The sequence below is a fragment of the Falco peregrinus genome, chromosome 4, assembly GCF_023634155.1.
Source record: "Falco peregrinus isolate bFalPer1 chromosome 4, bFalPer1.pri, whole genome shotgun sequence".
NCBI classification, from domain to species: domain Eukaryota; kingdom Metazoa; phylum Chordata; class Aves; order Falconiformes; family Falconidae; genus Falco; species Falco peregrinus.
The window spans coordinates 46,695,223-47,271,938 of NC_073724.1; the positions used below are offsets into that span (position 1 = coordinate 46,695,223).

At 41.6% G+C, this 576,716-nt stretch overlaps 14 protein-coding genes and 1 long non-coding RNA gene across 51 annotated transcripts; 7 read left to right on the forward strand and 8 right to left on the reverse strand.

The window, feature by feature from the left end:
* Positions 1 to 2,033: 2,033 nt before the first annotated feature.
* Positions 2,034 to 7,741, forward strand: LOC114011300 (uncharacterized). The gene is made up of 2 exons (XR_008747075.1): positions 2,034 to 4,274; positions 5,007 to 7,741. It is a non-coding gene; the product is annotated as an uncharacterized LOC114011300 (long non-coding RNA).
* Positions 7,742 to 62,098: 54,357 nt separating this feature from the next.
* ATP5PO (ATP synthase peripheral stalk subunit OSCP) lies at positions 62,099 to 65,527 on the forward strand. Its single transcript, XM_055802645.1, has 7 exons — positions 62,099 to 62,227; positions 62,362 to 62,412; positions 62,560 to 62,670; positions 63,009 to 63,138; positions 63,255 to 63,367; positions 64,977 to 65,063; positions 65,349 to 65,527. The coding sequence occupies exons 1-7, from the start codon at positions 62,198 to 62,200 to the stop codon at positions 65,460 to 65,462; spliced, it is 636 nt and encodes a 211-aa protein (XP_055658620.1). The 5' UTR covers positions 62,099 to 62,197; the 3' UTR covers positions 65,463 to 65,527.
* Positions 65,528 to 73,780: 8,253 nt separating this feature from the next.
* ITSN1 (intersectin 1) lies at positions 73,781 to 210,383 on the reverse strand. 8 transcript variants are annotated; one of them, XM_055802630.1, is made up of 40 exons: positions 210,279 to 210,383; positions 178,592 to 178,651; positions 173,822 to 173,914; positions 171,909 to 171,972; positions 164,169 to 164,329; positions 161,937 to 162,116; positions 161,206 to 161,299; positions 158,363 to 158,463; positions 157,674 to 157,737; positions 155,590 to 155,727; positions 154,520 to 154,635; positions 150,800 to 151,062; positions 149,626 to 149,775; positions 149,310 to 149,450; positions 143,390 to 143,477; positions 143,076 to 143,215; positions 133,414 to 133,538; positions 129,127 to 129,356; positions 127,630 to 127,751; positions 125,420 to 125,434; positions 120,448 to 120,692; positions 118,656 to 118,815; positions 117,606 to 117,811; positions 116,823 to 116,905; positions 114,503 to 114,669; positions 107,719 to 107,764; positions 102,828 to 102,949; positions 100,595 to 100,712; positions 96,399 to 96,590; positions 86,553 to 86,674; positions 85,654 to 85,760; positions 84,105 to 84,288; positions 83,554 to 83,652; positions 82,544 to 82,711; positions 80,683 to 80,895; positions 80,025 to 80,146; positions 77,805 to 77,887; positions 77,622 to 77,705; positions 77,007 to 77,180; positions 73,781 to 76,041 (listed from the first exon to the last, which is right to left on the reverse strand). In XM_055802630.1, exons 2-40 carry the CDS (start codon positions 178,617 to 178,619, stop codon positions 75,893 to 75,895), a joined length of 5,157 nt encoding a protein of 1,718 aa, XP_055658605.1. In that variant the 5' UTR covers positions 178,620 to 178,651; positions 210,279 to 210,383; the 3' UTR covers positions 73,781 to 75,892. The 8 variants fall into 8 exon arrangements, with proteins under 8 accessions (XP_055658605.1, XP_055658603.1, XP_055658604.1 ...); XM_055802628.1 differs by lacking the exon at positions 210,279 to 210,383 and adding an exon at positions 209,890 to 210,065; XM_055802629.1 differs by lacking the exon at positions 210,279 to 210,383 and adding an exon at positions 209,924 to 210,047.
* Positions 210,274 to 232,545, forward strand: CRYZL1 (crystallin zeta like 1). 9 transcript variants are annotated; one of them, XM_055802639.1, is made up of 15 exons: positions 210,274 to 210,418; positions 211,391 to 211,468; positions 211,818 to 211,889; positions 214,772 to 214,849; positions 215,360 to 215,442; positions 216,078 to 216,115; positions 220,116 to 220,184; positions 222,192 to 222,325; positions 223,141 to 223,252; positions 226,993 to 227,016; positions 228,140 to 228,238; positions 229,001 to 229,122; positions 229,584 to 229,689; positions 231,384 to 231,429; positions 232,115 to 232,545. In XM_055802639.1, exons 3-15 carry the CDS (start codon positions 211,824 to 211,826, stop codon positions 232,212 to 232,214), a joined length of 1,077 nt encoding a protein of 358 aa, XP_055658614.1. In that variant the 5' UTR covers positions 210,274 to 210,418; positions 211,391 to 211,468; positions 211,818 to 211,823; the 3' UTR covers positions 232,215 to 232,545. The 9 variants fall into 9 exon arrangements, with proteins under 9 accessions (XP_055658614.1, XP_055658619.1, XP_055658612.1 ...); XM_055802644.1 differs by lacking the exon at positions 210,274 to 210,418 and adding an exon at positions 210,658 to 210,731 and having other exon boundaries at positions 231,380 to 231,429; XM_055802637.1 differs by lacking the exon at positions 210,274 to 210,418 and adding an exon at positions 210,658 to 210,731.
* A 2,176-nt stretch (positions 232,546 to 234,721) lies between these two features.
* On the forward strand, positions 234,722 to 240,981 carry DONSON (DNA replication fork stabilization factor DONSON). Its single transcript, XM_055802636.1, has 10 exons — positions 234,722 to 235,147; positions 235,395 to 235,475; positions 236,637 to 236,840; positions 237,182 to 237,360; positions 237,880 to 238,058; positions 238,165 to 238,288; positions 238,409 to 238,513; positions 239,248 to 239,446; positions 240,123 to 240,338; positions 240,621 to 240,981. The coding sequence occupies exons 1-10, from the start codon at positions 234,872 to 234,874 to the stop codon at positions 240,756 to 240,758; spliced, it is 1,701 nt and encodes a 566-aa protein (XP_055658611.1). The 5' UTR covers positions 234,722 to 234,871; the 3' UTR covers positions 240,759 to 240,981.
* Positions 240,982 to 243,543: 2,562 nt separating this feature from the next.
* Positions 243,544 to 285,033, reverse strand: SON (SON DNA and RNA binding protein). Of its 9 annotated transcripts, none has more exons than XM_055801518.1 (12): positions 284,706 to 285,020; positions 282,918 to 283,084; positions 269,640 to 280,460; positions 267,984 to 268,144; positions 265,594 to 265,734; positions 263,560 to 263,748; positions 259,184 to 259,294; positions 258,659 to 258,775; positions 251,218 to 251,365; positions 246,934 to 247,002; positions 246,729 to 246,844; positions 243,544 to 246,209 (listed from the first exon to the last, which is right to left on the reverse strand). In XM_055801518.1, the coding sequence occupies exons 1-12, from the start codon at positions 284,816 to 284,818 to the stop codon at positions 246,051 to 246,053; spliced, it is 12,312 nt and encodes a 4,103-aa protein (XP_055657493.1). In that variant the 5' UTR covers positions 284,819 to 285,020; the 3' UTR covers positions 243,544 to 246,050. The 9 variants fall into 9 exon arrangements, 6 of the variants coding, with proteins under 6 accessions (XP_055657493.1, XP_055657494.1, XP_055657495.1 ...); XM_055801519.1 differs by lacking the exon at positions 284,706 to 285,020 and adding an exon at positions 283,822 to 284,040; XR_008746780.1 differs by lacking the exon at positions 243,544 to 246,209 and having other exon boundaries at positions 246,763 to 246,844; positions 246,934 to 248,411; positions 284,706 to 285,026.
* A 2,351-nt stretch (positions 285,034 to 287,384) lies between these two features.
* Positions 287,385 to 326,716, forward strand: GART (phosphoribosylglycinamide formyltransferase, phosphoribosylglycinamide synthetase, phosphoribosylaminoimidazole synthetase). 2 transcript variants are annotated; one of them, XM_005234375.4, is made up of 22 exons: positions 287,385 to 287,442; positions 296,234 to 296,382; positions 300,486 to 300,581; positions 301,305 to 301,479; positions 302,159 to 302,270; positions 303,528 to 303,596; positions 305,624 to 305,749; positions 306,594 to 306,681; positions 307,099 to 307,184; positions 307,813 to 307,981; positions 308,575 to 308,806; positions 311,622 to 311,716; positions 312,889 to 312,998; positions 313,572 to 313,770; positions 315,934 to 316,182; positions 316,542 to 316,694; positions 317,841 to 318,044; positions 318,364 to 318,495; positions 319,106 to 319,236; positions 320,787 to 320,928; positions 323,991 to 324,106; positions 325,319 to 326,716. In XM_005234375.4, the coding sequence occupies exons 2-22, from the start codon at positions 296,238 to 296,240 to the stop codon at positions 325,499 to 325,501; spliced, it is 3,012 nt and encodes a 1,003-aa protein (XP_005234432.1). In that variant the 5' UTR covers positions 287,385 to 287,442; positions 296,234 to 296,237; the 3' UTR covers positions 325,502 to 326,716. The 2 variants fall into 2 exon arrangements, with proteins under 2 accessions (XP_005234432.1, XP_027638166.1); XM_027782365.2 differs by lacking the exon at positions 287,385 to 287,442 and adding an exon at positions 293,155 to 293,301.
* LOC101920107 (trifunctional purine biosynthetic protein adenosine-3-like) lies at positions 326,543 to 350,648 on the reverse strand. Its single transcript, XM_005234389.4, has 21 exons — positions 350,486 to 350,648; positions 349,611 to 349,706; positions 348,792 to 348,966; positions 347,078 to 347,189; positions 346,555 to 346,614; positions 345,590 to 345,715; positions 344,816 to 344,903; positions 343,545 to 343,630; positions 342,869 to 343,037; positions 340,509 to 340,740; positions 340,279 to 340,373; positions 339,488 to 339,597; positions 337,305 to 337,503; positions 336,471 to 336,722; positions 336,045 to 336,197; positions 334,522 to 334,728; positions 333,379 to 333,522; positions 332,927 to 333,057; positions 331,345 to 331,486; positions 330,099 to 330,214; positions 326,543 to 329,611 (listed from the first exon to the last, which is right to left on the reverse strand). The coding sequence occupies exons 1-21, from the start codon at positions 350,628 to 350,630 to the stop codon at positions 329,339 to 329,341; spliced, it is 3,111 nt and encodes a 1,036-aa protein (XP_005234446.3). The 5' UTR covers positions 350,631 to 350,648; the 3' UTR covers positions 326,543 to 329,338.
* A 4,165-nt stretch (positions 350,649 to 354,813) lies between these two features.
* DNAJC28 (DnaJ heat shock protein family (Hsp40) member C28) lies at positions 354,814 to 358,531 on the forward strand. Of its 5 annotated transcripts, none has more exons than XM_055801568.1 (3): positions 354,814 to 354,930; positions 356,089 to 356,192; positions 356,679 to 358,531. In XM_055801568.1, the coding sequence occupies exon 3, from the start codon at positions 356,732 to 356,734 to the stop codon at positions 357,848 to 357,850; it is 1,119 nt and encodes a 372-aa protein (XP_055657543.1). In that variant the 5' UTR covers positions 354,814 to 354,930; positions 356,089 to 356,192; positions 356,679 to 356,731; the 3' UTR covers positions 357,851 to 358,531. The 5 variants fall into 5 exon arrangements, with proteins under 5 accessions (XP_055657543.1, XP_055657544.1, XP_027638183.1 ...); XM_005234374.4 differs by lacking the exon at positions 354,814 to 354,930 and adding an exon at positions 354,963 to 355,442; XM_055801569.1 differs by lacking the exon at positions 356,089 to 356,192 and having other exon boundaries at positions 354,829 to 354,930.
* Positions 358,532 to 359,487: 956 nt separating this feature from the next.
* TMEM50B (transmembrane protein 50B) lies at positions 359,488 to 378,403 on the forward strand. 4 transcript variants are annotated; one of them, XM_005234373.4, is made up of 8 exons: positions 359,488 to 360,376; positions 361,521 to 361,632; positions 370,941 to 371,116; positions 371,671 to 371,783; positions 372,856 to 372,923; positions 373,979 to 374,071; positions 374,278 to 374,335; positions 376,723 to 378,403. In XM_005234373.4, exons 3-8 carry the CDS (start codon positions 371,018 to 371,020, stop codon positions 376,766 to 376,768), a joined length of 477 nt encoding a protein of 158 aa, XP_005234430.1. In that variant the 5' UTR covers positions 359,488 to 360,376; positions 361,521 to 361,632; positions 370,941 to 371,017; the 3' UTR covers positions 376,769 to 378,403. The 4 variants fall into 4 exon arrangements, 3 of the variants coding, with proteins under 3 accessions (XP_005234430.1, XP_055657548.1, XP_027638165.1); XR_008746798.1 differs by lacking the exons at positions 359,488 to 360,376; positions 361,521 to 361,632 and adding exons at positions 363,339 to 363,493; positions 376,470 to 376,561; XM_055801573.1 differs by lacking the exons at positions 359,488 to 360,376; positions 361,521 to 361,632 and adding an exon at positions 363,339 to 363,493.
* A 1,316-nt stretch (positions 378,404 to 379,719) lies between these two features.
* On the reverse strand, positions 379,720 to 393,105 carry IFNGR2 (interferon gamma receptor 2). Its single transcript, XM_055801572.1, has 7 exons — positions 392,857 to 393,105; positions 388,622 to 388,748; positions 387,969 to 388,144; positions 385,857 to 386,002; positions 384,459 to 384,612; positions 383,174 to 383,328; positions 379,720 to 380,809 (listed from the first exon to the last, which is right to left on the reverse strand). The coding sequence occupies exons 1-7, from the start codon at positions 392,930 to 392,932 to the stop codon at positions 380,633 to 380,635; spliced, it is 1,011 nt and encodes a 336-aa protein (XP_055657547.1). The 5' UTR covers positions 392,933 to 393,105; the 3' UTR covers positions 379,720 to 380,632.
* Positions 393,106 to 409,969: 16,864 nt separating this feature from the next.
* IFNAR1 (interferon alpha and beta receptor subunit 1) lies at positions 409,970 to 432,319 on the reverse strand. Its single transcript, XM_055801560.1, has 11 exons — positions 432,019 to 432,319; positions 424,274 to 424,394; positions 422,685 to 422,878; positions 421,889 to 422,046; positions 420,589 to 420,736; positions 419,552 to 419,666; positions 418,514 to 418,716; positions 417,153 to 417,307; positions 416,145 to 416,298; positions 412,983 to 413,137; positions 409,970 to 411,601 (listed from the first exon to the last, which is right to left on the reverse strand). The coding sequence occupies exons 1-11, from the start codon at positions 432,236 to 432,238 to the stop codon at positions 411,374 to 411,376; spliced, it is 1,851 nt and encodes a 616-aa protein (XP_055657535.1). The 5' UTR covers positions 432,239 to 432,319; the 3' UTR covers positions 409,970 to 411,373.
* A 10,705-nt stretch (positions 432,320 to 443,024) lies between these two features.
* IL10RB (interleukin 10 receptor subunit beta) lies at positions 443,025 to 455,844 on the reverse strand. Of its 2 annotated transcripts, XM_055801571.1 has the most exons (7): positions 455,617 to 455,844; positions 453,380 to 453,503; positions 451,900 to 452,069; positions 449,455 to 449,639; positions 447,691 to 447,841; positions 445,994 to 446,151; positions 443,025 to 443,788 (listed from the first exon to the last, which is right to left on the reverse strand). In XM_055801571.1, the coding sequence occupies exons 1-7, from the start codon at positions 455,663 to 455,665 to the stop codon at positions 443,576 to 443,578; spliced, it is 1,050 nt and encodes a 349-aa protein (XP_055657546.1). In that variant the 5' UTR covers positions 455,666 to 455,844; the 3' UTR covers positions 443,025 to 443,575. The 2 variants fall into 2 exon arrangements, with proteins under 2 accessions (XP_055657546.1, XP_013152260.1); XM_013296806.3 differs by lacking the exon at positions 455,617 to 455,844 and having other exon boundaries at positions 453,380 to 454,549.
* A 1,268-nt stretch (positions 455,845 to 457,112) lies between these two features.
* Positions 457,113 to 473,399, reverse strand: IFNAR2 (interferon alpha and beta receptor subunit 2). Of its 5 annotated transcripts, none has more exons than XM_055801564.1 (10): positions 473,106 to 473,320; positions 471,972 to 472,160; positions 470,004 to 470,100; positions 466,711 to 466,752; positions 466,252 to 466,381; positions 465,065 to 465,228; positions 462,579 to 462,751; positions 461,667 to 461,829; positions 461,107 to 461,231; positions 457,113 to 458,117 (listed from the first exon to the last, which is right to left on the reverse strand). In XM_055801564.1, the coding sequence occupies exons 3-10, from the start codon at positions 470,092 to 470,094 to the stop codon at positions 457,431 to 457,433; spliced, it is 1,575 nt and encodes a 524-aa protein (XP_055657539.1). In that variant the 5' UTR covers positions 470,095 to 470,100; positions 471,972 to 472,160; positions 473,106 to 473,320; the 3' UTR covers positions 457,113 to 457,430. The 5 variants fall into 5 exon arrangements, with proteins under 5 accessions (XP_055657539.1, XP_055657536.1, XP_055657537.1 ...); XM_055801561.1 differs by having other exon boundaries at positions 471,972 to 472,206; XM_055801562.1 differs by having other exon boundaries at positions 471,972 to 472,211.
* An 83,983-nt stretch (positions 473,400 to 557,382) lies between these two features.
* Positions 557,383 to 558,821, reverse strand: OLIG2 (oligodendrocyte transcription factor 2). The gene is given in 3 exon segments (XM_055802529.1): positions 557,383 to 557,849; positions 557,851 to 558,418; positions 558,753 to 558,821. Coding segments are annotated over 2 exon segments (882 nt in total). The 5' UTR covers positions 558,382 to 558,418; positions 558,753 to 558,821; the 3' UTR covers positions 557,383 to 557,498.
* Positions 558,822 to 576,716: the final 17,895 nt, after the last annotated feature.

Below are 576,716 nucleotides of genomic sequence, written 5' to 3' on the forward strand. Positions count from 1 at the left end.
ATGAGAGAAGAGAGCCACTGTGTCGTGGCTCAAGGAGAAGCAGGGAAGAAGGCAGATACTGTGATTAAAAAAAAACACGTTAAATATCTATGCAATACCAGCCCCAGCACATCAAGAGAGGCCTCAGCATCTCACCTGGGAACCCCAGCCATGCCCTTGCACACCAACAAGCAGGGTCGCTTGCTTTTACCATATGTAGCTGGTGGAACGAATCCCAGGTACTGCTAACTGAAAGCTTTTCCCCACACCTTCCATCGTGACTTGCAGCACAGCCAGCACTAGTAGTGCTTGGCCCTTCCTCATCTTAAGCAGGTGTGAGTTCTGGGTAGTTCCCTACAGGCACAACAAAGCCTATGTGGGTGCTAGGAGCTGGTTTGTGTACTGCTACAAGTTATCAGCTGCTCAGGATGAGTTGCCTATGCAGAAGTGTTTACGCATATTCCCAAACTCCCACCCCCCCAGTGCTTAGGCAGTAATTGCCAGTCAGCTGACGGGTATAATTTACTGCCTGTTGGTGCTTACCGCTTACAAGCCCTCCCTGGATTACTCTGCTTGGGTGGTTTTTTGATATGGTGTTGCCTGGCCTGAGCTTCTTCCTTGTTCTGAACAGGCGCCCAGTCAGTTCCAGAGGAAATCCAAATAGTAAGTGATGGTCCCCAGTGGAGACAGGAATACCTCCCTGCCGCACACACACGATCAGACAGCCATTCCCACCCTGCTAGTGCGCCCTGCCAGTGGTGGCACAGTCACGCCTGAGCCATTCTGTTATCTTCCCACAACATGAAACCCCTACGCCCTGCCGCTCTACCAATGCTTTACCTGCTTAAAATGCTCCTCTGCCAGAAAAAAGGAAATGTATTCATCCAGCCCCTGTTCCTGAAGTCTTTCTCTCTCGCATGCAGAACTTTATGCAAATCCCCAAGTCTATATGCTGAAATATCTAGTGCTGCTTTCAAATGCCAATATTTGATTCTCAGTTGGGATATATTTATATTCACCATTCATACTCGTTTCTAACTACAGTCCACATGCAAGCCCCACAAATACACATCTGCATGTGGCCAACAAACTCTCCTTCCCTTTTCTGTGAATCCCACCCACACCTGTACTTAAATGCTGGGTCTCAGGGCCCCACAAACATAAGACTAACCTGAGTCCACTCACATCTGTGCCTGGGATTTGCTCACACATGCAGAAATACTTGAGCATGAGATCTGTATGCCTGAGGGTCTCTCATGTGTATTAGCAACACAGGTATAGTGACTGTCTATCTATATATCTATCCATGTCTGTAATGCTATGCACGTATGGACATCTGGTCTTGTGCATCATGCCTACACATAGTTTTGCACACTCACTCATGGGCTGACCACTGCATACACCTGCTATGTCCCGTATCTTTGTGGGACAGGAGTTCCTAATGCTTTCTGACTTTGACTACTGATGTAGTGTGTCCACCAGGTATGAGCTACCTCAAGCCTCAGAAGTTTGTTTTTCCCTCAAAGTGCTAACCACAAGTATCCAAACACCATAGGAAACTCTCATTTAATATTTTAAAGCACACGATTATAGAGGAAGGTCTGAAAAACATGCAGTGCCCATGCCCTAAACACTCTGCGAGGAAATACAAGCTCTCCTAATAGACATTATTTTATTTTATTTTTAAGTAACAAGTGTAAACTTTTGACTTTTGAGAGACTCGGGTCATGACTTTTTCATGCTGGAGGCTAGGCATGCTACAAAGGCAAACTGTCCTCTGCATCTTGGTGTCTTTCACATCCATCCCTATGCCAGAGAGCAGCACAGGGAGCACTAATGAATAATATCACTTTCTAATAAAGCACAAGATAAAAATATGTCCTCATGCATTCTATCTGTATATGTAAATACAGAACCTATTCTGTGAAAAAGCTGTTGCAAATATTTTAGGGAATTAAAAAATGTCATTCAATATCTCATAGACTTCTGACAAAGAAGTTAGCCCAGCATGGCAGGATTAAGTGGGGAAATGACAGAAAAAATACTGCACTTTTAAAACCTCAAAATTGCCATTAATAGCCTCTCTAAGCACAACTATGTTGTGCTTTGGTGATCTCTTTCTTCTAATGGAATATACCTAGTTTTGAAACAAGTACTCTGTACCACAGAAAAGCCAATTCTCTCCTTTTAATAAAAGCTTTAATTTCTAGCTGTGATACATTGCACAATATCAAACTAAAATCAGAAGTTAACACAGGTTTAGGACTAGGATCTTGGCTGTCTTGAACTTCAGATCAGGACAGATACTCAGAGGTGTTAGCAGAAAACAGGAATTGCCTGTGGAAAGAGCAGTTACGCTGCCAAGTGTGGTTTTGTTTGCTTGTACTGCTCTTTGTCTATAAACTACAGACAGGGATAAAGATGCAGATACAGATACGTGCCTGTTTGCCCTAGTATTTACTCACCTTCTCAGTAAGGTTTGTAGCTGAGCACTATACATTTGAGATAACAGCAGATGAACTAGGGAATACAAAGCCTGCATGGGAATACCTTCATGGCTCTGCAGTCATGGCAGTGATTGTGCTCCAGGCATACTCCAAAGAGTTGACTGGTGGAGCTGCATCATAACAGTGAAATACCAGAAGTCATCTGGTCTCAAGGAAGCAGATGAGTGAGCGAAGCTGAAGTGAAGGACATAGTATTGATAGGTGGGGCTGTTGTAAGCTTGTACATAGGCCCCTCAAGTATCTGGCTGTTGGACACACGGGCAGGGTTGCCCTGGAGGAAGGGTTGAAAGGAAACAAGAGCTGAGAAATGAAGGAAAAGTGGTACGTACTGTCAGGGTAGAGCATGGGCCACAGACCAGAGCAGGGACAAGTGGAATGTGGAGCAGACTGTGATGTGGTGCTCTCAAACTGGGACTAGAGTTTTTACATCATCTTTACGAGAAGATGTAAAAGAGAGGGTAAGAGGAAAGGAAGAAGTAAGGCTGGATGGAAAGAGACTAGGATGGAGAAAAGGCAGTTTTGAAGAAGACTAGGAGAAGGAAAAATAGTAGGAAGCTGAATGGGCTGTGCTGGAAGTAAACAGGAAGAATCATGTACTTCAGACCTAATAAAAGTGCATCTCTCTGGATTCCCCACACCCACTCACCCTCTGCCACCAGTCCTCCTCTGTCAGCAAATACCTGTGAATCCCACAACAAAGTAAATTTGTCTGATATTCCTCCTGTCCGCACATGGATGACAACCCACCGCTCTTACCAGTTTTCCTGTTAGCTCAGAGTGTCAGAGCTCTGCGGTAAAGCTAAAGGCTTCAGCCCTAATGACATTTACAACAACATGATGCTGCACAATGGAAGGGGTTTTGATATTATTATTTTTTTTACTGTTTGCTTTTTTAAAAGCTAGATAATTGCACATATAAAATCTGCTTTAAATGAGGATTAGGTTGCAAAATCAATACTACATAATGAGGAGTGTTATTTTCTCCTTCCTCTCCTTTGGATATGCATATGCAAAGTATATAATTGCATACTTTTCTTTCCGTGGGATCTCAGCCACATTTATTTTTCAGGGTGGAGCTGCTCTGGAGCTGTGTCAGGACTACATAGTGGAGGAGACTGCTGTCTACAGGACTTTTTCCACATTTGTTTCAGCAAATGGAAGATGTGCAGTAAATGACAGAACAGGATCATGTGAAAAAGGATAAGCTCTTGGTTAAAACAGCTGAACTCTGCCTTAGGAATGGATTCAGTCCCTCCTTTGCCACATAGTTCTTGTATGATGCTGGATAAATCAGTTAAACCACGCTTCTTGCAGGTGGCCACAGATTTCATTCTCCTAGTTTCTGGGTATCTGAATTGACATTTTGTGGTCTAATTTGCAGAAGTGCTGAATGATCACAGATGAAACTGAACTCAGTTGGTGCTAGACATATAAAGTGCTCTGAATGAAGAGCCTATCAACTTCTTGAAATGTTCACTTGAAATATTAACTGTGTCAAACCAAGTAAACAGAATCTACAAAACCTTAAACTACAGATAATTCTAACCCAAGCCCATCCCAAAGCAATCACACCCAAGAGGTAACAAAATGTATTTATGGCTGGTGATTCTTTTCTATGGAAAGGAGAGGAAGAGGCATCTTTCTGCTGTTCAGTCTGATACCCAAGGAGGTGTCCTGCCCACCAAAACCCTAAATTCAAGATGATACGCTAAGGTTGCTGTACCTCACCTGGCCCTCTCACAGAGAAGCTCTACTGCTTCTTTGAATGTGTGTTAATGGTTCTGCCAGGTAAGACCATGGGCAAGTCAAATACAGCTGCGTGGTGCTGGGAGTGACAGTGGAGGGGGCAGGGGCTCTGACAGGCTCCAGTTCTTCCAGGCAAAGGCCCTGGCTCTGGCACACTGGAAATTAACGTGTGGTTGGGAAGGTGGAGTCACCAGGAGGGCTCAGGTGAGTTTTCAAGAACTGCTGAGTGCCAATGGAGTCTAGGGAAAAAAGTGGGAAGAGAAGGTTCAATTGTCTAAGGCTTTAAACTAGGAGGTTGGCAGATCAGTAATATGAGTCCAGAAGTAATTGTAACAAATGGTAGTTTATGGGGAATACAAGATGACGAGGAAACATCTATAAATGCATGAGCAGGTAGAGAAGGACCCTGGAAAGAAAGCTGCAGAGCCACAGCAGGCACACCATTGGTTTCTGTGCCCCAGCTTACAGGTAGCAACTTGTTTAAATCTAAGTGGCTCATTAGCCCTCCAATGTGACCACACGCTACAGCAAACTAAGGACAAGAATAAAAGCATAAAAGGAGCCTGTAAGAATAAAATCAGAAATCACAAGGCAAAAAATTCAATATAATTAGCAAAGGAAAGAGAGGGTAACAAGAAAGCATTTCTATGTGTTAGAAGATGGAGCAAGACAATGGCCAAAAAATGATCTACCCTTCAACAGGGATGGAAAGCTAGTAAGAGGTGACACAGAAAACGTCAAAGTGATTAATGTCTTTTTCCTCTCACTCCTCAGCAGAAATAATAAACTATTATCAGTTGACTTAATGTCTAAGGCCAAATAACAGAAAGAACATAACAGACTACTTCAGTAAGTCAGTTATTTTCAAATCAGCCAGACCTGACAGAAACCAACTGAGACCACATGGGAAACTGGCTGAAGCAATCCTAGAGCCATGAGGGACCCTTACCCACAGCACCTGGGGAACAGAAGACCAGTGACAGGTGATTGCAGTATGCATTTTTAAAAAAGAAGAAAAGCAGCTTGAGGAATATAGGCAGAGAAAACAGCCTAACTTGAATTGCTGGAAATATATTGAAACAAATAATTAAACAAAGTTTTCTTTTGTGTATGGGAAATAATGAAATGATAAGTAGAGGCCAAGAAAGATTTGCCAGGAACAAATCATGCTGAACCAAGCTAATTTCCTCCTCTGACAAGTAGCAGGTCTTGTGGACAATAGATATTACATATCTCGACTTGAACAAGCCTTTCAACACCGTCTCTTGTGATTTCTTGTAAGCGAGCTAAAACGGAACTATTGTAAGGTGAACTCATAGCTGCTTGAAAAAAAAAATACTAGAAGAGGAATTATTGTCCGTTCACTGTTGAAGTGGAAGAATTACAGAAAGCAGTTCCACAGATGCCCTTCCTGGGACTCATACCATTCACTGTTTTCATTGTGTTTTGGAAGATGGCATATCAAGCATGGCTACCAAATTTGTAGAGAAAGATCTATAAGCACCTTGGCAGGATTAGTATCTTGCTCAGTTGAAGAAATGGTCTGAAAACAATAGGATTTGGTGCTTTAAGAAACTATTTTATTAGTTAAGTGTAAACTATTACACTTAAGTAAGAATAAACCCCCAAATGGAAAGCAGCCAGCAAGGCAAAAGACCTGCACAAAAATGCCTTGGGGATTTTGGAAGAGTTCAAGCTAAGAATTAACAATGCCATACTTGCTTTGGAAAACCAAGTATTGTGCTGAAATCGGCTAGGTGAAAGATGTGAAATAATTTTTCCACTCCTACTCAGCACTGGTGAGGTCTCAAACTGGAAAATGGACTGATTCACTTTGGTCACTAAACTCAAGGGGCAAATGGACAATTAGGGAAAGTCCTGAGAGCAACAAAAAGTACAAAAATTCTTTAAAAACTGACCTTGGAGGGAATCTGAAAGAACTATTTGTTTAATCTAGAGAAAAGAGGACTGAGAAGAAACATGATAACAGTCTTCAAATATGTAAAAGGTAGTTGCTCGGTGAAAGGCAGTAGGTAACTCTCAATGCTTAGAGGGGAGCAGGGAGCTTAAATAGTATCTAGAGTTACAGTTTCTGCTACATATGTAAGGAAAAGCTTCCTAGGTAGGTGGCTAAGAAAGCCTTGATGCCAGTGGAGGTCACTGAGTCTTCAGCACTGATGGTTTTAAACACAGCTGAAAAAGGCATCATTTATGTATTGTTGGGCATGTTTGAGAAGGGGGGTGCTAGACCCAAGGACAACAGCTTGTGAGGCAAGTGTACATGATAATTTGCAGACATGTGTTTGAAAGGCATATGTAGCATGGCATGTAGTCATAGCGTCGTGAGAGTGTCGTCATTAGATAAAGCATCTCTCGGCTCCCAGTAAGTTCTTTCCAGCCCATGGAACCTCAAAGCAGAGAAAAATATATCAGATCTAATATGCAAACTTTCAAATATTTCTGACCCCTAGATAATTTCTTGAGGTCTCTTCCTACCTTCTACAATTGTAAATAGAAATAGGCTTTGCCAGAATGGCTGAATTACAGCTGCAGTGGTTTCCTGTTACAGATGAAAAACAGATATTAAGCCTTCATTGGTAACTTATGCAAAAAAAAAAACCAAAAAACCACCAAAACAAAACCAAAAACTAATCTACTACATCATGTGCATTTCTGGCAAAAGGAGCTTGAAATCCCATCACCTGGGAGACAACCACATACTAGCATTTCTCCTTTATGAGAGGACTGAAAGGTTTTGTCATGAACCTGAAAGACTGTTTTTGTTGCATTGCTTTGCAAACATTTGGGAGGCAACAGTCCTTGTCTTTGTCCTGGGGGCCTGCTGTTCTGAATAGTCAAGCCAAGAAAATGGTGTGAGAAACAGCAAAGGTACAAAGAGGGGGAAATGACACGCATCAAGCTGCACAAAACGTGTATAACATGAATGGGAGTAAAACCTAGGTCTTTCTGGTGTTGACACCAGTACCACCCATCTTCTTGCACTGCTGTCCTACTGTAACAGTACTGATTTCAACAGTAAGACTTCCTTTTGACAAAACTTGTATGGAGGTTGCATTTTATGTTGGCAATGACCATAGACTGTGCATATTGCTAAGGCATCCTTCTAGTGCTATGAAAGTGATAATGTAATTCTGTGCAATTAAAATGATGCCTCCTACATGCATAATGCCACTCCCTAGCTTTACAGCTGTTTGCCATGTTCTCTGTGAGGGCATTTGCTGATAATAAATTGTGTTGTGGAAATATAATAACATGAGCAAGGAAATCTAAACTGATCCAATTGTTTAATTTAGTTTAAGCCTACATTTTCTCAGAGGAATCCCTAACCCAGATTAAAGAAGTCATGAGGTTTGATCCCATCACCCTTATAAATCACACATGCAAAGCCCATGCTATTGTATTGCTATTAATAGCACTGACATGTATATGTATGCTCATAATCTTGTAAATATATAAGAAAAGCAAAAAATAAACAAACAAATACAATACTCCTTTGTTTCAGTGGAGCCCACCTGTCTCCTGATTCCCAGGGGAAGCCCTGCATCATTGCTTCAGATTTTTCTCTTCCCAAACTCTAGTTAATTAAAGCAAAGAATGTTTAGCCAGCTTCTAAACAGGATGTTTCTGTCTCTGCCTCTCTTACGGAGAAAATAACTTCTGCACCAGGTTACCATATACCCAGGTTTCCCTGGACGTTTATTCTTTTTCCATTCAAAAATTCTGCCTGGGCAGAAAACACAGATTTCGTATGTTTCTTCAGAATTTTCAGGTATCAGACAGTCTGACTGGAATTTGACTTTGGGCATGGCTGATAGAGGTCTCATTATCATGGGCTCACCTATTGCACACTGGCAGATCACCTCTATGCTTCATGTACAGTGAGGCTGATTCTTCCAAGAAGCTTGAGAGCTATTATGCATATATTGTAAAGCTGATTATCATCTGTGCAGGATTTCTGATGCAACAGGGATGTTTTGGATTTACTGTGCATTTGTAGACCAACTACACGACCTTGCAGAGCAAGTCTAATTTTGGTGCACATGTATTATCCAGAACATGCACAAGTATTTTTGTCTGAGAAATCCCCATGAAAAAAATAGCTTCTGTGGGTCTCTGTGGAGATACTAGAAATACTCAATAAACAAGAAATAGTTAAGACTTAAACATAACTTGTACTATGTTTTTTCAAAGGTGCAGGGGAAAGAGCAGGTGAGAATCTGTTGAGAAGAGAGAGGAATATTTGTGAGAAATGGTCAGTTTATGCCAAGTATGTTTAGCAGGCAAGGAGGCAAATCTACCCCTCCCCAGGCTGCCTGCCTGGCGAGTAAGCTAGCTGTGACATGCTTTACTCCCACTTTGAGAAGTGCTATATATCCCACATCATTCATTCCACAAGATTAAGGAATTCTCTCTTGGCATGACACAAAGAGTATTCGTCAGGCACCTTCTCTGTTTCCCTCTCATGCTGCTAGCCAGAGAAAGATTGCTGTGAGGAAAAAAGGCCTTGCTATTAGTCTTGGTTTCTTTATTATGGAGCAACAATTTAGAATTGTCCATAACAAACAGGATCCCATATTTTTCCCAGTATTAACATCAGTGAACAGAGCTCACTGGCTTCATACTACAAAGGAATTTAGTCCTAGCAATATTATACTATGAAAGCTATTCAGTGCAACGTGAATAATTTCAGTTACAGAATTTTAAATCTTTTGGATAATAGTTATTCATGCATGTGCAACCTGCAGTCGATGACTATTACAACCAGAAGCTTCAAGTTCAGTTTTTACAGATGACTAATGCAGTTGTTACTCAATTTCTACAATTAATATTTGTTCAAATATACTATCCTTTACAAAGGTCAGGCTGCTTACAAGTGTTCATCATTACCCATATCATCTACCTGGAAATGAGATCACCTGGGATTTTATGTAGGTTTTAAGAATTTAATAGTAACAGCCTTTCTAAAACTATTATGAAATATCTGGTAATTTGTATTTCTGTCTGGATGGGAATTCAGTAGCAAAATGTCTTTTTGATAATGCTTCAAAACATGCACACAATAATGAGACTTCCGAACTGAAAGTAAAAGCCAGAACATTTGTCTGAAATCCCCCAGGATCTGGAAGATTTTGGGTTTTGGAATAAAACTGTACATCCATGTCTGAATCTTCCTTTATTTTTCATATAAAGGATCATATGATTTTTCTCACAAGAGAAAAATCCAAGTTCTGAAGAAGTTGTGAGGCAGCCTAATACACACTGCACTGGAATGATTTTGAGAGTCACTTGGCTCTTCTTGCATCAACAAACACAGTCAACTGTGTCACAGAAAAATGATAGGTAGCTTACGGAAGGTTGGCAGCTGGCTAAGGAAGCATTGAACAGCTCAGTCTGAAATCAGGCAGGACCAACAGGTGGGACGTGAAAAACTTTGTAAGAGGCTAGCAAGTCTACCAGCTTCTGCCAGTGTTTAAAGCTCTGCCCCTTCATTTAGCAAGGTAGTATGGAAGAATCACTCCAGATTCTGCAAGTTGCAAGAAATGCTTTCTCCAGGCTTCAGTTTAGAAACCATTCCACTTCCTCCCAATGAACACAGAAACAATCTGACCCACCCACTTACCTCTGCATCATTAGAGTAATCTCACACAGCACAATCAAGAGCAGAGAGTGGGGCTTCGTCCTTGTCTAACTTTGATCTTTCTGCACTTGTCAAGTCACACAAGGAAAAGCATAACCGTGGCAAACACACTTAGCTGAAGATCATCTCTAACATAAAGGTTTTTCTGGGTACAAAACTGGTGTTTGGTCCTAAGGTCTTGCGGTTGTAGGTGCCTAATAAAATGTACAGACCACAGGGATGCTATCTGGTGATAGACCAGGATTATCCCTGACCTTTAATAACTAAGACTCCTGACAGATTTCTAAACCACTTGCTCTTCCCTTCTCCTCCTCCTGGCAGATTCAGCTCTGCCAAGATAACTCACCCAGATCTTACAAAACCAAAATTGTTCAGGTTTTTGTTTGTTTTCATCTGTCACATTAATCAAGAAGAGAAGACAGTCAATGAGCTAGGAAAAAGTGTTCAGGTGGGAAAAAATGATCACCAGAAAGTAAAGTTTTACAAATGCTAAATCATCTTGGTGGATATGGCACAGAACCACACTGGGAGAAAACTACAGTATAGGAAATCTTCACAATACAGAAATACTAATACAAAAAAGGAGAGTAAGCCAATGTTCTTTCTGCTGCTAGGGTAGATTGATTTGGAATGAACTGTCGTGATCACCCAGATTAATTTCTTTCTTCCAAAAAAATTAATTGTTTACTAAAATATCCCATTGAAACTCTTTATGTAAGCAAGAGTATACAACACAGTTTTGGTATCACTTTGTTTTTACCTGTCCGATTCCACTAAAAGTATAATTTAAGTTCTCTTAAGACAAGGAACTGGTAGAAGTTTACTGATTTTTTTCACAGAATACAATATAGTGAACACAAATACTAAACAAGTAATCTGCTGTCTTGCTTTTTAGTATATTTTTTAAATTTAAGTAAAATGTGGGATTCTGTGAAATTATTTATAGCAAGCAATACAACTTATCTGCGTGGTAAATATATTCAGCTATATATACAATTTCCAGCAAACAAAATCAGTGCATGGATCTACTGCATTTAAATCATGGGTATATTCAAACAAATCTACATTAAGAACTTGGTGGCTTTCAAAAATATAATGAACCTTGTAGTAAGTCTTCAGCGCAATATGCTGCAAGTTCCTCAGTGAATGAAGTGGCAGAACAGTACAAGTCTGTCTTAGTGACAATTACAGGCCAGTTCTGCATTCGTGAACATGAAACTTTCAATTAATCTGAATTTTTAATTAGGATTCTACCATGAAAAAAGGCCTGAAGTAGGAATCGGGGCTTCCATATTTTTGTCTCAATGACTTTTGCAGGAAAGTTGCTCCACCAAGAAATGAAAGCATACTCTGACCTCCAGACCTGAAAAAAGCATGGGTTCTGAGGATCAGCCCCAGGGTATTTTAATAGCACATGCACCATTTTGAGTCACAATGTTTGTTGGCCCTCTTATGCCCTTAATGGCACCTTAGCAATCCCATTGCCATCAGTGAATTTGAAGAGCGTTAACTCACTGTAGTACAGTAAACGACTCTGTCTCATCTATAAGAGGGAAAAAGCTCTAGCTTGTTGGGTCTGGTTTTTTATTCATGGTGAAGTAACAAAGCAAAAACCTTGGAAGAAAACACTGCAAGCAAGAATATCTGAACATGTAAAAATGGAGGATCAGCTATTTCTTACATACTTTGAATAAAACCACAGAAACCTCTCTCAGGACCACAACCTCAAAAAAAGAGACAAAAATGATACAGCTAACATATGAAAACATTTTGCAGCATCATTTCTTATAGATATCCGAGTCCAAAATCTCTAACTTATTACCTTTCAAGAAAATTAGTAGGACTTACCTATTAGTAGGACTGTCTATCCTTTCATTTGGCAAGGATAGCAACAGGTCTATCTATATCTATAGGTAAAAATAAAAATACAGATATCACACAGCAAATGAGTTTCAAGTTTTGAACTGAACCTGTTGAAGTTCTGATAGGTTCAATCCCAGTTTTTTCTGTAATGTGACCAACAATTACTGCTTGTTATCCATAGTAGGGTGTTCCAGTTTAAAGAGATTCTCTTTGGTTTCTCAAATTCAGCGGGCAATACACAATGTCTGTACTCTGAAAGAATCCAAGTAACAGCTAGACTGTTTCATGTTGTGTCACATCCAAAACTCACTCCTTAGACAGATGATCGCTGAACAACGCACCTTTCCAGAAAATTGTATGCTTTCTAATACTAGGTCTTTGTCAACAGACCAGCTCAGCTGTTTGCTATCTGGACTGCACATGAAAGAATGATCCATTTGTTTCTTGCTCTTCAGCTGCTCTTACAGAAGACAAGCAGGTTTCTGTACAGGACCCAGGAACAGAAGAAGGACTAATATATAATATGTAACTTGGCATTGCATGCTGTGAGAGTGGTGTTTGGGAACAAGGAGAAAGTGAAAAACAATATGTTCAGTGGAATTTTCCTTCATGTATATATTTTATCTGCAGCTGCAATGTACAGAGGCCAAGTTATTAGAGGTGAACTGGAAGAGAAGTCATAAAACTTTATGCCATTAACTTTAGCACTAGAAGTTAGAGATGGAAATGACCCATAAGACCTCTGCCAAAGAAAGATTGCTCCTTCCAGGACCATGCTAAGTACACCAAATAGGGAAGCATAGGAAGCACAATGCACCATACTTTAACCCTGCCTTTCCACCTTCTTGTCCACCCCCTGGGCTTCGCCTCTCTCCCTCTCCCAGGTGGCATGCCGTTCCAGCAGGTGCTGCTCTGATCCCATCATTGCCCACCCACAAGCTGTGCCAGCACAGGAAGCCAGCAGCATAGGGGGAAAAGGGGGGTGGAGGGGGAAAGTGGACCTTCAGAAACAGGCTGCTGAGTTTTCATGGGTGCTTTTCAACAAATAAACAAACAAATCGTATAATACGAGAAAATGAGAGGCTTTTCCTCACCGAATATGGATGAGAGATTTAATACAAAGAAAGCCTACTATCAGTATATAGTCGCAATATTTTCGTAAGGATTTGTCCTTCAGAGATAGATTATACAACTTTTCTTATTACAGGAATGTGAAGATTAAAGATCCCAAATGCTCTATATTTTTGAGTTGTTGTAATAAATGTGCCAGGAATCTGGGGAGATTTCAAAATGCACTTTAATCCATAGTAGGCTGAAAGCTGTGCACTGTAAGCAATTTTCATTGTTAGATAGAAGTAAATATAAATTACTGAAGAGTCAGAAAATCCTATTCCAACTAGCCACTCGCACAGTATTTCAATCATATGCATAAAGTCTTTTGGAAGGAAGGAAGGCAGGCAAAAAATGTGTGATAAACTACCACTTAATAACACATTTCAAAATTTAAATGTTGGTTTGCATATATAAAAGCTTCTCCTGCACGTCCTAAACTGCACAAATAGCTTTTCTATATGCAAACTAGCATCTGCAGCATGTACGTACCTATATCCAGGATGGTGCACACACAGAAATACATGTGAAAATTGAGACTTACAATTGTAGAGGCTGAGCTGAGGTCCCTTTTGAAGTTAGTTTTCAGATATTAATTTAAATATATAAAAGAGAAAAAATTGGAAGCTAATCTTTCTCCTTCCTCACTCTACTTATTTCAGAATTCCCCAACTGTTAGATACGAAAGGGTCTGAGAAGAAAGTATTATCGTAGTTAATGCAGTGCCCAGGGTATGAGTTATATACCAGAGTGGCCGCTCCTGCATGTGGACAGAGGGACTTGTAACACAAAAGGCTTGAAGGAGGAGAGCAGCACTTCAGCAGCCCCCAGCTACTGGGAGGCTGGAGGTGGAGCTGGCTGGTGATAACTGGATGAATTGTTTCCATCACATGGTTAATGACTCAGCATCATTATACCAAAGTATTTATTTTTTTCATCTTTACCAGCTTATCCAGCACACTTGTGTGGAAAAGAATGGGGAGACTGGGAGAGGGGAGGTAGGCATTAGTTTTGTAGCCTTTGCTGAGTGAACATCATGCATATTTTTCACTGCTGCTTTGCCATCTCTAGGATTGTACCACTACAACTGTAACACCGTCAGAGAGATTCCCACTGACTTCAATGAGCCTTGGATTATGGCTCAGGGGCCCCTCAGTCAATAAATACACCCTCCTCTTCCACAGCAGCAAGGAATTCTAACCTAGTTGCCTCTATGCGCATGTATTGCTTCCACACGCACACACACCGCTGGAAACCCATCACCTAGGTTGACACAGTGATGGTGCAAAGCAAACATTGACTACCTGGTTCCTGCATTCTCCAAAATATCAGGAGTTATGCCTCTCCACAACACTGGCAACTGCTGAGTAGAAATGGCCATGACAAGAGTGGGAGTAATCAGTCTATGTGCAGCATATACTGATATGTAGTCGCTGCAGTCGTCGTTCCATTTAGATGGTTCCCAGAATACGAAAGTGATAGTATGTGTAGGTTTATTTTAAGTAGGGCTAGAACACACATATAGCTGGCTTGTACACAGTCCCCTGCAAATACTGCTTACTCAATGGGATATATTATGTCACCATGGCCCTAAATACCTCTGCTTAGCAGACCGCATTCAACACATAACTTTTGAAAAACAGTCGCTTCCAATATCTTTTCTGGTGTCACTGGAGTGGAGAAGTGTTAATGTGGATTTTGATGTGTATCTGTATTTACTGCTAGCCCGCTGGCTCTCTGTCACTACTGTTCATAAAGACACCCACAACAATGAACAGTGGAGCCTTGCTAATGCCTCCCACCAGCCACATGGCATGCAGAGCTTAAGGTTGGAAGGTCACGTATTCCTTCCCTTTTGTCCCTGTTTGGTGAAGATCTACCATGCACAGGCACTCAGTTGCCAGCTTTGGACACTGTTTGGACTGGAAGGCCTTTCTCCAGCAGAAGGTACGCTTGCTCCCTAGTTTTCAAAATGAAATCCAACCAGCAAAAGGAGGATGGGCCCAATTCTGCACAGAAGTTTTTAAAACAATTGTTGTCATTGAAGTGTTAGGGACCATCCTGTCCCTGTGTCCTGCCCCAGTCAGCAAAGAATAGAGACACTGGGGACCCCAGTTCCTAAAGAGCACAATCACTGGTACCAGGCAGCCTGGTGCCACGGGATGCTCCTTGCTCCTCTTTCCAGCACCAACTGATAGCATACTGTATCAGCAGCTGCTTTTGCTGCTGAGGATAACACATGCATATGCTAACACAAGAAATAGCCCATTAGCTATTTTCTAGCTACTAAGAGCTACCTCAGTGTTCAGTCTCCTACATTAGCAGTATCTTCTAGGGCAAAGAGCAGAATTGTTGGCTGGGCAGTCATACTGCATGTAAGGTCACTACTTTGCACTAAGCTTTTCTACCATCTGTGCTTCTCAGCTCTCTTACTTAGTGGGGCAGCCAAAGGCAGAATTCAGCTCTTAATTTAGACCCCAAATGTTACATAAAAGTTATCCATCCCAGATGGACTCGGTCCCAAAAGTCACTGTTATAAAATATACTTGTTAAAGAGTTGATTTTACAAATGAAGATGAATCAATGCCTCCCCACGTTTATATGCTTGTTTCCTATTCCCTACTTCTAGGCATATCCTCACTTAATAACTCAGGCACATGCCCAAAGAGTCAGAAGAGAACCTTTGAACTTAACAAATAGGCTATATTAACCAAGTAAGAAAATGCAGTTTGTGCTTAATTTAAATTTGATGAGGTTTGACACTTTCCATCACCTTGCATATCAGAAACAGCTCAAAGAAACTAGATCGGCCCTGATGAGGGATATTAATACTTGCAGTAATTTGCAGGAAGAAAAGCAATATGGAAGCCAGCATTTTCAAAAGCACCACCCATTCTACATGCCTTCAAGCTGGGTTCACTTGAGCCTGAATTTCTGCTGGGAAGCCACCAATTGCTGGTGACTGAGGACTCCTTTGGTCCAAAAAATAAAACCCTATGTACCTCAACTTGATAGCTCAGAAATGAGGCATCCTAAACCATGGTACTCTTGAAAAGATGGTCCAAAGTCAGTGTGTACTTGGGAAGTCTGAGAAACACTAGGAACACTAACTTCACCTCTGAGTCCTGTCCTGAAGGACAAGGCTCGCATGCAGACCTGTTGGCACAACACACACTTGTGCTGCCTGTTCATGAGCAAGGTTACCAGAAGTTGTAGAAAAGGTGTGCATAATGGCCATATCCTCTCTTTTACAAGTAAAACCTTGGGAAGTGAAAAGAGGAACATATCAATTACATGAGCAAGTTCAGTATTTGTCCTCCCTTTAACCTAATGTTCTGAAGTGTGTGAAAGATTAGCATTAAGGATTGCCACAGACCATTTGCTGTAAACCTAGCTAGACAACTTCCTGAAATAAAAGAACAAATTTCAATTCCTAGGTAGAAACTTTCAGGCACATGAGAATATAACCAAAGAATAATTTACCACAAATGTGGGCTACGTCTAGAAATAAGACAGATCAGTGGTTTACTTGACTCAAGAAGAAGAGGTTCTGAAGGCAGAGAGTCTGCTAAAGTGCCTGCATTTGGCAACCGTAACCTCACTGAGGTATCTAAGATCTCATGATTATTTCCTTCTCTAAGTATAAAAATACACTGACATTTTACTGATACCATTACATGATGGCTGTGGCTAAAAGATGATTTTTAAATGCTGAACACCTTACCTGACGGTACCCTCTCTTCTCTTTTCAGGGAATTATCCCTGGCCACAGTAAAATAAAGAATAAATTCACATGTTAAAAATGCTTGGAAAAGTAATCACAGGGCTGAAGCATGCATTAACAAACCCAACGTACCACAGTCAAGTGGGAAGCCTTCTAATAGCCTTACAATATCAGACACAACAGGTTGCTAATTTAACAAGCTTCACTAAACCAGCATTTCATGGCTGTTTCTCCCTTAAGTAGGCATTTTTGCTAGTTTTGGTTCCTCACTAATTTTGATTCCTCACACTCATTTTTCTGATTTACTGATTTTCTAGGTATTTATTTATTTGAGTGTAACAAATCCATCTTCACAGTATACATGATTCTTAATACACCCAGAATGGATTATAGGAGGTTAGCTCCCTGAATGCACAGTAACTAGGGGACTCTAGAGCAATACCTGGGAAGTTGCTGGCTGCTAGTTAAACTCACTAGGTGCCCCCTTGGTGCCAGGTGTGCCTTCTGTAGAGCCAAGACTTCATCCCACATGTTTTCAGAGAATCCTAAAAAGGTGACTTGTAAGAATCGTCATTGCCCTGCAAGCCCATTCATATTATGGTGTGAAAATGTGAGCAGAAAATAAGCCAACCTCTCCACAATAAAAGGTAAAACTTCTCATGAACTCAGTGAGACTTTTGCTTCCTCTGCATATTGAATCTGCAATTCCATGGTAAGCTTTCTGTAAACTATCAGTGAAATAGCGCTGCCTTGTCCCAGCCAGTTAGCCAGCAGCAGGTTCTGCTCACACCACCTGCATCTGGCACAAGTTAGTGGGACCCTCAGCCTGGAGAGGCAGGAGCATGGCTGCCTAGGGCAGAAAGGCTGTCAGGGTGTGAGACTGGGACCCCACTGCAGGACAGGGGAAGCAGTCTTTGCAAAAGCATGAGTTGGGAGGCTCCTTTTTGTTCCTCTGCTGGGTAAAGGGTTGGTTGAAACAGAAAAGAGGTAAGGGTGGGGGTGTCAGGCAATAGCAGTGGGAGGCAGAAGTGAACACAGTGGGAACATATGTTAATTAACTCTTAACAATTAGTAAAAAAATTAATTAATAACTCCTAACAATTAGGAGATTGTTAATTCATTCACCAGGTGATGGCAGGTTAGCGTGTGTTCACTGCAGTTAAGTGCATGTAGACTTGCACACCACATACAACAGCACATGTATTTTTCACTTGCATGGGTAGGCTTAGCCCATGGACAAGAAGTAGTGGGACTTCTTTTTTTCTGAGTTCTGGGTCTTCCCTGCTCTGGAAAGGATCAGTGCCTATATTGGCTGTCTAAGCTGAGAGAGTGTCAGGTGACCACAACCCAGGTGTTCTGCAACAGGTAGACACCTAATGGACAACCAAAGTGTCATCCAGAAAGAGGTACCTGGAAAAGCTTTTGCCACCCAGGACTCTCTGAGTATCACACATAGCAGCAGACCCTCTCTCAACTGACCAGGACAATTCTGCAAAGAATGGCAAGTGTCTCTCCTGATGGAAGAGAATTTGGCAACAGGAGGTCTGCCATCTACCCCTATAAGAAGAATGAGGCCAAACTGATCTGCCTCTGCTTCAACAGTGTCTTTAATGTTGTTGCTACATCTTCCCCCTACCTCTGAGCTCCCCCATAATCTTGCTTCTCTTGTTTGCTGGCTCCCAGTTCTTGCAGACAAGATGTGATGAAGCATACGGAAAGAATGCGCCCTACCAACTGAATGCAGGATTTGTTTAAATAAGATTGACACTGAAAAGGTACAGGGACCTGCTCAGACACACCCAAGCGCACCCACGGTCTACAGAGATATCTAAGTGTTGGCAGAAAGGCAGTGAGGAGGGCTCCCATCATCCTCCAGAGCTTCCCAAGAACTGGAAAGATCCCAGGGAGACCTCCCTACGAAGAAGGCCATGTGTCCATTGACAAACCTAACTACTGCCACCCACAGTTATGGTGGCTGCATTGGTAGGTGTAGCAGTGGAGCAAAGGCAGAGAGAGCATATAAGGACCTTTCCTTTTTTTTTTTTAAACCTGTGTCACAATGATAAAACCCTTTGATCTCCAGTCGCTCCACCATTCCCAGCCCTGCCAGTAACAGCTATAGAATGGCAGGCAGAGTCCTTTGCTCCAGCTCTTCTCTCCTGAGGGAAGAGCTTTTCTACTTTTTCTACTACAGAAAGTAAACTTTGGGTTTGAACAAACTGGATAATAATGTACCAAGGGTGCCCCTCCCAGAGAAGAGCAGAGGGGAGCACAGGTTTTGGGGCTAGGCCTAAGAGGACATAGCTGTTTTATAGGGATATAGTCCTTTCCTGGGTTACTTTCTATTGAAATGGTTTATGCCTACAGTTTTGTTTATATCAGACATAATCTGAGACAATTCTGGTTTAGAGTCAAAAAACCCACAAAGATGCAAAAGCTAGGAAGGAGGGTTTTGTGAAAAGCTTCCTTTGGGATTTGCAGCTGTCCGGTGATACTGACCCTGGGTCTTCTCAATGGCCAGCAAGCATGTTTTGGGTTTAGTCAATACTTAGTATTCACATCCAGGACAAGTGGAGTTCAAATTCTTCCCAACAGACTAATTAGACAAAATATTTAGAAATGCTGTAATTCCATTCATGCTTTTGCCATAACATTTAGAGAAACAACAATTCTTTTCATATACCAAGAGCCTCTGACAGTGTCTATGCTGGAAAAACAGATAGTCCCCGCAATGTACACACACTTATACCCAAGCCTTCATAGCATTTGCCACAGAAATACCTGCTGCACCAGTGCACATGCATCCAAAATTTGCTCATATGGGCACACCTGAGAAGCCTTTAATTGGATTCAGAAGGGCTTGCATCTGTTCAATACAAAGGCAATATCATTTACAGCAGTAGCAGAAAGATAATCAGACAGGTTTATTCTCTGCCAAAATGGGCAATGTATATTTACAAAGCTTTTCTAGTTCCTTTGTTGTGCATTCTTTCCATACACCATTACAGAAAGATCATGTTAACAGCAGTGGCTGCTGCATGGTATCATATTGCCTTTTTATTTTTCCAAATAATTAACAACAAAAAAAAAGAAAGAAAAGAAAGGATATCCTGGAAATGTTAAACAAACTATTCTATTTTCATTAGGCTGTAGCAAAATCATTAAAAACCTACTTATCTTTTTGGGGTTTTTTTGGGGGGTGGTGGTGATACAAATATTCTCTTGCTTTTTTTTTTTGGATTAGAGTGTGTCATGATGAAACCATCACTGCGTCATGATCAGCGTGCTTAAGAGTGCAGCCAGCCAGTTCCAAAAGGGTATAAAAGCTAATGCCCAAGAGTTTATACAGTGACAGAGCCAATTCTAGTACTGATTTATTGAAACTCAAATTGGAGCACTTAGATTTCATTTCTGCCAAATGATGTCGTTGGAATGCCTAGTTATTTTCTCATGCGAATAACTGAAAAAAAAAAAAAAAAAAAAGGAAAAAAAGGAAAAAAACCCAAAACCTGGAACTCTTAAAATTAAAGGCCTTCTCTCCTTTTGTCAGGCTGCAACAAAACCAGCATATTTCCTGGTGCTTCTCTTTTGCCAATGCTTTTTAAACCATTAAGGTGCTGTTTGTTTGCTTTTTTAACATAAAACTTGAATGGATCTTCTGGGTCCAGGTACCTTATGCAGCAATCCAGGAGGCATGGGCTCCTCCCTTGCCCTACTCCACTCCTCTTCTCTGGTATATGCCTAATCCTGTAAACACCTTAAACGAGAGCTGGTTTTGGGTTCTACTATTTGTGCTATCAAGTGGGAAGGCATTTCATTTTTCTGAAATGAAAGAGCCAATTTATGCCCTTTTATGGACCATTTGAGAACGCGCTGCAGTGGAAACTTTTCTGCAATAAAGGTTCCCTTGTTTATGAGCCCTTTGTATTGCAAGTTGCAGTACCACTTGTTACACTTAGGGAGCATCCTGCAGGCTCTGGTAAGGAAATCAGACCTTCTCATTCCTTCTCCCCAGGATTCAGTATGGGTTTTCCAACACTGTCATTAGCCTGCCATCAACTTATTGCAAAGCTAGTGAAAAATACTCTATCTAAAGATAGTTTGTTCCACCCATGATATGAAACAGTATTCCTCAATATGAATAAGTGCATATTTATGAAGTAAACAATACCATGGGCTCCAATACAGTAAAACACCTTTTATTTACAATATGAAACTTCCTGTCACGCAAAGCTTGACCGTGTTCAGCTGGGAACCACTTACCCCAGCCCCATCCTGTTTATATGGTCCCCCATTTGTTCCCCAAAGCTCTGACATAAGCCAAAAAAGCAATTATTAACAGGAGCTATTCTGCTCTCCGTTAAAACCAGTTCCATCAGTACTGACGCTGCAGTAAAAAAATAGTCTTTATGCATAAATTGGTCCTGCCAGAGGTATTCCGGTTGCCTTTTCAGCTTTGAAACAGTGCTTTTGTTTCCAATTTACAAAAAGCTTCCTTCACCACTGAGTGAAAGACCAATCTGACAAGCAGGCAAAGAAGAAATTTAGCTGACTGACTCTATCAGGTTTATAATAAAACTACAGAACATGTTTGTATCTCCATTTAAAAAATGAATGAGAGGGAAAAAAGAGACAAAATATCTATCTGCCTATCTATCTAATTTTAAAACCTCAAATATTACTTAATACAGCAGCATGTGGTAGGTGTTATTTTTTAAATGGGAACATAAAAATTCAGTCAGTGATAATCTTTTGACAGTATTATTTAACCACAAATGACAGATAATAATCAACTGGAGGAGCTGAGGGTCTCTTAATACCATTAAACTATGAAGTTGTAGAAATGACAGCAAAATAATTACTGTTCTGCTTGTTGAGTCGTAGGAGCTTAGCTCCATGTTTCCATGGATATAGAGTTTACGGTTTACGGTTTGGTCTTTTCCTATTTAAAGATCAATACTGTGCTAAGGAGAAAGCATGACCGAATTCAACATTTCTTTTGGTGTTTAAACATCAATGCTCCAAAGTGCCAGACATCCTGAGCATGCACATACAACCTGGGCTCAATCCAGGTACCCCATGCACGTGATGCAAAGTGACTGAAAAACCATCTTAGCCACCTGGCAGAAGAACCCTGTCGTGTTCACAAACCTCTTGTCCCCGATACTAAACCTCCAGGGCAACTTTACTCCACCTCCAAAACCGTGACATGGCAAGAGGTAGAGGTGGCTGGGCCAGGGCCCCTTGGCTTTTGTGATTTCGAAGAAGACGTGTGGACTCACACGCCATCAGCTGTATATCAAAGTGGTTCTGTGATCACCCTTGAGTCGATCTTTTCCTTCTGGTGCACATTCCTGCCTCCTCTTCTTTCCCCACATGAATAATCATGGTCACTAGGGCAACCACGAGGATATCAAGGTGGAGAGGAACGTCAACAAGGAACATGCATGGAGGAAGGTGGTTGCATGGACTGAGATCAGCATAAAACTGTCCATAGGGCAGTATCCTGAGTGTTTTGATTTACCAAACCAGCCCTAAAGATGGAGTTAAAGAAGAGCCCAATGTTTACTTCTCCATGCCTATGCCACACTGGGCTTGCAAAATGGAGAAGCTCATACCAGACAAGTGAATACCACCCTATTGCTGGTTTATCCGTTCTAGGCTTACAAAATCAGCTGGCATTTGGTCAATGAAGTTACTATTTATGAGCATGTTTCACATTCAGACCAATGTTCTGCTATTCAGTGTAGAGGTGCCACCCCGACTAAGTCAACAGGGTGTGGGAGAACAATGTCTGTGCAAAACGAATCACACCTCAGAAATACACGTGCCCCAGACTGAGGAGCTTCCAGGGCTGTAACCATGACACCAGCAAAGGCAAACAAGTCAGGCAAGAGATAATGAGAAATCATTGTGGAAGATGGAAATGGTGAGAATTTATGGAGCAGGTAGGCAAAACACACTTTCAGACCAGGCACTCAGTTGGCAGAAAATGGTAACAAAAACTGTTTAACATTTACTGGTGCAATTAACTTGGGGGGGAGGGGGGGGGGGGGGGGGGCGCGTGGCAGAGGGTAGCTCTAGCTAGCACATTTTTAACTGACCTGACCCCAGAGTCTCGACAGTGCCATTGGTGGGGTATGGCAAGCCTGTCGGATGCCAGCATCTGTGAGCATGAAGAAGGATCGGGGTGTTTCCCAACACTTCCTGGCGCCTGCCTCCTGGCAGCCCAGGCTGTCTGTGTCCCTTCCTGGTTGGTGCCCTCCGTGCAGTGCTGCCTTCCTTTCCCCACTATGCTCTTGGACAGGGGGAGTCAGAAAAAACAGAAGCTTTGAAGACAGTAAGTCAGCCAGCTGGACTGGAAGACCTCACTAAGAGTAGCATTTTAGATGAAGGGGATCTGGCAGAGGAGGATTAACATTATCAGTAGCCATCACTTAAGGACGTGAGAGAGAGGGAGAGAGAAATGGTTTTAGCAGTGTGGAAGGGGCTGAACTTCAGCTGTTTAATAGAGAAAGCTTGGAAATACCATGCTCGGAAACTCTGCAGGTGGGGTGACTAGACAGAGGTACTGCCAGCCTAATTTGCCTCCCACTCTTGATCAGAATACGCAAGTCTCTGGGGTAGCAATGGTTTCACTTCCAGCTGCAACACTGTTTTTTTGAATCCCATTATCACCCATTCCTACATTTCTGAGCAATTCTCTGCTCAGACTGAAGTTTCCTCGCTTTGTCTCCTCGTCAGAGAAGATTTCGCTGAATCCTTTCAGCCACGGCTGAATTTTGCAAGAATAAAAAATACATCTGCAAGACTTGCAGGACCCGACAGCCTTTCCCATCTCCTCATCACAATGAGGAGCAAAGCCCTTCGCAGCGGTCTTCAGCAAGGCTGAGTGCTTGCATCTTCCCCCTCCCCTCATCTCAGTAGGATGTGCGTGGTACTCAGCCACTTTGGAAAAAATCAGGCTATTTCCACAGAAATTAAGTCATCTCTTGGCTAAATCCTATCATGTGCTGTTCAGCAGATGTAGGGGGCCTCTTTTTCTGGCCTATGTAGCTGATCAGGTTCTCCACGCTCAAGAAAGCACTAGCACAGAGGACCAGCTCACCATGTGGGCAAGCTCACGCAAGAGTTTACCACGGCGTGTGGTTTTGGGTTGGGGGGGGTGGCCAGTTTATTAGGCTTGCTAGCACGACAGCTGCCTTTGGAGGAAGGCCCGGGTGTGTTTTTGTTTCAGAATGTACTGCCTCAACCATCCCAAAGAATCTTGGTTTGGCCAGGAGGAGCCCTGCAACTCAGGGCCTTTCAGCAGTGTTTCCTCCTCCCTAATTCAGGCAGGATTTAGCTCTGCAAGAGCAGCACAGCTCAACCTTAAGACCATTCTTTTAAAAAATTTTTTCTTCTTTTTTGTTTTTATTTTTAAGTAAGGTATAATTACACACAGCACACAGACTCATGAATCAACCTGATTCTGTTGTGACAAGTTTAGCTCTGGGTGTGTGATCCGTCCTAGGAGATCACACAATTTTTCCTTCTTATCCCTTTTAATAGTAAAGTACTCTTGCCTGCCCTCTCTTTCTTCTTATTTAATCATCAGCTGTTAAAATGACATGGAGAATAACACCTCCATTTGCCCAAACTGTTCAGCTTGTCATTTGACATCTTTCTCTCATGATCACAAAACAGTTTCCCTGTTTACTCTCCACTCTGGCATGGACCTTCTGGTTCCTTCTTTGTTCCTTCCTTTCTGTGTGTGTCTAATACCAACTTGTCTACTGCTGTCCTGCTCTGGTGGAAAAATATGAAGGAAAAAAAGACAGCTAAAGGCCGTATCAAAAGAGATTTCTTTGAAAAGACAGGTGGCTGAACAACTGCTTATATCCACAAATCATCTGACAAGGGGCAGGTAGAAAGTACACCAACATTTGTGATCATGCGGTTGATCAGTGTCCTTTCACATCCTTTGCCTGCCTCCTTTCTTACTGCTTTTTCCCATCTGCTTTTTTGTCATATGAGTAGATGCCCACGATAAGGTCTTTGCAAAGAGGACTCTCTTTGTTATTTGTGGCTGTGGTGACCAGAGAAACAGGATTCTTAAAATGCAAGCAATAAATCGAATTTATATCACCCTATAAGATGTTACTTGTAGGCCAATTACCATTATACTCCAGATCTAAGATTCACCTTCACTCATAGGATTTGACCTCTCTCCAGTACTGATGTGGACCACACAATTCAGCACGCTGTAATGGTCTTACGACCTTGTAATTCTCTTTTTTAAAGATCAATACAGTTCTTTTAAAAGATTTTATGAGAGCAGAAATAAACACTGCAAGCTACCAGCTGTCTTAATCAGGCCGAATGAAAACCAGTCCCATCATCACAAATACTGAAAGATCAGATGGCAAAGGACAGAGTACTGTTGAAGAGAGAGTAATGGCATCTGAACAGTCCCATCAGTTAGTTACCTTTACAGCTCCTTGCAGCAAAAACACCAGCCTAGATGATATGTAAAATGCTGCCAAGAGGTACCTTGAAGAAAAAAGGCCACATTCCTCAACTGAAGCAAAAGCAAGTGGGCCTCTTAACCACTTTGCAAGGTGGAGCTGAAGTATGCCCTGCTGTCCCTGCTGGGCTGCAGCCTGTGCTAGTCTGCTGCCTAGAAGCTGCAGAGGGTGGAAAATCACCAGGTCCAGAAGCTGTCCCGCCATTGATTTATTCTGAGGCATTCATTATTGAGTTAATCTCTGCTCTGCAAAGAGATTGTCAATAATGCCCTTGTAAACAGACCTCTGCCTGCAGAGCAGGCACAACCCTGCCCCTTCCCTAGGTGGCTGGGAAGCAGGCTTGGGACTGTCACCTCCGGTCACTGCAGATGGTCCCCTATTCACTGCCACCAAGAGGAGCAAGGGTCTTGCTCCCTCTTCTCCATTACTTCCTTCTGTTCTCCAAACTCTGCCTTAGCATTCACCTGAGCCCTTGACAAACCAGTGTGGCTCACTACACCATCAGAAAAACCTTTGCTGGGTTTGTGACTCACTACCACCTCTTGGTGAGGACAGGTGAGCAGCCCTGACCTGCAGACTGGGCAGTGGGAGCAGGGCAGAGGGAAGGGGCAGGCACAAGTGCCGTACCAGCCTGCTGGGAGTCAGCCAGCTCAGCCCACCTTGATGAACATCACCTTCAGACCTTCAATCAGGCCTGCCATGACAACCCCTTCATACAAATGCACCTCTCACATCTCCCCATCCTCTTGCCCCACCTTGCACCCCGCCTTGCAATAGCAAGTCCTGACAGTCCCACTGGCAGCTTCCACCTTGGCCTCATAGACAGTTAGAAACCCTCCCTATTATGCCAGGATACAACCAGGCCTATAAAACCTAGGTGGCTGTGCACTCGTGGGAGAGGGCGTGAAACGGATTTGGTGTGCCATGGGTCAACACTTGGAGCTGGGGCCCTCCTCATATGCAAGGCTTGCAGCTGGCTCCCACTGCCTGGTCTGTGGCTTGTCTTTGTGCCTTGACATACTTTGTTCTGGCCACCAATATAAATGACAAATAGCTGCAGTAAATTTTCGTCATTGCCCTCCTATTGCCTGTAGGTTGTTAATTGTACATGACTGAAGTTATAAATTGCTGCAATAAATTGTCATCATCAAGTTATCACCTTTGAATTGTTCATCAGTTAACAGCATCCAAAGGATAGCCAGAGTGACAGGGAGCAGGTTTTATGAATCCTCTGTTTATGGCTACAGAGCAGGCAGCATCTCCTCCATGCACACACAGGCATATCTGCACACCAGGCCACCCAAGCTACTCCGAAAAGGACAGCCAGTGGGAAGAGCAGCAGCAGTGCTGCGCAGGACAGCAAAAAAGCATGGCTGGACTGCACCTTTCCTTGTACCCCATTGACTCAGTACAACCTACAGATTTCATTAAATCCTCTCTTGTTTCACAAGACCTGCTCTCGTTTTATGATCGCACAGCTGCTGGACTAATGAGGATGGCCAGGCTTCGCCTCTCCATTCACCCCTGCCATAGCCAGTGGTCTTCTGCTCTCCATACGAAGGAAGCGTCTCCTGCCCAGGGAAGCATGCACCACTGGGTTTCCCCATTGCATGGAACAGAAGAGCTGCCCTCTGGCCAGGGCTGAGCTTTAAAAATAATAGCTACACTACCGCAAACTGTCATGAGGCAAATAAACAAGTCATCCAGACATCAGAAATTGTCAAGGAGCTAGTCTCCCGCTGCTTCTCCAGCACTGAAATAAAGTCCTGCTACCCTGGATTTATACCAGTTATATTTGAGGCGAGTTTTAGCCTCAGGTTTCCAAATCCTTTTATTGAATTAAGGGCAGAATTCCTGTTTCCAAAGTTTCACATCAACATGACAACACTGGAGCAAACAGGAATAGTCTATTTAAAAGCAGGCAAACATTTCACAGATGAAAGACAAACACTGTAGGTATTTATTAAGGCCCTAATCCAACCAAATCTCTAATCCATTTAGCAAAAGAAAAAAGCTTCAAACAACCATTTTCAAGATTCTCGAGAACTCCAAGGCATCTGAAATGCTTTACTTCATCTCCTTGCTCAAAGGTATCCCCTCAATGAGAACTTATTGGGTTATCTGGATACTGCGGTGGTGAAGGACCAGAGGACCTTTTCATGTTTTCACAGCATCACAGACTAAGAGACCCTCTTTGCAGCCCTTTCACTGCACTGCTTTTTAATTTCCCTCTCAAATCCACACTAGTCTTGAAAAACTCCATCAGTAGTTGGATTCAACACCTTATTTTGGAGTACTCTTGCCTCAATTTTTTCCCTCCATGGCTTTTTCATACAAAAGACCTAGAAGTTGGTGGCTGAGAATGCCTAGATAACTTCTGTCCTAACGGAGCAGTGCTTTTGAAGGCTCCAGACATCAGCACCGCAAAATATTTTCATGTGCAGGATGCTCCCTGCATACACATAACATATCTGAAGATTCCTCTGCCTTTCCCTTTCTTCCTTGGGCTTTTTTTGATATTGCTGTTATGGAGCTGCCACTCCTTTTCTGGGAAAAAATGGCATCTAATGTGGCTTAAGTATGTGTTCCCATCTGACACTTGGTCTAGCTTTCTTCAGGTGTCTTCAGTTCTGTCTTCTTCAGACCAGGTCACAGTGACTGTCATGAAATCCAGGTTCTCTTCCTGTGACAAAACAAAAAAAGTATATTCCTCTGGTGCCTATTCTGAGAGCCTAGACAACAGTTCTCCTCAGCATAGCTGGTATGGTAAAGAAGCTTATATACAATTCAAATTTTTTTCATTCCAATGGCTTTCCTCCTAAAAAATAAGGAAATATAAGTTTTAGGAGAAAAGCTGTATGAAGAGCTGTCTAAAATATGAAGTTGCCCAGAATTGCCTTGTTTCCAAGAAGAAAAAGAACATTTGCCTGTTTTTAGATTAGCAGAGGAATAAATACAGATGATTAAATATATCATGAGTCTGAATTTATTTTTATTTTTCTGATGATCAAATGCTGTGCCACTGGCTTTGTTGTGCAAGGTTTTTCCCATTAGTTATTTTTAGGGGTTTTAGATTGTATTTTTCCCTAACTGGTGACATAATGTCTTGTTAAGACAATTGACCCAGATAAGACTATGCCAACTTCATCAGAATTGGTCTTATGCATCTGGATTTTTGATATTTTGGTGGGTCACAGACCAATAGTCTCTGTGGCATGGAAAATATTTAATTTTTTTTTAGACTGCCAGCTTCAGCAAGACTCCTCCAAGCTGACACTAGTTAACAGTGACCTAATTCAAGCTTGATTGGACAAAGATGCCTGGCCCTAAGGAAAATAGTGCAAGGCAACCCACAAAATTCAAGGGTGAGGCAGAAAAGTCTTGTCTTATGGGTCAGCAAGCAACCTGAGGGAATATTGCTGTTTCAGAATATCAACAGCTACCATTTGGGGAAAAGCAAGTAATTGCATTAACATTTTAAAAGCTCCTTCAGTAGCTGACTAATCAATCATCTTCCTTCTCCAGACTAAAAAAACCCTTCCTAGTGGAAAGCAGTGTGCCAGCAAAACAGTGCCATATCTGCTCTGCACTTCTAGCCCCTACTACACAAGTGTGCAGGAGACTCTGAGAAGTGAAGAGCTTGCACTGCCCTTGTATTTTTAGTATCTTCTTTTACTTTTCTGTTCCTTAGTCTGGTTTCCCAAGGGCACAAACCTACAGCAATTCCATTGTTCGCCCAACTATTCGTTCCCACAATAATATTGCAAGCCAGTGGTCTATTTCTGCTAAAACTGCCTGAGAAGGGGAGGATTCAAAGAGGTGAGAGGTGAGGGTTTTATGTCTTCCTTTTAATCTGGCAAGGGAGAGGTGTGGGACCAGTGCCCCCATGGGAGCAAGCAGGCAGAAGCCAGCACCTTGTGTACACCACGCAGTGCTGGCTGGCTGGCCAACATGTGGGAAGCAGATGGGGCAGTCAGCCCACCTACAGCCAGCTGCTTGCTCAGCAGAAGAGGAAGAGAATTTAGGAAACTGATGATTGAGAGAGAAAGAGAGAGAGAGAGGGCACAAACCCACAGGAAGCAAAGCTTCTTCCTTGTGGAACAACTCTCATCTGTTGTTTTAACCGGTTGTGTGGGCAACCTAATCTCTTTCTTAATTTGTAAGGTGCAAAAGTACAAATGTAGCACTGTGGTTGTCCTGTGTACAACTGTAACACAGATTTTAAAAATACAATCTTCATCAAAGGGGCACCCAAAATAACCCTTTGAACAAACTATGAAACAACCAACAGATCCGGATCATCAATTTAAGTGTTCAATACAATAATGTACATGAGATTTATAGCAAAACTTTATATTCTACCTTCTGGAGTTGAGCTTAGGATTGCTTAGAGCTGGTATTCTTTTGGTGACTTAATTCTTACTCAGTATTAAGATTGATTTGCTTTTTATTTAATAAAGTATTTTAATCCTGTATCGGTGTAATTTTACTAATAATTGCTTCATACTGATCATGTGTCTCTTGGTTTTATTTTGCTTTTAAAAAGCATTTTAATTGCATTTCTAAAATAAAAGCTGGCACTGAGTCACTTTTATTTCAGTATGTAACATAGGTCCGGAATATAACAAGGCCTGCTACAGAGACCACATTTCCATCTGACTAGGTCTGTCTAGAGAACTAGGGGGTTTTATACTGTTTTTGTATTTTTCTCCTGCATTTAGAGCTGGCAATAAATTTCTGGGGGCCCTGGTCCCCTCCTTCCTGCCATTGACTCACTGGATGACTTGCATTGCTATCCAACCTCTCCCTCCTCCTCCTCCTCCCAGCCTTACTGCTCACCCCCAATCCTCATTTTATTAACGAGATTACATGATCATTCTTCAAGCAATGACTACAGTTAGAGGGAATGCAAAGCCACTTTGATCCTGACAAGCAACTACTCTATTAACTTGATCCTTGCAATTTAGTCCCAAAGTAATAGAAACTGTTGAATTCTTTGGCTTCAAATTTAGCTACAGAGCAAATCAGAAGAATCGTTATGTATTGAGCCTCCAGAATGCTGGCAAAGACCTTTCCAAACTTTCCAAATTCATCCCCAGACAAGTCTGCTTAGAACTTGACTGGTGCAAGGATACAACACACTGTGCCCTTTTATGGATTAATGAAAATGAACTATTTGAAATCTGAACTATTTTTGGATCTTGCCAATGCAGAATATGACTGTAGCTACTGAAAGAAATCTGGGCAAGGCCAGAGTGTTGATATAGGTAAGTTGCACGTGTCTAATTACTCTAGCAACCCTAACATTTACTCTAACAGAAGCGCTGTCTCCAGGTATAAAATCCAACCTACTTCTTTTCTGCAGTCAGGAAGAGCAATGAATGTAAACTAACTCCTTGGATATCGATGGTCCTAAGAGAGAACACTATTCCTGACTGACCACTACAGCTAAGGTCATGATACAGAGTACAACCCAAAACCCCCTGAGCAGGGGACGAAACATTCAAAATGAGAAAAGGTAAACTGCCTAAGCAACCTATATTCAAGACCTTCAACCAGAGCAAGTCAGCACTGCTCCACTAATATCTATAGCTCATTTCCAGCATGTGCACGTTTTGCAACAAGCACCTCTATTTATGCAACTGTGGTGATGAGCCTCCAGCTGCCCATGCAAATATCACTGTCACTGCACCTTCCTGGATTAAGGATCATTGTGCCACACTGGGCATCTGCAAAGCTAGTATGGCACGTGCTTAGAAGCCTTAAAGCACCCTTGTCACAGTATGCCAGCCAAAATGCTGCTGCAGAGGTTGACATGTCCTTTGCCTTAAGCTCTTTTCCTGCTCATGTGTGCATTATTGCTGCTTTAAAGCCCTCTGCCCTGAACAGATACTTTGGCTTTAAATCATATAGGTTCAATTTCAGTAGTTGCCAATCTTGTTTCCAAGTGTTTTTTACGATGGCTTATGTCAACCACTGGAGCCCAAAATCACAGATTAAAAGCTAGGCCGCTAAGGAAAAGCTGTTTCTGAGGATTTGGAACTATTTTTGCTCAAGGGGAAGCAACAGCCAGAAGACCTTACAGACATCTTACTCAACAATATAATTCTATCTTGAGCTGGTAGACTGGTATCACAGGAAAGAGGAAAACAATGTGTTTGTTTCAAATTCAACTCATTGCACCATCGAAGAAAATAATATGAAAAGTTTTCTAAATGCCTTGTTCATGTGTCATGAAAATAACTGAAACTAAGTGCTCAGGAATGAATCTAGATGAAATACATGGACTATTTAGAAAATTGGTGTCTTTTTGAAAAAGAAAAAAGCTCTAGAGCATCAGAAAGTTCCTTCAAACTCAAAGGCAAGAAAAAACATTCTGAAGGCTCAGCAGAACCTTTCCAACATTGTTTTTCAAGTTGTTTTCTATATTACAGCTCTGTAGTGCATTATCATTCCAATACTGTTAACCTTCATGCTAATACATCTTTTACAAAACTGTGTGGAGATCTGTTTAGAGAAACATAGAATCATAGAATTGTTTAGGTTGGAAAAGACTTTTAAGATCATCAAGTCCAAACTTAACTCAGGGCTGCCGAGTCCACCACTGAACCATGTCCCTAAGCACCACATCTACATGTCTTTTAAATACCTCCAGGAATGGTGACTCAACCACTTCCCTGGGCAGTCTGGTCCAACGCTTGACCACACTTGCAGTGAAGAAAGTTTTCCTAATATCCAATCTAAACCTTCCCTGGCACAACTTGAGGCTGTTTCCTCTTGTTCCATCACTTGTTGGGAGAAGCTACCAACACCCACCTTGCTACAGCCTCCTGCCAGGCAGTTGTAGGGAGCGGTAAGGTCCCCCCTGAGCCTCCTTGTCTCCAGGCTAAACAACCCCAGTTCCCTCAGCCGCTCCTCATAAGCCTTGTGCTCCAGACCCTCCACCAGCCCCGTTGCCCATCTCTGGACACGCTCCAGCACCTCAATGCCTTTCCTGCAGTGAGGGGCCCAGCACTGAACACGCCATGCCAGGTGCGGCCTCACCAGTGCTGGGTACGGGGGGCTGAGGCAAGGAAGGCATGAAGTACCTCAGTCTTTTACTCATCCTTTGTCACTATGTTTCCCCCCCCCCCCCATCCAATAAAGAATGGAGATTCTCATTAGCCCTCCTTTTGCTGCTAATGCATTTATTGATACATTTTTAATTGTCTTTTATGGCAGTAGCAGATTAATGGCCCTTCTAATTTTGTCCCTGCATAACCTCACAACATCCTTGTAGTTCTCCTGAGTTGCCTGCCCCTTCTTCTAAAGTTCATAACACCTTCTTTTCTCCCTGACTTCCAGCCAAAGCTCTCTGTTCAGCCAGGCTGGTTACCTTCTATGCTGGCTTGTCTTTTGGCACATGGGGACAGCCTGATCCTGTGCCTTTAAGATTTCTTTCTTGAAGAATGTCCAGTCCTTCTGTACCCTGTGGCCCTTCCGGACTGCCTCCCAATGGACTCTGTCAACCAGACAACAGGCCAAAGTCTGCCCTCTGGAAGTCCAAGGTACCCGTTCTGCTGACCCCCTCCTTACTTCTCCAAGAATCAAAAACTTGATCATTTAATGATCGCTATACCCAAGACAGCCTCCAGCCATCACATCACCCACAAATCCTTCTCTGTTCGCAAACAACAGGTCTAGTTGGGCACCTTCCCTAGTTGGCTCACTGACCGGCTGTTCAGGGAGTCACCTGCCACACACTCCAGGAACCTCCTAGACTGTTTCCTTTCTGCTGTGTTGCATTTCCAGAAGACATCTGGTAAGTTGAAGTCCCCTGCAAGAACAAGGGCTAGGGATTGTGAGATTTCTCCCAGCTGCTTATAGAATATTTCGTCTGCTTCTTCGTTCGGGTTGGGTGGTCTATAACAAGACTCCTACCATATCTGCCTTGTTGACCCTCCCCCCACCCCTTACCTCCCCCTGATTCTTACCTATAAACACTCAACCCTACTGTCACCATCATTAAGCTCTAGACAACCAAAACACACCCTAACATACAGGAATACCCCACCACCTCTCCTTCCTTGACTATCCCTTCTGAAGAGTTTATTCATTGCAGCGCTCCAGTTGCGTGAGTCATCCCACCATGTTTCCATGATGGCAACTAGATCATAGTTCTCCTGCTGCACAATGGCTTCCAGCTCTTCCTGTGTGTTGCCCGTGCTGTGTGCATTGGTGTAGATGCACTTCAATTGGACTATTGATCCTGCCACCTTTTTGTTGGGAGAAGCCCTAATTCCTACATGACCATTCTCAGGTGCTTCTGCTGTTTCTAACACACCAATAATCCTTGTGTCTTTGCTGCCACATAGATCTCCATCCCCTACCCCCACTGGGACGGCAGACCAATGCACCTCGCTAGCACTCCATGCTAACGGTAGCTGGTAATGCAGCTATTCCCACACACTAAGTGGGATACTTTCACCACAACAAGTGATTTTTGGCCTGGCATAACTGCACTCCTACTAATGACTATACCTTTATTACAACAATACCAAACCATAAAACCCACACACTTCTGAGACAGTTACATTGGCAAAAAAAAGGAAATGTAGGCCAGTCCTTAGCAAAGATAATGTTGAAACACTGGCAACTTTATGAACAGATGAATGCTCTGTTGAAAAAACTGTGACTAAGAAGACTGAAGATTGAGAGTATGGCTCAGTGGGATCTGGCTAGCACCCCATAAAACAACATCACACTTCCCTTATAAAAACCCTGCCACTGAAATACCACCCAAACATTAGAGTGCTTTGGAATGAGCAATGAAAGAATCAAACTGCTTCCCTCCTGCTGAATATAATCCTTCATCACTCACTCCCACTTGATTATCTCAGTCACTCATGGCCATGCCTGAACTGCTCTATCTTAGACCACAGTTAAGTCTTCCAATACCCTTCAGTTCTTGGGAGATTATGTATTTGCTGTTCAACCCTGCTGCTCCTCCACTTCCCATCACATCCAGGGCCTTCTCATCAAGTCCCCACTGCTCTCTCATCTGTGCTCTTGCTGCCTGCATGCTCTTCACAAATATCACCAATGCATGTTCTCCCAGCAAACTCCTTTCATTTTCACCCTCCATCAAGGAACAATGCCTCAGCCCATACTGCCTGTGGTTCAGTAGCCCACAGATGCTTCATCTCCTTCAGGTTGCCCAAAGGTGGCTCTCCCTGAGTCTCCACATTCCTCACACCATGTCATATTCCCACCAGGGCATTCAAGACCATGCAAGGCCATGGGCTTACTCTCAACTATTATTCCTGTCTTCCGTAAAGGCTTTGCTTTAGAAGATATGACACATTTCCCGAAACGTTAATGAAATGCTTAGAAACATAAAAGTACATGCCAAACATTGATTAAAAATTTAACATAGCTGCTTATGAAAAACATAAATGTTTGTTTGAGGCAATGCTATACACTGTTGAGAAATGTCACCATTTCATTGACTGAGTTAGCTTACCAAGTCTTTTTTAAGCAATAAGCTGTGGTAAGTCACTACCTCTTGCTTTAAATTAGGAAAACCTATTTTCTCTTTCATTCTAAAGCTTATTTATTATGTTTTTATATCCTGATGATAGGGAGAATCTAATTAACCCTTAATATAAGCTCCACTAGACCCGTTCCTGCATACCTGCTAATCTTGGTGTGAGCAAATAAACTCCAAAGATGACACAGGAGTGTTCACATGGCTCAGGTTACTAACTCCAGAAAGCCACTGCTGTTTCCAGCACTGAAACCACAGTGTGAAGATTATTGCATAGTAAACCCGTTTGAATATATGTGTACTAGCCTTTTAGATAATATTTAGAAATTACTAGCAACCTAAGCTACACTTAGGATAAAAACTGACAGTATAAGATCAGGATAATCTACAGTTTATGTAGACTTTGCAGCCCCAAGTCGGTCTGTGCTCAGCCCAAGACAAAGCTAAGGACCCAGGATTTACACATATACATACACAGAGTTCCTCCAGATCTGTTGAATTTAATCCAGTCTTTCCAAAGCTGTCGACTGCTACTTTATACACTCCCCACTATGTTAAACAAAATCCTCTTCTCAGTATCATACCACATAGGCCATTAGTGTTTGCAATTCCTTGTAAGGAGTATGCAATTAAAACAATGAAGAGCTGATCAAAATTATCACTGTCTAAAATGTTTCTCTCTTCCCCATGTGTTCTTGGTCAGTCACTGCTTCCATCTCAATTCCCTGAGATCCTCCACTCCTGGACACAGCAGAGGGGCTACAAGGGGAGGAACAAAGGTGGCTTCAAGCCACTTTCGTGTCTCATAACCCGTGCCAGGCCTGCTTACGCTGCGCTGGCTTGCAGGCAGCCCCCCGGGGGCCCTGATGTCAGCAAGAGTAACCAGTTGCAACACATTCGGGTCCCTCCCCGCCAGCTCCCCTTGGCTCTGCTCCTGTGCCAGGGGCTGCAGCAGGGGGTGGCAGCGAATCACTTCACCAGCCCAGGAGCCGTCCCTGCTGGTGCCCACACCCTGAAGGCTGACAGCAGCTACATTCCCTGCTTCTCAACTCACTGGCATGAGGCAGAGGGGCAAGCTCCTATCAAAGGCTGTGAGCTCTGCATAGCTGGGAAGTGGAAGGGACAGAACAAGGTGGTAAGCCTTGTTTTCCAGGGAAATTTTCCTCCAAATACTCATCCGAGGCAGATGAAAGTCCTGTTTCCATCATATAAAACATCACCATCCCTTAACAGCACTTATAAACAGGACACACAGTACAGCAAAATTATTTCCAGGGCTAATATAGCGCAGGAATCGCCAGGGTGAGATAAGAGAAGTGCTGTTGGTCTCACTGCTCCCCATACATAAGCCACTCAGTTGCTCCAGCATCGCCTCCAAGTATAGCTTGGATTAAGCTAGAAGCCTTGCTCTCTCAAAGAACTTGAAGCATTAAAAAATGTTGAAATACATACTTTCTTCTCCCTGCCCTTTTCCTACCTCTATTTGTTTGCTTGGTAATGATTACTTCAGCCATTTCTGTTGCAAAGTCACCAGTTTGGCCTTTAAAAAATAAATAAATTGGGTTTTTGTTTGAAATCATGGGATCTACACTCCCTGCTCTAGCTTGGTGCTTGGAAATGCATGTTCAATTCCCTGTTCTGCCACAGACGGCCCACATTGCCTTGCCCACTTCGTTTTCACTGTGTGTGGCAATAGAAGGGAGCTGGTTGCATTTCCTCTGGGGAAAGAGAATATAAACCAAGAAAAGTAAATCCAATAAAGAAAGGACAATATTCCAATACCTTAGACAGACAGAAATACATGTAAATGTAATGTGATCATTAATTTTCTAGTCACTGGATTAGGACTCTGAATAGGCAGTGATAACATTTGCTACAGCACCCAGTTACCTGTATAATCAGTACTGGCACAGGAGGATTACAAAGCCTGTGACCATGATTACAAAGACTTCTGATTTCTGGAAGCTTTAAATGTCACTGATATCACAAATCTTTGTTAAACCTTTCTGGTTTATGTGGTGATGGTGTCACCAAGGAGAGGACAAGGGAGATGAGAAGCCAGGGCAGGGGAAGCTGGGAGGAAGGGGGTGGGTGGTGGCGAAGTGTGTGTAAGTCTTATTTCTGTGTTGGTACACAGCCCGATCAGAGTTCATTGGGATAAGTGGAAGGACTCCCACTGATTTCAGTGGACTTTGAACACAGACCCAGAAGCTTCAAAATGTAAACAGATACAGGTATGTGCCTGCCAGTGTAATTTCCCCTAAATAAAACCACTCCAACATAAGAAGAGTTGCTCAAATGCATGATTTTAGGAGGCAAGCTTGGGGAAAAAGAGCATGCCAGCCTGCCACATCTCAGTAACAGAAGATTACCAGAGAGCCTGGGTCCCTCAGCTCTGAACAGGGACATTGGCACTCAAGGATGCCATGGCCTGTGCTCCCCTATGCTGCTGGAGCTGTCATGCCCTCCCCAAGAGGGGTCTGGCTCTCCAGGAGGTATGTACCACCTGGATGCAGGCAGCAGCCTTAGCTCCTGCGTAACCTTCCTCCTGGCTGTTGCCACTGAGCAATTCTTTCACTGAACATCAGCACAGCCTTGAGCTAAGCAGAGGGGAAGCTCAGCAGATGGGCTGGCTTGGCTCCAAGTTATCATAAGGTAACCAAAAAGGAGGGGAACTTATGAGTTGTTCCATCAGAGGAGGCCAGTTCAGATGCGCCAGACAGGGAGAGAGTGAATGTAAAGGGAATACCAGGATCAGGCTGTAGTTTACAATTCCCTCCAAGCTGGAAGAGCAGCCAATAGTACAGCCCCAAAGTGCAGGCTGCTGCTAGAGGATGTTGTAGTATGTCCTGCTGTTTCCTCTGATCCAAGTCTAGCTTTCACAGAGGCCAAGCAAGAGGCAAATCAGGGAACTGAAATGCCTGAAAATTAGCCCTGCCAAGCAGCTGAGACAACCCCTTGTCACACAAATACTGGTGCCTCCATGGGGAAGGGCAGCGCAAACTGGCCAGGGTCAGGTAGTGGCATTGTCCTCTCAGATGCAAGGAGAGCAGAAGTCAGGAGGCTGAGGGTGGGAAAAGGTTTCTACAACTGGGCTCAAAGCGTGTCCTCCAGATAGGGTACAGAGACAGAGGGAAATTAGGAGTTTGATCCTGCTTCCAGTGAGACCAGTGGTTGTGGCACTGACTGCAAGAGCAGCGGGATGGGCTTCAGAGGAAGTTGTCCAAGAACACGCACAGCACCTAGGAGCCCCAGGCAGAAAAGCCAGATGCCTGGGCTCCTAGTCAGTGTAGCAACCAAACACTTACTGAAGGGCATGTCACTGCAGTCACGAGGATTACCATTCACCCAGAGTCCATGTTGTCCTTCACAGAGCAAGTATAACTCTGTGAATTTAATCCCATGCCTCGACTACAAAGGATATTGTGAAATCAGTGTCAACACACCTCATGTTACATTTGTTATTCCTCCAGCCATTTTGCACCCATGCCTCGTGAAAAGCAAGTAGCAATGGAGACTACCCAAACATTTTGAGGGTCTGAGACTTTCTATGCAATTCTAGCTTCAATTGCACAATTTCTTTAGGCATTTTACACTTGTCTCAGTCAGTCTATTAACTCTAAATATTATAATAATGAGCAGAATATTCGCAGCAGGAAAATAGTTTTGACCTGGCATTAAAGATGTAATGATTAATGTCCATATTTAGCTATTCATAGTAAACATTTTTCTCCTACTTTCAGAACAGGAAAGTATTTCAACACATACCAGGATTCATTGTAACATCATTAATCATGATGAATTACCCTAGTATTCATGTGGATGCAAAATATAATTCCTTGGGAATTTCACTGTAGCTTAGCATTAATTTGTTTTTATTCTATTACAAACTCCCATTCCCTTTCAATCCTTTTTTTTTGCAGTTCCCCCAGGTTCTCTTGCGTAGTCACATACTGTAACATCTCATTTATTTAATATTGCTTCCTTTAAGTTTATATTATTTGTTTGTTGTTCTTTGCTGCTTTCACCCACTCAGCTATTCATTCATTCCTGTTAGAAATTAACAGGCTATGGCAAAAGCAACTTGTCCTTAGTGAGAGTCATAAATTCACCACCACACTTCACTAAGGATACATGACAACAATACAACACCATAGTCTCTTCTCTCTTTCCCAGCTACCCTACTTGGATTTTTGATCCTTGGTCCTGCAAGTCCATGCTGCACTTAAACACCAAAATCTCTCTGTCTCCAGCTGGTTCTCATGGTATCCTGCACTTCTTAAACTCAAGTACTACAAGTTACCCATATTATCAAATTACAGATCTTAAAGTGAGGGAATTCCACAGCTTGGGATCAAACAACATCTCATCTTCACTGGGAACGGTCACAATGACAAAGTAATCCTCTCCTTCAGTTTTAATGGAGAAACCAGCATAAAAGCCCTTGGAATTAAGAAAAAGCATGAGCTCTACATAAGTTTATGCTTAAACAAGCTGTCCTGAGGGCAACTACTGAAGTAATCTGTCTGGAAAGACCAAAAAGCAGATTTGTCTGAATTAGTACACAGAAAAAAGACAGAAATTTTCCACTGCCCCAGAAAAAGAGGACTGCAAATACATCCCAATGATTTGTCCTCCGATGATAGCTATTATGTTTAACATGAAAAAAATCTTTATTCATAGCAGGCTTAGATAATATACTTCAAAATATTTCCTTGGCGCGTAGATGTGCATTTTGAACATCTGATTAAGACATTCTTACCCACGGGCACTGTGTATTTTTCTTCATACGTCATCCTTTTTACGCAATTATGTTGCATGTCATACATATTTGATGCATGGAATATTTATGTGAGAAGATGCTAACAGAAACATAGGCTCTGCCATAACAGATGAGGCAGTTTGTCCATCAAGCTCCAACACCCAGCCTGCCAGGAAAACATTCCCTATTGGTACAGTAGGAAAATATTACGTCCAAGAGAGGTCAGAACCAGAATTCTGGATCTGAAAACACTCAGATTTTGAGACAAATAGGACACATCTCCAAAGCAGTCATTTGGAGCCCTTCTCAAAAGACTCCAGATTCTAGTTACAAGTCCCTCTACTGTACTCCCTTATATATCAGAAAAGATTGAATACAGATTCAGGAAACTACGTTAAGTTCGTCTTCTTAGAGACCTTAATTAAATCACTTTATTAGAAAAATTAAACACAGAGAAGGAAAACATCACAGGGGACAACTCCATGTGTTATTGTGCAACCAGTGGTATGAATAAAGCCAGGTTTTCTGTTACTTGTTGCCCTTTATCCCCTACCCAAACCAATTCCCTGCACCTTTCTCTATGAGATTCCTATAAAGCAAGAAACAGCACACAATGCAGCTAGTCCAGGGCTACGTACAGGCTGATCATCCTGCAAAATGCTCGCTATCAAACAGAGTGAGTAATGCCTGAATTCTTCCTGCCTGCCCCTCCATGGTGATGTTGAGTTGGCCTTCTCTCTCTCCAGATTCTGATTTTCATGAAACTGGTAAGAATATAGTATCTGTGAAAACCCAGACCCTCTATCTCGTAGCTGCAATCAGCCAAAAGGGTCCAAAGTGGTAGGGAGGGAAGAGGAGACTGGCCGTGATTACACAAACCTCAATTCCTTAAGGAAGCAAGTTACAGCTAATGAGGATCAGTGTCACTTCTGACTCATACAGGCATTGGCTTAACCAGAGTGGGGCAAAGGGTCTTTACCCTCACCTTTCTCTTCCTAGCACAGTCCTTTATCTCCTTGGCGTGTGACATTGCCATGTATCTGCACTGGCTGCCTTGTTAGGTAAGAGCTTATCTTCCCCAGCATATTCAAACTGTATCATCCAATGGCATTAGGTTGCTCTCTGCTATCAAACAGTAAATCTTCAGGTATCCATAAATCTTTGGTTATCACTTTCATTACACAAAACAGTGAGCAATTACTCAAAATGTTATGACTCATTACAGATTAGTTCATTGAGTAACCCCTCCTCATTCATTATGAGGTATAAATTCACTCACATACAGCATTTCATTGTATCTATACCCCTCTTCTACCACACACATGTATTAATATTATAGAAATGAGATAACCTGTGACATTTATCTATATGCAATTTGTGAAATACCAAGCTGTTGTGAGATACCATTCTGTGGCTCTAGAATTCACCATTTGCTGACAAGGACTATATCACTTATTGCAAGACACAGGAGCAAGACCAGTAAATAAATCCTAATGGTTTGTCACAGTATTACAGAAGGATTGAAGTTTGAAGACTTCTTGGCAGGGCATGTGGTCCAACCCCCCTGCTCAAGCAGGGCCACTTATGGCAGGTAGCCCAGGACTGTGTCCAGACGACTTTTCAATATCTCCGATTACAGCAACTCCACAACCTCCCTGGGCAGCCTGTGCCAGTGCTCGGTCACCCCCACAGTAAAAAAGTGTTTCCTGATGTTCAGAGGGAACCTCCCTGTGTTTCACTTTGTGCCCATTGGCTCTGGTCCTGCCACTGGGCACCACTGAAAAGAACCTGGCTGCGTCCTCTTTGCACCTTCCATTGATAAGATCTCGCCTGAGCCTTCTCTTTTCCAGGTCGAACAGTCCCAGCTCTCTTCAGCCTTTCCTCACAGGAGAGATGCTCCAGTCCCTTCATCATCTTTGTGTCCCTTCACTGGGCTCTCTCCAGTATGTCCATGTCTTTCTTGTACTGCAAAGCCCAGAACTGGACACGGTGCTCCAGGTGTGGCCTCTCCAGCACTGAGTAGAGGGGAAGGATTGCCTTCCTCAACCTGCTGGCCACACTCCTCTTAATGCAGCCCAGGCTACCATTCACCCTCTTTGCTACGAGGGCACATCACTGGCTCACACTCAACTTGGTGCCCACTAGGACCCCCAGGTCCTTTTCTGCCAAGCTGCTTTCCAGCCAGTCATTCCCCAGCCCATGCTGGTACATGAGGATATTCCTTTCCAGGTGCAAGACTTTGCACTTCCCCTTTTGAACTGCAAGAGGTTCTTGTCAGACTCTTTCTCCAGCCTGCTACCATCCAGAGGCCCCTCTGGATGGTAGCAGGCTTCTCTGGCATATCAGTCACTCCTGCTAGTTTTGTGTCATCTGCTATCTGGCCCATCATCCGTATCATTAATGAAGATGTTGAACAAGACTGGACCTGGTATTGACCCCGGGTGTACACCACTAGTCATTGGCCTCCAAGTGGACTTTGTACCACTGATCACCATCCTCTGGGCCCAGCCTTCAGCCAGTTTGCAAGCCTCAGTCTTTGTCTACTCAGACAAAGGCTATGTGAAGCAAATTTTCTCCAGTTTTAGACTGGCAAATTCTCTAAGGCATGGCAAAGGAAGCAAGATACTGAGTAGCCTTCAGATATCCACAGGAATGTAAACGGGGAGACTCCCAAGTCCACTGAAAGAAGACAGAAACAGTCAGTCGATGCTCTCACAGTTGGGTGGGGTCCAGGCTACTTCAGACTGTCCAAAGTCAGAAAAAGCTGACCAAGATGAGCTGACAGGACTGAGGAGAAGCAAAAAGCTGCAGCAGAAGAATCATAGGCACCCACAAATAAAAAGCTCCCTCAGAAAACTGAGGCAGGGAAAATATACAGCATTTTATGCTTTATTTGGCAGGTGAGAGGGTTAGTAGGTCAGTGTATTTGTGCTATCAAAGTAAAAATTAGGCCCTATAAGAGTCTGACTAAAGTCTGGTACCTCTAATATGTGCTGCATCTAACACATGACCCTGAAAAACTACACTGTAACCGTAACACAAGTATATTGCTGCTCTGGAGGGACATGTTTGTGTGGTACCAGGTGCGGGAGGCTTGAACACTATACAGGAGTGAAAAAGAAGGAGCCTCTGTGCTGAAAATGAGATAGAAGACTTAAGCCAAGGTGTTAATGATACCATAGGACATGGAGTGGAAACAAGTGGAAAGTATTTTACTCCCTTGACAATTTGTTCTTGACTCTGTCAATTGAGTAAGGATGATTTGTGAGATTTGGTCCAACCTTCAAAGTTCACCAAGGACCTAGCAAGAAACATAGCGCAGATTGTAGACTTCCTCTCTGGTCAAAACCAACAGGGCCAAGGCCCATCTCTGCTGGCATCAGACAGCTGAAAGCCAAGATAAAGGCACATGCCATGCCACTCTGCTAAACTTTGAGCTTCCACATCTCCAAATGAAGGGCATCACGAGGCCCTGATCTGAGATCACAGTATCCACAAGAGGTGAATGTTCTCACAACAACAGCTGCCAAATAGCAAAGTCTTCCTACTTAAAGATAACGTCACCCAAAGCAGACCGACTGTTTTTTTTAAATAGACTAAGAAGCCACTGTATCCGGGTGGATCACACAGCTATTGTACGAGTCAGACCTTGAGATTTATTCCTTTATTACTCCATTAAGACAAACTGTCAATGAAGTCAGCGGGAGTTTAATCTGAAAAGTGAAGCGGGGAGCAGAACAAGGGAAACATTTACCCCCTGGCCATGTAGATCTTATTTCAGTCTTATTATATGACTGAAAAGCACTTCAGGTGGTCTATAAGGCTGAAATATCCTCTTCTTAAGAGCAGTCCACTTCTGTGAGCACAGAAGATTCTGCCAAATTCTGCACATGTTTTTCTACATGTTTAATTTCACTCAGGAGTATCCCAAAACAACCAGGATCAAGTTTAAGAGACGTAGGATGATCTGGCCAAATGACAGCATTTTATATTTGGATCTATTTTGGCATTGTTTGTTGGGATCTAAAATATAGTTTAAATTCACATCACCTTTAGCCTTTAATTTTTTAAGTAATCTTCTCTTGCAGTTGTAAAACAATTAGATCTTTTAAAAGGGCCCGTTCTGCTTGCACAACAGTGACAGGCTTTACTTTGCTGAGAAGAAGAACTAACCTCAATGCTCCACTTTATCAAAAGTGATGGTGTTTTAAAGGTCAGATGAACTAAGGAGCTTCAAATAATTGCATAGGCAGCTGGCATAATAAATAGTTAACTTGCTGTATGTTTTCTTCTGTGCACTGTTAAACTGATCAAACTGGCAGGATGCTTATAAGCTACACCTCTTCAATAACAGCATCCAAAACAAGCAAACCCTGCACCGTTTGGTTTGTACTATTCTTGTTTAATCTGGAACAATCTTGTTTAAAAAAGAATTGATCAGTGCCCAGCAAGATTTTGTGATTAAAACCAAACCAAAACATGTTGGGTCAACTTTCCCCCTGATGTCATTTTACTCATTTCAATAAAACAACACCAGGAATGCCTGTGATCTGTGCTACATACTTGCCAACATACTCTGATCAATGTACTACTAAGATAATAAACAAAACAAAAAAGCAGAGAGTGAAACTGGCCTCTTTCCTGCTCCCAGTGAAGGCAGAGTAAAGACCTGCCATTTGCTTGGAACAGCCAGCATGACTAATAACAATATGAATGCTAATTAAACCAACAAATTCTTTCCTATTTCATTTTTGTAGTTCAATGATACAAACGGCCACTTTTATCTTTGGTGCTTCTCAACAAAACATTTCCTTATTTTCACCGGAAAAGCAGTGTGGGCTGGATTGTGCTGCCTCTCACCAATTTTACAGTGGTTGCAGTGAAATTGTCCTGTACTTACACCAGCAGAAATGTCAGAGAGCAGTAAATCCCTACCTGTAAAGATACACGCTGATATTCATTCAATAGTGGATGTGTAAATGCTACTCACAACTCTCCTGGAGCATACACCAGTGTCAGAAGCTACACTGTCAGCCTCCTCAGAAACCTTTTTCTGCTTCTTTGCCATCCTACCTACTGTAAGGCAGAGTGGAGCAATGACTGGGACATTGCAGTCTGCTCCTGAGATCAAGTTCCCAGCTGTACTGTGGACTTCGGTCAAGATCTTTATCTTAGTCCTCACCTTCTGTAAAACCTCCCCTAACAAGTGCTTTGAGAGCTACAAAAGAAAGCCTTGATATAAGAACTGTCTCAGGCAAGTAGCAATCTGAATAATTTAAACAGCTACGTTCTCACCCAATCGTAGCTGCTTTCAGAGAGGACAAGAACCAGATACACTTGAGTCAGCTATGATTTGCTAACCTTGGAAGAAGAACTAAAAGTGATTATCCTGTTTCTCTTGGCATTTATGAAAGACATGTTACCATATATAAGAGAGGGAGGGAATGAAAGAAAGTGAAGCACTCATGTCATGATGAAAGGTTGACTAGGCTAAAATTGGATAGCTGATTTCGGTGTGATTCAAAGTGGCTCATCCATTTTGAAACACCAAAGGTCTGTTGCAGCATCTTCCAGGAAACAAGGGAACAGTTGAGGTGCAAGGCATTTGGGGGTTTAGGGACCAGATGGGAAGAGCAGATGACATGAAAAACAGTGGAAATCCATCAACCCTTGTTAACCGTTACTTAGAGAAAATTCGCTACACAGAGGCTGCTATTGCTATTTCAGTCTGAAAGTGAGAAGAATAAACGAATAAACAAACGAAAAAGATAGGGTATGGCTTTTGAGGTGATGCCACTTCAGCTGGTGCTTACGGAGCCATCTCTTGACAAGCAGTGACCAGTAACCATATGAATCCCTTGAACCAGTTCTCACTGTTCTTTCCATGTCTCATAAAAATTACATGGGCAGGAAAGTATCAGAGGTGCATATTGAGATATGTGTGTGTGTATATATATAGATATAAATATATAAATAAATAATATAGATATAAGTATAGCTATGTATATATATGTGTAAATGTACATATATGTGTGTGCATATACATACTTCAAAGTATATCTATCTATATATGTACGTATAATAAGTATCAGTGACATACATTCATATATCATAGAATCATGAAATCATTAGGTTAGAAAAGACTTTTAAGATCAAGTCCAAACTTAACTCAGGGCTGCCGAGTCCACCACTGAGCCATGTCCCTAAGCACCGCATCTACATGTCTTTTAAATACCTCCAGGAATGGTGACTCAACCACTTCCCTGGGCAGCCTGGTCCAACGCTTGACCACACTTGCAGTGAAGAAAGTTTTCCTAATATCCAATCTAAACCTTCCCTGGCACAACTTGAGGCTGTTTCCTCTTGTTCCATCACTTGTTGGGAGAAGCTACCAACACCCACCTTGCTACAGCCTCCTGCCAGGCAGTTGTAGGGAGCGGTAAGGTCCCCCCTGAGCCTCCTTGTCTCCAGGCTAAACAACCCCAGTTCCCTCAGCCGCTCCTCATAAGCCTTGTGCTCCAGACCCTCCACCAGCCCCGTTGCCCATCTCTGGACACGCTCCAGCACCTCAATGCCTTTCCTGCAGTGAGGGGCCCAACACTGAACACGCCATGCCAGGTGCGGCCTCACCAGTGCTGAGTGCAGGGGCACGATCCCTTCCCTAGTCCTGCTGGCCACGCTGTTTCTGATACAAGCCAGGATGCTGTTGGCCTTCTGGGCCACCTGGGCACGCTGCTGGCTCGTGTTCAGCTGGCTGTCAACCAGCACTACCAGGTCCTTTTCCCCCAGGCAGCTTCCCGGCCACTCTGCCCCAAGCCTGTAGCAGCATTGCATGGAGTTGTGACTCAGCTGAAGGACCTGGCACTTCTCCTTCTTGAACCTCATACAATTGGCCTTGGCCCATAGTCCAGCCTGTCTGGATCCCTCTGTAAAGCCTTCCTAACCTTAAGCAGATCAACACTCCCACCCAACTTGGTGTCGTCTACAAACTTACCGAGGGTGCACTTGATCCCTTTGTCCAGATTGCTGATAAAGACATTAAACAGGAATGGCCCCCGTGCTGAGCCCTGGGGAACACCACTTGCAACCAGCTGCCAACTGGATTGAACTCCATTCACCAGCACCCTTTGCGCTAAGCCACCCAGCCAGTGTTTTACCTAGCATGGAGTACACCCGTCCAACCCATGAGCCACCACTTTCTCCAGGAGAATGCTGTGGGAGACAGTGTCAAAGGCTTTACTCAGGTCCAGGCAGACATCATCCACAGCCTTTCCCTCACCTACTAGGCATGTCACCTTATCATAGAAGGAAATCAGATTAGTCAAGCAGGACCTGCCTTTCATAAATCCATTGATAGTCGGGCCTGATCACCTGCCTGTTCTGCACATGCTGTGTGATGGCACTCAAGATGATCTGTTCCATAACCTTCCCCAGCATCGAGGTCCATAGTTTCCCAGATCCTCCTTCCTGTCCTTCTTGTAGATGGATGTCACATAGGCTAACCTCCAGTCTTCTGGGTTGTCCTCAGTTAGCCAAAAGTCCTGATAAATGATGAAGAGTGGTGTGATGAGCTCTTCCACCATCTCCCCCAGCACCCTTGGGTGGATATCGTTCAGCCACATAAACTTGTGTACATCTAAGTGGAGCAGCAGGTCACTAACCGTTTCTTCCTGGACTATGGGGACTTTATTCTGCTCCTCATCCCTGTCCTCTAGCTCAGGGTGTTGGGTACCCTGAGGATAACTGATCTGGCTATTAAAGACTGAGGCAAAGAAGGCATTAAGTACTGCAGCCAAGAGGTAGGTACTTAAGAGCATCATGTAACTCTCTTCAGAAAACTGCATCAAACAACATCAAATTGTGCCAAAGTCCAAATTCTACAAACAGGCACTGCAAAGTCTACCGTCTTGGTTTGCCCCAGCATTTTACACTTAAACCCAATTCTACCTAACTTACATTTTCAAGGTTTTCCAGTTTGCAACCCTAGAAAATTTCCAGTGGAGGGGCAGATGCCTCTGTAGTGATTCAGTTCCCACTTCAGTGGGCTCACTTTCTGTAAACACCTTTCAGTTACTGCAATGGAACAGTCACAGACCAAGAAGCTCACAAACTGCAGGTTGACAGTTGCTGTGTGCATATATGGCTATTCAGTGGTGATTTTTTCACCTGTATGTCACTCAGGCTTGTGAGAAGACCCAGACAACCTTTATTCTACTTGCACATCTACCTCAGGCTCCCATCCTTTCACCTGGGAAATCTCACCACAAAGAGATCATGCAGTGCTGGAACAGCTCTGGACTTAGTGTGGGCACACAGATCAACACTGTAGACTAAAAGCAGAGTGCTCAGCACAGCCCTGACATTCTGGACTCGTCACACATTCTTTGCACAGTTATTCTACACAGGCACAGTGGCCATCTCTATGGGACTTGGAACATCTGCCCCGCAGCTGGAAGTTCAAGGCAGATGCTTACCTTCTTCCTTTTGTGACAGCACAAGGTTTCTGGGTGGAAGAAGGTATATCTGGATGTGTGACGGTCCTGCTCTTGGATGAGCTGTTGCGCATGCAGAAATCAGTGGCAGATTTTAACTGTTATGTTTCTGTTGAAAATAAACAGATTGTCTTAAAATCCTGTTTAATTTTTTAAAAATCCAACCTATATTTCATTGTTTTGACCGTTATGTTAGCAGCCATTGTTCAGTCCTTTATATCACTTTACATATAATGAGCACTTGAACCATTCCAGTTGTTAACCATCTTCACTGTTTCGATATTTTCTACAATTCTGCAGCTGTAGAATTTGTCCATACAAAGCCTTTGAACAATGAAAGAAAAAGAAGGAAAATCAGGGAATATTTTCTCCCTCTTAATAGTTAATTATAACTACAAATCTGAAATTTGCAAGCTTTCTTCTGTCCAGTCCATCAAACACCAGCACCACAAAGTATTTAACAAGATTTGGATCCTGAAAATATTTATTTCTAGACTTAACTTTCAGCAAATAATTACTTGCGTTCTTAAATCCAGGGTTAGTTTTGTGTGGAAAGAGGTGTCAGAATGCCAATACATATGGCCAGGGACATTTTAGCTGATTGAGAAATACATGCTTTTTTTTTTTTTTTTTTTTTTTTTTTTTCCTGGAAACAGATAGGTCCATTCTAGAACTTTCTGTCCCCAAATGAACCTTGTTTAAATGCAAATACTGGAAAAATTTCTCCCAGAAATGGAGTCTTTATCTTCCCTCTTTGCATTACAAGTTATTCCAAACCTCTGGTCAGCAATCATGTTCTGTATTGATTTTCCTTCGCTGGCACCTTCCAACAAGGCAGCAAAGGCCACAGAAGGCTAGCTGAGCTCAAGGGTAGTCACAGCATTTATTGCACTAGACACCCCTATTCAACAGGAACCCACATGGGAATGTTTCATCTGCCAGTCAGAACAGGCCAGTGAAACATCAGATGGAAAAAGCACTTGCTAATATCCTGTGGAGAAGCCGCTAAGCACTGACAGGGGCTGGTGAGCAAATAGATTTTCCCTACCCTGTTTCCTGTGACTGGCTCTTCAGAACTGTTTAGTGGATTACAATATGCAACTCATAAATATTAATTTTTATCTTTTGTTTATACCACCGCAGTGGTTTGAAAGACATTTTAAAGATAAATTAAATGAGATTCCTGTGAAGAGGTCACTGTTGATCAAATACAAACTGAAACTACAGAAGATGAAAACATCTGGGAGGAAGGACTGAGTGGCTATGTGACAGTTAGATGCAATAAACAGCTCTTGAAACTTGAAAATGAACAGGAGCCCCTCCAACCTGTAGGCAGAATTTAACCTGACTTTTACTGGAGTATCAAGGCTGGAAACAGGACCACAAAGGTCATCAAGGGGAAGTCAGTGTGACAAGAAGCCAGAAACAATTTTTAAGCTGCCTATACAACAGGGAGCCTGGGTAAAGAGGAGGACTTCTGTCCTCCTGTCTGTCTTCCTTCTGTCCTCCTAACACCAACAAAGTGAACAGAGTTGCAAGGGAATGCTATGTAAATTAAACTATGGGTTAATTTATCAAGCCCTTCTCCACTTTTAGAGCAATGCAGCTCCCATGGTTCTAACTAAATTACCTGTGATCTTCATGGGGCATCTTAGCTCCATGAGTTCCATGTGCCCCTTGAGATCAGACTCAAACTCTCTAAACTAAAAAGCAAAAAACGCATTGACTACATAACATACATTACAAGGGCGTACAATTTGCTGGAGTAAAGGAGCACAATGACATGCTGATTAAAGCATAGGTTGGCATCACTTTCATTGACATGCTGTCAACAACGGGTTCACTTTACACCGGAGCACAAACGTTACTATGCAGAACAACAGTGTAATATCAAAAGCTAGATCACATTACTCACCCAGACTGAAACAACAGATTTATTGACAGACAGTAAGCTGGCTATGGTAGTGCTGCTATTACCCCTAATCAGTACAGATACGTTCATGAATCAGAAAGATTGCTGTAACTGTTGTTCAATAACTGAATTTTTCAGTGAATTCTTAGTTCATAGCAACAGCATGGTTTTATACTGTGAGATGGCAACAACATTAACACAAATTCTAGGAACAAACAAAATGGTCCCAGCATTTATAAACCAGCAATCAGCAGCCTCCCGTGTATTGTATACAAAAATATCCAGGAGGGTGTTACTCTCACTGATCCAGGACCAGGGCAAAAAAATGCATGCTTAGATATTTTTGTAATGCGTGTTCAACTTCCAAACCAGCTTTTAGGATGCTGGTGTTAAAAATGACTGAATAAAGAAAGGAGTTATACTATTTTTAATTGAATTCTCCCCTCATTTAAAAAAGGAAAAATGTCTTGAAATATCTACATCTACAAAAATCCCGATTTCTTTTTCTTCTTTGCTTAGGAATGTTCCTTCAAACAAACAAACAAAAAAACCCCACAAAACAAAGAACCCATAATTTGTTAATTATTTTTCAATGTGTTGCAATTTGAAATAAAAACATAAATAAATGTTTAAGGAAAATTAAAAGTAAATCTAAATGAAAGTAAATATAAAACCCCAAAACATCATAAATGTGTGACTGCTTCTAGCAACATTTAAAATAAACTTTGCATACAAAGCCTTTGTGCGTATGTAAGCAAACCTGGGCTGGCTACTCTGCAACATCAAATCAAAAGTGCAAGGCAAAATGCAAGCAACACATTTTAAATAAGCATCAAAAGAATACCATCACAGCAAAGTCACATATATTACCACTCAAAGAGTCGCCAGAGGGTGGAGGGAGGAACTGCAGTTTGGGGATCAATGGCCTGCATTTTGCAAGAAGCCCGAGATGAACATGATGGTCCAAAAAGGTTTAATTAGCCTTTTACTGCATTTGGATTATTATACACTGCTATTACAAGACCAGATACTTTTTTCATTTAAGAACAACTACCACATTCAGTGCTTAGGACCAACAGCACTGAGCTAAAGAAGTTGACTTTTTTCTTTTCATCTTCACTAGTTAGCTTGTGACTTCTGCGTCATACTCTCCACGTATGCTTCCAGCCCTTCACTGGGAGGTTTTTTAAAGGCATTTCTATCTTGCTTTCACCCTGACAGACACGGGTCTGGAAACAACATTCAGTGGTCGCCACCTGCTTCGAGTGGATGAGGTGAGTATTCTATGAACAAATAGCAGGTGACAATTTAATTAAAAGCTCGTCCTAAAACACAGGTGCAGAGAGGTCAAATGATCAGGCTAGTCTCTTTCTTTCATTTATCTGTTCTCAGGGGTTTGTCTCATAACTTTAATACTGTTTTTTAAAGTATCAGAGAGAGTCAAGGAGACCAATACCACCACAAACACATACCCATCCTATCAGATTGCACTTAATTTTTATTAATTGCTGGGTTTCACTTTTTTCCCCAATTATGTTCATTTCAAGAGTTCTTCCAGGTAGAGACATGTAACCTCTTTGACATAACATATATTTGATCACATCTTTATAGAAGAGTTCTTCTGCTTCTGAACATAACAGTGTGTTCTCCCTTATCCACACATACTAGATAGGTATAAAGGAAAGGGAAACATGCAAATAGTTTTTGGGGGAGACTAGCACTGGATTCAGTTCTTGTGAGTTTATCTGTGAAAAGTTTGTTCTGTTAGAGTTGTTTTTCAGATTATGTTGACCCTGAGCCATTTCGAGAGAAAGAAGACTCTGACATCTTATAGCATGAAATAAACAAACCTTAGTTCTTGCAAATAAATGGAAGGGGGGCAAATGAAGCTATGATGATAAGTTTAAGGAAGTAGAAGAGAAATATTGCCTTTTCTTCAAAAAAGAAATAATCGCAGTTTTCCAGTTAACCATAGGATAGTTTGTAGCAGCCTCCTCCCTTACTTTCTCACAGCAAATGCCTACAATTAATGGATCCTCTCTTCAAGCCAGGTGGTAATGAAATGATGACACAATATTTCCAGCTCTTAGCACAACGTCCAACTTGTAAAATGCTGAGGTGTGCCCATAAAACACAGACAAAAGTAGGTGGGGCTACTGCTTAATAGTAGTCATAATAATAAGATATTAATGATACTGAAAACTGAGTGGTATTTACCATGAAACTCCCAGAGAGAAAAAGTCCTTCGGCTATTTTTCTTTTCCAATTTCATTAGAGATTATCTTGTTTCTTTTTTTTACTCCTGCCCAACATAACACTACTCTGCTTTCTATACAGACTTAGACGCTTGCATGTGCTGCATTTGGCATTATTTTGTGGTAAGGTGTGATTTATCTTTTAAATTTTGCTGATGACACTCAGCCCTCAGGAAGGGCTGAGACAGATCATCATTTGTATTAAGACTCTACCAAGGTCTTGCAGCAGGTACAAATGATAGCAAAGTACCTTTCTGCTGCTGAAGCCCTCACGTTGGCAGGAACCAGGCATGGTGCCCTGGCTGTGCTAGACATGCGCTGGGTCTGGCTTTTCTTTACCGCTCACAGGTGTCCTGAAGCAATTCACACCTCTGCTTGAGTAACAAGGGGAAGCCATTCCTTGAGACAACAGTGAACGCACACAGTTACTCCCTTGGTCTTCATTCACCAAAAGTACAGCAGCTCTGTCCATTGTCAAGTGATCAGTGCTGAGAGGCTTTGTGAAGTGACAGAAAGATTTATTAATGTATGGTGAAATTCTGCAAATTTTTCGTACACCTTAATTTTTACTGTCACTGCTGTCAATATTTGTTGAAGCAAAAGAAATACCTTGCTAAAAATGTAGCGATAAAACAGGGCAATCATTCCAATTACAGTCCTTCAGGTTAAAAAAAAGACTGATTATGAATATTCTTTTTTATCTCACCTGACCAAAATGGCTGCAAACTAAGACAGGCTTGTAGATGACATGTGCCTGAAAGTACAAGAGGGATGATATTTCTCTTGGCTGTAGCAGTAGTTTTCACTCCAAAGTGTTAGATACATATACTCTCTCAGTGCAAATTCTGAATGTCTTCTCCTAGGATTAAATTGGCCTTATGTACAAACAAAGACTGAGGACCCTGATGGAGGAGCTGAGCCTCAGGCACTGAATTCACTTCACTATGCCGCAATTTAGTGGAAAACGCGAAATGGAAGTTCTGTCGCTGTCTTTGTTCTGCTGTTGGACAAATGCCATTGAGCTCCACGAGAACGGTTTCTGTATCAAACTGCAGTCACTGTGCTTCTCTGGGTTCTGTAGTGCAAAGACATATCACTCTATTGTAGAAAAGTCTTGATTTATCTGGTTCTACCATACACCCCAAGATGCAGTGAGGTGTGCCTACAATAGGACGGGTTAAGCTACAACTAAATTCCTGCTTTCTTCAAAAATAATTCTCGGACAAACCACAATTTTGCTGACTCCATCAGTGCTGCCATATCTGCAGTAAATGAAGGGTAATGCAGCTGTTCATCTCACAAACCGTTGTGTATTTTGACAGTGTGGTTTTCCCCTCTTGCTTCCCTCTTTGCTTGGCTCAAACAATGAGTCTGTCCGCTGATGTGCAGAAGAAAAACACGGTGTTCAGATGCCAGAAACTATCTGCTGCCTTTTTTCAGTTCTTTTGCATTCCTCCCTTCTTGACACCTGCAGTAAATGTTCAGAAAATTAACATTTTAGGTGCAGAGATTTCAGAACTATTCAGACCCTGTCCTGTGTAGAGCCTTTGCAGAGGCCTCTTTTGCCCTCGGACAAGACAGCTTCTAGTTCTGGGTCCGCATACCTGAAGCTAGCTGCAGATGCCATCTTCTCTGTAGCTCTGGAGACCAGGCTGTCTGTTGTTTGCCTTCTGTAATAACACCTCGGCTTCTTATGGAATGGGATTGGTTTTCTCTCTTGTGTGTGTGTGCATGCAACAGCTGGTTATGCAATCATTTTGGGGAGGGGGCTTGGCAGGCAGACTCCACTGAAATCACACTCAGTCTAAAAAAATGCCACTGGTGTTTGTGATATGAGCTCTCATCCAACAATGCTCTGGTGTGGAGGAGCCTCAAAAATATCCCAGAATGTCGAGTAAATGTCCCTCTCTTTGTGTACACAAACATACAGTCCTCACAACAGGATTTGCTTATGCCAAAGAAAACCAGTGTAGGGGGTTATATCTTACATGTGTTATTCTGTCTGTCACATCACTTTCACTGCCTTGTTATTTACTTATTTATGTTAAAGCCAACCTGTATTCCATCTCAGGCATGGCAAGTGTTTATATCTCAGGAATCACGCCCACATTTTACATACCCAGAGCTCAGCTCAGCCTGGGGCTGCTTGTGATTCCCATTATAGTCAACGGGAGCTGCGCACGTCCACCTGGGAGGCAGTGTACCTCAACCTCCTGGTGCCACCTCTGCTGGTGAGCAGAAAATTAATATTTTATAGCAGAGAAAAATAACTGGAAGCAGCCCTGCTACACCGTAGTAGCCAGTGCTGTGCGTGATGTATAGCATGCTGCCTAGTGATGTTGCTAAGCAACGCAGCACCATCCAAGAAAATCCTGCATTAGCTTGTAGTGGCTGGTGGGGTGGGTTAGACATGACACTTTGCACACAGAGCGGAGAGAGGTGTGCTTTGCTCAAGACTATTACAGCCATCTCTGATTGCTAACATGTCTCCCCTATTATTCTCCCCACACTAACAAACTACATCACGATGCACCATGCTGCAATAATTTTCCACTGAAAAAATACCTCCCCCCACCCCACCCCCCACGCTTCCTGTTTCTTAATGCTCTTCAAACCTGATTTAGGGAGTAGCGAGTAGTGGAATTTTACAGCTACATCCCATGATGCTCTCACTCGTTCTTGCTCTCAATCCCATGGCCTGGCTCATGCCTCAAACTAATCGTAAAGTCAGATCACAATGATGTGACTCACTATTATAACTAAAGATAGATCTTGTCAAAAGCAGTCATGAGCCCTGGATGCTAGAGGTTGGTTATTCAGCTCAGTGTTTTGGGGGGGTGGGGGTGGGGGGTTCCTCTCCTCCCTAACTTTTGACATTCAGAGATCTATCCCATGTTAGTGCATATTTGGGTGAGCAGGCAGGTATGGCACAGACTTTTGGCAATCTGGAGGAAACCATAGATGGGCTGCACAGAAGTCTAGCTGCTGGTGTGTGTTCAGCCTCACACAGGTCCTAGATCAGAGCTTCAGAGCGGCATGGGCTGGGGACTCCCAAACACTGCGTGGGTGTGGGGCAGGACAGACACAGAAAGGAGGGAGAAACACTTTTAAGAGGAGTTTCTTCTAAACCAAGCAATCTTTGGGGGTTTGGTGGTTGGGATTTTTTATGTTTACATACCAGCTGTTTTCAAGTGTGAGCATTCATCTGGAGCATTTAATAGTCACACAGAACAAAGCAGTGCTGGTGCAGGAGACAAAGAAGCAACGTAGACATCAAGGGAGACAAGAGGAGCTCTCACCCCAAAATCAGCAGCTCCTGCTAAGGCCACAGAATGGCTCAGCATTCGATAGGAGCAGATAAGTGGCAGGACAGACAAGTCCTGCTCTGTTGTTAGCCACCCTGGCCACCCCCTGTGGCAGTGACCAGGCAACGGAGACACAGGGAATACAGGCTCTGGTGAAGCTCTATGGGCATAACAGCTCTATGAGGCAAACATACCGTCCTGAAGGAAACATCTCCTGCTGGTGCAAAGCAATCTGAACTCTATCCAGCCTCAGCCATCGAAACATGGGGAGAGGAGGACTGACTTTTGATTACGCCATAAACATAGATACGGAAACTGGCAGGTGAGGGAGCTGGAGATAGTTCTTTGTTTGGACATATTGGATCCCTTTCAGCCCTGTGTAATTCCACTAGTGTCAAAGGCATTACATCAGGGACAAAACCAATCCATTATTTTTAACCTGGCCATTTCCTTTTATGCCCTTCATTCAGGAAATCCCTATGCAAGTGCATGATTTCAGTCATGTGAATATCCTCACCGGAGGCAGTGTGACTGCTCATGTACTTAGAGTTGAACACATGCATATATACACATGGGACTGGGGCCTAAAACAGCATTGGAGGGAAAGAACAAAGAAAAGTAGTATTGGAATACCTGAACAACAACATACCGTGAGGGTCTGTACAAGGTGTCTGCCCCCTTGGGCAACAGTAATATTTCCTGCTATGTTTCCCCTTTTAAGCTTAACAATTTCTCTGAGACCAGCAGTATCTTTAGGAGAGCATTTTACAGTACGAATGCTGTAAAGGCGGAGGGGGTGGGGGGGTCAGTGGTGAGGAGGTAGTGAGGAGACCAAAATACCCAAAATGCTCCTAAAGTATTAAAAAAAAAAAATTAACAAAGAAGCTAGTTATGCAAATGTCCTTTGGGGACTGCAATCTACGTCTGTGACTTTCACAACCTTGCCCTGATTCCCTTCCCTGCACTTGCAGGGAACACCCTAGGGGTCTTCATAGGAAGCCTCAACATACGTGTTTTTCTGCATTGCTTCTGGTTTCCCACTTCTGCTTGCTGTTCCTTCAAAATCATTACTTCCTAACACCAAGAATTATGATGTCTCACCAGTGTCATATGTCAGCAATTGTCTACAGAAATCTTCTGAACAGCAACTTTCATCTCATATATTTATATCTTGGAGCAATCTAGAAGACAAATCAGGAAAACATCAACCAAATTTCTTTGGTTGATGAATCCCCATTCAGTTTCTGCATTACACCCAGACTAGTTTAAAAATTGCCATTTTGCTTTCACCACTTTACAAAGATCTTTTTCAAAATTCTGCACGCATATTATAATGTCTGGCTGCAAAATGAAATGTAATGAGAAACCTTGACCTATCAGGTTTAAGCCTTCAACATGTGATGTCAACAAGGGTGACTTTTGCAGATACCGTACCACAAGATAAGTGATTCAATGAAGTTGTCATAATCAGCAGAATTACTCTGGTTTGCAGCAGAGTAAATGAGATCAGGTTTGCTGTAATGAATCCGTAAAGAAGGTGCTCACATACATTGCAAAACATGCTAACAAGAGCCAGAAGCCTTGCCAAATTAATTTGTCATTACTATGGGGTAAGAGCTACTAGAAATAGTTAAGTCCATAACTCCTAGAATACTCTTTAATTTCTTATCTTCACCCAAATGAGGGAAAACACCATCTTTATTTTTTTCAAGTGCCATGCCCACCAAAATTCCCCTTACTTGCATGTGGACTGTTTAAATTTGCAAAGAAAGCAACCAGCTTAGTTTCGTCCTGACTTTCTGTTTCAGGTATTTGCCATTCAAATAAGACAGGCAAATCCATGAAATTCATTTCACAGGACATTGAGCAAATGGAATGTGGAATAATGTTCTTTAGTTTCTGACATATGATCAAATGCAAGTTTGCTACAAGGAAAGAGAAAGAGACAGGCAACAGCCTTGAAATGGATAAAAACCTTGCCACAATAACCACAGTTATTATACAAATAAAGGTATATTAGTATTGGCTTCCCTCTTGTGGTAATGAGTAAGCTGTAGCCCTAATATGTAACTAAAATCTGCTGAGGTATCTGTCTAGCACAAAATGCTGCAATATGCTCATCGGGCAAAATACTTGCATCTATGCACAAGACAGTTCAAGGCAAAGATCTACATGTGGCGAGTGGATGGCAGGCTGGGGTCTCAGCTCTGCAGAAATACCTAGAACTTCAGTATTTTTGAGATCTATCCCATGATGACTCAGGCCAGTATCTGGCCCAAGCTTAAACTGAAGAGTGGTCTTCCACTTGAGGGTAGAGGATGGTTCACGTTTTAGATCTGTTCAGTCAATGAACTCTGCTGATTCTGCCACTTTAGTGAGCAATTCTGTGACAGACCTCAACAATATGGACCAAGACCTCTAACTCACTGTATATGTCACCATTCTGATTCCAGAGGTGAGTTTATATTAACATCTCATTTTCCATGGCAGTGATGCTGCTGGCATGATGGTCTTCCTTTTCTTTATTTTCTCTGTAGCCACTTACACATTACCAGAATTTGACTGACATTTGTGAATTTACAATTATTTTTTTTTAACAGCAGCATGTGTAAGAAGGTATCATTGCTCTTAATAAAGTGTGTTTCAACAACAGAGTTTAAAGCTGTTTATAAAGGATGTTGGTCTTATTCTTGCTTTTTTACAGATGGGGGAACTGAGGTGCAGAATAATTAGAAGCCAATCAGAAGACCCAATGCAGAGCTGAAATTAGATCCCAAATCACCCGAGTCTCAGTGCAATGTTCTAACTGCTCCTCTGCCAATGTGTGAAATGATAAAGCTCCTCAATTAGTACTACCTACACCAAAGCATGTCTATTATTCACATATTTTCCCAAACCAGTTCTTTTTTCCACTGATATTTCACAGGCAACCTCTAAAACAGGCAAATGTCCAAGTGAGCCCACATCACCTTTTCTAGTACAAAGCCTTGCAGATCAGCCTTATTTCACCAACCTATAATAATCATATCACAAGTCACCCTTAAATTAATTTTTCATGCTTTCTAGGGTATCTTAAAAGAGTGTAGGTTTTTTTAAAGTCTACAATTAAGAAGTGTAAATATTTTGCCAAGGAAGCTACAAGCACCTTGTTACGGTTCTCTTCCTTTTTTTACAACAGATTACTATGGTAGCATGGAAAATAGAACTCTAACACCATGAGCATCCCAGAAGCATCATGTGCACAATAAAATCCTAATGATTAATCATTTTATCATATAACAATGCTAGATGGAAACCTCCCTTGGAGGGCAGGAAAATGTAAGCATAGGTGCTTGGTTTTGCAAATACCCCTATGAAGAGCTTTCAGTAGACTGTTCTGATGCTAAGGTCAGTGAATTCAGTCGCCTGATTCAATTATCATTGTTCTTGCTCCTAATCTGAATTCCCCTAACCATTTTTGTGGTTTTGCAACCATTTTTTCCAGTTTGGAGAGAAAAAAAAATGTTTTCTGTCCCCTGCCACTGAGTGAAAAAAACCTTTTCTGAACGGAAAAATGAATCAGGTCTTCCCCAGGCAGCAAGATTTTAGTGGGTGGGTCGCTCTGCCTGTAAAGGCTTAGTCCCTAAGGAGTCAGCATGACAGAGCACTTGAACTTACCTGCCCGAGCGGAACCGCTTATGGAGCATGGGTATGGAAAACAACCAGGTGAATTAGATTCAGCGAGAGTACCAACTGTTCCTGCAGAAGATAAAGGGCAGCCCCTGGGAGAGAGAAAAAAAGAAAACAACAAACAAAACCCTTCCTTCAGCAGCTGGAGGAACAAAAACATAGTAGCAACAGGGAAGTGAGTTGGGTCATAGCTTTTCTGCACAGCATTCTCTGAGCTTAACTTGAGCACCATGAGAGAAAAACTCCATTTCTTGTAAATAACATAAACATTTTACAGAGAAACTTGTCAGGAACTTGTTTGCAGCTATACTCTGGCTCCTCTGGGACTCCCCCATGCTGAATCCCAGGCTCAGCCAAAGGGAAACAGGCGGGTGCAATTACTGACCAGCAGGTGCAGAACAGCATTCAAAACAGGCCAAAAAGCTCACATTTCAGGCGAGTTGCAAGGTGAGGGAGACAAGTATTCAGTGTTTTCAGCATTGCTTAACAGATTTGAGTCACTGCTATAATTACTAGAGTTCTTTATGAGTGGTGCTTATGGAAGAGCTGGCCATAGTCTGGTGGAGGGTAAGTTTGGGACATTTTGTGGCACTGACCTGATAGGCTCTCAGCACTGTGAGGACCCAGATGCATTATTACAAACCTCATCTCCTTTTTACCTCTGCATGTTGCAAGTTCTTTGTGGAATGCTCTGAGCCTTGCTACAAGTTTTATGACACCTTATGCAGCTGGGCCCTGATTTTACTGCATGCCCACCACTACCACAGTTCAAGCATCACCACGTTCTTTCTGAAGACATGTGAGTGCTGATTACAGTAAACTCCGTGGCTGTTACACCTGTGTGAAATCCATGTGCCTTCAATAAAAGTGCAAGGGTGTGTCTAAATTTAACTAAACTCAGACCAACTTTTTTCAAGATTTCTCAATAAAAGGAAAAAACACATATTTTGAATTATTTCAGTTCTAGTCTGTCTCAAGAGGAGAAAAATGTGATGTTTATAATATCACTGCATTTAGTAAGAATGAGTACTTTAATGTTACAATCCTACAAGCACCAAAGTGGCAGACCCACAACTGAATGTTCTTCCAGGTGTTTCTCACAGAAGAGCTTGTAAATGTTCCAATGCTCCCTAAGTGATCAAATTGAAACCAAGGACAGAGGTAAATGTCAAATGATGAGTGACTGGCTGTATGGGGAGTTTAATTGCTTTGTAGGAGAAAAAAAATCCTAAAACCTCCCATATAGTGATCATTGAGGAATCAATTATGGTAATGGATATCCAAATACAAGAGCAGCTTCGTGAGGATTTACATTTTCCTTCCAGTATAAGGTATAAAGGAACAAACTGTTTATCACCTGTGAGGTTTTACTTGTCTAAAATTGACCTGTGACAGGTGTTCCAATTTTAATTCTTGAAAGAACTATCAGGATTTGGTCCAGTCCCTAGTTCATTTAAGTACCCTCAGCTCTCAGTGATTTGACTGGCCTCAATAAGCCAGATTTTCTGTCTATTAAAATGCTACAAGATCATGGAGTGTTTCAGAGTTATACTAACAAAACTTGGGATACAGAGCTTCATTCCAGATAGATCAATTTTTTGCACCATTCCAAAACTTCCCTGCATGACTGTTATCATAAGAAAGGTAAATTTTATTTTTGCTAAAAATAAAACCGAATTTTTTTTGACATTTTAGATATGCTTTTCTAAGTACTGTAGTTATTAAAATTCTCGAGAAACATAGTGTTATGTCAGGCTTAAATCTGTCGTGGACTATACTTTTGAATGCCACAACAGCAAACACAGCCAGGGATAGAGGACGAAACTGAATTACGACATCCGGAATTAGACCTGTTGGGGACACTGCCTTGTTCCTGGTGGGACGCTAAACAGTATTCCCCAAAAAGCGTTATTCTGATGCTCTGGTTTTGACGTTATGAAGCTCTCACTTGTAGCAACAGCAGCATCTAGTGTTTGAAGTCTGCCCTGCAGACCTCATGCAGCACGCTTTTTACTGACACCGTGCTTTGTGTTTTAATAGCAACGCTCACCTGAGCTGCTCAGACTTGGTAACAGCTCTGCAAAGCAGGCAGGCACTTTGCCTTCTCTTACAGAACAGACGGAAGGATTAGGGAGAGAAAGAGTTTAACCATTCAAGATAGTTCAGTAGTAGGCAGGACCTGAGTGAATTGCTCAAGGTCAAGCAAAGACTGACAAAGTCGAAGCTGCCTACCCTACGCTTTACCTGGAAGATGGTGTCTTTGCCCCAGGAGACATTTGGATCTAGTTTACCTAAGAGGAGGAAATAGCTCATTGTGTTTCAGAAGTAGTTTCACTGTGTTAAGAGGGCAGCAGAAATGTCTCAGAGGAAAGCACAGCTGACGTTTTCTCTGTTGAGCTCATGTGTCACTTGCTTTTCTGGTGCATCTGAACAGGGGGATGTGCGGGGGTGTGCGAGTTACAGGCCCTTAAAGAACGTGAGAAGGGGTGGAGGGTCGCTGCACCCTGCTACAGGAGCTGCATGGCTGCCAAGCGGCCTGTCACCCAGAGCTCGCTTCCGTGCCCCGAGCCCTCCACCTTCAGAGACACAGACACGGGCGCGGCGAGCTGAGGCGCCGGGTGTAACGCTGCGTGTGTGCAGGGCGGCCGGGGCCGCCATGAACCCAAGGGAGCCATGGCCCCGGGCACTCTGCGCCTCTCCGGAGCGCCTGGCGGAGCCACCTGCAACACCATGATGTGCGAAGGGGCAAGGAGGGGGGGCCCGGCAACTGGAACTTCGGCCCCTGCGGGGCAGGGGCGGCACAGGGGCCCCTCCCTTTCCCTCCACCGAGAGCTGCCCGCCCGCCCGCGCCCACGGGAGCAGCACGGGCGGCACAACCGCCCGCCGACGGGGCCCGGCCTCCTCTCTCGGTCTGGCCGGGCGGCTGGGGCGCCTCGGCGCTCCGGTTATCGCCCCAACTAGCGGCAGCGCCCGGCGAGGCTGCTCGGGCAGGGGGAGGCGGGGGCCGCCCGGGCCGCGCTCCAGAACTACAGCCCCCGGCAGGCGGCGGGGCTGGCGGAGGCCGGCCCTTCCCAGCGTGCCCCGCGGCGGGGCGGCCCGGCGGGCAGGGGGCGGGCGCGCCTGCGCACTGCCGCGCCTCGGCAGCGGGCTCGGCGGTGACCTCGAGCGGCGGCCGGGGAAGATGGCGGCGGCGGCGGGGCTCTCCCTGAAGGTGAAGTTGCGGGGGGGCGGCGGCTTCGGGGCCCGCGCGGGGCACGGGGGCGTCGGTGTCTCGAACCTCCCCCCGCCGGCGCGCGCCCCTGTCCCCGAGGCGCGCGCCGACGGCGGCCGTTATGCGCCCCGCAGGTGCGGCAGCTCAGCACGTCGGCGGCGAGGCCGCTCTCCAAACTGGTCAAGGTGAGGGGGGGGCGGGGGGCGCCGGCGGGGCCGCCGGCAGCGGGGGGGGTTGGCGGGGGGCAGCCGCCGGCAGCGGGGGGGGGGGGCTGCCGCCGGCTGCCCAGCTGGGGGCCGCGCTCAGTTCCCCCCCCGCTTTCTCGCCCCCAGCCCCCGATCCAGGTGTACGGGCTGGAGGGGCGCTACGCCACCGCGCTGTACTCGGCCGCCAGCAAGCAGAAGAAGCTGGAGCAGGTGGAGAAGGAGCTGAGCCGAGTGTGGGTAAGGCGGTGTGCGGCCTGCGGCCCTCCCGGCTCGCCCGGCGGTGGGAGCAGCGGGGTTCCCTGCTGCCGCTTGTCGGGAGGGGGTGGGCTCGGCTCCCGGGGGCCGTGACTCCCACTTACAGCCTTAAGCTGCTTGGGAACTGTTGGGGAGGAGTGCGAGCTCTAAAGGAAATACACTGTGAATGAGCGACACCTGGAGCTGCCGTTTCACTTCCCATCAGCTTCAGGCCTCGTTCTTACTCAAGGGACGACCGTGTCACTGCTTTGGGTAGTCCCGTTAGACCTTGTAATGCCTGGAAAACTCCTGGCCTTTGTCGCGTTTGTGTATCCTCTTAGACCCTCTTGAAGGACCCCAAGCTATCCAGTGTTGTTATGAACCCTCACACCAAGAGCACAGTTAAACAAAAAGCTGTGAACGATGCCATAGCGAAAGAGAAGATGTCCCCTATTATTGTCAACCTGATGAGTGAGTAACCATTTGACTTCAGAAAAACACCTAAAGCTACTCTTTACTACTGTTAGCTAACCAAATCTGCTTGGGGTGGGAGCTTTAAACCCTTTCAATGTATCTGCATCTTCCAGATTTGCTTGCTGAAAACGGTCGCTTGCGTTACACACCAGAGATTGTTTCTGCGTTTGGAAAGATCATGAGCGCATACCGTGGAGAAGTGCTGTGCACAGTCACCACTGCACAGGTGAGTTAGGAACCTCTCGATTGAGCTTAATGGGTAGCAGTATAAAAGGCAAACTTCTTTAGCTTAATTTTGCTCTCTCTAGTTTAAATATTTGCTGTATGAGTAGTGAGGAAATATCTCCTCTCTACCGAGATTTACATTTTCCTGCAGATAGCTTTTTGATATCCAGCAATTACTGGTCAAAAATTAAACCTGTTCCTCCAATTTAAGTCTTAACAGCTTACATCTTTCCTTCCTATGTGTGAACCCAGTGGCTGATAAAAGTCAGCTTCGTCTGCAGATTGAGCTGCCCGCATTCTTATTTCTGTCATCAGGATCATACAGATTAGGTCAGAATTAACAGATCAGCTATTATTTCAAGCAAGGCAGATATCTGATAGGACTGAGAATGCCTGTGGTGCTTGGTGCTGTGCTTCACAGGGAGCAGCTACCTGATTCACCACCTGCAGTGATCAGGACAAGCAGCTAACTCTGAAACTGTAGGAATACTTTTTCAAAAGTAGCAGGCAAGGCAAGTCTGGCTGGTGCTGCTCAGGAGAGCGAGAGGGAAGATGGTATCTCTTAGTTGTAAATAACAGGCTGGAGGCACAGTGGTTCTGACACTTCAGTAACATCTTCGTTAACGGATCCATGCCCAGGTCTGCTAGGGTGGGAAGCTGGGCAGCTAGGTGTGTGATGTAAATCTATAGCCCTTGGGTAGGGATACAGTGAGCTACCTACCTGGATGAAATAGAGAGACTGATCCACTTCAGATTAACGGGCTCCCTTCAGGCCATAAGCACAGGTTGTCAGTCTAAGCGGTAGCCTTCAGGGACATGTGGACTCACAGGCCAGTGCAAACCTTTCCACAAGCTATGCTAAATATTTCATATGTAAAGTTACTTTCCTGCTGCTTTTTTGTTGTTGTTAGTTTCTTTTGGCGCTCAAACTGTTAGCTATTAAATAGAAACTATGTAAATTGCCAGTAACACAAAGCCAGTACTTTTCAGTGAAGTCCTGTTTGTTTCTGTCTCAGTGGTATCTGAGCGACTTGTAGGGGTGGCAAGGACAGATTCACAGTGTCTCTCCCACAGGGATGCAGAGTTCTTCCATGGTGATGGAGACATGTACTTAGCCAGGAGCATTCTGCAAGCCTGCAGCAGGGCTGGGAGCTCACTGCCAGCATCCTCAGTCACCGCCCAGGGCTTTACATGAAACCATGCTTCTTCTCAAGCTGATTATCTCAATTGTTAGGAGCAGCAAAATTAAACTTTCCTTGTATAGCCTGAACACTGCTGTAAGGCAGATCTCAAGGTTTTCCATCAAGTGCTTGCTTACTTTGGCAAGTATGGATTCCTGACGCTTGCCATCTGAAGATGTCAGCATCAAGCTTTTGCTGGGAATATGTGCACAAATAACACAGTGTTTCATGAAATTAGGAGGGCACAAAGCGAGTGCTGTTTCTGTGCTGTCCTTTGATTATTCCTGTTCAAGAAGGCAGCTTAAACTGCCTTGCTGGTGGAAGTGTCTGTCTTTAGAAGAATCTGAGTAAAAAATCTGGGTTTTCATTATATCATTTGATTATTTTCAAGTCCTTTAATTTTCCTTGTCTTCTGTTCATATTTTTCAGCCCTTGGATGACGCCAGCCTTACTGAGCTAAAAAGTGCTCTGAATGGATTCTTGGCTAAGGGCGAGGTCTTGAAGCTGGAAGCCAAGGTCTGGATTTTTGATTCGTAAACAAATTTTATCAAGTTCCTGTTAAGCTGCGCTTTTTAACTTATTTTACTGAATCCAGTTGCTATATTACATAGTTCTGTGCTTTCTTGTAGACCTGGTGCTGCTTTAATTAATAAAATCTTAACTTTGGAATACAGGGACTGCAAAGTTACCATAAAAAAGGCTCTTTTGAAAGCTTTTTTTCTTTTTTCACTAGTGTAAAAATTGTATACTAGGCTACCAAATTTTTGCTAATAGAATTTCTGTTCAATGTTTCTTCTTTAGATTGATCCGTCGATCCTTGGTGGCATGATTGTCAATATTGGGGAGAAGTACGTGGACATGTCAACAAGGTCAAAGATCCAGAAACTCACCAAAATCATGAAAGAGACTATCTAGCAAGCTGTCTTAGTCACTCACAGTGAAACCTGTCAGATGGAAACAATAAAATACTTCTTCTTGAATAGATGGTGTAAAGTATTTTGATTTGGGAAGCACAGCACTGAGGGAGGAAGGTGATGAAGCTGCGGCGAGTTCCACTTAGTTCTCACCGAACACTTCATGACAGCTTGAAAACTCTTAACTCATCCTGAAGGCAGGTGAACGTTGCTCTGAAGGAAATGGAGAAAAATGCTCTAGAAGCTGATAAATGGGGTCACTGCTGCTGAGGTTCTGTAAGTCTCCAGAGAAATCTTAACACTGTACTGTCAGGATAGTGGAGCAACAGTCCTGCTGCTGCCTGTGCTGTTTCTGTGTGTGGAAAGTGTTGACACTGGAACTGTAGCTGGTAGATGCTTTTAGAAGTACAACGGCTGTTAAGACAGTTGTGTCATCAGTGTGTCTCAGCAGCAAACGCCATGTCAGGCCCAGCTGACTTCCACATCAGTATTGCTGGAGAGAGAAACTAAAATTACCCTGGAAAAGCTTGTTAGTGAGAGGCTAAGGTGTTGTTAACTTCCAACTGCATACAAAAACGTTTGTAACAGGACAGGAGTTCACACCTAGGCATGGCCAGCTGGATATGCTTCCTGGTTAACATTTGAACATGGATTTTTTTTTTCTTAAAGTTCTGTGCCTCTGTCTTCTGTTTAGATAATCCTCACCAGGCTTGTGAAGGGGTGTGAACTGCCTGTTTCTCCCTGTTGGTCCTTGGCCAAGAACTGAGTTTGACTTAATTTTGGATGGATACTGTTCTTGCAGGGGTGGGGTGTGGAATTGGTAGCGCTAGCTCATTGCAGTTGCGTTACTGAAACCTGTTAACCAGCCACCTAGTTTTTTTGAACGTTTTTAATAACAAGCAGCAGCGCCAGCAGGGGAGACTGTTTAGTCCTGTGCTTTCTCTGGTGCTTCAGGCTGGAAGTACTTTCCCCACCAGGGCCAGCCCAGGGCTGTGGGCCACGCGTCCTGCCTGGGGGGGCGGAGGTGCAAAGTAAAGGCTGTGCAGGGCTGGGGAAGGGCTGGGGGTGGAAGTGCCCTGCGGCAGGATGAAGTGCTTGTCCTGGGGGCAGTGGGAGCAGCAGGGTGGGTGTGTGCTGGGACAGGGGAGGGAGCGCTGAAGCTTGAGGGGGCAGTGATGAGGGTGGGTGGCACTTGAGACCCCCAGGAGGCCCAGAGGCGGAGCAGAGGGGCTGCTAGAGGCCTGCGGACAGTGGGGCAGCTGTGGGCCCGAAGGGGCCTCTTGCACCCTGCTTTCTGCTCCTGGTGTCACACCGTAGCAGCGGTGAGGTGCTTCGAGCTGTTCCAGAGGCAAGGCAGCTTTCCAGAGGTCGGTGCTGTGCAGCAGAGATGCCGGCCCCTGCCCACTGGATAAATGTGGCCTCGACAAAGCAGTCCCACGCAGCTGGTGAGCTTCCTGACAGTCCCGTCTCACCTACTTCTACAGCAGCTGTGATCTACAAGCCAGCACTTCGGCTAGTCCCACTGTGCCAACCCAGTGCCAAAACAGCTGTGAAGAAGTGAAAAAAATGCATCCTCTGAGCTGGACAAAGGGACCCACTTGCTTAACAGGATACGGAGGGTATTGCCCTCAGGGCAGCTGGCCAAGTTCAGTAATTATTCACAAAAATTAGGGGAGAGATCAGCGTGAGACTTGCTATATTCTCACGCAGCAATGGCACAGGCGGTCGCTGACAAGCTGCATGAACTGCTGCTGACGTAAAGTCATAATACGCACAAAGTAATGGCACCTGGCCTATTAAGCAAGTGCCTTTGGTTGGGGTTTCTTTGGAGGATGGGGTCTTACTATTTTTGAAAATTTGTTCTTTCTGTCTTACTACAGATTTGTTCAACTCAATTTTCCACTCTTGAAAAAAATGCAAATAATGCGTTACAGGGATTAAAGGTGGCATCTGTCAGACATTAAATGCTGGTAAGTGATTTCCCTCCCTATCACTTCGCTTATACCTATGTAGTCTTTTATCAAAAATACTCATCTGGCAGTTTACTTAATGGGTCTGACACCATATCACTCTTTTTCAGTCCTTCTCAAGAATGTAACAGTACACAGTTAAACTTTAAAAAAATCTAGATTTATTCTTGCATAATTTCACTTGCACAACTACAGTCTCATCTGTGTCAAACACACTGCACAGCCCAAAACCGTATTGGCAGTTTCCACTTCAGTGACTGCAGCCTGGGAAGTGGCACAATTCCTCAAACAGGTGAACACATTTTAAGGACTTCTGCTTAATTGGACCATGTCTGTAAATAGAATTATTTAACCAAGTATAGCTGAGGAAACCAGACATTCACAGCAACCAAAGTACAGTCGAAATTTTCTTATGAGAAACAGTGGTGTCCAATTCATAATTATTCATTATACCTATTACAAATGATTTAAAAAACCAAAAGAAACCAACTTCACTTTATGAATGTTCCACTTGTAGAATAGTTAGATGTGATGTAAATGAACAATACAAATTTATACCATTTTCTCTGGAAAAAAAACCCCAAACAACTTTTTCTCCTATTTGGTCAGGTCTTGTTTTATAATGCCTTTGTAATTTTTAGGATCATATGAATACTAGAGACAGTACAATACCTCCTTTTTTAAGGGGGGGGGGGAAGAAAAAGAAAGGAACTAATTGATACCATTTGTTTGGCAGCAAAAAGTGCACTAAAAAGTAACATCACCACCAGCGGCGAGGGGGATTCCCCAATTCTAAGTATTAACATTGAAAAAAATACTATGGCTATCTTTTTCTTTTTTTTTTCAACAATTTACCAACACAAAGTAGAAACTACCCATTACACAGCCACAAAGGCTGCCAGAATCTAAATTCCTTTTCAGCAACTTGAGGACTGGAATAGAGTAATTCTGCACAAGCCGAAGCCTCCCAGGAAAACCTGCCTCATGGGGCTGGGGGCAGCTTTGCCTTTTCCCTGTGGGTTCGGGATTGTCTCACCATGGGGGGAGCCCGTACCTGCGCTGGCAGCTTGCTGTGGGCCTCGCCGAGGTGGGATGGATGCCTGCGGTGCAGGAGGGTCGGTGCAGATCCCTCTGCACTGGTGTGACCTTTCAGGCAGTGCTGCCCAGTCACCCCAAAAAGCAGCCCATCCTGGGGTGAGCGTGGTGGTGGCAAACCTGGGAGAGCCTAAAAGACATGGTGAGACGGGGCGAGAGGAAGCGAGAACAGGGGCAGCGAGCTGGCCAAGCACCCAGTCCAGCACTAGAGTCCTGCACCCAACCTTCCCTCTTCCTCTTGGCAAGAACAGGTTACACCATGAGGCCCTTCCCACAGTGCAGCCACCACAGCTGGGGGAGATTTCCCTTCCAATCCATCACCTGATGGATGCCCACCCACGATTCTGGGGGGAGCAGAGATCCTGCTGCTCACCAAGCTCTTACTTTTTAGCTCTGTCCCTATTTTTTCACTTTTTCTCCTACTCCCCTGCATGCCATCCCTCCCCTTTCACCTGTGCTCACCATGGCAAGCAGGAGCTGCTGCCAGGGGTCTCAGAGGAAGCACCAACTCCCTTTGTTTGCATGATGCTTTAAGATCCCAGAACCAACCACTAAATCCAGGGTTAGTGACACTTTTGCAGCTTTACAAGCAACACAAGGAATTCACCTATGGTCGCAGCAGAGCCTTTGACAACTATATCAAGTAACTAGGCTAGTTTAATATATTCTTACTGCAGTTCTTTATTCTTTTAAATTAGGTCCTAAATATATCCTTCTATGTACAGAAAAATAATTTCCCAAGGACAGTCTTATTTTAAAATATTTAAATGAACAAACAAAAGGGTGCCTATAAATGCTTTTCTGTTAGATTTACTCAGTATTTGACAATGACAACAGCTGTGTTTTTATATATACAAATAATCACACAAATATATATATATATAAGCATGTATTTAACTATAGATACATTGATATGCATGTAGGACAAGAGTATTGGGGCTAAACAAATGCCAGGATACATGTGGAACGTACGTACAGAGCAAACCCCTCAAAGTTAAGGTGATGTAACCTGATTCCCAGCTTTTCTGTGTTTCAAAGGTTTTGACTGCTGGATTTGAATAAACTGAAATATCCCAGTGGCAAGCAGAGCAATATGAAACTAGACACCACTGTTGCAGTAGAAGACTGAACTTGGCACATCTTAGTTTTGAAAATGTATTTGATAATATTACAAAAACTGCATTATCCACGTTTCCCCCCCAACCCTACTCATATGTAACAAAAAGTGGTTTATTTCTTCTTAAAGGGTAAAAAAATTGTAAAATGAACATTTAAAAAGTTCCCTCATAAAAACTCATGCTGAGAAAATATATAATAATTAATTGCATCTAGAAAAAAGTTCTGTAATTGATCAGTTATTTGGCTTAGTGTCAGCTCAGCGACATGCTCCGTCTTTCAAGGTGCCCAAGTCAACGCACCAGCTGTGTGCAGCCTCTTAGGGCTTTACAGGCTGGCTTTCTACCAGCACTGTACTTGGCAAGGTACTTGGTATTTCCGAGGCCAAGGTCAGCCTAGTGGGTTTTTTATTTTACAGTCCTTCCAAATGTGTTGCAAATCTGTAAGTATAAGAATTATGATTTGCCTGGTAAATACAATTCTGGTGAGTTCAGTAGCCAAAACCACTTTTGGGAAGATAAGGAAGAAAACAGATCCAGCTGAAAAGACTATTGACTACTTCTGTATTTCATCTTAGTCTTGACTTCTTGTTTGATGCTCTATTGCAATCTTCCAAATCCTTACAGAGCTTGAACCGACTTCATAATGTAGGCTCTACATTATCGAAGCCGCCTGAATTCCTCCATGCATCCCAGCAAAGCACACAGGCACCCCGCTGGCTTTACATATGCCTTTGCACTGAATTTGGGCACGAATTAAAGTTAAGCATCTGCTGAAGTGCTTTGTTGAGCCAGGAGCTGTGGCAGAGGTGGCAGCTGCCAGATGAGCTGTCAGGGAGAAGCCTGGCAAGGAGTCCCTAAAACAGCGCTGTTCCACGTAACCGAGCTTTGGGAGTTGGGGTTAAAGGGCAGGAAAGAGTGATATTTTCCAAAGGACTTAATTAGTTACAGAACCAGAAGCGCCCGTTTACTCACAAGATGTGCACAAGGAAAACCTAGTGCGACCGCAACAGAGCAAGGCAGTGAGATGAGGCGAGATGTGTTTTCCAGTCACCCACTGCATCGATTTGTGCAATGCAGCCAGTGTTTGGCTTGGAGGGAGCCAACAGGCTCAGCAGGTGGGGAAAATCATGGCTGGGAGAGGACCTGGGTGATCTCCAACATAAGCCTCAACCCTAACGGCAACAAGCTGGAGGCTTATGGGCTCGCAACGTGGGCAGCAGGAGCTCACAGCCTGGCGCTGCTGGGAGGACAGCACAGATACATGCCCAGGTGGCAGGCTGGACCCCTGAAAGGGGGAGAGCTGAACGTGCCCCAGGCGTGGCTTCCACCTACACCTGGCTAAGCGCAGAGGACAATGAGCTCGGGTGGTTTCCCTCAGAGGCATCTTGGAAGGGCTGACTCCTGTCCACAGGGAGAAAACACTCTCCAGGCAGAGCAACAAGACCAGGCTGATTCTTACTGCAATCAGAGCAATGATGGGGGGATCCTAAAGGGGGAGGGATGCAGGTGAAAGCACAGACATCCACCCTGCCGACATTTAACGGCATTGCTGGCAAATACCTCATGGGACTGTAGGCTGGGGGAACAAGTCCTTTGAGAGACAGAAAACTGGCACATTGATGCTGGTGCAGCCGGTTCCCTGTACGGAAAGGGCACGTAACCGTGTACCTCACGGATGGTCAGTCACGAGAGCTACCTGGATGGCACCAGGAAAGCAAAGAGCCTGACAGCAATGTTTACAAGCCTATAAAGTCCCTGTGAAAGCATCTTGAAACAACACAGTGCCTAAGCACCTCAGAGGTATATCTCAGAAGGTAATTCCTGGAAAGAGGAGTATGAGGGCTGTCACAAACACCAAAAAGCTCCACTTCTATAAAAAAGTGCATGCAAACTCCCGCATAAATACAGAGCTGCACTAAATCCAGCGTGGCTCTCCCAGGCTGAGGAGAAACACGTGGTTTATTAATCACTGCTGTTATATTATGGATGCTTGGGGTCCTGGAAAATTGAAGTTCTGCTGTGAGACTGCAGATCTGATTTTAAACTAAACACCATCACCGTCCCCCCCCCAAAAAAAGAAAATTAAAAAAGATTCCTTTCCTTTCTCCTCAGTATCCTGTCCTGTCTGCAGCCACAACAATATTGATGTTCTGCCCGTTCCCAGCTACCAGCATCTTTCAAAAGTCATTTTAGTAATTTCTAAAAGTGGTGTTCCCTTTCAGGTTCTGACCCATTAGCTCAGTTCTACTACAAGACTTAAAACCAAGGAAACACTAGGGAGAAACAATATTCTCATTCTCCTTGTTAAAATTAACGTGCCTAAGGGGAAAATGCAATTCCCAGAATTACAGGTTGAAAACTAAACTAGCAGTTCAACTTTTTCCATTGCATGTTTTCTCACAGCTGCAGGTTTTGCTCGCTCTTCTCCCAGGGCTTTTTTCTCCCGATTTATCTACAGCAAGACCACTGTTTCCATGAAGGCAGTGAATGCATTAAAAAGTCACAGTATTATTTTTAGAAAGGCTTGATTGCCAGCCAAGAAGTTTGATGCTGAAGAATTACTTCAAAGCAAAACATCTTCTCCAAAGAAGTGGAGCCTCCTAAAAGTAGAAACCCCATCTTAGAGCCAGTCCCAGTGGCCCATATACCAATTCAGTCTCGCCAGTGCCTCATTTTAAGGACGAGTAATGGAGAGACCTTGTACTCGGCCCCTCTACAGGGATAAATTTTACCAAAGCAAATGCAGCCAGCCAGTCCCGGAATATGTATGGGTTTACAACCTCTGTGTTTTAGTGGGGATGCTTATCTGCATAAATTTGCGCTCAAATCCAAAATGGGACCAAGTATTATCTGCCCTTCAATTTTGTTCTTGTGGTTGTTTTGCATAACATTAGGAAATGTTTACACACATCTAGATGGGGCTGGAAAGGGAGCTGTGAGCCTAGGCGTGCTACTTTACAAAGATATTCAGAGATCAATAACCAGGATCTGAAAGACAGGGTCTACATCAATACAGGTATTTCGTAGTGGTAGCACAGACTAGCAGCGTTTGGCCTGACAGCCAGCACGCGGCGCTCCTAAGAAGATGGCTCAACCTTCATACGTAGCGGGAAAGTCAGCTGGCTTTGTAAACACACACGGAGATGCCGAACTGCCTAGGTATCGCTGCGTGCCTCTCCCTTCCCAGCCCCTTCAGAACACAGGCAGTATTTAAACAAGCCTCTGAGAGCTCACAGTTTTCTCTATGAAAGCATTAGTAGGAAGGCAGATAATGAGTCTCTTTTCAGTCAAAGGCCTGCGCTTTTACAGCACGAAGTCCTGGATGAGAAGGAGGCCTGTGCAGCTACGGTGGCTAAGAAAAGCAGAAACCTGTAGCCTGTGCAGCTGTGGAGTTAATGGAAAGCGATGTGCAAGACTGCAGCATTCCTGAACAGGGAAAACCAGGCAGGAGGCAGCATGTTTCTAAGAACCTTTGGTTAACCCTGGTGAAAAGCGGCTCAGTCTGGGAAGCCAACAGTGCCGATATGCTACAGAGCACTGAGGGCAAGCGGGCGAGCAAACAGCGACACCCCTATGCACAATTGGCTGGCTCTAAGGGTATACATACATTCTGTCCTTGATGCACAGGGGTTAGGACGAGCTTCCTCTTTAGGATTAGACTGATTACAAGGGATTCATTAGATATCCATGAGCCAAACCCCAGCCTTTCATCCTCTTCATGTTCGCGTAACTCCTATTGACATTAACAGGAGCTTAACGCGGCTGTGCATTGAGGGTAAGTGGGAAATCAGAAGCGATGGTGGTTGGGAAGGTGCTTGGGAAGGTGCTCAGTTCTGCTACAATCGTACATGCCCACGACAAGGGTCACAATCTGAGAGGAGCCCCTGCAGCTATGGGTCCCCCGCTTCCAACACCGGTTGAGTCTCAGAGGAAGATGCAGCTCCTTGAGGCTCCGTTTGAAAACCTGGCCAGGATCTCTGTCTTACACCCACGGCCTTTTTTGTCCTGTTTGTCTATTTAGTCGTTACCATAATTCATGCTGGTGAAATGATACCATTAAAAAGTGATGGTACTTTTTAAACACTGAAATGAATGTTCGTTGTATTTACAGCTACTGAGTAAAATTAGGACAGCGATAAAAGGTTAGACAATGACATTTAATGTTACTCCATTAATAGATTTTATCACTTTTTTTTATCCTACCACAACAATGTGTATTTTCATATACATTATATTTAATAAAATGTATTGATATGGAATTAGGAAAGCATGGGTTTAGTACTATTTACATATTTTAATTGAAACAATTTTCTTAACAACATTGAAAAATAGAAACTTAAAGTTCTCTTAATCGTGTTTTCAGCCAGTTAGTGGTAAACAAATGCATGCCTAGGAAGTTACACTCCCTCTAAAATGTGGTCAGTTGAAAGTTTCTAACTAAAGTGTGTATCTCTGTTTTGTTTCAAAAAATACATAAGTATGTCTGTCATTTCTGATACAAAATTCTACACTATCTTCAATAAATAAATAATAAAGCGATTCTGAAAAGTATGAAATGTAAACTTTGTTGTCCCTCCAACATACATTTTTTTTTTCCCATTGCTTGAAACATTACAGTGGTCTTTTAGGAAATTATAATACACAGACACTTCCCAGCACAGTTTACACTTATTACCATACTGTATCTACCTATCTGTTATGAATATATCCTAATTTCCTAATGGAAATCAATAAGACTTGGAGTGCTAGAGAACACCGCCTATACAGGAAAGGTGAAAACCAGTACTGAAAGGACATGCAAGGAACACCAAAACCTAACAACAGGCTCCACAAGAACGTCCACATGCTAATGAAACAGGCTGACACCTCCCATTCGGAAATAAAATCCTTACAAAAATACCAGTGTATGCATGATAAGTCATGAACAAAATGAATCCAAGCAGAACAAAGAGGAATTTTACTCTTAGGGGTCTATTCTCTCTCGAGTCCAGATTCAGCAAAGCACTTACGCATGTGCTTAGGGGGAAACGAGACGTAAGTGCACGCTTAAAGCTGGGTGCTTTCCAAACGGGGAGTTTGCTGGATGTGGGCCTATACGTGTGTATTCGTAGAGTCAAATGGATATATAAACCCTGCCGTTCCCCCAGATGACAAGGCTTTTGCTTTGGGGTTACCCACTCAGCACCATCACAAGCACTCTGTTTCTGGCCGCGTCCAGTATCGCTGCCACCAGACCTGCGATCACCCTGGCTCGCCACAGACACCTTTGCGAGTACAGGACGCCGCTGCCCTGAACTCAGTAACATGATGTCGAAGAACACAGTTAGGCACGGTACAAGTTAATAACCGGTCACCAACGATTGCTTTGCAAACTAGATTCTGCAGGGTAGGAATTAGCTTCCTCAGCTACAGCCATGGGGTTTTCTCTTCCCTGCTGCAGGGGACCGATCATCCATCTGCAGTCACACAATCAAGCAGCAGAAGTAAAGAAGTATTGAAGTGGTATAGCACAACATACAGCAGGGCTCTATGTTTAATCCTTCACTTACTGTGCGAACATTTACTGTGCTATAGAAAACAGCAACTTCCAAAGGTACTGAGTGGGTGGACTCTTCTGAAGTGCAACGCATCTCTGTGCAGAAGGCCTGTACACAATTTGTTTTCAGGGGCAACATGAGCCATGAAGTGGTATGTTAATAGAATCTTCTCTGTTTATAGATATAGACTATTTATTTTCTAAGTCTTTTCAGTACCATCATGAAGATCTTCAAAGATCTTCTTACTGTGTAACTGCTCCTTCCATTCGCATAACATTTACAAACCACTTTGCTGAGCAATAGGCACAAAATTCCTTAAGGGGGAAAACTCTGCCGAAAGCCTCCAAAACATACCAACGTTGCCTTCTTCATGTAAATTAAACAGTAGGGTAACTGGAGCAAGCACAGCAACCTATGTGGTTTGCCAGCCTTTCAGACCGGAGCACAATAAACAACGAGGTTATTTCATAAACCCAGGAAACTAACATCAAGTTCCACATAGAGAAATCGAGGGAGATCTCACTAAATTGGGATTCATTTTTCAGTGAGAATTATCAAGGCACAAAGATGCTCCTGTTTGCTTTGATAACCCTCTTACATGTGAAGGGCAAGCAGTAGTTTCATACCACACCAGTAAGGATTTTGTGACAGCTTCTGCAGGCGCCTATTGCAGTGAACTCAGACTGAAATAAAACATTTGTCCCTTTCCTTCTAAGGCTCATCGAACAATTGCAGGTCTAGTCGGACGACTATCTCTCCTGTTGGGACTTCATGCAGAAGGAGACACTTTGTAACTGGTCCCTTTGAACCCTGATCCTTCTTAATGTCTGCCACACGGATCTCTGTTCTGCCCAAAAAGTCTGAAATGCAAAAAGACAGCATGCTCAGAAATGACACAACTGTTTTACGTTGCAATAAAATGCTCATTTGCAGAAGGAACTAAGCTTCCATCTACGCACAACCAAAGGAGACAACAAGTCTTCAGTCCAACTACATTTCTGCAGCTGAAGGCAGCCAAAGGCTGCCAGTCTGCATAGAAGAGGATTTTAGCTAGACCATATGAGACAGCAGCAGCATTACAATGGTCCCATAAGCAGAAAAATCCACTATGTAATTCACAGCTGCCTTGCTTCAGTAGCTTATTTCTTTTCTGAAACGTTAGAGAAGGGGCCAAAGGCTGCTGCACAGTTCAAACCGAGTGCGAAGCCCTCTGGAGATGACAGAGCCAAGCAGTGCATCACATGAGTGACGAGGTTAACGGGCCAACTGGCGCTGGCCACATGAATGACAGTCCTATCCAAATACTTCCTGAGAGATTATAACTCCAAAATACACTCTTCAGTGCTCCATATATTTATCCCAGGTTAAGACTGGGTTAGGAATCCTGGGTTCATTTCTGCCAATGTTATTGCATGTTCTAGGAACTTGACATTTCTCTCCCTCCTGCATGAACCTATCCATTTCCAAACAGCATCCAGAGTTTTTTAAAGACTTGGCAGAACTGTGAACTACACTTTAGTTGTTGTCAAGTTGCACAAGAAGGAACCCCCACCCAACCAAAAAAAAAAAAAAAAAAAAAAAAAAAAAGAAAAGAAAAAGAGCTTGATTCTTTTTGCAGATACTAGCATTACTCCACTAGGGAGCAAGGATGAGTAGGCTCCCGATATCCAAAGGGGTTCAATATTGGGGGTGGAACTAGATGATCTTTAAAGGTCCCTTCCAACCCAAACCATTCTCTGCTTCTATGATCGACCTCAGCAGGCGTGCATCTCTTCAAGACAGGAGATTGAAAACACCCTTGGAAGGGTGGCAGCCCCCTACGTACCATCTGGGGAGAACTGGTCCCTCTCGAACACTGTAATGCAGAGCACATCCTGCTCGAGGTCTTTGATAAAGAACTGGCAGTTGGAGTTCCACTTCGGGTTGAGGGTGTCCTGTATTGTCTTGGTAATGTGGCACTGAGAGCCCATTGTCACCTCACAGTACGGGTTACTCTTTCCTGGGAAGATGGAAACAAAGGGAAGAGAGTAATCACATTTTTAGGGGTGTGATCTTCCTCCTAAATATCCTTTTAGTCCTATAGCAAATATAATGGGGAAAAGACTGTGGCCTCACTGCCGTTATAATGAACAGGGACACAGTTCTGCAAGGTGTTGAGCACCTTCCACTCTTCATTTTGGGACTTGGTGACTTGTGATCTCTTATGCTGTGGCTTATGTGGCGGAAACTAAGTTTGCCTGAAATAAATGGGTTAATGCAGGACAACTGCATGACGGCTACTGAACTGCATGAAATCACTTCTGCATATTTTAAGTTCACTAAAACTGCTTCATTAAACAAAACCATGTTTTGGACAGAACCTCCTTCAAAGTCAGTCAGACAAATAGGAATGTCTTCTTCATAGAGCATATTATGAAAAATCCAAGGCAAAGGCACTTACCATGGGACCTGCAAGGTTTTAGTTCAATGCCTTCGACAATATTCACCATCAATCTCCCAATGCCTGTTGCTCTTTGTGAGCGAACTGTGGCGAAACAGAAGAGGAGAGAGAAAAGTCATTAACGTATTTGCCTGCCCTTGGGCTTTTCCACAGAAGATAAGACGCCCACATCCCATGCTGTACCTAAGTAGGCCTTTTCCCTCTTCTTCTTTTCAGTCTCTATGTATAGTTCTGAAGCAGCTTTGATCTTCTGAACCCAGGCAGTCCTTCAGAAGGAATGGGAAAAAAAAGTTGCAAAATACCATTTCCATTTTCCTTCCCCGGAGCACAGCAGACAAAAGTAAAGCTGTCCCTCCTTCCCAACCAAGGCTCTGGCCCCATCACAGGCTCTGCTACCCTGAAGCTGTCTGCCTGGAAGAGATCTTACTGGAATGTGTAGCACCTGCAGAAATGTAACCATCCTAAGCCAGGAGATCCCACCACACAAAGAAAGCTCAAGAGAATCACAAGCAAGGGGGACTGGATGAGAAACCAAAAGGTACAGACAACAGGCTTGCTTTCACCAATCCTTCTGCTTTATTGTAATAAACAAACTTCTTGTAGCTAGTAGATACAAGACAGCTATGTTGCAGAGCTGTCCCCTTTTCTTTACCCCTGAGGTTTCATACCAAAAATCTTTCTGAGCCTCGGGACACATGAACCACAACTCAAGGACTATATGGATGACAAAAGATCATGGTTCCCTATGAGGTCTCCTGGGAAACCATTTCATACTTCAGAGACTGAGTGGAAAGATTGACAAAGAAGTACAGAAGAAGGGGTATCAAGGGACTTCAGGGGTTTAGAAGAGTTGATGTGACATACAAGGGAGCCTGAAACCTGAGTCAAGGAAAAATGAGAGAACCTAGGAGTTGTGGATCCATTTCTGATCCAAAAATGAAGAGCTGCTGCTCTGATACTGGCTGGGATTTGGGTCTGAACACTCACATTCTGCTGCACAGAAAGCTGTTCAAGAAACTAAACACTTCAGGACAATTCTGCCTTCCAGCTCAGCCCTAAATGGCAACTTCAGAAGTATACCAAGCCTTTGATCATAAAGGTTCTTTTAAGATTAAATGGGTAAATGAATCACCCATTGATGCTAATGTTTTATTTGCTCTTATGTTGAAAACCTGAAAGTATCTCACTTAAAATGCTGCATTTATTTAGTAAGCAATTCTGGCATAAAAGAAAGTCAAAGGCATTTGACTAGAGCGGCCAAATTCAGATAACAGTTTTCACGGGTTCTCTCTGCAGTGAATGAAGAGAGACAGGCACCTCCAGAGGCCATTCAGGATGTGAAGATCTGGCTCCTTCCACTGATGGTCCAGCGTAGTGTGCCTAAGCATCTCACTGATGTTCCTCGAGCTAGGTAGGATGAAGGCAGTGCAGAGTTTAAATCTTTCTGACTGCTGCTCTGAGTGCTCTGACACAGAACGGATGATTATTGCTAGAGTCTGATTCCCACAACAGATCTTAAGGTGAAAAGGCTGTGCCAGTTTTCATCACCAAGGGTCGAACCATGATGCTCGTTCATTCTGTGGCACAGATGGACAGACAGCATCCCAAAGGACAAATGGGACCCACAAAAGTACAATCTTTTGCAAGGAAAAACTGTGTGTATAAATAATAATGAATAACACTGTCAGGCAGGCAGGGAGCAAAGATGTTTTATATATTTTTATGTATCAGAATTTTTAGGAGCCATACATTTGAAGCCGACATAATACAATGTCTATACTAAGGGAGGGGGGAGGTTTGCTGCACTTCCAACTTTCATTTTTTAACAAAAGTTACCTTTCAGGACCTTACATTTGCATACAGAAATGTTTTCAGTATAAGTCAGTGTAGTCCTCTCTCTGTAAGCTTGCCAGAGATAAAAATCACGAGCCAACATTTTGAGGTTGCTGTTCCTTTGACTGTTTCAGTCTGGACTGAACCAGATTAAAACTAACTGGGTTTAGTTTGATAGGTTTTTGCTTCAAGTTCTAATTCTGTCCTTTTCCTCAATCTAGTTCAACTTACAGCCATAAGAATGCCTGCACTGGCACAAACAGATGGTAACCGAAGAAGATAGCATTGCATCTTTTGGCTTCCTTATGCTAACATAAATGTTAGGAAATACGGCCTGTATTTCAGCCCTACTAGCTATTTCACTGTTGGTCTTACCAGAATTCAGGAAACGTCATTATTTCTCCCTCCTCTTCAAATGCTGAGTACCACCGTATTCTCAAGCAAAAGTTTATCTTACAATTCTCCAGTCTTGTAAGATAAACTGCCTGGAGACTGCTATGCATGTGTATGTACATCATATACATTTGCACCAGACTTTTCAGTACTAACACGGCCTATACAGGTACTTACCTTTCATTAATGCTTTCAGCCCGGAGCGTATAGACTCTATCAATGTGGGAGATATGGAAGATGGGCTCATCTCCAGAAGGGTCTGTGGGTAATTTTACTAGTACCTCATTTAGAAAAATGGGCTGTAAAACATTAGGCAAAGCTAGAGTTCTACTGCACAGTATCTGAACAGATGCATTCAACACAGAGCAATTTATAACAGATTTATCTTGTGCTTGCAGTATCTTTCCCCTTCTGCCTGCCTCCCACCTTTCTTCAGATATGTCATTTTCAAAAACTTTCTTCTTATCAAAGATACAGCTGCCTCCAGAGTCTGGGAACACTTCCCCTGAAGTAAACAAGCAGCCTCACGAAGCATAGCAGTCTCCCCTTTCCCACAAAGAGTAGCAAACGCTACTCTCCCCGTTACTCCCTGACACACGTGGCCTCTTGTTGAAGAGGTTGTTTTAGCAAAACTCCAAAAGCATCTTTCTTACCTCACTAAGGCAAACAACCAGCTTTCTCACAATCAGTTGCTGGAATCTCCAGCGTACGCCAAAGCTTTCAAACCTTTTCTATATCAAGGCTATTGCCCACACCCCCGGTATGGGAGCTGCTGCCCACTATATGCACTGTTAGCGCATAACCATCTCAGCCCCCACTTAAGAGGGGTACTTACAGTTTTGTACATTTTGTATTGCAGATTAGACTTGGGGCTGAAGACCTTGTCTGTGCCAGAAGAGCCAAGAGGTTTTATGATCTGAGTCAGGAGAAGGAAATCATTGAACAGAAAGCCATACAGCTCCTTGTTACTCTTGGCTTTATAGAGTTTCCCACTGTGCAGAAACTTGCGTGGTCCCAAGCAGTTTGTAACAGAATTAAATACGAGTTGCTGCGAAAAGTAGAAGAAGAACAACAACGCACTGTATAAAGTAAAACAATCGAGGTTCCCCTGAAAGAGATCAAATACAGTTTTGAGTCCTGACATTGGTTTCAATTGGTGTCACAGGGATGATGAGCAATGTCTCTGCCTTGCGCATGATAAGCAGTGCAAGTCATAGAAAGGCCACGTGAAAATTAACTTCAAGGCAGCCTATCAGTTGCATGTGGCATTGCCTGGACAGTCAGAGAGAAGCCAAAAATTCCTTTTGAGTTTCTCTGCCATGCGCATGCATCTCTGCAAGTGGAACTGAGCTGATGCTGACTTGTCCTGGATTAGCAGTAGCTATGCGAATGGCCTCTCCAAATGCTAAGCTTTCTTAACAAGGCCTGGGTTTCTGAACTGTCTTTGAGTTTCACCCAATAAAACATACCAAAGGAATTCCAGATAGCCTGTCTTTGTGTACACAAGATACCTGGGGTTAGAGGACAGCTGCTGACCGCTGGCTGGAACTGGCAGAATTTAAGACATCTGGAGGTTATTACCAGGTGGTTAGAGGCTTGCCCTTTCCTAAAGTGTCATTGTCAGGTTTATTTTTGCTAGGTGATGGTACAGTTCTCACCACCCTAGTTGGCTGGGCAGCTAGATCTGGGGTGGCTCCCTTCACAGATTAGAAACATCTCAAACAGAAAACCAGGGGAAAACTGGATTGCCCCTTGCCCAGGACTCAAGGCTGCTGCTACTGGCATTACTGAAGCAGCCAGTTGGTCTTCCAGGTAATATTTTTGGTGTTCTAGGGCCAGACATCATGTACAAAAGATAAAAGAGGCCATCTTCCTTCAGGCAGTAGTTGTAAGACAGCTGAATGTGTCTTTGACCCTTCTGACATTGTCATACATGTCTTTATTCTGAAACAGATTTCGTAAGATGAAATGCAATTTTTTCCAGTTTATAAACCAACCAGTAATTATTATTTTTTATCTTCTAGAACTGAAAATTCAGTGCATACTTTGAAAATTAAGCTGTGATCTGTCTGCCTCTATTATCTTCACCAGTAATAGGGAGGCCATCAAAATACCCTCCATTCTTTTGCAAGATACTCTGACACAATATTTTCATTATAGCTTCTGTAGAGAAACTCAGCACGTTACTTTAAAAAGCAGTATGTAATGGGAGGCAGTAGTTCTCTCTGTAAAGTCTTGAGAGAGACTTGATCAGTATTCTTGAATTTTCAAAATGTCTACAAAGTTTTATCACAAAAAATATTTTCTGTTACGAGTTTTAAAGCACTCCAGTCCAGAATGGTCAGGTATAGCTTCAGGATGGCATACAGCAGTCCAATAACCACTGTATTATAAAGAGCTGTGAAACTGGAAAATTGTGGTTGAAAATTGCAGCATTGAACCTGGTACTAGCCCAGAGCCAGGCAACAAAAGCAGCATTTACCATATTGAAGGCCGTAACACGATCAGCAAAAAGGATCACGTGCAGGAGTGAAAGGGAGCCAAACAAAGATGAAAACAAAGGATTGGAGATTGTATGACTTGATTAATTACACTGTTTGTCCCCTGATGCAGTGCTGCAAGTGAGCCATGGTATCTTCCCAACTGGTGGAGAAGTGTGCCTGTATTTACATTACTCTAGACAGCACTTTGTTTACCTCTGACAGGCCTTCACACTGAACGTGAGCCTGGATCCACTCCAGCCTATCTGAGTTTTCCTTCTCCCGCACACCTTCGTTTACTTGAGAACATAATTCTTCTGCTTTCTCAAGAGCGTGCTTCAAGTGACTGTGGTCAGGGTGGTTTTCAGGAGTGTTTTCTATAATCTATAGATAAATAAAATACATTAGCCTTTTCCGTTATCTGCAGTTAAAATGTATTCATATTGTCAGCTCTATAATTTTTATCTTTTCATTTTCATCAGAGCCAGAATGTTCCACATTCCTTTTCCTCTTTGACAAACATGAAAAATAGGAGACAATCTCACAGTCTGTTTGCGAACAGCTGAAATGAACGCCTGCCTGCAGAGCCTTTGCATCAGTACACTGCTCACTCTTCTGACATAAGTACACAAATTCCAGCCATACACAGAAATATAGCAATGACTGTTCTAAGGAATCTCTTAAATGTCAACATCCAATTTATAATTATTTCCTGCAAAAGTCTTGGGCCAAGTTCAATAGCATTATTCAGGATGGTAAGTGTTAGGCAACAAATGAAAGTTAGGAAAGGGTTGTAAGTTATCCAGTGATGTAAGCTGCACAGTAAGGTAACTTGCAACAATCTGGCATTCAGGCTTGCACACTGAATGTCATTTACCAGACTACAGGGAGGGAATGATACTGTGGAAAAAGGCAAAGATGAGCTTAAGATTGACCTGTTACTCCTGTTACCTGAATTTCAAAGTTTTCATTCAGAATTTACTGCCTTCTGGTTCTCTGTGCACAAGTTTCACCTCTGTTTCTAATGGAAATATTGAGTCATTTTGCTGAAGCCAAATGAGTTACTGCATCTTCTCTAGTGTGGTCAAACATAAAAGGCTTTCCCATGTTCCCTGGCACATCAGATATCTAACAGTGACAAAGCTTGGCACAAATAGGAAAACTACCCTCTAATCAAGCTATAAGCAAAGCAGCATCAAAAACATCATCTTTGCAAAAGAACATACATTTTTAATTATTAGTGGGTATCTTGTTACCCGTTGCATAGGCTTTAGTAGAAAACTTGATAGTGGCATTCCTTTACAGCGAGGATCCATTGCTAACCTCTGAAACATTAGAGAGGTAAAATGTTGTTAGTCAGTTTGTTTAAAACCCTGGAAAATGAGCCCCTCCAAGAAAGGAAAAGGTAAGGCAATAAATGAACACCATGCCTCAGCTAAATCTGTTCTTAGATCACAGTCAGTGCAGTAGAATTTCTAGTATTTTTTTACAACGTATTCTTCACCTGCCTTGCCTGTACCAGAGAAGGGCCTCTTCTTACTGTCCCAGCACTTTACAGCAAAACCATGATTAAACAAACTATTTTAGAGCTCCAGAGCTCTTTGAAAACATGTACTCCTTCAATGAAAAAAACGTACTCCTTGAGTGAGTGCTTAAGTCTGAAGACTCTTCATTCTAGCCTAACATTGAGCACTATTTGAGACTGTGTTCTGCAAATTAGCAAAATGATGAGCTAAATTTAGCGTACAAAATTAACAGTGATTGCTTCTTCTCTTACTTTAACAAACTCCTTGAACTCAGGGACTTCATCTGTCTTCTGCTGGATGAGCGCTGCCCCATTGAGCTGGCAGCTACAGAACCGAATGTAAGGCTGCATGTGTGGCAGCTGAGCTGTCAGTATGTCACCAATCATTTTCACTGGCATCTTCTCTCCAGACATCTTCTTACGCACACGCAAAGCCCTAAACACGAAAAGGTCATGTGTGTTGTATAAGTAGACCACTAAAGAATGATTCCTCATTTCTGAAATAAATGGCAAGATCCTTATCTATTATTGAAACAAATAGACCCCTGAATAACAAGTAGATCAGCCACAAGATTTATTGCATATTGTAAGAATTCAATAATCAAGATTGCAACCTCAGCCAACATTTTTTCCTTCTTGTGGTAACCAAACTTTTATCTGACATCACTTAATGCAGTGCCAGATCAGATACAATATAAAAAAGAATATAATTTCCTTTCCTATTAGTTTAGAAAAAGACTAACTAATGTGCTAGTGAATGAGAGATAAAAACCTTCTCACTACTTTAAGCTCAAAGCAACTTCTACTTTTAGCCTGGTTTCCTAAGGAAAGGGGGTTTATTGACATTGAGCTGCCTTGGATATCTGTCCCATCACTGCCACTGTTTTCAACTTGTGGGCGGGCCCTTTTCAAATACATGTTACAAAAAAGAAGATACCTCAAAGTTGTAAAATTCCTGTAAGTTCAACAAAAGTCAGCAGTAGGGAAGAAAGGAACTTTGTTAGTCCTCTTGGTTATGATGATGCAGGTTTAACTCAATCCTGGCTCTGGCAATGACCAGATGAGCAACCTGTGTGCATGTGCCTCCTCTGAATCAGCCACAGCGTTTACTATGTCTTGCCAAAGCAATAGGGACGGGTGAGAAGGATGCAAGTAGGAACTGGATCCATCAGAGGCCACAGAAAATTAAGGGAGAAATAAGGGTACTTGCACTGCATGGAGTTTCATGGTAGACAGTTGGGGTTGCAGTAGCTGGAGACTTTGAAAGGAAGGGTGCACGGTACACTAGGCACAAATCCATAGGAAACCAGGCTTTGTGGGCGTCACTTCTCACAAAACAGCTCATTCAGGTGCTATAAGCTTACAATAATTAAAGGAATGCATTAGCTAACTCAGGATAAGGGAGGCAGAGGTTATTGTCCCTTGTTCTGCATTCAGGGGTAACAGGACTGGAACTAGGTATGAGCTGTGACAGAGGAAGTAAAAGCCTACAACAGGACTGTGGGTAGCCTTGGCAGGCACTATGCTGCAGGAGAAGTTGATCTTGCCTTCTCAAGCACATGTATGCTCAGAGCAAAGTAAATGCAAATAGTTACTCAGCAAAAAACTGCTGGATTTTTCTCAACAACAACAAGTCATAGGAAACGTTGTTAATACTTTGCTTTTTCCAACAAGGAAAAATGCATGGTCCTTTTGGTTACTATTTGCATAAGTGGCAAATATTTTCATGCAGCTAAAAGTAGAAGCAGGGGGAGAGGCCCATGATTTTGCTATTGCTAAGTATGGGGAAAAAACCACTTACTTCAGTAGTTTTATATTGCACATAATCAGCTCCTTCCAATTAACAAAAATCATAGCAACTTCTTTTTCTGTTAGCAGCTCAGATTCCATTAGTGGTTTCTGGAAGATCTAGAGATTCAGAAAATTAAGCAAATTAGAAAGTATATAGTAGTATAATCAAAGTGACTAAGACTGATGATGCTCATTTCCTTAGCCTGAAGGTGAGAAAATTTTACATCAGTGTAGCACCTGACACTCAGTGGAAGAGACTTCAGACATGCACTGTGCCCTAGGGATCCATGGTGTTCCCTAACAATATGTGAGCAGTGCATGGCTTTAAGAGAACAATTTCAATTTGTGTTGGTTTTGACCTGGATAATCTGTTTGAAACTTCGGAATTTTAGTCTGGTCTGAGGTCTCCTGCAAAATATCCCACGGTTGCTGTGATAATACTACTGAAAATACATTTTACTTTGGACTCTTATGGAAGTTCTCATTTATCTCACAGTGTCTCAGGTTTGCATATCTTGACCTCTTTTTTTTTTTTTTTTTAAAAAAAAAGCTTTCCTTCTCTGTCAAAAGAATTGTCTAAGTCAGTTGCCTGTGCTAATTCCCTTTCTTCCACATAAGAGATGCACCTTTTAACATTTAAAGAAAATCACAGTGATAACCGAGTGCCACCATGAATGTGGAAAATGTGCATCAAGCTTCAAGAACTTCTACATGAGAAATAAACGTTCAAAATCAGGAGTAAAAAGGGTTTAGTAGAATGATACTTTAGACAGTGCTTTGGTGCCAGTAACACAAGGGCTTAACATTAATTTCATGCACACCCATACACACATGCATATGTGTCTACATACATATATGTATAAAGATGAGTGATTAAAACCTGCTACTTAAGCTGCTGTGCTGTCTTACCTCTGTGACCAACTGCAGATCATTTACATAGTTTTCTTCTGTGACAATTAGCTCGTGGATGTATCCCTGCCTTTTTCTTTCAGTAGGCGTCAACATATCCAGAAGATGCAAGTCTGCGCACCCTGGAAAACACAAAAGGATCCTAGATTTTAGTTACGGTCATTCGCAAATTGATTCAGATCTGTAGCAGTTCAAGTAACACTTAATGACCTGTAACTACTGCCTGTTCAGCTCACTTAATCATTATCCACATGTAATGGCACAACACTAACAACACTTCATCCCTCAGTGACTCAAAACATTTTATTTAACAGCTTGCCTTTTTTTTTTTTTTTTTTTTTTTTTTTAATTGGTAACTCAAGCCCATCTTGAAATGCTATCTTCTCTCTGGCAGCAAAGCTTAAAAATCCCTCTCACCACCACTTGCCCATTTCCAACCTCACTCTGAGGTTCACTGTCCCCTTCAGTTGTGTCATTCAACTGGAGCCATGCTGTAAAACAAAACCTCAAATGGATGGCTACTAATAAAAAAAAAGGCAAAGACTTCATCTGGTATTACTGCCAATGAAAATGTAGAGATACCCTAAAATGGAACAGAATTAGGGCAAGAGCACTATAGTGACCTTAATGGTCTGATGGGCACTTTAGAATTCTATATAAGCCCTCAACTTATTGATACTCTAAATTCAAGGTTCACCTTTATCCTTCTAGTCAAAGTAGGCATCCTGACCAAGAAGGTACTGCAGAGCTTATTTACTTCTTCACACTTCAATTAAACATTGCTTCTAAGTGTTTGAAGGACTTGAGCCAGAACACATGAAGGTCAGTGGAGATCACTCCACATATTTCAGTAATTTACAGGCCAAACCAAAGGGCTGATTGTTGTTATCATTTATGTTTAAAAGCATGGGGTAAGTGTGTAACTAAGAACTCATCTTCCATCAGTTTCATCCTTTAATTTTTGCAAACCACCTCCCTTGTGTTCATCCTGTGTAGACGCTAGAATTTTTGTATAAATTCTAGAATCTCAAATTTTATTTCCTATTCTGAATTAGACATTACATATAATTAGAATTTTTTCTGTAAGCCAGTATTTTTCAGTTGAGCTTAATTAAATGCTCAAAGTAAACCACTAGTGGTCCTAATCCCATCACAACCTGGACAACTCTTCCAGTTCTGTGCATATAAAGTTAATACTTGTATAGTATTTACTGCATTTTTAGCTTCCTGAACATAACCGAGGAGCTGATTCTGTACTATGCTGCTAGCAAGGTCCCCATGTATCACAAGTAAGTTTATCGTGGACTACCTTCAACTGTTGTTTTAACTGATCTGTGCTCCTGAAAAGGTAGTGATAGATTTGACTTAAAAATAATAATAATAAAAAAAAAAACCAACCAAAACCAAGAAGAAAAGTAGATACAGTCAAGCTAGTTTCCTCTATGATTAAGAAGCCAATAACAGAACAGATTGGAAGCAGAAGCATGTTGTTCCACTGAGATACAGTACACTGCAGGCCTTTAGAAGATGCAACTGAAACTTTGCTTGAAATATAGGTTTTGAAAATTATCAATTTTATGACAAAATAATCAAAGCATTAGGCACATTTCAAAAGCCAAAACTTTCATTTGTTTAATAAATGGCTGCTTTCAGAGCATTTTCTTAGTTATCATGTAAATCAGAGGTCAAATAAACAGAACAAGTTCTCCCCACGCACTGTCAGCTTCATCAAAGGCAAACGAAGTGCTTAATTATTTTTCTCTAGAGGCTGGGGAAGTTTACTGTTCAAAGATGCTGATGACCTTGGTTTGAAGTGTGGTTTCCAACCACCAACCTTTCAGAGGAAGCATTTAACATTTTTAATCATAATATATTTTAGAGGTTAGCTTGACATCCAGCCAACTGGGCTGTAAATGGGTTACTCTGAATTTCAACAAATGGTCTACTTTTGAACATGAAATATTTGGGAAAATAGCCTGCTTCAATCTGAGCAGAACATGCAGGAGACACTTTTCTGAGAAAGGATTTTCTTCATGAGGTGCACAAGCACAAAGATTTTTCTCATCTTTGTATTAAAAACACCAAAGAAGAACTGAGTCCCCTTCCAAGTGGAAATGTCAGGCCACAGGGCTCTGGCTAGTTTTTCATGGATGCCAAAGTACTTTGATGAACATCTAAATTCCACTTGCAGCTGTAATAATATCATTCATTAATTCAATTTACTAAGAGGCTCCTGCTAGGGGCTAGAAAACACCCTTGATACAAGACATTTCCACTGACAGATGGGAAAGCTCTGCTGTGGTTAAGTACGGGGCTCTGACCTCAGCGTGGAATTGGTTAACGTTCCTAACCTAAAGCACAGATAGCTCCTCATGCATACAGCCACCCAGGTACTTAAAATGAGACACTGGCATTTGTCTTTTCAGCTATTGAGTGCCCTATTCTTTCCGATTTTCTCTCCTGCTCTGAAAAGCAGTGCTGGATCCCATCTGGAAGGTGCCGAATTTGAATCCTTAGCTATGATCTAGTAAACTCAGAAAAGAATGGGGAAATTACAATGGCTAACGTGAAATATTCACAGCACTGTGAATAAATGGATTTCTGCCTTTTAACTGGATAACCAGTACGACCCCAAGCAAAGGCATTTGCCCACAACTCACCAGACTCGTTACTCTGTCTGGACTTACAGAACCAACATACAAATGCTGTAACTATAAATCCGTGCTTTGGCCTCCTATCACCATAGGACTGTCCTGGTTTCTGCAGAACTAAGGGATTCTAAAAATGTAAAAAAATTATTTCAAATTTCATTCTAAGTAGTAAACATGTTTCTTTTCCTTTCAATGTCAGCCCTGAAACTAAGCTTGAAAGCAATGCACAAGAGATGCTGCTTTTTCAGAAGGATGGTTCTGCTGTGGAACTCACTGATCTACATATATGGGCACAATTTCTGATTTCTTCTAATTCAGGGAGATTTTCTAAACAACTCCAGATTTCTCTGTAAACCTCACACTGGTCTAGTCCGTAATGACAAGATCACAGTAGAGAGGAATCTGTTCTATTGTAGGGAACCAGAAGCAGTAAAAAACTGTCACAGTTTCCCTCCAAATCCTTAAGCAGAAGGGAAGAGCACACCATGATTGCATTCCTTTACTCAGACAAACTAACATTTCACCATTCAGCCTTCTTATCAACTAGCTTCAGATGCAACCAATTTCCCATAAATATCTTGTGGGACGGGCCCTCCACTGAGAGACTCTCAAGCTTTAGCTGAGTACAGCAGAGTCTGGTACCAAACAGATCTCTCCATCTCAAGCTTCTGTGATGCAAAATCCCATTTCACACCTATTTTCAATGACTTCAGCATGTTTAGAATTTCTCAGATGGACTAGTATGTCCGTTTATTGTTAGAGCAAAGTATTTCCCTCTGAGATGGATGGAAATAGGATCTAGAAACAAGTCTGGAAAGTCCCACTTACAAAATATTATGATTACTTTGTTTTTGCCAAGACCAGTCACCACTAACACATGTGCCACCTTCTCCTGTTCACATTACTCAGCTATCATCAGGTGGTTGCCACTGCTAATCCACGCAGGAGGCCAAGCATCTTTCATAACAATTTCGATTTTCCCTTTTTTTTTTTTTTAATTCTAGAACATGCCTGAGTGTAGCCCTCAACACATAGACTTGTGATACATTACCACGATCTTGATTTTGCAGTAGCAAAATTTTCTGCAGTATTTTAGATTAACACCTTATTTTCTACGGAAAAAAGAAAAGTTTTAGTATTCAATCAAAGGAAGGAGGGGAAGGCAACAGGCGAGACAGTTGGGAAGGAAACCTACTAAATCCGGAAAAAACAGAACATGTCTACCACTTCCTTTTCAGAATCTGTCTAGAGAGAATAAAATCCTACACATGTGAGGGCATGGATGCATCTAAAAATATAAATCGGCAGAGTTAACCAACTCCTGGACTGGTTTATACCACATCACGTAACTTTAAATCTCACCTCTGATTTATGAACCAGGACCTATCTTGAGCCCCTGACCACTTACTGTACAGTAACAGCAAACCAGTCAAGAGCATCAGCCACAGATCCAAGCAGAAAGAACCACACAGTCCAATTTTACATTGTCTTCCCCAAAAATAAAGATGCTGAACAGGTACTTCACTTGGAATCAGGAATGTGGTGACCAAAAGTCCAAACTTTTTAACAAACAACATTTTATTACTTTTTCACTTTATCGGGCAGACCTCCCAATGTCGTCTTTCCTGGCTTCAGGTTACACACACACACAAAAAAAAAAAAGAAAGAAAGAAAAAAAGAAAAAGAAAAAAGAAAGCAAAGGAATCAAACGAGATTGATTGTAGCACTCATCCGGATCCAGATTTACCCCAACATACAAAACAATTCAGCAGAGAAAACTGCTCTTAGCAGAGATGAGTACAATAGAAAAAATACGAATCCCATTTCAGCCACCTTGACCAGGGCACAGAAAACCTTTATCTGCGACACCAATTTGAGCCCAGTTCAGGCTAGCGTCTGCCAGCACTGGCACCAGTTCACACCTGTCCACTGGTGGGTGTTCAGCTGAGGCAGCAGTGTCAGAGCAGCACTCTGTGGGTGAAAGCTGGTACCGGCACAGATCAAACATAGAAGTCGGGAACCAAACGGCGTGTAGGCACAGAGCTTCCTTCTTGCTGCTAGGGCCAGCTGCTGCCGAGGGGTCAGGCTCAAAAAGGTAGGGAGGGGACGAAGAAACAAATTAGAAACTTGTGCTAGAAAATGGAGCCAAGGACCTCCACAAGGCCACAGGGAATCCTACACCTTCTAAAAGCCCTACACCCACTTGCTGTAGGACAGCTACCTTGGGTATAAACATCTTTCTACCTTTAGACACCAACAGCTACCTTCTCTATGAGATGCTTAATTAAAACTATTCCACAAGATTAAATTTGTTCTAAAAAATCTGACTTACTCTGTGTTGCTCCACAAGACTAGTAAGTTACAGAAGAAGAGTTACAGGTTTGATCTGGCTCTATGCAGACATTGTAATCTGAATTTTTGTGCTGAGGAGGAGCACTACACCAGGCTACTTCTTGCGTTTTAGAGCTTTTTTAATGATGTTTCCAAATTAAGGTTTATGGAAAGGGGAGGGGAACAAAACAGCTATGAAACTTGCTGTAACAAGTTTCTGTTGCGTGTATCGGAAGTAGGTTTACGCACACTGTTAGCATTACTAGGTTACACCAGATAGTTCAGATAACTCTCACAATTTCTCCTCACATGAACAGTTACTCAAAATGAATCCTTATTCATGGTAAAGTACCCCTTTGCAAGCTATCAAACAAGTATAAAAGCCCATAAAGTCTACATGTGGGAAATGAAGTCTTTGTGAAAATAATTTACATTTTTAACTGCATCCAGGTCAACCTTCTGAAAACATTCTCTAAGGGTTTGGAAGCATAAGGTCACCTCAGCGCTCTCTGTTTGGCTAAACAGCAGCCAATTACCCAGTTGTCTGTGTACATGTACTTATCTTGCAATTCAACTGATTAAGTAGTACTTGAGATATATTGTCCCTGGATTTATTGAAGTTGTCTAAAAAAAAGTTTTAAATAAACCAAATATTGTAATCAGAAGAGGACCGCATAGAAGGAGCTATTTAACAAGAAATTAAATAGCTGGAGTCAATAATCATGAAGAACTAAAAAGAACTGCTTTAAAACCAGAGAACAAACCCAGAACATGCAGTTACTTTGCTGTCTTGAGGGAAGGTTATGGTAATAGGCCATTTTAAAATGTGTTCAGTGAGCTCACAGGGACTGAAGATCCGAAAGAGTTGAGATTTAAATAAAACTGACTCTGAATATAAAGCAAAGTGTTCTTGATAAACCTGCATTTCAGACTCTTAAGTTGTCTTGGACAGATTTAAAGTATTTGAATTGATATTAACAAATTCCCTGAAAGAACATTCATGGAAATTCTTCCTTGGCAGCTGAATACACAGGGAATTCTTCTCAAGGTAAACAGAAAAACTGTGAACAAAAGGTCCCACTACCACTTGGAGCGGCAGTCTCTAAATCCCGTCTCCTCTACATCCCTTAAGTGAGACCTCCTGTGCAAAGGAAAAAGGTACTTGGCACACGAAAGTTAACGTCAACAGAACGCATTCAGTTGACTAGGCAGCAGTGAGACTATTTTTTCCTTAATATTAACTTAAGAGACAAATAAAATCAAAAGTCATCTAATGGTTTCTTATTTTTGTCTACGCAAGTCTTGTTTCAGCCTTGACTGGCATTACTGTTGGCTTTGCAGCCACAAATTCAAGGCCCAAAGAAACAAGCGTGCGGGCACATTTCCATCGCAGGAGGCAGGCGTACTCTCGGGAACAGGTTTGCTTGCTGCAGTCTGGATCTGTGGCTGTGGGAGGGGGACCCTGTGCTTTAGGAGGTTAAAGATCTTTTCAGATGAACCAGGCAGAAGGAGAGAGGGTCAAAACTGGATTGAGACACAACCCTGAAAAACTATTCTTTTTGATGGAAATCATCAATTTTCTTTAATAAAGAACTGCTTTCATGCTCACTTTCTCATAAACATATATATAAAAATATAACAAAAGTGCAGACAGGTAAAAAAGAGTAAGTGCAATTATCTTGTTCCCTGCTGCTCAAGAAATCACTGATTATGAGGAAGATTAAACACTACCATGCCAAGCTATAGCAGTACACTTAAAAACTTTAATAATTGAGTAAATAAACATTATAGGTATTTCAACAATGTCCGTCGATATAAGCCACAACGGTTTGAATATCTTTGTCTAGGACATCTTAAATGTGTTTTTCGTGAGTTAACTATTCTCAATAATTGATTGATAAAGCCGTTGCTCTGTTGAGCAGTACACAGTACTCCTCTGCCTGAGGAGTCCTGGCACAACACACACCACTGCGTGCGTGCGTGCATCTACAGGAGGGACAACTTCAGGCTGTCGTTTTCACTTCGGTGGAAAATTGATCCCAGGAACTTTTAGGGCACTGTGACTCTGAAAATCCTTGATGAGACATCACTCTCAGCATTTTTAAAGAAGCATGTTCAAAAACATGTAGCCTGCAGATTATTATAATTAACAGCTTTATTTTTCTTCTCACTTGAAGTAAGGGGGGGGGGGGGAAGCAGCATCTGAATCCCTATACCCAAAGTATTGCCAATATTTCAATATATAGAGAAAGTATGTTTCTGGCCTTAAGTCGCAAAAAACAATGCCCCTCAGGACAAAGGCTTTTAGTCAAATTATAAATCTTTCAACACAACAGCTCATTAAGGGAAAATAGAGATATCCTTTCATTAAAATAACATTTTAATGCACAAAATATTGGAATAGTGGAGTAAAATCTGGCTACATCACCCTCAGTAAGCAAAACAATGGGCACTGAAAATTACAAGTATTACGTTCTGTTCATTTCCTGTCATACTAGGCAGCATATTTTTCAGCAAGTGGCGATGATGGAGAAGAATTTTTTTTTAATGACAGAGCAGTAAAGGAAAAAATTGTGGATGTTAAATACTATCCTAAAAAGAAAGAAAATCTGTGCAATTGTGCATGTTTTAAGACTAGAGCTTCTGGCATAAAACACAGAGCCTCTGTCAATGTAAACCCATGGTAAAACAACAATGAATACTTAATTCATCTACCAGTATAGTGTCAAAAAATATCAACTGCTTTGTAACACGTAGAAACCACTGAATAAAGCAAGAAAGGTGCAAAAAGTTTCAGATAGTCATGATCAATCTGAGTTATTATATTGAAATAATATTCAAAGAAACAAGACAAGTGTCATTCTGTAATTAAACAGGCGGGCTTCAGGCTATTCTGGTGGCATATTCATTACATGCACTATTGCCACTTGCTGAATTCTGTGTGTACACAGCAACAAGACAACAAACACATTTTAGTCTATCTTTTATATGAAGAATTTAATTATCTATACATGTAACTAATTTTAAAGGCTGTATTACAGTTGTTAAAGCTGCAGTTTTTTATATATTTATATAATTTACATTCATATTGATGAAATACTGAAGTGCAATTGAATAAGGAGCTTCACTTGTTCTTTGCACTGCACGACGGGTCAGAAGGTGGGAGATGGGGTAGGGTTAAAACGCTACAACACTGCCAGCATGAAATTTAGAAATAAATGAAATACATAAACCAGAACATAACTAAATGGTAAAGTAATTAGTAGAATGGCTATATTGTGCTTGAGGCATTGGGAAGGGAGGGTTTCTGCACTGACAGCACCAGGCATTTCATCAAAGGCTCGTAACTAATGCTGGAAAGACAAACATGGCTTAGCTACAGCACATCTACTACATAAATTTGACTGTAAGCTCCATTTAATATTAATCTGTATAAATTCCACAGTCTAGTTTAAAAAAATGTAAACATTGGAAATTAATTGCAGGGAGATATTTCTATACATTCTTTCTTGTCAGGAAAATTACTTGTTCAAAATGTGTTGTTCCATAGTCATAAGAAAGTAAAAATGAGAAATCAAACTTCATATAACCAAGATGAAAATAAAGAAGTTAATTCTCAAATCCCACATGAACGTAGCATTCTATTGAGTTCTGATAAGAAAATGCAAAAAAATATAATATCTGAGACAAACACAAACCAGGGTGTTTTCTAACTGTATGCAGCTACAAGTAATGTGCAAAATAAAATTAACATAACTCGGATAACAACATTATGCAAGGTTAATATCTCTTGCATTGGAAGGAAGTTACTTTCTTCTCTCCACAATGTATTACACACTCAACAAGGAACACCTGATACATACAGTACAATAACTACAACAAAATACCTTATCTGTAATTGGGCACATTTAAAGTTCCTTAAATTGATTTAACTCCTTCTGCTCTTTTGTAATTTAAAAAAAAGAAAAAAATAAAAAAAGAAGACATATTGACAACACTGGACAAGTGAACAATAAAAAAGAAAGATACATAAAGTCTCAAATTTATGGACATTTGGAACAATTTTAATAGCACATGCAGCATTCCTTGATAGTGGGTCTTTTTGCACAAACAAAATTGCAATGAAGAAATTTCATTTATACTTTTCCTTTAAAAGGCTAAAATATATATTTAAAAATAATTTCAAAACTACTGAAAGCACCTGTGCAAAGGTGGAAAAATTAGTTTGGTAACTCTGAAAGCCACAAAAGGACCCACTATCCTCTGATTTTTTTGTGTGTTTTTTTGTTGTTTGTTTGTTTCATTTTAATTTTGTGTCTATATCTGTAGGTAATTAACTCAAACATTGCGATTACATGCAACTAATGTAAAATGAGGTAAACTGCTCTGCAGTGTGTTCTTCTACTCAGAAGGCAGTAGATGATCATGCTGGAAGCCACATGATCAAGGCTGCATCTCCCATCATCCCTCTGGGCAGTGATATGGGATAGTGGGTCTCTTTGAGGACTTTCAAGCCTGAGTGGGGGATGGACAACATATGATTCCTAGAAAAAGGAGGAAAACAACACATAAGCAAAACAAAACAATGAGCAAATTCAAGCTAGGAAAATGAGTCAGGCATGTAAACGGCATGGTGCAAAAATGATAAAGGGTAACATGCTACAAAAAGGGGATGGGAACTAAAAATAAAACAAATGTAAAATAAGGTTTGCATTACAGAAGGTCTTCAAAGAGACTTTGACAAGTGCAGCAGTGGTGAAGCTTTGAGTTCTGCAAACCACAGCAGAATCACAGCAATGCTGCATGTTTCATCTTAAAGTACAACACAAATAATCACAGCATGGCAGCAGAGAGGGTCACTTACATTGCTGGCTTGGGTCCATGTCTGTTGTCAGCTTCACATAGTTGGATGGAAAGAGACCCACTTGTCCATTCACCTCCCCTTTCCACCAGTCTGGGTCTTCCTTGTTAAGGACGTTTATAATCTGGCCTTTATTGAATGCTAGCTCATCGTCATTCTGTGCAGTGTAGTCATACATACCAATTACTTGGCACACTGTAAGATAAAGGAAGAGGTCTATCGCACTGGTAACATTTCAGCAAAACATAAGCTATGCGTAAACCCACTACAAACGCTACAGATGTCACAGTATGTTTCCAAGACACTACGCTGACCTGCTGTAGTCCTGCCGCTCTCTCCTGTGCCCCTGTACTGGTGCTTAGCCAAGCCTTCGACAAATTTGCTCAAGGTAGTTTAAAAACCACCAAAGAGTTTCCCAGCTTACTGAAGGGTCAGGATCACACTAGAGAGGGCAGAGCACAGCAGTACAAACTGACAACGGTGTAACCTGCCTGGAACTGTCCCCAAGCTACTTTTGCTTGGAAGTGCTTAACAGTAGGAGAAGATTGGAAAAATTTAGAATTCTAGTAAAGAGTCAAACTCTTCAAGAATGTTAGCTTTCTATTGGCACTGCTCTTTTGCTTTTTATATATTTTGCCCACAAAAGCACCAAATTTGTTGTACATCTATAAAAATTGCATATTGCATCCTCACCATCCTGTTCTGAAAAATATCCTTTCCACCAGAACAGGTCAATGGACTTTTCTGTCTGGGAAACATTTTAAGTTCCACTACCTGAAGCCTGAAAAAGGCATTCTTTTCTAATTTAGCAGCAGACACACTCAACACACCTCCATAATTCAAGAGAAAGCCAATGGTGATATACTTAAAATAACACTGAGGTGTTAGGAACACAAAGATCTTGGAAAGGATGGGATAAATAAAAAGCATCCTAGGCCATTTAGGCTGCCTTTCTGGCACCACAGAAAATAGGCTGCTGGAATCTGTCCTATTTCCTTACTGTGAAGCTCATCAAATCTGACTGGTTCTCAGAAAAAAGCCCTTTCTGTTCAATTATAATAGAGCAGTTTAATACTCTAAAGCAGCACAACTGTTTATTTAAATACATACCTTCCTTTACTTCTCAGTTTTCTCTATGCCAAGTCACAGGGCTTCTGGTATTTTGCTTTGAGACGTAAGACTATCTAATCAGCCATTATATTAATCCTAAAATTTTCTTCTATTTTCATTCTTGTACTCAACCAGCAACTTACTTAAATTCGTCAAATAGTTCCTCTCTTTTTTTTACAATTTATATTTCAGAAATTATTCAACCACTTTTAGCTAAAACTTTATGTCTGTTCACAAAGTTCATAAATAAACTCCACATTTAACAGGAATCTGCATATGTCTCAATATTTAGCTTTGTTACTTGCAAAAGGGGGAAAAAAAGAAAAAAATTAAAAGGGGCACTCACTGTCATTTGTAACACCTAACGCATCAACTAACCAAAGTGTACGTTTCTCTGGCATTCTGGAGATAAACCAGCATTTCTAAAGGAATGTATATTATGGTGTGCTCCTGTCTTAGGTAGTTTTATGCCAACATAAGTTCCAATGTGTGAACACCACTGATGTTCACATTTCCCTTTGAAGACATGTGAATCTGTTTTACGGCGTTCCTGTTAGAGGTTTACAGGTTATTACTAACATCAAGAATGGTAACAAATTTTAAGCTAGACCACACCTGAATACAATACATACACCAACAGATCTGTAACCAATTCTAGAGTTAATTTCTTTCAAGAATTTTTCATTGAGCTCATTCTCTTCTACTTCAAAGAATTTTATGAAATTTGGTGCTGTCCAGTAGTATCATCAAAATATCTAAATAGTCCAATGGGATCCTGAAAATCACTTTAAGCTCGGGGAAATAATCTTAAGAGCATTCTTGAAGAGATAGGACTCCTGAATTGAACCTGAAGCAGTGACCCCATCTTGATCTTACACTTAGTCACAAAGCTTAGAATACACCTTAGTCCTATGTACAAAGCTCTTATAGTAGTCCCAGCAAGGAAGTTCTTCACTTATTTTAAACTCCAAAAGCCACTGCTAGCTAGAGAAGCAACCTATAGCTTATCTTCTCTGAGCTCCAGTGCTTCTCATCCATTTGTTTCCTTTTTAGAAGGACTGTCTGTTGATTAATACTAGTCCTACTGCAACAGCAGAGGGAATCCAGGTCCCCATACAACACTCACAATCAGTACCATCAATAATGTTGTCTCTCTTTAAACAAGCAGAACAGTTGAAACACATTTCCCACTATTCCTATATTGTAAACTTCCTTCTGCCTGACTAGCTTCAAGTCGCAGTAACAGTTCTTATCAGTCCTCAACACCAGGAAGGACATGTTCATGATGAAAGTTTAGAAGGGGACACACGCAAAGCAGTCAAAGTTTAAGAAAACCTCAAAGTATAAAGCAAAAGTGTCCATGCAACACAATTTAAAAGGGGCAAAAAAAAGAAGTTGTTAAGTCATGCAGTTTGCATTACATTATGGCAGATGGAGAGCATATACATCAAAACAAAATGACAAAAGAAGCAGAGGTTTTGATGATACTAGTTTCTGATAGATACCCTTCCTCCAAAACCCAGACAGTCATGGCACTCTCAGAGCCTTCACAATGCACCACCTTGGGCATTACTCAACCCTTGCAGATGGTTTTTCTTCAGGCTTCCCATGTCTTTTGCTATAGTAAGCCTCCCCACAAACATGCTTCCACTATGAAGATGCTTCTCAAGCATTAACCTCTTAACCTTTCACATCAACCACACAGCTAGTGAGGCCATCTAGCCTAATGGAAAGACAAGATTCTTTTTCTCATCCTTCAAAATGAAAGGTCTATAACAAAGCTGAACTTGATAAAAATGAAAGTCATTAAGATTTTGTTGGTTTGTATGCAACAAAAAAGTGCTAATAATTTCATTTTGTAAAGTTTTATTAGCATGTGTGAAAAGTCCCAGACTGTCAAATTTGAAATCATTTAAAAACATGAATAAAATTTTTAAAATCCCATCATATTGATTTGTAAAAGTATGTGTCTCAATGCTGAGTTACCACTTTAACTGCAGGACACAAACTTGTGAGTCTTTGTAGAAGTCTGATTTTCTGCATCGTTATGACTACCATCAAAGGAGCCAAATAGCACCATTTGTAACATTTCCCTTCTTAATATAATATAAAATTGCCTTCTAAGATAATATCTTTTATTTACACCAATAGCACATGAAACTAATACCTCAGTATTTTACTCTAGTTCCCTAAACAGCTTGATAATCCTTCATACATATTTAAAGGAGAAAACTATGCTCACTACCATTTTTCATCTAGAAACACTCACTTCATTTTAATGATAGGTAGTAAAAAATTGGCCTGGGGAAGCGGTAGGGTTTTATCCCTTGCCACTCACAACCAAATCCAAACTGATGATAGACAACCACATCAAGTCTTCTGGGTGGCTTATAGGAGAAGATACATCCATTCTGCATTATTTTGATTAACAAGAATCCTCTTTACTTAGTACTAAACCAGCTCACAAGCCCAAAATGGTTCGAGATTGAGTCACAAGGAATGAACTTCTTGTTCTCCGTCTTCTGTCTGCCTTCATACCTCACAGCAGACTGACAGGATTGTTTGATATTGCCTGCGGTGGAGCTGTAACAAATACCTTTAAAAATATAAAGGTCTACTACTCTTGCATCCGTTCATAAACCTTAAAGTAAGTACCTATACAGGACAAAAAGCTACATCTTCATTTGAGTTGTTTTCTCACATCTCACCTTTGAAAAATCAAAGGTTCTGAATGAGAGGTGCCTCAACTGCTAAGCCCACAGATCATCCTGAACCTTTAAAAACTCCTTTACTACAATTAGTGCAAAGAAATAGGACTGGTAATTTGAATGCTTATACTATAAGATGTAATGTCACAGATGGCTTTTTAGCATTCAACAGTTCATACTTGAGGAACCACTACTGTAAATACACAGACCAACTGTTAGGTTTTCTCATTTAGAAGAAAAAAAATAGTATTAGAGTTTAACAAAGCAGTTAGGATAACAGATGCTAAATATTCTACTGAATGTCCATAATTATTTTTCAAGTCCTATTGAAAATGACACACATTACAAAAGTAACTTAGTTAATGCAACTGCATTGCTTACCTGAAGGTAATGCTGTTGATTTAGGTAGCTCAGTTGGTGTAGTTTTACTGGTACCAGGGCTCAGAAGTTTTACATAATTAGCAGGGAACCATCCTATCTGCCGTTTTTTACCTCGTGCCTAGTAAAAAAAAAAAACCACAATTCTTTTAAGACAATTATCAATAGATCCTCATATTTAACTACTTGTAGTCACACTGACTATTTTAGAATAGAAAAATGCATTTTATAACAAAAAAGTCAGCTATTACTGTGGCAATAGTTTAATATAATGATATTTCTATTAAGTGAAGTAAACTTTCATAATATATAGAGTAAATAACTACTGTTCCAATATTATAAACTACTAATTTGAGTGATTTTTCACTTAACAGTGCTGCTACTTTGTGTGCTTTATAATCAATACTACAATCCTGATTCTTCTGAAAGATTTCTCCTGATTCTGTTTAAACCGTAACTCTAGAATATTAAGCTAGCTATTCCGTTAATAAGTGGCAGCATTTAAATGCTTTTTCATTATGCAAAGAACTGCATTTAAACAGAAACCTAGATTGTGATAGTTTAAGTAGGGATTAAGAATCCAAATTACCTCTTCTCTTTTAAAGAAACAGTATCTAAACTTTTTAATAGTCTCTCCTGCCCAAAAAACAGAGTATAAACATATGTCACATTAACTAAGTGCTAGAAGAACAGCAAAACCTTATGGTGAGAAAAAATGGGCAAAGTTTGGATTCAGATACAAAATCCCAAAGCCAGATTCCCATCAAACAAAAACTAAGCTTTGACAACTACAAATACATACGGTCAGACACTGTCCAAATGATCCTAATCAACAGATGTTAAGGTTTTGCAAAGTACACTACATGTTCTCATGCTTATCTAATCAGAGGATATCAGTACAAAAACACGGTGCACACATGTATTAGTTCGCGTGTGGTCCACAAGTGTGTGCGCTGCGAGCAGCAGGTTACTGCACGTGGCCTACAGCAGCGCTCTCGGTTTGTAATGCAGCTGCAGTGAGTCACTGTCAGAGACAGGATACTGGGACAGACAAACTGCAGGTCCAATCCAGCATGCCAAAGCTTGTTTCTTTTGTGTTTCTCCACAAAGGATGAAAAAAAAAAAAAAATCACCAGGAGAGGCAAAAAGGGCAGGTAGTAATGTGGGAAAAAAAATATCTGAGTTAGTGTGAGCACCTACACTGCAAAAATAAACAAATTCTATTCTTTCATTTAACATTCCCTGTTAAAAAAACAAAACCAAACAAAACCACATTCGGTGGTAGTGGAGAAGGGAAGAGGTGGGAGGGAAGCAGATTTGCCACAAAGTCATTGAGAATCAAAGCTTCCAAACTGTCAACTTCTACTCTTAAAAAAAAAAAAAAACAACCCAAAAAAACCCAACCGGTTAAAATATTTTATTATCTATTATCTTCTAACACAACACCAAAGCTCTCTCCTACCCAATGCTCACAACAGACACCATTCTTTTCACGCTTCTACATTAAATCAAGCTGTTGCTGAGATGGGGCCTGGTATTCTACCCCGTCACATTCATTAAGCAACCTGAAAAAGTGGCGGCCATTTTACAAAAACACTACTGCTGTAAAATACTTCTCAATCTTTCAACAAAAGGGATAACCAAACTTTTGGCTGAAGCCATTTAGAAAGCTTCTTAGGAAGACATTCAGGACTGTGCACCCGCTTTCACATTGCGGACAGGTATCAGCTGATCCAAATGCACGTGATCTGCATGGTCACTCTTGGAACAGGGCACACAAGTAGACCTGGCCACTTAACCCAACAGTCCTTTACACTCCAGTTGCATTGCTGGCTTTCCCCACCACCTGACATGACAACTGCCTTTATGCTCACATGAAGAAGACTACTGGACACAAGACTTGGAGGATTCAAAAGCAGCCAAAATGATACACCCTAAAATCTACTCATTTTTCATATCTGAAGTGCCTCCAGGAAAATGTACAAAGGAGTGGAATGCACACTGGGTCTGATTCAAAAGATGGGTATCCTTGACTTACAGTGAGGTACAATGGCTTCCTCCTGCTGTCCTCCAAAGTTATTTCCAAGTTCAAGGAACTGGAATGTACGTGTATTTTTGTAAAGACATTTCATTTGTAAATGCTTACTTGCAGAACATCTTCATTTATCACTGATGCATTAAAAATTACAAAATCTTTTTACATGGAATTTTATTTTAAAAAAACCCAGTAACTAACTTGGAGCTCTCCTTCCCACCAGCCACCTGGATTCTTCTTTCTGATAAGAATCAACTGACCAGGAGCAAGAGTAAGCTGTTCTGGACCCGTTGCTGTGTAAGAGGCAATAACTTGGGCAATTTCTGTTGAAGCAGGGGAAAAAAAAAAAAAAGTTAAATTGGAAAAACCTGAACACATTCTATACAACATTAACTCTGCTGTTATGACTGGCACATTTTGAATTTTTTTCCATAAAATTGTTATGTATTTATGTAGCTCCATGAAAACATACGGTAATTATAGAACAGATCAGAAGTTCATAGCACTCCAGCAATAAAACAGAGGTGCAGCAGCTCTATGGGTAGGATATATAAAAAAAAATAATATTTGAAACAGAGAAGAGTTATGACCATCATTAAAGCTATATGGCTCCTAAAATTAAGTATCATAATACTGTTTTGCAATAAATAAATTTCTGCAGCATCAGTTTAGACTGAACTCCCTAAACAGAGGAGACAATATCATGAAGAAGCTGCAGTAACAGAGTTGCAAACTAATAAAGGCCTGCAGACAAGTTTTCGCCACCAGACTAGAAAAAAAGAAAGGATGTTTTCAAAATGTAGCAAACAACATTTATTTTGAAATCTTTATTCCATGAACATGAATAGAAAACTGGTGCCTTATATCACCTACCTGCATGAATCTGATGCAGAGTAACCTACCGTGAGCTCACAATTATCTTTCCATTAAATTAGCCTAAGCAAACAATGCAGTTTACTCCATTTTACAGCAGTTGTGGAAAGAGATAACTTAGTCACCACAAAGTCTGGCAGGGTTAACCCATTTTTTGGAACAAATTTGAACTGACAGGAGCTTATAAGCCACTGTAGGTATTTTGATGTCCTACTGATAGCTTTTAAGTCAGGTTTAGCATGTCATCAAACCATGTTTAGCATTGTGAAGAACATGTTTAATACTATGATAACTGGGAACATTTTGTAAACAGAAGATGGCAGATAGCTTTTGGTAAGCTAAACCTTTCAGGCTGCTACATTTACACAGTCCCTTTTTACTCACGAGTTAAGGGGAATCTATGGGGAATTTTTTTTAGCCTTCAATTAACTGTAAAGGGTCTCAGACACCCACAGCAGCACAACAGTAGTATTGTTACTGCTGAAAACTCCACTTTAGGACTTTAGGATCCCAGCACACAGTCATTCATCACTTAAGTATCCTCCTTAACAGAATAATCCAAGGTTTTGTTTTTGATTTAGTTTGGGGGTTGGTTTGGGTTTTTTTTGTTGGTTTTTTTGTTTTTGGTTTGGTTTTTTTCGGGGGGGGGGGGGGGGGGGCGCGGGGGATTTGTTTTTTTGTTTTTATGAAAAAACTCTTCCTGGAATAGTACATTCTGACCCTGTGTTTAAGAGAAAGGAGGATTTTATTCGGCAACGCATCGAATAAAACTGGGGACCATCAAACAGCCAATACAGGCACTGAGTTTGATTGGTTATGCTTGTGGTCTAAGACTATCCTAGAACAAGCCCACAGCAGAGCTAGTATGAGACTGCATAAATGTGTCTCAACTGCTTCAGTGCAAAGACAGATAGCTTAATTTAAAACCTCTGCAATTATCTGACCACAGATCAGTACACTGCTTGAGACTTTAGATTTTATTTGAAAATCTTGATTAAAAAAACTGCATCACTTATTTTCATTTATGATTACTGACTGTATATATATTTTCAACCTAGTCTATCCTAAAAAACTGCCACTGGAAATCTAAGCAGAAGAAGGTCACACCTGCTGTCAGTTTGTCCCTTTACACAGCAGCAGAAAGCAACATGATAGTGAGTGTGAGGTGAACTAGCAGTCAACACAGCAACAACAGCAAAAGGGACTAAGGCTGAAGGGAGCAAGTGTGCAGAAGTGGCCTCTAGCTTTCTCACGGACAGCTGTACTAAAAAAGTAACAGTGCTGGGTACCATCCTGCTTTGCCCTCTGTCAACAAGCGCCAAACTTCCCATGGCCAAGAGAAACAGCAAAGGCGCTCAGTAACAAAACACCACCCACAGACTGAGAAAGGAGAGGAGGAGTCTGCTGGTAAAGCAGAGAAAGGGAGCAATCACTGAAAAGGCAGTTGTAGGCGGAGGAAACCACAAAGCCAACTCCCTTGGAATAGAGGGGAAGTTTTGTTGCAGGAAGAAACAACAAAGTGATTTGAAGACTGCCAGGAAAATGATCAGATGGTTTACTTAAAATTTAGAAGAAAAGTGCAACTACTAAAATTAAAAATGGTCAGAGAAGCATACAAGTTTTAAATGAACAGCATAAGGAGGATGAAGAAGCATAGAGATGACAAGCAACCTGAGGTCACTGCAAACAACACACGCAGAATTAACTACAGCAGAATCTCTCTCATGGTAAATCAAAGAGGGGAGAGGCAGGCACACAGAGGTGGAACCAAACAGGTGATGAAAAGGCCAGTAGCTGAAAGTTAAAAGGATGCTTTAAACATGGATCTGGAACTTGGCACACAAGGTGCAAAAGCAGAAGACAGACGAAAGAATTCCCAAGTAAAATATAGTAGGAGAGCAGAAAGGTTTACACAGAGAAAAGCCAGCAGCAGCAGTCTGTCTGTATGAAGGCAAAGCAACCAAGCTATTTGGCAGGAAACATGTCTATACTGCTAGAAAATCTGTAAGCTCTCTGCATTTGCAGGTTTTTCCACATTGATTCCGCCACCCTAGAGCCACTCGGGAGGCAAAACGAACACAAGCAAACAAATTAACTGTAGGAGTTTGTCAAAATCAATTACTTTTTTTTTTTTTTTTTTTTTTTTTTTTTTTTTTAAGTCAGGCAAAACCTCTCTCACTACCTCGGCAATTATAATATTCAGGATATCATACTAAAAGAGCAAAAATCCTGTACCTTGCATCTCTCTCAGAACAAGAAATTTCTCACTTTTATCTACAAAAGTGGGATTTACAAAGTTCCAGGTATCTGACATCCTCTTTCACTAACCAGCAGCATAAAGAATTTTTACTGCGGACTGCATGTTAAATAAGTTACAGGTTAACATTCAGCTCTTGCATGTCTGAGAAGCAGAAAGTTAGAGAAAACAACTCAGCAAAAAAGTTAAAAAAACAGAAATAGCTTTCCTTCCAGGAAGAACCTTTTAATTTTTATTTATTTAAATACTAAAACACTGAGAAGAGATCCAATTCAATTACAGTCTAGGCCAAAATATGTGGCCTCTACTAACACAGGTACATTTGAGGGGGGGAAAGTCTTCTCACAGATATAATTGTCCTCATATTGCTGCTTAAATGATTTGTAGAGAGGAGTTTCTTTTCCCTTGCCCTTCAACACACACTGTTACCAACTCCCACCCACTCATCCTGCTGCTTGTAGAACAAACAGGAATATTTCCTTTTCATTCCATTTCCATTCACTCATTACCATTTCACTTACATTGGCTGAGTACTATCAGCTCATTTATAGCACAAATATCCATGAATCTCTTGCTGAAAAATAGGCAGGACTGTTCCCAAGCTGTTCTTAAACACCAAAAGATTGTTAACACAGCTTTTGTCAACATCGCCCCAGTCTCCACTGAAAGCTCAAATCCAGGAGACCAGCAATTACAAGGCTGGTACTCTAGGCTGAAGTCTTGCCATCCACCATTCTCCCACTCATGGAAGAAGCAGCCAGTCCTGTCGGTATCTTCTCACTATTTCTACCAGGTATCGCTTCTAGAGGTTTTCCATATTTCTATTCTTGTCTGCCTCTTGAGCTTTGTATCTGTTAACATAACTATTTTTAATCATGCAAATGAAACTTAGAAAGGGCAGGCATAGTTTACTGCCAAGATCTTCTTTCCGCAGATGGATCAGTAAAATTTGACAAGAGCAACATTGCTCACATGTCAAGGTAAAATAAGCCAAATGAAGTTGGGGCTGCTGCAATCTACTGTCCTCCCATCTCACACAGTGAGCCAGTTCAGGGAGACAAAGCAAAACCTCCTCCCCACCCACCCCCCACCCCCCACAAAAAAACCACAAACCACCACAAAAACAACCCTGCACATGCATATGCACGTGAGTGTGGAAATAAGGCAACATTTGGCAGATCACATCCTTGAACCAACTCGCTATGCAACTGAGCACGGCTCAGAGAAAGGGACAGTACAGAAGCACGGAGCACCCCGTATTTAGTTTGGTTCAGCTCAATGCAAAGACATCTCTTTACAAAAGCAAATAAATACTGAGAGAAAAAAAACTGAGCAAAAACTGAGAGAAAAAAAGAGGTGTCTCCTGGACAGTTTACAAATGTCTCCCAGTGGCAGAGAAGGTGCTTTTCTACTAATGATCTTTGGAAATACAATGGCTGTTTGGAAGGACAGCCCCCACTACCCCAAGAGCCAGGGGACCTCTTTCTAGCCAAAAAGTAACCTGCAACATGATTTTCTGCACTGTGACCAGGCAGTAAACTACATAGCATGGATATAAGGTATGTGCTCTTGAGGCACAAGAGCTCACAGAATCTATATATACCATGTTGTGTAGCATTCTGGGCAAAATTCTGTAAAACCAGTGTAAGAATGTGTACTTCATTTTCAGAGGCACTGGCAAACTTGGGCTTTTTGTAGGCTTCCACTGTTCTGTTTAGCAATCTATCATGAAGTTTACATTTACTTTTGAAGCACCACCTACATGCTATTTAGTGATTGATACTTACTAGGTAGAATGATGGACAGATTATGCATTATTTTATTACAGACAAGAGTTTTCACCAGTGCAAATTATAAAGTGACCAAGAGTAAACATAATTTATTTTCACAGAAAATATTTTGTTGCCATTCAACTTAAGTACTTAAAGAACAGATCTAAGGTGGTGTCACAATATGACTCACCAGGTTTCTTCCCTAAGCTTCCCGTTTTTCCAGCTGCTCCAGGGGCCTTGAAATAGAAAGATGTAAGTTTAGCACTCTTATTTATTTCTCCAGTATATGAAAACGATATGCTATGCTTTACTTTCACAAACTAAACAAGCATGTTAAGTTAAAAAAACTCCCACAAGAAGATTCTGTTCTTACAGAAACCCTTCATATTTTAGATGGCAATTAATAGGTAGGAATAAATACCAAGCAGTGTATGGAAGTGGATGAATAACTATCTAAATGCATAGACTTCTTTCTTGAACTTTTCTTCCTTTCATGGACTACTAAAACCAATGTAACTCTGAATTACACAGCATTTGAATTGTAAATCTGCTTATCTACAGAATGTGAATTCTGTCAAGTTGAGTTAAAACAATAGTAGTTTTCAACTCTGCAAATAGTTGGATTGCAAATATGCCTAAAAAACTAACTGGATGTAATTATTTCAACACTGTCCATACTATGGTTCTAAAATTTCTCATATGGCATACTAGCATAGTCGGTGGAGTGACTGCATCTTTAAGATGAGTCATCTAAACTAGGTGGTGTGTATTGCAGTAGAGTAAAAACCCCACCACCACTTTTGTGCCCGAGTGAGAGAAGCATCGGACACTGAATAGCAAGGTGTTATCATCATCTGTAGCTATTTCCTCTGAACCTAGATGGGGTGAGATGAGGGACATCATCATCATCCAGCCCAAGAGATTTTCAAGAAAAACCTTTGAATAGACACAAGAAAACCAGTAAGCAGTGAAATTAGTTCAGTTCAGTTATGTATGGGAAAAGAGCAATACTGAAAGACAAAATTTAACATGAAAATCTTTCATAATTTACAAACTCAAAGTTCTCTTCCTAACAAAAAAAAAAAAACCAAAAAAACCCCAAAACACTTTTCCCTTGATGCCACTGGTTATTTGAAAAGAACTATCTTTATCTCTTTATTTTAATGTACTCACAGGTCTACTGACACACATGCAATTACAGTATTCAAAACAGTGTGTGGTCTCAGCTCTGCCCCTTGCACACCTCCCTTTCTCAGTCATCTTCCAACCCTTTTACCCACCACCGCTGTACAAGACTGCTTCCCCCTGCCCTCTAAATAATTACTTCAGTTTCTTCCCGATACATTGCCAGTCTTATCTTCTGTAATAAAAAGGTCTAATATGGATAACAGCAACATAACAACTCTAAACTGTATTTTGGTCAGAAATGTTAAGCCACCATAAATATCCTCTTGTGTTCAAGCAAGGGTCACAACACTTCCACCTCCCCATAACTTCTTTAGGATCCTCCACACAAACTTGGAGCCTACATCAAACGACCTGAAGGTTTCCATAGAATCCTAATTCCTCTATGGAAAAGAACAATTTCATCCTCTGTATTCTCCACATTAACTTAACGCTTTGAAAACTTGGGGATTCTGGCAGAAACTAATATAAGGATTAACTAAAAAACTAGTTAAATAACTGAGAGAACAGAGCCATTTTAAACACATGTATTAGTTTTGGATGCCTCTATACCAATAGATTAGATAGATCTTAAGTCTGTCTTGAAGACTATACAGCTGCTTTAAGACATCCATGTTTTTAGTAGCTTTCCTGAAAGATATTCAAGAAGCCTGATCTTTCAGACTGAACTATAGCACCTCACAATACTGTATTAGCCAAGCCAGCCCCACCCAGTAACAGCAGAAAACCCAGCAGCTGGCATTGCCTACCTCACAAGCTGTAACTGGTATTGAAGAGTGGGGATGGGAAGAATTTATTTATTTATTTTTTAATTTGGGACCAAAGCACCTTATACACACCTAGTAAACCATACTTCTCCTTGATATTTTCCAACTTAAATTTTGGGAAGGACTGTGGTAAGTGGATACTTAAATGATACTTGGATATTGCTGCCTCAGCGCTACTTTCTTATCATTGTAAAAGACTGATTATAATTACTTTCTACAAGACCAGCAAATCTTCCTTTCATCCCTATGTTCCTTTCGCTTCAGTTCTCCACCTTTCCCAACAATGATAGTGACCTATATTAACAAAAAAGTGAAATTGGAAAGCATCATGCAGAGGTCAGATACACAAAGTTTAGGTCTGGGGAGAAGCAGAAGATGATCCAGACAAAGCGACTGTATCCATCAGCAGTCCCAAGTATGGAAGATTAAAAGGTGTGGAACCAAAGGTGACAACTGGCACTCGTATGGCAATATCAGGAATTAATTCTGCTTTGGAAAGTGTTTCTGGCAAAGAAACATCCTTCAGAGAAAACGCTCCTTCAAGACATCTTAGTCAATAACTGTGTTGCCAGATTAGGACCATAGGGACAGATAAAACAGGTTGTAACACTGTATCTTTACAGTTAACCAGTAAACATATAGAGATTATTTTGAAAGAAGATTCAAAATCACCTTGACCAGACTGAGTCTGAATTCTGTTTGAGAATTCTCTGAATCCTTGGTAAAAAAGCAGAAGAAATACATAGAGAAGTCCTGCAGTACTTCAATAAATAACTAAATTAATAAACAATGCGTTTAAGATGGAACCAACTTCTGGACCACTCAGTAGATGGAGAAGTATTTTCTATTCTCTGTGTTGAAAGAAACACAGTGGAGAGGACATAGCCCATTCTATTTCCCTTTTGCACACCTGAGACACCAACTGCATTTGAGGGTATTTTGTGACAAGTGATAAAGTCTCTTGAAACAGTAGAGCAGAACTTGCTTTGTTAATTCAGTAAGACACAGCAGACTTGCCAATTGTCTTGTACAGTAAGATCCTTAGAATCCAGATTAAATACGTCCAGACTATTATTATTTTTAGAACATTTATGCAAAGTTTCATAAGAGACATCATTAGAGATGTCTAAATTTTTGTGTTTCCAAGTCCACCATATGAGCTCCATACCTTATGCAGAGGTAATTATTACCAGTCTTGAAAGATGCAGAGTAGAATAAAAACCTATTACAGACCTGTATTCATCTACCTCAACCTAATGAAAACTCTTGAGAATGGACCACGAACCAGTGTCATCGTTTGAAGAACAGACTTTCATTCTATTAATAAGTTGAAACTTTAGTTTAATTTAGCAACTTGAGGTGAATGGGTAGCCTTGGACTAGGAACAGAAGAACAGATCCAAAAAATCTTCTGATGTATAAACCATTGATGCTTTGAGGCTTATAACCATTCCTACAAACTCTACGCTTGCTGTTGAAAGTTCAGCACTGCCTGACTTCTACAGGTCTAAGCCAATAGTGCAGAACACATTAAATTGATTTACTCTTTCATTAACATTTTCCACAATCAGCCCAGCTGTCCAAGCACAGCAGCACATCTGAAAGCTAACAGACAGCCGCTGTTGTGAAAACCTTTGTAAAAACTGGCTCTGTGAACAAGCTGAATAGCAAAACGCTGTACATGTAATGGCAATTATCCACTTGGAACAAGAAATATGTCCTACAGGGCATATGAATCACTATGAAAATAATCATCCTGAATATCAAGATCTCCATGAGCTCTGTGCTTTTTCCTCCCTCTCTTCAAGGTTTTATCTGAAGGTGTGATTTTCACCAGCAAAAAGGGCAGTTGGAGCACTTTTTGATGAATTGCCCTTAGCCGTTTCAGCCCCAAACTGAGATCAGAGGAAACAACAAACTGACCTCTCTAATAAAAACAGTTTTCAGTATTACATATCTACTTCAGAGTGCTCTACCAAGAAGATTTGCCAATATGTATACCTGTCTTCTTACCAGACAGGGCATGCATCCAGTCCTTAAAGGCACACAAAACGTAGCTCTGCACATGTGAACATAAATTTCCAGGTTTTAAGACTAAACTCTGTTGAGAAGATATTAAGGGGAAACAAAAACAGTTCCTTCACAAAAGTTCAAAGGAAACTTAACATTAACTAACAAGAATGTAGCTGAGGTTAAGTAACTAATTACCAGCTATTACTACCTACCTATGAAACAGGCCTCACAGGATTTTAGGAGGCTGACAGTGCAAGCTCCAACTCATCAACTACAATACAAACTTACAGGTAACATAAAGAGACTCAGGGCACAGTTTCATGATCACAAAATATTCCACTGGGCCAGGCAATTATCAGTACATTTGCTCCTATACCACCGTGGGGCAAATCACCATCTTTTGTGTGTGAAGAATTACTGGCAGGGCTGAACTATAATCCACTTCCTGGAGTGCAAAAAGGAGTGTTTTTCTTAACCAGGTAAATTCTCTGATACAGACCCACAAACATCTCCGCTGCTACAGCTGGCACCACTCAGAGGAGAATCAAGCTGCTAGATTTGGGGACTCAGAGCTCAGAATTTGTCTGGACTCTCACTGAGCTCAGCTGTCAGGGTAAACCTATACCCTGCCTAACACTACAACTTACTATTCTAATTGTCAAAAAGACAAGCTAGCCTGCTGTGATGGACTCCACAGTGCTACAGCTACAGTGCTTCCACTAACTGAACCATTAACTACTCCTTTTCCAGTCTGGGACCTGATCTAACTTTATCTGCTGCTCCATAGTCACTAGATTTGACACAACTGAAAGGTAGGAATGAGCACAGGAATATCCAAAACCTCATACTAAAGGTAAGGTATGATGTTTTGCTTCTAAAATAAAGTATTTAACACAAAAGCCAGCTAAGAATGCAGTTCAAAAATCAGCTCAAGCTAATCTAAGCTGATGCTGAGGCAATCCTGCCTCCTTCACTACTCTCGACCCATACCAATTCTGGTGCTGACGTTTTTGTAACCGTTGCTGACCTGATTCAGAGTACCATCTTAGAAGCACATGTTACTTCTGCTAGACCAGCTTTTTGCTCTGCTTGGTGTCCTGACCTTGCTTACTAACAGGTCAGATGAAAGACAGTGGCAGGAAAAATGTGGCAGGTAGGACCAGACCTGTGCTCACTTACAAAGGACTACATGTGATCATTCTGTATCGGAAATGCTGTGGCCATCAGGACTAAGGAAGGGATCGTGCCCCTGCACTCAGCACTGGTGAGGCCGCACCTGGCATGGCGTGTTCAGTGTTGGGCCCCTCACTGCAGGAAAGGCATTGAGGTGCTGGAGCGTGTCCAGAGATGGGCAACGGGGCTGGTGGAGGGTCTGGAGCACAAGGCTTATGAGGAGCGGCTGAGGGAACTGGGGTTGTTTAGCCTGGAGACAAGGAGGCTCAGGGGGGACCTTACCGCTCCCTACAACTGCCTGGCAGGAGGCTGTAGCAAGGTGGGTGTTGGTAGCTTCTCCCAACAAGTGATGGAACAAGAGGAAACAGCCTCAAGTTGTGCCAGGGAAGGTTTAGATTGGGTATTAGGAAAACTTTCTTCACTGCAAGTGTGGTCAAGCGTTGGACCAGGCTGCCCAGGGAAGTGGTTGAGTCACCATTCCTGGAGGTATTTAAAAGACATGTAGATGCGGTGCTTAGGGACATGGTTCAGTGGTGGACTCGGCAGCCCTGAGTTAACGGTTGGACTCTATCTCAAAGGTCTTTTCCAACCTAAATAATTCTATGATTCCATGATTCTAGTCTATGAAACTACACTCTTAATGTGCACGGAGAAGAGTACTTCACAACACAAAGGAACAACTAATCAAGACTGGGACAGGACTTCTCCAGTATAAGACTGATTAGTTCTTGAACTAGTAGTGGGAGGGATTGAAGAAAATTGTTACATGATGCGCAATATAGATGAGAAAAGTTTCTAAAATATTTCTGAAAGCAGGATCACAACACTATTTCTCCCAAGGATTGCACTACTAAATATCTCTTTTTTTTATATAATCCTGTCTCAAAGAATATTATTATTATTCCTCTACTATCTAGAAATTTATTGTATAGAGGCTTTTTACAGCTATTTCACTGCAAGTTTTATTCTTTGGCTTTCCCACCAACAGAAATAATTTCAAAGAGTGATTTTGCTCAAGCTCTACGTTGCAGATAGTCTCTCATTGAGTTGTGTCACATATGTATGTACACATAAGAATTCGAGACTTGTTGAAAAAGTGTTACCACACAGATTTCCGAAAATCCAGTAATTTTTACTTAATTTACTTTTAAAAATCCTATTACATTTAGAGACATAAACAAGAAAACCTTCTCATCAAGAGATTAGTATTGAATTCAAACATGAGTCTAAGCTAACTCCTACTAGGAGATGAATTATCCTCTCAAACAGGTAAGGAATATAAATGAGAAAACATCTTTCTTTAGAATGCTTAAAAGAAAAAAAAAATGTAATACAGACATGTTCTATCAGATTACTCCAGGATAAAAATCAGATGAAACAGAACTTTTATTATTCAGTCAAGAACTTTCAAATAAATATGGTAGTTAGCAAAATTTGTTCCCCTTGATTGCAAGAAAACAACAAGGGGGGCAGGGGGCAGATAACAGACTGAAATATTACTGTTTATTTTTTATAAAAGAAAATAATAGCAGTAAGACACAATTTGGTCATTACTTTACCTGGGGAGCAAAGTAGTCATAGCTATTCTGATCTGTCTCTATAGAACTGCCAAGTTAACATATGTAAGATTCATTTTAATATACAATCCAGAGAGTTATTTACAACATTATGTTGTAAAATGCAACTATTATTGTCTTCCCTTTGCAATCTCACATTCAGTAAAACTGCAAAATACTTTTTCTTCCCTTATGATCCACTGACTTGCAGCTATTGCTACACCACCAAATAAAATATACCTCCCCCAGCTCAGTGTTATAACATTTTTATATGTCTCTACCTCAGAATCTTTGAGTCTCACATAATTAGATGGGAAAACTCCTGATTTATCACCCAGTGTTCCTGTCCACCAGTCGCCATCTTTCTTTGTCACAAGAATCATATCACCTTGTTGAAAAGTTAGGTCTCCTTGTTCAGAACTCTCATAAGTATACATAGCAATATATTCTGTAAGAGGGAAATAAATACAGAACATGGGAAAACACTTGATAAACTGCTCAATTATCATTTGCAAAACATAACATAATGTAGTCTATCCATGGGCTACCTAGATGAGAATTGCTATTCCTAGAAACCTCAATATTTACTGCATTAAATTATGTCTATCAGAACTAAATACAATCTAAAGGCTACTTCAAGGGGACTTTTTAAAAAATAATTTTATAGTATAATTAAAATATACATAAACTATTTATTTATGTTAGAAAACACTCTTGAAACATGTTTCTCAATGGTTTCTGTTCTGTGCAGATGACTAGAATTTTCAGTCTTGGGGATGGGAAGTCTCAGTATCCAAATATCTGTACATACAGCCTTCATTTTACATATACTGTTTGGCTCCTGTATACAATGAATTCTTTCATTAATTGAAGCTTTGCATGAAGGGTGGACATCTCATTGCATCTTATGCAACAGATGGCTGGGAACTATTAAGACAAAGCCTGAATTTGTTCTGTTTTGTTACAACACGGTCAACTACTTAGTATTCAAGTGCAAAAACACTGAAGTAGTCTGATGTTGAGAAATGCAATGCATAATTCAATCACAGGACTACATGAAAAAATGTTTACATAAATGATTACAAAGAAGAATTTCAGACAATCCAGTAACATTTTCTATATGACCTGATACATTCTTATTTAACTGAGCATTATCACACTTAATACAGGCAAAAACAGGTTTCTGAAGATTATATCATACTCTGCTTCTAAGACCAGCTCTGGACCTACAAGCAATATTTCAAGAAGACTTCCATGCTTATGGAAATTGTTCAAGTATTCCACTGCAGCTGGCAATTGTTCTATTTGCTTGAACACTAAGTCTGATCTAAAATCTTAGCTCAGGAAAGTTCACCAAGAACTCAAACCACAATGACTATCCTTAATGAAAGCTAAGGCATAGTTTGTCTAACAACTGCAGCTGAAAAATACACACGTCTGTTTGTATGCATGTACACACACACACTAAATATCATATATATGCTATACACGTGCAATATTTCTTAAATCCTTTAAATGTAATAAAGTGCTAAATCCATGCTTTATTATTTCTTAAAAATACAGCTTTTTTGAAATGTTTTAATAAAAGTTGTGTTCCTTTTTAATACAAACATATGACCTGAGATATCCCATACTTCACAAAAAAGATTTAGCATTTCTACAATTGCTGTCCCTCAAATATGTAGTAAGCAAGGCTAGCTGTATTTTGAAATAACTGTGATTATCTCACTTTCCTTGTTACATGGTTCTTTACTATTCCCTTCTTCTAATTTCTGTACTGCTCATGCCAGTGGCAAATTAAATACATCACTAACCAGAGACTTTCACTTAAAATTCTATGTAGGATTGTAGTTAAAAAACTTAAGAGGTGCTGCAGAGATTATATACAAATGCTCATCTGTAACCTATATTTAGATCCACTGATTTACCCTGACTGTGATTTAAATTAACCTAGCTGACCCTGCACTGAAGTGGATTAAGAGTGCCCACACAGTCTGTTAACACAGCTCATGTGGAGGCATTAACCTCCAGCTGTAGGGTGGTAACAACCAGGAACGCACATCTTTTAAAACCCTTCAGAGGTTGGACAATTATCTGTCTGTGCCCCATGCTCCATCTTTAAAAGTAAGTGAGGGGTAGCCTTGACATTAACGATCACAACATTCCATAAATATAATTGTAATTTCTTTAATTAAGAGCTTTAATGAAACATTGGAAATGAGCTTTGGGTGAAACAGACATTTATTAATAAATTCCTGATGTCATGAAGTACACGTTCATATGTGCTTATTTGGCCTCCTGCAAAAGCCCAATCCAGACAGGGAATCGTTACTAAAATATTTATACAAGAAACAGTACAAACTACAGGAGATACTGTAATGGCATGTGAAATTATTTCTTCTATATACACAACATATATAAATTTTTACTACAATAAATTTACATCATTCTAGAGGCAAACTTATTTGTACTTCCATGTTAACAGGCCTGACCTTAAAACACTAAGATCTGATTCTAAGCTTGTTTCTGGTAATAAGCAGAATTATTCTATTTAATTACATAGTAATATACTATTAGTGCCATTCAGTTTGAAATGCTTACCTTCACCTGACATAGTTGCTTTTGTTGCTGGTGATGCTACTCTTTTCAGACTAGCAGGACTTTCTGAGGAACCAGAATCCATGCTTTAGAAGAAAATAACCATTATTTAAGAAATTAAATCTCTTCAGAAATCTTTTTATCATATTTAAAAACTAAACCAATGCATATGCATCCACAAGCAATTAGCTGTATTTTAAAAGAAGAGATAGTATATGTGCAAATTAAAGCTTTTAAGTACAATGGCCAGTCATGGTTATACTTCGGTAACTGCCTTAAATACATAAGTTTTTGCACCTCCTCTTCTCCCTTCGAAAAAAAATATCTAAAATCATTCTCATTTGTATTACTAATGTTAATGTTGCTTTCATATTACACAGAACCAGTTTTTGATTGTTTCATTATCCAAGAGTAATGATAAGTCATTAAGTTTTGAGGCATACCTTTTTATTTTGGGGAAAGATAAGCTATGATTTACATTGCTGTAATTCATAAAATCTAATACACTAATTTTTGAGTTGCAAGTCACGTAAAATTAAGACTGTTCATTAAGCTTTAGATCTTCTGTAGGTGATGTATGACTCAGAGAACAGAGGTCAGTTTTCTTATTTTTCATACAAATTTCCAGGGTTGGAAGTCAAAACTCCCCAGAAGAAAGCCATACAAAGAAATTTTTTTTTTTTTTTTTTTTTACAGACTAGATTCTAAACTTTAAAATTAGCGGGCAACTCTTCATATTTATCTAACTATTTCAGTATAGAAGTATAGTAAAAGCAAATAAAATACCTCGTTGACTTCCTAATGGGGCCTGAAATAAGCTTCACATACGATTTTGGAAACCACCCCTTTTGTCCTTGAACCTCTCCAAACCACCACATATCTTGCTGTTCCAAAACTGTGATGATATCATTTTTGTTGAAATTAAGGTGGTTGTCTTTTTTCGCTCTCCAAGGATACAAGGCCTGTGCTTGAAGCCCCTCCACTTTTTCGCCCTAATACAATTGTAAAAAAATGAGAGAGGTCAGTCATGCACCACCTTTCATAAAGCAAGCTGCTTAAGGAATTATATTCTTATGCTACTTATATAACAACAAAATACACAGATTCTCCCTCAATTGTTTAAAGCAAAGTCAATTAAACAAAGAAATACCAGAAATGCTTACGGTCCTACATTTCTATCTGTTAACACATAATCAATATAATGCAAGATTAGCAGAGATTTTGCTTAACAAGTTAAATAAAATTTGACAAGATGCACATGTAATAAACCTTCATGAGGCTATTTTGGCAGGATTTAAAGAAAACTTTATGGAAAATGATGCTTTGCTGCAAGTTATTCACTGTACATTCCAACTTCTTTTTTTCTTTAAGATACTAAGATATTTAGCATTTTTTGAACACTTTAGCTTACAAGAACAGTTATGTTGTTCAGTTAAGAAGGAGGAAATGCCTTAACTGATGGACAGAATTCATCTGATGTGAAGCTTTGTCCACTGCTATTCCACTTAACTACATAATCCACTTTGGAGTGAAGGTTATTTTCATGTGATTCAGGAAAGCCCCACAGAAATGACCCAAAACAGGCATCCTGCCAAAACGTTAAGACTGGACCACCAAAGCCTACAAAAAGCCAGCACAGAATACCAGAACAGAAACTGATTCATGTTAAATTCTGTCATGAATGTTGCAAGTAGATGTACACTACCTGTTCATCACTCCGAACTGAAAGAGCTTACCTGTCTCAGGGGACTGTTTTAATGCATGGTCAATGTTCATACTTTGCTTTCCAAACATTTATGCTGGGTCAGAACAGTTTTAACAAATATAAGTGCTCACCTGACCCAAGACAGGAGAGGGAGATGATCCTGTAACAGTGGCAGGAGTGAAGGCTGATCGCTGCCGCAGTTGCCCTGCACTCGGAACAGTCAAAGATGGCTGAGCTGCCCAGGCATCCCAGTTATCAGTCTCCTGTTTATCACTAGTGTTTGTTGGCCATCTGGAAAAAAAATAAGAATGACATTAATTCCTACCATTTTCAACTGAATAAACACACTCACGCAGTAAGATTGTGCAGAAAAAAATTTCTACATTCTAGGTTAACTTCTTTTAATTGCATATTCCATGAGCATCATAACTCTCAGGTGTAAGTAGTGCAATCAAACATAGGCTAACAATAATATTAAAAAGGCAATCTCTAAACACAGTTACTTGTCCTTGCTACTTAAGGCCAGCTGTTCTTATAATTTAATTTCATTTCTTAGCTATGTCCCAATACAACAGAAGTCTATATAATACACAGTGGAAAGAAGTAACTCAAAAGGAAAGAAAAAATCATTATTGTCTTCAAAACTAGTTTGAAGTTTTCACACCTGAATGTCACTGACCTCTCACATTCATTTCCCTTATATATCATTTCACTGTTTCTCATTCAAATCCTTATCTTTTTTCTTTTACTTAAAACTGTTTCCTACTGACTTCATTTAGTTTTATGCAACCTCTTATCTTTCCATGTTATCTCTTGTCCTTTAAAATGCCTACTAAATCTCATAATCCACACTTCTGCCTCCAAATACTCACTTATATGAACATAATCCCCTGAACTCTAGGAGTGTAAACAAAGCATCTATCTTAAACATAAGTTTCCTTTGCCTGTTGCTTGTGCTATTAGTTGGAGTAATCAGTTGTTGTCCACCAGACTGTAATATTGTCCAAAGGCCACAACCATCCCTAACCCCTCTATCACATCAAGGACAGTATTATTACTATAAATGCTCTTGGACTTACTTTGTATTGAAACTGAACATTAATTTTATGAAAAGCATAAAAGCATATATTAATGCACCTAGGGTAGAAACAGCTTTGCCAAAAGTATAGTTTATTCAAAACAATAAAATCCAGTACATGCCAGACATCTCCAGAAAGCTCAAGACTTAGTCTTACCCTCCCACCCCCTTCAGAAAAATGACTGTAGTAAAACAGAAAAAGTTTAAATAACTGGAAATGCTCCTGTGACCTATTTGATGAAAATTTTTAAATAGAACATATCATGTACTATAATATTGTGCTAAGATAATTTAGATTCCAATTTATAAATATGTATTATATGATCCAAAGATAAGACAATTACATACCCAACCCCATTTACATAGGGTTGATAATACTGCACAGAGCATTACACTGAGTTAACAAGACATATAGAGAAGGGCACATGTTCTACTTGCATCAGTCTTATTAATGCTGTGATAAGGAATTAATAAATCATCTTTTCATGTTAACTATTATTATCATATTTTACATAATCCAAGTTGGAAACCTTCAATGAGGACTGGTGTTAATTAATTTAAAAGGAGGAAGGTGACCACTTTGGGATTTCCACCATGTCACCATCCTCTTAGGAATGTCTCCTATTTGTGATATGTCCTTCTGCATTGCTCAGGCAGATATGATGGAAACATGGTTAAAGTTTCACAAGGCTGCGATTTTAGCTATTTGTTATGGAAAAAATGCTTCACTTCAAACAAGCTGGTTTCATTTTGCAATCCTGATACTCTGTTTTAACTGCCACCACAGTCAAATCGATTAAAAAGGACTCCACCATATTTAAGGTAATGACCACTACCAAACATACGTTGAACTGAAGTCTGCCCAGTTATTGGCAGTTGTAGTACACTCTGTAGGAGCAGGAGTTCCTAGCGATGTAGTGGTTTCATGCACAGAAACTTTAGGTGCAGCAGCCGCCTCAACTGCTGGCTTTACAGAAGCTGGAACTTCATTTTCAGGTATTTTCTCTGCATAGTTTGCAGGGAACCATCCAGTTTTCCCCTTCAATTCTCCACCAAGCCACCCTGGTTCTCCAGTCTGGCTTTCATCCACCTGTAGACACATTAAGGTAGAAAGTTAAGAAACATAACATACAAATGGAATTTTTACTTAAAACAATCCACCTCATTCACAGTAATTAACTTTCTCTAGTTACAGAGACGTGACACCTTCATTACAAATACAAGTTCCACCTAGGCAGAATTTTGTAATTTACCTTTGAAAGTTGACAGCTATTCCTTCTATGGCATATTAATAGATAAAGGAATATTTTGCAACGTACTACTGCTTTGCAATTCTTTTTTTTCTTTTCCTTCTTTCCCCTCAAGCCAAAATTAAAAGGATTTATTGGTGGTGAGGTAGAGAGGTTTTGTTTCAGTTCTAATGCATAAACCAGGCAAGGCTTTTTAAACAGCTGCTTGAAAGTCTGTCATAGTACAGCAGATTTGGGAGAAGTGAGTTCTACAGAAATCCCTTAAATATTGATATTTCTGTTTTAACTAACAGAAAACACAGTTTAAAACAATATTCCTAGATTCTCTCTTACAGAAAATACAACAAAACCCCACAGCATATTACAAAAAACACCCATCCAACAAGGCATAGCCACAGATTTGCTGATGTATTTATACAGAACAATTCTGTGGCAAGATTTCATACATAAATTTGCAGGCCTCTGTTCTTTCACCTCACTCCAACATCTTTGCCAAGCCATAAAGGACAGGTTGAAACAGGGCCATTTTTGCAACTGCATTTCAATTCCTACTTATTGATTATTATAATCTTATTAAGCTATGGTTTTGCAAATTTCACACTTTCCTGTGAACTCTTCTTAAACATTTCACACATCTGTTCTCCAAGCTCTACTGACAGACTACTGTCTTAGTGTGTTATTTCAACAAAAATGATTAGTTTAATTTCTGTGAGCTGCAGCTTACTACATTCAGCAAGAATTGCAGAGAAGACAAATAATTCACTATGCTACCCCTGGTGAACTGATACGGTGGCTAAATACCTCCAAGGCCATGTCAGTTGCAGAAATTTTTTAGAAGAAAAAAAGGCAGTAATTGTGTTCAGTAATAATTTTGGCAAATTTGGTGTTCTAGCTATCTGATCTCTTTGGTAGGTCAAAAGAATCTCAGTTTTCAAGCAAATCCTTACATATGAATAGGGTTTGCACCTTTGATATGTAAATAACACCTACTTTGTACAACAACCTGCTGTGGTAGCTGCAGATTCCCCAGCAATGGTCAAGTCAGAAGTAAAATCAGGCCAGTAATGAAAAGTCAGATGACCAACCTTATGCTGTGGCTGGTCTTTGGCAAGAACTTCTCTCATCTGTTTAGCCCAGTAGCAATCAGTATTTCAAAATATGCAAGGGTTTCAAACAACAGTGTAATTCAAGAGTTGTCTGTAGCAGATAACAGTAGGGCAGGCAAGGATCCTTAAATCTGTACTTGTAAATCACCTGACACCATTCCCTAAAAATCCATTATCAATGTAAGGGATTTGTTGATAATGCTTTATGAGCTAAGGAATAAGAAATAGTATCCTTTTCTCAAAGGGGTTTTCAGTATATGACACCAGGAAAACCAGCATATAGTAGGGGGTCTTGAGCTAGATGCTTCTGTGGTTTGAAACACACCTATGAATTCACTCTATCAATTTTAACAAAATAGAACACCATCAGATGCCTGTTTGGAGAAAGAAAGGAAATTAGTGGCAAGAAAAATTATTTGTGGTAATGGTGCAAACTAGTCGCTCTAGACTAAAAGTGGGACCATTCTTTTGCCTAGAAGTGACTGAAATGGAAGCAGCAAAGCTTCTGCCTCTGATTACTTGTTTGATACCTACGAAGCTGATGGACCACTCACTTGAGTTGCTGATAGACTAATGCGCCTTAGGCCAGTTGTTGACTCTTTGACTGCCTCCTGTTGTAATTTGTATCCCACAACCCTCTTTTGAGGCAAAACAATACATTACTTCTGCTTTTTGTTGGGTCCATCTTCTGTCTCAGTCCCTATTAACTCAAAGCAAAGCCAGAGATATGGACTACATGCTTGACCGGTTCAATGTGGTTTTACTGCAGTGCAGAGCAAAATTTCCACTGCAGTTAAAGCAGCAGTATGAGTGATGGAAGGTCACAGCACAGGGTGACTCTTGGAAGGGGGAGGGAGAAATGGATTGTCAGCACCTGATGTCAAGTTGAATATCCTAAAAACCTAAGAATAGTCACATAGTTTCTACCCTCATTCAATTAGTCAAGTAGTAACTAGAAACACTGACATACAAAGAATAGGGACTGAAAAGCTAAAAAATCTGTTAGGTGATATTCTAAAGAGGGCATCTTTGAAATGAATCAGTCATACAAAAACCACTGTGATTTTTTCAGAAAGAAATGCTTTGTACAAGCAGAGAAAAAAACCAACCACTTCCCAAAGGGTGTCAAAACCAAGCAATTTAATGTCTCTTTAGAAGACAGTTTTAAGTTATAATAATTCATAAACCAGCCTATTAGGATAGTCAAATTTATGTTTGTTCAATTATGTTTTCTAGGTATACTTCTGAAAAGGCACTTTGAAGGATAATTTTAACTCTGTAACTCAAAAAATCTGGCTTCTTAGTTATTCGTATAAAATATAATTTGCATCTGGTTTTGTAGTGCAGTAGTGGAACTTTAAATAAATTCCTTTGAATTTTTTTTAAATGAATTTGTTCTAATTTCCTTATATTTTTACACCTACCATCCCCAAGCCCCTACAACAAACTATCCCAATTTTTTTCCAAAATACAACTACATGTTAAATGTACACCTGTACAGAGAATTATAGCATGTGTTGTTTTATGTTTTATTTATTCAAATATGCTTTAGAGCCACAGCTTACAACTACTTAGTTCCAGCAACTGAACACAAGTGACAGGAGTAACAGCAACCCAAACCTTAGCAGCGAAAGCAACACATCCAGTTAGCAGCTCTGTCAACAGAAGGACTGGCTTTGCAGTGGTCTACTCCACTTTGACTTGGCTTGTGTATGCAGTGCATGCACACAGTAAGAGAAGCCCTCTTTTATGAAGCAACATCCTAATATTCTAACAAAAAGTATTTAATCAAAGCTAAACAGAGTACCATTATCTGTTTTGTTCAACTATCTATCCATTCAATGACAATTTCAATTCTAATCTACTTGTAGGCTTTTGATATAGATATTTTGAGACTACTGGAATTCCTGTTACAATGCTGAATATCAACCGTGGGCCAGAGGCCATATGCTGATTACGCCTACACAGGATCTAACACAACGAGGCTGTCTATGTGTCTAATACAAAGAACATTCATTCTAATTCTCACCATCAAACTCATAAGAAACTATCATTAATTTTAGACTTTCCATGGAAGCTTCTTCATGAATCTCCTGTTTAGCTTATGTCCTCTTGCTATCAGAGCCACTACAGTTCAGTAATTCAGTAACCCACCTGTATTTCACCAAATTACGCTTAAGTTTATTTAAATAAGCTTTATTACACAAAATATTATCAGCAACAACAGAATCCATTCATTTACTTCAAGCTGGACCCTAAGAGCAGCAAATGCCAGCAGGACTTGCTTTGTAGAAGAGCTATCCAAAGGAAAAGAATTCCATACATTGTGTACATATATTCATACACATCATAGAAACTTAAGCTCTTGAACAGACAGAGCCCTGAAAGAAGCACGGCCTTCTGGGCTCGGAATATTTGTTCCCAGACAAAAGCTTGGTTAAATTATAGTTAGGATTATAAATCAATCTATCTTACAGCGAAATAAATTTCAAGTACATAGTAAGGTAAGAAGCTGAGAAAGCAGAAATCCACATTAAGAGAAAATATAAAAATCCTGTAATTAAAAAGTAGAAGAATTAAAAAAATACAGCCCACACCCCATGCACTTGCTAAACCATTACACAAGACACACCAGTGCTACAGATAACTAATGTGTACTGGAAAGTCAGAGAGAAGAAAGCCCTCCTCAAATTTGCAAATACTTATTTCAGAATAAACCCTCATCCTTCTCCCTCATTTCCACCAAGACAGGTTTTAAGATTCATGCACAGTGTAAAAGTGCATTACACTGTCATAAAAACTATTTACAAGCTATACATCTATTAAAGCCACAAGTCATTCTGACATAATGAATTCTGCAGTCCTATTTACATCCAGGATTCAGGCCTGGTTTCCATGTGCGCAGTCAATGGATTTGAGCTTCAGCTGAATTCTTTGCTCACGGCAGTTACAGTTTGGGTGGTACCTTCTATACAGCTATACGATTATAGGACATGATTGCACAAGCACACACAAAGCCATTTATAAGTGTTAAAATGGTGAAGTGTTAGATTTGCCTAAGTTAGAACACAGTTATTCTAAGCAATACTTATTCTGTTGCACACAAACTCCTAACTGTATAGGTCAGCTTAACTACAGAGTTGCATTTATGTCATAAATTAGACACACTTTAACATGTAAGCTTGTAAATTATTAATTTCCAAAAAACATCAACTCAAACCTTTTAGACCCACAGGACACAACAAACACTTAAAGACAGAGAAGAGTCTAGGAGTCCAAATGCCCATTATCAAAAGTAAGTTCTGGTCCATTGCAGTTAAATTACTTTTGACAATGTGAGCTTGCTTGTTAATTTTACCCAAGGTGAATTTAAAAACAAGTAAACTAAATGTTAACAAAATCTGTATTTATGAAAATGAATAAATTGCATAGACTTCCTAACAGTCATATAGCACACTTACCCATTCCCTTTTAACCTCCATCAGGAAAGCAATGATTTAAAGCAAGGTAAAATTATAACATATTTCACAGAAGTGTCTTACTTATATTAACTTTTCTAAGAGTAGCCCATTTAAGCAATTACTAAGAGCAGGAGATAAATCCCACAAGAATTAGTCATCAGGTTTAATTAGAGTCAGAAGTTAGTTAATGAAAATTGAGAGTAGTTACCCTACTTTTGTAGGGTAAGTTAAAATAGAAGTACAAAATTAACATATAGAAAGATTCAGATAACCTCAAAGTCTCTATTTGAAATGTGTGAAGTGCTCTTTAAAAATATACTTTTTCTGGCAAAAAATGTTATTTCCCTGCAAGTCTACCTAATAGTGATCGCTTTTTCTCAAGGATGAAAACAGTTTCCATGCCTAGGCTACAATCTATTTCCCAAGAAAGCCAGACAACACAGCATTTTTCAATAGCCTAAGGAGACCCATGCACCTGTATCCTCTCTCATTTAACTGCTGACTGACCAATACTATTTTCCTGACACATAATAACACTACGTTGCACTGTTATACAGAATGGCATCGGGCCTCCGAGTCATTCAGTAGTGCTACTAATCCAGGATTTGCCTTTTGTTTCCAAAAGCGCTTCTAATGCCTCACAAACACATCAGTGAAACACAGCTGAATCGATGAAAAAAACAAAACCAAAACGAAACCAAAAAAAAGGCTGAGACAGGAAGGCTCATCTCGCCAGAAAACAAGCTTTTTTAAAAATAGTTATCATTACAACTTATGAGAGTCTACAAAGAGTATTTTTTCAAAAAACAATTCTTACTAAATTGTGCCAAAATGCAATAGCTCTTAAAGTCTGTTTTGCTGGGTAGAACACTATAATGAATACACCTTCCCACAGTGAACAAGGTTTCATTTAATAGTAACACTAGGAATTTTCATTATGAATAGACATATACTTGTTAAGATCACACTAGTAATTTATTAATATTAACATATACATTTAATAACTGCAGTCATTAACAATAGAACTATAATTTTAGAAATAGCTAAAGACAAAAGCAGAATATTGCTTTAGAGTTTAACCTGACAGTTATAGGCTGACCACATCCCTGTATCTCATCATCTACTTAAAAAAAAACAAACAAAAAAACCCACAAACCAAAAAACAAAACACACAAAAGAAAGGAAATAATTCTGTACGAACACACCTGCAACCAAATGTTTAACCTTTGAAGTTTCCACTTTTAGAAATGACGTTTTACCTACTGTGTATCCTCTTTAAATGTAAAAGTATCTCAAAAAAAGACTTAAGTAGATTAAAAACAAAAACAGTAAGTCATACAAAAAATTTCAAGTTACAATTACACTAGATCAGGGGTCCTCAAACTACGGCCCACGGGCTGGGTACGGCCCCCCAGGGTCCTCAATCTGGCCCCCACTATTTACAGAACCCGTCCCGTCCCGTCCGTCCCCCCCACCACCGGGGGCTGGGGGGGGAAGCCAAGCAGCCGCAGATGACTGCCTGCCACTTTATCTGCACGCCGGCCCCCTGGTTAAAAAGTTTGAGGACCCCTGCTCTAGATCATAATGTCAAGAACTGCCACCAGAAGAGCTGTATAAAAATTTCCAATATTACTGAAGAAGTGTCAGCACCATACAAAGACTATATGTGATCATGATGGAAGTATAGTCATCTTGTAGTTTATTGTAATAGTTTCACATAGTATTACACTGGACATCACATTCTCTTAATAAAGGCAATTTTCCAAATTAAAAACTTTACACCGCTCTTTTACTATTCTTATAAAAAGGTAAATTTCTTAATAAAAACATATTTCATCAAAGCTAGTTTTTGGTTCCACACATAATAGCCACTGTCTCAATAACAGGAACTTTACTCCCTAGGTACCCTGGAGGACAGACACCTCTCACTGAGATAACTTCTGTACAGGAACCTTTTTAAACACATTGACAGACACACCTGCCTCAGTATACTAAAAGTGATAACTATTTACTCAGATTATATTTAAACTTTACACTCAGAATGAACTGTTAGAAATTATCCATTATTATAATAGGGTTACTATGTCATATCACATAATTTTGGTATTCACCGAAATATTTTTCTCATGTCTATAAAAAAATCTTGCCATATATAATTTCAATCACACAAACACTTCTGTAATTTTTTCAAGTAATATCACAATTCTTACCATGACTATGTCGCCTGGCTGAATAGTGATTTCGTCGTGGCTTCTTGATTCAAAAGGATACAGTGCTCTATAGTACACTATTTTTACATCCTCCTGAGCAGAAATGGTTAGAGGAGCTTTTTCTGAGCAAAGGAAAAAAACCCCACACAGATATAAAGGTTAAGGAAAAAATAAAATATCACAACACATTATTTTTTAGATATTTGAAAAACAAGGTGAAAGTGGCAACAAAAATTAACAAACCATACATTGTCTGTAGGAAGTATATTGTCCTCTCTTTACACAAGGGAAAATATCAAAATGAATTATTTAAAATACAATTTTCTTACTATTTTATAAATACCAGGTAAAATATTACTATATTTTAACTTTTATGATATATACAACTATTTTTGTAGTAAGATTCATGTACTTATGATGCAACATATATGACTCTTCAAATGCTTCAATGATTTTTTAGGTTAAATCTTATCAGCCACAGGTTCAAACAGTGATGTTCTGGCATATATCAATGGTATCCCGAATACTTTTGGAGCCTGCTTGTGTGGCAGCTTCATTTGCAGCCTGACTATACTTCCAGGAAAGATGTTTCAAAATGTTCTAGTACATATAGATTGGCTGAAAAGAGGTCACTTACAGATGATGTATTAAAAAAATTACATGCTAAAGATGTATTATTAGAAAAAGAATACAGAAAAGCCCCAAAGGTATAAGCTAAATTGCTTTTGTATAATGCACTTCCTATTTTGTCTATTCAGTCATAAAAGTTCCCTCTGCTACTCTGCACAAACAAAACCTAGCAAGAGGACATATTAGATCAAGTCAATTCTAGATTTGGGCTAAAAGACAGAAGGTAATTTCCCTTTTATGCAATCCTTTGATCAAATTTTCAAACAAGTATCACATTCCCAATCAGTTCTCTTGTGTATGTATCAAAGCCACTTAAGGGGGAACCATGATTCCCAATAGGGGCAAAAATCAGGTTATAATGCAGAGAAAAAGCTCTCAGCTGAAAGTGATCATGTGCATAGCAGAAAAAAGGGGATTGAATCTTAGACTTCAGATCATTTGTTTGGTAAACAACATGCACGGGGAAGGGCGAAGAGAAAGAAGGATAACTAAATTAGATACTGCTACTATAAAAAATCCCAAGGCATATATTCCACATCAAAATAAAAAATGTAAAGAAAAACAAAGAAATAATTTTTGACATCTTGCATCACGATCTCACAACTTACAGTTAAGATTCTTCAGCTGGCACTGTGAGTCTCATTAACTGTGCTTTACACTCTGCTAAACACCATACTTTTAGGAAAAATAGTGAAGCCTAAAAGAAAAACTTTTTTTGGATTCTAGAGCTCCATCCATGCATGATTTACTTTATCTAGACTAACAAACCAACCTTGAAACATAATATTCTTCTGTATTAAATGGAAGACAGAATTGTTCAAGAAGAACATGCAACAGCTGTTCTTGATTATTTTTTTTTTACCCTACCTGCATTTGACCAAGGAGCCTGGACAGCTGGCTTGACGGGCTCTTGATGTGGTTGGAAAAGTTTACTCAGTTTCTCTTGCATTTCCTGTTTCCCCTTATCCTCACTTTCCTTCTTCTTAGATATTTCTTCCCTTTTTTGCTTTTCATCTTCCTGAACTTTTTTTTGCCACTGAAGTTCTTCTTCTGGTTGTACTCGATCAAGCCGCTGTTTATCCCGTTCCTGGATTCGCCTGTTGGACAGTTAAGGTGGGTGTTTTTAAGGCAGTCAAACAAAAGATCATAAACATTAGTTGTCTTTGTGTGTGATCTATAGTATAAAGTGCACTCTATGACTTTTGCATGACTCCATATGTATTCATAAAGAAAGAGCTGTGACTCTCAGACAATCAAGAGAATACTAGTTAATGTAACCTAATACTAAGCGCAGGCCTCCATTGCGTTGAGCTGCTTTTTTCTTTGCATTTAAATAAATATCTTTTTTAAAATTTTATTTTAACTCACATATCAATTCTGTACCTTTACAATACAATTCCACAGAACTCTAGAAGAGGTATTGAGCAACCTGAGCATACAGAAGTTATAAACTACTTACCTTTTGGAGCTAAATGTAAGATGGAAAAAAATATTATTCAACACTATTTTTTCTTGTCTGAGTTCTTCAGAGATTTGTAAATGCTTTACTTACTTTATTGAGGCTGTAATATCTTCTCTACAATAACATGAGAATAAATATATACCTGTGTTTTTCTATTTATTGTATGAAACCTCACACAGGTATCTTGGAACAGTGTCTTACTTTGGTCTTACTCTTACTCTGCAAATCATAAGCTTGATAACATTCAGTATCTTACACTTTCAGTCCCACCTCTTCAACTCAACAACGTCTGAGTCTCAGCTTGGGGATTCAATACTTTTATGTATTGCCTTTTCACTGTTTTCCATGGCATTCATAAATCCTATGCAGTTGGTTTTAGTGATGAACCATATGGAGAAAGGAGTAAGAAAAAGAGGAAGAAAAAAATTCTCCCTTGTGTGAAGAAACAAAACTTCTTGGCATCCAAGAATCCAGACATAAGCCCTTCAGTTCCACATAAGGCTGCTTTCGAAAATCTCTTCCCACGTGGTCCAATGTAAGCAATCTGTGTATTCCATTATATCAGCATTGCAAGTTACCTTTTTCATTTGCTCCACAATTCGTTTTATTTAATCTAGGCCTGTAGATATCAACTACAGCTATTGCCAGACATTTTCAATAATGAATTCTTACCATTGTTTTCCCTGAAACCCAATAAGCAGCAAATTACACACTTCAATTTTTATCTGTTCAGCATGGACTTCAGCTCAAAAAATACAGGAAGAAGTCAAGAACACCAAACAAAATGGTTCTGCTTATTTTCTCAAAGCCACAAACGTCCCTAGGTAAGATTCAAACCAGCCAAATCAGGGGAAAAAAAAAAAAAAAAAAAAAAAAAAAGAAGAAGAAGAAAAAAGTAGTAATCAGAAAATATGGTAGTCCTGATCCTCCTGTTGAGCTGCAAGGAGTAAAATCATCTGCAAGCTTCATACAGCACTCCTGTAGAACTATTCAGAAAATTTCACATTCCCAACTGTGAAAACTAACAAGTCCTTCCCCTCTGACAGAGGACAAGACAAGAGTAAGTCATCTCTGCTAGAAACAATTTGCACCATTAAATATAACTCTAAAGGGCTATAACAGATGCACAGTGTGCTTTATTTTGTTCCACAACCCATTCCACTTTCATACTTTCTTCATACTTACAAAATTAGTGACAAATGCATCACAGCAAGCTGTTTAAGATGGCAGCTACTAACTTACAAGCTCAAAAAAATCTTTGGTTGTCAATTAAACCGCTGATATTGTTTCAATATTTTAGATCAGTACACCACGAGTAGAAGTTAAGATACCAGAGTGAAGAATATCACTTCCTCCTTTACGAAATACTGTTACACTTTTCTGCCTTAAATGCAAGTCATCTAACAAGTTAATAAATTCGCTGTTCTGACAACTTCTTATTTTAATTGCTGCATTTGTCCTTTGTATATTCACCTGCAAAGCATTCAGAGCCAATTACTCAGCAGTTTTGTTGTAACACTGAAGCTGTACCACACAGGCATACAGAGCTCAGTTTTCTTTTGACTTGAATGTTGTCTTACCTGGTGAGTTTAGTCAGATGGGCTTTAAATGGGAAACTGAGTTTTTAATTATGTTTCTAATAGAAGTGATTAAATCTTCCTATACTTAAAAACCACGTTTGCTCTAACTGCTGGAGCAAGCAGGCAACAATCTAGTGGGGGGGGGGGGGGGGGGAGGCGTATGTTTGATTTCCTTTTTCCTTCCATAGAACCTGCAGAATTTTCTTGTTTGATTGTTATGAAAGCTAATTATCACAAGTTGAAGACAAAAAAGGTAGTAAGAAGAGACTGAGAAGCCCAGGCCCAAGTACCAGAGCTTAAGGTTACGAACAGAAAACTTGACATTCTGCTCTTTTCCTTACTTCAAGACTCTCGATGTTTTAATTATTGTGGATATGGCCTCTAAGCTAGGATTTACCTGCACTTGCTTTTTACTCTTTCAATTTTTTTTTCTCTCACCAACTGCATTATACCACTCGTGCAGTTCTTGTCCCAAACACCAAGAGTAAGCTCTATTCATTTTACTCAAATGTAGGGGTTTTTTCCCTCTGACCTGTATATTACTCCCACAATCATACAAATCTGCATGGAATTAGCGTTAAGTTAATAAAGACTAATTAGCCATAAAAGGTCTTAAAGACCTCTACCATCCCCAAATATGTATGTCTGTATATCTGTTTGCTCAATGAAGTATGTGCACAATTCAGTGCATAATTACCAATAAAAAATTGCTAAGATTGTTCTCAGTATAAAGCGACTGTGGATATCCATTAAGCCAAAGATTTAAGTGCACAGAATTATGATCTTAGATTATTCGTTCTTTCTTTGCTTTCACTAGAGCTACTACTACATGGCAGCATACGTCTGTAACCATTATGGTGTAGTATCCAGGTTATGAGTATTAATCATTTACCTTATTCATTTTGGTGTCTGTTGGAAATCAGTAAGACTTGGTAGACTGCTTGTTACGAGTTATACCAATTACAATTATTTAGAAGCTTGAATAGCTGCACAGCACAAAGTTTTGCATTACCAATGAAGTCTGAATGCTCAACTAGCATGAAAAGTCAGACATGAAGTTTTCCATGGCAGAAGTTTTTCCTTTTTTAAATTTGTTTTTTAAATTTCCACTTTTCTGTAAGGAAGTGGAGTATTTTATTATTTACTATTTCTATACTTCCAGTACCTCAGCAGCCTTCTTGTTTTCAAGGAAAAGTCCCAACATAATTACCATATTTAGTGTCATTATTTCTTTGCAGCAGGAAGCTGTTTTCTTAGAAAGCTTGCTATTTAAGAAGTCGATCTTTAAGATTTTTAAAGGCATAGGTTTTACGTCAATTATTTAAGACTTATCTAAATGTAATTGCTTTCTATGTATAAGATTTCTGTTTGAAGACACAGTTTTCACTGAGACCTTGTTTTGGTTTTGCCTGAAATGTAAAAATTAACTTAACTCACCAAACAGTAACACAGGCTATCTATTTACTTCAGGTCACAGTCCATGTAATGTTATAACCAATAATTTAAAACCTCTTGTTCTCAGGCCTTTGTTTTCATCTCTTGACCCACATCTGTCTACATTAAGAGTTTAAAACCCCCACAGTTACTAAAAATAAAATCAAACAGCTACTGATTTTCACATGTCAGAACAGAACTGGTCGCTAGCCTATATGCCACTCATTTTACATAAATATATTATAAATATACATAGAAAACAAATTTCCAAGTGTGTAGCAGGAAAACATTAGCTCTGTATTTTATGTTAATATAAAAGAGATAGTTAATTGCAGAGTTCAAGACCCTCTCGAGCTGCAGCATCACACTACACATTTACGTAACTGCTGAAATCTGTATGTATCACTGACAAGTAACAGTGACGGATGGATACAGAAGCTCATTTCCAGAGCACACTTCTCATTCAAGGATAAGTCAAGAGATTCCCTGAGCTTTAAAAGAGATCACCTGCACTGAAATGAAACTTGGTCTAGGTCTTGGGTATTCTTCCCATTTAGTGATATACTGTTTGAGATGAGATTATGCTCCTAGGAATGCAAAGTTTATTTTACCTGTTTGCAAAATGCTCTGCACTCTAACACATCTACAGAAAGGGCTTAAATTAAAGCAGTTTGTTACCTTTGAGCTTCTTTTTGCTTTTCCAGTTCTACTGTCTTCCTTTCTTGTTCCTTCTGTTTCAGCCTCTCAGCTTCCAAGTTCTTTTGCTTCTGTAGCTGCTGTTTGTTATGTATTTCTCTCAACTCCTACAGAAAAGAGTAAAATATGTGTAAACATTTATATGTGAATCATAACTAATGGTCCCAGATGTTTCATTGTGAAGTAACAAAACTTGCAAATGGTTAGGCATCTCTGTTCAAACTTACAGTATTGCCAAATGCACTGGCAGACCTTTAAGGTAGATTTCAAAGGGCTACAAAGCACTTAATGTTTTCCTATTTTTATTCATATAACCTGACATGTTAAAGGGTTAAGAAACAAGAAAGCCTTTTTTAAATGGGACTCTAAAAAATTGACAAGAGTTTGAGAAAGCTTAATCTGGAAAGTCCCTTATATTTAAGTTGTTTGCTGGTTTGTAAAATTCATTTATTGAATTCCATACAAAAATCTGCTTTCTGAGCTGCTTGTAATAGCAACTGTTTCAGTTAATGGGTTTTATTTCGCAATTAATGGAGATCTACGAAAGAATCTTCAGCATTGTTTTATATACCCAAGAGACTGAATTACTTATGCAATGTCTTTGGGATGAATCGTGGCACAGAGAGTATTCATCCATATACAAATAATTTTCCTCTAACTGGAAGGGCATTGCCTGAAACATTTAGAATACAATAAAACCATGATCTTTTACTCAAGATTTGTTTTCTGCTTAGCATCTATTAAAAAAATACAAATTTTATCCAGAATCTATTTGCATGACCTAGAGTTGTGTGTCTGAACTCCTCAGATTTACAAGGGGGAAAAAAGTACAGCTTCACCTATGCCAACTGAAATTTTTCATTGAAAATAGTTCACTTCAAAAAAAAATCAATACATTTTAATGCAAATATAGTACAAAAACATGTAGAAAAAGCTTGCAGCAGGAAACTCTTTCTAAATCCATATCTTAATAATGTCTACTTTTACTGAACTATGTTGTGACATATCATGCACATTTGTTTATCTTGGTATCCTTAAAAACTTTATCTTAATTTGTTCAGGGATTGAAACAATTAATCCTGAAAGTATTTGAATAGTTTTTCAGAAATTCACATCTATAAATTAGCCAGATGACGATTTCATGTAACTATCTTCATACACTGACAGAAACATACAAAATTGCACAAAAGAAAAAGAAAAAACCTAAATATCAAGTGATTCAAATGGCCAAAATGAGAAAAGTTTCAGTAAATTAATTTCACAACATTATTAGCAACTTCTTAGCTATAGTTTCGTAAAAGTTGAAAGTTAATACTTGTTTATTTACAGACTGTACTTGCACTGTGTCTAAAAATTTTAGTTAGTGGAAGAAATACATGCATTAGTGCTGAACAACTGCACACTGTGCAATATCAAATTTCAAGACATCAAAATAACTACATTATGAAGAGGAGTAGCACGTGGCCTTGCAAGGTATTAAAAACATTTCTGATATATGGATGAAAGTTGGGAAAAAACTTAAATTGTGTCCTAGCTCTCATTCTCATTTAATAAATGATCATCAATTTTAAATTCAATGAAAACCAAATTCAACATAATTAAAAGAGATAATCAGTTCTTATACAAGTTTTAATTAAAACTCTGCTAAGGCCATGAAAGTCACTGAAATACAGAGATAATTTGGGCAAGACCATATTTCCATAGTCACATTAAAGCTTAGCAGATAGTTAGGATCTAGAATGGATATTAGAGAATGTAAAATAAACTACTCTTGCATAATTACCAGAATTATTCAGGCAGGATATTGCCTTTGGGAAAATTTTTAAACCCTGATGCCCATGGTTGTAAACATTCATACATAGCCTTATTTTGGTGTAATGAAAAGGGCTACTATAAAGGAAATATATTAGCAATATCAAACATAATGGGGTTTTAGCAGCTGGCCCATAAAGAACAACGAAAATAAAGGTATCAGAAGATTGCAGTGAACACACAGTTGGTTAACTGCACCTGGAGCTAGAGGTGACCTCTGACATGACTATAAATTTCTGAAGTGCTAACTAGAGTGAACAGTCATTTCCAATAAATGTATGTTGTTAATTCAGCTTCTTTAATGTTGTTACATTTGTAATATATTAAGGTACAAAGGATTTGACCCTCGTTCCAAATTGACTTCTATGGGGGAACCACAGTCCCCATCTTTTCTACACGATCACCTGATCCCTTATTTATATCAAAAAATACATAGAAGTGCAAAGGACAAATATACAACCATAAGAACATTAGCAGTGGAGTGATTAACAAGCACTCATCTGAAAGGACATAGGTTATAGAATGGCACAGTTGAAAGCAGTTTTCCCCCTGGCCAACAGTATTACAAATCTTTTTAGATTGCAGAAATCCATAAAACTAAGTATCTACAAAGTTTTGGAAGCTCAAAATACTGCTTCTGTGAAATATCAAGTATCTTGACTAGCATTAATGATTTTTAACAAGCAGTTTCTCTTTTCTGGCTAAAAGGACTGCTATCCAAAACACAGGTTTCTGACTCCTATGTTTAGTTCAGCTTTAGCACAGGCTTCCATCTAGAAATCCTTAGTTGTTCTACTTGCTTTAGCTGTCATTCACATTTATGTCCCCTCCTGTCACTTTACTTTGTATGCCAAGAAGCTCAGATTCTGAGTCCTGGCCAATAAAAACTCTTGCTATTGAACAGAGACACCTGGGATAGTCAAGCATTTTTAATAAGGCAACACTGAAGATAACCTGTTATTACTTGCAAAATCTTAAGCTATTTAGACAACAGTGCTTTTCAGGTTTGTTTCTTCTTCCCCTTTGCATATTTATCCCAAACCCTGTTGTTCGAGCAGTTAAACAGAAAAAATCAATAGGCAAAGAAAGAGGAACCAAAACCTTTTAAGAGTACGAAGCTTATCATAGTTAAACAACCACCCCCCTCCCCAATAAATCTCAAAGCTTTAAAGTGAGACAACCCAGACGCAAGTATCTGAGCTCAGTTTACTTTTTAACAAGAAATTTGTAAACTAGAAAGAGTGATTCCGTTCATCTATATACGCAGAATCAGGAGGAATCTACACCTAATTCACAATATTGCTACGCCGCCCCCTTCAGCAAAACTTCCTGAATTTGCAAATACAGAAAAACAAATTACAACTTGCAAGACATCTGTGCAGCAAACATTTACTTCCACTAGAAGTCCAGCTACAAGGCTAGCTCCAACTTTGTATTTTAATTGTAGTTTAGCCATTTAAGTTTATCTCACTGCTAAATGTACGATACATGCCGCTTTTATGGCCAATAGGTAACTGGGGAAGGTGCAGCTATGAGCCGTGCCTCCATGTCTGTCTGAAGCAAGTAGTTTCTTATTCTGAGTACATATAGCAGGACCATCAACTGCTGCATCACAGCAGTTAAGTGCTGCTGCCAACTTTAGTCCAAATAATAAAATTTTGTTTGCTTATTTTGCCATTTATATAGTTGCTCAGCTACACTAGTATCTCAAGGAACATTTTAATAATTATTTAAGTTTTCCATAGACATTTTAACACATTATCCCCTCCCAGCTAAGCCAATGTGCTAGTTCAGTATTTTGTGAAAAGATTTTTTTCTGTGACATACATTCTGTAACAGTTAAGAAAATCCAACCTAGTTTATAATCCCAGCATTAGGTGGAATATTTTTGGAGATTAAAAAATGCAATATATATCCTTCTTTGCATTAGCTAGGAGGAAATAAAGATTTGATCTGTGTCTCATGCAAAAGGGAGATGCTCTGTTGCTTTGCCAAGTACCAGTGGGTGGATGGGGGAGAAAGAATCAGCATGTCCCACAGCACTACAGGACACCAGTTGTACAAAATTATAGTAACACTTCAACAGTCAACAGAAAGAAACGTTCGCCAGCTAAATATTCAGCACAGTCCTACACTCATCCTTTACAGACACAAGCAACTTAAGAGCTGTACAAATCATATATTATAACTCCAAAGACATAACAATGCTTTTCTTGTTTCTGGTGTGCAGGACAAAGCATGACTTCTTACCTTAACACTAGAGAGAAATTGTTACCTTTCCACTTAAGTCACAAACAGACTAACAAGTATAATTTTGAGATGTTACAATAGCCACATTTAGGTACCCACATAATATTGAATACGAATTAAAATAGGAGTTTCATACAGCAGAGTAATATTCACTATATACAGACAAGTCATATCGCTATGAAAACCTTAACATTAGAAATGTAGTTGTTTCAGCCCAAATTTTGCCTTTTGACAGAAAGACAATAGAACTTAGGATACTTGAGGGATTACAATACAAGGTTTCCATTAAATCTTCTTCCCTTGAGACAAACTAGAGCACTTGATCCCAGAGGGAAGAACCCTACAGTTCTGTGCTCACTGAGGCTTTCCCACAGCAATACTCTCCTATGTCATTCCCCAACTCCCAAAGCACCTGCTTTGTCCTTGACAGTTTCTCCTTTCACCCCGTATTATAGCTATGGGGGCTTTGATAAAGGGAATATATTGTCATCTCTCTCATACCTGGAATCACAAATTACAGTGCTGTGTAGGAACACTTAACGTGAAAGTGTTTTCTTTTTAAAAATTCAGAACACCATGACCAAAATAAGCAATTAACTTAAAATCTTGAGGTTTCAGATAAGCAAAAGACAAAAATAACTAACTAGTACCTTGTCCAAGTTGCAATTCAAGGCACACTCCTCATCTAGGCAGTAAGGATTAGATAAAGAATCAAATTATAAGCTCTTCCCTTTAATTCTGTTTTAGTGCTAGCACCTCTTATTAATTACTAGCTTAGTTAAACACTGCACACTCATCTGTTTATGGTAAAGTGAAGCACATAACTGGAGGAGGTTCATCACTCAGATTGAGACAGTTGTGTACTGCCTGAGTATGGCATGGAGACCTTTAGAAAGGAGTCTAAGTAGTTGACGCAGCCCAGGAGAACTGCCAGGCACTGCAGCATTGCATCTTCCATTGCCACTGACTGGAAGAAAGAAACGCTCAAATGTAAACAGGCATTCATATGCAAGACTTGTCCAGTGCACACTGACTAGACAGGGACTGACAACAACTGGAACATGACACAAAATGTAAAACATTTTTAAGAACTTGATTCTCCTTGTTCATCACTTTTTCCAAGCACTGAGAATAGCGTCTCAGCAAGACTAATGGATTTCAGAAACAGTATTATTCATTCTCTTTTCCTGTGCAATAACACAGATAAGCTCTAAATATTTAATTTTTCTATGATATATGAAATTATTATTTGCTTTTTGGAGAAAAAAACTGTATTAAAAATTACTATTGTTTTATTTGACAGTGTGTGATGATTGACCTTTGTAACATTTAAATATAAATTCACACTGAATATAAAAAGAATTTGTAAAGGTAAATTATAGTAGGACTATAGGTATACAAACAGGAAACCTAATATAAAGCCTTCTATTCTACAGAATTATTCTATGAAATAGAGAAAAAGAAAAAAGTGCCCAGTTACATTTTACAAATATCTGTATCAATTTTAACTATTAGATTTCTAGGCTAGAATTTTTAAAGAGTAATGGAAGTTAAGACTCTTTCAACCTAATTCAGGACACAAAAATGTGGCTTACCTTTCAACCTTGTTACAAACTCAGTCACTTACTGTACAGCCAAATACAGCACAACCCACAAGACTATTATCTTCTCTGATAAAATGCCTCAATTCTGATTTAAAAGGATATCTGACCAGCTGCAGGCTAAGGTGCCTGTTTCTCTGACTAACAAGTATTAAAAAGTTTCCTGAAACTACCCGTTTTGAAAAATTAATAACATTTTGTACTCCAAAAAGTTTTCGAAAGGAATCCAATTCTAAGAACATTTCCAACTCTTGAAATGTTAACTTCAAACTAAAGTAACTGAAGTACTTGAGCTCCAATGGACTAATCAGAAGAATTTTAAATCAGTTGTTTTGGAGGGATAACAAAAGATTCAGGGGGGAAAAAAAATTCATTTATCTCTCTAATCACTCATATATGCTATTAAGACACAAAGCAAAGATGAGGAAATTTAACACTTATTTTAAGTACTCACTGCAGAACATAAAAATATAATATGTAGGCAAATGCAGTGCAATCCACTGGATACTACTACACTGTTAACAAGCTGACCTGTAACCTAAACCATATTGGAATATTAGGTAAACCTTATGGTCTCATCAAAGAAAAGGCACACTAGATAATAGTGAAATTGTTCATTTTATCTTGTACTATCACAGCATATTTCTGTATTCAGTATCAGTAGATCAAGTGTAGCCTATTTCAAGAGAATGAATCAGAAATATAGTTTTGCAACAGAGTTTTGCAAAATTTAAGGATATACTCACATAAGAAATAATCTAATCAACATTCATAGCCAATAAGGAATAAATCTCAGCAATGATAACAAAAGGTTATAATTTAATGTTGCCGTTAACTTCACGGTCTCTTAAACATTTCATCAGAACTACTTTGGCATATACCTTATACTCGAGAGAGCAGTATCTTACATATTTAAAGTTTTGGTTATTTTTTCTGTTAAATTAAGCATTTTGACTAAGTAAAGACATGTATTAGTCCCTCCCTCCACAGGAAATAAATGCAAAATGTTGTAAGATCATATATATCTAAAGAGTATTTAGATATGCTTTTTTTCCCCCCCTTGGGAGTTCACAAACAGTAACACATCATTCTGCTTCTTGTTCAGAAGCTAGTTGTACTGCAGAAGATGAGGCAAGCACCAGTGCTGCTCCATCACTCGTCAGAGAACAAAAGCTGCACAAGACAGTGTCAATTATGGTGCTGCCATCCTAGCAGCCACCTCACCAAATGTCCATCTCTCAGTAGACTGAAGCACCAAGTAACAGCAGACCACCATAAAAATACTACCTATCAGTTTTAAACTGATAAGCAGTTAAAAAAAAAAAGCAGTTAAAATGAAAGGATAATTTTGAAACAGCCCCGATTAAAAATGGAGGTTTTAATGTATCTATTTAATAAAAATACATTTTAAATATAAATATTTCTGTATTTCCCATCTTTACATATTTTCTCTTACTTTACAAGATAAGAAGCCTTTAACATATTTAGAGCACAGATGTGGTGGAATTTTTGATGCATTATTTGAAAAGTATCACACTTAAATGTGAGCATTATACAGTTGACTGATAATTACACAAATTGCAAGGTACTGTAGCACCAAATGAGCCTGCTGTATTTATGCACCCAGTTACTAATAAGTAAACAAAAAGTTCTTCTGTTAATTGGGGAAGCTATTAATTTAGCAAGTATTTATAAGCCATTTTCTACCTATCGCAAACATGACAGTCATCTTTCCAGTGGCAGTTCCTCAAAGTTGTCTCAGATTTTTTATTTTTTAGGTAAAAGTACCTTAGAGTTATGCAAGTTCCTAGATGATTTTGTTTTGAGCATTATTACCTAAGAGATAGGTGTGTTCTGCCTTGGTTTAAGAACAGAACTTCCACTTCACACAAACCCTAAGAAAACCATGAGTCTCAGGAAAGCTTTCACTAGCTTTGTGCATAGTCTCATATGCAAAATATTCTAAGAGCTTTCTCCAAAAGAATAAGTCATTAAATCACTGCTGCACACACAGCACCTTCTAAGAAGTTTCTCTGGCACTTGGGAGTACTACAATCATTTCATGCTGAGTCCACAAAAAGCTATATAGGCTTTCATAGATATTTAAATCTAGTATTAAAACCATCCAGGCCCCTCAAAATACATCTTTCACATCTAGTGAAACTACAAAAGGGAGAAAATATAACTCTCTTTGAATTAAGCTCCCACCTCTCAATTTCAGTAGCACAACTGCACTGCCCCTCTTAAACTCATCTCTTGCAAGAAAACTGCAGCAAGGCAAAAACACCAACATACACCAACAAAAAGTGGTCTTCCTATTAAGCACCACTCGTACACATCATGAAATGAAGTGCACAATATCCAAAAGCCAAACGAAGCTTGCTGAAGTCTTCCCAAAGAACTGTCTACATAACTACTTGTCAGCATTTAAAGTGGTAAGTCTAAACACTTAAGATTTGAAAACAGAAATCAATTTTCCCATTAAACTGCAAAACAGTTTATAATTAGCCAAGGTATTCTTGGACAGATAGCAGACATTTGATAAATTGATGTCTTTGTTTAATATGGATCTTCAATTTTTAATTATCATTAGCTTATTTGTTAAGTCAAGTCCTTCAATATTTAAAATACTGGATTTTTTTTGGTTTGGGGTTGCTTTTTTTGTGACTGTGACAGTACTAAGATTATTCATCCCTCTGCCCACTTATAAACTGTTTAGGTCATTTATGATCAAACTGAATGCTGACAATTTTAGAATTAAATAACCTTTATTCATATTTATCTGCAAAACACTTCAAAAAGACTCAATTTTAAAAACAAAAAAAAGACAAATACAAAAAAAAGCACCCAAAAAGCACGATTTGTTAATGTGTCCAAAAAGTGTGTGTATATATATATATTAAAAAAAAAAGGTAAACCATTCTGTTTTCTTTTACATTAAATTGTGCACATTTTGTTTGTCTTGTGTCTCTTATAACTCTGCAGAGGTTCTCCCCTTCCTACTTCCCTGCCTAAGATACTGAGAGTCATCTTTGAATTGGCACTGAAACAGGTAGTATGGTCTACAACTTTTCAGTCTTCCTATAATTATTATTAACTTTGATATTAAAACAAGCTATTCATTAGTTAACTTCAAACACACCTTCTATTCTAAAGCAGAAAATAGTTTATCTAATTTCAAAACAACTACAGAAATATTAACGTATCTATCATAGTTCTTTTCCTTCTAAATACTTGTAGTTCATTTTATTATACGTTGTGGGAAATGGAGTATTTTTCTCGTCAGCTTTCAGGAGAAACCATCAGTTGAATCATCAGATGAAGTACCTTAACATTAGAATATTTTATGAAAAAATGAACGCTATTAGAAGTTTGTTAACTGAAGACTGATTTATAACTTCTCTCTAAAGAACACTTCCTCTACTCACTTGTGCAATTTCTGTCATTTTCTTGTCCAGAAATAAACAACAAATCACATTGTTTTAACAAAAGACTGATCAATAAAGCATGAAACCACAAACAACAGACAACTACATTCAGGAACAAGTATAAGCTTACAAAAAGCAGATAAAAATTCTGTGTGTCAGCAGAAAATCAAGTCTCTCTAACAAAGATTTCAATCTGAAGTACTGATTCCAGCAGATTTGTTGACCTGCTATAGGCTTGCACTTCCTTGATGCAAAAGGGCAGAAACTGGCAATTTCATATCACGGATCCGGAATCAGAGCTCAAATCTATTCTTGCATAGATTCTGCAGATGAAGTTGATTCAAACTCTGAGTTCGGATGCCAAGTAGTACCTTCTTAAAAAAAATATTAAAAAAACCCAACAAAAAACCCCAAACCACCTCCCAAGAAAGAGATTTGAGAACATTCCCAAAACTGACATTCTAAATCAATCATTCTGGTTTTTTCCTCATAATCAAATTAAAAAATAATTAACTGAACATTTAGAAGAAATGGTTAAAAAGTCTAGGATTACCTTCAGTTGATTATTGAAAATATCAATTTCCTGAAGTTTAGCTCTGGTTTCTTTTTCTACTTCATCTAGCTGGTCTCGAAGTTGTTGACGTGCTAGTTCCTTGGCTTCTAAGGCTCTTTTGATGGTAAGAAGAGAGTCTCCTGTTTTAAAACATATTGTCAAATAAGTATTGCTATACACAGAGAATTTCAGGTCACAGAAAGCAACATTTTTCAACGTGCATCTTGCAAAACAAAAAAAGAAATTACACGGTACACTGTGCAATGCAGTATCATGTCCTATACAAACTCAGACATATACAAAAACAGACTTACTGTGCAAACTGTTCTGTTGAACTTGCTTTAGCTGATCATTAAGCAATTGCTTTTCTGGAATCAACCTCCCAAGCATCTGCTGAGATTCCTGAACAGAGGACATGGAGGAGAGAGAAAACAAGAAACAGACAGAAAGGTGAGGAATGACTTTAGCTATAAGACCTCTCATTGTCATTTCTTCTGAAATGAGTCTTTACTTTTTCTCCCACTGAATTATGTATTATTGCTATTATTCAAGCATTATCTGTGTGATACTACCACTCAGACATCGTTCTCTGCCAGTACAAAAAAAACAGCATATAAAATTTAAGCATATTACTTAAGAATTGATCCTCATTGAATACGTAACTTGGCTTGGAATTACTTGAAATTCAGGGCAAAAAGACAAGGATAGATTTCAGGAAACATTAAAAAAGCACTTATTATCTGTTTAAATCTTATTTTAATAAATGAATATTATCTTTGATCAGGAATAGAAAGACAAATATTTGAAGTTTATATAAATAAAAGAAAATAAAGGCTTTCACTGTGAAGGAATATATTATGGACAAATGCTATGCAACACAAGCTCTGCTAGATGAAAATACATGATCTCTTGATTTAGCACTCTTGAAAGAGGATTATGATCTCTCTCAGTCTCAACACAGTCATAAGATTGTATACTGATATATTGCAGGAGACCCTGCAGATGACAAATTCCTCCTTGGGTGGATTTTATCTATCTATCTATCTATCTATCTAACATAATCCTTGCTCATTCTGGAGGAGTGCTACTTCATACACCTTTTCAGAAGCCTTGACCTCCAGCTTGAAGTTGTCAAAACATAATATAGAGGCATGAGGAGAAACAGCTTATTTTATAAAAGCCACCTAAGTGTCAACATCCTGTCTTTCAGACAAACTAAGTAATTTATTTCGGCAGTTGTCTTGAATTGCAGGCTTTTGAGGAACCAACCACCTGACAATTTCCACTTGTCATGAAGGACTGCAAATGACATAATATAAGCCTAAGAATAAATATCACCTAATCACTTAATTTCAGAGTAAGTGCCATGAAAATTTTTAAATTTTTGTTACAAGAACACATGGTTGACCATACTGATGTGACTTCATAGCTGTCCCACTTTACTCATGGCAGCTTTTGATTGGGCCTCTGCGGTGGACAGCTCAGATCTTATGCAGTCATCTTATCAATCACCGGAAACTACTGTAATCTCATTATGGTCCGGAAAACATACTTAGATAGCAAAGCAGAGTCAATGACTTTATGATTTCACAAAGTATAAGATAAACTACGTAACTCCTAATACTCAAACGCACGTGTCCCTCACTGTTCAGATGCATTGCCTATAGCATCAGCAGATCTCTTCCAGCCCTTCAAGCATATCGTGAAGGCCAGATACTCCTACCATGGGACTATATTCCCCACTAGAACCAAATGAGAAACAGCGATATATAATGCACCATTTTCCAAATCATCTGCTTGAGGGGGCTTGCCTCCTTAACAACAACCACCATTACCATGTGCTTCAGCTAAGTGCAAAACACTTTCGCTTCCACCACATGCTTCCACCCAAATACCTGCATGCCCCGCATGCCATAGTTTGCGATGAAAAATATAAACAGTATTATTAAATTAGTATAGCACATGGGCATTGTGGAAATAAAGTTTTCAAGTAGTACAACCCAAGAAAGGTGGCATCTAGTAGACTAAATGTATTGATAGATAAACTTCTAGAGAAAGAGGAAAGGAAATCACCTTTCAAGACACAAGGATATCAAAATTGTGTAACATAGGACATTTCAGCATGGAATGTAATCCTAACCTTAGTTGTTTATTTTTGAAGGTCAGAATACTTCTAAGCTCCAGATAACGCAATCTTAATAGACAGAATAGTTTGGAGAGTATTTAAGGACAGAGAATGACAAGGGATCGTGATGGTCAAGTTCTGTTTCCTGAAAGCACAGGCAGCCAAGTAATAAGCATCTATTCCAGAGCATCCACAACATGCTTTTCCACATCCTTTAGTTGTACTGAAGAAACAGATGGAAGAAATTAATGGCATCACTAACACTGCATGCAACAAGAAATTTCCAAGAACTGAATAATGTCCCATATAGCAGTAGAAGGCAAACAAAGCAATCAAAAAGCAGTTCCTGTCAATCTAACAAGGGAAAGTTATCTTCTGATCCTATGCTGTGAGCAAGAGGGCATATGAGAAACTGAGATACCACTATATGTCTTAAGCCTCTGCCACATACCCTGCTTTCAGTGCTTCAGAGGAAAGCCAAATTACTAGGGAGCCAAAGTGTTCATCAAGGAGGCAAATAATGTGCTGGTAACTAGCAGAAGCCCTGTAGACATTATAATACAGTTCAGGTGTTTGGAAGGCAGGATGTTTCCAAACATCCCTGGAAATACCACTCTACTAGATATCACGGATTCATATAGCTAGCACAAATTTTCTTCACTCAGGATTAATTGTTATATAAATTTCTTCCACAATTTTAATCAAACTCCATCCTGAAACCAATTAACAGGTTGAAGAATAATTACTCCTTTGAATTAACTCATCTTTTCATAGCAAGTGTCAGATGTATTAAAGTAAGATATTTCTAAGTGAAGATATATCGTCCTACAAAGATAATGGACAATACTGATGTCCTCGTTTCAGCTGGGACAGAGTTGATTTTCTTCTCAGTAGCTGGTGCAGTGCTGTGTTTGGGATTTGGTGTGAGAACAATGTTGATAGCACACGGATGTTTTGGTTGTTACTGGGTGATGTCTATATTAAATCAAGGACTTTTCATTTCTCAGGCCCTGCCAGCGAGAGGGCTGGAGGGGCACAAGAAACTGGGAGGGGAAACAGGACAGGTGACCCAAACCAGCCAAAGGGATATTCCATACGACATCATGCTGAGTATATAAGCTGGGGGAAGAAGGAGGAAGGGGGGAACATCTGGCCTTATGGCGTTTGTCTTCCCAAGTAACCGTTATGCGTCATGGAGCCCAGCTTTCCTGGGGATGGCCAAACACCTGCCTGCCCTTGGGAAATAGTAAATGAATTCCTTATTTTGCTTTGCTTGCATGCGCAGTTTTTGCTTCACCTATTAAACTGTCTTTATCTCAACCCATAAGTTTTCTTACTTTCACTCTTCCGATCCTCTCCTCCATCCCACAGTGGGGGAGAGTGAGTGGGCAGCTGCGTGGTGCTCAGTTGCTGGCCAGGATTAGACCACAACTGACTTTCTAATCTACTGGAGAGTTCAGAGGATCAAAATCTTCCTTTAAAAAGTCACTTACTGCTTGAGTCTTTCCTCTACAAATTAGACAGTAAAATTTACAGGATATTTGAGAAACATCTTTTTTTCAGGAAAAAGCTATCCACTCATTTAGGTTCTTCCCAGATAATGTTTGGCCTTTTCTACTAAGTAGCGACACTTCTTTTTAGGATCACAATTGTGATAAAACCCTCAAGAGACATTAACTGAAATATTAGTGGTTGGGATTAAAAACCACCTGAGAGAAGATAATACCACAAAGTCACAGCCAATGCTTTCAACCTAAAAAACCACCTCAAAACCAAAAATCCAACAAAATAACCACGAAGAAACACAAGCATGGTTTTCGTTACAGAAGTGCTCTGACAGTTATTGTGAACAAAGCAATTTAGAAAGTGCACAGACATTAACGGAGCTGCTGGACACATAACACTTACTACCAATTACAATGACCAGACATGGTTAAAAATCACTACAAATACAGTGGTGATTCCAAAACAAGAGTAAAATGTAGATAACTACAAAATCTGTGTACTTTGCCAGATGTTTCAATTAAATTTCAGAGAGTGGTGTTAAAAAACCATCTGCTTTTTGACCATTGTGGTTGGGTAGTAAGTAGCACAAACCAAATGTTAGGAAGGTGAAGAATCCCCCTGCCCTCCTTGAAATTTCTCTTTCATGGTGATGTAGTTGCATCACCATGCAATAAATAAATCACAATGCATAAAAGCTGTAGGTAGGGAAAAAGCACATCTACAAAGACATGACTAAATTCAAAAAATTGTTTAATGCATCTACAGAGAACACTGCTCCTTGTTTATTTAGCACTTTCTAATAAGCTACTTAACACCTAGTTGTAGACGGATTACCTTTCTCATTACTTGTTTCCCATTGGTGTTGGTTTCACTTTTTTTTCTTCCCTCTGCACCTTCCATTTACTTAACCAGATGTGGAAGCTAATTCAAGCTTTTGATCATAGTAATTTCTCATGGTTTTTTAGGATGTCTGTTATAAGGGACTCTATCCCAACAGTAGCACATTGGTATTTACTATAATATAAATGGTTTACAGCTTTTTACTGTAACATATAATTTTTTCCTTCTTCATTTTTTTATATTATGGCAAAAGCAAAGACATACTTTATCTTTTCTGACTACAGAGGCTAACTGACAAAAAGTTACCAAGTTAACAGAAATTACATACGAAAGTAGGAAATTAATTCCATTCAATTTGTTGAAATAGCATTTATCTATCAATGCTATGTAGCTGCTTATCTTCTTCTGAAGTGAGTTACAGTACCTTAGACCATTTCAATGAAAAGCTTTTGGAATAGAAGGGTTACAGAGAAATTGAGGTAGTCGTTGCTTTTACATGGAGATCAGCTGTGCACACAAGATCAGCAGTCTTTAACTTACTCAGGTAAATGGGGGGGGTTTCATGCATTTTATCAAGCAGTCAGTTTTTTGTCTCTTTGAGCCAGTACTGCTATGTGTAACTTAATTTCCTACACTTGATTCAACTCTGTTTGACTTCATATTCAGTTGTCAATACAGAAGCATTTCATGAAAGAGAGAAGAGTGGTTTCAAGCCTAGCTATGGCAGTTGTTTATGTCACAAGTGTTGCCTAGTAGCATTTCTTGTTTGCTATTGTATGCATCAAGTGGACAGAAACACTGTGCAAGAATATGACCCCTAAATTATACCTTTTATAATAAGCTGCTGCCAAAAGAAAGAAGTCTTGTAAACTGTGTAATGCCGTTATACAAAACTTCAATAGAAATGTAAGATGTTTTAAGAAATAAGAAAAAAACAGTCAAAAACCCTCATACGTAAAACAAAAAATCTGAACTTTCAAGTTCTGGTTTTGTTCAAATGAATGTACTATATGCCTAGAAAGTTGAAATGGAACAGTAGGATTAGGTTCTAAGAAAGGTTTTACACCTAAGCCCTCATAATGTAAGTGGTAGAAAAGCACTGAGAGCCCCACTACTGACCAAGGATTAATTTCAAGCAATATAAAATATTTAATAAAAAAAAAAATCCCTAAATCAAATACTCATCTAGAAACTTTTACTAATTGCGAAGAACATTCTTTCACTAAAAGCAGACATCTACTCAATTCCATCTTTAATTTGACAGAGAATTTTAGAGAAGTAGGAAAGGCTAATGCCAGAGTCAGACTAAGAACTAACTGGTTTAACTGGTAACTTCAATTTTGAGAGTTCATTATTTCATAAATTAAAAAAAAAAAAAAAATACGCATCATCAACAAGCTACTTCACTGAAGTCAATTCTTTCTTTCAGCACACAAACAGCAATCACTGCCAACAAAAATAAATGCCATAAAATTTCTTCCCCCTCATCCCCCCCAAACCCTTTAACATCTTCAGCCAAACAATTTACTTACTGCTCCCCACAACAGGATTTCATGAAGATGAAGTGATAATCACAGACACACCTGCAAGTGTAGGAAGCAATTCCTAGACACGTCTGAAGAAGATTCATTTAAAAGAATGACAAATTATCTACAACAATTCCTTATGTACAAGGAACAACACATCATATATTGTAGCAAGTTTGCTTAGGATATTGATCCAGCTGAGAAAGTCAAAATGTAAGGCTAAGAACATTTTCTCACCTGTAGCTGCTGTTGCAAATGGGTGATTTCAGCAATTCTCAGTTCTCTAGATTTATTTGTACTTTCAATTTCTTGTCTTTGGGTAGACAGCCGACATCTGATATCCTGAAGCTTTCCCTCCAATTGATTTTTTTTATCATTCTTCAGAAAAAAAGAAAAATATCTCTCTTTTTTTAGCAGAATGGTTTGTCATGCAAGTAAGGATCTAAAAAGCACTTATATTCCATATTTAAAAATTGAAATTATAGAAAATAAACATGGCCATATAACAGTCACTACTGTGCTTGTGTATTTTATCTGCAACACGATCACTTACTAGAGCTTCCAGCTCAAATTCTAAGGTCTTCTTCTTTGCCTTCAGAACAACTATGTCCTCTTGTTCTTTGTTTCTTTGATTTAGCAGTTCTTGCCGACGATTACGCTCCCACTCGAGTTGCCGTTGCCTCTCAAGTTCCCGTTTTGCAGCCTGCAGCATATGAAATAAATATTTTTATTTAATTTTTTTATTTTAAAAAATATGAAAGATCTATTTTGAGAAACTATTCTAATTGCTAATAGTCATTCTAATGTGCAATTAAAACAATATAAAAACTTCACTAAACTGTGGACTAAGTATGTGCCTCTAAGCATAGAAATTGCTCAATTGAAACCCTCACATGAGAACACTGGTGAAACGGGGCTTCACCATACAGCAGACAGAATCACAGAATCATTTAGGTTGAGAAAGACCTTTAAGACCATTGACTCCAACAATTAACCCACAACTGCCCAAGTCCATCATTAAACCAAGTCCCTAAGTGCCACATTTACACTTCTTTTTTTACATACCTCCAGGGATGGCGACTCAACCACTTCCCTGGGCAGCCTGTTCCAACGCTTTAGGTGACTAAACAGTTTATCACTCCATTTTAACCAGTTTCCCAAGATCCAGTTTTCTGATTTAACAAGTTATTCCATGTTAAGACTTCAAGAACTCACCAAGATGGCATCAAAAATCTTTCAAACCTTCAATATTAGACATTCTGCAGCTTTGCAAAGAATAGTCAAATGCTACTGCACTGAATGCATCATTATTTGGCAATGTGAGAAAATAAAAAGCAATTATTTAAAAAAGCTGTTAATTTGTTAAAGAAAACGCGTGCTGGTTAAGTTATCACAGGACATGAATGTCAGCAATACCCATGAGTTTATCATCATTCATTCAAGTATATCTTTGTATCAAAGAAAAAAATAATTATTATTTTTAAACAAGTCAGTGGTTAGGAGCACGTTGTCCTAGATCTAAATGTCTCATCCATCCATTTCACATGAAAAATAAAGAGATAGCCGACCCTTTCCTTACTTTCAAGAACCCAAAAATTTAAGTTCCTTCTTTAAATGTTTACTTACTAAAAAATGACAACAAAATATTTAGTGTACACATTACATTTTGTTCTAATCAAACACAGCTGCCGGTGACATAACCACCTTCCTTTTATCCAGTTGGTTACCTCTCTCCTTTCTATTTCTTTCCTCCTTTCCTCTTCCCTCTGCCGTTCCAATTCCCGTTGTTTTTCCAGCTGTTTCTCTAGCTCCAGTTGTCTTTTACGTTCTTGCTCCTGCCGCTCACGTTCTTTCCTTTCTTGCTCTGCCCGTTCCAGCTGTGCTAGACGCTCTTGTTCTTTGCGTTGCTGCTCCAGGAGAGCCTGCCTCCGTTTTTCAAGTTCTAGGTTGCCACGTTCAAAGTTCTCCCGTTTTTTATCTTCAAACGTAACTTTAATGTGTGATAACATGGAGCAAAGGAGAATTAAACTTTGCTACTGACTTAAAAAAAACCCTTAAAATCCATATATGCTGAATCTAAGTGAAACAACCTTTCAACAATAGTAGATGTAGGTCTCAACTACTGATCATATAGCTCTACAGGTAATTCTAGGTTTTATCATGATCATATTGTAGATCCCCTTAAACCCACATCCTTAGGAAACCAAGGTGTGAATTTCAGTTCCTATTCCTCAGGCTTTTAGGTTTCTCCACAAAGCCCAACAGGTGGGTATAACTTCGACAAACCACTTGCCAGCTAATCCTCTGTGAGGACACAGGATCTGCAGTTCCTCTATACATTTGACAGTAGTAGCAGTAAAAGAACCAACACTTCAATTACTATAAGGCAACAAATTCAGCTGATTATATTATTAAAAAGCCATTATGCAAATGACGAAAATTACTCAGTTACTGTCAGGAAAAGAAATGGCTTGTTTAAGTTCTTGAGCAGCTGAACTGAGCAGTAGGAAGACTAGATTTCTGCAGATTTGCATCCTTATCACTTACTGTCCTAAAAAATTGACCTCAGTTCCAGCACAGGTTCCCTGACATCCTTCTACAATATCAGAGACTGTCCTTCCCTTGCTTCACATTCCTAGGGCCCTCTCTCACAGATCTCAAAATTATTTTTTCCATTTCACCTTATAATTCTTTTCATACCCTGTATGTCCCATTGCCATATCCCACATTCGATATTGCTCTCCCTGCATGTCCAACATGTACATTTTTGGCATGCAAGTCAAGTTAAGAGATAGCGCATATTTACTTCAAAGTGTGCAGACACTGTTTAACACGTTGGCTTGATGTCTGCTGAACCAATCGAATTCTTGTCTTTTTCTAAGTCTGCCCCACCCTTTCCTATTGCCTATCACCAATTTTCATAAAAATAAAACTTGAAAAAATGTAACCACTCTGTTGTCTGTCAAGTTTGTTTAAAATTAGCCACTGGGTTCAAAGAATATTAAGATCCAGAGCTGATCTGTATCAGAGACACTGATGGACAATGTGACTAAAATCCCTACTGACTTAGAAAACCAAGCAAAAAGAGGAAAAAAAAAAAAAAGAAAAAAATATTTGTCAAGAAAGTCAATTACAAGGAATAGGTAGAAAGGCAAAACAGTCGCAAGTAGTATGGACATTAAGATAACACATTTAAGGCTCAGAAAACATGTACCACTAAGAAGAAAAAACAGGTTCTTAGATGGCTGCCCAACAAGCTAGTATGGTCACTGAGCAAAATCATGGTAGCTACCAGAGATAACAAAACAAAGCATATCCAAAGTACAAAAATAGAAGAGAATGACTTCTAGCAAATTAAATAACTAGCTATTGGCTTGTGTTACTACGATTAAGGGAAAGCTTCTAAAAGCTTATAAAAGCCAACAATAAAAACTCTTTCAAATGTCTCAAAAGGAAAAAAAACATACCGAGCCAGATTAGCAAAGCCAATGAAGAATCAAGATGACATTCACTATAAGTGATCTTTATAATGGAAAATTTATACACCAAATACAGTAAAAGTCTTATACACTCTAGTTCCTCTTTAACTGAAAGCAGAAATGGCTTTAAAACAAAAATAAAACCAAAAAATTAAGATTAACAGTTTGCCAAACCCAGACAATGCTAATCCATGGTTCTAATACAACATTAATCAATTACGAGCTGTGCTGTACAATCTATCCTTTAATCAACGTAGTGCTGTAAGACTACAAGATGACAAGTGCAGCACCAGTCTTTAAGAAAAGATGACACAATGATCTTAAAAGCTACAAAGTCAGTCTACTCTCACACTGGGCAAAGTAGCAGAGGCTGTGCCAGACAGAGTTAGTTAGTAGACGTGACTAAACATGATACCATGGAAGAATTGGTGCAGGAGAGCTACCTCTCAAGTCTAATAGACCCAACTGTATCAATGAAAAAGCAAAAAAGAAGATCAGTCAAAATCCAATAAAGAAACTAAGCCAATGCAGTGGTTGACCTTCCTGACACTACAAACTGCATACCAAAATCCTCTGATTGCAGAGACACAAGACTTGGGCCTCAAAACAGCCAGTGCAGGAGAGTCATATCTCACCTGTGGCCAAATGTTCAATTGTGACCCTTCAGCAGACCCTGCTATCTCCCTTCAACCTATCATTATTACCCAGCAGACTGTCAGCAGCAGTTAGTTATAAAATAAAAACCAAAGACAAGAGTTGTATCTGAATAGCTCACATGCAGATCCCTGGAACTAACCTGTTATAGAAAGAGACAGAAGCTCCTTGGGAACTAACAGTTAACAGATTAGAACTGAAGGGTGAAATAAATTACCAACTTTCACAATGACAGAAACATTCTCAGTAGCCTCCTTCAAAGATCTCTACTAGCAATTGTGCTACTCAGTGTGCAACAATGATCTGGAAGAGACTACAAAGTAACAAGACAGCTTCTGGAGATTATGCCAGGTAGTCACAATATTAAAATAAAAACCTGACTGTGAAAAGCTTTAGAAACTGAGTTTCACAAAACTGAGTGATCTGGCAATGAAGAAGCACAGAAAATTCAAATATTGACTAATACGGAGCAGTGACATGGGGAATAAAAATAATCCTAACTAAACACACAGAGTCATGAGCTCTGAAATGGTTAATAGATTTGGGGAAGGATGCTGGCATTACTGCAGAAAGACTTCTAAAATATCAACTCAGATCTAAGCTGTGATCGAAGAGGCCACACAGTGTTAGGAATCAATTTTAAAAATTGAAAAATAATTTAGAATAAAACAGAAAAGCATTATTATGGCACTGTATAAATCTGTCATATTGCTACATCTTCAACTGTGTGACATTCTGGTCATCTCAGAATAAAACAGAGCAAAATAAAGAAAGTAGAAAGAACAAGGGGATGATCAGATGTGTTAAGATGTTTCCTAACATTTAGCATCTAGGAGGCTTTCTACTCTCCCCCCTCCCACTCCTCCCCTTTTTTCCTTTTCCCAAAAGCAGGGCTTCTAAAGCTTGTATAAAAGAAACATTGTTATACAGACTGCAATGAAAGGTCTCTGTATGTATACTGTGATCTTTTATAGAGTACATACGCCAAACTACACTCCATCCAAGTCAAAAGATGGAAGTAGTAAAAAGGTTCACTGCAGCCCCATTATAGGACTGCAAAATGCTGCCTCTGTTGAGAGTGCTTAAGATAGGCAGCCTGAATGTTGTTCATACCTCTGTTATCACTAACACAAAGGATCACACAACAGTCAGCAATTAGCTGGACCAAGCAATGTCTTGGTTATGTCTCTGACATGTCACAAACTGATCTGGAAACAAAACATTTCTTAGTAAGCCCTTATAACTCCACAGCATATGACCTGATTATAACATCTGGTAACAGCACACAATACAAATCTATTTTTGCTTGCTCACCTGGTAATTTCTTTTCCAGTTGCTGCTGTTCCTCTTCTAATGCTGGCTCTTCTGGTAACCTTTGGTCTACAGACACTGAACTTAGAGCAGATATGCCACTACCAGAGCGCACTCTTCTGTCAATAAAATGACAATTCTAAGTTGCTTTAAAAAGCCTATGCCTGCCAAATTTGTTTATGATTTAACAATGAAATCATGAATTAAATGCAACAGTTTAATGTTTAATGATATTTAATGTTCCCTCAGTGATGCCCAGAGGATTTTACTCAGCCATTGTCATTAAGACAACAGTATCCTCCAGAGTCCCAACAGCACACACTGGTGACCTGAGAAATCTAATTCTAAGTTCACAGTCCCATGCAATTTACCAATGTGTTCAACCCTGTTTCCAGGGTCTTTCACTTGTGACCACTCTGAAGTTGGGGAAATGCCAACTTAAACTATAGCAAAAGTTGCAAAGACAAAGGAAGAGCTCACAGTCAAGCTAAAAGCAGGACCTCACAGAAAACAAAAAAAAAACATGTAATCTTCAGGACGATACTTAAAGAACATGAAGCTATGATTGTATGCAAACATTTCTTTCCATTGCTGTTACAGTCTTCCCACCCATTTCTCCACAAAAAAATAAAACAGAGAAACAGAAGTAATGACTCACCACTACTATTCACAGATAAAAATGTATCAAAAGACATCCTAATTCGGTAGAGTGCAAATTCACAGCATGTTTTGAGTTTCAATACATCCAATTTGCTCTACAAAAGTATAAACTTGAACTGTAACACTTCATACTTCTATGGCCAGATTAAGGTTTTTGGAAAGTATGTTGGCATAAAACATTGAACAAAACTATATTCTTACAAGGAATTCTTGCTACTTCCAGCATCCAGTATTTGTAATAAAACCAAAAAGATAGTCAAGCATTTCCCAACGAGAAAGCACTCTGTGCCATAGATGCAGTACAAAAAAAGAGAGCAGTTACTTTTCAATTTCTTGTACTTTACGCTCACAGAACAGCTTTCCCAAATGAAATAAAAATTTAGGAGCAAGATTCCAGAACTATAACCAGTTACCTAAATGAAGGTGGAATATACTCTGGAGGCAGTACAGGTGGCAGCGGCTGACCAGACATAGCTACATCAATTAAGTGCATAGCCAGAATAAACTCTTCAGCTGTAAGCTTTCCATCTTGATCAATATCGGAAAGATTCCTTTTTAAAGGGAAGGTACAAAGTAAGTAAATCCTTAAATATTAAAAGTCACTGTTAAAAAGCATAGTTTTAATGTATTCAGTTCCAAATTAATTCAACTTTTCACTATTTTTTCACACTACTTTACTTCTTTGAAACAGAAAGCAAAAACCAAAAATCAAATGCTTCACTATTTCCCACATTTCTGATGCATATCTGCCTTGGAACTATCCTTATAGCCATGGCTTCTACTTCACTTGCTTTTTGAGTGCTGCCTGTACCATATGCGATAGTAGTAATATTAACCAATGCAGTTTTCTTGAACACCTTGTGAACATCCACTTCACAGTATTATTTAGAAAAAAATCAGCTTAAGATGCTTGGTAGAACTTTATGGTTTGGTCTCCTTCTTCCATGAAGGCTCCTATCTCACATTCCAGAGCACATATTTGCATTAAAAATCAAAGCCATTCTAGTCCTGATAAGCACAAAAACATTTTAGCATTATGCACATACTGAAAATTATGGAGTAACATCCCTGGATGTCCTAAAATCAGTATTCCAACAGATGCAAAAAATGCTTTTACTCATGTTAAGGTGGTATTGGACAAAATTTAACAGCCTGAACATCAGCTTTGTTTCTCTAGTGTGCTGCACTCCAATCACGCAGAAAAATCTCCCATGATACTGTGAAAATCAAAGGTAAGCAACTGAAACAAGGTACAGGACTTTGTTTATGCGATTTAAATTTGGAGGAAAAATATTAATTTCATTTGATCCATGCTTATGTTATTGAACTACTCAGGCTGGGGCACAAGAACAAGCCCTAAAATAAAAATCTAGCATGCAAGGATATAATTGATCAGCTAACCTAATACTCTGGATCCACATCTTTGTTACAGAAATATCGAAACAGCTGCTACAGAATAGCCGATAGGCTGCATATCAGTACTTCACTTTGTATGCCTATAAATCAGTGAATCCAGTCCCAATACAGACTGACAAATCTTGCCCCAGAGAACAGCAACAGCAGTTCCACTGCCAGACAGTAAGTATCAGGAAAGGGAGCAATACTTAGGACAATAAAAGATGTAAAATCGATTCCTTATCTCATTAGACTTGGCAGTTTTTAATGTCAAAAATTAAAAGTTATGTTTAGAACTCCTAGTGTACGCTGACAACACTTCCATGCCCACTCAACACTGGCAACAGGCAGAGTGTATTTTGTTTAGTCATTTGCTAGCTGATTGGGTTGATTATTTTTTTTCCTTACAGTAGCTTTGTTAGGAAACAGAGGAGAGAGTGCTATTAAAGCAACAACACAACAGACATCCCCACACAGAAGTCAGACGGGTTAGTGAGTTGAAAATGGTTTTCAAGTAAAGACTTATAAAGTATAGAAGTTAATTAGAAGTAACTTTCCATGTGACAATAAGAACATAATAAACTTAATCAAACAGAAGTTGAAAGGAAAAAGAGAAGCTGAGACAAATCCTTTTAAAATCCATTATTTTAAACATATGTAACTCCAGCCTCTTGGAAATAAGCCCTTGGAAACTCACATAGAAGGCAGACAAGTCCCGAAGAAAGTATGGTTCTGAATCAAGCTTCCTTTTGTACTACCTGTGCAAATGTGTAAGTTTCACTGGTGCTGATATCACATATGGCTAGGGATGTAGAAGACTGAACAGCTGGTCTGCCTAAAAATCCTATAATTGAAACCCAGCTTACAAAACATCTATATGCTTAGCATAAAAGATGCTTTTTTTTTTTACTTTTATGAAGTAATATTAATATAACTGTAGCAGTGCAGGGTTTTTTTTTTTTATAAAGTTATACATTAAAAAAAGCAACGTATAATAATTTATCAGTGGAGGGGGACTGAAAAGGAAGTAAAAGCCCAGTATAAAGTATAGAGGTTTAAGTACATTTTCCAGTTTGATGGAAATTCATAGATTTATTTTTACCATATTGTAGCCAGCTGAGCCTGGGGTAAACTTGACTGCATAAGAATAGTTCTTGCTTGCGGACCTAACAAAGTGAAATAAGGATTAACAAACAAATAAGCAACTTTCTCCTTTTCTTGCATTACCAAGTAGCTAATACACAAGCCAAGCTTAGTTCTGAATAGGTAACACTGAAGAGATGTTACCAGCATGAACCTAGGCTCCCTCCCCAAAAGAAAAAGCTAAAAAAATACATAACCCTTCCCTTCTCTACAGCAATATTAATTAAAAAAAAAAAAAAAAGCTATGAAAAGCAAAGAGATCCTCCCAGAACTAGTAAAACCAAGCCAGTGTACTCTTCTAGTTTCTTTTTGAAACTGGGTAGGCACCCTCATCAGTGAGTGAACTGTAAAAATCAAACTTAAGCAATGAACAGTGAGTAAATGTCTGCACAAGTTTTTACATAACCCACTGTACCCTTCCCCAGCGCCAACTTATTTCACAGAAAATAAAGGAATAAAGGTGATAAAATGATCCAAGCTATGATGAATTCTTGCTTCAAAACAAGATCATAAAGCAGTTGGAAGATTCAAACAAAAACATATTGAGGAGAGAGATGAGTCTCTTACTATCTGAACAGCATTCTAAATGCTATTCTAATTGGCCTTTTACGGTTCAAAAAAAGGAGACAACAAAAACTGCTTCAGTACCTGTTAAGTGTCCACTCATCGTTTTATCATGACTATTGAACAGCTGCCTGTACTTCAGTCTTGATGACTGAGGTACAGCCCATTCTGCCACAGGAGGAACACTAGAATTAGAAAGAGGGTAAGGGGAAAGGGAAATATAATATTAAATTTAATCACATGAAGCTAACAGGTACAACAGTGTGAGGTGCTGCACAGAGATCAAATTTTATGACTGAAATGGTACTTTTCACAAATATTTCCTTCTATCCCTGAAACCACAACAGCTTTGACTTCCTGTTTGAAAACATTCACCATAATGCAGTGTCTTAGAAGATGGTTTTTTGGTAAAGTTTAATGTGATAGGTCTAAGAGTTTTGCTTTTTTCTTTACTAACAGAGAATTAAGTTACCTGAACAGTGTAAAGGAGCTGAAAGCTTTTACCTAAACATATAATAGGAAATGCCTTACCACAGTCAGCAGAAGTAATGTCTCATTTTACCCTGTCTTTAACTTTTTGTCTTAACCAAACAATTCATAAGCTGATTCAGGAAAACAAATGTAAAATACAATGAAAACACAGAAAAAGTGTGAAAGAGCTACACGTGAAAGCAATCAGTTTCTCATAATGGAACTCAACTGACAAATGTAATATTCCCAGTTCTAATACATTAACATACTAAGTGTGTGCTGTTACTTGTACCTATAATTTCCCATGCTTGAAGGCTGACAAGCCTTCATGCTGAAAATGAGCAGTTTCTCAGTCTTTAGGCACATTCAAACTTTGTCTTTTTTGTTACGGTTCAAAAAAGATGAGGGGAAAAAAAAAAGCAGCCAGATTAAATAAGTATTTGTAACAGCATACCAAACTAGAGTTAAAAAAATGAACCAAAACTACCAAATCCCTTTTCCTGGGTCCACTGAGCAGAGTAAGATCTTTCAAAGTTGAACTGCAAAGAAATACTCTGCTATTTGACCTCATATCCTATTCTCACATGACAAGACCCAAAACAGCAAATACCTCTATTTCTATTACCAAAACACTGTGCTTTAATAATACTCTTTTACAGGAGCAAAGCTAAAAACAAGATGTATCTTACATAAGGAAAAGAGAATTGAAACTAAAAGAAAAAAAAAGAAGAAGAAAGGAAAAAGCTGACTATTTAAGTTTTATCTGTTGCTTATCTAAATAACAGGGCACAAGAAAAACCTGCAGAAGAAAATTTAAAATAGATAATTAAATAATGTCCCAAACCATTTTCTTTTTGCAAAAAAGATGTGAATTCCTTCCTCATCAGTTTTGCTAGATTTGGAGCTTCCACAAATTAGGTCTACCTTTGTCTTACATACATATGTAACTTGATATGTGAAGTAAGGTACATTAAGTAACGAAATTCTCCATCACTGATACTCAAATGGTAGTTTTGGAAGAAAAAATGCTGGAGGACAAAACAGTTGACTTGTATGCCAAACGCCACGACTGCCCAAAGTTCACTACTCATGGCTCAGCAGAGTGATAAAAGCACTCCAAATGGCATACTGATTTTCACCCTTCTCAAAATTTAAAATAATTCTAAGCTATAAAAAAGAACCCAAAACCAAAAAACAACTTCAACTTCATATTTTGGTTTAATGGACTTAGCTCTTGTTGCTTCCTTTCCATAAACTCTGCAAATCAATTACTTTGCTATCTATTTTCTCCAAAGTAAAACCTGAAGACACACGCTAGTTCATCACTCAGCATTAGCAGCAGTCTGTAGAAGGAATACCCCCTTCACTGGTGGCAGACATTTCAGAGTTACTGAAGTAACATCAATTGAGCTAAGGAAGCTCCAACCCTGGCCCAAACAGATTTAGAGAACCATGCATTTTCACCTTAGAAAAGTCGTCATTTCACCTGAGGTTCAGGCATCTGTTGGCAATAAAAGTGACCAGCAAGACTGAGATATCATTAACCCCAAAGCTATGACAGCCCTCTCATGGAATATCTAGAAGCCATTTCAGCTAAGTTTCTTGAACTTCATTAATTATTAATACAAAGTATTGTTACAGACAAAGCAGATAATGTCTTGTACCTCTGGAATTTGTATCAGAGCATCACTATGTTCCTGACAGTATTAGATTTCAAAGAGAAAAAGATTTGTTTTGAAAGATTTTTAATCCTATTTGTCAAGAATCAGTAGCGTTGCTTATCTAATAACAGGGCACAAGAAAAACCTGCAGAAGAAAATTTAAAATAGATAATTAAATAATGTCCCAAACCATTTTCTTTTTGCAAAAAAAGCTGCAGTGTAGACCTGTGAAAAAAAAGACTTTGGGAAATTACTATCTTACCTCCTCAAAGTTTTATTTTGTTAGATACATTACTTAAGACCATAGTAAAATACATTTTGCCTAACCATATGTTTTTCTAGGCCTTGAAATAATTTTAGTTGATTTTTCATGCAGGGCTTGAAGAATATGTAAGAAATTGTAAGAAACAATTCTGTGAAGTGCATTTAAAATAAAAGAACTATTAAATATTTCACTTTTCAAAATAATCCTGGAGTTGCTAATTTTAAAGAACATCGCTTTTTAAGTTTTCACACTAAAAGTGCCTGTGCAGTTCTTACACAATGCAGATTGTATTTACAGAAGAAAATGCTTTTCTGAAAATCAAGATATCTCAATGATACACTACTCATGGACCACTCCTTGTAAAACCACAGCAACCTATGAAATCCTGAAGTAATATCTCAGCAGGAACTAATTTCTGCAAGTAAATATTATTTCAGAAAACAACTTTGAAAAAGAGAAGTAGTTTTGCTAACTCAGGGGAACCAGATACACAGATACACTAATTCCACACCAATTCCACACCAACTTACCTAGCCACATCAAATGATTGTGCCTTTTGCAGTTTTGTGTTTAGCTGTGATCCTGGACCAGATCTACTAAAGGAAGAACTCTTTGGCAATGTGGCTGTAAATAAAAGAATACACGTGTTTACTAGTATCAGCATTTTAAACCACAGAATTTCATTACATTCATTTAGTTCCTAACATCAAACAGAAGTAGTATGGTTCTTCTGATGGTATCCCTTTTAAAAATATTAAGGTAAGGTAACAGCGTCTAACAAAATAGGTGAAAACACACAGGCACCTCTCTCATGCCTTTTTTTACTTTTGCAGTTTTATGGAAACCCTGATTATACCAAATTATATTGTGATTAATATTAGAAATCATATGTAGTCCAGTATTTTAAAGTAATCCCAAACAAACAGCAGTACTTCAATGGTTATAAATAGGAGAGGACCAATTTCTAGGCAACAGTTTACTGGCAAGCTGGATTTATCACGCTGCTGTATAACAGGGTTAATACTTTGCTCAACATGACTGACTGTTACAATACAGTATATCCATGTTTCCTCTTTTAACTTTTATAAAAGTTTGCTAACCAATTGCATTGGGCTAAACTGAAGTACAGTCCTTGTCCAAAGTCATTCTTTAAAGCAAGTTAGAATGGCTGATTTCCTGTCTACTATTCTGTAGATCCAAAAAAAGTGGCAAAATAATTTGTTAATAGCAAAAGAGTAAACAGTCTCAGTATGTAGCATACCAGGATGAGCAAAAGCAGGCAGAGGCTGTATAACAGCAGGAGCTCCATTAGCCAGGGGAGGTACTGCTGCTGCAGGAACAGAAGATACTAATGGTGGAGACATTCCTACTACTGGAATAGATGCCATTGGCACTGGGGCAACAGTTGTAAGAGATGGCATGCTGGCAATGCCCCCAATACCTATGGGTAAGAAAATGAGATTATTTTTTTCTAAATTAGAGACTTCTAATATGATACAACCATTTAACTGCAGCCTGCAACCCAGCAGTAAATGCAGAATTGAAGAGCAAATTGAAATGGAAACTTCTACAGACCCCTTGAAAGAACTCTTACAGTCTGCTGCACCATTAGCATATTGGGGAACATAAAACAATGCAGAGAACACAACATAACACTTTATAATGTATGCATATAAGAGCACACTGGATGCAACACTGACCAAAAAAGTCTATTAGCATTTGCTGAAGAAAAGAATTGTTTGCCTTGAACTAAATGAAGAGCAGCACTGTCAACTTCCAGTGAGTAATGAACCCAAAGTCTACATTTAGCCACAGCTGAAAAGAACAAGTTTCAGGATAAATGCTTGCAGCCTATTGTCAAGATGAAACAGTGCAAAGCTAATAGGGTAAAGCACAGTAATGAGGTATTTTAGGTGTAAGCACAGTTGCATGGATAACAGGGAGGTTAAGGAGGTCCAGTCATGCCAATGGGAAGAATAAGGGTGTGTGCAAATAACTGAGATGAAGTCTATAGTGAATGAGAAAAAAAGAAAATCACATATTGTTCTCGTTTTCTTGTAGGTTTGACTTTATTATGCTGTTTCTCAATTAAACCAGTATTTCGTCTGTTCAAGTCACTGATTTCTTACAGTCAGAAATAACATTGTAGAACTTGTGGAAGTGACAACTGATCAAACAACATGGTTGCACGCAGTTTATCAAATGCACTATTCTCTTTTCTTAAGGACAGGCACCTATCAACTTGAGTCACAGCAACAACTAAAACAGAACAGTAAAGAACCTCTCACTACAGAATACAGCAGGACATTGAGGTGTCAGACGAATGTCCTGGTTTTGGCTGGGATAGAGTTAATTTTCTTCTTGGTGGCTAGTGCAGTGCTGTGTTTTGGATTTGGTGTGAGAACAGTGTTGATAGCACACTGATGGTTTTGGTTATTGCTGGATAGTGTTTGTACGGGGTTGGGGACTTTTTAGTTTCTCAGGCCTTGCCGGCAGCAGAGCTAAAAAGGCACAGATAAATAAGAGGGGACACAGCCAGGACAGCTGACCTGAACTAGCCAAAAAGGTATTCCATGCCATGGGACGTCATGCTCAGTATATAAACTGAGGGCGATGGCCAGGGCCTGAAGATCATTGCTGTGGGGCTGGCTGGACATTGGTCAGTGGGTGGTGAACAGCTGTATTGTGCATCACTAGTTTTCTTTTCTTCCTTCCCTTTGGATTTCATTGCTTTCCCCTTCTACCTCCTTTTCATTATAAATGTTGTTATTCTTGTTCTTTTTCTTTTCTTTTATCTCAATTATTAAACTGTTCTCATTTCTACCCTGGAGTTTTATATTCCTTTCTGATTCTCCTCCCCACCCCTCTGAATGAGGGGGGAGTGAGCGACCAGCTGGCTGGGGTTAAACCACAACAATGAGGTTCAGCTTTATTTAGTTATTTTCCTCTCACCAACCCATTTTCCCTATTTTTTCCTTGAAATGATGGCGACCTTGGCAGTACTTAATCATGAAACTGAATCAGTCCCTGTTCTAGCTAATGCCAGTGTGGCACCGTTCATAAAAAAGCGGAGGGATGCATTACTACCATGACTTGTAAAAAGTCAAGAAAAACATAGCTAATCTTGTCAAAGCTGGAGATCCTTTGATGACAAAAGTTTAAATAAAAACTCCATCACTTTAGAATGCACTAGCCCTGCTACCTGATCCATCTTTTTTTTCCTGCAAACACTTTTGTTTCAAATGTACAGGGAGCAGTATAAGACCTGAAGCAAACAGAACCTCAACTTACATTATTCAGTATGGTTGGATACTAAAAACTCATTGAGATTATTTTTTTTGTTTTTAATATGTGCATGCATATGGGGGTTGAGTCTATGTACTTTTAGAAGTACTTTTTCCTAAAAGTTTCTTTTAGAAAATTAAAAACCACAATCAAATTCAGCTCAGGTTGCTACAATACAAGCTAAAAAGGAGGAAAACAAAGAACTTACCAAATCCTGGTGCAGCAGGCAGAGCAATAGGTGGCTGCTTCATGACAGGAGGCAGTGCAGATGGGAGCTGATAACCTTGTAGTTTTAATTTGATAAGTTTCATAGCTATTGAAAACTCCAACTGATCCATCCTCCCATCATTGTTCATGTCAGCTAGAGCCCTACAAAATACACCATTTTCAGTTAGATTGTGAAAGCATGAACTTCAAAAACTGACCTAGGAGTACACACACAAGTATGTATATTCAAGACTAATTAATTTCCACTCAAAATAATTATGCCAGGCTAAAAATGGTCATGAAACAAGACACTGTTTAAACTGAGAGCTTCTTGATCTTTCTCTTGCAGTGATTAATAAATATTTTTAAAGTAGCTTTTCAACTCTTAGAGGAATTCCAGTGAAGCATCTAGAGAACAAGGATTAATGTAGTTCTACAAAAACTTTGCAAAATCACACAACTGAAACTACATGGTACTACAAAGAGCACCACAAAGAATCAAATGACTTAGTCTGCAAACCTGTACTTTAGCTCCATTTAAAATGTTCTTTAAATCTGTGCTCTTTACTAAACACCATACACCATTACATCTGCAAGTATACAAATTTGTTTTCAGTTAAACAATAGTACTCGAGATAAAACACTGAGCCTAGACCTTGAATAGGCTTTCATGTAAATCAGTCTGACTTAAACAGTCTTCTTTTTGTTTCTTCATTTGACGGTTAAGAAAACCATACTCAGCAGGGAATAGGGTTGGGAGGTTGGGAGGAGAGAAGCAGGAAGGAGAACGTTAGCTCCTGCAATTTCAAACCAAAAAAAACAAATGCACATTAATAATGTAATTATTGTAAATTTAGTTGAAAACATTATGCTTATTTCTTAGCATTCATTTGAAGAATTAAGTACACATTTCAGAAATGGAATATTTTTTTAAGTTCATGTGTACATTTACATGTCATGAATGTGACAACACAAAGGACCCAGGCAGTCTAGATAAACTAGGGCTTTATTTCTGACCAAATCCCTATCAAGGAAAGCTTTCATGCCAGTATGTGAAAAGTTATAAAAAAAACACTGCAATAAATTGACAGTTATTTATAATTGATACTTAAATAAGTAGACAGCCAGGCAAATGCAGTGGCAAAGAATTCACAAAATACCCTCTCACCACAACCAAAAAAACACTAGAAAAACTCAACGAAGAGGCAGATCCCAGCAGAGGCTGTCACAGGTCAACCACACATCTTGTTTCCCCTGGTTTAGATCATCAGTAGCACTTCCCCCAAAATGGTGATAATACAACCCTTCCCAGTATTTGTAAGACAGCAGAAGATAGCTACACCACTGAAAAATCCACCAACTTTGACGTCACAAGGCTAAATACTATTACTGAAAATCTGGCAGCAGTATTTAAAGAAGAAAGTCTGGTGAGAAAACTGTAGACTCTGATGCTTACAGTTAAAAAGAAAAGTACACATTACACCACTCCCTGAAAGATGCTGAATTACTACAAATATTTCATTGAAGAACAAGTTTTAGCTGTGTGAATTTCTAGATGTTGTTTCCGGAAGCACAGTATCACAGGGAAGTTTGATTTACACATAAAATCTGTCTGTTTTTCACTAACTTTAAACCTTCCTCAAATCCCACTACCAGCAAGTCTTTGGAAGCCTAAATTTAGTCAAAGCTAATTCTGGGTCCCATATAGCAAAATGTGATTTGGATTCAAGTTTCAATCATGATTGCTCAGTATGTGGTTCACTTGACAAATAATCACTTTAAAAGATTGTACTGTAGCAGTTGGATTTGATATATGGTAGTCCAACTAGCAGAAGGAAGAGGGAAGGCCAGCATGGCAAACCTGGACCAAGAGAACTACGAATTTGGAATGGGTATCTCCTCTTCCTTGCAGAACACTACTGCTCTAGAGGTTCAGCTTCTGATCACTCTTCCACAAAGAGCAAGCAACACACTGGTACCTCTTGATGTACTGGCAGGCCAAGCCAAAGTGGAAGATGTAATGTTTTTGTCTTCACGCAATTTGTGGAGACAAGTGGGAGAACCCTCATGAAGGTAGAGGAGCCTCTCTCCTATGAATGTTAAGCAATAGCAAGGACAGACTGCAATAGCTGTTGACATGTATTACAAAATAAAAGGTATGCTTACTTCTAGCAAGAAGTTAAAAATACAAAGTAGGCTTCCCACATACTGTTACTGAGGTTATGTTAACTCTGAAGTACAAACGCTTTCTCAGACATGAAAGTACTGAGGTTATTAGCTTCCATCATATCTTTCTGTCCAGTGGGGTATGCATACCACAAGCCACTATGTGCTAACCTGCAAACAGACTGCATGTATGCAGTACATAGTGCTTTTCCTCTTACACAATGAAACAGGTATAAACCTCAAAAACTTGTTTGCATCTCTCTAAAATTTTCTCTACGTCAGAAATGTTTATATCAACTTAAAATTCCTGTTAAAAGCCCAGATTAATTTTCAACTAATTCATAAACTATGACAATCAAGAATATCCACTCTGTCTAGTTTTCAACAATAGCATGGAAGTGTTCCACAACACGCTGTAGGATTTTTGCTGCCCAAAATCATCACTTAGGCTTACAAGGGACAGCATTACTCAGTAGATTTTAATTTTCTTTTTTATACAGCTTTTACTTTTCACAACCAAAACACTTCCTATAATATCCATTAGTCAAACCTATAAACAGTGATGCTAGATTTCTAAAAGTCTCACTTGGGAGAAATACATGCAAGTCTTACAAACCCAAAACATTCAAGAGGCAAAAGGTGTCTGGAATATTAGAATGTCAGAAACTTAATGGCTAAACGTATTTTCTGAAGTGCTCCCTTTTGTGGGTTTTGCACTAGAAAGTAAATCAACATACAGTGAATGAATACCAAGAAAGCCTCATCAGAAAATTAGAATATTAAGAAAACAGAAACCAGGAGCAGATAATAAGCTTCACTTAACTGATGCTTACAAGCAAATACCACATCTTTTTGAGGGCAACTAAAGAAAATTCAAAAATTTTCAACAAGGAAAATGTGTGGGCTTTTTAACCAAAGTTTAGTTCAACACTTGCTTAGCCATCCTTCTGTCAGATGCCCAGTGGAAAGGGCAGTAAAACACAGGCTTATATAGCCAGCAAGCTGAGGACCTCTATAGGAACAAAGCTAGAGAAACTGATCTAGATAAACCTATTCTAGGAGATTTTTGACTGCACTCCAAGCAGTCAACAGTCCTCCCAAAGACAACTCGTTCCTCAACATAAGGAGAAGCCACTCAGCTCCGTAGTGACCAGCTGGCACCAACAGCTCAAATAAATAGTCACAATGTTCCTTACATCTTTGCATTTAAGCAATCAAACATATTGTGTTTAATAGTCTCATTTGTTCAATCTAAGTGGCTCCTACACCTGCAAATACTTAGATTTATAAAATTTAAGCCTTTGCATTACTAAAGCACAGGCAGAGTCCCTCAACCTGTTATATGCATGGCCATGAAAATACAGTAAGAGTAAATATAACACTGCAGATGACCTTGATTCTCCAGGCGTATTTACAGAGTGTACAGCCAGATCACAGTAGATCTTTGCATTCTACATGAGAAAATATTACTTGTCCAGTAATAAGAAACTTTGATATGGACCCGTCTCATTGCTTTAATTGAAATCCTATTCACATAATCATCAGTAGCTTTAAATTTAATGTCTGACCTTCTGTTCAGCTCATTTACTCTATGTCAATGGCTTTGTTATTTAAATTAACAGCAAACATTTCAGTGAGAAAAATCAGGTACACACTACAGAATCTACATACATTTTTACAGCATGCTAACACAAATCAGCTTTTGTCTGACAAAAGCTTTAGTGCAAAAATAGGACAAATTTTCATTTCTAATTACTGAATCTAGTGCCATGCTGCTAGATTACAGGGCTACTTTTGAATAAACAACACCTTAAATGCAGTGAATGGCTGACAGTAAACACTACCTAATTTCACTGTTTGGCTTCCAATGAAATTTGGAAGAATGTAGTGTCCTTAAACTTGTTTCATTTAAGGTCTGGCTCAAACCAGTGCAGAGCAGTAAATGGACTAAACATTGACTAAATATTTATCATATTTTATAGAACAGGCCTGTGTTTATAACAGGGGTTTTCTAATGAAAATAGCTGCAGTGAGCTTCATCACAATGCTAGGTTTCAGGTACTGACAAAATTTTTCCCCTACAGATCTTTTCCTCCTCCTTTCTCTCCTCTTTCCTGCAGAATACAAAGACAACTGGATTATTTTTGCATTTATGAGGCACAGAAACTGAGCATGCACATTTTTTTCTGTCAAATATGCTTATGATTACCCTACAAAACATCTATCTCCATGAGAATAACACAGAGTGTTAAAACAAGGAAATTCCTTGCAGTTCAAAAAATCTCATATTATACAATTCCATACTGCATTACAAAACTCAGCCATAATCAGAGAGGAGAAATTAGGTCTTTAGCATCAGTCACTTTATCAATGCATGCATAGTAAGAGTTACAACTCAGAATTGCCACCTATAATCTTTCACTCCCACACTAGGACAGAGATTTAAGAAGGGTGTGAGGGAAACATATGTCAGAAATACGTAAATCAACTAATGGCTTTAGTCTGTCCTGAAAAATAAGTAACTCTAAATGCACGAAAAACAGATGGCATTGATTATTTTAGTTCTCATTTAATTCCAGAGAGACAGGCTACACAGAAGATGCTTTTTGAGGCCACCATTCATAAGGGCTATAGAAGAAAGCCAGATTATTGCCTACTTAAAAACAGTTATCTTCCAAGCCACTGCAGTCTCAATTCAAAGCCTACTTAGAGGCTTCTTAATAGATTACCAGCTTGGCAAACTCCAAAGCTTGCAAAGGGTAGAATAGCAAAGAAGTTGTCATGACAGACCATAATAATTCCACTAATTTGCTCCACTTATGTCCCAGAAATTTCTTTTTTCTTAAATGAATGATGAGTAGAAGGGACACAGGAATTGTCAATGCTAAAAACTATGGAGCTACTATTTTTAAGAAATATTAATTATTTGATTAATAACAAACTTTGATTAATAGCAGAAATTACAATTAATCCTTAAGTCTCATCTTAAAAAACTGCAGAATTACACCAACTGCAGAATATTCTCAAACCAGCTCTTGAGGCAGAAGACATTTAACTGGTACTTCAGCTAGGTAGCTAGCACTTCTTGAAGTTCTAGAGAAAATTATTTTTTCATGATACAAAACCAGCAGTTGAACTTTAATTAAACTGTAAGTCAGTGAAAATCCTTATACTGCTCACTTATGCAAACAAAATTCTCTCACTCATGAGAACACATTTGGAAACTCATAGAGTGCTTGCTTTCACTGTAAAGAGCTCTGAAAGCAGTATGGCCAATCACTCATTAGGCCGATCCCCCCTGCAGTTCCTTTCCCAGTTGTGTTTTTCTAAACAAGAACCTCCACAACAAAACAGATGAAACTTTGTATTAGCATAAGCTTGTCTACATACAGCTGTAGGTAATCCTTTATGAAACAAATGCTAGGCTCCTATCTTGCAGAGAGATTTATACAATCAACTGTGTTCAAAGCAGACTCATTAAGAATAGGAAAACACTTCTAAAATACAATGCACATACACTTCCATATTACTAGGATCAGAAAGTGAATTTGAAAAGTTTTAAAAGTTGCTCTCAGAAAAACAACTTTCTTTCCTTAAAGAATGTTGTACCTCCCCTTCTCTCTCTAATAATCAAATGCTATCTAAAAAAAACAACAATAATTCAATCTATTCAAGAAATAAAGAATACTGACAGAAAAGAAGTTTTATGCAGCTCCCATCTCTCTCAGATATTCTAGGTTTATTACTCCCAAACTCCCCCCTCTATTAAAGTACTCCCAGATCTGTATCAATGTTAATAGAGATTTAGATAGACAACATTAGAATATTGCTATTAATCCACAAAGCAAGTCGGCCATGAGATCTTAACCCTGGGAGCTAAGACAAACAATGATTCACATTTTTCAATGAAGTCTTGAGTGTATTGTGACGTCCTTTGCATGCTGCAAAGGACTTCTTGCCACTAAACAGTCTAACTTCTATTGTTTCTGTGGGACAGCAGTAATCTGTGGTAGGTTACAAACATTCACTGATAGACCAAAAGAGTTAAATCATTTGAGTTGTGGGAAAAGAACGGTGTTTTCCTTCCCCGCCCCCCCCCTCCCCCCCACCCACGGCCTTTTAAGGGGTCTTACTAATACAATGCAACTATTTTCCTACTTGGTTATTCTAATTCCAATATATACAAGTGATCTAGATTTTTACTTAAATATTTACTTCTCTTAATTCAGACAATCAAAAAAAAGAAGACAGTAAGAAAGGGATGTCTGCATGCTTTTTTTATGATTTATAAAGGCAGCATGAATAAGTTTTAGCTCAGCTTTATTTAAAAAAATGTGCAAGTTCAGGTCTTGTCTCTATGACAACTACAGAACTAGTGGAATGATTCTCTCCCTCTCAAGAGGCTTGAAAAACTGAGTAATTCAGAGAGGAAGAGATTTTTAGTCAGACTATTTACAACTGTTTAGTTTTGTTAACACCTATTTAAAGCTAATGCCTACGGAACATTTTTGGAGAAAGGATGTCTTGTTTAAGACACAATGTCTTTCCCTGTTTAATTAAGAGGCAAGAGAAGTTCCAAAGGGCCATCTGAACTTTTGCTGAGTCTTCAGCAAATAAGATAACCAGAACAAATTTGATATTTGTAAGATGAAGATAGTCTGAAAAGAAAATAAACTATTTATTTAAAAGCCATGTAAATCCAACCCCTCTTTTAGGCATCCATATTTCCAGAGCAACTGTTTTTCTTGTGGAAAATAACTCTATTCTTTCTCCAGTCAGACCAAGATTCTGGTTTTAGAAGTCCTTACTACGACAAAAATTTTTTATAACTGCAATAAGCTCTTTCAAACAGTTACAGATCTGTCACAAGTTATCCATTCTTCTGCTGCTTTTTTGCAATCTAGAATGAAAAACAGTATTATTCACTCTGTCCAGCATCAAAAAAAGTTTTAGTAGTAATATAATGTAAATTATTAATAATCTATGCAAGTTAGCATGTCCAAGTCTGGCAGGGTCATATAATTTGGAGCAGAAACAACTGCAATCCTGCATGAAGAAACTGCAGATTGTAGAAATGTTTGTGATGTGTAATATATAGCAGTGGAGACACTGATCTGTCTAAACTTAAAAAGGAATGGTAAAAATTTCAAGCTTTCAAACTGTATTGCTGACAACGGAAACAGTTATGCCAGCCTTAATTTTTATAACAATTTTTCCAAGTCTTACATAGGCTTTCCCATTAGAAGATTTTTAATACTAATTACTGTGCTTAGCAATTGCATTAGTACATTTTTAATAAAGTTGAAAGCATTTAGTAATTTAAAATGAGGGTTGTAAATCACAAACTTCAAAAGTACCATTTGTAGAAAGTTACCTATTTCTAATAACTGTACAAGTATCGTAACTCAGCTAAAACACACTACAAAGAGTATTTGCCTTGTAGACTTCTGGAAAGCACACTAAATCAGTGATTTTAAACCCCAGACTCTGAAATATAATTAGTGTCCAAATCTGTGCCAATAAACTTCACTTTGTGACGTAACTGCAACTCTCCCATCCCCTCCCACTTACTCACCATATCTGTGCTAGTACTGGTTGAGGTAACCCAGATTGAAAAAAAAAGTTTCTAGCTTGATCACCTATAAAATAAATAGGACAATTTCAGAAAATGATAAGAATACCTGTAAGAGGAAAGAGGAAATCAGGAGTCAAAAATATCTAAACCAGAAGCAATAGTAAAATCATAAATACTTAATTCTATGCATACATAACAGAGTATGAGATTTAAACCAATTTTGTCACTTGTAAACTTACCAGGTATTTCCAACAAGCACATACTCTTTAACTCTGCAACAGTCGGCACCACATGAAGTCAAGTGGACATTAACTTTTAGTGCAATTGGGAATTCATGGTTCACAGTCCCTAATCTGTGTTAACAGCTCTCTTTTCAGGATTCTATGCCTTGCGAGAACAAGAAATTGTTTTCTTCTAGTAAAGTATGTACCAATATAAACTCTGTTTTAGTTTTTTTCCCGAAGTGCAATGCCAGTCAGCTACCACAAATTAAATAAAATGGTCTTTACCCTGATGTGAACCTGATAATCAACCACTAAAGCAAGCAATGGTATATTTCAGTGTCATTTTTCAACTATCAGTTAAAAGTAAGCATAGCAAAACCATTACAAAACCATTAAGTACTTCAAAGATTGTGGCCTGTAAAGGAAAGTTGCAAATGGACTACAAAGAGCACTAAACATCAAATGAGGTCAAAAAAACAGTATTTTGTACCAAATCTGTCATGTAACAGGAGCACAAACAATCAAATTGTATACTTGGAGCCATGTATGGCTGTGATGAATTCTGTGCTAAGAATCTGATTCTGATTTCACACTCTGGAAATCCTCTTGATGGATCAGACAGTAAGAAAGGTAAAACACTTCTCTACCTTTCATTTCAATTCACCATCACAGTTTAGATAGCACTTTAGAAAATTAAATGCAACAAAAAATAACAAAAAACTAGGCATCCTACTGCCTCTAAAATCAAAGCAAATCAGTGGTGTTCAATGAAAATTTAGTAGAATCACTGCAATTCCTTTACTTGCAGCTTTGCTTTCCACAGCTTTAATCAATTTTGCCATTCAGATTTTTTAAAGAGGTCATCCATGCTGATTTCACCAGTTTAAACAGTTTCTGAAACAGATTTCAGTTAAATTGATATATTTCATTTAAACAGACTTTTAAATCTATTAGTATTTTAGCATGGTGGGTTGACCCCAGGCAGAGACAAAGCACCCAGTCACTCACTAAGCAATAGCTTGGAAGACAACAGCCACCCCATTTTTTATTTTTTTTTTTGAGCATGGTGGTATTGGATAACCCTTCAGCCAGCTTGGGTCAGCTCAGCTGTCCCTGCTGTGCCCCCTTCCCAACTTTCTGCCCATCTCCAGCCCACTCACTAGGAGGTGTGGGTGTGGGTCTGTACAGAGTAAGAAACAGTAAAAGCCTTTAGGCTTTGCAAGCACTGATCAGCCATGGCAAAAACATCCAAAACAGCACCATACAGGCTGCTATGAAGAAAGTTAACTCCATCTCAGCCAGCCTCAGTACAGTGAGTTAATTCACTAAGCACATTAAAGCATGATAAACATGATAAGGCATCAAGGTGACTCCGTGTCCTGAATTCTAACCCTTCAGTTTTTACAATAGAACTGCTTTGTAGAGCCACAATTATAAATAATTTTATTTCTGCTTACAGAACAATCAAGTGGCATAAACCAGCTCTACAGCTGGTAAATAACAGAAAATATCAGAAAAGATGGGGTTGATGTGGCAAGGCATATGAAAAATGGGATTTAAAATGAGTAAGATCTGCTCAATTTTTTAAATTCTCTACACTCAAATATTTCCCAGGCAACTCTGTACATATTTAGGCTTGTTAGTCAAGATTTAATTAGATGAAGTCAGAAGTGAAAATTATTTCATTACCTGTGATAAATCCAGATGTTGGTTTCAGACTATGGAACTGTTGATCATGTTTAGCTCTCTCCTCCACAGTAATAGCCCAGATATCCAGGTTGCCTAGCCCAAAAGAAATGGAGAAATAAAATTCAGAAACATTATTTAAAAAGTACATTATTTTTGTTTCTGAGTGTAATTATATCATATCATACCGGACCTCTGAAAACAACATACACAGAGAAGCCATTCATCTGAAGTCTATAGTTGGTATCTCCATGAATCCTTAAACAGCCAGTTAGGACTTAATGAACTTACCAGAACTAAGTGTTACTGAATTAAGATGACTACTGAGCACTGATCCACTTATCTGGCTCATACAGAAATTGAAGTTACAACCAGGCTGCTCAAAGTGCAATCAAATAAAAGACAACATCAGCATACCAGAGGATATAATGCAGAAGGTTCGTAAGACTAGATATTTAGGAGGCGGGAGGCCATTTGCCTCCCACAATACATACAGCTGAAATGCAAGTTCTTTTAATTGAAAAGGTACCTTGAACAATCAGTTGTGTACTCTGTGTTCTTGTACTATTATAAGAGAAGAACTCTCCTTACTTGTCTAGGAAAAGTGTGATTCAACCAGATAGTAAACATTTTTCATGGGCAACAATACCACAGGAAAGCATGCTCCTCATTCTTCTGAGAATGAGAAATCTGAATAAGAATGTTACACAGACCAGATCCGTCACACCACATTCATAAATTGGAGATAAATATTTAGTTTACACTGAGTTTTATTACCCTTCCACAGTGCCATGCTTCTACAACACGTTTTCCAGTTCTAGCTCCATTTTTGTGCCAGTTCCTCTCCTCTCTCTCCTCTTGCAGACATTTCACTTTCATCCTTCAGATTATCTGTACTCAGAGTAAACATATCTCAACTTCCACCTGAGACCTCCAATAAGCTCTCTAACACTGCATTTCAGGTTTGTTTCAACAATTTCTAACCAGTAAAATCATTATTTCAACATCTGTAGAAGTACACTGCACTGGTGCACCTTCCTATGGGAACATAACAATATGAAGGCACCTAAGTTAATGGAAACACTGTTTCATTGAAGCAGTATTAAAAGATAAAATGTAGACTTGCAGAAAAAATAAAGAGATCTAGCATTCACTCTGTCTCAGTACTACATTCTCAGATTAAATTTCAGGTAACAAGGTCTACAAATATTTTCAACAAATATTTCAAACTGCTTGCACACTGAGGCAGAATCAGACTCAGCAGTTATGAAGAACATGAGAATTTCCTGCCTCCTGAATTTCTGCTATTTAAAATCTACTTTCATGTGGCAAAATGTACTTTGGAGAGAAAAGAAAATGGACAAAGGGAAGAAAAACATTCCTTTAAATAGCAGATTTCACTAATGAAAGAAAAGCCACATTCTTAGTAAAAAAATATCATCTCAATTTCAGGTAAACCATGGATTTCTAGAAGCAGACTAATAATATCTAATTCAAGGAAAGGACATTTTAAGATTAGTCCAGAAATCCCAGAATTTTAGTGATAAGCTCACAGAAGCACTGTAAACAGATTTCATAGCTGTGCTCCCTGTGGGGATGGAACAGGACTCTTCCTTGGATATGAACATCCCAAAACACAATAGTTCAAGTAACCAGTTATCTCTTAATCGTCTCGTGAACCCCTGATAGGAGGAAAGGAATAGTGTTAAGACTTTATGACCAATATGCAAACTAGGCTGACTAGTCTAGGCCAACTAGGAGTAGAGGAACATCTCCCTGTATTGGAAACACGACTACTGCAGCCTGAGATCCTAAGGCTGGATGGGATAGCTTACACAAAGGGGGAGAATTTCTTGAACGTAATGGGGGAAGAAAAAAACCACCAACAAACCAACATGAAATTTGCAATGATTCACTGGCTTGCTCTCTCTCAATTTGAGGTATGCATGACTCAGTACCAAAAAAAAAATAAAATAATAAATAAATAAATAACAAACCCCAAAAAACACAACAACAAAACCTAGCTCTCCCTATCCTCTGCAAAAAAAGCAGCAAAACCCAGAACTAAAAACTCTCATGGCATGAGGTAGCTAAAAATGTATTATAGTAACTACTTCAAAACAAAATTTGTTGATTTATTCTCTGGAGTCCCTGTAACTAGAACAAATTATTGTCAATATTTAATCTTCCAGATGGAGATTTGGTTGGTATTGGAACAGTAGGTCTCCTTGATTATTAACATCAAAAGAGCCAATGTTAAACCAAGCAACCCCAGTAGCCTCTTCAGTCAGAAAAGTATGAACGGCATCTGTGGCATTGACTTATTTCCTTCTTTTGTTGTTTGAGGAAACAATAAGACCTATGCAAGAGCATGAAACAGGACCTTACTCAACACTATGACATCATTCATGGCTTCAGATCCTGGATGGCAATATAGAGGTTGTGGAGCTTTTCAATGTATTTTGATACAAAGGAGGCAGTCAACAAACCACAAAATCGACTCATAAGCAAGCTATTCCTGAGTGCAACAGCAAGCCCTCTAACCATCTTTTCTTTTGCAGGGCTTAGCAGTAACCTCATCTGTAAAAGTGAAGCAGTGAGCCCTCATATATGGAACAGGCATTTTCTTCTCCGGACAAAATGACACAACATCAAGCATAACACATTCTTCCAACAATTATCAATATCCTACCATGCCTAATTTTTTTTTAGTCATCCTTAAAATAAGCAGTGTTCTGGAATATCAGTGAGTTACCCCAAATATAATATTGGATGCTGTGCTCTTTCCATACCCACTGTCCAAGCTGGCTTGAAAGATCCTTTAAAAAGAAAGAAAGTGAAATAAAAACAAAACTATCATTATTGGCATTCACAAGCACAGTGATACCAGATACTGCACATTTGGAGTGAGGACTTTCCGAAGATGGAGACTGCATAAATCTTCTTATTGGTAACTACAGGCAGCAGAAAATGTTGCATTCTCAAAAGGATGCTAAATGTCCCCATAAAAATTAGAATTTTCTTTACACCATTTGTTTCCTCTTACAACAATCTTAGCCTTTTGCTGTCATCTTCTAAGAGGAGGGACTGGCAGACTTGGTTCAGGTATGAATACCCTAAGAAACTTCCCTCACACTGCATTACAAATTAAAGATACTCCAGAAACTACATTAGCCACATACTTATTCCAACTTCCTCTTTGTAGAGCAGTCGGATGAAAAAAGTTGTTTGAGAAGAAATAATCAATTCCCTCCTTCTTAAAGCCATGTACTGGAGTTAACAGGATCCTGGACAACAGATGCAAGATCGAATGGTAATATATAAAACTGAAAAAAGAAAGCTGCTATCCATCTGTAAGGCAATGAGAACTCTCTGAAGACAGCAGAGGAGAATGCTTTGAAGACAATATTTCCATTAAGAATGTATGTACATGTTTAAATATTGGCACATGCAAAGCACAGCCCTGACTCTAAACAAAAGGAAATACTTGTCTGAATGAGATTTCTTTCACATCATGACTTCCTTACATTGTGAAAATCAGTGAAGCTATTCACAACTTTTTATGTGACCTGAAAGAGTATTCTACACAAAATTGTCCAGTGAGTTTATTTGATCAAAGCACCTAGTAGCCAGTTTCACTCCCAAACTGACGAAGTCTGACACCAAACAAGGTTTAATTCTTAGAGGGCTGGACTTAAAGATAACTGAGACAATGCATGGCAGCCTCCAATTACACGTTTGTGCTAGCTACCGTGTGTAAAGGGATGTTTCTTCTGTTGCGCTGCATGGACTTTTTCAGACTGGCAGAGTCTGCATCCAGTCAATTGTGTTTAGCAAGAACTGGGTATCTCTAACAACATACTCTGAATAGCACACGTGTTTCCTGAAGTCTCCCATGGAAACAATAACACTAGACATAAATTTAGTTCCTAGCTATATCCAATCCAAAAAACTAGACTTCCGTATATATTTATATACAGACACACACTTTTTTTCTGTCTATATGTGTATGCATATGTAAGTATATATATATATATATGTATATACACACACAAACACACATATACACACAAGAATTATATCTGCATCTCCAGAGATAAGCCCTCAACAGATACAACATTTAAGTGGAACTAAACTAGTTACTAGGTCTCAGCACTGAAATTTTTCTTTAGGTTTGTTGCAAAGCTGGCCTAAAAAATCTATTTTACATGAATAGCAAAGAGTAATGTCTCTATTGCACCACCAGGGCCCTTCCTGGATCTTTCAAAAAGACTGAAGTTCAAGATGCTATACCTTCCTCTGTTATAAATGGAGAGCTAAAAAATGCAGCACCTTTGTTCTAATCAAAATACGGGCTATGGGACAAGAAATTTGAAGTGATAGCATCCAAAGGCATCTGCTGTACTTTTTAACAATAAAAACGTCCAAGAACCCTCAAAGAAAAAGCATATCCACTTCTTAGCCACAATTAGTGCAAAATGAGGCTATGCTTTACTGCCAGTGGTTGAGTGGCCTGGATCTGCCTAACAGTTACATACTATATGACTGTAATGGATCAATGTACAAAAAAGGGATACAGCACAGCTTTTCTGTTTGACTCTTCTGAGATGTTGGGTCTATGTTCTATGGGTCTTCAAAAACATTGCAAATCAGATAAACCATCATCTCAGAAACCCACACTATCCATAAACACTTCCATACAACTTGGAAAGCAATGTTTATGCAGAGTGTTTGCATGTAAGAATAGTTCAGAATACACTATAAACAACTTACCCGCAAAAGGTGTTGGAAACTGAGCCATGGTTCTGTCACTTTTAGCTTCTTAATAGATGCCTGAAAAAGGAGAAAAAACCTCAACAATCAAACATTTACAGGATCTTCTATTTTCAATATATATTCTGTCCTCCCTAAAATTAATTAGTCAAGCAAAAATAAAGACAATGAAGAAGTAGGATCATACTGCAAGAACTGGTACTTAAAAGAGAATTGTCTCATTTTTTGTACTACCCTATGCATCCAGGAGTGTGTTTTCATACTAGCACACAGCCACATTATAGTTCTGCTTCAATTATGTCCTCAAAAACAATCTTTATTTATAAATAATCAGTGATGTAGTAAAGAACAGAGTTGAACCAGCCACAACACACAAGATCTCAGCGACACTGCCCAAGGCTGCATTACTTTACTGGGTGTTAGAGCTCTGCCCCTACTTAACAGCAGTCGGCCCTATTTCCAGCTGCTGAAAACATACAACACTGGCAGCGATCTGCTTTTTGTTCCTGACAGAAAAATTCATTAAACGCACTGTCTTGCTTAGAGTTCCTTTGTTTTAAACAAAGTACTTTAAAAAAGGAAACTAAATTTCAAGACTGCTTTACCCCCAAACCACCCCACAAATTTAATAAGTACATCCGAATTGACAAAGCGCTAAAGGTGACATCGCAAGGAAAAATATGTTAGCTGGTAGGAGATACTCTGAAGTCAGCACTGCTTGCTTTTCAAATACAAGCAATCTACACAGTCTAGAAATTTAATCTTTAAAGAAAAAAGGAAAAACATTTTTCTTACTCCACACAAAGACTGACATGAACTGCCTCAGCCAAGAGGACAATAGCTAGCAACAGAGCCACAAAACAATGAAAAAGCTGCCTCTTCTCCTACTAGATTCCACTCATGTTTTCCAGGCAACAGAAGAAAAGCAAAAGGAAACAGAATCAGGAGAAGAATAATTTAGAGTGCTTGAACAGCAGCAGAAATTTATCAATATCACTAAGAAAAGGCATTAACTTGCATCAACAATTTCTTTTTGTCTGAATTTCTTGTTTGCTCCCCTGCCCATCCCCCTTTCACACTTCCCACATACTCTTCTGGCTTCCAACTTGGGAACCTACTATGTATACACTCCACATATGTCACTGCAGAGAAACCCACAGCACTTTTGTAAACCAGTCTTCCCATCAGTTTTGATTTAGAGAACCATGAAAAAAACACTTTTTTTTTTTTTTTTTCTCTCATAATTTGGCACAGCAACCAAGCATGGTACATGACTCAGAAAACTTCTTCCAAATGCCAGGTAATACAGCCCATACTAATTTCATGCACAGCATGCATTATCTCAAAAGTTTAAAATCACATGCATACTGACACAACATTTTCAGAATAAGCTATCTTAGTAGCATGGCTCTTCCAAAAGCATTTAAGTGCTAGAATCTTTGCTTATGTTTTGTTATCATGTCTGTTGCATGCAATACCTCTATTATGCTTCTGATTTTTAAAACTGCAAGTAAACCCAGGGAGGGGCAGGGGGAAGAGTTCTCTGAACTTCCATGCGCATACTGTTGAATCTTACAGCACAGGCAGTTTTTACACACAAGTGTTAAAGAGGTAACATGAGAGAGACCAGCAGAGCACAGATTCTCTTACTATTACAGTTTCCCAGAGTATACAGGACAGGAAAAGCACTCGGGGCAGCAACGGGAGGACGAGGCTTGAGGAGAACTAGAGGGTGAGTTAGGTAAGGGCAGTGGTATTTGTTTTGTTTTGGGGGGGGGGGTTGCAAGCTAAGAAAACTTTAATATTGTAAATACTGGGACAGAAGAGTGCGTAAGAGGATTGAAAGTGTTTAGCCACTTAAGAGAATATACTCCTCTGCAAAGGAATTGGTAGTTTATTCCTCCTCTACCTTAACACATCAGAAAGAGGGGAGGGAGTGGGAAGTCTCAAGACTAGCCCTGCACTGGATGCCAAAGAAAGCATAAAACCAGCTAAAGAGTTTCTGGAGAGAGGGGAGAGGGGGGAGGACCTGGCAGTAAACAGATTAAATAGTGATGGGTAAAACAGAGAAAAGGAACACAAAGCTATGTTTAAACTTGAGAGACTGAAAAACAACATAAAATAGACTGCAGACAGACATACAATAAGAAGCAAATATAGGGAGAGAAAGATCAACATACTCCAGTAAGAGAGTAATTTAAATTTGCTGTTTATTGCCAATGTGACATCCAACTTCTATAACCAGAGGTTTCATTTTACATGCCTGTGGTGACACCAGGGGCTCTAACTCTGCAGGATGTGGACAGTTGATTCCAACAGCTCAGAGTTTGTTATATATGAAAATGAAGGTTAGAAAAGAGCAGGAACTTCACAGCATTCCAATACTGACTTCACATTTTTTTATTTACATATCAAAGAGCTGGAGAACCTGCCCTGTAAGGAAAGACTGAAGGAGTTAGGTCTTTTTTCCCTGGAGAAGAGAAGGCTCAGCAGGGACCTCATGACTGTAGTCCAGTACTTAAAGGGCAGCTACAAAGAGAACAGAGGCTTTCTTGTCGTAAGGAGACATGGAGAATCTAAGAAGCAATGGGTACAAGTTACACTGGGAGAACTTTCCTCTCAATATAAAAAAAACATTTCTTACAGTGAGAACAATCAATCATTGCAACAACCTCCCCAAGTATTTGGTAGGGTCCCCATCACTGGAGGTTTTCAATGTGCACTTGAACAGGGTGCTAGCTAACCTCATCTAGGCTCCTTCCTCTCCCATGAAAAGCTGGACCAGACAATTTTTTGAAGGTCTGTTCTCACCCAGGCTGTTCTGTGATTTTTCTTTTTGGGTTGAAGATCTCTGGGATGCAGACCTGGTATTATTTATCCAAAAGGCATCTGGCATTGTCATTATATTACAAATGCATCATACATTTGTAAATTATTGTAATGGAAATACAAGCATTGACATTTCCATTTGCAATGTTATTTTGAAATAGTAACAAGTTGTTCTAGATCTGCGTTCCTTGTACCCTAATCTCTACGGGTTCCACCACAGCGTTAACTCCTTTGCCTTCCTTGATCCTCCCGACAACCTCCAACAAGAAAGAATGCATAGTGGGAAAACAAAAATTTTGTAGGAGCCAACTGACCAGAAAGCTGAGAGAAAAACAGAATGAGTAAACCGAGCTCTGTGCCATTCCCTTTAGGAAAGCAGTAATTTCTAACTACTGATATTTGTATTTGTAGGAACTTAAGATACCTCAGCAATTTTTCGAACTCTTAACAAATTTGATTGACATTGACCAATGAGTTCAGAAATTATTCAAGCAGGAAGAGGAAGAGACAATAAGAGGAACCACAGCTGCACTGTCAGTCAATTGTATGCACTCTTTCCTTAGAAAGCCAGCCCAAAACTCTTACCATAAGCAAAATTATACTAGTAATTAACAGTCCATCAAATATCTTTTCTGCAAGAACCAGAAGATATAATGGATATTTTATACTGCTTTGAGAAAGAGCAGTAAAAAACATTAAGCTACTTGACTTTACCTGTCCACAAAAAAGCTTAAGCCAAGGCCACACTGAGATTTGCAAACATCCAACATTAAACATTTCCTTTCAACATACATCACTTAATCTATAAGTAACAGAGAGATACATGTCTAATCCACACACAATATAAACTACTCAACACTATGATCATTCACAAGTTCCGTACTTCCCAACTCTCCAGAAAAGGCATAACCACCAACTTTCAAATTCAGTGGGGTACCCACATCAATCATACTGAGCCCTCTCTCCCCACAAAGATCTGTGCAGCACCAGAGTGTTTGTGTTCCTAGGTCAGTGAAAGTAGCATAACGAACAAATGATGTTCCAGTAGATCAATAAATTGCAAATGCACACAAGACCCATTATACACATCTGCTCTGTGTAATTTTTTTCTGCTCAGAATTATTATGCTCTGTTGTTATGAGCAGGTAGAAAGGATGCTGGTTGTAAACACTGTTCCAGTTTCACTCAACATCTACTGTGTTCAGGGGTTTTACCTCTCTGTCACTTGGGAGGTGGAAAGCCCACAAAGTCTGGGAGTGAACATTTCAGGCAAGGAAAGTGAGGAAAGAGGAGAGCGTTCTCCCTCAAAAATTATGGGGCTGATAAGACCCCACGAGCCTACATTTTTCAGCCTAAGGAATAATGCTATTTCGCAAAGGGAAGGAGACAGACAACACTTGGAGGTAGGTTCTCAGCCCTGATTGTCTTCCAATGTGGCAGTCCTACTGGAATAAATACAGTCCTCCCATCCATGATCTCACATGGACTTCAGAGCATGAGGCTTCCCCCATGGCTGAGCATGGGGGATACTGGCACATGGACATGAAGTGTAGAACAAACATCAGGACCAAGACATTGTGACAGACAAAACTTTTACATTCTGTTCAGTTAGAACTTTCATAATCTACACAATTATTTTTATATACACAGACTGTGTTAAAACACACATTTAAAATACATAAGTTAGTTTATGAGAAAAATTTGCTTAGACCCAGCTCTGAGCAAGGGAAACAAGAAAACACCTGTCTCAGCTGTTAGCACTCTCTATTCCATCTTATGCTATTGTAGATAAGTCCAGAAATATTTCATTTCCCATTCCTCACTGCAAATAATTTCTTCTCATAAACCAAAATTCTATCTACAAGTAGTACTCTCTTTTATAGATACACAAGTACTCTTACCATTCTGCTCCTTAAAGGAGGGCTTTCTAGACAAGAAGTTATTCATATAAAGGTAAAACTGAAACATATACGTTAACTAACCCCATACATATAAAAGCCCAGATCAAATCTAAATCTAAGTACTGATGTCTTATCTAAGTTTTTACCTTGAAAAAATGATCAGGTTGAAAACAACTACACTAACAACACTTATGCATAAAAGTCAGGTGTATGAAAACTCCTTCCACTATTATATATGGACTTAAACAATGTGGCTCAAAAATTTATTACAGTTTCTAAAGTTTTCTGTGCTCTTCTAAGGACCTGTTTACAAAGAAAACTGCAATAAAGCCACAGGAAGTATTAATTAAGAGCAATTTAGCTATTTTGGTGCTATGTGTCTTTATATGGACAAGTTTGACATGAAAAAGATCATTTTTTATTTGCCTCAATATGCAGCACAGCATTTCTATTCTTAAACAATCATTCACAAGATAATTTGGGCATACAATTCAAGAAGTAATTCCTGAGGCAACTTATCAGTCACCTTCCTCCTCCTACAATAAAAAAAGAAACAAAATCAACCAGATAAAACCCCACATCCTTCTCAAGAATTCCAAATTATGACAAAACACCCCCAAGCAGGATGTCATGTGAGAGTACTGTAGACTAACAGCAGGTTTTGTTGTTTTCCCATATTACATGAGAACTAGTATTAAAAAAAGGACTCTGATAGTTTCAGCAAAGCCTGGTAATTTTAAATAGATGCTGGAAAACAAAAACAGTTTGAGCCATTCATGTAATTTTGATTCTTGCTTTTTAGAGATCAGATCATTAATACTGTTACCAATTCCAGTCAAACTTTTCAGAGTTTCTGCTCTTTACAGGAATGACTTTGAACTGTAAAAACCTTCACAGATGTTAAGTTCTACTGTTTCTTGTGGTTTTTGCTAAGCACCCAAATGAGGCTGACAAAGCTCACCACTGCAAATGCTTTTCAATACCCGTAGCAATGATTAAACTTCTAAGATCACTCCTGTATTCACAATTCCCCTCTCTTCTATGAGGAAAGGATATAACCTATCTCAAAGGAAGAAAAATCACTATAAACCCACCAAGCAGACAATAGGTGTAGTAACATGGCACTCTTTTCTCCGCTCTAACTCAGAAGACATCTCAAGAGTCTAACAAAGAAAGAATTCCTTACTTTCTAAAAACGGGAAAAATTGAGAGATTTATCAACCTGATGTTAACATTTATCAAGAACTGTGGTGGAAGCCCCAGACTAACAATAAAAATGGTGCTTCTGCATACAACAAATCTGAAAGCAGTTAAGTACTGTTTATTTTCTTGCCATGGCACTGTCACTCTCTTGTTCTGTCCCTTAAGCTTTAAGTGTTTCTGCAGGAAAGCCCTCCGCAACTGCTTCCACAATAACTACCAGGTTGTTGTCTGTTCTTGCTGAAATACTACAGAAGAGATGCACTGTCCAAAATACATTTTACTACTTCAAGACCTTAGGATCAAAGTTCAAGAGGATGGTTATGAGGAACAGTTTTGGTGCAATCAGACCTATACCGCTCAAAAATTCCCAGACAAGTTTAAGATCTAGGCAACAGCCTTATTTGCCATTCAGATTAACAGCTGGCTTGCTGTTTTCCACAGCTGGTCTTTCATCAAAACAGTACTGAGTTTTCCAGACTATATTAACTCATACACTTCTGGGTGAAGGTATTTCTAATTTTTTTAACTGACATCTAAATATTAATAATTGTTAATTTAACATGAACAAGGTGCTTAGAATTTGTCTTTAACAGACATACAAGATTATTTCTTCAGAGAGAGTTCAGAGATTAACTCCTTGAAAATTTAGTCCTTTTCTTCTCCCAATAAATGAGAATGCTTATTGGCATCAGGATTACCCCTCTGAAGCAAATGAGAATGACAATTCCCATTTCAAAGCTAGGAAAACTGACAGGGAAGTATTCTAATTCATTGTAAAAGTTAACTTGATCCAACTGTAACCTGGAACAGAAATCTAATTCAGTCTGATCATCAACCACAAGAACATATTTTGCACATAGGTATCACAAGCAGCAGAGAAACTAAGTGATAAGGTTGGAAATGAGAAATTAAAGAACTGGAGATCTTCCAGTATCATTACATTCATCCACATAAGAAAAGTTGCCGATGACTACATATTACCAGCAATACTCAAACAGTTCTCAAGCACTATAGTTAAAATATTTTAGGACAGTGCAGGCTATATAATGAAAGCAAAAGTCCTTAAGGAGTTCCCAGTTTAATTGAGTGGAATTAACATCACGAAGAAAGCAAGCAAAGGCTGCAATGATAAGATCATTTTGTTGTATAGTCTAGCTAGCACAATTTGAATGGCTGTTTCTAATCTTGTATACACATGGGCTGTTTATAATCTTGACAGCATTTCACCCAGTAATTCTAATATTTCAGTCACAGTTCACGCAGTACTTTTTTTAAAGAGATGACTGGCTTTCATTTAAAAAGATTTAACATGATGGAAAATCCACTGCATCACTGAAGTGTTTCTAAAACCCTTACGAAGAAATAAAATAAATATATTGTTTTATTTTCAGTTGAATATTTGTTGATTTCATTCTGAACCACCAGATTGTGTAAAGTATGAATTCTTTTCTTATATTTCAAAACAAAACTTTTAGTACTTTCTTAGCACTCACAACTTTCATTTTTTTTCTTTTTAGTTGTCTTTACTTACAGAGATGAAGTAGTAAGCTGCTTTCTTTTTTTTGTTTGGTTTTGTTTTGTTAAAAAGCTACATTAACACAAGTTGGCAACTTCTGACGCCTCCCCCTTCAATACAAGTTCTAAAACTAAAAATCTGAAACACAAGCATTACAGAGTTAGGAATGTGCACCACACCTACAAGATAGCCTTAACAGTAACCCACCACTAACTTCAGGGATGGTTCAGTAAGGAGAACAAGTAAATGCATTGTATTGTTGCTAGATATAAAAGCATCAAGTTCCCTTAGACCCCCAAAGTCTATTTTGTTTCGCAAACATGAACTTGAGCACTGATCTCAACTGCCAGTAAGTAATGGTTTATAGTTCTACAGAATGCTAATAGAATCAGATAAAGTAGATTGGTTCTGCTATTTACATTACATAAAACGAAGACAGTCATGCTTTATTTTGGAACTGTTAATCTGGCTGTCTCCATGGATCGCTATGCAATGGCGCTTAGAAGATACACTGCAGAACAAAAGAGAAAAGTGGCCACAGTGTGGAGTCCAGCCTTAGACAAAGGAAAGCAAAGTCTGAGTGCTCTGCAATACCTAAGTGCTAGTTTTATGTTCTTTGTGTATTATTCTTTTATTCTAAGAAGAGGTTGATAGTCACATCACACCTTTAACTTAGCCACCCTTAACTTTTCAACTCTAGCTTGTCAGAGTGTAGACTACAGTTGATCTGAAAGCCCTATGCAGTACTGGATCATTTCTATTTCTCTCCACGTTTTCCCCTCATCAAATTTCTAATCTCTCCAGTTCACATAATACGTAACCTTGTTTCTTCCTTTACAGCCTCGGCAAGAAATAGCCCAACTACAGAATAATATGATTAGGCGCTTTTTTCTTTCCCTTTTTTTTTTCTCCCATATTAACCCTTTCCTTATTCCTACATCAACTATCACAGCACAACTGCTTCCATGCACCCTCGGACCACCTCTTACAGTAAGGTGAACACTGCTATATTGCTTGTAAGTCAAGAAGATAATGTAAATATACTAGAGGGTAGTTGATAAATTTCTTACCTCACTTTCCTACAGATTCTCACTACACAACTCTGCATGAACTCTCCCATGTCTTACCATACTGGTCCAGCACTACTCCAGTGTTCCTGCCTTCTCAATGCATTATTTGAATCTATCCTTGCTACTTACCTCCACTGCAGCTGAAGCCACCCTAACCACAAGGATCCCTTTTCCATACCCCTGCATAAGCTCAGAAGTGATATGGGGCTGGAGACGATGGACTTGTGAGCTGTGTTTTCAGTCACAGGACTGAAAAACCAAAGAAATTGTGGACACAGTTTAGATCTGTGCTCCCCCTTTCTGCACAGGCCAATATAACAGTCTCTAACATCAGACAAATCAGACTCAAAAGACTCATAACCCAGCTGTCTGATGTTCTTAGAGGAATGAGGACAGCCAAAGGAATAGGTCAGAGGCATCAAGTCTTTCTTGGACAGCGGTGACAATCTTCTACTCCAAGATTTCATTACTTGTAGGCCTAACCTAATCCCATGTAGCAATGCTGTGCAAATCCAAATCCACATTCTTGTCTGAACTTGATGGATGACCATTTGAAATGGGAACAAAGAAAAGAGGAAAAGAAAATTATCAGATGTCCTGAGTTCTTTCACTTCACATTCTCCATCTCTACCCCAAAGTAACAGTTATGCTGAATAGAGGATAAGAAGGAAGAAAAAGCCCAGAGTCAGCACAAGTGTAAGTCAAGACAGTTCAGGATCTGTGTGTCCATGCCCTTTCCCCTCCTCCTAGGCAAAGCCATAAGATAAAAACGTCTAGTGGGACAGAGACAGGAGAAAGTTGGCGATATAAGAGAAGGTACAGATGGCTCTGTCCCTTGAACGAATCCAGCATAGGTCAGTTTGTCAGTCATAAGCATCTACTCTTCTGAACTCCTAGACGAAAGGGGATCATCAGTTACACAAATGCAGAGGTAAGGCAAAAGTAGTTTCCTACAGCAGATTCATCAAGCAGATTTTCAAAACAGTGCTTTAATAGGAGGAAGTACTCAGAATCTACCAAGCCTTATCAGCATCTCAGTACTTATGTCAGACAACATCACTATTGACTGAAGTAGCCAACATCTGCTACCCATGTACCTTCTGCTCTGAATTTCTTCAAACCTCTGTCTTCCTAACTCCTCTGCATCACACTAGGAGCACTTTCAGATCCAAGAACAGACATATATTATGACACTTAGACAAGTATTCTTGCCATTCACCTTCCTTCTCGTCAAACTTAACACTGTTGTTCAAACACAGGTTGATAGTTGTCATTCTCTGTGGCTTACTCCTCTATTTTCATCTTGTAATTAGTCATATTGATTTCCTCGAGAACATCAATTCAAGAACTTTGATCTCAGGGCAAAACTCTCTGAAGACGACCTCATAAAAATATGTAAGTGTTCCTTGAACCTGCTGTGAACATAAGTGACATCCCTAATGAATGACTAACTGCCCAGCACTTCACTGAAAGAAAAAAAGACCCCAAAACAATGAAGATTAATGGCAAAGACTCATTTATTTGTTTTGTTTTCAAAAAGAAAAAAAAAATAATTTCAGAAAGAAATCACTTATCAGTGAATTGCCCAACATCACTGATCAGCATGTTGTGACAGAAGCTTGTTCTTTGAGGCAAGAACAAAACAGGCATTAAAACAAATCCAGAAAATGAGGATGCTTTCCAAACTTTTTTTGGAAGTTACTTTCTTCTTCAACAACAGAGCTTCTGAGGGAAAGTGGTCACATAAATGCTCCACAAAAAAGTTATTCCAGTTGTTGGGGTTAAACTAAGCAAACACTTAACAAAATTGTCAAGATTTAATCATGAGGCTTCTCATATTGAGCTAAAAACATCTTACTGACCTATGAAGTCACCAATGCAGCACACAGCAGGAAATTTTCCGTTCTGTGGGACTAAGACACAGGTACAGTCCTGACCCCAGCGCTGTAAGGTGACTAAATATATTTGTGTAGAATGTAGTGATCTAAGCACTCTATTCACCCGTTACCTGACCCTTTTGATTTCATCACAAGCAAGATATGTAGTAAAAAGTATATAGCTATAAAAATAAGATATATGTAGCACAAGCTTCATATGTATGGGTATCTACCTAGTGCCACATAACTTGGCATCAAACAGTAAGGTTAAACCCTGTTTGTTACAAGGATGAGTTCAAACAGTTATTCAGAGTGCAGGTGCCAGCAGTGGGGGAATGCAGAGGCAGGCCCTCCAGTACTCCAAAGACCCACCACAGGGCACAGCTGAGCCCCTCAGTCAAGATGGTGGCACCTCAGGGAAAGCATGGGTAAGAAAAGGCAAAACGCTGCCTGGCAGTGAGGGCAAAAGCTTGAGGAACAGCCCTGCCAGCACCCACATGAGAGGAGGACGTACTCCAGGTGCCCCAGCAGGGATCCCCTGCAGCCCATGGAGAGACCATGTTGAAGCAGGTATTGCCCTGCAGCTCATGGAAAGCGCAATGGAGCAGATACCCACACTGCAGCCCATGGAGGCCCCCAGGCCAGAGAAGGTTTACCCTGAAGGACTGCAGCCTGTGGAGAGGACCCATGCTGGAGAAGGCAAAAGCATACAGAGGAAGCAGCAGCAGAGAGGCGCTGTTACAGACTGACTACAGCCCCTACTTCCCATCCACCTGTGCTGCTTGGGGCTTGAGGGAGGCAGAAGAGTCAGAAATGAAGAAGTGAAGTTGAGTCTGGGATAAAGGTGATGTTCCAGTTTGTCTTTGTTTCTCACTATCCAAACCTGCTTTAACTGGTGATAAATTGATTTTCCCCAAGTCAAGTCTGTTTTGTCCATGACAGTAACTGTTATGTGATTTCCCTGTCTTTATCACAAGCCATGAGCTTTTTCATCTCATCTTCTCCCCTATCCCATTGAGGAGGGGAGTGAGTGAGCAGCTGAGTGGGCAACTGGTAGCCAGACAAGGTCAATTCATGATAAAATACTAAGTTATTTGAAGAAAACAGTATTCCATCTATAGATGATCCCAACCCCTCAGGAAATATTGGGGATGGCATAGGAAATGTCACAGAATTAGAAAAAGCATGAACAGACAAAACTGTTCTGACTCACAAAATTATTTTTATATAATATAAATATATATAAATAATAAAAGTACATGCAGACTGACTCATACAAAGATTACCAGGTTTTGGCTTCTACCAATTTGGCACACAACAGGCTTTAAGATGACTCCAACAAAGTTCTCTAAAAACAGTAACACAGTGAATGAATTACCAATGCTACATTTTAGTCAAGGAAATTGTGATAAATTGGGTTTAAAAAGAGATTAAAGAAGAGGACACAGTTTCTTTTCTACTTCAAAGAAGAAACATATACAATAAGCAGTACCTGCTCTACAGGACACAATTTAATAATCTTCTTTAGGAGAGCACCTGAAGGCAGGCACTTTTAGCAGAATATTTACAGAACTTCAGTAATAAAGCAATATAAATAATAGTTCCCAGGTGAATATAGAGAACATTTTAGAGTCTAAAGCAGCTGACATATTGCAAGGAGTTAGTTACTAAAGTTTCATTTCTTTTATGAAGCAGACAGATTCATTTATTTAAAGCTTTACTTGTGCCAAGATCTGAAACTCTTTTCCATGAGTAGGATCACCAGTTCTCAGCTTTACAGAAAACTGAAATATTTCTTTTAAAACCAACCCAATTAAAGCAATGGTACGTAGCTTGATAAAGGAAAAGATACCTTTGAAAAAAAAAAATATTCCAAAGATTCACCTAATGTTACCTAAGAATAGTAGTATACCATTTAACACAAATATGCTTCCAGCAGACCATGAAAAGACAAAACAGCACTTTTAAATAGCAGCTTTATTGGAAAGAAATGCAAATGTTGGACCAACAGAAAGTGAAGCTTCCTGTGCTATTTTCCACATAGTGATAAGGACAGACCCTTGGGCATTTGTAAAATTAAGGTACTTCCTTACACTAGAAAGGTTGCTTATCAGATAACAGTGCATATGGAGGATAAAGGATTCTCTTACATTGTCAAGAATGCAAAAGTTGGGTGAAGCTTAAACAAGGAATTAAATGTTAAAGTTCAATTGCTAGAGGTAATGTCTCCTATTTATATGCTTAAGAATATACTACTGAAGTAACAATGGCTTAACTGCATAAGGCAGGGTATATCCCGAAGTAAGGTTCCCTTTTCTGATTCCCCTCCAAAATGCCCAGAAGCAATTTTCACGAAAGAGCAAAACCATTTCAGGTGTGTCCACCAGGCTAGGCAACTGATATATGCAATGGGATAAGGGAAAGAAAAGTGTTTTGCAAGACGAAATAGCAAAAGGTAAATACATACATAAAAATATTAAAAAGCATATTCCAACTTATAAATCCTATTTCTATATTAAACAGAATTATCAATTGACTGCAAGTGCAGTTGAGTGGCACAAAAAAATTGTATAAGGTCATGTAACAAGTTTCCTTTGCAGATGACAAGTGTGCTTTCTATCAGTTCCACGTAAATCAGCCCCCAGCATCTCAACAATCAGAAAAGTTTCAATCCTTGGCTGGGATAAAAGATTCTTCAAATGTTAAGACACAAGGACAGCAATAATCCTGCTGAATATATTACCAGTGGTAATGATGAGTTCAGAGGCAGCAAAGAAATGAGAAAAACAGACACAGACACACACAGAAAGGCTTTCCGCTAGAGTTGAGGTGCAAGTATTTATCCAACACAGGCTCCTTCAAAGCACACATTCATTGAGGTTAAGGTTTTCCTCACTACAAAAAGTCAGGTAGAAGCAAGAGGTTATTGGAATAGACAGATTTCAGCTTCAGTCATAACAAACAGTGTTGCAAACACTAACCCACAGCAGCACTTTTTAACTGCTGAGCAGTTGAGGAAGCAATGGGATCACTCAAAGTGTCACCAGGTTCCAAGCTATAAACACTGCATTTCTGCCAAGGGTTGGGAATTATTTAAAGCCTATGCAAGAGAGAACCAGGACGTGCACATAAAGAACCAACTCCAGGAAAAAAACTAGATACAGAAGACAGGACATTCTTTTAATAAGATACATATATCAAGCAGATAGAAAAGAGGTGCTCATTCTCACTATATAAATATTTCTAGCTAATAAGATGGCTTCTCCGAAGAATGCAGGTTACAGGGGGAGAGCACCATACGCACAAACATCTCTCATGCTTGATCTGCAAAGCAGGCTGCTTTGTTATGGTCCTTCTGTAAACGACCAAAAAAGTCTGTATAATACTAAAAGAGTAATTTTGCTGTAGTGAAATGCTTTAATACCTGTTTCCTGGATAAAAATTCCTTTCCTTAAAGAGGATAAGAACATTAACGTTATTGTTAGTGCTAATGGTTTACTTACTGTAAGTCACAAATCTGCAGCATGGGAAAGTTTATTTACTGTAGCTTACAAATTTCTCCCCTGTGGGTACTTCAGAAGTCATCTGTTTTTCAGTACCTAGTAATCAGTACAATTTGTTATAAGTCACATTATGGTTGTGGGGCTGCCTTCGACTAGGAAAAAAATGCACAATTTTAATACAATGCTCTGATTTTCCAACATAATAGAACTAGAAAACCTTTCAAGTTTGATTCCAGCAGAAAGTGAAGACAGCTATGAAACCAGACCTACCAAACTCCTCACAAATCCTCACATTTTTAAGTTTTTAACATGCTAACTATTAATCAGCACCCAACTACACACATAAGTACAGTTCTGCTGGTATGTAACAATATGAACCTTAATTCACTGAAGTTGCATAGTGGCAGCAGGTTGATTACTACGAAGAGATACCCTGAACTCTGCATCCTCAAGAGATTTACTTCCTTAGCAAAGGCAGGCACAGAAAAAAGTAAGTGAAGAGATGAAACATACAGAGAGTAATAAAGAAAGGTCACAGAGAGGAGGGCCAACAAAGAATGAAGCAAGACAAGCCTGATAAAAGCGTAGGAAGGACATGATGCTACAGTGGACTTCACGGTTCATCCACCTCAAACACCACTCATCCCCCTCCTCCACCAAACTCCCACAGCTCTTACAGCACTCATGTAGAATCTCACAAAGATTAAGCTTTCCAAGTTCCACACTTCGGAGAAGAGATCAAATATGCTTAGAAGATTATGTTACACCCATCACCCACTGATGACACAAAATTATGATCTGAACACAGAACTTTGTTTCAGGATCTGACTTGCCTAGAGATTAGTGTATTTCTTTTTTGAAAGTAGTCAACAGGATTGCAAGACCCCTTCTTTTTCATCTTCCATCACAATACAAGCCCTGAACAAGATTCTTGTTAGGACACCGATGCTGAACAAGACTCCAGCCATTTTGTTAAATGCATGAACTTTAAATTCCTACAAAAGTCATCAGCACTAAAACTCACCCAGACAGTTTTCTCTTGGTATGTTTGTTGCCATGAACTTACTTTGGTTCAGTGAAAGTTAGTGTCTGTTAAGACAACACCACGATTTGCAGGGCATCAGGCAGAAATGCCACCTCTAATATCAATTTAAACAGTTAACGAGTGAAATCCTGGGACTAAGTCAAGAAATTTGTATCATCCTCACTAAAATTAGAATCCCATGCCTAAAATCTAAGTCTATAAAGAGGAAATAACCACACTAAAAAATGTAATCTGTAGTGTTTGTTACATAATTACAAAGGCTATGAAGCTGTCTACTTTCTCTCAATTTTTAATCTTGTCATCAGTAACACCATAAAAGAAATTACAGAATGTTATTTCCCATGCTTTGTTAACAACTACAGCTCAAGCTCCTGAAAAACTGATTTAACTTGTGCATCTTCAGCATATTATTCTCTCTTATGGTTTCAAGATTGATAATATGAAAGACACACACTGATAGCAACCAATATACTGGTATGTCTCCCAAACAAACAAAAAAAAAAAACCCACCCAAAAACACTAGTCCTTGAGCTCAACCACAAGACAGCTCCTTCCCTTCTACGCTGATTTCAAGTTCAGGATAAAGCATGCAGCTGAAGCTCAGAAAGATTCTCAAATAAACAGCTCACATAAAATATACGTGTGCACACATGCAGTAAGGTTGAAAAAACATTATATATAACAGAAGGGACGTTCTACATATGCTACCATGCATACTGGAAATATTTTAGTGAATTAGTTCTCCTGATGCAAAGGGACATTTCTTACTTGCAACAGTTTTAATCTTTCTCAAATTTTAAAAAGTAGATTTAAGAAATTCTTCTGCCTTTTAAAATGGTACGTTTTTTATACTCTGGTTGACCAGTTTTCAAGTCCTGTTTTTAAAATAGGAGTCCTCCCATTTTAAAATGGGACTTTGCATAGAGGATTCTAGTTTTTTCTAGCTGTTTAGGTGACTGTAATCTACTAATCTAATTTGACTAAGCAGTTCTCATAAGTCACTTGGTTTCCAGCCCAGAGAGTACAGTATCCATGGCAAACATATGTCATACCTAATCCAGTTATCACTTCTCACAAATTGAAAACAGTACCCTAATAACATTTCTTCTAAAAAATATATTAAGTAACATTAGTTTTTCAAGATTCTCTACTTTTTGGTCATTCAAACAGGCACTTAGTATTCATCTATTCTAAAACAATATTGCTAGGTACCAAAAACAGCTTAGAGAAAGGGGAACCTCTTTGTATTGTAAGAACAGGAACCCACCTCACTAACAGGACCACATCTGCAGGTCGTGAATCAGGTTTACATGTCTGTGTATATATATATACACACACACATATGGGAAGAAATAGCAGAAATCTGTAGTTTAAAATTACAAATGAGATTTATTTTTCATTACAAATACATTAACATACCTTCATGCAAGTATGATAGATATGAAAAGTTTGTAGAATTTATAGCACAGGAGAAACACAAGCTTGCACAGTTTATAGCTCACACTTGCAGTACAGGATTAAAACCTGACAGCTAAAATGATTACAGTCTCCATTCATTCAACCTGCTCCAGAAGCTACAGCAACTTTTAGGGTGCTTTCACTCTTGAATCAGGAATACTTTATTTCTCCATCTGGCTTGTTAAAAATAGGGGCAAGTTTACCTTGAAAACTGAGTCTTATGACTCCAACAGAAGATAGCTTGAGGGCCATTTTCTGCAGCAGAGATATCATCAGAAGAGGCTTGGGGACAGCTGTGAAGGAAGCTTGAAAGAGCAGAGGCTAGCATAATTGGCAGTACATTCAGCAGTAATTTTTCAGCTCACACTGGCTGGCTGCAGTACAGCACAGCATACTCTTATGAGTTGGCAACTAACAAGATTTTAAAAATAAACTTTGGATTCTAAAAATACATTTCTGATTATTTACCTTCTAAGTTAAGACCTGAAAAAGAAAATTGCCAGTATAATGAAGCATCTACTTCACCAATCATTACAGCTAATAAGTTACCTTCTAAAACGGCAAGCAAGATTTTCTTGTAGTCACTTGTCTGTAGGAAAAGTGTAGGCTAAAGGTGTTTTACATTAAAAATTAAGTTGTCAATATTTCAGCTACTCAAAAACCTAATACTAAAGCACTTACAATGAAACCATCAGACAAAAAAAAAAAAAAAAAGCCTTTCTCAAAAATTCAACAGTCTAGTTTTCTGAAAAATATACATGGCATTTACTGGCACTTGAAATGAAAGGCAAAAGACAAAATGAATTTATTGGAAAGAAGATTTGGTTACCTGCAGGGGAAAGAATCTGAACTTTTGCCTCAATATTAGCTTGTCCCCCTTGGGGAAAGATAAAGGTAGTAATACTCAACTATTATTTGGCATCAGAACAATGAATACATGTCTAATCAAGAACCAGTGGAGGCACTAAATATGCCAAGTATGATATACAGCATTTTCTATTAGGCATGTTCAGTTCCAAAGTTGTAAACAGTCTTAAGAGGTACTGTGAAGCAGTAAATTATAATAAGTGTGGGACACAGCAAGAGTAAGATTGTTAAATTAATTTCCTCTGAAAACCCAGTGACAATAACTAATTTTCCTAAAGCTACAGTACTCTTTTCCATCACTTTTAAAGCTTACAGAGCACCACTAGCATAAATCTGATATGTAAGTCAATTCAACTTTACTTTCTCACATCAATAAGCAATAAAGTACCCATTAGAGATAGGATTACATGAACATGCCTCAGTTCTCATCTGTTTAAATACTGCTGCTGACAGTTCCAGAACCCAAGTACTCAAAGTACTCTTTCAGTGTACAGCTGTTTTAGTGCAACTTCTAAGCAGGAAATCCCAAATTATGCAAGAAAAAATTCCAGTAAAAAAATGCCAGTTCATATGCTTAAAGGAGAAAAAAGCAGCAAGTAATCCTCAATAAAGCCCGCCAGCAAGCATTGCCAAGAGATGCACTGACATTCTAGACTGAACAAGCCATTTACTCACACACTTTTCTTTTTCCTTTATATTTTTAATTCTCCAGCAATGTCCACAAGAACTGTTTCAAGCTACAGGAGTTCTACCATATAGCAACAGTTCATGTTCTTACATCAAGACCTGCTGAAAAATCTCACTAATTATTTTGACTACTGGTTCTTAAATGCCAAATACATGATGACAATTGAGAGAATAACACAAGTACCTGCAACACACATTTGTCTATGGCCCATTTAATCACTGCTTTTACAGCTGAAAATTGGAATGCTTGAGAAGTAGGGAGAAAGAAAAAAAAAAAAAACAAACCAGCACCTCCAGTTCCTTTGAGATGCTAAAAAAAAAAAGAAAGAATTTTGAATTAGGCCCAGCAGAAAAATCAGCATCTTCCAACCCTGCAATCATTACTTTCACCTTTTGAAAAGTTCCTCTTGGTTTAACAGCCCAAAAATGAAGTCTTAACAGAGGCCTCAAGAAATCTGATTGCCAGCAGCCGGTACATTGTCAAAGCATGCAGTGTTAAAATCCCCAAGAGAACTGAAGGTACCAGTTGGAAGAATAAAGTTGAAGTTAAGGCAAAGAAACTGGGTAACAGTGCAAACATTGAAGACTAACAAGAAAATGTAATACCTCAGGACAATGGGTACTATTTACTTGTCAGGAAATACTATGAAGAAACCTACCATCTAACAGCAATGGAAGAGGGAGGAAAACTTTCTTGAAACACAGACTGGTATGTCAGAACTAAAGCTAGAAATGACAGCTAGTGGCTGACATCAGGCTACACAAACAGAGTAGTAAGTTTTCTGTTCCCCTATACTAACATACTTCAAATTTTGGGTAGTCTTCCATGGGTCTTTCCAGGAAATTAATTTCCTTTCTGACAAGAAAGCTATCAGACCACTTCCTGAACTAAAACATTTAGAATACTAAGACAGAACTAAACATACCTGCCTGGCCACACAAACAATATACAGGCATTAGAACCATACACATGGCTTACATCCTTGAGAGAAGGCCATTCTTAAAAAAATTCGAAAGGGATAATAGACGAAGTGCATGAACCACCCTGATCATAGCCTATGTTTCAGGATTATTTATTTCTGAATAATAAAAAAGATTTTATTATATAGACAAATCCTTAAGATTTCATCTTCTAGAGGACTACATATGGCAACTCAATTGAACCCTGGAAAAGGTTCTCTCTGTAACAGGAGAATTCATCTGCTTTGGAAAACAGCAGTATCAGAGCATCAAGTCCCAGCGACATGCCTAAATCATTTGTGAATTATGCACTATGAAGAAAAAAAGCCAAAACCCAAAAACCCAAAGGGTGGGGGATCCTAGCTGTTCCAAGTGGTATCTAACGGTTGCAAGAGAGATCCAATTTTGTTACTGGTTTAGTGCAAAGTGTTGCAGACCTATAACAGACTCAGTTAAACCTCATTTTTAAATGCTTATGTCTAGCTTGGTGTACCAACTGAACTGATGCACAAAGATACAAGGGGGAAAAAAAATGAGCCATAGCATTAAAATGCTACAGCCTGGCCAAGAATATGAGTAACCTGATACACAGTGCCAGAGGTCACAGCATCCACCAACAGCACTGTTCATGCAAACCATTGAAAAACAGTAATAAAGAAGTCCTACAAAGAGGCACTAAGCCAGCATCATCCCAAGAGAAAGAACACATTTTTTCAGTTACCTTGCCAATAACCTCCGCACTGTATCCAACCCCCTAAACATTAAAATCTGGAAGAGATAATGATTCTATAGCAACCAGCTGCTGAGATATTTTTCAAACAGAATGAACTGAATACAACTGCCAGATACTTTCCCAAAAAATTTAACCTGTTCCTAGTGGGAGGAGAAATGTATGTTCACTGCTGTGATTCAAGACACAGTGCAAGTCTGAGGTCATAACAAAACTAGGACAATTTAAAACAAATCAGATAACCAAGAACAGGTAAATAGACACACACACACAAATTGTAGGTATGTAAGTTGCTGTTACCATCACTCTTTAAAAAGCATCTCCTCTGAAGTAGCACTTCTGTGAGACTTTTTTCCACACTGGTTACTCCCATCACCACATGACTATCAGACCAACTTTATTAATACTTCTATGTCCCCTGTAAGAGTCTATTACGAAATCTTCTGGAGATTCAAAAGTCACATGAACATGTCAGCTCCACAGTGGTAGTTGCGCATATAAGTAATCTGGATTCTGTAAGCTCTCAAAAGAAAGCAGTAATTTGGTTGTGTCTTTGTTTAGATGCAAACACTCCTGCTGTAAGTTTCCTGATGTGCCTATCTATAACAAGGTTCAATCTCCCTAGTGTATGCCTATAAGCACATCAGCTAAAGCATTTTTATTAGCAAAACAAGAATGAGAGACCACGAGAATTCAAAAGCATTGTTTCCCTTATCCCATACACAAGACACAGGAAACCTCTAGGTAATCTGCAAAAATAACTAAGAAAGATCTAGCCTAATATTAAGTTTATATACATTGTCCCAAAGTGCATATACTCCAGAAGACTTATTTTAGAGGTCTACAAACCAAAAGAAAGGTGGAAGCCACCTAACTAGGTAACCTGTCTGTTTCTTTTCATCGCAATAGGGCTTTGTTTCTACCTAAATCTTCATAGAACAAAGTCTTTAATCTTTAATGAGAGACAAAGCCAAGCTAATACAAGATGGAATTATTGGTAATTATATGCATCTGGTTCCATAACATAGTACAGGGATAACAAATGAACTCAGCAGGCAGATACAATACCTTAGTTAAGACAGGATCCCATTTTTCCTCTTTGGCTAATTTTGTTAACCTAGTGTTTTTCCATCTCTCTTTCCCAGCTGTAGAGCATGTCTGCTTACTTCAGAAAAGTACCTGAGGACTACCAGAAAAGCCAAGGGTTTCCTATTGTTCATGGCCTTGTACAGAACTGGAAATTGATGCTACCACCCTAAAAATGAGAATCGAACCAAACTAAGTTTGGAAATCTGCATACTGGTGTACCCTGGCTATTTCTAGCCCTCTGCCCTTTTCTTGCCCTTTATTTTCACTGTCTTTTTAAACCTTTCTAGCTAAAAAGTATCTCAGGTGGAGAGCAATTGCAAGCATTGTTCTCTTTGGAGGATTCAATTAACTGGTTTTGTTGTTGTTGTTTAGTTTATTATTTTTCCCCCTCCCCTTTTTTTTTTTTTCCTTTTTGAAGCTGGGAAAGAATAATAAAGCATATAAAAGGAAATGAAATTTCACAATAATTTCAATATGTGGTCTTCCTAGGTTTCATTTCAGAGCACAAAGTTTAGTAAAGTCAACGTTCTTGATTCGTTCTTGCAGGTTTTTGACAGTTTGTGTTGTTTGTTGTTTTTGTTGTTTTTTTTTTTTTTTAAAAAAAAAAAGACTACATTTCTGTCACTGTTTTGAACTTCCCAAGCAGAATGCCTAATTTTGATTTTGAAGATGACCATTTAAGAGATTCAGCATGACTATATTCCCTACATACACTCCGGAAAGCTATTTTAATCTAGTTGTTGCCCTGCCCCAGCTAGCCTGTACTTTGCTTTTCCTAACTAAACCCAGGTGGTTTAATTCAGGACTGCATCAAGGTAAGCCAAGAAAAGCAGGAACTTGGCATTGCCATAACAAATTCCAGAAACTAGGAATTAAGCAGCTCCAGCAGGGAATCCCCTTTTCCTTGGAGCTACAGTGTAACATTTTCCTGCTTGAAGCATGTAAAGCAGGAAAAAAAATGCAAAATTATTTCTGAAGCTTCATATGCTTGCTGGTTACAGAAACTTTATCATCTATCAAAACCACCAAAGGAAGAATCCTCCCTCTTATACAAAAGTCCTTAAAATTCCACAACACACAATAGGCAGAAGGTTTATTATTCCGCTATCAATGGAGCCTACCGAGTATCCAGAAACAACTACCAGCTGAAAAGACTACAGTCTTTCAGTCTGCTGAAATTTCAGCTAACATGTCATCCCTGGAATACGTTCAATTCCTCAAGCCAACAACTAGTAAGAGCCAAGATGCAGAAAGGTCACAGCTCCATTTCTCTTATCCTTGCCTCCAAGCAAGTGGTGAGACCAGGAAGGAAAAAAGAAAAATGATTCTACATATTCCTACCCTTTTTAGTCCCACAATTCTCCTTTCCCAGTAAGGACTCCAAGGTCTGTATCAAGAAACAAGCAGGAGCAGAGTGAAACCAGCATAGATCCTACCAGTTTGTCACCTGCCCATAAAATTCTGAAATCTCATATTGAAACCTAAAGTTTTATGCTGTAGTTTGACAAAGAAGCAAGCAACAACGTAAACAATGGTGCCTAAATACCCAGAGATACCATATCACATCAAAATTAGTCTTTGCTGTCCAAAGACCTTACCCAAATTAAGAGTTAGACTCCATAGGATCATGTGATGTTCAAATTGGAAAGGCTTGCCTTCTTTCTTTTGAAGAAAGGCCTTTCAAGTATTTTCAAACTTTTCTATTTTTCTCCCACAACACCAGTAGCTCTAATCTGGGGGCATTAAGATGTTCTGATACTAAAACAGCTAGTCTCAGATGCACACACCCCAAAAAAAATACTATGCTGCTTTTGTTAAACCAATATTCCTTTATTTCTTTCTTACTCACACAGCATGTCAAATACTACCACTTGGTTCTGGACAACAGGCTTCCAATGCAAATTTAGGTTTCAAATTCCATTTAACTGCCCGTACAAATGCTATCACTAACTAGTCCACAGTCTTCACCAGGATCTTCCCAATAACATCACATGAAAAGTCTTAGGTAACACAAAGAAATTAAAATAAAACTTTGCCAGATTTCCTAAGAGAGAGGAAGAATAGTAATGGGCACCAAACCATCAAGATCTTACATAAGTCTGTAGAACACATCCGGTAAGTTCGGAGAGGCTTTGGTTGTGGGTTTTTTAGTTAGAAGACAGTTTTACTTAGGGACATTTCTGGGTTATTATGTAAATACTGATGGGTTTGTTTGTAAGTTCTAAAATAACAGCAGGTTAAACCATTCAGGTTAAACTCACCCAACTAGTTAATACAAATAAGCTAATTTTTTAAAAAGTCATACAATAGCATGTCAGCAGTTCAGAATAGCATTGAGTACTTGACTCAAAAGGATGCATCTTCTTTGCTCCTTCCAAAAAAAAAAAACCAACCACAAACCAAAATTATTTTGTTTGCATCATCTATAGAGAACACACATTTTAAGCAATCCCTTCAGATTTAGATGTTGAGTTTAAATAGTAGCACCAAATGTACGTTTGCAACACATTTAAGGAATCAATCCATTGCTGCATTTGACATATTAAAATCAGCACTGTATCTGGAGTATTTCATATTTGTTTCACAATAGTGGATTCCAGTTATTGTGCAGAGCTATGGGACTCAACAGTTCATCTATAACTTCTGATTTTGCAAAAATGATGACTAATTAATCAAAAAAGCATGGAACTGTTAAAATGAAAATGCTATACAAGCCTCAACAACATTCAGATTAATCTGATAAGAACTTGATAATGAAGCATGTTCTGAGCAGGGATAACACCCTCAGCAGCTTCCTATCAGCAAGCCTGGTTCAGAGACCATAATGGCCCAATAGTGGGAGGAACCCACTATTAGAGTGGGAGGATACAACTATTTTAGTTCCACATCAACTAAAGATCTCTTCAGAAGAAGTCCAATATCAGCCTCTTTGTACAACTAATGCCATCTGAAGGACTCTTGGCAAACAGGAATTTTGAACATTAAGACAGACATACTGATAAGCCAATGTCTCCTGACCTCAGCCAGTTAGAGCTTATCAGTAATGCCAATGTTACAGCTAGGCAAGTGCTACACCACACAAAAAAATGAAATGCATTTGCCTTTTTCCTCTGGCCACTCAGCACAGTTTGGCAATATTTCCTTGAAGCAGTATCACTTTTCAGCAGACATGATCTACAAGACAAACTTAATTTCTATCATATTTCTTAAAATTAGCATATTATGTTCAACAGTAGGTTGGTATTTGTTCTTTTACAAGCTTATTAGATTGCTTACTATTTTAACACTTCTATGTTTTGACGTCTTCCTCTGACTTTAGAGTTTTACAAACCAGAATTAAAAAGAGACAACTATAAGGAATAGTTGGAAAAGAATGGGGGAGAACCTTGTTACGTGTCTGGTTTTTAAAGTTAGTATTTGCCCAAACACCTACAGCAACTGAAATCCACACAACTTCATTGTACCAAAAAAGTCTTCCTTCTCATTGTTTATTATGCTATTCTGCAATTTGAGCATACACTGAAGAACAGAGGTATTAAAATGGAATGCTGCTTTGTGAGAAAATTTTAAAAGTATTTCAGGCAGCTCTACAAACTCTTTCCAGTAGTTTATTTTACAGTCTTTCCTTGCTGGGATTGGTTCTTACAAACATCAATGGAACAAAATCAATTAATATCAAAAAACAAAGCTTAAGTAGGAAAGAACACCTGCCACCCTTCAGATACTACTGACATATATAGGCCCATTAAAGTGAAAAAAACCAACCCAGATATAAGAGAGAAAAAAGAAGAAAAAAAGAATAGATAAGAAGAATGTTGACTGGTGAAAGCAAGGAGCTAGGAAAGCAAACATCGCAGCAGCACAGGTATAGCAGGTGCACAGAAGGACCAGACCAGAGAACTGCTACCTAAAAAAAACCAATTACACTGGATGCCCATGCAAAAACAAATAAAAACCCCAAATTTGAATATCACAGGAGTCTACCTGTCTGCCTGAGAAAACCAGAGCGCCAAGTTTATCCAACTGGGACTCACACGTGATTCAAAGAAAAAAAAAGTCAGTATTTTGTTCAAGAAATCAAACTATTACGCCATCCCCTTTGGTAATGGCCAAACTACTGACATTTTATTACAAAACAGAACTCTGAAGTTGTCAGCTTTCGTTTATGATTCTCTGTAAGAAAGAAAGAAATCTTACTTCCCAAAAATATCCTGAAGATTTATGGAAGCTATTAGAACCTTAGACTGGGTAATTGAGCTTCTGTCAATCTCCTCACCACAAACACAGGAATCCATCTGTACACAGCTGAAGGCCGCATGCTTGCAGGGAACTCTTCACAGGTGCATCTATATATTGCAACAGATTCTCTTCAACTGCCAGCTTTGTATGAGCACAAGCTCATGTTCATACAGAATAGCTTGCAGGATGAGGGCTTAACAATGTGAAGCTAATGTCTAAATATTGTGTAACATAACTGCAACTAGGATCTGTTCAGCCTTTCTCATCTTCGGCTGCAAGACTGGCAGAAAAGATAACACTGAAGTTTTGACCAATCCTGCCATGACCTATCAAAAAACTTACTTTAAAAAACTTACAATATTATACCTCACAGTTTACAGGGCAGTCCATATTCCTGTGCTTGTGAATTTGAAATTGTAATACATAGCTAGGAAACATGAAAATATATTTTTACAGTTACTAATAAGAGACTTTTTTTATTTAAACACCTCAAAACACTAAATTAGCTCAATCGTATCTTCAGTTTTCAGATCAAGCATATGAACAGCTAACATACAAGCACTAAGTTTCCAAAACCCAACTATAAGTGTTAAGTTATACCATAATATGAAGACAGCCATCACTGATAAGCATCCAAGTGTCCTTGTATAAATTCACCTTGACCTTTGAAAGTTAAGCATTCAGCTGACTTTACACAGTTTCTTCAGCTAAATGGGCATCCAAGACTGTTCTATTCTGTATGGACATACAGTTGAATTACCTTCATAGCAGTCAATACTGAATTTCTCCTTTACAGTTCAACTGACAGGGCAACTAACAAAAAGTTAATGTATACTTCCCAGGATAAGCATTATTTAGAAAACAATAGATACCTTTGTTTCTTTTAGCCCCAAGATGGGTGGTTGCTCTTTCTTAAACTTACAACTAGACATAATTTTATTATTTTTCTCATATACTGTTTCTAGGTATTCACTGACAGACTTAAAAGTACTATCAGAAATTAATAAAAGTTCTTTTTTCTCCAATGCAACTCTAACATGGGTACCTTTGGATCTTAGCAGGCTTTCAGAATCACAGAAGGAATGCAACAATTCAATTAGCATATCTGCTACCATTGACAAACCTTTGTAACATGTTGTAAAACTGTAACTGATTTACAGTTTTTGATACATTTAATGTATCATTTAAGACTTAGCATGCGGTCTTTACCTCAAAATCTTAACAAGGTTCTACACATGGTTTTGCCCTTGCTTTGTGATCAGAGACAAGGAAAACTGCCTGCCGATAAGCTATTACAGTGGTGGTCCTCAAATCCTAATAAAACTATCAGCACAGAAACTCTGGCTGTCAGATTTGAGAAACTGGAAAACTGTTTTCTATGTTACTTGCCACTCAGTATCTTCAGTAAGTGCTCACAAATACAGCTTTAATTTTAATGCAGAGATGTTTATTTTAGTCCTTTAAGTCTTAAAAATTATGTTGAAGTTATCTGTGGGTAGTTAATACAGTGAAGGTAATTTTGTTATGCCTAACACACTGTTGAGTAAAAACTTAAATAAAACTAAATCACAACACTAAACAGAAATTGACTGCTTCATCCTCTAAAAAGTGTAGGACCAGAACAAAAAGATAAAAACTGTGGTTAACTATCAAGTATGTTGGGAAATCCAGACTACCTGGTCACAGCACATGCGATTCCAGCTGTAAGTTTCTACTATGAAGTATATATTCCATCAAAAACTTGACTTCCCACTGTTTTATTCTCAGTTGTAAAATGTGGGAATTACTTTTGTAATCTTTAGAATCATCTTTAGAAAGTATGGCTAAAAGATAAGCAGACCAGTAAACTGGTCCAAAGATACTATTTTAGATTTATTGTGTGTGGTTTGAGTTAGAAATATTCTAAATGCTGTAAACAAGTCCTCACATATACCTCAAGGTCACGGGCCATGGGTATATTTAATTGTTGTAAATATTATTTACAGTTAAGTATGGAAGTACAGAAAGCAATGTACTACACAAAGGAGTTTCGCTATGAGTCCTCCAAAGAAGTCCCAATCGCTTCGGGTGGCTCACCAGGAACCCCCTCTCAGAAACCATGTATTTAAACCCACGTGTTATGTGCATTTTGGAAGTATATTAACAACTATTACTACAAACCGTGCATTTATGTGAAGCAATGTAAAATGTATCTTGAAATGATGCGAAGATAAACCACTGTCCAGTCACAGTAGATCAGTCATCCTCAGGTCTAGATCCTTAAAAGATATTTAGGTAAAGAAACCCCATGGAAATTAGGATCTACCCATCAAAATGCAAAGGAAAACCTGAACTCTTGAGACAACAGGTCTTCACTGAAATTATTTTAATAATTTAATAATTAAATATTTTAATAGTATTACTAGGGCTTGCTATAATATTAGCACTGGTATATTTATCTATAATACTAGAACATACCATCAAGCCCATGATTTTCAAGGATTGCCATCACGCAAAAACTTAACTCTTGGAAGTTCGTAATATTTAGACTTCAACTGTCAAAACTGTGGTTACCACAGATATCCTGTGGGCACAACCAACTATGTGAGACAGAATGGGGGGAGATCGAGAACTGCTGCGAAAGATAAATATACAGCAGAGATTTAGGTTTCAGGAAATGAATTGTATTTCAAAACTCTAGACACGCATTTTACAAACACAACACTTGTGAAAAGCTGACCCTACAGAGAAAAGGAAAGATGACCCCTGAAGCAATCCTAGCATTAAGCCAATTACCTTAGAAACAGCGCATGAAAAAGATAATATCCAACATATGTAAATTAATACATTTAATAAGAGAAAACCAAACCAAGTATGTACTACGTCATTTAGTTTTTCTGCGTTTTGACTGATTGCACTGAAGGGAGTGTTGTAAAAATGCATCTTTTGCATCAGAAATTTAAAAAAAACCCAAAATTTCTTCCTGGGGAAGACAGAGGATACCTCTCTTGACTTCTCCCCACACAAAATTATTTAATGTCCTTACATTTTCTATTAATCCTCTGAAACTGAAGTAGACAGACAAATTCCAGTTTCAGTTGTAGAAAAGCATTAAAGATAAGCAATTAGAAACTAACCTCTCCTATACAAATGATGCATGGACTATCAAGAACTTGACCACCTCTATCGCTTGCTCACATACAGTGCTAGGGATTTGTTCTAGACACGTGGATTAACTAGACATCTAAACGTACACTCCAAAACTATACAATTTTTGTTTTGTTGTATGAAGGATTGGCAAATACAGTTATGAATACTGCAATCTGCAATTAAAATACCAAGACATACCTACAACAAAATGACACCCAAAAATAATCAGTGGAACCCGTTACATTTTTTTTTTCAATTTTAGAAAGTGTACTCTTAAAGACAGGGTAAATACTTTTGCCATATATCATACAGAAATGTTAGCACCTCACAGTAAGGTTTTGTGTTCACAAGTAATCTATCATTAGATCTCAGACTGGACCAAATTTCTAATTGTCTACCACACCACCCAATTTCATGCTATGCAAGTAAAAACAAAACCAACTTACTGTGTAGGGGGCATTTCAAGTTCAGCAGCTGTATTAAATACAATAGCAACAAGCATTCAAAGTTTCTAGCAGATAACAGTAGCAGAAGCAATCTTTGTTTATTTTTACAGTAAAAAATAAAAATAAAGATCTGACCTCTTTGGCTCCATGCTTGTTAACTACCGAGCCATCCCCACCTGAAACATGTACTACATACAAATCAGTCTGGCTATGTTTTATTCTACTCTATTACTAAAGACAGTACAAAGAAATGTTCATAGCTGGTAACTCCCCATGACCACCTTCTCCCCACTCCTCAAGCCATTGTTCACATTTTCCTTAACTTTTTTATTTTCCCTTTTATTCTACAAATAGCTTATATTCCTATTTTCCCTGGTGCTATCGTACTGAAAACTAAAATTACAATCCATGATTACAGTATAAAGATGGACCTGAAAAGGCTATACAACATCATAATTTAGAATTATTTAATTGCTAGATTCACATTCTTTCCTGAATCCAAATCTATCCTAATTGCATGATTAGAGGTATTAAGGAAAGGGCACATAGACTTTCCACCAAACAGCTAACAGCAGCAAGAAACAGAGCAGGCACTTCAGGTCATTAGCTTATTTTGAGATACCAATTCTTATTTTACTCTAAGTAGTTATTTCACTGAACCAGGATATGAATGAAAATTATCAAGAAAACACAGCTACCCTGAAAAGGATCTTATCTGGAACGAAAGACAGAAGGATATTATAGAGAGAACACCAGAACTCGAAGAATTAAGCATGGTTTGTCAAGCAGCAAGTGCAAAGAGCAGCCTGCTCAGCTCAAATGAAGTTCGAGCTTAATACACTGAAGAAACTGTTCAGAAACAGTTCATCTGTACGAAACATGACCCCTGTAAAGCTGCCAAAATCACTGAGAGCATACAAGTACTAATCACGCAAGCTAAAATGGCTCAAGCTGCTTTGACTTACATGTACGCCTAATGCCTAGATGACTACATATCCTAAATTATAAGTTAACAAAAAGAATGCATCTGTTTTCTTTACCTGTACTTCTGTATGTAATCAATACACCTCATCATCATCCACAAGGAAGTACACCCCCTACTCCTGTACTTGGAAATCTGAATACAGCTGACATACAAGACTCCTCCTTCCATACCTCACTTGCTCAAGCAGGGCTCTGGAGATGCAATGTGAGCATTTTAAACAGACATAATTCAGTAATCAATTAATTGGTATGTTATAAAGTGTACTGTATAAAAATATCACCAGGTTGTATTCATTGAGGGAAGTTACTGGTTACTAGAACAAAAAGGCAAAAGAAAGAAAGGTTGTCAAAGACAGCATGAAGTAACACTGCAGTCTACACTCTCCAGAGTCATCAGTATCTAAAATATAATTTTGCTTTTTGATTTAGGAAAAAAATAACGGACTTCAAATATTTTGTTAAAATACATAGGTTATTACCTTAAATAATTACTGCCATACAAGCTCAAAACAAAAAGCATACTTTAGAACTGGGCGGTGGGAAGGGGTGGAGGAAAACAGTGTTTCTTGCTTTACTGAGTACCACACCATCACATCGGGAATGCTAGTTATTTTCCTAACAAAAATTATTTACTAACAATATCCTTTAATGTACTATGCAAGTGCTTTCCCTATCATGACATCCATGCCCCACAGAAAGGTAGAGCTGACAGAAAATACTGTTTTCTAAAAGCAAAACCCACATTTTTTTCAAAATAATGAAGCAGCTGGATCGAACCAGAACAAAAGATGTCCACAGGAAATATTATCCACAAAGTTGTCTGCTAATCCGAGGCAAACAGAAACGAAGGGACAAAAAACTGACCATATACCGGTTTCCTTTCCCTGACGCCCTGACAACATTCCCTCGTTCAATTGGTCGTGTGCCCTTTCCAAGCCGTCAGGGATAGCATTCCTACTTCCCTTCGCACTAGGGCGGACCGTACGCGTCGAAGGGGCAGGGAGCAGAGAGGACGGAGGCGGCAGGAATAATCGTTATTTAACACGGTAAAGAGAAACCCGCTACCCGCAGCCGCACAACCCACCCCCTGCATTCCACGTCCGAGATCCCCCGGAGGACACGGGCGGCCGGGACACGGCTCCCCCCGGGAGCGATGGCTGTCTTGTGACGGCGGGGGCTGTGCCATCGCCGAGCCAGCGCACACGAAGCGGGGCGCTCCCCCCGCCGCATTGCCCCGCTTTCCTCTACCCACAAAACCGTAGCTGCGAAAACGGCATCGGCCAAAACCACCCTGGTGAGGTGCCAATAAACATTAAGAAGAATAATAGTGTAAAAAAAAACCCAGCCCGAGGAAGGCAAGCAGCGGCGCCCGCCCCGGCGCGCGGCAGCCGGCGTGCCCACACAGCCGGCCGGGGCCGGACCCGCACAGGGGGCGCATCCCGTGGGCGCCCGCCTCACGGCTCCGCGCCCACCCCCGGGCCGCCCACACCGGCGACGACCACGGCTGCTGGGGCAGACGAGGATGAGCCGGGCGCCTCGCTCCGTGCTGGGCACCCGGCGCCTGTCAGCGGGCCCGGGTACCGGGACACGCCCGGCCCCCGGTACCGCGCGGAGGCGGGGGGCGGCCGAGGGAGCGCGGGGCAGAGGCGCCGCCGCTCCACCGCAGATGCCCGCCGGGCGCCGCTGGCCTGGGGTGAACCGTCGCCCCTCCCAGTGAGGGTCCCCCGCCTCCCTCCCGCCCGCTCCCGCCGCCGGCGGGCTGTACCTCATATCTGCGCGGGCCGGGGGGCCCTACTCACACCCATGGCGACGGCGGCGGGGATGGAGGAGCCGGAGCGGCGTCCGCCACCGCCTCCCCCAGACGCACCATCCCCTCCCGCTGCCTCCTCAGCCACCGTCTGGCGGGCGGCGGGGGGGGAGGAGCCCTGGCTCGCGCTTGCCCTCACAGCCGCCGTACTGACGCGCGCGGCCGCGGCCTCCCTCCCGCCCCCCGCGCGACGGGCAGACGTGTGCCGCCAATCAGAGGCCAGGAGCGCCGCAGAGACCCGGCCTCCCCCGGCCGGCCCGGGCGCCGCCGAGCCCGCTCTCGCACCGAGGCGGTCAGCGCGCACGGAGCGGGGCCGCGGGGAGGGGGCGGCCGGGCTCCCTCCTCACCTCCAGCGGGACGCGCCTGCGAGGGGCGGGCGGGTGGCCCCTTTATTGTGCATAAGGGTAACTCAAGGCGGTGTCTTCCTTCCCTCACCCCACCGACCCCCCAACCCCCATCGATGTCTCGGCTGCCGGCCCCGCTCTCGGTAGGTCAAACAGGGCGGCAGCTGCCAGGCGCTGCGTCCCTGACGCTGTAGTCCGCCCAGCGGCGCCGCCGCGCAGCCTGCTGGGCCGCGTAGTCTAACACGCTGCCGGGGGCGCCTGCTCCCACCTCCTCACGTGTACCGAGCGGCAGCCGCCCTAGCCAATCCCGCTCCGCTTTCCTTCTGAGTGGCGGCCTCCGTGGCCAATCACGAGCTCAAGCGGGGCCGCTCTGGACGTCCGAGCTAGGCGTGCGGCGTGGGGGCGGTGCCCGCCCTGTCTGCAGGGCGCTGAGGTGGGAGCGCGGCGGAAGTAACGGTTTGTCATGGCAACTGCCGGTTGCGGCGTGGCGGCGCTGCGTGGGGGTCGCCGGTGCGTCGTCTCGGCTCCGGGGGGCTCTTCCTGCTGGCGGCCCTGAGGCGAAGGAGGCTGGATGTCTCGGGTGGGGTCGGAGCCCCTCAGTTTGGCGTCGTCTCCGCGCAGGTTCCTCCGCGCCTGGCCCTCGGCAGGCACTGAGGAGCTGCTGCGGCGCCGCCGTGTCACGGTGCGGAGGCAGAGGCGGGCGCTGTGAGGCACTGGCTTCTCCTCCCGCGCCGAGCTGCTCTCCGGTGTAACAAACCACCGGAATAATAGCAGTGGGGTGGCGGTGGCACTAACGGAAGCGGGCGCTGGTTGGCAGCTGCCCTCGGGGAACGGGCGGGTGCTGGGGCCGGGGCGCGCCGAGTGCCGGCCGGGGCGGCCGGTACCTGCGGGGCTGCCCGGGGTGGCGCCGGGCCCCGGCCCCGGCTGCGGCTGCTCCACCCGTCTGAAGGGGCGGAGTGCCTCAGGGCGGCCCCTTCAACCCCGGGTGGCCCCTGAGGTGTTAGTGCCGGCTGCGAGAAACAATGGCTGCATGGGTTTCTGCCTCCCTGCTCTGTGCTTTTCTTTTTCCTGCGACTTGGAAAGACCTCTTTTCTTATTTCTGTTCTCTCCAAAAGGCTCTTGTTTGTTGATGACAACATACACCAAGCTGTGAGAGGAGACCAAAAACCCAAGTGGTGATTTTTAGTGAAGTGGTATGTAAGGTTCCTATATCGCCCTTTGCGCTGCCTTTCTTTGAGCTAGTCAAATTGTGTGCCTTCCAGCCTGGGTGGCAAGCAACCCATTTACTGCATTGGGCCACCAACTGGTAAATCCTGCGTATCATTCATTGCCTTTTGCTGTACATCCTCAGTCCCTAGGATTTGCTATGTTATGGTCAACAATACTGATGTAACCTTTGCAGGTAGCACCATATCTTGCCTTTTCTGTTGATCTGGTTTAGAACTTATGTGTTGGAAGGACTTGTAGGCCCTGTGTTGTTTGCAAATGTTTGCTCTATACATACTGCATGTGTTACAGTTTGATTGCTGTGTCTTTTTCCAGATCACTATGAAGGCCTTGTATTGTCAGCAGAATTCACCTGGAGAGGAAATGACATTTGTCTTCCAGGAAAGAGTGAGTTCTGATTGTAATAGCACTGTTAGTCATTTAGTGGGAAAAGAGTGTTGGCTGAATTCCACAAGATAACTGAAACACCTAACTGTTCTGTAGACTTGAAAAAGAACTGGTGTAATCCTTGCACATACAGGCAGGTAAATGAAAGTAGGGGAGGTGTATTTTACCATCATCATGCAGCACTTGGCAAGACCGGTACTAGATTTCCCTGTGCTGTTTTGGTGTCCATATTTTAAAAACAAGTTTTGCAGGCATAGCAAATGAAACCTGGCTTCATATAGATAAAATCTCCTGGTTGGCTTTCCTGGTCACAGAAAAAGTAGAAATGTAGCTTAAGAAATTTATCGTTTGGAGTACTCCTACTGTTATTTTCTTTCCTCTTACATGTTCTTTGCTCTTAGCGAGGACTGAGATCACAGTGCAACATTTTTTTCAGAGGCACTGATAAGTCTCTAGCTACCTATTTTCCTACGGTTTAAAGGAACAACAAGATGACAACTATTTTTCTGTCAAATTTAGCTGAAACTATTGTGCTAAAGAGTCTTTGTCAGTTTGATCTAAACATTAATTGGATAAGTGTGTACACATGAGTTCGTGGCATAAAGCAGGCTATCAGTGACTATACATCGATGCAGTATGGGTGTCTGAACAGTAGATGCAAACCTGTATTCTTAAATCTTTTATAAGTACAAAATAAATTACTATCAATACCTATATATACCTGTGTAATATAGATACCTGGATATACCTATGCATATTACCTATGTAATATAGATACATAAATATACCTATGAGTCACTTATCAAAATGAAACAATATAGTGCTAGTGAGACTCAATCTTGCTTGAGCAGCTGCAAAATCCCAGTAGCGAAGCACATCTATTGAACCGCCTGAAGAGAAGGATGCAAAGACATGGGTGATTTTGATACAACCAAGGTGCATATTTATGGAGCAGTCTTAGATCTACTTAAACTGATTGTGAAATTGTGCTTTTGCTGAAAAGGTTTGTTCACCTTTCAGTGGCACATTTTTGTTCTCTTCGTTGTAATGGTTTTGGGAGTCATGCAGCTATTAGGTGAGATGGATCAGCTTATTTATCCAGGTGAAAACTAGTAATTTCTTGCAGGTTGGTTCACATCATTGTGATGACTCCAGGAGTGCTAGCTCCAACACAAAGGAGAGGATGGGAATGTGTAGATGTTGGCAACAAGTAAGCCAGGCAGTTGTGGTACAGTCTTAGGTAAGGTAAAGCCAATCTTGAAACTGCACTCCTGTGCATAGACTTGCCTATTTAAATCTCTTTAGACAGAAACTAAAGGTGTTAGTTACACTGCAGGTGTCAGTGTAATGACCAGCACTATGGAATCCTCATCTTAAATAGAAATAAATATTGAAAAAACTGAGGGAAAAGAAAGCCAGTTGGCTGAGGAGACCTTAATAGAACAGAAGGTGAATAATGAAAAGTCAGCAGCTTAGATGAAGAATTTCCATAGCAAACCTTCCTTATATGATGCTCGGTCAATTCCTAACAATGACATATTTAAACTGTGAAGGCAGGAACCAGTTAATAGCACAAACATTTCATTGTCTCTTTTTGTTCTTAAGACTTGTATTCTTTTATAAAGAAAAGCAATTTTATTATGTGTATTGTAGCAGTACTTAGGTTCATTGAGCTATGCGTACCAAAAGGATAGTTCTAAAAGACAATATAATCTTAAACTGACATAAATTATGTAAGTTCCTTAGATTCTAACTTTTTTTTTTTTTTAAACCAGAGATGTGGTATTTGTATAGTTCAACAGTTTAATGGCTCTTCTGTTTTGTGGAACAAAGAGCCAGAACCCACTTTGGTTTGTTTGAGGAGCAGGAGGTCAGTCTAACTGGCAAAATGCCTTGCAGTTTTAAAGGAACAGCATGTATTTAACTCAGCTGGGGTGAGAAAAAGTTCAGCTTAATATTCCTTGGACAGAGGTTACTGTTCATGTTGCTAAGCCTAGGAGAAAAGTAACAACTGTTTCTTGGGAAGAGTTTAAAAAAAAATCAAAGAAAGCTTACATTCTTACGAATCTTAACTTCAGAAGTAGAAACAAAGTGCTGTTATGACTCTCTGATAGGTGTTTCACTTACAGTTCCAATAGACGTCTACACTGCAGACTACAGTATAACATGGAAATACATTTTTGCCTCCAGTACCTGAGGGAGCTCTTCAAGAGCTGTGTAACGTCAGCAGTCCAGCACTCAATTTGGCTAATTAGATACTTTAAAGTAGCAGTACTCAACTACTTCATTTCAGATATCAATCCCAAAACCAAAAGTTGAAATAGTAAGGGGAAGCTTCATTAGCAGAACACTATGGTATGTGAGGTAGCCATACTTTGTAGGAGTTAACACCAATTCTTATCTGTGCTGTTTCTTTGACATCTGGACTACTTGATTATTTACCTCAGTAAGTTTGTCAGTACAGTATGTCTGACATTTATGTCAAAATTCTCTTAATATTCTCTGTCATCCTTGCAATATAGTTTTAATATTGAAGATCTGTTAGACAGACATTAGGGATAATTACATACTAAAGTTGTTTCAAATAAAGGTGTGATATTTAAGTTGCAGAAAAAAAAACAACAGAAAAATAACGTCAGTGTCTGTTGAGGTTTAGTAAGGTCTAGCAGTCGGTTTGTAATAGTAACATACATGCACTCAGAATGGTGTTGTAAATCCATTGGAGTATCAGTTCCCTTTTCATTGAAAAAAAAATTTTTGTTCTGACTACAACACAATCTAAAACAAAGACTCTGTGGAAAAGTGCTTTCAAGAGTTTGAGGGGATCCTACTAGCACATTCATGTTGCATTATATAATGTAACATCTGCACATTTGTCCTAGGAAGACCTTCCTCCTACGAGAGACAATGATGTGAAAGTACAAGTTAGAGCCTGTGCACTGAGCTGGATAGATACAAAGGTATTTGCTTATTGTTTTTATAAAACCTACAGGTGTTTACAGTTTTTGTTGAAGATCTAAGCCAGGGTATTGGCACAATTCCATTTATGCCATCTGAGGATATAGCTTTACTGCTGAGAAAGAGGGCACAGGATTGATGTGGTATTCTTGCATATCTCTTTAAATAAAAAGCACCTGTAATTCAGTTCCTAACTTACAGAGAAGGATCAGTTGTCATTTGTGAATTTTCTTACAGTAAATCCCTTTTATCTTCCTTTGCATACTGACTTGAAGTCACAGTTTGGCTTGCCTGTTACTAACTCTATTTTTTTATATGCTTCTAAATTTAAATAGGGAAAATCAGTGCAAAGGTTTTAATATTAAATAAGGAACATGTGTACTTTTTTTCCCTGGGTAACATTTTGGTAATGGCCCAACTTTCTTATTGTGAATATCAAACACTGTAAGATGATAATAAATATGCAAATTTTGAACCTTAGTAAGAATGTTGTAACCATTATTTTTGTTTAGCTTCTGTCAGAAATTAAACTGGAGAAGGAGCTTCTACCTGTTGGTCGAGAAATTTCTGGAGTTGTATTGGAAGGTAAGTTAATGTAATTGTCTTGTGAGGGTATGAAGCAAGAATCAAGGTCTAGTAATCCAGAACAAATAAATACTCTTTGTATGCTACACCTTTAATAGTAGGAACTATTTGCTTTCTTAATGAGGCTTCCCCAAGTCAGTAAAATGCTGAAATGAAAGTAAAAAAAGGAACTGGACTGTAATTGCTGCATATCTGTTCAGAGTTTAAAAAAAAATTAAAAATGCATGGCAGCTTTCTAAATAAAATATACTGAGATCTTAAGATATTACCTGCATCCTGCACATGCTATAACCATTTTTAATTTATTTGTAAAAATCATTTGTTGGAATAGTAAAGACAAAATAACACTCAGGAATCTCGGCAATGATTCACTGGCATCTGCACCTTTGATGTGTAGTTTAAAGCCTGGATCTTTCAAACACACATACATGTGTGTACTTGCATGTAAGTGGTTGTGGATGGGATGCCAGAGTTTAGTGAATCAAACATTTGGGTTTGGTATGTGCACATTTAATAGGAAAAAACTTTTTTTTTCAGTAGCAGGGTATATTTTTAGGTTTGTGAGCTAGTAATAAACAGTGCTTTCAAATTTAAAGACTTATCTTCATAACTTCTCCTTTTTATATATTCTTCATGAGTTGGAAGAAAGGTGACCTTCTTTCAGCCGGGTGATGAAGTGGTGGGTAAGTTAATACTTGTTTGCCTTATCAACTAGCACAATTAGCAATATCTTTATAATGAATGGTTGAAGTTATAATCATCGCTAAAGCTACAGTTTGACATATATTTTCAAAGATTCAATTAGTGTCACATGAATAAACTCTTACAAATGAGAGTTCTATTCTAGAAGTGTTTTCGTAAGGAAGCTTTTTGGTATAAGAGTGGAAGTTCAGGTCCCCAGCTAATGTAATCTGTCATATTCCTTACTCATTCACCAAATCCTTATGAATATATCCCTGGGTCCAATTAGCCATTGGAGTGAGTGTTCTAAAGGCAACCATCTGAGTACATACACAATTATTTGTATTTATAACACTATCTTAATGTAATTGATAAGTATCTTTTGATTTCTGTGGATGATACAAAATCTAGGCTTACTTCCTGCCTTCTTGAGGATGATATAAAAATATGTTTTTAACTGCTAGTGATGAATCTCTTCTTCAAGCATACTGAAGACTGTTTAGTTTCTTTTAAGTCATCTCAATTCCTGTTTGAGTAACGAACTCAAGTGTCCTAAATTTAAACATGCAAGTAGATTCACCAGTTCTGCTTGATTTTCTGAGTTGCCAAAAGCAACGCATGTACTCAGGTGTTTTGCTAAATACAAGGCCACATTGAAAAAGAAACAGTTTCAAGCTGCTAGTTTTCCAGAATCTTAATTTTTACTGCACATTAGAGTTCTTGAAAGGGAGCTTGTTTCCCCCCTAACTTAACTGCAGGGAGTCTGTGCTTTGTGATTCTGCTATGACATTATTGTCAGAGAAACCCATCAGAAGGGCAAGTGGTAATCACTGTTTGTTTGTAAAACAGACTTTCAGGTCAAAAATCACATGGAAAGTGTTTGGGGGTTTTCTTTTCGTGGTAAAACTTGGGCAGACCTTTCATATCATTAGCTTAAATCTAATGGAATGTGTGGATTATTGTTATTTATTCACCACAGAAGGTGTAGTCCTTAAGTTGGGAATTAATATTCTATTTTATGGGGTACAGAAGTGGCCTTGCTTTGTTATATAAAGTAGAACAGTTACGGCCAGGCATTTCCTGATCTTGCATATGAATTAACTTCAAACTATGAATAGTATCATTACTGTGAACAGTATTGCTCATTTCATTAAATATCTTACTGACATATGCTGCATCTGTTGAATATTTTAAAATAGTATTTGTGTTTCAATCCTTCTGTTGTAGCTGAAGGAATACAGTTTCGGGAAGTAGTTAGGGCAAAAAAAAACGCTTTGAAAATATGTCATGAAAATATGAAAAGACCTGAGAAATCAAAGTTACATTCTAAGTGGCTGTTGGAGGGTTGGATTTTTTTGTGCATTAGGACTTCATTCCATTCTTGTTAGTTCAAATACAGAATAAGTAGTTTGAGTCAGCTGAGCTTCCTCAGAGTAAATCTGACATTAAGGGAACGGAATCTCTACTTCAGTCATAAAGACACAGATGCATTTTGTTTGAGACTTACGTTGTCTGTGTTTTTTTATTCTTGAATACTGATGTTTGCAAATGCAGGTACAGAAAAGTCAGAATTACATGTATGGAAGTAGGAAGATGAAGAAAACAGCATTAAATATTTTTAGCCCTAAAAGAAAGAAACCGCACTTCTTTAAATACTGAAATCTCATAGCATTCCCTTTCAAACAGCTGTTCAATCTTATGTGTCCAATATGGATGCTATAAAGACAGAAGATAGGAGTGAAATATTTCTATTATGCTAAATCTTTCCTAACAAGCACGCTTCCCAGTTACTATTGCTGTAAGTTTATCCACAGTTAATTAATGAGTGGATTTAAAAAGAAAATGAACTATTGCCAAATTATTTGGTTACTTGTGTGCTTAATAACATCAAACTGTCACAAAATGTACTGTATCTCAAGTTATAGTCAGTTTTACTTGTTGCTCTCAGAATCTTTTAGCAATCAATTATGCCATGTTCCTCATTAAAGTAAGTGCAGGGAAAAATATTCTGAGAGTTCACTTGGCCACAAATACTTTGAGACATGAACCTAAATATAAACGTACCTGCTTAGATTTAGGTGGTTAGCTAGTTCGCATGTCAGTTCTTCCACATGTCCTGTTACTGAATACGTAAATAGTCCAGTGCTTTCCTGGATTTGATTATGTGGAGTATATCTGGCAAGTACGATGAAAAATCTGATTTTGTACTTCTGTCAAATACTTGATGTGTGTAGCATGTATAAAATAAAAGTCTATACTTCATGCTGCGGCTTCCGTAAACATTATGAGGTATACTAAGAGGCATGGTTCTTTAAGATGCCATGTCTTTCCCTTAGTATAAGGACCATGGTTTTGTGAATGGTTTAGAGACCCTGAAATCAGTGGGAGTTGGCAGCAATGTACAATGACTCCTTGGAGCCTGTCTGGAGTGTTAAGAGATAAAGTGACTTGTTTCTGAACTTTTATGTCTGTCAGGAAAAGGAATGTCTTCATGTATTACTCATTCTGTGTTTTCGTTTTTATATAGTAAGGTGTTAGAATGCAGACTGGTTTAGGTGCCAAGGCTATTTTAGTTTACTATAAGGAAATTTTTCTTAACATTTGAAATACAATAGTGTATTAATCATAAAAATCTGAATGGTGTTTTAGGACAGAAGAGGTGTTTCTTAGGGATATTCTTTCATACATGCTTGTATTTTGTATGCTAAGTTAAAGGGTTAGGGCAGGGGTCCTCAAACTTTTTAAACGGGGCCAGCATGTGGATTAAGTGGCAGGCGGTCATCTGCGGCTGCTTAGTTTCCTCCCCCCCAACCCCCGGGGGGAGGGGGGTGGAGTGGGGAGGTTCTGTAAATACCGGGGGCCGGATTGAGGACCCTGAGGGGCTGTATCCGGCCCGCGGGCCATAGTTTGAGGACCCCTGGGTTAGGGCATGACTTAAGTTATGGAAGTAAGAGAGAATTAGTAGTGAGTAAGATAGTAAGAAAGTGTGTTCTGTTCTGAGATTCTTGCCCTTCTTACGTTATTTCATAATTGCACAATAGCTGCTGTAAATAGCTGCTTTAGAATTTTTACTGTTATACTATAGATAAACCCTTGAGAGGTCTGCAGATGTATAAAAGCACTGTAGGATAACCATTTTTTTATAGAAACTATGGAAGACTGGAAATAACAGCTAAATTTCCTGAGGATTTTAAGCCAAAGCCTTTGCTTTGGTCTAAATGGAGTATAAGATTTGGATGGGAGAAGAAAGAAAATGCTGTTTTACTGAGGATAGAGGGTACATATAGTCAGAAGATTGATCAAATACCAGAACCTGCTGTTCATGAATCTCATTCTTTGGCCAGTGGAGGAAATAAGCACTGTTATGACCAGGATGGATTTCTTCTTTTTATTTCTGCCTGTTCTGTTCACTTTCTCTGTTTCCCATGGGTGGGGCTTTTTTCCCTTCGATTCTTCTCTATTCCAACTTTTTAAAAACTTACACCCACACATTCTTCCTTGTTCTTCCTCTGCTTCTTTCTGTCCCTTTATTGCTGCCTTTACTAACAACACATGTACAGGCATCAGGATGGAAGAGTAGGAGTTATCTGCAGCACAGCTTGGTCTGTGTCCGTCTGCAATATGGTAGCTCAATTTTATTCTTTGTTAATCATGGCCCAGAGTAGAAACAGGAGCACTCATCAGAGGGAGAGCAGTGTGAAATGAGTTCAGACACGACCTGACAAAAATTAAGCATGGCAGTAGCAAAAAACACTCAGTAGTGTCCCCATTCTTTCTTTCCCCCAACCCCAAAATGCTGTTTGGAGCACCTTTGGAACTATCTTGTGCACTGTGCCCATGGAGATTACAGGCTGTTACCTTGCCAAGTTTTCTTAATTTGTCATAAACCTGAGAAGAGGGCAACTGAACCACAGACCAAGTGGGAATAGCCATTTCATTAGGAGCTTGTTTGTAGCATATGCTTCTTTGAAATTAAAGTCTATGCTCAATTGTTTTTTTCAGGAATTTTGCCCCTGGATTCTGAAGAGTCAGGTCTTTGTGAAGTTATTCTAGTTCATGAGCATTATTTGGGTATGTAGTTCATATATTTTACTAATTTTTGTATTTACTATATCTTCAGACTTCAGCTTTTCTAATAGGCAGCTAATTAACTTGGACCTCTGGGCAAACTTGTTCTTTATAGCTTGTTCTGAAAATATATATATATATATATACACATATATATTCAGACATTCTGTTTACTTAACCTGTTCATAGAAGCTTTGAATACTGTGTACTCTCAAGGGCTTTTTCTTTGCTGTTACTGTTTAATGGGTTATGTTTTGCCTGCACCACACAACCACCACCACCCCCTTCCGTTGTTGTTGCTTCATTGTCTTTCTACTTTTTCCTCATTTCATCTCTCACAAAACTAAATGAGGAAAAAGGCAACTTTTTCCTCATTTTGACTCAATCCAGGAGCATCAGTTGTGACCAGACTAACAGATGGGATAAAATTAGCAGACTAGAAGCTGGAGAAAAGAACTTTCAGGGTATGAGAATCAGGGAAAACCTGGCATTGAAACATTCTTTTCAATTGGGAGTTTCCAGTTTGCCCTTTCTGGCCATAGAGTGCTTTAATATGTAGAATACTACATTTTGGAATCTCTGTGCCTCTCCCAGTAGTTCATTGTGTTACTTGGAGTAAACTACTCTTTTGCTCAAATGAAACTCATTTGTATTGTGTTTCTGTGACTGTCCATGAATTCAGCCTGTGTAGTTATGAGGTGACTGCTTCAAATTTGTTTATACCAAAACTGAATATCTAATTCTATTGCATAAAATATGATAAAATATCCTCTCCGTGTATTTTTAATATATATGAGAAGTAAACGAGTATTATTTATATTGACTTGTTTGAAGGTGAAATCTTCCTGACAGTTTTTGCAAACTAAGTCATGGACTCATGGAGAAAGAAAAAATAAGGCTTATTCTTTCTAACACTTACAAGTACAAATCAAGCAAAATGAAATCTAGAGGTCTCTGCTGCCTTATCACTAGTTACAGTAACTATAGGCAGTAAATATCTCTGACTTTATATTACCTGCAGTAGCTTACTTCGTACTAAGTAGTATGAAGTGGCACACAAAGTGATGACCCCTAGAATTCATTTGCAGCACACTGATAAATGATTGCATTGCTTATGTTGTTTTATAGCTTCCCTGATTCAAGCTAAACTGCCAATTCTTATGCTTAAAGGGACAGACCAAACTTTTCCAGTCTTTCCTTTCTAGTGTGCCTCAAGAGGATTGCGCTTACTTACTGTGGTTCTGTGCTAGACTTTCAGCTGGGCTGTGATGATTTTCTAGCTTAATATCAAGGTCTATGCTAAATCATGTAAATGGCTTACATTAAAAATGGTGTTTGAGCTTCTGATTTCTAGTTAACAGAATACTTCATTAACATTACCTCCCTTTTAAGCCCATGAATCGAATGGGAAAACAAGTGTCTTCTATGTAGAGACAACAGAAAACGGATGACAAATAATGTTATCTTGATCTTTATCTCTCTTAAAATGTTGTATAACCTTCTGAAGCTGTTCATACCAATGGATTATGAAGTAGAAGATTCTAATTTATAGAGAAAGAGAATAAGCAACTCATGGGTTGGAACACACGTTGTGTGTTCTTGTCAGAATTATCTTGGTGAAAAGGAGAAGAGCTCTTCAGATCTTTTCTGTCAGGAGGTTATGGTAGGGAGTGTGTGTCTCTTTTTTTATACTTTTATACAGTTTAAATACTGTATTTGTATTTGAACTTGCTCACAAGAATGGTGCAGAAGTAAACTGATTATTCTTGCAATAATTGCTTTTTCCATTTTGACTCTATGTAGCTGACCTAACACTGCCATGAGCCACAACATTGGAGTATTGCCTGTGTGAACTAGATTATAATTACACCTGTAGACTATTTGATTTGTATAATTTTCTTTCGTTTTAGAAATTGGTGAAGTCTAAAAAATAGTGAAATGTCAGGGGCTTGCTGCTATTTTTTTCCCCATCTGTTTTGTTTGTTTATTTGTTTTTTCCCCTAAACTTAGTTCGTAAACCAGAAAAAGTTTGTTGGGTTGAAGCAGCCGGGACTGTTCGTGATGGTGTCCGAGCATACACAGCTTTACACTACCTTTCCCAAGTCTCTCCTGGAAAAACTGTCCTTGTAATGGATGGAGCAAGTGTAGGTAACAACTGTGCAGTAATAATTTCAGAACAGAAAGATTACCTCTGCCATAAATAACTGTCTTATCACCAGAACAATTGGATTTCTTACAACATGCTACACTTAAGTCTTGTATTTTATTCCTGGCAGCACCCTTATGCTTATATGGATTAATAGGAAGGGCCCTCCCACGTAAGATACTGAGCCAAGAATACAGTCCTTTACATGTTGTGCGGGTAGTGAAGAGAGGTGATTCTTTTCTGGTGTTTTACATTGACATAGTTCTACCTTAAGCCCTCAGGTATAACTGGAGGAAAGTGCCTTGATTTTCTTATTCCTTTCCCACCACTGCTTTTTAACTTCTCTTAGATATAAATAATTTCATTTGCATTACTGCAGTCTTTATTGCTAATGAAGATGTGGAGCTTGCCCTAGCCAAGATTCGTTAATGTAAATGTGGCTGGGGCTTTTTCCTTGGTAGCACTTCTTCCTTCAACAAGCAAGCCCCCAAGCTCCAAGTTACAATTGCAGTTATGGTGCTTGCATTATTGAAAGTAGAATCTGAGCTCTTTTGTTGAAAAGGAGAACTAGTTAATTACTAAAAGTTTGTTCAGAGCTTCCCAGTTAATGAAAAGACTTTTTTTGGCTTTACTTAGAGCAGAAGCAGATCTGTGAATATCCAAATCCTTGGTTCAGATGTGTTTTGTTGAAGGACTAAGTTTATTTCTGGATACTCTCCTGAGTTCTCCTGAATGTCCCTTGCAATATAATCTTTCTTAATTGGCATCACGTTGTTGCTGTAAATAAATTCATCTACCTTTTTTCCTCTGCAGCCTTTTGGTACAATAGCTATTCAATTAGCACAACATAGAGGAGCTAAAGTAATCTCTACTGCATACAGTCTTGAAGATAAGCAATACCTGGAGAGGCTTAGACCTCCTGTGGGTAAGTTACATTCTTCAGTGCTAAAGTTTACACTAAAGAGTGTCTCAAAATATTTTTTTTTCTTTTTAGAGATGTATTTCAGTAGCTGAAAACTGAAATACAAATCTGTAAATAGTCTAAATAGTTTTAAAACTTGCTCTGTACTCCATAGGTATTTAATTTCTGGTTTAGGTGTATTTAATGGCATTTTTATTCTTCATTTAAATTGTTGCAATTTAATTGACTGTCTCTTGGTACTTTCCAATAGTGCTTGAGTACTGGCTTTTGGCCCAACTACTCAAGATGTCTCTTCATTTTATAAAACTGTTGCTTGTGAACAAGAAAGCATTACTAAATCACCAATATATCACAGTATGTGATCTAGGTACCTGAGAAAGAGTTCAGGTGTAATCACATACTTGAGATAACAGTATTCATCAGACTCAAATTAGTTCTAATAGTATTTTGTCAAGCTGCGTGGCAGCCCAGTTTCAAGTACTGTCATAACTAGCTGGATGTCCAAATGCTCTTCATTTTTCTATTTCCTAAATGAGCTTTGCATTAGACTTAATACTTGCATTTATCTATGACTTCTTCCATCTCTTTGATACTTAAGTCTTTGGGGATTTTTCCCTGGAAGTAACAATGCTGTTTGGACTGTGGCAAAGTACTCTATGTTGAAGCTACTAGCATCTTTCCCAATCAAACATTTTCTTATTTCAGTGTTGCAAAGTGGAGGAAAGTAGAATATTTCTTTATTATTTTAAAATAAAGGATGGCATTGCAAAGTCCTGTTTTATTGCAGTCTGTGAACTTTGCTGTACAGTGAACAAAAGGTTAAAACCAGTGTCTGATATTTCCTCCTCAAAATGCAAAGACTGTCACAGTATAATCATCAAGTTTATTTTTCAGTGTGTTATTTTTTTATTGTCATTCAAAGAAGTATATGTAAGAGTAGCTGGGTCTCTTGTAAGACTGCCTTTGTGGGAGAAATAATTGTGTAGTCGTTATCACATCTACATATATTACAGTCATATCAGCCAAAATATATATGCATTAAGATGAGATCCGATTAAAAAGATAATGTCAAAGTTAACTGTCTGTGACTCTGACTCCTTTCTCCTTTGTTATTTTGCATAGTAATATTGTTAGCAATCTTGGCTTTCCAAATTGAGAACTAGAGCAGTTTTCAAATCTCTCTTGATCTTGGTGACTCACTAAAACCAGGCATTGCTGATATGCAGGTGCACATAGTATTGTCCTTGTGTTCTCCCGGCTGACTCAAGAATAGTAAACTAGCAGAGGGATGAAATAAGCCAGAGAGCTGCTCTTTAGACACAGAGAGAACAGAGTTCTTGTGAATTTTGATTCCTTTCTGGCTCCCAAGAACAGAACTGGCAGTGGAAGCACAGAGACAACACAGTGTGCATGTGCATTCTGGGGCTGCACGTTCACACACATCTGCAGTGCTGGGGAGTGATTCACTTCCAGCCTACCAAGTGAGTATTTAGCTCTTCAGTAGTGGCTTTGCAGTGCTGATAATGCAGCAGGAAGTGGAGTGTCGTGCAGAGAGGTTATTACACAAGAGCAGGGAGAAAGGCATTTCTTCTGCTGCCTGAACTTAATGATCTTCAACAGGGAACTGCAAAGTGTTGTGTTGGGAACGTAATCATTACTTCTAAGACGTGGCAGGCTTATTTCTCTAGATTTTTATATTGTCTCCACAAAAAAAGCTGGTTTTCTGTTTTCTTATTTCAAAAGTCTTTGTTTAGCGTATAAGTAGACATTACAGACATAAGAACATAAAGCATTTTTGTGAATGCGGCTGATGCGTAGAGATTTGTTATGCCAGCTGTTACAGGGTGAAGGGAGTAAATACAAAAGACCTAAAACTTCACTTTGTAATGTTTTATGGGTATATTTTGCAAAGGATATGAAAACTTAACTATTAGCTAAGAAAGGACTTTGCAATTAATGTTATTCCTGTCAGCACATATGCCAAGGAACCCAAAGTCATATTTATATTTACTTTTTGGTGCTGTTTTGAAGTTATATGAATGTTAATACAAATAAATGCACTAAGTAAACCAAGTGTAGTTAGCTATATCTAAGCTGGTTTCTAATGTCTGTGGGTGTAGGTTTTTTCAATTTTGTACTTTAGTGGGTTTTGTTTAGTTTTTTTATCAGTTGTCACTGAGCAGCAATTTGTGTTATCAGTGTATGGCATAACTAGCTGCTTCATAAAATAGCTGAAATAGCCATCTCTTGCACTGAAAAGGCCATTGCTTATATGGGGGGGGAAATTTAATTGCAACCTCAAATAAAGAGCTATCACCTGGGTACAGCACTAAAAAGAGAAAACAGGGTTAAAACAAAAAGCCACTGATTTTGCATTTTCGGGTTTTTCATTGTTGTTGGGAAGTTGTGGGATTTTTTTGGTTGTTTTGTGTTTTGTTGTGTTTTGGTTTTTAATAAATATGATTCCAGTGCCTGAAGTAGAAGTTCTTGTTAATGTTTAAGGATTCATATTCAGACCAACAGCATGGGGTCTTTGCATATCTTCAGTAATCTCTGGAGTAAATATAATAATAATATGAAGGAGGGGATTATAACAAATTTTGAAATTTTAATGCCCACATTTCAAACTAGAGACAGACTATTATATAAACAATGGGATGAGTTTCTGTTAGAGAACAGAAGAAAAAAATAGATATATTTCTCCCGTTCTCTAGATTACCTCATTTTTTTTGTTTGAGGTTTTCTGGGGTTTGGGGTTTGGGGTTTTTTTTGGTTTTTTGGTTTCTTGTGGGTTTTTTATTCTTCAAAACCAATGCAGAGCTTTCAGTGGATACATTGCTGGTAAGAACTCATCAGTGATCTCATGGCTTTTGAGCATATTCAATAAACCAAATAGCAGATCTTTTGTATGACAGTTTTTAAATTTTTGTAGCTGAATTTACTGCGTAAGAGTAAACTCTGGTAGCTGTGGAAATACTGGTATTTCTACTTCTCACCAAGAGTGAAAGGAGAGAGAAACCGAAGCCTTTTTGCCGATCAGAATAATGTTACTTTAGAAGTTGTGCAAGTCACAGAAGAAGAAACTGAACTAATTTACAAATGTTTTGTGAGAAATTTTGAATAAATGACAAAGGGTTATATAAAATTATAATTTGATGCTCTGCCTTTTCCACAGTGGAGAGAAATTGTTACAGCAATTTGCTAGGAAAGAAAGTGAAGAGGATTTTTAAGAGCACTGTAATAACTATTGTATTAAGTAGCAAAACTGGAAATGTTTGCTAAAGAGAAGATAGTCAAACTGATTATACTGTTGCCTTTCTTTTTGATAGTCAGGCTTTGAGTCTATTAAATCAGGATTATTCTCAAAAAGTAAAACTATTTGCAGAAATTTTATACCATGTCAAATTGCCCTCTTAAGAAAAACCTTTTAACTTTTTGACTGAAGAAACTAATAAGAAAAGGATATTATGGGATTTTATTTGCATATAGGGAATATGACTATCATTATTAATTTAATGTGACATCTCTATTAAATTGCAACCGTGTGTGTTCTCTTTAGCCAGATAATTTGACTTCAGTGAAAAAATTAAATGGTTGACCTAGGAATCTGAATGCATCTTGTGATTTGATTGGAAGGAAAAAAAAAAAAAAACAACCCCAAAGCATTAACTGAGTATTTCTTCTTAATGACCATTTTCTTGCAATTTTTCTTCTCTCCTTCTTTCCCTGCGATTGAACTCAAGAAGGTATACGGCAGCCTTTAGTGGGTAAGTACACATTGCAAATTTGAGTTTAATCTGTTATGCTTTGGAAATATGACTTCAGATTTATTTGACATTATTTCAGTTACCGTTTTGTTGAGAAGTCTTTGGCCTCTTTAGTTTCTAAATGTTTATTCTACCTCGTAATTATGAAACAAAGCTAAAACCCGTAGCTACTACTTCCCTGCCCTAGTTATTCCTGAGTCTGTGATTTATCTTTATAACCATCTATAAATATATCATCACAGATACAAGAAGAAAATGTATTAGTGACTTCAGAACTATTTCAAGAACAGATGTAAATACTTCCGTCTAACTATTTAATGATGCAGAGAGCCATTTAGAGGTTAAAAACATCATGTAGAAAGTAATACAAGTTTATCTGGGCTGTGGATTAATAACAAGGTTACTAAGCATTCTTTTAAAGAAAAAAATGGATTTGACTTGCTGGAATCATAAGAAAATTCAAGTCAGTGCCTCATAATTCACTGAATTTGTGTTTTTACATGTTAACTTCTGACTTGCACTGGGAGACAGAGCTCCATGTCAGGGAGAATAGGTTTTTGTTTCCCTCGATGTGGAACTAAGAGAAAGGCTCTGCAAGGGACTGGAAGGAAGTGGTTATTTCTATGTCAAGTAAGGGAAGAAAGCTATGCTTGGAAAACTCTCCCAATACATGACTGCTATGGTTATTTGATTGGTAATTGCAAAGTAGGGAGATGTGAAATAATGTGTCTTCTTATGTTTTGGCCACTCTTTTTTTGCTTCAGTAACATGGCTAGTCACTCCAGAACTTGCTAGTTTTGAAGGTGCTTTCGGAAAAGTAGAATAGTAAAGAATGAACTTTACAGAAGGATTTCTAATCCTTACAGTGGCATAGTTTATCCTTTTTGGCCTACACAGACTTGTCAGTTTTAGTTCTGCATCAGTATAAAGTTCATACATATTTTTTGGTGTTGATCTTGCACTGCATTGGAAAATTAAAAAAACCCTGACTATTGGCTAGGTTTTTTGACTTAGCTGCAAACTTGCTTATGTAATACTTCCAGAAACGAGAAACTCTCTGTTCAGTTCTGCATCTAAGCTCTACATTTGTATTGTGGTTAACCAAATGTACTGCTCTTTCTAGCTCGGGTGATAGATGTGTCAAATGGGAAGACAGATGCGGCAGAAAGCTGCTTGGAAGAAACTGGGGGCCTGGGAGTGGATATTGTTTTAGATGCTGGAGGTATGTAATTGGAAGAAAATCTGGTCTTCAGAGCACCATTGGGGGGGGGAGTTTATTATTATTTCTAGGTAATATAGGTGAAGGATCATCACCTCAAAAGATAACATTTAGTTGCTTGTTCGCATGCAATTTTATGTATCTATCTGTTCAATAGATCTCCTCAAGCAAGATCTTTTTAAGATCTCCTCATGTCACCCTCTAGTGGAAGCATCTAATACTGTTAGTCATCTGCCAAATTTATCTGAAATTTTCCTGTTTAAAACTGAAAAGAAACAATGTGTTTGAAGAGTAGAGCTGTGACATCAATGTTACATCAATTACGGTACCTTATTTTAATATAAAAATTATGCCGTAATAGCCAGTACTATCAACCTGTATTCTCAAACAATCATAATAGTAGTAAACTCTGAAGTTACTATTTTTAGCTGAAGTAACTGAGGAACTTCTTAAAGTTCTGCTGAATTAAAAGAAATATATATTGAATTTCCTAAATCTTCTACTTGAAGATTTACTTGAAGATCTACTTTCCTAAATCTTCTCATGTGACCAACAGCAAAATTTAGTTGTAGTGCTGTTCCAAACAGCCACCTTTCGTTGTGTGTATTCATATGCATACATTGCAACTTGTTTGTATCTGAAGACATAGGACTGTGAAGAATCCCAAGATAATGTGGGTTTCAGTACAGGAAGAGATGGATTTTTCATTCTGAATAGAGTTTTCTTCTGAGCTCAAATTAAATTTCTTCTCCCTGCTTCCCCCAGTGAAATTATATAGTGCTGAAGATGAATCAACTTCAAAATCACAGTTTCTGCCTCATAAGCATGATATCATTACCCTTCTTGGTGTTGGGGGACACTGGATAACAACAGAAAAAAATCTTCAGGTAAAGATCTTGTGTGAGTAAGGTTAGTTTGCACCACCGTATATTTATGGATGTGTCTGTGAGCTTCTGCTGTGGCCAAATGGTTCCTCACTGTTAAGCAGTATCAGTTTTCAATAAAAAATTTCACATCCAGAAAATGGGAAGTATACAGCATTAATACTAAATGTTTTTATTTTCCTTTTGGACAGTTTTGGGGCTCTCTTCTCTGAGATGATAGTAAGTTATGTTAATAGCCTGGCTGTACTGCCAAATTTTAAAGGACCTATTTTGTCTAGCTTGGGGTATTAACCTGTTTGACAAGACAGAAAAATACTTAAAGCTGTAAATATTACAAGTTCGCTAAGTTTTAATGGACAGGAGATGGTTTTTTGTTTGTTTTAACCATCTATATAAAATAACCATTAAACCTTTATTTTTGGGTAGGAAAATGTAAAGTAACATTTTTCTTCTATTTGTTTAAGCTGGATCCTCCAGATAGCCGTTCCTTGTTTCTTAAAGGAGCCACAGTCTCCTTTCTGAATGATGAGATATGGAACTTGTCCAATATACAGCAAGGGAAGTATCTCTATATCCTTTCGATGGACATTTTGAATACCGACAGCTAATGTATGGAAATGCAACTGAGAAACCAACTAATAAAATTGTTCTTTTCTACTCAGTTATGTAACCACAGGCTCAAAGGTCAGCACGGTTAAGCATACAGCATAACTAAAATGTAACATGCACTCATGTTTTATTTAAGCTAGTCTCCACATGCCTTCTAAATACATGTCTACATACTTCGTTAAAAGCAGTGCTGAAACAGAAAAAACACATTCTGGAGAAAATGCAGTGTTTTGGTTCAAGACTGAACCAATTAATTGAAGATTTAACTCTTCTAAGTTTTTATATTATGCATTTGACGTCTGGGGAATTATTTTTTGTTCTTTTGGGCAGTAGATGGATCATCTGTAAATCTTAATGCTATTGGTTTAACCATAAAAGTTACAATATTTTGGCTTCATAACCTCTTCATCATTTGCAATGTTACATACATAAAATTTATTGAGCAAATATGTGGGTGTGGGAAGAGGAATGCCTCCTTCATTATTTGCATTACCTACATTTGGTCTTAGCAGCTAGACTCTGAGCTTTGTACTAGTGTGACAGTTTTCCGTGGACCACTTCAGGTAATGGAAGGTTTGTCTGTTTATGGCTTTAAGGACTCTTCCTGTTCTCTACTGCACTGCAGATTGAGATCTGCTGAATCACTTTTGCAGTTTAACAGAACAGCAGAGGCAGGTGAGGATTAAGTCATTATACTTGTGAAACGACTAACTGTGCTGCCAGGAAGTCCTCCCCTCCTCCACTGAACTGCAAAGTAGATTAGGCAAGGTCAGGAATACTAAGGAAATATTTATGGGATGCAGGTTATCATGAATCATTGTATAGTTTGGTATTTTGGTTGAATGCTTACTGAGTAGTTGTCCACATAAAAAGTAAGCTGACTAAACAAGTAAGATTCTTCTGTTGTCTCCTGGGGTATCTCTAATAACAACAGCATGTTTTAGCACAACAGGCTTTAAAGTTGAAAGGAAAAATCTGGTTTGATTTGTTTTTGGTTTTTTTTTAATCTGTATATCTTGTGAAATTCTTGAGCATATGGCATTAATATCATCTGAAGAAATCACAAGGGTGACCACTTTCAAAATTAATTGAGCTTCAAATATTAACCAGATTGCTCTTAAAATGAAGGAATGTTATTTTTTAGGTTTCATGTAAAGAGACTAAATACAGCCTCATCTGTTGCATTGACATGAATGCTAGTCAGTAACGCAAAGATCCCTTACAGATGCACAGTAGTGCTCCAAGAATTTACAGACTCAGCTGTATTCCCAACTTTGTTTTGATTTTTACTTGAGATGTCTGTCTGAATGGTAGGGATAGTTAACTGGTACTGAAGTCTGTCATCATCATTCTGTACAAAAAATACAATTACCATTCTCACTGATTAATGTTGTACTAGTGTGGGCTGCACTTGTTGATCTTAACCCTTTTGCCTTATTTTTCTAAATTCCATTTTTCATATTTCATTTCTACTTACTGATGCAGGAAAGGACATTTTTGATATATATAAAAGTGCATAAATCTGATCTAAAGATTGAAATTAAGGTTAATTTTCATTTTGCATAATGTATCAGTACAGGGCTATTGCCAGCAAACGTGATTATAGAAGGATTTATCTGTAAATACATTGTTACCTTGACAATCCTTTTAGATACCCATCTTAGAAGATGTCATGGAGAAATTATCAAGTAGCATTTTCAGGTGAGAGATGTGATTATTATTGTTTTTTAATTATTATTGTTTATTTACATTTCTAATGTTGAATGAAAAAAATTATTGCGAGCACTGTGCTACAAATTTCTATTGGGATGCTTAGGAAAAGATGTTTCACAGTTTCTGTGGAACTGTTTATGGTCTATTTCTGTTTTTAATATAGCAGGCTAAGCACAAGGAAATTTGCTAACCCCACGATTATGCTGTATGTCAAAATTTAATAGAGGCAGCACATTCTTTTCTTGGTGGAGGAAGAGCATATATCTGGCTGCTCAGCAGTGTATCTGAGAAACGGTGTTGGCTGTAAAAGATGGTACTGTCTAATACTCCGCTAAGAGTGACAGCTTCACTAGATACGAAGATTCCCATAATAATGTGGGAATGGAAGATCCTTTCTCTAATGCAGGATAGCTGTACTGCTGTTGAGCAAAAACCTCACCATCTGGGTGGTTTTTTCCTCCCATAAGAAGGGGATCTTTTAATTAACTTCTGTTTCCTGTTTGCTGTAGGGCTCTTCCCTTGTTCTGTGAACGAAGCAAAGCTGTAGAAGTTTTATTCTGTTTAAAGAGTAAAGTTTACATACTGAAAGTAAAGTCTATAGCAGTAGTCCTGCAATATTTCTGTTTATCTGAGCATGCTCACCAGATGCTTCTGACATACTGTTCCATTTTAGGCCTCAACTGGATGAACCGATCCCATTGTATGAAGCCAAGGTTTCTATGGAAATAGTTCAGAAGAATCAAGCAAGAAAAAGACAAGTCATCCAGTTCTGACACAAAATTTTCTGATTTCTAAGCCTGTGGAAGACAAAGAAACGTAATGTATTTGAAAAGTAAATTAGTGTACATTTTCAAATAGTTCTGTAACCAGAATTTAAAGATCTTTGTACCTCAACACAAATGGTTTCTGAAGCTCCGGTGACTTCAGGGTTGGGGTTTTTTTGATCCACTTGAGCAGAATGTTCCCATCAGCAACTTCTTTAGAAGCAGTCTTGACTTAGAAATTTTGTCTGCCCTGCCTCAATTAACAAATGTCAGTAGCATCTACAGGCAAACTCAGTTGCTGTTGTTTTTCAACTGTAAGAAATTAAAGGAAAAAAAATAATTTTCTGGTGTTTTTTATTAGTCCTCCCTTCTCCAGCCCCCCTACCAATAGTCACCTTTACCTTTTTGTTTTTGACTGCATTGAAACTGAGTGCTCTCTGCCATACTCTTAAAGTATTTAATCCACATTTTAAATTGTTATTTAATTGAAAGACAGGCGAAACCATCAGAATTGGCAAGGATGCTAGAGGGGAAGGATAAGGTACTGACTGTAGGAGTTCTGCCCCCAAGCTGATTTTCTTCATTTTAGCAACCAGGCAGTAAACCTAGTAAATCTAGAGTCCATAAGCCAATACGATCATGTCATTGAGATGTTTGAGGCACTTTATGTATCTTGTTACTGTAATGTTATCTTTGAAATCTTTCCAGTAAGACCTTCCTACACTCTGCACTTCCACTTCCCCTTTTCCAACCTCAGTCCTATGCCTAGCACGGCTCAAATCTGTTTATCCAACATTCTCTATTACTGACATCTGCAAATCAGCAGGAGGGAAGGAACTGCTGTTTTTCTTTCTTCAAAGCATGTGGCTTCAAACTTGCTCTTACTTGAGAGCAAAAATATTTCTATTCAGCTGTGCTATTCATTTTCACTGTGTGGATGGCTCAAACAGATACTAACACTTTAAACCAGTGTAAGAAGTTGGAATATTTGAGTGCAAATAGATTATTTAGAAGCACGATTAATCTATCTTCTGTTATTCAGAGAACTTGTAGTAGGTTCTTGATAAATGATACAAGGGAAGCATATAAAAGCATGAGTAAATCTTACTTTACTACTAATGTGATGTAATGCAGCCTTGAAGATAAGCAGTGCTATTATGTGTGTACACACACATACGAAGCATGTGAATCTTCTTAGTTAGCTGAAGCCTTGTACCCAACTGCTTATTTTTTACTGATTATGTTCATTTTAGCTGAAATGTTTGCAAAATGAAGTCGATCAGAGCAAAGAAAATAGGTTAAAAAATAAGGTTTAATAAAACAGAAACAACCACTGACAAAACTGCAAAAGTAAGATTTTTCTCGTACAGTTTTTATTTTATGAGATCTTTTGTCAGTAGCTGTGTTGCTCCCAACTACATGTATAAATGCCTTTTGAACCCTGTGGTACTATAGACCACTTCAGCAATAGCTAGCCTTAGTTTAAGTCTTTCAGCTGGCTCAAGTTATGAAGCAAATGTCTCTGCACGGTTGGGTGTTAAGTGGTCTATGGGTGCATTTAGCTGCCTGAGATGTCTCAGCATTTTGTAATGCTCTTCAATGATGCTAGCTTTAGGTTTGTATGTGCTTGAACAGGAAGGATTCACGAGGCTGCCTAAGCAATTACTTCCTCTTTCCTACATCCCCTGACGAAAGAAAGCAGAAACTAGTTTTGAATGTGAGCAAGGCTTCCCGGCTGTGGGGGTAAAGGCTGCCAGCTACTTGCCTGTTCCTTCATAGCTTGGACAAGGCACATGTGCATCGCTGTTACCTGTACACTGCTGTGAGAGCCCAGTGGAAGGCTGCCTGTGGTTTGTCATAGTGCTAATAATGTCGAGAGGCATGCCAGGAGCTGCACCAGCTGAGGCTTTTGACCAGGTTTTGCTGAGGATGCTTCTGCTCTGGTGAGCTCAAGCCCTGCACAACCAGAATGTGCGGGTAATGTGGGTTGCTATTAAGGGCAGCCACACGTCTTCAAAAACAGCACTGTGTCTAAATTAGTGCTATAATCCATCATTGCTTTATTTAATGGCCTTCAGAGCTGTTTTGGCAAGGATAATCTGTCTAGGATGGGCTGAAAACTACTGCCTGTTTTTTGGTGGTGAGAGGATGGGCTTTCTGCAGTTGTCTGAAGTAAAATCCTGCAGCATGGGCCCTAGCCAGTGCCATGAATCGCAGTCAGAACTAGTCTTCTACCCCCAACACACACGGAGTGTGTTTAGTCTCACGTTTCACACAACTGGAACCGCGTTCTACTATCTCCACAGGTGATTTTTGTCCTGGTGCAGCCATGCGGCGATCTCAATACCCGTCTTGAGAAATTCAGGCTGGTTTCAGAATGGACTCCGAAATCTATTTGTGGGTTTTCGCGGTAACGCTTTTTTTTTTTTTTTTTTTTTTTTTCCTCACTTACTAGCCAACGCGGGGCGGAGAGCGGTGTCAGGCGAGCTGCCGAAGGAGCCCGCCCCGCCTCACGGAAACGTCGCTTCAGACGCCCCGGGGCCGGCAGAAATGGCGGCGGCCGCGTTACCTCAGCTCCGCCCAGGGGCGGTGCTCGGCCCTTTTGGCGCCAAGCTGCGACTGCTGCTCCCGCCCAGCCGCTGCGCTCCGCTCCACGCCGCCCGGCCATGGCCTCCCCCGCTGTACCCGGCTACTCTCCCGGCTTCAAGAAGCCGCCGGCGATGCTGCGGCTGAAACGCAAACGGCTGCGGAGGTGCGAGCCCGCCGCTCCCGCGAACCCCCGCTGCGGCGCGGCCCCGCGGGCCCCCTCCGCGCCAGCCCGCCGCAACCCTTTCTCCAGCCTGGACAACGCGCCGCGGGCCGGCGGCGCCCCTCAGACGGTGGAGCGGGCCCGGCCGCCGCCGCCGCCTGGAGGAGACCCCTTGGTAGCACCATTCTGGCAGGTAGGACCGACCCCGGCCCCGCGGGGGGTCGCGTTTTCTCTTCCCTGTGGTGAATGGCGGCGGGGAGGTAGGGGCAAGGCCCGCCGTCAGCGTCCACCCTCCGGCCCGGCCCGGGCCGGAGGGGTGGACGCTGACGGCGGGGACGCGCTTGGTGCCGCCCTCGACGTTTCCCTACCAGGGACGTTTTTTGAAATTATCGACCTAGTTCTTATTTTGCACTGTATCTCACACTCCTGTTCCTGTTCAGCTTTTAGAGCCCGTGGGTGAAGTTGAGCCCCCCAGGAGAGCAGAGCCCTCGGAAACAATGGACATCCTCGCCCTAACCCGTGTGAGCTGCTGAAAACTTTTTTAGCCGTTCTCAGTTCACACAAAAAATCACTTAATATTTGATGACGCATCTCTGTATAATCAGGAAAATTTCTTAAATTGCCTTAACGTTTACTGAGTGACAGCCTTCTGCCTGACTTTACTGCTGTTGTAGTTCTAATTGACAAAGGTTGTTGTCTTCTGCCAGTTTTATTACCATGTTTACTATAATTATTCTTAGTTTTTATGTTTTGTTGAGATAAGGACGTTCTTCAAAGTAATAAATCTCCTGCAGTCTTATTCAGCTACAGAAGGGGAACAAACAACTTCACCAGACACACTGGGAAGAGGGAATACCTACCTGAAGGCCAGTCCTTGCAAGAGGGTTTCAAGCAGGCAACATCTAACGTTATAGGTTCAGAAACTTAAGTTCAAACTAACGTAGCAAAATAGAAAAATGATCTCTCAAAGAGAACAAACTGTCCTAGAGCTCCTCAGTGGGTTGTTTTGCATCCTCTAGGAAACGCCTGACATCACAATCACCATGAGAGGATGACGGGAAATAACTGTTTTGGCATGAAAATTCTTGTGTTCATAAACTTCAGGCTGAGTTTTCGGGTTTTTTTAATCATTCATCCTTTTACCCATTCTTAGTTTATGACTTCTGGAAAGACAGCCGTGAACAAAAACCCTCATTGTGGTTTTGGAAGCAATATAATGCCATATTTCTGTTGGAATCCATTACTGATTAAAATAATCAGTTGAGTATAAACTGTGACTTTGGTTAGCCTATGAACAGTCAGACTTCATGTAACTTGGAATCTCCCTGCCACAGCTATTTTTTTAAGCATGCCTCTTATGCAAGTACTTCCTTAGGATCCAAATGAGCATTATGATCCAAAACTGACATTTTTGCTGTTGCACTGAACTGGCCAGAAATGTGCAGGAGACAGCAGATTTATCTTGTCTTTTTACAGGCTGCTAAACTCAAGACATTATATATAGTAGTGGTAGTCCAGTATCTGGTCTGCCTGCCACAAAAGTCATATTAAATTAATACGGGAGGAAAGCTAACCATGCTAAAATATAAATAAGTAGCGACATAGGTGGTTTTGGTGGTTTGGTTTTGGTTGTTTTTTTTTAATTTTCTATGAATTAACTCGTGCTGTTTCTGTTTTGTAAGGACCTTCATTTACCTGTTGCTGTACCTGAAATTCCCTCTGCACCAAGACATGAATTTCCTGCAGACTGGAGTATTAAAACACGACTTCTATTTGTGTCTTCCCACCCTTTTACATGGGCAGAACATTTAAAAGCACAAGAGGAGGCTCAAGGATTTGCTCAGCATTGTAGAGCTACAGAAATAAACTTACCACAGAGTGTGCAGGTAATGTGTTGGAGGGTAGCTGTAAGCTCGCCTTCAGAAAGGAAAATGTACCTTTGCACCTTTCCTTAAACATGCTGGCAGTGAAGGATTGATTCTTTTTTTATTTTGGTCTTGCATTAAGAATAAGGCTCATTTAGACTACTAACCTAATTCCATCTGTGGTTTGTACCTGAAGTGGCAGACAGTGATAAGTAAGTGGCCATTCAACTTTAGCTGTGGAGCAGTTGGGGGCAGGGGGGCAGCAGTGGTGTTTAATACTTAGTATTTTTTTAATCTGTCTCTTGCAATGCTGCCTTAAGTAAAGCATTACTGTCCTCATAAAATACTTTTTTGACTTCTAGGAACCAAAACTGTCAACAGAACTGCGTTGTGCCTTCCAGCAAAGCCTCGTTTACTGGCTTCACCCTTCACTGCCATGGCTGCAGCTGTTCCCTCGGATTGGAGCAGATAGAAAAATAGTTGGAAAGGCTAGTCCTTGGTCACAGGATGAAACCTTGCAACAAGTGCTGATGAGTGACTGGTAAGGGGAAGCAAACAACTAGCGTCTTTAGCAAGATTAAGACAATGGGATTTTATTAATGCACAAGCTCTTTGCAGTTTTATGAGAAAACTTTTTACATGATTTTGGGTGGTTTTTTTCCTCAGCTAGAATCCTCATTATTTTGAGGACCAGGTTAAGGAAATGCAAGATTGAAGCAACCTTCTTGTGTTAAATGCTTGTCTCCAATTCTAGTTTTGGGTAGAATTCTATAAATCCTGTCAGCAGATTGTCTTTGCTTCGTGTAAAACCACATGCTGGACAGCAAGTAACACTGGAAAGGCATAGCATTGGCAAACAGGATGCCTTTCGAACCACGTGCTTACAAAGCAAGTATGGTGGAAGAGCACAGCACTGACAAACAGGCTGCATTTCAGAGGAGTGCAGCTTCCTAAATCTTGAGCATGTGTGAAAATCTGGCTAATCATTCAGTGTGCATCACTAACACCCAGCCAAGTCCAGTCTGATGTGTCAATAGAGTTGTGTTTTTCTAATTTGCAGGTCTGTCAGCTTTACTTCTCTGTACAATCTGCTCAAAGCCAAACTGTGTCCCTACTTCTATGTATGTACCTACCAGTTCACTGTCCTGTTCCGTGCAGCCGGTCTTGCAGGAAGTGATGTTATCACAGCTGTAATTTCTCCCACAACTAGAGGTTTAAGAGAAGCCATGAGAAATGAAGGTGAGGTGAAACCAGTCTAGCTATGATTTGAATAGCTGATAAAGTGCATTAGCTTTGCAATGGTGTTAAAAAACCAACCATTGCTTTCTTTCCTCCTTTGTTCAAGGCATTGAGTTTTCTTTACCTTTGGTAGAAGAACATAGAACCAGGAAACAGAAAAACTCTGAAGTGAACTTGGAAACAGAAGTTGCCAACAGCCTTGAAGTGGGTAACAGCATGGAAGATGGAGAGTATGTAATAAGTCTTCTACAATGCTAGAATTCAAGGGCATCTACAGACTCCTGTATGTTCCATTTGGAAAACCTTCCTATGCAGTATTGCCTTCTTATTACTGATTCTGTGTTTCCCAGACAACCAGCTCCAAGTGATGATGATGATGATGAAAGTTTCTCTTGGCTTGAGGAGATGGGAGTCCAAGACAAGGTTAAAAAACCAGATGCTATTTCCATTAAGCTGTATCCTTTCTTTGCATGACAAGATGTATGACACTGGAAAACTATGCAGATGTTACCATTTTGCAGTATAGATAGTTTTATATAGGAGTTTTATAAAAGCTTTTGGGAACTTACTTCCAAGTAATAATCCTCATACTGCTGTGTATTAAGAGACTCTGCATGTCTTTTGGGGTTTCTTTATGACAAGTATTTCTAGATGCTTCTCTTCTTGAAGGAAAAGCCATTGTGAATTGTTAATGTAATTCTGTAAGATCCGTTAGCTCACAAATTGATTGTGTCACTTCACATGTAGGCTCACTGGAAAGACTCATTAGACTTTTTTTATATGTTTAAAGAAAAGGGTGTATGTTCATGTAGGCTAGGCTCACACTAGGTAGTAGTGTGGCACAGTGAGGATGCAGCTGTAGACCAGAACAGCTGTTGCTGAGATCCTGTATGTTTCAGAGGGACCGATTAACTCTGTCTTCCTGTGTTTTCATTTGCACTTGGAGTACCTGAAGTTTTTAATAATGAGATCAGAAGTCAGGTTTAAGATGCTGCTTAACAGCTGAAGAAATAATGTGGATCAGTGTAAAGCTTGGAGGGTTTATTTGGTTTTGTTTGTTTAAATGACTTGCCACTGCCCTGACCAATCAAGGGGGTGATTTGTGGATTTGCACTGCTCCAGTTCTTCCTGTGATGCATTGATGGTTTTCACTTCCCTCATGGTTGTCCTTTGACTCCAGTCAATACAGGCATAAGGAGAAGCACGAGGTGCAGATGGATCACAAACCCGAATCCCTTGCATTAGTCAAAGGAACAAACACATTCACCTTGCTGAACTTCTTGATAAACTGTAAGAGCCTCGTGGCTGTTGCGGGTCCACAAACAGGGCTTCCACCAACTTTGCTGTCCCCTGTCGCTTTCCGAGGTGGTACAATGCAAACACTCAAAGTAAGTAACAACCGTCTCCCATTTTCTCATAAGGAAAAGAAAGTTGTTTCTTCAGCCCGTAGATTTAGACACTGACTTGGTATAGTTTCCCTTGGGTACTGCAGAGTAATTTTTGTTGCTATAGCCTGAGTTAGCGTTTTGACTGCAACTCATCTCTATCCACATAAATCTGTGCTGCTAAACTGAAATCCCAGTACTTCCATTCTTCACACCCTGAGACGTAAGAGGTTAAACAGACTTCCCAGATACTAAAATGGTTCTTAAGAGACTCTCCTGAGATCATACGGGGTCTCAAACCATCACAGCTACTTGCAATGAGGGAACCTTGGAACTGTGGCTTGCCAGCTGTTACTGTAAGGAGGTGGTGGATGCTCAAGGGTATGCTGTTAATACAGGTAGCGCGGCAGTCTTCCACCAGAGTAGTTGTTTGTACTGTTCTTCTGCAGTTAACTTTCTTAGTACTGCCCAGCATTCCTGTGTATGGCAGTCAGTACATTTTAGAGTTGTTCCAAAGTCTGTAAACCCATCAAAATAACCATGTATTGACCAGTAAGTTGACAATGTTGAAAAGTATTTTGAATTTTTAATGGGACGTGGCACTGCAGTGTTAAAGTATGTGAGAATTAGGGGTTGACATAGTGTGTCAAAATGTAATCCTATGTCATCTTGTCTTCAGGCTAGAAGTATAAATGCCAAAGCCAGAGTTCACTTGGTGTACGAGGACCGGTTCAGTTTGGAGGTTGTAGGCCCTGTCATGCCTCATTCCCTGCATGCATTGACCATGCTGCTTGGGTCCGCACAGAGGGGAGCGTTCTCAGCTGTGCTATACACACACGAGCCAACTGCGGTGTTTAACACAAATCTTGACAGCGCAAGCCCCGCCTTAAATAAGGTAAGGGAACTAGCAGCAGCAGTCTCCCCTGTTAGGAAGAGTATCTTATTACAGACCATAGGACACTGAGTGGCACAAAACTTTCCCTTAATGGGTTTACACCCAGTTACTGTGATCCTGCCTGGCAGTCCTCATGGCTTGTCATTCCCTTGGAAATGGAAAAATCAGAAAACTATCTATCCAGGAATTCCCCAGAGGTACACAAATGAGCGTTAAGAACTAGAGGCACTTCAAACAGAAATACCTATTCCCCGTCTCTCTTCTTCATGTGAATTTCTGCAGGAAACCGCATACAAAGATCTTCCTATGTATGGACTGCATCCTAAGACTTTGGAGCAACTGAGGCAGTGTCCAACACTAGGGAAGTCTTCCATCCGGTCTTTGGAAATGAAGGATTATGCTTACACCTGGAAGTCCTAGGTATGCTCGTTCCATTTAATGGAAAACACTACTCTCTAGTGTGCAGGCGCTGTACTACAGGGGCAGCACCTACGCGGTACTGGGGGGATTGCACATCACAGACAACAACTATTGCATGCCACCTGTCAAAAAACACTTCAAACGACTTTTGGAGGAAAAGGCCTTGGAAATCTCCTTTTGTATTTTAGAAAGCCTTTTTCAAATAAAACTTGATAAAACACAATTACCTGTTTTATTGGTCTGACTTGGGTCCAGAAGGTTGTATTTCTCACACACATGCAAATTTGATTCTGAAGTACAAAATTCCTGCTGCTGCTCTGTGCAGTAACTCGTAACTACATTGGTTTCTCCAAGAATTCCACCCATCCCCTTTCAAAACTGCTTCCAGCACCTTGCGAGAAGCTTGATAGCTGCAGCTTGGTATGTTGCACCTCTTGGTTTAGTTGGATCTGACCTCCACAAAGATAGATGAAAGTCAGCTGGACACAAGCAGAGTTCTGGCTGCAGCCAAGTCAGACTAAAAGGTTAAGATTCCTCGGAACAGCTTGGCATAGCTGTCTAGCATTCCCCTACCAAACATTAAAATGAGCCGAACTTTCAAAAAGCTATTGGTACAAACTATGACCTGAATCAGACCAAGCTGGGAAAAATAGAATAGTTGCACCAGGTGATTGGAGATGTGGAATGTGAGAGGCAGCGGGGTCTGTTCATCCAACGCTGCGTGTTCACAGCAATAGCGAAGCCTATTGACAGGTTTAATCGAGTCTGTTTCACTTCAGGTTGAGTAGTCAAAGCTGTTCTTTTGGAGGTGTGTACACTGCCTTTTAGGGGATCAGACTCCTGCAGCAGCAAACGCTGCATCTGAAGAGCAACATGTAGAATACTGTCACACTGGTGCACTCCAGCAAGATTCTCAGTTTGGCCAGTATTTTGCACAGAAACAAAGCAGTGTTCACACCACACGGTCACCGTTACTACAGGGCCGTTTGCCTGCCCTCTCTGAAACAGTAGGAGATGAGAGCCAGGTCTTGAAGAAACAACTGGTAAACTTTAAAATGTGGGCAGGTGAAGAAGTTACTGTGGATTGAGGCATGGCCTCCCAGTTACTTTGTATGGACACCACTTGAAGTATCCTACCCCAAGAATACAGTGTGTATACAATTACACTGGAATACTTCATGTTAGTATCTCTTACTTGACAGTAACTACCATGACACTGTCCACCTTGTGGTACACTGAACAGGACATCTAGAAAAGCTCAAGGAAAGCCCCTCTCTTTTGATGGAAAAAGGTACCTTAGAATATTAAGTACTTTGATAATGTCAAATACTTTTGTTTCCAGTGGAGTTCAGGGTAGTGCAATCCATTAAATCTTTACACTTCTAACTAATCAGAAAGGAAATTACTCAACTTTTCCCCTTTGATTAGTATCAGACACCAAGAGTGAAAATCCAGTGCAAAGGGCATCATGAGGAACACCAGAAGACCAGGTTTCTGAAGTGGCTGGTGTGTTAACGCTCCTTTCCAGTCACTTTTTACAAGCAATAGCCATCAACTCGATGCCTTTTTTATCTGGCTTGTCTGCCTCCGTCAGTCACAGCCTCTGCTGCTGGGTTCTGCAGTCTGCTGTAAACGAACTGTTAGCCCAGCGCTACGGGTCACCACGAGCAGTTCCCAAAGCAACCACATTCTGCTGCACTGAACAGAGCGCAGCTTCCCTGGCTGTTGTAGGTGTGAGCCCCCCCCCCCCCCCCGCCCCGGTTCTGAAACGGGCACCACCTCCCAGGTGCACGCCTGAGGAACAGGCCTGCTCCTAGCGTGTTAGCACATGGGACAGGTGAACTGAAAGCAACAGGAAAGCAATTTTAATCAAGTTAATAACCATTTTGGTCTGGGAACTCAAGCCCGTTTCTAGGAAATACTTTTTTCTATTAATTTCACTTCCAGTTTGTATTTTCACATCTAGCCTGCGAGAGTGCCGGAGGGACACTAACACCAAGGAATAGCTTGCAGTCATTAAAAAACAAATTTGAATTGCAGTTACATTCTTGTAGTCTAGAACTGTAATTTCAGAAATGCGCCACCAAATTCTTTACCAGATGCTCTGCACCACCACCTGAGCTGTAGCAGCTCCTTGCACTGTAAACTGTGCGCGCTGGGTTTAAGTCACAGCTTTACCTGTGATTTCAGCAGCGTACTGCAGCTGCTAACGGCTCTGGGATTCAGTGCTCCCCTTGAAGCATACTTGGCTCCCGTGGGTGAACTTTCCCTCTAAAAGCTACAGCACCGCACTAGCCAGCCTGCTGCTCTTCCACCTACATTTGCAGTAGATATTACCATTATTCCAGATGCTCTTAGAGCATTAAGTTTTATTTAAACCTGTCTGAATGGCTGAGTATTCATCACAACTATGATTTGTTTGGGCCGACTGGGACTTCATAGAGGTTTTTGCACTTCAAGAAGCAATTTCAAGTTTTCCAAGACAGAAGAACTTCCCCTTCCTGCTCCTCCAGTCCTAACTATGAAAAACCTACAACTTAGAAGACTGCCAAAAAAATAGTTCTGGTGGAAGCTGGCTGCAAGTTCTCAGGCACCTGTTTCAAAATGCTCCTCCCCTGCATGACAGGGAAGTCAGAAGCACTTTCAAGGTTACTTCTAGGAAAATAATTCTGCAGCAAAAGGAAATCAAACGGCCAAACAGATCACACCTTCCATCAGCGGGAGTCACAGACTATTCACCTTTAAGACAGCTGAAGTGCTGCATAAATAACCAGGTTCCAAGAGAGTGTTTCCTAGTTGTTCTTTTTAATATATCACTACTTATCTATTCCTGCATGCAAAGGACACTCAAACCAATTCAAATTTACATATTTAACAGAAACACATTGCTGCACTAGCTTTAGATTCATGTATCATTCTAAACAACAAGGAATGAAACTAAAACAGAAACCTCAAAATCAAGAACTGTCATAATTAGGGCATTACAGACCTTAATTATTTTTTTTTTTTACAAGTCTTCCTTAAGACCAAAGATTAAATCCACATACAGTACCACATCTTTAAGGCATGAAATCCAGAACTTTCCTAAATAGTTATTTTTTAAATGGAGTCTTCAATGGGACTGAATTCATATCTGCTCCTTGCTGCTGTGAGATAACATGTATCTTTACATTATACATGGGGAATACAGACCAAGAAAAAAAGAACAAAACAACAAGTACAAGAGATTGCATGTTCCCAGATTTGATATTGTACAGCCATGAGACCAGCGCTGACATGGACGCCACAGACTAAAAAGAATGATCGACATCTCTGGTGTTGCAGCTCTATCAAACCAGACATTTAAGCACGAGGGTAACTGGGAGCTGCTCCCACATCCCGAGTTAATTACTTTGAGTTGTACATCAAAAAGCCAGACTTCAGCTATGATCCCAGTTCTCCCCAGAGCAGATCTTCCCATCACTGTACCCTATTTACTTTTGGCTTTTTAGACACACCTTCCAACTAGTTCGGCAAGCAAGGCAAGGAGATCTTCAAATATTTAGTCAGAGACTGAAGGCGAGAAGCCAAAGGGAAAAAAGTTTAATTCAAGACAACTATCTCCATGAAAATTGAGATTAACTTAAGCATTTCTAGAGCACTTTGACAGACTAGTAAGGGGCTTTGTTCCTTGGAAGTGTGTGTGGAGAACCAAATACCATTTCTCTGCTGTACACAACACGAGACATCGATCCTCGTCCCTTCAGGGTAAAGACAAGACACCTTGTTCGTAACAGTTGACAAAATACACACAAGTCACCTTTGTGGAAGAAGAGGTACTAGTCGTTCTTCACCTCCATGTTCCTACCACCCTTGCAAAGATCATTGGCTTTAGGCCTGAGCACAGCCTGACTGTGGACAAACTGTTTTGTTCCTGTCCCAGATGAAGCTCTGGTCAGTAGGTGATACAGGAGACCTCAAAAAGACTTCTGAAATAAGCACCTGAACTACTAGAATCCGTAAATCCTGGCAACACACTCGTAACTCAGACAAATCTGGCAAGAGGTGTACAATGCCTTTTCCAATTCAAAGTGCACATAGCTAAAGTACTAATACTTCTTAAATTAAAAAGAAAAAAAGGGAAGGGGGAAAGGAAGGAAAAGCTCTCGACATCCTCCCCCTTGTCAAACTGCCAAAACTCTGGATCAGGCCGTCTCCTTGAAGGCAGAGTACCATTACACAAAATTTAAGCCCAAGGAGTTAATTTGGTAATCGTCCAAAGCAACCAAGAATGACTAAAACTGATTCTGCAACCCTAACAGCTGCTGGTGATCTTCATAAAGCGTACTTTTATACTGTGCGTCTCTTCAAAAAGTTGTTTTGGCATACATTTTAATTACTGCTTACTGACCAGTGATTAAGATTATGAACTTGTGCTGCTTTATTGACCAAGTTGGGTACAACAATTTAAGCGTCATTCTACCCCCTCCCTCCCCCCCAAATCCAGTTGTAGATCTGTTAGAGTTTAAAATTCACATTAACCACAAATTCATACAATCAACATCAGGCAGTGTGTTAATTTGTTTGGAATAGACAACTCCATCATCCCCCTTCTTAGAACATGCAGGGAGAGTCACCTTTACATTGCAAGTCTTACCGGTTCCATTGCTGGACTTTCTGCCATCCCTTTGAAAGCAAGTCTTTTTGCCTAATAACGAAGGTCCTAGAGTATGGGCTGTATGGCCAGTTGCAGTGCACCGCCAAGTTAAACCCCCGAGCAAAATTCAAAGAGAAGCCGCAGCGTTAACGCTGTACAACAGGGCTAGCGCCGCACGCTCTCGCAGGGGTCACAGTACTGGCCCGGTATCTGTCCAGCAGTACACGCCAGCCTCGACTAGACTAAGGTAAGCCGCACGACCTTTTACCAGCTGTAGGCAAAAGCGCACGAGTAGCTTTACCGAGACCAGGGAAAACTGCAGCATAGTACAAAACAGTATGAAAGTGTTAACATTCCGTATTGAAGAGAAATTGCATGAGTTTTAAAACAAGGGTTTAGATTACTGATGCCTCCAGAGTCTGTCGTCTGATTTAGTCATTTAAGAAATAATTACATCACTAATGTAAACAATATAAACATACCAAAAACTAAGTATGATTTAAATACATTTTGATGGTACAAAAGAAAAACCTGAAGGTGTCTGTACAGTTTTTACAACGTGGGAATTGCCAATGTATTTACAACATGAAAGGGCAAATACCATTTTTTGTGCAGAGTAAAATTATCTGAAATAATGTCAATATAAAAAACAATATCTAGCGGTGTGAGGCACTCCTAAACATGGTGGTATTAACCATGCTTTCCTTTGGTACAAGTCCCATCGCTTGGAGAGCCGCAGTTGCTGCTGTGGCTTTAGCATGCTTCTTATTAAGGCTGGCAAAAGTAGGCCTATATTCATTTCCATTGACTCTCACCTGTTTGGGAAAGAGGGAGGAAAGAAGAAAGTGTCAGCAAGTGCCTCTCCACTTCTGTTCTGAGCCAGCCCTGCACAGCTCCTTTAAGCACATTCTCTACGCAATTCCTCTTTAGCGGTAGACAAAATCCACACCTGGTTTGGAAGCAGAATTGTTTCCAAAAAGTAACTGCTAATACAAGATACTATGTGAAAAAAAAAGCCCGCATCTTAAGATAAAACTGAAGGACAAAGAACAACTACATTTTGCTCATTACCTTTGCAACAGTAAGACTTAACATCACACCTGCAAGAATATGACACCACATCGGTTAATCATTTTATTAAGAAGTGAAATGGTGTGTTTCTTGACAGATTTTCAGGTTAATGTGCTCGAGAGCACTGATTTGGCCTGCACAGAAACAGGACTTAGCATCGAGACAGTGCTTAGCAGTCCTCAGCCGCCCCCGAGACGGCTCACATGTTTGTATACAAACACAAATTTGGAAGCCAACAGCAAACGAGGAAACTCAAAACGTACCTTAAAGATAAAATGTTTGCGATGATCAGGCCCACTATCATCCACCAACACAAATTCAGGTGGTGACCATCTTCTTTTGTTACAGATCTCCATCAATGCAGAAACTGGGTGTTTACCTTAAAGATAAAATGTATTTGAAATTTCAATGCCACTATCAAAGCGGTCATTTTAAATGAGTTTAATTTTAGATGAGTAAGAATCTTACCTGAAAGATCCTTCATCACAACGTAATGTCCAGATCTCTTTTGTGCCTTCTCTCCCACAGCAACAAGCCCTAAACAAAACACAATACAGTTTACATTTACGATTCACACCTGATTTCTGTATTCTCATCACTAAAGCACTAACATGTATCAGTGGAGATGAAACCTGGGGACACCATACAACTATCTTTTCAGAAGTCTTTCAAACCTCCCTTTCATCCAGCATTTCTTCCCCCTCCGTACTACACAACATTCTTCTCAACTGCTCTAGTCAGACTCTTAACAAACCAGGTAGTAGAAAACTTTAATTGACCTTATGCAAGTCAGGAAACACCCAGTTTTCAGTGCCCTCTTTGGAGAAACACTGAACAAAGAGATACACCTAAAAAAAATTCTCTCGCAGTATTTGTTCTGTGCAACCCAAAATTCATCCACTACCTTAACAGTTTGCCTCTAACATGCTAAGCATTTACATTATGTCCATTGAACAGTAAAAAGCGTACCTAGTATGTTCTTTTGCGATACAACTGATACAGTGTTCTTGTAACATTCCCTTTTTACTTAATGGTATTCATATACTTATCCTTTATGTACAAGTTCACAGCCCAATTACCGTAATCTCAATCACATCTGAATACAAAGCAGAAGCAAAGCATCCGACTGGGCCTCAAGTCAGTACAAAGAGCACAAGTTCCAGTGGAAGTCACTGTGAAACATGGAAGCTGGACATTTTTCTTCTTAAAATCTTACAAGAGTAAGAAATAAAATGTAGTAATTGCCAAAAACGTATCACATGCCAGTAACCATGCCATGCGTAGGAAGCAACTCAATTTTCTCTCCATTCATTTTGCCTTCATCTTAAATACACACGAACAAAATACCTGTCCGTTTTTTCAGAGTTTCTTGGACTTCAATCCTTCAATATTACTTTTGTTTCTTACCTCAATTTGTTTCTGTTCCTGGTGTGAATAAAGACAGGGAGATACTGCAATTTTTCCAGTTTCTTCCTGTTCCTTCATCTTTGGTTGGCATTTTGATTTGTTTTGCTTTACAAGAAAATCCTCCCCTCCTTACCGGATTTTCATCCTAATATTCACGCAGCTCCTAATTAGGGACTTTTCAAGTGGTATGAAACCCTCACAGACAACAATCATTGAAACAAAGTTGTTGGTTTTTTCCTTACAGAATCTTATATCCAAAATAAACACAAGACTTCCACCAAAGAAAAAGCTCTCATGTCATTCTTCACATTAATACTGTGTCCCACTCACTCTAAGTTGCTGACACTTGTCTTCCACACCTGGTACCTGGTACCTCAAAAGGTATTTTCAAAAAAGCTGCAATGGACTCTGACAAGCTTTGCTGACGGACCAAGATTCTTTGAACACGGACAACCAACAATTTACTGGCTGACAGCAAAGGTCAAGGAGGGTTTGTTTTCAGTGCTGCCTGTGAGAGAACTACAGGTCTCACTCAGCATCTGGAAAAAACAGAGTCTAAGGGAAAGCTATGGCAAAGGCAGACAACCTTGCGGTTCACCTCTTAGTGCAGCCTGTTGAGTAACTCCTCAGCTAACTGCGGGCTCCTGTATCTAGAAACAGTATTTTATTTGGGGGATAAGTTCTAAAAACGTGTGTAAAACCCTTACAAAACAATACTTAGTAACAGACTTAGTAACAGTTACTTCATAGCAGATACTCCTTACAGTCTGTCTTAATAACAGACTCCTTGTATAAATTTCTGCATTTTCCTTAAACCTCTACACAGAACTTTAAAAAAATAGAACTGACTTTTTATATATTTAAGCATCAAAAAACACTAATGTTTGAATAACCTTTTCAGCTACCCATCATACGTGTATACGGTCACTATTCAGTTGCTTCTTTGTAACGCATGAAACATGCATGCTGCCTCTTCATAATGCAAGCTGTCTCCCTATATTATAGACTTGGTTGGCTCAACATGAAAGATTATTCTTTGCCAACACAGAACCCCTCTATATTATTTGTGGAAATTATGGGATAAGGTTGCATATACGATAGTAATATTTGAGAACTATTGAAATTATGCAAAGCCTGGCCATCACTAGGGTTATCAGTATTTTCAGATAAATCTGTCACATGCCAGGGGAGGCATCCTTTAACTCCATCTAACATTTTCAATTGTTATTGAAGACCGAGCATTCTGAAGCAGAAAGAGAAAACTCTGTTACAGAATGCCTAGCAAATTGAGGACTGGATCCTGTCTCAGGCCTTAGGGCTTGACGCTTGAAACTTCAGTATCAAATTCTGCAGACGTTAAGGAAATTTATATCAGAAACCACATGAGAATCCCAGGGCACACTTCTAGAACTGGAAAGCTGAGCTGTTGACACAGGTGTGTATCACCAAAATGTTTTTAATGTTCAAAACAATCACAGGTTGTGTAGCAACATGGTCTCTTTCCTATGATGTGACAAGAAGCAAGCAACATAATGAACAGAGCTAACTCTTCCCTCCTCACCACAAAAATCCTGCTGGAGAAAACAATACTGAAATTGACTGTTTTCCATTTCTTCCCTCTGACTAATATTAATCAAGCTAAAATGAAGGAACTCTTACCAGCAGTGAGAACTTTACAAGACAACATCTACAAAGATCACAGTAACTAAATAACAGGAACAAAATGTTTTTCAAAAGTTTTCTTGGCAATCATTCTGTCATGAAGTATCTTTTTTTTTTTTTGTTCCCTCTCCTTTCTTTAAACAGAAAGGTTGCACACAGAAGAAAAACAGCTGAAAAGCAAATTTGGTCATTGTTCATATAAAACAAAGTCGTCTGTATTATTGTGTTCTGTACTCTGAGACTGTTGCACTTCTCCATTTATACATGCTAGGAGGTCTTCAGAATTTAGAAAGCCATGAGTATTTTCATAACCTAGGCTTGTTTTCTCATTTTCTACCTCTTCGCATTTAATATTGAAATGTTTAAATTATACTTTCACCACTAGCTTGGTCACCAGAGCAGTACTGAACTACCTCTGTGTTAAGATCTAGCCATTTTGACCGCTAAAGATTCCTTCAAATCCAACACTATCTCTGCAAATGAACTTCAGAACATGTGCATTTACATGCATTGTTTTCTTCTGAGCTCAATTACGAGCACTGAAAAAAGCTAACACAGACTCATAATTCAAAGTATTTTCATGCACTGATATTAGATGTGACCTATTTAATATAGTAATAAATTCCCAGTTTTATAAAAATATTTAGGAGAACAATAGTAAGAATTTGTTTTCCTGCAAACAGTGTTGATTTTGGTAACATGCATAATAGAACAATTAAATTATAAATCTTGACTGCTGAAATTCTACATCTTGTATTTAAAATGGTTAGAACTTGTATAGGTATTTCAGATAGAAAATGTTCGTAAACATTCACTCTGAAAACAGAACTCTTGCTACATATGCTGGCAAGATGGCCAATCATACAAACCATGCTGCCCCAGCTTAAGCAGCAGCACGCTGCCTGTAATTAAAAGGACAGTTCTTTTGAATCAAGTCAGACAAGTGCAACAGTTCTCCATCTGTGGCCATGGACTATACAAAAAAGAAAAAAACCAACAAACCCACAACAAAAACAAAAGAGGAGGGAACTGCTAAAGCAATCTTTGGAAACAATCAGAGAAACATCACTGTAGCTGAGCAGAGGTGCTTGCCTGCAGCAGGATCAAACTAGGAGATGGAACAGCAATGAGATCAGATGGACAAAAAAGGAAACAATCCATTTCTAAGACCTAAAACCATCGATATGCCAGCCTGTTCATGTCAGGACTTCAGCTGAAAGGCAGCAGGAACTCAGCTCTAGCTCTCACCTCTGTCCTTCACCCCAGTTGAGAACCGACTGAACCACTCAGTCTCCTATACTGCCCCACTCCTGGCTTCAGCCACTTTCTCCAGAACAACCATGGCAACTTTTCCACAATTCACTTCCCTGTCTGTGCATTCTCCATACATCCAACTAAACTACATCTCTAATTAAAGAACCACTGAGAAGCACTTTTGAAAATGGAAAGTGAAAGTTAGGAAAGGCACAGAATGTCTGGAAGAGTTCACAGGTGTAAGGACAAAGCCTATATATATAATCCAGGGCTTGAAAAAACTAGTACCAAAATCATCTGCATCATTCTGTTAACTTTTACAGTGAAGCTGTACCCACAAAAAGCTTACTATTTCAAAGTTATTTTGCCTACCTCCAAAACACACATGGTAAGTTTATACTGCCATAAGACATTTAAGGAAGGGCTTACCTTTTCGATCTGTCTTAAAATCAACCATTATCGGCTCAACGCTGCCTTCTTTGTTTTTCCCAAGCCCTTCTCCTTCTCTCCAGCCCATTTTTCTCATCAGTTGAGCTCCCATTCCTCCAGTTACAGGGGCTGCTCTTAAGAACTGATCCTATCCAGAAAAAGAAAAGTAAAACAAGTCCTAAAGTTAGCACTGGGATTGTAAAAAATAAGTGGGAGCTTCCAAAAAAATGCTTCTAACAACCTTTCACAGATTCAATTAAAAAAAAAAATACACCTTAGCTTTATATACATTAACATTTTGTATAAACCAGAATTCACGCAGACACACGAGACAAATCAATGTTTTCAAAAAAGAACAACTTAAGAAAATTCTAATGCAATCCAAAAGTGGCAAGTGACCGTTTCAGACATATGTATTTAATAAAATGATAACCGTCCATTTTTAAACACGCTACTTTGGTTCCAATGCATCTCTTCTCATCTTGTGAAAGGAGGCAGTGTTAACTGTTTAACTGGCAACACGTGTGCCAAGTGTACCTAGTTGTTGAACAAAATACAAGCACATTTAGCAATGACATTCACATAGTGTTTAGGCATATTTTAAATATTAAAAAAACCTTCCCCATTTTATTACACAGCAGTTGCACATTCAAGTTCTACTCTGAAAATCCACATGAAACATACAGGTTTCTCTTTTTTTTAAAAAAAGGAAAAAAAGGCGCTTAGCCACACAGTTTAGCAGCAGCAGTCTTCACATTCTTTCAAATCATCATTAACATAATAGTTGTTAAATGGTGAAAGCTTATAAACAGAAATTTTAAAAATCTGTTTTGATGTAAAGAACTTTAAAAACTCCTTAAATGTTTACGTACCTAGGCCTCGATGGCCGCAGTGTTGTGAATAGTAGGGCTGGCATTGACCGTGGCAAGAAGGCAGCTACAAGGATTTGACCCTGAAACAAGTTTCCATATAGAGGGGTGAAAGTTCACAGGTTATTCTGTGAACTATCATCTCTCTTCTGCCCCCCCCACTGACCCAATAAGTAAGTCAATCATTTCCATCACAGCAAAAAATTGCTTGCCTTAAAATATACAAGTTTACACACTGGCACTGATAAGTCCATCAGTTATTTTGCATAGTAGGTTAGATGATACAATGCCTAGTAGTTTTGTGAAAATTTTACTTACTATCAAAGCAAATTAATAGAACAGTTTGGTTTTTTTCCTCCTTTAGTTTGAGTTGTGGTTGCAAAAGTAAGCATTTCCCAGATTTGGACAAAGGACTGAGGTCCTTGGTTTTGATTTGTACGTAAACAAAACCAGAAGTCTTACTTTTGCAGAGACTAAGGATAATGTATTTTTAAGGGGATTTCAAATTGGCAACTGACACACACTAATGGTGCATGTGTGTAATCCCCACCATACGTGGTGTTAAAAAATTCTAAAAATTCTAAAAAAAAAAGTAGTTGTTGAAGATTGTGGTAGGACTCCTCCAAATATTTATCTATTAAACAGTAAACACCTATCAATCATGCAACTGGATGCTGCACTTAGTAACAAAGTGGTCTGATGGAAGAGTAGAGGCTAAGTGCACCTCTCCAACTTTTTTTCTGACTGGTGCAGACCATGCAGTGTGTGTGTACACAGAGATAATCAGTTTCTTTGATACGAACTGCCTCGAGCTATACACCTAAAATGACTTTTACTTACTTCCATTTTCATCCTCCCCTCTCTTTTCCAGGAACCTCTCATTAGAAAAGGGCAACCATGCCGAGAATGATACAAACCCCAGTCAATGTCACCCTGGGTTCCGATTCCTCTTTTGTACCTGCTTTGCAATGATAGAATTTTCAAAATAAACATCTGTTTCATTATCACCAGTGTGTATTCAGTTCACAAATGACAAGAGTGCAATTTCTTGATGAGGTCGTTTTAATGTTACACAGCCTTCTCACCACACCTGGAAATGCACTGATGTGGGGTTAGGATTGGTGTAGGAAGAATGGAACCAAAATACTACTATTTGTAGTTAAAAATCAAAGCCCTGAGCTCCTGTATAGGGATTACCAGAGCCTGAACAAATTCCAAATACTGTAAATAGAGTTCTACATTCCGAAGTGCACTTTACTAAAAACACCTCTTCTAATGTGTGAATTCAGAATCCTATCTGGTAACTTTAGTGTGAATTTTTTACACTATGCTGACTCTCAAACACATACAGCAGAACCAAGACAACAAGGAATTAGATATTTAAGTTTTGTTTCTTTACAGAAAAGCTGTACTTGTGCATCACACTAAAAGGCTAACTGAAGTAACTCTGGTACCAACATGAAAGGAGCCAGGAGAAGCCTACTTCGATTCAGTTTACTGAAGAAGCAGAGAAGACCAGCAGCAGGGGAAAAAGTTCATCTTTCCATCCTGGTTTTGGTTTTTTGGTTGTTTGGGGTCTTTTTAAATAATAAACTGAATATAAATTCTAATGTCACATGTACTATTATATTGTCTAACTACTTTTTTATAATTTAATGACATACTTCACTCAGCCCATGACTTACTACAGTATGGGTAAGAACTAGTGCTGTATTTGTAATTCCATTTGAAAACATAGAAATAGTAGAAACGTTACCAAGAGCAGGGAAGACATACGTTTCTTTTCAGTTTTAAAAATCATAAAAGGCCAAGTCTTACAGAACTACTTACAAGCTATGTACCCTTGCAGATCTGGCCCATAAGGAGGATATAAAATTGAAAAGTATGTAATACAATAAACCCCCAGGTTTCTAAGTTATTTGGTTACTGTTGCCAGAATCAACTAATTATTCACAAAACAATTGTTTTCTTTCATTCATTGATCTCAATTTGAGTAAGCCTGCATGAGAATTTAATACAATTTTTCTCATCTTTTGATCTCTAAAATCCATGAAAGGTCTGCCAAATAAAGCATACTTCCATTCTGCCAGCAGATGGACACAACTAAGTAAGCCACACTCTTGTGTCAACACTTATTCTTTAACAAGAAGGCTACAGAGTAAAACCAATCGCTTAAGAGGGTTTTAAATGAACTTTAATTAAGACCATTCCTCTTTTAGACATATGTGAGGGCAGCAAATCTGGGAGGACATGAATGCCTGAATTAGCATTTAAGGGTTCAAACAAGCAAATCGTAATTAAAAAAAAAAAAAAAAAAAAAAAAAAATCACACCTCAAAGATGATTTTACAGGGTTTTTTTCTGGAACACAAGTTGGACACTCACAGCTATTAACTGCAACAGCAGTCTTCAATGCTGTATGCTGTCCTTTCCCCAAACTTAACAATCTAACAGCACCCGCAACATCCAAAACATTAAAGCCATAATTATGTAAGAGATCTTGAAATACATCATCAGTTTCTGCTCTCTGAAAAGAAAATACCCATTCCTTCTCACAATGCTGACATGGCTCTAAAACTTAAGTTCTGTCAGAAGGAAGGTTTATTTCTTTTGAGCAATAATTCATTAAGCAAAAGACAACAAAGCCTTAAAGGCACTAGGTGGACAGTTTCAGCTAAAGCAGAATGGGCTGTCTTAAAGATTACTTTAAGACTAACTCCAAAGAATTTCTCCAAGTCAAGTACCAGGAACAAGCATCTATCTTGGCAAAACTGCAAAGTAACTGAATTTTCCATAAAATAAACTGGCACTTTAAGCAGCAGCCACATTCCTTCCCCCATATAAGAGGAAGAATACCTTTCTGAAGAATCCCATCAAATGCCTCACAAAACCTACGCTCACCATCAGCTTCAAGAGCTTCTGTTCACAGCTTGTACATACAATCAGCAGAAATTAAACTGAGGATAGCTGGAGGAAAAAACATTTTGAGTACTGAACAGGGAGCCAGTCCAAGATCACATCAAGTTGATTTGCCTTGCCATGTGGCCTTCATTTCCAAGAAAAGCTCATTGTGTTGTATAAGGCAGTGAAAATACAAGTGGCCTTGTCAGAAGGTCAGCAGTCCTTCTCCAAGTGGCAACCACAAGACTTAGTTTTACCTCCATTATTAGCATGCGTTTTACTCATCTGCTATGGCTGTGAATAACGGAAGGAACGCTTTAACTCCTCAGAACCTACTACACAAAGCAGAGCATTCTAATGTGCCATACATGGCACAACTGTGTTGTGCTTTAGCACAACTAAATGAAACTGATCCTGAGGCATTACCCTGTGCACATAAAATGTTGCAGAAACCTTGTTTTGGAGAGCAAGTTTAGGCTATAGAACTAGGCTGATAAATCCAGAAAAGAAGTGGTGAGTCTGGGAAAGTCTGAGTAAGTAGACCTCAACAGAATTTGCTTGAGAAAAAAAAAATAAAATTGACCACTTCCTCTGATCTGACGTTTATTCAGCGGCATAGTGAATTTGTAAGAAACAAGGAAAGAAACAAAAGAAGCAACCTCCAGAGTAAGTAAGTAGTATTTGTGAACTGATTACACCAATGATGATAAACTGAAACAGAAACCACTTTTCAAAAGAAAAAGATAATACTGTTCATAAGTCTGTTTTAATGATACAGGAAACCTAACAGCATTATTATGCCTTTATAAATACTGCTCAGAACCCTAGGCATAAACATTAAGAATAAGCACATTACTTAGAAAAATAAACCATACTTCTAATTGGTATGCCGATCATTCAAGAATGCCACATTAACCACTTCAGTAACTAAATCCCTCAAAAATTACATTGAGATAAAACTGAAACTGCAGGCATATTTTGGTTTGAGTACATATTACCTCTCCAGAGTAATTTTTAAAGTACAAAAAAAGAGCTGAAATCCAAGAAATGCAAAGTGAAGACAGCGCTTATCAAACAGGTTCCTCAAGTACTTCAGTTCTCCTCCTCTCCTGACAGCACTCTTTTGTTACATCTATCCAGTTTTGTGCCAATCACAATGTCTGCACATGTTCTAATTCTTTGTTTAATGATACACAAATAACTAGCTGACACGGGCTCTGTTTCTGCTAAACAGTGCTTGACCAAAAGTCCTGTTATGGGAATCACTTAAGGTAATTGCCGACACACAATGCCTTAATGGCAAATACCTTCAGTCAGAAAACTGCGCTAATTTACACATACAAGACAGCCCAAGAAACTCCACAGCCCTACTAGCAAATGAAAAATTAAAAAAAAAAAAATAAAAAAAATTTTTTTTTTAAAAAACATTAAAATGCATTTTCCTAGGACAAAAAAGGGGGTACGAATCCGACTTCAGTGCTACACTGTGTAATTAACAGGAACGAAGTTATACAACTTCAAGTGCCTAAGTAGAATACAACCTGTGCTTTGCATTTCATGGTTAGTTTGCATTCGTATCACTGAGAAAGATAACATGCATTCATAACCCATTATCCCTACTTCACTTTTTTTTCTGTGAAATTACTCTCTAACCACAGTAAGTGACTCATTAAGTTCATCAAACCTAGGTTTTGTGAAGGCTTTCACAGACCCCACCATCCTAAAAAAGCCAGGTTGAGTCTTGTGTAGCCCCTAATGCATTTTGTAGAGGGCGCATGACTATCACTACTTGTCATTTCATGAGTTTGATGGAATGTGTGTGCAAATATGGAACCTGGAAAGAGCAAAAGAAGTCAAGCTGAGGAATGCCAGAGCAGGAAAAAGAGGACTGTGTCCTCATCTTCTTCACCCAACAACTCTTCTTGTTTCCAGTAGCAGCCTCCTTTCTGACAAACCACATGATGCTTGCTAGGGAGGATGCCTACTACTGCAAACCTCTGCGTTTTTACAGCTATGGGAAGGACAGAAGTGCTTCCTTCTGCTGGCTCACTCTTATTTCTAGATTCAACAAAACGTTCCAATATGCTTCTGCTCCTCACAGTAGTCATGTCCACAACCCAAAGACCAGACTCTTCTCTCATTTTCCCCATACAAAGCATTTGGTTGATTTTTTTTTGTTTTGTTTGTTTTTTAAAGTAGATCAAAGAATGACGTTGAAAGACCGAGGAAAACACACTTGTCTTCTCCACTTATTTTTTGTTAGTGGACACTCCCGTTACTGTAAGGCACAGAAAACCACCACAGAACCTCAAAGAATGAAAGTGAGGTGAAGAGGCTTGGGAAAGAGATAATCACAGATGCTCCCTTTCCACTGCCTTGGGAACTCACTCAAGGAAGGGAGAACCCTCGTAGGCTTGCTGATCCCTTTCACAAGCCTCGTGGTAGAAAAGCTCTCCTTTTCTCACCAATACATCCCTGCCGAGTGCTTTGTATTTCTAAGTTCCTCTGCCAGGGACGATCATTGCAATCATCAAAAGCCAACATCCTGTTACCATCTCAGAAATTAATAATTGTTAAAATAAGACTTTATCATGTATGCTTTGTATTAATACTGAGCAGAGCTCAAAAGATTCCCATCTAGCAAGTAACTTGGATGTCTGTGTTGCCTGGCTCTCTGTATTGCCTGGCTATATAAAGTGGAAAAACAAGTTAGTGAATCTTGGCAAAAATATTTCTATTTTTAGGATGTTGTAATTCCAGACTTCTGTGTTCAATTTACACCAAGTTTTATGGAAAATTCTACCCTAAGCCTCAAATCTAACCTACCAGTTTCGAGGGTTGTCTTAACGCTATGTTCTGGAAGGATAAGCAGATACAGCATATACTCAACTATATTACTAGTTAAGACTGACCAACATAATTAATTATTCTTTTTGTCTGAAAGGTGGATATTGCTTGAATTCCTCAGTTCTACTTCTTGAAGAGAACCAGTTCAGTATTCATTTTCAAAGATGAATCATGAATTATTAAACTTATAAAACGCATGTATGTATGACGCACCACACCCCAAAAATAAGCCAGTATTACCCTGGAGTAAGAGGTAACTACTTCACTGTAGGATAACATTAAACTTATTAACCCAACTGCAACTCCTGGTTCAATACTCCAAATCTTTGGCTCCCAGAAAACCCTGGTGATACAAATAGAGGCAAAGTAGCGATCAGGTAGAACCAAGTCAAACAAAATGGCAGTTCAGGACTTGGTTCACTGAAGTTGATGCCAAAACATCACTGACTTCAACAACATCAGGATCAAACCTTGCCTGATCTGTTCCAATACCATAAAAGTAGTGATGGACCTACCACTGCAACCATACCAGAATCATGAATGCCATTTCAGTGTAAGGTAACAGTATATATGAACCAATCTGACTCAAATACCAGACGCACACCTTATTGAAGTACTCTGCCATGAGCAACACCTTAATGCACAACAAAATGGACACAGCAGGAGCAAGTATCTAAATTGATCAAAGACAATGATTTAACTCAACCTGTTGTACTTGACACATGCATTACCATAGGTTTTTAAGGCACATTTTTTGCATTTTCCGATACTTCCACTGCTATTTAAAATGTGACAGTTAGACAAGTATGTCTGCGTAACTTCTACCTTTCTAATCCATGCTTGGGGACCACTGTTGGTCAGCTCATCTGAGGACAGTATCTGTGCTCCAGTACTTCCTGTGAACTGGCCAGGTATGGAGTTTGATTGAGCCCAGGCGTCAATCTACAAAATAAAAATCAAATGTAAGACCAAAATAGAAATTTTCCGTATTTTTCCTTTGCAATTCTCTGTTGCTTCTCAATAATTTTCATGACGATGCCTCACTGATGTTTAGTGCTGTGTTCATTAACACTCATTTATAAGCAGATGCTCCAGAAAGCAGAGCATCTTTGTAAGTTAACCCTAAAGCCTGAGCAGAAAGTCTAGCAAGTTTATGGTTCATGGTTTGCTTATCCTCAAAATCACTGTTATGAAGTGCAAACTGAAAGGTAGAATTCTTCAACAAGTGCCTATAAACTGGGCTTCCAAAAACCTGTACTTAAAATACCTTAAGAAAAATCAGCTGGTATGAATGGTAAATATTTACTTTGCTTAAGTTCATCAAAATGCTGATGAAAATTTTCAACATACCTGTTCCTGTGCACGATTTAACATGCACATGGCCTCTAAATCAAATGTGTTTTCATTAAGCCTTTTCTGAGCCACGGCTCGATCATTCATAGCTGTAGTTATGTCCACACCCTAGGAAGAAAAAGATTATTTTTAAAAATACATCAGACCACGATAACATTCATTTGATCTGGAAAATGCTGTTGTCGAATAAATGCTACAAATGCTACAAAGTTATTTTACACATCAAATGGTTAGTTTGATATACAATTAGGTAACACTGAAAAAAATCCTGGGACTATTTGTTAAGTATATACAATATAGGCTTTCCTAAACAAATACAACATCTGAAATTAAATTATAACACCCTGATAATTTAGCATCACCTGTACAGACAAAATATCAGAAAAATTATTTTCAAAGAACTGCTTTGGGCACCAAAAGTTCTGGTGTGTAATACTTAAATAGAGAAGCACATTATTGTCCAACAGAATCTTATTAACCAACAGAATTAAATGTAATTTAGTTATTAAAAAAAAATGCCTTCAGAGAGCTGTTCACATGAGCACTCTACCATTAAGTCACACTTGAGCTTCAAAGTTGTATGTACAAAAAAATTACAGCAAGAATCAGACGTATGCCACGATCTTGGCTTTAGTGTTTCAAATCCTGAATCTTCAGCCTGAGGTAAAACCACACTCAAAAATTTGACTGATTTGGTAAGGATTATTTAGATCTGTGCTGCTAAAGTATAATGAAGTTTAAAGAAAAAGAGATTTGAAACTCTCTCGCACATACTAATCAGAATCACTTGTGTAAAAAAATACAGAGCAAATCAAGAAGCTCCATGCAAACCTCTACTCTGTGTGCACAGCAATCAAAAGAGAAATCCAAAACATTTGGGGGTATAAAGATGTAATAAATTATGGCTAGTATAGAGGTATTCTGTAAAATTACTTGTGCCTTGTTCTTCAGAAGATACACATTTTACGGATCATTCTATTTTGAAAGGACAAAAAGAACAGTGCTCAGAAACAAGTGACATTTCTTTGGAGATAAGCATGTTAAGGAGACAAAGGGCTGGAACTGTTTGAGGTAGGGAAGAAACCAAATAATCAAAACAGCAGGTGGCATATAGACATAAAGTTCATCATTTCACTGTTTTTGTTTTACGAAAGACTTCTACCTTTTGTTAGTCGCTACCTCATAACCTTAGCCTCTCACATTATACTACAGAGGCAGCAGAAAAAACTGAAAAGAATTTAAAATTGACTGCTAAACAGAAAAATACAGTTAATCCGCAATACCTCTGTATCGAAAACCAGGTCAAGATTTTAGAAAATACTGGAAAACAGTAAGGGACAGACTTGAATATCTGCAACTGCATGAAACAGAGTAATTGGTTTTGTGCTCTATTAAATCTTCACGTAAGATGGGGGATTTTTTAGTATTTTTACTGTTCAGGAGAAAAATTATTTCTGTTAGGAGGATCATTGCTGAAACATCTGGCACTGACCAAGACAGACTTAAAATCCAGGAAGTCCTGTATGTCTGTGAAACAGAGGTTCAGTGTTTATTTATTGTCCCAGCTGACAAAAACACAATCATAAACAAGGCACAAGAAGTAAAAGGCTTTCTAACAATCACCTAAAGCGATGGTCACATACGTAAAAGAATGCCTGTTTAAAATACATACTTTCTTGAGTTACTAAGCTTCCCTTACATATTAAAGAATTATTTTAACTGTTTGTTTGTAAAACTGGTTCAGGAGATAAATAAAAGTTATTCTACTCACCAAAAGCTTCAATCCAGCAATACACATAGGCATGCAAGTAGTCCACTGAAACCACATTGGGACCACTCACATACTTAAACATACATGTGTACTTTAGTGCTTTACCGGACTGGGGCCTATTAGTAGATACCCTGGTTAGTTAGAATTCCCATACACTTTCCCCACATAGTCAGTCACCATTTTGGAGACCATCGTGGCTTTGTATTATGTCAAGACACTCGATGGCAGCTTTGGATCTTGAAAAAAAAAAAAATCTCTGCTTGAAGTATGAAAAGTTATTATTATAAAGTCAAGTAAAACAGTTCCAAGTTCAGCATGCTATTCTCCGTAAGAGTTCTGCCTTTCCGATCCTGACTTCTAGTAACATTTCCCCACAGACACAAATCACAAAATTGAAGCAAGAAGAGACTAACAATAGAAAGCAGGCATTTTTGACCATACTGGGTAGATCCACTGATACACCAAATGCATTTACCACATTTTTAGACCACGGCGGCTTCTCTGCAAAACAGTCATGTGTGTATACTCCAAACTTAAATACAATACTTCAACTCTGTACTCAAACTTTCAAATACAGCTTCTTTCTCATAGGTTTCTCTGCCTTCTAGAGACATGCTGATACTTGAGATTACTCAAGACTTTTTCCTCTATCTCCTACTACCCCAAACAACTGTATCAAGAGCATAATGTTTTATTAAAACAATCTCTAATGTATTAGCTGGGCCATTTCAGACTGCTTATTCCCATAGCTAATTCTGTGACTTGAATAAAAACGTAACAATAAAACTAATTATGTATTTTTTAATGCCAATATAGACTTGCATCAGAGTTGTCACAATCAGATTTCAAAGTTAGTAACAATGAATGGAGGCAAATTGTATGTCAAACTTCCTGAGGATCCAAGCACACTCCCCCTCTACCCTACTGCAACAGCAAGGGAGCTTATCTGACTTCTTTTGCTCAAAGGAAGCCATTTCATCCACAAAGAGTCCTCATAACCATTTGAAAAAAACAAGCAGAGAAGCACTCTGTTGCCTTTCAGACTCCGTGGAGAAACATACAGGGATCCTGCTACTACAAGAGTATTTCTTATTTCAAAATTAAGGATTGCCAAACCCAAGGGGATGGTATGCTCTGCTGTCAGCTAACAACCCTTGAAATCACCCTTAACACAAACCAAGTTAAGGTAAATGCAAATAAAAATATTTATTTACAAAATATAAAAACAGACAACATTGTTACAAGCATTTATAATGATACATGTGACAAAAAGGAAAGTTGTTAAATATATTTACTCCAATATCCATCTTTAAGGCCTCTTCTACAAAATCAGTACACAAACCATTAGCGCTTAGGTAACCCAATTTGTGAAAACACAAGTCTAGTGTCATTGGCAACCTGGATGCAGACATCTACAGAGCCTGCATGAACTATGAGCATTATCATTAATTATTTGAAGGACAAGACTTTTTACCACCTGGCAAAAACATGGCCAGATGTTAGTATACAATGTTTCTATGCTCTGGACTTTTTACATATACACTAGTAGCTGGGAATGACATTTTGCACAAACATTTTCAAATGTTTGTCTTATTAGTGGTTCATGACAAAGACCAAACAGCAGTTACCATCTACACTGAGAGAACAATGAACTGGGTGCCTGACTGTCAAACTGAGGTATACCAAGAAAATGTCTGTTGAGTAAGTCATATTCACTGTGCTTTTGGTGCTGTAGAAGACCCAGAAGAAAGTACCTTCTGTGTTTCAGGAAATGAACTGCACAATCTCAGAAAGTTCTTGAAAGACAAAACTCACCAAGTGAAAAGATTGTTTCATCAGAAATTGATGCCAAGGGTTTTTTGTTTAGTTGCTTTGAAAGGTATGAGAACAAGCCTTCAGGTAAGAGTAAGGTAACAACAACTTGAAAAAAATTAACATCTGTCTTAAATACTTAATTTACGTAATTACAACCCCCCCCCGAAAATATCCTTTTGAAGACATTTCAAGGGGAAAAACAGTTGCTTGCTTTTTTCTTTCCCCCTTCCCATTTTATTATACATACAGTTAATTTTTTTTCCTTTGGAAGGCCACACGGAAGACAACTATGTGAGAAAATGTGACTGTAAAGCTAAAAATTCTGTAGATACAACCAGATGAAATAGCAGTTTCAGAAACTACAATCATATCTGTTTTTAATGTATTACATTTCAATTTGATGTTATTGCTCTAAGATTGGTAGGATGATTTCCATTATTATTAAAGGCATTATTATGAAAGTCTCAACTTAGGGTATTAACCTCTGCAGGAAACTGGACAAGAAATTTGCTTTTCATCTTCAAGCTACAGTTTAAATTCTATTGAGACAAAGACGACACTAGTTGACAAAAGTATGGGTGTACATTGCTTTCATCGTGGCCCATGTGAGCATGGCAATGAAACTTGAAGACCCCAGAGGTTCAGATAAGTAGCTTATTAAAGTGTTAGATATTATCTATTTAAGCTTTTTTTTTTTTTTTTCCCCCACAGACTGCAGTTTGATACCAGACTGATCAGATAACGGTTTTGGTTTTCTTATATGATATGCTTTCCTTCCCTTCCTTACCTCGATGGATGGTTTGGGGAAAACATCATCCTTGCTATCTTCTTTGCCTTTTTCAACTGGAACCCATTCTCCATAGACACTATCTGCTTCCTTCTTCCTATGTTGAGACCCAGATGAAACAGGAAATTCCTTTGACAGGCTGACCTGATTTTTTGGTTGTGGTGGTGGTGCTGGTTTTATGCTGGGAGTCTTAAAGAAATAAAATTATAGGGTTAAAACTTGAAGAAAAAAAATACTTACATGTCTTTCAGAAACAATTTATTGCATACACTCAGTATTACATTTAAGTTATCCTTCTTACTAACATCAAACCAAAAGCTTATCACAAATAATTTTAGCACAGTGCTAAAAACACCCAAGTGAGCAACAAACTGCAGTATAACAGAAGGTGAAACACCTAGAAGCTAAAAAAATCACTTAAATCAGCTTCAGCAGCCAAAAATATGCAAAACTTCACTCTTGTAATTAACCTGCTTGCTTTCCCTCCACCCCATCATAAAGAGAACAATCTTAATCTGTCACACATCTGTTTTTCTATGGAAAGCTCCAAAACAAAAATCCTGGGCAATAAAAAACATCAGCTGTGATATCCACATCATGACAAAAAGCTCTATATTACTATGCATAGAGAAAAAAGTTTTCAACATTTTGTTTTCTAGGTTTTGATTATTTTAAATAGCAGCATGAATCTCAGAGTAGATTAAGTCTATGAGCTTGTTTTCCTTGGAACAGCATTACTAAATATTAAGAGTGCAGAAATCTCCAACAGGTACCTCTTCCAAGACATAAACGAAGCCAAGACAGCTCACAATGTTAGGCAAGCTTCTACTATCAAAGGAACATGGATGGGAATAGTAGTAAGACTAGAATCCAGGAGGAATGCTAAGAATGATACTAGAAGAGTCAAAGCTGTGGAGAACAGGCAGAGCAGCCCACAACCACTAAAGAACATTCCTCTTCAGAGCCTTTAAGACTCCCAGGGTCTCCTGATTTTCATTCTTACCACTTTCTAACAGTACAACATAGAATGTAGATCTACTTCTACCTTACATCTTATATAAATATGTATTACTGCTAATTTTGTGTGTGCCACAACCTATATATATTTTTCCATAAAAATATAAACACTATATATTTTCACTTAGCATATTAGTACTTCTATAGCACTTCATACCCTGCAAAATCAGAGCACTTTCATGAGCACAAAGAAATCCCAGGATACTGTAAAAAACCACCACCAAACTACAAAACAAAAAACAACCCAAAAGCTACCCCCCAAAAAAACCCACAAACAGAAAACCTAGACAAATTCTAATCCACACCTGAAAGCATATGAAACCCAGACGCATTTAAAGGAACACTCCCTCATTTTATTCCTCCCAACATGCTCACAACAGAAAGCGTTAACACCAGCTCTGACAGAGTGAAAAAAAAGAGTCCCCCAAGGAGGGGGTTTAATGGGACATTTAGATCCTCTTAGTAAAAGGCAACATCACTGATCCTCATTCTTAACACAGCATTTACTTCTCTATTGGTTAATCTCAAAACTAACAATTTTTTTTTTCTTTAGCAAGCACTTAATATCTACTGAAGAAGCAAACATACAAGACTTGGAGTCTGCACAAAGCTGATGCCATCATCTTATTCAGAACACCTCAAAATTATTTTAGAATTTTGCTGGGGGTATTTTGTTTCTGCTTTAAAAGAAAAACAGTGCCATTCCAAAAGCATTTTCCAATTCCAATGTTGTTTGCAAATTCATACTGTTATTTTTGAAATGAAAATGTGATCCTCTTTATGTTACTGAAGCTCTAAAAGCTGTACAGACATTAATAAAATTAAGTTTCAATCCAATTATGGGAACTACCACAATTTCATAGACTGCAGGTGAGCTTCTTATTGCAGCAAGAGCACTTTTAATAACATCCCAGTGCAATTCCACCAAGATTATCAATCCCTGTTTAAATTCTGTAAAATTACTTGCATTATTTAAAAATTGTCACAATTTAAAATACTGAAAATTAAAGTACTCACACTTAAATTGAAAAAAATAGGTTTGGGTTCACTGAGCTTAAAAGGATGATTGTAGAAAGGACGTTCTTCCTCCTCTTCATCAGAAACATGAGGTTTGTTAACTATCACATCATCTGTGCTTTGAGCAATCTTCTTACATTTCTAAAAAAAAAAAAAAAGGGGGGGGGCACACAACAGAACATGATGGCCATGAAAAAACTTGGGACTTTGAACCAAAACGTACAAAAACCACATTTTTACAATTTTTCTTTTCTAAAGCAGGATGTATAAACTACGAAAATCTTTCAGCAATGTCATCAATGTATGTACTTCTGACATTTTACACACATTATCAATCACCTACCTAGACCTACCTAGGTTTGCTAGGCACTCATGCAGTGAATAATTTCAGAGACCCAGGATTTCAGCAGCATGCTGCAAAACCTGCCACACAGTGCTCATTGCAGAATGTGTGTCTAAGGCTGCAAATGTTCCAGAGCAGGAACTCACTGGCTATTTGGTATCAAACGTAACTAGCATATTGCAATCTCACAGAAACGTCAATCTAACTCACTAAAGTACTGCACAGGAAAATCTAACAATTAATAGTCACTAATTTTAAGTGCACTGGTAGTGCAGGGACCTAGTCAGAAGCAATGGCTCCAAAAGATTGCAAATTTCTTCTGAAATATTTTTGATGTTGGCCAGGTACACAAGACACCCCCCATTTTGTATTCAACAGAAGCTGAATATAAAACATATAGGTGCTATGGGGGATACTCTAGTCAAATGGAAAGAGAATCTCCAGGGAAAAAACAAAACAAAACACACGTTCTAGAGAGGCTAGAATTTTATGATGAAAAAATGCTTTACTAATCATGGTTATCTGCACTGACTGTTTATCAGTAGCAACTATAACTTGTCAGTCCAAAACACATTTGAGAATAATATAGTCTAGTATCATGCTTCTATTATGTCCCCATTCATGAAAAGTACACTTACAAGACATCTGAGGACATATTATTTGAGGAAATAATACTAGCATAAGTGCCATCACCTGATGTGGTTCTTGTTCCAGTTCATAGCATTGTAAATCACATCTGTTTGATGACCTGACTTGGCATGTAAGGAGCAAACAGGTAGCTCCATCACTAAAAACCAAGACACTCTGACACCTTTAAAAAGTGACTCAAGCACATTCTTTAGGCAACAGGAAAAGGCTGCACGATTTCGAGAGCTACTCAACAAGATGTATTATCTATACTTATTAGCTGGCTCCCAAATAATTGGAAGCAGTTTGTCCAGTTTGCAGGCTACACTGCAGAGAGCAAAGACAATACAGCCAGTTTTGCAAGAAGCTGAACAGGCTCTGCAAGGGTTCTCCACTGGGGCACACTACCATATCGCTATGGCCTGGGCTGCTTCTGTAGCCAATTTTAATTCAACAGAACAGGAACATCATCCAACAGATTCTCACAGTTAGAAAGGGCAGCAAAGGGGCAGATTTCGGGCTTCCAGATTAGCACTAGCTACACTGGATCTTGGTCAGGTTACATAAAAACCCATTTAAGATGTCTGCACAGTGTATCTGCACAATCTCAGCTTTTTCACTAACAAGTACTGCTGCTTCCACTAGCCCACACACAACTACAGGATTACTTTTCAGCATTCTGACATTGCTTAATTTCAGGATGTTACTGCCATAAACAGGTATTTCAGAACTGTGACGCTAATGATGCAATTTAAAAAAAAAAAATTAAAAAATCCCCAAAGCACTTTTTTTTTAATCCATTCCACATTTTCTCTAGTTTCAGGGGGGGGTGTGGGGGTGGAACTTAGAGAGAAATCAGCAAATTGAACAAGGTGACATTACTGCAGCAAAAGGACAACTCGCAATTTTTTCCCCAAAATCAGAACAAAAAACATCCCATTTGTAGACTTGAATTGCAATGCAATAGAATTGCAACAATAATCCTCTGAAAGTACCTTGGGAGTATGTATTAAAATATACAGAACTATATCAAGTGGGCACTAGATTTTTAACGCAGAGGTAACATTCAACAATGTGAAATTCACTAACTAAACTAAGTATATAAGTAACTAACAACAACAAAACCGAAAATGTGACAAGAAAGCTTTGGGTTTTATTAACAGGGCTGCAAGGAGAACTACCAATTCGTACAAAATTAGAACAGAATCAAAACAAACAAAAAAAAGAAAAATAAATGGATTTCATGCACTTCCATTGAATTAAAAAGCCTGTTTTCATGACTTAAAACATTGCAGAGAGTAAGGGCTCAAACCACAAGCCAGCTTAGACATGAACCAAGAACACAGAATGACAGCTGGCCTAGAAGTCACAAAAGACCAACTGGCTTATTTTCAGACTTTATACTATTGCTCTCACTTACCTCAGTGAGCTCCTTCAGTGTATCTCTTGATGACTTTTGATTGGCTTTGTCATCTTTCTTTTGAGATAACAAAGGCATCAGGCTCGGTGGCAAGGGAACACCAGACTTAGCACACATGGCGGCTGCATTAGCTTTGGCTATTTCAAGTAGCTGGGCCTTGTCTAAAAAGTTTTTTAAGAAAAATCATTATTTTTACAGATTCTTGTTTTAATAATAAATATGCATTTCTGGCAGACTAAACAAATTACTAAAAGAAAACACAATATTTTACCCATTTTTTCTATTCTGTGAAAATAACTAGAACTGTACTTCATTGCTCTGGACTTTCTAAAATTTGGTCTACCCAACAGATGAGCGAAATTGCAAATTTAACACAAAGTACGGGGACTCCAAATTACAGCACTCGAAACCCTCCAAATCCCAGAAGTTCTGATGCCCATTTTACTTCACCAATTCATTCCACTTTTGGAAATACCGAGTCATTTCAACACAAATTCCAAAGTCTAACTCCTAGCCATCTCTGAAAAGCATTCAAAGCTCTTGAGGAAGTTCCCCTCAAGTCCCCCAGTACATAGCCTGAAAGCTACTTACAACCAACCAAGAGAAAAACATAAGCACTGAACAAAATGTGCATTCGCATAAAATGCAGTTACATACAACACTGTTCCTAAAACAGTATTGCCTTACTAAGGAAAAAAGCACAGAAACAGGGAATGAAAATAAACTACATATTAACTGATCTGCCAGTCTGCAAATAATTAGTTACTACTATCTCTGTAAGCATACAGCTTTACAAAAATCCTGTAAGGCCAACATTCCTTTACTTCTTAAGCAGTAAGTGTATAAATACACACTTGCTGCATAATCAAAGCATGAAGGCAGATTTAAGGATGCTCATCAATTCTCATGGTCTCTACAAAAATACTTCTCTGGTAGAGGCGATTCCACGGTAACTTTACGAGACAAGACTAAAAAGGTCAGAATGCAAGGTCCACAAAAAGACACTTCCTCACACACTGCACAAGAGCTTGTCACTCAAAATTAGAACCTTATTTCTCCTTATGTTAACTTACTAACTAAAAAAACTACCAGGCCTCTCTTTCTCCACTCACAGAGGCAAGATACAGTTCACTAGGATCTTTTATTTTCCTAGCAGCTAGGTCCAGGAGTATTTCATGAACCAGTCTCCTTCCCATTAAGTTCTTACTGTGGGGAACAGGCAAGACAGAATAATGAATAAAAAGCATTACAGCTGACAACAGAGCTAAGAACTCTCCAGCTGGCACTTACTTTCAAATGTTCTTTCATGCCCTCATTCTCAGGAAAACTAGAAATTCTTAAAGTTTCTTACAGAGTATTTGGTCTTTACCAACTATTACAATGGACAGGGTTCATCAAGACTGCACCATACTACTTTTGTATAAAAGCTCCATAACCAAGATACGACCTCCTCTAAATACACCACCTAAATGATAAGCACTGATTTAGCTCCAACATAAAAGCTCCTAGTGGAAGTCATTACTTCTACTAAAAGTCATGCACACAACTTCTAAGAAATTCCTTATGAATACTATTGAGACATGTTAAAATAAGACTATATAAACAAACACAGTATCACCTAACCATGGAACTACTGAAAATAAAATTATCACTTACCCAAGTCTGTAAGACGTTTAGGCGACCTGCTTGAAAATCGTTCTGATGACCTTGACCTACGACGATCAGGTGATCTGCTGTATCTTCTTCTCCCTGAAGATCTTGATCGCCGTAGTCGAATTGGTGACCTACTAGAGCTCCGTCTTCTTCCCCTTGACCTTGATCGCCTTTGACGAATAGGTGTTCGACTCCTGCTCCGTAACCTGAGTGATATTCTACGATCTCTTGAATCTGATCTTTTTCTTCTTCTGTCAGTAGATCTTGATCTGTTTCTCTGAGATCTCTTACGCCTGTCTCTCGATAAAGAACGCCGCCTTCTTGATGCTGACCTTGACCTACTTCTCCTTCTGTGCCTTGAACGCGACAACGAACTAGATCGAGAGCGACGATTAGATTTTGATCTTGATGCTCTTCTCCGTGTTACTGATCTGGAGCGATTCCGTCTAGAGCGAGACTCTGTATCATATCTCTGGGATCTACGCTGAGAAGACCTGGAGCGTCTGCTTCTAGATCTCCGTGAAGATTCTTTGTCTGCTGTTTTATCAACAGATTTGGATCGACTCCTTTGGCGAGCAGCGGACCTGGAGCGTCTTCGTCTAGACCTCCGTGAAGACTCTTTGTCTGCTGCTTTTTCAACAGAAGTCGATCGACTCCTTTGGCGAACAGTGGACCTGGAGCGTCTACGCCTAGACCTCCGTGAAGATTCTTTGTCTGCCATTTTTTCAACAGATGTTGATCTACTCTTCTGGTGAGCTGTAGATCTGGACCGTCTACGTCTAGACCTCCGTGAAGATTCTTTGTCTGCCGTTTTTTCAACGGATGTGGATCGGCTCTTTTGGCGAGTAGGAGATTTTGAGTGTCTACTTATAGATCTTCGTGAAGACTCTTTGTCAGATATTTTATCAACAGATCTGGACCTAGATTTTTCACCATCAGAAGACTCAGAATGCCTACTTTCAGGTATAAAGGAAGAGTCCTGTTCCTCCAGCCTCTCAAGAGGCATGGAATCCTGTTTATCTTCATCTGCCAAAGAGGGCTCCATATCCTCACCCTCTTCACCAGTGGTAGACCTTGACTCATGCTCATCTGATGATGTGGAGTCTCTTCGTTCAGCTGTCAAGGAGGGCTCCACATCATCTACTTCTTCACCAGTTGTAGACCTCGATTCACGCCCATCAGGGGATGTGGAACGTCTGTGTTCAGCTGTCAAAGAGGGTTCCATATCCTCTACTTCTTCACCGGTGGTAGACCTTGACTCATGCTCATCTGATGACGTGGAATCTCTTCGTTCAGCTGTCAAGGAGGGTTCCATATCCTCCACATCTTCACCAGTAGTAGACCTTGACTCACGGTCATCAGAGGATGTGGAGTGTCTACGTTCAGCTGTCAAGGAGGGCTCCTGGTCCTCTGCTTCTTCACCAGTGGTTGACCTTGACTCGCAACCATCAGGAGACACAGAGCGTCTATGTTCAGCTGTCAAAGAGGGTTCCAAATCATCTATTTCTTCACCGGTTGTAGACCTTGACTCACGGTCATCAGAGGACGTGGAGTGTCTGCGTTCAGCTGTCAAAGAGGGCTCCCCATCTTCTATATCTTCACCAGCGGTAGACCTCGACTCATGCTCATCAGAAGATGTGGAGTCTCTTCGTTCAGCTGTCAAGGACGGTTCTGCATCCTCTACCTCTTCACCAGTAGTAGATCTTGACTCATGTTCATCAGAAGACACAGAACATCTACGTTCTGATGTCAAAGGCTGCTCCAGATACTCTGCTTCTTCACCAATGCTAGATCTTGACTCATGTTCATCAGGGGATGTGGAGCGCCTATGTTCCGATGTCAAAGAGGGTTCCAGATCATCGATCTCTTCATCTACTGTAGATTTCTGGTCATGGCCCTCAGGGGACACAGATCTTCTATGTTCAGAAGTCAAACAGCACTCTAGACCCTCTTCCTCCATGGGAGAATTTGGCTCATGACCTTCCTGATACGAGGATGTGGAATGTCTACGTTCAGGTATCAAAGAGGGTTCGAGATCCCCTGTTTCTTCACCAGGGCCAGATTTCACACTGTAGCCATCAGGGGACATAGAACACCTACTTTCAGGCATTAAAGAAGGCATTGCATCATCCATTTTTTCAACAGGGATGGATTTCAAGTCACTGTCATCAGGGGACATGGAAGCGCCATCATTTAGCACCAACGGTTCGACACTACCTACTCTTCCATCAGTGGAGAATCTCAAATCCTGGCCATCAGGGGATGCTGCAAGTTCATTTTCAGGTGCTGGAGAAAGCTCTCGTCCATCTGTGTTTTGTACAGAGGTGAATCTTACCTCCTGGCTCTCAAAAGAAAAAACATGGTCATTTTCAGATGTCAAAGAAGAATCCATATCCTCTGTTTTCTCAGCATGAGTCAATCTTGATTCATACTCTTCAGGGGACAGGACATGTTCATTTTCAGATGTCAGAGAAGGTTCCTTAGCTTCTACTTTTTCAGCAGGGCTAGACTGCAGCTCCTGACCTTCAGGGGACATGGCACATTCACCTTCAGACATCAAAGACAACTCCTGCACCTCTGTTTTTCCAGTAACAGCAGACTGCAACTCCTGGCTATCAGTGGACATTGAACTTTCACTTTCAGATGTTTCAGAAGGTTCCTCTATTTCTTCTTTTTCAACAGGACTGGATCTCAAATCACGGCCTTCTGGGGACACATCATACTCATTTTCAGACAACAAAGAACACTCCTGCACCTCTGTTTTTTCAGTAAGAACAGAAAGCAACACCTGCCCTTCAGGGGACACATCATGTTGGCTGTCTGATATTAGTAAAGGCTCCTGCACCACTGCTTTTTCAGCAAGAGTAGACTGTAATCCTTGGCCTTCATCAAAGACGACATATTCACTGTCAGACATCAGAGGAGGTTCCTGCACTTCCTTTTCAGCGGGGCTGGCTATCACCTCCTGGGCCTCAGGAGATACAGCATATTCATTTTCAGATAGCAGAGAACACTCCTGCACCTCTGTTCTTTCAGCAAGGGAAGATGGCAAATCATGATCTTCAGAAGACACAGCATATTCATTGTCAGGTACTACACAAGCCTCCTGCATCTCTGCCTTTTCAGGAGAGCTAGATGTCAAATGCTGGCCCTCCCAAGGTACAGCATATTCATTTTCAGATGCCAGATCAGGCTCTTGCACTTCTACCTTATCAACAGAGGGTGACTGCAACTCCTGGCTCTCAACGGACACCGAACATCTTTCTTCAGATATCCGATAAAGATGTCTCATCTCCGTTTTTTCAGCAGGGGTTGAAGTCAATTCTGGGCCATCAAGCCCTATTATGTATTCATTTTCAGACATTTGACAAGGCTCCTCTACCTCAGCTTTTTCAAAAGGGGTGGGTGTCAACTCATGACCATCAGAAGAAACAGAACCTCTGGTTTCCAGTATCAGAGGTGGCTCCTGCACCTGTATTTCTTCATCATAGGCAGATCTCAACTTGTGGCCATCAGGGGATGCAATGCATTTCAGTTCAGATGATTTTTCCACCTCTGCTTTTTCAGCAGGGACACCTCTCAATTCATGACTATCAGGCAACAGGAAAAGCCCACCTTCAGATGTCAGAGAAGTCACTGGGGCCTTAAGTTTTTCAGATGTGCTTACTGATTCACAAACACCAGCAGAGTTGGAGAACCCACTTTCCAGTGGGAGAGGCAGCTTCTGGATCTCCATTTTTTCAACTGCAGTGGATGCCACTTCATAGCCTTCAGGGAAGACAGAATGCCTAAGTTCAGGCGCCAGCAACAGTTCTGCACCTTCTGTTTTCTCAAAATAATTGTGTTTTGATTTATGGCCATCATGGCACACAGGAATTCCACTTTTAGACATCAAAAAAGATCCTGTACCCTCCATTTTTGCAGCAGGCAGGTATCTTGATTCATGCATTTCAGAAGATTCAGAGCAGTCAATTTCAAGTACTTGTGAAAGTGCTGGACCATCCAAGTCTTTGTCAACAGGTGTTCTGGACTCATGAACTTCAGAAGACTTAAAGCTTTGTCCTACAGTTGTCAGTACAACTTCCTGCCTTTTTTCAAAACATGCTGCTGAAATGACACCACCCGAGATTGTAACAGGACCGTATTCAGATGTCAGGGAAACATCCAGGGCCTTGACTTTTTCAACAGATAAAGATCTTTGTTCATTTCCATCAGCTGATTTAAAGGACCCACCTTCAGACATCAATGGAAGCTCTTCTACTTGTGCAGCAAAGGTGGATCCTGATTCATGTCCATCAGGAGACTTGAAGCATCCGCTGTCAGAAGCCAGACAAGGCTCCTGCATCTGGCCCTTTTCAACAGCCAAGGAGGCTGACTCACAGACATCAGGGAACATAGAGCATGTAACTTCAGGTGCTAGAAAAGATTTTTGAGCCTCTGGTGTTTCAAAAGATAGTGACCTTGACTCAGGGCTGTCAGCTAAATTGGAAGATTCACTTCCAGGTACGTGCAAAAAATTCTGAAGCTCTGTTTTTTCAACCGGGATATGTCTCAACTCATGACCATCTGCCAAGTCAGAGGGTGTATTTTCAGACATCAGAGAAGACCCCTGAACCTCCATTTTTCCAGGGGATGAGGAGGTTGTCTTGTAATCATCAGAAGATGCAGAGCATCCACTTTCAAGTGTCAGAAGAGGCTGTGGACCCTCTATTTCTTTGAGGGAAGTAGATCTCGACTCTTCATGGGATGCAGAGAGCTGAAATTCTGTTACCAAAGAAGTTTCTGGATCTCCCCTTTTTTCAACAGATGAGCATCTTGACTCAGATGTGGAGTATGTAACTTCAGGTAGCGTTGAAGACTCCAGAGCCACTGCTTTTTCAGCTGATCCGTTTTCAGATGTCACAGAAAGCTCTGAAACCTGTGCTTTTCCCACAGATGTGGATCTCAGTTCCTGGTCACCTGCGGTTTTGGAGCTATCAAATTCAGACATCACAGAAGACTGCAGACCTGTTGTTTTTTCAATAGATGAGGAGCTTTCCTCAAGACTGTCAGAAGTTTTGGAAAACCCACTTTCAGATGCTGGAGGCAGCTCTGGACCATTTATTCCTTCAGCAGACAAAGCTATAGACGTGGGACCATTAGAGGATTTTGAAGAGCTTCCTTCACTGGCCAAAGAAGGTTCAGGAACTTCTTTTTCAAGACATATGGTTGACTCCTGAAGTTCAGAAGACTCCATATGCTTGCTACTGCCCTTTACTGAGGATAACTTACTCTCTCTTTTTTCTGTGGATTTGGATCTTGACTTAATACTATCAGAGGACTTGGAACGTTTCCGTTTGGATTTTTTTGAAGACTCCTTGCGTTTTTTTTCAACAGACCTAGACCTTGACTTGTAACGGTCAGAAGATTTTGAGCGGCGACGCTTAGATTTTCGTGAGGACTCCTTCTTTTTTTCCACTGATTTGGATCTAGACTTGTAACGGTCAGAGGACTTTGAGCGCTGACGTTTAGACTTCCGTGATGACTGCTTTCGATCTCTTTTTTCTACTGATCTGGACCTAGACTTGTAACGGTCAGAAGACTTTGAGCGCTGACGTTTAGACCTCCGTAGAGATGCCTTCCGACCTCTCTTCTCAACAGATCTTGACCTAGATTTTGAACGATCAGAGGAACCAGACCCTCTATGTCTGAACCTCCATGAGTATTCTTTGCCTCCTCTCTTTTCTGAAGACCTGGATCTAGATTTAGAACGGTCAGAGGACCTGGAACGTCTGCGGCGGGATCTCCAGGAGGACAACCTGCTCCCCCTCTTTTCCACTGACCTGGACTTAGATCTGTAGCGGTCAGAAGACCTGGAACGTCTGCGCCCAGACCTTCGGGAGGACAGTCGCTTTTCCACTGACCTGGACTTAGATCTGTAGCGGTCAGAAGACCTGGAACGTCTGCGCCCAGACCTTCGGGAAGACAGTCGCTTTTCCACTGACCTGGACTTAGATCTGTAGCGGTCAGAAGACCTGGAACGTCTGCGCCCAGACCTTCGGGAAGACAGTCGCTTTTCCACTGACCTGGACTTAGATCTGTAGCGGTCAGAAGACCTGGAACGTCTGCGCCCAGACCTTCGAGAGGAAAGTCGCTTTTCCACTGACCTGGACTTAGACCTGTAGCGATCAGAAGACCTGGAACGTCTACGTCTGGACCTTCGGGAAGACAGTCGCTTTTCCACTGATCTGGATTTAGACCTGTAGTGGTCAGATGACCTGGAACGTCTACGTCTGGACCTCCCAGAGGACAATCTGCTCCCCCTTTTTTCTGCTGATCTGGATTTAGACCTGTAACGGTCAGATGACCTGGAACGTCTGCGCCTGGACCTCCGGGAAGACACTCTTCTCTCTCTCTTCTCCACAGATCGGGACCTAGATTTGGAATGCTTTTTTCTGGAAACTGAATAGTTTCTGCTCCTAGAACGTGCTCTTTTAGATGTCAAACGCCTGGAAGTAGAACGTGACCTGGATTTTTTCTTCCGCTTCCTAGACCTGGACTGAGACTTGGAGCGACTCCTTTTTTGTTTCTTTGCATCATGTTTTTTATCACTGCTTCTATGGCTACTTTTCTCAATAACTTTCTCAAGTCTCATCAGAGTCTCCCTCATTCGTGCTGCCACATCAGGCTGCACATCAGATGTTTCTGAATCTCTTTTCTCTGACTCCTGTTCTGGAGTTGCTTCTTTGACAGCCTCAGCCTGTGGAATGACTTCTGACTGGCCTGCCTCTGCCACAAGTACTGGAACTCCTTCTGTAACAGTCTCGGGTACTGGAGCTGCTTCCAAATCTTTTGCCTCTGCCTCCAACCCCACAGCTGCTTCCGCATCTTTCAGCTCTACAACAGTCTCAGGAAGAGGAACTATTTTCAAATCTTTTGTTTCTGACACATCAGCCGGAGCTGCTTCCAACTGGTTTGTGTCCCCGATTATTTCACACTCAGAAGCCGCTGCTGAATCTTTTTCATCTGCTGTATGTGAAGAACTGAAAACTGTTTCTGCTATTACTTTGGCTTCAGTTTGCTCTGTATCTTTCTTCTCAAGCAGCATCTCCCATTCCTGAGCTTGACCTGGAACTCTCACATCCTCAATTTGTTGACCCTGCACCCCTTCTGCATATTGTACTTCTGCTGCAACTTCATGTTGCTGTGTTGTTTCCAAATCTTTCACATCCCCTGGTTTTGGAATTGCTTCAGAGAATTTCATTTCAGCAGCACTCAAGATCTCTGGAGCCCCTTCTGTACTCTTCCATTCTGCAGCAGTTTTTGCTTCTAGAACTGCCTGCAGATGTTCTTCCCTTTCAGGGCGCAAAGATTCTGGAACAGCTTCTGAAGCATCTTCTAAAACATTCATCATCCCTACACTTTCAGTCTTCTGGGAAGTTTCCAAACCTTGGATATCCATGCGTACCTCAGGCTCTTCAACTGTTTCAGAATCTCTCACTTCTACTGTTGCAGACTCTTTCATATGTTCCAACAACCTCGCTTCTCTAACTTCTGATGCTGGCTCCAAATATTTTGCTTCCATTGCTTTCTCCATTTCTGAAGCATCCTCCAAATCTTTTACATTGATAAGCGAGGGCTCATTTCTTTTTGTGCTTGTCCTCCTTGTTGCAATTATATACTCTACAGTAGGTCCCTGAGTTCTCGGATCTGTTGAAATCAGATTTCTCACTTCTGTCACTATCTCTGATGCCATAGTTTTTTCTTCCACTCTGGACAAAGGCTCTAATACTGCTTCTGAATGACCTACTATTTGTTCCTGGTCAGATTTTGAACTTGTTTCTGAAGTTTGCACAGGTTCTAGTATTGCTTCTTTGCTCCTTGCCTTTGATTTGTTTGGATCTTCTGCAGGAACTTCAGAATGTCCCACTTCTCTAACCACGTCAGATGCCAACATCCTTCCCAAGCCTTGCGTTAGCGTCCTTGTTTCAGATCCCACAACCATTTCCAAATTTTTCATCTGTGTTAAGTGTGAAGTTTCTGATCTCGCTTCCACATCTTTTATCTCTGCAACTGCCTCAACTTCTGACAAGTTGTCTAAGCCTCTCGCTTCTACACTGGCAGAACTGGTAGCTACTTCAGTATCTTTTATCTCCCCTACACCCTCAGTCTGTAAGGTTCTTGTATGCATCATGACCTGGGACTGCGAAATGATGGAACTCTTTGTTTTGTTTGCACCAAGAGGTTCTGCAACTGTTTCTGCATGTTTTGGTTCTCTCTGTGCTGTGGTTTTCAAATGCATCCTCCCCGCTAATGCCTCAGACTCTATAACTGGTTCCATGCTTACACATGCAGCCACAGAATCAGGAGTTCTTTCTGACCTTTCTTCTGAGGCAAGAAGTCCTGGACTTGCTTCCAAGACTCTGCTACCCATTTTGGCTTCAAAACACACATTTTCTCCTAATCCCTTTGCCACTGCAAAGGTTCCAGGCTGCAAGACTGTTTCCAAAGCTTGTACATTTGCCCTACCTACAGATGCTGGATCTCCTAAGTCTCTCACAACTTTGGTGTAGAGGTGTGATGCAGATGTCTCCATCTCTGTCCCAGCCCTGTCACGGTCTGCTTCTGAGTCTTTCGTTTCTGTATCTGCCACAGGTCCTGTAGTTGTTTCCAAACTTTTCACTGGTCTCACAGATCCGACTTTCATCGCTAGGAGACCGGTATCCGAACCTGCTTCTAGATTTATTTCTGAACCTTTAGACACTACTGTTGAATCTAGTGCTGCTCTGGCCACAGTCCCACAATGTGCAGCTCCTTCTGAAGCTTTCACACCTTCCATTTGCCAAGACAGTGAGGCTGTTTTCAAAGTTTTTGCTTCCACCACGACCATTGGTCTTAGGACCCCTCCTGGACTTTTCACACCATCTTTCTGCAAAGAAAGGGAAGTTGCTTCCAAACCTCTCACATTTGATTGAGTCTCAGACTTTGATTCTCTTATCTCCTCTGGTTGTCTAAGTAATGAAGTACCTTCTGAATCTTTTGCCTCTGTTACAGCTACAGGCTTGAGAGTAGGTTCTGAAATTTTTGATGCATTAGTACTCTCCAGTTGCAGAGTAGCTCGATTTGTTTCTTGATCTTTTACTCCTGATAGTGCTGCAACTTCTGTGGTTGCTTGTAGACCTTTAAAACCCTCTACCATCTGGATTTCTGGAGTTGTTTGGGGAACAAAGGTCTGCACAACTGCTACAGGTTCTGAAGTAGCTTTTAAACCTTTCGCATCTGCAACTACATTAACACCTGTCAATTCTGCCAGAAGTGCAGGTTCCTGGGTTCTGTCCACACTCCTTGTTTCTATCAAGACTTTATGTTGTAGGAACATTGCTGGTGCACTCGGCACTGTTGCAGCATCAGTGGTACCTTCTACACCTTTGACTACTTCAGCTTGCAGACCTCCTTGAGCTGCTTTGACATCTTTTGCTGTAACACCCACAGGTTCTATGATTGTTTCCAAAGCTTTGGGCTTTCCTACAGCGGTTGGTTGCAGAGCTTCCTCCAAAGCTTTCACGTTTTCTATATGTGTAGAGCTTCTAGCTGGTTCAATATCCTTCACTTTTGTAACAGCTCCTGATCCCAGGGGTACTTCAGTACTTCTTATTTCCACCTGGGTCACAGCACTTGCTGCAGGTATTTTAAAAGAATGCTGCAAAGATACATCTGCCTTCAAGACACCTGAACCCTCCATGGGGCTGCACTGCATCACTCTCACATTACCAGATATAACTGAGGGCTTCAGGGCTGGCTCCAAAGGTCTGCTCACATCCCCTAACTCCAAAGATCTTTCCACATTTCCCACATGCAGAGATTTTTCCATTGCTTCTGGAATTTTCACTTCTTCCATGGCTATAGGCATGTGAGCTACCTTCACAGTATTCAGATCTGCCTGATTAGCAGTTTTAGGAATTGCTGTCACATCCCTTGCCAAAGACACAGATTCTGAAGTTGCTTCTACCTCTTTTGCTCCCTCCTGTGCCACAGATTGTAGAGATGCTTCATGATACTTCAACACCTCCCTGGTCTCAGACCCAAGAGCTGTATCCAAAGCTTTTAATTCCCCAATGTCTTTAGATTTCAAAGTAACTTCTGAATCTTTCAGTGCTTCTATTACCTCTGAAGCTAGAGTTGCTGCTGAATCTTTCTGAATTTCAGATCTATTGGCAACTCCAGATGGGATGCTAGAAAAAGTATCATTTCCAGTATCAACAAGAACACCCTTTTCACTCACATCAACAGCTGTAGGATAAATATTTTCATGAGACTGTTTAATTTGTTCTTCTCTAGTGCAAATTTGAGTTATACTAGCATTTTCTTGGATATCAGATCGACTGCCTTCTAAATTAAATGGAGGATTTGTTGCACACAAAGTCCCCTCACTTCCAAGATTTTCTGTAGATTGCTGAGAATCAGTTCTTGAATGAGAAACAAGTCCTAAAGCTTGTCTATCAAGCTCCTCATGTGCTTTTAAGCACAGTTCTGGCTGCACGTGGACAGCCAGATTCACATCTCCAAACCCTCCATGCTGTACACTCAACGTGGAGCTCGGTTTCTCTGGCATCAAGTGGGAAGCAGGCTGCAAGTCTGCATGTTCTCCATGACGCGTACTCAACTTTGACTCCTTTGGCTGCTTTTTATGCTTCTTCTCTTTCTTCCTTTTCTTCTTCTTTTTCTTCTTCTTCTTACTTTTGTGTTTCTTGTTCTTCTTTGATTTTTTCCTTGGAATTTCATCTTCACCAGTAGAGCTTCTTTTTGTAGACTGAGTACTATTTTTCACAGTATTTTTGTCTACATCTAGAAAAAATGATATTTTCCTTGTAAACGTTATTAAGGCTACATTTTACAAATTATTTTAGGCTAGTTACCAAATACACAGGGACAAAAAATTTAAACTTGAAACCCATGCCTTCTTCACTACCATACACAAATAGCATACACTCCCCTCTCAGCCCTCTTACTCTCCCCCCTCAGGGGTCACTAAGTAAAAAAAACTCTAATTCTGCTTTCAAAAAGTTAACCAAATCATCTTGGTCAGCTCCAGTGGGAACAAGACTGTTTCCAAGAAGTAGTTGGATATACTTCTACCTACATTCAACTGGGCAGTGCACTCTTCCAAGAGGCTGGAAATGCGCTTTTAAACCACACCAAGCTGCACATGGAAGTGAAACAAGAACTCCCATTTTCCAGACTAATTACCTAAGCAGTGGTATGCTTACTGTATAAAAAAGTGGCTAACCCATTATCCCCTGCTATGCTTTAACTTGTGAGCGAGCCCAATATTACTACTGTGTTGACATTATCTAAGCATATTTACTGATTAAGTTCCTCACCAAGTTCTTCAAACAAATTTAGGGAAACAGCATCTACTTTCCCAATCCCAAACAAGTTTTGAGGCACTACAGGCAACCAGCTGCTCAGACTGGACTGCAGCTGCCACAAAAAAGTACCTAATAGAGCTTTTGCTTCAAACAGGAAACTAACTAATAAATTAGGTGACTGCAAGGACAAGCAATCACTGAGGGGTCAAGAAAAGAGGAACACTGAGGTTCTTAAGGAGAGTGAAGGTTCTCAAGGGGACTGCAGTGATCACCTTCTTTTAATTCTATACCTCATTTACCCTTGAATTTAACCTGTATTAGGTTCTTACCCTTCTCTAGAACTAGCGCTATCTTTTCATGAGAAAGGCACTTCTATAAGGCAACTTGTTCTAAATTCTGTCAAAGACGAGCTATGTATTCAAAATTCTGTCAAAGACGAGCTATGTATTCAAATCCACTTGCATGTTACCTCCAACGACTATATTTATACTGGCCAGTGCAGCAATAAGGATTCTCCAATTATAATCTGGCCACAATTACAAAGCATACTCTTTCAAGTGAACAATGCAAAACGATCAAAAAAATGTTAGTTAATTGCAATACTATTAAATGAACGTGACTTAGAAGTTCATAAACAAGTACCTTAAGGGGGGTTTAAACACACACATTTTTACTGAATAAACAAAGAAAAAAGTGTTTCCACCAACACTGTTGTGAATGCAATTAAAAAGTACAATGAAGCAGAGTCAAATGACAGCATTTTCAGATAATATCTGTTGATCAACAGCTACACTAACTCCTTTCCAGATATAAACAGTGAGAACATTTATCATAGGTTAAGTTTATTAACTTCCAGGTTAATAGGTCTTACTTATTACGTTAGCTTGCCTCATTCTTCCACACCAGAAAAATACAACTAAAAAAAACCCCAAAACCCAACCAAAACACCCACCCAACACCCCCACGCCCCAGATTCCAGCCCAAAGTGCTGCAGATAAATGAAAGACTGTTGAAAATGCTCAATGTAAAGAAGCTGCTGTGCATAAAAAAGAAAAAGCAATTCCAAAACCTTGCAAACAATCTCTGAAATAGTTTCCTACACTGATTCTTGAAGAAAAAAATAAAACAAACAAAAATAAATCATTCTGGAACTATACTTACCAAGCACACAGATGTTTCAACTCCAAAAAATTAGAAAAATACAGGAATTACACCTTCATCTCACTAACTGTCCCACTTCAGAAATTTTACAGAAAAGACTAGTTCCATGAGAAGTCATACTCATATGCAACTTTTGGCATAATTAATCCAGTAATTTATTGAAGTTATGAGATGGCTACATAAAAATTTCTTAACCTTTGGAAGACTGCAATTTGAGTATCTACATTTTAAAGATAAGTGCATTATTCATTTTAAAACAACAATATATCTTACTCTGACAGAGCAGTAAATCATACAGTTCTGAATTCTAGTAAGTGACTTTTGGAAACCATCTTGCAAACCAATCCAAGACAACACAAAAAATAATGCTTCTATCCATCAGTAACAGCTGTAAGAACTGCTCACTGAGACCCTGAAGTAAGTATATACAAAATAAAGCACGATTTTATATATAGATAGCTATTATTTATATGTTTTAGCAGTATTGTAATGGAAAGAAAAATTAACTATTTTGCACACTAAGTAATGCTTTCATACAATAACTAGCTTAAATTTTTACATTATGTATTTCTCTGTCCATCTATGGTTGTAAATCACAATAGACAAAAAAAACCCTTAAACATTACAATAAACATACAACTTGTCAGATGAAGCTTGGTGAGAGGAGCAGTACTGAGAAGTACTTTCCCATCTCTGTAAAACTGATTCAGTTTTAAGCACTATGACAACCTTCTTAAACAAGAACATATTTGCCAAATGTATTTTCATTTACCTGATTTGCACTGCAGCTCTGTATCAAGGGCTCCAGAGAGCACTTCCTCTATTTTCTGCACTATCTGATCATTCTGACGACTCCCAGCACCAGCAACAGTGTCATCTGAAGGGTTGGCTTGCTCAGCTGGGACTGTGTCACCATTGGGCTGGCCTTCTACCTTTCCACTAACCAAAAAAAATATCAACATAATACAAGCAATTTTGAGCCTTTTTTGACCTTTTTTTAAATTCATAAGCATTTATTATACTCAACCCTTCAAAACATTATTTTAGCCTCCTGAACAAGCCATGCTTTCAGTGAAATATCTATCTTTTGATTAACTTTCACTTATTCACAACAGAACTATGAGGCACAAAGGAGGAAAACAGGTTCTTGAATGTGCCAGTCCCCATGCTTTATGCAAGAACTTTTATAGGCTCCCCTCACAAAATAAGCACCCATCACTCACTCTTCGCCAATAAGTTTTGTCTGCTTTCCGAGATAAGGCTGCGAAAAACTAGGCCAGCTTAAAACTGGTAAGATCAAAAAGACAAATCGCAGAGACGCTCACCCGTTCTCCTCTTGCCCCAGCACAAGATACCAACACAGAAAACCCATGAGTGAAAACGGGTGCTCGTTCGCCAGGAGACGACGCGTGCGTCCGTCGCCCTCCCCTCCCCCGCACTCCACCCCCACCCACCCCCCTGCCGTATTTTCCCTCAAGGCGCTCGCCAGGGCGCGAGCCCCCGGGCTCCGCCATGTTGACGCCCGAACGATCCGCAAGAGCCCTAGGCCCCGGCCCGTCTCCCTCCGTCCTGAGGCGGGGCCCGCGCACTTCCCCTCCCTCCTCCAGCACACCCCTCCTCTCCCCCCGCGCTAGGCCGCGCCGCGACTGCGTCGGCTCCCCGGGTAGGCTCGTTACCCGCCGTGCTGCTGCTCTTCCTGGATCTCCCGGTATCTGCTAACCGCAAAGGACCGAAAGATCTGCTCGATATTAGTCGCCATGACAGCCCTGCCGCACTGCTCCCCCCCCCCCGCGCTCCGCTTCCCTTCCTGCCGAGACGCGAGGCCTCCAATATCCCACAAGGCACCGCCGCAACTAGAGGCCGAGGGCCGCTGCTGACGTCCGCGCTATAAGCCCTCTCGCGATTGGCCGCCCTCTAACGGGTGACGTAGCGGAGGGGGGAGGGGGCAACCCGGGCCTCCGGACGGCCGCTCTAGCGCCCAGCAAGAGCTACGGACCGCCAGCCTCGGCTGCTTCCGGCGGGGGGGGCGGGGGCACGTCTCGTGTCTCGGAGAGGTTCGCCGTCCCCCCTCCCCCCGCAGGAGCGCGCCGCGCCGCCATGTTGTTGCACTCACCCCCCACCCCACCGGCCGCGCGCCCACAAGCAGGCGGCCGCGCGCCTCCCCACCCCCACCCCCTCCGACCGGCAAAGCCCCGGCTGGCTGCCCTGCCCCCCACCCCCCGCCGCCCCCTCCCCCCCGTTACAAACGTTACCTGCCGTTTTGCCCCCACCCCCAACCCCCCCGCCATTATCGGCCCCTCTCGCGCCCCGTACGCCGAAGGGCTGCGCCTGAGCCCCCGGGAGCGCGGGGAGGGGAGGCCAGGCCAGGAAGGGGGAGTCGGTGGAGGGCACCATGGTGGCCGGTGGCCGCCGGGCCCTGCGCCCGTCCCGTGCGCCCCACACGCACACACACGCACCCTTCCCCCCCGCTTCCCTCGCCGCGACCGCGGCCGTCTCCGGCGGCCAGCAGGGCCCGGAGCCGCCCGGGCCTCCGCGGAGAAGCTCGGCGGCCAGCACTCACCTCGCAGCGGGCGGGAGCGGCGGCGGCGGCGGCGGGGCCATGGTGGGCTGAAGCGTGCGGCTGTGCGTGGCGGCGGGCTCGGGGCCGCTGGGGGTGGGTGGGAGCGATGCCATTGGTCTCCATGGAGCGGGGCCAAGCCCCGCGTCTCCGCCGCCCCGTGTGCCGAGCGCAGGCAGCGCCTAGCAGGGGGGCCTGCCCGCACACGAGTGCTGCATCACAGGCCCGGCGCTGCGCTGCCCTCAGCTGCCGAGCGGCTCCATGCGAAAGGCGCCCTCCCCCTCCGCCGTGCGAGCAGGCAGCCCGGCTGTGACACGCACATGTGCTCCGGGGGCTGTCTGCGGGGCCGGGCGGCGCAGGCGGGCGCCCCGCGAGATGGGGGAAAGTTAAAGGAACAAAGGAAGAGGAGGAAAACGCCGCCGCTGCCGTGAATAAATAAATGACACCTGAGTGAAAGCCGGCCCCGGCCTCAGCCCACTTGCAAAGCCGTGCCTTCTCTCGGGTGTTTTAGCTGGGACGCGCTAAAATCAGTTTGTCCTGGCTGCAGACACCCTGGGGATCCCCTTCATGCTGCCCCAAAACCGATTCTCAGGGGGTGTATACATGTGCAAATGCGACTTTCCACCTTCAGTCCTGTAAAACTGGGTAACCCTACAGCTGGAAGACTCTGCCCACCCCCACCCCCAGTTTCTTCTGGTGTCATGAAGCAGTAACTTGCGGGGGAGTTGACATGTAATAAATTTAAAATACCTCAGAAACTAGGTATAACCTGCAACATCAGCCTCAAATTCAGTGTGGTTTAATAACCAATTTCAAGACCCTTCAAAAGCAGCATGGGTCTTTATTGCGTATTGCTGGGAGGTAGTCTGCCTTAAATACTAACTTTGCAAAAATAATGGATCTGATACTTGGATCAATTTGCTTACTTTTGTACCACAGTGAATTCATTACATTTAAAATAGAAAGTGGTTATATTTAAGAGGCCCTTTCACAAATAACCTGTACCTTTCATGCCATGCCAACACTGATATATTTTAGATCTTACTAGTAGAATACTGTATGTAATTTCTGGTGTTCAGTGAGCCAAAGAATGAAAACGTTTCACTTCAACAATTTCAGACATATTGAGGTTCCCCTGATGCAAACAGCCTTGTCTAGACCAGGCATGCTTTTACCCAGAAACAAGTAGTGATAATCTACATAGGCATAAGTTTGCTAGTAGGGGCCTGGGTGTAACAACAAAGCTGCAAAGGCTTTCAGCACGGTATAATGGTAACTCACCCCTTCAAAAACAAACAAACAAACAAAAAAACCAGCTGTAACCAAAAGAACAGCAGGTTTGACTCGTGTAACTTGGCCTGTGTTAGGGGCTTCAGACAGAAAAGGTGTTCCAGTTAGGAACACAGGTTTGATGCGGGCCACAGGGAACCCACACCACGAAACTGCCCACCCTTAGGAAAGAGACCCTTTTCAACTGCAGTTAATTCATTCAAAGTAACTTAACTACACAGATATCCCTGCCAGTGTAGGTCTCCATCTATGCAAGGAAATCCATGAGGAAAGCTACAAAAAAAGCCAGAGAGGGATTTTAGCGTGTGCTGCGTATTTCCCTCCTGGTCTTTAAAAAAGGAACACAAAACAGTAACTACAAAAGTCACCACTCATACAAATGAGGATCCACAGCCCCACTGTGACAGGAGAATAACTATTCTTGCTCTCCCTTCCCATCTCTGCTTGCTGTATAAAAACCCCTTTAGTCAAACTATTTTTATTCAGTTAGGTGTTACATAGTTTTCAGATTAATTCAATGACGTCTTTTACTTTGACCCTGCCAAGACCAGTGATTGTTGCCAATACATTTAGTGTTCAATTTGTAAACATAGTATTATGGGACTTTAGTAATAGCAGTTCTGCTGCAATCATAAATATTCACGACTGTTCCCTCTTAAAGCAAGAGTCAATGGTGTGCTTAAATATGGAAACAATATTATTAAGCCTGTATTTCATAAGCTAATTTATGAAGAACAGCGAGGTTTTCACATTATAGCTCTTGGGGGTGGTGGGGGTGGTGTGTGTATAACAAAACCATGGATCAAATCTGGTTTTATTAACAGTATTGTTGCACAACTGTAATGCCAAATTGAACTACATGTTGCCCAGTACTCTTTGGTTTCATAAAGTAGAAAGTGTGATGTGGTACAAACTAAGAAGTTGCTTCTACCCAGTACTTAAAGATCCATAAAAGCATTTCCCCCTGGGAGGGCACAGAAACAGAACCAATCTTTGTGCAGTCCTGCCCAGCCAACTTCATCAACCATCACCTTCACCCTCTGGGGTGATACTCTACTTCCTAGATAAAAGTAAAAACAATAACCTACATATAGATAAGGTTTTTCAGCTGGTTCTGGCACCTTCGCGGCCCGGCTCAGCACGCTCCCCAGACAGCAGCCACCCCCAGCGGAAGGTATTTCGAGACTTGAGGAATTACGTGCAAAAGCCAATTAGTGACTCTCCGGGATGAGACATCGATTACCCTTCCTGCCTGCCTGCCTGCCTGCCTGCCTGCCTGCCTTCTTCCCTCCCTCCCTTCCTTCCTTCCTTCCCTCCTTCCCGCCCTGCTTCCCGGCCCCCGCCCCCGGGCTGACCCGCCGCCATGTCGCGGCGCCCGCTGGGTACTGTAGTTTTCGGCGCGGCACGGCGGAGGATGCTTTCCCGCTCCTTAAAATCCCCCTGAAGGAAAGTAAGTTTTTCTTTCGCTGTGGAGAAGGGCGTGCCTCGCGGGCCGCTCTGTGCCGGTGCCCGTAGCCAACCTCCCGCGGCCGGGCTTCTCGGCGGCGGCGCGGGAGGGGCGAGGCGGCGGCGGGGCCACATGCTCCCCGCTGCCCGCGCGGTAAAATGGCGGGGTGGGGCGGTGCGGCCCGCCGCCTTCCCCTGCGCCCGGGCGGCGGCGGGCAGCGGGGCCTTGCCTGGAGGGCCGGGAGGGCCGGTGTGGCCCGCGGCCCGTTCTGAGCCGATGAAGGGGCGTGTGGAGACGGGTTGCTAACGGGCTTATTCATATGAATACTTTTTTTTTTTTTTTTTTTAACTGTGGGACTCCTGCTCAGATTTGCTTCTGGGGAGCTTGATGTGTAGCGTTTTTAAATGTACTGCATTTTAAAAGATTTTAAAATGCACATGGCTTTTATTCTTACGAGTTTGGGTCTTTTTCCCCTCAGCTCTGTTTGGCTTTGAAAAAGTGGTGAAATATTTGCTTTAAAGTAAACATTAAACTTATAACCTCTCATGTTTTGGACTTTGACTCACTTTGATTCTTTGTCTGCTGTTTGCAGAGTTGGGGGTTTACCAACGTTAACATTGGCCCCCTCTTTTATTTTTTTTTTTAATCTACCCCCTTGAAATTAACGAGCAGTTAACACTTACTTCACCGTGTGTGTAAAACTGCAATAGTGACACAGAGAGGGTGTTATGATTCCCCGTCCTCCCCAATCACACACACACACACCCCCCTATTCTGGTAGTAGCTTCTGCTGAGGCATCCATCGATGGTTAAAGACACTGAGCACTTCCAGCTTCCTAGGTAGAACCTGACATGTCAAAATTTAGTACTTTGAGGGTGGCTGTAAAACTTTATGATCCTGTTTATTTTTAGCAATGAAACTTCAGGTAATGTTTTGCCCAGGAAATGCACAACCTGGCTGTGTGGAAGATTGCACCAGAAGGCAAGGTGCCTGTCTTGCAGAGCCTCAGTTTAACCCGTGAAAGACATGTGTTCTATTCTCATCTGTGATTCAGGCCTTCAGTGTGATGCTCCGATTTCTGCAGGGGTGAAACACAGATAATAATGACTTTTCTTTGTTTATTTTGTTTTATAAAGTGATCTGATATACCACACTATATGGCCAGGTGAGAGAGGAATTAGTCCAAAGTAAAACACATGAGCAGAAGAAGCTTGTTTAAACCCAAAGCTATAACTAAAAACTGTAATTGCCACCTGATTCTGGAGGCCTCTGAACTCCTTAATTAATTCTTCATGATATTGAAACCTTGTAGAAATTAAAAGTTATCTAAGGCCATGTTTTCTTTCAGGATAAGCCTGATGCAGCCCTAGCTTAAACTTGCAGTTCTGTCATCATATTTTGGCCGTTTTGCCACTTCGGGTGCCATGGCTGTTTGTTTGTACCTTAAGTTGCACCAGCAGAGCTGCCTGCACAATTGGCACGTTGAATTCCCTCTGGAAACCGATCCACATAGGAAAAAGACATGACAAGGCATGGAACTCTTACTGTCCCCAGCCCTTATTTGATTCTCTGATCCAACCTGCTCTGTGACTGTAAACAGGCTGGGGCAAAAGGTAGGAATGAGTAGTTGGGTGAGAAGGTAAATTGTGAAGCAGCGTTTGCCACTGATTGCATTACAGTCTCTGGATCAATCAAAATGATCTGAGGGTGGCATTGCACAGGACAGCTGGTCTGACAAGCAGTTTGCTGTGGCATAACCAAGCTCTTTTCACCTTCTCTGGCTGCCTGCTGCTGCTGCTTCCCTCATACTCTCTGTGGTGATTACTTCATCCCTCAGGAAGTTAGTTTAGCTCACTAAGCTGACAGAAAACTACTTCCTTTATATGTGCATATAGATATCATTTACTTTACTGACTTGGTTGCTGTTGTAGTGTTGGCTTTCCAGCATTTATTGTCTTGCTGATTCAAGTGACTGCACACCCTTGGCACACATGGGAGGGAGAGGGAAGGAGAGACTGGAGGTGGAGAAGTTGGTGGAACCAATGGGAAGCTGCACCAGCAAAGGGCAGCACAAGCCAGTTGTGAAACACCAGTCAATGAACCTGCAGTTTGCACATTTCAGCCCCCCAGTTCATCTCCAAGCTTGGATGGTGTCCAGCAGTTGGCAGAGGTTCACCGAGAAGGCCAGCCTGGAGCTCACTTCACGTGTACTGAGATCTGTGCGTACTCATAATGTGCAGCGGACTCAAGAAGTTACTCGGCCTGACGATTAGAGTGTTAATTCAGAAAACAAAAGAGCTGGGTTCAGCCTGAGAGGGTTTGGGACCATGCGACCTGGCTGCTGGTGAGTTCAGCAGCCAAGGAAAGGATGGCTAGTTCCTGGGAGGGAATACAGCAGCAGTCTAGCTGTTGAATTTGGGAGGAGGAAGTTCTAGGTTTTGACTTCTTCTCCAGTCTGTTCTTTCAAATTTTGTAACCCATTACAGGTCTACGAAAAAAACACATAAATGGTCCTGACTGCTAGGGCTAGAAACTAATACTACACTCGATGGGGTGGTGGCAGAATTGCACAGCCTCCCCAGTTTTGTGTTTTTTTCTGTCCACTGTGAGTCTGCTTTTCTTTTTCATCTCCTGCCTAACTTCAAGAAGAAGAGTGAACCTTCTCCTTTGGTACAAAAGCCAAGTGATAAAGAGTTCTTTTCCAGGGATGGGTGTGTGTGGGTCTGACCCTTCTCAGTGACTCTGGGCTTGGGTTCTCTGTGTTTGGGGTAAGTGCTGCCACTGCTGGGCCATTTTGTAGACTAAGCTCTAGGAAAAGTAGGAGTTAAGGTGCTCTGGGCAAGGACCATATCTTTTGTATAAAGAAACTTAAATGTCTGTCAGGTTTCCTAAATCCCAGTGTTAGGAAGCTAAGGTATTTCAGCTTTCAAATAGGCTGCAGCAAATATTAGATGTTACATGTTGCAGCGATACAGTAGATTGTTGCTGCCTGAAAGGCAGGTCTTGCCCTCAAATTCTTCTGCTCAGCTCTGTTGTCTCATCCATTCATTTTTGGTGTCTCTAGACCTTGACTGATTGCACTTCAAGCTAGCTGAGCTTAAAGAAATCTGGGTTTGATTGTTTTGGGTTTTGGGGTTTTTTTTTCCCCGCTTAGGTTAGTTCTATGAAGTCTCAATTAATTGACTATGCTCAAGTCAGCACCAGAGCTAGTACGAGGAAGGGGAAAGTGTATCTGAGTTCATGACATCCCCTTTCAATGACAGTCAAGGTATATAAATGGGTCCAACATGGGTAAATTTTTGCTGCAAAGTGTAAACCTGTTTGATCAGCAAATAGATTTTAGTGAAGGGCTGCAGCACTTTGGATGCTGGACAGTACAACATTTTAAATATATCTATATGTCCCATTGTCCCTCCACCCTTGTTGCAGCACTCTCCAAACTAACCAGCTGCAACAAGGTCTTTTACCATCTCATACCAACATACTCTTCATGCCAGTCCCTCTGCTGCCTTCTCCTAGTCTCTCCTCATCCCAGACATGCATTCTCTCTCTTCTCTCTGCTTCTTCCTCCCCTCTCTTCCTCAGCTGCTCCCTCTTCATTGGCTGCCCAACCTCTTAACAGAACAGCCACAGCTGCACCTGTTCTACATCAGCCAACCCACCGCCCCTGAAGCCAGCCCACAGCTGTATATTATCAATGCTAATTAACCCAGCTTCATTCTTCTACACACCCTCAGCTCAGATTTTTTTGAAAGTAAGACACTACAAAGTCTCTTCTTATACTACTTTGTTTTGTGGCACCTTTTTCACACATGTTGTCAATATTTGGCATAGTTGTGTCACCTAAGCAAAACACACTCCACCCAGGTCTTTCAATCAAGGAACACAGAGAAAACCAACAGCACTGGAGCTTAATTTTAAAAAAATAAAAAAGACACTATCTGAAGCAGTGAGCTGCCACTAGTCATACCCTTTACTGTCTGTACTATATTGCATAGATCTTATTTTAATTGTGCCTTTTTTTACTGCTTTAGTTAGGGGGTGATGTAATAAGGCAATAATTTAGTATGAGATTCCACTTAGTTGAGATAAAATACTTCAATAACTTGCACCACACGCTTATGATGTGAAACTGAAACTTGGGAAAAAATCGCTTAAGTTTACATTTTCTTATAGTTATCTTTGTAAATGCAACCAAGGAGCTGAGTTTAACTCCCAAGGCTGTGTACAGGATCAGTTCAAGAAAAAGTCAGTGACTCCTGTCCCTTCCCTGTTAGTTTGTCACCTCATCTCACTTCTACCTGTACTTAAAATCTCATAGTGCCTTGTGGAGGAGTCAGGATGGGGAAAGCTATCAGATACTGTTGGGTTTGCCTTTCTTATTTTATTTTCTCTGCTCCACAGGCCCTGACCTAGTGGAAGAGTTGCCCAGCTTCTTGGTGAGCCATACCTTTTGTGGAGGATAAAGGTCTCTAGGCTGATGCTCTTCCAGTAAGGCTGGTGACTTACTACTGGCAACTTCAGGGATAGGCTCTGGGAATCGACTTGTCTTCACTCCATTTTTGTCCTCTTTTCTTGGATACACAAAGTGATTAGCTTGTTTCTGCTTTCCTGTTCCTACTTCATATAAGGACCTAGTAATAGACCCTTGCCTGAAATGCCACTTGTCTTTCCTTTAAAACATCTTTTAAGCAAACATATCTTCCTTGTTTACAATAGCAGACAAAGGTTGCTGAAGGTAATTTCGTACCATGTTTTGGAATCTTTAAGGATTTCACCTATTGCTTCCAAAAAACCTGAGTGCGTGATAATCCTCACAGAAGAAATCATCTACCTTGTGAATGGCTTTAGGTCTTTTGAGAACAATTTTTTGACTCCTGGATTAGTGACAAAATAAAAAGAAAAGTCACCTCTCGGAATTTTTATTTTTAATGCAAGATCTTGCTGGGCAGCAGAGGGCCTACACAACATCTTTCTATGTTAGTGTGAAAAAGAAATGCTGCCACTGCTAGATTTGAGCCTCCTAAACTGGGACTGCCACCAGAAGTTCTCAAGCTACATCTCTCAATAAAAGTTGCTAGGATACCACTTGTGGGATGCACAAGTAACACTGAGTTTCAAAACAAATGATTGAAACTTGGTTTTTACTCACATGTTGTAATAAATGGTTACATTTTATTTGAACGTATGATACACAGCTTGTTCTATTTACTTGTTCCATATAAAACTATGCTATATATATATTTTATTTTTTTTTTCCCAGCTGACAGTACTATTAGAATATGTTACTTCAGGCAAAAAAAGGAAGTGATTCTTTGACTAAATTGCCAGCATGGTGAATTAATTTAGCTGGCAAGGTGTCACTGGATCTTCAAGCCTGTCCTACTGTTTTTAAGCAGTAGGCTTAATGGAGCATGAATATGCACCATGCACCTTGTTCTTTCATACTGTTGATATGCAAAGGACCATGCATAGCCTCATTTTTATGCACAGCAAAAACGCATGGCCTCTTTTTTAGATGAAAAAAGAATGTTTACAATCTTATTAGTAGATGTTTTTTAACTGCAAAAAATATCTGGATTGGTACAGAATTTATTTTGCACGTTTAGAAACAACAGGATGTGTTGCTTCTGCTCTGCAAAGTTTTTGCTCCTCACTCCTAAACCATTTGTTTGTAAGTTTCTGATCCCTCTTCCCAGCTGGAATAGCAGGACTTTCCTGTTCATTGGCTAGCGGCAGGGTGTCGTCAATGGGGCGGTTAATGATGGGACACGGTACTACATTTTAACCAGAGGCTGCTTATCTCCATTCTCTTTGCGCATCTGAACTCTTGAATACTACTTTCCAGCACATAGGAGAGAGTAAGTTTGTTCTTTGTTTGCGTTTAAATCTCTACACTCAGTTCTGAGGTACCTGTAAGAAAAATACGCAATGTGTATAGTTCAAGCTCTTAAGACAAAATCTGCCTTAAAAATTACTATTTAATGATGACTGTCTCTGGATAGCGCTGTGAAACATGCTCCCTTGGTTTAACTTTAGTGTAGGAGATAGCTGCCTGATACATGATAAATGTGTATTCTTTTATATTGCATTCTTTTGTCCTTGGTTACTGTCTTCATCTAATTCATCCCTTTGTTGTAGCCAGTCCTTTATTGTTATCTTTTCTTTTTGCTTGAATTGTAATATAAAAGACGTTTAGCATAAATTGGTGTCCCAAAGATGTATATCATAACTCATAATTTTTACCCCAACGTACTTTTTTGGTTTGTAAGTAATCCTGGAGTTTTGTAATTAAAACATCTCTGCAACATGTACATTTTGTCTAACACTTTGACTAAAAAGCTGCTGGTCTCCCCCAGCCTGAAACTACAATCAAATTTTAACTCCAGTGTGTTTAGTTCATAGTTAACAACTCTGTGCTAATATTCTGTATTTTATCCTTCTATTCATGTGTATTTTGTCTTTATTCTGACTGGATGTTTTGCCTAAAAGTATCGCTCTGAACAAATCCTTCCTTCCTTAATGGATTAAAATACATTAGCAAATGGCATAGGAATACCTTCTAAAACACGTGAGCTCTTTCTGTCTGAAGTTTATTACAGAGGGCTTGGATTTAAAAATTAGGGTCACCATATGCATTGCATAGTGCCTTCAGAGCAGAAGCTTTTTCCTGCGTAGTCCAGGTCCTCAGGAAGGCAGGTTTCTCCAGGGTCACAGCTATCTGAACAGCTTTAAAGTCAGGCTGTAGCGGCGGATGTGAGGGAGAGGCACGTGCCCCTGACATATCAGTTGGCTGAAAATTTGCCTTCTATCATGTCTTTTTGCTTTTCCCTTAGAAATCTGTTGAGGGGTTTTTTTTTCCTTTTATTTAAGATGTGTTTTGTGCTAGTTGTCTCTCTGTCCTCCCACAAAAGAGAGGACTGCAGAGGAGATCTGACTTTTTGCTGCTTTTGGAAATGGAGCTGTCACCTGTGTGTATTCAAGCTGCATTTTGTGTCAGGGGTTTTTCTCTGAGCTGGCCTTGGGAGGCACTGTACACATGGGCAAGCACAGGTCAAGGACCAGGTGCTTAATGGAAGAAGCACAGGGAGCGACCAAGGGTTGTGTGTTACGTGTGCCAGGATTACAACAGGGACACTGGTTGTTCCGTTTGACTAAAACTCTTATCTGGACTGCGTTCCTTCTCCTGATGAATGGGAGGTGATTTGTATAGCAGATGGACACATCATTCCTCTTCGCTGGCTGTGCAAAGGCCTTTGAACAAATTGTGCCCTTTTCAGCACAAACCTGTTCTTGTTTATTCTGATTACATAACAGTTTAAGCCATTTTTATAGGTTTAGATTGTTATTTTGCATATGCTAAGATTTAAAGTTTTTAGATGATTTTTTGCAAGTAGTGCATGTAGCACTTGGGCTTAGGACCACCTGTCAAATTGTAGCTGCTTGCTTTCTGCTTTGTTGAACAGGTTCTTCAGGGACCATTTGACTTCTGTGAATAAAACTCTTACTTTAACCAGTGCAGTGGCGTCATTTGTATATGTAATTTATATATGGCTGGACTAATGTGACTCTAACAGCTTATTCTTTGAATAGCTTAGGAAGCTAGCCTTTGCTTTTCAATGAACTCCACAAATAAAGACGTATGTACTTATTTTATAAATTATGTACCTACTTTATTTCTTTATTTACTGTTTTCTGAATTCCAGTAGTTTTTTTCAGTGTAAGTGAAAGTGTTAGCTGTGTGGTATCATTGTTGGGATAGCAATTCTGAGGTGACATACATCAGCAAATATGTAGAGAATATGCATAGAAGTGAATGTATCTTAAAAAGCAAAGGCTAACTTTCAAAGCTGCTCAAAGGAAAAGACGTAATCTTGATGTCAGTCCAATATGTGTAAGTTATGTGTACACACAGAGATAACGACATAGGGAGGGCAAAACAGAGTTCATTTCATTTTTGTGACCATTTTGTTTCCAAACTGCTGAAAAGGTTTTGGACAGTTTAAAATTGTAATGAAATTGTGGCCTTTGTTCATACACCTACTTTCTGCAGGCCAAAGGAGTGTTAATGTGTTTTTGTAAAACTCAGTAGAGCGGGAGGGAGGAGTGGATGTCCAGCAGTACCTTCCCAGAGTGAGCTCCTTTATTAGTGACACCTGGTCTTCCCTGTTGTTTGCCTCGTGGTTATTCTCTCCTAAGGAAAGCTAGAGCTGGAAGTTGATTTCCCTCTCCCATTGCTCGTAGCCTTTCCTTCTCATAAAGTATTTAGAGCTCTTTCAGATATTGCCTCTAAAAACTCTTGAGTGGCCCCATTCAGCGTTTACCACAGTAATACTGTGCTCATATAGTTAGTTCATCAGAAAGGCTTTGCCCTTTGCAGACTTGGATTCTCCAGGAATTTCTATAGGCCACAAATCACAGCCTGGTCACTCATAAGGGGTTTTCCTATATCACAGCCTTCTGAATGACTTAGAGCAATTGCCAATCTGACTAAAGGAAAACCAGGACAGATTGCCCTGTGGGTTAATTCTGTGTTCTGGAGCGTTTCAGTCTTTGACATTTAGTTTATATCTGATTAAGTCAGATACCCATTTTCATGTACATATCTCTCTCTTTTGTTTTTTGATCAACAAAACCCTTATAGAAATACTGTTGCGTGAAACTAAGTGACTTTCACCTCTGTTGTGAGTTGTGTTGCACCCAGCACTTAAAACCAAGGTCTGTGAAGCTCTTGCTTTCCTAACCTCACGCAGCTAATTCTGGCTGTTCCACTTGTGTTCTGGTTTTATGCAGACTAATGGCTGACCGAGTGCTTGTGATTGGCAGTGGAGGGAGAGAGCATGCGCTGGCCTGGAAGTTGGCCCAGTCCCCACATGTGAAACATGTTTTTGTTGCTCCAGGAAATGCAGGAACAGCTGACAATGGAAAAATTTCAAATTCAGGTAAAACCAAAAAAAATATACCATTTTAAAATTTTTTAACCAGTAAGTTCTCTAGTCATCAATCTGAAAGCACAACTGTTAATGTGGAAGGATTATTATTACTATTTTTTAAGGGTTTGGACATGTGAAATAGATTATACAGATGCAGTTAAGAAGAGCAAAGCCTTGTGCAACAGCCATTCATTTTATATGATCTCAGTTGTGATACTTAATTCTTTAGGTTTGGAGGATGCAGCTAAAACTCCATCTGTCTGCTGCATGTTCCTCCAGGAATACAGCTCTGGATAGCTGCTCCGGTTCCCGCCTCCCAGCAGCCTAGCAGGGAAGGGGTGGCGGTTTCTTTGTACACACTGAAGATCAACAACTGGCTGGTGAGCAGCTGAAAAGTGCCTGAAGCAAATGCCAGCACCTAAAGTACTAAATTCACTACTGTATTTTCAGAAGTGCATTGAAGCCCTGTGATCCCTGCAGCCTTTGATGGGAATACTTTCTCACCTGAAATGTTCAACCAGAAAAAAAAAAAATCATGCCTTTGTCTTAGTGACCTTAAGAAGTTAAGGCTATTTTCAAATCTTTCTCTCTTTGTGCTGTAACTGCCTGTTTTGAGATTCTAGCTTAATATGTTAAGCTCTGACTAGCTGTAGTTGAAACTATTAATAGTTAATAATTTTGAGAAATCAAGCTTAAGGTATTTCAAATTGAGCATCCAAAATTACGTGCTGCATTTAAAAAAAAATACTGGTCTAAGGTGCTTGCCTGGAGGCACACAGTGAATCAGTACAAACCCAGGGGGATTACTCAGATATTCCTGTGTCATGTCCTTTATATAACAGATCCTGAATTAGGTACTTTACAGCAAGCAACTTAAGTTTCCACTTCAAAACATGTGGTAACATACAGAATTAAAGTTAACATAGTATGCATATGAGCATGAATTATATACATTCTCTTTCTGCATTCCTATTTGTGAGTAAAATCTTTTTTTTGTTACCATCTCATGTGGAAACATGAATCCTGTCAGATCTTTGTACAGCAGGTAATTATTGTATTTAATTCCATTGGAATGCTTAATTACAGGCTGTTTGTCCTTAATTTCTTTGACTAGTCACAGTATCGTAAGTATTTTTTTTGTTCTATTTGGCCTCTGAGGAGAGGGCCCAAGGGAAGAGCATGACAGAAAAGTCATACATTTCCTTCTCATCCCAGAAAGTCAAACAAAGATTTTTACCCTTGTGCTAAATGGAGTCAATGCCAGCCTGTATGGCTTGCAGAATGTTCATTTCAGCATTTTTTTGCAAGTGGTGTCTTTTAAAAACTGCTGCACTTTTCTCTCACCTTGTTATTTCATAAAAAATACTGAACCCTCAACTGGAAAATATTTGAGCATGCTTGAGCCAGGTCCATGAAATCTACCATATGTACTAAAATATTTTTTTCTAGAATATGGACTCACATGTACTTTGGGAGAGAAATCCTCAGCCAACTAGGAGGTGGGAAGAATCTAAAATTTGTGAAGTGTTTGACTTCTTTGGTTTTTAATATCTGCTCAGGCATTTTAGTCCTACCACTGGGGTTTAGATTTTAAGTCAGGGGAGAAAATGGAAAACAGCTTTATAGAAGCCCTGTTATATTGTGTGAGCCTGGGCAGCAACATCTGTGAAACTGCTACCATTGTTTCTGGTTTTTTTGGTATAATCAAGATTTGACTTTGCAAGTTCATCCTCCCTTCATGGTTGATGAGATTGCCTTTAATTAGCATTGCAACTCTAGTTCTCAGATGATTTCTGAAACATATAAAGGTGAGCTTAAAATTATAAATAACCTTGCATTTTCAAAACTTGCCTGTATCTAAGTAAAAAAAAAAAAAAGTTTTATGGTTAATTTGAGTCAGTAATCATTTCTGACAATAAAGGCAGATTTAGGTTAAGTGACTAGTTTTATAGTCAACTTATATGTAATTAGCAGGGCAATTTTGGTGCCAGAAGCACACAGAATGGCCTGATGAACCCAGAGATAGACATATGAATGTCTGTGAATGGACTTTACTGGCCTGACACCTCCTTCCGTCACATTTTTAGCTCTCCGTGTAACGTACACTCTTAACTTTAAGCTCTAGCTTTGTAAACCTTGATCCAAGGTCCTTCTGTCTGGTTCAAAAGGAGTGTTCAGCTGTCATTTTGAGAAATAAAACACAGCTACAAAAATGTCCCCTTTCTGTCTACATCCTGAGGAAAATGATGTTTGGGGGCAACATTGAAATTATGTATTAACAATGTGATTTATTCCTTTCCATTTGTTACTAGGACATTTCCACGTCATATAAATCCTCTGCCATATTCACTGTTCATATCACTAGTAGGTCAGATCTGTGGCAAGACAATTTGGGTTGAAAAGCGCAATTACCTTACAGACTCATTCCTTTCCCTGCTCCCCTTTGCATGGATAGATGACATGGGTAACAGAGATCATCCCTCTGCAGTTGCCCACCAGAGCTCCCACTGTCTTTGGTTGGGATCTCCTGTTCTCCAGCAGCTTTCACAACAGCCCCATGGGACTGAAAGACAATTGACCTTCATGTTAATCAGTACTTTAAAGCCAAGTGTGTTATGCCTTTGGTTTTGCTCTGTTTTGAGCCAGAAGTTAACTGGCATAAATTGCTCCCAGAAGTCAAAGGCCTTGGCTTCTTACAAATATTGGTGAAACAAAATAATTGAACTGTTAAATGAGTATCAAGGAGAAACTTTTTATTAGTGTTCAGTCTGGTTTTTTCCCCCACTCCACCCGAATAGGGTAAATCTATAACCAAAATGTAGGTTTCTGACAGTTGCTTTTATGACATCTCTTAGGCAGAAATAGCTGCTTCTCTTGTGGAAGGAGGCAATTTACTCATGCAGGATGGCAGGAGCGCAGTGGGTACCGACACAAGATATGTCTGTCCAGCAGAAACTGCTGAATCACAGCCTCTCCCTTCTCTTTTATCACTTCCCAGGAAACCAGTTGGAAGAGACCATCAGCTCCCGGCATGCTTGCCAGTACAGTCACTAACAGGAGATCACAGGCAAAACTTAAAGCAAAGTATTTCAGCTGCAAGGAGGGTCTGTGCTGTGCTGTACTGTGCTCCCTTTGCCAACTTCAGGCCCTGATGTGTTAGTCCCCTTCCTGCAGGGTCAGCCAGTCCACCCCGGGTTGTGCTCACCACTTTTTTGGCTCTCTCTGGGATCGTGTTCCCATCCTCTGTAGACCTTGGCTTTATTTATTCTTGATAAAAGCAGTGGAATTGCATTGCCTTTGCGTAAACTTTTTATCATGAGACTTGACATTATTGTCTTTTGTGCAAGCTTTTTCTTTTGTTTACACAGGTTTTGGCATCCCAAGTACCGTCATATTAAATGTTTGTCTATGGAAAGCCTAATGGTCGGTCATAAAAGCCTAAGACCAAATATCCTTACCTGTAATTACAACACCTGCCCTTATTAAGTTTAGCCTACAGCAAAAAAATGTTCAGATTCCCCTTTGTTTCAGTAGGGTCCATTTAGTGTGGCAATTTTTAGCTGGCGCTACAGAAAGAAGGAAAAAAGAAAGCAGTTGCAGTCTCACCACCAGCCACTCATTCCTGTCCCCTACACTGTGCTGGCACAAGCATGTGTAAAGCTTCATTTATGGTGACCCTACTCAGGGAGAAGAGTGGCTGAAAAATGCATATATATATATATACACACATATGTAAAAATATGTAATTTTGCTTGTGAGTTATTTTTCACTTGGATCCTTCACAATGATTCTTGGGCTTGGAAACAGGATGTTCCTAGATAAGAAATCAGTTTACTGTATAGCCCCAAACTTTTTTTCCTCACCTTCAAGAGAAGGTGGGTTGACAATGCATATCAAACCACAGCCTTTGCTTGAGGGTTTGGTGGTGCATTTTGTTCTAAGCCTTGTGTGTAAGTCTGTGTATCAGTGTGCGCCTCACTATTCCAGATTCACAGTGACCTGCCGTTCCAGAGTATGCGACTGGTGAAAATGCTGCTTCAGTGTTATGTGATAAATAAGTGCTAAACAACAGTAATTAATACAGTCTTACCGCCCTTTTGTATCTTCAACAGCTGTTTCAGTCAGCAATCATGCTGCACTTGCCCAGTTCTGCAGAGATCAGGACATCAAGCTGGTTGTGGTTGGTCCAGAGGTTCCTCTTGCTGCTGGTAAGAGAAAACAAACAAAAAATCATAGCCTTCATAATTTAGGAAGAAAATAGATTTTAGTCCCTGTCTTCCGTGCACCACTCAACAGTGTCTCAGTGTCTTCAATAGGAATGGAAACAGCTCCTCCATGGCAGTTTGCCTGAAATGCAGCGTTGTGCTATGATGAAAATTAATTTTTGAAGGGTATTGTGTGAGCAATATAACAGTTAAAATATCCTTAATTGTTCAGTTTCTTTTTAAACATTTGTGATTAGTAAAAGAGGTGTCAAAGTGTTTCCATATAGGAACCTTAACTAGAATTTTGATTTTCCTATGGAGTTTTCATTTTTTGAAATAGTAATAATTTGAGACTTGGTAAGAAAACCCCACATTTATAAACATGCTGGTAAGTTTTCTATTTTAACCTTTTACGTGATCAACAACTGTCGTCTTCACAAAAGACTAATGTTGACTTTTTAGCTAAAAGCTATATAAACAAGGGGGAATTGTCATCAAATGCAGCAGATCTTTTTAGCCCAGAATGCTGCAGAGTTACCTGCTCCTCTTTACAGTGAACAATGCATGTAACGCCCGTTTGGTAAAACAGGCACATAGGTATGTATGGCGTACTTTTCCTGAAATACTTGTTCCAACAAATCAGTACATCTGTAGACTTGGACTATCTTACTCACTCCTATAAATCATCTGGTGATTTATAAAATTCTTTTGTGTTGTCATTTTTAGGAATTGTTGATGACTTGACAGCCGCTGGAGTAAGGTGTTTTGGTCCAACAGCAAAGGCAGCTCAGCTGGAGTCCAGTAAGAGCTTTACCAAAGCCTTTTTGGATCGTCATGGGATCCCAACTGCAAGATGGAAATCTTTTACTGATCCTAAAGCAGCATGTAGCTTTATTAATAGGTAAAATTACCGTAATTTTAGAAATATTTTTGTTTACAGCAATGTATGGTGTGCTAGGTATCCAAAACAATCACATGATTACTAATGTATCAATGCTTTTGGCTGTGATAGAACATCTTTAAAGGTTTTGAAGGATAATCTAACATGACACTATCACACTGCAATAAGTCTGATAATTAAATGGTTCTTATTTACTGCTCTAAAATGAAAATTAATTCAGTGTTCAGTTCACAGGAGAATATAGGGCAAGCTTTCATTTTTTTCGAATTGCCTGCTGTGGAAACCCAGCTTGCAGTCTGATAGTCATATGTTCTGCCTTCTTTGTACCTTTTCCACAAATATAAATTCTGCATTGGAGACTGACTCAGCAACTGCTGATCAGAATACAATCCAGGTGACCCAAAAATGATACAACAGTAAATTATTAAAAAGAAAGCAACCTTACCAGAACAGCAATGAAATTCAGTGGTGGGGAAAAAAACAAGAAGCAGAAACTCTTCATAGGCATAGCATAACAAGAGAAGCCTGGTGTTTGTGTGTTATTCAACAAAGTAGAATGGTTGCTATGAAAACTGACAAGTATTTTGATCTTTCAGCTGTTGAAATGTTCAAAATGTCTACAGAATATATTTACAATACAGAGTGTTTACTGTTGAATCTCTCTCCTCTGTCTTTGAAGTGCAAACTTCCCTGCTTTAGTTGTAAAAGCTAGTGGCCTGGCAGCTGGCAAAGGAGTAATTGTGGCTTCCAACAAGGAAGAGGCCTGCAAAGCTGTTACTGAAATCATGCAGGTGAGTAGAAATGTCACACACTAACTGAAGGAGTTCTCACAAAAAGTTATTAACCATCTCAGAGTCCAAAGATACTAATTTCTATGTAATAGGAACTTGGCTAAAAGATATCAAATCTTTTACCCATTATTTGGACAGTTATGAAGCTCCGTCATATTTATTGCTTGGGGCAGGGTACTCTTTTTAGGCATAGTTCCTGTAGGCTAAAATAAAAGAATTCTGAATGAAAACCCATGCTTATTTCCATATGGTTTGGTGGTTGGGGTTTTTTGGTTTTGGTTTTTTACCATTTGAAACCTCTGCAGCCAAACAGGTACTACAATGCTGTAATATTAACACGGTAATTGAGCTGGATCTTGACAAGAAACATCAGCTTTAGGATTCTAGTCACACAGCACTTAAATGTGTAGTGAAATTCCAGTGGAATGATTGCAAGTTAAGTATACATTTAGGTAGGATATTCAACAAATAATTAGGACCTTCAAAATCTGAAGAGAAGCAAAAAGAAGCGATTTCATCTGAACAGTTAAGACTATGGAGCTGGAAAATAAGGCATATACAGGCCAGGTCCTCAGCTGGGGCCAGCAGCACAGCATCTTACAATTCAGGGGAGCTATGCTGATTCATAGGAGATGTTATCTGACACTCTTGTACTTCAAGAATCAAGAATATAGGGTCTGCACTCACACTTTGCTGTATGTGTGTGTGTGTATGGTTTATGGACAAATACATGTCTTAACATGTGGCCCAATGTCTTGAACAAAAAAATGTATATTAGAGTCTTACAGACCCACAAAATCATCTTGTCGGTGTGGGTTCGATGTTCTTAATTGTCTAAATATGCAGTCAGTGTTCAGACATTGCACTGGAATATGAAAATATTGACCCCTTCCAATGTATTCTATAGAATTGCACTTTCTTACAAAGTAAAAGTTCAGATTATGGACTTGACAGCCATTGCTATTAGTCTCAGTATCATGGGCTCATACTAAAGAAAGTAGAGCATGAGGGATTGCTAAGTCATAAATATCATCTGCAATTTAAAAATGTTCAAGCATAAAATCTGCATTTATTTAAGAATAAACAGAAAAGAGGAGCAAAGATTATACCATTGCTAACATACGCAGGGTGGAGAATGGATTAATAGTCTTAAAATTGTGCTGCGTTTTTCTTGCTGTATGAAAAATTTATTTTCTTGTTATTTTTTTTAAGTAGCATAACTGAAACAGAACTAAAGAGCTTTTGTTTTTACTGTAGGATAAGACTTTTGGCACAGCTGGGGAAACTGTTGTTGTTGAAGAACTTCTTGAAGGAGAAGAAGTTTCTGTAAGTGTGCATCTCAGTGTAACACTTTGATTATATCTGTTCTAAACTATTTAGGAAACACTTGTAAGTACCTACAGCAGGGATGTGTAGGATTTTATTACTTAAATTGAAAAGTTTACCTGTTTATAAATAAAGTTGTATTAATTAGGCAGCTGTGTGAAGAACCAAATTTCCTGCAGTCTGTTAAAATAATTCAAATTATGTAAAAATAACTCCAACAGTCATCAGTGGTTGTTGCCACATGGGAAAAAAAAACACCTTAAAAATTTTGAATGTCATTGAGCATGTAGTTCTGTGTTACGATTTCTCTGACAGCAAAGACAGTATAAGGTGTCCCTTCCCTTCCCCTTTGCTACTTCTTCACTGCTGTTTGCTTTTGATAGTTCAGTTATACTAGTTAGCTGTTTGTGAAGCTACAAGCTAAAGACCTTTTTTCAAAGAAATCAACACCACCACCTTGCTTCTTTTCAGTGTTCTGGTTTAGAGCCCAGTGCCATTTGAATCAGTATGAGTAACAGGATGGTGAAGTGCAGATCAAGGCAGGGAGTGGCTGGGAGTAAAGGAGGATGGAGACTTTCTTTAATCAGCTTTGCTGAGGAAGGGGAAACGTTGAACTGCATTGTGAGGGAGCAGTAGGCTCCTTTGGAGCAAGAGAACAATCATCTCAAGACAGGCGCAGGCAGGATCCTCTAACCAGTTTCATTGCCAGAGATACTGCAACTTGGAAGTGCACCCGGGGACAAAGGACCTGGAACTGTTAAATGGCTGTAGAATGTTTTGACAGTGTTGATGTGCTCTGCAGATGTAGAGAGAACATTTCCTTCATTTTAAGCTGATTCGGTCCTTTGTTTAAAAAAGTGTATCTGATTTAATTAGCAGAGTGTGAAGGAGAAAAGGAGAATTAGAGCCTAGACTTTGAGGTGGCAGGGCAACTTGACACCTGCATCACACAAAGTAAAACAGCCAAGCACCAGCTCAGGTTCCTGGGTCCTGGAGCTGGAATTGACTTATGCTGAATGTTGTAAACATTCATCTTGGAGGTGGTGGTATTTATAAAGTAAGCGATCATCTTGAACTGTTGCCAATCTTTGCATAGTCTGGTTTCCTGCCCAATATGAAGAAATTAGATGTGCAGATACTGGTCTTATAATCCTTATTCCTTCCTGGACGGCTTGACCTTTTTAGGAACTAAGGGGTTATCCAGATCTTAATTTTCTGGTGGAAAACCTGTAATGCTCTTAATTAGTTTTTAGAATGCTAGCAGGCTTACTGTAATATAACACAATAATATAAACGTGCAGTTTAAAAGGTTTTTATTCTATGAGGACTGACAACAATGAAGGAAACATACTGCTTGCCTTGCCTGTCAAAATAATTCACATTCCACAAATGACTGGAGTTTTTAATTTATTAGTATTTTGGCATTTTCAGGTTTTGTAGCAGAATCCTTGCTTGTTTTTTAATTAGCATTATAAAATGTTTTTGAGTACTGCTAGCAGTAGTCTGCACAGTGAACATCACCATCCAGTTACAGAAGATGCCAGCAGGCTTGTTATTATGAAGATATTGAGGATAAAAGCATTTGCTATATAAGTAATTTATTAATATTTCTAAAGTAAATAGCTTTATCAACAAGGAAAAGGAAATCTTGAAAGGAATGTAATGCCTTCCTTCTGGGGCAGGGGGGAGGAAGAGGGAGGGAAGAAGCAGCTTCCATTGTGAAGTATTTTAGTTTTTTTTTTAACCTTTTGAGTATCTCTTTTCAGTACAACTACTGATGTTACATTATTTTTATATGTTATATTAAAGGTAATTTCTGTAGGAAGGTCATACAAAATGAGGCACTGGTCCCTGTGGGTACTGAGGGAAAAGGGAAATGTTTAGTATACTATAGTTTGTTTTATCAGGGAGACAGAATTTATACTCTTAAATATCCATTTGCAACACTGAAAATCAAATATATTTGCACTTTTTGTACTTCAATTTTAATCATACATTGGAGTTTTAATTATTGCCGTGTTTTCTAGTGCTTATGTTTCACTGATGGCATCACAATTGCTCCCATGCCACCAGCCCAGGACCACAAGCGATTAATGGACGGAGATGAAGGCCCTAACACTGGAGGGATGGGAGCTTATTCCCCAGCACCTCAGGTAAAAATGTATTGATAAGGAGACATTTCAGTGCAGCTGTACTACAGCTCTAGTATTGAAAGTATATGTGAATTTTTAGTTCCACCGCGAGGAACAGGAGAGAGTGAGTCTTGTGGATGGGAAGAGTTGCTTGAGTTGAGTTGTTGAGAAGAGTACACAGTCAAGTCCTTAATAAATCTGTTTCTCTAAAGAGGAGGGTATTACTACTGCATTACTTTTAATTATAAAGGTGGAAGTGCTGTTATTTCTGCAACCTTGTATTTTGATTTGGTTTTGTGCTTGAAACCATGTTTTTATCTTGGGCCAAACTAAGCTAATGACAGATTTTTGCTGTGACTTAAGGTAGTTTGGTTTCTGTGTGGCAAGGAACTTCTGTTTGCAAAAGGACTTACTTTGCTTTCTCTTCACCTATGTCATGGTCAGTGATTTTTATTTTTTTCTTTCAAAAAAATATGGTGTTTGTTCCTCAGTAAAGCTATTCTTTTTATTTATTGAATAAAATTCAATCACTGATCGCTATACTTTCCAACTGTGATTTTGTCTTTGGGAGGCCTTATCTAAATTTAAGTGTCTGTGCAAATGGTTTGTTCCCGTGAAGGCAGTGGGATTGCTTGCACATGTAGATCTAAGCATGGAAAAGTGTCTGAAGAAATGCAAACAGTTGTTTTAATGCTGTGGTATGTTGTCTGAGGAGAGAGAAATAGCATTAGCTTTTCATTGTATGAAATGTTTTGAAGTGACCATCCAAGTGTTCTGCTTGGCTCTTAAAAATGCTAGCCATCACAGTAGGAAAGATCATGCACTACCTTTTTACAAACACTGTTTTCTAATCCTGTTTTATTAGATTTCTAAAGATTTACTGCAGAAAATAAGAGATTCTGTTCTTCAGAAAACTGTTGATGGCATGAGGAAAGAAGGTGTCCCCTATTTTGGTATGTACAAAAGTCTGGGCTTTTTAATCATAAAGAGAAAGACATATTTTTTCACTTTGTCCTCTTTATGGGCCTAAGTTACACTGTAAGTTAAGGAAGATAACTTCGATTTTTTTTTTTTGAAACTGCGTTTGGTATCAGTGGCTTGTTTTAGAGTCCATTGAAATCAATGGATATATATTTTCATTAATGGTGGATAATCATCAAGTAAGGAGGAACAGAAAGGAAAACATTTGAAAATAAGCTGCAAAATTTTAACCACAACTATTTTTGCCTGGTTTATCTTTTTCTCAAGTGTTAACATCCTGCTTTTAAATGAGCACAGGTGTCATCCTTTTAAACAATATTATGAATAGATTCAAAAGAAATGATCTATGCAGCTGCTTAGATAGCTTTTTATAATTTTTTTTATTCTAGGTGTGCTTTACGCTGGATTAATGCTTACCAAAGATGGACCTAAAGTTCTTGAGTTTAACTGCAGATTTGGTGACCCAGAATGTCAGGTAAGTTATTTTGTGTGTAGATACAGTTTGGCATTATGGGAGGAAAAAAGTCTGTTACCATCTACCATTATTCCTAACTAACTTTCAGATCAAGAATTAGCTAATTGCACTGAGTTTTAAAGTATTTGGTTTGTTTATTCAAGACAGAAGTTCTGTTATGAAATGATTCTATTCCAGAGAAGATTTCAGCAGGTCATACTCGAATATGGGCTTTACAAGGGTAAGCTTGAGTGAAACTCAGCACTTTCCTATCTTTTCTGGAATGGAGTTGGATTGGTTTCGGTTTTTTACTTTAATAAAGAGGTGAACAATTCTTTTCCCCACTCCCTGTTGACAAATGGAACCAAACACTGAATTTCTATCCTTCAGAACAAAATAGGGTTCTTTGGTTTCTACCTTTTCCCCTCCACATGAGCAGTTCTTTTACCCACAGAAATTAACTTTAAGGAAGAGTATTTTTAAAGGTACATAGATCCTGCACAGTATGTATATATATGTGAAAATACAGTATATGAACATACTTATTTAATGTTATTTTTACAGTTACATTAGTATTTTTAAAAGCTCAGTGAAGAAAATGTAACAGCGTACATTGTTTTATATAATTTGCTAATCTGTGTTTTCGTAGGTAATTCTTCCACTGTTGAAAAGTGATTTGTATGAAGTTATGCAAGCGGTTATCAATAAAAAGTTGTCTAGTTCCATGCCAGTTTGGTTTGAAGACAGTGCAGCTGTGACAGTGGTCATGGCTAGCGAAGGATATCCAGGAACATATCCCAAGGGTTTGGAAATAACAGGTAAATATAGCAGGAGAAACTGGAAATCTGATTCCCCTCCTGCTCTCTCTCCTTTCTCTCTTTTGCTGGATGAAGGTGAGTCACTGTAACTCGGATTCATAGAAACTGTAGATCTGGTGGTTATGGGTCAGCAAGAGACAACTGAATTTTCACACTTTAGAGTTTACTGGTAATACACCTGTTGTGTTTTCAATTCTCTGTACTGTGTTAAGTTCTGTAGCATTTCTTTAATACGTGTTACAGTAAAGTAGTTCTGGGCTGATCACTAATTCTTACATAATCTTGATGCTGGTCTGTTTTGTGGTCTGTATGCCAGTGAAGTATAAAATCCAGCTGGAATTAGATGTTGTATGCAGATGTTTCAGCCAAATACCTCTTTCTGTGTCTCCGAGCATGCAACTAGCAGACTTGTCTTTCCTCAAAACGTAGTTTTTACAAATTTATTCCTATTTCCCATCATGATAACACTGAATTTGATTGTGGTTTCTAGACACAGTCAATAAGTGCTGAGTATCTATTAATTTGCGATTTAACAGAGAATGTTCTAATAAATTGATTTTTCCTGCATTTATTTTCTTAAACAACAATCACAGGACTTTCTAAGGCTAAGCAACTAGGACTGGAGGTGTTCCATGCAGGCACAGCCCTGAAGGATGGCAAAGTAGTGACTAGTGGAGGAAGAGTCCTTACAGTAACTGCTATTAAAGAGGATCTCATGACAGCACTGCAAGAAGCCAACAAGGGAGTAGCAGCCATATACTTCAAGGGTGCCATTTATAGAAAGGACATTGGTTATCGGGCTATAGCTTTCCTGAGACAATCCAGGTAGATATTTGAAATACTTGAAATGGAAATAACTGGTGTAAAAGGGACTTAAAGACATCACTAGTTTACATTAATAAACTGATGTTTATATTATCTGTAAATCTAGAAAGTTTTAACTACCATCCTTGTAAGCAATCTAAGCAAGACCAGCCAAGGAAGGAACAGGCTGATGGAGCTCTCATCCATGCTCTTACTCTCCCAAGTCTGAGTTAAACTACAGTGACAAGCATATAGGAATAACTTGTACTGTTGCTATCTGTTACGTCTGTGTTAGGGAAGGTGAACTTCTGGTTCTTGGGCTTTAAATCATAGCTTTTGCTCTAGGTTTGTATTGTCCAGAAGTCTATTATTAATATAATGAAATATATATGAAGAAAGTTTCATTATTCGTTCATTTTAGAGTTTTTAGAAATGGTTAAAATTATCTTGAAACACCTACCTTGTTGGCATATGCGTTTTAATGGAATAACTGGCTAACAATGTGGGTAGGATTTATTGCTCCTTCTTATTCTTATGTCTTTTATTGTCACAGTATTCAGTTTAACAGTCTTGAGATTATATGGGTGCAGGTTTTTTTTTAAAGCAGTGTGTCCAGCTGTCTCTCTAATGGTATTACTAATGGTAAGAACTTCTTACAGGTTTTTAGACTAATTTTTACCTAATACAAAGCATATCTTCCTGCCTATGCTCCAGTTAGCTCAAAACATAACTTTCGATAACAGGTGTTTTTGAGGTCTATGAAGTATATTAGTAAGAGCTCCATTTTTGCTGACAGCGTATACTGATTAGTATATTGTAAAATTATGATCAATAAACTTACTAAATGAACAAGGGTGTTTGTATTTAGTGTTCTTTCTCTCTCAAGTACTGTGCATCTTTTGAGAAATTTATGTGAAAATATGTAATTGGTATCTGTATTGTAGAAAAAGGTCAGGTCAGTGTGTGTGAGGCAAGAGAGTAAGGTACTTTACATTATAAGGTTCTTGAAAACACTTGAGTTCAGTGGCCATAATCAGCAAGTTTCTTGACTGGAGTGCCTGTATGCTGGGAGGATCCCTGGCTTATGAAGGAGACTCCTGGGACCTGTTTACAATCAGTGCCTGTTTCACTGCCCTTGAGTCTGTACCAACTTTTGCTCAGACGTCCCGAAATTGGAAAAACAGGCAGTCAGGCACATTTCACTGTGGACTCTGTGTTGCACATGCTTAAGGAAGGGTGATGGTTGGCTCTGTAAGTTCGAGGATGCACCTTCTCTTGGCACTTAGCAGGATTTGAGTCCTATGCATTTCACACTTCATGAAAATATCCAAATATTTATTTAATAAAATATGTTTAAGAAAATCTGAAGAATTAAAGATTCATTTAAAGAATCAAGGTAAATACCATGCTTTTAAAAATAAAGTGAAAATATGGTGAATATTTACCATGTTCAGACTGAAAGGGCCTGACTTTGGTCTCTTACCACAGGCTAGTATTTCCTTGAGTCTTACTCACAGGCTGAACAGCTGCTTCTTATGATTATTTTCCTGTTGCAGATTTTTGAGCAGTGATACGTGTGTGCAGATACCTTTGTATTTTCCTGGTAGCGCCACTCTTTGGCCAGCTGTTTTGCTGTATTTGTCCTTGTTAATCAACAGCGTGTTTCACCCTCAGCATTTAAACTTAACGCTGAACCACATCAATAAGAGACCTAAAATAGGTATGAACCTAAAATAGGAATGCAGCAGGTAGCCTCGTTCATGCCACTCACAGCATAGAAATAACAGTCGCTTAACTGGAGCGAGATATGTTTGGTACAAGTAGTGATGAAAAGTCATTAACTCACTATCTCCAAAATGAAAAGGTTCTTCTGTAAATATGGGATGGTACTTAACGTCCCCAGTCTGTCGTATGGACAGACACCACTTAGTACTAAGTGTGTTTTCTCTGTTGTATGGCTGTATATAAAAAACCACCTGGAGCTTATAGACGTTTCTTTCCAGATTTCTGAAATGGACCTCAGGGACATAGGTCTTTTAAAATAAACTTTAAAATATATACTTTAATAGAAATTCCATTTAAGCAAAAAAGATGTGTTGCTTGTTTTGTGATGGTATCATTCCAGGTGATAAGGAGAGGCAACCTTTAAGCTACAGTTGTAAATGTCAAAGTATCATAGAGGACTATTGATTTATGCGATAATTCTGTTTTGAAAAGCTAACTTGAGCTTGATCCTGCACAGTGCTGAGGTGTTCTGATTCAGCAGTGCATTTTTGTATACATTTTGGTTTGAGCATAGGAACTATACTACAGATACCTCAGTACCCAGGCCAGGGATTTGAACCTTGCAAAATCAGATCCATTAGTCCACTTACTTTACCTTGTTGATGTTTTTTTTTCATTTGGTTGGGTTTTATCTTGGTATTTGACTGGATGATGTATGATACTGATGCTCTGATGCTGTCTTCAAGATACCTGGAACTATTTGGAAAATGCTTATGGCAGACTGTCTGTGGTACAAATCCATGAAGTTTTGTTCCTTAGTTATAATACTCCCTATCTTCAGGTATATGTGTGAGATCAGGTTCCAAACAGGAAAAAAAAATAACCTTTGAACTATTGAACTTGCCTGAAATGAGTACTGCAATACTTAGAAATGTTTTTATATGAGCAAAGTTACTGTATGTGTGGGAAAATGGTGGTACTTGACAGCAGAATAGGATTCTAAATGGTTAATGCCCATAATGATGCAATGATGTAAAGAAGTAAATATTTTTAAATATATGTTTATGCATTTAGTTATCAATTGCCGTTAACATTTTTAACGTTCTTTCAGAGGCCTGACTTACAAAAACAGTGGGGTAGACATTGCAGCAGGGAATACTTTGGTTCAGAAAATTAAACCCCTAGCTGCAGCCACATCGAGGTCAGGTAAGACTTGTATCTTCTCTTATTTCAGTCAGTTCATGGCAAGCAATAAAGCTTATAATTTTATCTTGATATGAAAGCTCATATTTATGTGTTCTGTGTGTTTCTAGCTTACACAAGAAGTCTGCAGTAAGCAAATGCCTGTGATTTCTTCAAAACTTACTTCGTTAAATTTACAGATTTGCTTCCCAAAATGACTAATCTATATCTCCTGAATGTTATGAATGATAGAGCATAGAGTTAAGCACTCTAAAAGGATAAATGCAAGCAGAAATCCTACAATTTAGTGCTATTTTTGATTACATGGATTATTATTTCTTGCAGAGTGAACTAGAGTTTTTGTAGATGGATGTTTAGAAAAGCGTACAAGATGTAGACTTCCTCAGAGACAGTAATACTTTAGATAGATATGGAAGACACATCTTTTGCTTGGTTAAAACAGAATCAATTAATCCTTTTTTTGTTGTGATCTCAGGCACATCTTGCACTAGCAGGTCCTTGTAATTCTCTTGATAGATTTAAAATATCATTAATTTCTGAAATAACCCTTTTACTTCAAATTAACTGATAACCTTCAAATAATGTCAGAAAAACATAGAGAGAAAAATATAAATACATATACACACACTAGTAAAGCTAATAATTTCTTATCATGCACAGTATTTTTCACTTATGCTTGTTTCACTTCTAGGATTTAACCAATTTTAGTTTTCAGGTTACCATACTTACCTATCACAACCAATTTTAGGAACAAGGAGTCTTAATATGCTGTAAGTAGCAGTATTAACAAAGAGATAAATTTCAGTTGGAAAATGCCTAGTTATCACCTGTTCCCAGGAGGCAGTGGGCTTCAGTCTGTTACCACAATTCCTTTTCTGTTTTTTGGAAAAATACTAAGTGCAAGTGTGAAATATATCAGTCACAGTGATTATTGAATGTTCAATCAAAAAGTTTTGGATTATTAGCCTTAAGTAATAACGAAAAAAAAAGACAAAGCAAACGTAAGAAGATTAGGAGCTCCTGTGCCTCTGTGAAGAGGCTCTAAATGTCAGAGAAGTTTCCTGGTGACAAAGCAAAGTCATGTTGACAAACATCGGAGAGAATTTGTGTTGGAGATCCTGGAGAAACCCATGAAAGTAAAAAATGATTATTTTTTCCTGTTTTCTGGCTGGCAGGCTGCAATGCAGAACTTGGAGGATTTGCTGGCCTCTTTGATTTGAAAGCAGCTGGTTACAAAGATCCGGTCTTGGTATCTGGAACTGATGGTGTTGGCACAAAACTCAAGGTAATATGAAAATTTATGTAAAGGAAGGAAAATAGCACAGAAGGGAAAACGTTTTAACAGAAAATATCAGTTGTCTTCTAGAAATAGCTATTTGTCTTTCTAAAAAGGCAATGAAAAATAAAATTGCCTTCCTTTAGGCAAAAAAAATCAAGAATACATTTGACTTCTGGCATGTAAATAACCATACTTGAAATGATGCTTCAAATAACTAATTTTTAATCTTAATTATGTAATCAGGGACTCCATTAAGGTAGAATCTCCACCCTCAAAAAGATTACTCATGGGGAAAAACATTTAATTATACGGTTGCTATTGTGTTTATGCAAACTGCAATGAAGCCCTTTCCAGTTCAATCCCTTTCCATAAAGTGCCTTTTGTACTTGTCAATTAAGGAAGTAACAGTTCCTAAAATGAAATGTTAGGAGAGGCTCACAGCCATGATAATAAATTAGGCTGCTCCTCAAAAAGCATCTAGAGGAACAGCATGATTTCAATCCTCTTCCATTGCAGACTCTCTGTTTGTGATTCAGTTTCTCGAAGCTAACCAACAGGTTCTCTCACTGTGTTTTGCAGATTGCACAAGTGTGTAAGAAACATGACACCATAGGTCAGGACCTGGTTGCCATGTGTGTCAATGACATCTTGGCTCAAGGAGCAGAGCCCCTCTTCTTCCTCGACTATTTTGCCTGTGGCAAACTTGATGTTGAAGTGGCTCAGGGTGTCATTGCAGGAATAGCTGAAGCCTGCAAAAAAGCAGGATGTGCTCTTTTGGGTAAGAACACTCTTCTTTGAAGGATATGAAAAATCTTATCCAATATCTTTATAATTGGTTTTAATGTGTTTGTTTTCTTACTCTGTTGAAGAATCTTAGAAAAAAACCCCAAAGCATCACATGTCTTTGTTTTCAGAGGACATAATCTCTACCCATTTAAAGGAGACAGTACAAATGATGCCATTAGCTCAGGAACTTGCACATAAATGTTCATATTCATTTATTTTCATTTGACTTTGCAACTCTAACAGCTACCTAGAAAACTAGCAATTTGTGTATTTTAATTCTTTGTATTTTTCAAGTAAATTTTAAAACATGCCAAATAGGTTTGTTTATTTTTATCCTTTATCCTGAAGGAAATCCTCAAGCTTTCCTCTAGAAACAAGATTTATATGCGTCACTGTGCATGCACATGTCCTTCTGTGTGTACATAACTAAACTTCGAACCTTTTAGCTGATTTTAACAAAACTGGACAGGAAAGGTAAAGATCTCTCAGTTGTGTTCCCACAAGCTTCATAAAACTAGAAGGCCTGAGAATGTTTTTAAGAATGCAACAAAAGCTTCAGCTGGAGCTCACTACTTCGGATACAGAAGTTAACCACAAGACAGAAACATAAAAGAAACCAGGTTTTGTTAGTTATAAAACTAATACCAAAATTATTTGTCTAGTGAAGACTTGCTGAAGGTTTATTTCACCAAGATGTTAGGACTCAAATTTAAACATTTTCCTTTTCAGACTTATAATACGAGTACTTAATACATTTTACTAACAAATTGTATATGTATTCTGGTATACAGTAATCTAGTTATCCATGAAAATGATACAGTATTTCATGTATTGAATCTTTAGTTTACATACATAAAGCTTAAAATACAGCTTTAACACTGTTCAACTCAATAAAAATATCTCTAGGTCAGTGAAAAATACATTCTTTTGTATAAGTCTTTAGTTTAGAAAAGAAGTACAACACAGGGTTAAATTTTAAAGCAACGAAACCCAGAAGTTCAGTTTGTTCACATAGGTTTTTTTTTTCCTTCTTTTTATATAAAAACAGACATGGAGAATTACCATGATTTTTCAAAAAAGACCTTTAAATTGACACTACAACTGACAGTTCAAGTGTCTTACTTTAGGTACCATTTTATAACTGGTAATACAGTAATTCTGTCCTTTTTTCCAGTTCTGTAAGAAAGTTGGTAACAGAAGTCTTTCCTAAGTGGGAGTGTGTCATTTTGAGGTAGTTTGCAAGCTTTGACCAAGAGGCTATTCATGTTCTCATTTAATTTCTTCTGCATGAACAGTTAGCTTTACATTTGTCTTAAGGTGTTCTCTCAGTTTATCAAATATAATCAAACAATTCATACTTCAGCCTAAGTACATGTTATGTTAAATCTTGCTATGAAATTTCAAGATTTTATTCCCAATTGGAAGACTTTATAACTACAAAGGGCTTTGGGTGTTGTAAAATTTATTATCGGAGAATAGCAAGCTAGGAAAATCACCCTTTCAGACTGCACTCTAATGAGGTCAGCCAGATAAAACATAGTTTTCAGGACAAAGCAAGAAGATGTTCTAATAATCAGGATATAAGTTAATAGCCTAGACAACAGTTCAGCTGCATGGATGGGTAGGACAGGCCCTCTTTTACAGTGTTCTCCCAAAACAGTCTATAAACCTCAGATGTTCAAAGTTGGTGTGATAATGATGGCCAGGCCGTGGGCAGGAGTGTCGGGCAAGATAGCGCTATATACAAAATCGTCATGAAGGCAAGACTAATAGCTGTGTGGTTCCTTTGATGCTCTTGTATGAATGTCTTGGTATCTCTTGCACCTTGTAGGTTTTTCATGGAGAATATTAAGCCTGGCAGAAATTTGGAAATATGAACAATTAAATATATGCTTTGTTTTTAAAATGTGAATGCACAGTGATTTGGTACTGGTTGTCAGAGTGAAAGAGGAAGTGTCCTTTCCCAGTCTGCTCTTGCTTGTTCAGTTGAAGGGCCTGTATTAAACACGTTTTTAATTATTTTTAATGTTTATTTATCCAATTAAAAAACCTAATCTGTTAATGCCTTATGAGTTTAAAACTTTGAAAAATTGCATGCCTACGGGTCCCACTGGTTTTCCAACACCCCCTTTCTGTTTCTTTTGGGTTCCCACAGGAGGAGAAACTGCTGAAATGCCAGGCATGTATCTACCTGGAGAGTATGACCTGGCTGGTTTTGCTGTTGGTGCAGTGGAGCGAGGGCAGATGCTGCCCCAGCTGGAGACAATTGCTGATGGAGATCTGGTTATTGGAGTAGCTTCGTCTGGGGTTCACAGCAATGGGTACAGCCTTGTGAGGAAGATTGTGGAAAAGTCATCGTTTGATTTCTCTTCTCCAGTTGGTGTCTCCGGTGATCAGACATTAGGTACCACTGATAATGTAGTTTCTTGCATTATAACTTGAACTTCTGAACATCACACTATCGTTTTATCTGTGCCTTTGCTTTTGTAACTTTTCTAAGGTGCTAGAAAAATTATTCCGTTATTTGACATGTTCTCATCTTGTTTTTTCCTGTGAATCACATATGCAGGAAAGAAACTAAGGGAGGGGGATAAATGACAAATTGTATGTTAAAAAAGGTAGATAGAACATTGTGTTTTTCTCCCTGGTACAATGCTCATTAGATTCCAGCAAATTAATATTTTGAGATTTCCTCAATTTAGTATTGATTAACATTTCTTTCTGTGCCGTAACTGGTCTTCTTTCATCTCTTTCCATTTACAGGAGATCTCTTGTTAACCCCAACTAAAATCTACAGTAAGACTCTGTTGCCTGTCCTTCGCTCAGGCCATGTGAAAGCCTATGCCCACATCACTGGAGGGGGCTTGCTGGAAAACATCCCCAGAGTTCTCCCAGAGTCCTTTGGTGTCGTTTTAGGTGAGGTAAAAAGACAAGCTGTGGAAACAGCCTCATGTTAATATGGACTGATGTGCAAGCCTGTGTACATGGGGCCATGTCAGCTGACTTGTGCTGTAAGAGGTGGACTTGTCTGTCTAGAAATGTTTGCTGAACCTGAGCCAGACAAAACACTTTGTAGTCTTAAGACTGCTACCCATCAAATTAACTTCCCCTGAAGGTGTTTTGGTTTGGATTTTCTAGGAAACTTTTTCCATGCTTGCAAAAATAAAACAACTTTAAAAGCAATCCAAAATGAGCTGTCATCATTTGCAATAACCTACAGAATTATTGCTAATTAAATGATATTCACCAAGTCTTCAGCATTCAGATATGTTTAATAGCTCAAGTACATCTCGTACTATTCAACATACCTTAATTAATCCTCATCATGAGCTCATCAGGTATGCTAGAAAGAGTATTTCACTTAGGGGGAAAGTGTAGTATGGAAAGGCAAATGACTTGCTAGAGGTTATGCAGTGTTCATTGGGTTGTAGAATAAATATTTATTTTAATAATTTAATAAAGAAATGTAGAACTAATATTGAGTTTTGCACTCCAGAACTGCATGTAAATCGTTCTCCCACTTGTCCACAGTGGACACTAGTATAGGTAGATGGGGATAACACCATTTTAAAGATAACATAACAAGAAGGAAGCTTATTGTTTTTGGAATTCCTTTGCAGTGGCTTGTCCAGAAGCATTTCTCATGCTGCTGTAAATCATTCTTACCTTGTTGGAATTGGGTGCAGTGTGAGACTGTTGTGACAGTTTTTAAGGCTATTGTTTTGGTACAATAGTTTCTCTAGAAGCAGAGTTGTCACCTTTGAGAAGAGTATTTTCCAAAGACTGCCTCAAAGCCCATTTTGGATTACTGATTAACGTATTGCAGTGGAACAATATGATTAATTTCCTCCCAGAGTGACACTTCCTTCTATTCCCAAGTCTTGTTCAGTGAGGAAGGAAAAAACATCGTGTTTCCATGCATGGAAGCTGATTTCACTCAACTTAATGCTGCTGTGGGACTCTGTCTGTGCTTTCCATCCAGATCTTGATACTCTAATAATTGTAGTATTTGTCCATTGGTAGTGATTGCCACGCTTCATTTGTATTTTCAATTTTCTTCAGATGCTCTTACCTGGAAGATTCCTGAAATCTTTTGCTGGCTCCATAAAGAAGGGAACCTCTCTGAAGAGGAAATGACTCGCACATTTAATTGTGGGATTGGTGCTGTCTTGGTAGTTCAGAAGGAGCTAGCTCAGCAGGTCCTCAAGGACATACAGAGACACGAGGCAGCCTGGCTGATTGGGAAAGTTGTCTCCCTGCAAAAAGGTTATTAAATTTTTATTTTCCTTAAAAAAAAAATGCAGAGCTAAACTCCTTAGCTGGTGAGTCTCCATGGAGGTTAGCTGAAAATCTCTTAACTGAAACTTCCATGCTTTTTTGCACAGCATATTAGAATGACAGTCCTTACAACTTCTTAGTCCATAGAACACGTGCTTAGCAATGTGAGATGTCACCAGAACTATAAATAATTAATGAGAAGTAAAGCAGTGCCATTAATCTCTTTTCATGGGAACTTTTCTCTCTGTTTCTCCTTTTATTTACATTTTGTTTTGTTGTTGTTGGTTTTTTTCCTCTATGTGTTCAGGCTCTGCCCATGTTAAAGTCCATAATCTGCTTCGAGCCTTGCAAGCCAATAGGTCACTGTCTCTGCACAGTCATATCCAAGGCAAAATCCAAACAAACAAAGTGAAGGTTGCTGTCCTTATCTCTGGAACAGGTGAGAGTTATATTCTTTCCTACAGTGTAAGACAGACTATTGAAAAAGGAACTTCAGCTCAAATTTAAAATCTCTTAAGTCCCTGCAATTCTCCATGGAGGCTCTGGTAGGCTTCTAACAGGCCTTCAGTAACAGGCAGAATATATTTTGATTAATTTCAGTAACAAACGGAATGATCTTTAACCTCTTCTGCAAACTGATAATGAATTGCATCTATGTTCATATTATCTAGAAATTTCTGCACATCTCCAGATTCAGGTAACCACTGTGTTGCACTACAGGGACAACAGCATTATTTTGCAAAAATATCAGAATTTCTTCTTGCCATATAGGTACTCCTAGGGTTTCCAGTATTCTCACTTGCTAAGAAGTAGACCATCATTCCAATTCCATAAATTGCAGTTTAAAAATGTAATTGCTAGTAAAAGCCCTGTAGCCTCCAGCTGTCAAATTCAGGTCCCAGTAAGATCAATTAAAATAGGACTATTGTTAATGGGTTTTAGATTGGGTCTCACCCACATTGCTGCTTATTTAAAACCTATTCTAGTTGTTAACTGTATTTATTGTCCAGGAACAACTTGATATTCATGAATAGTTTTTTCACTTATAGGCACAAACCTGGAAGCCCTCATAAATAGCACAAAGAAGCCTACCAGTTTTGCACAAATAGTTCTTGTTGTTTCTAACAAAGCTGGTGTGGAGGGGTTAAGGAAAGCTGAAAGAGCTGGTATTTCTACAAGGGTAAGTATTTCTCATCTTTTTAAAATTAGCCATCATTATCTCTGACTGTAGCAGGAAGGTACTGTGAGATAGTGAGTTTTGCTAGGGTAGGAGATGGTTTGATAAGGCCTTAGCTTTTCTTTTTTGGTCTGTCCTGAACTTGGGCCTTTGGGCAAACTACCTAACATGGGAAGCAAAGTACTTCCTTTTTTCCTTCTCAGAAATGCTGCCAGCAATCCTGATGGTTTTGGGAGCAGTCATTATATTAAACCAACACAAAACTTTCACAGTTAGAATTTAAACTTTGCCATTTATTTAGCTGCAGTGCATTTATGCTAAAGTAACAAGCTATTTTATCTGAATTTAATTTTAAAATTACATGCTGAACAGACATGGTAGTTCATTTGAAAGAAACAGAGAGGTCAAACTCAGTGGGACCTTCCACTGACTCCCTGGGCATTGCTTCAGGCTCTCCAGGATTCATTCAAAACAAACTGTTCCTCTTAGTGTCACTAGACCTAGCGCTGCATTGCTTTGCCCTTTGTGCAGTCATTTGTATTACAGATGTGAAATGTTACTGTTCTGACTTAGGAGCATTTTACAGTCACATTTCACTGATAATTACAGACACAGGGAAGATCTGGGCCCAGTGCAAGCTTTGTTATTAACTTGAATAATAGCAGGATCTGAATGTTAGTGCTGCTGTCTCTTATTTGGGAGTACACAAAGATCACAAGTAAAATATGTCCATGGTACGCAGGGGAAGAACAAACATATAATGAGGAAAAAATTATAGTCTGGGAGAGCTGATGGTCTCAGTGGTTAAGATGGAGAGTGAATGGTGAAACAGGCACTGAGGAGTACCTGCTGTGCCAGTTACTACCAGGTAGCTCCTGGCAAAGTTCAGCCCAGTCTTGAGCTGGGCTCTGTTCCTAGTGCCCTCTGCCACCTTTTCACCTAACCCGTTCTGTTATTCAAAACTAGTGTGGTAAACCTGGTAGGGATTAACAGGCACTTTTATTTAAAAGACTGGATGTTTTAAGTTATGTAGCACTGCCTTCTTCCTGCTTAAATTAGGGGATGTATCCTGGATGACAAATACATAACTCAAGTATATTGACCTTATGTGGCAGGGGCTGTTTCAGGAGTTTGCAATTAGCCTTTCTTTCAAGGTTTTGTGTTACAATTTTCAGCAAGATTCAAAAGCTTACAGCTATCAGAGGCCTTAAATTGTTTGGAATCATTGCAAGGCTTTAGGTTGTCTTAATGACCTACATTTGTAGGTTGTTAAATTGTGTCAGAATGCTGGGGCCTGCAGCTATGGGCCAATTAAAAAAAAATTCTTGTTTATTCTGATGATTGCTCTTTGGGAATAGGAATAAAGACTGCACTTTTGGCTGTTAGCTGCATGCATTCATGAAATGTTCTTGCTGTGGATGTGCACCCAACCTGAGCCACATGTGGAGATTTGCTTGTTTTTTATTACTCCAGGGTACCATTTCACTGTGCTCTTAGGGCTTTTAGATTAAATTGACAGTGTCCAAATTTCTTTGTCTTTTGGGTTATCACAGGTTATTGACCATAAATTGTACGAAAGTCGCACTGAATTTGACAGTGCAGTTGACAAAGTCCTTGAAGAATTCTCAGTTGAACTGATCTGTCTGGCTGGATTTATGCGAATACTGTCAGGTCCTTTTGTCAAAAAATGGGAAGGTAAGCACAGCATAGCAGTGTATGCATTTTAAAAAAAATTATTTTATAGCTTATCCTCAGGAAAAAAAATGGGAAAAATATAGAAAAGGGACCATGTTATTTCTAGGTTTGCAGGAAACTAGAGTGTTCCCATCTTGTGAGGAAAAGGATGAAAAAGAGAAAGGCTGTATTTTTCCCCTTCCCCCTATAATTTCTGCAGAGATTCAAGGAAGCCAAGGGCAAATACAGATCTTGTAGTCTTTGATTTATTAGAAAATATTTTACAATAAGGCTGTGAAGACTTTAGACCTCTGCGTATGTTATGTGCAGGGCAAATTGTTGCCTAGGCAGTAGATGTTGTTTGGGGAGAGGTGAGCCTCCAGCCACTGAGAATTCCTTCTCTGCTTTGGCTGCATATAAAACTGCAAAACTGGCCAGCACTATCCAGTTCCTGTTAAGAAGACCTTGCTAGTCCTCTGGTCTCGAATCCCAGGAGCTGTCTGAATCCAAGGGTGGCACGTTTCACAGGCAGATTCAGCTCTTGTTTGTCCAGAGTGTTCACAGTGTCTCCATTCTGGTCATCTACGATTTTTCCAGGTCTTTGTTAGAGGCAGCCTACTTCACCTCTGCCTACTCTGCTCTCCCTCCCCTAGTTGTTACATTCCTCTTCTTATCTCTTATTGTTTTGTTTAGGGAGTCCTGAATCACACACAGGCAGCTGCTCTTCTCACTGTTTGCGCTGCTTTGGATTCAGTCACGGTTACTTAAACTACTTCTTGCTTATACCAGTTAAGGCTGGTCAGCCAACGCATTGCAGCTTTCTGGGCGGCCTTTGTTTTTCACATGGTGACTTTTGAGCTAGCTGGGTGTGTCTGTCACACAGGCCTTTTACACCTGAACTGCTTTTCAAACCTCTTTAAAATCAGGGGAGTAAACAGGCATTCCTAGGAGGCAATTCGTTTTATGCTATTTCTGTCAGCTAAAGTAAGTCAGATGAACTCTTTTTGGTTTTTTCCATTCATTACAGAGTCCAGAAGATGAAGGTGTTGGATGTCTGGTGTAGACAGCTGTAGTTAGGAGAGAGGAATCCCTCACTGCAAGAGATGTGTATTGAGTAGAGTATTTGTGTAGAGGATAGAAAAGAGCTTTCTCTGGTGCAGAGATCTTGTGCAAATGAAGGATGAGCTTAACTCCCACTCATGTAGGGAGGACTTCCAGTACTGATGATTGCCCTGCACACTGCAGGATTTGTTACATATTTGACTGCCCTGGGAGCAAAAGAAAATATTTTCTTCGGTACAGGATGGGTAACTCATTTTTTAGATGTCCAGAACTGAGCTTGAAAATAGATACCTACCTGAGCTCTGACCAAGGGTATGCTTCAGCTAGGTCTTAGATATGGGCTCAAACATTCAGTCCAGCTCAGGGATCTGTGCCAGCTAACAGGAGCCTGCTGTAAAACTCTGACCCAGACATGCCTAGGCACTGACTACCCTAAATTACCCATGGGTAATCAATTCTTGCTGCTGCTCTCTTAAAAGCTGTTACGTTTTCTTTCTTTCGCAGTCACGAGGACGTAGTATGAAGTTAGTTGTGAAACTCTTGCTTAACGGCCCTGAAATGTTAATTTTGGATCTTAAAATAAAGGACACATGATAACTAAAACAAAGCCAAGCAAACAGAAAGCCACATTCCTTTAGAGCCGTTTCTGGTAGAACGTAACGAGAAACTGAGGAAACTCAGAAGTGCAGAGCGTTGTTTCCAGCTCACTGTCCCCAGTACCTTTTCACTCAGGCAGCAGACAAGGAGATGCTGATGCTTAAAAAGGGGTATTTTTGAGATACAATACACATCTGAGATATTGTTGAAGATCAGTTGATACATTTACCTCTTTAAGTTGCATGGGTCAGTATCTGCACAAGTTATTGCAGTGAGAGTGCGGGTTTCATATGGTGCTGCCAGAAATGGCCTTCACTGCACATTATGAAATCATAAGCCTCTATTTTGGTACACTGCTGCCTCCGCCAGCGTATGTCAGCTCAGTCTCGCTGCTTGGCATTTAGGTGGTGTTCAATGAATCCTGATGACATACAGTCTTCCTAAACAGGAGGCATGCAGAGACAGCGTGGGTGTAGCATACTGTGGTATAAATAGTATTGATGGCCACTTTTTTTTTTATCCTGTAAGGCTTTGTACTGAATCCAAGAGAAGATCTAGGGCTGTCAGGCACCTTTTGACTTCACTCTGGTTCAGAATGGGCAGGAAGAGTTGTCACAGACATATTAGAAGCAGACGGGGAAGTCTGGCAGAAGAAAGAAGGTTTTCTTACCGTTTAACCATCGCATTGCTGTAGTGGTGAGACCCTGAGGTCATGGGCAGCCACTCTCACTTACTGTACGTCTGGGTAGGAACTCAGGTATATGCTTTCTCTTTTAAGGGCAATGTATGGTACAGGCTTCCCAGGGTTACAGCCACGGTCACACCTGGTTGAGCGTTAGAGGTTACCTTCAGGATCCCCCAGACAGCTTTCTGCGTGGAAAGTAGCAGTGGTAGACAGGTGCTTTTCAGAAGGGCAGAGAGAAGGGCTCCTATGTGAGCAGCTGTTGTCTTTTATTAAGCCGAAACAGGTGTGGAGGAAAAGTCCAGGCTAAAGAATTTTTGCCTTGTCATGGGAGCGGTGAGTGGGGGTGGAGTGTCTGTTACATCATTTTAAACTGCACCAAGTTTCTTCTGGGTGCTGAGTTTGTAAGAAGGAGGATTGTGCTTGTGATCAAAGAAGAGAAGAACAACATGCTGAGGGAAAGGACAGCTACATCAAAAAACTAATTATTATTAGTCACTGGAGAAATATGCTTTAGCCACGCAATTAATTATAACTGATTGCTGTCTTGATTTTTCTGAAATAGTGAGACATTCTGAAATGCTTTGGGTTGGTTCTCTGTCACTGTCATCATAAAGTGAGCATATGTGAAAGTCATGAAGAATCTTTTTCACAGATTTTTTGTTCTTCTGTTGATTATGGTACATGGAACACTCTGGTAAGGCTGAATGCTGTAAGTAATGCCTCACTTACAATTTTACAGGAAAAATACTGAACATCCACCCGTCTCTACTGCCTTCTTTTAAGGGAGCAAATGCCCACAAATTGGTGTTACAAGCTGGAGTCCGAGTCACAGGCTGTACTGTACACTTTGTAGCTGTAAGTACTTCCTTCTCCCTCCCTTTACAATTTATTAGTCTTAAGATTTTCACCTCAGAGCTTGCTTGAACACCATTATACTATCACATTTGATTACCTTTTCTCCTTTGTTCATAACATTATTAGACAATACAGTGCTTTAGTTTGCTGTCCCTGGAAAAGCAACTGGAGATGAATAATCTATACAATAGTTTAAGCTTCACCTAGGTTAACTTCTTCCCTGAACATCCTACTGCTGCCTTCCATCAGTTGGAGTGGATGTACTAATTCCTATAAGGCCTTGGCTAACCCAAAATATTTACACAGCAGCAACAACTTAGATTTTATCAGACAACCTCCTTATTTGTTGCTCAAAAGAGAAAAAATAAAAAAACAAAATGACACTAGAAATGATACAAGAAGCTTAGTTTTCTTAGGAAATAATCCCGTGTTTGTGGGAAAAGAAAAAAACTTGGCAATTTATGTTAATCAAAAACTAAGAAAACAAAAGCCAGAGATCTCTTGACTTGGAAGGTGCACATTTTTATCAGTTCAGGGAGCATTTTTTCCCATCTTGTTCAGTTCTCAGGCTTGACAGTAACCGTTCTCCCTTCCTCTGCTGCATTCTTCAGATTATCTTCCCCTTTTCCACTGCTCCTGAAATCTGTTCTCATGTTTTTTCCTTGATCTTGGAAAAAAAGACAAAAGCTATTTTTCCAGATAGAAGGAAAAATTGCATTCCTTTCTTCATGATACGACTTAAGAGTTTCTTCTATGTGTGGCAGTGTACTGAGAAACAATAACTAAACAGCAGGGATCTGCCTCATTAATATGCAAAAGAAAGATCTGCTGGGTCCTCTAGTCCGGCTCTGTGCCCAGGCTTGGCTAATTCACTCTTCTGAAATGAAATGTCATTGTTTTGTCCAATTTAGCCCATCATGCCCCCTGTTAACATGGCTTTTGTGGTTTTCTGTAGCAGAAATGTTGCTTGCTGGTGTTCTGTCTACCTCCTCTGTTTCTTTGAACCCTACATTTCTGTTAGTTCCTCACAGGCCAGAGTGAGTGCCAGCATCTTTTCTGCATTTCTCACATTAGCCCAAATTCGTGTTTCCTGTAATAACTTAATGACAAACAGATCCCCGAGGCAGCTGGATTACATTCCTTGCCGTACAGCTGGGCCCTCTTCTCTCTCTTCTTTCAACCGTACAGAATTTCTGGCTGTTGCTTTTGCAGGAGGAAGTCGACGCTGGAGCAATCATTTTCCAAGAGGCAGTTCCAGTTAAGGTTGGTGACACAGTGGAGACCCTGTCCGAAAGGGTGAAGGAGGCCGAGCACCGAGCCTTCCCAGCTGCCCTGCAGCTTGTCGCCAGTGGGGCTGTTCAGGTGGGGGAAGCTGGCAAGATCTACTGGAAGTAGGAGCAGCATGTCCATGAACGTCCTCAGATGGGACGGCTGGGGTGCCTTAATTGATCAAAACAGAGATCTCAGACTAATAACATGGACACTATTCTCTTCACAAAGAGTTTTCAACATAGAGTTTACCATGTCATGTTCTCACTCAAATGGCTAAAGATTCAAAGTACGATCCGGAGAAAGCCACAAATGGGAATACTGAGGCAAGGGGGCTGCTGTTCTCAGTAGTTTCAGCAACGGCTCTGTTACATGCTTCCTAACCATGATCACTTCCTTGGCCGACATTTCGGTTCTCAATCACTTTTTTAAAAACAAAAAAAACATTCCTTTGGTTACAGAGAGATCTGAGCATCTCTGAGATTGACTTAGGAACATCAGTATTACCCTCTAACAGACCATACAGGCTGTAACAAGGGTTCCTCTTGTCATGTGCTGTGAGGAAAAGTAATGGAACTAGTACAATGGAAGAGATGGCTAAAGGCAAAAAACTTTGCTCACCAAAACCTCTAGCCAAAACAAGATAAACCGGCCTCCCAAAACACTAACTATTTCTGCAGATAATGAAATAGACTTTTTTCCATATAATTTCTGGTTTAATGTTGGTAGATCTTGTCTGGCCCAGATTCTCAATATATCCCATGATTTCAAATACTGGATCTGCTGTCAATCAGATGCTAAATAGAATTAAATGTCTGCTGACCATTTGCCTTCAAGCATCCCCATGTGAATTCACATGTGAATTCCCCTCAGAGATTTGTTCAGAGCCAAAGGAGTTGGGTTGGGTTTTTTTCTTTCAGTTTTGGGGTTTTTTTATGAATGAGCAGAAAGGGAGTTAGGACTAGATACAAAAATTCTGTTGAAATAAGTGCCTTTATTCTTAAAACATAATACTGATGGAAACACAGTAAATGTTATTCTGAAAGCAAGAATGGGTTTTGCACAGCTCAACTCTTATGAAAAAGCACCTGGTTTTCTTTTAATGTTTTACTATAGTTGTGAAAACATTTGAAGGTACGTACTAAAATCATCAGTTTTCCCCCATACAAACCAGAAGCATCTGACTGAAGCTGATTATGTATGTTTTAGAGCTCCCCTTTAATACAGAGAAAGCTGATTTGTATTCTGTGCACTGATGTCCTTACGGTACTTCTGTGTTGACATAATCTCAATTTGGATTTGAAATAAAGTCTAATAAAGTTAAAAATTTAAATATCAAAATCCTTCCTTGGAACTCCCTTACCCAGGGTATAAGCTGGGGGAGGAGTTTGTGAAACAGAATTTGACTTAGTCTACAGTACAGCAACTGTGAACCAGTTTGTGAGGTTACAGCCATGTGCAATCCTGCTTAAGGTGGTATCCGCCGAGTGTGGTGACCTTACTGTTTCAGTGGCCAGATGGTCCGTGATGAAGTAACTTGCTGACAGAATATTCCCGTCATTATTTGCCACCGAGGATAAAGCTGAAGCAAATACAGAGGAAAATGACACGGTCAAATTTAATTTGCTTGTAAAAGGCAAAGAATAAAAGATAAGTCTTCATCCCAACTTTTTTCTGTACGAACCTGCCCTCCCACAGCAGGGCCTCCCCCGCGGGCAAACTGCCCACCGAGGCTTGAAATGCAGCCTGTCTCGGAGAATGCAAAAGATGTGGGGAGCGTCCAGCTCTGGCAGGGGTTCAGTCTGCTCGAGTCCAGTGCCTTAGCCATGACAAAGTAAACATTTTACAAGTCAAAAGAAATTGTACTTCAATGAACTCACACGTTAGAAGAAGTAGGACTGCTAGGGGTGAAATCGCTACCTGTACAGTTAATAAATGTAATGTCAGTGATAAAAGCCGTTTGATAGCTGCCAGAAAAGCCAACAAGCTGCTGGAAAATCCAACAGCCCATTCCGTCACAGGTGGCTCAAGCAGGGCTCAGGTAATTTGCCACTGGAGGCTGATAACAAATGGGATTTGAGCCCCTAGCTGTATTTCGACAAATGCATAAAAAGAAATTTCATAGTGAACTGGATCTTAGCTGGCTTTACTTCCACTGCCAATCTGTAAAAAAAATAAACAGATTAACAGACTGTCACCACACCCAGCCTCAGAGGGCTGCCAGGAACACAGGTACAGAGTGAGTTGTTCTAGACATGATCATCTGGAGACGGATCAGAGCACAACAACTAGCACCCTATTCTCTGTTAACATTTTATTTGTTAAGTTTGGAACAATCAGTCATGCGTGCTATGCAATTCAAATAGTATACAACAGGAAGTTACTACAGAGTTACAACAGGCCAAAAGCAAACTCAGCAATGTCTTTAATCAGAAATATTATCTATATATACCAAATATTTGTTGATCTTGCCTTGTTACAGTTCTTCCTATTTCTCCCAGATCATGAAAAATACATGTTCCTTGCTCCAGTTGCTGAAATGCAAGAACACAAACGTAGATTTCTGTACATAAATGGCAGAGCTTTCTGGAGGAAGCTGAATCTTTTCTCCCCTCCCTAACTAGGTACATATATAAAATCACTAGGTACATATATATAAAAAAAGAAAAAATGTAGATTTTTTCACTGGAGCTGACTCATGTGCTTGAACAACCTGATACAGCCAAGAGCGAGACATACAGTATTTCTGTTTCTAGGACAGTACATGTGATACCAAAACAAAAATACATTTTTTTTCACTGCATTTAATTGCTGTTAGTGATCCCTCCACTAGAAAGTTCAGCGCTGGCTGCTTCTTTTCTAGTCTGTTCAAGTAACTTCTTAGGTAGCTTTCTTCCTCCAATTTGTTACGTGGGTGAAAGTCATTATTCTGGCAGATATAAAATAAGCTTCCACAGAAAAAGCTTTTATTTTACAGCAGAACTCTCTGGACCAAGCCAATCACTCAGTCAACAAAGAAAACTGAGATTTTCCTGCTACTGCAAGTTAAGCTGAGGATGCTTTGTTCTGTGTATTCTAATGATGAAGGAAGAAAAATGCCTGAAATCTGGTGTTTCTAGTTCCTCTAATCAAATATTCATCCCTCAAGATCCAAATGTTTTAATATGAAATTCTGGGAATGTCTATGCACCGCTCCCTTTCAAGGAGTGTGGGCAAGTGCCTAGGTGTCTGTTCGGTATGCACTGTCACATACTGACAATCTGTGAAGGGGGGCTTGTTTCATTTTATTTTGCCCTCTGAAAGTTCCCCGCCTTTTTGGCCTTTGGGTCTTCTGCTTGGCAGCTCACTAGTCTCTGGCTCCCACACTGGTGAACGTTTACACATCCTTTTCTCTACCCTGAGGTGCTCCCTCAGTGATGGGGCTCACAAGGACAAGGTCCTTGTAGGCTCCCACCTCCTCTCCCAGAACAATGCATTCATCCCTAATGCTTGTTCACCCTCAAACCCACGGCTCTGCCCCGACACGTCTGGCCTCTTCCATCCAACAGGAGCTGGTCACCCTCTTGCAGCGGAACAGTTCCTGCTTGTAGCTGCTTTGTGAAGCTGTTTGTGCTCTGCAATGTGATACAGCCAACAAAAACTGGTACCTCGGACTGATTTCTCTCCAAGGCACTAGACCATTTTTACAGCTTAGGCCCCCTCTTTGATTTGTCACAACAGTATGTCCTTTACAGATGAAAAAACAGAACAAAGAAATTCAAAATCTGAAATGATCGCTTGGCTTCCACTGCCGATTTTGCAAAAGGACTGTAACTAAAGCTGCAAGCTGAGGGAAGAGGATCACAGCCCAGAATGGAAACCTGTGACAGTGATATGTCTGCAGTCAAAGCAAAGCACATCAAGGGCAGGGAGGAGGAGGGAGGAGGGAAAGATGCGCAGAGAGCAAACCACTCAGTAACCTGGCTACACCACATCGTTTTCTGGAGGCTCCAGAGCCACAAGAGGTGGTGTGCAGGCTCTCTTCTCTTCTTGATGACAAAAACTCTGGCTCTCTTGTTTCCAGCAGGTTTTACCATCAGCTCTCAACTGCACTGCTCCACTGGCCACCAGCTGCAGGGCAACGGGAAAAGCCCGACACTCGGCTTCTTTAACCTTTTCTGACAGTGTCTCCTCAGTGTCATCTGACTTCACAGATACCAGCTCCTGGTGGATCACTGCTTTTGGACTAGATTCCTCCTAAAATGGGGATATTGGGAGTCTTTTAGAAGAGGCTGGAACGTTATGGAATGTCTCAAGAAGATTATAGATCATGTGGATGGAGCAGAGAAAGCCTCATGAGAGATCTCGACAAGCACATGTGTAGTTGTGTGCAGGAGGCTTAAAGGATGCCAAGAGAGGCTTGCCACCTCCATTAGGGGCACCTACATTATGCTAGGGGGTACAGTGTGAAGAGAGACATGGGCTAGAAAATTCACAGAGCAGTTTGCTGAGAGTAGGAGAAACTGGGAAAAAACCCAACCCCATGCATGATATGAAGGAAGAAGACAGGACCTCAAGAAACCACAAATGCAATGTAACTGCCTCATCTTCCTGTTTTTACTGGTAACAATCCCAATATTTCCACACATTCCTGTTACGTCTTCCTGTTTCTGCCTTCAGAAAGAGAAGAAAAAAGCAAATTCCTTTTCATAACTTACTCAATGTTAGGCAAGAGGACACTTACCAAGACAAAATGCACAGTGCAGCCTGTGACTTTGAATCCACTTTCCAGAGCTTGCTGATGGGCATTTCCATCCTTGACCAGTGGGAAAAGTGATGGGGAAGCATTCAAAATTTTCCCTGGGCATTGGTGTGAGAGGAGGAAAAAAATAGAAAAAAAAAATCAGTTTGAACTGAATTTCCTTTAAAAACGAAAGTGAGATGTGATCATCAGTTCCAAACAACAGCACTGAGCACCACTTGGGAGTTTAAATGGTCTCAGCTACTGTCAGAATGTAACAGGGCATGTTCAGATCCAGGTTAAAAAGCAAAATGTATACATGGGGTTACGGATCTCTGCGGAAATCTGAGGAAGGGCTGCTCTTCCAGAAACACAGGTGATGGCATGCAGGCTTTGGCAGTAGCCAGGCAAGCATGTTTCAGTTAAGGCCAAGAACCTCATTTGCTTTTGCATCTGCGAATGGACAGACAGGTCAGTCTCTCCCCTCCCAGGTGCCCAGCCCTCGTGCTGCAGATGACGGGCTTAGAAGCAGAGGACTTCACACTGCAGCCTCCTGCAGAGCCGCCGGGCAGGTGGAAGTGATTCTCACAGGAAACACCATCCCCAAAGAAGCCTATACCAGGTGCATAGTGAGCGAGTAACTTCTGAGCAAGGTCTCAGGAGCTGGCACTCGGCATCCAGAGCCAGGAGGAAAGAGGAGTGTGCGTTCCCCCGTCCACTGGCCTGGCACGTATCTAAAGAAAGCACTGCCCTACAGCAGTCGGGGTCTGTAACGGCTGTATTCCCAGCACACAGTGCAGAGTAGTGCTACGCAGCACAGGCAGGAGGTGAACTGAGAAATCAGTCTCTCACTCGTTTGTTTCTGAGCAACAACTGCAGGAGCATGTTCAGCAGAACTCCCCAGCACAGCTCCTTGACACGGTTAACTCTGCCTGAACTCTTGCCTGCTCCACAGGCATTCCTCCTTCCCAGAAGGAAGGCAGACAGACCAACTCAGTGATTTTTCCCCTCTGCTACTCATTATGCCAACACAAGGTGTTTCTCTGCCAACGCATCGTCAGAATTCTAGCACAGTCCCACTGGCTGGAACAAATTAAAACATAGGGCAGCCCCACTGTCTAACATGCAAACCTCAGTATCAGCAAGGCTGTGAGAGATTTAACCAAACGATAAGAACTGTGACTGTGTAATTCTGGTGAGACCAAGCACCCATATTTTAATTTCTCTTTTACACTTAAGAGTTTCTTACCTTTCCATTTTCTGAGAAAAGGACTGGACAAAATTCTCATAAATCCTGAAAGACATATCAGTTCAACAGCGAATTCTTCAAGAACTCGGTCGATCGTGCTGTCAAATTCAGAGCGACTCCCATATAATTTATGATCAATCACCTAAAACATTAAAACACATCAAAAGCCATATCAAGGAAATAACCATGTGAATGAGAGCAGCTACTTGGGCAACAAAGAGAAAGCAAACTGGATTCATTCTAGGATACTCAAGGCCTTAAAAAGTTCTAAGTTGGTACATTATTCAGGACATCTGTGATTTTTCATACTCATATAAACATACCTGGGAACACCTCAATCACTAGCTAACACCGTATCACACAGGATGCTTTCTAGGATGTGTAGAAAATCTGCACAAAGAGAAGCCAACTATGAAAAGGAAAATGTGGTTTAGAGGGAATGCATCAGAAGATATGGACCTCTTAATCCAGAATGTCTGGCCAAAGACTAAAGTAAAAATAGTAATGACTCATTGCATTGACAATATCACTACCAGTTAGTCTGTAGTGGCTTACTGAAAATCACAAACTTAGCTAAAAAGACCAACAAACTGGCCAGGCATTCTGTGTAGGGGGAGGAGGAGTCAGGAACTTTTTTATTTCTACTCCACCTCTCAGCCTCAGCTCCCATGGTGTCGATTCCTGACTCTGTTTATGAGGACATTCAAATAAGGTGTTAACAAAGCTGTCATGCTCTTGCCTATGAAAATGTGAATGAATTTCGACGTAATTTTTTCTCTAGAGATGTGTCTTTACACTGCCAGGAAAAAAAATAACAAGTTCGACCCAGCTGCTGAGGAAGCTTGCTGAAAACTTTTTAATGCATGAAGAGCCTCTAACAGTATTTATTTCCATCTGTGCATAGCTGTACAAACATGGTAACTGCTCAAAATCATTTACCATTAGAAGGAGGAGTTCCTGGTGGTGGGCTCCATTTGAAACCCCAAGTTGTTGAATGTTTTCAAAAGTCGTGTTCTATACTTTGACAAATACGATAGCATGATGGTAGCCCCTTTCTATAGCTTTTTTTATTGAAACGAACCAGTGAAGGTTTCTGTAACACAATGCTACTTTACTGACCACAGGCAGGAGAAAAGACTTGTAGAGTGCTGCTGGAAGTGACTGAGAACAACATGAGACAAAGGTCTTTCTAGAAGAGGGATGAGCCAAGGAGACCACACGTTTACGTGTTTTGCAGAGCATGAAGTCTTACTGATTTCAGTTAAAGCTTGAAGCTCCATGGGCTACAGTCTCAGACTCAAATCATCGAAGCACTTGCAGTTTTAAGTCCCTTCCTAACTCTGGACTGTTGCAGTCACTGAAGAGACAGGGGAGACTCACAGCCTCCTGCGAGCACTGTCCATACAGCTTTTCAGTTCTGCCTTTGCTGATAACTCTGACAGCTTTGTGCTACATCCACTTATCCCCAGTAAAAGTTCTAAACAGAAGCGAAATATGAATTCTTACCAAGCATTTCATAAAGACCTATAGATTCAGAATCTGTGAGTTGGTGACAAAAAGGAAAGGAAATGGGTGTCTTTACCCTGGTGGGAATTCCAGCCCGGGCTGCATTTCGTAGTTCTTCCACACCAGACTTGTTGGAGATGACAAGGACAACTTGAGCACAACTGCCTGGCTCTTTTGCATAACTGATGAGCGCAGCAAGGTTTGTGCCTCAAATGAAGAGAAAGCAAACATTGATGAAATAGATGAGCACCTATGTCATGGGGAATTGGCTCTCAATCCTGTTTATGTAACAAAAATTTTTTTCAACAACTGCACAAATAGAAGAGGACAAAGGAATTCGTGCACTGATAAAGCTCATTTGTTAAGCAGTGCAACTTCTTGATTTCCAGTCAAAATGCAACCTTGGTTTTAGAGGGCTCCACGGACTCTACTGAAAAGAAAGGCAAAGTGGATGCACTTGTATCAGGGCTGAATTCAGTCTCTCCCTTGTAAGGACATTTCTCTGTGTGATGACAAATGAAAGCTCACCTGTTCCAGAGATGAGAACAGCTACTTTAACTTTGCTCTTTCTGGGTTGGTGTTGACTCTCAACAACAGCGTTATTCAGCAGATGCTGGGGGCTGCTCAGCTGCAAAGCTTCTAGAAGATTCTCGACTTCGATGCGAGAACCTCCTCCAAATATGTGAGGAAAATGTTAAAATACTTCAGATTTTACTTTTCCATCTATATTTACTTTGTATAGTTTATTAATCTTGTTTCGATTAAGAGAAAACTTATCTGCAATGAATTTGTGCTAGCACTGACTGAACTGCAAAAACATGTATTTACTAGAACAAACCAACTCACCCTAGTTGTGCTGATCTCTTTTGTGTTACTCACTTGCAGAATTGTTTACAAAGGCCCAGGTATGGGTCTTCTCAAAGGATTATCCCCATCTTTTATAACCATCTCCCTCTTCCTCTCGTGTTGCAAAATTACACAGACAGAACTGAGGTTGCATTTTGGCTGCCCGAACTGCTCCATAACCTCTTTGGTTTCCAGTGAGATTTTGGTTCATGTCTTGCTGTATGTCACCCGATGGACATGCCAGAATGAAGACTTATCATCATATATGACTATACACAGCTGTGGCCTACCCACAGTCTTTACAGGGAATCTGTGTGGAAGGGCTTGAAAAGGAGGTGGGTTGATTACCACAACTGTGGTAAAATATAATCACCTAATGTTTAAGACCTTACAGAGAGTCATCAGAGTGATTTACTCAAGTCTCAAGCAGGTACCTAAGTAAGACATTATTCAAGTACTGTCACTCTGAAAACAAGACATTCACTTCTCACTTCATTTAATAGTGAAATCTAGATGTGAAGGTGTCAAGCAGCCTCCAGCCTAGTGAAACCACAGGAAGAAGATGTGAATTACACAAACTTTGCAATAGGGAGTCTCCTCAGTGCCTACAGAACTGAGGACAAGAGGACAACTGGTGCCTCCCGGGAGATGCTCAGCACTTCATAGAAGCACGCTGTAAAACAACTTATCCTGTATCAACTTAAAAATTAAATAGCACATCCTTAAGTGGAAGCCCCTCTAAAGTGAGACAGATGAATTTGCTACACTTTGAATCAAACCATAGTCTGTTTCATTTTGTGTCTTAATTTCCCATCACCTGCTAACCTGTGTGACAAGGGGCAACAACTTTCCCAATCAGCCAAGCTTCTTCACGTCTCTGTATATCCTTGAGAACATGCTGACCCAGGTCCTTCTGCACAACCAGGACTGCACCAATCCCACAATTAAATGTCTGAGCCATCTCCTCCACAGAGAGGTTTCCCTCTTTGTAAAGCCAGCAAAAAAATTCAGGAATCTTCCAACTGAGAGCATCTGAAAATGATTGAAATATGTATACAGTCAGCACAAATGTTTGCTACCCATCTTTTATTATATAGAATGACAGTGGTACATTACGAAAGCTAGTAAGAAAACAATTCTTGCTGTTCTAAGAATACTGTTGAAGTATATGAAGGACACTGACCCAGGTTCCAGTCAACTTTGTGGCTGCTGTTTAGCTAGAGGTTTCTAGCCGTAATTTGTGTAAGCCAAGGCCTCTCTAGGCTTTCTATTGAGAAAATGTAGGGAATGATGGCAAATTAAAATGTATTCATCCCCCATTGGCCACAGGGAAAAAGCTACAGATGACTTACATCTCTTCCATAAGAGATAAAGGAGCTGTGGGACAAATCGTCTTCTGGCTTTTTTGGACTACTTAAGCAGATCCTGGTTTTCGGTTTCAAAGAATCAATAATTAGCTAAGAGTGTATATTTAATTATGTTGATGAGCAGACTGGAACAGGGCTGACTGTTCAACACATGGATGGGAAACATGGATGGACTTTCACAGTGATCCTACTCCACAGACATGGCCTTAGGTGGCCTGTGAAAAGCTTAATGGTGCAGGCTTGCCATATGGACTTCATTTTAGAGAACTAAAAATCCCTTGGGCTTGTTATCTTGTCTGTGGTTCCAGGCACTGGCAAGCAAGCTAGACACCACCTTAGTAAGCTAAGTTTGTTTTTTTCCTTTCTAATTTTATTTTAAAGAAATACAGACAGGCACACAGACGCCTTCCTCCCCCTCTCCTCATCTCCACAATATTTTTGGACTCACATGAATATGGTTTTCTTCAGTATTTTGAACTTTTTAATACTTTGCCCAATTTTGGCTTCAAAAGAAGAAGTTCTACCTTACTTACAGGTGTCGAATACTAGTCTTGTGGGGAAGCTACCACCTACCATAAAACTGCATTAAATATGTTTGTGTGTGTGTGTACATGTACTGTGGAGAAAATCATGCAAATTAATTCTCTCAACAAGCTTCACCATTTTGTCAAAATGTTTAGCATGTAGAGGTGTTTTGCAGAACACACAGTCTTTTCAAACACCTGTTGTCCTAGAGATGAGCTGCCCTCAAACTCTCCTTAAATTTCCCTTCTCCAAAGGGAAAGTGGTACTCATCAGTGATGCTTACTTGAAACAGGAATGCACTTGTTAGGCTCTTTGAAAAGCATGAATGTCAAGTCATTCAGTCTCTAACTGTGTAGACACATACATTTCTGAGTATCTCTATAAGTGAAGCTGAGAAGTCAAGTCCATGCTGTATATAAATTTTGTCAAACAGAAACAGTGATCCTTGATATTTACCTAGGACAGCACTGACATGTTCTGGCAGGATTCTGGAGATCCCTTCCAGCAACCCCTCCTCAGCAATGAAGGCAAAAGTCTTCACGTGCCCTGAGCGAAGGACAGGCAGCAAAGATGGACTGTACATTTTTGCTGGGGTCAGCAATATATCTCCTGCAAACAAAAGTGTCGGTTCAATCAATTTGTTTAGTGGGAATTCTTCTCTGAACAGATTCCCTTCTGGTCTTTGTGGCAGACTACCTTGGAAAGCAATGAAAAGTGCTGGTCCACGCTTCCAAAGCTGTGGATACAAGCCCATATACCTACCCCAAAGATTTATAAACCCTAAGCCACCCTGAAGTAAACAGCCCTTGGCAGCACCTAATTATGAAAATGTCTGAACACAATTAATTTGCAGGTTTGCTTTTGAGAAGAAAGATATTTTACCTAGAGTCTTGTCACCACAACTGCCAGGTGCTGGTGAGGAGTAGCGTAAGGAGGACATTAAGAGAATCTTCCTTATGACACTAAAGCCACAGCCGTGAATTCCAGAAGAGGCCAATCCAATAAGAACATCCTCCTCATCAGCCCTCTGCAGCCCCAGAAGCATCTGCCCTCGCTCCACTGCGCCAACCACAAAGCCAACCAGGTCATACTCTCCAGAAGAATACATGCCAGTCACCTCAGCCACCTCCCTGCCTAAGTGGGGAAAGAAAGCAGTCAGCACTAGCTGCGAGTATGTTTTATTGTTAACTTTAAATCTATAGCATCTCCTAAATTAAGCAACATATCCAGGACAGCTGTGGAGACATGCAGCTTAAGAAGTGTATTCAGATACATTTTTTAAATCCTTCTTGGTTTCTCACTTCACCTCAAGACTTCAACAAAAGAAGGCTTCTGAGGTTACTGAAAAAATAAATGTTTTAAAAAAATGTCATGCTACTTATCTGGCACCTCCCTGCTATGACTGAGTATCAGAGAGGGAATGAAAACATGTTAAGGCTTCAAGAACGTGAGGCATCCAGTTTTGCTCTCCTTTGTACAAGGATAAATAAGCAAGAATTAGGATCCAAATGCATAAATTGTAAAAAACATCCCTCTATGCTGACCCATTTTACAGATATAAGGAAGAGTTTAAGCCCAAATGCTTGATTGTTTTTTCCACCAAACAGAAACTAACAGTTCTAATATCACATACTGCCTCTGTCTACAAAGTTTGTTTCACTAGAAATTGTTTCAACATCAGAATCTTTAAATCTCAGAGGATAGGAGTGTTCATACCCAGGAAAGCGCATCCTGCATTTCTGCAAGCTTCGTCTATTCCTTCTTTGATTGTTTCAGTCACTTCAACATCAAGTTTGCCACAGGCAAAATAACTGAGGAAGAAGAGAGGCTCTGCTCCTTGAGCCAGAATTTCATTGACACACATGGCAACCAGGTCCTGACCTATGGTGTCATGTCTTTTACATACCTGTGCAATCTGCAAAACACAGTGGGAACCAGCAGTGGTGACAAGAAATACACAACACTCAGATATTAATCAGTCAAATGAGCAGAAAACTTGTTTTCCCTGAAAGGAAGCACTATAGAACATGCATGGAGAACATAACCTGGTGCATCATCTAGTCTAAATCAAGAGAAACGAGCTCATTTTCTTGCAGAGAAGAGAAAGATCTATTTTGATTTTTGAAACAATAATTCAAATTCTAGCTCCAACTACCCAGAAATTGTCATTTGGGGTTGTTGTAATTTTCTTCTTCTTCTACAAGACCACAGGGAATGAGATTCTTTACTCTCACCCTCCCCAAGGAGTCTTTTGATCTCAGATATCTCATGTCACAGGCAACAACCTGGGACTGGTCTGTAGGATCCCTTGAAAGACAGGTCTTTCAACAAGCAATAATATGTCTGTCAGGAAGGCTGCTATTTGGATTTTTAAAAATGTATCAAGGTGTTTACATCCTACAAGTAATGAAACCTGATTCAGGCATCATGGCTTCTATCAAATGGTGACATTTACACTCCTTTATTATAAGCAGATGTTTCTACACTGTCATGGATACACCAGAGCAGTTCTGCCTGTGCCAACTGCTGATGTAGATGCACAGCACCAGCTCACACAGTGCAATTCATCTCTGTCAGTTGCCACTTCAGGGTCTGAAGCAGGACAAAGATTGCATACGTATGGATAAATTTTCAAGGTAACCACCTTTTACTGATACAGCTGTATCAGTGTAGTTCATAGCTGTGCAGAAAAGCTTAGTACAGAAAGATGGACAAGGGAAAAATGCAGATAAATACAATCACTGGCTTCAAAATGGTAACAGATCAGCAACTAAACACTCTGAGTTTGCATTACACACCGGATTTCTTTCACTGGCTGATGGATTTAGAAGTGCTATGGAAACCAGTCATCCCATGTTCTTTGTTGTATTATAACATTTCCCTCCCACTGATCTAATAACAATTCATATAGGCATCGGCCAACTTTTTTTGGCCAAGGAAGAGTCTTGAGAACAGTCTGTGTAAACACAGTTGGGAATGTCTCTCTGCCAAGCAGTTGGAACAAAGACTCACAAGAGCCAGCACCAATCACTTTTTCATGCTCAGAGGTGTCCAAGGCTGTAAGACTGCAAAAGGCTGGATTATAATGTTCAGTCTCCTGCTGTTGCAGGAAGCCACAGCGTATCATCCCATTACTGAAGATAATTACACCAACTTGAAACAAGTTAATTTGCTATGCCTGATCAGTGAAAGGCAGCTTCACACCTCCACTCCTCTGATGGCTGAAAGCCTTCTCATGATTCAATATATAAATATATTCCTGACTCAACTTCTCCTATGCGTTCTTGTGTAATTAGCATTCTCTAATCCCCAGTGCCCTGGCAGAGGTAATTGCACTACCTCTCTGCATACGATTTATTAAGCTAAGTCTGACAGTTATCATTTCAACACTCCCCTGTACTCCTCTGAACTGACCTTTCTCAAAGCCAACGGAGTCTCTATTTTATAGCATAAATTCTGGTTCATAGTTCCTCAAGTGCTCAGCTAAATGCTTTGGGTTAATATGATTTCATCACAAAATATCCAATGCCTACACATTCTCAATGACATATGCTCAGGCCTTGCTCAAATGACCATTCCAGTGGACTTGAGATGTATTTATAATGCTCAGAAGGATGCAGATGGTGCTGTTGGCTGTGGCATTTAAAACAGTTTCAGGAGATAACATAAACTTTGCTACAGCCAAGTTGCAAGTTACCTGCAGTTTAGGTCCAAGGCCTTTAATTTGAGATACCAAGTGGCATTTAAAACAGTTTCAGGAGATAACATAAACTTTGCTACAGTCAAGTTGCAAGTTACCTGCAGTTTAGGTCCAAGGCCTTTAGTTTGAGATACCAAGTGGCATTTAAAACAGTTTCAGGAGATAACATAAACTTTGCTACAGTCAAGTTGCAAGTTACCTGCAGTTTAGGTCCAAGGCCTTTAGTTTGAGATACCAAGATAGGATCATCATAGCCAGATGCTTTCAAGTCAAAGAAACCAGCAAAGCCTCCTACTTCTGAATGACTACCTGCCAAGTACAAATATGTCAAGGATCAAATTTAGGGGAAATAAAAAGACCCAAAACACTCACTGAGGCAAGTACTGAAAATTATGATTTCTTGGAAAAGACAGCACTGTGTCCACTGACAGAAACATGCACAGCTTTATAAAGCATGGACCCCAGAGTCACATATGTCACCGTGTTGTAAAAGATCTTTATTATTCTGTATTTGTGGCCTATGGATTGTGTATAGCAAAGGTTAAACATTTTACCAAAGTGCTAACAGATTGCCTTTTTTCTTTACATAGCTACCTTTGTCTAATGGGGAAAAAAAAAACAGCAAGAAATTTTCCTCAGTAGATCACTGCTAAAAGGACATGGTCTGAGGAGCAAATATCAAGTTTAATGATTGTTAGCCACACTCTAATAACTGTCTGGATATGGTACTCATATATACAGCTAATAGGATCACTTCTATCCAGTGAAGTACAAAACTATTCCATTAATCCAGGAGTTATTCTGTTCACTAGATTAACCTTGGAAAAGTACAATCATCCCCATAGTAAGCCAACTATTTTTTAATTAAGCAAAAGAGGAGTGATGAGAAAGAAATGAGAGTTTTCTTTCTTCACTGTGACCTCTGGGGAAAAAAAAAGTTCTGTTCCATTCAGTATACTGAGAAAATTCAAAGATTCTTCCCAATCTTACCTGATCTGGTACCACTTACAAGTGATGTTTCTGGCTGATGAAACAAAACATCACCAGTTACAGCTTCCAGGTGTCTCTCTTTGTATATTAGACCCCTGTGGAGAGTAAAGGACATGCTAGCAGCAGTAGCAACATTTTCCACATAGACTATCATTCATCACACAAATGGGAACAATAGATATAAAGCTTTGGACTAGCATCTGTTTCTGCTAGTGCCTTTGCTTACATACAGAGACTGTTTGAGAAGCCGTATACCCCGATGGCCAATGTCCTTCCTGTAAGTGGCACCCTTGAAACGAATGGCTGCTACACCCCTGTTGGCTTCTCCCAGTGCTTTCATCAGGTCCTCCTTCACAGCAGTAATGGAGAGGACTCTGCCACCACTTGTCACCACTCTGCCATCCTTCAGCGTTGTGCCAGCATGGAACACCTGCAGCCCTAACTCTTTGGCTTGCAGCAGCCCTACAAAAGCAAAAGGAATTCTCTGAGTATTTTAAATCACATACTGTGTTGGCAAAGCAGGGAAGATTGAAGTTCTTTCTTCAGTCAAGGGAGAAAAACCCTAAAACTACCCACCTTACCTTTCTTCTGAGAAATAGCATTACCAGTGGAGAGCATCCCACTCCGCTGGCCCTAAGGCTCCCCTTCTGAGATGTACAGTAAGGACACAGATCACACAGGAACAGAAATAAGGGATCCAGGAGCCATAACAGGACATATAACTACCCTGTGACAGGGCAAAGCTGTGCTATATATTGTAACTGAATAGTCTTGCAGGGCTTTCCTGTATGAAATCACAATTCATAGCAGTTTACTGTCTGGTTTCTCCCCTCTCCCTGACACTAAACCATTAATGCTAATGTTACTGCAGCACTCCCCTAACTATTTGGCCTGCGCACTCCTCACAGTTCCCTACCCTGCCTGCTCCACAAACACTCACAGGTGGCTGTCCAACAGCTAAAACACAAGTGATGTATTTTGTTCTTTTCATTTGTCTCCATGTATTTTCCTGTTAGAGGAAAGCAAAATTGTTTAGGGGGTTTTTAGATTTGTATTTTGAGGAGAAAAGGATAAGGGAAAAGGAGGAACTGCAGCCATCACCTGGAAAAAGCAAAACAAAATACGGTTTTCTCTTTGCTATCAGCTAGATAGATTTTATAAACGAGTAGAAAGGACATTTATACTTGCTGAAGGTAGTGTGTGCTACATTGCCACAGCACTGCCCCAGCAAGGTCAAATCTAAGCCCCAGCTGTCCTTGCTGCAATGGAAACCTAACCCCTTCCCATCGTGTTTTAAGGAATACTCCAGAATAAAATGTTTGCTAAGCCATTAAAATGTGGGAATCAAGATGAAAAAGAGGAAAAAACTAATAAACCCCACACAACTCCTGAGGCTGGATTATATAATAATAAAATAATGGATTGAATTTCATTGTTTTGACTATCTTTTTTTGTGATTAACAAGCAAGGGGGTCATACCATCTCACTCCTAAAGGTATGAATATCAGTTTGAAAAAAGTTAAGCTCCCAAATCTGACTAGTGAAAGGTAGCTCACTAGAAGGATTCATTCAGTTATGTTGTTTGGATTTTTGCAGTTACAGAAATGCGGAGTTCTACAGAATATCACTGATGAAAAAAAATAAATGCAGTGAGGGAACTGGAAGAGGAGGGTGGGTGCGGAGAATGTGACAGCAGAAATCTTGACAAAGGGAAAAAGCAATATAACGTGACCTTCTCCCTGGGTGATGTAGGGTAACTGGAGTTCTGACAAAAATAAGGTGGCCTTGATACAAGATCAGTTGTCTGGTTAGCTTTACACAGGGCATGGTGTTGGACTGGCACAGCAGTAGCTGAGGGGGAATGAAACAGTCTGCAACACTTCCTTCTGTTTTTAAACATTTTAAAAATCTTAATGAGGTAATAAAGCACAAGAATTTTAACACATAAAATTAATATTGATCTAGAGCCCATGTGCCCACCTTTCCAAAAACCCTTCAAGCCCCATGAAGAAGAGGTCCTCGTTAGTACTACACAGCAATGAACCTGGCTGGCTTTCACAAGGGAAGGAACCATGCTGATGGTGGAGGCTTGCACTGCTCCAATTTTAAAGGCCAGAGGTTCTCAAGTCTCATCCTTATCACTTGGTCAGGCATTAGCTAAAATAATGTGACCTCCTGATAAAAGACCAAAGCTAGGAAAAAGCAATCATGTACTGAGAACATTGTGGTCCATATTTCCAGCACAATTTGCAGAAGTACTCCACATGGATGCACCAGAGTTGTTCCAGGAGGACGTAATTCCCCATCACCTTCTTATCTCAGCACCCAGCTACAGGCAGAGCTTTATAGAATGAAGTAACTTTAAACATTTAGCCCCTGTGCTACTTTGGACAGGCATACACTCTAGTTTGAAGATCTTACTGAACAGCTATCCCTTCCATAGGGATGAGGAGTGACAGACGAAGGCAGACTCTTAGGGTGTGAGGGGTGGGGTGGACAAAAGTTATACAGATCTCTGGAAGATGAGGTAAGTGCAAACCTACTGGAGTATTACGCTGAAATTAAGTAGTACTCAACCTACTGCAGTTACCTGTTACTTCCATGCCTTTGTCATAGTCTCCTGGGTATCCTGGACTTGCCATGACCACACACACAGCTGTACTATTTTCTGACCAGGCTGGCATGAAGCTGCAGAGTTTGCCATCAATTGTTGCTTGAATCACTTCATAAAAATCATTTTTAAGCAGTGGAAGAATTACCTGCAGAAAAATTTCATAGTGATAGTAGTTAATTTTTATTTTGTTGACTTGTTCAAATTCCACCTAGGGAAAATTAAATTAATAGAGTAAAATCTGTACCTGCCAAACTCAAATCACTGTATTTGCTTATACTGGTAGATTTGGAAACTATAGGTGAGTATTAACTTGCAGCATCTTTTTGCAAGTCATAAATTTACAAACATGAGATGTGAGATTATGTAGAAGGAACAGGAATTTAGGCTCCTCCCATTCTGCTTCTATCCAGAAAAATAAAATCTGAGGAACAGCTCTTTAATTTAAAATCTTTAGCTGATAATTTACAGAAGCTGACTAGCCAAAATGTTAAGTTATGTCATACATTGTCTAAGAAATTCACATTCAAATCTGCATGTTCAGGGGAAGGAAGACATAAATCCGAATATAGCATGCAGATTTCCCTAGAGGTAAGCTAGGACAGTCAGAGTAAACCAATGAAGCATATTGAAGTTTTCATTATCTTTTACTCACCTGGCACTGGGGATCACCAAACTGACATTTAAAGTTTAAAATTTTCACACCATCTTTGGTAAGCATTAAACCTGTTTGCAGCACACCTGAACAGAAAGAACACAGCCAAGCAAATGAATTTTAACCATTATTTTTCAAGAACTCCTTTAAATGCAACACAGTATTTTGGAATGAGGGATGCATTTCTGCAAATCATAAGGAATTAGGAGCAAGGATTCTGCAAGCACTTATACACAAGTCATAGTAACGACACAAAAAACAACAAAGTGGCAAGCAGCAGTGTGAGGAACATTGCATTGCATTTTATATTGAACACAACAGAAAGCAACAGATCACTGGATCAGAAAGTCAAGTTCTGCCTTTTGCTATAGCTCTCTAGATGCAGGTGTTCAAAGACCAGAAGGAATTGACAGGATGAAAAAAACCCCAACCAGTTCCCATAAACCCCTATTCATTACACAGACTTTGTGATTTTCTTACCATTAAGTGTGCTATTGTTATGCATAAATATAGGTGTATAACTCTGTATTTCAGGCAAAAATACCAAACCACAATTCGCTACTGCTACTAACAAACAAAAACTTCCTGAGGTTGGTATTGGGTAATTTCTACTGCAACGCATATATATGCACATGGCTACCTAAAGAAGACCTTTCCTTGTATAATCAGAAAACCAATCCCCAGAGAATAACAAGTGTTAAATTTAAAACCCACAAAGCATCAGGTCCTCCAGCATCATCACAAAAATACTCAGCACCCGCTACATTCTTACTGTGGATTTGAGCATTGTAAAAAATTTACCAAATAGCAGAGAATACATCACAGACCAGAACCCAACTCTTTACATGTATGTGATCTAGACATTCTTCGGTACCAAAAGCAGCCGTTGGCGTTAAGTGACAGCTGTAAGCATCACCTTTCTTTTTCAAAAGTCTTAAGACAAAGATCTTAAGAAAACTTACACCGTTGTATACAGAACTGAACAGTACAACTGAATTTAAGTATATATTATACCCTGAACTACAAAGAGACTGGTTGCAACTGTTTTAATAAAAAATATTTAATAAAAATACAGTATGTTTTATGAAGAAAAGACAAAACTTCTCTCCAAAGGAAGAGCTATAAACCAAACAAGTAAGGCTTAATATGACATGAAAAATCAACTACTATTTTTTTTTAAAAAATATTATTTGGAATTCAAAAGGACTCTCTAACAATGAAAATAACCTTGCTAAGACTTTACCTTGTTTTTCAGTTGAATGCCCACTTACCTACATAGGCTGTTCCTTCTTGTCTCATACTATCAACAACATGCTGAAGGATAGCATCATTGATTTTCTCTAGAAGAACTTCTGGAACCTGACGATCAACATCAAACTTATTGAGACAGTGATGACATTTTCTGCACTAGCTCATAGGACCTGGAAGGACTGGGGTAAGTAAATGCCTCAGCTGTTTTCTGCTCTCCCACCCTCAACCGGTATGCTTTCTCCATTAGGGTGCTGCTGCCTGAAGGACAGATACGCTGATCTGTCTCCCAAGATTTTTTGTTTGGTTCTTTCTTTAAAAGGCCAGTTTTAAGGAGGTTTGAGACACTGCCAACCTGGGCTGCATACAGTAAGAATGTTTCTGTACTGAGAGAAAAAAACCACTCCTAACGTACTCGAGTAGCATATTTAGAATGATGCAGTGTGCTTTAAGAACCAACAACAAGAAACCCAAAGTTATGTTCAAGACACAAAGACTCCAGGCACGCAGGGAATTTTGCAAGGACATTGCAAGTGATGCTAGTTAGGAGCAGAGAAATATAAAGTTTAGGAAAAATGGAAAAGGTAAAAGAGAGATCATTCCTCAGAACACTGGCTCATTAAATACCAAAGAATGACTACTAAAGTTTGAGCCCTGTATTGCACTTACACAAGCAAAGCATCAATTCCAGAAGAAATTGGGCCTATGTGGTAGAAATAAGATAGAGCCCAAAGGGAGACCTATTAACCACAGATGTGATCAGCCATATTGCAGGCTGAGGAGGAGAACTGCTATACCTGAGGAACTGGGCAATAGGCTCCCATCCCTCCAGTGTTTGGACCCTGGTCACCATCCAATAATCGTTTGTGGGCCTGGGCTGGGGGCATTGAAGCAACAGTGACACCATCCGTGAAGCACAAGCACTGTTAAGAGATGCACACAACATAGGAACACTGACAAAGTTCTGTCCTAAGGGAAGTTAACACTGCTGGACACAGGCTGAGGCTCAGTTCTGCCAGGAAAATTTAGGAATCAAAGACAGAAATCAGTAAAACCCATTTATTCTGCTCCAAGCAGACTGTTCCAAAGGATTCATTGAGCTTTCGTTCCCATTTTTAAACAATCAAGAGAAATGGTGGCCCTCATGACAATTCCTTTCTGATGAATTAGATTTTGACCTGTTAGTCACGAGGACATAAGCTTACCTTAAGGCATGTGAATAGTCTTTATTGACTTGACAGAATTATTAATATACTTCAAGTCAAACCTGTGTGCTTGCAGATCTGGGGCCTGAATGAGTGTGAAGTATTCTCAGTGCAGGACAAACCTTGCACAAAGGAATAATTTTCAGTTGTCATGTGGCATATAATATACATGCTTAAGTTTTATCCTGCCACTGAGTAATAATCCATGGTAAGGGAACTATTAAAACAGGCACTACATATTAGCACAAAATTACTGATGTAACAAGAATTACCAATACAAAGTCCATACAAACATGGTTTATGTCACCTTAGGAAAAAAAAGATAATTTTCTACCTACAAAGATCACCATAACTGCAATTTTATGCCTAATGTAGAAGAAAATTCTACTGAAAACATACATTGATGAGTATGACATCAAATTGCCTAGATTGCATATTTATTTAAGTGCAAATAAAACAAGAAACCTATTTGAAACAATAAACTTGTATGTTTATGCATAGAGCATAACAATAATGGCAAAGAATAAAAGGATATAACCACACCATTGATCACATACAGAAAGTTCTTCCCCTTGAAGAAGTTCTTCAATAACAACCATATCTCCAAACATTCTGTCCTGTACCAAAAAAAAAAATCTGCAGTTAGCAAACATGACATCTACTGGCTAAATCCTCTCTTTATTTTCTTTTAACAGAAAAAACAATGTATATGAAAAGTACAAGCTTGCTTGAATTTCTGGTATGTTGAGCAAAGCCAACAAAATCTCATTTGGAAATAAGGAAGAGACTTTGAAATGCACCTTATCAGACCCTGGGAACCAACGAAAAATGGAAAAAGTCAGGGGGGCAGGGCAGCAGGTCTCAGTGCTGGTACAAGAGCTCAGTCACAAACTCTACAAAGCCCCACTTGCCTGTCTGAAGCAAAGATGAGGAATCTGAGGATAATACCCAGAGAAATTCCCAAGTTGAATGGGCAGATTCCTCCTGAAAATGCTTGCCCTCTGTGGCCGAAATTACAAACTCATAGGCTACAGAACATCGAGAATTGCATTCCTACTGGTTAATTAAAGGTTTAATCACCTGCATAATCTCTTGGACAGCTCTGCAGGCTTCCTCTTTGCTGGCTGCAATAGTCACTTCTTTTCTAGCAGCAGGACCCCTTGCCCGTACGACTCGTGCAGGAAAGTCTGTGCTTTAAATGAAAGCAAAGGTGAAATTCAAGCATCCCTACTGCATCCAGTGAAATTATAATTTTTAAGCTGAGTGCCTCCCACATTCTTCTTTGTTTTCTGAACAGTTGAAAAGTATCACATCAGAAAAATGCATTCCCTGCTAGCCTATCTGTCATAGAGGTGAAGGGACTCTTATAGCACCCAGCACCGGATTGTGAACCAGAAATCTATGAATTCTGTTGTTGGTTCTGACTCAATGTATATCCTTGGACAAATCACTGAACTTTAACACCTTACAGTTTCTTCCTCTTTTCCCTGAGCTAGGTTACTATTTATGCCTGTCATAGGTTTAGAAAGATGAACTCATTGATGATGTATAGTTTTGCAAAACCAGATTACAGTACATAATCCTATAAACCACTATGGAAGTTCTGTTTAGAGTTGTAAGGTTAGGACTGAGTTAGGTCTTGCACAAAAAGGACATGGTAGAACAAGTGTATTAACACTGTACCCCCAGAATTGCTCCACTTGGTCTTAAACACAAGCTAAATATAGAAGGAAAAAAAAAAACAAACCAACCACAAAACAAAACAGCATAACAACATATTCTAACTACACTTTGCCCATTCACCTCTCTCTGGCTTGTGGACAGTCAAACAAAATGTTCCTTTTGAAGAGCTGATTCTACACACTACTAGCCTGTTTTCTGAAACAACATCTCATTTCTCCTTTCCACTTTATGATTTATACCAGGATAAATCTCAACTCTAGATTTATACAAGCAGCCAAAGCAGGCTCACACAAGGCCCCCTTTCTCCACATCTCAGTGTGCTGACCTGAGACAGCTTTCCTTTTCAAGTCTTAGGCATGCTTATAGACATAGAAGTTGTTGGTCTGTTTCTATACATGGCAGTAATACAGACTAAATGCTGTTGCAAAGTGAAGTCAGTGAAAAGGCTGGTTTTATTTAGAAAAAAAGAAGTTCCACTAGATCATACCACGTGTAGCATGTGACAGCAAAGACAAAAAGTCTGTGAAGCCAACACACAGCCACAGACCAGCACAGTTGAACACAGCAGCTGCTGTGAGACTGGACCAAAATAGCCACAGTGGTAGGTTACTCTCCCAAAGGATCCTCAATGACTTCAGAGGCATTACTGCTCAAAGCAATTGCAGTTACATTTCTCTCTCCATGTAAGAGAGATGCTGTCCGGCCTTGAAGAAGTAAGAGTATCCTCCTTAAGTAAAGAGCGTTTGACCAGTCCCAAATCACTCCACAGATAGCATTTTCCTGGTATCTGTCTGTGTATAAATTATTCTTACTCTAACAGAAAGATTGATTGAAATACTTTGTCACAATTTGTTTGTCTTTTAAATGGCTAACTAGCATCCTGAAGAAGCTGATCAAAGGGAAGAAGAGCTGTGATCTGTGAACAGAAAAATCAACTTGTTAAAGTTCCCTGCACCTTCATCGTCCGTCTCTAATTACAAAACTGATTCATTCAGTAGCTATTTGAGAAGAACAACAGTTGAAAAATTACCGAGTTCTAGGTAACTGTCTCGGGTGAAGGCCAAATGCATAGATAACTGAAGAGAGATGTTTCCGGTATCAAAATATTTACCTGATAATAAACCTACAAGCTTCCTGGGGATTGGTGAAGGCTTTCCATCTTGCTGTTGGGATCCCATGTCGATCCAGAAAGGCTTTGGCAAAACTGGTGTTGGATGCCAGCTGAGCTGCTTTTGCAGATGGTCCAAAACACCTAACTCCTGCTGCCTTCAAGTCATCAACAATCCCTAATTATCAAAAATGGCAAAGGAACCAAATTGTTTCTTTGGAAACATCAAGTAATTTTGACAAAAGGAAAACCACACAACCATTCTGGCACTCTGTTACACTTTTCCTTGTCCCAAACAGCCAATTCATCCTTAAAATAAGGTTCTGCATATCTAATGACCCGTTTCATTATTTAGTTTTAAGAGGTCTTTAGCTCTTTACATTACTAAGCACTGTCACAGTTACCAGCCCATAACTACTGTTAGGACTCTCTGGTACTTCTGTTCACTGTTTAAGAGGTAGATATCTTACTGTACCACATTACAATAAATGCACGTGATGGTCTGAGTACTGTTGCATACAGCAACAATGTTAGGACTACTGCAAGAAAACTCTTTATATAAAGGAAAACAGAGAAGACACAAGAGTACTTATAACCATTACTGATTCTCGATCCTGCGTGATCTTCCCTGCTGATTTCTAACATACAGCTACGAAGCCAAACATTTTAAGTGACTACAATTTACATTTACAAGATAATCCAAAGTGTCTTGCTCTTCAGTTTAATTAAGTCAGTGTGTGTCCTAAGAGCCAAAAGAGGTCATTTTAAAGCAGAATACAAGATGCTGATTTTTACTGTGAAGTTAATTTATTTCAGCCTTACCAGCTGCCAAAAGAGCTTCTTGTCCAACTAACACAAGTCCAATGTTATGATCTTTGCAGAACTGGGTAACAATAGTGTGATTGCTCACTAATACAGCTGAAAAGGAAATATACTGAAGTTACCACTGTAAAGCCTAAATAAGAGATGGGATATGATAATGTCATTGTTCCATCTCCCTAAGAAGTATGATTGAAATAATGAAACAGCCCATGAAGGGCGAAGTAAAACAAACACTGTAATAATAGCAGAGTCCAGAAAGACAGTAAACATTTCCAGTTTGCAGTACTGTTTTTAATACACATCTGCTAACTCATTAAATTCATTTTATTTGCTATATGTAAGCAATATAATTATCATAACAGAATAAAACTGTTTAAAAAACCCAACCTCTAAGTTTACAAGGAAACTCAATTTCCACACCTGAGCAAAGATTTACTCAATGCTTGTGCATGATGTAGCTAAATTTAGCTGAGCAGCCTGGGCAGACACCAGAGAAGTTTCTAGCCAGAAGTTAATAACTCTGAGCCTTCTATTCCTCTGTTAAGTTTTGCTGAAATTGGTCAGTGAATTCAAGCATAACAGTGGGAAGAAAGAGATGAGGTGTAGAAATACAGTCTCACATAAGCCTCACTGTCTTAAGAAGCTAGGCTAAAAATAGGTACAGTATGATGTTTTATTAGGCAGTTCTAAAATTCAGAAACAAAACATACAGAAAAAATAAATATGTGCCTTACATAATCTGTGGTACCAGCCAAAGAAAAAAGTAATTGTTATCTCCTACCAACTCAATACAAATATGGTCAGTTTTGTTTCAGTTCCAACACCTGTATTACTGATTGCTTGGCACAATAATTAATTTTTTCCCCACTTTTTACCTGAATTTGAAATTTTTCCATTGTCAGCTGTTCCTGCATTTCCTGGAGCAACAAACACATGTTTCACATGTGGGGACTGGGCCAACTTCCAGGCCAGCGCATGCTCTCTCCCTCCACTGCCAATCACAAGCACTCGGTCAGCCATTAACCTGTGCAAACCCAGAATTATCATATATAGTACTACTTACTTATTTCACAAACCCATGTAAAAACAAGCAAAAAATACATAAATTATATCTCTCACTTATACTTGACAAGTAGTATCAATCCAGTTTGTATTAGAAAGGTACCTATAAGACATCTTAACAAAGTGACTGTACCAGTAGTGTCACTGGATGGATGAATCATTCACATTTGGTTTCAATACTGTCAACAATGGAGTAACTGAGAATCTTTTCCACTTGTTTCAGCATAGTCAAGATTTCCGCTTTTATGTATCCAGACTGAAATAATCTTGTCATGAGAAGGTCACATCAAGCCCTTTGCACAACTACACAGGGCGGGACCGAAAGTTTCACACAAGTGCTCTGGGTAACTTACCAGATAAATATATTCCATACTGAACACTCAGATCAACCTAGGAACTTTTATGAGTGTAAACATTCTCAGTAATAAATGGCAAAGACAATTTTCAGAACAGATTTTATACTTTGAAAATTGCTAAGAGGGCAACTTCAGCAGAACAGCATGCTCAATAAAAGAACAACTGTTAATTTCAGTAGCACACTGACATTTAAAACAGATCCTCAGTAATATTTCTTGGCAAATTAGTTTTGATTTATTTCAGAAATATTATCATACTCAGCATAGGTCACATCTGCCAAACTTAATTTTTCGGTATGTGCTGAATGTGGACAAATGTCAGAAAGAAAAAACACCCCAGAACATGACCTTTAAGGACGATGTTAATGGTGTAAACCAGTCCTTACCCAGGAAATAGACAATAAATTAAAGATAACATAAACCACCAGCTTTGCAAGAAGCATGTCAGCGGTCTTTTCCCAAGAAATCATAACCATTGGTTTGAATTCATTACATAACTTCCAAAGAAAAACAGAAGCTACATGGTGACACTGAAGTATAATATTTCAGAAAAGATATTCATAGAACACATTGATAAATCAATAATTATGTTTAGATTTCCTGAGACAGTATTAAAATGCCTTAACCTAATACCAACAAAATAAAATTTAACTATATATATTTTCATAATTATTAAATTGTCCAAGTACAATGTAACTACCTTAAGTAGCATGTCCCTGGGGAATACAGACCATTATGGATTATCTAAGAGGCTAATTTTGAGTTTTAGGTATGTGCTCTGGATGTACAAACACAGAGTATACACTTAATGCTCTATCAATCACCGGATTGTTTTTCCTTGCAAAAGACTTTTCTAGATGTTTATACCATATAACTATCCAATATGTCAGACTTTGTCTTTCCTTTTGTCACTGCTTGACAAATAATTCTGAACTTGCTAGGAGCTTAAAAGTAAAGGGTTACAACTGCTTTATCTCAAACAAAAACATCAACATGCTGTCCAAAAAGCTTCATTAGGCATGGCTATCCAACCATTATTAACAAGAAGTGAAGTTTTTTTAAAAGCAAAATTATTTTTTCCCTTAATATAATTTCACAATTCACTGAAGTTTTCTAAGGCAGAATAAATTAAAGTTAGTGACTGGGAAACCAAGCAGTGCCTCCTACCCTATGGAAATAATGCAATTTTCATTCCACAACATAGTGAGGACACTAAGAAATTTTTTGCAAAGCAATTCAAAAGTGTGTTGAAAGAAAAGACAGCTGGTAAGACAGTTGGTCCTGGAGGAAAGGCTATAGAAGGGGACTGATCACTTGAATTGTCTTCCCTTACCTTTGTCAGACCCTGCTGTTTGCCTACACAAAAGGCTGAGAAGTCCTCTTGACTGGTCCAAGTTCTTCCTTCAGCTTCTGCTTCAGATCCAAATGATTTCTGATCTCCTAAGGCCAAGTATAAGGGTGAGAGGGTGAAAGAAGCAGACAGACCTGCATGCTGCCCTGTCCCCTTTTATCTTCCTATCTACCAGGAGAATCCCCAGCAAGATCCCCGTAATGCCACCCGCCCTTCAAAACAGACCCTCCCCACAGGCTTCAGCAGTGTGGACCATTCTCCTGTCTTCTCATTTTTCCTCAGCTAACAGCAAACAGAACTCCTCCCCACCCATCGGTCCTACAAGTATTCAACCTTCGGGGGAAAAAAAAAAAAGAAAAAAAAAAAAAAAAAGCTACAATGTGGTATCAAAAAGCTGACATCCTTGTTCAGTTCAGATGTTAAGACCAATTTTGTATCCTATGACAAGTAAAGGATCTTAAAGACTACTTATAAAAATATAGCTGAGCAGAAACACTCTAGTTAAAACCTGCACACATAACTCCCACAGACCTATTCTTTGTAGTGGAACACATCCTTAGACGTATATATAAAGGTTATTTTACTACCTAGCACACACTGAAATTGTGTCCCCCTTAATTACTACCCTTTTTACTTTTTGAAGAAATTTAATACAAGCAATGCCAGAGATACAATGTATGTAGTAAGTGTTATTTTATTCTCCCCTGGTTACTGCACCATCCTCCTCAACAGCCTAATCCTCTCATGACAGCATCTGAAATGCTCTGGTTAACATTAGGCAAGCATGCAATGCTACTGCTCTTTACTGAAAACAACGCACCTCAACACAGCACCGAGCAGAATCTGTGTCTTGAAAGTCAGGCAGTGAGAAATAATAAAATACATTAATAAAAACACAAGAGTATCCCTTTCACACCACTGAACAATTATTAAAGGAAATCTGCAAAGTTTGTTTAAAACTGTGGAATTAATGGGTTGTGTACTGTTGAACAGATGCTGTACTTGAACCTCCTGGTTTAAGGAGGCTTGCCTGCTACAACATTAAGCATCTCTTACCACGTATCCATAGCCTGCCTTCCTTAGATTTGCAAAGTCACAGTTCTACATTTTCTACCTGTGACTGAACAGCAAACGACCATGTGCAAAGAAGAGTCCTATTTCTTACAAGATTATAAACTTCCTCTCTTTTACAGCTGTTTCGCATTTTATTCTCCTCATCAGGAGGCTGTGACAAATAAAGTCAGAAACAGAACTCGCGCAGCCCTGAAACGTCTCTCTGCTACCTAACTTGCCAGAAGAAGATAATTTAAACTTGCATTAATTCCAGCAGGTCAATTTGTATTGCAATTATTTAACCTCTTTTTTTTTTTTCCTTAGGTGATGAAGTGAACACGCAGTAGAGAAAGACAATATACATGGTAACTTTCAATACCAAAAGCTGACTTTTACAGAAAGCAAGTCTGAAATAAAAAAATAAACGCAGAAAACCATCGCCTAGTGAATAGAAGAGAAAATCTCTGTGAAACGATGTATTTTAGTGTTGTTTATTCGCGAAGATAGCATACCCCCAAAGCCGTTACAGGACAAGCAGTCAGAATATAATACTGGAAGCTGTAAACCAAAGCAGGTTGCTCAGTGTGGCTGTTGCTGCCTTTCAGGCATCAGTGCCACCGTGCCACTGGCTGGGTGCGCAGCATGCCCCGTCACACCAAGTACCATATAGAAAACACAAGGGGTGGGTTGGTTGGGTGGTTTTTAATAATGCATACTGGTGTTTGGGGAGGAAACAAACTGTTGTTTCACTTGCTGGGCCTTTAGTCATGCACCTGGGCCCTCCGCTCCAGGCTGAGGACCAGAACGGTTCCAGGGCTTGGGGATCCTGCGGCCGAAGCTGCCGTTCCCCGACAGCCCCGCGGCCGCAGGAAACCCACCAGGCGCCAGCCCCCCGCAGCAACGGGGCCGAGGACAGGAGTTCCGGGCCACCGCAGGTCTGGCACTGCTGTTTGGGTGAGCTCAGGCACTCGCAGCTCACCCTGCCCCCGGCACGGCGGCGCCCCGAGAACCGCGGCGGGGGCAGCGACGAGCGCGCGCACGAGGCCTTGGTGGGGGCGGGGCGCCGGCAGGCAGCGGGGCTCGCGCCCGCTGGGGCGGAATCCACCCGGACGGGGGCGAACAAGCCAGTACGGGCGACGCGGGCGCGCATCCGTTCGAAGGGGGGATGGGGACAGCTGCGCCTCCCGCACGGCCGGGGGGCGCTGAGCCACCGCCCCGGCGCCACGTCACACGCCACCGAGCCGCGCGCCGGCCCGCCCCGCCGCCCCGGCCCCCCCGCGGTCACGGCGGGCCTCGGGCGCCCCCTGGCGGCGAGCGGCGCGGACCGCCCCCCGCCGCAGGGGCAGCGCGCCCGTCCTTGAGCGAAGGGTGCAGGCGGCCGCCCCGCCTCTTCCGCCGCTCCCGGCCCCCTGCCCCTCGGCCGGCGCCCGCCGCGCCCCCGGGCCCGCGCCGCTGCGTGGGCGGGGGAAGGGAAGGGGAGGGCGGGCGGCGGGACCAGGTGAGGCGGCGGTGTGGGGCAGGGGGCTCGGGGAGGACGAGCGCGTGTCGCGCTGCGGGAGCCTCCCCCGCCCTCCGTAACCGCCCGGGGAGGGGAGGGGGCCTGGGGGCCCGGCGTGCCGCCAGCGGCTCTGCTCCGCCCGCCTGCGCCGAGCGCGGCCTTGTCCCCGCAGCCCGCGGGAGGGGGCGGCCCGGGCCGGCCTGCTGGGCCCCGCGGCGGGCCGGGGCAAGGCGTGCGGGGCCGCCGCCCTCCTCGGCCTTGCGGGGGGCTCGGGTTTGGCACCCCTCCCCCAGCCCCGCCGCGGGGAGCTGGACTCCAACGGCGGGGGAATACCAGTCCCCCGGCAGCCGGCACCCTTCGGTGCGGGGGGGGTGGGTGCTATACGTACAGCTTGGTACGGTTTTTAGGCACAAATATATTGAAATCGAGTCTACAGTTGTGCGAAAGTCTGCGCTTCTGATCAGTGCATGGAATTTCAAAAGTGATTAAGTGCATCCGTTGATCTTTTCCATGTAAGTACTAGTTACGTGGATTTTTATGGCCACGCGGAACTAAGTAAGCATCCTTGCCAACTGCCTAGAAGGAAAGAAATCGCTATATATCATACATGAGAAGCTTTAACATGTTTATCAGGTCCATTTATAATAACTACTCAGGTACATTATAATAACTACAAGCTGATGATTTAATATGTTACCTGGATCAAAATCAATTGAAAACATGCAGGATTGATCCATTCGGGCCAAAGTACAGCTCCTTTCCCCTCCCTTTTCAGATGGGTTAGGGCAGAAGGACAGTTTGTTACACGTGGAACGTAAAAACACTCTTGATTCCTTAAGCTTGGTTTAGCCTAGTTTTTTGTTTGGAAAGGAAGCCAGCAAAGGATATATTTCAGTCACTGGTGAATCTATGAGACTCCTTAGCACCGTGTACGCGGTGTTAGCCTTAGGATTTTCATTAATAAAAAGAGATTGGCTGATGCGTAAATTGTGTGTGCAGTTTCTATAGTATTTTTCTACTTTTGATTTTACATGAAGACTTACTTATGTCGTAGTTTGCTAAAGGTGTTCCTTCTGCTGTTTCCCAAAGTAATTCAGAAGCACTGGTATTCCTGACAGGATGATATACTGTCTGCTGTTAATTTGTTCTGAATTCCAGATTTATAACCTTACCTGGCACAAATGAAGGAGATTGGCCACTAGGATGTGATCGCCCTGCTGGGATACAAGAGTTAATCCAAATGAATCTGTAACACCAAAAGGGTACTGTAATGAAATCCTTTGAGAATGTACCAGGGAGTAGATCTTGAGGCAAGGATGTATGTAAATAGAAAATTCAGTTGATGACTGAATGTAAGTGTATAGAGGAAAAGGAGAGGTTTGTTTCAGCAGTTACCACTCAACACACAATCACAGAATCGTCTAGAAAGTATTACGTTGCATGGAGTTTGCAGAAAGGCAGTAAAGCTTTGGCCTTTCGGGAATTCTGCAGTGCAGAACAAAGCTATGCTACTGTTGCTATACCAGGAGAAAAGTATATTGTGAATTAATTTTAATTCATATTGTAATACTTCAATAGAAATTAATAAGAAATGCCGATTTCAATATCAATCTCTAAAAGAAAAGAACATTGCATACTGTTCTGAAATTTTGTAGGGGTTTCTTTAAATAACAAGTTACAGATCAAACAAATCATTTAAGTTCTTTTAAAAAGCATATTTAACAATTTTTATAAAAATGTGTTTATAGGTCATTGTTTATAATGTAGCTGCATCTGAAGAAACATAAAGTGGCTTTCTGTCATGCTGACTAACAACATAGGGCATCACTTAATGGTATGCCAAGCAATGATTCCAAGAAACCTGAAGCCGTTTCCCTACGTTTGTTGCACCAGAATGTTGTCAGGTTACAAACCTAAAAGCAACATCAAGGACTCTTACAAAATTCTTGAGCTTGAGGAAGGATGTTCCCTTGACGATATCAGAAACTCTTATCGAAGTCTTGCCAAAAAATACCATCCAGACAGTGGTTCTGCCACGGCTGATTCCGAAGCATTTATGAAAGTAGAACAAGCATACAGAGTCGTGCTCAGTGATGTGGCAACCAGAAAGAAATCAAAGGAGAACAATGAAGAGGAGGAAGATCCATTCAAATTAAAAGCACCACAGCATAGACACTACTTGAGTTTTGAAGGTGTGGGTTTGGGAACACCAAGCCAAAGAGAAAAGCAATACATGCAATTTCGAGTAGACCGTGCTACTGAGCAAGTGTTGGAGTACCGGAAGCAGAGACTTGAAAGCCAGTATACTGTGACTGACCTAATGAAAGCCAAAGATGTGAAGCAGAGCAAAAAGGTGAAAATAACTCAGGCAGTTGAACGGTTGGTTGAGGACCTCATCCAGGAATCGATGGCAAAAGGAGACTTTGACAACCTCAGTGGCAAAGGAAAACCTTTGCAGAAATTTTCAGACTGTCCACATATCGACCCTATGACTCACAATTTGAACAGGATTCTGATAGACAATGGATACCAGCCAGAGTGGATCCTGATGCAGAAAGAAATACGGGAAACTATCGAGCGGTTAAGGAAGAGTATAGTGGCGTCTAGGTGTAAGCTTGGAGGGCCAATGACACCATATAGGCAAAAGCAATGGAATCGTATTTGTGAGCAATTTATAGAAGATATCAAGAAATTAAACAAAAGAATTGACAACTTCAACTTAGTTGTTCCTATTCTGAGCAGACAAATGGTGCACTTCAGTGCAGACAAAGAAATTGTTCGAGCACAAAAGACTTACGAAGCTTTGATGGAAAACAGAGAGGCTTCTAATTCAGACACAAAGGAAAATGAAGCAGAAAATGTTAAAAGGTTTGGGTGGAAGTCTTCTCTATTGAAGTGGTTAAACCTTACACTGAAATAAGATAATACAAATTCATCTGTCTTGTCAAGATTTTGAATGCACTTTATTAATGAAACTTGTAGCACTGGAGAATTTTCATGTACACTGAAAATGTAAAATTGAGCTTTCCACTGTTACACCAGCTAAAAGGAATTGGGTTGTTTGATGTGCATTTGCATGTCCTTAATCAATTTGTTTGTGAATATTGTTAAGAAACTGTGCTGATTTTGACTGGGGTAGAGATAAATTTCATCATAGTAGCTAGTGTGGGACTGTGTTTTGGATTTGTGCTGGAAACAGTGTTCATAACACAGGGATATTTTCGTTACTGCTGAGCAGTGCTTACACAGAGCCAAGGTCTTTTCAGCTTCTCACACTACGCCACCAGCAAGTGGGCTGCGGGTACACAAGAAGTTGGGAGGAGACACAACTGGAAGAGCTGACCCCAGCTGACCAAAGGGATGTTCCATGCCGTATGATGTCATGCTCAGCATATAAAACTGGGGGAAGAAGAAGGAAGAGGGGGATGTGCAGAGTTATAACATTTTGTCTGCCCAAGTAACAGTTACACATGATGAAGCCCAGTTTTCCTGGACATGGCTGAACACCTGCCTACTGATGGGAAGCGGTGAATTAATTCCTTGTTTTGCTTTTCTTGCGTGCGCGGCTTTTGCTTTACCTATTAAATCGTCTTTATCTCAACCCACAAGTTTTCTCACTTTTACCCTTTCGATTCTCTCCCCATCCCATTGTGGAGGGAGTGTGAGCAGCTGTGTGGGGCTCAGTCGCTGGCTGGGGTTAAACCACAACAGCAACAAATTGGTTATCCTCTTGCATCTCATTTTACTTCTGCTTAAATCAAAAGTAATGCTTCACTTTCGCATAATCACTCTCACAGTTTCAAAAGGTGAAACTGAGGCATAACAAAAACATTAAGGACAAAATGGAGGAAAAAGTCTTGCTGTGCCCTGTTCGACCTTTATCCTTTCTTATTTAAATGCTTACAGCTAGTTCATAAATTGTTGGCAGGTTTCATGCATTTTTTTTAAAGTACATTCGTCTCTTCAAGGTTAAATTAAATGGGAATGAAGGGAGGGTTCTGGATGTCTGGGCTTGGACTGTGCATCCTGCAGAAGTCCATTTTTGGACCTGGCTTTTGACACTGAGGGAGGTTTCAGAAAGCATCTGAGCAAATAAGTAAGAGTGGCCAAAACTGTACCCTACTCTAGTTGGAGTCAAGAGAAGGGAATATTCATTTTCAAAAGTAATCGCACCATTTAAGTATTTTAGGATACTGGCATCAAAGCACCTACTGTGAAATATTGCTGTACTATTAAAGTTTCTGGGCAGTGGCTTGGAGGGTGGGAAAATCTCCATGATGCCAAAGATTTATTTATCTTTAGTAACCTCTCTGCTCCCCACACCATCTGGTTTTCCTGGAGGACTCTGCCTTTGAAAAGGTGTCACTGGATATATCAGTATCTGTGTGGGCCCCTTCCTCACTCATGCCTCTGTGACTCAGCCTGTCACTGTCTCCACCCATGCAGGAGTTGTGCTGTGCCCTGCCAGTCTAACCACAGGCTCTGGTATGCAACGGAGGGGGAATTTACACTCTCAGAGTTTCAGAAATGAAAGCTAGATGATGATGATGATCACAACCATCCTTTGGCAGATGCCCCAGTGCTGGCAGTCTGGCTTAATGTGTTCGCTTTTGGGTGGATAATGCTGCATGTGCTCCTCTTGGTCTTTGTGCTCTTGCTCATCTAGATGAGTCCTTAACATGCAGGCAGAACATTATTTATATTTGTTGGTAGAATGAATTAATTGAACCATCATTTGTCAGAGGGTATTATATAATCTAGTAATATAACTGAATATAGTTTATTTGTTGGTAAACACTATAGGTCTTTCAAACCTTTATGTTACAGCAAATAATAATGGCAAGATTTTTTTCGTGTTTTAGGACATAGGGCTAATCTCGGCTTCCTTTAACATACCTTTTTGTAAGAATGAAGGTGGCAGAAGTAAGAAGAAGGGCATTATGTGACGATGGATCTGTTGCCCCCAGGTCATGCCACTGGGAAGCTTGTGCTGTGCTGTGCCCTGGCGCTAGCTGAAAGGGTTAGATGGTGGCTATTCGTTCCTTTCCGCTGAGATTCTGTTGGGAGGCAGGGGTACACTAGGAGTGTGCATCGGTTGTGCCAGCCAGTAATTAATGTACTCTTCAGTGGCTCTCCCAAGTTTGCAAAGATGGTGAGAAATAATGTCTGTCTTGCGTATTAGGAGAGAAGTGTTACACAGTGGTCAAGTGGGAACAAAATGTGCATGTGGCCTTGATCTGCCGTATCAGTAGCCTCATTCTAAATGCTGGGAGAGAGCAATCAGGTTACACGGCAGCCCTCTGTTTCTGGGGGCTTGGTAAGAGTTCAGATTGCTGTCCTTTCCTTCTCTCCTTTGTGGTACAGATACGACTCATTGAGATGGTGGTGTTAGACCAGGGGATAACAGAAATCTTTGACTTCATGAGCTCCTCACTCATTTTAGCAGGTATGTGTATGAATGTTTGTTCATTTCAATAACTTACCTATGCATTCTTGCTCTTAACGGAAACTGTAAATTCAACATACTTTTATGGAAGTGTTTTGACACAGTACTCTTAAAAAGATCAGATTTTGATTCTCATTATGATCTATAGGAATTGGATCTGAATTGCTGTTTAAACTAATCCAGTGACAGATTTAAAAAGAGCTAATTGCAAACTGAATTCATTGTACAAGAGTAAGTAGAAACCAGATTGCAGTAAGTCCAGCTTTAATGGCACCCACTTTGGCTCACAATGAAGATAAGTATCAGCAGTTTAAATATTTAAATTGCCATAATGGATGAGTCAACATACTGAGTGAATTTTATGTTCCTTTTAAAACGACTTGGTTTTAAATAGAGCAGATGTGACCTGACTCTCAGCACTTTAAGTCAGCCTTACATTGTTGTCATGAAAAATTGCCAGGCACAAAAATCTACTTCAGCACTTACGGCAATGATGATGAAAAAAATTATCTAAATTTTTATTTTCCCCAGGTGTGTGGAGGAGTATATTTTTGCAGTGCTGGTCTATTTTTTTTGTTGCACTGAGCTCACAAAATCTTAAGAGCAGAATTTAGTCATTAGTCCTAGAAAAAGTAATACCAAGTTCTTGCATACAAATTGGAAAAACCCAGGAGAGAATGACCTTCAGAAGTCATTTTTCTGTCTGACACTAGACTGTTAATTTGAATTTTATAACTGTTATCTTATTACTGACCTCAAAAGGATAAAATCACTGCTGATTCCAGATACAAATACATGTTGCTTATTCCCAGAACTCCCTATGTGTTTGTCTAATTACCATACAGCTTATCTAGATGACATCTGAATACAAAGGCAAAATATTATTTATATGCATTATTAGGATATATTAAGTGAGGTATCAGGTTTTCTCAGGGTGAGGAATCTGTTTCTTGCCCAACAATCTGATGGCTCTTTCAAGCACTATTAGCAAGCTCTACAATTATACATGTTAGTGCTTTCCAATTAAAGGAAAAGACCTATAGCTGTAGGCTGTCTGAAATAATGTCTCAGGCTGTCCTATAAACTAAAGAGTTTCGATGTATGCTGTAAGTGTTGAGGCCTGCTGAATATCCTTCTGTTTCAGAGCAAGAATGCCTCTCAGGATGCACCTAGAGTTTCAGAGAAGGCTCTGAGGAGAAGAAATAAAAGTCACAAGAAGCAAGAGCAGGGCATGCTGTAAGAGACAAAGACAAACGGTAAATCTTTGTTCTTAGTGGGAGAAACTCCCTTCATGAGGGAGAAGGGGATGTGTGGTGTCTCCCTTGCAGTTATTTCCCTACCAGTTGTGTTTCCCTGGATGTGGCAATCACACAGTTTACCTTTCCACAGCTGAGATCAGCTGTTGGGAAAACAGAAACGTGTGTGTGCATGCACTGGGGGTGGGAGGGGTGATAGGAAGGACCTGGAAAGGAGAAGAGATTAGGGGGAAAGTAAACTGCACGTAATGCTTCCAGATGAGAGTGAGAAGATGGTGGCACATACTTTAACAGGTATAGAGGCTGGAGAGTAGGCATGTGTGAATAACAAAAAAAAAAAAAAAAAAGGAAAAGAAAAAAATGGCTGTGATCCTTCTCAGTGAACAGCAAGGCAAGAGTTTTGTTACAAAGTTTTTTCTTCATGGTATGGTTCTGAGCATCATGAGTAAGAAACAACTGTTCCCATTGATGCTGTGTGCAGCAGAGAGCCTCTTCTCTGGGCTGGATAAAGTGAGAAAGGATGAGCTTCTTCGAAGGAAGACTGTGGCTTAGCTCCAGCGCTGGTGGAACACAGTGAGCACATGTAACTGAAGGCAAAAAGGAGGAGAGGCTTTGAGTACAGCTTTTACCTTTTAGTGGGATTTCATGGGGTGACAGCTTAACTGCCTTTTCACAAGAAACTTAATATTGTTGCCATTTGGTAGCATCAGTAGGCCTTGCTCCCGGGGCTCCTCTTCGTAGTGCCCCATATTGCTCTTCCTTGCTCGTGAGCAATATCCTTAAAATGCCTTCCTCTTTTTTTCTTTTGTTTATCCTTGTCGTACTCTTTAATTTCTACTTCACACTTTTCAGATTGATTCTGTACTTTTTTATCTTACCACAGCGTGAATTTTCAAGACTAATCACTTTCCTAACTTCAATACTTAAATTAATTCAGTTGCAGCATTTTCCCTTGGTATCTTGACATCGAATCTTTTATAATGGGCAGCTGTGTGTGCTTTACAAGATCTTTCTTAAGGCACCTCTGGTGCTGGTGTGGCCTTTCCAATGCTTTGGAAAGCAATGGGACGGAAAGCCAGGCAAAAAGAACCGATCCCGTCTGTGGGAAGCGTGAAGGGAATTTACCCAGAGTCTAAAGCCTGGGGTGGGTTAGCACGGCTCGGGCACGTTCAGCGCCGCGGTGCCGGCAGACGTCAGCTCACGGCCGTCGGGCGGCTGAAACGGGTAGATAGCCCCTCGGCTCTCCCCGGCCGCGGCGGGTGCGGAGAGATCCGGGGTGAGCGCCGGTCAGGGCTCCCCACGGGCTCGGCCCCGGGTCCTGTTCGCTTGCGGGCTCCGGGGAACGGCGGCGGGGCCGCTGCTGCCGGCGCCGGGCGGGAGGCGGCTCGGGAAGGCGGAAAGCGGCGATGGAGCCGCTTCTTCCCGGGGGCTGCGGGAGGGACGCGGGGTCCGTTAACGTTATTGTTTGGGTTTATCACGGCAGGCACGGGGCTAAGGCCTAACAGCGTCCGGCGGCGAAGTGCGTACGCTCCCATACGGATGAGCAGCGGCAAGGTTAGCGCGCCGTGCCGCACCGTGAGACGGCCCGCGGCGCTCCGGGGGGTGGCACCCGCACCCGCGGGCTGGGCGGGGCGCTCCCCGGGCGGGGGGCGGGTCTTGCGCCGACCCCGCCTCCCGTCTCCGCTCCGGTGTCTGACGTGCCCCGCCGCGTCGGCCAACCGCGGCGCCCCGTCCTCACCCAGCCTCCGGTGACGTGCGGCCCTCGCTGCCGATTGGCGGGCGGCCGCGTCGCTCGCGGGTCTCTCAGCCCCCCTCCCACGCCCGCGCGCCGCCGGCGGAAGGCTCTCGCCCTGGACGGGGGGTACGTGCGAGCGCCGCGTTCCTGCCGCGTCGCTGGGGGCGAGGGGCGGGGGGGCTGCGCGCGCCGGAGCCGGGGGCGGCCGCGGCGGCGGGCGGGAGGGCCCGCGGGACGCCCCTGTCCGAGCCTGCGGCGGCGCGCGCCGGCCAGCCTCCCCCGGCCAGGGGCCCTCGCGCGTCCCGGTGCCGCCTCGCCCGGAGCGCGGGACCCGCCGCCGCCCGCCCCGCCGCGAGGAGAGGCGGCCCTTCCCTCCGCCTGCGCCCCAGCCCGGGGCGGCGCCGTCGGTCCGGCCCGGCGCCCCTGCGCAGCGCTCGGTGCCGGTCGCGGGCAGCGAAGGGGTCTGCGCGCCGCGGGCTCGGGGCGGGGGCGGCCGCCCCCTGCCCCTCCGCCGGAGCCGTGAGCTAGAGCCGTAGCGCCGCCCCGCCGCGGGCGGTCAGGGCCTCTCCGGGGGGCGGCAGGGCCCGTCCCTCCCCTCTGCAGGGCCGCTGCCATCGGCCGCGCACCCGGGAGCGGTGGGACCGCGCGGGGAGCTGGCGGTCCGCGGGGGAAGTTAAAAGCAACAACAAAAACATTAACTTATTTTTTCCCAAGCGATGCTGCCCTCGGTAGAACAGTCGCTGTCGGGGCTGCGGCTCTGGGGTGCTGCCTCATAGTGCCCCGTCACGGCCTGAGCCCGTGCGAGCGGCACCGGTGCACGCAGCGCGGTGAGGGGCGCGGGCGGGCCTGTGGGTAACTGCAGGACCGAGTCGGTTTATTCCTCTCTCAAGTCCTCAAACTTCAGTCGCACTCACAGAATACCTGCTGCAGGCGGCAGTCACGCTGCTCTGGGGCTGATCTGTGCGAAGTGGTTACCTCTTGAGTAATTTTGCCACGCAGCCTTGTTTTTGTATAAGCTCATTTGAAAAGTTCCTTTCTTTCCTTCTGTCTTTCTGTAATACTTGAACTAGACTACAGATACATCATAGTGCTGTGGTGTGGGGGAAACTGAAAGTGAAACTGCATGTAATTACTGAAATGAGTGAGTGTCTGAAGATCCCCCTTTAAAAAATCCAGTGGGCTTAGTAGAAATGTTCAGGTAAGCTGCTTACAGTGAGCGTGCCGAGTGTCTTTTCATAGTATACGCATATGGGGAAAGTATGTGACTTCAAGCATATTCTGATCAGTTGCTTGTGGAAGTTGTTGTCTTGTTTGAGGAAAATAGGGTTTTCTTCTTGACTTTAAATTTCTCCTCTTCGTGTCTATCTTTTACTTTCTTCTTTGAAAAGAGGAGGTTCCATTCTTTGCTAACCTGATGGTATTCTAGGGCCCTAGCACAGCTTAAGACAGATTCCTTTTGGCGGATTCTTTTTGTATTTTTTTGTAACTGCTCTTAATATTTTGTTCAAGTGAAATCAATTCATTTGGGGAGGGAGAAACTGATTTTCTGATGAAAATTTTGATCTCCGATTCTTGGGTTTTCATTTCACCTGTCTGAATAATATCCTAGTTGTTTTAACCTGAGTGCTAGCGCCTACCAAGTATTATTTTTACAGTAAGTGTAACTGTCTCCAGCCTCCGGTTTGTTCTTGCAAGCGTTCTTGTGTTTCTGTTTATTGGACGTGAGTGATAAATGTTTCCTGAGAACAGTGGGAGAACCTGTCTGCCCTTGGAAAAGGGGAGGAGATAGATTGTAGGAAGGGCGTTGAAGGACAGCTAATGCAAGGAGTTTTACCTGTTTCCTTGCTGTGAAGTATGTGGATGTAAAAGTTTAAACCAAGAGAGTGAGTGTTGTACATTTACTCAGATAAGAAAGTCCAGCTGAAAGCATCAGAATCTTCTGGCTAATAGGATACAATTGGGCTAAAACCTAGGTAGGTGTCCATACCAGGGTAAACTTTAGCCCAGCTCTTGTGATCTCGGTGGATACTCAGATTCACAATGTCACTGGTCTTTCACAGTTGAAATACAGCTTATTATTTTCTTCCTCCTTTGCTAGGCATGTTGAGAACTGCATATATATGGAATGTTATCATAGAGTCACAGAATGATTTGGGTTGGAAGGGATGTTCAGAGATTATCTAGTCCAAGCCCCCCGCCGTGGGCAGGGACACCTGCCACCAGACCAGGCTGCTCCAAGCCCCATCCAGCCTGGCCTTGGACACTGCCAGGGATGGGGCATCCACAGCTCCTCTGGGCAACCTGTGCCAGTGTCTTGCCACCCTTGTAAAAAATGTGTTCCTCACACCCAATCTAAACCTACCCATTTCAGTTTGAAACTGTTGTCTCTTGTCCTGGCACTACATGCCCTGGTAAAAAGTGTTTCTCGAACTTTCTTGTAAGCCCCTGTTGTGGCTTAACCCCAGCCTGCAACTAAGTACCAACCCCTCCCCCAAAGGATGAGGAGGGGAGTTGGGAAAAAGGTAAAACCTGTGGGTTAAGATAAGAACAATTTAATAATTAAAATATAAAAATAACAGTTGTAATGAAAAGAAAGAGAGTGAGAAATAAAATCCAAAAGGGAAAAAACCCAAGTGATGCTCAATACGGTTGCTTACCACCCACTGCCGGATGCCCAGCCAGTCCCACAGCAGCGGTCGGCAGGCCCTGGCCAGCTCCCCCCAGTTTATACACTGAGTGTGATGTTCTGCGGTGTGGAGTAGTCCTTTGGCTAGTTCGAGTCAGCTGTCCTGGCTCTGCTCCCTCCCAGCTTCTTGTGCCCCTCTAGCCACCTTTCTGGCAGGCTTTTAGAAAAGTCCCTGACTTAATATAAACATTACCTAGCAACAACTAAAACATCAGCATGTTATCAACATTATTCTCATACTAAATCCAAAACCCAGCATTGTATCAGCCGTAAAAAAAACGTAACAATCCCAGCTGAACCCAGGATAGCCCCTTTTATATAGTGAAAGGCCACAATAAAGGTCTCCCTAGAACTTCTCCGGGCTGAACAACCCCAACTCTCTCAGCCCGTCTTCATAGGAGAGGTGTTCCAGCCTTCCCAAATGGGAGGCCCCCATTTTTGTGGCCCTTCTTTGGACCCACTCTAACAGGTCCGTGTCTGTCTTGTGCTGGGGACCCCAGAGCTGGATGCAGCACTTCAGGGGGGGTCTAGCAAGAGCAGAGCAGGAGAATCATCTCCCTTGACTTGCTTCTTTTTATGCAGCCCGGGACACAGTTGGCTTTCTGGACTGCAAGTGTGTATTGCAGGCTTGCATCCTTTTTTCCACAGGGCTGCTCTTGTTCCATTTGTCCCAAAGTCTGTATTGATATTGAGGTTTGTCCCAAGCCAGGTGCAGGACCTTGTACTTTTGTTGAACTTCATGTTGTTTGCATGCGCCCACACCTCAAGCTTGTCAAGGTCCCTCTGGATGGCAGCCCTTCCCTCTAGCATATTAATACCAATACTGTATAGTAGCTAACTGTTTATTTAGCAGCTTGTGAGAGGATGGCCAACCTGTTGCGTTTGGGTTGGCTCTGTACATCCTTCCAGTAAGTCTGATGGGCACTGTGCCTACTTTTTAAATGAGAGCACGGGAAAGTAGTTGGTTGAACTTCAGGCTGGATGAATTGTTCCGGCATCCTGCAGTCTGCTTCTTGTCATCCTTTTTTTTTTTTGGAAACCGCATGGCCCTTATTTGTCGTGCCCTCTACGTGTGGGAGCCCTCGATCAGGTGTGTGTTTGATCACAGTTGGCATTGTCCTCTCATAGAAAGAGGAGTATCTGCATGTTGGTCACAGAACATAGGCACGTTCAGTAATGCTGGGAGAAACGGTGTATCACTGCTTTTTAGTCATGTGTCCTGTACACATGGAGCTATGCCAGTGGTGAGAGATATCTTTAATTATTTCTAGTGTTAAGTGGGGCTCTCTTGAAATACCTCTAAGAAAGACTCCTTTCCAGAATTCTGAATGGCATTGATTAATGTTTAGATTGTCTTAGAAAAGGGCAGCCACATCAGCACCTCCGTTTCCTTTTACTGCTGATTGTGTTCTTGCATGTCAGCTCTATCACCAAGCTTTCTTTGTGAAATCGAAGCTAGTTTCTGCCATTAGGCACATGTAGAAATAATTCTAGCCTTCTTGTCTGTGTTCTGCTGCAAATTCTCTGCACCTTGTTTCTTCATGTTTGTCATTTATTCCAGTGAAACAGGAGAATTGTGTTGTCAGTCACTGGTTCTTGCTGTAGAAAGACTGCCACCTATTCACATATTCATTATGGGTGCTTCTCTTCTGAACACAAAGATAAGGTTAAAACAAAGTGCAGGTTTGTGAGCCTGTATTAAGCACCAAAAATACAATTTCTGGTAAAATAATATGCTTTGGCAGAAGGCTGCTCTGTATCTTAGAAGGTATTAAAAAAAAAAGTAAAAATCAGCCTTCCGGTCTCCCTAGCTTCACTCATTTGTCACTAATGCAGCTGTGAAAACTCCATTTGATATCCAGTAAAGTACTGGGAGAGGCTTTGTCTCAAGTTTCTGTTGTAAGTGAAATGCCTCTGGTTTGTCACCTAATGTTTAAAAAACACTTAATTATTAAGACAGGGTTTTGTGCAGTGTATGGCATCCATAATGTTTATCATTACTGACTTTGTGAAGTTGAAAGAGTTTTGCTGGAATAAGCGCTAGTCAGCATTGTATTGGAAGTTGGTTTAATTATACTAGCTGACAAAACAAACTATATATACCCTTTAAGCCATAGAAGGGAATAATTTTTTTCATTTTGTTTCAGCCTTTTGAACTAGACAATTTTGTAGAAGTAAGAAGATTTCTTTCATTAAGTCATCCAAGGATTTAACAGGCTGTTTCTTAATTTTCACAGACTGGTTGAGGTTGGAAGGCACCTTTGGAGGGCACCTGGTCCACTCCCCCCTGCTCAGGCAGGGCCACCCACAGCCAGTTGAGCAGGGCCATGTCCAGATGGCTTTTGAGTATCTCCAGGGATGGAGGCTTCACAGCCCCCCTGGACAGCCCCACTGTAGAAAAGTGTTTCCTGATGTTCAGAAGGAACCAGCCTCCGGTGTTTCGCTTTGGGCCCATTGCCTCAGGTCCGACTGGGCACCACTGATAAGAGCCAGGCTGCATCCTCTTTGCACCCTCCCTCCAGGTGTTTATATCCATTGATAAGATCCCCCTGAGCCTTCTCTTCTCCAGGCTAAACAGCCCCAGCTCTCGCGGTCCTTCCTCACAGGATGGATGCTACAGTCCACCATCTTTGTGGCCCTTCACTGGGCTCTCTGCAGTGTGTCCATGCCTCTCTTTACTGGGGAGCCCAGAACTGGACACACTACTGCAGGCCTGGCCACAGGAGCACAGAGTAAAGGGGAAGAATCGCCTCCTTCAGCCTGCTGGCAGCACTCCTGATGCAGCCCAGGCTACCGTTCACCCTCTTTGCTACGAGGGCACATTGCTGGCTCACACTCAACTTGGTGCCCACCAGGACCCCCAGGTCTTTTTCTGCCAAGTGCTTTCCAGCTGGGTGGCCCCAGCACATTCTGGTGGGTGGGGTTGTTCCTGGGTGCGAGAGCTGGCACTTCCCCTTGCTGAACTTCATGAGGTTCCTGTGGGCACATTTCTCCAGCCTGTTGAGGCACCTCTGGATGGCATCCAAGTAGAGGGTGAAAAATAATTTCTATTGTTGTTGCCATATTTGAAATAACTTTTTTCCTGTGGCTTTGCTTGACCTCCTCTCTGAATTGCAGTTGTACTTTTAAGTTTGAAGGAGGCGATTTTATTTAGAGATGTTAATATTATTTAGATGGTCCGTTATGGGGAAAAAGATCTGAAGGAAAATATAGCTATGAAGAAACACGCCTTCAGTCATTCAAAAAATGACTGAAACTGTATTTGCAGGCAAAGTCATAACTTTTGTAGATTTGACGTAACCACCATCGTGTTCAGTGGGGAGGAGGAGTAGTGCAGTGTGTTAGCTTACTCCTACCTGCGGCCAGCCGCCCCACAGGGTGAGAACCCTCTAGCCTGTAGTAGCTGCAGCAGTGGGAACCACGAGCTGTGTTCCAGTGCGGGTGGGCAAGGAGCTGGGACGGGAAGGGGGGCATTGCTGCAGGATGAGGAAGAGACACATTCACGGTTTGAAGAGGAACAGATAAAAGTACAGATGGAACCATTTTAAAAGTGGAAAAGAAGGAAGGGCTGTTGGAGCAGTTGTAAATCTGAGACAGTTCTGCACAGCAGTTTTGTGCGAAGGTTGCAGAAAAAATAGGGATCTGGAAATTGCTAGGTAGAAGTATAATCTAGGAAAATAACTATATGGTTGGGCCCAGATACTATAAAAAAGTAAAATACTTTTGGAATTGAGGCATTGATTTTAATGCTTTAAGGTATCATAAATAGGGATGGATTTCTGGAACTAGATTCAGGAGGGCAAACTTTCTTATCTTATTCATAGGAGATGGCCTGTGTTTGTAGTGTAGGCAAACTCTATTTATTATTTATTTATTATCATTTAACTTCTTAGCGTAGACTGCTAATTACTGTTATTAACCAGAAAAATGTTCTGCATCATCCTGTTCTGTAATACAATTGTAAAGGACATTTGGCTGTTGTTAGCCTTTAGCAAATATCTGGAAATTATTTATGGCAGGTTGGGAAAATACGGAAGCTGACAATACTGAAACAGGACAGAACAGCATTAAGGATGGCTGTGAGTCACTGCTGGACAGAAGACGAGTAAACGTTCTAACTTCTGATGCTCAAACTATATGTGCTAATCCTCTTACAGTGTGAGAATAGATGTAGTGTAGTGCAGAACCCTTTGTAGCTACTCGCTCACCAAACTGATGGAGAACTGTGTTGTTTCAGTAGTCACTTTGTAATACTAATTAACCTTGCGTTCCCCTTCATGTATTTAAAGTTCTGTGTGATCCTCTCTTTGTGAAGCAGGACATTCTTTACCCTTGTCATTAGTTGATTCACTGAGCTGATCCCTTTTCCCCTGTGTTAGAAAGGCACTATTTTATCGATCTTATTTGGAGACTGGAAATACAGGTATCTTATGCAAGATTCCATGGCCTGACTGAAAGACCCAAGTTCTGGTCTGTATATGAAGCCCCGTTGTATGTATCTTACTTTTTCTAACTGCTAATGCCAGAGAGAGCATTACGGTTTGAAGATGAAACTTATTTTGCTCCTGGTTTTTGCTTGCTTTTATTTTTGTGTTTCATACAGTTGAACAAACAATATATTCTATTTAATTTCTTTTGTCTCAGATATGATGATTTATATGTAATACATAGGTTTTTGACTTGTGTGATGATTTTATTTTGTAATTCTGTTTGCAAGGTTGGTTGTTTTTTAAAATATAGCTCAATATAGAATCCATAGAGTAAATGGAATACTTCATTCTGTAAAAAAAACCCACAACCCCACATGGTAAAAATTCCTCATGAGAGTTGTCAAGCATCTCAAGATTTTGCTACTGTGTATTAAGTGCAACTTTGGCTGTGTTTCAGGTATTTAGGGCACAGTTGTTAATGGGAAAATTAATGTGCAAGTACAAAACCAGAAGAGCAGTCTAATCTCTGAGGAAATGGCAGGATTCCTAGACAACTTCAGGTGGCCAGAATGTGAGTGTATTGACTGGAGTGAAAGAAGAAATGCCATCGCTTCAATCGTTGCAGGTGTATTGGTAAGTTTTAAGACAAGGTAAATCATGAGTGCGTTGAAAAATTTGGAAGTACCACAGTTACATTTTTGTTTCAGATTTTGTGAAGTTTCACTCCTAACTGCAGTTCAATCCAGTATATTTCTTAAAAAAATTTTGTAAAGTGTAATTATTAGACAGCTCTTTTAAGAGTCACATAACTTTGCATTTTCTCTGATAATGACGTACCATTTCTGCTATCTCTTCTTTATAAAAGATTGATTTTCCTAGTGGATGAATCTCATGTGTTTAGACCCTGGATTCTTGTTCTTAAAGCTGTACAGAGAATTTAACCATACATTGATACTTAATTTGAATAGAAAATGTGACTGATTTTCAAGTGCTCCTCTGAAAACATTGTTAAGGTTTATGCAGAGCTTGCATATCAAACAGATTTAGAGTCTGACTTAAAGCTAATGACTTTCTAGAATAGTTTGTAATTGTTAAAAGACAATTAAACAAATGGTTTGCATGAACATTTGCCACTTTTTGTCTCTGTACCCTTCCAGCCTCATAATAATGGTCTATTTTATTTCTAGTTTTTCACAGGTTGGTGGATAATGATAGATGCTGCAGTAGTTTACCCTAAGCCAGAACAAATGAACCATGCGTTCCATACCTGTGGGGTGTTTTCAACACTAGCTTTTTTCATGTAAGTGTATACAAAGGGAGTTCTTATAAAACAAACATGAGCTGTTAAACACAGTTTTTACTAGACAATATGATATATGATAAAACTTTGAATAACTTTGTTATAAATTACTTATAAATAATCTTCTTGTACTTTTTTGCATGGCAATGAAAGCCCTTTTTACCTTTTACCTGTGACCTTTGTTTCTGATTGTGGTCTGTTCATTCATTGATTCGTTGTTCTGCTTCCTGCCCCCGCACCCCCCCCCCCATCTGTTTAGGGTAAATTGCTTTTCCTATGTACTTTGGCTGAACATAAAGCAGACCCTCTTTTATGCAAGTGGCTTTCTATAATAAGTAGTTAGATTCCTAGATGAAAATTAATGTAATGTTGCCCAGTTACTTACCTCAATATAAAACATTTTCCCTGCTTTTAAAAGAATTTTTACAGCTGTCTCTGGCCCAAGACCTCTTCAAATAAGAGAGGTGGTAGTATTCTAGCTATTGTTACAAAGATGTAAATATGGCAGGCTTGAAGAAGTAATATTTTTTATTGAATTGTACAACATTGGTGAGAAAAAAGGATGCATTTAAATACATAAAACCTTCTTGACACTTGGTGTCTGAAAGTTTCTGATTTTATTTCCTCAGCAGTGTAACTCTTTTTAAGAAAATACATTGTCCCTCACTTGAATACTTAGGGTGTTCATTGTGAAGGAAAGCAACTTGTATCATAATCATGAGAGCACAGTGTTGATGGCTATTATTATTCCTGTGAAGTGGCTTTAGATATTTTAAAAACTTAAACAGCCAGAAAGTGACCAGGAATATTTCAGTCACTACAAAGGGCAATTCTTTTGTTTTACAGGTCTGTTAATGTAAAAATTGAAGTAAAACTTACGAAAAAATATGGGATTTGCTTGAAATCCAGTTGAAATCCTTCCATTAAGGGACATGTAATAACACGTTACTAGACAGAATGCCAAATAATTTTCCCAGAATTTGTTGCATCTTAAAAAAAGCTAGCTGTTTACTTATAACTTCAAATTTATTTTCTAATAATCTGAAGTGTATACACATTTTTTTGTTCCTAGGATAAATGCTGTATCAAATGCACAGGTGAGAGGAGACAGCTACAGTGACGGATGTTTAGGAAGAACAGGTAAACTAACTAAAAATCAGGCTGAGTTGAATGAATGATTATTTTGGTGCTGGGTGGTTTTTTCCAAGTGGTAGTTAAACAAATCATAATCGTAAGTTAAGGAGTAGGAGAGAACTTCTGTGAAGGTAATTTCTTTACAAAATTAACACTTGGAGATAAGTATTGTCTAAGAGATGAACTTAGAAAAACTCGACATCTGTATATCTTGAATACCTAAGCTTTCTTCTGCGAATCCCCCATAGCTGTTGGCAGAAATTTATTTCTGCCTTGTGGTAGGCTATGGAGCAGACAATCCCTTAAGAATGTCTTCTTTTAGAAGGTATCACAAGCATTCAGTTTCCATTGTATGTCACCTACTGTTTGGTGTCTGTGGACCTGCTGTCCTCTCTCTGCTTTCATTCATAATTCCTTTACTGTTTCTCATGCAGATGCCAGCATCTGTGTTCATGTGATTTGTAGAATGCTGGAAATCTGGTAGGATTTACTGAGTTTTGAACTAGCGTATGAGGCTTTTCTGTGTGTCATTCACAAGTCAGCTCGAGAGAATCTTTGCATAGAAGTATTATTCCTTTCCCATGAGTGAGCAGGTTGATTATTTTTGAGTGTCATCTTCCTTTTTCAGCAGACAATATCTAGTAGCTATGGTAGATGTTGCCCGTCTGAATATATCTTTCTGAAGTAAACACAGGAAGTATTTGCTTTATGTAACCTATTGAAATGCCATCTTTAGCTCAGAAACACTATAGTTTTGGCAAAGTACCTCATCATTAGCCACTCCAAGTTGTGTTAAATAATACTATAAGCATTCCCTACAGATAAGGGGAAATTTATGGTAGTTGTATCTGTTCTCTAAAATAAGGGGAATCCAAGCTACTATGTGCTTTACTAGAGAAGGCAAATTTGGGTTATCTTGTCCATGATACAAGGGTTTAACCCTTTCCCTTTGTGCCTTCAGCAAGATAACATATTGTATCATAATAGAGTCATAGCTTGGATCATCTGTCCTCATGGATAACAGTCTACATCGTTCTCAGAGGTTTTAATATTTCCTGCAGGTGCTCGTATCTGGCTCTTCATTGGCTTTATGTTGATGTTCGGTTCACTTATTGCTTCAATGTGGATTCTTTTTGGAGCGTACGTTACACAGAGTAAGTTCATTTATTTTCACATATAGAAAAGTGCTTTTGCTGTCAGCCAAAAGGCAGAAACCCCAGTAGAACGGAAATGTGTGGTCTGTTCTTGGCAGAGCTGTACCATCTAGTTTTGTAGGCAGAGAATGATAGTATGAATAGTGTTTTAAATACACCTTCCAATACAAAAGAACTTAATATTTCCTTTGTTACTTACTTTGCAGACACTAATGTTTACCCTGGATTAGCAGTGTTTTTCCAAAATGCATTGATATTTTTCAGGTAAGTTGTCTCAGCAAATTTCCCTCCTTCCAAGGGGGGTATATGACCTGCCTGCTTCCATGCACATTGATACTCCTGGAAAAGAAGTTCTGAAAGCTGGAGGCTGACTCCAGGCTTGGACCTTCCACAGCACGGAGTTTGCTGCTGTCAGTGCAGGACCCTTCGTATTACACTTTATTACCCCCCCTAGCCTTTATTTGAGGATGGTGGCATGTAAGTCAAAGGGACCCCTTAGGTCGCTGAGTAAACTGACATTGTCCAGAGAACTGAGGTGATATGCAATGCCTTGACTGATGAAACTGTTTCTTAAAAACGCTTTTCTTTTTTTTTTTTCCCCACTCTGCTACTTTTTACTACTCCCTTTGCTCCAGTGCTTAGAAACAATGTTTTATTTGCCCCTTCTCAGCCCAGGAAAGGCTCTTCAGTCCCCCTTGTGCTCCTGTTAGTCCAGCTCTTTCTGATCTCACTGAATTTACAGCTCTAGAGTGTGGATGACCAAGAATATAGACAGTGTTCTGGGTGAGATACTGTCAATGTCTTTGGATAATGACAATAATGCTTTCATCCCTGTATTACAAATACTTTGGCATATGTCCTAACAGCATTAGGCAGGAGATCCTATTGCCCTTTTCCTGACTGTTTCATACCAATGGCTCAGTTATCTGATAATTGATACACCTAGATTTGTTTCTACTGGATGAGCTCTCAGTTATTAAGAGGGATAATTTATTTTTTCTAAGAGCATGATGGTACATTTTGTAATATTACACTTAAATCAATTTCTTTTATGTAGCTTAATTTCATTAAGTATATCGTATGACACTTTGAACATACCTGTTCTGTAATGACTCTTTTTATATGTATAATGCATTCTGCAATCCATAAATTTAATTAATAAAAGACAATGAAAGCATCAAATAGTGTAAGTTCCCAGATCAGTCACTGAAAAAGTTCACATAACCTCCTCTTTTGCAAGTTCTTCCCCACTTAAATTACTGAGCTAGCAATTTTCCTTCTAGGACCATATCAAATTCTCTGCTAGTGACCTAGATTGACTGGCTCCACTGTGCTTCCCTGTTTGGAGTTATGTTCTTGCAGAAAATAGCAGTTCCTAAATCTCTTCTGCTCTTTTGTACCTGATTGAAATGGGATACTGAGGAAGGCTGACTTTTGAGAATAGTTTCACCATGCCTGAAATCTTTAGTCTTATTTCAGTAGTCGAACTTACGAAGCTGCTTTCTGTTTCTGAAAGTGTCTTTCCTTGTTTTCTATTGTACTGCATATGTAGATTTATTTTAGGTTTTTGTCTTCTAAAACTTGTTTTCTAGGTATGCACTATGAGAGAAATGACAACCTTTTTATTAAAACAAAAAAATGCCTCTTTTTTTTTTTTTTTTTTTTGTATCTCGCTTTGCACTTTAGGCAGTAACGTTTGCTAAGTCCATCTATTGCCACAGACTCCTTTCCTTAGACCAAACCTGGGTCAATCAGCAATGTCCTTATCCAAAACTTTTGTTTTGATTGAATCTGGTTCTCTTCCATCGGTGGTGTTCCCTAATGTCTGTATTCCCTGAACCATGTGTCCCCTCCAGGACTTGTGCGTCAGCCCTGGTTGTTACTCCACCAGTTTTTTTAACTTAGTTTAACATGCTGTATTAGTAGTTCTTTTCTCTAGTTAATCGCCCAGGTGACTAGCTTGTTTTACTTATTGCTTGTTATTGTTCTCAGTGTCAGTGTTTCTCATTTCCCTCCCTTTTCATTCTGTTAAGATTTAGTATGACTGTGCCCTTCTTTACTGCCTGTTTGTTGGCTGTAAGAAAAAAAAAAACATGGGGAGCAATAAGGAAATCATGCTTGGTTTTGTTCCCATAACATTTTTTTAATTTGTGACAATATATAATTGCATCCAACTTTATAAAAGGAGTTTTGGAAATCAAATTGCAATCTGGATCTCACTTATCCACCACAGGATCAATATTCTTTTTGATTTGCTCATAAAAATGTAAGTGCTTAGATTCCATCCTAGCATGATGAGTTATGTTCAGCTGATTGTCAGATGCCTGGATGAGGCTTGCTGCTCTGTAACTGTGTATTGGTCCTAGAATCTCTTAGATACTGGAATTTTTTCCTTCAGAAGGGCAGATGCTTTTACTGTGAGAATGGTTGCTTTTTGAGCAGTTGCTTCAGCTGGATCTCATAGGTTTAGCACTGCATCGTAAATGAAATGTAAGTACAAACCCCAGATAATGACTTGTATAAAAGTTAAGGTTACTGGAGTGCTGTTGATTTGCAGTGTACGTAGTAGATGATTATAAGGATACTATTAAAATTACCTTTTCCATCTTATGTATGGTCTGATTTGTTAAATTTTTTTTTTTCCTCTGTAGTACTCTGATCTACAAGTTTGGAAGAACAGAAGAGTTATGGGGATGAGAGATCACGTATAGTGTTGTCTATTCCATAGTTGCTATGTCGTACTATGTATGTAGAAATATTTACATTTATTTGTTCTTGTTTTGCTTTCTAAACTGTATGAACTGAGAAATTACAGGTTCTGTAATAAGCTCCCTCTTTTCACAGGATGGATTTGTGAATATGTACATACAACTGTATATATCTTAAAAAGGGAATGTCGGGCTTTCTTTCTGAAATCTTCAGGTATATCTTCTAACATGTGGGTTTCTGTCAGCTCCCAGGACCTGATCTTCCAAACCTTCCCATGTGTCAGAGACTTCAGTGGAACTGTTAGTGAACAAGCAGGATAAAGCCCGTGCCCTGTAAAAGGGGTTATTAATTTTATGCTTAGGTGAGCTAGAGCCAGTATTGCAAGGGCTGGCAGCAAGGGCTGCCTGTGGAACCTGAAGGAGTAGTCAGCGCGTGGAAGTGACGCAGCTAAACCTGTATTTAATGAGGGCAGATTCTGTTGTGTGCCGAGGTAAGAGCTGCTTTTAAGAATTTTGTATAACTGTTCAGAAAAATACAAAGTAGCTATTTTTTGTAAAAGGTTATGAATTTTTAACAAGGCCCTATATTAAGCAGGTTCTGCATGGCAAATCAAACCGTTCTTGACTTCTCATTGCTAGCACAAATTACATTTGGCAGCACCACAGTTCTTAGAATTAATTTCATGCTGTTGAGCGTAATAGGTACCAATTAGTATTTAATGTATTTACTGATACTAGACTAAAAAACCCAACAAACTGATGCCAGTCATACTTAAGGAATATAAAGAATAAATGAGTCAGACTACTATCTTTAAAATTATGCTAGCATAATTTTCTTCAGGGGAAGCTTTTTGCGGACAAATGAGCAGTTATCCTGCTACCTATTATCTTTTCTATTTAAAAGGCGAGCATTTCAAGTGGGGATATAGTAGATGTATTTATTGCTCACAAACTTACCTTGAAATAATTGCCAGTTTTAGGACTGCCATTTGCCCCAGTTAAAAATGTATTTATCTCCTAAATTTCATGGGCACTTTATGGGAATGCTTCCATTATTGAAATCCAGTTTCTTCTAGCTGGAGTATACAGAAAGGAAGAATAGCGATGTTTTATAGCTTTGGACTGATCTTGTATATTCATCTTGCTGTTGATTTAGGAGTTCTATGTGGTTTTTAAAGCATTTGAATCTACTTTGTGTTTAAAAGCTTTTATAACTTTCCATGTATCAAGATTGCTGACCAAATAGTATTAAACTGCAGAATGTAACTTCTGTGCATGATTACCATATACTGTTAGTCATCTAATTGCTCCCTTGTGGGAATCTCTCCAGTGGACAGAATATGAAGCAAATACTGCAGCTGAAATTGTGCTACTGGCTAGACTAACTTTATCCTGATTTTGCCATCCTGCAGTGAGTTACAATATATTCACTGGTGTTGATCATAGCTTTGTACATAAGTTGTCTTGGCTGTAATTTCAGAAAACTGCAATAAACTTTTATGTTCTCAAAATAATGAATTTCACAAGGTAATTGTACAGCAGTACTCTCTGTAATAGGCCGGTAGTACTGACTTTCAGCAAGCCTTACACCAGCTATCAAGTAAAAGCAAGGTTTTTGTTTTCAGACTGGTTGATTTCTTGCTTAGGAGATTGGGAACATTTGTTGGCTTTTTTACTAAGTGAGAAACAAGCATGGCCTGTAACTCATACCATTTACAGTATCTTGTACCTGACACGTGAACAGCATAAGCTGAGGGTTTGACTCTTAACAGTGTGCTTTAACTCAAGTTCCCGGTTAAGAAAAGAGTTTTCTTAAGAGCAGGGCAAGAGCTTCTTTCTGAGGTTACCTGTATTTTCTACCAGAAGTTTGCTTTCTTCCAAGTATTTTTTAGCCATCCCTTCTGGTTTTAGAGAACCGGAATGGTAGTGCTCTCTCTAAAGCTGCCAAGGGGAGAAAAGAAACAGCTTTGAACATGTATATATGCAAGTATTGCTTCTGGAGATACTCAAAGCCCACCGGGATGTGATCCTGTGCAGCTGCCTCTAGCTGTACCATTAGGTGGACTAGATCTCCAGAGGTCCCATCCAACCCCAACCATTCTATGATTCTGTGTGTCTTTTCTGCTAGCTGAGGCTGAAAATGGGCTTAGTGCAAGAACCAGGCAGGCTCCATTCAGAATAGCCCAAGGTCTGCTTCTACACCACGGGTAGTTCCAGCACAGGCCAGAGTGGATAGGGATGGCTCATTTTAGGTAATGCCTTGGCCTGCTACAACTGGCAGTTGTGAAAATAACCCTTGAATTATCCCCAACAAAAGGTTTTTAACTTTGGCCTATTTGTGTAAAAAATATTTAGTTAACAACTATCTCTAACAGAAGTCTTGTGTAAGGCTTGTTCAGGAAGTTGTATTGCTAAATACTCACAGGAGGAGTCTCAACTGTCTTCTCATTTACACCCTCTGTTATGCAGCTAGGTTGTTCCTTCTGTAAGCCTGTCATTCTTCGTTTGTTTACAGCACCGTATATAAAAAAGAACATGGATGAACTTAAAAGTAGGTATTACGCAGCTTGTGGCCAACTTTAAAATTCTTGCCAGACTTCAAGTATCACTAAGTCTTCAGATAACTACATTTGTTAGCGTGTTGCCTGATCACAAGTGACTAGATTAGTTCTATGAGAAAACAACCTCATAAAGCTTTTGGAAAAAAAAGTTACTGATTTTACATGCAGTCCTGTATATTCCTGGAAGGGGTGGAACAGCATTACCTCAGCTAACCCACAGCTCTGACAGCGACCAGGTTTCATTAAGAGACCTAGGTAACTTGAACAAGTCATTTGCAAATAAACAAGCATATTTATGCTTGGATTTTTCTTTTTCCCTCCAAAACAACTTGTATCAAACCCAGGAAAAAAGTCAAACAAATAAAAACAATCTTTCTAGTACAGAAGTGGTTAATTTGTGCTTTATTAGACACCTTCTAGACCCCACAGGCTTGTGATGTGAGGGTTAACAACTTCTGCTTCTGCAACCAGAACCCTCAGTCAACTTCCATTTGCAGGATAATCTGATAGTCAACAAGTGATTTTAGTGTCTGATAATTATTGATACATGTTATATAAATTCTGAGCAAAGTTATCTTAAAAGTTTGTTTTGCTGTGGAGAGTGACTGTCTCACTGCAGGAGCAGAAGATTAATGCTTCTCATGAATGTGTTAGGAGGCAGATGTTAGGAAGTCCTTCTTGGAGCAGTTCTTTGCACAGGTTCATGTTGAGGGAAGTACTATAAAAATGACAGCCTAAAGAAATTTTATCTGGAGGGAAGAAGCTGCCACAGAAAACTGCATGTACTTAAAATGATTCAGAAAAGCATACTAGGGTGGATATAATATACGTTGAGTGCTAACAGACTGCACAAATATGGCAACAAAACAAAAGCCATTATAAAAGTAATTCACGGTGCAATTATTCATCACTGAAAAATTTTAGGTTGTTCTATATCCTACCATAAAGTGCCATTACTTCTCAAAGCTTTATTTCAGTTTGAGCTGGGAAATATGATGATGTCAATATAACAGTTTTAAAACTGTCTGTTTGCAGGCAATTTAGTGTTCATTTCCCTTTCGTGCTCCACCTTTGAAGTCCGTTTGGCAGAACACAGCTGCTGTTGTAGCTCTGCAAAAGCCATTTAAACAAAGGCTCCGCGCTAGTCTCAGGAAGCAGCATCTCACTCAGGATTTGTCAGTGGCCGTATTTTGTCCAGAGCTCGTCATCTGTCCTGCCAGCAGCCACACGGCATCGCTCACAGGCAGGAGCTTCTGCAAAGGTGTGGTACAGCACTCTCACGAGGGTGCCGCTTAGGTGACTTCACTGCCACTGCAGACACTTTGTGAATGATGAGCTCGACCATCCAAACTGCTGCCACAGGTTTGGCTTCCTTCTCCACAAGATACAACAGATAAGGAATCGTGGAGATCATCCTCAGCATAATTGTCCAACCCCTCTAAAACAGGCATGCTAGGGTCCTTCAAATACTGGAAAAAGCCAGAAACAACAGTTTAGGTATCTATCCACAAAACAGATGTATTAGAAATTACAAAGACAGAGCAGGTATCACCACCTATAGGCAAACTGCTTCAGACCAGAATTCACAGTGAAAATTAAAAATACCTTATTTCTGTGGGGGGAAAAAAAAAAAAAATCAGTTGTGCAAGCATCCATTTAAGTGAGTTAAAGGAGCCTGCATTTCCTTTTTTTTTTTTTTACTAAATTTTGGCTAATACTCTTTTCATGTTTAAGCAAATTCCCACTTGTTAAGAACAAACCATAGAGAAAACTCTTCTCTGTTACACAGCTGGGGACATAATCCTCCAACTGCAGGAATCTAGCGACTGACAGCTTGGCTAAAGCACTAACAGAGCAAACGAGATCTAAGATTTGGTTTGTTCAGTGTCAGGCAAGTCCAGTCTGCATCTGTTACTGTTACCAGAAAACTCCAGTGGCATTCTTCTCTTGTAGTTACTTTTTGCTTTGACTTCCTCTGCTCCCCTTTCCTCCAGAATTAAGTCCTCAGCTTTACAATGAGTGAATAATCAAAGAAAGGAGCATTAGAATAAAATGTAGGCCACAGCTTTCTGTTCTTTCTGCCCCCCCCCCCCCCCATACTCTCCTTATCACCAAGCTGATCTTGTGTTTCACTGGGAATTTAAGCCATCTATCACTTCATGTACTGAAAAACAACAACAAAAAATCATCTGCCACCACTCTTCCCTTGATTTGAAAAAATAAAATGTCTGGAACACAGACACTTTCGCACTGGTAAGAGACTGATGTCGCTTGTAATTTTACTCAAAAGCTTGTTCTGTACTGCAGGAGGTTCATAATCTGGCTGAGACAGGACCGCAGCTCGACTTGAGCTGTTGTGGGATAAAATTAACCTTAGTTTCGATTAAGGCACCACTTCCTCTGTAACCATAGCAAGGCTAACGAGCAACAGGATTATTTTTTCAGGCATCTTAAATGTTTCATATGGGAACCTCAAAAACATCCACTTCAGCAAATTCAAGACACTATGTGGCTTTGCTATGTGAAGGCGTTTCTGCAGCAGAACTGCTCCCTATAACTCAGGCACCAGAAGCTTAGATCCTTTTGTAAAAGAAGGAAGCATGTGGTTTTTTTCTGAAAATCTAAAAGAGTACATATGATATTACCTTAAAATAATCAGTGTTTTAAGAGGAGAACCCCCAAGCTGGTTGATCTCCTTCTGAAACACGTATATCTTATTTTAAAATCAAAATAAATTTTTTGCCCAAAAGCAGGCTCACCATTGTTCAAAGAGTACCTGCTCTTGCTGCATGTTTTCTAGATTAATACAATTAACTCCAGAACACAATGACAGACTCTATTCTTGCAAGTCCTTTGCATGAAATGCTGCACTATTTTAATACACTGTACAAGGATTAATTTTTTTTCCTATGTGAGATTCGCTTGATATGTGATACAGCTGTCTCCAATGAGCCTCCATGAAACGGAAGCTGTGTAAGCATGAAGAAAGAAAATTTACTCAAGGCTCTGCAGAAAGTCTGGGTTCATTCACCCATACATCTGTAAAAGTCTGGAAAAACAGCTCCACAATCACAGAACTACCAGAGTACATAGACTACTCTGACATGCAGGTATATACAGAGAAATACACCTAAAAAACCTGCAAACAAATACAAGCTTTTAAAAATATGGAATGTTTACTGAACAAGAACTTTTAAATCAACAACTTCACTAAAGACTACTTCCTGTTTTAAAAGAGGAAGATGAACAGGACTGAAACAACTGTTTAGTACAGAAATGTGTGAGCTATAAGGAAAAAAAAAAATCCCAGGATGACTTTTTCATCTGAGTATTGCTTAACCTACAAGGAAAAAAAAGCCCAAGGACATTCTCCTAGGTGGCCCATCGTCTTCAAGTCAGTCCTTGCAATTAATCAGTATTTGCTTTTCCATATTCGATTTCCAATCAGAGACCTAGGTTCCAAGCACATGCTCTGCAGCACAAAAAAGCTTTTTTCTTAAAGTGAGCAACTGTTTCAGGCCTGATGACTTAGATAAGCAAAGAAAGGGGTGGACAAGGGGTAGTCAAGGAACAGAGAATCTTACTCCAGTTTCATAACAGGATTACGGCAGCATTTGTATCTTAGTGCAGAGAAAAACAAATCCGTTGAGTAAGAGAGGAACAAAGTGGGAGATCATAGGTGAGAAAAGAACAGTTTACACTGAGTCAACAATTGTTTGTATCTATTTCTGTTACGCAACAACTAGTTTTGTTCATATTCACTCCAAGACCACTGCTGTCTTTTATAGGGGGAGTGGGGCAGGAGGAAAGAAACAAAAAATGTCTACACATACCTCTTCAAAGTGTGATGGGATTTCTAGAGGTGGCTGAGAACAATATTTAATTTTTTTGTGGTGTTTCCACAGAAGAAGCAAACCAACTGCCACCAGACTTACAAAAAGCAACACCAACAGAAGTACTAGTATACTATACCCAGCTCTGGTTGCCTCTGAAAAAGAAAAAAAAAAGCAACAAACAAAACCCACAAAAAACCCCATGTATGTACATATGGTAGGTTCATATTTATACATCATCAAATGTAAAACAACATACAGCAAGCTGACATTTACACTTTGATTACCAAGTATAGTAATTCCCAAGGCTAAGATCACAACCCTACTACAGATGCACTCTGAACGACGGTGTTCAGAAGTAGCTTGTTTTGTGACTCCACGTTGAAGTCACCAGCTCCCACGAGCTTCCTTCCACCCCTTAATCACGCAGCCTAAGGCAAAGCTTCTACTGTACATGCTAGCAGGGCAAATGCAGAGCTGGAGGAATCGCCGCTGGCGGGCAGAGAGCCTGTGGGGAATGCAATCTGTCTTTCCACCCTCCTGTTGTCAGCAAGGGTCATTAATGCCAGGGGCTTCTCTTCCAGAACATGCATCACCTTTCTGCAAAGGGAGCATCAGAGACTCCAACATCACAGCTCAGGGGCTTGTGATCACGTACTTGGTCAACACTACCCGGGAGGTCAGCTCCTGTGGGGCTTCCGAAACTGCATCAGCATGTTTCACCTACACATCTTCAAGCGTGTTCAAAGCATGCTAACAATCGGTTGTACCTGTGTGCTGGCGATCAAGAGAGGGACAAACTCCCATTACCTTGCACACACCCTCTCCTCCCCTCACCCTCTCTATCTTGGACAAAAACAAGGAGCTTTAAATGTCGGAGGAGGAAGCAGGTGAAAGAGGAGAGGGACATTCCTGTCCTGCAGGAGGCAGTTCATGAGGGAAAGGATTTGCAAGAGTAATACCATCTTCTCCATCAATGACCTCCTCCAAAGACCAAGTATGTGTATTTTCTTTCTTTGCATATTTCTAGAAAGTAATACCCATCACCCATAGCAGTATTTATGAAGGAAAAGGACAAGGGGAAAGAGTACAACACAGACCCTCAATTAACGATTAAAAAATTCCTTATTATTTTGCCATTAATGACAATGGTGAACTACTATTGGCGGCGCTTTCTTAGCACTCCTGACAAATACGGGTATGCAAGTGCCCAGTTAAATGATCTAAGACTCATGGTCTACACTCATCCCACTATATATAAAAAACAACAAAATTTGATTTTTACCACTCATTGTAGTCCTGTGACACTCTGGGACACTTTGCAGCCCAAGCAACTGGAAATCCGAATATGTAATCAATTCTACTTGGATTCTAAAACAATAAAGTGTTAACTCCTTTAGATTTCTGATTTTGAATAGTGTACTGCTTGTCTTTGTCTCCTGTTTAAAAGGCAAGAAAAAAAAAAGTGTTACTGTAAAAAACAGACCTATCTTCAACACAAATCTCCACCCCACACCCCCAGTTTAAGTTTCTCATTCAAAAAGCACAGATTTTATTTTTCATAATTCAGTTTTCCCAAACAAGAGAAGCAATGTGCTGCTGGATGCTTTGACATGGCCTCTGTAACAGCTCAGGCAGTGAGCACAATATAGGAAGTGGGAGGGAAAAAACAAGCCATGAGAAGTGCCTCCACCATCAGAGGAGACTGATGGAAGTGTAGTTCAGTGAAAAGCTTCCACCATCTTAGCTCCTTCTACTGAGAACAGCTGATGGGCAGTGCAAAATCTCCACAGTCCCCACACAGCCACCACAGCCTCTTGTGAATTTTTAACCTGTAAGGGACTAAGATAAGGGCCTCAGTGAAGCCTACAAGCATGACTTCTTGTCTGAATCTCAAGCATGAAGGTATTTTATGTGTGTCAGAAAAATACACATTGGTACAAGAGAGGAAGTAAGTGGTGGTCTTTCAGATTTAGCAAGGTCTTTGAAACAGAAAATTTCTTTAAATTATTTTTTTCTGCTTCAGTTTTTTAAACATTTGACTTCAGAATGATGGTTTGGGTTTTTTTTAGTGCAGCTTAAGCCCTCCCTTGCAACGCTAGCCTCTCAAGAACACAGTTCCCGGGGCCTCAGACAGCAGCATAAGTGCACAATGAGACCAACACCTCTAAGTCTCAGTATGAACAGGGATAGCTCATTCCAGCTGTGTCCAGCGCATGTTTCTAGCAACTCTGCCTTTCTCTGCCCTAGGAACAGGTGACATGAGGCCAAAGCAGCCTGTCACTGAAGCTACCAGCACAAACAAGCCCAACGCAGGAAAGGAGGAAGGAGATTTCGGTTTTCCAAACTGCCTAAGCAAACTTTGGAATCTAAATGTAAATTTAAAGATATCTTTGACACTTTGTGGATTCTCTCCCTTGAACTGCAATGTGATTCAACCTTTGTTTCATATGGAGGAAAAGAAGGTGCTTTCAGAAGTTTTGTAATATGTGCAATACTTGTACAAAGACCAAATTAACTTTTTTTTCAAGACACAAAATGGTAGCCTTCACTGCTAGAGAAAAGAGTTAGTTTTCATCCTCCATTTCTGCTGTTTTGCCAAAAGACACTGCCAAGAGACACTGACTCATCTCTCTTAGTCACGAGGGCACCAAGAACAAAATAATTGAGAGAGAATTCTTACTTTTTTAGTAGTACTTGTGTTCTCCCAGTAGGACACATGATACTGAAGAAAGTCACCTGCTTCAGATCCAAAAGGGGATGTGACACTAATGAGAAGCGAGTCAGAGCTTACAATCACGCTGTTCACTTTAGGGGGCCCTATAGTAGCTGAAAATGAACACAGAAAGAACAGTGAACCTCTGGGATGCTGAACAGCTCATCACACCATCTCCAGCTTTACTTAGATACTCTCAGCAAACATGCTAAACATTGACAGCTTTTTCTCAAGAAAGCAAATACATTTTCTCATCTACTTAATGCATTTAAAATGCCTACTTTACTACAAATCTAAGGAAAGAGACTTGAAAGCCTAAGAAACTAGATAATACAAAAGTTTCCTGTTAACTTTACCTGGAATATTCAGTAAATATTCACTAGAATGTATCTGAGTTTATCTGCAGTTAATGGTGATAAAATATTGGTTTGTTTGTGTTTTTTTTTATTCAAACAGCCTGATACATATTCCTTGTTCTCTAAAAAACACAGTTTGGGTCAATACATCGGAAGAGGAATAACTAGTTTCCCCCTCCTTGCTCTCATGAATCCATCTTTCCTAAATGGTAGAGGTGACGACTTCCTTTTGTGAAGTACTCTGAGGTCTAACCCATGAAAAATGTTATATAAAGTACTGTCAGTCCTAATGCATGAGACTTGTGTGATCACAGGTCATATATGGACATCAGTCATTTATCTGTTGTATCTTGACTCCTTTCACCAGTTAAGCTTTGTATTTGTAAAGCACTCCAGGATCTTAAAAAACCCACTCATGCACATACTAGTGTAATTAACAGCTGCTTGCATATTAAAGAGGGGTAACTATTAAAAGTAAAAATCAACCTTGCATGCAAACGTTGCTTATTGTACCTCAAAAAACCTAGCAGAACCTGCTGTCCACTGTTACTTTAGAGAAAACTGGTCCCCATGATCTTTATATTGGTAGAGAAATTTCAGTTTCTTTCTACTTCCTGTTGCTGTACAACTCTAAACACCTTGTTGCGTGCCCTCGCAGATTCCCAAAGCTCCCCTCTTGAGTGGGACTGATCTAAACATTAAAAGAAGAGAATACCCAACTAGTAGTCCATGGTCTCGGTGCCTAGGAACCGATCCCGAGGGCTGTCACACAAGAACGATCACATAACGTTCCTCTTGCTCTCCCAAGGAACAGACACACAAACAACTCTCCCACACCGAGCCTCTGCTTTGTCTTGTATTGCTATTAGCCCAGTGCCTTCCCAACCCCCAAAGCGTGCCACTCCTAAACAGCCCTGCATCACAAGCTACAGATACGTCAGTTGCAAACTTCAGTTCAGGATTCAGGCAAGTCCTCACCCCACACTCTCTACTATTAGAGAAAATCCAACTTTTAGAACTGAAGTCCACCAGTCCCCAGGGAATCTGGTCATGGTCATAGCAGCAGAGACTACCACTGCTCCTTGAAAGGTATGGGAGAGCTTGAGCTAAAGAGTTAATAAACCCGTTCCTCTGCTTCCTTACCATTTCAGACATATTTTTTAACTCAGTATTTACATTCTTCTAATCCTGAAACCAATCACAGCAAGGCAAAGAGCAGACCTTATACAGAACAACAATATGCTTGTTCGCACATGTAACAGGATTTAAAGTGTACTCTTGACCCTTCCGCATGTAGTCAGGACCATTTATATTTATTAGAAAAGGGATCTCTTCAATTGAAACAGGTACTTTGTACTTAGACTACCACAAATCAAGGGAGTGTACGCGTGCACGTGGCAGTGCTAAGTAGGATATAAGAAAATGGAAAACTACCAAAATAACATTGTATACAAGGCTCAGCCACCCAAGGAAACTCATCTCTTTCAATACCTGATGAAAGAGCGCATTACTAACCCTAGTACAGAAGAACTAAGTAGTATCAAATTCCTAGTGACACACTGAGGCCTTGCAGTCTTCGTTAACCAAACACCTACAATTCTCTCACTTGGCTTTTGTACATAACAGAGTCAAAAAAAGTCTTGAACAGACAACAGACTTTTTTTTTTTTTTTTTAAGAAACGTCCTTTAAGACAGAGACACTGAAATCATCAATAGCACTTACTGTTTCTCTCTGCCACAAATGGATCTGTTTCCACCCAGTCAGAAGTCACATGCCCTAGCTCAGCCCTCACGCGCAAAACAACAGTCCAGCGCCGCTCTTTAAGTGACCAGGGCAAACTGCATTCAGTCTGGGCGATACGGGTGCAGTTCATCTCATCCCAGTGGTTAAAGGCCCCCCTGCAATGCAAAACAAAGGACAAATAAAGTATCAGCAGAAGAGTGCAACTACCTAAAATACAATCCCTCCCACCTAGACAATTTTTGTAATAAAAGAATGTGTTACAAAGCTACCATTTTCATGCAGGTTTAATTCCACAGCCCTGGAATTTCAGCACCTGCATCTCCTCAATATCTGGGAAAAATTAAAATTAGTGAGTGAGAATTTGGTAAGGCTAAAATTGTACACGAAACTATGCAACATTTCTGGGTGCTCTTCAGGCCTTCAATCTTTTCGCAGTTTAGTGGACACATCCCAGGCTAAGAGACTGTCAGTTTTCAGAAGCGGCTTTTGGACACACATAAAAGCATCAGTAACAGACAACCCTTTCATTTCTGTGCTTATTGATTTTTAGGTTTGGGGGGATTGTTTTAAACCAATTGTGTTACTGGATTTGAACAAAATTAGTTTGGTTGTTTTTAGAACTATATACTTACGTTTTAAAATTGACTGTATATAACACCAACCCTCTATCCACTTTAACAGGAGACCACCTCAGCACACTATGAAAGTTATAGGAATAAATCATCACATCCTTCGGTGCCAGTAAATGGGAAGAAGATTCTAAAGTAAGAGGAAACCAAATAATTATTGAAACATTCAACTACACAGTAACTAACTTTTGGTCTCCACATGCTGTCATCATACATTACATTTTCACCATTTTGCAGGCAAAACCATTCCTCCTCGTTCTGTTTCTAGGTGCACTAGTACCAATACATTTAAGTATTGCTGCTACCCACAAAGCACTGAATTGCAACTTATTGCCTTTATTCTTTCCATACAGAACACAGCACTGAAAGTACCAAGTCCAGCACAAAACAATAAACCCCACGCAGCTCCCCCATGAAATTATTAATTAAGGTCTACAGCCACTTGTCATCACAGAAGCTCATCTGTTTCAATGGTCTGCATCTCACATTTTACTGTGTTAACGACTTGCAACATGTTTTCCCTGACCATTTGCCTCCTGCTAAGCTGTTTGAAAATGTCGAGGTCACTTCACTGAAACTTTCAAAGAAACAGGTGAAGGGGGGAAAAAAAAGGCATTCTCATACTTAAACATTCACAAATACATGGTGTGCTGTTCTACTTGCAAGCCTAAAGTTTCATCACTTTTGAAATAGAACTCACAAAACAGAGGACAGAAACTTCTGTTAGAGAGTGCCTTCTACTAGTAGGAACGTCCACCCAAATTCGGTCAAGTTATAAACTCCTGGGGGTTAACAAAGACTGCAGCCACTCTGAGCAGCTTGGCAGGAGGTCAGCAACACAGAAGCGGAGTGGGAGAGCCAACAGTTGTGTCTCCAGTACAGGGGAAGAACCACTCCCCTGCTGGCCTGAGCAGAGCTGAGGAGGAAGTTGTCTATTGGGACTGGAGCACAGCCAAAGGCCAGGCACCGAGCTGGGGGCAGAGGGACAGAAAAACCAAATGGAGGGTGGGAGGGCAGATCACCAAAAGGCAGAGAACCAAGGGCTGGGGAAATGGGGGTGGGTGAAGTACAGGAAGGCAGATGAGAAAGAAGTTAAGTGGAAGAGCAGCTGGCGGGAGATGTTAGCTGGCAAACTGGGCAAAACAGCAGGCTGGAGAACCAAAAAACACTGAAAGACAAGGAGACCAACAGCAAGGAATTGGGATATCCAAAAGAGACTAAGATTAAGAGAAGTAGGCTGAGGCAAGGAATACAGGAAAACACAGTTACCTAAATGCCTTTAAAACCAGAAAAGCCTTGCATTTTTAACCACAGCACTGCAGTCACTCAGGTGGGAAGGCCAGTCCAAGCCCCTGCCCCAAGCAGGGCCAGCTCTGGCATCAAACCAAGCTGCTCAGTTTTCTCCAGGCAGGTCACAGAACCTCCGAGGACAGAGCCTGCACAGCCATGCTGGGCAACAGCTTCACTGCCTGCCTGCCCTATGAGGGAAAAAGGTTCAGGTTTCCTTCTACACTTGACTTTTATTTCTCCATGTAGTAAACATACTGGGGCAACAGCTGCTGAGCTCAAAACAGACTGTGACAAGAGATTATATGATATCCAATGTGATAAGATTTCTTTTTTTGTTGTTCTTAAGACAATAAAATATCGTCTGTTTATTTTTACATAAATAAAATCAAAAGATCAAGCGCTTAAGCTAAATTCTGGCCCCATCCTTCTTTCGGAATATGGAGATAATGTTAAAAAGTTTTCTCTTTTATTTCTAGTGCTGTGTAACAAAGCCAGATGTAAAAAGCACACTGATGCTGACAGCACTATCTTTCAGAAGAGGCCTCAGGCCAGGCTCTTTAACATCCTCCAAGCACAGGAAAGAGATGATACAAATCTTTATAAACCTGCGTTGAACCCTAAGCCCAAAATACAAAATAACTAGCTAAGCTCTCAAAGTTTTAATTACATATTTTACTAATTCCTTAGCTTCACCTTTTAAGCAGTGCTCTTAAGTAAACACATACCGCCTTAGGCTACAGGCCAATCATTCAGCTTTGCAAACCTATTTGAGATTCCTTACAGTTACAAAGGCTACCTAAACCATTAATCTCTGGTGTATTTTAAAGGCTAACAAGTAGCCTTTTCTTCATTCAAGAAAAGTTTTCACCGTCCAGTCATGCATATTCTTTCTTGCACTCTCACTGCTGGTCTAGCATGTGGCAAGGTATCTCACACCATCAGTAATCTGTGCACTCAGACATCCACTATAAACTAATTTTACAAAATTCAAGAAACCCCTCAGAACAAAACACAAGCACTGGTGTTCTCTTCTTCTCTCCCTCTCTCTCTCTCTCTCAAAAAAAAAAAAAAAAAAAAGGAAAAAGAAATGAAGAATGAGGGCAGCTAGTTCACCTCCTCAGTCAGGCCTACACACCGATTATTTTGCCTTATATTAGCATTCAGAAACAGATTATTTCCCCTACCAGCTTCAAAAACACTGCAAAAGTTATCAGATCTATGACTGTAGTTGATCCTCAAGATGCTGTGTGCCACAAGGCATTTACTGCTGCACTGAGCATCTGGTCTCATAGCACACCATGGGAAAACATACGTATTTCAGTTAGATATCTCAACCTGGCAAAGGAAGTTACTTACATTTCTGAAATCACAAAATGAACTCCTTAACGATTTTTAGTTTGTATGACCCAAAGTAACAAGATGCACTCTTCAGAAAAAAGCACCTACATATGCAAGTATCCTAGAAAACCAAAACTACCTAGGTCAGGGAAAGGTACAAATGCCTTGTCCTTTGTTTTTATCTGGAAGGTGGTCTTGCTGAACCAGTTCTTCTAAGGCATCTGCCAAACACTGCTCAGATTGTTTTTTCCTGATGCATAGACTGACTCTTCAAGCCACAAGTCAAAGCTTTCACAGAGCAGAGTGTGAAGCCACAAGCTACACTGAGTGAAAGCTGCTCAGCTTGGTCTAGCCATCAGTTTTGCAGCCTCCATTCCTGATCCTGAATGGTTACTGATCCCTTCCCCTGCATCTGCCTGAGCACACATCGTTTTCCTAAATGGGCAAAAAAGAAGTCTGGGGTTTTTTTTGGATGGACTTTTGCTGTTCTAGTGCAGCAAACTGGCTTCTTATACTGTCAGACAAGCACCAAAGCCTGCAAAAGGTGAACAGCAGAAGCCTGTGGCTAGGTGGGGACATGCGACGACAGCTGGCTATTCATTTGGCTTTGATTTTAGCATCTCCATTCGCAACAGAAGAAACACAACACACCATGCCTGTGAAAAAGTGCAGAGGGGGAGGGGGCCCCACGCTCAAGCCCAACACCAGAATGGCTCCCTGTGAAATCCCACTGATGCCGATGGGATGGGACTGGGCAACACGGACTGCAGCAGGTCCCTCAAACCACCCATGGGCATTCGGGCTCCCAAGTCTGGCCACGGACTGCAGGCCTGGAACAGCAGCTACCCCAGAGAGCCGGGGAGCCTCGCCAGGCTCCCCTGCCAGGCCCTGGCACTCGCAAGGGAGCATGGCAGCAGGCATGCCGAGCTCACGGAGGCACACGCCTGCCCCAGCAAGGACCACGCCGCACACGTACCTCATTCAGAACATGTCACAGCAGCTCTTCCCACTTGCCGGAATACATACAGAAGCCAGGATTATACCCTCTGACTCTGAGACAGCTATAGCTCAGACCTGGCCTGAAGAGCAACACACGCACACACACCCCTTACGGCAAGAAATTTACATCGAAGCCTAAAGCCAATCCCACCTAAACTGTCAATTCACAAAACCAAACGGAGGAGGCTGTTGCGCGGGTACCACATCAACAACTTACACCGCACCAGTCCCGCCCGGGGCTGCACCCAGGGCCGCACCCGGGCCTCTCGCACAGCGGCGCCGGTTCGGGGCCGCGCTGCCTGCAGCCGCCTGCGGGCCGGCCCGGGCGCCGGCGGCAGCCCCGGCGCCGGCTGGACAAAGCCGGCCTTGCTCTGCTCCAGCGGGCCGGGCGAGGAAAGGGGAAACTCGCGGCAGCCCTGTTCGCATCCCCCCCCCGCGGCTCCGGCACCCGCCGGGGCTGCTTCAGGCCTCCAGGGCCGCCTCAGCCCGGGCCCTCACCTCACCTCACGGGCCGCCGCCGCCCGGCCGGAAGCCCGTGGGGAGGAGGCGCGGAGAGAGGCGCCGGCTGGGCGGCGGTGGCAGCCGCCAGCCCCCCGCTCCGCAGCACCTACCTGCGCCCGAGGCCCGCAGCAAGCCCAGGAGGAGGAAGAGACGGAGGAGGCAGAGGCGCGGCACCCGACACGGCATGGCCCGGCCGGCAGAGCCCCGTCGCCCAGCCCCGCTCGCCGCCAGAGGCTGCTCGCCTGAGGCTGGCCCGGCGGCGGGCAGGCCTGGCAGGGCCGCCTCACGCCCGCGGCCCGGCCCCTCGGCTGCGCCTGCTGACGGCGAGCGGGGCGGCCGCTCCCTCCTGGTCCCGCTCCGCCTTCGCCTCCACCCCCGCCTACGGGGGGCTGAGCCCGCCCTCGGCGCCGCCTGGCGCGCTGCGGGGGCCGGGGTGGCTGCGGGCGAGTGGCGGCGGCGCCCGCTCCGGGCTGGGCCATGGGCCGCGGCGTGGCCCCGCGGCCTGCTCGGCCCGGCTTGGCCCTGCCCTGGCCGGCCCGGCCCGGCGCGGCCCGGCGCGGCGGGGGTCCTGCTGTCACCGCCGCATGCGGCGGGGCCGGGAGCTGCCTGCGCGGTTATGGAGTGTGGTTGATGTGGAAAAATCTTTCCATTAAAGTGGTTCAAGTTCCCCGGCTTTCTCTGGCTGCGTCTAGCACCAACCCGTGGTTAAGCCTAACCACATACCTTCCACAGGGCATTGCGATTAAAAAATGTGGAGGTGATGCCGGGGGACAGCGTTCCTCCCAGATTACTACTATTGTAATAGAACGACTGCTTATTTTAAAATTCACTAGGCAGGGGTCTGTTGTTTTTAAGAGCTTTGACACTACTTCAGACAAAAGTGCCATAAAGCGGAGGAGTGTTTCATACGTCTCCTGAACAAAGTCAAATACTATTAAACTCTCTTATATTAGTACAAGGTTGGGCAGTCATCAGAACTATGACTGGCAGAACCACCAACAGAGGAAACCATGCAGAGTTAGGGTACTTAAGGCATCTTTAATTAATATTAATAAAGATGATGTTTGGCCACCTGAAGGCTCCCTGAGCAAAGTTTACACCACTGCCGTTGGATTTCTGACAAAAGGAAAGCAGGCAAGTACAGCAAGAGTATCTTGCATTCAGAGCACTAGGTAAGGACTGGGCAGCTTTGATTTCTGAGTAAGATCGGATGAATCACTTGATTTCACTGTAGTTCAGCTCTTCCTCAACCAACAGAGAGATTCCTCCCTTTCTCTTAGCCCTTTATGGCCTGCTCTTACCAACTGCAAGCTTTCAGGGCGAAGATCCTCCTTTTGCAGGGAGGTACAGTAATAAAGCTGGTCAGAATCTCAGTCAAAGCTTTTTAACACTGACACAAATGATAAAAGCTAGAAAAGAGTATAAACAAAAGTGGGGGTGGGGGTTGGGAGGAAGCAAATGCTGGAAAGACAACTGGTTGGTTGGTGATTGTCAAAATAACGCAGCCTAGAAGAGGGTGGTAGAGATTAAAGTAATTCAGTTAGAGACCAAGCCTGTTTTCTCTGCACTTAACATGCCTGACCTCTTTTTGAACCCTTCTGGGAAAAGTGACTCAACTCTCTCAGTTGAGCAACTGAGCTCTACCGAAACCCTCCACTCCACAAGCTTCTCTTTGGGATTTCCCCAGTGCCAGGCCTGTGCTGAGACACAGATCCTTCAATAGTGATGTCTGAAAACAGCAGAGGAATTCAGTCACACACTGTTAGCATGATTTGTGAAGCATTTCTGGCGACAGGTAGCCAAGCAGGTAGCTGGGAAAGCCATTGGCAATTTCCAAGTATGAAATTTAAATCAGAACAGCATGTCCAGAAGGCATGTTAATTTTGGTGGCATCTCTAATTCACACATTCACAGAGGAAACTTAGTTATGTTAAAGAACAAGTCAAAACATGAATTCTGAAGCGGGGTTCCCCTCTACCCTTGCACTGAAAGACACGTATTTATTGCAACTGTTAGAGAAATCCCATAACCGATCATGTGTGTTTTCCCATTGCCAAACCAGACAGGAAACTTGCAGGCTTTTAGTTTTGCTCCAGCTGATCTCTCTCTTAGCTGGAGCTTCCTAGTAAGTCAAAGCCCAAAAAATTACTGTCTTACAGTCTAGCAGGCTGTTGGGAGGGAAGTAGAAATGACTGGTTGTGCCTTCATGGAAAAAGGTTATGAAATACATGGTTTTCACCATCAGTGGACGAAGGATGACTTCTTAAGACTGGTAGCTTAAGGAGAGCTGAAGAGAGAAAGGAGAGAACTGAGAACAAACGCTAATTTAATGAAGACAGAAGATAGAACTGGAGTCAATGCAACATCTGATCCTATCAATCGGCTCCAAAAGAAAAAAAAATCATTAACCCAGGAAATCTGTACCTACAGGGGTTCAGAGATAATTATGTATATCGTTTTCTTTTCTTTGAGCTTAGGGAGCAAAAAACAAAGTTAATGTCAAATTAGAAAGTAAGGGATAAATTATTTTTTCTTGCAGATCCCTTTCCCTCACTAAAAACTATCAATATAAGAAAGTGGAAGCTAGCAAATGAAGGTAGAAGGAAATACATTTTGAAGGAGAAATAGCTCCATCTATCATTGCAAGTTACAGTCTTTTAAAATCACTGAAAAGTCTTATATGCAGAAAAAAATATACATTATGGCACATAACTGCAATAAACTGGCATAGTAAGTACTTTTGGGTGTATTTTTCTATTTGCTACTCTAAAATCCCAGCCTGGCTGATTATTATATGTGGATGCTTGAGTTCACCCTTGTAAAACTGAAACCAGCTCATCCATAAGAAGACAGCTAATCAGTATCAAGCCAATAATTTTCCTGCAGCCAAATTTCTGGCACATTTGAATCCACAAAAGACAAGGAATTTCTCCAAAAATAATACATAGATAGAGGTGAAATGCATGCACTGTAAGATTCAGGGACACTCATACATCAGTTAGTGATTAGTAGGTGAACAATTCTGGGGCCGCAGTGATCAAGCAACTTCCTTGTGTTCCTCCATTACCCCTCTTCTAGGCATCTTATGTAAAGAACCATGGCTAACTCAGTTAAGAAACCAGAAAAAGGAAGAAGATAAAAAGAAGAATCCCCCCTCCTCCCCAGTTTGTAAATAACAAAAAATTTTTAACAGGCACTGGAATTCATCTGTGGTATTTACCCTGCCAATATTTTGAGTAGTACGAATTGACACTTGCAAGACATGTCATTAATGTGCAAGAAACAACACAAATGTACTGAGAACAGGAAACAAGCATCAACACACACAAGAAAGCCCACTGCTATTCAAACTATACTTCAGCAAGCCTTAAACAAATTAAAGACTTTGACAAAAGCTAACTCTTCAAACTCTTCCCTCCTTGCTTCCAACTCATGGTGTTTGCTGCTATGATTTTTAATCTTACTGGAAGAGAAATGTAATTAACTGGTTTGATACTTACCTAACATGAAAAAAAAACCCAAACCAAACCCCAGATCTTATAGAAAAACTGTACTGGTCTGTTCAGATACAAAGCTTCTTCCCCCTGCAAAATTCGCTGTGGTAGCTCTACTGACTTGTGGGAGAAAACTGGAATGATCTGGACCCTCCTCTGCAACCTGGGTCCTTTTGGAGGCAGATGGAAGGGTATTTAGGCATATAAAGGGGCATCTCCAATTTAGCAAGACATCTTCATTCTCTTAAAAGTTCTATTCCCTCTGGAACTTTCAATAACTAAAATGTTCTGGTCCCCAGCACCTGACAGAGTAAGCCTTCTGCAGCCCACTTCTGCTCGCAAGGAGTTTGTAATGGGAAACATCATTGCATAGCTAATGGATGAAGACATTGAGCTCTTTACCTTCCCATGCTCTTATTTCCAGCCTGTAAAGGCAGAGGTGCTATCATCAAATAGCTCAAAAGTTAAGAACAAATCACAATATTAAAAAAATGCTCCTAATATCTTGATATTTGAGATAAAGATTATATTGCATTGTTGCATTCAGGCACATGCCATATATACCACCCTCTGTCTTTGAATGTTTGAGAGTGAACAAGTGTTACCATCTACTCACAAATGCATGGAAAGAGGTCATTTGGGGTGGTGCTAGAGAGCTAATAAACATCTGTTTATTCTCTTTCTGTTGTCCCTTGATACAGCCACCTAAGTCTTGGTCCCCTGTGCAACAGCTCTCTTCCCTGTCAGTTGCTCTCTTCCAGCTGTGTTTATGCTCCTCCAGCTGCTGCAGGATCCATTTCTGACGCTTCTTCTTGAAAAAGGTGAGGAAGAGCAAAGAAGAAAAAATCCAAAACTGGGAAAGAGGAGCCAGGAACACAACTGGGAGAAAAAACATGCACAAACTGCTGCACAGCCATGGCAAGTGGGCTGTAGCAATGCCTGTTCTCAGAAAGAAATGCTGGGTAGCACAGACTTCACCCTGCATGGAGACATGAGCCCCCACAGCTACCAGCAGTGTCTGACCCTGCTCCTGCCTCGAGGAGTGTCAGGAATACTTGAGTTTGCATGTGACCCCCGCAAACTTGGTATTCTGGTGACTGGGGGTGTGTGTTGATGAGGCCCCTGGTAAAGCAGGCAAGTGGGCACAGGTTTTCCAGGCCAGCACTTGGAGGACTCTTGCCAGCTCTTTGCTGAGCCTGATACTCTTCATCATCTCTCAGGAATCAGCAGCTCCGGCAGTAAGGTAGATGCACACTGGTTTGGGAATTCATTGGTTCAGTGCTACCACGGAGGAAGGCTCTGCTGCTGGCTGAAGGGGATTCCCACAGTGTCACACAACCAGAAAACACCCGAGTCATGTGAAGTGAGGTTTCAAAGATCAGCCCTCTCCTTGGGGGAAAAAAGTTACTTTATTTCTCTGAGATGTTCTGAGCTAAGTTTATAAAGTGAAAAAGAGAGTTAAGGAAGTTATGTCATACTACATTTGCTTTAGATGGTTTTTGAGTTTTAATTGGAAAGTTGGTGCTGTCATGCTTTGCATTTCAATCTTGTAGCACAGGGAAGTGTTTTTAATCGCAGGACGTATCAGTTAGTTCATATCCAGGCAAAAGGTAGGAAATATTTTTGTTTAGTATTTAATATAAATATATTACAGTGGGAGCTTGGCCCCACTAAACTCTCTCCAGGTTGTCTTCTCCCACTCACAGGTGCAGCAGCAACCTGTATTCCTGTGAGACTCAGGTTCTACCGTTTGTGCCTCTCAAAAGGAGAGAAGACTAAGAGATCAGGAAGAAAAAAAAGAAACGCCTCCCTCCCTTGATTTTTTTTGCATATTCTGGATGAGAGCATTATTTAGGGTGTTTACTGGTGAACTGAGAGCTAGAATAGGCTTTCCTAGAGGCCAGTGGATTTGAGCCCATTGTGGTGTGTGCATTTCAGCACGCTGTGGTGCTTAAATTTTAAAAAACAAGTTTTACAATTCATTCCAGTAACAGTCTAATGAAATAAAGTCTCCTAGAAACAGAGAGGAAGTATAATCAGTTAGTCATGGCATGTCTACTTAGAGCAGTTGTAATCAGCAGAAACAGAGATGTGCTTATGTGACTAGGTAAACACCCTGTATCTGCTACAGATAAACTTGTATTCCAGCTCATTACTTCTAAAACAAGGCATGTCCTGATGTCTGAAACTGATCATAAATTTAAGATGCCTGGGCATGTTGTTGATAGTTGTCGGTAGTTGTATTAACAGAAAGATCACAGTGACAGAAAAAAACCAGGTTCTTCAAATATTGATGTTTAGATGCAGAATTGTTCAGAAGGTACAACTTTTGGTGTGGGAATTTTCATGGGGACGGGATGGGAGGTTAAAACAGATTAATTTCATAAGTCATTCTTCTCTGAAGAGCACACCCTAAGGAACATTACTTCATCAAATATTATTTCTGGTAATGGAAGGCTTGCAGCACTGGGAGGTGACTTACAAAAGCACCTCTGGTAAACATGACTGTCCCAAACAGTTGCATGTAAATAACTCCTCTTTCTCCTCTGAGTTCTTGTCTAACATATAGATTTATACTATGGGCAAGTACAGGCAGTGACCACATTAAAATGCCTGGGAGAAATCCCCGACTTCCTACCCAAACAACAGCCAAGCCAGCCGCACAGTCAGCTGCACTGTAAAGAGGAGGCTGTGCCCCTTCTCTGGCTCGTGGCCCTGGTCTGGCCCGCTGGCCTGGCTGATTTGACACAACTGATGCATCCCAGCACCATGCACTTACTAGATCCAACATGAGGCAGTGAGGAAGGAGTTGGGAGAGGAAGGCTTGAGGCTGGGGTAAAAGAGAAGCAAGACTCATCCAGTCCAACAGCTGTAAAACTAGCTCTTCTGTAAGGTTAAATCTCAACCTGCAGGACTACCTTACCCTTAGCAACATCCCTCTTTGATGCCTGAACTAGACCATAATGCTTGCTGAAAAGCACAAGTGGAGATCTATGGCACGACCTTCTGGATCTCACCTATTACTGGAATTTCAAATGGATGTTGCCACCACTGCTCAGGTTCTTCATGAAAAAAGTCCTGATCAGATTTTGAGACCCTGCCTTGGCTCCCTCAAAAGTTTTCAGAAGCAGCTTTCCCCTGGGGCATCCTTCTCTGGGAACAGCCTAGGATGGTTAAATCATCTTGTCTTCAAGCTAGGACAAAGCATGTCCTGCCTGAAGTAAGGGAAGGCTCAAAAATAGAGCTTTAAATTTCATAAGACTTCAGAGGAAAACATACGGGTTCACTTAAACCAGATGATTAAATTCTGGCATCACTTTAGGTTCCGTTTGAAATTTGGTATCAGATAATTAGTTCTTAAAATAAAAAAAAAAACAAAGGAAGAAGAAAAAGACTAACAAGGTTCATCTTTAGGACCTGAATCTCTCCTACCCATCTAATGGAAATAATGGCTACCAAAAAGTCAGACATCATAAATAAAGGTGGAAAGAAGCTGCTCCAAGTGTTTCCTCTTGCAGCATGACTAAGGCCGTGCAGCTGCTGGCTGCTATTGCATTACTTCTCTTTCCTTATTTATTCTGGTCATTTTTAGCTGTGTATTAAATAACAGGAAACTATTTGCTTTTGTCAGGTCTGGGGTTTTTTTTTGGTTTTTTTCCTGCTGGCTTACTGAGCTCTGGTGTGTTGTGGTTTAGCCTTGGCTGGCAACCAGGCACCATGCAGCCACTCAGTCACTCCCCCCTCACCCAGAGGGAAGGGGAGGAGAATCGGAAAGGAATGTAAAACTTGAGGGTTGAGATAAGACCAATTTAATAGGTGAAGCAAAAGCCACGCACGCAAGCAAAGCAAAGCGAGGAATTCATTCACCGCTTCCCATGGGCAGGCAGGTGCTCGGCCATCCCCAGGGAAGCCGGGTTCCATCACACGTAATGGTCACTCGGGAAGACAAACACCATAATGCCGGATGTCCCCTCCTTCCTTCTTCTTCCCCCAGTTTATATATTCAGCATGATGTCATATAGTATGGCATACCTCTTTAGCTAGTTCGGATCACCTGCCCTGGCTGTGTCCCCTCCCAGTTTCTCGTGACCCTCCAGCCCTCTGGCTGGCAGGGCCCAAGAACCTGAGAAGTCCTTGACTTGGTATAAACACCCAGCAACAACCAAACCCACCAATGTGCTATCAACATTGTTCTCACACCAAATCCAAGCATTGCACCAGCTACTAAGAAGAAAAATAACTCTATCCCAGCTGAAACCAGGACAGTATCCACCCTTTATTCTATACCATTTACATCATGCCACACTTTCCAATATAACCTCGTTAACCACCATCACACTTCACGCCCTTTGATATAATACACAGATATCATTCCCCTAGCCTATGCACCACCCTTGTAAAAATGTCTATAAAATGTCCACAAATGTCCACAAAATGTCCACTGAGTTCATTTAGTCCATGAACACGATCTCTTATGGCGGTCACTCAGGAGAGGAGAGGTTGTGTTTTGTATGGGGTGATCAGGCATCAAAGCCAGCTCAGGTCGAGTCACCACTGCACTTGCACTGCTTCTTGTAAGGCTTGTCCTCCTGTGGTTCTGGTGATTCCTGCTATAGTCATTCCTATATCATGAAACTCAAATCATGGCTTACAACAATTTAAAGATATATCCATTAAAATCTTCACCACAGGTCCCTTTGGACCACCCTGTAGTGTTTAACATTGCAGTGAACTTCTCCCCTTGCCCCTGCTCCGGCTTGGACTATACCCACGGACTGCAGTCCCTTAGGGCTGTACCTGCTCCAAGTGGAGCCTTGGTTATGAGCCACAGTCTCTCCAGGGGTGTACCTGCTGCGGCACAGACTCAGCCACAGCCACAGTCACTTCGAGGTGTACCTGTTCCAACATGGCCTTATCCATGGGCCATCACCACAGACCTGCTCCAGCACGGCCTTACCTACAGCCACAGTCCCTTCAGAAGTAAATCAGCTCCAGCATGGCCTTATCCCTGGCCACAATCCCTTCAAGGCTGTACCTGCTGTGTCGTGGGCTTATCCATGACCACACGCTTTGAGGTGCTCCAGCATGACCTCCTGCACAGCCACTGATGCTACTGCAGCACGGAATTATCCACAGCCACAGATGCTTCGGGGTGTATGTTCTCCAACGTGGGCTTGTCCTTGGGCCACAGTTCCTTCAGAGGCATACATGCTGCAGCACAGACAGAACCATGGCCACAGACACTCCGAGATACACCTGCTCAGGCATGGGCTTATTCATGGACACAGGGGCTTTGGGGTGTCCTGCTCCCACGTGGACTCATCCACAGCTCACAGTCCCCTTGACCCGAGTTCACACTGGAGTTCCAGCCTGTCCAGCACAGAACAGCAGCCATGCCCTGGCCACCTGCCAGCCCAGGCACATTGCCATGGCTGTTACCAGAATGTTCCCGGGCACAGCGCGGTGAGATGATAAGCAGTGCAGCAGCACAGCAAGCAGTGAAAGCAAGAAGCAGCCACTAATGAGCACTAGACCCTAATATACAGTAAGGCAAGCAAGCCCCAGGGCCAGCACAGAGACCTGCCCCCCAACAGCTGAACAGCAATAACAGCTGTGAATTTGAACTAGCACATTCCAATCAAATCAGTTGTTATCTCGAACGCTTTGAGCCCACGTTGGGCACCAGAAAGGACTGTCGTGGTTTAACCCCAGCCAGCAACCAAGCACCACGCTGCTGCTGGCTCACTCCCCTCACAGTGGGATGGGGGACAGGATCAGAAGAGTAAAAGTGAGAAAACTCGTAGGTTGAGATAAAGACGGTTTAATAGGTAAAGCAAAAGCCGCGCACACAAGCAAAGCAAAGCAAGGAATTCATTCACCACTTCCCATGGGCAGGCAGGTGTTCAGCCATCCCCAGGAAAGCAGGGCTCCATCATGCGTAACGGTTACTTGGGAAGACAAACAACATTGCTCCAAATGTCCCCCCCTTCCTTCTTCTTCCCCCAGTTTATATACTCAGCATGACATCGTATGGTATGGAATATCCCTTTGGCTAGTTCAAGTCAGCTGTCCTGGCTGTGTCCCCTCCTAGTTTCCCATGTCCCTCCAGCCCTCTGGCTGGCAGGGCCCAGGAACCTGAAAAGTCTTTGGCTTGGTGTAAACGTTAACTAGCACAACCAAAACCATCAATGTGCTATCAGCATTGTTCTTACTCCAATTCCAATCATTGCACCAGCTACTAAGAAGAAAAATAACTTTATCCCAGCTGAAACCAGGACATGAATATATGCTTGATGTTCCTTATCAAAGCAGTAAAAGTCATGGCAGCGGCTGCGCAGGAGAGGAGACCCTTCCGCCACAAGAAACATGTCTATAGGCAGCCAGAGTTTCAGAGCAGTACACAGAACCCATGCAGAAAAATCAGTATGAAGAGAAAGTGGGGGATGAGGGAAAACTGGTCATAATAGCAAAGTGAATAAGCTTTTAGGAGGTCAAAAAGGGCCTTACAAAAAAATAAGGCTGTTTGCTAGGAAGGCATGAAAGGAAATTTGCTATGACTCAGTCAAGAAATTCAGAAGAACTGAGAGGAGACACACACTGCTCCTTTTATAAATTTATAGGGTATGTACAGACAGGAATGACTGATGCAGTCATGGTAAAGAGTAGTCTAGCCAGTACAGCATGTACGTGTAGGCTGCTTTCTGTGGTTGCAAATCTAGGTTTGTACTTGAAGGAGGATTTAGATTGTATCCATTTATACTTTTACAACCTTAATGCCAGCACAAATTAAAAAATAAAAAAAGAACAGGGCATGAGTCCTGCAGACTGAGCTACAGCAAAAAAACTTAGATGACCTGTATACTCAAAGGAAGAAATTGGCTCCTAAAAACTTTCAGTGGGGGAAGAGGAAGATATACGGGTGTATGTATGCATGTACATACACCACACACAGTTATAGAGAGGTAATGGTTTAAGAAAAATCTTTTTGAGCTTCTCATGGAAAGATTTACAAGTTTTGAGGTACCATCATTCCCATAGGGAAAAGACACAAAACTGCTAACATCTGCTATATTTTTCAGCTTTTCAATGATGAAATTTCCTCTGTGTGTTTTACTTTAACACAAAAAGATAAGAGACTGTGTGGTCACTATGATCTTTGTCATATGCAGGAAGGAAGAGATGTGTTATCATACAGAGCTACAAAATCCTCCCCCCCACGCCCCCCGCCTTTTTTTTCCCCCCTTTTCTAGCCTTTCAACAAAATTCTCAAGTTGCATAGTTGCATAAGAACACAGGGCTGGGGGGACACAGGTTGACAGTGGGGATGGCTGGAGGGTAGCAACTTAGATCCCACCAGGGGTCAAACAGAAGTAGCTCACCTAGCAGGTATTTTTCTGGCAAGGTTATGCATACATTTTCCATGGGTTGTAAAAGACCTTTTGGCTCAAAATGCCAACAGGCATCTTTCTTGGGATATCAAGCAGGGTCTTACGGCTAGACCTTTTCCAGGATTGCTTGTATGACAACCTCCCTCAAATGTGTAGGCATTTAGGAGCTCAGTAGATGTTTGTTCTGTATATTATGAAGTTAATCATCTTCTCAGTGTAAGGTTATATGGAGGGAGAGTGTCTGCTCCTTTAAGGGTATCTGGTCCAGAAGCTGCTCCACCAAAGTTATCTGATCAGGAACCTTGTCAATTAGGAAACAAAGGATAAAAAAGGAAAACCAGAAACAAAGTACACAGAGACAAAGACCTGACAAAACAAACCTTGCCACTCACACTAATAGATGGGCTCTTCAGAAACTACAGGCACTCTCCCAGGACTGGGAAGTCCCAACTTGGAATTTGCAGCTGATTATGACTGTAAAACAGGGAGATCCCAGACACTGGGCTGGGTTGCGTTCAGGAATCAACAGAGCTGTAGAAAGGACACGCAGGGGGAAGGGGGAGCAGGAAGGAACAAAGTTGGGGGTAGACAGAAAAGGAGATAAAAGGTGCTGGCTGCATGTAAAACAGCGCTTGTCGGGCTGAGGCCTGGGCCTAATCACTGCAGCCTAGCCTGTCTTCCTGTGTCTTATTAAATCTTTTCTTAACTATTTATTTCTCCATGTAATCTCATTGTCTATCTCGTCTGTATATGTAGGGTGAGGACTAAGTGCTGGCTACTGGTGAGAGCTGTGCGAGAGTGGATTTGACACAAGCTCCTGGAGTCAGACGGGGGCTGTGGTGTCAGCTACTGGAATAGGGGTCTTTAAGCTCCAGCAGCCACCGGGGCAGGAATGGTACGTGCCCTCAAAACCAGCTCCTTGGGGGGAACAGCAAGAGTGAGACAAGTGAGGGGCTCAGCACTGGCAGCTGGAGCAGGACAGTGAGCCACAGCCTATGTGCCTGGTGTTGGGGGGCAGATGTGACACCGGTCTGTATCTTCCCTAATCACGGTGTGCATGCGGTGTACATGTGTATTCACCAGCAGACTCCAAGCCAGACTAGCCAGCAAGCTGTGGGGCAAGGGTTCTTGCTGGTATCCAGGGGGACTTGGAAATGAGTATTTGAGTGTGCTAGCAAATGTGAGGCTGGACTAGCCAAGGAGCAGGAGCGATGAAGGACGTAAGATGGTCTGGGACCAGGGTAGGGGTATACCAACAAGGCAGAGGGGCTGTGCTGGTGCTTGGGTGATCAATGCATGGATGTGTGCTTTTGCTAGTAAGCTTCTGCCTCTGCTAGCTGGAGAGGAGGAAGAGGAATTGGCTGTCGATGCTTTATGAGTCCTATACATAGGCACACCTCATTCATGGTAGTCTGTGTAACCAGCCATGTCAGTGTCCTCTGTGTGTGCCCCTGGGACACGTGCTCAGCTTCACTACTGGTTGACCCTGCAAACAAGAGACTAGTGGCCACATCCCTCAGCCTGGGCAGAGACTCCAAGTCCCAGGGCTGGGGTCCAGCAGCTGGGCAGGAGGGAGTGCTGAGACAGAGCAGCTGGAAAAGGGTTTAGAAAAAACCCCCCAAACAAAACAAAAGACAGAAACTGGCAAAGCTAAGTGAACTACATACATGAAACCTACTACAGTATTAATGAACACAGAAATTTAATTTCCTTTGTCATACACTATGTGGCACACCAACTCATTTCACAAACACCACCTTTTTTGGAAAAGGACTGCCCTGGGTTTTCTGCAGAAATGCTTATCAGACACCCCACACCCAAGGAAATGACAGTGTTGAAACAAAAGGGCTGAGAAGCGTCTGTAGGTATCAGCTAATATGGATATACATACATATCAGTCTAGATTAAGTGTTTTCAACAATCAGTCTAGTTTAAATGTTATTTCAGGGAGAGTTAATATTAGAATCCTCAATGGATATCCTCAAAGAAACAATGCTAGAGAATCCATTAATGAGTCAAAAGTCTTAAGAGTCAGATACAAATTGGCAAGACGTGCTTAAGCAGATACATGATGTTCAAATAATTGACAAAGAGCTTTATGTCAATTATTGTTTATTCCTGAACATTCTTTGTTTGGTAATAGAAAAATAACATCCTTCTGGTTGTCGATACTTATGATATTAATGTGCAGAGCACAGAGACAATTGCCATACATAAAGTACAGGTTTCTTTCAGAAGTGTTTTTTAAAAAAATTATACATTTATACACTGACCTTGAATCTCATTTGAAAATAGAGGAGAGAAAAAATAATTCAGAAAAATATCAGTATTCTGATTTACTTTAAATCAACAGCTTTGCATTACTGCGCAGCTAGTCGGTTACAAGTATATACATATATTTGGATTATGGGCAAGGACCTAAGGATAAAATCATTGTGGCACAAAATTACTGGCTAAATAGTTTGGATATTTAAACTTTAAGTTAATCTTCTTCTAAGAGACTGTGTAATGAATTTAAAAAAAGAAAAAAAGTGTTTTTACAAGGCTGTTTGAATATTGCCCCTGCCCTCGTCCCGTCTTCACTCTTGGGTGAGGATTTTTAATTTGCTGTTATAAAACCAGTAGAGGGAGCTCAAAACATGAGGTACAAGCACTGCTTCTGGCAAGGGATGCCGGGGGGTGACGGGGGGGGAGTAAAATCGCTTTTCACATAACTGGATAACAATACTTGGCAGGTTTTAGTAAATACGTGACACTCAATGAAGGAAAGGAAATATAGTTCCTGGAAGCTAAGCAAAGCTGCCACTGCCACCATTTTCTTTTCATGTACTCTTTGCTGTCTTAGGAAAAAAGCAGCAGCAAGGCAACAGAATTCGATTTGGTATGAATTATGAGATAATTTCAGGATGCCAGACACTGCACAAAGTAAACTAGTTAAAAGTATAGGATTTTTCAAGTTTGATGTCTCCATGACAACACATCGGTACATGGTCAAGCACGAGTTCCTTTGATTCTATGCCACTTCCTGTCAGACTAACTACATCATGCCTTCTTTACACCATGGGAGCTCCCATCAACTACAACAATTTTGCACTTACTAACCGATGCTTAGATGGTCATTTTGGCTCCATCAATTCAACATCACTGAATAAACTCCCACAGTCCATACCCATCTACTTTAAAAACAGGATTTCCTGTTATTACAGTTGTTTTCTTTGCAAAGAAAACAAGACAACAAGCTACTGTTAGTGATTTCAAGACCTTTTGGACTCTGTTGTGAAATCAAGATACTTTGACAATAGAAATTTTTCCAGTGTAAAGTTTGCCACAGTATTTTCCAAGGAACTAAATAATTTGTCCTGACTGCCTACAATGTCATGTTATTTTCATTTAAATAGAATATTAGTTACAGTGACAGTTTTAAAGGTTGGAGGGGTTTTGGTTGTGGGGTTTTTGTTTGTGTTTTCCTCAGTAGGAAAGGAGATACCCAGGAAATATTATCTGTGATGAAAACAAAAATTGACTAAGGCCACCATTACTCTAATGCAGTCAGAAAGCCTTCATCACTGGGATGTGTGTGAAATTCATTTGCCAGCTAGCTGCAGTATCAGACATGCCAGCAATGTCAAAAGAGGAAAAAGGTCTACAAAACCCAACTATGTTTTCTGCTGCATGCATATCCCCAGCTCTATAACCCAAATGCTTGGAGTAAATAAAAGGTTGATAGCCCAGGAAAAGATGCTTGCAAGTTTTCTAGCAAGAGAATCTTGTGTACATTTCTAGAAATTTACTTAAAATACTCAGCACACAATCAGTTACTTAAGCAAGTCTTTTGAAAGTTCAGATACCTGTCTCGGACAGCAATGGCAAACAATGCATTTGTCAAAAAGTGGCATTTCTGATGACTTAGGATTCTTAATGCATATCACTGTGCTTCTTAGTTGGGTGCTATGGATAGGGAAATTTGGGGGAAGGATAGGCAGAAAGTTAAGAAATGCAAGTTAAATGTCACAGAATTTTCATTTTATTCTGATGACCATCAACCTGCAACAAGACAATATTTTTCCTTAAAAATGATTTCTCTCAGTGCCACAAGCCTATCTGTCAGAAGTTCTCCAGGCTGACTTGCAAACTGGTTATCAAGGACTATGCCAAGTCCAAGGATGGAGACTCCACAGCCTCCCTGGGCAGCCTGTGCCAGTGCTCAGTCACCCCCACAGTAAAAAAAAAATGTTTCCTGATGTTCAGAAGGAACCAGCCTCCTGTGTTTCGCTTTGGGCCCATTGCCTCAGGTCCGACTGGGCACCACTGATAAGAGTCTGGCTGTGTCCTCTTTGCACCCTCCCTCCAGGTGTTTATGTACAATTCCTCCTCTACCAATCTCCTTTGCTTTCCCTGACCCAAAAGACACTGAAATTCCTAGCAAAGTGAGAAATAATTCTACCATCATGCAACTTCAGATTTTTTTCCTTGAAAATCCCAAAGTCAAACAGCAGGACGTAACACAAATATGACAAGCACTTTAGTACAAAGTACAGTCTAGTGCTAACGGCACAGCACAATCATCATTCAGTAAAGCATCCATACAGAAATGATTCAATATTCCATAAAGATTTACCAAAAGGGTTCTACTGGCTATGTTTATATCTGTATGTTCTTACCCGGGTTTCAACATGAAGGATATGATCCTAAATAAATAAATTAAGCCCCCCCAATCCTAGTAACAAAATCCATTCCAAAAGCAGAAGTCATGGGAAAGTCACAGCATGTGCGACCCAATGTGCAAAATTACTACCAGATGCTGGTTTCCTTTTAACTAAAGAGTCCCACGAAAGGAAACTTCTTCATTGCCCCTCCCCACATCAAGTCTTAAAGCTGATTATATTACACATATTCCACAATATCAACATTGGTTAAATGCTTCTATTTTCAACAACATTTGGTTAACTTGTTTGTTATTTTTGTTATTATTACTGAGAAATCCAACTCTACATTGTCCAGTTGAAAAGTATCAACTATTAACAGGGCTGTATCTCATCCCACAGATAAGTTCAGTGAAGAGTCAAATATAGTTCCTGCTCAGACTTCTTCCATACCACTTAACAAGCATTAGCTTTCTATTGTTAGAAATATTTTGAACAGGGAAAACACTTCAAAGGTCTTATTCTTTAGAAAAACTTTGGAAATTGAGAAGAGACATTCAAACAAAGGTCCTTTATGCACTGTAATAAACTGCTTTTATAAGGTGAACTGTATAAGTTATGTCAATTTATTTTTCTAGTATTTCTGGATACATCTGAAATATCAGAATGTGATTTCTCCGTTTAAGTATTAGATATTCTCTAAATAAAGTTAGTAATTCCATCTTACAATTCTGGTTTTGATTCTTCTGGCAACACTGAAAACAACCTATACAAGATTTTCTGTAACCTGCCTTATAACCAAATTTCAAGCATATATATATATTCATTACTACTCATTTGGTTCTACATTCTGAAGAAACATATGGATTGCCTGCAAACTATGAATTCTGCCTGTTTCAGAAACATCCACTGCAGACTGCTTTGCCATCATTTGAAATCTGACAGTGAAATCCTTCAGGTTAAATAGCTTTCTTCCAGAATACTGAAACTCCAGAAGGCAAACAAAATCTTGTGCCACAGAAACCAAGTTATTAAAATCATAGCCCACAGTTACCTGCAGAAATATCAGATGAAACATTTTGATCTAGATGAGCAAGGAAAAAAAACCAAAAACCCAAAACTCACCACTCCTTACTTGAGTAAACATGTTTAGAGTAGCTTCACTTTTGAAAATCCCCCAAATGAAAATATGTCCCCAAATTCTACTGTAGAAGTAGGTGACAAATAAGAGAAATTGACTGAAATTGAAGTTGTCCAGGAGAAAACACATCCAGGATGGCCAGCTACAGCTTAAGTAGCCAAGAGGAACAGTTGCATTAACAAGTTGCATCATCACAGCAAATTTAGGTAATACTGAAGTAGACCACACAAATACAGATAGCTTCATATCATCTTTCATTTAAGTATGTTGCAAGAATTCAGAGATGGAGGCTATTTAGCCAAGACCACAATGACTGGAATGCTCATGTTCAGTGGTCTCATTTTAAGCTCTGATTTAGAAAGTAGATTAGCACTTTCTTTCTGATTTATCTAAATCACACAACACCCCCAAAATAAGCCCTAATTAAGTTTGTATATGATATTCTTCACATAGGGTTTTTTGGGAAGGACAATAAGACAACTTACGGGAACTTCCTAAGTATACATGGTGTAGCTTCAATGTCATTAAGTCAAAAATATATGGAACCAAGAAAGGTATAAAGAAGTAAATGTGCAAAATTTATTATGTTCTTCAATGTTCTTCAATGAACACAGGAGCATAACATTTGTAAAATCAGATCACATCTTCAAAATTAAAAAAATTATATATAAACAATAGTTGCTTGTTACAATAAACAACAGCCCACATGAAGCTCGAAGCCATTCATAAAAAAATAAGCTACTTAAAAAATTCCTTCAGAAGAAAGTGGCATGCAAATTGAAACAGCATTGCAGCGTATCCTTATAATTTGTACAAAGAAAAGTCTGTTGACAAAACGAGACTACGGTGAAAAAGCTTTGAATGACAAGCATCCTCACCAGTCTGTTAAAAGCCATTTTATAAATTCAACTTGGATCCTTCTAATTACAGAAATAAGTTTCTTCCTTGTTCAAAGAGTCACATTTCTAATTGAATTGTATTTGGAAGTAAGTACTTTGCAATTCTAGTTATGTAGCCATGGGGCGCGGGGTGGGGCAGGGAATATAATCAATAACAAGCCTCTTAACACACCTTGTCATTTCAGGTAACAGTATTCTTTAGTTTCTTCTTGGTGTACATCTGGGTTGGATATTTGTTGGGTTTTTTTAACCCTAAAACCAGCACAAAACAATTTGCCCCACCCTCTATTTACAAAGAACTTCCACTATGAATTTTTTCTTCATAGTAAAGTGAAACAAAGCTCCTTCCTGCCTGTTTTCCTCCCCATACTTGCCCAGATTACTGTGTGCTGTGGGAGAAAAGCACTCTGATGCAGGGACACAGATACATGAACAAGCAAGAGAGCACTGGGAGCATCCTGCAGCCATGGCCACAAGGAATTCTACAAGAAGGCTCAGAAAAGCCATCTCACTGAGGCTACTGTTCATTTCTTTGCATCTTTTGCTCTGGAATTGCTAAGCCAAAAAGCACCTCCCCCAAGGGGGCTGGAAGAGAATGTCAGAAGAGTTCTTAAAATTGTATCCAGCATCAACTTCCTTCTGCCTGTGTAAACACTGTAAGATCCAATCCTGGAACGTAAGGCTTCTGTCACAGTACATACTGGCATTCAAAATAAACCTCTAGGACAGTGAGAAATTCTTGTGGAACAGAGTAGGTTTTTGCTGAGGTTACCAGGTTTCAGTATATAAAGTGTACAGATCTGCTCCTCTTTATGTAGATGGCATTCTTTTTATCATATGATGAAAAGTCAGTCAAAGTGGCACAAAAAGAGTCAACTGCATTTTAACTCCAGTCAGTTTGCAGCAGAGAGGGTGTGTAAGTTTCCACTAAAAGTGCAGATTTGGAAACCTGGAGACAAAGATCCCAAAGTCACACTGTCTTCCTTAGGCTGCAACTTTCATAAAAAAAAAGTTTTAAGTGTTTATTACTCTGTCAGTCCCATATGTTAATTTTCTTAGGAGTTATGCTATTTCCTTTTCTAGCATTTCTTCTGATGCTTTGCTCCCTGAAGTATCATCATCGTTAGAATAATTCCCTGAATCTCGACTGCTCTGTTTAGAATGCTTGTATTCTGTAAAATCAGCTTGATTTACTTCTTCTGTGATGATAGTCTCAATTATAGAACAATTTTCTATTGGTTCTTCTGCAGTTGACAGATAAGGACAGTTCAATTGCTGCCTGCCAAAACCCTGCAAGGAGAAGCAGGAAAGAAAAAAAAAAAAGATGAACATCCATATGTAATAACTAAACAATCAATCTGCTTAACACCACAGCTGTACAAGTACGGTTTACCATATTCAGTAATATAACGAGATTTTCTACCTATAATATGCCATTTGTTGCCTGAAGTTCACAAACTCAAAGATGAAGCTTAGTTGCATCAATGCAATTGAACACTAAAGAATGAATCTAACATTAATCTTCACTCTTCATATGCTCATAGTTGTCTACCTTCTATAGAATTGCAATATTTCATTGATTAGTTCTTGTGTGGCCTTGTAAGGCTATAAAGGAAAATTCTAATTTTGAACCTTTCACAGATCATGTGGTAGCACAGGAATGACAGGTGTGCGTTTGCAAAGTCTACAAATCATTATCAGTTATAAAGCACCAAACCTTATTACAGCTCCCAACAGTGCACTGCTGTCTACCCCACATACTTTAAATCTGTTTTCTGAAGTGGTCATTACATTAAATCCATCATGAAAAGTTCTAGATATGCATTACATTAATTATGTTACCAGTATTCTACTGAACAAATGAGCTGAAATGCTGCCTTACAAGTAAATTAAATTCAGATTAGCCACTGTAAACAGAGACTGTTTTTAAATTACAACTTTATTCAGAAAGTTTTGTATACTACATATCCTAGGAGCTTCAGTGAGAAGACGACACGTTAGGAGGGCCATACACAGCTCAACATCAAATGTTCTGAGACACACAGAAGAAAGCACAGTGAAAAGCAGTTATTGCTACATTTCAAAATATACCTACACTTAACGTGTTGCCCTGGTCATTCCAGAACAGGATCCCTACCAAGTACTACCTGTGCCAAGCTGAGCTGGAAACTGGACAATATCTGCCTTTTTAAAGACCATCCAGGAGATGGTAGAAGCATTTTCTGCCTGCTGCACTAAAATTTCCTCTGAAAACTGGGTTTGCATTTTTGTATCCTCCAAGTTTTAAAGGACAGCAAAAAGCTTGGAGCATGATCTTCCAGACAACGCTATCAGAAAACATTTCTGGTCTCACATAGCAGGCCAAAAGTACATTATCACATTGGGTATACATGCACACTCTCCAGAATGAAGAATCATTAACAACACTTTAGCACAGATAGAAATAAAAACCATGAAAGTTAAAGTATTTGTCAACTACAGAATTATAGACATTGGTTCTATACCTGTTTAGCCCATAGTAATTCCTGCACTTTGTTAAAACCTATACAACTAATCTTGGTATACCCATAAGACCACAGGGTAACAGATAACCAAAATTATTATGATAAAGTGTTCAATTTTTCTAAAAATACATCTGCTTAATGAACAAGAAAAATATGTCTCATCTTACCTCTATGTTCAAAGGAGGCTGGCATGATGGAAATAACACATATTTTATTTTATTGTAGACTTGATACAGGGCAAAAACAAGTGGTGTAGCCACAAACAAGACAACAATCAGGGCAGCTACAAATGTTGCCAAAATGATCAGAGGTAAAACTTTATCTAAAAAAGCAAATAAAACAGATTCAGTCTAGGCATTCATAAACTACAAAGATTAAAGAACAGATTATCTCCAAATCTGCTACAGTATTTATCATAAAATTTCACATTTCTGCAGTACCTAGCCATGACAACCATTGGAAAAATGGTGACATTCCAGTATCTTTGATAAAAACACAGCACAAAATATTTATCCAATACAAGAACACCGACATTTGCAGACAGGATCAGACAAGATCCAGTTATTCCCAGTTACACATTACTATTTGACAGCAGGACAAAAAGGCTGCACATAGACAGCTACCACAAAGCACCTGACGCACGTAAGTCTATTGTGCTGTTGCTTGTATACATATACCCTCGTGTGTTTAGACCACAAGGAACATAATATATAATTGATAGAGCTCTCCTTTGAAAAGGCAGAGATACAGGAGTAAGAATTCCCATGGAGTAAGAATAGGCAATTTCTACAATGAAGTGGGTCCATGGTTATTTAACCAGGAAATGATTAGAGTGCCTAGACTTGCAGGGTCTTCAGAGGCCCAAAAATATCCAAATGGTTTCTTGGACAGGTGCAGAGCTCCAGCTGTAAGCTTCAGATGAGTTCAACATAGCCAACAGAGAAAAAGCGAGCTCGCTCTTCTTCCAGTAAGCATCTGTTTCAGTAAGCATCTGTTTCTTTCAGATGCTTACCTAAGAAGAAATCAATCCTACAGCTATTCCAGTTATTTTCTACACTAGTAGTCTAGACACTAGCTCTTCACAAGATTTTATTTTGTCAGTATAGAAAGGAGAGATGAATTTCACTTCAATGCTCAAACATGGTGTCATCAACCTGATGACATCAAGCTGAGCGGTGCAGTTGATTAGCTTGAGGGAAGCGACACCATCCAGAGGGACACTGGCAGGCTTAAGAAGTGGGCCCCTACGCAAACCTCATGAAGCTCAACAAGGCCAAGTGCAAGGTCCTGGGTTGGGGGATGAAAATACTGAGAACAGTCCCACTGAGAAGGACTTGGAGATACTGGTGAATGAAAAATTGGACAAGAGCTGGCAATGTGTCCTTGCAGCCCGGAAAGCCAACTGTATCCTCGGCTGCATCAAAAGAAGTGGCCAGCAGGTGGAAGGAGGTGATTCTTCCCCTCTAACCCTCTCATGAGAGCCCACCTGGCATGCTGTGTCCAGTTCTGGGGCCTCCCGCACAAGACAGACATGCACCTGTTACAGCAGGTACAGGAGGGCCACAAAAAAGGTCAGAGGGTTGGAACACCTCTCCTAGGAAGAAAGGCTAAGATAGTTGGCGTTGTTCAGCCTGGAAAAGAGAAACCTCTGAGGAGACCTTATCACAGCCTTTCAATATTTAAGAGGGGCTTAAAAGACAGACAGAGACACTTTATACCAAAGCCTGTAGTGATAGGACAAGGGGTAATGGTTTTAAATTGAAAGAGGGGAGGTTTAAATTGGACATAAGGAAGAAATCCTTCACTGTGAGGGTGGTGAGGCACTGGCACAGGTTCCCCAGAGAAGCTGTGGATGCCCCATCCCTGGCAGTGTCCAAGGCCAGGCTGGATGGGGCTTTGAGCAACCTGGTCTGGTGGCAGGTGTCCCCTGCCCATGGCAGCGGGGTTGGGCTAGACATCTTCGAAGGTTCCTTCCAGCCCAAACCACTATGAGTCTATGGTCCTGCATTCCTGTATTGAAAACCTTTTAACAGGTTAGGCTCGGTTCCAGGACTTAAGGCTGGGACATTGTGGTAGGAGTTTATAACAGAATCCAGCTTTTGATAGTAAGATATTGTAGTCAAAGAAACCTTTTATCTGTACAGCCACAAACTATTCAGTACTTAAGTTCGAGCCTTGCAAACTTCCTTCTCCCCTCCCCTCTTCTGCTTTACAACATGTTCTCTGGCACTACATCTAACAAATGAACTGAAGGGAGTTTGAACATACTGAAAATAATACATACCAAGAAACATTTTACAAATAATCAAGATGAGACAATCAGGCCTTTTTATGTCTATTTCCAGTTAGTACAAATGATCAAAGAATGAAAGATTTCCACACTGGAATATAAGAACATATGGAAAGTATAGGACATGATCTGTATGACTGTGTCTCTCAGTAGAGAGTCTTGAATGTACTGCTCCATCTTAAATAGACTCATTATAGTAGGAGGATATGGGAAAGACTAATAACTAATTAGCAGAATGGATTAAAGAATTTCTTTTATGAAGGTAAAAAAGTATTTGTTCCTTTCTAGGCCTGATAAAAACTAAGTAGCAAGGATTAATTTATATTGCAGTCCTAAGAGCTTAAGATGTGAGAAAACAGCATTATTATTATTAAATTTTCTAAGCTTTAAGTCAGTTTGGATATTTAGTATTTTTTCCAGTGTTACAACCTGTTATTAGAAGATAATTGGCCAAATTAAATTCAACAGATAACTTGCTCTTATGTTCTGAGTGTAATCCATCTACAAATGTATTCTCATTATGCACAAAAGTGAGCTTTCAGTTATAACAAGTCTAATGATTTCTCTTCTCACACTTCAGCAGGCAATTTCTTAGAAATGCATTTAATTCACAGAAAAATTAAGACTATTTCAAGAATAAAATGTTCTTGAAAAGATAGCATTTAGTGATTTTGCACCCTCCTAAAAATATCTTAGAAGTATTGGGAATTAAGGCTCGCCTATTAACAAGTCATTGTACAGAATAAGTTTTATTCACAGTCATTAGAAATTATCACAAATTAATAACCATAAAGAGAGTTGTGCTGTGGAATAACCAGAATGTAATTTTGATCAGGTCAGAACAGAAGCAGTTTCAGTTTAGCTATAGGAGAGAACACAGAGCCAATGCAGATCTCTGCCCAACTAGGTGCTAACTCTGTGAGGCCATCAAGTCATGCTGCAAATAATTTTTTTTTTTTTGCTAGTGAGACCTGCAAAGGCCTATGAAGTGTTAACAATTTTGTTTCCAGAGGTGTAACAGTTCTCAAGCTCATCCTACCTCCAGGTGTTTTGATGCATTCCTCTTTGCTGTAAGGACTGCTTTTGTTGTAGACTTTTGAGAATGCTTGTACTTTTACGCAGTACCAAGTCAAGGGTGTTAGATCAGAGACTGTCCCTATTGTCTGTTTTATCTCTTTCATTTTGATTTCCTCCTGAAAAAGGAAAATTTGCAAGAATAAGATGCACATAAATAGCACAAGATTCACTCAGATTAGAATTTTGGCCTCTGCTGAAGAACCCTGTAAAAAGTTAGACATCATTTTGCACTTGGATTAAGTAAAAGAAATCAAACAACTCTTTCCTAAACAAACACATTCAGAAAACACCACAAGAACCAACTGCTTTCACTATACTGAAATTTTACAGTTCAAAGCTGTGTGCAAAATTAAATATCTTCCTGTCGCAATTTGTTTTCTTCTTTTCCTCCACACATTTACACACACACATTTATCAATTACTTTAAAATATTTTACTATAAGCAGCATTTAAAGAATATCCATCTAAAGAAAGATCCATTATAACAGTAGCTAAAAGCATGCATGACTTCATTGTTTTATGATACATATAACTATAAAACTGCAAATACAGAAAGAAAAGAATTTGAGGAGCCAGAAGCTACATTAAGACAGTGCACAGAGTCATACCCTAAGAAAGACCGCATCGCAAGAACCCTACAACTTCTATTCAGCAGTGAGCCATTTAGCAGCTTGTACAAAACTCAGTGCAATTCTGCAAATCATTACGTATAGACACATCAATGGAAAAAGATCAAAATCTCAGTTTTTTGGCAAAAGTCATCTTGACCAAATTTTTGAAAAAGTCTTTCAGGAAAAAAAAAAACCCCACCAAAAAACCCCACTGAAACCCAAAACCCGAACCAAATTGACTGCATGCTTGATATACCATATATGTGCCTCTCTTGAAAATCAGCTTCTTGAGGAGAACTCAAACCCAGTATTTAATTATTAATTTTATATACTGTTTTAAGTATTTAACTAGTTCATACCTCATTATCTGATGAATTCTTCCAATACAGAATCCGGTAAGACAACTCATAACGGTCCCTCATGACTTCACACTCAGGTCCTCCTGGAGGAGAAATCTGGATATGGAGCAAAACATCACTGATGTCCACCTCTACACCAGGAGGGCCAATCTCATCTAAAGACATTTCAAAAGAGAAGTTAGAAATAAGACTGAAAGAATACAAATAAAACCACTACATAAAATACTGTAACTTAAATCTATGACAATTTTTAAGAAATACATACTTAAAAGCCTTACTTAACTAAGAGCTTTACTTAGAATCTTGAGTTCTGAGAAATGTTTCAATTATTTTCTCTTTCCACATTCATATGCTTCTGCAAGTTTCAGTGGCATGGAATACACAGATGGGGAGATTAACTGTGCAAGTCAAACTACTAAACACTTCTTAACCACATCAGGATACGGTCCCTCTTTTTCACATATACCCTCTTTCAGTGTTGCAGCAGAGTTGAAGAGTAAGAAACATTACAGTTTGTGTTTTCTTTTGTTGGATTATTTACCTAGGTCACCGATATCTTATTAAAGAATTATCTAATTACCAAGAGCTCGGACAAGGGAAAGCTGACATATAGAATAGCTATGGATTCCATCTTCAATATGGAAGGTAATGGAATATAACACTACATATTAGATAAACACTTCTTGATGTTTATGATTGATAACCTCTTTGAAGTCAAACATTTTAATAAAGTCACATTTCTCACAAAAACAAAAGAACACAACAAAGAAAATTACTATAATTTCACTCTGGAGAGCATTACATGTTTTTGGCTTAGATGTCACTATCATTTAAGACTGCTTTTTTGTGAAGCTCTTCAGGGTTGTACATGAATGTAATACTGCTTCAGCATAAAATTCAGGGGTGCACTGTGCAGAGGTAGAGAGGAGGAGGTGAGAGTAGATGCACAAGAAAATAGAGGCAGTGAATTCCAAAACTGTTTGACTTTGGCATCCTTTTTCTGATGTATCAAAAAGCGCTCCCTGCCAATGGCAGAAGTCAGACTAGGGCTATTTCTAGTACAATCTCACACAGTGATTAATGTAGTATACAGGGAGATTATAAAATGCCATATAATGCTTCGTGAATTAATTTTGTAAAGCAAATTATATGATTCTAAATATAGTGAAATACTGGCTGTGCTGAATAGAGAAAACTATGGAAAAATTCCTGCTTAACTTGTTGAGACCAGGATTCCCAACGGTTTCTGTAGGGGAATGACGTATTCCACTTCATTAATCTAGCAAGTTTCTTTTTGCAAATAATAGCATTAGGTACAAGTTTGTTGAAAAGTGAAAGTTTAAGAAAACACGTTTGCTTACTTGTTATCAGAGGATCTACTTTCACTTCATTAGACAAACATGATTTATTATATTCACTCATGGCCTGCACACGGAGATAATAAAATCCAAAAGTAGTAGCAATGATAGAGGAGAAATTGCATTGTGTATTGGTGATGTTTTCACATCCAGGTACATTGAGCCATTTCATTGAGTAATCATCATCAAGTTTCTTTAGATACCCACTGCAAGAGATTTTAACAGGTTTTGATGTGAGGTCCTTGAACTCTAAAAAAACCCACAACATGTTCACTTGTGCTACATAGGCTTTTTTTTTATTTTTGGAAGAATGGGCCTCATGGAAATCTCATATTTCAAATACTATTTTTTCATGTATAACTGAAACAATGGAGTTAAACTGGATTATGAAATACAAATTAGTGCTTTAGTCAAGCCTCAATAGAAACATTGTATGTCTGTTTTAAAGTTTTTAAAATCCAAATTAAGTTTTTTCATACAGTCCTATTAAGTCAATTATTTTTCTGTTATGCCAAAGAAATTCCAAAGAATGCTAGAGGTACTTCTCCTCTTCATTTACATGCTGGCCACAATATTTGTGCAACAACTAGATACTAAAATACAGGTTTATAGACATGATGGGGGTTTTTCCCCCCATGTTGGGATCTGATCAGAAATAATCAAATATGTTGACAACTGATACCTTGAACACTTGTAATTTTGCTCACTTCTGGTAATCTTTTTTCATATTTGTAAAGATATGAAGCAATGCAAACATATATTTTAAAAATATTCCTTAGCATATATCTAGTAGTCCATTTCATAATGTATTTAATACTCTTAAGAAAGAAGCCTAGTACCCTGAAGTTGTAGGATACGATGTTATATGCAATCCTCTTAAAAGCCGTACTGTGTCCAGATGAGGTACCCAGTGTTTCAATTAATACATTAAGCCACTTTTGCCAAGTATTTAACTTCTAGTAACTATTTGCAAAATACAATGGGTGACATTTAGAATGACATAACCTGTTTAAACAGGGATATCAAAAATGTTTAACTCACATGAGATACTGTACATTGTAGGTCACATGTTGTTTATATGTGTTATTCCAATGCAGATGAAATTTCATATTCAAAGCAAGAACTCTCACATTTGTTGCACAGAATAGGTCAGTCACTGCTCAAAATGAAAAGGAAAGGAAACCCACAGTTAGTGAAAAGTTTTTTATTAACTGCGGCAATTTCTCACTGAATGGGCATTTCTCATGTAAATGGTCATGGTACATTTTCAGTAGTTAAAAAATTGTCTGTTTTCATTATAAAGACGGCAAATCAAAGTGTGATATATGCAGCATATTAAGCCTTTAATAAAAAAATAAAATCAATTCAGAAAAATTAAATACAGAAATGTTGCAATTATTACTGAACCAGTTTATTTCTACTAACGCAATGAGAACAACTGCATTAAAAACACATGCCTAAAAATAAAGTAATTTTGATGTACCATCTGTTCAGTTCAATGTTTTACTTTCTATAATCCCACGCTGTTATTTTTTTCCTGAAATAAACATTTTAAAATACTTAAACTGACACCTGAAGAGCACACAAAAGAATTTAGTTAGACATGCAGCACAAGCCACTGGCAAATTGCCACCAAGCCATTCTTCAGAATCTATGACAATAAACTCCCCAAGGCTTACATAACACCAGTATTTTTTTAAGCTTAGCTCAACTTTATATGCATTCATTTAGTGCCAAGTATACAAAAGCCTTTTGTACATATCCCTTTCCTCCTCAAAGTCACAAATTCAAAAATATCCAAGTTTTCCAAAATACGGAGTAGCTTTTGCAATCCAAATTAACTGACAGAATTTGCCTCAGAGCAAAAAAACTTTTTGTACTATTAAAGCTCTAATACTGCCAAGTGACATTTTATATTGATTTAAAATAGAAAATGTACTTAACTGTCAAGATTGCCGTTATACCAAAGAAAGTAGGAACTTCGCACTTCTGCCTATTTCTACTGCTTTAGAACAATTTACTTCCTCAAGTTTAAACTGTTGGGAATAATTTTAAAATAAAACTATTTTACTTTGTACCTTTACGAGTAGTTTTTACACAATGAACAGGACTGAATAAGCCTTCTTTTGAGTCCAAAGGAAGAGTTGCTTGAACTTTCAAACAGTAGGTAGTGTCTGGTGCAAGATCATCAATTACGTGATTAGGAAAAATTGTTTGACTTCTGAACTGTAAAACAATTGCAAGCAGCATATGAAGATAACTTCTTCTCGATGAGCTAATTTTTTTTTTAAACTATCTTTTTTCTTCCACAGGTTTCAGCCTATTTGTATAATATGCCATAAAAAATACTAAAATAGGGAATGAAGGAAAATATACAAGCTGCCTAAGTGCTAAAGTGAACTTTCAAACTTAGCCACGTGATTGAGAGGAAGGAACTTGTCATGCTCCTTTAACACATGAAAGCGGGGAGATATTGCAGCACTGCTCTATGTGATCCATAAGTCACCACACAATTGTTCAGGGACGTATTTGGAAAAGAAACCATACACTTCCCTCCCTCGACTGAACAAGGGAACACTCTCCCCCCTCCCCCTCCTGCTACCTCTCTGCTTTTGGTTTACTAGACTTTTCAGTGACTGACATTTGTACACAGCTTGTCCTTAACTTAAAGCTCTTTTTTCTCCTTTGATGTGTAACGATTATGACTCAGTCTTCCAGATGAACATGGATCTCTCTTCAACTTGTACCCTAATCTAGTTGGCACCCATTTCTCTAAAAGGATATAAAAATAAAGACTGTTTCTACCTTGGTCTTTACAGAATAGCTGTACCTGCTGTGCAAGACACACATTATAGCTTGGAAACTAGTTCATTATTACAAGACCTCAAAGAATCCCTAGAAAACCCACAACCTACAGTGGAAACCCAAAGAACTTAATGACACAGAACAGTGCCCTGACAGCTGTAGTCAAGCTAAGGTCTTATTCTCAGCAACATCAAGTTAGCCTCTTACCGCTCCCTCCCCTATATCTATGCCTTCTTGCAAATGCTGCGTCAAACAACATTCCCTCCCTGTTCCTGATGGCTGAGGGCAGCTCCTGCTCCAACACAACTGAGAGAATTTCATCTTTTTCCTCATGCATTGGAAAGTGGCTCCAGCATTTAACAGAAAAGACAAACTCTTAACACAAAGTATCTAATACAATCCTCTAGTAAAAACAACCCCCAAAAAAATCACCCCTTCTCTACTTTTAAACTGTGTAGCAACAGTTAAGACAGAGTTACATAATTAAACAATCCCATTTTACAGCACAAAGCAGTTAAAGCACATCTCTGACAGTTATGTTAAGGTTAAAAAGTAAAAAAAAAGTGATCATACCTCTGCATTTGACGAATTTTCCCAGATAACTAGATTGTATTTAAAACTTAGATGAGCTATCCACATTTTTCGGACCCGATTTGCTTCTGGAGGAGAAACCTTAATTTTTATGACCCCATTTGTGGACTGCAACTCTACTCCTGGGGGACCAATCTGAGCTGCAAATATTAAAAGAAAAAAGTCAAACATGACTATTTAAAGACAAAAATATCAAGGGAGCAGTTAATAAACACACAGTAACTGCCTACAGGTTCTTGGGTTAGATTTCTATTATACACTGCCTGAGGTACATGAAAACTAACAACCACTATTACCTGGTTCTAAAAGCAGTAGAGTTAAAATGCAGTATTACTAGTGAATGTTTTCCTGAATCCACAGTGAAAAAAAATCAGTTATTCTAAAACATGCAAGGCAAGAAACCTAGCTCAATCAAATGAACCCAACATTGAGGGAAGGCTTCAGTACCATACCAGATACTGTAACTACTGAAAAGTCACAAGGTCAGAAAAAAACTCGCAGAAAAGTCCACCATCAAAAAGGACTTTTCTGAAATACAGAAAAATATAGAGTGACAGAAAATTCTGTCAGAAAAACAACATCACTTAGAGTACTTTCCCCTTTCGAGAAAGGAGAGAATCCTAACATCCCTTAGCCTGCAAATACCTTACCTTATATTAAGGCTGAAAAAAACCACTAGCTTATGTTATGAGCAATGAAAACAACAAGCATTTTTTCCAAAATAGTGTGCTGAAGGACATTTAACTTGAAGTGTTAACAGTACATATGGAGCTCATACCTATAAAATATGGAATCATTTCAAAAGTGCTAGACCATGGAGACACTTCTTCCCTTCTTTCAGCTCTTACACGCACGTGATGCGTCTCATAGTATTTGGTTATTGCTGAGGAACAGTCACATTCCATGCGAGTAACATTTTGGCACCCAGGCAACTCCTTCCATTCTGTTCCATTCCCATCAAAATCTTCAAACCTGTAAGAAAGAAAACGCCACAAGAATAAAATCAATATACAATCTAAAGTCTTGAGATTCTTTCCTAATAAGTGTCACACCATTTAATGCCGTTTTATCACCAGCACCAGTGTAATCAGTGTTATCTACTTTGTTACCCTAGAATTGGTACCACCATGTAACTCATTAATCTATTAATTTGTTAGTTTAGCCTTATTACCAAAGGTTAACTATTGGTCTACAAAGCCTGATACCAGTTTGCTTTAGTCACCATGTAAACACAGAGTGTCAGAAAACAGCATTAAAGAACTATTAAAATCCAGACTTATATCCTTAGTACACGATCGTAGTCTGGCAATGATTTATTTTATAATTCATTGGCAAGAAGTGCTTAGAAGAGCATAAGAGTGGCACCTCCCCACCCCACCCCCCAGTTCTAACATTAGCAAGGAACGTAGATTAGTGGAAAAACACAAAAGAGAAAAGTTCAGCAATAACTGTTGGCATAATTAGCTTTACAGAAGCTATTTTTCTTGTGAATTAACAGTCATCCATACCTTACTTAAGAGACATTTCATATAGAGTTTAAAAGTGTCCTGACCAAAAAAAGAAGCACAGACTTGAAGTGGTAACTGTTTATCCTCAACTCCCATCTTATCGTTCAGACCAGTATTACATTTTAAAAATAAAACTATTTTCAAAGCAGCTGTTTCTCAACTACACATTGAAGAAGGTAAGTTTTTTTCTTAAATCCAAAATTATACACTAGGAAATCTTAAAATCAAGAACTAAGTGATTTTTATCTTAGAAGTGTTTTTTAATATTTACTTGTCAGGAAAGTGCCACAAAATACCAAACGTATATGTATGCATAAGTACTGGTATATAAAACAATTGAAGAAAACCAAGCAAACATTTAAGAACAAGAATTAAATAGTTTCAACTGGCAATTAAAAATCTGCAGGTAAGAAAACTGGATTCATTATGGACAAATTATTCAAAAGCCACACTGAAAATTCTCTCAATTTCTCTGTGTGTGGGGCCACAATGTAGCTTCATTAAAAAAAACCAAAACAGTAAATAAATCTAAATACTATATTTCTCAGTGTACCAGTTAATCTTCTCAAAGAGCTGCTCTAGTATTAAGCATTACTACCAGGCATGTTCTGTATTTATAACATGTCGCTATCAGTGAACAATCTAATTTTATACATATGAATTAGACAAACAAATGACAATATGAGGATTCCACTTCATTTCAAGACTTAATCTTCCTAGCCTCTACTTTCTGGATTTCAAAAAATTCTCTAAAATTTTACACGGCAGTATCAAGAAGTACAGTAATCAATCAATCAATATGCTTTTCTACACAAAGAACCGTCAGACATTCCTGGTTCCAAATAAAGTTACTACTTACCACCGGTATTCTGCTGAAAATGTCACACCGGTATCATTCCCAGTGTAGTTCCAACTTAGAGTGAAATTTGTATTTACAATGTAGACCTGAATATCCTGTGGACTCTTCAGATTAGCTTGGCCTACAAGAAAGTAAAATAAAGGTATATAAAGACTGAGATAAAGTATTCATACTTAACAATAACTTATATTTGTTAAAAAACAGGTAGACTTATAGTGAAATGCGATAACAATAAACATCAGCATTGAGAAAACCTCACGCTACTCAAGTGGCATTTCAATATATAGCTCAGGAGCTGTGCATCAGGTTGCTCCTTTGTCTATCTGACTATGCAGCTCTTTGTCCCTAAAGTCTTTCTCCCCACACTCCTTTAAAAAAAAGTATATACAGCTGTAACATTCAAGATCTGTGTTCACTGTCATGCATTCATTATAAGCAGTCTGAATTATTTTAAACCAGTATTTTATTGGTTGGATCCAACATCTGGATCTCAGCTGCAAAATGTTAGGGATTGACCCAAAGCTGACATTTCACAGTTGTGGAACAGATTGAGGACACCAGACTTGTTTTACATCATATGTTACTGCCATAAATTCAATGTAGAACATAAATCCCTTTCAGCAAGGCTTCATCACATAGCAGATCTTGTATCTTGCTCATGGTAATCCCGTGTTTTCTTTTACTCAAAGAACAGTGCATAAAATGACTTACAGAGGGCAAGGACTAAGTCTCAGGACACATATAAGGATGTCCGTAACATCAAGGGAAGGACTAGACCACAAGAAGAGAAGGCTGAACAGGCAGACTGCTAACAGGAGAGAAGAATGCATGCTAGAAACATCTGTGGGATAGCGTTCTCTTCTTTATTTTACACTTTCAAAAATAATTATTAACAAATCCCCAACTGCCTCATAATCACCTTATATTCCACTTCCTAAAGATGACTTCTTCACCATTAATTTTGACATACGTTGAATCCTAGGTGTTCCATCTAATATACGATTCAGGCATAATAGGACAGATGAGAGTAACAATGTGGTGGGAGAAGGAATTACTCTGATAGCTATGAAAATTGAAATTTGTCTAGCTTTTTATAAGGCACATTTTGCTTTGAATTATTTCACACTAGTCTGGCACTGCTTCAAAGCAGTGAGGATAAAATGTTACAACTGGAGCTGAAAGTTAAAGCTTAAACTTACATCTAAGTCCTTCTGCCCGGTATGCTATGCTAGGTACCTTTGACAACCCAGGCTATGTATAATTCAGGCAGTGCATGCCTCTGTCCTCCAAGAATGCACTTTAAACTTCTAACATGTCAGGGGAATAAAATAAAATAATAATAATAAAAAAGTAATCAACACACACACCTCTCTAATTTGGCTTTCTATTTTAACCAGTTGTGTTACATTATTAACCACTTCCCAATGGCTGCAACTCCGAAAAGCATATGTTGGCGATCACAACTGAAATTGCTTTTTGATGTCAGTCTAATATTTGATTATATTGTGAAGAAATCAGAACAAATACATCCTATGTCACCTGAGCAGTCAAAGTCTGTTTGCACATCTCAAAGGTTATCCTAAGTTTGATTTTAAGAGTGGCTCTTCATTGCAAAAACTATTTCATATTTTACACAATGACCAAGCTCTCTTTATAAAAGGAAATGTGTCTGGAAAAGTAATCCACAAAATCCTTTAAGAGAATAGAGTTGAGGTGGTATCCACAGACTACTGACTTTCAGTAATAACTCCTGAAAGCGCACAGATTGAAAACAATATTTGGATAAAACCTCATGGATCCCACCACAGAATTTATTTCCACAATGCATGAATTTGTTACTCTAAGCCAACAGATAAGCCCAGAGAATGCCAAACTACATTAGATCATCAGAAGACAAGAAAGCAAAGGAAATAACTTTTTATCCCCTCCAGATATTTATCCAACACATGGTTACACTTCAGCCGAAAAGCTTATGATAACAAAGGCAGCTATCTCAGATTTTGGCAAATAGAAAATTTGAATATTTATATCCTTCACAAAGAAAATACTTCATGGGAAAACATGATTTTTCACTTTGAGAATGTTTGCATTAAATTTAAGAATCCAAAAGCCTGGAACAAAAAGGTTCCACTAGCTTTTAACTCTGCTATTACCATAGAAAGTACAAACCTGTCAGAGCTGCCTGGAAGAAAAAAAAAAAATTAATTTGAAGAATACCACCACCTATGGTAACTGACAGACTGAAAATTATAATCTTGCTTAGTAAAATTAATTGCCTTATGATGCAGTGGAAGATCATTTAAGTGTTGTGATACAGCACAACACAGTTCTAAAGAAACATCAACAGATTGACATCTTTCATATCTGAAGTGCAGGCTAGTGCTTTTGTCTGGTATTCACCTATTTGCAGACTTTAAAAAAAATATCACTCATACACTCAATCTGTTTAAATATTTATTTGTAAAAGATCTTAAACAGTATAACAGAAAACCTGTTTCAAACCATTTTTGGAATGCAATTCGACTGCTCACATTTGAACAGCTTCCTAAAGAAGACAGAAAGTGAGATACAGTTTCCTCAGATCTCTAACAGTACACATATACCAGGTTTAAAAACCTGCCATGGCAGTACTAAACAGAAGCAGTCTTTACTACAGGAGATTCCCAAGCTAGATTCTTTACCCTGAACAACACAGAACCTTGAAGTAAGCAGTAAGAAGGCAGGATTAGCATAGTATTGGCTGAGAACCACACTGCACCTACAGAGCTCCAACACTACTATATGTTAAGGCTATTATTTTTTGTTTGCCTTGGGTAGAAAATAAAATACTACACTTCCAGAGTATATTTCCCACATTGTAAAGCTTCATTCATGTGATGTTTAAGATAAGGATTTGACAATAACTCCTGTTAGACCTTTTCCATTTGACGTCAGATGGGAAAAGGAAGACTGGAAAGAGAAACAAAATAATTTCAAGATTCATGTTCTAAGGAGATACACCTTCTCTCCAAGTTACAAAAAAATATGCTGACGTAAAATATCCAACTAACTTTTTAAGCTAGGCCAGCTTTTTCTAAAGCTGGTGAATACCACAGCAAATAATCATATCCTCCCTGCGGATACAAACAATGTTGTAAAAACACAGCTCTGGATTCTGGCATTTGGGAGAAGACAGTGTTCCAGTCCTGTAGTAAAAGCACACACAATGAATTAGAAGGGATTTATTCCAGATTAGCTTTGGTTAACGGCCCAAAAGACAACTGTCACAAGTCTCAGATTAGACTGCCTCTTTCTCCGAGAGCTTCCTCATCCAAGTTTGAACAAGGTTGGACTCAGTCTTGACATTTATTCTTTTTTTAATCCTCCTTACAAACTCCTGAAACCAGGCATGAAGGAGCTGTTTTCAGTGGCACATGATAGGCTTTACAGTACAGAGCTTTAATAAACAGAAACGTGCTACTCAGAGGCATCACCCGTAAAATTCAAATCCACTACAGTTACAAGTAACTTGTACCAATTGCTCAGGGAAGACCCTATAGTTTTCAGGGAATTCTCAGGAAGTTGTTCAGTGTCATGTTCAACAACAATGTACAAGTGTGAGAACTTGCAATCAGTGCTCAACAGTAGTCAAAAAGGGGGAAAAGTTAGAAATGGATATGGAATTAAGGGATTAAAAAAGAAAGCTTAATGTCATTATATAAGTTCATTACAGACTTCTCTTAAACACCAAGTGCAGCTCTATAGAGTACCCACTCTCATAAGCAGATAGCAGAACAGAATAAGGTAGAGAAGGGTGACAAGGGCAATCCAAGGTATGGAAGGTATCCTGGAAGGAATCAGGCTGTGATTCTTCAGCCTGGAAAGGGTATCGAGGGCAGGATATGACAGATCTACAAAGACTTAAAAGTGGCATGGCGAATGCAACTGGCAAAAGATGATTTGCTGTGTTCTTAACACCAAGCCAGAAGCATCAGAACAAGCCCCGCTCTTGTGCCAACAAAGTGAAACAAACATGAAACTGTTGCTTCACTGCAGGCTTCGGCTGTGGAATTCCTTCCCCTAGGAGCCTCTGAAGGCTCAACTCTTACCTGGCTTACCAGCTCAGAGTCAGATACAAAGTCTCAATGCTACAGATTGCTGTAACACCACCTTGCCAAGTGCAACCAAACTAACTTTCTTCCTCTTTCTACTCTCCCACCAACCACTGCTGTAGATGAACACTGGACTGGATGGTCTTTCGGCTTCACCTAGTATAAAACCTAACAGGGGGAAAAAAAACCCCAAAAACCCAACCACCTGAAAAAAGCCACAATACTCTTTGTAGATCTCTCTCAAACTTCATTAGGTACTTTCGTCCTTGACCTGGTCAGAAAATCAGATTATTGCTTCAGAAGGATCTCCCAGTTCTGACAGACAACCCTGATACAATTATGCTCTTTCTACTCACTTAATCTCCTGTTGCAGGTAAAAAGAGATATAATCAGAGAACCAACTATACTTTTATACTCTGAGGAAAGTATTTGGTTGACATTTATTATAAGTTAATGATCACCATTTTGCAATTCAACACTTCATAACCACCCATTCATATACTGGAAGCATAGAAACAGCCAGAATAAATCTTGCAAGTTCACCTATATTTCACATTGGAGAAAGCAGGCGGCCTTTTCTATATACATCATCAGATGTTTGTGTAGGGAAGTCCTACAGTTTCTATCACTGCATAATCTATCTTTACAGGCTTCCAATCCCTGAAATATTTTGCTATCCTTACCATCAGAAAGCTTTCTGTAAATCAAAAGCAAGGAACTCCCAAATCAGATCTAGTAGATCCAAGTCTCCTTACAGCAAGGATGCTTGCTTAGTTGTTGTTCATAGTCCATGGAAAAGACTGCAAAACCCAGAGTCCAACCTGTGTCTCCTCTATGCACATTTAGCCCACGTACTTTTTGGCTATGGATATTAAAGCACATTACCCTTTACATCAGATGTATTTGAAAACTATGTTAAACATGACTAACAATGAAAACTGAATGGCAGCAACAATTCTTTCAGTTTTCTTTTTAAGCCATATTTTCTAGCTCTCTGAAGGTCTTTTATTGTCCTCTTTTGTATTCGCTCCAAGTGGCTCAACTTGCTTGAAACAGTCTATTTCAGAACATCGCAGTACTCCAGCTGAGATCAGTAAATGGAAGTCTAGCTTACAAAACACACAACCTAACCTTTTCATTCTCATTAGCACTGCTGTGCCCCAATACTTTTGGGCTTTTCTACAGCGTAGCACTTAAACTTCTACACATAAATTACAAGACATTGTAACATTGTGGTTTTTCCCCCCAGAACTGATATTTAGACTAACCTTTGTCATCTGTTTGCCTAAGTACACAGCCCGGCATTGTGCCCTTTTTTCAATACCACTGTACCTTTTCCTGGAGTATTTCTCCAGTTTGAGGATACTTCCCAATTCTATGTCTGCTTTTGAAAAAAACTGTGAGCTCCTCCCACTTAGTTATATATGGATTTAATAAGATTATAATGTTTTATCACACAGATTATTAGCATGTCCCTACTCTATACATCCTTACTGCTTGAAAGCGAACTGTAAAAAATTTTGATGAGCTGGAAAAAAAATAAAATCATACTTAAACAGTTTAACATAATTTTTTCCAGTATGCTTATGAAGTTAGTATACAATATAGATTCAAAAGCAACACTAAGTCAAAATACATGCTATTGGAGCTCCTCTACCAACACAGGCTATTATTTCAGAATAGCAGATATTCATGTTGCTTTAATGTAACATTTATTCTCAATACTACAGACACACATAGGTGGTCCACCTATCCATCCTTTCACACAGTACTCTTTATTTCCAGTAAGTGCTTTGTGTTTCCTTCCCTAAATTAATTTCTTAAATCCCAACGAACAGTAATCTGGGAACGAAGGAATAAAGTCATCAACATTTAATTACCACAGGAATGTCATGATTTAACTAGAAAACAGATACACAAAGTAGTGTCTAAAAATCAAGACTTCTTCCTGGTTTATTTTACTAATATTAAAAGCCTGACTTTTAAAATCAATTAATGTTTCTTCACTTAAAGCATGATGACACTTTGGTGCTAAGGACAACATTATAAGAGATTCTTTTTATGGAAAGAAGAGATTAAAGACCAGAAAAGCTTTTAGCACAATTGCCTACCTCCCTTCCCCTGTCAAATTTTAATAAACTAAAATAAATACAAACCTGTTCTAATAAATAAACATCACTACTTAATTTACAATATTTTAATTAATATTTTCAATAAATTATGGTTAAAATAATAATGATTATATATCAATAAGAAACAACAAGAGACATTCAACAACAGGAGAAAGTAGTCTTAGCGAATCAGAAATAAACTCTCTCAGGAGACAATGAAGGGGAAATCCTGTGAAGGATACACAATGGCTCACTGCATATTAGATTAAGTATGTGGTAGAAGCAATGGAAACTTTAATTTAACATTTCCATGTAGGAAGGGAGGCCTTTTATATGTGATAAAAAATACCACAAAGCCACAACCAAACACACATCAACAATGACCCAACTGTTACTGGTACTGTGAGCAGAAAGGTGCTCTAGAGAACCAAGAACTCTTACTGCAAGAACTTTTATTACAGGAGCAGTGAAGGGGAACTGCTGGTTTTGACAAGGCAGAAGGTAAGAGGTCACTGCAGCACAGCAATTCTAACTCTATGTGGCATGTTGGTCATTTGTTATAACACCCATAGGTTAATCAAAGGAGCTAACACCTATCACAAGGCATCCAGTTTTGGGATGAAATGCAGGGCTGATGTACCAAGAATTCACCTACAAATCAAACAGCTGAAAGAAAACAAAAAGAAGTGGTCCCAGAGCTGCTTCTCTGCCTGAATCCTACCGTGAATGCAAAGTGTTGCCCCTGAAAACAGCCTCACCTTAGTCTCCTGGGTATGCCCAACCAGAACAACACAATCCTACAGTCAATTCAAGAGTTTAGGTGGCATCAGAAGCAGCGCACGCACACCAGCCCACGGCTGTAATACTTCCATTATCCGAACTAGCTTAGCCCATATACTCTCCGTTGCATGTCACAACGCCCTGTAAATACACAGGCAGGGAATTTACGACTTCTCTGGGCTGCATAATACTTCCCCCTTGCAGAAGGTTTTGCACAATAGTTGTTTCTGGCTGTCTAAGGGTGTAAGAAGAGGCTCATACCACCATCCTGCCAGACAGAAATTCTCACCCTGAAGTTTTACTTTTCTCATTTCCGTATTTACGGTTCGGGCTCCGCCAGGCCAGGCTGTGATGCCTTTCATCCAAATCAACACGATTCGAAGCCCGTTTGCCCCACACCGGCGCTGGAGCCGCTACGCTTCACAGGCAGCGCGCAAGCCCGAAGCGGACGGGACGAAGCCAGACCACCGAGCTGCGAGTAAAGCCCGCGGCACCGGGCCCCGCTTACTCCCGGGACAGTCACCCCGACCCACGGCCCGGGTGCCACCGGTCCCCGCAGCGACACCTACGCGGCCGGCTGCGGGTCCGCGCCGCCCCCCCACCCCCGCACGCCGCGGCACCGGGTAGCCGCGGCAGGACCGAAGCGGGCAGGGCCCGCAGCCGAGCAGCGGCGGCACGAACCCCCAACCCCTGGGGAACGGGCACCGCGGCAGCCCCCAGCCGCCGTCCGGGTGCCGCACCCCGCCCGCTCACCGGGACCTACCTCCGCAGCGCAGGGGCAGCACGGCCAGCAGGCAGGACAGCAGAGCCGCCGGGGCCCCGCGCCCGCCGCCCGCCGCCGCTCCGCCACCCATCCGCCCCGCGGTACCGCCGGCCCCGCAGCGCTGCCGGAAGCCCCGGGCGGCTGCGCATGCGCGGGGCGCCGCCGCGGCGCGCGGCCGGCGGGGGGGCGGGGCCGGCGGGAGCACGAGGCGCTGGCCCATGGCCGCGGCAGGGCGGGAGCCCGCTGGTCTTCGGAGCGGGCGGGGAGCGACGCGCCGCGGGGACCGGCGCCCCTCAGGCGTTTATTCTGCGCTCCGGCAACAGGAGGTGCCGCTTAAGGGGCGGGACGGGACGGGGCGGGGCGGGAGGCTGGGCGCTCCGCGGAAAGCCCCGGCAGGTGGGCGGCTGCCCGCGTCCCCCCCTCCGTCCGTGACCGGCCGTCAGCCCTTGAACCGGCGACCACGCTGTGGCCGCTGCCCCAGGCCCAGTGCAGGCGGCAGAGGGCCGGCATAGCCCCGGCGCGGGATGTCCCCTCGCAGGGCCCCTGTATCTGCTGTCGGGTTAACTGCGGTCCCGCCTGCCCGTAGCAGCCTCCGCCTGGCTGGCTGGGGCCCAGGTAGCGCGAACGGACTGTGTCGCTGCGGCTGGCGGCCCGGTACCGGCAGGGCGGGTGCCCGGTGTTCGGGGCGGGCAGGCCCGGCGGGAGTCTGCCCTGCAGGGCAGGGGTCAGCGGCTGTGCAGCTCTCACACGCTGTCCTCACAGCGCTCGCGTTTCCTCCCTTTGTTCTGCCCTGGCTTTCTGGTCACATACTCCGTGCCAACCGATACATGTCAATAGAGCCTATTCACACAGCTCACATGAAAAAGTGCGCTGTTCAGCTTAATCAAAAAATTAAAAATCGTGAAACCACAAGATGCATTGATTCCTGGAGAAGGATCTTAATTCCTCTCATTCAACAGTTAGGGTGCCTGTCTGTGGAGGGGGAAATCTGTGTTCTGGTGCTGCCTGCCCTGACTCTTGAACGAACGAGTGCTGCAGTGAGTATTGAATGCAAGCCTGCACGCTACAGTCCCTGAAGTGAGCCTTGGACTCAGCTCACTTTTTGCAGGCAGAAGTTCCGGGTTTATGTCTAAAGAGCTCATCTTTTTTTTCTGTTTGTTATTTTTACAAGATCACCCCAGCTGCAGTGGTTGGGAGTGTAGCAATCAGGGTTTACCTTTCACTTCCTACCTCCTCAAAGGAACAATACTCCTAAGTGGTCATAGCAATGTATTCAGAGATGAGGATTTGTAACTGTCATAGGCAAAAGTCTATGCCCTCTACATCCTAGGTGTTACAAACATTACACCTTTTATTGCTTGAGGAGATGACAATCCTTCCAGTCATACTTCTGGATAAAGGTGTTCCTAGCTGCTGTTGATGCCTCTTGTGCTATGAGGTGTTCACACATACTCTCAGCATGTCTGCAGCACCTAGGCTCTCCTGGGACACAGATGAAGATATGCATAACTGGAGCTTTAATTCTTTTGGTCTGAAATTTTTAAGAAATGTTTGAAGATTGCTAAAGGGCAAGATAGAAAAATCAACAAAATTATCTTGCGTTCTGAGTGCAGGGATCCCTCCCACATCTGTGAAGCAGTCAAGTCACGTGTACCATCTAAGATGGAAAAAATTGATCCAGACAGAATATGTCTATGGTTTGCATAATTTTTTTTGTGTGTGATAACCTCTCAGTGATTTCCTTTTCTGAGGTGGTCATCAACAGGTAACCACAATGTCAGTTTTGCTTGTTAAAAGCCAGTACCATTAACTAACTGTGCTCGTGAAATGCAGATGCTGTTGATACCTGTAAATGAATTAGCATTAGCCAACTCAGGGTTGTAAAAGCTGCAAACCTGTCCTATCATAAAGACTGATGATTGAGAAGGGGCTGATAGCATTATAGCGAAGGCTGTGGACAGGAGGTTGTGGATAGCCATGTCCTTTGAAACATACGATGTCTAACATTATCTAGTGTGCTACAGGTGCCTGTACCTAGCACAGTTTCTTTAAAGAAAAAATAGTTCATGGAATGCTTAAACAATCAATGTAATTTTAGTTTCTAGTTTCTATTATTAATTTACTTGGATCAATAATTATGCAATGCAATAAATATGTAATTTAGTGTATTTATTATTAAAAGTGTATTATGTAACAGAACTGAGTGAAGAATGGCTATTAAGTACCCCTTGGTGTGGACTGTCATATCTATCACGATCATCGTGTGACACAGTTAATAGACAATTAGCGAGGAGAAAGCGTGTTGTGATGAAAGTAGCAAAGTGGGACATAATCTGTGAAACAGTCAGCTCCACCACAACTTCCTGTGTGATTTTATGTAAACTGATTCTCTTTAAGATAGAGGCTGTTATTTATCCTTTTCCTGAGGCTGTACAAAAAAGAAGTCAGTATATTAGTACTGCTGAAGTACCTTTGAAATCTCAAACGAGAGGATTTCAAAGCAGCATTCAGCATAGCTGTTGTACTGTCACTGCTCTTTGGTAAATGGAGTGAAATGACAACCTTTTACTAGTTTGTAAATATTAGGAATGCCATTTTCAGGAGATAAGCCTTTCCCATGGCAGTCACATTCCTGTTAGTCTGCTGTGGACAATTTTTTGGTAATTTTCTAGTATTAATCTTGACTGGGGCTCTTCAGGTTGGCAGTCTCCTTGAGAAGGAGCCCAAATGACATACTGTTATGTCCAGTGTTAATGGCTGACACCAAACAGGCCTTCGCTTTGTGCATCACTGATGCTATGCTTCTCCAGCTGAGGAAGACCACCAAGCATCTTATGGAGTCAAATGGAGCCAAGACAGCTAGCTCTTTCCCATGATAAGGTGGGCATTATTGCTTATAAGCAGCAGACTTGTCCCACAAGAGTCGCTCCACACTTTCCCAGGGGTGCTGGATTTGCTGTACCTGTGCAGACCATGTGTGCAACATATGCACACAAGGCTCATTGTTTGCTGGAAGTGTCACATCTTCTGACGCACATGCACTTACAGGAACACTTACACAGACACCTGCGAGAAGCGTGCTGCTTCTGTGCCTGCAGCCTGTTGCTGCAGAGATCTGAGCAACGCTCAAGAAGTGTGAGTAGGAGCAGGCTGCTGCTATCAGAGTGGCTCATGTGGCCTCTCTCAGCTTCCCACACACCTACACGCTCTTGAAACCAAGGTGGGGAGCCCAAGGCTATGGGCTGTGGTGGCAGCACTTGCTACATGATGAGAAGGCGGCTTTGGACAATTGAAGATGTTGGTAGCTGAGAGTATGTGACTGCCAGCTCTTGGCTAGTACAGGCATGAAGTGCTAAAAGCTGAGAGACGTACTTAGTACATGTTTTTTCCATCTTAGTGGAAAAAAACCTGTGCCCTTTAAAGTTAGGAGTTGGCTGCAAGAATTATGCAAAATGTATTCTTGCAAGATACAGGGTATTATGATACTAAAATGCTGACTTTGGTTAAAAACATCTATAAGGCAGAGCTGATCATGGTAAAGTCTGCTCAGCTATGAAAGCCTTGCCAGAAAAAAAACTCCAAAATTCCATTCTGCCCATCAAGAGTGAGCTATTACTGAAATAAGTGATGTGTTGTGGTTGAGCCTGTAGAAGATAAATGCATGGATGTAACATTATACTTAGGAGAATATAGTGTTGCGGGGCATTTCTGACCTTGAGTCAGATTTATGCTATGATAATTTGTTATCTTGTGCTCAGACAGTTTATAGGGAAACATTTTTCTGGCAAGTTATTTATGTAAACCACACTTCACTGTAACCACTTTGTAGTCTAGATCATGAACTACAACTAGCTTACTAGTTTATTACTGGTAGAAATATCTAGTAACCTGCTAAATTTACATTTTATATTCTGGTAAGTTTGAATGCAACTTCCTCACTGATTTTATAGAAGAAACAAACAGAAACTGGTGTTGATAGAATCTTTTAGAAGAGAAGCTCTATCTCAATTACACAGGCAACTAAACAAGGAAAGACAATGTCCACTCCAGTGGCCATCAATGTCAATACTAAAACATATGTGTGATGGAGGAAACTAACCCATGCAGGCCTCAATGAATTTATTTCAGTTGGCTGACAGACAAAGGAGAAATCTTTTGCTTGTTTCTTCTCATGACAGCTCTGGAACAGGATAAAAGAAGCAAATGCAGTGTTTCATCTCATTTGAAAAGCGTAGAAACAAAGGTTCAGGAAGGAAGCACCTTAAGGAGTGCAGTGGTTTATTGTACAGGCCCAAGGGAGGATCCGTTGGATCTACCCCCTCCCTAATGCACACTCGGTTTTAGTTGTTGGGTTTGTAGGTCTGGGGGTGGGGGTGGTTTGTTTTTTTGGTTGTTTTTTGTTTGGTTGGTTGGTTTGGGGTTTTTTGTTGTTTTTTTTTTTTTAATAAGCCACTTCTCAGGTAATATCTCCTATACTTTTTCTGTTTTCATCACTAGAAAGCTTTCTCATTTCTGTCTTGTTGCAGCCCTGTAACTGCTTTCATGTCTGTCATGGACATATAGCATACTAATTTCCTGTTTTCAGATGCCTTTCACATTTTTGAAGATTGTCATGTTGTCATCAGACTTCCTTTTGCCAGACCACATAATACCATATTCCTTCACAAAGCATTTTTTTGTCCTCATGCTGACTTTTCCCAGCACTGGTTATAGCTCTTCACATGGCCTTACTAGTGCTAAATAACAGAAAGGATTATTTCATGTGTTTCATGGACTATAGTGTAGTTTGTGTATTCTGTTTGGCATTTGCCTCTTTCACAACAGTGAGACATTGTCTCATTTATAGTTTGTGACCCACTATAAGCTCCACATTTGTCTCCTTTTGCCTAGACCAGTTTTCCTTAGTTTGTCTGTGACAGTATCTTGTAAGAAATTATGAAAAATCTTGCTAAGGTCAAAATATAACTTACTACTTCTGCCTTGTGCACAAAGTTCGTTGATGTTCACTGAAAGGAATTAGATAAAATTTTTATTAATAAATTGATATTCTGCAGGTGAGTGATAGTTTTTCTAGTTTTACAAGTGTAGTATATATTAAAAATACCCCACCTGCTTCTTTCCCAGCACTGTGCTTGTATATTTGGCCTCAATTTCTACATCTCAAATTTTCCAAAATATTTTCCAAATTTTCCAAACTACAGTTTAAATTTTCCAAAATATTTCAATATCCCTCTCATTCTAATTTGCACTTCAATCTGTCCAACTGCTCTGTGGTTTTTATTGTGGCAAAGATGGAATGTTACATCCCTGGATTCTGATACTGGTTTGTGCATCTTTGCAGGTTTGTACCACAGTGGGAATTTCTCCCCGATTTTGCTGGTATTGTCCAGGACACGGTTATAATTTGAGATGCAAACTGATCAGATAACTTCAGCCTTCCAGGTAGCGCTTCTCCTCTACCTTGCAAACGCCACCTCTTTTTCTTCTACAGTTTCTTAAAGAGTAAATTCCTCCATGTGGTCTGGGTGTCCTGTTAAAGACTTCAGCCACCAGCAGAGGAGCAAGTGAGTCTTCTAGGTAAGGGGGAAATGCCTGACACCAGTCTTAATCTTTTTATTTGTTGCTCCAGCAAACTGCCCTTTCTCTTTAAGAAAAATGTGAACAAGATCTTGCTTCCAGGAGAGGCTTCCAGAGGAGTGAGAGTGGCTCTTGCTGCTCCAGAGTCAGAAGGCCCAGTTCCTGCTACTGTAGATGCTCCAGTGCAATGACAAAAGCTGAAGTAATTTATTTCTCACAGCTGCTCCCATACTGGTGCTGAGATGACACGCTTTGCCTGCTCTGTGCACCCTTCTGGTCTTGCCTTTGCTGTGTTCTGGACATACTGAACTGCAGATGCCAGTTTATCAGTTTTCAGAAAGGAGCAGGATACAATGAGCGAGGTCGGGCTTAGAGCTGCAACAGTAAAGATGGTAGAGCTACACTGCAGGACTTGATTATTAAGGGTATTTCAAAGGATATTTCCCACATCAGTATTTTATTTTCACACTCATGGTGTTCTAGAAAGACCCTTAGGTTTAACTCTTACCCTTTCTTTTTGACCCTCCATCCTAAGATCTACAAGGATAAAGTTGGGTTTGGAACAGATGCATTTCTGTGTATCAGAAATGTTTTTAGCCATGAGACAGCTGAACGTTTCAGTACATGAGAAAACTCAGGTAAATAAAACACAGGCATCTGGTCAGAACAGTGCATTAAGTTTTGAAGGATGCCTGAAAAGGTGTTATAATTTGCATTAATCAGGCTGAAAGAATGTGGAAAGCCTGCTGTCAGCTTGTATTTTTACAGACTGTGAAGACCTATCTAGTATCTTAAAAATGTCTGACTATAATACATCTACAACATTCATCTTCATAGATAATATTTCATAATGACCAGCAAGTTGTGCTTGATTAGGGCGAGTTTCAGAGCCTGGTTGCTCTGTTCCGTCAGCATGTCTGAAAATATAACCCATGTGCAAAGCTCCAGTTGTGATTCACATAGTTTTTATGATTATGTTACATAGATTAGAAAAGAAAGTCCCTACTCTGAGATCCTTGGAATCTAGTTTTAGGAAGTGTAATTTAAATAACAGGAGCTCAGAGAGGCAAGTAGAAATGAGAGACCATATTGGAGTGATGCAATGTCAGTCGATGGGAAAATGGAAGAGCTGGAAGTTATTAGACAGATTCTTTGGTCTGGTGATTTGTTCAGGGTGAAATTCTAGCATTAGTGAATGCACATCAGTGCTGCTAGACCCACAGTTTCTTCTGTAAGATTTCTCCAATGGTTTCTCATTTGTCTTTTTTAATATCATTATCATTCCATGCCTTCAGTCTTTTGCAGTAATTGCTTGAAAGCATGCAAAATTAACTGAAGGAGATCTAATTTGTAAGGAACAAATAAGAAAGGACTCTGTATTAGGAAGTGCAGATGAGTGATTTCCAGCATATTGCATGCAGGTGCTCAGCTAAGCCAGTTATTTACAGTTCTTCCTGTAAAACAGCTATTTTCACCTTCCTTTTTCAAGACAGTGCAATATCAAGGGAAGGTGCCTTGATCTGCACAGACACGCCATACCGCTTATTCAATAACCAATCATTACTAGAAAATTACCCTTTGCCAAGTAATAACGGTTCATTTCCAACCTGCCTCAGAAAAAAATGGGTAACTATCACAAATTCTTATGCTGTATTTCTGGTTAAGAGTCTATGTAAAAGCTTTTCCTATAGCTTGTCATGGATGCAGGGGTCCTCAAACTTTTTAAACAGGGGGCCGGCGCGCAGATGAAGTGGCAGGCAGTCATCTGTGGCTGCTCGGCTTCCCCCCGCCAACCCCTGGCAGGTGGGGGACGGGACGGGACGGGTTCTGTAAATACCGGGGGCCGGATTGAGGACCCTGGGGGGCCGTATCCAGCCCGCGGGCCATGGTTTGAGGACCCCTGATCTAGAATTAAAGTTTCTGAAAGCCTTTCTGGCTATGCTGATCAGCTGGAGTCCTCCTGGCCAGGCAGGCAGCAGATGTGGATTGCACTCTGCAGCCAGCCAGCCTATCTTCCCTCCTGCCTCTAGGACCTGCTGTGGAGGAAAGACACCAAAGTTACCAATATGGAGAGCAAACAGAAAAACGTGGAGCTGCTGGGTGACCTCATCCTTTGTCCTTCAGTTGGCTGTGTGCTCTGCTATTGTCTTTCTCCCCGAAATACTCGCTCCACTCCATTGACCAGAACCTACTGAACTGCTGATCCTTCTCTTACTGTCTTAACTTGCTGCCCTCTTCTATAATCCGTTTTGTTCACCAGAAGCCTAGATGGCTCGCCCTCAGTTTTCCCCACTTCTCCATTCCTTAATCATCCTGCTCTGCTTTGCATTTCATGTCTGAAATATTTTCCCAATAATCTCCAGGTCTTCAAAGTAGTCTGTCTTACTCATCACTTTGCCAAAACCGCTGGCATGCTGGGCCAGTTAGCAAAGTGCTGTACTTTGCAGTTTAAATCATAGCACAGTTAGAAGTTCACCTATTTATTGATTCATTTTCATTGTACTCACCACAAGCTTAGCTTAAGATCAACTCTCCTCTACATTATTGATTCTCTGAAAAGACACTAGGTGCTTTGTACTGCCTGGGGTACCTGTGGGGCCATGCAGCCCGTTTAGGTGCAGTGTCTGGCTTTCCCTTTTCATAGGGCTGTGAATTCTTCATATCCTTGTTGCAATGCTCTGTATTTGTGTTTTGTATCATGTTTCTGAAATTTTACATAAAGTTCCTTCTATGTGTGGTAGAAGAACCTCTTTTGTCTGTGGCAGTTCTTTCAACTCCTGTGGATCACGCCTGGAGGTGAACATGCTCCACGTTTACTGCAAGTCAGGTCTCAATGAGCACCACATGTAGGAGCTCTGAAGTACAGCTTATCACCATCTTTTTAGTCATGAACCCTCTTGTGAGATCAGATGAGTGAAATTTAGCAAAGAAAATAGGAGTCATCCAAGAAATGCCTCACCTGGTTCAGCAAGCTCAATCTGTCTTCTAACAGTCACTGACCACACATCCTCCCCTGTCCCCCTCACGGTGTGTTCAGCAGCCTTGCTGAGATGTCTCGGGTGCTGTATGTGTTAGCTATAGGCCGTACGCCTCTCCTGCTTCCTCTGTCATTACTCACACAACGTCCGTTTGCTTACCTGGGGAGCTTCCGTTTCTCCCATAACTCTTGTATCTGCATACATAATCCTCATTTAAGAGTTGAGGGAATTATAAGAACAGTGTAGCTAAGCAATTGAACCTGAGGAAAGAATTCAGCAATGAAGCACTAATCACAGTCCTCCACAAGGTCAAATCATTCTTTAACATTACTTTTGAATTCCTTTATAAACAGAAACACAAATGATGCTTTACTGCACTGCACAAATGCACATGCTGGATGCTTATATGACTGCAGGGAGAGCAGACAAGCAAGCAGACATCAGTGTTAGAGGATGCCCTGACTACAAGGTTAGCTCTACATGAAATAAGACTCCTGGCACCAAATAATTGAATCAAGATTTCACAGAATATCTCGCTGCCCTTTCAGGATGATCTTTATTAAATATATCCTGCATCGGAGCCTTCATTTCTGTTCTGTGTGGCATATAATCTCCTAATTTTATTTACCAAGTTATCTGCATTAGAATAACACTAGCAATGGTGTAGTCTAAGAGCTCTGTCAACTTGATGTCCTCAGACACCTGTAGCATGGTATGATTGAGGGTTGAACCTCTGCTAGGATCATACAGGTCTCTGGACTTTCTGGAAATGTTGGCAACTTACTGAGATGCAGAGTCAGGGAATTAATTCCTATTTCATACTAGTCATGGTGCAGCTGGAATCTTAATATAGTTTTAATTTTGGTATTCACTATAGAAAGGCTTTTTGATGATGACATAGTAGGTTACAGATGGGCTCACATGAACTTAAAACAGCTGTTTCTTTAAAGACACCATGTTCCATATGAAAAAAAAGTTAAACAAAGCAGTCAGGACAAATCCTTCCTTCCCCCACCTGTCTGGATACATTGAAAGGAGAAGTATTCTGAGAACGGTCTTTCCCTCTTCTGTCATATGATAGTAGAACAATTGGTATTGGCAAAGATGTGAGGGGAAACGCTTCCTCTTTCTAACTGAGGGAAACCAACCCCTCAAAATTTCAGACTATGTTCTTGCACACATCCTTCCTGCTTTAATCTAAAAAGACTGTATCTCTGAATACCCAAGATTTTTTTTTTCTCTCCCACAATTTGGCTTACCAATAAACCTGTAATGATGTGGCACAGCACATGGGATTGCCTTATGTGCCCTCATCATAACCTTTGAACCAGCTGACTGATTTCAGCCACATTAGGTGGACAGTAACTTCCTGCTCTTCCATAAAAATAAGCCACCGCATAGATGAAAGCAGCTCTACTGAGAGTGAGGAAAAGGCAGGGAAATCTCAGCCCCCTTCGGACAGCAGCTGGCCAGCCAACTAGCATGTGCATTGGGCATATGAGCTCTGCTACATGTTTTTTGCCTTTCTGAAAGCCAAAACCCAAAAAAATCAAACCCATCCCAAAACAAACCAGAAGCTCCCACTGCAGAAGAAGGGATACGGAACACACAGGGAGCTGAATTTTTACAGTGGGGAGGTGTACTAGGCACAGGACATCAGCCTTCATTAGGATCAGCACTCACAGAGCAGCTTTGGTGAGAGGTGAAGAAAAGCACTGATGAAGCAAAATGCCTTAAGAAAACCAAAACGAAAATGATTCCCCATTTTTTCCATTATTTCACAATTAAAAAGTGCAGAAATACACATGCAGATTACATATAGCTGGCTGGTAGAAAGAATCGGTGCCTGCTCTCCTTATGTTTTCTTCCTGCAACAGTTCCCAAGAAGTGATTATTTATGCATAAATTAACAAACCTTAAAACTGTAGCCAGGCAATTCCTACATGAAATCATGATGTACGCTCTACTTAACTAGTGGCAAGTTACTTTTGCTGACAGAATTTAATTTTTCACTCTTATTTTGATGCAATAATGCCCACAAAAAGATTTGCATCACTCACAAAATTAGTACACAGTGCAAAGGTCGTATTTTATGCCCCAATGTCAGTGTGGACATAACCTTCAGATACATGAACAGGGCTATGCAGGTAAGATTGTATTATGTAGCATGGGAGTCACATCAACCTGGATTTATTTTTTTTTAATTAAGAATACCTATCAGTAGATAAATAAAATGAACCTACCTTTTAACTCCCACTTTAGCTGCAAAATTTTCCACAGACTTCAGTGGACTCTGGATTAGGTAGGGAAAATTTAATTAGCCATAGAAACCACAGGGCAGAGACTTGGGGACTGAGCAATACTTGAACATGGAGGGCTACCTGGAAGTACACTGCTGTGTTCCTATTATCCTTTAGTGATGAAGTATGAGTAACACCTTGCAAAACACACTGAATACTTGTGCTTTGTTTATTCATACCAAGTTCATACCATCATAACAGCTTTACAATTTTGCATCAGGTAAAAAAATATTCAATATGGCGCTAGGGATATCCTTAAGAAGTACACATAATTTCTCATTAAAAAAAATGTCAGCTCAGGTCTCTCTTTACAAAATAAGATTTTCTTTTACAAACCTTATCCTATATGCCATTTTGATTAGCTTTGGTAATAAATAGTTCATCAAAGTTAAATTAATATTTTATATATATAAAAATTATATATATATATAATTGCTTTTTAAATTAATGTCATAACACAGTCACAGGTATTGCTACAACTGAACAGTGAACCACTATAAACAGTGGCAAAAATCATGTATCGTTTAATTCCTCACTTATAGTCAAGTTTCTTGCACTTTAAAAAAATAATGATTCCATCCAAAGTCTGTGTACACATCTTTCTGTATGAATTTTTACTGTCTTAAGAATGCAGCAATAAGAAGACAAACTCAACAGCCCATTTGCTTTTCTTTTGGCATGAGTGAAGCATAAGGAGGGCGTTTATGCCTTTTCTAAAGCTGGTACTATTCTTGAATCAGAATCTTCTTGTTCAGAGTCCTGAAGGTGCTCTGTTCTCTTGTTGGCCTCGTCCCCAGTCTCATCACTGTGATTTTTGGATTCTTCTGAAATGACAGTTACCTTGTCACAAAAAAGATGCTCTTCTTGTGGGAAGGGAGAAAAAAACTGTGAACCACTGGGAGGCTTGCTCAAAAACTGTGAAGGGAAGAGGAAATGAGAGTTAGGCTGCACCAACCATAGCATCCTGTTAGCTTACAAATATTTTTATATTGTTTTCCACACATCAATTGGCTTTCTCAATCCTTAGAAGTCCCAGAGTGGTGACAACATAATAACCTCTCTGCTTGCTTCAACATCCTTTGCAAGGCTTGGAAGCAAGTCAGAAGTGCCTTTATTTGCAAGAAGATACCCCAGGGGTTAGTGACTTCTTTGGAATATAAACTTTCCTAAAAAAAAAAAAAATACCTAGGTTCTGTACAAAACTAAAAAAAGGTGCCTTGACTGTCAGTGAAGAAGTTCGCAGAGAGATTTTTCAAATGGTTTTAAGAGATGTGAACTGTTCCTGCCACCTCAGAGAGCTGTCTGCTCACACATCAAATAGTGACACTTTAAATGTCAATATAAACCATAACCATTTAGTCAAGGAGAGGCAGGGAGATTTCCAGGGCTATGCAGTTCAGTGACAAAGATAACTTAATTTTAGTACCAAAACATCACAACTTCCACCCACTCCCTGTCCTATTGACTAGAAGAAGCCACCCTCAAGAATCAACACGGACTTCACAGGATGTCATGACTGTATTTTGAATGTCAACACAAGAATAGCACATCTACTCAACAGAGTAATAACATGTCAACCACTCATTTTTGCAGCTGAAGTGGCAGTTCATTTTATTGGTAGCAGCTTAAGGAGTGCAACTACATTTTGTTCTCATGAGCTGACCACTGTCTATTACTTTAGTGCATTTTATGTAAGAAACAAGCTGCTTGATCAGGAGTCATCTTCAGATTTTTGTATTGAGAAGTATTACAATAACAAATACTAATATTATCACTATTAGACCTTTTTCTAGCAAACTGTGATTTGAAATGTTCTGTCAGTAACCTGCAAACTCAAATGTTCATGTAGTGAAATCACTGCCTTTGATAAATGTCATTTTAGGTAAGCATGACTGACCTTAGATTACTGTGATTAATCACTATAACCTACTAGCACAAAATGAAAATTGTCCCTTTCTTGTGTAAACAGCATGTCATCTGACCCCATCCTGTATTGATCAGAGCAACGCTACCCTCCTGACAGCTGGGCTCCAGGTTCAGCAAATTACTGTGCTGAGGATGTGCTCAACGTAAAGCACAAGACGATTGCTAAGTCAGCCGCAAATCCTTAGTCTCTGACCTCTAGATGAGTCAAAATTAAGGACCCAGAGAAAGTGCAGGAAACTCAGAAGAGTAGAGGTTGTTAGCTTTAGTGTACGTAACACACTGTACAGCCTTGTCTCTTGGAGGAGATTCTGATACAGCCTTTTTATGTTGCTATATGGATAACAGGGTCAGTGGTATACCCCAACAGTAATGCCTAACATCTATTGCTCTTGTTTTATCTTGAATTTCAGATTTCACTACATTCTTTACTTAAGTTAAAATTCATTATGTTTGTGAAATAACTTTGTCCAAGGAGAACAAATGTGTACTTTTATGTCTAAAATGGGATACAGGAGTTTCTCAGTCATTCACTATCTAAAAAGAGGAACTAGAGGTTAACACCTGTTACTCTCACTTTAAAATGAAAGAAAACATCCTGTTTCAAAGCCATATAAATATTCATATTACAAATTATGCAGTTGCTTTAGAAATAAAAAGTCTATGCCAAGCAACTTTTAAATATTTTGGACCATTCTGTGCAGAACAGTGCAAAATGACAGTATTTTAAAGTTTATTATACATCAGTTTACTTCAAAGGGAAGTGTAATTTCCCTGCTTTTTACTTACGTCTGTGCAGCACCACAGAACTTGATGAAAAAACAGAGGTAACATTCATGTAAATTTTTGATCTTATAAAGCCAGAAATTAGATATTAAGTGAACTAACTTCCACTACCTTTCTCATGCTGAGAAGTACCTTTGTTTGTCACCTTTTTCCAAAGTTCATGACTTCATCACTTATGCTCATTTGAATGGCTTTTTATGTTTGGCAGAAGAGCAAGTTTTACCATACACAACTATATAACAATAGATAACCAGCATTGCTCCTTATAGTCTAAAACCCCCTCAGAACAGTCTGCACTTTACAGATGCCCAATGATTGGGTGCAAATGCAAGAAGGCAAAATGTAAGAAGCTCTAAAGATTTTGGCACACAGAGCCTTTGAAAAGCAAATTGCATTAGGTAGAAAACAAACCTCTTTCAAGTGTTGTGGGAAAATATATGAAGGGCAGAAAACATGTTTGGTGAGTCGATACAGATACAAAAAAGAAAAGAAACAAACAGGAACAGATATTATAACGACCAACATTGATCCTATAAGAACGGCCACAATTACCCACGTGGGAGTTATACCTGCAAGATACAATAAAAAAAATTTAAACGGTGATATTAATTTTTGAATGTATTTTTTCAAATTTTCACTTTTTCTAAGGAATTAAAAAAAAAAACAAACTATTACAAAACTGTAACTGCAAACATATGTCTTTGTTTCCAGATGCAAAACACTTCTTAGCTCTTAAATTTTTAGTCTGGATAGGCTGAGGAGGTTCTCAATAAAGTAAGCTTACAAGCCATCATATATAGACATTTACAGTTACACGTGCTGGTGATTCTACATGTAATACTAGGCAAATGATTAAAGGAAAAAAGACCAACAGAGTCATCCACAAGGTAACATCACTTAAAAAGCTACTGTACACTCTTTGGTGGTTCAGGAGTGTAGGACAGACAGAACACTACCAGACTATAGGCTTCCACTGTTCTCCTAAAGAGACTTGTAAAATGGCAGGAAGTAAAGACAGAAGGGGACAAAAGTCTGTAAAATTATAGACTACTGAGCTTTTGCAAAAAATTATGTCATGCCCAGGGATGTCACAACAGGCAAGGGGAATGAAGACGTATCCATACATCACTTTTAAACCAACCTATGCTTACTAAGCACTGTTCTATCTACAACTAACAAGCAACACCGCCACCAAAGCCTACCTGTAATTCAACTGCACTGCATGCAGATAATATACATGTAGGAAATATATATGAGGCAACATTTTATGAGGAAAAACATATGAGAAACAGGTTAGCCCAGTAGCTTCCCCATGCCTTCCCTGGATGGCTTCCTCATTAACTTGTGTTTCTGCCTCTGATTTTCCACACATTATCTGAGGGTGTAAGTTAGCTAAAATACACATTATGCCTGTGAAAAAACCAGTATCTAGGACCCCATCCTTTCTTTTAACTAGGGACATGAAGCTCCCAGCTAAGATGACAGGGTCAGACCACATGGTGGTTGTGGCTGGATCCCACATGCAGCAGCTAAGGTGGCATGGCTGAAAAGGAAAGCGCTTTTGGTATTTAACTGCCTTCAAAATGAGAAGGAAAGTATCTAAATAAAGTATTTGTTCATATTATTGATTAATAACTGCTGTGTTTGACAGAGAAAGGGCATCATGGCCTAGCCTCGTGACAGACACTGGCGATATCACCACAGATGAAGCAGACCGCAACACAGGGTTCAATTCCTTTCTCAGTTACAAATACATGGAACAACGGCTTCCATAGGATGAATACAGCTGACTGTAGAAGAAATTCAGACACACAGTGTGAAGAGCCTATGTTCCATTTAACTCTTGATTTTCAGAGTGTGAGGAACACAGAGGCCTCTGCAGCAAAGTCAAGCATCATGCCGCTGGTGCCATACGGCTTGTAGTTTTCATTTCCAACTCCTTTGCTCCAAAAGTACACATGTATTAACGACCAAACAATACAAAAGTAACAGACATATCCATTTTTTGAAGGTTATACATTACACCTATTTTAATTTTGAACAGCGTTGCACATTTCCCAGTTCCGTACAGTACTCCCCAGCTCCCACTGTGATGCACAAGGTATTACCGTTGTGGGTTGTCTGCTCACAAAGTTCTTTGCTCAGTTTCCCTGTTTTGTTCCACTCGGGGATAACTGCTTGCACTTGAATACAATATACTGTCCATGGTTCCAACTGAGATAATATTTCAGAGTTATGTTTAGTATCTATGTGAGTTACCTAATAACAGAGAAAAACACAAAAAGTTTGAAAAGCACAAGTCCAGTGAATGGACTAATTAATTAAAATTACATTTAGTAAGACAAATCCTAGAAGTTACAACTGCAACATGAATAAGCCTTTTAAAGGCAGAATGAAATGCCCTGCCTATGTCAAAAAACTGATACCTCTACATTGATTTCACCTGTGGTTACTGTGAGACCATTCACACCACCGACTTTCTGGCTGCTCCTAGCAACACTAATGAAGGTTTAGGCTAAAGAGCCCTACAGAGAAGAGATAAATGAGAGAAACAACTGCCTGACCAAATGAGATCAGCTAAGAATGCTGTTACAGACAAACATAATTTAATTTGAGACAGAGCAAGTAGGATGGATGATCTAGACAAAAAAATCCCTGAAAAAATAAAAAGAGAAAGAAAGAAAAAGGCTTGTGGAAGCTATTAGGTGACTGACAGCAGATGCAACTTGCTGTTTAGAGGCACGACTGGTTATGTCCTTGTAATTATACGGTTCCTGCAGAGTATAGGAATCCCTACAACATGCTCCATTACGTAGTAACAGGTTTTTCTCAGGGGTGAGGAGACTCTATAGCTAGGTTTCAACACTTCACACAAGCATCCACTTCAAAAACAACCTAGGAAGTTAAATAGTCTATGCCTTTTGCTTCTTTGGTCCCTATGAAATTTCCCAGACTTGTGCTCTTAAGTGTTACAAGCACAGATTCTGCCTGAAATTCCCACTTGCTCTGGTAATCTGCCTACTTTTGCATCCCATATGCAGAAATACCTTCATTTCTTGTAGTCTGGGAACTGAAAACCAGTCTGGTTTTTTGGGGAAATGATGATCCCTCATTTTCTGGAACTGAATGCCAGAGAATTTTGCAGGGTAACAAATACAAATCCGAATTACATGTAGTAGAGTCCTATTATATGAAAAATGTACTGAAGTACATAGCACTAATTATACTGTGACCAGTATCTTCCAGAACTCATGACCTTATAATTACTATATTATTTATGATCTTTCTCCACACACTTTGTATGGAGAAGTCTTTTCAGCTGAGTAACATATCCATCTGTGTAAGAGGCTGCCCATGAAAGGAAGAAAGCAAATTACAACTGACAGAACCTGAAGAGGTGAAGGTGACCATGGTTAATATAAGGCCTCAGCCGTGGTAGTATTCAAAGGCCAAAGTCCTATGAAAAGCACAAATACTTGAACGACCTAAGATGTGAATCTAAGTCAGCTTGTCGCCATGATCACAGATACTGCTGATGTTACCGCTTCTAAGTTTACCCTTGCTCATATGTGTGAAATACAGATTTGGTGGGGAAGACTGCATTGCAAATAAACACATTGCTAAACTGAGGGAATAAATGCTGGTAATGTAGCAGTTATTTCTATCTATGGAAAGAGCAAATTATATCCATGGTACTGTTTAACTACACAGCTATCTGCCATTTGCTCTGAATAGCAGCTGTAGTGACTAGACTTTATTACACTGTAATTAGTAGAGATACATTTTTACTTCAGTACTGTTAACTTTCAGAACTTTATCGGTATGGTATTTTACCAAGAAAAGCATATATCGAAGTCACGGAGTCACAATACCCCAGAAGCAGAAGTTACGTCTGTATTGCTGCGTTTCTTCCAGTACAGTATTCTGTAATTCCACGAGCCGTAATACTGCTTTAGAGACCACTTGTCATGTTCATGTTCAGCAAAAGGGCCTCTGAAATCCACATGCAGGAACCCAGACTCTGACTTCACTTCCACATCAGGTGGCCCAATGACTGCTATATATTACAATGGTAGAAGAGAAGAAAGAATGGAATTCAGTTTCATGTTATTTTCAATTTCACATTTTTATACAACACATGAAAATTCACGCTTTAATATTTTAAATTAATAATTTTAGCTATTAGAAGAAAGTAATTTCCTTTCATGAGTCAGGCATAAATAAATGCTTTCTTTATAGAACTGTTCCTGAAAGGGATTTATTTTTGTAGTTAATAACATATACTATTGCAGACTACATTTCCCATACACTAACTCGGTTCTCTTTTGCCAGCTGTGGTGGCTCCTGGGAGAGGAAGGACTATTTCTGTAGGTTATTACTCACTTCTCTATCTGGGCCAAGCTGTTGCAACATCTGTCTTTTCATAATAGAGCCTCTAGTGAAGTGTTTTAATGTTTCTTTCATTGTGATAATTTTGAAAAACTGAAACATTGAAAATATTTTTGCGTGTATTACCAATTGCATTCCTTAGACTGAGTATTATATTCTTGCATTTTGTAAATGGCTTGTCATTATTATGTTTTTGTGCCACTATCTAAACTATTTAATGAGTAGCTTAGTTATCAACTACATTGTGTTGGCAATGAGCTCTCCATTAAAGGGTCTCCTGTAATTTCAGCAAACTACTCTGCCGTGTCTGCTTCTACTAAGGTTCTGCGTGGATACAGTCATGCTAGAAACTTCCTAAGGAAGGAAGAGATCAATATACAGACAATCTTACATTCCTTTCAAAATATGTACTTCTACAATTAAAAATAAAAAAGACCCCTGCTTCCTGGACTGTATTCATGGTATGGTCAACGCTGATGAATACATTGTTGAGCTTATGAAAAATAACATGAGGAGGGTCTTGGTTACTCTTTTTCTTAGTCTTTCTATTTCTAGTATTTCTACAATACAGCATGGAGTTTATTAAAAAAGCACTAGCAGAAGTAACAACATAGAAAGGAATATCATTTTGTCACGATGCCCTGCTCAAATGAGCTATGACAACATTAAAAATCCTCATGTCCCCCTGGGAGATTTGGCCAGTTGGCCAGTATTCCAGTTCTTTCTTTCCAGGTAGTTTTACACTGAGAATTTCCCATTCAGGAATAAGCGGCCTTTCCAAAGCTAAGCCTGCTCTGAAAGCCACATGCTCTTTCAAATATACGTCAAACTACAACTCTGTTAATGGTTTACAAGTTTACTCTCTACTCTGAAAATCCATCTATACTTTTTGTATTATGTTTTCCTTTGGCTGTAATTTATACTTGCAAGATGTTTTGGTTTTGTTTTGTGGGGTTTTTTTTTTCCTTCATGTTATGCCTCAGTGCTTCTGTTCTATGCAGATTTAATTATATCACTGTTATGCTTTTGGAGAGAAAACCAATAAAAAGCATTTTGAAAAACAAGGCTGTAAACAGTAAAACTACACTCTGGAATCCAAGTAACAGAATGATCAAATTCAAGCAGATGAAGAAAGAACAAAGACAAAAAAAAAAAAGTTTTTCTCCAAGATGAGATATAACAAGCTTCCTGCATGGTTTTGTATGAATAGCTGTGAGGAGAAAAAAGCCTTGGGTACCATTAACTACTTACTCTAAGATAATTTTATTTTTGCTTACAAGTAGAGTAAGAACATACAAAACAAAGGACGCTCACTGGTAAAAACCACTCTCTCATTCCCAAGCTCAGGTGACAGCAACATGACTAACATCTCTGTTGTGCACTCTGAGGCAAGGCAATGTCTAAATCACCTCTCACAAAAGACTGTAAAGCTTCACTAAGAGAATGGCAACGTTGTGCAATGAAGATTTCTTGACTAAAAAGTAATCTCACTCTCTTAAATTGTTTTTTGGTTTTTTTTAAAATTAAAGAAATAAAAAGAAAGCCTTTTGCCTGACATAGCAATAAAAAGAAAGTAATTGAACTGATTTAGATATACAGAAAGTCTGAATTCTTGAAGAAAAGCTCTCCCTGGCTGAAAAACATAAATTATCCTTATTTTAAGGGAAAAATGCACATTTTTTGAAAACCTCCTCAAAAGAGGTTTCAAGTACCAATACTAACATATAGCTATAATAGCTAGAACCTAGTATGCTTTCTGACAGCAACTTCTGCCTTCAAAAAACAAGTGTTACAACTAAGATTTTATAGCTCAATGTAATTACATTTGAAGGTTATCTGCATGCTACAGCTCTTCTTACGGAGCCAAATTGGAAAGGTGCATTTAATAGCAGACAGTATTTTTTGTGGAAGATTAGAAAAAGCCTTACTGTCATCCATTGGCTTAAATCTGACAGTCACCCAGTCTGAATGGTTATTTTCTGACTCCGCTCTGACCCGTAGAATGTAGTCTCCATATGCAGACAGAGAAGAGACATCGCACTCTGTGAGTGTCAAGTTTGTGCTCACATTTTTGTATGCGTTTCCCGGTAAATTGATGCTGTATGGAAGAGAAACAAATTGTATATTATGTGTAAATTATAACTGACTAAATGTCTTTCCTCTCAATTAACTGGAAAAGTGGCATATCTGTTTGTTAATACAACCAGCTATAACTCATGAACAAGAAAAAATAGATCCAGTGTATAAGAAACATCATTACTAGTGTGCACACACGTTAAACATCTTATATGCATCTATAAATCCATGATAAAGGTAGAGATTAAAATTATGATTCAGTAAATAGATGTAATTTTCTTGCCAGTGGTTACAAAACTTCATTTAACAGATAATATTTACAGACTTGTCTGATAACTGTTAAGACAATATTGCTATATGTGGCTTTGCTGTCTAACTCAGACTTTGTTCAGAACAGTCTTTAAGATATTCATATAAGGAAAAGCCAGATAAATAAGAGCCTCAGAACTGACTGGGAACCATTTAATATATGATATGCTTTCTGTTTTGCATCAAAAGTCCACCTAGGAATGTAGTGATCAACAGGTAATTGTTACCAGAACCCAGAAAAATCTTTCAACTAAGATGCCCGTACCCTTGGTTCAGAGGGACTTCTCCTTAGCAGGCACCTGCCTATGGGTGCCGCCATCTCCACTTTACATCCTATCCTGTCTTGGCCAAAGAATTCAACCCTCAGCAGGAGACGTCTGGCCCATAGCATGGTTTCCTCATCAAGCACAGAGGCAGGCAGGGAGCCCACCGCCGTGCCGGGGAGGCGGATGCCTTCCTCAGTATAGCCGCACGGACCACCTTTCCCAACAGGAAAGACCAACTCAGCAGGATACAGTGGCAAAACCGAATCAAAGCTAAGTCAACCTATCAAAAATGACAAAAGGAGACCTCAGAAAACACGTCCTAAGTTTAAGGGACCGAACAGATGACCCACAAGGCTGCAGTTCATCGGGCATTTCCACTAAGGGGGCAGGCAGGCTGACTGCATTTGTGGCAGAGCCCAAAATGCTGCTGCAGTCAAAGGTCAGATAAGGTTCTAATGCTCAGCAGGACTAAGTCTCTTGAATTGCAGGTAACAGCTTACACGATAAACACACACACAGAGCTAATAACAGCCAACATCAAAACGTGTTTCTGGTTCCAAAAAGTACGTACAAAGCTGCCTTGGGTGTGAAATGTGTAGAAAACACCTCTGCCCTGTTATTTAGCTCAGAAAATAAGCCTCTTACAGACTAAAAGAAAGGGATAGCTACTGATCTTCCTATAGAAAAAGGAAACAAATCACAAACACACCCAGCTGTAAAACATGAATTAAAGAAAGCACAACTGCCCCGGACTTACCTCTTAGATTGGACAGCGTAACTTATATTCCCTTTGTGAAAGCTAGGTGCATCCCACTGAAAAATGCTATGAAGATTAACTGAAGTGATTCTTGCATTCTGTGGCTTTGGCACTGTTGCAGATACTGTGGGAGCAATCAAAACCAAACATTTTAGTGTGTGTTTCTCTAGTGACTTCTCAGTCATCCGAAACTTAAATACAGCCTCCTTTCTCTCCCTTGCCTCACTTTTGAAAAACAGACTTAAATACAATTAATTTAAATCCTGATGCCTATGGCTTTTTCTGAGCTTATGCAACAAAAACAAATTAGCCAGCATCAGTGATTTCCACTAACTACAGTCTTTATGATATCATCATTTGTTATGCATGACTGACTTGTTACTGCATGAGACTCAGGGCCCATTAGGCTATGTGCATGGACTCTCGCTGAGATTATCAAAATCAATTTTTGCTAAGTAGTGCTCCAGTAGCACTTTGAATATAACATGGGCGTGCTGATCAATTTGTTTTTTTCTTGTTTTGTTTTTCTGAAGAGGAACACAAATAGTCTTTCTACATAGACCTGGATATAAAACTGAAATGATTTTTAAAAATCCCACCATAAGCATGTTTATACCTCACTGCATGGATTAGCATTGCCATTTGAAATGCTTTACATATTCTGTCAAGCTAATCTTTTGAAAAAGGGAGATGAAAAAGAAGTACCTTTGAAGGCAAGAGAGCTATAAAATATAACATACGGATAAATGTATCATTAATTGGCACTCTTCACAAGGGATGAAACCACCATTGTTTTGCTTTATTGAAACTGAATACAGGAAATCCTAAAGTAGTATTGATGAACGGTCCATTACAATTATGACTTAGTTCTTTTAATGTAATTGTTGGTATTGAAACCAAAATAGAAAAGATTTTAGCCCATTATTGCAACACAAATGATCAATGGAAACCCTGTCAAATCAGATTAGTGCTTAAATGTCACAGGAGTAAAACCTAATGGCATACGCTCTAAGATAGGTAACATATTCTATGTCTATAGTTGATGCGTAAGTACAAGACACGAACGGGCAGCTACCCACCTTTAGCAGACAAGAGTTTGAAATCTAAACCCTGCTTACAGGAAAACTATTTCACAGGCTCGATTCCTAAGTTACCCTTGCACCCAATAAAGCAGCTCAAACACACTTCACATGCTGAAAACAGGAGCTGCTTGCTCCCTGCGCCTCCCAGAGATGCCGCCCTTCGCCCAAGCGGCCTCACCACCGTCACTTCGGGCACTCGTCCTCGGCGGTCCCTGCCCGGCTGCTGCTCCCGCACCCGCTCCCGGCAGCTGAACCGAACGCTAAGGAAGGAAGGCGGGTGCAGGAACGCACCGCAGGGATTCGGCGTGAACAGCAAAGCTGGAAAAAAGTTTGGCTGGCGCAAGGCATCCGATTCCTCCTCTCCCGTCCAGCAGGACGTGGTCCTCGCTACCACAGACCCTTGTCGGGGCGCTGCCCACACCTGGGGGCAGCTCCCTCCGGCTGTAACCCCCCAGCAAAAAGCACAGCGCCCCTGAGGGCCCCTTTCCCTGACAGCGTCTTCTACTGGGGAAGGCCCCAGCTCCAGCTTTCTACTCGGCACCCGCGTACCCGAGGCGATGAGGCAACACCGCGGGGCTTCGCGCCTCCTAAACGGGCGGTTTGCACGCGGCTGGGACACGGCCCGCCCTGGGCAACGTGCGGCCCGGCCCGGTTTCGGAGGCGGCTGCGCGCTCCCTGCGCCGAGCTCCGCGGGAACCGCCGTCCCCGCGCCCAGCGGGTACCGCGCCCCCCGGAGCCTGGCCCCGCCCCCACCGCCGCGCTTCCCCGCTGGCACCTGCGCAAGTGTCCAGAACCGGGAAGTTCCCGTTTCCCGGCACAGAGGCCGCCTACGCGCTGAGGCACAGCGCCCGGCAGCGAGCCGGGCCCCGCCAGCGCTGCCCCCGCCTCCGGCCCGCCCGGCCGACCCCCGCTCCCCGCCCGGCGCGGCGCAGGGCGCCCGCTCTCGCTGCCGCTCGGCTCCTCACGGCAGCGCCGACTCCCCCGGGGCTGCCGGCGGCCGCCCGCTCCCTACGGCCCCCGCCGGGCTCTCGGGGCGGCGCGGCGACGGCGAACGAAGCCGCCCGCGCCCGGCGACCCCTGCTCCCGCCGCCACCCCCTCCCCGCGACGAGGCGGGGATCGGGAGGGCCACCCCCGCCGGGCCGGGGCGGACTCACCGCAGAGCAGGAGGCAGCCGCAAAGGGCGCAGCGGAGGGCAGCGGCCATGGCGGCTCCCGGCGCGGGCCTCCTTCAGCGGCGGTGGAGCCGGCACCGGGCGCTGCCCTCGCAGGCGGCGTGGCGGGGCCGCCCCGAAACCCTTCCGCCTTCCGGGGGCGGGGCTGCGTCCCCCGCCGACCGGGCCGGCCGCCGCCGGTTCACCACCCGCGCCCCAGCCGGCCACAGCCTCCCCCGCGGCGGGACCGCCTCCCCTTCCCGGGGGGAGCGTGCCCAGCTGCTGAGCCTGCCCCACGGGCGGGAACGCCGTTCGTCGGCGCCGTGTTTACAGTACATTGGTGATGTAAACAGGCGGGAGATGGGAGCTCAGCATAAAGTGGGTAAGCAAAGAACACGTAAACCGATGTCAGATGACCCGTAATGTCAAACCTGATCTTGAGGGAAATTCCCACTGCAGGAAGGAAGAATGTTACCCGAGGAAAAGTTTATCTTCTGACTTCAGGATCTGCCCTGGACCACAGATGCCGATGCCGCTACTTCTACCAGAACATCCAGCACCCCTGATCAAAACCAGCATGAACTTGGGGGGGGAAGCAGTTTTATCATTCACCAAGAGAAAAGTGTTCTTTCTCAAGCTATTACTGTTGCCAAGTGAAAATACCAGTTCTTTGCCGGGGGGGTTTAATACATTTCTTTCTGGCCCTTTTGGCAGCTGCTGTTACAAAAGGAGGCTACAAGGCAGGTCTGACCTCCCCTGGGACAGCCACAATCCCACTGCCTTTGCTTGCCAGAGAGCGATGCCCTTGGCTTCTGCCACCAGGGGACCAGCTACACTGTGCAAACAGCCGAGTGCTACGGGCTCAGCCCGAGTGGAAGTTTCATCCACTGATTCTATGGATGCATAAAGCTGCAAATAATTAGCTGTCAGGTGCTTACACCTACTTAGTCCTTAATGGCAGCACAGCAGCAGAATATATTCCAGCACTTTGTGGGCAGAAAAGTAGTACCTAAACAGATCAATGCAAGGTGAAAACAGCTGCGTTTTTTTTCAGCTATGTGATACCTAAAAACCTTCGCATAAAGAGTAAAATCTTAGCAGGCTAACTCAGGTAGCTTTTCAAAGGCATGCAAGACTCACAGTAAAAAAAAAAAATCAGACAGGGATATGAAAAAATTTTTTTGAGGCACAAGTGTTAAACTACACCACAGTAACTTTTAAATGTCATATTTAAAAACTATATTTGTATATATATTATGCAGTCATATTACAAAAAAATATCATTACAAGGTATATTTAATGCCTTGATTCACAGTAAGAACTCGTATAAGCCGAGTATTCTTATCTATGCCCCCACGATTTCACTTATCAGCTTCGTCTGCACAAACGTAGACGTCGGTGAACTGACTTGAACACAGCAATCCATCCAGCAAAACAGGTTTCAGAGTAATCCATCCACAGAGCTGAATAAAAAAGAAAAAACTTAAAAAGCAGCCACCGTACTACTACTAAAAAATATTTACTTCATAACAGCTAGAAGGTAAATTCACTACCAAACTGCAAAATGAAATAGCTACTCTTTCTGCTGCACCTGAATAGTCATTTTTGTTTCTCTGTGGATAATCCAACCTGAACCATACCTGGAACAACCTGGAGAGATCAGATTTTATTTATTAAAAATGAGTGTTACATATTTTAAGGGTTCAGACATATATTCACGGAATGCTTAAAAAAAAGACAAGATCAGTATGTTGAGTCCAGAAATAAAAGTTGGACACTATCAATATGTATGTTATGAAATAATAGTAGTTCTCACAATCATCTTCTTATGTATTCAGTGTTTTGCTCCATATCTGAATCTGATGAGTCACTTTCATCGGAAGAATGACAGGAATTTTGCCATTCCTGAGAGTCATTATGACAGTTTGGTTTCTGCATGTTTTCTGTGTCATCCAGATTTGCTTCAAAAGAACGAGCACATTGCCAGTCAACTGCATCTTCTTGGGAAGAAAGAAGAGCTGCAGAACTATCCACGTCCTCTTCAGAGGCTCCCAACAGCACAGTTTTTAAGTCAATGGTAAAGCAAGGACTCTCTCTTTGCCTAGAAGAACAGTTACTATTTACCTTAGAGAAAGGATTAAGTAACTCACTACTTGTGTCTTTGTCTTCTTCAACGTCCATCTCATGGTTTTCAAAATCTTCTGGGTTAGCATCTGGATTTTCACTTGCCTGGCTGCTGCTGTCATCACATGTACTATCTGTAGAGTACGGCACAAATACATTCGACGTGTCAGAGACATGAGGTACTCTACTTAAAATATCACGCCTTGTATAGTCATGATTACTTATGGCATTGCTTTCACTGTCATCACTGTCATCTTCATCACTGACACCACCACTAGATTCATTTGCCTTTTTCTTCATCTCTTTGTAAATGATCTCTACAGAGGCTATTTTTTCAGATTCAAACGTCCAAGGTGAATAGGTTAATGTCCTTATGAACACCTAAAAGAGCAAAGTGAATTAAAACAAAAAAAAAGATCAGCCAAATTTGCACACACGCAAAAGAAAATATGAAAAAAGTACCCCCAGTCATGAGCTTGCCAAACGAACGAATCCTTCTATGCTGCTTCTGTGCTTCTATGCTTTTTCTGCAGAGTTTAGGGCATCTAGGATTGTTCCCTCTTCTCTGTTCCTGTAAACGTGACAGCCTTCACTATAAATCAAGGCACACAGCACAGGAGAGCCTCAAAGAAATGACACTACTGCCAAGCAGTGTCAGGTACTAAATGTTTTAATTGTAATTTTTGATATCTTTCTAAGACTAAAAGCTCATTTTAGAAATACAGTTTAAACCTGAGGTGAGTCTTGCAACTCTCTATTACCTCTTGCTGTTACCCTGCAAAAGAGAAGCCTTATAGGATGATCAATTTTAATGTCCTTTAGAAATGTACCACTGGAAGCAAGTCACTTTCTCAGCTTTACTCTACACTATATTTACAGCATTGGGGAAAAAGGCTGACAAAAAACCCCCAACAACTAACCTTAGACACTACTCGGCAAAGTCATGTTCAGCAGTCTCAGGGATATGAAGGTAATGACATAGTAAAGGACAGAAACATGAGGAAAAAAGTCTTAGGAAAAGTTGATACCAATCTGCTCTGGATATGTTTGTAGAAAATGTAAAATATTTATGCTGAAAACCCAATAGGGTTAAAGTTTTCTTCCAGAGCTATATTGTTTCTTTTCTCTTCCTTTGCTTTTTGTTTTCATCCAACTCCAATATTCAGGTAGATCATGACAGCCTGGTTCAAGAGTTAGTTTCTAAGATACTATGCCAGCTCTAGATTCTGGCAGAGTTAACTTGCATATGGATATCCTTTTTCTCCTACTAAGTGTTCTACTATCAGGCATTGTTTTCACTAATACCAATTTATAACAGAGTACAGTAATAAATCATTACTGAGACCGGAGAAGGAAGATAGACATCAGGCTGCCCAGAGAAGGGATCCTGCACTTGCTAGTAACAGTTTGGAACTAACAGCTAGGATACTTTTCTGGCAGAGACGTATCTCCATGTAAGTGAATCCCAACCACAGGTATGAGACACCTGTGAAACTGGAAGGTTGAGGACCTGCAAGGTATGTCCGATTTCAGTAAACAGGATTCTTCCTTTGACTGAGAAGCTACTGTTGACATTACAAAGTAGAGTCAGGTTTCCTGAGAAACAAATATGCTTTAGAAACTGCTTCCTCAAAGCAGTATCTCATCTCTATGAAGGCCTTTGAAGATCCTTTGTCTCCTTGTTGAGGTGAATTGAGAGTAAGCTCTCATTTACTGTATGTGAGATCATTTCCAACAACCATTCAGATCTTGCTTTTACCAGACTGCTGAACTTTTTACTTTTAGCACTTCTCATATGCTGTTCTTGACTCCTTTGCATAGCTTTAAGAAAAAAAAAAAAAAAAAAGAAAAGAAAGTCTTGGAGCGCTAACAGTGACTCTTCTCCAGATGTGCCTAAATAACTGTCCCATCTTTTGGCGATAATGAGACCAAAACTTCCAGCTCCAGGCCATTTTTATGTATCACTACAGAAAAAATATGCCCATACCCAACTAGGCCTTAAAGCTACCTTTTGTCTTTTCAGCTTACTTTCCTATGGAAACATCATAAAGAAAAGACCTTGAAGGCAAGTTTAAGATACTTGCTTTCAGTTGTAGAATCTCTCAAAATTTCTTTAAACTCCAGCAATCAGGGACCTGGCTAAACTACCCTCAAATCTTCAGGGAATGCTCTGATTTTTGGTGTGATAAATGGAAAAATATTATAGGGGTAATTGGTTTTGTTCTTAGAGTACAATGCTGTAGGATCAAGTAACAGAGGCAAAATGTGCCAGAAACTGCTTTGCTAAGGAGCAATGGATACACATTGCTCCTGAATGTTTTCAGAGTGTCCTTCTCGGTGGAGAACAGGTCTTTTCCCTATGTACTTCACCTAAGAACTGGAGTAGGCCTTTTGTTTTGGAGTTATTGCCCTAGCTCAGAGAGTAGGAGAAATTTGTCTGCTGCAAGAAGGATTTACATATAAGGTAATTTTCAAAGGGCAAGAAGTTAACTGTCTTACCCTGGGTGCTCTGCTGTAGGACCTAGCCTGCTTCTGTGTACCATAAAGAATCAATTTAAAAGTTACTTTGCGGGAAACTTCTCCCCTTCGCTACTGCTTACCCCCTCTAACTTCACAGAATCATAGAACAGCCCAGGCTGGAAAGAAACTTGAAAGACCATTTATGGTCCAGTCTTTCATGGAGAGGGAGCCTAGATGATATCAGCTAGCACCCTGTCCAACTGCATATTGAAAACCTCCAGTGATGGGGACTCTACCACAGCCCTGGGGAGGTTGTTCCAGTGATTGGTTGTTCTCACTGCAAAATAATCTCTTTCTTATATCAAGATGAAACCTCTCATGGTGCACCTTGTGCCCATTGTCCCTTGTTTTGAGAGCTTCTGTCCTGTTTGTAGCTGCTTTTAAGTACTGGAATACTGTAATGAAGTACCCCCTGAGCCTTCTCTTCTCCAGGGAGAAAAGACCTAACTCCTTCAGTCCTTCCTCACAGGCCAGGTTCTCCAGCCTTTTGCTCATCTTCCTGGCCCTTCTCTGGACCCTCTCCAGTCTGTCCACATCTTTCTTGGGCTGTGGGGATGAGAACCGGACACTACATTCCAGGTACAGCCTGACAACCACTGAGTAAGGTGGGATGATCACATCTCTATCTCTGTTAGTAACTTGTCACAGAACTAGCAAGAAATGGTTTTGAAAAGACTGTTCCACAGAACAGACAAGATTTAGCAGCCTATAGACTATCTTTGACATAAGTAAACTGCAAGTTAAAACATATGTACTTGCATAACTTGTACCTAACGCACAGGTTAGAAATTTCAGATAGTAAACTTCCTCCTTCCAAGCAGGAAGCTTAAATATGAGAATTATTACATACCAAGGCACGTGGAAGTGCTTGTGTTTGAAGAATATAGCCTCCTGCATGCAAACACTTCAGGACACCAGCTAACATCAGTGAAACACACATAGCACCTGCGACTGCAGCTGTATGATAATCTGCAACTGAAAAAACCCGGCCAAATAAACATACATGAATGAAGTTTCCAATGACCACATTTCATATTTCACATTCAGAATAGCTATTTAGAATCACAGAATAATCTTGGCTAGTAGGGACCTCTGGAGGTCATCTGGTCCAAAGTCAAAACAAGACCAGATCTCAAATTAGATTCAGGAAATAAAGAAGAAATTACACCATCTTTGATAACTATATATGCAGTTAGTGGAGATTTATATGGCTCACAGGAATAACATAGATTTATAGCCCAAAGTGGATGGGTTTTTATATTTCACATAAATCCCCACAACATTTATCACACAGAAGGTACTTTTTCTCTTACTATTTTTAGGACTGACTTGCAAATCTTCCTAGATAAAAAAACTCCACTTGCACATAATCAAGTCAGATGATCCATTCTTGCACCACAGCACAGTTACCTGGTTCAGCTACAGAGTCCGCAGTTACACATTTCCAGGCTGATGGGATGGAATGTTTGTTTATAGATGCAGTGATCATAACAGACACACAGTAATTTCTATTTGGATACAATTCTTCAATGACAGTATTAAAAATTTCTTCAGTGGTTTCCTCCTGCGGCCTCTGCCATAAAAGACAATGTTTTAAAGTTAGCTATTTGCCTAAAAAGAGATCCCCAGCCGCTGATAAAATGTTATAGCTATTTCAGAGAAATGCAGTAGCATGCAAAACCGCAAAAACTGGCACAGTAACTCAGCAGTTTACCTAGACAGCTGCTTCATCTCTAGTTCTAGCTGATATCAAGATGCCTACCTTATGCCTGTTTGTGAAATATTGTGTTATGAAAGATAAATTGTCTGCTCTCTCCAACTGTTGATCACAGTATGTCCCCTTGAAGTAGCCTCACACAGATTCTACAGATTTGAAACTGCAAGTGATATTCCGATTCAGAAATCAGGGGGAAAATATCCACAGCAGGCAAGCTGAGGTCCTTCTGTGACTGCCAGCAGAATGAGTTACTCTGGTTAAATCCCCAACAGGTACCCGTCTGACCTGCTGTTTAAAACTTCCAGCGCACACACCTGCTAGCAGTTCCTGCTAAACTGTCTTTCCCTTGTCCTCCCAGAGAATAATCACTTGAGCCAGTGCCCCATGCTTTACTTCAGGTAAGGATATGGGACAACTAGTATTTTTCTTCTAGGCCTGTTACTCTGCAGTAAAAGTAAGCTAAGATTACATTGGCCATTCTCTTTGTTTTCTTCTAAGTATCTTCCATTCACATATTTTCTTCTGTGAATCTGCTAACCATCAGAGCCATTTTATGCTTTCTGTATTTCTCCCCTAAAGCACTAATAAACTAAAAAGTTCTTTACCTTATGCTCTCCATCAGGTGTTTTTAGTGTTATAACATAATAAAGGCTTTTATATATATCAATTAAAGACAGGAGCTTTTCATTTTCTCTGTAGTAAGAGGTTGGCAGCTTTATGGTAACATTTATGCAGTTGAGACAGGAACTGATATTAATTTCTGGTGGTCCCAGGAATGCTATTGAAAAAAAAAAGATTTAAAAAAAGTTGGAAAAAATATACATTATGTATTCAGTACCAATTCTGTTTCCCTGACAGCTATATACCTGACTAAGATTCCAAAGTATGTCACTGTTGTAAAGCCACAAGGCCTTGCAATATTTAAGTTCCCTAGTAAAACGATCTTTTCCCGCATGACTAGATTTTAAAAACAGAAAGCAGGGAAGGTGAGGGAAGAAGATGAAAGGTGACAGAGGCTTTGCTTTGGATCCACAGATATGTGAGCTTTTTATCTATTTGAGAGGAAAGTGGAAGTTAATGTATAGGAAAAACTGATTACTTTCTTGCTCATCATCATCTTCTAGTCACTGTCTGGAAGGAATCTTTGTAAAGTTCAGTGGTATATAGCCCTGCACATATTCACACTGGTTGCAAGGAAGGCTACAGGTCTAAACTTGACAGCTGAGCTTCAAGACTTACTGACAGTGCGATAGAGGACCTAGCAAAACATAGTTATACTTCTGTGAGACTTCCACTGAGTTCAGAGCAATCTGTCAGGCTTAAATCCTCAGAACATGTATATGTTGGAAGAGCTATGCACACTAATTGCCTCCTCTCTCCAAAACTACACATCCAGCAAGATCAGAGGAACTTCTATAGTGAATCAAGCCTAAGATATTCTTTCCTCCAACACGGGAAAGAAGTAGGAATGCTAGAAAATGGTGTGAAAACAAACTATCCACATAATCCTCCATTGCTGCATAGTATGTGGGGGGAAAAAAACCCATGAAAATTTAGAGTTTGCATTTCACTTTTGTCTTTTCCAGAAGCGCGAACATTTTGATCAAGGTGGACACTGGTTTGCCAACCTCTGCAAAATTCAAAGAAGCAATACACATTTGCTGTCTACTTCTGTTCCTGATACAGAGTAGAAAATAGTAAAAAAAGTTTCTATACTTAGAACAAATGTGAGCCTTCATCTACTCTCAAACAGGAAAGCATGTCCTAGTGAAATGGTTGCACACCTACTCCTTTCTCATCTTTTAAGTTACAAACAAATATTAGCTTAAATCTGGTTACAGTCAAATGTGGTTGTTCTCCTGACTCTGTTATGAAGCTTTTCTGTCTTTGCTTAAATCCATTTGTCAACAGGAGTGAGATTCCACTGTAGGTATTTGATATCAACTACACCCAGTAGGAAAATATCTCAGAATATTTATTCTTTGATATTCAGGCACAGTAAAACAAGAAACTATAGGGTTCATCTAAGTCCTGTACCCTGGAAAACAACACTTCACTCAACTGATTATGGTTTAAACTAGAGAACTACTAGCAAAACATCCAATTTCAAGTTACAAGTTGCCAGTGATGGACAATCATTCAGAGCACCTGACAGCTTGTTCCAGCAGTCAATTCAAAACATGCCTCTTGTTCCTTGCTAAAATTTATCGAGCTTCAGCTTCCAGTCAGGGCATGCTGTTATGCTGTGTTTACAAGACTGAAGAAGCCTGCCATCACATTAACTAGTGGTCAATGCATTTTCTTATCCTTCTGTTTATTAAAATAAGTCTGAAAGACTGAAGGCCTCCACCTCAGATGGATGTTCTCATATTCTTCAGTTATCCTTGTGGCTATTCTCCCCATCTCTTCCAATTTTTCATCATGTCTGAGAGTATAAATGAACACAGCAGCAGCTACCTCTGCGCTGAATTCAGAGGTAACATGACCTGTTTCTCCTCCACAGTCCTCCAGTTGTTCCTCAGTCTTGGTCTCTGTTACTTCAAAACTGAGTATTAAGCAGAACTAAGGATGAAGCCACCTCTAGCATTAGAGTATGTTGCAGCTAATAAGCATCTTCTTTCAGAAGGAAAGGGAAAAGAGCAGGCTGATGAACAAACAAGTAAATCTCTTCCCCTAGACCTAGTGCAGACATAGGACTTCTTTAACTCTTAACACTGATTAACTGAAGTCATAAAAGCAATATGTTTTTTCTTTATGTACCTTGTGCACATCAGAGATTTTTATTTTGTGCTTGTCAATGCTTGACACAATGCTATTTCCTGTATATTTTATATATATACATATGATTTCAAAACCAGAGCCTTGTCCACTTATCATAATTATTGTAGCCATTAATTTTAGAAAGCTATCTATATATTCTAGGTCTTGTAACTGACACATGACAGATTATATACAAATTCATATTGTCTTAAAGTGTTAAGCTACTGATCAAGTTAGTTTGGAGTGTCTTACTATAAAGCTAGCAGAATATCATTTATACATCAGCTACAAATGAACTACTAAAATGAGCAAATGCAGACAGAGAACTTACTATCAGTAAGTGGCGCAAAATGAAGTAGAGAAGAATTGAAAACTTCAGTTCCTACGATGCTCTCAACCAATGCAGAATACTGAGTAAAAGTCTCTTTAAAATCATCTGTCAGATTACAGGAGAGTTGCGTAATATCTGAACACTGTTTAGCAATCTTCCAGTTCCTGTAAATCAAACCAAGTTAAAAACAAAGATCAAAATAATCTGGATTCTCTGATAAAAGAAAGCACAGAGGGAGACATTTCCAAGTGGAAAAACAGACAAAGCAGGTCGAAGGAGGTGATTCTCCCCCTCTACTTTGTTCTCATGAGACCCCACCTGGAGTACTGTATTCAGCTCTGTGGCCCTCAACATAGGAAGGACATGGATCTGTTGGAGCAAGTCCAGAGGAGGGCTGTAGGGTACTAAAATAAGTTGACCTTGTAGAGAAGCAAGGCTGAATTGACAAAGCTGTTAGTGTACAGGTAAGTGGCCACATTAGGCAGTGAAATCGCAAGTGCGTGAACAGCTCACAACAAACAACTGCTTTGCTACACATAGACAAACTCCCAGGTGCTTGCTGCATGCAGGCACATTCCAGGGCAGAACCTGGGTAGATAAGTGTTTGTATGTAACTAACACTTATGTATGCAAAAACAATCTCACTTCTTCACTGACTTAGGGTCCGTACCTTCATATGCCACAGAGGGCCACAAAGATGATCAGAGGGCTGGAGCACCTCTCCTACAGAGAGGCTCAGAGGGTCGGGGTTGTCCAGCCCAGAGAAGAGAAGACTCCAGAGAGACCTTACAGCAGCCTTCCAGTGCCTAAAGGGGGCCTACAGGAAAGCTGGAGAGGGACTTTTTACCAGGGTCTGTAGTGACAGGACAAGAGCTTTAAGCTGAAATAGGATAGATTTAGATTAAGTATTAGGAAGAAATTCTTTACTGTGAGGGTGATGAGGCACTGGCACAGGTTGCCCAGAGAAGCTGTGATGCCCCGTCCCTGGAGGTGTTCAAGGCCAGGCTGGATGGCGCTTTCAGCAACCTGGTCTAGTAGAAGGTGCCCATGTCTATGGCAGGGGGTTGGGTCTAGATGATCACTGAAGTTCCTTCCAACCCAAACCATTCTATGATTCTAAACCAAGAAACCCCCAGTATTTTGAGTCATTAAACATTAGAAGTGAAGCTTGTATCTATAAGACTTGCCTGCGGTCAGTATACAGCACACGATAGTATGTTGGAAGAGCTGGATCACTTTTTGCCTGCCAGGACAAAATATGCTGAAAATTGGATGATTCCATTTGTAGGTTTTGAGGTGGCCCTCCCAGAAATCTTTCTAGAAAGATAAAAAAAAAAAAAAAACAACACACAACCCACAATCAAGAACAAAAAACCCGCTAATACGAATGGCAAACAAACGTGAGATTGCAACAGTTCTAATAAGTAAACCCAATTAGAGCAGCCTAATACTTGCCTCAAAATAAAGCAACCACAGAGCAGAGTTCAAGCACAATAGAAACAACAATGCAAAGGACTGTCCTCCCGTATCATATTTCAATTAAGTTCTTGAAACAGCATGAAGTTTTAAAATGATGCTTGGTGAGAATATGCAAGTATTTTGAGCTGTGTTAGGAGAAGCATTTGAAAGACAATAAAAACTCTTACCAGACAAGCTGCAACAAGCTGCAGACAGAACGATGATGTACACTGGAAAATGAAACTATGTATTAATGCATTTGTATGTCTACAATATCTGACTATTAGCAATATTAATCTGCAACAATTAGAGACAATACTCAGTGTTCCCTCAGTGGAACTGTTTCTTCCTTTCACATCATCTTCCTACTTTCCTCTACCCTTCCCTCCTTCCCCAGAGTATGGGATGTCCCCTTCCAGCCTCTGTCATTAATCCGACGCTTCCAGGGGCTAGTTCTTTGATAACTACACTGTGGTGCAGGCTTATGCCGATCCCTGACAGATGAGGTTCGAGACCCCGTGTGAAAAAACATACTTCAGGTGTTCTTAGCAACTATTGTCTTAGAGGATTCTGACTATTTCAGGTAGCTCACTCTGTCTATTAAACACCACTTCAAGTCACAACAAGAAACTTAAAACTGGTTTGGGAATATATACTATTACTGCTTGAAGTACATTACTGATCTTCACAGATGTCCTTCTTTGCTAAATGTGGGGAGTCCTCAAGGCTATAGTTGTTGGTGTATTACTCATTGTCTTCAGTCAGCTAACTCCTGTAACTCCCCATTTCAGGCTCTGTTTAGTAACTCCCTGTCTATTTTGTGTCCTGTTTCTGTAACATTTCCCTGTGAGTGCTTACAGCATTCTATTCCCTGCTTGCAAAAGAAAAGAAAACAGAACAACAACAGGTACTGCAACACTTCTGTTACAGGGTATGGTTAAGGCCATATTCAGCCTGTCAGTCGGGCCTACTGTCCAAGTAATTTCTGGAACCCAGCCTTCTTGCAGATCCTGATGTTCTAGAGGTCCCCACATCTTCTTGCATAACCTTCATTAAGAGACTGTCATCCAGATTCTCATTGTACCCAGAATTCTTTTGCTTAACCAACCCAGTCTTGCATCATTCATCTTTTCAGCATGGGGCATCAATAACATTCCTGAAATTCTTTTTTCTGACCCTTCTGCTTTTTTTCAAGATCCTTCATCTCCCTTCTGCTTTCTGACTGCAACAAATACAAACTTCCTGTCCTCATTTCAAAGGCATTTTGTGGTCTGTCCTGCTGAGGAAATGCTGACTCCCATATTCAGTTGGCCAAAGAAGTTTAGTTTAATTTCAGACATGCATATTTTTTTCCTCATGCTTTAGACAAACTCCATGGAAATATCTGCAAAATTACTTCAATATTTTCCCTAAAACTGTTCTCCATGAACTCGTTTTGTCTTGACACCTAAACCTTCTACCCTGAAATATGACAATACCCAAAACACTGCTGGCCTGCTACCTCTGTTGAACTGTGTTGATTACTACTGTCTTAAGATTTTGTTTTATTCTCCTCATCTCACTTAGAATGATAACTTCCGTAGCATGACACAGGTCTTTGACTTTACATTTGTACAGCAACTAACACAGTAGCACTCTGGTCCACAACTGAGGTTCTCAAGTGCCATGCTATGACAAATAAGGTAACAGAACTGCCTGATGTCTCAACAAGATATATCACTAAGAATGACTGTGAAAAGACAAAGAAATCTGGGACATACCTCATAAAAAATTAAAACAATCCTTATGGAGATTTAAAAATAATGGATAGGACAGGACTCTCACAGAACAGCTGAGGTTGAAAGGGACCTCTGGAGGTCATCTGGTCCAACCCCCGACTATGTAAAACATAGTATAGAATACATATTCCTGGTAAAGCAGAGGGAATTCAGAATAGTAGTGAGTCAGTGGGGACTGTCCTGTCCCAGACACACTTGGGGAATTTCCTAATGGATTAATGCAATTACTTATGATCCTTGTCTGCTTTTGCAGACAGCACTGGAAAAGGAAAAATCTTCTACTCAATTAATTAAAGAGATATCTGCACAGAATCTTTATGGCTGCAGAGAAGTGCCTTAAAAATTGCTCTTTAATTAGCAGTGCGCACACAATTACACTTGGGCACCCAAGTTTGCTGAAATCATTTGGGATGGATATTTAGCCAAGTATCTCTTATAACTCTGGCTCACAAATATTAAACTATGCTCCCAGCATCCCTTCTGAAATTAGATGCAAAGAGATTAAGCAGCTCACTTGGGTTTTGCACATGCAGCAAATTTATATTTCCACAAGACAGAAAATTCATCTTTCTCAAGCTTCATTTTGCCATTCAAACCACAGACATCCTCTCTTGCACATCTTCCTTTTGCACTTGTCCTTCTATGTTACGACTGAATAATAAACAACCCCTTAGAGAAGTGCAGTTACAAGTAGAACAAATAACTTGTAACAGATCACCTATCTGGAAAAAACATCCAGTGAATATGAACAACAAAGCGATGCTTTTAACAGTTATTGCTCAACTGAACGCAAGCTCACATTTGTAATTGTCTGTGGCAGGAATTTTCCCTTCTCCCAATACACACACGGCCCTTAGCACGTTAAAGGGTATTCCCATCACAGAAACAGTGTCAGTGCACAGACTCCAGTAATGACATGCTTCCTTGGAGCAAACCCTTCGGATTAGGGGATGCAGTCCTTTGCCATTATCTCTTATGCCACCCACCTCACGTGTCAGATGTCTTGCTGATATATTTCCTGTTGACATTAATGTTTTTTTGTTCTGTCTATATTTGTGATTTTCAAATGCCTCTCCAAATTCCTTTCATCTAGAGTTCAAACTGCCTCAGAACTTTGTTTCAACAAATGTGTTTAGCAAAGATAGCTGGAGAGCTGCAAAATTTTGTACCTTGCACTCTCACGTGAGAGGCACAGACAAGGAAAAAAATTATCTTAGACAAAATAACTGGGAAAATCAAGACTGGAGAAATAAAGACAGTCTGTAAACTGAATGGGGAATCTTCTTTGCTGTCTTATCTTTTTTAGAGAATTAAATGACCTTATCAAAACAAGTTGTCACTACAACTACTACTCAGCCAACAAACTATGTTTGTTGCGCCTGCTAATCCAGAAACTAAGAAGTCCTGAAAAAAAAATAATCAGAATTATAAAAAAAATAAAAGCCAACACATCCAACTAAGAGTTCACTGGACATTTAGAGAGACAGAATGCAGTATGCTGTTTCAAAGCATTTCTTTCTTACAGGAAGATCATGGTTTATGTATAGAATGGAGTATGTAGAATATAATACCCTAGATTCCTGAATCTGTGAATTACTCCAGGCAGAGTTCTGTAATAAGATGATGGTATCTTACTTCAGTAACCCAGGAGGAGTGTTAGTGAAAAATTAGCTCTTGCAATATAAAAGGTACAGGCTACTTACCAAGCTGATAAAAATGCATTGGTACATCCATCAGTGTTTCCACAGTGATTAAGAAATATAAACTACTGATGATAAAATCAACATTTTGCATCTGCACCTGCAAATAAATAATAATAATTTTAAAATCACATTCAGCAAATCATCTTAGTACATTACTTGCAAGTAAAACGAGGTCTATGTACAAAGAGTTATTTTAACCTCTTCAGTGTTTTTGGGGAGGCAATGGTACTGAAACAGTTACTGTTATCAGGGGTGGGGTGGGGCAAGGATCATCAGATTAGACAGGCAATTTTATTACAATAGCACTTTCCATTTTTCTCATGGAAAGGGTTCTTAACATTTCAAATAACCATACAACGCTTTCTGTGTTTATTTGTATTACTTTTGCATGAAGGTAGTCCCTGAAAATTCTACACCATTCACACCAACTTATTAAATACAATGAAAATAAACATTGCTTGGCTTTATTTAAAATATTACAAGAACTCACCACTGTTGTAAAAAATGTTTCCAAAAAGAGGGTAGATCAAGAGGAAGGTTAGGAAAAAAACCCCAATTGTAGAATTATTAATTATAAAGAAGTTATGAGGTTTATATTACAATTTTTTAATACATAAGGCCTATTAAAATATTCCCTCTCCTCCACGTTATTATTTTACTTTACTTATTATCCTCATAGCATTAATATTTGCAGGATCTGGTTTTGAATTATAGGCATAACACTAAGAAAAATCTATGCATCTACAGACAGCTAGGCAAGGCTATAACTATTTCCAAGGAATCTTCTACTCAGGTTTAATGCCAATAAATTGTTTTTTAATTTTAAGTGATTTTAAAATACAATGTAAATTATTTTCTCTGCAAAACAAACAGCTTAAAAATTAAAATCATGACAAAATGTGCTATGGTCAAACTTAACACAGTAAAAACAGACGAATTTAAAAAAAAAACCTCAAACCTATCTGAGATGCCAATCTTCCTCTGCTCAAACTATATGAAGTTATTGGATAAAAGTTGAGAACCTGTATCAGTGCAACTTATAATCATTCCACAGACAAAGAGAATGTTCTTCTCATTTCAGTTTGGTTCATTTTATTGATTCATTCAAGCATGAGGAATATTTAGGGCATATAAAATACTGGTCTTCCAAGATAAGATTTACTAATTACAAAATCTTTAAGGTCATCGCTGCTATCAGCAGACTAGAAAGCAATGAAATCACACATATCTATCAAGTCCATGTAGTTTTGGTGCTGGCAAATGTGACAAAATAATTTGACTTTCTCATTCAGCTCAAACTTACAGATTACACAAGCAGGGGAAAAAAAAAGGTATCTTTCTACTCAACAAGGTTACCAGCTCTGTTCAGAAGTGACAGAGAACAATGTTACTTTCACAGTCACTTCAAAGTTACACCTGCAGGATCTGATTTTTCAGGTTGTTCCAAATTTTCTCTTACAGGGAAAACTTTGAGGATCCTGAATTCACTTAGCAAAATATTTCTTTTATGCCTTCATCCTTGCAATTAGTTACAAGACATGTTCAAAGCACTCCATATGTACTATTAGGCAATACATTTACTTGCATACTTTCGATCCCTGCCTGTACATGCTGTCACGAATAAGAACTATGCCACTCTTGGAATCTGAAGTGGCTCATGTGTGACTCTGTAGGCTGAACACCACATATGTGTTACATGATGCATATTCAAAGCCAAGTTATGTATTTAGCACCTTAGAATATGTAAGAAAACCATGACAAAACAGGTTCATCTCAGAGTTTGCACAGTTGTCTAAATCCGGATGTGTTCTGCAGATCTATCAATGCCAGTGAAGCTCTGGGGGAAATTCCAGGGGAAAACTATTTCTGCCAGAATTCTGATTAGCTTTTGTTACTCGCCCTCTTCAGAGCTTCAGCAATTCCTGGAAAGACGTCATACAAATCCTAGTGAGTCCAGCCCCCACTCACCTTATCAGCCTGGGCTCACAGTAACTCCCCTGGGAGCTGTGTGAAGCACCCAGCACTTTCAAAACTCAGCTTCATCCTTCCTCATAGTCTTCGGTAGCGGCCCATTTTTAACTGGAGTTCAGATTGGGTTGTTTTGCGTTTGCTTCTCATCAGAAAAAAAGCAGCCTTTGAAGTTTTGGAAGTCACCAGCTTGTATTTCAGAAAAGCTCCGCATCAGTAAAGCAGAAAACACACCCTGTTCTTTCAAACAAGCAGGTGGTGTATTTATTTATAGAAATCTACTTATCAGAACATCGACAGAGAGACAAGACACCACAGGAAATGTTTCAGGCACAGAAGTCAGCAGAAGAATGTTCCAAACCGACGCGGGTAACACAGTGTATGGATCAACTTGTAACGCTATGGGCCTTGCAGGGGTAAGTCGCTTGTACGGAGACCGAACTCAATTAACCCTAATGACCCAAGTCTGTTAACCAGAAGCCCATTTCCCACGCTGCCAGCAGTGGTCCTGCCCGGCAGCCCAGGCCGTGCGCGGAGGAACCACCGTGGGACGGGCAGCATCACACCCAGCACAGCCCCGCGCTGCCCCTGCCGCTCCGGGGGGGGCGGGGGGCGCACGACGCGACACCGCCTGCGGCAAGCGGCTCTCTCAGTTCACCGCTGTGTTTTCCCTTACAGATTTCTGGCCTTGAGCTACACGATTACCTGCCACCAAAACCTGCTACAAACGCACCTCACCGAGTGTCGCTAGGGTCAGTTTTGCACTGGGTGACACTGCCGGCGGGGCGATCCCAACAACCCGCTGTTTCCATCTGCGGTTCGGTCGGGTTTGCGCCACAACGCGCTGCGGGGACGCGGAATCCGGCCGACAACGGCCTCCACAACGCGCCCGACAAGCGCCAACGGCGATAGGAGACCGTCCTCCAGGAGCCGCCGCCCGCCGGCGCCTCCCCTCCCCGAGGGAGCGGCGGGAGCGCACCGCGGCGGCGCCGCCGGCCCGGGCCTGGCGCCGTTAGGGGCCGGCCCAGCCCTCGCTCCGGCGGCCGTAACGCAACAGCTCCAACGCCCCACGCCGCAGACGGGCACCCCGACCCGCCAAGGCGAAGCGGGGTGACGCCGCCGCCCCAGCCGTACCTCGCAACAGGCGGCATGCCCGCGGGCTCCGCTCCGCGCCGGACCCCCATGGCTGCCCTGTCGGTCCGAGGGAGACGCACCGGCCGCCGGCGCCCAACGGGAAATGGCGGAGGGGGCGCTGCGGCGCGCGGCCGGCCCCGCCCCGCCCCGCCCCGCCCCGGGGTAGGGCAGCGCTGGCAGCGGGGCAGCGCCCGGGGGGCGCCGCTTCACCCAGAGCGGGGCCTGCGCCCGGCCGGCGGCTGCCCGGGCGGAGCGCAGCTCCCCTGCCGCACCCACGGAAACCGGCTCCCGCCCTTATTTCGCTTTCTTTTACGCGCCCCCCCCGCGCCCCTCCCCCGCTCTGCAATGCTCGTCCCCGTGAGGGAGGCCTCGGCCTCCGCGGGGCGCTGCGCAGCGCTCCCCCGCCGCCTTCTCCGCGGTCCCGACGCGGGGCGGTGCTGCTGGGAAGGTTCTGTAAAGATTTGCCTTGATGGGCACCGAAACGGGTGAGGTGTCCTCTGCCCGGGCTTTTTCTGCAGGCGGGAACAGGAGTTCTGTGGCGTTGAATACATCCCGTGTCTGCCGCGTGAGCGATCTTCATGAGGTCTGGCACCTACCTGAGGCGAGTGAGGGGTGCGAAGCCAGGTGTGGTTCATGGCTATGTCCGCAGCCCCTGCGGCCTCACTGACACCTCCTTGCCCCTTTCCTCCACCGTAGGTTTCGTCCCTCATGGAGACACACGTAATTTCGGGAGTTGTTTGGCGGTGGGACGTGAGGTTACGCTACATCTCCTTCAGCTGTATGAGGCAAAGCAACCAGAGGTTTCCCATCACCATCTTTTAGGCACCTACAGACTTTCTGGTTAAATATATCTATTGCTTTAACACATGAATAGATCATGTATGAAGACAGGTTTTTTTCCCCATTTTGCTTCATGAAGAAATAACGTTAGATCGCAGATGTAAACTGAAAAAGTCCCAGTTCTGACTAGAAACTCCAGGCTAAATTCACTGTACATCTTTGCATCAGTTTGTCTTACAAGTATGATATGTGGCACCATGATTTGTGTTTTCTGATTCCAGTTCCCAACTAGCTTTTTGAAGGGCAGAACGTTTATCTGGAAGCAGAGCCTGGAATGAAAATCAGAAGGGCAAGTGAAATTTTAATGTTACTCTGCTGTGATCAGTTCTGCCACCACAGTACTGTGCCTTCCGGCATGCCTACATCTGCTTTATACCTCTGACACTACCTTCCCATGGCTCGCTCAGCTTCTGCCTACCCAAACATAAAGGTCTCCTAAACTCTGATTTTTATTTTCTTGTTGTTTCACTTGTTCCAGCACACATTTTTTTTTCTTAAGGCTGTTTTACCTGTAAGTCTTTCTATTTTTCAGCTGCTTTTCCAGCATTATTTTTACTGAAACCTCTTCCCAATTTTCTGCCATCTTTGCAGAGGTTTCCCAAACTCCGTTGTTTTCCTGCCTATCAGATTAATTCACTGGCTCTTGTGGTCTCTCAGCACTTCGTGTTGAAGATGCTGAAATTTAGCTGTGCTTTTCTTCTCTTAACATTTCCTTCTCCTTTTTTCTGATCATTTCTTGTCTCTCCACTTCTTTAAACTATAAACACAGCAAAAAGTGAGATCTTCAGCTTTCTCGCCAGCCTTTCTCGTTGTCTCCAGTGATGATGTTGTCACTTGGTCATCCAGAGAATCTTCTGTCTGGCCTAGGTAGAGGAGGGATGAAGTAACGTTCAAGTCATCGGCTCCATTGTATGGGGGAGAGAGAAGGGTGAGGGGAAAAAAGCTTAACTGAGCAACAGCAGGAGGGTTGAACAGTGAGTTCAGCAGCTTTGGCTCATGCAGGAATCAGCTACTTTGCCCTTGATTCTTCAGATGCAGGGACTCTTTCACCTGCTTGCCCGCCTACCTATCTACCTACCTACCTTGTGATGAGGAAGCCAGTGAAAAGGTGACCATGTTGTGGCAGACTGTTATTCACCAATATTTGTAGGGGTGAAGGGAGAAGAATTTTGCTGGGATGAGTGAGGACACCAGCCTTCAGCAGGGGCGACTGGCAGAAAAGCCAGGAAAACTGTGAAAAACATTTCCAAGGAAGCCTTTTGGATAAGGTGTAGCTGAAGATCCAGTGGATCAGGTTCTCTTTTTATAGGTTCCCAGCTACTGGCTACAGGGAACTGTTTCCATCTGTGCAGTGACTGCTGAGTAAGCTTGGTTGTAAACTTGCAGTAAACTTGCAGTTTGCAATGTCAGTTGTGTGCTGGTGCCTGTGTTGTGCTTTACCCATGCTCAAGGCCAACTTCACAGTCTCTGGTGTCTCTGAATATTTTAACTTTAGGATATGTCTTTTTTTGCCTTTGCTTTTTCCTTTCGATGGCTGCCAGCTTATTCTTTTCACTCAGACTAACAGAGTACCCAGAGCTGAATTGTTCCCTTGGCTGGTGTAGCGTATCCTTGAGCTGCAGGGTTGCTGAATTACCTGAAGAGAGCTTGGTCCTTTTTGTAAGTTTTAATCCCTCTCACTTACATGTGGTATCTGTTAACATTCTACTTTCTTCCTTCATGTAGACTATGTCTTTTCCAGCTAGCCTCAAGGTCTTTCTTACATTGTTTCCCATTCCTAGCATTATGCCTTTCCTGCATTTGATTATTTTTTAAAATATATTTATTTATTTTCAGACTTTCCTTATTTGGACTAATTTTTCATAATACCATACTTTTTACTTCTATTTAAGTAGGGCTTTCTTTCTGTGGGCTTCAGAGCCCTTTGCAGAGAATGGGAAAAATAGTATTATTTCATGGGTGAGGTGACTAAAGCAGAGAGGTAAGAAGGTGTGTTTTCAAAGGTGCATGACCCTTCCACCCCCTGGTGATTTTAGGATGAATTACATGTTGTTGGCAGTTCTGGTAACTAGGATTAAAGTCAGAAATTACTTGTCTGAGGTTATCCTGTATGTTGGTGGTGAAGAAGAGCTAGAACTCAGTTTTCACAAATTTTTGGTCAAGTCACCAGGTCATCGCTATTACCAATGTAAATATAAATTACCTCCTATCCCATGATCTGTCTGTGACTTAGAAATAAATGTATCCTTGGGTGCTGAATTATTACTTCCACCTCTAGCTGTTCCTGATTCTGGAGCACTCAGCAAAGTACTCTCACTCACGTACTGACCCAGCACAGGTGGGGATAAGGGTAGGACTACAAGCAAGGAATTGTGAAGATTTGTATAGTGCAAAGTATAAAACCTCCCAATTTTGGCAGCTCAGCTTGCATTTGCCATGAAAGAAAAATTGTGCTGAAATCAAAGGGATACTCAGCTATACCAGGAATAAGATTCTGCAATGAAATCTCTAGTAGGTTTTTTTGGTTGTTTTTGGTTGGTTAATTGGTTTTGGTGTTGGTATTTAATGTAGAGAATGGCTCCATCCCTTGTAATTAATGTGAAAAATTGCCAGTAGAATTTGTAAGTGCAATAGGGGGTCAGGCCTTGAGCTCTGTCCTAGTAAACACTGACATTATTCTTCAAAGAAAATTGGGAAGAAATTGCACAGACTAAATACACTCATATCGCAATTATTTTCTTAGTTCTGTTAATGTGTGTGTGTATGTGCATATGTGTGTGTTTATACATACATATCTATTAGTGCGCATGCAGCTGGTTGATCAGTTGCTCTCTGAGAGATCGTCTGATACATTCCTTGCGCAAGGTCCACACTGAATGAAGAACAGCTCATTACATGTGAAACATGGTGTAAAGCTGATACTGAGGAGGAAGGCAGGTATTTTGAGGAAGTAACTGAGGTGCTAAATTTCCTATCAATGAAGGCATCTGCCCTATATTTCTCAGTTTCTCTTTTTGCAATATAAGGTTACATAAAATAATCTGGAGAATTCATTGTGATTCATCTGTTACAGTGAAGCAAATTTAATTTACAGTAAAATGAATCCTCAGGATTAAATGTGCCACTGCTAACCCATGCCACACATGATTGGTAAAAGAGCAGGAAGTTTTAGAACTAGTTTCAAAACTCATATAAGAAAAGCAAAGTTTACAAAAGGCCAACTAACATAGAAGAAGTCATTGTTACCCATTTGTTCCATTCTGGGCATATAGAGGGGTGGTTGCTTTTTCATTAGGGCAATGGCAGAAACATTTCCTTCTGTGTTTTAATACTTTATATCTGAATTTGGAGCAGGAATCTTAACACCCAATGGCTGGGTTAAAAGTTGGATTTTGACGCTGGTGAAGTAAGCACCCTCTCTTTTCAGTTGTCACTTTGCTGTTCGGTTTTTGAATGCAAGGCTGTCTGGAAGGAAAATCTGATCAGTCATGACCAACACAGGGTCAGACCGTTGCTGTCTGTGCAGGCCAAAGCTTATGGAGGTTGTTCAGAGGTCCAAAGTATTCTAAGCATATCACAACTAGCCAGCCTGGTGCTTGACAAAAATATCATTCTGTTTCACCTCTGCAGCTACTGTGGTATCTAGACAAGGCAAAGAATTGCCAGCTGTGGGTGGGTCTGTGAGTGCAACTGCTGCTGTAGAACTGGAGGAGTAAGCACAGCAGCTAAACACACATGGCAGTCCCCATGCTGTGGTAGTTTGCAACCTTTATGGAGTAACAGACCATTGTTATGCCGCCTCTCTTGTGGCTGCTCAGCCTAATTGTGCTCAATAGTTTTTACTATTAAAGATGATCATGTGTGTATGCCACAAGCACAGGAAGTATCATGAAAATAATTCAAAAGCTTATTTCAAAATAGCTCAACAAGCTGGTATTTATCCTGAAGTTATGCACTGGTACATCTGGTTTTTGCCCTGGTCTGAAGGAAACTCCTAGTGTGCATGTAGGTCTTGTTTGGCTTGACCTAATTTCTGCTGATAGCTTCTTGTGCTTGCACATCCTGAAACATCCTGTTTTCTGTCATTCGTACATCATGTCCACCTTTTTGACTGTATTATTGTTACTGGGGATTTCAGGTGGCAAAATAATTGCTATAGTAGTTGGCTACTGATAGGTTTGTTGGTAAAGTTTGTCCCATTACAAAGAAAGAGAGTATAAAGGAAGATGAAGAAAGACAGGACTGAGTTGCTCTTATTTTCTTTGTGAATTCATGGGGCCCTCATTTCATCTCACACATCTAACCAAGGTATCCTCAACTTCCCCATGTCCTGTGTGATTTCATTTCTTCTCCATACATCCTATTACTTCCCCACCACTGACACTTCTAGTAAGGGCTGATCCTCTATGCAGGCAGGGTTTCACTGAGTATACAAATGCAGGAAATTGATTAAAACTAGTAAAATACTAGGACGTAAGCCTGTCTTCCAATTGCTACTTACTGTTAACGTGACTCAGTGATAGTGTTAGGGAGAACATTGCTACACAATTTCCAGGTATAGGCATCTTTATATAACTTTCCCTGATTATTTGCTTCTGACACGTCTATTTCTATTAAATTTTATTTCTGGTTTTGCTATCTTTATTTTGTTCTCAGCTCAGCTGTGTGGACTGTTCAGAAAACTCAGTGGATCCAAAACTAGGAGAGACTGCCCTTTCCCACCCCCCTTTTTTAAAAAAAATTTTTGTACAGCCCTATAAATTTTTTTGTATGCTCATGTTTTGCAATCTAGGATCAGAAAAAAATAAAAAATGTGCAATATTTTAGTAAGTAATTATTAAGTCTTTTGCGACTAAAGAAATTGGAATGCGATCTTTTTTGGCCTGAAGGGGATGCTGTTTCTCTAGGAAAAAATATTGGAAAAGCCATTGAAGAGGAGTATTTTGAAAGTCTTGTAGAAAGTACTTATATTAAAATTAGATATACACCTATCTATGCTCTTTGACTTTGTCTTAATAAGATTTCGTCAACACTTTGGAAGACTGAAACCTCTCTTAGGAGAAAACCAAATGTACTTTAATAAACCTTCCAGGGTATCATGAACCAGCACACCTAAAATAGGAGCCATTACATTTTTTTATTATTATTCATACATATCTTTAATATGTCTTTTTGTGTTGATCATATATTTTGAAATGCTTTCAGATTTGTTGGTGGGAGAGAGGTGTGGTTTCTCTACAAGTCCCCACACAAGATGCTAACACTCATTTGTTCTGAAAGATTTCACTGTGCAAAGCTGAGAGACAGTAGATTTCTGGTATTACTTAGGTACCTTGCAAATGACTCATTTCAGTCAGTTTTTACCACCTCCATGTTTTGACTCAAATTGCAATAAAGGGCAAATTTCTTAATTTTGGCCCAACTCCTTTGTTGCTTTTTAGGTTTAGCAAACTGGTGAGATCCTTCTCCTTTTTACTAAGAAATATTTTGTTTCTTGAAAGATTGCTTAAAATCCAAATCCAGTCTTAGATGCTTCTAGGATGTGGCCTGTCACCTTCAGTGTCACCTGTGTCACCCCTGTGTCTCACCTTGCAGGCCAATTAATCCTGATGGGGGAGAGAACTTGCCTTATCCTCAACTTGGGTGGGTGGGGAAGGGTGTCACCTATTGCCTTTTGGTGGAAGGGCCTGAGGTATGTTTCTGGTGGGGGGTCAAGCACAGTCCTTGGGTTTTTTTGGAGTATGAGGGAATGCAGAACTCTAGGATAGGTTAGACAGTGGGTGTAGGATGTGTTTCCTCCACATAGGCATTTGTTGGGTCTGCACTGTTCAGCACATTCAGAAATCATTTGGAAAAGAGAACAGGCAGACAAAGTTTACTGCTAGTGTGAATTTATGCAGGGTAGAAATATTTTGCAATACTTCCGAGGTACCACTGGGCTACAAGATACAGTGGCAGATGGCAGATGAAATTGGATGTTAAGGTATAACTAGATGCTTAAACCATTTTTACATTATTCCTGAGATCTGTGTTGCTGGCTGCTGCATGAGACAGGACACGGGTGTAACTGAATTTTAGGTACGATGAAGTCTGACTGAGCTTATGTCCTTAAGGCTGCAGAATCAGGAGGACAGACTCAGACTGCATGACATCCAAGCCAGGTGTGCTTAAGGATAACAGGATTTTGTGAACATGGGCTGTTTCAGTGCCTGTGAACTCCCAGAGGTTCCCTGTGGATTTTCAGGAACTGTACAGGCTCCAAACTCTACGTGAACCCAGTAGGCCTAATGGCCCCAAGAATACAGCTGAGTTCCTACATACAACTGCCATGTAGCAGAAATAAAATGTGCAGGCATGCCAAGACGTGTGAAACTCAATGTTATGTAGACCTGGTCGCATTTCAACTGCACAGGGGAAGATTCTGTTTTGTGTTTGCAGAAAATGGATTGTCCATCAGATCTTTTCCTTGCCTAAGACTCTATCCCTGGGTTGTGGAGGTCCTTGCTGTACAGGTTCTGCTTCTGTCTTACATGCCTTGCACTGCCTCCTGCCTGTGTTACACTGTGAGTCATGCAGCTCTTTCAGGGTAAAGATAGCTGTCAGGCCATGTGCATATGAAAGGTCACTACTGCTGATTTCTGATCTTTGGCTGGTGTTTTGAGACACTTCTATAACAGCAATGACAAATACTACCTTTCTACACTTTATTCTAGAGAACCTGCTAACTTTTCTCTGAAAACTGCTGCCTTAAGTAACCTTGATCATTTTCTCAGGGGATGCGCAGGTGCTAGACTGAATCCTTGCTTACTGTGATCTGTAAAATTTAATTTGATCTCTGCATGGTTCATTATGTAGAGAATTACAACTGGCAACATGATGTTGTACTTCCCTCCTTGGACTAGGGAGATGTAGAAGAATGGCGACTCCCTGTTGTCTAGTGAATACCTTTCACCCTGAAATCTGTCCCGTACTCTTTGTCTGGAAGAAAAGAACTAAAGATGGGAAACACTTTCAGTTTTACAGTGACTTTTATGTGCTCTCTGAAATATTGTTTGTTTTCAAAAATGGAGGTCTGAATAAGCCTTTTGTTTCTGGTTGGGTAATCAGCATTGGCAGCTTACCAGTTGTTAAGTGGTCTTAAGAAAAGTTTGGTTACATTTCTATGTAACTTTATATGACAGATAGGAAAAGAGTACTACTTGCCCATGGCCCTGCTCTTTGACCTTTGCAATGGTCTTACGAAAAAGGGAGCACTTAAAAATATAACTCATACTTGCTTTGAAAATTTGGCTGAAGATCTAGTCAGGGATTAAAAAGAAAGTTTTAAGTACGTACAGTGAAGTTACAGTTCATTCAGTATTTCACAGTTCTAGGATAGTCACAGGAGTTTCTGTGCATGAGGACCATGTATATACATACCTCCCAGATGGGTGGGTGGGAAACAGTGCTTATCCTTACCTTATAATGGCACAATGGAAGTCCATGATTGTGCTTCTAGATGGGACACTTGCTTTGGTTAGGAAGATGTGGCCACTTTCCAGTGTAAATTCAGCCTTTCAGGAAGTATCACACCTCTTTTCCTAAAGAGGGTGGTCTCTGAAGTCTAAACCTTGGAAAAAATTCCAAGTTGCTGCTTTTTCCTTTGTATAATGACAAAGGACTTTTTCACCTATTACTGCAGATTTTTACAACTTACTCTAAGTGCATTGTATAGAATAAATTCAAATTACTTTCACTACTAGTAGTAGTACTAATTGCGTGGAGACGGTTTTTGTATAAAGAAGTTAATATATGAACTCTTTTCCATGTGACTACATCTCTGTGCTTGGTACTTGGCCCATAGTTTTCATTGCCTGTAGTGCAATAACTGAAACAATATAGGTATGACTTATTAAGCCAAATTCTGCATGAACCCATGCCACCTCAGTGAGGTCAATTAACCTAGTAGGGTTTGCAGTAGGGTGGTACAGAATCTGCTCTCTGGTGATTTGTATTCATTAAAAACTAGCACTGAGCTAGAAGACTATTAAATGTTTTGTGGGGCTGCTAAACTCTCAGAAGTGGTTTGATTTTTTTCAGAATACCCAGGTTTGGAAGAACTTGAATCAACCTGTCATTGATGAGCGCTTAGCAGGGGTAGAGAGCTGCAGAAACTGCACAATCCTGGAGCATATGATAACATGTTATTCCCAGTTTGGGACCATTAGTTTCACAGTTTTCTCAGATAAATATAAACATAGAAACATGTAAGCATGCATCACCTGGGATTTCACTCTCTGCAGGTTTTAAATTCACTGGTGTCTCCAAGGGTTAATCAATATTGATGGCAATTATTCTTAGTCCACACACCAAATGAAATGAACATGTACTCTTCCTGTTTTGCTTTGTTTCTTTGGTAAGATGTAACAGAGAAATACCAAAATAATAAAAAGATTGTGTTGGAGCTGCAGAGGGCTGACAAAGAAGTTAGATTTATTTTGTATCAGGTATTGTTTAATAACAGTCTCATTGCCTTAGTCCTTTGAGAGAAGGACAATGTGTAGCAGCTCTCTTTGGTGCAAAAGAATGAAAAACCCTCAACAACCTTCATTCGAGGGACACGTGAAGACTACCTGAGAGGTTTTTATTTCTGTTCTCCCTTTTGCAAACTTCAGCTTCTGGAAAGCTGGCGGCTTAGATCCCTGGGAAGTTTTTCCTCAGTATTTGACAGGCACTAACATCTAACATGAAATGCATGTAAACCATGGTATGGTAGCTAAATAAAGGTGATGAAACTTAGGTGTTACTGTAGCCCTGCAAGCATTTACATGCATCCTTGGACTTGCACAAATTGTCTCTGTGAAATAAATAAGATTATTAAATCCTTACATGACTGCATGTGAGTAAAGTGCCTTAAAATGGTAGAGAAGGGGTGTAAAATCTTCCATTGCTCAGCAGCAGGATTTTCAGCCTACAAAAGCTATCAGAATCTGAACATTTTGTTTGCAAACGAGCAGCCTGCATGTTAGTCTGGTACAAAGACTTCTGCTGTTCTCCTTGGGTTTTGACTACTCCTTTTAAGCTTTGCATCAGGTAAGGTGTTTTTTTGCCTCACAGGTGTGTTTGAGTAGATGTGAAAAGAGCAAGTGAATGGCGTTAGAAATTACCCAGCTAGTGAAGGGCTGCAGGTCCCACGTGCAAAACGTGCTGTGGTAGACCTGGGAAGTAGGCTTCACAGGTGTGGGCAGAGATTTCTCTTTCTGTGGATATTTTGTTCTTGAGAGCATAACTCCTGTAGTCTCAAACACTGAGTCTCACTGTTTTAATGCTTCCCCTCCCTTGATGTCCTCCTTCTTGTAAGTAATCACTTAATAACATGTCAGAGCCCAGGAAAATCATTGTTAATATTATAATGATGTAATTTGCAGCTCAGCTGGCAGTAACCAACTGCAGACTATGTTTCTACATGGGGTGATAATTTTTAGCTTGCCATGAAGATGCATTTCCATTAGTTCTGTAATAGGAAGCCCAGAAAAGAACAGTTAATCTAGGAATTTGGGTAGAAGTGTGGAAAGAGGGTAGAAGGAGTGACCCAGGAAAGTCCCAGAGAAGATAGGTGTGCAGTTAATGTGACAACCCAGTGGTTTCTCCCTCTTGCAAATCCAGAGCAGCCTCAGTTTACTGAACATCAGTGAACCCAAAACCTTGAGCAGTCAGATTTGTTTTCTGGGATGTGTCTGGATGTGTTGACACTCTTGGAACTGCAAGGTTTCCTAAATGGCAGGGCTGAAGGGGAGAGCTGGAGAGGAGTGACTTCCCCTTCAGCCCTGTATTCTCCAGAAGCTTTTGCTGGAGGGCAGTGGGTCTGATTTTTTTTGCTGCAGCTCATTAGTCCTTTATTTCACAAAAGTTTGAGGTCTTTGCCCGTGCTTTTAAGACCTGTAGCCTCCCCTGCTTGTGCAGACCACAAAAACTTCCACCTCAGCAAGATTCAGTGTGTTTGCCTTCACCTTCTATCGATACAAAAAATCAGAGTTTCCAAGCCCCCTTGCTTTCGAGCACTCCTTGCTGCTGCGGGAGGCTAGGTGTGGCTATGCCAGGATTCCCAGATAAAATGCAATAACGACAGAGTCGTTATTAAGCAGGTATTCTTTATTTACAGCACCAGCTGCACAGAGGAGCACTCCTCCCAGTATGCACATCCTAGCTCTGGTTCTCACTATTTTTATGCTACAATCTAACACATACGCATAACATCTCCCGGAAAACTAATACATATTCAAACTATATTGCCAAAATGTTTTACATATTTTTCCACCTCCTCACGCACGCGTGCTGCCACGCGTGCTGGGGGTCTTCTCAGAGGGTCTTCTGAGGAAGTCAAAGTCTTCCTTAAAGTCTTTGTCTGCATAAACTTTTGACCCAGGGTCTCTTGTGCATGTGCAGTTCATTTCTACTGATTTAAAAACTTTTTATCTTATTGTTTGGTTCTCGAGTTACAGAAAACTTGTATCTTCCTTTGCAGTGCTTGTTTACTATTGTCCAAGGTTATTTATGACATACTTTTATGGTTCTATATCCCCAAGTCTAAACTCCCAGGCCACAAATATGTAGCAACTAAGTATTTTCCTACATTCTGCATATCTTACCACATTGCACAAAGGTTAGTGAACCCCTGCCAACCCACCAAAGCTGACCAATCTCTTATTCTTTTAACCCTTACATATCACTATGGATTTTTTCTGCTAATGTGAACACTTCCTTGAGTATGGTAGGTAGCATTCCACCTCAGCGAGAACACAGACCTGTCTGGCCACTGGGCACTCAGTGGCTGCAGTAATATGGAGAGTTACCTAGGAATTTGGTTGTTCTTTATTTTTTTTTGCAAATTACTGAACAAACTGCTTACAGTCATTGTGTGAAAAATGACATTGTTTAGACTGATTAGTAGTCTTTATTTTGGGGAAATAACGTGTAGTTTTACCAGAAGATGGCAATTGGAAACACTTATTGTAAAACTCTATTCATTTAATTTCAGTTTGGAACACCTTATAATAAAGGGATTTGGTTTGTAGTGGGGATGTGTTGTTAATTATCATTACACCTCTGCTTTTGATTAATGCTGCTAATTAGTTTCTGTCCTTGACTTTTCCAATTAAGGAGTAGGTGCCTTGGTGAGCATATTAACATGTGGGCATATTATCTAATTAGATGAAAGAAACATGTACTCTCTTTGTAGGTAATTATTTTAACTTTCGGTAGCGGCATTGTACTAGACAGGTAGTTCTGGCTCTTTGGATGATGGCACAGGAAACATCAAGATACCGGTGAGCAGTGCAGTAGGTGTAAACCAGTTCCTGCTGGTAATTTTTGTGATTTACACGTGTGAGAAATGATCACTCTTCTACTCCTGGCAGACATAGGGCTTAGGAAGGAGGAAACAAAGCAAATTAAAGTGCAAGAGAAGGAAATGCAGCCCAGCTCCTTAAATAAGATTAGTGGGAAAAAACTTGCATTGCTTTTAGAGGAAGTAGCCACCTGAATACATTTAAGATCCTGATGGAGTCTGCTGGTGTATGTACTTGAAAACTCTCTACTTTCTGGAAGAAGCAGCTCCTTGTGTAATGGGCTCCCAGGACACCTCAGGGGAAGGAAAAGGATCAGCTTCAGGAAAACAGCCTGCCATCTCTCAGCTGCACCTCTCCCTGGCCTCCTTCCTGAAGGCGCTGCCCAGATCCACCTGAACATGACAGTAACATCTGCCTGGGAGACCTGACAAAAGTGAATGCTGTGTTGTGTGGACATGGCTGTCACAAGCCCCTCTGTGGGGCTGTGCTCCCTCCCTCTCTTGTGGGATGAGTTATGTGCAGCTCCTGTCACTCTCTTATCTGCTGCCAGGATTTGAGGCGCAGTCCTTAATCTCCAGATTCTGCCTGTGGATGGTTACAGTTCTGGCTGTCTGGGGCACAAGGCAACTTCTTTACGGGCAGGCTTTACTGAGAAGAGAAACCAGCTAGAAAACACCATCTATTGATCCTTAGTTTTGGATTCCACAAGCTTTTCAGAACAGAAGACTTTTGAATAAGAGGTTTGTCTCTCTTGTTAGCTTTGTAAGATGCATTTTGAAGATCCTAGCTGAGACTGAACCTGTGCAATGCAGGTAGCATATAAAGCAGGTGCATCCCACAGACTGCATCTCCAAGTAAGCATCCCAACCCACTTTGTATAAACAAATAAGGTAAAGTTTCAGACTCAAAGAGCTTATTATCTAAACTGAAAACATAGGGACCACCATATCTGGAATATGGGTTATCCATATTCTGGTCTTAAACAACAAAAAAAAAAAAAAAAAAAAAGGAAAAAATTGTTACTGAGTTTTGTGTGTATTGGTGAGGACAGAGAGGAGACTCAGATGTCAGTAAGGGACAGATGGGGATATGGAGAATAGACTGTTGCACAAGGAGACAAGAACAAATTGAGAAGACTCTGAAGAGTATTAATGCTGGCATGTGACATTTCAGTGATGGAAGGGTTGACTGGTGTATAGGAGGGAAGGCAGAGGATTTTAGTGTTATTGTGGTGAGATTTTTTGATGTGTGATTTCTAAAGCAGCAGAAATAGGATAGGCAATGGTGTTAAAACAAGAGAAGCACCCAAAGCAGCATCTTGCCACTCAGAGCAATGACAACCTTCACATCTTTGTCTCAAGAGTAAGCTGCTGTGTCAGGCTTGCCAGGCTGAGGAACTAGACAGGCTGCAGTTAACTGGCAGTTCCCAAGCTATAGGACAGTTGTCTAGAGAACACCCCTCATCCCCAGTATTTCTTAATTCTAAAAAGAAAAATAAACAAGTATCCTGTTGAGCGTTTTGGATTGATGTCTCAGGAGAAGCAGATGTGTATCAAATATCTGCTTGACTGAATGACAGAATCATAAAACCATAGAATTGTTTGGGTTGGAAGGGACCTTAGAGATCACCTAGTTCCAACCCCCCTGCCATGGGCAGGGGTGCCTTCTGCTAGGCCGGGTTGCTCAAAGCCCCATCCAGCCTGGTCTTGAACACTTCCAGGGATGGGACATCCACGGCTTCTCTGGGCAACCTGTGCCAGTGCCTCACCACCCTCACAGTGAAGGATTTCTTCCTAATAGCTAATCTAAATCTAACCTTTTTCAGCTTAAAGGTGTTACCTCTTCTCCTGTCACTACATGCCCATAGGAAGCTAGCAAGACCTGCTGGTGCATCTTAATCGTAATCTCTCTTTATACAATCCACTGAACTATTGGGAACATCTGTAAAGTTGCAGCATGCAGGGAGCTGTGGGGGACTACTATGCAATTAAATGTTGATTTGCATATAGTATTTATTCAAAAGCAACAGTTTTTGAACCAGTTGAAATTATAAAACATTTCCATTATGTTAAATACAGTTCAACTGAGAGCAGTTGAAAGATTGCAGAACCATATTTTCCTAGTCAATTTGGCAATATAAATTTGAATGGTCAAAGCGACAATTTCTTCAGTGCTTTGAATTCCTTGTATGGAAGTCACTATAAAAGTGCAAAGTATTATCATGCTAATAATGCGTTGTAGCGGAATGTCATGATTCTGCATATACAATCAGAAAACTATAATTTTCCTTGTTTGCATAAACAACTCACTTTACATTTCTAAATAATAAATGGAAATCCAGAGAAGATTAAAATAAATGAAGGAAGGAACAAATAATTTTCAAAGGCTAAACCTTTACAGGTCCTGGAGTTACAAAAGAATGAACTAACTGCATTTCCTAAACTGTATTTTAGAGAAACCTTAGTGTCTATTTGCTTTGAAAATAAATGTTACCCAAATCTATATTTATGCTTGCAAGCATGGTGCCAGATACCACAAAGCAGTCAGTTCTGATATTCCCTTTGTAAAGTTGTTCAAATTATCTTTGTGTTACAGCTGATTAAAACCTGAAGTTGTAATAGGGTTCCCAGAAGTTTCAAAGACAGCTAAGGTGGTTATCTGGTATTTGTTGAACTTTGTGTAGTAACTCTAAGGTCAGTGTTGTGTCCTTGGACTTGGGAGACCTTGGGTCTGTTCCTTTCTCTTAATTGGCTTGCTGATCTGTGCTTACATGTGCCTCAGTTTCTTCTCTATGACATGAAAAGAATTACTTTCAAAAAGAAGTTTTCTATCTTTAACTGTGTTTGATCCCAGTTATAGTTTGTAAGTAATTTTTGCAGCTATTCTATCAGGTGAGGTCTGCTGTGAAATGTAAAATTTGGTAAAAATAAATAAACACCACTAGAACTTCTTTGGTATAAAAGAATTTCTTGGTGTCTGTGAGAGAATTACCCTGTCTCATAAATATGTATTTGTAATCGAGGCATTCTTTTTATCATCTATTTATTTTTAATCCTCTTCACATGCATAAATGGTTCACATAAGTGTGGCCTCTTGTGTGTTGTTCTAAACAAAGAAATTATCTCATATTATACATAGAACATACATATCTCATAGGGCACATAGGTTTTTGATCATTGAAAATGTTAGTACCTGTTGTGGAAGAGTAGTTTCAAAACAATGCACAGCGTGTTTTTTGAGAAAACAGATGTGATACAATCTTTTTAATTGTAATACTTCGTAGGATTCAAGAGAAAAACCTCTTCTTTTGGGAGAAAATTGTAGTTTCATCAGTTGCATTTTGTTTTCATGGCTTTTTCTGTTATGAGATTGTATTTCTTTCTTGGAGGAAAATATATTTTAATTCAGAAGATAAGGAAATAATTTTCATCGTATTATTTCTTGTTGTGCTGTAACTACCCCAACAAATCATGCCCAGAGCCTGGGTGTTCTTCAAAAAGATCATTGACTTTAATGTGGAGGTATGCTAAAATACAGTTACTCTTCAGAAATAACCCTTATCCATTCCTTTATTGTGTTTTCTATTGCTAAATCTAATAGTTCTGTGTTAGCTTTAATTCACTGAATTTATCAGAGGGATTTGATGCAATTGATCTCAAATGCTTAATGATAACACCATATTTGGGGTTTAACAGTGGGTCCTCCAGCAGTTCTTTCTGGGAGCGTTAATTTCAAGCTTTTGGCTTGATGAGTTTAGTTTGACAGTGGCATATAATAGCGACAGTGTTCAGGACAGTCCATATGTATAATGCTTTAAATCAAGTAGGTTTGATATAGTATATATATATAATATTCAGATTTATTTTTCTGAAGGTTATGTTTCTCCTTGGTTTTCCTTTTCAGCAGATCTTTCCAGCGGGGTATACATAAACTGCTGGCACAAACCATGGCTAAAAGCCTCAAGTCCTTTTACAGTAATTCCTATACAATCCCTTTGCTAAATTCTGCCTCCAGTTTGCATGTGGTGAAGTCCAGATTTCCAGTGTTAGCCTTCCTTGGATTAAGGTAGAAGATGGGAATTAGACATACACAAGTGATTTTTTCAAGCAAAGTGACAGCTTATTGAAGTACTTATTAGACATTTAGAGTTAGGCTGTCATGTGGAAATGAAATATTATTTTCTTTCTGTGTGCTACAGATAACTTGATTGAAATGATAAATTTTTGGGTTTTTTTTCAAAGATCACCACATTTTGACTTTCAGGCTATTTGTTCACTAAATAGGTTTCTCTGTGGCACTGAAACTAGACAGGTGATGTTGGATTTCATTCCTAGCCAGCTCTGAGGTGGAATGAAAGCCTTTCGTGTATGAGTGTGATATAGGTAACTCATGAAAGAATTCCTGTAGCTTTAATCCAAGACAGATTTTCAGTGAGTCATCTCTAGGAGCATGGAAGAACTTCGCAAATTGTTAAATGAAGTGGCAGCTTCTTCTTTCTTAACAGGCAGGAACACAGAGGAACACTGAGGAAATGAGGCACTAAGAGCAGCTTCCAAAGAGGCAGTAACCTGACTGTGCGGGCAGCACCTGTCCTGACTATTCCTAGAGAGAAAAGTATCAATAGACTCATGGAAAGAAGGGGAGCATTCATGCTGTCCAAATCATGCTAAATAAATTGAACATGCCTATTTGCTCAGTTGGGATACTTCAAATGCCATCACTATAATATATAGGGGCTGGTTTGTGCAGGGTCAGAAGAAATGTGCCTTGAGCCCCACAGCCTGTCTCCATGCATTGGACCCAGACACACGTGAATGCTCCTACAAGCTTTTCAAGCACCTACAATGCAGAGAAGCAGGAAAACCCCATAGGTGGTGTTGGCCATGCTCGCAGTCCTTGTGTGTGATGATGAAGCAGGGCTACACTGGTGAATTAGAGAGAACTGATGATCACACAGGTGGGAAAATTGTTGTTCATCTCCCAGGCTGACTCAACAAGTGTGATGTGATCCACCTCAGGTTTGGTGCTCAACCTATGGGCTTGGGAAAGCAGCAGAACAGCTTGCTGTCCTCCTGCCTGCTTGGTTAGCACTGACAGCCTTAGCTGGCATTAGGGACTGTGAGAAAGTTTGTGAATACACAAAAGAGACAAGATCCTGAGGTTCTTTTTCTAGACTGTCTAAAATGGCTACTCTGACAATTCATTCAAACCCAGAGACCACTGGCTAGTGTCAAGGATTTAGGCAAAAAACCCTGAAAACAGGTAAGGACCCACTTGAGCCAGAGAGACACACTGAGTCATTCCATTTTAAACGTGTTGTCTGACCTAACAGGGAGCTGAATCAAAGTATTGGTTGCTATTTCAATTATTTTGTGTTCTGCTAAACTGAGACTGAGCTTTTCCTGTCTTCCTATTCTGTGAAGACCTTTGTGAGTTTGTAGGTTTACATATTGTGTGGTAATGATGCTGAAGGGAGAAGGTAACCTCAGTTAGCCCAGTTCTTTCTGAAGTGTGGAGTCAGTAGACAAAACTCCGCTGCTTCATTACTGAGTAGGGGCAGTAATGAAGTACCAGGCTTTGCAGTGGGTTTAAAATTTGCATAGTGCTTTGAAGATGTCTTCTATACATGCCTAGAATGTACAGGTTTCTTACTGTGCTGTTTTCCATGGTTCTGAAAAGTCCTTCCAAACTTTGCAGGTTTGCTGTTGTGCAAGGTCTCTTTTGATGGAGATTCCCAGTGATTAGATTACGTGTCTTGAACCCATCACACAAGCAGTGTATAAGTAGTTCTGGAGGCTTCCCTTTGCTACCGGGCACGGGACTGCTGCTGTTGCTGCACATGTTCTTTGGTCATTTGCAGTGCATTGTCCTATTTGGATTATACCTCCTCCAGTACTTCTCCTGATCAGGAATTCTTCAGATGCAGATAGACTTTCACCTTTGTCCTGTCAACTAAAGCCAACCAACTACCCGACCAATGACTGACAATGACATAAAAAGTATATTCTGTTAAGTTGTTTGGGTTAGCAGACGTGGAAATGTTAGCACACTGCACTCTCATTACCATACACAACAGAATTAAATGTAGATTTCCAAGGAGGGGTAAGCAGAAGTTTGTGCACAAATCCCTGTGAACAATGCAGTGGGATTTGTGCAGCCCTCTGAAACTGTCCCCCTTAGTGTATGTGAGAGCATTAACTCCTCGTGGATGAATGTGTTATTGACTCTGAGTAAACAGCTCTTTTTAAAGACCCTACAAAGTGTTATTGGCCAATAATACACAGTAAATAGACAAAGAATTACACTGTGACAGTTAGGACAAAAGAGAGAAAGAGAGGGATACAGATAATGAATCATTAATGATCAGGAGTTGTGCGTTGCTTTTTAAGAGTTGCCTGAGGGAGGTAAGTGGGAGGGCTAAGACTCCTCCATGTGGTATGGACATCAGGCTGGCTGTGGGGAACACTAAAAGGCAGGTCCTTTTTCATCTGAATGGGGCTCCCTCCTGATACCGCCAGACCCAGAGCGGTCTGTCCAAAGGCTTTAACCATAGTCTTCTGCTATGAGCTTATTTGAAATGCAAGGCCAATAATAGAGAACTGAGGAAAAGAAAGGGTCTCAGAAATAATATATTCTCCTTTCATGACATTTTCTTCATATTTTTGGCTGACTGCAACCTACCAGAATGTGTTTGGCCTACAAGTACTAGGGTTGACTTGCTTAGATTGGGAGGAAGACTTTCTTCACATTGTCCTGCTGTCTGCTCATCATGTAAAAGAGCCTTGCTCAGCTTCATTTAACAGACAAGAGGAGGGAATATTCTTCATTTCCAAAGATACAAAAAAATTAGAAGCTAATTAACTTTTACACAGCATATTAGAAATTTCCTGATTCACCTTAACAGAAAATCCAAGATGTTCAAAGGCAGTTGACACTTTCTTAAATGCGAAGATTAGCTCAAAACCCAATAGTGTGATTTCTGTAGGGAAAAAAAAATAGTCTTTTGCTAACTGGCTACCTATTTATGGCTCCGCAAGTGACTATAACTGAGCCATCCATAAGGAAAAAAGAGTCTGAAATTACCTTATTTGTACATCGTGGAGATTAATCCAATAATCACAGAAACTAGTGTACCTACTCTTAGTTCTGCTTTGGCGGTGTGAATGCGAGCTTTTCCTATTGCTAAGCGGAGTCTATAGGAAAAGATGTACTCTGACAATTACTGTGCTGGGAACAATGGTTTCCTGCTGCTTTTAAAGGTTCCATGTGAAAGGGAACATGACCCCTCAAACGTAGCCAGACGTGGCATAGAGAGATAGCCTCCACCAAGGCAAATGTACAGCACCGGCAGGACAGCAACGCGTGGTAAAGTAGAGATGGAAAATTGTACTTGCTTTCTGCATTATCTATAAATTAAATTATAGGTCAGTAATGCACTGGCTGAACATACAGAATAATCCAAGTCTATTCTGCAGCGTTTTTATGACAGTTTTAAAAACTTCTTCAAAATGGGGGAGGGTATAAGAGGAAAAGTGGGATCCTCAGTCTCCATATGTGTCTGAGTATATAGAGCTAGACAGACATGTGTATATACAGAAATGTATAGAAAAGATCAAATTGTCTTACTCATGAGCCAATGTAGGTCTCTTGTCTTTAACCTACAGTTGCTTTTGGGCTGTAGTTCCCAGAGCAGCAGTTTCAACAAAACCAACAGATTCAACTCCCAACAGGTTCCATATATAGATTTCATTATTTACAATTTCACCCTGTGCAGAGCTTTAAAGCTTTAAATCTAGCCAGTTTGCGTTGTGTGCAGAAAAGGAGTATCTGCTATCATTTTTAAGGCAAAAATACACTGGTTTCTTTGACTGGGAATACAGATGTGTATGGGATGCTTTTGAGACTCTTCACATAATAGTGTTTGGGGTTTTTTTTAAGCCGAGAAAAAGGTTAAGGACAAGAGTAAGAAAGTGAATGTATGAGTTTGAAAGCCAGCAGATGCACAGTCTGGAATGGAGGCACTGTCGCAGCCATGTCTGATAACCAGCAACATTTACTGTGCAGAAGGAGCACACGGGGACTTACTAATGATTCTTGAGCCTGGCGGGAAAAGCTGCTGAGAAAGAACCATGTACGGGCTGGAAAATGAAGAGAAATTTGTTAATTGGTCAAGTGAGAAGCCTTCCTTCAGCACTGTGAATGCAATCCCTTTGTGCTCCTTCCCTTTACCCCTCCCCATCTGCCTTTGAGTGCTTCCAAATTAACTTTACAACTCTTAACTTCTGATAAAACTGAGGAAAGAGACGGCACAAGGCACCGCAGGTGACCTCTTTCGAGCAGCCGGGAAAGGGGCATTTTCCTGGCAGGCTTTCAGGCTCGGCGCTGCAGCAGGCTGCTTCCCCTCCCTGTCCTGAAAGGGAAACGTCCTTGTCCTTTTGGGTTGCCGCCTCTCCTCTCGAGCGCTGGCCCCAGGCTGCGGTGTCAGCAGTGTGATATGGAGGAGCAGCAGGGAGAGCAAAGAACAAGTGACATCTTTGACTCGCCGGCTGCCCCGCGCTGCTGTGCTGAGTCCAGGGCTTTTCCTGGCTCGGTGCTTCTTCGCTGGCTGGGCTACTGCCCTGCGCCACTCCAGCGAGGCCTCTGCAATGCGCCGCGGCCTGAGGCTGTTAACTTGTCTTGTTGGTTAATTAAGGCTGGCTGCCTAGGAAGGCCCATCTGTTCCCAGGTAAATTGTGTTGCTATTTTTTCCCTTTGGCAGGCATACAAGAAGCTCCCATCAGTTCTTCCAAAGGATGGATGGGTAGTCTCATGTGCTAGAGTCTGCAATCTTTCTCTGCTTTCCTGGAGGCACAACAGCCAACATGGAGTCACACTGAGACTGCCATGTGTTGCTATAAAAGACAGGGTAACACCCTCCCCTATGGCTGCACACTGAACGCTTGCAAAACATCCGCTCCTCTTGCTCTGCTTCTGGCAGCTCCCGTGTCCTTTCCTTTCTCTGATGTCTCCGCTGGCTGTGGCTACGTGGGCACCTCCACACCTCCTTATTGTAAAGCTGGTCTCTCATCTGATATAGGTCTTGTCTAGTGCTCCGGAGAGGGGCATGGGAAGGGAAACATTCACCTGGTGTGCAAGTGTGATAGTGAGCTTGGCACATCACACATATTCACATGCGGGTCACTGTTGTCACAAGAACAATGGGTTTATCTTCACAGTGTCCACGCTGGTGTGTAAAGAACCACTCTTTCCTCCATTTCAGGGACTGGCAACTGAGGAAATAAAAGGGCAGAAAAACAACTCACCCCAAATCTGTGGCATGTCATCCCAGTCTTCCCAAAGCGTAGAAAATGCCTGGGTTCCCAGCCACCTTTGCTGTTGCTCTGCTTACATGATGGGGAGGAGATCATAACTGTCATGGACAACTGAACACTTGCCAGCCACACTTTAAGAGAGCCTTGGCAAGGCCACAGCCTGTCCATATTTCCCCTCCTAAGCCCGTTTGTCCCCTCCCAGCTGTGACTGCTGTTAGCAGCACTTACCAGTGAAGAAGAGAGACTTTGGGGGGAAACAGCCTGGGGACTCAGTGATACTAAATAATGACTTCATCACAACAAATCCTTATTTAAAAATTGCCTTTATGATACGTACCCAGATATCTGGGCTTGTTCCAGCAGTAATTGAATCAAAAGGATAAAGGGGAGCTAAGAAGAACAATCTAAGTCATACAGAAATTGGATAGGAGTGTGGAGACTGCTCTTCTCTCCTCCGGTGCAAGGTGAGGGTGCTGGGATGGGGACAGTAGCAGCATGGTCATCCTGTGCTGAGGGAACATGTCCACCACAGGAAATGGGGAGGTAAAATACAAGAAGTTTTAACATTCTGAAAGCAGTGGGCTCTATTTCATCCCCTGTTTGACAGTCTTGCCTGGCACTTGTCAGCCTACTGCTGGCAACACAGCGCCTGACCAGAATGCTTAAGAATGTGCTGGAATGTGAGAGCTTTTAGTTGTTTTAAATTTTTTTAAATTGGTTTTCATTCTGACTAGAAAGTAGGATAATGTGTGAGGGCACTACTGTTGGTCCTCAGATTCAGCTGGAGATGAGAAGTTCTCCACAGAAACCAAGTATATCAAAGGAGCATATTTGGAAGAACTTTACTAACAGTCCTAAGTAGGGAGAGGAAAATGCAACACAAATATTGCATGGAAGGAAAAAAGCGTAGTATTGCACTTATACAGCTAACAGCATTAAAACATCTCAGTTCTAAAATTTTAAGTAGCACTGAGAAGGGACCAGCCCTGTATGGGTAATGCTTCCCAAAACTTCTGGGGCCGTGCTCTGAACAGGGCAGGTCTTGTTGTGTCTGCTCTTAGAAACATCAGCTCAGGTTAAGTGTCAGAGCAGCTCTGTCTCTAGGCAGAGGTCTTCCCACAAAGTGAACACAAGGCTGCATTCCCCAGCCTCACCGAGCACAGCGTGTCTGGTGAAACAAGCTCCAGCTAGCCTGGGCTTGCTCTGTGTGGTTAAGTGCAAGGGCTTACACAGGTCCTAAGGCTTCTGACTTCCCTTGGCTGGGCTTTATGTGACATCAGCTATGTTAGGTTTTAAAGTATGTCTTAGAAACCATAAACCATTTGTTTCTACAAAACATCCAGCAGCTTTCTAGAAGACCTGTAGATGCACAGCAACCACCTATGGTTTTATTTGTGTGACCTTTTTATTTGTGTATCCTCTGCTTGCTGCTCTGAGGAGAGGCCATAGCTCTGACCTTGTGCAGCACGGTACTGCTGCACGCCTGTGCTTGGAGGTGCGGCTTGGATCCTGACAAAAACACTGCGACAGGGAGTCCCTTAGGCATGGGATAAATCTGCCCAAAGCAGGCTCATTGCCATGGTGGGAGAATGCAGGGATCAGAGCATGGAGGTTACTGCCCGGGCCCCACGACTGTCCTTGTCTTGGAAGGGCGTGAACAGTAACCAGCCCCATCCATCAGGACAGCCATGAAGCTGTTGCTTTGAGCCTGCCCTTATTGATGCTGTTACAGCCTTGTTTCTCTGCCCTGCCACGTACTGCAGGAGTGGGTGGGGGCACAGTGGGGAGGAGAAATCTGATTCTACCTTTCCCAAAAATACCCTTTTGCGTCCACCGACGCTACAAGCTGCTCCTGAAGGAGACAGTAGGAACTGGCCCCGTGTGTCCCCAGACAGCTGGATCCCCCACTTTTCTCTGTGAAAATAATAGTAACAATAATCCGTCTAAGAGAGATCTGAGCCGGCACATTTGATGTTGCAGTGAGTACCAGCTACCTATGCACAGCAAGGATGAGGAAGGTCGTTGGGGTGGCTGTGGTAACTGGGTAAGCCACCAGAAGAAGGCCACAGCTCACTACATGCCATATTTCCTATAGAAAGACACAGGCATTGCTTCTCCCGGGCAATGTGCTTTTGGTCAGCCGTGTTGTAACTCAATTCATGGAAGTAACATGATGTAGGGAGCTTATGCTAGGGGGGTGAGATGAGACCTACTGAGAAGAACAGATTGACAAGTTAATGCAGTTGCCTAAATTATAGGTATATACATATATATAGGTATATATAGGTATGTATAGGTATATATAAAATATACAAAATTCCATAAACCTCAGGCCCTGATATACTGCCCTCCTGAGGCGCTGGGCTGCACATATTCTCACTGCAGGTTCGGTGGCATCAGCCTTGTGGCTTTGCTGTGTGACAGACTTGGTGGTTTACACTCAAAAAAAGTTTAAGTTGTATATTGCTGAGGCAGACCGGGACATAGCTGGAAGTGTCATGTGCTCTTTGTTAGACATGTTTTGCTTTTGTGAGCTACATCCGTGGCCTTGGCATCCTCACCTTTCTCCTGGAGAGCCAGTCGCGAGCTTACGTTTTGCAGTTTCCTAGTCCTTTCTCTGCTACGAAAGATAAAATGCTTTTATTGAAACGTCCCCCATCTGATACACAGCATGTCAGACAGTAAAGAGGTATTAAACCGAGAGATGGGGCTAATAAAGCAAAACATTACTAGTCTAGTTACGAAAAGATATGAATCTGAAATGCATTTGCTCAAAATTAGAACAATTGTTTTTTGTTTATTTTAAAAGAAAAGAGACTGGGGGAGCACAGCTTTAGGGCTAATGTAGCTGAGCATTTTCTGCGGTGGGTTTCCTTCTCCCTGTGAATAGGTTGGAAATGAAAGACAACAATTCTGTCGGAGGTGTTCAGATCACACTGGCAACAATCAGCACATGTTTTGAATGAATAAAATAAGGACATTCTTGCCAAGTGGTTTCACAAATGCTCAAATATAGTCAAACAAAGACTTAATCTGAGCTCAAAGACACGTATCTCAGCAGATGTGTGTAAACTAAATCAAATCCCCTGGGAACAGTACTTAGGAGTTATTCTTAGGCGTTGGAAGGACAAGGATGGTCCATCTGTGAATTTATTATACAAGATCAGAAGCATCATATGAAAGTCATTGCTGGACTGGAGGACAGCATGGTTGATTTTTCAGAAAGTTTAGAGGTCATTCCTAAAATCTCTGTTTAAATAAGACAGAATCCCTCAGAACTGGAACAGAATATAACATGTGAAGACTGTCATTTACAGAGGTGTGGCCAGTTACTAGGAAGACAGGTAATTTTGCTACTGGGTTCAGTGGGGCCAGGATTTTGAGGAGTGATTGGAGTGATACAGAAGTTTTTACTGACTGTTTTGACATTGCCTTGCTTGTCAGAATAAGTCTCTTGAAGTGGCAGGAGCATAAATGTTTTAGGAATTTATGGCTTAAAATAGTATGCAAAGATTCTGGTGCAAAGATACCAGTTCTGTGGTAGCTTATTACAATTACACCCCATTAAGAAAGCCAAACTGAAATGGTGCGCTCTTAAAAAGCATAATACAGCCCTTCAGCTTAAACCTCTAGAAGAACATATCTCCACAAGGCCTTAGCTCCTCTCTCCCTGTAGCTGAGCTTACTGAAATAGATGGGCTCTGCCGCCTGCAGAATTCAAAGCTGTAGGACTGATCTGGTGAGAAGCAGATACCGAAGCTGAGAGGCCCTTATACTTCCCTGGTACCTCCAATATAAATGATGCAGTGGATTGCAGCTGGGTCCCAGGTAAAACATACTGTCCTTCAAAGAGGAATGCCCCAATCCAGGCAAGGTCTTTCAGACCAAATTCAACACTTCAATTTTAATCTGGATGCTCAGCTGTTGGCAGGTGCAAATCTGAAAGCATTGGAACCACTCCTATGGAAATTTATCTTGTACTGCAAACAACCCTTCCCTTCAGCCTGCAAGCAAACAAGCTTCGTACTCCAGAAAAATCCCTGTGATAGTATCCTGTTGTGGATAGTGTGGCAGCTTTTTTTTTGGAAAAGAGAGTTTAAAAGATATTGGATTTCAATCTTGATTTGGTAAACTGCAGCTTTGAACAGGTTTTTGTGTTAGCTGGTTGGAACAATTCTTGTGCTCTGCATTGGTCTGAGCACTGAGTGGTGCAGACCTCTCAGATTTTAGGGCTGAGTTTTCTCTTTTTCCATGCAAGGCGTCAGATATGAACACTAAATAAGAAAATACGTGGAACAGCAGGCTGTAGCAGTTAAAAATCCTATCAGATCAGAAGCTTTTTCAGAAACATCTGAAAATAAATAGTTTGAAATAGTGCCTCCTTATGTATCTACAAACCATGGATACCTGGGAGAATGAAGGAACTATGAAATGCTTTGTGTATGTCAGAGGAGCTCTGCACAGCATGTAAATGTGAATTGTAACATAATTTTAATTCAATTGCAAAGAGAAAATTAAAATGGTTTTTTTGCTATAATGCCAAGGTGTTGCCTTTGGAGGCTGAATCAGTGCTAAGACTCCAGGAAGAGATTCTGTCGAAGAAGCAAAACCAGAAGACCGTCCCAACCAAACCAGGCAGACAACCATCGCCACCCACAGATCGCAGCAACTGAATTAGAGTTTGCTAACTGAAAGAGGTCAGCAAGGCTGGAGTGAAACTCAGAGTGTGAATGGTTTGAATAAAAATGTCTGAAAGGGAGCAATATGAGGTCAGAAGGCATTTGGTTGGTGAAAGTCAGACCCACAGGAAGCTTTGCATGTTCAAAAACGTGTTGCAAAAACATGTTGCAAACAGCTGCATGAACTTCAGCAAGACAACCCCAACTGTCTGCATGGGGCTGGAAGCATCAGCCCAGCACACGTGAACAACAGCTTGGAAAGCACAGGTGGATTCTCCACTGGAAGCGTGGATGATGTCTACTGAGGACAGACGTGCTGCCAGTCTGAGAGCAAACAGGGTCGTGACTCATGTGAAGTTGGACTTTGGAGCCCAGGTACTCATCAGCACGAGCGAGTGAAGTTTGGTTTGTGCCAGTGACCTCGTCCTCACAAAGGTGTATAAACTGGCTGTGAACAGCCATGAACACCATGTGACCTTTAATGGTGCTCACTCTGAACAGAAGATCCATTCCCTGATTTGTTGGAAAAGAAGTATTAAAACCAATTTACATATTAATAGTTAGCTGCCACCTGCAAATTACTGGGGTAATTTTCGAGGGACCCATTCATCTGTGTATTTGCTTCTAGGAAATGTTTCCATGGACTATTTCAAATTATTCTGTTTCCATCCTCAAAATGTATACTGGGTAATTTCACATTTCTTCACTCCTTATTGCTAAAGAACAGTGATTTCCAGAAATTCAAACTTTACCAGCACTCATTCAGCCTGACATTTCTTTGCTATATGTGGAATATGAATCTGAAAGAAAGCAGTTGTGGATGTTAAAAACAGAAACGTGGTGAGAGGGAAGCAGGCTCTGCCAGCACGATGTGTTTAAGATCTGATCCTCGGAAGCATTCAGCATTTTCCACTCCTGCTGTCCTTGCATCTGTAGGATGTGAAGCTCCAGCTGGATCTCTGCTAGTTTCTGTGCTACCATTGCTGAGATTTTAAGCTGTGAATATTTTTCTTTTTCCCCAACAAAATATTTGAGCAGACAGAATTGCTTTCCCCAATCTTTTTCTTCATCAGAGTTTAAGGTTAGGTGGAGGAAAGGTTGAAGGTGACCTTCCATGCTGGAAATCAGTGCTGAATTTAATTGCCACAGTTCAGCCTTCCCTTGCCATCTGGAAGCTGTAGCATCACTGCAAAACGTGGATTGGTGTCAGGAAAATACCAGTAACCTTTACAGTAGTGCCTGACTTCTTCCAAGGCATACCACTGCTTAGCTTTTTTGCAAGAATTAAGAGTGGATGACTTCAAGAGTTTGTAAATATTTTTAAAGTTTTAAATATTTTGTAATATTCATAGCCGCATTCTTGAGAGAATAATGACAGTTTACACCACTTGAGGATTTACCCTAGAGGAGGCTTCTGAATGACACTTTGCAGTAATCATGCAAAGAACACAATCAAAACTTTCAGTTGTGTTTAATTATAGACTCATAGAATAATTTAGGTTGGAAAAGACCATTAAAATCATCAAGTCCAACCGTAAACCTAACACTACCAAGTCCTAACACTACCTAACACTACCACTAAAACTTAGAAAAAAGCTTAGATACCTTTTTCTCTCAGAAGTTGTTTGTTAATGGTGAAAGTGAGGCAAGGTCTTCAATTCATCTGTTAATAAATCTAGCTTGCTTTCATCATCACAAGGTCTGTGCAATTCTCTGTTTTCATGAGCACAACTGAATAGCTGCGGGTACTGGCCATTCTCACCAAAGTGTCTCACCAAATAGGCTTGAGAGCAGTCTGAGCAGAGGGTGGGCAGTCTGTGCCACCTGAAGACCTGGGCGCCCATAGGCTCCCGAACTTACAGCCTTAGATGATCAAGATGCTGCCTAACCTTGGAGCTGCATAAATGTCTACTTAGAAGTGTGCCTAGCACCGCTCTGATCCAGATGATGCTTTCTCCAAATCTCTGCTTAATCTGACATGTTGAGCTGAGACTCATGAATCCATCATTCACTACCAGTCTTGCTTCCTAGCCACGGTTCACCTGGCATCCTCAGAGCATAGCTACTATGTTCCTTGCAAATGCTGCTTTCTAGTAGCCAGCAATTTGGTTTAACTTCCACTTGTGCCCAAAGGAGTTTGAACCTGGGTCTTCCACCACTGTGAGGAATGCTCTCAGGACTATACCATAAGGCCTTACAAGAGTGGGGCTAGACATTCAAAAGGAAAAGTGGGCATTAATATATTTTGTTAAAGAGAAGGCTGACAGCGGTTTAAACATGTGTTCTGGTAGAAACAAATACCCAAATCTCTGTTTCATGTTGTGACAAGTGCTCAGTGCATGGACATCATGAGTACGGCCCTTTCGAAATAACAGGAATCCAGTAACTGGGGGTCCCAAGAGAATAGCGTCTACTGCACCTTATCTAAAAGACCAGACTTAGGCATTCTGGGGAGAAAAATAAATAGTGAACATATTTAAAATATTTTTATATAATATAAATATTATTTTTATTATATAAATATAAATTTATAAGTAAAAATATTTAAAGATTAAGTAGAGCAGGGAGAGTTGCCCTGGTTTCTCCTGTCCCACATGCTGTAACTGCACCAAGAGGATGCCCTTCCCTCCCCCTGCCAATGTGTAAGTGTGTGTGTTGTGCAGAGCGGGCTCCCACCTGCCACACTGCGCGCAGAGAAGTCTGGGCAGGACATGGCAGTGCCTGGTGGCTCAAGTTTGCACTCAGCAGCTAACAGAGATGCATCCTCCTTCCTTTCCCTTGCAAACGGAATTGCCTCGGGGTGTCCTGGGTCAGGAGGTAGTGTTCTGGGTACAGGAGCATCACTGCTGACCTTGGCTTTATCTGTGGGTGGGCCGTAATTCAGGCAGCTCAGATTCTGGGTGGTGGAGTTGTCCTCCCTCCAGATTGACAAGTGGGTACTGCTCAATGTGAGAGAGGCAGGGCTAATGTCCTAGATCTCCCCTTGGGATGTCCTACTCACTGACTCTAGAGCTGTGAACAGGATTTGTAGTGACCGCTCTTTCCACAACATGTTTAAAACTCTTTAGGTTCTTGGCTGTTGTTTGCATTCTTATTGACAACCTACTTAATTGCATTTTCAGTGTAGGAGTCGTAGCATTTACCTTAAACATCTGTTATGCTAGTGAATTACCAAGAGTCAAGCTTCCTTTTCTTTATACACTTTGCCTAGCTACGGAGAATGGGAATTTACCTCAGTGCCCCTTAACCATTCTTAGATGGCTGTCCTGCAGGAGAAAAGAAGCAAAAAAATTAGCAGCATGATTGATTCTGCCCACTCTTGACCATAATCCTTCAGCATCAAAATGATTTTTAAACTGAGAAATAGTAGGAAAGGAGTAGGAGAAGCTAAGATTGTGGGAGTAGGTAGCTTATATCAAAATAAGTATTTTTATTTTGAAAAAGTTTTTTCAGATCACTGTCAAAGAAAGAATCTTCAAATTGTCCATGCTATTTCACTCAGATACTCATGACCAGGACAGAAGTTTGGCTGTCACACGTAAAGGAAGACCTGAAGGAAGCTCTGCTATATTTTGTGCTTTTTTTTGTTTTCCATTTAGGTAAAAGCAGTAATCAAGATGAATTAAATTTTTTTCAAAGGCAGAGGTTCAGGAGTCCGTGCTGTCTGCAGCCAAGCTGCAGTGACAGAGTTACACGCAGTGCAGCAGTTTTTCTCACAGGAGGGCTGTACCAGTTGCGCATCGACTGATGCTCTTGACCAAGCCCAGGAGCGCTCAGAGCACACTGAGCTGGGCAGTGCTGGGACCTGTCTCCTGGGAGGCTCGTCCCGTGCCTTTAGGTCTAGCACTCTCTTATTGCAATGCCAATTTTATTACTGCTTTGAAACTCTCATTGTTGAAGACAAAATTATTTCCTGTCAAAGGGATTCCTGCCTGTGGTCCCAGGGCCATCGTCAAGGGATGAACGGGAAATGATGTGCCATGACAGCGATCAGCGGGAGGGTTGACAAAGTGCGATCGCTTTGTTTTCCTGGTAGATGAAAAGACACGTGGGCCCGATCCTGCAGATTCCCCTTGTGATACTGAAACTGCAGGATCGGGCCCTTTCCCTTCCTCTCCAAAGAGGCGGGGAGGAGGCGTTTACCGTGCTCTTGATAAAGACTTACTGCCCTGCCATATCAGGGATTTCTGTGTCATCTGGTGCATACATCTATAGAGCAAGCTGGCCTGAAGAAAGTGGCGTTAGTTATTGCTGTTTGTAGGATGCGTAGGATACCATCTGATTTGATTAAGACTACACTGTGGCACAGGTGATTTATTTTTAATAAAAAGAGATTTTAAGGCGATTCTCTTCAGTGGCTCTCCCAGTGCTTCCTTTTCCCTGCTAAAGAGTTTTTAGCCTGACTTCCCCTGTGCAAAGACGCCACTCGCTACGACGCGGAGCTGGCTTCACTTTCCAGCTCGCGGAGCCGGCAGACCTTTTTCCAGCCTTCCCGATGCGCTGGGCGTCCCGCGGTGCCGCGACTGGCGCACGTCGACATCTGAAACCCCGCGCCCGAGCATGGGGCTGCGGCTGGCTGCAGCCAGGCCAGAAGGCTGCGAGGGGCCGAGCGTAAACAGAGGCAGCTGGTCACACAGCATGGTGTGGCGGGCCCACGAAACGTGGCAGATGCAGCTTCAGCTGTTATTGGGTACAGAGCATCAGCCTCCAAGCCTGGGTCACATGAAGGACCCGCTTTCACTGTGACAGTACGGTGTCAAACTGCCATTCTTCTTCTGAAGTCTGCCACATCTCCAGAGCAGCAAAGCCCCAGCCTTTGGTTCGCAGGCCAGGGGACAAAAAGTTCGCGTATATCAAGGATTATGCATTTACACTAAGCTCTGCAGTTATGGGAGAGTTCTGCTTTTGGAGTTTAATACTTCACTCCAAGCTCTTTTTTTTAAAAAATAGGTAATTCCACTACACAGTTAGTGCATACAAAGAGTGGCTTATTATTGCTGGTATGAGCTCTGTGATATAGCAGAAAAGAAATCAGAGTGACCTAACACTCTCTACATCTAGTGCTCTCTTTGTAGATCAGTTTATTAACTTCTTTTCAAAAATTATATTCTGTAAGGTGATAAAAATATTTGAGAGAAAGCTGTTAGTGTTCTGGAAAACCTGCCAGAATTTCAGGCAGTGGAGCGATAATAATAATCAGTGGCACCCCACTCAGTTCTGTGCTGCCTGTTAGAGGCACTTCATGGTGTTAAATTCCTTTCTCATGTTGCTGTCGCCTGCAGAAGCCAAACTAAACTAAAACTCTTTGTGACTATCAGTGTAACACAGCAAAATTCAGATTTGTTATGACATACTAGCTATCATCTTGTGACATGCAGGAAATATAGATTACCCATACAGAATTTTTAGGTGCTTATTGCTGTACCTGTACCATGCTGCAAAGAGGAAACTCTTCTAGTAAAGTCCAGGAATTATAAAAACAGGTTTTCAGTTCACCATTTTAAAACTTTCTCCTGCAGAAGTTAATCAAGAGGCTTAAAAACATCCCAGCTGAGTCTTTTTGACGTTGCATTTGCACCAGAGGACAGTATACAGTGAGTACACTCTTCAGGCACAAAATGATACTTCCATTTCTATCCTAAAAAAAATTTAAATGTTTCTAAAAATAAAATCTCTTTCTTTTCCTTTGTCAGGATAATCTTTAACTGAGTAAACAAAACCACAAAAGGAAAATAAAGAGAAATCCTAGGCAAGGCATCAAGAAAAAGCATTGTGATGGGCCAGCTTTAGGTCTGCAACTTAAAAGGCAATTTCTTTAGATCTTTTGCGTTCAAGGGACTGCGGTTCTATTTACCGAGGGATCAGTGGCGGGCATTTGTGAACCAGTATGAATTGAAGCCTGAAGCAGCATTGCTTCATTGCTGGTATGGGTGTCTATAGAAACAGATGTAAAAAGAAAAAGGAAAAAAAAGGCTAATATAGTACGATGTTCAAAGACTATCCAGTAAGAGATGTTCTCGTTCAGCCCTGACCTCTTTTGAAAACCTGGGCTCACATGAGCCAAGGAAGCTTGCACTGTGACTGTACAACTGGGGTCTGTCACAGGGATTACTTCTTAATCTTGGGTACGCAAAATGAAACACTGAAATTGCTTGAATTTTGATGCCTAAATAAAAGCTCTCTGATTTTTCAAGGCGCAGGGGGGACTTAAATAACATTCCATTTTACTTGAGCACATCTGGAAATCAGGCTAGTGTTTGAGATCACCAGCACAGTTCATTCTTAGTTAACTACTTACTGTGTTTTAAGCTACCACATCAAATGGAGTTATGGTTTAAGAGCATCACCCTCCTCTGCTGAACATATCCTTGACTCTATTGTTTTCCTCCCTGATTATCCCCTAAGAAATGGGGTTTTTTTTTAGTAAAGTGAGCCAGCAGAATTGATTTTTAGAATTTGTCTGCACTTCTCTACTGCAAGAGAAAAAGACAAGAAATGAAACTTGTGAGAGAGCCCTAGCCCCATTTCTAAAATCCCTTGCAGTTCTACCTTGCTATACTTCCACCCTGAGCTGGTTGCACAGGCTGCTTGATGCAGTCTTGGAAAAAGACCTGCTCAGCCAGAGGGGGTGGATTTGTCCTGCCTTAAGGCAGGGGCTTGAGACATGTGGGGCAGTTCGCGCTCCGGTGGTTCCCGGTTCTTCCACTGACTGCGGAGGACAACTGCAGTCGGTGTAGATGATGAACTTTCAAAAAGCTCAAGCAAGGCGAGATGCCCCAATATCTAGGACTGCCAGTACCCCTGGAAAATCAGTGGCTCACAATAGTTTTTTGCCCTGAATCCTTCACTGAAATTTGCATACAGGGGCCTGCCTAGCTTGTAACATACTGGGTGTGTTTTATTGGAGGGTTTAGTTTAGGTTGGAAGGGTTCCAGGAGGTTTCTGGTCCAACCACTGCCCCAAGCAGGGCCAGCTCTGGGATCAGACTGAGCTGCTCAGGGCTTTGCTCAGGTGGGTCTTGAAAACCGAGGATGGACCCTGCACAGCCTCACTGGTCAATGGCTTAACCCAGCAAAAGATGATCAAGGCAGGAGGGAAGGAGTGGTGGGAGGTGTATGGAGTGCCCTGAAGTCTGCAGGCAGTACTTGGAAGCCATCTGCAGTAGGGAGAAGAGACTTGGGAAGAGGAGTCTGAAGAAGAAAACTGTATTGCAAGTTATGCTGCCATGGGAAGGTTATTCCTGAGAGAGCAATTGTCTCACCATTGTTTTAATGTCTGTTTTGTGGGAGAATCCCCTTGTTTTCCAAGCTGCAGGGTCTCCATGGAGAATCCTGGACCAGGATCCAGGGAAAACCCTGAGCCCAGGCATGGGGGTGGGGGTGGGGTGGGGGTGGGTGTGTGTGTGTTGATGGAAAGAAATTTATTCCGGCAGGTGGAGGGGGCACTGCAGAATCGTTATGAAGTGGTCCCTGTTTCAGAGCATTCAGTATGGATCTCAAAGCCTAACACTGTGCTGCAACTGAGTATCAGATGGCAGGGTTTATCAATGTTTAAATCAGGTTTTCACATCATCAGAATATACTCCCTTGCATTTACAGATGTAGCTCAAAAAAAGCCTGGTTTTTACAATATCTGTTTATTCTTTAAAAAAATAAATCTTAGGAGACATTCACAGTATACCTGGAAATACCTTACCAAGTGGTACAGGAAAACTCATTTACAACTAATGACACAGAAAAACTCATGATTTTTACCCTGTTGTTCTTTTTGACGTTATTTACTGCTGCAGTTTATCTGGTTTTCTCTATGACATTATTTGCTAGTATCATTTATCTACTTTTTTAAGACTATTGTAATTTACTATCTGTTCTTTTAAGACCACCACTCCTCAGGACAGGGAACTATTCCACAATGTGTGGACAGCCTGCATATTTAAGAGGTCTGTGGAAACCAGGAACATCCCGCTCACGCTGCTGGATCCTCCAAGATTAAAGACTGCATCCATTTTGTATTTGCTGAGAACAAAATGCCCAGCAGCACCAGTTTATGCATAAACGTTGGAGATGTCAAAAACATAGTAGGTCAATTTGTCCAGTCCTCTCACAGCCTTGTCCCTCCGGAATACCTTTTTCTTCGTGCTTTGTCCTGTCTAGTCCTAGCAAGTGATGGGACTTCTGCTGTGGGATTTACACTGTAGATTAATGAGCTGCAAAACTTCACATATGTTTAAATCATTGTACTTGCTCCCCCCCTGTTTATATCTCCGTTGTCAATAAGGCAGTGGAGAGGCTAGCGGCAATCCATTATCCATTTATCAAGCTGCCTTACCAGTGAGATGCGGCTTGACTTAGTGGCTGACATGATAATAAACATCAAAGCTTTAGCACCTGATGTTAGCACAAGGTGCCTTTCCTCTCGAAACATCTGGTCCCCTGATAAATTGTTACACTCGCCACCGCTCACCGCACCGCTGCTCCCCAGATCACGGGAGAGCCCTGCCCGGTGCGTGCTGCTACGGGTCTGTTCTCAAGTTGTTGCGGCGCGCCGGCCGTATGATGACAATTAGAAGCAGTTAGTGCGCAGATGAGGCTCGCGAGTGGCAGGTGGCGGGAATGGGGCTCAATTAACTAACATGCACAAAATCCTTTGCTAATGAGGCTGGGCCACCCCAGATGAGCAGGAAAGCATGTGTCGCTGACAGCAACAGAGGATTTGAAACTGAGAGGGAGAGAAACCGGTCAACAGGTATCACTGGCGAGCAAATAAGCCTTTCCAGCTCACCGTGGCCAGATTAAGTGGTGGGTTTAAGTCTGAGTGCTGAAAGCCAGCAAAGGAAATAGCTGTTTGCCGGAGAGCTGGAAAGGATTTCATTTCCCCTGCCTCTAAATTGGCTGCTGCCTTTTCTCTTCCCTGTGTCCTCCCTATTAGCCTGCTGTTCTGTGAGAGCTGCAGCAACGATTACAGTACAATGTAAACTTAAATATCATCCTCCTGTATTTCCAAAAGTCTGATATGAAAGGCAATGGAGGTAAAAGAAAGAATTAGTTTCATTGGCTTTCAAATGAGATCATTTTAAAACAATGCAAAAGCTGTGTTACTTAAGCCCCTGGCCATTTTACAAGGTACATTCCATGATTTTTTATCTTTCTATGTTAAGCAGCAGTTTGTAGATAGAGTCATAGATAACCCCATAGAGGATTTTTAGTTTTAGCAGGTTATAAGCCTGTGGTTTTCATTGGACTGGAACTTACTGTGGAAGCTGTCACTGTGACCATGATGCCAATCCTAATCCAAGGCTCCAAATGCCCTCTCTTTTATCACTGTTCATTTTAAAATGGTTTGCAAGGCTATCTATAGCTGTGACTATTTCTGCATGTGCTGAGTACAGTATCTAAAATTCTGCAATAAGGAATTCACTGCTAAACCTTTGTTCTCCCCAGACATGTTTTTAAAGTAGAGGGTATTTTTTCTTGTAAGTACCATGGGCAGCGTATAGTGACTTGTTTTCAAAATGTATCCATAATGTGAATGCACCTGAGAACACACAGACATTTGAGGTTCAGTGTGATGGACTGATGAGAAGTCCCAATAAAACATAGTGCTCCACGCCCAGAAGCAATGAGGTGAAGCCCAGATGAAGCACAGTCCAGACTGTGCATGCCCCTGGAGTCCTTGACAGTATTTCTATACACTAGGGCTTTTCAAATGTACGTTTTCAAATGACACAGTGCGATGAGGCTTCAAGAAAGAAGTGTCTTTCACTGGAGCAAATTAAAAGGGAAAAATGCTTGAAGCTGTAACAAAATTTTACACAATTCACATAATTCTGAAAAAAATTCCCAGCTACCTCAGAAGGTCTGGCACGATTTCTACAAAATTTTACAATGCACACTGGAACATGGGTACAATATGTATCAGCTTTACTCAGGTATGTTTTGCCTTGATCACTAGGCATCCCTTACATCAGGCAAGAAAAAACCCACAGGTTTCTATAGTGTCCAGCCTTAGCAGAAAGTTGTGATTATTATAATTCCATTGGAAATATCAGCTTTGTAAGTGTCTGTAAATTGCTTTGAACAAAATTTTCAATGCTTTGTTTCTGACTTCCATCTCCCCAGCCTCTACACAGATACTTCACGCTGTTGAGCTATTAAGAGCTGAACAGCTTCTTCAATGAGTCTCCTGACAAGTGGCACATGTGTTTTTTTTAGTGGGAGATAACAGTTAAAGCTTGTACATCCCTGGGTCAATGGCTGTTACTCTTTACACGGCATGCCATTAAATTATCTTGTGTGGCGAGCTGACTCGGTATAAAACCAAGTATTTCCTCACGACTTTAGGGGATTCTGCACTCTAGAGTATTTTTGACTCAAAAGCCCTTAAGCACTTTTGTTTGTGTGAGGGTTTCGTAGGGATGTTAACCTTAGTGTCCCAGGCAGGCTTCAAAGTAACCAAGTTACTCCTGTTAATGGAAGTGGGGAAGCAGACTGAGCAGACCTATTCTTTTCCTTCCTGCGCTGAAGCCGTGTTTGCGGTTTCTGTGAGTTTCAGAGCAGCTGCTGTGTGGGACCCACTTCTGCATGGGGTGGCACATGCGGTAGAGTCATTTGTAAGTGTGTGTCCACTTAAAAAAAAAAAAAAGCTAGACACTTGAGTACTCTGTGAACATGAAATAAATAATGTATGAATATGCAGCTCCTTTGTAAATGATAACTTACTGTGAGGAAATGAGAGAGAAATACTTTAAAGGTTTTTTACATTTTGTGGGCAAAAAAGGGTGACATGCTAATTTTTCCAACCCACGTGTAGGACCTGTTGCAAAAAGATCATCAGAGACTTTGTTTTTTTTCTGGAAAATGACATTATATAGAATGGTTTTGAAACAAAACCCCTAGTTCAAGACTCCCTAGGTTTTAGAGAATTCCAGTATAAAGTAATGTCTTTGCCCCTAGCTTTAGGATAAAATGATACTCCTCGATCAACACGTCCTATCCTAACTTTCACCCAAGATCAAAGAGAGTATTTTGGTTCAACGTACAATTAAAATAATGAAGTAACTGTGGGAAAATACTGGAGGATAGACGTTGCTGACCGCTGCTTTTGAGAAGTAGAGGGAAAGACTGAAAGGGAGAACTCCCCCATGGAAACTTTATCACACATTCATACTTGGTATGGCAGCTACCTACTGTGTAGGCCCCTGCGTAACAAGGACAGTGATGGAGAGCTTTTGTCTGGCTTCGAACAAAGCTTGCTCAGCTGGCAGAAAAGGGGGTGTTTTGTACGGACAGCCAGGGGAGCAAGGGAAAGACACTGGAAAAGAAAAAAGGCTAAAAAAAAAAATAAATCCAAAAGAACAGGTTCCAGAATGAGCAGGACAAGCCGGTGTCAAGCAAGGAGACAAAAGGGAACAAGTCCTCAAGGATGCTGTGTGAGTAGTGGTGCTGGACTGTTGCAAGAGCACAGGGCTGTTGACTAGGTGCTGGAGGTGGCTGGTGGCTGCTCTGCTGAAAGCTGCCTAGGAGAAAAGCTTGCTGTGCAGAGGAGGGCTTGGGGCATGCAGTGCCAAATAATCCAGCTCCCATCCTCAAGCTAAAAAGGCTGGAGGGAGATGACCCACTAAATGACATCCTCTGCCAGGCACAAATAATTGACACAGGAGGAAGCAATATTGTACACCAGCACTGTAAAGGGGCCTTCTCAAAGGAAATGGGTAATAGAGAGCAGATAACTGCAATATATCACAATATAACACACAGTACCATCTACTGAAGCGTCTATATGTATGTTTAATTTCATCCCAAACAGTTCAGAGTTTGCAAATCACCCCCATCAGGGTTTAGCCACACACCTTCCACTTGCACAAACAGGCTGGTGTCTGCATCCCGTAGATAGCTTTGCAATTCCCAGGCCTTTGATATCCTACAGTACAACCCACTGGGATAAAACAAGAATAGTCGGAAGTCATAGCCCTGCCTCTGTTGGATAGGATCTGTTCCTATTTTGACATCCTAAGCTTGAACTATGGAACCTTTTCTGGAGGTCAGCATCTTCTTTACAACACGGATTCAATGTCCTTGGTGGGTGGCATATGTGCAATGGGCCATGAGAAATGTTCATAGTGTTGAGATTAAAATAACCTCCCAGGCTAGAAGAAATATAATTCTAATTTATAACCTAACTGTGGAGATTATTAATGCATCACCCTCTCCACTCACATAGATTTTATTTCTATTCTTCCTCCAACACATCCTGTTAGATAGAGTATTAAACAGAACAAGGCCACACACAATTTAAAGAGAAAAGTGGGAGTTTGGTTAAAATCACTTTTTGGAGGGAAACTTAGACAGCTGTTTTTATGGTAGAGCTAATAGCACCTGGGTGGGTTTAGGAAAGGAAAGGAGAGAAGTGTGTACTGCCAGTATCATGGGCTAAAAAGCCAATAGCAGAAATTACTGTTAAAATCTTCTAATGCATAGTAATCCAATAGATTATAAGGATGATAATATTGTAGAATACCTCTATGTTTTAAGAAGAGGGTGCTCATTGTGCATAAGTAATTACAGATATATTGGCTGTGGTGGAGCTGTGCTGATTTACACCAGGACTGAGCAAGAAGTCAGAAAGCTTGGAAGTGATTTGGCAGAAATCCAGTGAATGAGAGAGGGCACATATTATACTGAAAAGTTTGAAGAAACAGCTCTGTGCATGGGCAGTATGACGTAAACTCAGCAGAGAGGAATCCAGAAGCTCTTACGAGAGATCACATCTAAAAGGAAGACAGTTCTGAAAGCCTGATGTTATTTTTTTCCTCATGCGAACTCGGATGTGAGGTTTCCATTTTGCAGTATAACCTTGTTAAATATGCTCTGGGTGATGCACCGGGAGCTCAGGCTTTCTGTGCTCAGTGCCATCCCCCCACATATGCAGTGGGCACTGACCTTCCTTGTGGAAAACTTACCTTCTGTAAAAGATAAAAGGATGTACACGACTACAGGTTTAAAAGATGAGGCTTTAACCATCCCTTCCTTATAGTTTCCTTTACTTTAGAGAGTTGAATACCACCTTGTGAAAACACTGATGGTAAAGCCTTTGCTTTTGGAGACCTTGATTGTAGGTGAGTGGGAAAAGAGAGCTGCATGCGTGAAGCCTACACGTAGCACACTCAGGGGGGTGGGGGGGCGGGGGGGCGGGGGGGGTGGAGAGTAAAATTTATGGTTACTTCTGTGCAATGAAAAATCAATTCACAGAAAGTTTAGGCTCAACTGCACTTCTTGTCTGTGAACGAGCTGTCAAATTATCTTGGTGGGGAGCTCCACCGAGGTATTGTCCTTAATTGCTCTGATAATGCTGGGTTTTGACAGCTGCAATACCTGGTTCAACATGGCTGCTAACAAAAAAGTCAACCATTAAGTATGTTTTCTTAAACAGTGACTGATAAGTTGTTATCTTTCAGCATCTCCAGCTAATTAGACATCACCAGTCAAAGTTAATTTGGTGGAAAACATTTCTCGACTTAATGACATTTATGGGCAATTAGGCATGTTGCAGAAAGGAATACACATTTACATTTCAGCCTATTTCCAGCGCTTAACAAGAACCCACCTCTTTCTCCACTGGAGATTTCTTATTCTCTGAGGGATACCTTCAATGCAGACACCACAGGTCCTCTTGTTTTTCTGGAAACCAGCAATCGCTCGCATGAAACAAGCTACCATACAGTAATGAGGCACACACAGAGATAAAATTAGGTGCAATAAAAGCATTTACACTGTTTAGGCTCCTGTCTTGTCATGGCAAGAATTGTGCTTAACTCCGCAGTAGTAGTAGATCAGCCGCCTCTGAGAAATGTTCATCGTTTCAAAAGCTTTACGTGAAGTTTGATGGAGGATTTGGAAAAGCAACCCATGAACTTTTAACCTGCCCTATGCTTACCGAAGGAGAAGATGAAATGTAATTTCTTTCTTTTTTGTTGCTGTAGACTGAGGAAGCTGGGGAGGAAATGAGCAGTGGTCCTTGCTAGTTACGGGTGGGCTCGGGCACCCATGTGTCCCCTTCTTGCCTTCAGGGAAGGATGTGTCGGAATTTGGGAGGCACTGCCCAGCTGGCACCTGCTGGCATGGGCAGAGGGCTGGCTTTTGCCTTGGTCACTCAGCTGAAAGCACCCTGGTGAGACCACTGCCTGATTCTGGTTTTCACAAAAACTTGCAAAAATGTAGAATCTGCATGTGGTGCCACTGTCACATTTAGTTGAACTTGGTCAATGGCTCCAAAGGCTGCATGGGCCGACACATCCTGGTTATGACATCCCTTTCCCTCAAGAGTTCAGGCTGAACAGCAAAGGGAAGGCAGGCTGAGCATGCCAAGATGTCCTTCAGTTGTGCACTGCCTGCGCGAGTCAGTTGCTCAGGACTCAGCTCTGACAGGTCGGAGAGCTGAGGCCACAACTATAGGGGCATATGAGCAAGTCCTAAATTTTTTCTACTGGAGCAAGGAGCACCTCCAGAGCAAGCTGGAGGGCCACCGAACCCAAATGTTTACCAAAGCTGATGAAGTCACTGCAGGCAGGTACAGGTGAAAACCCAGTCTTCTAAGTGCTCCCTGCGATTTTGGACAGATAACACCTGCAGGGAACAAACTGAGGTTTTCTGGGCTCTCACACATCAGGAGTAGGGCTGGGTCCATTTTTGTTGAGCCCAGACTTCTGCTCCAAACCCACACTGGTTTTAGAGTGTGCATTGACTGAACAAGAATTATGATCTACAGCATCTACAGCTGAATAGTGCCATCGTCTAGTACGGTGTTGCTACCTGGAAAATTAATTTATTTTAAACTAGATACCTGCAAGAAAACGTCATACCAGGTTTTTATCGTTTTCATACTTGGAGAGGATGGGTCCTTCTTTCTCTCTTTATGCTGGCGCTTAGGAACTGCGCAGTGGTGTCGGTGATGACCTGCCGCAGGGGGAGCACGCGCGGGCGCAGCGGTGCGGTGTGGCGTGCGGTCCTGCCCTGGCACCAGGGGGCGCGCTCGCCCCGGGAGCAGGGGGTGCCCCTCGGAGGGCACCTGCGAGACCTGCCGCCCGCGCTTGCTCAGCTTGCTCTGCAGCTCAGTATATGTAAATAGGTAGCCTGGAATTTGTTATAGGTGAAAGCAGTACCCTTCGCGCACAGGCGCCGCGTATGAAAAGCTGTAGATGCCGCTGCCCACTGCTGCTGCAGCGACCCGCCCGCCCCGCCCCGTCCCTCCAGGACGCGGGATTATTTCGCCTTTCCGAGGAGGCACACGCGGCCAGACCCCGTGGCAGCGGCAGCGCTGTTTGGACGGGCCAGCGGGATACATCGACCGCTGGTTCTTGACGGCTGCACGGGCGGCAGCGGCTGGCCCGGGAGCACGGCCTCCCGCTTCAGCCGGGCCGGCCGCGGGAGCGGGAGGCCCCGCCGGCCCTTTCCGCCGGCTCCCCCCCCCGCGCCATCGCCCGGCGCAGGTCCGGGCCGCCGCGGGACCGGCAGGCGGCGCTGTGGGGCGGGATGGCGCCTCCTCCCGCTGCCCCGCGGCGCTGCCGGCAGCCCGAGAGCCCCGCGCTGTGCCGCGGGGACGGCGGGGGGGGGGGAGGGCAAGCGGGGGGCTGCGCCCTGCACCTGGCGGTGGGGAGCGCCCCCCGGCTTCCCCGCAACACAACAGGGCTTCCCAGTTCCTGACGTGGAGCGGGGCTCGGCTTGCGGCAGGCAGGCCCGTCAGAGCTGGCGCCTGGTGGCCCAGCTGCTCCTCAGGCGCCGTGTGTGCCTTACGCACGGTGCAGGGACCGCCCTTGGTGGCCGCGGCTAAAGGTCAAGCGGGGGGTTTCCACCCATTTATTCTGTTTACTGTTGGGTCATGGCATAAGGTGTGCCACAGTTATTCCACAAATTGTGCCGCAACGTAGGAATTTCCAGGAGCGCCCTGAAATCTTCTCCTCCCGCTTACTCCTTTGTGTGCTTCCAAATGACAGAGGTGTCAGCCAGGGTGGCAGAGGGCTTCCCAAAACACAGCTCGGAGCTGCCACAGTGTTGTCCTTCTGCCTCCCCGTCCTCCCGCCAGCGCCCCTCGGACTCCCCTCTTCCCTTCGGCCCACCTCTCTTTCCACATTTACTCTTTTAGCTCAGTTCCCTGCGCTGTTCCCCGAGTGCCGCAGCACATTCCTCGCTCCGCAGGCATTGCCTGGGATGTACAAGTGAGGCACCGGCTCGGCTCGGGGTGCCGTGCAGCAGCCCTCCCACAAAGGGAGACTTTTCATTAAACAAAACGGGGCTGGCCTGGGCCCTCCAGCAGCTACGTACACTCCAGCCAACCTTTCCTGGGCTGCTGCTCCCACACGTCTCAGAGGCCTGTTTGATGCCAGCACCGCTGAGAGAGGGAAGCCATAAGGAGAAAAAGGTTTTGTCTGTCCTCTTTTGTGCCCCAAGGAATTAATCTATTGGGAGTCAAAGAGAACAAACACAACACTCTATAACTTGAGAACAAACCACAGAACTTGTTGCTTAATGCTATCTTTTCTGTACACTGTTCAGGAGGGAAGAGGGGATAAAGCCCTTCCTGCCAGGGACATTTTAACGTGTCGCAGAACAAGTTAGAAGAATGGTTGTGCAGGCAAAGCATAACCCGTAGTGGGTAAAGTATTCAGTAATGGATGGGTATTCACAAACAGACATCAAATTTAGGCTTGCTGAGTGATCCTGGGTGAGGCGTTGAATCCTGCACTCCTTCTGCCTCTGTTTTCCATCTGTAAAGTGGAAACAAGAATTCACGCAGCCAGTGTAAGCATAAGCACTGTTGGGTTTGGAGAATGCCCATATATTCCTGTAACAGGGTTGGATAACTCCGAAGGTATATTACCTATTTGTGGGCTTCACGTGATTGTGGCTGCACACAGATGCCAGGGGGAATAGCCTTGTTTTCCAAACCTGGCCAGCTGATAATTGACCCACAAGCCAGGCGCAAGAGCTGCATCTTCAGCTTTATGCTGGGAGGGCCAGGAAGGCGTTGCAGGAAAGCTCCAGCCGCTGTGGCAGCAAGTGCTGGGAAAGCAAATCGGACAAAGGGAAGGTAGGATTTCTTCCTAGCATCAGTTCTGATTTGTCACTGGCAGTGAAAAAGTTAAAACTCATAGGGTTATTCATGAATTCCGCTTTTTAAAAACATGTCCCATTAAAATGCAGATTTAGTCTTCCATTTGCAAAGAACATAGTTATTTCAAATTCTGTATGGGAATCCTTTTTGTATTTGTATCTTTTGGGTAGAAAGTCCAGCTGCCTCTTGTGAGATTGCACATATCTCTTCAGATGTCAACAAATCATTGAAAAGTGTCAGAAAGGGGGAAATGAAAGATAATTATTCAAACCATGGAGAGCTACTTTGAAAGTGAATAGAATCTGTCAGATAGTCTTTTGAGAACAGCAGTTGGCTGCTTGTATTGGATATATTAAATGGACATATCTAGAGGCAAGTAATGCTGTTTTAGATTTGGATCGGTTTAAGTTGGAGGATTTTTGTGGTGGAGGTAGCTGAAACCACCAGAAATTATTGAGGGGAAATTAGTTGGGAAGGTGTTATGTAGAGTTACGGTGACACATTAAAAGAAATAGAAAGCTCTGTAGATAGAATGCAGACTCTTTCAGCTAAAGGAACAGAAGCTTTACATATTTGTCTATTATATTTTGAAACTGTAGTGGGATTAAGGACAACGAGGATTTGACTAAAATGGATATAAATAGGTTGGTGGCAGTGTAAAGGGGAATACTCCTGAACAAAATGTATCACAAAGAGCTTGGAGTAATCACCATTTTATCTGACTATCACAATATTATTGGGAATTTTGCTTAGACCAACACTCCTTGCTCTTATGAGCAGCCTGATGATACTGGCCCCTGACGCTGTGAAACTTGCCCCTGTTTCTGGATGTCCGTTGGGATCTCCCACATGTGAAGTCTGCAAACAGATCAGAAATTTATCTCTTTTTTTCCCTGATACAGTTGAATAGATGATATTTCATAAGAAGCAGAGTACAGCTCAGCAAAAGGCTTTCTGAAACAGCTGTAAATGCTTGCTACTGTATCTCCCAGGGAAGATGTTGATGTTTTTACTGTAACACTCCAGTAACGGTGAGCATCCCACAGGTATTCTGGACTATTAGCGAGTGCAGTGGTGCAGGCTGATGGATGAGAGGCCATCTGTGTGAGTTCTGTGATTTAAGCACATTGATCCACATTCACACAGTGCAACTACTGAAGGTAAAGAAGACTTGGAGTAAATAAAAGGTGCAGAAAGAGGTACCAAAGATGAATAAGAAATGCACGCAGGTGGGAAGCTGCAGCCAACATCTTTTGAGTTTATTTTTTTCAAGGTTTTTTTTTTTTCCCCTCTCCTTTTTTGTAACATTGTCAACTTTGTGCTTTTCCTGACCATGCCAGCCCGTGCTAGGTAATATGTAAATGGCAGAAAAACCTACAACAGCATTACATTACCTGGGCTTTTGTAGTTCTTAGTCTTCTGGAGAGGAAGACAGACTGTGAAACAGGAGTGTCTGCCCTGGGCTGGGAATGGCTGGTGCTCCTGCACGGTTTTTTTTCTACTCCAGTCATTCTTCTTGCTCTCAGATGGCACAGAAACATTTTACCTATGTCCTGCAGCCCCAGAGGTACTGCCAGTTCTGGCACGTTTGAACGACAACACTTATTTCTGCTTTCTAGCATGAGATGGGTGCTCCCTGTCTCAGCCTCCATTTCTACCTTCTTACAGTGATCTAGCTTTCAGCTTTTGCCTCTTAAAAACCTGATTACAAAATTGGCATACCTGGAAGCCCGTCCCATGTGCAGCTGCTCTACCATAAGCACAGTGACTCCTGTTGTCTACCAAATATTTTAAAATCCCTCCTGTCACAAGCCATCCCATCATGTCAGGTCATGGTGCCAATCGGATATGAACCAGGACATGATTGTGTCAAGACCTAGATACTCCAGACCACCTAATGAAAAATATAACTGAAGTTTTCAAAGTAGCAATGATTTTTTCAAACCTTGACTGTACGTCACAAAACCAGATCTCATTTGAAAGTTTTCTTTAGTCTTTTTTAATTTAACTGAATTTCCTAAATTGTCTAGCAAGAGCAAACTGAAAATCTGTTTCTACATTCAATGTAATTTAATCCTGACCAGGACATCCTCTCCAAAAAAACATGGATGAAAGGACATTTTTGCGACACCTGGGCCACCTACAGATGTGCCCAAGCAAAAAGCCAAGGTCCAGATCTGAACTCCTCCAAAAGCCAAGAGAGACCTATGTTGGGGACTGGGTTCACGCCACTGTGGATGCTAAGAGTAGCCCTTGGAGAACCTGAAAACTCTTCTGTCTCTTGAGTGCAAACAGATTGATCATTTTGATTCAAGTCCTTCTCCTTTAATACTTTCCTTTTTCTGATCCACACAGGTGAAAATGAATTTAGCTTCCAGGTTTCAGTGCACACCACCATGTGCACACATAGCTAGTGTGGGTTTTACAATAGGAATTTGTTGGCTGAGTTACAGTCACCCTCTTTCAATGTTGTGATGTTATTTTTAGCAAAGGAACCTTGCAAATGAGCAAAAATAGACTCGAGAGTCCTCCATATTATCTTTGGTTTCACCATCCTCCTACCCACAGGAAACCCGGGAGACTAGAGGGTCAAACTGTCCATTTCCCTGCCCTACAGGAAAAAACCCAACAGTTTATGCACAAGGGAGCAGAAGTGTTCAAGTAGTGACCCACAATGTGCCTACAGCACACAGTATTTCTCTGTTTCCTGCATTTTCTCCGTAGGCTGAGCCTTCTCTGGCCTTGCTAAAGAGCCCTTACATTAGTTGCTGCCCACTCCAGGCCCTGCAGCAACCTGCACGGCTAACTCCAGCCCCTTTCCACTGGAGAACTGGCTACACAACCATAGGAACAACTTAGATATGGTTTTGCTTATATTTCTGCTGTGCTAACAAGAAGCACTTTCCTAAAGCTGTAGGCAACCACAGCAATTTCTTAAAATACCCGTTTTGAGGAATGAGGCAACTTAGGGGGACCTGACTAAGTAAGTTTTCTAGTGGATGAATCCTCATCCCTGCCCTCTGCGGGCTGGGGCCAGGTGCCTGGAGCTGTGCAGTGGCTCCACCAGCCTCCTCTTTGGTTCCTTCCCAGACAGGTGTGGGGAGCAGTGACACCCGTGGAGAGCACCAAGCATCTTCACAAGGGGCTCCTCTGCCCCAGCTTCCTCCCACCTTCCTGGGGAGCCTACTGTGAGGTGAGATGCATCTTGTCTCTTTTACGGTCAAGGGAGTTGTGGTGGATTGGGGCACCCAACCCTTCCACACCTGGTGATGAATTCCACTACTTTTATGCATAACACCAAACGGCTGGAGTTACAGTTTGGGAGAGAGGTAGCTCCATCCCAGCTGCTCATTATTTTACAGGAAAGGCAAATTTTACCCTTCCCATTTCTCTGCTTTATTTGTTTGTATGCAGATAGCGTGCTAATAGCTGGCTAAATCAGCCCACAGTGCACACCTTTTCCTGCCCTGAGTGGGAGAGCTGCTGCCTGCTTTGCCCCCTTTCTGCAGCTGGAAGCTCATGGCAGTGAGGACTGGGAAGGAGAAGGCACTAAACCTTATTTATTTTCTTTCTCATTCTATTCCAGTCTCTAAAACCATAACTGAACTTCAGTGCAAAATCATGACTGATTTTCCCTCTCAGTTATCTCACTATTACTCTACCAAGATAATGGAAGGTACTGCAGATTTAGGCTAACGTACAGGGGAGGGGAAGCAGGGCTCGAATCAACCCAGTGTTACAGTTCAAAGGGATTAAAATGAGAGTGAGAAAGAGAGAAAAGGAAGAGCTGAAATGAAAGAAGTTTGAAAGAAACAAAAAAAATGATGTTGTCTTTGGGGAGTTATGTACTTTCTCCAGGGACGTTTGCTACTAGATAATCTTTGAGATGGTGGAACAAGGTATTTAAATCTCTGTTTCAATACAGGAAAAGGAAGAAGAAAGTAAAGAGCCAGCAAAAGGAAAAGGTGCCTTTTTTCTGGCAGAAAATCTACCTGTTACTTAAAAAAAAAAAAAAAAAAAAAGAACTTGCTGTATCCTATTGATAATTGTGCCTTCAGCAAATGGTCTTTTAAATTCAAATGTATTTTTCCGCTGAGAAGCCAACACTTGGCCTTGAATAATCTTCTTCTTTCAACCTGATTATGTTGGGGTTTTGTGCATGCATGTACATATCTATATAAAATTGTGGTGTTTGGGATGTATTCAAATGTTTGCCTTTTAGTGGGATCTGCGTCCTTGCCTGTGTAGGTCAATGGACCCAACACCAAGAAAGCATCAATAAGAGCTCCCTGCTGGTCCCAGATTGGTGGCACTGGCACTGCACCCCAGGACCAAAGCTTCTGTGGTATTTTTCAGGGTACTTTTATGGGCTTCAAGAAAGTTTGCAGGATTTTTAATGCCAGGTGTTGTGTGGCTAAGAGGCCTGGGTCTGGAAACCTACGCGGGTAACAGAAGTGCCATGCCAAAAATGCGGCACCGTTTAATGATCTGTGTAGGAGAAGTTTAATCCTTTGGGTGTGAGGTTTATAATTCCACAGCGGATTAAGAGCCTTTGCCATTGAAAACTCTATGTTGGTGACTGATTTTTTTATCTATTGGGCCTGCAAACTGTATTTTCATATGAAAAGATAGAGTTCGGGTATTCAGGTGTTCAAGCTAAGCATGCTAATACAAAGGCACTTTATGCCTGAGGAAAAAAAAAAACCAACTGGGTAAAAAGAATTTCTGCTAAATTGAAAAGAGAGTTTTGAATCAGTCCCGAACTCAGTTCCAAGGAGCAAAGATAAAACTGAGCAATATAGTCTGCTCCTGATTTTACTTTCAGTTCACTATAACTACAGTTCTGATGCTGTGAATTAGGTGCAAAAAAAAAGCCTGCTTGACCTGTGTGAGGAGAGTGTGCTTTTCCAGACAGGTGCTATCACTGAGAAAAAAGAGGAGAAAAAATGTGCCTAAGAAAGAAGAGCCTTTTCATGCCTAGAACTTCTGGAAATCCCAGATTTATCAAAGTTACTACAGCGAAGTAATTCATTGGCAAAGGTCCCCTCTCCACTTCTGTCCTCTCCAACCACCTTTTGCTTTTAATGCCTGTAAACCCCCGGGTCTGATCCTGCCCCAGCACCAGCAGTGCCCCAGCAAGAGGAACAGCAGCCAGCACTTGTGTAAGGCCAAAGGGATGTGCATGTCTGCTAGCACGCACCACTGCAATGATACCCTTTAGATTGTCTGCCTGTCAGAGCGCCTTCCAGCCAAGCAGACATTCAGCTTAATAAAATGGGTGTTCAGCTTGCGTTAATCATTCGGGTTACTGCGAAGCATTCCCACAAAGTCTGTAAATATCCACACATCAGTAGCATTGTCCCTGTAAAAGGATTAGCCTCTTTAATTAGATCTATCATCCCCTTTTATGAACGTTTCTCTAAGAGATACAGTGGTAGGAGCACCATACCGGCAAAGATAAATTGCCTCCTTTGAGAGAGCGACACTTCTGCCTTTGAGATGGGCCCTTTGCCTGGGTCCTTGTTCTGCCCCATGAAGCCGCCATTCAGGTACGGTGGGGCTGAGGGCGCCTTGTTCGAGCTCAGAAACTATTTGTGAGTCTGTGGCAGACTTGGACTTTCCAACTGGCACTGAGGAGAAAGAGGCGCTTGTTTGCCCGCTATTTGGGGGGTGGGGGAAGAAGGGGGCCAGTGCAGGTGGTGCTCTATCAGTAAAATGCTGTTGGAAGAAAAGCTTGCAGGTGCTGGCTCTGAAAATGGACGGGTGCTTCCTGGGCCCGGGGCGAGCTGAAGAGGACTGCCAAGGCCAGACAGAACTGCTCTGTTGCCTTAAGAGTGCATAAAAAAAGATGTTTCAATGCTGTCGTCGGATCTGGGTGGTTTGCCACGGAGGACAAAAAGTCTCCTGTAAAATTGGATTTAAATAGTCCTATCTCACTTGTGCTCTGGGTGACCAGATTCAATTGTGCCGGTGTCCCCTCTGCAGTATGATATCATAGCTTCAGAGGAAGGCTTTATTTAGAGGTCACATTAGTTTGTCCTGTGGATGTAATCATTTTTTGTGTCATGGACAATGTTTTACTGTGAAGATATGGGCCAGATGGCTCAGCCACTTGCAGTCCGGAGTTAAACAGGCTCTTTATTGTGGGTGAATAAACAGAACCTATTGTCCCCTGCTCGTGAAACTCTAGTGTCCACCACTGGGTAAAGATGAAGTATGAAATTTTCATGGCTGAGGGAAGAATATGTAAAACAACAAGTAAAAGGGGTGTAGGCTTCCAAAACATACCCTCATTGTCCCTTCTGTTATTTTTTTTTCTCTCGGTAAATATCCATGAGGTATTTCCATGCCTCACCATTGTCTGATGTTGCTAAGCGCTCGGGTCCCCCTCATCCTCTGCCCCCAGCCCGGTGGGCATCTTCCACCACGGCTGCCCCCATGGTGGGGATTTGGGGCTTGGGAGCATCACCCCATCCTGCTTGTAGCCCTCTGTACAGGTGTGGTGTCTGGGCAGGTAGATCGTTGCCAAGCCCGCCTCTGGTTATTTATTGGTTTATATCCCCAAAAGCACCCCCCTGGCTGTGACTCTCCCATGAGCTGGTAGCGCAGAGAGTGCTGGCGGGCAAGTGGGTAAAGAAGATATTTTCCTCCAGATCAAAGAGGTCAAATTCATTTCCCCCCCCCCCCCCCCGCATTTTCCCCCTCAAGACCTGGCATAGTAATTCAGAGGGGATTTTTTTCTGAAGAAACATGTATTTTCTGTTTAAACTCACCCCATGCATAGTTTCCTATATGGCAATGTCAGAAGTATTTCTTTCCTCTCTCTAATTGCAACCAAAGCCAACCTTGACTGGCAAGGAGAAAGTCCCTGACAGGTTTGGGTTCAGTCCAGACCTTCTCAGAGGGTCTGTCAGCCAACTGTTTGACAGTATGCAAATGTATGCAAATGGGGGGACACTGGCCGAACACCTGCAGAAAGTGTCCATCCCCACTCCTGCTATGCTCTACCTCCTCCGCACGTGGGGCTTTGAAATGCTGCTTCGTCTCCCTCTGTCAGTTTATTATGCGTTCGTCAGCAGAACGTGGGGCTGGTGAAAACCGCGCTCTTTGTCCTGCCGGGCAGCAGAGCCCCATGTGGAAGGGCCAGTGCCAGGAATGGTGCGATGGCTTCCATCCAGCCCTTGTGAATCCTCCTTTCTGTCTTTTAGGACCTTCCCTTCAGCATCCCAACCCTTTTGGGGTTGCCTGTGTCAAGGAAGGCCTTCTGTTTTCCTGGGAGTAAAGACATCATGTCGGTGGAGTCTCAGCCGAACAAAAAGGCTCTTTCTCGCCAGCAGCTGGAGCACAGGGCTGCGAGGGGCTGTGCATGCGCCGCATGAAAACCTGCGGCCGACTCTGACCGGTGAGGGAGGGAGGGAGGAGGAAAGGAAGGAAGGAAGGAAAGAAGGAAGGAAGGAAGGAAGGAAGGGAGGAAGGAAGGAAGGAAGGAAGAAAGGAAGGAAAGAAGGAAGGAAGGAAGGAAGGAAGGAAGGAAGGAAGGAAGGAAGGAAGGAGGAAAGGAAGGAAGGAAGGAAGGAAGGAAGGAGGAAAGGAAGGAAGGAGAGGCACCTTGAATAAAGCAAAGTTGCTGGCCGCATACTAGCTGCCGAAGAGAAATGCTGGCTACCACAGCCACTGGGAGCAGCTGCAGGTCTCCTGTGTGCCTCCATGGAGCAGGCCCTGGAAAGCCAGGGGAGTCCAGTGGGGTCTGGCAGGGGGGTGCATGTGCATGGGGGACAGTGGGTGTTTTGCTCCCCTAAGTATGCAGTGGGAAGGAGAGGGAGGGAGGCATTTTGGAGTGCTCATTGAATAGAGAAGGGCTGCAAATTCAGAAAAGTTTGGGACCTTCAGTGTGAGTCCAGACCCTGGATGGGAAGATCACTGGGTTTTGAGAACATGCTGGTTGGATTAAAGATGTATATCCCACACCAACTTCTAGTCAAAGAAGGGGTGAACCCTTCCAAATCCTGCATAACAGCTTCAGTTTTATATAGTAAACATCCAAGCCAGTGGTGATGAGGTGATGGGTCTGAGGACCGCATGGAGACATGGCCCTCCAGCTCCCAGAGAACTCACAGCTGAGACTGGACCACAATCCAAACCATCTCTGACTGATGTCAGGGCAGCAGGCACCTTCCTTTGATCCATAGTCTCAATTAAAACCCACTAGCCTGATGCCAGCGCTGGGGCTCCCTGGTGTACCTGACTCTTAGCATGTGCAGTTGCATGGCTATAAAGTCATAACCCCCAGGTGCTGACCAGGTGGCAAGCTGTGGCTAAACAACATGTGTGCCATAAGCCTAAGTTTACACCACAGTGATGGTTAAACTGGGGCTCCTGAGGCTGCCTGGAGAGACCTGTGCCAGTAGAGGTAAGTTCTGCACTTGCTCAGTCGCTTGCATTAGGAGAAGCCAGGTGACGCTGGACTTGAAACCCATGTGGTAAAAAGTTCATAAGTATTTCAGAACATGAAGCAGCATGTAGACACCGCAGCAGGTGTAATGCCGAGCTTTGAGGGTCAAAGGCCTGCCTTTGGACTGCCGAAATATGAGAAACACCCCTCAAGTTTGGGATACCAGCAGTCTTGGAAATGCAGGCAGGCTTCTGCTGAAAGCCAGGTGGACTTAAAGTGGCTGGTAATTGTTCCTAGGGCTTTTTCTCTGGCTGGGGATGAATAAGGAATGGGCTGTTGTGCGGGGATGGGGATGGGCAGTTAGTAGGGTGCCTATCAGAGCTCCCCTGGCACCAGCTTTGTCACCCACCCCCCTGGAACAGGAGTCTCAGAGGAACTTGCTCTAATTCTCACTGCACCATATGGAAATCAGTTCACGCTTTCTCTGGAGAGAGAAAATAAGTGCTCCTGCTTTCTGGCTTTTTTTCTTTTTCTTTCTTTTTTTTTTTTTGTCCTTTTTTTCTTTTCCCTTACACTTTGGAGCCCAAGGTAGCTGCATTTAGCAGCTTTAGTGTCCTTTCATTGCTGCTGCTTGCAGGGTTGTGGTCACTCAGGCAGCAGTAACTTTGAAAAAATGACCCGTCTACACCCAAACAATAACAGAATCCCCCTTTTTATGTTGGCAACGCCCACCGCTTTCTCTTCGCTTCAAGACTCCCCACGTAGACGCAACTGTTTGACCAGCCTTCTTCTGAACAACTTAATTAAGCAAAAGAAAAAGTGTCAGTTTCTGCCAACCTCACAAAAACAGAGCTGTGGGGGTAAAAAGGGGACGCGGCATCAGCCCACATTCCTCAACGGGCTAATGAAGGGAGACTCTTGCTTTGCAGTGCTGCCAGGCATAGCCAGGGTTATCGTGACATACTGCTTCACCCATCGCCCCGGCTGTGATGGGACCTGGGGTGACCCACATCCCAGAGGCACTGAGGTGCACCAGGAAGCACTGGGTGTTTGGCACAGCCGGAGGCACATGTGTGTATCCCTTCCCACCAGTCAGCCGTGGGGATCAAGCGGTTTTCTAAACTGCCTGAAAGGGGAGCCACTTTTTTCCTGTCAGGGCTGGCTGTGGGCTTAGCAGACCGAACCGCTCCTGCTCCCACCACGGACAGAGGGTAGCTCTGGAGCCTCCCAAATTTCCCTGCACCTCTGCTGAGAGCCTGGCAGCTGCGTGTTGCACACATGGGTCTGTGGCTACTGCAAAACCTCACTGCCCCAAGCAAAAATGCCAGAAGCACTTGATTTCTTTTCCTTCAGAGACCTGATCTGCTCTGTAAGCATTGCAGCATCCTGTTCTTAGGCTGGCGAGGCTGCTCCTTACCCAGCCAGCTGCTCTCTGTCCAAGGAAAGGGATGAGGCTCTTACCACGAGTGCTTCAAGGGCCTGAGCTTTCATTGTTGGTTTTGTTTTTTTTTTCTGAGGGAAAAATTTGCTCTTAACGGAGGAAGGAACGATGGAGCAGAACTGTCTCCCTGAGTTATGTTCTCCCCTTCTGTCTTTATCTCCATTAAAAGAGCATAAATTCATTTTAGGCTACAGTTCTGCAAAGGTCGGGGCTGCTCTGACTTTGCACAGCGCGCCTACCGCCTCTGAAATCAATGGGCTGGCTGTTCACCCTGCACAAGCAGGCACACATGTGGGTCTTTGAAGGACCACGGCTTTATCTGGAAGAGAGTTAGGCTTGGGTTGTTTCTTTTCAGATAAACAGCACATTTTGCTTGCACATTGCCCTATTCTCTCCTACTCCAGCCACCTCTTTTCTTCAGTTGTAGCTGCCAGGCAGGAGTTTGTGTACATCTGAGCAGCCCCCCTAGTCCTCAAACCAGACCGATACTGTTTTAACTAATGAAAATTAACAAAGCAAAATGGGTCTCCAAGCCCTTAAACGCTTTGCTATATTTTCTTGGGCTCTTCCAGTCCTGCTATAGCCTCTCATTTAAGAATAAAGGAAGCCAGCCATCAGAAGTGACATTCCCAAAGTGGTGTGATCTTTTGTAAATACGGGTGGTTTATTCCCTTTTGAATTCTGGGATGGGAACAAATATGGGAAATGCTGGGGCGTGCTTTGCTGGGTGGGACTGCAAACGTGAGGGCAAAGCCCACTGCAGATGTGAGCCAGCACCAGCACAAATCTCAAATGCCATCCTCAGCTGTGTCATTGTGAGACCTACAAAACTTCCTCATGCTGGCAGATGTGCACACATGCACGAACACATACACATACACGTACAAATACAGACAAAAAAACACATGCGCAGGGTAACTGATGGAATTGCAACTGCAGGGCTTGGGACCTGGCAGCAGGTGGTGGCAGCTTGCAACCCCTGGCAAATAAAACTGACTTTGAGGTGCAGTCGCAGGCTGTTTTTACCTGATTACACAGCAATGAGGTGCAGAGGAAACTTCTTGTGGTGTACACTGGTGCAGATGAGGCTGATGTCCCATGGAAAGCAGCAGAGTCTGCCAATGTGAGTTGTGCCAGCTTTTCACGGTGTTATGAGCTTAAAGCAGAGGGGTGTTTGAGTACCAGCATGCCGGCATTGCCTGTGAAATGACAAATGAAATCACAATGCTCCAATATTAGAGGGTAAAGAAGTGAGAAACCTTTTTTTTGCAGCCTCCAACTGTTTCATTCTCCCAACACAACGGTACAGGAGCGGCGGCCTTTATTGTGATTAATATCTGGGAAGCTTCTTAACAAGGCTTAGCTTGATAGGTGGCTCTTGTTGGAGGAAATTTATGGCCTGGTACTTCCTCAGTGAGACTTCCCACGTTGAATTGTTGAACATTACTGACCCTGATGCCCAACACGAGGGGGTGGGGATTTACACAGATGTCTGGTAACTGTGGAAGGTGCAAAAATCCAGAAGAACAACCTGCATTACATCCATTGGAAGCGGCTGGTTAACAGAGGTCAGGGGGAGGCCCGAGCCAGTGTGTGAGCCTCAGTGTTTTGGTGCAGTTTGTTTTTTGATTAGTGCAGTTCATGACCGGGCCATCCCACCTGAATAACAATCAGTGTGATTCACAGCGGGCCAGGAGAGGGCAGGGACGCCCGCCGCGCCGCCCATATGGAGCCCAGCCCTGGGAAGTGCAGAACCTTCCCAAACCCAGATGGTTCGGCTTGACGGCTTTGGCAAGGCACCAGCAATAACCTATGACGATATGAAATCATCAAGATCTCGACCCCCCCCCTCCTGCCTTCTTTTCCCCTACTCACCCCCCCTCCCACCTCTCTTCAACTGTATGTGCAGAAACAAAGCCATATGGGAAAGGGAGCGCGGCTGTGGATTAATGAACATGCATGAAATGGAGATCGGCTGCCACTTAACGATGCAGTCATTAAAAACTAGTGTCTGCGCGCACTTTTCTTTTTTTATTTTTTTCCTTTTTCTTTTTATCTGACATTATATTTGCCTTCATAAAGGAAAAGGCGAGCAGATGGGAGGGCAAGGCTGGGCCGCCTGTGGCAGGAGGTTGTGAGCATCAGCCCTCCCATGCAGGCAGAGGTAAAGCGTTTGGGAGCGGCACAGGGAGCCAGCACTGAACTCTCGCTGCTGCCATTTCCGCTGCTTCCAATGAATAGTTTCCGTTAACCTGGACAGGTTGCATCTCTCAGGGTAAATGAGATAATTACAACAAGCAGTGGCTGGAAGAGCCCTAGTGACACCTTAGAAATACGTAATATTTAAGCCCTGGCCACTGGTGGTCACTGAGCATCTTGCTGGTTTTGGGGAGGGCATGGGTGGGATGCACCTGAGAGGTGCAGGGTGCCCAGGGTGGGAAGGGCAGGTGCTGTGCTGGTCGGCCAAGGTTTATGAGTGCTTCCACAGGAGCCTGTGGACACAATCTGGTTTGCTGCCAGCAGCCAGGAGCCCCTGCGGTGGGGGGACAGAGAGGAGGCTTTTGACCAGCTGGTTTCAGAAAGACGTGTAGACCTCGGAGCAGGAGGGCTGGGGTTTAATAAACCAAGTGGCTCCAGGAAAGGGGTAAGTTTTAGCTCAGAAAGTGCCTGTTTGGGAGAGCATATGAAATGGGAGCACTACTGAGAAGCCACCAGCCTGAAGACCTCCTTCATTCACCTGCCCCCTCCCAAAGGGCACTGCTTGCTTGCCCCCTGTTCCCTCTTTGCCTGAATTACTTGAAAATTCAGGCTCCGGATATAAACTCCAAATAAAGCTGAGATCTGTGTATAGCCTGTGTTGACTGTCACTGTCCTTCAGGATAAAGTATAACATGTAAGTGGGATTTTGTATATTATTAATATTTTTAAAATAATTCCTCCCCTCAAAACAATCAAACTCATAATGCCAAGTTCCCAAACATACAAGATGAGAGATGCTCAGCCAAAGAACTAGAAGAAATCATTTACACAAATAGTTTGTACAGTGTCCTTTGAACATTGTGCTCTAAATCTTTTTAGTCTCATGAGTATTCATAGTTTTTTTCAAATAATTTGAAAGCGATTTCTTAATGAAGGCTAGAATATCCCTTTTAAACTTCTAAGTGCCGTTGTTTTTCTTTGATCACCTCTATACATTCCATATTCCAGCACCCTTCTCTCTGCTGCATATTCATGTCCTTGGGATAATTTAAAGGCATACTTGCATGTTTGACAGTGATAAATAAAATTCATCCATCATATAGCAGAACCTCTGGGGAAAATTAAGTATCCCCAGTTTCAGCGCTGTTACTATCTGCATGATTATGAACCTGATCCAAAGCTCGTTGAACTGGTGGCAATATTTAATGAGCCAGCAGAATATTTATTCTTGGTTTAAAAGAAAGAAAACCCCTACAACTTGGTTTTGGCAGTTACAGACAGTGGGATGTTGCAAAACCTTACTGTTGACTGCCCATCTCACTAACTGAACATTGTGATTTCTTCCAGGTGCAACCTCAGTACCTCTACAGAAGAGGATGGATTGAGGATCAGGTCTCAGCTCTGGCTCAGCACACTGTCCACTTTATTACTGTGAAAGGTATGAATTTTATTTGCTTGCGGGATATAAATATTATGTTTTTGCATGCCTTTTCAGGAGCATGAAGCCATTGCAGCAGCTTGCTCCACCTAATGAAACTGTGGCTGGAAGGGTGTCTGCCTCCAGGAGACCCATGTGCTTATCCTAGAGATGCTGCTGCTCCTCAAAAATGTAAATATCAGACTATTTATCACCTGCTCTCTATGTCCCAGAAGCAATGCTGATGCCAGTCCTTGCAGGAGCTCTTTGACATGGCAAAGCAGCATTAGATCTGTATTACAGAGGGAGAAGCAAGATAGAAGGAAATCTGCACCAAGCCCAAACATGCACGTCATGTTAGCCCAGATGGGGACATGGGCTCACCCCAGCTTTGGTTCTCCCTTGCAGGCTGGTCTATCTGAAATTTGGGGCAGTGTAGAAGGGATTCCAGTGCTAGCCTTTGTACAGACTGGCTATGTGGTGAAGCAGAGTCCTGCCTGGCTGCTTAGCCTGAAAGCCAGTGGGTTGTTTGCAGTCAGGGTTTATTTGGGGAGGAGGGAGGTACCAGTTTGGGGTGGAGAAGGTTTTATCATCTGTTTTCCCAGCCCCTAAAACTACCCCAGCCACCAACTGCACCAGCAGAACAAGGAGGCCTTGAAATCAAGTTGGTGACTCAATGCTGGGATGCTGGGATGCTTTTTTCTCTGGATCCTGCCTGTCCTCACATCCCAGACTGGATGGACTGAAGAAAATAGAAAGCTTCCTGGGCCTGGAGCTGGAGCGAAGCAATGCTGCAAGCTAGGGTCAGGAGAAACACAGAGCAGGATTTATCTCACCTCCTTCAGTGCTCCTGTGTCCCCTTGTCCATCCCAAGGCAGGTGTAGGAAAAAGTGGGTGCCCCTGCACCTCCCGTAAGTGCAAAAAGGAGACAGGACAGTTGGTTTGGACGAGGGAGTTAATTTTCAGACAGTTAAAAGCTTGTGTGATGACTACCCAACCTTCATGATCATCTGGGGGCAGATTCTGTGCAGGAAGGAGACCTGGTGGCTGTCCAGTGAAGGCCCCAGGCAGCAGTGAAGGACTGGAGGAGCTGAGGTGGGACACAGGGGAGGGCACAGCACAACTGCATTTAGCTGTGCACTGCCAATCCACCAGCCAGAAGGCAGGTAGCAGCACAAGCATGTAAATCATGGCCAATGCTCCTAGGAAATTTACAGCTGACCAATGAAAAATGAAACGGTCTGACCTTTCGCTTTGGGCTACAATGGCTGTGCTGCCGCTGGCCCCGCTCCCCTCCAGACCACTGGAGAGCCAGTTGCTATAGCTGTGACATTCCCCCTGCAGTTGCCTGAGAAACGTGCTGAAGCCCCTGGCCGACACCTCCGGCTCTCAGCATCCCCCCCTCCGGCACTCGAGATGCTTTATGTGCCGATCCCAGTGTCCGAAGGCACAGGCGGAGGTTAAGACCTTGTCCCATATTCTGTCCCTACTTAGCAGGATCCCTCTTCAATGCTCTCACCCGGAGCAGGAGATGATCATGTTTAGTGACCTGTCACACTAGTACTTCAGGCTTTTGTTCTGGGAAATTGGCCTTCCTCTTTTCGATGTGAGAGGATTTGGGCTGTGTCATTAGAGCCATCAGCCTGCCAAGGTTAAGGGAGCAAGGAGAGAAAGCTGTTTCTCCATAAGCAGTGGCGGGTCTGAAATGTCTCACCTCCTTTGAAGCAGAGGTTCCCATCCCAGCAGCACTAAAGCAGCCCTGGGATGAGAAGCAGAGGGCTCTGCCACTTATGCTGTGTGGTGGGCTCCCTGGGAAGTAAACAGGCTGCTCTCTGATCTTCATGGGCATTATATAATGCAAACCTCCACCCTGAGAGTTACTGCCTTGGTATCTTAGTGTGGGGAAAAACCCCACAACTTCATCTATTAGCCAGAGCTATAGGCTCTGCTCCTCCCTTGCTTAGATGTGCCTTTGGCAAATTTTATCTGGAAGGCTGATGGGAGGAGGACCAAGGATTTTAGGCTCCCCTCCTAGACAGCTTGTTTTAAAGGCACCGGGGATTTTCCTCCTATTCCCAGGAGGAATATCAAAACAGACCCCTTAAAAACCTGCTGAGTGAACTGTGGCATTTCAAGGAAACAGGTGGTAAGTTTTGCCCCAGCCATCCTGCAGCAGGGAGGTTGCTGTCCCCCACTACAAACCTAATGCCTGGAGAGGGGCTGTGCAGCGTGGGAGGGGGTCTCCTCTGCCTGCTCAGCGTTGCAGACAGGCAGCTGCCCTTTGCGTGGCTTTGCCTTCTCCTGCCATGGCCTGGACCTCACCAGCAATACGTACCTCCTTGACATGACCATCTCCTTGGGGTTACAGCCAGGGTGGGTTGTACTCAATGAGGCGGTAAGAGGTGATGGAGGTGGTTGTGTCTCTGCCATCTGCCCCTGAGGAGGAGCAGTATGCTTTTCTTAATGCCGTTGTGCCAGCAGTGCACCACTGCCCACAGCTGGCTGGGAAACAAATGGGTGTTTCTGGAATACCTTCTCCCTCCCAGCCCATTTTGTCCCCTTTCCTTTCACAGCCAGTCTTTGCAGTGTCAGACTGTGAAGGTTTTTGCTGGCTGTATTACCCGCTCTGGCTCAGCAGCTCCCCTGGACTTTGTCTAGGGGGTCTGTGGGTGGGAGCACTGGGAAGCAGGGATCTGGGTGGTCTGAGCCTAGGGATGCAGCCAAGGATGTGGGCAGGGTCTCCAAGGAGGCAGAAGTACATGGGGCTTTGGAGGACAAGACTCTAGAGGAGCCACCCTGGGGAGGGGGGTGGATCATGGCCACAGTTATTGGGTCCTTGGCCACCAATGTCACTGATATTTCTGTGTACTGGTGGGAGAGATTTTCTCCATTACTTTCTCAATTCACGTCCCCAAGGAAGGGAGTCTGTGGGCCTGGGTAGCAAGTGAGCACCGCATGGTGGTCTCTCAGCATTTTTGGGATGGAGCTGGACTCCAGGCTCTATGCAGTAAGGATGGCCTTGTGCTGAGAGAACAACCTGTCTGAGGGGACCTCTGAAGTTTAAAAGTGTCTTCCTGAAGTTTCATCCTATGTCAGGTTGGTTGGAGCCTGCATGGGCACTTCTGCCAAGCAGCTGCTTCCCACCCTGGGAGCTGCATGGGGTCAGCACGGGGCACTGATGTTTTAGAGTTGGGAGTTTATCTTGTTGATCTCAATTTCATTGATGGCTCCTCAGCTTTTTTCTCCAGCTTCTTTCTACTGAGGATGCTGTTGGTGCTCTATACCAACGTGATCCAACTCCAAAGAGCTGTTGGTACTCCCGTCACTTACTCCCACGTTCAATACCTGTTCGTACCACATGTGATGTAGTGTTACAACGCTGCTGCTCTGCCAAGCCTGTCACAGGGTAGTTTTGTATGCGTGGGAAGGCTTATACCCACGTTTCAGATTCAGACCAAAGGCTGAGCGTATTTTCCACGTAGCAGCTGTGAAATAAACTGGAAAGGGAATTTATAGCACTTTGGTTCCACTGCAGTAACCCTCCATGGTAAATTCAGGCCACTTACTTTGCAGTGGAAGAGTGGACTTGCATCCAGGCTGACACATAGGGATGAACACCAGAGAGAGCAAGCCATGCAAAACTGTTAAAAATAAGTGAGGTTTCAACATGGAGAGTCTCATCCAAGCCTTGAGCATTGCATGTGCTCTCTCTTCATCTCCAGCCTAGCCAAATCAAGACTGACCCTGGGTAGGCAGGGTTGTTACCCCAGGGACACCAGGTCCAGCAGGGCTTGCTGCTCTTGGCTGGCTTAGTGGTGCAGGTGCGCACAGGCAGCTTCAGACGACGAACAAGATCCAGCAAAAGCTTTGTAACTCAACAAGCAAAGCAAGTTGAGCGCTGGCAGCATCAGGCCCTGCTGTGTTGCTTTCGGTGGTCCATTTCTGGATGAAGAAGGAAACCTGGAGCTTCGGAACACTGGCCCTAGATGTCCTCGTTAGTGCCTCTGCTTTGTGGCTTTGTGAAAGAAGCCAGACATACCTGGACAGTGCGACCCTGGCGTGGGAGCCCTGGGAGAAGGGAAGAAGGGAAGCGCGCCCAATGTCAGACATCATGCTTGGACCCGCAGCATGCAACACCTCCCTGGGCTGGCGACAACGGGTAGGTCGGGACAGCAGCTTTTTGTTGCGATCTGATTACAGCCTTTCTGTTCCTGCTGACCCTTTGCTATGGGGTGGGTTTTTTTGTTTTGCTGTTTTTTGTGGATTTTTTTTTTACTTGAAAGAATTAAAAAGTACAGCTTCCATGAATAAATATAACTCTTAGCTCCATCTTATTAACTAAAAGCAATTTAGAGCTAAATACAGTGAATGTTAACAAAAAGCCAAGAATAGAAAATTGTTTAAGTGGCCAAAGAAACTTTCTCCCATTGTGATGCAAGCCAAGCTATGCCAGCTATATGTAAATGTATGCAGTAGGCTCTGTGCATGTGTCCACTTTGAAGTTGCCATCTGAATTTAATTCTGCCTTTGTGATTAAATCAGGCCATTACGTTTAATCTCACTTAATAGTAAGAAACGCTCTTTGTTGTTTTCTATAGGCAACATATTCTGCCCCTAACATATACAGCTTGGCATTCACACTTTACTATTAATCCCCGATGGCTGATAATTGCTTCATCTCCAAGTTCTCTGTCCAATTCACAAGGGAACTGATTGCAACTATTCTTCCCCTATACATTAATGCACTGTTTTGGTCTTACTTCTTTGGCTCAGTGAACCCTATCAAGCTGTCCACATTTTCTGGGCATGTGGGCGTATTGTAAGTTGTTAAATTAAATTCTGTGCTGACCCCCTAAACACCAGAATCTATTAGCGCTGCAAGTTAGCTGATTGACAAGTGGGGCTACTTTTCCACTCAAAAACCTGACATAAAAAAAACACCACAGGCTAAATAAGCCTGAATATTTTGTTTCAAGTGAAAGTCTGAGGTCTTCAGCCTGCTGTCTTTCTACTTACAATTTCATTACTGCAGCAGGATCAATTGTATTATTACCGAGGTATTGTTTCAGTGATATTACATATGTCAGTCAGGAAATTCTTTGGAAAAAAGAACAAGTATCTGGAAGATGTCTTTACTTCGCTTGAATCTGGAAGTGCATGCAAATTTTTTTTCCAAGTATACTCAATTCAGAGAGCTGGGGGTTTTTTTTATTTCTGTTTTCTTTTTTTATCCTTCTCAGAAGATGGCCTTCATTCATAATTACTGAATTATGCCCAAGGAGCCTCAGACTGTCATTATTTTGCCAGAAATGTAAAAAAAAAAACCTCAGTACAGATTCCTGCAGGGAGACCAATTGAAAGAGACACTCAAGCTCCCCAGGAACAAATACCAGCAGTTTGGGTTTCCTTTCCTTTACCAAAAGCCTGCATTTAAACAGATCCATAGGCTTTTCCATCACAGAAGAAACAGACTGATATAGCGAAACCCACATATAAACAGGGTCTTATTTCCACTGCTAGCAGTGTTACACCTTCCGTAGCTGCTCAGCGGGACTGCAACTACATGTTATTAGATGAGTGACTGTCACAAGTTATTAATATTTCAAAATGCTGCAGTGGTGTATGGCATTTCTTTACTCTGATTAGTTTTCATTGCACTGACTGTATTAAAATAGATCTTAAGTTGTCATACAAAGTTTTTGAAGTACTGATTTGGGCCATGCAGAAAGTGAGAAAATGCGAAATTTAACAGCAATGACTTTTTTTTCTTTTAATCTCACAGGTATAGAAAGGCTAAAATCCACCATGCATCACAGCAGAAGTTAACTGCTAACTAACGTAGGTTTAGAGGACACGGCTGGTGATCGTCATTTGCAGTCACAGAATCATAAAAAAATTGAGGTGGGAAGGGACTTCAGGAGGTCTGTGGTCTGACCTCTTGCTCTAAGCATGGCTCACTTTGAAGTTATATCAGGGTGCTCAGGGTTTTGCTGATTTCGGTCCACTGCCTCTTGTCCTTTTGCTGCATGCCTCTGAGATGCACCTGGCTCCATCTTTTCTGCAGCTTCCGTGTAAGCAGCAGGAGACTGCTGTTATTCACTCCTCAGGCTTTCCTTCTCCAGGCTAAACAAATCCAGTTCCCTGTCCCATAAGGATGAATTTTCTCTCTGGCCATATGAAAGCACCCACAAGCACTGAATGTAGCTTTGTCAGTCACAGTGGAGTCAAGTAGCAACCATATTCAGGTGGCATGCAGCCCTGCTGCTTCTACACCCTACGTGGTCACCTTGCCACAGTTGAGACATCCTCAGACCTCAGTGAGCTCCTTCGTGGATGATGGGAAAATGCTGTTTCTGCATGTGAGCCAAGTGAAGGTTATAGTGATGGGTGGACAAAACCAAACAGACAATTGTGCTGCTCCAGTGAAATTTCCCTATGTGCATTCACAGTTGAAGTTGGGGAGCCTCCCTGGTTTCCTCACATGTGCCTTTCCTAACCTACATTTCAAGGCAGGCTTTTTATAATGGGCTAGCTACAAGATATTCTCCTGACTTGGCAGATGCAGATCCAGCCTTCAATACTTGAAGCTGGTCCACAAGGGTGTGCCATAACTCAGTCGGGGAAGCCATCAGCTGATGGTGGCCAATACTGAAGGCTGCAGCACATCTTCTGCAAACCCATCTAATCTGTCTTCTGTGCTCTGAACTGGCTTCTCTGAATCTACTGTGCTGAGTACAAGATCTTGCCCTGTATTTTCACAGCGGCCCAAGCTCAGGATGTCAGAGAGATTTCCTGCTTCAGCACAAAGCTCACAAGTGATGCCCTGCTTGTCATACGTTGGGGATGATTCCTCTGTGCGGGTACATCTTCCATGTGGGCAGCAGAGCTCTCTCTGAATCCCAGCTGAAACTGTGCAACCAATTCTCTGCTGTGCTTAGGTTTGTCTCAGACCTTCTCTTTCTCTGTGGCAAGTGAAAGTTTTTATGGTTGCCTTCGCCAGTACCAACACAAAAGAAGAGGTACGTGCAGGAGAGAATCCACCAGGAGGCCCTGTGGAGTTTTCTGTAGAAATTGCCCCAAGGAGCTGACCTAAGGCGGTATTTTGGAATTTACTGTAAAACCACTGAAAGAAAAGAGAAGCATATTATTTTTATCATGTTAACATTTGAGTCACTTGAGAAATACCACTCTTAGCCCCAGATACCCATAAGTCAGAGACTATTGCACAAATCAGTCAGGCCTTGAGCATTATCTAAGATTAAAAACCTGCTCATGCTAATTTGTGATCTCTCTATAATCACTTTGTAATGGAAGTGCTGTAAAAAAAATCCCAATAAATGCTAGTGTTGAAAAAATCACGTAGCTCAATCTGAGTGTTTTGTAACCTCCTCCCATAAGTCTAAAAGTCTTGAGGAATAGAAGACAATCTGAGCCTCATATTTTTCTTTCTTTCCTTCTCTTCTCTTTACTTACAGGCCTTTAGTTCAGAATCAAATGCTTTATTTGCTTCACATACATTTTCCCTCTCGTTTTTTTGTTTGTTCAGGGTGGCTACAGTGAGACTGATGTCAATTGATCAGAGCGAAATCATTGTGATTTATTAGCTACTTTAGAGAGGACAAAGCCAGTGTGACCCAGAAGGCCATAAATTTTTGTCTACATCAAGCATGAACAGAAGAGGGTCTTTTTTTTTTTTTTAAATGTAGATGCAGCTCCAGAAGTTGTGGCTTGTATTTCTGCTGTTGTCTCCCAGACTGTCCTATGATTCCTGCAGTTCAGAGCCAGCTACGTACTGTATTTCCATAACCAGGAGCACACATATGTTCTGGAGTTGAATGATTTATTCAGTGAACCTTCCCAGTGATTTTCAATAGTTCTCTCCAAATCGGCATCTCTAAAACATTGCACAGGTGCTTTTTATTTTTATCCTGTTTCAGCCGACTCTTTTGTGAGTAGTTCGGTGACTCCTGTGAGGCATTTTAATTAATTCATTTACATTGCTAGGTTGCCTCACACTGGCTTCAACAAAAGTCACTTTATTTACTTTATAAAACAATTGTGTCCTGCTGCACACTGTAATCTTGCCATAGGCAAGAAAATGGCTACGTGGGGACTGGAGGCTGCTCTTAAAGCAGGAATCGGACTCCGCAAGAGTAAAGGATTTTGTCCTGGTAGTTTCCAAGGGCCACTCTAAGGAAAACTGGTAGGGAATGAGATTAATGCTCTAATTAAAGGAACCGGAAAGAAACCTGCTAGTTTTGTCTAAGAAGTGATTTGTATGCCAACGAAGCCTTCAGAACTCCCACAGCCCCCAAATGCTGAATGCTGTTTAATAAATCAACGACGTCTTATTAAGTTTTCCATCCATCCATCCAGGTAATTATATAACTTTATTACCATTTTCTCTGAAACGTGTCAGTGTTAGACTTATTTACATTATTTCGATCAGGCAGAGCATCAGAGCTAGCCTTGGGAAGGCTGGATTAAGTTTCAAGTTGTTTTTTTTCATTTGTCATTAGAAATGACTGAGGTTAAATGTCAACAAGAAGCAGTGTGAAAGCTGGCAATTTGGGAGGTACCCACAGAAAATCGATGCAGAGGTTTGTTTCAAAAACAAGCAGAAAAAGTTGCTCCATGTGCAGTTCTGACTGAACTAAGAGAGCTTACAGTGAAGCATGTACCCTGCAGCAAAATTGGTAGCAAGAGGGTCCCAAATAAATTAAAAAATAATCATATTTATCCTGCCATGTTTAAAAAATAATTTAGGTTTTGAACTTCTCCCAGACTGCCTAGCAGCTACTTTGGATTTGTTCTTAGCATGAAATGGGGGCATGATGGCAATCCCTGGCCCAAGCCATCTTACCACTGTCTCACTTGTAGGAATACAGAAAAAAAAATTAGACCAACTTTAAAAGGACTTTGAAAACCCTGCATACAAAGTATGCAACAATTTAATCTTGCTGCTATTAGTATTGACAAGTGTTTGCAATATTTTCCTAATAAAAAGCATTGGTAATTCCATTGTGAAAGAGGAGAAGTGAGAACTGTAACAAATAGCATCTGTCAATGCAGTAACGGCTGCGAGATGACCTGAGCGGGACCATGATGGCAAGAAAGAGACTTATGGTAAGTTGGGCTTTGAAGAGCTGCCTTTCATTTTACATTCAGAGGCTGTGTTCCTGGAGTCTTTTACTCCTATTGCAGCAAAAGCCTGCAGATCAACTCCAAGGACTTTTTATTCCTAGAAGTACTATAATGTGTGCACAGCTCTGAAAGCACATGGAGCTTTCAGAGTGCCCGGTGATGTCCTGCCCATATCAATGGTGCCAGCAAGCGCGCCCAGGCGGGCGGTGAATGCTTGGCAAGCTTTTCCCCTAAGTTGTTCAAGCTGCCCAACCTGCATCTCGGATCCTGCCACCACCCAAGCTGTACAATAACCATCTGGACTAGCCTTGAAGTTTCATTCACTGCATAGGACAAAGTCACCGTTTCTTTTTCATAAATGCTGGCGGTGCCAGTGGCGGGGAGGGCATGCTGATTTATTTGGTCTCCAAGCTGTTCTTGGAGGACACGCCCTTTCTCTCCAGGGCTCCGGTACTACCTTTCTTTAGCGTCATGGACTTAAGCACAGAATGCCACTCTGCTCTCCCTGCCGCCACCTTCTCTGGCAGGCCACAGCCAAGTCACCCACACGCCTTTCATCCCGAGTGTGAAGGCTCATTATGGGATGCCTGCCAGCTGACAAAAAATAAGGCACCGCACCCCGAGCAGTGGAGCACTATTAATATTTATCATATAATTACCAAGTATTACAGTTACGACCGCTGAGCCTGTCCCTGCCAAAGGAGGGGTGGGACGCGTGAATTGCCGTGGGGTGATTTTTCTGCGGTGACTGTGTGATTCCCGTTGAAGGCTCGGCACAGGCGACTGTCCGCGCGGCGACAGGCGAGGCACGGACTGAGCACCGGGGCAGCCACCCGTGCCCGAAAGGCGCTCCTCCCGGCAGCTCCGCTGGGAGCGCGGGGCGCGGAGCCACCGCCCGGGACTGCGGGCCCTTTAAACGCGGCGCGCCCGCTCGGCGCCGGCGCTGGCCAATGGGAGGGCGGGCACGGCGGGGAGCGGGCTCCCATTGGCTGCGACGCGCGGCGGGGGCGGTAGGCGCGACCCGGAGGGGGCACCACCGCCCTGCCCGCCGCCCCGCCCCTCGCTCTCCGCGCCCGCTGGGCAGCGCCCGGTGCTCCGGGCCGTGTCCCGCCGGCCGGTGTGGCGCCGCGGGGAGGGGAGGCCCGGGCTAACGGTGTTCCCAGGGACGCGTGTGACTCTCAGTGGAGGAACGGTCCTGCGGAAATACCCGCAAAAAGCAGCCGCGGGAGGTTACGGACGCGCTTGTCTCTCGGTTGCCTGTTGAATGCCTCAGCACGGGACTGCCGAGCCCTTGGGAGGGCGGCCGGGCAGCCCGCGGGGCCGGGGGTGCGGAGGGGCTCCCCGGACTCCGCCTCCCCCCTGCGCGGAGCCGGGCAGGCCGGGCCCGGGGCGGGGAGGGGCGAGCGCAGGCCGCGCGTGGGCGCGTGCCGGCGGCGGGAGCGCGCGGGTCCCCTCGGGCACAGCGCCCGAGCGCGGTGGGGACCGGACCTGTTCGGTGGGGGGGAGGGGGGGGTCCACGGGAAAAGCACGCGGGCGGGTTTTGAAGGATTCTAAGCTTCTGCCTGACAGTTCAGACAAACGGGAGATCGATCCATGCCCGGCAGTGACCTGGGCTCGTAACGTACAGCAGACGTGCTGCTGGTGGGGCTGAGAGGAGCTGCTCGTGAATCCGGGAAAGCACGGCGAGAGGCTGTCAGGGGCACCCCTCAGCACCCCGGCCCCGCTTCCAGAAATACCTCATGCTCTACCAAACGGTACATTGGAGACTCCTGCCTCCCTCGGAAGCGCCCTGTCGTTGCCCAGGGGTGGTGGTGTAGTGCTGGTTGAAGTGGCAAGACCCACCAGCAGAAGCTTTGCTCCCACTGTGAGTAGTTGGAGGGAGAGCCTGCCTCACGCTCCAGGGAATCCTGCTTCCAGTGTTCAGCGCGTGTTTTGAAAACAGTAACATACTTCCGCGTTCTTCTGGGGCTCCTCACCAAAAGCTGTGTAGAAGCTCAATGCAGAGGAAAAAACCCATAAGCATCCTGCAGGTGGTAGAAAACACAAGGAGAATCTCTCCAGGAAGGTGCTGGGACTGACGTTCCTAAGGATGCTCTTTTTCTGAACAAACTGTCCCATCACATGCACAAATTTCCATTTGACAGGAGAAGGGCACTGGAGTACGTGAGGGCCTTGTAGGAAACCAGTACTTCCCTTAGGGAGTCCCTGGCCAGAGGAGGTGGCATCAGGGCCTGTGGTGAAATGGGACCCTTTCCCTCCTTGTGCAAGTGAAGCCAGAGAGGGGGTGAGGACCAAGCTTATAGGGCTTTCCACATCCTCTTTCCCTGTTTCTCTGTTTTACACCCTGTTCACAACCACGTCTCTGGCATCAGCACCTTAAGGGTCCCAGGTGGGGAGTGGAGTCTCCTGCTATGGGAGAGGAGCTCTGGGCGCACACACACAATTTTGCCGCCGCCTTCTCCAAGGGAATTACAGGAGCGCATACACTGCTAGGTGTAATGCAGCAGGCTCAAAGCTGAAAATTTACTGCTTAGACTTCTGCTCTGTCGCAGGGTTTTGGTTGGTTTTTTTCTCCTGGAAGGGTATTTTTCATCTCTGGAAAAAAAAAGTACATTACAACAACAACAGTTTTGAGTTATTGTTGCAAGAGTTCAGTCCTGGTCACTACCATCCCTCCCCCTTTGCATTTCCCAGATCCCCGAGAGGAAAGGAAAGAATTAATGAAAGAAAGAAAAACCTTCAAAAAGAAAGCAGGGGTCTCCTCTCAGACTCTCACGCTTGCAAGCTAGCTCCTGGCACGCTTATAGGCATGGCACACAGCCTCTTCTCTCGGCACAGACTTGGCAAACCTGGGCCAGGGCTGGCCTTACTCATTGTGTTCAAGTCACCTTCTTGATTACAGCAAAAAAAAGGCATTTATGGTGGGTGACTGAATTGGCCACCCTACTAGACAGAAGGCAGAAGGAGAAAAAATAGGAAAGAAACAGGCAAATTAGTGTTGCGGGGAGAGGGGAGAATGACACCCAGGGGAGGAAGCGATACCGGCTGCCTCCTATTTATAAGTCAGCTCTTGCCTGGCATTTTCTGGATGCTCATAAAGCTGTGATACAGCCTGTCTGCCCTGCTCCCTCCCTGGCGGGTCCTGCCACCAGGGAGTCCCACCAAGAGGTCCCACTGCCTCTGGGGGAGCTGCTCCAGGCATACAGGGGCAACAGACAGCTGCTACTGAAGCGGATTGGGGTCCCCTCTCACCAAGCTGGGACTACCACAGGGGCTGTGGCACCTGCACCTCTGTGGGTATTGCACACACACAAACTCTCTCTAAATGCAATACATAAGTTCAAGCCTTTTATGCTGTGTTGGGGAAGAGGTGGGAATTCATTACATTGCCGGGACAAGCACGTACCTGATTTAACCTCTCTGTGGGTTTATAAAGAGAGTGATGTATGTGGTTGTGGTGGCAAATTCTTGGGTTTTCTCTTGCTTTCATATTAATAACCCATTTTCAAAATGCAGGCAGATGAGTATAGTAACTGTGCAAAGGATGAATTGAAAGTAATTTCTAATTCAAACACATTTATTGTTTCTGTTGAAATATGGCAAACTCGTATCTCAGTTGCAAATAATTCTGTTGAGTGAATATGTTTTGCTGCAGACATCAGGAGCTTCTTGGGGTTTTTTTTAGCGAAAAATATGCAAGAATAATAAAAGTACAAATATATCACCTTGTAGCAGTTGGCTGTACTCTGTTAACCTGAAACACCTTAATACAAAATGTATAGTTACCCACAGTTTTAACTCACTGAAAATAAATGAGGAAAAAAAAGAGAAGCTTTTTTTCTTTGTCACAACTTGAAATAAGCAATCAAATACTCACTTTAATGACATTACATGATAGAAGATGCGTGCAAAATAATATCTAGTCTTTCACAAAATAAAGTCATGCCAGCAAGCTGTGAAATCACACACGCTGGTGTATAAAATCCCTTTCAAAGCCTTGGCTTTCCTCACGAGAGCAAGAAATATTCTTGGAGGCTTTCTGGAGTCAGCAGCCAAAGCCAAACACTATAGAGGGCTTACACCGATACAATCCAAAAGGACAATTTGCTTGGAAGCCTGTGGCTAATTTCGAACACAATGCCCGATGTCATGGTCAGTTGTGCTGCAGAAAGTTGGCAGCTTGGCTCAGCTTCTCCCTTGGCCCGAAAAGATGCGAGCGTTTCTGGCCGAAGCTGCACCGCTTATTGGATGTCCCAGACGGCTTCAAACGAGCCCTTTCATAGCGACACACGGCCAAGTGCGGGCAAAGAAACGAGGGGAGAAACAAAGGTGGCTCTGAAGTCATTTCCCCGCGCTGAAGCCAGCCATCCGGTTTCGCTCCTTCCCCATTGAGGGGGCAGAAAGCGGCAGGAAGAGCAGGGCTGAAAGGGAACAAACCGGCCGAATGGGCTGGTGGGGAGGCAGCCAGGGCCGGGGCCGCGCCGGGCGAAACTCCCATTCTCCCTGCCCAGAAAGGGATGAATGATTAATTATAGGCATCCAAAAGGTAATAGATGTGGCAGGCCAGCGTCCTGCAGCCAAGTTCCTAGAGCACCTGCGAAAACAGGAGGCGCCGGGAGACAAAGCCACTCTCCCCCTTTATGGAGAGCACAGAGGGGTACTGTTCCCCCCTTCACCTGGTCTGCTTTCTGCTGGCACAGCCTCCTTGCAGCGTGGGCAATTTCCATGTCCGCTTGCTGTATGTAGGAAGCAAAACCCCTCTGTCTGCGGAGAAAGTAAATGGAGCAAGCCTAGATGCCAAAAGGGAATAGGGGGGTGGGGGGGTGTCTGGGATCTGGTCCTGAGACCAGAGGATGAAGATCTAAGATACTGACTCTTTTCATCTTTGTGTAGCCCGACAGCCAGCGCACAAGGCCATCGCACGCATAGGTACTAGAGATGGGATTTTTGAGAGTAACCTGAAGAGAATTAGACGCTCAGATCACACCGCAGTTAAATGGAGACTGGCTATTTGGCTCCCTTAGGCACCTTTGAAAATTCCAGCCTGCCCTATGAATTCAGCGAAGCACAGAAGAACCTGCTAAGCTGAAACACAAGTTGTATGTGGTAAGGAGTAAGTGGCTGGCTACTCCTACATTAGGATAAAAACATCTTCTTTGTCTACTTGGTTTTGGCAACAAATCAGTAAGTTTGAAAAATACAATTTAACCACCCTCTGGCTCTGTGGGACGATGCTGTGAGTCCTCTCACTGCATCCCATCTTCCCACCGCCACTCCAGCTCCCAGCCCCGCTCCCTGCTCCTGCCTTCCTCCTGGGACAGAGCTACACCATTCTCTTGCCTCAGCAAAGTCTGATTTTGCTTAAACTTGGGAGGAGCCATGAGCCAGACCTTTGCCACGAATGAGCCCAAGGACTGACCACCACCCCCCAGCTCCAGCCCGGTGTGGACTGAATGCCTGGGGAAGGGAGAGCTGAAACCCGGCTTTCTGTGCTGCATGCCTTGTGGTCCTAACCCGTCCTGCCCTGCTGGCCATGCTGGGATTCCTGTTACTTGAGGCAAAACGATCTTTTCAGTGGTAGGTCTTGACTGTGCTTTTTCTTCCAGGATTTGCAGAGGGGAACAGGCGCTGGAGGGGGATGCTTGAACAGGCGGGTTTGGGCGCAGATCTGTGGTGCTGCACAGGCATTGCTTCACCAGGGGTCAGAGGTGTAAGTGGCTTAGTCAGCCGCAGTGGAGAGCAGGACAGGTGTGTGGGACCTAAAGGCTTGTCTGCAACAGGAAGCTGGTACGGTGTGAGGAATTCACGTGGCAGATTGGTATGTGATAACTATGGTGCTGCACGTTGCAGCTCTGACTGATTTTGTGTGAGCTTCCCAGTAGAGACAATGCCTGCAAGTCAGCATAATGGAGAACCTTACGTCCTCAAGGCGCTTTGTTAAATAGGATTAGCTAAGTTGCTTAGGCTTTGCATGCTGAGTGGAATGATGCCCAAATTCCCCTATACATTTGTTTTATATGTGGTCATTTGGTGGTGTGGGGAAGTGAAGCCCCTTTGAGAATTCCACTGGAGGAATAACGTGGAGAAGCAAGGCAGGCACTACAGTCTCTGCCTCAGAAAATAGTCAGTGAAATGATTTCTGTGCCTGTGTGGTGAAGAAGATTTGGAAGAACAGAAAAACACCAAATAGTGGGAATGACCAGCCTCATTTTGCTGCAGGTGATATTGTAGTCGCTTCCATTTTACAGTTTCCGTCCCTCTTTTTCCATTAGCCAACCTGTTAATGCTCGCAGAGATGCAGTTCCTCATAGCGAGGCCAGGGTACATTTGGACACAAGAGATGCTGGAGTGATGGAAAAGTTGCTTGTCTGTTCTGGCCTGGACAAACTTGCCTTCACCAAACAAAAAAGGTTTTGAGGAAAGCAAGCAGAGGCATCAGTACAACCGGCAACCCTCACTCACTTCTTTGCAAGTAAAGTTATGCAAAACAGATCTCACTCACAAATATCTTCAAATAATAGTCTCAAAAAATGAGATAAAAATTACTCTGAATTTTTAAAATAATTTTATGCCTTGGGTGGGGTGTAGAGCAAATGCATATAGGTGCAGGGAGAGAAGGCATGTCCACTCCTGGCACAGCACAGACCATGCGGTAGCATTGGCGAGAAGCGCAGCACCCACTCTGGTCCCTGCCCATGTGCTGGCTCTGCCTGCCCAGCAGCACGAAAGCTGCAAAGAGCCACACGTGTGTGTCAACGGCATCGCAGGACGGTGCTGAGCCCTCCAGGGCTCAGCCATGACAGATGTTGTATGCTAATGCCAGGGTGAGAGTCGCCCCGGGCAGACACGGCTGCCGGAGAGCCTCCTTGGTGGCATGGCATGAAAGAGCCATCCTTATCCTCACGTGCGGGAGCAGCAGCACAGCCGCAGCCTTCTCCTTGGCTGCTGGTGGATCCCCTCTCGCAGGAAGCGGCAGGAGCTTGCTGAAGCGAGCGGGGTGCTCTCGCCGCTCACTTTTTCCAGATGGTTGACGTGCACAGCAAACAATAGCCGGGACAGCATGGCAGGGCACACCGCTGAAACCTCCCCCTGCATACAGAGCAGTGCGGGGCCCATAATTAGCGTCCCTGCTCATGTCAGGCTGAGACCGTTCCCATAAAGATGAATTCCCTCCCTGTTGCTCTGAGGGGGGATGTTCAGCCAAGGGTGGGCTGGACAGTCCCGGGATGGGAGGTGGTGGGGATTAGCTTCCAGTCTGGCCTGCCTTGCATGAGCCTTTGTGAGGATAAACAGAACAGTTTTGTTTCCTTAAAGAGCAAACCTGGAAGAAGCATGTTTTGGCCTCTTGATGGAGGTATCTAAAGTATTAGACATTCTGGATGCACATGTGTGCGCATGTGAGCAGGGAACAAAAACTACAAATAAAAAGCCTCTAACTTTTCCTCCACTGCCTTTGCATGCTGACACATGCAGCACCCACGAGCAGCTATTTCCTTGTGCTGTTTCTAATCTGGTCTTTTCAGCTACTTCTAATTTAAAAGTACTAAAAATACCAGCATCAAAACCTTCACTTGGCTCCTTGCATGTTCAGCTTCCTGGAGCTACCCGATCCATAGCATCTTCTTCACCTTACAAGGCCCACGACTGTGCCCACAGAGCAGAGGCAGGCGAGGAGAGATTTTCACCAGTAACCTTGAAGCCAGGATGTTGGCAGGGCCCTACCTTTGCCATGGCCTTGAGCAGCACCCCAGCTTCGAGGTCGCTGCTGAAAATTCATGCTGGAGGAAGATGAGAAAAGCTTTTGGCTGGGCTGAGGGCACCAGGTAATTCCTTGCCCTTGTCCTTCTGGCCGTGCCACTGACCAGAGACAAAAGCGGGGACACTAGAAGTGAAGTGCCAGTGACAAAACCCACCCACCCTCCAGGCACCAGAGTGATGCCCTTTCCAGTGCAGAAGTGTCCATGGTTTCTGTGAAATATGGGTCCACACTCAGGGCCTTATGGAGCTCTTGTGGACTTTGGGGTTACTGCACTCCCTGCGTGGGAAAGATCGTGTGTCTGTGTGTGTAGATCTATGCCTTACAAAAGACATTGAAAGTGCTGTAGCTTTTCTCCTCTTTAAAATAATGTGGAAGTATTATTTTAATAGTAAAACTAGAAGCCCTGCCACGAACTCGAACAACATCCACCTTGGGAAGCATTTGTCAAACGTGCTATTTCCAGGACAGTCACTGCTAGCAGGCTTTTCTCCCTCTTTCATTGCCCAGCAGTGCTGGGATGACAAAAATGCAAGCTGCTGGCAGCAGCCAGGCTGGAAACCCTCCCTTAGCCGGCCCACAGCAGCTCTTGCATGGCTCAGCGTGTGTGTGTGGGACGCGCTCCCTCTGGGTGAGCAAAGGGCACTCAGATGCTGGGCTAGTAGGGTGCACTGCAACAGCACTGAGAAATCGCTGAGAAAAATGCACACCTCAGGTTTACTTCTACCTGCTCTAAGCTTCTGCATCCAGACTATGACTCTGCTGCAGGTGAGCAGGTTGTTAAATCCTGCCAATTATTCTGCCAGATTTCCCCAGCCAGGCACCTGTGCCCAGTTACCTGGCATGATGGAGGGACTGATATCCCTCCCCACACACTTCCCAGTTGGTAAAGTCTTGTTCTACTCTGGTGTAAAGGCACAGTCAGAAAGGCTTGGCATGATCTGCTTTCAGATGGAGCGCCCAGCATAGGGTGCCACAGAAAATGAAGCTGCTGAGATCCTTGAAGGAAAAAGTAGGGCTGGATTTCTGCAGGCTCGTAGCCAAATTGGATGTGCCACCGGGGTATTTTGGTGCAATTGCACTGTCTATGTGGATTACATTGTGAAGGCAAAGACTTTTTTTCCTGAAGTATTTAGTGGTATCTGCAGATGTCCAGATGCTCAGACAATATATGAGGAAATCCTGTTCTCTCTGTGCTCTGTCCTCATACCCTGTCTCTAAACCTCCACCGATGCCACTGGTCAGAGATCCTGGACTAAGTGATCTGACTCACCGTCAGACATTCTTGTCTTCTTAAATCCCTTAATTTTGCCAAAATTATGGTTTTTCTGATGAGGGAAAAAGTAGGCAAGAGATGGGGGCCAAGCACACATCACAGGTGATGTCAGCTCACCTGTGGTCCTCAGGCTGGGATTTGGAAACCTGAGTACATTGGTGTCTCACTGCAGGTTCGTGAGCTGAAAGGACGAGGCAGTGCCGCAGCCTCTCTGCAGCTACTGCTCACCCGAACTTCCACCAGCAGGCTTTTTCTTTTTAATTTTGGGTCACCTTCAACCAACCTCATGCCCTGTATAAAGTGTTGCTGGAGCTGGGAAGGAGAGAGCGAGTGCAAGTGTCATCTGAGAAACGCTGATCCACGTCTGCAAAGCGATTGTGCTGCTCTTGGCAGTTGCAGGTGACAACCCTAACGAGTGCCCAAGAGCAGATGAGAAGTTTATGGGCTGTTAATAAACTGTAACCAATCCGTGAATGCCGGCGGGTTGTGTTCAAGCTGTTTGGGGCCACAGGTCCTTGGGAGAGCTTGCACTTGCTCTGCCTTTATTTCAACGTAGCAGAAACATGAAAGCATGTGGCAGACTCTTGATGTTTGTTACAGTGAATAGACATATGTCCCTCACACTAGCATGTAGAATATCTAATTAAGTTACACAATGATAGCTTATACCCAGGGGCAGTCGCAAACAAGACGCTGTCACACTCTTAAGAACACAAACAAAATGAAAATTGCCTCTTTATACATTATAATGAATATGTTTTCAATACATTAAAAGTTCATTTACTAACAGACTCTGTAAGACCGGGTGGATTTCTGCTAATATAATTTCAGTTTTTTGCAGAAGGATCAGTTTGTATGGTTAGGATTAGGGACAGGTTTGTTAATGAAGCTACTGAATATTTTTCCCCCATAGAACTGAAAGAACAAATGAGGTCTTAATCATGTGTTTATTGTGCTGTCTCAAGCAAATCCTGCTCAGAGCCCCATCTCAGGAGGGGCTTCTGCCTTCTGCAGGACACATATGCTGTGGAACTCTGTCTCCTTTTCTCCCATCTCCCCTCTTCTCCACTAGCTTTTTGCATTTTTGCAGGCAAGAGACAGTCACCCTGAAGCTTGATGACTTCAGGGATTATCTCCCACTTCTGAGTTGGGTATGCCAGATGCCAGGGTCCATATGACAGGATGGTGCTTGAGTAGTGCCCAGGGGTAAGTCTTGATCTGGGTTCCACTTCTCCTGTGAGCATCTCAGATGGGTGATGCTTCTTTCCTCCCCTCGCCATCTCTACAAAACACTTCAAGCAGTACAAAAGCTGCCTGGGCATTGCATCCCCGTTCCTCTTCGCACAAGAGAGCTCCATTCCCATTAAGGCATTTTGGGAATTTCTCTACGTGAGAATAATTAAATTGTGCAACACTTGTGTGGGCAAAGCCTGCAGGTGAGAAGGCTGGGCTATTTGGAGTGATCCTCACAGACCACCCCTAGGCCTTGGTTAGGTGGCACTAAGCCATTCCCAGCATGCCGGTGACATGTGACAGTCATGCTTGGGGAAAGTCCATAGCTTCCATCTCTACCTTCAGCATAACCAGGAGTCAGTCCCTGGGGGGGCTGCTTCCCTTCTTTAACCCAGCTTTAGTTAAACCTTCCCTGAAAAAGATGAACAAACCGAGGGACTGCTACTGCTGGGCATGTTGCTGAGTCGTGGTTGAGGCTTCCCACTTTATGGCCCCCAGGTCACACCAGGCTGTCCCTCCACTGCATAGACCAGCTTAACATGGGGCACGTTGCCCTGTACTATACCTGGGATATTTTATAGGGGCCAGGTGATTCCCTGAACCATCTTCAGGCACTTGAACAGGGGCTGGCTTTCAGGGGCTGCTAGCTTAAGGCATATGCAAGCATGGCCTCAGGTGGCTTGAACTGGCCATCCTGGAAAGTGAGGAGCAGACGGAGAGGGTCCTGAGGGGGCAAATCCCTCCTCAGAGCACCTCTGCTCAGTGCCTGGCAGAGACACAGCCCCTGAAGGAAAAACCAGTCCCAAAAACGTAACCTGGTTAGCACAGGGGAAGGGGCTGTAGCCTCTCCTCTGACATCTCATATGTCAAGAGCCCTTCAAAAAATTTTTTTTCTCACCACAGCTCATCTCCCCCCTCCCCCCGCTTTAAATTTTTGCCCACTGTGGCTGGCATTCTGGCTAGGAGAAAGATTCCCCCTATCCCTTCTGGGACACTATGCCCGGGCAAGGCTCCCTCACACCTCTCTTTGCGTACCTTTTGTGCTGGCTTGCAGCACCACAGAGAGCCAGGAGCTCGCCCGCTTCCCACTGTCGCTGGGGCTGGCAAGGGAAAATGTTGGCTTCTGCCTGGCTCTTGGGGTCACCAGGTTTTCCCAGGTTTGGGATGGGGAACAGGTTCCTGCACTGCCGGTGCGCCCAGCTCCCTACACTGCCTGCTGTGGAAGAAATCTCCTTTCTATGTTGCTTGAGCAGCATTAAAAAATCCAATTATTTCTGCTGGGGGAAAGGAGTGGAGGGTGTGGAGAGAGAAACTTGGTGGGCTATTGAGCACAGCCCCAAATGAAGGCTGAGCACTGGAGGGGGATGGCTGAATTCACACCTTAGTGGGTCATTTCTCCCACAGAGCACACCGACAGCTTTTGCTGCCTCAACTCTGCTCTTTGGAAAGTCTATAGCCTTCCTGCCCCTGTGGTACATATGTCTCCAGACCCCTTTCCCTTAGGCACAGCAAGCCAAACCCTGCTTGACTCCTCAGGAGGAACAAAACAAGCTCCCTCCTCCCAAAACTCTGCTAATTTCCTACTCAAAAAGGATTTTTCTTATAAAAGTGACTATCACTGTGACCGCTTTTGTAAAAAAAGAAAAAAAAAACTACAAAAAAAAGGAACTGTGTGTTTTTTTCTTTTTTTAAGCAGACAAAGACATTTATAAATGTGTGTCTTATACATATATGTATATGTCTTTCTGAAAATAGCATTTAACAAATGCCTTCTGCATCTGCAGAATCCTCCAACAATCCTGACACTGTGATCAATCTGTAGGCTGGTGATGTTTGCTGACAGTGATTGATTGATTTTTCCTGCTAATAGGATCAACATTGGGAATATATTAAACTAAAAGGCACACTTCTGACTCGCAGGAAACACCCCGTGTATTGGGCCTGATCCAATTGTATTGGTTTTGGCAGCAGGATGCAATGATTGATGACAGGCAGGGAGTGGAGGGCTGCTTGGAAGAGGAGTCTGATTCCCTCAGTGCTCTCTCCATGTGCATGACACTGGTTTCCTGCTGGGACAGGGACAGGCGTAAGAAGGGACAATGGAGCAGGGTGGCCCATCCAGATAACCTCTTCTAATGCATATGGTGAGATCTGACCTGCCAGTTCAAGAAGAGGAGGCAAAAAGCTGATGGGAAATTAATTCTCAGGAGTTTGTCAAGACATCTCCAACAAGTGAAGATAAATGGCAGAACAAAACTTCTAAAGCTAATCCCAAGAATGGGGATGAATGAAAAAGGGAAACACTCTTTTGCATTTACATCCATCTTTTAGGGTAAAAGCCCTGGGGTAAGCCCCCCGGGCTTTTGGAGGATCTCGACCCTGGACCGTTTGTAACTCCTGAGAGGTTTGAGCAACCCCAGGGCTATTCAGGCTCTGTGTGTGTGTGTGTGTGTGTGTTTGTGTGGTGAACAGGCTGCGCGTTCACCTCAAGCTTTCTTGTTCTCAAGCAGATGGACTGGGAACCTGCAAAAAACTTTCAGGTCCAGCCATGTTGCCACTGAAAGCAATGTGAAACCGCTCTCGCCTTCAGAAGCACCACCCGAGGAGAGGGCAGTGAGATGGGAGCACGTTGGACTTTCGAAGGCTGACCCAGCAGTACTTCATGCCCTTCTGCAGAGGTGGAGCTGGCACACTTGCATGGCCCTGTTGCTGTTGTTACAATTCCTGTCTCCCCTTAACCATTCTTAATAAAAATATTTAAATATTATTAAATGTCTGTAGTGGCAAATTATGGTTTGCTGCCCCTGTGGTCCCCAGAGGGTTGGCAGGCTGCAATGTGGACAAGGCTTTTCTTTAACCCACACCCACGTGGGCTGGAAGTTTGGAAAGGGCCAGCTTTCACGGCTGGAAGCCAGGTTTGGAAGACCTCCCTTCCCATCTCAACCCCCTACATGGGCAACCAGGTTTTCAGAAGCGTGGGGCTGGGTTATGGGTGCTGAGCATTCGCAGAGATGCTGGTAACTCTTCTGAAAATCTGGCCCTCATCTGCACATTGAAAAATGCCTGAGCATTCAGAAATAATCCGGGTAACATCAAGTCACAGTTCCGGAGGTCCCCATCCCATGCAGAGATGGAAACATCACTCCAACACAGGGAAACTGGAGCTATGCTGCAAGCACCATCTTGCAGCACCAAGTGAGGGCCGTTCGGCTCCTGTCACACCTCTGTCCTATCCTCTAGAGAATCACTCAGACAGTTTGCAGACTGTCAGGATACATGGGACACCAGTCTCTCACCTGCGGAAGTGTAAAAACAACCCATTTTCCAACAAGGGGAACAGGATCCCAACTCTTGTCTCTGGAACTATGCCCCAGTTACCACGCCTCACAACCAGCACCCTGACTCTGGCATGGGGAGATTGCAGTGGCATCCAGGGCGAGTTTGGCCCCAGAATACTGTGGTTTTCAAGGGGGAAAAAACAGGATTTTCTGTATCCAACTTATAACTAGATGCGTGTAACCTGTGCTTGCATACCTCACCCTGCCCATGGCTCCTGCTCTGAGCGGGCCCTAGTTTGTATTACTGGGGGGAGAGTTGTAGATACAAAAGAACCACTTCTTTCTGTGAAAGACTGATATTTGGAAAAATGTTGAGACGGATTTGGATATTCATTCCAAACATTCATTCAAGTGAAAAGGAAGGGATCCTGCAGGCCCATGCAGGGGACTGACAGATCCCATCCCACAGGACCAAATCGCCAGCCAGCAGAGCTGGTCCCCTGATACCCCCCCTGCGGGAGAGGCACACGTGCCTCGCAGAAGCTGCGGGCCTGGAGGGAGCAGCACGCCACCATTAGGGTTTCACAGCAAATTTTGGGTGACTTGGCTTAAAACCTGCCAGGCAGAGGCTGAAGAAATCCCCTGTTGAAACGAGACAAGAACGGCGGGGGGACCCGTAAAGGTGGAGGAGCTGCCTGGGTGCCCTGGCATGGCAAACCTTTCTGTTCCCCTGGCTTCCCTGAGGCACTGCTGTTCATGCCTTAAATGTGCTGCCGAGCCCTGGCTGCCCCTTTCCCCGCTGCCTGTGCTGTGCCTGGGGGGGCGGGGGTGGGGATGGGTGGTGGTGGTGGAAGGGAGAGCTCGGGAAGAGAAGGAGAACGTGGGGAGGAGGTTGGGGAAGGGGAAAGGAAACGGGTGGGCAAGGGCGCGAGTGGGACCATGGATTACGTGGGCAGGGGCTCCCTCCTCCTGTCACGGCAAGTCGCTAGAGACCTGAGGCAGCCTGAAAAAGACGGAGGGGTCTGCCCTGCCAGCTTGCATGGAAAACAAGGCTGGATTCAGAGGAACGGGGATCAGCAGGGTGGGAACCTGAAAATTAGGGTGGCCGCTCCAGCTCAGGGGGGAGCAACGCGGGTCCTCGGGCTCCCAGCCCGGCTGGGGACACAGGTGACCCGCGGCAGCCCCGCCGGTGGGCGCTGAGCATATGGGCTCCCCCCGCCCCGTAACCCTATCTGCCCGGAGCCGCGGCTCCACTGCGGCAACGCGACCGGGGGAGCGCTGCGGGGCACTCCCTGGTGCAGGGGAGCATATGGGGAACCAGGCAGGCGGGAGGGCGTCGGGGGCCCGGCCCGGCTCCTAATTTCATTTGCAGGTAGCCCAGGAGGAGGGGGCCGGGGGAGCACAGCTGGCGGCCCGGCCCGGCCGCGGGGCTCCCTCCGCCGCCGTGGGGGTGCTCAGCCCCAGCCTGAGTGGCAGCGGGCGGGCAGGGGTCTCCGGGGGGGAGGGGGGAGAGGCGCTGTCCTCGCTGCTTTTGCCACCGCGGGGCCCGCCGGGGCCGAAATGCCCCCGCAAAAGAACCGGATCCCCACGGACTGCCCTCCCCGCAGGGGCGGCGCTGCCCGTCGGGACTCCCCGGGGCCACCTGTTAGCGACGGGGAAAGGCCCCTCTGGGTGGGGGAGCGCGGCCGGGAAGGCAGACGAGCAGGATTTGCCAGCTTCTGGCCGCTGCCGACTTTTGCATCTGTCAGGGTGCTAATTATTGCCTTTAATAGAGACAAAGAACAGCTCCTAATGATGCTCCCTCTAATTCTCACCTGCTCCTGCCCTTCTTCCGCAGCAGCACTCCCTCGCCGGAGCCCTGCTAATTGGGAAAGCTGCTCTGCTTATTGCGGCCTCCCTACAGCTGGGGGTTGGGAGAAGCAACGACGGCAGGTCTGGGCCAGGGGATGCGGGGCACCGGTAGCGGGGCTCCAGCAACAAAACCGGGGGAGAGGGGCAACACCCTTAGCCGGGGCTGGGCTGACGGGAGCTCCCCAGCATCCCCGCGCCGCCTCGGGCTCGGTGGAGGAGCAGCCTTTGCCTCTGCGCTCTGGCGGGGACTGGGGTGGTCTCTGTCCCTTCTCCGGCCCAGCCTGGCCTTCGGCGTGCAGCGCAGCCTGGCAGAAGGGCGGCCGTCGTGGGGACCGTCCCAAGCCGCTGGCAGATACCTGGCTGCCAGCCCCCTGTTTTGCGCGACTTTTTGCCCCCCCGCCGGCGGAGGCAGAAGCGGAGGGTCTTGTGCCACAAGGATCGCCTTCAAAGCCGCGGGCCGCCACAGAGCTAGCACCCTAAGGCGGCCTTAGAGCGAAGGGCAGCGCCGGAGCCTGCCTGGCCGCCGGCGTCCTGGCCAGCTCTCCTGGTGGAGAAGGCACTTGGGCCATCAGTGGGATGCTCGGCGTTGGTCCCCGGGGCTTCGTTCCTCCCGGTGTTAAACGGGTTTTGTTTGCTAAAATCGGTACTGAGGGTGCTGGGAAGGGGAGCTTCTCTCCAGGGGCCGGGGGGGATTGGACTGGGTATCTCTGGAGAAGGAGGAGGGCTATTTTTCGTCTTTGCTGGGGGGATGCTGAGGTGGGGGGCACTCCTTTCCCAGCCCCTCTTCCCTCCCCTGAAAGGACTGGAGTGGAGCGAGCCGCGGAAGGAAGGAGCAAACCGGCCAGGCAGGAGCCTGAGGGGGCTGTCGCGCCGGGACCGGTCCGCACCCCGCGGGGACCCCAGCCCGCCCCGGCCGCCTGCAAACCGCTTCGCTTTACACCGTAAAAAACCACGGTCCCCCGGGGCCGGACTCGCTTTCATACCCCCGCGAGTGTCTGTGAGCCCAAAATTCCTCCCTGGCCTGTTATATATTTTTTTTAAAAATTATATATATATATTTATATACTGTTTTGTATTTACGCGTATGTAGCTAGCTAGTTATTCTAAATAGCTGTCTAGGTTTTTTTCGGTCTAGAGAGAGATGAGCAAGGATTTGCTTGGGCAAGGCTGGGGGGCTTGCGGTCCCCCTGCCCACCCGGAGCGCGGTGCCGGGCGGGAGCGGCCCCCCGGGGCGGCGGGCGGCGGGACCGTGGGAACCGCGCCCGGGGAGCCCCGCGGCTCGGCACGGCCCCCCCCGGGGGCAGCCGCCGCCGCCGGGGGCTGCCGGCCTCCTTTTCCTCAAAAAAAACCCCAAACTGGGATTCGCTTGGGCTGTTCCCCTTCTCCTTGAGGGAAAAGGGGAAGCCACAGGCTGCTCCGCGCCCGCACCCTAGGTGCGTGAAGACAGCCCTTTCCCTGGGGTCTGCGGGAGGGCGAAGTATTTCCTGCCCAAATACCTGAGTACAGGTCTGCTACAAATACACACGGGCGAGAGATACTATCACCTTCGGGGTGGTGGGGGGGGGAAGACTGTCTCGACTGTCCCCACATAATTTTCCTTTCAGTGGATTTTCATTTGCGTGGTTTTTGGCTGAAGGTCAACTGCGCAGAAGCGACTACAGTGAGCAAACACCTCACCGCCAAGTTTAATGTTTCCTTTCCCCGACTTAATATTTAGCTCTTGTCAAGCGCTGGGTTCAGAAGACAAAAATTGTCACATTACGAACCCAGGAACAGTTGTTTCTTTCCTTGCCGCCCTTGCGCTGCGAGAAACAAATGAAGGGAAAAAACCAAAACAAACCCCAAACCAAACGGTTTCGATTAGCCGGCGAAGCAAACTAACAAGAAACTTAAGGAAAAGGCAAGGATGCGCCTAGAATATTCCCGTCCCTTCCCCGCGTTGCGGCCGGTGACCCGCCGGCTGTCCCGCCGCCGCCCCGCACCCGGCACCCGCCTCCGCCTCCCCGCTTGCCTCGGAACAGCAAGGAAGAGAAAAAGGTCATTTCTTTAAAATGCTTTTTTTTTTTTTTTATTTAAAATCTCAACAGTGGATCACTTTTTTTTTTTTTTTTGCAACCAAACAAGTAATAAATATTATTTAGCAACTTTTTTCTTTTTTACTTTTTTTTTTTTTTTTTTTACAAAAATAAACGGATGATAAAATCTCTGCAAGGGGCAGCGATAAGAAAAGTTGTTATTTCAGAAACAAGCCCAAGTTCTCAGTATTGCAACACGGACAGTGTGAAAGTTCCTACACAGAAAGAGCATTAACGAGTTCAAACTTTGTTAAAGGTGGCAGGAACGAAAAAAAAACCCCAAAAAAACCAAACAAAAAACCACGTGTTATAGGCTTAAAAAAAAAACCAACCCAAGAAACAAACCCAAGAAACCCCAAGAACCCAAACCAACGAAATCAAGGCAAACCGACCCCTTATTCACTCATGAGGCTTACACAGTACAAGTGCACGGACGGAAAGCTCAGGCAGAGCGGACTTGCATCGTTATCGTCAGACGGTATATTTACAAATCCCGAACCAGAAAGAAAACCGGCGGAACCGCCGGCGGGCGGGGGAGCGGGGGGAAGAAGCCGCCTTGCCCGGCTACGCTTCCAGCCGGAGGGCCGCTGCTCCCCGCCTGCTCCCGGACCTACCGGAGCGGCGGCCGAACGCCCCGGGGATGGGCTTTCCGGGGCGGGACGTGACCCAGGAACGGCTCCGGAGGCTCTACGTGTAGAAACGAAAGCGGGAGAGGGGGAGGGGGACAAACAAACAAACAAACGAGCAGAAGCCCCTCTGCAGTTTTGGGTCCTCCATTCGCGACGAGCCTAGGGCTATTTTCCCCTCCTAACGAAGTCACCGACAACAACGTAAAATGAAAAATAAACAAGATGCACGGGCATTTTCTTGTGTCGGGGTGCTTGTCCCCGCCGTTTGGGGAGCAGGGCAGACCCCGGGCCGGGCTCCATCCGCTCCCGCCGCCCCTCCGACGGCCCCGGGAGCGGGGCCGGGGTGGGGGGAGGGGGGCTGCCGCCGGAGGGGCGCGTTTGTAGGTCCTGAAGGTGGCGGAGCGGCGCGGGGCGCGGCGGGGCGGCCCCGCCGAGGGGCTCATTTGGTGTCGGTGGCTAATCTGGGGAGGCTGGCGGTGCCCATGCCGGAGACGTGGTGGTGTGGCGGGGCCGACACCTGGCACATGCTGCAGGGGCAGGGCATCCCCCCCCAGTGCTGGAAGCCGCTGCCCAGCGGGGCGGCGGCGGCGGCGGCAGCCGAGGGCGACTTGAGGAGCCCGTGGGGGGGGCGGATGGAGCTGACGGCCGAGAGGCCGGAGCCGGGCAGGGAGGCGCTGGAGACGGCGGCGGGGGGCAGGATGGGGTGGTGTACGGGGTGTGAGGCGGGGTGGCCCGGGTGGCCGGGCAGCGGGGCGGAGTGGGCACCCATGCCGCCGGGGCAGGCGGCGGGGGTGGAAGCCAGCGTGGTGCCCGCCGTAGATCTCGCTGACCAGGCGCTTCATCTCCTCCAGGGAGTTGGTGAGCATGAGGATGTAGTTGCGCGCCAGGAGCAGCGTGGCGATCTTGGAGAGCTTGCGCACCGACGGGCCGTGGGCGTAGGGCATCACCTCCCGCAGCCCGTCCATGGCGATGTTCAGGTCGTGCATCCGCTTGCGCTCCCGGCTGTTGATCTTCAGCCGCAGCTGCTGCAGCTCCGGCTCCGTCATCTGCTTCTTGTCCTTCTTGGAGGAGGAGGAGGAGGACGAGGAGGAGGAGGACGACGAGGACTTGAAGCCCAACTTGTCCACCACCACCACCCCTGCAGCGCTCATGGCGCTGCGCAGCTCGGCGCTCAGCTCCGGCGGGGAGTCACTCTGCGTGGAGCTGGACACGGTGCCGCCCGTGAAGCCCCCGCCGCTGCCTTTATTCCTGGCCGTGAGGAAGAGGTCATCGGGCTCCGGGGAGGACGGGCGGCTGGAGACCAGGCTGGCGTCCGAGTCCATGGCCCGGCGGGCGGGAAGGCGGCGCGCACCGGGCTGCCTGCGGGGAGGGGAAAGAGCCCGCAGGCGGCCTCGAGTCAGCGCCCGCGGAAACTTGGCGGGGCGCCGCCGCCGCCCGCCCGCCACGTCGGCGATCCCGCTCCGCGGGGCCGCGGAGAGACGCCCTCGGCGGGGCAGGCCGCGCTGCCCACCCTCCCCTCCCCGCCAGCCGCGGGGCGCCCTCGAGGTGGGGGGCGCCTCGCCGCGCCTCCCATCCCATCCCATCCCATCCCATCCCATCTCGCCCCGTCCCGTCCCTCCCTCCGCGCCGCTCCGCCGGGCCGGGGGCTAGGGGGGTGCCGCGCCGGGGGGCGCGGGCGCGGGGGGGCACTTACCGTGCGCGGGGCGGCCGTAGGGAGCGGCGCGCCGAGACGGGCGAGCACGGCAGCAGCGCGCACCTTGCGGCGGCGGCGGCGGCGGCTTTATAGCCGCGCCGGGGAGGAACGATGTCACCGGGCGGGAGGGGGGCTGCGCCAATCGGCGGCGGCGGCGGGGGGGGGGGGGGGGGGGGGGGCGCGGGGGGGGGCATCTGATGTCACCGGGGCCGGTCCGGCTCGATGGGGCGGGCGGGCGGGGGGACGACGGCCGGCCGCGGCGCGGGGAGCCCGGCGGGGGGGCGCGGTGGGGGGGAGGGACTTTTGTCAAATCCATAATAAAATGCAACAATGACAGCGCCGGGAACAGCTGTTGGGGGGGCGGGACGGGACGGGGACGGGGACGGGACCAAACAGCCCCTGGCCCCGCCGCCGCAACGCCTTCAGGGAGGCCGCGCTGCCCGGCTCCCGCCGGTACGTCGGTGTTTCCCTGTGTTCCGTCCCGTCCGGCCCCGCCAGGAAGCGCTCGGCCCCGGCCCCGCCACACGCAGCGGGCGGCCGGCGAGCTTCCCCCGCCGGGTGCCCCCTCCTGCCCCCAGCCCGGTCGTTTTACCCCCGTTAAGTGCAGCAAGGGGAGACGGCAAGGGAGGAAAAAAGGGATTGCGGCCGCTCCGTTCCCCACGAGCGGATTTCCCCGCCGGGGATCGCCGGGCCGGCTCCGCAGTGACCGAGAGAAGAAGCCGGAGCGGCCACCAGAACCTACCCCAATCCAACCCTCCGGCAAAACCGGGGCAGGAGCGGGGAGAGAAAGAAAGAAGAAAGGACATTAACAAAAAAAAAAAATGACCTTCGGAAATGCCTCCCGCCTCCCTCCGCGCCGCGCCGGCTCCCGTCGAGCCCCCTCACCCCGGCGGCTCCGTGCAACAGGGTCGGGGCTTCCTCCCGCCGGGCTAAATCCCCCCGGCCCCTTTGCCTTTGTTGTATTATTTTTACACCCGTGTGTTTCCCAGCTGGCCCGGCAAGCCTCAACCATCCGTTAAATATGTATTTAAAACGTTAAGAAGTGAAGCGTGGAAATGTGTTTCCCAACGGTTGCGGGGATGATCCGTAACAGGTCAATTAGGAAAATCTGTCCCAGCGACAGCCGGGCCCGCTGCCGCTCGCCGTCCGACGTGTGTCCCGCTGCCGCCCGGGCGGCCCCCGGTCCGGCCACCCGGGACGTGCCCCCGGCTCCCCCGGCCGGCCGGGCCGCCCTGGCCCTCAGCTCCCGCACCTGCTTGGGGGGCTGCGGAGTCCGGCGGGGGGGAGGCGGGGGGAACCCCCCCTCCCCACACCCTGGGGATGGAGGGAGTAAGGCGGGGGGGAGCTGGGGCCGAGCCCTGGAGGTGAGCAGCGGGACGGGGAGGGGGGGGACACGTCTGTGCAAACTTTGCATTTATTTCATGGTCGGGAAGCGGCGAGGCGGCAGCAGGAAGCCTGCCTCTGCCTTTTGACGGATGGCTCTATACGGCTCATTGTTGGAGCCACATAAAACAGGGCAACAACGAACACAACTAATTAAGCCCCCGCGCCTTTCCCCCGGCCGCCGGCTCCCGGCAGGGCCCGGCCCGCCGAGAGGGAACGGGACCAGCCGGGCCAGGCAGGCCGTGGGGCGGCCGCCCCTGGGGCCGCGGTGCTGGAGCGAAAACGAGGAAAACGCCGGCATCGCTCGTCTGCCTTCCGCCTCCCAGGGCCCGGTAATTTTCCTTCTTAAAAGGCTGGGACCTTTCCTTCTTAAAAGGTCGGACCCGCCGCCGCTCCGCACCCCAAACGGATCGGGGGGCCTCGTCCCCCCCATCGGGTTTGCCACCGCCCCGCCGTGCCACGGCCGGGGCTCAGCCCCGGGGACAGGCTCGCACCGGCCGCTTCCTCAGCCGGGGGCCGGGCCGGCCCCCCGGGCTCCTGCGGCCGTGCCGGCCCGACGCCGCCCCGCAGCCCTGCGGGCCCCGCTCGGCCGGGCGGGGGGGGGCAGGAGCCCCCGAGGCGCCGGGAGCAGGGGCAGCGGCGGGGGCACCTGCCGGGGGGGCGGAGGAAAGCGACGAAGAGCCCCTGCCCCGGGGGAGCGGGGATGGGCTGCGGGGGGGCTGCGCCCTGGGGGGCTGTTCTCGCAGCACCCTGGTGGGGGTCCCGGAGAGGGAGAAGTGGGCAGCAGGCTCCTCCTTTTTCCCCTTTTCCTTTTTTCCTTTTTTGTTCGGTGTTTTTCGTTTTCATTTCTTTTTTTCCTTTTTCTTTTCCCTTTTTTCCCTACCCCCCGCCAGAGAGGAAACCCCACGCCGCCGCCGAGGGCAGCCCGGGGTCTGTGTCCCTAACGGGGCGAGCCATGTCCTTGGTGACCACCGTTCCTCTGGGTGTGAACTGTGTCCCGCCTGCGCCCGCGGCGCTCCTGGCGCGGGAGGGCGCGCAGTTTGCGCGGGGCCCGGAGCGGGGCCGTCCGCGGCGTTGGGAGGGGGGGCGCTGCTTCTCTGCCGTCCTCATTGGAAGGAGGAGGGGGGGGGGGTACAAGGAAGAAGGGGGGTGATCTCTGCCGTGAAATGTCAAATGAAATGTCACACGGCCCCCCCTCGGTGCAGGAAGGCTCGGTATTGCAAACTGCCTCTCGTCGGCAAGTCCGGGGAAGGCGACCCCAGAGGGCTCGCAGAGGAGCCCTTCACCCCAGATTGCTTTTGACACGAAAATGTGGAGTGGAGCCTATTTTCTTACCTATGACTATGGGGTTGTTTTTTTGTTTTTTTTTTTAAGTTGCGACTGTAGGCAACCAAGGCATGAATGAAGGCAATCAGGGAACATGATGAAGTGATAACTTAATAAAAACCAGACTGTTGCTTTCATGTTGAGAATCACTTGGAATGTCATTAGGTTATTGTTTGGGATTGTTATTCTCTATATTCCCTCAGGGCCTATGGCCCAGGGTCCTTTCTTCATGGATACCACATAGCCACACTGAAACTGCCCCTGCCTGGCTGTGAGGAATCTGAAGCATCCCAAGGATGAAGCGCCTATGTGTGACGGCGGCTCCTTGAGGACTGGCAGCTGAAAACAGTTTTAATGATGCCTCGGAAACTGTAAGGCCTGATCCCCAGTGCTGTCTGCCTCCCATCTGTTAGCAGGGCTGTGGGCTTGAAACCCGGCTTTGCAGCTCCAGAGCCTTTTGAACTCTTCAGTGGAGAGTGCGATCTTCAGGGAGTCTGCTGGGGTCACAATTCTGCCCCCCCTCCCGCCGCAGACACCTCTGGACCACAAATCTCAGCACCTGACACTGAGGACATGAGGATATGGGGGTTGCCTGCAAGCTCTCTGTCCACTGTTTCAAGGTATGAATGGAGTCTTAGGGCAGGGAACACCTTCTTGAAGGTTCAGGTTTGGACCTTTTTTTCCTTGTATTTCTGGATGTATCTCAATCAGATAAAAATATATTTTTTGCTGTTGTTCTGGACTTAGAAGTGAAGTCTAGTCTGTGGGCTTTGATGCTGTTCCACCTGCCCAGCTAACACATTTGACACCTGTGATCTCCAAGAAAGGGACTTGAGTTCATTGAGTGGGGACATCGTTTTTATTCCCTCGGGGTTCTTTTTTCCAGTGCTAGGTTTGTTTTTGTTAACACTTGTTCGATTGAAATGTTGGAGACACATGCTCTTTGCCAAAAACTCAGCATGTCTTCCCATTCAATCAGAGACTGGAAAAGCTTCTAATCTTCACAGGAGTCACCCAGAGGGAAGTCTCAGAAATACCAGAGCTGATGTTTGTGGTATCTGCAGGATTAAAAATATGCAGGAAATAGCCCATCTCCTATTCTCATCTAGCAGAAAAAAACCACCCCTCTTTATTTGTAAACTTTTGTCACTTACAGCCTGCTGTCATCTACAACAAAATAATTAGACTGCTATTTAAAACCCAGGCTGGATTCTGTGTCTTACATCTTTCAGGCTCAGTTGTCCCTCCTCTAAATCGTGGCCATTTACTCAACACAAGTCTCACACTCATGAGATTAATGGGGACTGACTTTCTTTAACCTGAAGATGTTATCAAAACCACCTCATCCAGGCTCCTTTTAACTCTTCAGTGCAGGTGTTAAACACACAAGCTTTCTGACCATTTTTTGTTGTGTTTAATGCAAGATGCTGTATTTTTTACAAGATATGGTGTGGTTTCATTTAATACATTGCTGGAGGAAAAACTTTAAGGATGCAACAGATAACTCCATACCACTGTTTTATTGCCTTAAAGACAGGCAATTCCTAAAGCTTATAAACCAGTATGATAGCTATTTCATTTTAACAGCTGCTATGTGTTACCAACGTTTTTGTTTCTCATTGACAATACTATCTCCTATGGGGAAATGAGGAGAAAGAGGCTGGAACATTAAGAAAGCGTGGTGCTGGCAGACCCACATGCTTCCCTGCTGGCACCTCCTGTCCTGGACATCCTGGGCAGGCATCCCTCGACTGCCATGTCGTAAAACGTTCAAGCTCTTCTCAGGATCAGTTTCATGCTGAGGCTTCTTTCTCAATGCTGAGTAGAGAAATACCTATGTGGCACTGTTTCTACGTGGCTGGCAAAGCATTTCCAGTCTGCAGAGAAGTGGAACCTCTGCAGAAATGTCACCTTGCTAAGCAGAGGACTGCTGTGCATCATGCCTTTCCTCGGACCCAGAGGCGGGAGGTGAAAACCTGCCAGCCTCAGCTGTTGTTTAGCCCAGGTACCGCTCTGTTACAGAGCGGATACAATGCCAGTGAAAAATCATCTGTTTAACTTCCCCTGGGCTTGTTGAGCTGCCATAGCAGGGAAGGAGCTGTGGGAACATCCAAGAGAAACAAATCAATGCAACTGCTAAGATTGGCTTTTAGATGGGCAGAGGCAAGGAAATGGAGCTGGAGAGGGAATTACAGATCTATGCTGTGATTTGCCCAGCCACATGCAGTTTTCTGTTTCAAAGGAGACAGAACTGGGCATCTCCTTGAGCTGCGGTTTTTGCTCTGCACTGTCCAAGTTGGACACCAACGGGATTAGAAAATCGCCTCTGTGTTCAATCCGGTGAGCTGGTCTGAACTGCCTTCATCCACTGGCCCCAGCAGCAGGGCCGAAGGGTGGGAAAGAAATGTGTGTTATATAGATGGAGGGGTAAAGAAAGCCCCAGCACAGCTGGGTGTATCTCCTCTGCAAAAAATGGAGTGCCCGTGTCAGGGCTGAATTTAGTCTAGGAAACTTTATTTTAATCTCATTTTTTGCAGGAAGTTCCCATATAATAAAACATGTACTTTTAGTTCTTATTTTGTTTCTTAGTCAGCATTTTCATAATATTTTTTTTTTTACATTTTTCCATTTGTCTGTATGTGGCACTCTTATACTACCCTTCATCTCTTTTCCACTTTTCATGTCTTTATTTTGTCTGAGAGCTCCTTAGAAATGAGAGTCCTGGTGGAGTTTTAGTGATGAGCAGAACTTGAAAACGTGGGTGTGTTTTGCTTCCCATGCGAACACTCACTGGAAACAAATTTTTCTTCTGGATATCCCTTTGTCCTGTCCCTATGCTGTGCTAGAAGAAAAATGCTTTAAAAATCCCAGTGCTAATAGGTTAATGTGCCTGTCTGACCAAGCCCCAAGGATTCATCATGGAAATGGTCCCTCATCCAAAAGTGCTGATGCCCTTCAGAATGGGTTTCATACTTTGGCAGCAATGGCTCATACCAAACCACTCGCTGGCTGTGGATATTTCCCTGCCAGCCTTACAGGAGGCACTTGACCCTTGGGATGGAGAAGGTCTTAGCTGATCTGTTCTTTAACGTAAGGGGGGAAAAAAAGGATTAAAAAAGGTAGGGTGGCAAAAGTTGATACTAGAAATTTGGTGAGATTTTGACTTGATTTGTTGAGAGTTTTGGGGGGCTGTCGCCTTCCTGTGTCATACCGGGACTTGCATTAATGGAGTAACAGCTGAACTAAGTGTTTGGAATGAACATATCAAAGCCCCGAGTCTGTACGACACCATCTCTTGTCTCCCATGATGTCAAAGGTTGTGGCGAACGTCTCCCTTGCTTTCTGGGTGGCATTGTTCAGGAGAGTGGCCCCAGCAGATGGCCCAAAACCTGCACCTCGGCCAAGCAAAGAGGGACCACATGTGACGAACCATAGATGTCTCATTAGCAAACAGGGGGAAAAAAAGCAAGGATGAGAAAAAAAGATAAAAAGAATACACAAAGATATTTACATATTTACATTGTTTCCCCCTCATTTCCAATTCTCCTTTAGCTGAAGAGTCAGTGGGCTCGCTTTTCTCCTTCTGTTTGTATGTTTACTTGTGCTAAATAGATTATGATAATCAGGCACATAAATGCATGCAACTGTTATTATGGCATTTTAATCACAGAGTTTTTCACTGGAAGCCTTCATTAGAATTCTCATAATCTCACTTGTTAGTGTAACAAACAGTAATAAATGCCAAGGAACTGGGATTAAGTCAGAGACATTCAGACATTAAAGGAGGAATATGGAAATGTTGTCAAATCTCCGCATTATTTATTGAAATGTCACATAAACGGTTCAGGACTTTAAATATCTTACTCATTAGGAGGAGAGGGTGTGTGGCCACCTGAAGATAGCAATTATATTTTTTTAGGGAGTGCTGGAACCATATGTCTCTCATCTACTCTTCCCAACTTTACTGGGCTACCCAGGCAATAGCTACTTTCTAGCTATTTGTTCATATTTATAAGCTCCATCCCTGAGATATCAAGCTGAGAGTGGGGACACAACACGTGAAGGTGATGCGCTGCCTTTTATGTGACTCTTCTGCACCTTTGCAGAGTGATGCCCACCATACCCACTTGCACTGGGGGTCCCATCTCCACCAGCTGACCATGGAGCTGAAGGTCTCCTGACACCATCTGAGGAGGCTTCCTGCCACCTCCTGCCAACTATCCCTTAGCTAAAGGAGGGAAGCCTGCAGTGATGTGCTAGGGAATTTACCCCACCGCTGTTACCATGAGCTTTCTGCATGAGCGCAGCTGAGGGAGCAAGATGGAGATTTGCTACTGATTTTTCAGACCATAAAAAATGCAGTGCATCCCTTGAAGTCCTGGGGAAATGTGGCTGTGGAGGCTGGGAGCGGGGCTGCGCACTGCCCCCCTCTGCCTTCCTTGACAGGCGATGCTTGCCTCCCCTCGGTGCATTAACCCACTACTGTGGGGAAGGGATGCTGCTAGTAGCAAAAAGAGAAAATAGATGCTTTTTTCATGCAACTCAGCCAACACGTTTTACACTGTGCAGGCAAGGCCTCCTCCCACTCATGAATATGCACCCATGCTCTCCCCCCAACAGCCCTGGGAACGGGTGCAGAGGTGGGCTGCAGGGCCTGGCCACCTGCCACCATCAGCGCCTGGGTACAGCACTTCAGCAGCAGAGTTATTCACAATGGTTTGGGTGCCCCACTGCCCCCCCCCCCCCGGTGCCTTTTTCCTTTTGCATGTTTCCTTTTTAAGAACAAGAAGGAAAACTGAATGCAAAAGACAACCATGCTCATATTGGGTTTCCCACTGTTTGGCTTATGCTGGGACATCGTCCCTTACGGCCATCTAAGATGCATGCCCCCAGGTGTGGGAGAGGTGCTGGAGTAGGTAGAACAGCACTGAGTTTTGCATGTGCTATTTTTCTGCGTTCAACCATGCAGTAGTAATAAGTTTTGCTGGAAGAGACAAAATCCTGCCATGGCAAAACTCTTGTTGATCCCAAAGGAGTGAGAACCTCCAGGGGGATTAATCAAATCTATACTGGAAGTGAAGTTTGATTCCCCTTTGCAGAAAAAAGACCCACTTTACAGGAGGCACCATGTATGTGCGTTTTCAAATAAAATTCTGAATCAGCACCCTCTGCAAGCCTGAGCTGTCATTCATCTGCCTGAGAATAAAATCTTTTCTAGCACCAGGAAAAAAAAAAAAAAGAATGCATCATCCAAAATTAAATGCTGTGCAAATGCTGTATCACCCAGCATTTTTAATTGACTCAAATGCAAAAGACAGATGAGAGTTATCTAAAAGTACAAGTTTTGATGCTTTGAATCTGATATTTCTGTGGTCTCTCCCTCCCTCCTCTCCTAAAATACAAACCATCCAGAAGGGATTGATGTTCACAGGAGCCGATATGCCAGCAAGACTGCTTCATTCCAAACTTCCCCCTTGAAAGCCGGAGGAAAAATGTTTGTAGATCCATGTGGGATAGCATTTTAGAGGACTTGGTGGCCCTCTCACCCCATGATATGCTTGAAGAGCCTCTCTGCTTACAAAATCAGCCCTCCCATTTTGATGCCTGCTACACCATTTGTGCAAACATGGTGTTTCTGTGCTATACTCGCCCCCCCCTTTCCCATCTGAATTGCTTAGAAGGTCCACTGACAGTCCCTCCACAAGCTGTTGAGCTATAGAAGGATGTTCTTCAGTTGGCATGGGTTTTATGTATTTGCTGGAAGGAAAAAAAAAAAAAAAAGAGGAGAGATTCCTTGCTTTTGGTAACATGCTGGCAGGAGTTTTGATCTTTTGTATAACATGCTGAATTTATTACCTTGGGTTCTTTGCACTGTTTCTCTCTCTGCCGAGTTGGGTGGGGAGCTGTGCTTGCCTGGTCGGAGTGTTGGTCCTGACCTGTTCCCACGTGCGCCTGGGCTCACATTATCGAGGCACAGCGATTTAAAGCACATGTTCCTTTGGAACTGCTTGAAGAAAATGTTCATGAGTGAAAATATAAATGCCTTAAATAACATCGCTTCTTTTAACAGTTCCACATGAAGTCTTCCCCTGTCAATCCACCAACAATGTGAGTGAGGTCCTAGCGTGCTTTGCCTAAGCCATACGACCTCCAAAGCCACCACAGAGGGTATAAGGCTCTTAGAGGACATGGAAGGGTTTTGTTGCCAAAACCCCAGAGCGGCTGAGTCTCTGCCATTTGTGGCCACCTCTCGTGTTAGCTGCTGGGGTGCCTGGCACGAAGGTGCAAAGAGGGGACAGGACAGGGAAACTGGGAGGGCTCAGGAAGAGCCTGACCTACAGGCAACAGGGAGGCTCAGGTCAAGCGACTTGTTAAACTTGGGAAGGACCCAGAGCATTTAGTGAGAAAGGGCAGAAATGCAAGCCTTTGGGAGAGGAAAGGGGATGGGGGAAGGAGTGGTGGGTAAGGTGTGTTTCAGAGGATGGGGAGCGGAGGAAAGGAGTGAAGTGATACAGCACTAGGAGCAAGCATCTTGGGTAAGGAGGAGGCATGACGGTGTTGGTGAGAAAGAAGGGGCAAGGCAGGAGAAAAACTGTTGAGGCTATAGCTTAGGGTTTTTTTGGAAAGTCTGAAACAAGGAGAAAATCTTTTGCCTAAAAGAGAACAAAATTCACAATAACTGTGTAAGCTGTTCTCCAGGCTTTAGAAAGGTCCCTATATTCATGGCATGGGTTGCATGGAATGAAACCTTGCCTAGCTGTTTATAATGCAAACAAAAATTAACCCGAAGAAAGATCTCAATGTATTTTGACTGGACAAGTGTTGACCTGTACCAATAGATCTGAATCCAGAAAAATCCCATTTTCTCAAAAAAGGGAAAGTATAGGAATGTAATTTTGAGATCTACCAGCAAGAACACAGTTTATGCTGGTTGCCCCAATGGCCGCCTTCTCCCCTGTTTCCAACCCTCTTTCCTCCCATCATAACTGAAGAAACCCAACCAGTGTTAAGTGTTGTCCTGGGTGTGGGACGCATCCTGATGAAGGGACCTGTGCCATTGCTGAGGTTCAGTGTCTCCAAGGGAGCAGGCGGCTCCATATGGCCATACTCTTGTTTCATGACTTCTTGGCAAGTGGCTGGCAGTTTGGAGCGAGGCAGTTCTGTGTCAGCTGTGTGTCCCTCACAGCACCAGAAAAAGGGCAGAGGGCCCTGAGGGAGACCTGTAGGGGCAGGGAGTTGTGCTCTGGCACTTGCATTGCTTTTCCCATCCTTTACTGGATACACATGGGTGATTTCACTTGTTGGCCATTCGATGCCTGGTCTGTGCAGCACATCTAATGTTACCAGGTCAAGGTTAGACACCTCTTGTGTGCTTTGCATACATTTCCCTCTTGCTTTGTGGTGGGCGTTCGTGCCAGCTCAAGTATTTCAAGGCTTGTATCTGCCTATGGAAATGCTCCTGTTTGGCTCCAAATCTCTCACAGTGCATCTGCCTGGGCTATTAGCAGGGGAGTAAGGCTGGCCTGCCACCACGACTGCAGGCACACGTGGTGAGGTGCTGAGTAAAAGCCATATTTTTGCTGGAGTGAAAGGCAAGGATTTCTGTGGTGTGACAGCCTCTGTGGCCCTGGGTCTGACTTGACTGTTTTACTTGCTGGAGTGCTTCTGGCTTTCTCTGGCCAGGAGGCCTCTTTATTTCTGCCTCTCCGTCTCCACTCTCGGTTTTCTTGGGCTTCCTGGGTGGTGGTGGAGTTGTGATGTCTTGAATACCAATAGTGAAGCTGAACATATGTGAACCTTTCCTAATCCTGCTAATCTTCCTTCAAAAACCTTTCTGAAAGTGTAGGCAACATCCAGATTTAAAAAAAAAAAAGGGGGGGGGGAGCTACTGAGCATTTTAATGACAAATAATCTTTGTAAAGAGGGAGGGGGGTTTTGCCTCAGCTGGAGATGGAGCTTATGAACTACAGCAGGTAGAAATAACTGCTGTATTACCTCATGTAATCTCTGCTATTCAGGGTCAGATTAGGCCTGAATGCGAGCCGAAATAGACTTCTCTTTTAAACTGGGGACTTTGTCCCCACCATGGCTATTAGGCGGTAATTAGTTGTGACACAGAATTACCAGCCGCACAATGGCAACCGGAGCCTTACAAGTCCTTTGAAATGGCTTGGAGGAGCTGAATAGATGCTACTTTCAGTTTTTAAATTCTGTTCAGAGGTGTGAGTTATTGCCCTCCCTGCCATGCACTGCTTCTCTCCTGGCTTACGTGGTACCTCTGTCAGACAGGGATCTGGCACCCGTCGAACTGGGATGTTCCCAGCCAGCCGTCCCACTGGCTGCCTGCAGCTTTTGGCAGGAGGGATGAGATAACATCTTCTTCTTTGATCTCATTAGCTGTGATATTGTTGCGATGACTCAAGACTTGTGTCGACACTCCGGATGCTTTGAGACTTCCTACAGCTTTGAAGGGTAAAATGAGACCTAATGAAATCAGTCAGCGCAGAGGTAGGACAGGGCTGGGCTTGCCTATCGGTTAGGGACTCGAGTGGCTGAAAAGCTGCCTCTGCATGCCACCGGGCACGCTGCACACGTGCGGCGCTTCCCAGCGCACCCAGGTACCACTGGCAGCCTCTGCCTTGCATCAACACTGGAATAGCCTTTGAGGTATTCAGAGTGGAGATCTGAACTGGGCCTCTGTAATATAGATTGTAGCCAGATGTGAACCTGAAACTTTTCGGAACTGGAAAATGAATATTGAGAACTAAATCTCCATGCCGCTGCCAGTGCGGGGATGAAGGATCATGCTCCGAGTCTTCAATCTAATCAGCAGCACTGGCAAGCCAGTATATTGTGCCTTCCCTGAGGCAGCTCTTGGCAAACTGTTCAGCAGTAACATGACAAATGGTTTTATTCCCAGTTCCAGCCAGTAGTGTAAGGCATCGTGAAGGCTGAATCATAAGGCAGAAGGAAGTCTCTTTCTTACTTGACTGGTCCCGGGATTCTTGCTGCCCTGGGCTGCTGACAGCCCTGAGGAGAGGCGAAGCCCACCTCTGGGGCTCAGGGTGCCCTGGGTGGTACCTGAGTCTGCCAGGGCAGGGGATGGAGCTGTGTGGCTGTGCCGGCATGGTCCCCGTGCCGGTAGGAAACAGCACGCTCAAGCCAGTGGCTGGTGGCTGAAGCTTGGGTGAGCATCCTGTCCTGGCTGCTGGCAGGGACAATGGCCCCTTGGCATCCCAGGGTGCTGGTGGTCCTCATGTGCTCCTGAGGCAGCCCTCAGCGCTCATCACTTGGCTTGTATTTATGGGCTTCCTACTTCAGAAGTCCATTTATTTAATTTCCCATGCCCTCCCCTGATGTTTTACGGAAGCATCACCTCTGCCACTGGCTGCCACAGCAGGTGTCAGTGGCCATCCCACTCCTTGGTGGCCAGTGCTTCTGCTCACACCTGCCAGGCAGCAGAAGCAGAGCCGCTGGGAGGCAGGACTGATGCAAGCAGCATTATGGAGGGGCCGTGCTCAGAAGGCATGGGCTAACAAGAACGTGGGGTTGACTGAGAGATCTTTGGTGTGCCCAGCAGCCTGGCCATCACTGTGTTAGTCCCCGGGTTGACCAGGGAAGTAGCTTCAGATGGTGGTTGCTATAGTCCACCCATATTTCCAAAAGTAAAAATACTGTAGTAGGATCTATATGTTACATACTTAATAGACAGACAACATGAACATGTGCACTTTTGTGCTGACACCAAAGTCCTGCATATGCCTTCCCAAAAGAAAAAGACATGAACCCCACACAGCCTACAAATGCCCAGGGATCACAGAACCATGGGCTCTGCTCTCAAAAATGAGAAGATATTTTCTTATCTAGTACTGGTCCATCTTTCCTGCCCCGTGCGTAATGCTTATGATTAAAGTGGGAACACAGCATCTTCCTAGCACGTAAGGAAAGCATTCACCTGTGGACCTGTTAGCACGCACCCTGTGATATCTTTTAAAGTACCCTTGGAGTACATTGCAACAAGGAGACAAATTATACCAGACAGTTAAATTAAAAACAAAAGACCAGGTTTTATTACCCTTCTCCATGCTGAAAAGTACCTCCTTTCTGAAGCAGTCCTGTTGATTTCAAAGCCAAATTAAATCTCCTGAAAGAGAGAGGAACAAAACCAACAATATGCTTCAGCACTTAGTACTGTAATTTGTTAATTTTTCCACAGTAAATTAATTAAAATCCAGACCTTTGATGTAAGCGCATAATAATGTCAGATTTTTTTCCTTAGGTATCACTTTCACAAAATATTTAAACTTCCGTGTTAATTAAGAGAAAAGCTTTTAATGTTTCTAGAAAGAAAGAAAGAAAATGTATTAAAAAATTGAAGCTTAAAATCCCTGTTCCCCTTTCTAGCAACTGGAAACCAACCTGCTCCTGCAGACCTTAGCATGTATGTGTGGTCAGCCTCCAATGGAGGGGATCAGTCCCCCTCTTCTCTGCCAACAGTTTTCTTCCCCTTTTAGCATGTATCCAAATTAACAACCAAATTAGTGGTGTGGTCTCTGGCTCTCAGTACTGGTCCTGATGTGGGTGCGCTGGAGGGACAGAGCCTGACCTCTGGACAACCTCTTGCCTCGACTTCCCACATTAATCTCGAAACCTCTTGACTTCCCAAAGTCAGCTCCTGTATCTGTGCCACAGCATTAGCATCTGCGGTGACTTGGGCTTGCCCCCACGTGCCTCCAGCTTGCTTCGGCTTTGAGATTAAGGCAGTTTATTTGTCAATTATGCTGTTTCTTACTGTTTGGGAAACACCATATTACCGCCCAAATAACTGTGGCTTAAATGCTGTGTAGTCTTTCTCATGCTTTAAACCCAGGCACAGGGTGTAGATCCGGCTCTCCAAGCTCTTGTTAGCTGTGTAGGGCTAAAACCACCACTGGGATGACTAGGGCACTATTACTTACATCTGCTTAAATGCACTGCAGGTGAGGGGCTGGATGGACCTTGCTTGGTCCCAACTGGTCTGCATGGGGCAGATGGCATTATGCTCCCTTCCTAAGTGGGGCCACGCTGGGGCGCAGAGGTTAAGTAGTGTCTTATCTGTCCCGGTGAGTGCTTGGGTCCAAATCTCTTGACCCAAAGCTGCTCATCCTGCCCTGCCAGGGATGCTTGTCCCGCTTCCCAGACCCTCGCCTTGGTGACCATGCGCTGTCTTAGCCTCTATCAACAGGTACTAAATATGTCAAGGACTGAAGCAAGAATTCAGGGATCTACCCTCAAAGGTTTTGTTGATTTATCTTTGCTATAAATCTATTTCTTTTGAGTGATCTGAAATTGATTTCAGGCTCATTCCTCCGTTCCCCCATTTGGTTGTAATTTGGGATGTCAAGGAAATTGTGTTGAAAGAAGAAGATGAGCCGATATGAAAAGGGATTATCTGTCCCATATGGGTAGAAGATGCTGGTGTGGGGGAGAAGGGGAAAGAAAATGTTTGTCTCTACATGTTTGCACATGTGCAGTGTTGGGCAGGAGTGGGCTTCCAAAAGGAAAGGAAAAATCAAAAGAAAAGCCTTAGCTCGACAAAACCATTCCATGACAAGTTAGTAGTTTTGTTAAAACCATCCCTTGGGTAGGGAAGGATATACAGGCGAGTGGCCTCACATGGGAAGTTTACGTGTGCACTATTTTAGTATAAAAGAAGACTTTTGCTTTCCGAGGAAACACACACAACTGAAAGGATAAAACAGATTCCTTTTGCAGATCTGTCAGAAAATTATGAAGTATGCATCAGGAAAAGACTTTCTCACTTTTCAGCGTTTTTCATCTGGATTCACTCTGAATGAGAGGATTTATGAAGACTGGGACAAACTTTTCGTGTCATCTTTTGCAGCTACATATCGCTCAGGTACAAAAAGTGACAAACGCTTTAGTGTGTATCATCTTCCATGTGGATTTTCTACATCTTATTGAGAAGGGGCTGCTTTGCCACATGAGTTTGTCACATCTGGGAGCCCCCTTGCCTCCTGCAGTGCTCAGGTAGTCTCCCCACCTCACCACTCTGCTTCTGCAGCTGCTGGCGCTGGGCAAGGAGGTGCCTGTCACTGTGGCTTGGCATGTCCTTCACTGAGGAGTGATTTTTTGGAGCTCCTGTGTTTAACTGATGCTCTTTTGCCCATACCTCAGGCTCTTCCCTGAGCTGAATGTCTCAGTAGTTGCCCTTGGCTTCCTGCCACCAGCCTGTCCAAGGCCACCATACATTTGGGTATCCCCAGATGTGCCCTCCATCTCTGTCTGGAAATTTTGCCCCAGTGGATTTGATCCTCAGACGTGTTCTGTGTCAGGCAGCCAGGGTTGTTCACGCTGGGAGGCCAGGCCTGGCATCCTGCACCTCAGTGGGGTGAGTGCTTGGCTAGGAGATCTTGGGAGGATATTTCCTCACCAGTTTTCACCCCCTCACTGAGATCTTGCCTAGCTGTCTCCTAGCTCCCACCCTGAAGCTTTTTGCCTCAGGGGAGGAGGAGGAGAGGTGCAGCCCTGCTTAGCCTGTCCATACTGCACATGGAACAATCAGTCTTATACATCCATATACATCTTCCCCTTCCTTTCCCCACTGTCATTCTTCTAGCATGCAGACAGGCTCCATCTCCTTGACTGATGTCCCTCGCAACTCTATTCCCAAGGTGGTTTCAGAATGCTTCTGCATGGGTAGGGGTCTCCCCATCCAGAGGGGCTGGCAAAAGAGCACGGTATGGCCAAAACCACTGTGCTGAAGAGTACTGAAATTACTAACAAGAGGCAGGGGTCTGTTGCAGATGGCCTCTGCTCACAGGGGTGGCACACAGTCCCTCAGAGCCAGCTAGGTCTGAAGCATGAGAGCCCCTCCACAGAAGAGCACCTGGGCAGATCATTCAGGGCAAGATGGGCAATATGAGCACAAAGCACCTTCTCACCGGGCCATTAAAGGCTCCTGAGAGACAGCAAATGCCCCTCTTGTATTGATATTTGTCCCTGGAAGGTGTGTCAAGGAGGGACCATTCTGCTCCATAGCTTCTTGCCAATACTGGTGATTTGAGGCTGCAGAACTAGGCACCTACTAAAATGTGCATTTATTGCAAGAAGCTTTACCAGAAAAAAGAGGAAAATTAAGAAAGTAATAATATTTGCTTACAGCAGCTTGAGGATCGAATCTGCAAGTGTCAGGTGGAGCTCACCTTGCTGTTTCCATGCCCAGCAGCTCCAGGTCCTGCTGCTGTGTGACAACTCACTGTCTTCACACTGGCAATACCCACACTGGTATGGTGTGTGCAAGTCAGAGGCTTGTGCATAGCTGTGATCCAAAGGTTTTAATGTCCCCTGCCCCCCTGTCTCCTTTCCTGTGGGCAGTGTCTCAGAACTAAGCCAAATCACCCTCTCTTGGGGCGGAGGACATTGCTCTGCTCTCTGCTCACATATCCTCTGGTCTGGGCTCCAGCTGGGTGGTGTTTGGTGCTAGACGTTGCACAGGGGAAGATGTGGTGAGGTACAAATAGTGCTGAAGGCGTCTCCCTTTCTGGGCATTGCCATTTGCCTTATTCCCAGGGATGCTGTGCAGTTTAGCTGCCTGCCTCCAGATGCAGGGACCGTGACAGTCTGGCCATGGGCACGTCTCTGCCTCTGCAGGATGCAATGACAGCATTCACTTCTGTGGGGCAGCAGGAATAAAAAAGGAGAGAAAGACTTGCAGTCTGTGCCTACTGCTGGGCAGATGAGATCCAAAGCTGATAGTGTTATCTTTCTGGACACCACATTATAGGTCTTCTGTTTCCAGGCTGGGAACGGTTCCCTAAACAAACATATTTGATGGACATACACAGTTTCTTAGCTGAAATCGCTCAGGCCCATCTGTTAACATGGCATAGTGCCCACTCCCGAGTTGGTGAGATGTTGGCCATAGGGCATAAATACCAAGTAACTATGGGTTTAACATGAGCAGCCAGCGTAATCATCTAAATATTCCCCACCTCTCAGAACTCTGTGCCTCCAGCCAATGCTGCCACAGTCTTGCTGTCTTCTTCTTCGGCCCTGCAGGCCACTAGTTCAAAATACCAGCCCCAAGGCTACCCCCCAGATGCAGGCAAGAAGACTGGACTTTGACCCACTGTTGTGCCGTGGAGGAACAGGGAAGGTGCTTTCCCTGAGAAAACCTCCCATGGGATTTTTGTGTGTTGTTCATGCTGATGCAGGAGCTAGGAGAAAACTCTATTTGCACAAGCAGAAGACCTTAAGGAGCTTTCTGAGTAACAGTATGGCTGATTAGCAAGGGGGCTTGTAATACAGACAAGTAGTGGGCAAAGGCAACCTGAGGTTTGGCACACATGTAGACCAATAATCAGGGTGTTACCTGTCCTCCTCTAATTCAGCAAAGTTAGTCTCCTGCAGCAGCAGCCCAGGCTGCAGACTCTAATATGTCTACAGTACTGTCACCAGTTTTATTAATGTGGTGCAGTAAATACTGCTCCGACAGTTTAACAGAGCTGCTGTGGGGTTTTGCTCGATTTTTACTTGTTTGAGTTGTCTAAGCCAGAGCACCTTTTTGAGAAGACTAGCCCTCCTCGTGCTCCACAGACCTGAAAATCCCTCTTTCAGGACGTGCCGTTTCCAAAATGGTGGCTGCTGGTTTGAGCACCAAACCACCCACCTGGCAGGGGTGGGAGTGGGTGTAGCAGACTGTTCTGCTAAAATGGGAACGAAGCTCTGCCAGGGAGAAGCTACTGGTGAAGGGGACCTGTAAGAACATTTTTTTTCTGATTGGAGCATTACTGGAAAAGTGGTCCAGCATTTTTTTTAAGGTTGGCAAGCATGGAACAGAAAGGGAAGCCAAAGGAATTCATGATGGCAGTACCAGCTGTGCTAGCACTTAGTGCGCTAGGGAAACCTGTGGTATTTCTAATAAAACATGATCGTTATGTGCCTATTGCAGCCAAAATATGCAATTGTGATGATGCTATCGTTACTGTTCTGGAGCTGGAAACTGACATAAGTCTAGTGAAGTCAACAGAGCATTTTTATTCTTTATAGTAATGATGATGACGTGAGCACCTTTCAGAAAAGCATTCAGGGATGTATTTACCTGACACTTGTCAGTTGCCAGCAGAAGGCGATATCCTGTGATGTAAAAGAGCTTAATTTTCCAAGTGAAGCATTTAATTTTTTAAGCCTTACACAAGTATCATTTATGTAAGATCTCTCCCTTGGCATGTCCATGTGTACTAAATACTCCGT

What these genes read in the sequence shown, in the direction of transcription:
- ATP5PO (XM_055802645.1), top strand. Translation starts at nt 62,198, where the DNA reads ATGGCGGCGGCGGCGGGGCTCTCCCTGAAG. An exon ending in CGGCGGGGCTCTCCCTGAAG is followed by an intron (nt 62,228 to 62,361) that starts GTGAAGTTGCGG and finishes TGCGCCCCGCAG; the next exon opens with GTGCGGCAGCTCAGCACGTC. An exon ending in CGCTCTCCAAACTGGTCAAG is followed by an intron (nt 62,413 to 62,559) that starts GTGAGGGGGGGG and finishes TCTCGCCCCCAG; the next exon opens with CCCCCGATCCAGGTGTACGG.
- ITSN1 (XM_055802630.1), bottom strand. Translation starts at nt 178,619, where the DNA reads ATGGCTCAGTTTCCAACACCTTTTGCGG. An exon ending in TTTTCAATAATCAACTGAAG is followed by an intron (nt 133,539 to 143,075) that starts GTAATCCTAGAC and finishes TCTTTTCTGTAG; the next exon opens with GAGTTGAGAGAAATACATAA. An exon ending in AAGCAAAAAGAAGCTCAAAG is followed by an intron (nt 129,357 to 133,413) that starts GTAACAAACTGC and finishes ACTGTCCAACAG; the next exon opens with GCGAATCCAGGAACGGGATA.
- CRYZL1 (XM_055802639.1), top strand. Translation starts at nt 211,824, where the DNA reads ATGAAGGCCTTGTATTGTCAGCAGAATTCACCTGGAGAGGAAATGACA. An exon ending in TTGTAATGGATGGAGCAAGT is followed by an intron (nt 222,326 to 223,140) that starts GTAGGTAACAAC and finishes TTTCCTCTGCAG; the next exon opens with CCTTTTGGTACAATAGCTAT. An exon ending in GAGGCTTAGACCTCCTGTGG is followed by an intron (nt 223,253 to 226,992) that starts GTAAGTTACATT and finishes ATTGAACTCAAG; the next exon opens with AAGGTATACGGCAGCCTTTA.
- DONSON (XM_055802636.1), top strand. Translation starts at nt 234,872, where the DNA reads ATGGCCTCCCCCGCTGTACCCGGCTACTCTCCCGGCTTCAAGAAGCCG. An exon ending in TGGTAGCACCATTCTGGCAG is followed by an intron (nt 235,148 to 235,394) that starts GTAGGACCGACC and finishes GTTCCTGTTCAG; the next exon opens with CTTTTAGAGCCCGTGGGTGA. An exon ending in CAAGTGCTGATGAGTGACTG is followed by an intron (nt 237,361 to 237,879) that starts GTAAGGGGAAGC and finishes TCTAATTTGCAG; the next exon opens with GTCTGTCAGCTTTACTTCTC.
- SON (XM_055801518.1), bottom strand. Translation starts at nt 284,818, where the DNA reads ATGGCATCGCTCCCACCCACCCCCAGCGGCCCCGAGCCCGCCGCCACG. An exon ending in CACTGAAGGAGCTCACTGAG is followed by an intron (nt 265,735 to 267,983) that starts GTAAGTGAGAGC and finishes TTTTTTTTTTAG; the next exon opens with AAATGTAAGAAGATTGCTCA. An exon ending in CTATTTTTTTCAATTTAAGT is followed by an intron (nt 263,749 to 265,593) that starts GTGAGTACTTTA and finishes TATTTCTTTAAG; the next exon opens with ACTCCCAGCATAAAACCAGC.
- GART (XM_005234375.4), top strand. Translation starts at nt 296,238, where the DNA reads ATGGCTGACCGAGTGCTTGTGATTGGCAGTGGAGGGAGAGAGCATGCG. An exon ending in AGTTGTCTCCCTGCAAAAAG is followed by an intron (nt 318,045 to 318,363) that starts GTTATTAAATTT and finishes CTATGTGTTCAG; the next exon opens with GCTCTGCCCATGTTAAAGTC. An exon ending in TTTTGTCAAAAAATGGGAAG is followed by an intron (nt 320,929 to 323,990) that starts GTAAGCACAGCA and finishes ACAATTTTACAG; the next exon opens with GAAAAATACTGAACATCCAC.
- LOC101920107 (XM_005234389.4), bottom strand. Translation starts at nt 350,630, where the DNA reads ATGGCTGACCGAGTGCTTGTGATTGGCAGTGGAGGGAGAGAGCATGCG. An exon ending in TTGTGGTGACAAGACTCTAG is followed by an intron (nt 336,198 to 336,470) that starts GTAAAATATCTT and finishes TTTTGTTTGCAG; the next exon opens with GAGATATATTGCTGACCCCA. An exon ending in TGTTCTCATCTCTGGAACAG is followed by an intron (nt 333,058 to 333,378) that starts GTGAGCTTTCAT and finishes TCTTCATTTGAG; the next exon opens with GCACAAACCTTGCTGCGCTC.
- DNAJC28 (XM_055801568.1), top strand. Translation starts at nt 356,732, where the DNA reads ATGCTGACTAACAACATAGGGCATCACTTAATGGTATGCCAAGCAATG.
- TMEM50B (XM_005234373.4), top strand. Translation starts at nt 371,018, where the DNA reads ATGGCAGGATTCCTAGACAACTTCAGGTGGCCAGAATGTGAGTGTATT. An exon ending in TCAACACTAGCTTTTTTCAT is followed by an intron (nt 371,784 to 372,855) that starts GTAAGTGTATAC and finishes TTTTGTTCCTAG; the next exon opens with GATAAATGCTGTATCAAATG. An exon ending in AATGCATTGATATTTTTCAG is followed by an intron (nt 374,336 to 376,722) that starts GTAAGTTGTCTC and finishes TTTCCTCTGTAG; the next exon opens with TACTCTGATCTACAAGTTTG.
- IFNGR2 (XM_055801572.1), bottom strand. Translation starts at nt 392,932, where the DNA reads ATGCCGTGTCGGGTGCCGCGCCTCTGCCTCCTCCGTCTCTTCCTCCTC. An exon ending in ATTTGTGGCAGAGAGAAACA is followed by an intron (nt 386,003 to 387,968) that starts GTAAGTGCTATT and finishes GTTCATTTTCAG; the next exon opens with CTACTATAGGGCCCCCTAAA. An exon ending in TCCCATCACACTTTGAAGAG is followed by an intron (nt 380,810 to 383,173) that starts GTATGTGTAGAC and finishes GGCTTTTTCCAG; the next exon opens with TATTTGAAGGACCCTAGCAT.
- IFNAR1 (XM_055801560.1), bottom strand. Translation starts at nt 432,238, where the DNA reads ATGGGCCAGCGCCTCGTGCTCCCGCCGGCCCCGCCCCCCCGCCGGCCG. An exon ending in TTTTCAGCAGAATACCGGTG is followed by an intron (nt 422,879 to 424,273) that starts GTAAGTAGTAAC and finishes TCTTTCTTACAG; the next exon opens with GTTTGAAGATTTTGATGGGA. An exon ending in AGTAGATCCTCTGATAACAA is followed by an intron (nt 417,308 to 418,513) that starts GTAAGCAAACGT and finishes AAATGTCTTTAG; the next exon opens with ATGAGATTGGCCCTCCTGGT.
- IL10RB (XM_013296806.3), bottom strand. Translation starts at nt 453,564, where the DNA reads ATGACTGAGAAGTCACTAGAGAAACACACACTAAAATGTTTGGTTTTG. An exon ending in ACGTAACTTCTGCTTCTGGG is followed by an intron (nt 447,842 to 449,454) that starts GTATTGTGACTC and finishes CTCTGTTATTAG; the next exon opens with GTAACTCACATAGATACTAA. An exon ending in TGAGCAGACAACCCACAACG is followed by an intron (nt 446,152 to 447,690) that starts GTAATACCTTGT and finishes TGTATCTTGCAG; the next exon opens with GTATAACTCCCACGTGGGTA.
- IFNAR2 (XM_055801565.1), bottom strand. Translation starts at nt 470,094, where the DNA reads ATGCAAAATGTTGATTTTATCATCAGTAGTTTATATTTCTTAATCACT. An exon ending in AGCTTGTTGCAGCTTGTCTG is followed by an intron (nt 466,382 to 466,710) that starts GTAAGAGTTTTT and finishes TTATCTTTCTAG; the next exon opens with AAAGATTTCTGGGAGGGCCA. An exon ending in GGACTCTGTAGCTGAACCAG is followed by an intron (nt 461,232 to 461,666) that starts GTAACTGTGCTG and finishes GGGTTTTTTCAG; the next exon opens with TTGCAGATTATCATACAGCT.